At 37.1% G+C, this 576,716-nt stretch overlaps 1 non-coding gene across 1 annotated transcript; it reads right to left on the bottom strand.

Annotated features, from left to right (window-relative positions):
- Positions 1-556,210: 556,210 nt before the first annotated feature.
- On the bottom strand, positions 556,211-556,329 carry LOC123456762. The gene has a single exon (XR_006634652.1). It is a non-coding gene; the product is annotated as a 5S ribosomal RNA (ribosomal RNA).
- Between the last annotated feature and the right edge of the window lie 20,387 nt (positions 556,330-576,716).

Below are 576,716 nucleotides of genomic sequence, written 5' to 3'. Positions count from 1 at the left end.
TAAGGCATGAACAATTAACATGAATCTGATTGTAATGAAATGTGCCTTATATATAAGATGTTTTATTTAACCAATGTACAGTTTTTAAATAAGTATAATAAATGGGACATTGATTTATAAGAAATATCTTACAGTTTCAAGTGTGCTGAATTATGCCAGTACCTTCTGACCATGTCCCAGTTTCTGGTAAGATTTCTTCGAGAGAAAAAGTTGTGGTAATAGATTGTCATTCATCATTTACATTTCCTTTAGATGTGTTCTATAATATACTAACACACATATATTTATGATGTATAAGGCAAAGTAGATGTTTTTAGCTTTCTCAGTGACATTTATATTGACTTATTTCTTTCTTTATTTTTTTTTTAATTTTTTTTTAATTTGTTTATTTGAGAACGACAGACACAGAGAGAAAGACAGATAGAGGGAGAGAGAGAGAATGGGCGCGCCAGGGCTTCCAGCCTCTGCAAACGAACTCCAGACGCGTGCACCCCCTTGTGCATCTGGCTAACGTGGGACCTGGGGAACTGAGCCTTGAACCGGGGTCCTTAGGCTTCACAGGCAAGCGCTTAACCGCTAGGCCATCTCTCCAGCCCTCTTTATTTTTATTTATAGGCAGAGACAGAGAAAAAGAGAGGAAGGTAGATAGAAAGACAGAGAATAGATGTGCCAGAGTCCTTAGCCACTGCAAATTAACTCCATATGCATGTGCCACTGTGTGCATCGTGCTTGATATGGGTACTGTGGAATAAAACTACCTGGGTCCTTTGGCTTTAGCAGCAGGTGACTTAACTTCTAGTCCATCACTCCAGCCCCTATTTTGACTTTACATAAGATTTGGTTTCAGATTCACATTTGAAAATTTTCACATACCATGGATTTGATCATTAATAATTTGCATGTACATTTGCAGTGCTTAATGATTAGAATACACTGAACACACAAGTTTACATTCACATCACTTTATTTACAGACGAAAATTGTGTATTACTGTATTTATTTATTTATTTATTTGCAAGGAGAAAAGGAAGGGGTTGGATGCAACATGACCTCTTGCCACTGCAAAGGAACCATGGATGCATGTGCCACTTTGTTCAGCTGGCTTTATTTGGGTACTAGGGAACTGAGCCCAGGCCCTCAGGCCATGCAAGGGAGTGCCTTTAACCAGGGAGCCATCTCTCCACTCCAGCAATTTTATTCTTTAATACATACCAACAGTTGGAGTACATGCTTGGTCCATATATAACAAACTCATAACTACAAGACTTTCATGTAGCAATGTTGATTGGTTTTTCTATACAATTTCCAAAGAATCAGATGTCAGAAAAGTTTGTCAGATTTGCCACAAAATTTAATGAAATCTCAGAATAAGCACATAAGTGTCAATAACAATGCTTGCTGCCTCAATGCTATGATTCGATGTAGAAGCATGAGTACTAAATATTTTCTTAGTAAGGAGCTCTCAATGTTAATGTTATTTTAAAATATGTTAAACATTTTGCTTTCTCAGACAGGAAGACCTATTAAAACTTTCCCTTGTCTAACTTTAAACTCACAACTTGCACTAAACATTTGTTGGTCTCTCAAAACTTTAATTGCCATCTTCCTTCTTTTTTATAGTTCATGTTGCTGTCATTTCCATAGCTTGATTCTTGTAATTGTTTTGCCCTCTGTTTATACTGTTTAGTTGTTAAGCTTTGAGAAGCATGTTTTAAATTTATCTCTCGAACCCAAATGAAACCAAATAGTTGATAGTACTGCTCATCCTGTTTAGTTAAGCCCCCTCTGCAATAGATTCCTTTTCTCTGTATTAATAGTCTCAATTCAAAACAATCATGTTAATTTTTTTTAATTCTTTTATTTTTTTTATTTATTTGATAGAGAAAGAGAGATAGAGAGAGAGAGAGAATGGGAATACCAGGGCCTCTAGCAAATGAACCCCAGATGCATGTGCCACCTTGTGCATTTGACTTAGTGGGCACCGAGGAACTGAACTTGGGCCCTTTGGATTTGCAGGCAAGCGCCTTAATTGCTAAGCCATCTCCCCAGCCCTACATTTTTTTTCTTTTTTTTTTTTATTATTAGTTTTCTATTCAGCAAATACAGGCAGTTTGGTACCATTATTAGGTTCGTCCATGACCTACCCCATCCCCATTGGCCCCTCCTTGTGGAGGTATATGGGTCATGACTTGTGGAGTTAGCCCACAGTTATTGGTACGATAAATGTCTCTGCATATCATGACCCAACATGTGACTCTGACATTCTTTCCACCCCCTCTTCCACAAAATTTCCCTAAGCCATGTTGGGATCATTTTGGTCTGCTTCAGTGATGAGGTGTTGGGGGCCTCTGAGGCTTTGGCTCTCTGATTTGGTAGGAGTTGATTTTTCTCTGTGTTGGTCTCCTTCCCCCTTGTGCTGGTATCTGGTTCTTCAGGAAATCAGAACCCTTGCTTGTTTTGCTAATTTTCCTTAGTTTCAGCCGTGGCCCTTTTGAGGTATGATGGGGTGGCTCTCTCCTTAGGATCTGCATCTATCTTTCTTTCCCTGGGACTTGTAGGGCAGCTAGGCAGTCACCATCTTGGCCAGAAGTCCTCTCAATCATGTTAAATTTTAAAGTTTTGCACTCAGGAGGCAGAACAGCATCTAGATCACAAATAATATCTGAATCAAAGAAAACTAAATTTGAGTAGTTTGGTTTAAAGTGCTTGTGAAAATAAGCCTTTCATAATAGTAAAAATAACAATGAGAGTTAATAATCATAGCAGTAAGACTAGAGTGCTAGTAAATGCTTAAAACATTTCTGTTACTGTAAAAATCAAGTTGTTTCTGCTGAATAAACATTCTGCCAACAGGATTTTGTGGGATTCAGTCTCTTTCCTCCTGCCTGACTTAGATTCACAGAAGACTTAACATTCTAGAGTTAGAAAAGGACAGAACTAATCCACTGAAACATTAGAAACAAAGTGAATCAGTGATATATGGCATTTCTGCTTAAATGCTATTGTTACTCTGTCAGGGAAACCCAGAAAAGTAACCTATTTTCATGCCTAGGAAGAGGAGGTGAATTGACTGAATGTGTATTCAGTTTGTGGTAGAATGTTTGATAATGACAAAACTATAGCTATTGAATAAAGTATTGTCATCTTTAAGTTATATGTGGTATAAAAATCAATCTACCGATGAAAAATTGCAGTTGTTTTATACTTTTGCCTATGGAAACAAATGAAAATTCAACATATACTGAGCCAACGCAACCTTAAACAGCACACTATTACTCAATATTACCAGTACAGTTTCAATAAAATCAAACTTTTTAAAGAAATATGTGGTATTTGATTGTTTTAAGCTCATGTTAAATGTCATAGTTTAGTCTGCTTAGTAACATAGCACTACTTACAAATGGATATGCAAATATTGGTTCTTTGTACTTATTACTAGTAAGAAAGCTCTGCATGACAAGTAAAACAAATGGTGGTGGGGGGGCTAAAATACATTCTTTAAGCACATTGGCCTATTATAAGGGATTAATATTAAGCTGAGTTTCTAATTTTTATTAATAATGTCCTGTGATTCAAAAGGCTCTTCATTTTGGGCTGGAGAGATGGCTTAGCGGTTAAGCGCTTGCCTGTGAAGCCTAGGGACCCCAGTTCGAGGCTCGGTTCCCCAGGTCCCACGTTAGCCAGATGCACAAGGGGGCGCACGTGTCTGGAGTTCATTTGCAGAGGCTGGAAGCCCTGGCGCACCCATTCTCTCTCTCTCCCTCTACCTGACTTTCTCTCTGTGTCTGTCTCTCTCAAATAAATAAATAAATAAAATTTTTTTTAAAAAGGCTCTTCATTTTGATGATTGTAATCTTTCCCTTTTTTATGTAGTATGTGTGTAGTATATGCATGAGTATTGCAGATGCATATATATAGTATGTACATGCATGTTGAAGTAAGAGGGGGATCTCATGTGTTCTCCACTATTGTTCTTCTGCCTTATTTCTGTGATACAGAATCTCTCCCTGTATGTGGAATTTGTGATTTTTCTCATTAGAATGGCTGACCTGGGAGCTTCCATGAATCCTCCTACCTCACTTATAGTTGTCTGTTCATTTAGATTTTGCAGCTTTGTTTATAAATCCTATAGACTTTTTATTTACTTATTTCTGAGAGAGACAGAGAGAGAGAGAACAGGCATGTCAGGGCCTCTATCCACTGCAAACTCCAGATACATGAGCCACTTTATGCATCCGGCTTACATGGGCCATGAAATTGAATCAAGGTCCTTTGGGCTTGCAGGTAAGTACCTTAACTGCTAAGACATCTCTCCAGCCCAAGCCTATAGACTTTGATATGTGTACTTTTTGAAATCTATGTTACCTTAAATACTACTGATGTCAAATTTTGGGGGTTCAAGGAGAGACTTGATGTCCATAAAAATGAAGGAGACTCCAGACCTACAAACCCCAAATTTTGGTCTTTGTACATGTTATCAGAGAATTGAAAACACCGACTCAGCAAGATATAAATTACAAACCAGGAGGTTTACTTTTTGGGTGAGTTAGTATCTAGTGGGAATGCAAACAGGAGAGTCCAAACCTAAAGATCCTCCTTGCGTAGGGGCTCAGAGAAGACTAATACACTAAGGGGCACAGACCTTAAAGAGATCATACATGTAGTAAAGGGGTCAAGAGCCTACAAGAGGCAAAGAGCAAAGGGGCTTACACATGTGTACCAGACCCATTCTCATGGATCAAACATCCAATTTGGATGAGCCTTATCATCGTATTCAGGTGTGTAAAGATTGGTTGGGAGACTCATGAGTCTGACCGAAAAAGGGCCAGCCAACAGGTGTGCTAAGCTGTGGTAAGAATAGCTCCTGTTGCTGAGGGGTTGTTGCTTGCAGTCATCTTGGATGTGTGACTGAATCAGGAGTGAGTTCTAGTCTTGCCAGAGCAGGCAAAGTGGCTCTCATCTTTCTGTGGGTCATTTCCTAGCTAACTACCTACCAGAAAAAAAGTTACCTTGCTCCTAACATGTATCATTATATTTTTAAAAAAATCATGAGAGAGATGGGATAGTAGAGAAAGAAAAGGAAAGGGAGAAGGAAGGGAATCAGAGGGGAGGAAAAAAGAGAGGCAAATGTATTTCCTATGGCACTTCTTCAATATATTTCCTATCTTCTACAATTTCTCCTTGGTGTTTTCTTCTTGCTTACACAGATTCTAGAAATCCTGCCTTAGGGACAGCTTAAGATTTTCATAGTTCTTGTCTCAGCATGCATTCTGCCTTGAGTATATATGTAAATACTAAATTACTAGTAATAAATGGGTACTTTTGAAGGCCCTAATTTCACAAAGAAACTTCTATCTCATCATTTATTCCCACAAACTTGGCACTTTGCTTAATAAGTCTGTTATATTTTTTCCTCATGTGGCTGTATGACTTATTTTTAGTAAACTTGACACATTTCTGTCCTGAGAGGTTTGTGGGAAAGACTGAAAGGGCAACCTGCAGGTTTATTTCAGGTAGGCCTTAAGTTAGATCAAACAAGCATAATATTCTATGAATTAATTAAGTATAATTCTTTTTGAATAATAAAGTTTTTGATCCATTGAGGGTGGGGAAAGGGACAAGGATCTCAACTTGAGAACATAAATCCTCAAAATGCTGAGAGGTTAAAAAAAACAAAAGAATAAGTTAAAATACCATGATGTTTTCCTACCCTGTTATAATTTATTGTTCTTGATTCATTACACTTTAAATTTCTATCAATCTTCATTTATTGGAATTCTAATTTTTTACAAAAGATATTTAATTTTATTTTTAAAGAAAGATATGCATATGATTATGTTCAACTTATAAATACATTAACACGGGCCTATTTCTTTTGTTATTAACATTTTGGACATAAAGGCAGTGAGTTTTATTCGACTATTTGCTTTTTTTTCCCTTAAGAACATGTCTCGTTTGGGTACATCATGTGTTGCTACCATCTTTTCCCTCCTCCATGCCCCCATTCCACTGAGGGCCCTCCACTGGGGTTGCTGGTATTCCCCATAGGGTTGTGGTTTATGCATTTTGGTAGCAGCAGTCAGATTTGAGGGGGAGACAATAGTTCTAGGCTTGACATCCAAATCTGTGGCTCTTATAATCTTTTAGCTTCTTCTTCCTCCAAATGCTCTGAGCCTTGGCAGTTATATTGTAAGTATACTTCAATGATGAGCTCTTAACAGCCTCTGGATTTCTGCTTTGGGATGTGTTGAGTTGAGTATCCTTAGAGTCTGTCTCATTCACTCTGGTGCTGATTGCCAGGCTCATCATGGAAGCAGAACTCTTACTTTTCTCCCCAATTCCTCTGTGGTTTCACCTGGGCCTTGGCTAAAATGCAAGGGGTGATTTATCTCTTTGGGTCTTGCTACCTTCTGAGTTCTAGTTTGACATTGAAATTTCTTTTTACTTTTATATTTTGGGTCAGGGACAGTCCTTTAAAGATATCTACTTGTCTTTTCCCTGACATCCATTTATTCTGTGTTTCAAAAGATAGTCAGATCATGTCTTTGGTCCTAGCAAATAGAAGCATATTTCCAAAGCTTGGTTACTAATGAATTTTCTAGTAGCAGTATGTGTGACAAATTCCACTGTAGGATTCAGGAAATTTAAAGCACCCATTCTCTCTCTTTCCCTCTCTGTCTCTCAAATAAATACATAAAATATTTAAAATAAGAAAATAATTTTAAACATACATTTAAAATATGAATATTGACAAAATGATTGTGATATAAACATTTCATAGGTTGAAAAATTATTATTTCCATATAATTAAGTAGGAAAGTAAAATAGACTAAATACTGTAGCAGAGTTAGTAACAACAAAGGCAGAATCCTTTGTTTTCACTTCACTAATACCCCTTTGATATTTTAGGATAGCTAAAATATCAGATGTTTAATTTAAGAAACATTGATACTTCCTTGTCATATTAGTCAAGAATTAGGAATAAGAAATTCCCAATTCAAATCATGTTAGCCAAAATAAGCATTTGTTGTATTATTTATTTGTTATTGTTATAGCTGGTATTTTAAATTTCCCCAAAAACTCAGATGCTGAAGGTTTTATTCCAAGTAAATGGAAATTTTCAGTAGCAACATTAGAAGGTAGGACCTGGTAGAAGGAAATGAAATAATGAAATGATTAAAGCCATGCCTTTAAGAGGAATGTTAGGATACTGATCCTTTCTTCTAACTTTCTAATTTATTTGTTTGCTTTTTGTAGCCATCATAAGGTTGGAAAGTTGTTTTACTTTTTCTTTTGTATTTGTATTTATTTACTTGAGAGAGACACTGAGGCAGAGAGAGTGATAATGGGCATGCCAGGGCCTCTCGCCACTGGAACTGAATTCCAGATGCATGTGCCACCTTGTCCATCAACCAACCCAACATGGATTCTGACAAATCAAACATGAATTCTTTGGCTTTCAGGCAAGCACCTTACCCCATCTCTCCAGCCCAAGGTGGGAAATTTTGCAATATCTCATGTTACCTCTGACAGTGTTCTGAATTACCAGAGACCCAAAACTATAGGGGAAATCAAACATGAACCAATTCCTCTGGAACAATTAACAAGATAAATATATTATTTAAAACATGTTATTTGTTTATTTGATAAAGTGAAAGAAAGTGAAAGAGGGAGGGAGAGAGAGAGAGAATGGACATGCCAGGACATCTAGCCATCACAAACTAATTCTAGGCACATGGACCACCTTGTGTATCTGGCTTATGTGAGTACTGAGGAATTGAACCTGGGTCCTTAGGCCTTGCAAGAAAGCACCTTAACTGTTAAGCCATCACTTTAGCTGAGCATATTCTTTTTCTATTAGTTACTTTCTTATTGCTGGAACAAAATAGCTGACAGAAGCTATTTAAAGAAAGAAAGGTATATTTCAGCTTATAGTTGCAGGTGGCAGTCATTCACAGTGGGGAAAGCTTAGAGGCAGAAACTTCCAGCAGAACTGGTAATATTCAGCCCAGCTATGCAGAAGCAGAGGTATGTATGTTCCACATGATATGTATGGAGATAGATGATTTCATATGTGCCATATTTGATTTCTGTCTTATTTCCATACAGTATATATTTGCTGCTTTCCTACTTATTAGATGTCAAGAAAGTTGCCCACCCTTTCCCCTCTTCCCACTGTTGTGCTGAAGTCTTTGATTTTGGAATCATTATTGTCAAAGATATTTAATGAGTCTTACTGCCCCTGGGCCTAGATTATAAATGAGACTTCCTTCTAGCCATCACCTATGGCTCTGGGTGTGAAAATGACAATCCAAGCTTCACTTCCCTGAAGGAGTTTCTTCAGGTATTCCAGAGAATCCTAGTAAGTAGTCATAAAATCCAGACCCAGGAAAAGATTTCCCCTTTGTCAGAGGCCTGACAGAGTCTTTCTTTCATGAGTCTTCACTCTGAGTTCAAGATTCACCTTACCTTTCACTTAAAGATTTATAATCACATCTTTTCCTCTACTGTGTGCTTCAGTTTCTTTCCTCTAGCCACAAACCCTGTCATTCTTTGACCTGATGTTGAATGAAAATTTTGAACCCAAGAAATTGTCATTCTCAGATTACTCTATTCCTCAAACCTGAAATTATACTATTGAGCTCTTTTTCAACATTACTCTATTCCATATTTTATTTAAATTCTACATAATGATGAACAAATGTCCTGACCATATTAAGGTTTACTCATTTATTGTAGTCTGCAATACATGAAAAAATTCTTGAATTAAAGCACTGATAAGATAACCAGGAATTTGTAAGGCTTGAGGTTTGAAAATAAAGAGCCAAGACAGAATGCTATTTCTTAGGCCCAATATTTATTTAATACCTAAAGAAAATGAAAGGATATGAAATAAACAGTGGAAAAAGGAGGTTTGTAGGGAGTTTTGTTGGAGAGGAAGACAATGTTGAACTTGGAAGGAGGGGCCTTGCATGGGATATTTGGGAGGTAGGTGAGCACTTGTGATCAGCTTATATAGACTACCTATTGAGGTCCTTTAGGGGAGTGGGGCTTAGAATGTTGTCTCCACCAAGGGCTGCAGGTGGGGCAGTAGGGGTTAGTCATTTCCATATTAGTAAGTAGGGGCTATGTGGTCCTAAGCATTGTTGTTGGGGATAGACAGGAGAGGCACCTTTCTTGAACAGTAATATACAGTGTAAATTGAAGTTGTCTCTGGAGTTACTATGCACTGTGAAATTAATCCCACTGAAAGTTCCTTGGATGAGTAAGGCCTTAAATATTTATTTGAAATGAAGTATTTATTTTTATCTTATAATATTGTTAATTAGATTCATTTATTTCTATGAATATTTAATTTTAGGTTTTTGTCACCCTTGTTGATGCCATTTTGTTTCCTTAATATACTGAATAGCACTATAGCAGAAATAGTGTGATGAACTATGTAAATTGTAAACTCTCTGAGAACTTGTGTCTATCCTTCCCATCCTCTCTCACCTCATCCCTTGTAAATCACATACTTTATAAGCTTCTCATTTACCTTTATAGTCTCTCTCTTTGTGAAAAATTGATTTTTCACACAAATACACAGAGGAATATATGTATCTATATCTATGTAACTCTGTAATTTCATATTTCTTTCCTATGCAAAAAGATAATATGCTCTTATGTACATAACTTTATCTTTTCTTAACAATAAACCCTCAAATGAATTTTTTACCAGTTTATAGATATTTTCATTGCAACTTCTGAAAATTGCTTTTTGTAGTTGAAATAGCATTTTTTTATTTCAGCAATTTAGCTCTGGATAGTTATGTATATAATTTTCAAAATATTAATACTAATAAAGCACTGCAGGTAATAACATTTTGGAAATTTAATTGTCATGATCTTGTGTCTAGGATCAAGCCATGAAAGTTAAAGGATGATTAGATACTGCTGAAAAAACAAAAGAGACATATATCCCTGTAGAAAAAAAATACAGATTAAAAGCTTAAGAGATGGGTTAGAGGTTAAAGCATTGCATGCAAACCCAAATGATCCCAGTTCGTTTCTCCAAGACCCATGTGAGCCAGATACACAAGGGGGTGCATGCACCTGGAGTTCATTTGCAGTGGCTGGAGGTCTTGGCGTTCCCATTCTCCCTCTCTCTTTCTCTCTCTCTCTGCCTCTTTCTCTCTCTCAAATAAAAAAAAAATGTTTTAAAAATACAGATTTACATTTCAAAATTGGATGAAAGTCAGAAGAAAGAAACATTCCAGAGGGTAATATATTTTTTTTCTTATCTTCCCTTACAAGCATATATTTACACTCCAAATGATTTTTAAAACTTTGCTATCTTATGTCGAACTCTTTTATAATGTAAATATGCTATTACTCTCTTAAGAAGGGATTGGAAAATGTCAAAATTCATACTTTTTTTTTTTATTTTTTAGAGTTCTATACTTCAAAATTCAAACATGGTGACATGTGCTTATTAACACATTTCCTTCAAAATAGTATGAGTGTGGGCCAGTAGTCACTGCTGTAAATTAAGAATAGGTCTATAATATGAAAATATAAAAAAGTGTATTTTTATCTATATAAATTTGGTAACCAACAGATGTTGAAAATGATTCTTCTTTTCTTGAATTCATTTGCCAATAATATTCAACTATTTAAGTGTCCATTGGGGTATGCTTCTAATTTCAAGGGGGATAGGTTAATTGCTTCTGATCAAGTATTTGTCCCAGCAAAGAGAAATTAATTGATAAACAAAATTCATACAGAGAGTGGGCTCACTACGGTGATAAATGTGGTTTTTGGTCTGCTGGAAATTTTTTGTGGGAAGAACATGGAAAGAGTTGTAACTTTGGTCTAGAAAAACCTTATAGTGCATTAATCTGAACTTAATGGGCCATTCTGGTGGAAATTTGGAAAACCAGAATGCTGAGAGAAATGCCATTGTGACGACTTGTTTCATAAAGAAGTTTCAGAGAGGAAGAAACACTTTAGTGGGAGTTAAGCTAGTGGCCATGTGTGAGATTCCTCTACCATCTTGTGAGAACTTAAACAAAGTTAAATTCAAAATTAATAGACTAATGTGCTTGACAAAGAAAATTTCAAAGAAGAAAAAGATGACATGTGGTACTATTTTTTTAGGAATGAAAAATGTTAGGTTGAGAGGATCGTGGAGTATTTCACCATGGTCCTGGGACTTGCTGAGGCTAAGCAATGTGATAAGAGATCCTGCAAGGATGCCCTATTATGCCACTGAGTAAAGCTGTGATGATGAAGTTACAGTGGAGACCTTGAAATGTTGGAAATACCAGGACAATGGGGCATCACCAAGAAAATCTATGGGTTTGGGGAAGATACAGCCCTTGAGAAGCTAGAGACAATACAATGGGATGGGTGGAGCTACCTAAGTCTTTTTGAGCCCCAGAAAATTTTTATCTTGACAACAGTTGCCAGAAATTGAGCTGTAGGATATGTTTACCTTGCTGATTTTCTAACTTACATTGGTCCAATCTGTTCTTCCTATGTTCTTATTCCCCATTTTTGGAATAGGAATGTTTACCCTGTAAGATTGTATCATTATATATTGAAAGTAGGAAACTTTTGTTTTCCTTTTATAGGTCTGATAGTTAAGAAACTACCTTTGTACTCAGATATGACTTTGGAATTTAAAGTTGTAAACTGTGGTCGGATGAACTTTTCATAATGAGATGGCTATAGAGGCTACTAGGTCTGGGACGGAATGTGGCGGTTTGAAAGTAAAATGATCCTGATAGCCTTATGTGTTTGAATAATTAGCTCCCATTTGGTGACACTGTTTGTTAAGCATTGCTGGAAGAAGTGTGTCACTAGGGATGGGACTTGAGATTTTATAGTCCAGTAGGTTTTACTATTCTCTCTCTACTTCCTCCTTGCTGGTGTGATCATGTGATGTTCATGGTCTTTCCATTCTTTCCCCAATATAATGGATTCTACCATCTGGTGTTATAAGTCCAAATAAACCATTGCTTTTCCAGGAAATGAGAAAGTAGCAGATACAACATCCAAGTTTTTTTTTCCATACATATTTATCATTGGTATTTTAGTAATGTTGATTTGAACAAGCAAAGCTTATTAATTTTAAGTGAATTTGAATGTTATTTTGATTGGGAACACAAATTGTCTAATAATGAACATGAGCCTAATTGATTGAATAAAATAATGAATGCTTCAATATGCAAGCATATATATATATATTATTGAAGTTTTCTATATCTTAGAAACACATAGTACTTTTATTTGCATGCTTCTTGGGTACATTATTATGTACATATATATTATTATATATTAGATATTTATTTGTCGATATAAGTGTTACCATTATATAGTTACTATTCACTTGTGAATATACAGAAATCCAATTGCTAATTGGATATTAGCCTTAGATATATCAGGCTATCTAAATTGAATTACAAATCATAATGTAGTTGGTAGGATTGTTGGGATATTTTATATAAAAAAAATACGCTTGTTTGGAAGACAACATGATTTCTCCTGATTTGATTTATTAGTTATTTTGATTTACTGCACATGCTGGAATCATTACTAAAATGTTAAATCAAAGTGTTGAAGACAGACATATTGTGGTGCTTCTAATTACAAGGAAACACAACTAGTTTGAACAGATCTAAAAGGATGTACATTTATTTCTTTGCTAAGAATTTTTCATTAATGTGTAGTATTTACTGTGAAATGTAACTTCTTATGTTTTTGTGTTATTTATGCATGGATATTCATATAGTCATTGAAACATATTTTATCCTGAAAGTGAAACAAAACTACATAAAAGTGAATAAGAAGAGATAATATTAATGGGTTACTATAAAATAAAAATCTTAATAAACTCTAATTAAATAAAGATGTTAAACTCAATCTATAACCACAGAAAATACTTTGTGACTCCTTTCTCAATATTCTTTTCCATATGTGTGTGTGTATATATATATATATATATATACATATATATATATATATGTATATATATATATATATGTATATATATATTGCTGTCTTATAAAGTATGTAGCATATTTGTACCTAACTTTTGTGTATGGTATAATAATGCAACACTTATGTGAAATATATAATGATCAAACCTGGTTAATAAGAGCTTGTATAACCTCACATATTTATTATTTCCATACTGCTAGAAACATTCAATTAATCATTTCAAGTTTAATTCAACTACAGAAATGATTTTATAGGCATAAGTTACCTATATGCATGAGTTTTTTTTTTTAATTAGTTTTCTATTGTACAAGTACAGGCAGTTTGGTACCATTGTTTAGGCTCATCCATGACCTACCCCCTCCCAGTTGGCCCCTCCTTGTTGAGGTATATGGGTCGCGCATTCTGGAGTTATCCCACAATTATTGGTAAGATAAATGTCTCTGTATATCATGACCCAACATGTGGCTCTGACATTCTTTCCGCCCCCTCTTTGGCAAAATTTCCCTGAGCCATGTTGGGTTCATTTTTGGTCTGTTTCAGTGATAAGGTGTTGGGGGACTCTGAGGCTCTGGCTCTCTGATTTGGTAGGAGTTGATTTATCTGTTTTGGTCTGCTTCCCACTTGTGCTGGTATCCGGTTTATCAGGAAAACAGCACCCTTGCTTATTTCCCAATTTTCCTTAGTTTCAGCAGCAGCCCCTTTGAGGTATGATAGGGCAGTTCTCTCCTTAGGATCTGCATCTATCTGAAAAAGAGAAGCAGATTCTCCAACAGAGAGTAAGTTAGCACCAGGACAAATGAGATAACCCTTACTTTTATAAGAGAGAATTTAATAGGTGTAGGCCCTCTTATAACCCATGATTGCTGATAGCTTGATATTGGAAAGTAGGCTTATGTTTGGATATGGTTCTGATTAGATTATTGTTTCCCACCCCTTCGATGCCCTCCCCTCCCTCCCCATCCCTCCTAGTGTCTAGTCCATGAAATGTTTGATGGGTATGTAAGGTATCTTGGGTAGATTCAGGTTAGGTGCTGTAGATGACTAAGACTATGTGTCGATTTTTTTCTGTGATTGGATAAGTTCACTGAGAATGATCTGTTCCAGGTTCAACCATTTTTCCTCAAATTTAGTTGCGTCATTTTTTTCTTACTGCTGTATAGAATTCCATTGTGTAGATATACACCACATCTTAGTTATCTATTCTTCTAGTGATGGACATCTGGGTTGATTCCAGCTCTTAGCTATTACAAATTGAGCCTCTACAAACATGGTTGAGAAAATCTCTCTGGCCTGTGGTTTGAAGGTTTTAGGGTACAGGCCCAGTAAGGGAATAACTGGGTCTGTTGGTATCTCTATAGTCAGCTTTTTCAGGAGTCTCCATATTGCTTTCCAAAGTGGTTGTACCATCCTACATTCCCACCAACAGTGGATGAGTGTTCCTGCTTCTCCACATCCTCACCAGCATTTATTTTCATTTGATTTTTTGATGTTTGCTCTTTGTATTGAGGTAAGGTGGAATCTCATAGTTGTTTTAATTTGCATTTCTCTGATGATTAGGGATGATGAACATTTTCTTAAGTGTGTGTTTGCCATTTGTATTTCTTCCTCTGTGAACTTCCTGTTCATCTCTTTGCCCCATTTTGTGAATGGGGTGTTTGACTTCTTACTGTTCAGATTTTTGAGTTCTTCGTAGATTCTAGAGATTAGGCCTCTATCATTTGGATAACCTTTAAATATTTTCTACCATTCTGTGGGTAATCAATTGGCTTTGCTTATTGTATGCTTGTCTGTAAAGAAACTCTCCAGTTTCATCTGATCCCATTGGTTGAGTGAATGTTAAAATTGTGAGCTACTGGGCTCAGGAAGTCTTTATCCATTCCTATATCATGGAAAGTACTTTCTACATTTTCTTCCTGTAGTACTCAACTTTCTGGTTTTATATTGAGGTCTTTGATCCATTTGGATTTGAGTGTAGTGCATGGTGAAATGTGTGGCTCAAGTTTCAGTTTCCTGCATGTGGTTATCCAGTTTGTCCAGCACCATTTTTTGAAGATGCTGTCTTTTTTCCAGCCTATATTGTTTGGGCCTTTGTCGAAAATCAGTAGCTATAGATGCTTGACTCAAAGTCTGGGTCCTCAAGTCTATTCCATTGGTCAATACTCCTGTTTTTATGCCAGTACCATGCTGTTTTTATTACTATGGCTTTGTAATATAGCTTTATATCAAGTATGGTGATGCCACTAGAGGTATTTCTTTTGCTGAGGATATGTTTGGATATGCGAGGCCTTCTGCCTTTCCATATGAAATTTGAAATCATTTTTTCTATGTCTGTGAAGAACACTGTGGGGATTTTAATTGGAATTGCATCAAATGTGTATATATATCCTTTGGTAGCATTGTCATCTTCACAATATTAATTCTACCTATCCAGGAGCATGGGAGGTCTTTCCATTTTCTCACATCCTCCTCAATTTCTTTTTTCAGTGTTTTTATGTTTTCATTGTATAGATCTTTCACTTCCTTGGTTAATGTTATTCTAAGGTATTTTTTTGTTGTTGTTGCTATTGAAAATAGGACTATGTCCCTTATTTCTTTCTCTGTATCTTTGTCATTTGCATATAAAAATGCTACTGATTTTTGTGCATTGATTTTGTATCCTGCTACTTTGCTATAGGAGTTAATCACTGTCAGGAGTTTTGGGATGGAGTCTCTCAGGTCTCTTACATATACAATCATGTCATCTATGAATAGGGTTAACTTAATTCTTCCTTTCCAAATTGTATCCCTTTTATTTCCTTCTCCTATCTTATTGCTTGAGCTAGGACTTCCAGTACTATATTGAAAAGCAGAGGTGAGAGAGGACAGCCCTGTCTTGTTCCTGATCTCAATGGGAATTCCTCCAGTCTCTCTCCATTAAGTATTATTTGGGCCTTAGGAGCTTTGCATATTGCCTTTACTATGTTAAGATATGTACCAACTATGCCAATTCTCTTCAATTTTTGATAATGAAGTGATGTTGTATCTTGTCAAAGGCCTTTTCTGTATCTATTGAAATGATCATGTGGTTTTTATGTTTAACCTTGTTTATGTGGTGCATTACATTGGCAGATTACTGTATGTTGAACCACCCTTGTGTTCCTGGGATGAATCCCACTTGGTCCAGGTGGATGATGCTTTTGATATGTTGTTGGATTTGGTATGTGAGGATTTTGTTCAGGATCTTTGCATCTAAGTTCATTAGGGAAATAGTCCTGTAGTTTTCTTTTCTTGTGGCATCTCTGCCTGGTTTGGGGATTAGGGTGATACTAGCTTCATAGAAGGAGTTGGGTAGCTTTCCCTGTTCTTCAATTGTGTGGCAGTTTTAGGAAGATTGTTTTCAGTTCTTCCATGAAGGTTTGATAGAATTCAGCTGAGAAGCCATCTGGTCCTGTACTCTTCTTTTGGGGGAGGTTTTTTTTTTTTTATTACTTTTTCAATCTCCATGAGTGTGATGGGTTCATTGAGGTGATTAATCGGCTCTGAGTTTGGCTTTGATAGATGGTATTCATCCAGGAATTTATCCATCTCCTACACATTATCCAGTTTTCTAGAGTAAAGGTTTTTGAAATAAGTACTGATGAATCTCCTGATTTCACTTATGTCTGTTGTGATCTCTCCTTTTTCATTTTGAATTTTGTTAATTGGAAGCCTCTCCATTTTTGTTTGATCAAATTGGCCATGGGTTTGTCAATCTTGTTTATTTTTTCAAAGAACAAGCTCTTTGTTTTGTCAATTGTCTTAATTGTTTCCTTGGTTTCCAATTCATTAATTTCTGCTCTGATTTTAATTCTTTCTTTCTTTCTGGAGCTTGTTGGGTTGTATTTTTCTTGTTTTTGCAGTGCCTATAGGTGGATGGTTAGGCTATTGATTTGAGATCTTTCTGTCTTTTTTATGAATGCATTAAGTGCTATGAATTTACCCCTGAGGACTGCCCTCATTGTGTCCCATAAGTTTTGGTATGATGTGTTCTCATTGTCATCATTCAATACCAGGAATTTTGCAATTTCTTTTTTTATTTCATCCACTATCCATTTATTGCTTAAAAGGGTCCTGTTCAGTTTACAGGTGCCGTTGGAATTTTGGTGTTTTGGTCTTTTGTTGTTGATTTCTAGCAATATAGCATTGTGATCTGATATCATGCAGGGAATTATGTCAATTTTCCTAAATATGTGGAGGCAGTCTTTGTGAGGCAGTATATGGCCTATTTTAGAGAATGTTCTATGGGCTGCTGAGAAGAATGTGTAGTATGTGGATTTGGGGTGGAAAGTTATGTAGATGTCCATTAGGTCTAAGTGATCTATGGTTTTGTTGAGTTCTTTTACTTCCCTGTTGAGTTTCTGATTGGATGATCTGTCTATTACTGATAATGGTGTATTGAAGTCCCCAGCTATGATGGTGTTGGTGGTTATTTCTGTTTTATTGTCAAGTTTGGTTTTGTTTTATGAACTGTGATGCCCCTTTGTTTGGTGCATACAGATTTATGATTGTAATATCTTCTTGATGGATCATTCCCTTGATAAGTAGGAAGTGGCCTTCTTTGTCTTTTTTGATTATTTTTTGTTTGAAGTCTATTTTATATGATATTAATAAAGCTACACCTGCTTGTTTCTTATTCCCATTTGCTTGGAATATTGTCTTCCTCCCTTTTACCCTGAGGAGGTGTCTGTCTTTACTGGTGAGGTGGGTTTCTTGAAGGCAACAGATTGAGGGGTCTAATTTTTTGATCCATCCTGTTAGCTTGTGTCTCTTGATGGGTGAATTAAGGCCATTAATATTTAGGGTAATGACTGTGAGATTTTATTTGATCCCTGCCATATTATGGGGTAGATGTGTTTTGGTGTTTTCATGGGCTTTGAACTTTTTTGTGCCTACTCTGGGTTTGGTTGTTGTGGTCTGCTTCTTGTAGGCATTTGTGTTTGGTTATTTGTTTCTTCTTTGTTGAGAATTTCTCTGTAGGTTTGGTTTTGTGTTCATATAATTGTAAAGCTGAACTTTGTCATGGAAAGTTTTTCTTTCACCATCTTTTATGAGGGATACTTTTGCCAGGTAGAGTAGTTTGGGTTGGAATCCATAGATTCTTAGACTTTAGAGAGTTTCACTCCAGGCCCTTCTAGCTTTCAGGGTTTCCATTGAGATGTCTGAAGTAATTCTGATGGGGTTACCTATGAAAGTGGTATGCTGTTTTTCCCTAGCTGCTTTTAGGATTTTCTCTTTGGTGTCAGTGTTTGGAGTCTTAATGATAATATGTCTTGGAGTGTTTCTCCATTGGTCCAGTCTGTTTGGAGTTCTGTTAGCTTCTTGTATCTTGTTGGGCCTTTCTTCTAAGAGACTGGGAAAGTTTTCTTCAATTATTTTGGTAAATAAGTTCTCCATGCCTTTCGTCTGAAATTCTTCTCCTTCTGGTATTCCAATGATTCTGATATTAGGACGTTTAAGTGTATCCCACAATTCCCTCATGTTCTGTTTGCAGGAACTTTTGAACTTACTGAAGTTTTTGAACTCTCGAACTGTTTCTTCCATCTTGTCTTCCAGATCAGAATTTCTATCTTCCACTTCGCTGACTCTATTCTTGAGAGCCTCTAGAGAGTTTTGGACTTGTTCGATTATGTTTGCATTTTATAATACTTTTCTATGTATCATTTCCATCCCTCTGTCAAGCTCCCTTTTCATATCATTTCTGATTTTCTTGATGATTCTTTGAATTAATCCTTGCATTTCTTTATGTCTTCATTTAGTATGGCCAGCTGGTTTTTAAGGTCCTCCTTTTTTCACTCTCCCTCAACTCCCTTAATTCTCTTTGAAGTCCTTCCAATGTCTTATCAATTTTTTCTAGCTTAGTGATGGTAGCATTCACATGATTATTGGTCCTTTGTTGCTTTACTGCAAGTTCTATCAGTAGGTTGCATTGCTCATAGCTTCAATTTCATGTTCTGATCCTGATGGTTCTTCTGTATTTTGGTTAGATGTATTATTCATTGTAGGACTAGGTGGTCTAACTGGATTTTCTTGCATTTGATTTTTCATGTTATTTCTTTTGTGCTGTGGTCTGCCCATGACAGTGTATGGGCACGTAGGTGGGTGGATCAGCATGTGCTGTAGTGCAATGGGAATCTGAGGCAGCCTGGGCTTTGGAACCCACTTGCCAGTGCTGCCTATCTACTGCCTGACAGTGGCACCAAAGTTTCCTGAATTCTCAAGTGGTAATACACCAAAACTGCCTGCGTTTGAGCTTGAAGGGGTACTGAGGTACCAACTCCTGAAGCAGCCCAAACTCTGGTTGGGAACACTGGGACCCAGAAACAGTCTGTGCTTCCCCCGTCTCAGGAGAATGGGGGCTGGCCAGGAAGGCACCTGAACTGGCACAAGCCAGAGATACAGTCTGGGTTTGTGTGGCAGTTGCTGTGGGACTGGACTCACTGAATGTGCAGCAGCAGGAGCAGTAATGTGGGCAAATGTGCAGAGCAATTTATGCTTCTGCAGTGGTGGCGGCCCGGGGCTGGGCACAACACTGGGGAGCGGCAGCAGGGTGCAGGACAGGGCACGGCAGTGGTGCAAGGGACTTCAGGGGGTGTGGGAAGGGGTGCAGGACCGTGTGCAGGATGGTGACAGGTCACAGGATAGGGCACAGGACGGTGACAGGGAGCAGGACGGGACACAGGATGGCGGCGGGATGGGTCGCAGGACTGTGCACAGGAGGGCGATGGGGTGTGGGACGGGATGGAAGGCTGCAGGGCATGGGATGGGCTGCGCAATGGTGGTGGAGCACCATGGGACAGGGCACAGGACAGTGACGGTGTGGAAGCTGGAGGGTGCAACAGCTATTTGTTGAAATGGGTGGTCTACCCGCCCACAAAGGGATCTGCGATTTCCTGATTTCTCCCCTTCTGAGCCCCCCACTGACAAGAAGACCCAGCAAACCCTTAATTTCTTGCCTTTTCTTCCCCGGGATTTGCAGGGCAGCTAGGTGGTCGCCATCTTGGCCAGAAGTCTATGCATGAGTTTTTATAGGCAAAAGTAGTATAATTTTTCTGTTGTAATGCTTTTTTGGTGACCCTTATCTATTCTATTTTTGTGTCACATCCCCCTTGATTATCTCTATTTCCAGTGCTCACTACTTGTGGTAATTTGAATGTTTAGCCCCATAAACTCAGTCATTTCTTATTAAACTTCCCACTTGTGTCCCAAGAAGGTAGATTATTGCTAGATCGGGCAGGTCCCTTCATTACAGCCCTAAGGTGTATTCAAAGCCAGTTTTGAGTTCTGGCTGTTTTTGGTGCTGGTAGTTCATGCTTACTTGTGGTGCTGGCTGCTGGTGATGTCTTTCTGCTTGGATCTGCAAACTTGAACCAACTTTTTCCATAATTGGTGGTATTTCCTTGGACTCTATAAGCCTGAAATAAATCCCTTCTTCCCATAAATGGTGTCTGGTTGGATATTTATTTCAGCAATGGGAAGCTGACTACATTATTCTATTCCATTCTTCTATGACAGCAGGATGTTTTATTCCATTAATAAATGAGCATGTTTGGTGTTTGAGAGTGTGCCAAACACTGCTAAGGGGAAACCAGCTATAAAACCTATAAGCCCACCCCCAACGATACTCTGCCTTCAGGAGGATTTAATTTCCAATTGCTATCAGCTGGGGAGACTAGCATTCAAAATACCTGAGTTTATGGGAGACACCTGAATCAAACCACCATATTCCGCCCCTGGCCCCCATAAACTCATAACTATACATGATATAAAATGTAATGAATTTATCCAACTTTAAAAGGCCCCATAGTTTTTATCAGTTCCAATGATTTTCATACATCCCTATAATCCAAGGTCTTTTATTTGAGACATAATACAACAAAATCCCCCCCCCAAAAAAAAACACAAAATGGCACAGAATAAACATTCACCCTGCAAAAGATGTCATTAGGCATAACAAAGAAATATTCATCTAATCCAAGATTTAATGGAGGGGATATGATGGAGAGTGAAGTTTCAAAGGGGAAAGTGGGGGAGGGAAAGAATTACCATTAGATATTATTTTCAATTATGGAAGTTGTCAATTAAAAAGATTAAATTAAACTAAAAAATGAGAACAACTTCAAAAAAAAAAAAAGATTTAAAACAACTAGGGCAAACATCAAACTCTGTAGCTTCAAGTGCAAGAACTCTAGCCAGTGACAAATCTCCAAGTCCGATAATTCTAATCAGCAACAAGTCTCTGGAGTTCCAATTCCGCCCCTTCAGCTAGGTTACTCACAGCCCTGGAAAACTTCACCAGGACTGGCAGCTTTCCTTGGCAGCCAGGACATGGTCTCAGTATCTCTACTGGGTGTCAACTGCAACCTATAGTCCATCCTCATGGCTCCATCGATTCTCCATGTAGACATCCAGCAAACCTGTTTCACACTGCCCATGGCCATTTCCAAAACTCAAACTCAATGACCAAGTAGGGTGCCAGTTTGTTAATCCAAGGGAGAATAAAGCAGACTTTGAAGAACAGGGCACTCCTTGAGCACTCAGGCCTCTTCAAAATAGCGTACAATCTTTCTGCTGCCTCAGTGCAGTGCAAGTTAGCTGGCCCAGTCCAATGGTTGTAATCTCTCAAACAATCTGCAAGTGGACGGGCAGGAGTTTAGGCCTAAAGATTTCATTTTTTTTCTGTACTATATCCCTCTGCTCACACCAGTACATTTCTATGCAGTGCAACCCTGCACAACTTCTCAGGGCACGGCCATAATAGCAAGCCTCTCAAACTGCTTCTAGCTTAGTCCAAGCAAAGGTTATTTTTACCTTCAAAAGCCAACACCCACAGTCCATAAATTTTACTGCATTCAAGCCTTTCAAATCTGACAAGAATAGTCCATTAAGCGTACTTACAGCACTGCAAGACAACTCTTAGGCCAAGGTTTCAAATCCTTCCACAATCATCTTAAAAATAAGTTCCAAAAGGCCAAAGCCACACATTCAGGTGTCTAGAAGCAATCCCACTACTCAATACCATTTTACTGTTGTAGTCAGGTTTGTATTGCTGGTAGAAATCACCCAACCAAGAACAGCTTCTGGGAAAAAGAGGTTTATTTTGGCTTACAGGCTAAAGGGGAAGCTTCATGATGGCAGGGGAAAACGATGACATGAATAGATGGTTGACATCACTCCCTGGACAACAAAAGGTGGACAACAGCAAAAGGAGAGTGTGCCAAACACTGCCAAGGGGGAGCTGTCTACCCCCAACAATACTCTGCCACTAGGAAGCTTTAGTTTCCAATTGCCATCAGCTGGGGAGATTATCATTGAGAATATCTAAGTTTATGAGGGACACCTGAATCAAACCACCACACAAATGCACTACTTAGTGCATATGGTTTTATGTGAATACTGGAAAATTGAACCTGGGCCATCAGGTGTTGTAGGCAAACAACCTTAACAATTAATTGATCTCTCTAGCCCTATTTTAAAGCTTTCTAAAGTGTATTTATAATGCTTTACATAGGCTATGCTAATTTATATTTCAATCATCAGTGTATAAGATGCTCATTTCTCTTTATTCTTATTATAATTTACATTTCTAATCATTTGAAAAATTTAGAAAGAGTGCGAGAGAGAGAAAATTAGCATTCCAGGGCTTCAGCCATGGAAATCAACTCCAGATGATTCCATCACCTAGTGTGCATGTGCAACCTTGCAATTACGTCACCTTTGTGTGTCTGGCTTAGGTGGAGTCTGGAGAGAGAGTGAACATGTGTCCTTAGTTTTCACAGGTAAGTGCCTTGACTGCTGAGCCCCTCTCCATCCCATTTTAAATCTTTTTGGTAATAACCATTCTAACTGGTGTAAGGAAGCATTTTGCATTTTCCTACTGATTAGTCATTTTGACAATTTTATTCATATTCTTTGATTTCCATTAGTATTTCTCCTTTTGAGAACTATGCATACAAATATTTATCTCCCTTTCACTATGTGTTATTTGATATTTCTTTTGTTGAAAAGGAAATTTTTGGTTTTTTATTTATTAGGATATTAATACATTGTCATAAATAATTTGAAAATATTTTGTCCCATATTAGAGCTCGTTTTATAACTTTCTTGATTATTTCCTTACTACTCAGAAGTTTATTAGTTTAATGAAATACAACTTGTCTGTTTTTAATTTTGTTGTCTTTGTTTTATAATCCAAACTTTTTTTTTTTTTTTTTTGGCTTAAATCAGTTTCATGAAGTGTTTCCTCAATGTTTTTCTGTGACACCTTGATAGTTTTATGTATTATATCTAGGTCTTTCATCAGTTTTATGTGACTGGTTTGTATGGTGACAGATAGATATTTGCACTCATCCTTCTTGCATATGTATATCAATGTTGTTTGATTAAGATTTTTGCATTTTCTGTCAATAATTCAGTTCATCTGATATAAATGGATCATATAATTTGTAATCTGCTCTATTTCATTGCTCTAGTTAGCACTTTTGGTAGTTTCAGGATGTATTGGTAACTTCATTTTTATAGTAGTTTATAAACTAAGATGTGTTGATACCCCAGCTTAATTTTTCTCAATATAACCTCTGAGTTATTTGTGACGCCTTAAGAATTGTAGTATTTTGGGTAGGCAAGATGGCTTAATGGTTGTAGTGTTTACCTGCAAAGCCTGAGAGTAAATGATCGACTTTCCAGGTCCCACATAAGCCAGACATACAAGGTAACAGAACTGTACAGTTCACATATGTGCCCAAGGAGGTGCACACATCTGGAGTTTGATTACAGTGGATAGAGGCCATAGCACACCAATTCTCCCCCATCTCTTTCTCCCTCTGTCTCATAAAAAGGGACAGTCTGTTGTGGTTGCCGCAAGAAAAGTTAAAAAAAAAAAAAAAAGAAAAAAAAGAAAAAGAAAAGAAAGAAAGAAAGAAAGAAAGAAAGAAAGAAAGAAAGAAAGAAAGAAAGAAAGAAAGAAAATTGTATCCTTTTCTTATTCTATAAATGTGAAGAACAGCATCAGTATTTTTGTGGAGCTTGCCCCAAATGTTTGCATGAGTTTGGATTATATAGTCATTTTAAGTACATTAAGTAGTTCTTCTGTGGGGTTCCCCAGAGGGGTCCCTGCTCAGGGCTGTCTAGGCGACCCCAAGAACACACACAGGACGCTCTCAATGCAAACCGCACGAGGTTTATTGAATCCGATGCATCGGGGCTCAACACAGATTCCTCTCGCAGGAGGGGTGAAGAGCCCCTAGCAACGGGTTTGGTCAGCTTATAAAGGCTAAAACCACAGGTATGCAGAGTCATAGGGGCTTTGCAGCCGTGGGTCCCTCTGATTGGGTGGGGCCCACGGGGTGGGCTCGTGTCTGGGGACTTCAGGTATGTGTTGACGGTTGATTGGTTGTGTCTTTATGAGGAACTAGGAGTTGTTTGTTCAGCTCGAGTTCCTGGAATTTAGGCATTGGGTAAGGTGTACAAAAGGTCAGGTCCTCATGGTATACTTTTTACAAAATGGAGGCAGTTGCAAAATGGCAGTTCTGTGATTCAGTGCAGCAGCAAGCAAGCCATATTACAGAAGCTTAAAAAGGCAGGTTAGCAGAGCAACTAGAAAACAGGGCAGCAGAAATAGGGCAACTTTTATCCTTTCACTTCCACTCAGTGAATAAGGAGTAGCTTTCCATATTTGCATACTTTCTCACATGTCATTATACAATATATATCAGCCTAATGATCATTTACATCCTTAATTAAATTTGTTTATAGATATCTTCAAAGTTTTGTTTTCTTTGTTTCTTTTCAGTATATTCAAATTTGCTCTATAATATGACATTTTTAATACCAAGAGAAAGCAAATTACTGCTTTAAAAAATCTTTTATTGCCAGATGCATTTTTTAAAAATTTTATTTATTTGATAGAGAGAGAGAGAGAATAGGCATGCCAGGGCCTCTATCCTCTGCAAATGAACTACAGAAATATATGTCACCTTGTGCTTCTGGCTTTACGTGGGTCCTAGGGAATCAAACCTGGGTCTTTGGATTTGCAGGTGTTATGGGGTACAGTGTCGCACAAATAAGACTATTGACTCCAGAAGGTGAGGCAAAGTTTTATTGTGTAAGAAAGAAAAGAAAAAAGAAAGTCTGATATACCACATCTGCACACCAGATTCTCAGAGAGCAGCCCAACACTGTTCAGAGAGTGTCAGCTTTTATTGGAAATACCACATTATGTCAGAAAAAACAACAACAACAACAAAAAAAAAAAAAAAAAAAAAAAAAAAACAGGATAGGAGTTAAACCCTAAATCACAATTTATATGTGACAGTTACAGCCATAAAAGTAAAAAAAAAAAGGAACTTGTAAACAGATCTGTTGGTCAGTTGCAGGAAGAGCCACCTGGGGGGTGTGAGGTAGGACTGTGAGCAGTAATCCCGTTTATTTTAAGGAGTTTGCTCAACAATGCAGGCCACAGTAAATTCTATTCATCCATGAAGAGCCTCTTGTTTACCTGCCATTAGCAGAGCCTCCTGTTTGTCTACCATCAGCAGAACCTCTGACAAGGAAGAGACTTTTATATTTCTCTAGGCTAGGTATGAAGAAATGTAGAGAAATATAATATTTTGCTCTATTTACACAGGCAAGCACCTTAACCTCTAAGCCATTTCTCCAGCCCCAAATACTACTTTTATATGTTGACTTTGTCCTTTGCCTTTTTTCTGTAGTCTTTTCTTATCTTGAATAGCTTTGTGATAGAATTCTATTGGCAAATATAGATCATATGATTTCCTGTTTTATAATCTGTTTCATTTTTTTATCATTTCTCTTACACAATTCATCTTATTATTATGTTCACTAAAATATTGAATGACGTATGAAAGTAATAATCTTTGTACTATTCTAGATCTCCAACTTTTGTCATTCAGTTTAATGTTTGTTTTTGGATTGTTACATACAGCATTTTTTTTCACTTTGAGGCCTGATACTAAACCTTTTGTGAAGGATTTTTACCTCGAAACTGTTGACACATGCTCAATACTTATTCTTCAACTGTTATTGTGATAATGTTGTTTTCCTTCTGTTGGATTTATGGGATACTCAAGAATTATTGATTTGTGAATTTTAAAACATTCCAGCATCCCATCAATGGCTCTGACATAGTATGCAACCACATATGGGATCATTTTTTTCAGTGTACTGTTGGGTTCATTTTGAAAATATTTAGTAGACTGTTTTTTTTTTTTGTTTGTTTGCACTTATACCCACCAATAATATTGGTCTACAGTTTTCTATACTTGTTATGTCTTTCTGAGTTTTTGATAATACCATCCTTATAAAACGTATTTGGCAGAATTGTGTTGTGTTTTCATAAAAGCAGACATATAAACCAAAATAAAAGAATAGAAAGTCAACAAATATTCACATATTTCTACTGCCAATTGTTTTTTATTACAAAGGTGCTAAAATTAATGAAATATATCTTTTGAACAAATGGTGTTGTTCAAAGTTGGAGATATTAGTGCATAAGAATGATATAAGATACCACATTTTCAGCAGTTCTAAAATTCAGCTCAAATAGAATTATATATATACTTCCATGGAATACCTAAACTACGGAAATATTAGAAGGAACCTTGGCAAAATACTTTAGGATACATAACATAGGGAAAGTGGTTTTGCACAAAATCTCCAAAGCATAGGATACTAAAGTAAAGCTTCACAAATGTTGTTATATCACAGGAAATACAGCATATATTCAACAGAGGAAAAAGATGACCTGCAGAATGAAAGTGCTTCTAAACTGTACATCTGACAAGTGGTTGTCAAGCATAATATAAGAGGCATTCCAAAAACAGTAATTAAAACATTTAGAAAAGAAACAATGATGATATTTACAGTGAAAATTTATTGTGGCGTGTTTTTTATATTCTATCTAACATAAGGGTTTGATATTTGCAATTTATGTTACATTCACATTTACAATTCCAAAGTACAAATAATTCTTCTGGAGCTCACTGAGGAAAGTACCACATTACATTTCTCAATTTCTTCATACACATTTTGTATTCTGCTGTCATTTGACTTAATACATTTTAAACTTTTATGTCAAAATAACCATTTTTATAATTTATAAAATCTTTTTTATATGAGTTTGTATCACAAAAGAAGTATAACTTCCATTTAATTCAACATTCTGTCTGGGGCTGGGGAGAAAGCTCAGTCTTTGCAAGCATGGGGACCTAAATTTGACTCTCAGAACAAGTTGTGCCACTCATTTTAAAGAAAGAAACCAATAAATCTAAAAAGACATTTTGCAAAAAAAGAACCTAATAACTCCAACATGAACTGGCGGATATTTTAAAATATTGTATCTATGTTTTCCTTTTGCAGTTTTAAATTTTCAAAATTACATAAAGGCTTTTGGTATATTTTAAGTTTTCTATACAATAAGAGCTAGAGGTCCAGTTTCAGTCTTATGTATTTGCATATCTAGTTCCCACAGCATCATAAAGATACTGTTTTTTCCCGTGTATATTTTTGGATTTTTTTCAAGGATCAGGTGGCTATAGATGCTTGGACTTCTTTCTGGATCTTCTTTTTCATTGAATAATTTTATAAGGTTAGTGAATTTAACTCCATTATCTTATTATTAAGATAAAGTAGATGGTGAAATGCTTATCAGAGTCTTAAAATTAAAAAAGAAAGTAATTATGACAAAACAATAGATATAATATATAAAATTTGTGTGCGTGTCTACATCATAAGCTGTCAGAATTAAAGGAACAATAGCAACTAAGGACTTCAATATTCTACAATGTAAATTAGGCAATAACGCAACATGGAAGACAATGAAAAAAATTGTAGAATACTTTCACAGTATCACCAACTTAATATTTACTCTTTCAACAACTCATTGAGATCTGAATGGTTTCCCATGAAAATAGTTATACAATTATATAATTATCATATATATGACATTTATCTATATATGACACTTCACAACACAAAGATTGTTAAATGAAGCAAGTGGTTTAAAAGGTTAATAAAGAGGTTGTGGAGATTCTTAGCGGTTAAAGATATTTGTTTGCAAATCCTTCTGGCTGAGGTTTGATTCTGCAGTGCCCAGAAAAAGCCAAATGTGATTTGGTACATGCATTTTGTACTCTTTTGAAGTAGAAATAGGCCATATACACACATACACACGTACACACACACACAAGTAGTGCTTAAAATGGTTAGTATAACAATTTTAATGAATATATACTTTTACTTTAGCATGCTAAAAATATAAAAATAATTTTGACAGTGTATTGTGAACTTAAGCTCCCAGAAAATAGCTATATCTGCTGCACTGAATTCACACAAGGCTGAATGGACTGATAAAGCTCCTGTGATCACAGACAGAATGTTATAAGTCAGAACCAATTTATTGGGCTATCTTTAGACTCTCAATAGCCATTTATTGCCAAGCTCTTTGCCTAAACTAATATCCTTGTGACTATCAGTTGATCAGGTATAATCCTTTTTGTAATGCAAGAACCAATCCTAGCTTCCACCAACCCAAGGTCTAAGAATACATCAGATAGGATCTGAGGCCTATGGTGGAAATTTCCCCCTACCACCCTTTGCTATATCATGCCTAACTAATGGTCAGCCATTGTACTTGAAAAGTGCCTTGATTTATGACTTTCTTTTGTTTTGTAACTATAAAACCTTCATGAACTTGTTAACACATTGGACTGTGGAATTTGGGGTAACCTAAATTTGTGTTCCTGAACCATGGTTACTCCTATTGGCTCCAGAATAAACGATGTCTGATCCCCTTTGAGGTGAGAGGTTTGTGTTTTGCATTGACAGTATCATTTGTCACATTTAAGAACATAATATTTCTAATGATAGTAACAAAAATTATGACGAAAAGATAAATCTATATAGTAATAGAATTCTGATATTTCACTGAGATTACAGTCTGAAGTGTATATACTATAATTTATGTTTAAAATTATATTGAAAATAAGTGCCACTTTGTGTGTAGTTTGACTCAGGTCTTCTATCTCATGTAATTGTCCTGTTACTTACTCTAAACTTTCCGAAGCAGAATGCTGATATCCCCACTACTTCTGTTTTTAAACTTTAATTTTTAATTGTTAGATAATAATTGTATATTTTTAAGGGGTCACTAGATTAATTGAATACAAACGTTCAAGGTTTTTATACTAAACCAGGGTAATTAGCGCTTCCAACCTTTTTAAAAAATATTTTATATGTATGGTACACTTAAAATTTTATATAAAATACTGTTTAAAAAGTCATACCATTATGCTATAAAACAATAGAACTCACTGCACCTAAGTATATTTTAGTCTTTATCCTGCCCCATTCCATCTCTGCCATGTGATAATCTTTCTAGATGACAGAATCACTATTCTACTCTCATGCACTTTGTATGATTTTTAAGTATATACATTTTAGTGAGAATAATGCAGTGTTTACTTTTTTCATTTAGCATAATGTTCTACATTTCCATTAATGGTGCTATCAATAACATTTTTATGGCTGAGAAATACTCTATTATATGTATAAACTATATTTTTTATCTATTCATCCTCCAATGGAAACTGTTCTTGATTCCTTGCCTGGCTTATCATGAATTGTTCTAAAATAATCCTTAGCATGCAATTATCTTTCTGACATGCTGATTTCATTAGTTCTAGATATATAATAGTAAGACAGTGATATAATACCATAATTCTGTTTTTAGTTTGATGAGACACTGTGTCATATTTTCCCCTATCACTATGTAACTTTATATCTCTTACAATAATATGTGTTCTCCTTTCTTTGTATTGTCACATGCACTTGCTATTTTCATCAACTGCTGCCATCCTGATTGAGTATTGTTTAGGTCTGGACAGGCTTCCAAAATGGAGTCACCAAAGACATCAGGAAGTCAACAGAAACATGAGAAAGTGGATTATCCACATTCTTCAGGAAACTGCCCAGCCATTATCCCTTCTTTGCCTAACAATGCCCCCAGGTCATGGTTTCCTGTCCCCTTATCTCATAAGTCAGCTCCTCACTGTTCTTTTCTCACACCCTCACTATCTTAGATCTCCCCTAAAGGATGCTTTTTTTTTTTTATTCAAGTGTTTCCTTCTTCACCTTCCCCCAACTTAACCAACTTCATAAAGCCCACTACGTAATAACTGAGGTTAGCTGAAGGCTTTGGACCATCTCTGCCTGATATTAACTTTTACATCCACCACAATTCAGCTTCACTCTTCCCTTTTTCATCTCCTATCTCCTTCTTGGTAAGTGTCCTTCTTGGGTTAGCATGCTGTCAGGTTTAATCCTTCCTTGTGGAAACTGTGCTGGCATACCAGGCTATATCCCACATCCACTTATGGGTCCAAACCCCAGGTCTCCAGAAAGACATACTCTTGAAACCTGATAACTCTTGCTTTATAGACTACCATACCCAAGGGGTGCCTTTTGGTTCAGTTACACTATCTTGGAACCCTCTTCCCTTCCCCCTCTCCCTTCTGCGGTCTCATCTTTCACTACCAGCCACTTATGACATTGAGATCACAGTCACCAGCCTTGCCCACTAACAGAATAAAAAGCTGACAATTGTGACCTGTATGGCCTCTACCCATGTGGCAGGTCCTGATCATGTTCATCTTGATGGGTTCATATTGGTGTTTTGTGTAAACCCAGCTAAAGCCCTGGTATCTTTTGCTCACCCTTGTTTTGCTCTTCCCATGTCTCCTTAAGAACTTAAAACATCTACAACTCTTGGACAACATCTGATCTGTCTCTATAACTCTGCCTGGACACAATATAAGCTGGACAATGGGTCCAAATGGCCTGAACATGTCACTTTAGATTTCCAAATTCTCACTGATTTAAAAGACTCCTTCCAACATACAGACAGATGGTCTGAAATACCCTCAATTCAGTCATTTCTCCCTCTGAATGTATGCCCTTCTTTGTGCTCTGCCTGCTCTTCTAACCAGGTTCTTCTAGCCAAGGTTTCAGGAACTTGTTCTAATTCAGCCCCTCCCCCATAATTGTCCTCACCCTCTGCTTTTGACCTGGATGCCCCAACAAGTCCTTTGGCTCCTCCAGCTCGGTCAGCCTCTCCTGACCCTTTTGCCTGGTAACAAAGTTTGATTTTGGTCTCCAGAGTTGTAAATAGAATAAAAATTTAAAATGGGAATGCATAGCTTCTGAATAAATGAATGAATAAATGTGTGAAGGGGAAATGGTTGTCTAGACTTTGTATGAAAAGTGCACTTGAAATGAATGTTTGTGTATGAGTATGCATGTGGCTCACAGTCCTAAGGCTGCAGAATGATTTCTGTTCTGAGAAGTATCATTTCATTGTGGGGGATATTCTCCACCAAGCCTACTGTACTAGATGGCATGGCCAATTTTTACTGTTGAGTGTCCCCCCAACAGAACACTAAGAGTAATTAAGATCATAGGCAAGAAAAAATGCAAGATTCTCCTACTCTTAGAGAATTGTAAAATGGCAGGATTAGAAAGTTTTCTTGTAGCCCTGAGGGAAGTCCATACCTCTCCCTGTAATTTAGGCAGGAAAAAAAAAATGGCTCCTTCTTAGCTTCCCTCCCTTGAAGTTCTGGGGGGCTATGAGCACAGGGAATCTCAGGATCCTGGCCCCAGCATGATGATGGGTGAATGCCAAGCTGCTCTAAACAGAAGAGTACTTCTTATAAGAAATTTCTGCCAGGCGTGGTGGCGCACACCTTTAATCCCAGCACTCGGGAGGCAGAGGTAGGAGGATCGCCGTGAGTTCAAGGCCACCCTGAGACTACAGAGTTAATTCCAGGTCAGCCTGGACCAGAGTGAGACCCTACCTCGAAAAACAAAAAAAAAAAAAAAAAAAAAAAAAAAGAAAAAGAAATTTCTAACTGTTTTTAGGTTTATTTTATCTTTTTATGCATCTATGAAACTACTAACAGACAACAGGCTCAAAAATTATGCTTAACTTTAGAAGTACTCAATACTGAGTTTGTAAAAAAATCTAAAATTTCTAATAATGTTTGAATCTGCTTTCATATTTTTTTAACTGTGTTTCAGGAAAGTTATAAGATACAAAGTTCCAAAATCAATAAATATTAAAATCTATATGTTTATGCTAGGTAAATAGTATAAGTCAAGTTTGTTCTACTCTTTTATAAAAAGGTTATTTCAAAAGGCCTTTGAGGACAAAAAAATTAAATGATCATATTAAAAGTTTTATGGTAAGGACAATGAAAGTTTTTTGTTGGTTGCTGTGAGATGAACTGACTACAGAATATAAACTGGAGAACAAAAAACCTTTAAGTGGTGGACGTTAAATGTTTGATGAAAAAGATTGTTATATAGATTGTAAGGTAAACATATGTAGAAGAAGACATGAGTAAAGTAGGTGGGTGAAGGTATGAGTAAGCATAAACAAAAGGTTAGAAACAAAGTTGACTAACTAAGTCTTAAAGTATGTGATCAGAATACGGACTACTTGAGAAGCAAAATAACTATTAGCCTAGGGCTTACACCAGACTAACAAAGTATGGCCTTGGCTGGTAGAAAGTTGCTATGGTATTAACGTTGTAAACTTAAAACCTTGACTATTTTAACTTTAAATTTCTCAATTCCTCCAACAATCACAATATTAATTACTTATATTTAAATTACATTATTATTGAGCAAGTTTACCAGAGTGTGACAGGCAGAATTATAGAGTAGATTAAGGTTTGAGTAGTTATACATTGTGTCATGAAATTTTGTGTATGTTGTATGTATCATTTGTATATTATTTGGAGGAGATTGAAAATATTTCTTTCTGATTCAGCCATCAAGTATGGCAAGTTGCCCTGGAATGCCCACCCCTCTCTTTCCCATAAGACTAGTGTTCTTTTTCATTAGATCTTGTCAATTTAATCCAGTGCCTATAATCTTTGGGTATGTTAGATATAGCTGAATTAATTTCAGAAACTGACTTATAGATTGGTTGGACACCTTATTAAAAGTGCTAAATCTTCTCATAAAGAAAGAATATTACACACACACACACATAAATATATATGTGTGTGTGTATATATATATATATATATATATATATATATATATATCTCAGAATACCTTTTATATAATGTATAAGTATGTATGTATGTGTGTGTATATATATATATATATATATATATATATATATATATATATGTATGTGTATATATATATATATATACACATACATACATACATATTCATTATATAAAAGGTATTCTGATTCTGATGAACTTTAAAGATTGTAACATTTTTCACGTCTTCATATTTAAGCCAAAAATGTTACTACATAATATATGTTTCTTGTTTAGTTTGAATTCCGATAGCAGATCCTTTGTTCATAGTTTACTCTCTGTAGCCTCATATGCCAGTAAGAAAAATAAGACTACAAAATATAACTACAATATAAAAAATGAGTCATACTAATAGTCTCCCTTGTCTGATGCTGGCTTACAATACTAAACTCTGACATTAACTCATGCCTTCTGCCTCTGCCTGTCCCTGATTACTTCTAAACTTCACCTTCCCTGGCTCCAGCTCCTCTCACTGGTCTTAGCCAGAATCTTAGCTATTCCTCCAGCCCCTTCCTTCCTTAGCCCTTATCCTACCTCATCCAGGGATAAGTACACCACCACCACAAGTAGCACTCTCAAACTTAATCTCTCTCATGTTCCTATGCTTCCCCTAATCCCAAAATGCTCCTCTTAAATGCACTGATGCCCCTCTGTTTCCTCTCCCTTGCCTCAAGCCCTCAGCTCTTAGTGCTCATCCTCCCCTTGTACCCTGGTGTTTTGATGTCACACCTGTCAACAAGGGCAACAAACTCCTTAATTCTTCCTTCTGTCCTCTCATGGGGTGCATAGAGCCTATCTCCCTCACCTTGTCTATAACAGATGTTGCCAGCAACTACACTAAAGCTCCCTCAAAACAGGAATGGTACAAGAGAAGTCTCTGTTTCATTCAATACCAAGTCATAACAGCATGCTATATTGGTTCTGACTATTGATCTTACCACTCTGCCACCTCTAGCCATTGTGGAGCTGCCTCCTCACCACCTGCCTGAAGGGAGACATATTGGCTGCATTATCCAGCCTTTCCCATAAGAACTCATCACCCCTACAGTTAGCATGAAAAAATGAACCTTCATTTCTTATCATTAACAAAAGGCTGGAATGTTAGGCTGGGACAAGCTCCCAAAATGGGGTCATCAAGGACAGCAGCATGGCAACAGAGACATAAGGAAGTGGATTATCCACATTCCTCATGAAACCACCTAGCCATCTCCTCTTTGTCTCACAATGTCCCTGGATCATGGTTTCCTGTCCCCTTATCTCATAAGTGGCCTGGTCATGGTTCTTGTCTCACACCCTGGCTATCTTAGATCTTCCCTACATGAGCCTTAAAAAAATAAAAATCAAGTGTTCCCTTCCTCAACTTTCCCCAATTTAACCAGCCCTATAAAGCCTACTATCTAATAACTCAGGTTGGGTGTGCTTCTCTCTTAGGAGTCAGCCCTGGAAGCTCACGTTTTTCTTGAGTAAAAGCTTTCATCTTTGCCTCAGAGTGGCTTGTTTGGTGTTGGTCACTCTGAAACCTTACAAGTATGTTGATAGTACATTGCAGTTTCATTTGGATTGACTTCATGGGTATTGATGTTGCTTATATCATTATATATTTGTTAGCCATTTGTTTTTCCTTTGGGATATTTCTATTTATGTAACATATACCCTTCCTTATTTTAATTTGGTTACATTTATTTTTGTGAATACTTTGAGACCATTTTATATCTTGCTTGATGTATAGTTTCCAAATAATTTCTCTTGTTCTGCAGTTTCTTTTTAATCTGCAGAGTATGCCCTTTTCTGTTGAAGAAGCATCCTAGTTTGATATAATTTCATTTTCTATTTAACCAAGGCATGGAAAGAAAATGGAAATCTGCCTTATATACTCGTTATACTTTGAAAATAAAGTTAAAGTCCATGCTTTGATTCTAGGATAGATTGTGGTTGGATAATATGTATAAAACATGGTATGTGGGAAGGATAAGACCTAGTGAATCTATTTTAGTGTGGTAAGTATGGTTCATAAAAGCTATTTATATATTTGGTGAAGAGGCATTCAAAGACTAAAATACAATGAAATGATGAAGAGATAGAAATTACTATATAAAAATTTCAAGAGAAAATTACATATATATGTATATACATATATAATGAATAATTAATTTTGTAATTAGTAGTTCTAAATTGGTAAAATAGCATACAATGAAAGTCATTGCATATTAACGTAGGTAGAAATTCGATAAGTCAAATATCTTTTTGAATGTTATTAACTTACTGTGGTCCTAACTCCATGATCCTTTAGATTTAAAATGTAATAGGTTTTCAATATAGCACTCAAACCTATTCAGTTACTTAAGTTTGGATTTTTCTTTATATATTACCAGTTTTCCTTTGTTAGGTATTAAATTTGAAGTCAAGTTGATAAAATTGAAACAAATAGCATGTTTTAAATCATTGTGTGTAAGATAGTCTTTGAACTAATAGTGATTAATTTAATGCTAATCTTCTCATATATTTGAAAATGTTCATACTTTTCATAGACATATTAAATATTTTAAATTCAAATTTAATGGGCTTTAGTAATATGCCATAGAATTTTTGTTAGGAAACTGAATTTTTAAGCATGGAAATTTGATTGAATTATTTTCTTTTTGTTTTTTGGGTTTTTTTTTGGCTAAAGAATGAGTTGCTTGGACAGATATTGGTCATTTTCCCCCAGTCGCTCATGTAGCACCTACTGGCACTAGACCTGCTGATTGTCTGGGGACTGACTCTCTTCCAGCTTCCAGCCATGCCATTCCATTTTACATGTCAACCTCATAAGGTGTCTTCAGCAGTAGGGTATTATCACTAACCTTTGGTGGGTCATCAAGTACTCTGACAGAAATCTGTCTTTCTTTTAAGAAACCTTGTAGGTCTCTCTGATCAAAAGCTCACTGTGGATGATAGCCACATGCTGGTAGTGGGAGTTACAGGTCATTGCCCACTAAGAAAAGTAAGAAAAATATAACTAATATAAAAGAGTTAGAGAGAAGAGAGAGAGACAGAGAGAGAAAAGCTGTAGAAGATTAAGGTCAGTCTTCATCATACCCTCTCCATTGTCTTGTGGCTCAGGTGTTACCTCTAAGGGCCTGGTGAAGGTTCAGGCATTTGGTCTGCCTTTTAAGATGTTGAAATTTATGGTACCATTGCCATTTGGGTCTAGATTAGTGTTTCCCACTCCCTCTGTTGCCCTGCCCTCCCCCTCCCAACCATCCTAACCTACTTAGCAGCAAATAAACTGTCATGATGCCCACACAAGTGCAATACTGGCACACAGCCATGGGGGGGGGGACCAACTTCTCTTGATTCAGCTAACTGATCCCCTCAGTGGTATGGTACCCATAGCTGGGGCTAGGAAACATGTCAGAACCTTATCCAAACATAAGCCCACTCTCCATTATCAAGCTACCATCAATCATGGGCTACAAGAGGGCATACACCTATTAAATTCTCTGTAAAAAAGTAAGGGTTATTTCATTTGTCTGGTGTTAACTTACTCTCCATTGGAGAATCTGCTTCTTTTTTTTTTTTTTTTTTTCTTTTCCAGATAGACGTAGATCCTAAGGAGAGAGCCACCCATTATACCTCAAAAGGGCCCTGGCTGAAACTAAGGATAATTGGCAAAACAAGGAAGGGTGCTGTTTACTTGGTGAACTGTGTACCAGCACAAGGGGGAAGGAGACCAACACAGAGAACAATAAACTCCTACTAAATCATATATCCAGAGACCCAGAGGTCCTCAACACCTCATCACGGAAGCAGACCAAAAATGAACCCAACATGGCTCAGGGAAATTTTGCGGAAAAGGGGGCGGAAAGAATGTCAGAGCCACATGTTGGGTCATGATATGCAAAGGCATTTATCCTACCCATAACTGTGGGTTGACTCCAGAATGCATGACCCATATACCTCAACAAGAAGGGGCCAAGGGAGGGGGAAGGTAATGGATGAGCCTAATAATGGTACCAAACTGACTGTATTCACTGAGTACAAAACTAATTAATAAAGAAAAAATTTAAAAATTAAAAAAATGAATAGTTTGATTATCTAACTTTTTAGAAGTAACAAAAATAATTCCCATTTATTTTGTGCTTTATATCAAAGTCCCAGTTTTTTTTTATTAGTTGAATACACAGTGAATACAGTCATGTTGGTACCATCCTTACCCTACTCCCTGTCCTCCCTGTCCTACCCTTCCACATGGACCTTCCCCATTGGGGAATATGGATTGCGCATTGTGGGGATGGCCATCAGTAATGGGTAAGAGGCAATGTGTCTGTGCATAATGACCCAATGTGTGGCTCGAATATGCTTTCCATCCCCTCTTCAGCAAATTTCCCTGGGCCAGTTTGGGTTCATTTTAGGTCTTCTTCAGTGAGGAGGTCTTGGGAGCCTCTGTGTCTCTGGATATCTGGTTTGGTAGGAGTTGAGTATTCTGTGTCTATTTCCTTCACCCTTGTGCTGGTACCAGGTTCACCAAGGAAGCAGCACTCTTGCTCATTTCCTCAAATACTCTTAGTTTCAGCTGGGGCACTTTTGAGGTGTAATGGACTGGTTCTCTCATTAGAATCTGCATCCATCTGAAAAAGAGAAACAAATTCTACAACAGAGTGTAAAGTTAGTGCCAGATAAATGGGATAACCTTTTTTTTGAGAATTTAATAGGTGTAGATGCTCTTTTAGCCCACGATTGGTGCTCATTTTGATAAGGTTCTGACTTGATTCCCAGCTCTACCTATGGGTTCCTTTCTACTGAGCAGATCAGTTAACCAAATCAAAAGCACTTGGTTTCCCACCATGTTTGTGTGCCACTATTGCATTTGTGTGAGTACCACATCAGGTTGTTTGCTGCTGAGTAGCTTAGACCACGAGTTGCTCAGACAGATGTTTGTCATTTTCCTCCAGTCACTCATGGAGCACCTTCTTGCACTAGACTAGCTAACTGTCTGGGGACTGACTCTCTTCCAACTTCTAGCCAGGTAACTCCATGTTATGTATTAACAGCATATGATATCTTCAACAGTAGGGTCTTACCACTAACATTTGGTGAGACATCAAGTACTCTGACAGAAATCTGTCTTCCACTGGGAAAACTTGTAGGTCTCTCTGACTAACAACTCATTGTGGATGTTAGCCACATGCTGGTACTGGGAGTTATAGGTCAACACATAAGAAGAGAAAGAAAAACAAGGTAATTAATAATAAAAGATAACAATAAAAACAAGATAATTTATTATAACTTATATATATTTACAATTTGTATATATATATTTATAATAATAAATAAATAAAACAATAAAAAACAAGATAATAATAATAAAAGTGATAGCAAGAAGAGGGAGAGAGAGAAAGACAGAGAGAGAGAGAGAGAGAGTGAAACAGGGGAAAACTAAGTCAGTTTTCATCATACTCTCTCCAGGGCCTTGTCATTCATGTGTTCACTCTAAGAGCCTGATGAAGGTTCAACTATTTAGTCTCTCTTTTAGGATGTAGAATTTTATGTTACCATTGCCTTTTGGCTACACTTTTGTGTCCCCCACCCCCACTCTTACCCTCCCCTCCCATCCCACTGACCCTATTGTCTTGTCCTTGAAATACTTATTAGGTATGTCAGCATCTTGGGTTGATTCAGGTTAGGAGCTGTAGATGAGGGAGACTATATGATGATTATATTTCTGTGATTGGGTGAGTTCACTGAGAATGATCTGTTCTAGTCTGACTATGTTTCTACAAATTTCATTGTGTTGTTTTTCCTTATTGTTGTGTAGAATTCTTGCATGTAGATATACCACATCTTGTTTATCCATTTGTCTAATGATGGACATCTGGGTTGATTCCAGCTCTTATCTTTTATGAATTGAGCTGCTGTAAACATGGCTAAACAAATCTCTCTGAACTGAGGCATGTAGCTTTTAGGATAAATCCCTAGTAAGGTAATAACTGGGTCTGTTCATAAGTCTGTAGTCACTTTTTTTGGAGTCTCCATGTGGCTTTCCAAAGTGGTTGTACCATCTTACATTCCCACCAACAGTGGATGACACTTCCTGTTTTTCCACAGCATTTATTTTCATTTGATTTTTTTTTTTGTGTGTGTGTGTGTTTTCCATCCTTACTATGGTAAGGTGGAATCTCATAGTTGTTTTAATTTTCGCTGCCCTGATGATTAGGCATCATGAACATTTTCTTAAGTGAGTGTTTGCCATATGTATTTCTTCCTCAGAGAACTGCCTGTCCGGTTCTTCACCACATTTTGTGAGGGGGTTGTTTCACTTATTGTTTAGGTTTTTGAGTTATTATAGATTCCAGAAATTAGGCCTTTGTCAGTTGTATAGCCAATAAAAATTTTCTTCCATTCTGTAGGAAATCTATTGGCTCTGCATATTGGATGTATGTGAAGAAACTTAGCTTCATGAGAGGCGATGATAGAAAGATTGTTTAATATCCTGTGCAGTGGGGATTTTGTTCAGGAAGTCTTTTCCCATTCTTATTTTTAAAATTTTCTTTTGGTTCATTTTTATTTATTTATTTGAGAGCAACAGACAGAGAAAGGCAGAGCAAGAGTGAGAGAATGGGCATGCCAGGGATGCCAGCTACTGCAGACGAATTCCAGATGCATGTGCCCCCTTGTGCATCTGGCTAACGTGGGTCCTGGGGAATCGAACCTCAAACTGGGGTCCTTAGGCTTCACAGGCAAGCACCTAACCGCTAAGCCATCTCTCCAGCCCCCAGTCTTTTCCCATTCTTATATCATGGAAAATTTCTCCTATTTTTTTCTTCCAGTAGTAACTGAATTTCTGGTCTTAGATTGAGGTTTGCGATCCATTTGGACTTAATTGTTGTGTATAGAAAGATGTGTGGATCAACTTTCAATTTCCTGCATATGGAAATCCAGTTTGTACATCAGCATTTGTTGAAGATGCTGCCTGTTTTCCAGCCTAGATTGTTAGGGCCTTTGTCAAATATCAAGTAGCTGTAGTCACTTGGCCCAAAATCCAGGTCCTCAATTCTGTTCCATTGGTTTATAATCCTGTTGTTATACCAGTACCAGGCTGTTTTTATTACTGTGGCTTTGTAATATAGCTTTAAATCAGGTATGGTGATGCCTCCAGAGGTGGATCTTTTGCTGAGGATATATTTGGATATCTGATGCCTTCTGCCTTGAGATCATTTTTTCTTTCTTTGTGAAGAACAATGTTGGGATTTTGATTTCTATTACAGTAAATCTGAGTATTGCATTTGGTAAAATTGCCATTTGCACAATGTTAACTCTGCCTATGAAGGAGCATGGGAGGTCTTTCCATTTCCTCAAGGCCTCCTCAATTTCTTTTTTGAGTGTTTTTATATTTCTATTGTACAGGTCTTTCATATACTTGGTTAATGTTAATCCAAGGTATTTTGTTGTTGTTTTTACTGTTTAAAATAGGATAATGTCACTTATTTCCTTTGTGTATCTTTGTCTTTAGCATATAGAAAGGCTACTGATTTTGTGCATTGAATTTGTATTCTGCTACTTTGCTGAAGGAGTTAATCACCTTAAAGAGTTTTGAGATGGAGGCTTTCTTATCTCTTATGTACAGAATCATGTTGTCTGTGAATAGAGCTAACTTATCTTCCTTTCCAATTCATATCCCTTTTATTTCTTTCTGCTGACTTATTGCTTGAGATAGGGCTTCCAGTACTATATCGAAGAGCAGAGATGAGAGCCTTAAATAAACCCTTTCCTCCTATAAGCTGCTTCTGGTTGGGTGTTTTTCCCCACTATGATAAGGTAACTTCAACAGAGATCAAACCATAATTGTTTACATATTTATTTTTATTTATTTATTTGAGAGGGAGAGAGAGAGAGAGAATGGGCCTTATTGTATGTTTGTCTATGAAGAAACTTTTCAGCCTCATGAGATCCCAATGGTTGAGTGATTATTTAAGTTCCTGAGCTACTGCGTTTTTTTTCCAAAACAGTGATGGATACCACATTTCACTTTTTTATGAATATAAAATACTCATAATTCTTAGAAATGTATGATTGGATTATTTCTGTATTTACTTATTTGTTCAATTAGATATTGCTGAGAACATTTTATATCAGTATGTATTCATAAAGGCTTATTTTCTGCTTTAAATTAAATCCAGTATTATTTAATTTATACTGTTGTTTGTGTTCTAAATTTCAAAAGAATTTCTTTCCATTGAAGCCTATGTCTTTGTGATTAGCACCATACTTTATTTTTTGGTCCTTGCTTATATGTATGTGATTATTTGTATGTGTGTGTGTTCAAGTGCTGGCATGCTCTTGCTATAGGGTACATGGAGAGTTCAGAGGAAGACTTTCTAGAGTTGGTTCTTACCTTCCAGTCCTTTTGAAGCAGGGTCTCTCATTCTTCCTGTTTACTACTGCACTGGCCTATGAAGTTCTGGAAAACTTTTCTGTCTCTGCTTCTCTTCTCATCCTTGACCATGGCTTTTTTGTAAGGGGTCTAATGATAAGAACTCAGATACACTTTTTCCACAATTGCTTTACCCACTGAGCCATCTCTCCAGCCCTATCTTAAGGTATTTAGTTCTATGAGATGCATGAAGCTTTAATTGTGCAGCCTCTGTACAATACCTAGAAGAAACTATTCTTTTAAGGAGCCATGTCATATTAGAAACTAAGTTTTGGCCACTGAGTTTGATTCTTGTTAGTGTGATGTTACTGCTTCTATACGACTATAACCATTCCTGAAGAATAAAGAGTAGAATATATTAAGATTTGTATAAAGAAAAACTGCTACATTCTTTATTGTTCATTTCTATATTAAAAAAATATATATATAAAGAAATGACAGTGTCTCCACTTCACTACCATGTGGAAAGTTCCAAGCATCTTTCTTTGTTAGTATGTGATTTCTCATTCTTTTATGGACAAACTTGATCCACACATCCTAAAAACTTCTTAGCTTCAGTAAATATGCAAATGCTTTTCAGAACTGTCAATTTATACACTTTGTTGTTTTTCAAATTATTAAATGCTTCATTCCATCTCTGAAACCCAAACCACTTAGTATATATAGGACATTAAAAATCACAAAACTTTATCACTTATATTTTGTTTTGTGTATAAAAATTATTTTTTCAATAATGCCTTTCCTTTAGCTTTTGGTAAATCAGAACTTAATCTGAGTCAGAAGATTAGTCTTAATTCAATAATTCAAAGATAGAGATCATTTTACCTCTTATCTCTGTGAAACATTTTCTCCTTTGTACTTCCCTATATGAGTCCTAATTGTGTCTTCAATAATTATCAAGTACCCCAAACACTTCATAGCTTCATTTTCTGGAAGCCAAGTGAATGATCTTTTCCTAGTTTTGACACTGTACCCAAGAAGAGGTCCAAAATCCTTTAAAGATCATATTGGGGAACAAATGTATAATCTTTCTATTTATTTAGGATCAGAAATAGAGTATAAAATTTTTGAGGGATTTCCTAGTTCTAGCCCTGTCTTCCCTGGAAATAAATCTGTGGCCTCAGGATGAGCTCTAACTCATAGTTATCTGCCTAACTCAGCCCCTCAATGAGATTGTAGTGGTGAGCCATATGATAAACTGGAATTCCTATTTTAATACCAGGATATAATAATAAAATGTAAGCTTTATGATATGCCACTGAAATATTAAATTATGAGTATTTTGGAAAATAAAACACTTAACAAAGTTAATTATTTTTGTAGTGCTAGCAAGCACTCCTCTCATTTTGTCATCTTCAAATCATGACCCACATTTGGAACAAACCTAGAAATATGGGCGTTTTACCAATTTTATTTAAAATATAAATTGTGTTATTTTTCTTATGTACTAAAAAGTGAAATATAAAGATTTAGTTTCCAACTTTGGATTCCTACATATATTTAGAAAATATCATTATAAGTTTTGGTAAACAATAACATTCAAAATTATGTATTTTAGCTAGGCATGGTGGTGCACACCTTTAATCTTAGCACTTGGGAGGTAGAGGTGGGAGGTTCACTGTGAGTTCAAGGCCACTCTGAGACTACATAGTGAATTCCAGGTTAGCCTGGACTACAGTAAGACCCTACCTAGAAAAAAATACTAATGTATTTTATTAAAAGTATAATACTATACGAGGGCTGGAGAGATGGCTTAGCGGTTAAGCGCTTGCCTGTGAAGCCTAAGGATCCCGTTCGAGGCTCGATTCCCCAGGACCCAAATTAGCCAGATGCACAAGGGGACGCATGCATCTGGAGTTCATTTGCAGTGGCTGGAGGCCCTGGCGCGCCCATTCTCTCTCACACTCTCTCTCTCTTCCTCGTTCTCTGTCTGTCACTTTCAAAATAAATAAATAAATAAAAATACTATAGGAGATTAATTTAGCATAAGAGTGGCTATATATCCTTAAAAGGCTACCATTTCATGGAGATATTTCTTTACACTATATTGTTTAAATGAAAGGTTAATCTCCAAGATATCTTCAGAGTTATAATTTATATTTTTAAAAATACTGATTCGTGTGGCTTAGAGATATGGTGCAGTGGTTAAGGTCCTAACATGCAATGTCCAACAAACAGGGTTCAATTCCCCATTACCCATGCAAATCAAGTTGCACAAAGTGGTGCATGCATCTGGAGTTTTATTGTAGTAGCTAGATGCCCTGGCACACCCATTCTTTCTCCTTGTAAATAAATAAATTTTTTATAGTTTACTTCGCTTCAGATGAATTTCAGCACTTTTAATCTCTTCTTAACCAAGAGACTACTCAAACATTAGGTGCCTTGTTGTGTTTCAAATATGAGTTTAGTTACACAGGTGAGAAGATATAGGTATGTTTGATTTAGAACTAGGAGCTAGCCTGTGACTTTCATTTCAATATTATATCTAAAAGTTTGGAAATACACAGACTACAATTAATCTTTAGTATGAAACAAAGATGAAAATTGGTTTTGTTAGATATCCTCATGATAATAAACACATCAAAATGTGGCCCAAATTAAGAAGAGTTTCTAAAAAAATAAGCCTACATTCCTTGTCTTCCTTTAATGATTTTAAAAAATTAAAAATATTTTATTTCTTTATTTATTTGAGAGAGAGAAAGAGAAAATGGGTATGCCAGAGCCTTCAGCCACGGCAAACAAACTCCAGACACATGCATCCCATGTGAATCTGGCTTATGTGGGTCCTAGGGAATTGAATTGGGGTCTTTAGGCTTTGCAGGCAAACACCGTAACCACTAAGCCATTTCCCCAGCCTGCTTTAGTAATTTTTAACACTGTTTGGGTTGTTGGTTATTTTATTGGCCAAAAAATATGGGTGTGACCATTTTTATATTCACAGTGCTTAAAGACAGAGAAATGTAGTATGAACAAATATAACAAAGAATATACTCAACAGAGGATTTATAATAACCATACAGAAAATGAATTTCAAAGATTTTTAAGTGTAGATGTTCTATTAGAATTATAGTCTCTATGCAAAGTAAATTCTAAATAAATTTCAAAACATACTTACATAAGAGAAGTGCTGCAGATAGGTTATGTCTGAAGCAACAAGAAATCTGTGTTGATGCATAAAGGTCCAGTTTTGGTAGAGAAACCTTGCAAGATTAATGCAAGTATTCAGATGGTGTGGCCCTCTAACAGCCTGAGCTGTCAATCTTTGATCAGGCAGCTGGCAGAATGTAGTCTACCATAGTGTAAGTGCTTAAAGTGTCTGTCAAACATTTCAATTTTTCTGTGTTTCGAAGTCCAATAGTTTAGATCCGTGATTTACATTTGTAGTCTGATAAGGTATCACATTTTTGACAGGAGGGGCTGCACTTCAAATTCTTAGAGCAAACACATTAGTCACACTGCATCGGTATAAGTGTTTGGAATCATTTTCAAAACTTTCTAACAGTACTGATTGGTTTAGAAGGATAACTTATGTATCTAAATCAGCCAAAAGGAATATAAGCCTTGGAATTTTATAATTCTTGGGATTACAGTATTATAATAATCTTACAGTAGGCTAATGTGATCTGTATCAATACAAATGTAATTAATCAAGTTATAAATTCACAAACAGAATTTTAGAAGAAACTATGAAGACTACATTTTAAATTTACATTATGATTAAATTTAAGAGGAATATATGAAGTTAATTATGAAAAATTTTGTTTCCTAAATAAGATGCATACCATTCAATTGGAAAACAAAGCAGGAAAGTGCCTAGACAAAAATAATTTCTTCCTCTTTTAAGCAGGAGAGATGGAGGAGAAACTGGGAAGATCCGTCTCACATAGGGAGTTACAGAGAAATCTTAGAGTGGTAGGTAGTCTAGGGGTTCAGAGGAGCCAAGAGCAAGAGCAAACAAAAGTTGTCAAGGGTTTGGAGGTTTACACTCCTGTTTCAGGCCCACTTATCTAAGTCTGTCATCAAACTAAAATAATTCTGAGCCACATCAACAGACTCAGCTGTGTAAGAAAGGAACTGATTGGCTGGAGGACTCAAGAGGCTGACTCAGAAAAGGCCAGTCTGCCCGTGGGCTAAGCCTGGGTGGGGGGCAGGGCAGAAAGAAACTGAAGAGGTAGAAAGATGTTGCTGATGAGTTCTTGCTTGCAGCCATCTTGGAAGAGATTGAATCAGATGTGAGTCCTAGTCCTGCCACAGCAGGCAAGTTGACATCCATGTGTCTGTGGGTGTCCCTATCTAACTACCCATCAGAAAAAAAAAAAAAAGAAAAAAAAAAAAAACTTTGCTCCAAATTTGTATCAACTAGACATGAGAAAAAGTTTATATCGTCATTTTGTAACTGTAAATATGGATGTATGATAGTAGAATCACTGAACACTTGCGACATTTTCTAGCACTCATCATTCTCCATTCTACCAAGAACAGGAAAAAAAAAAAAAAAAGTTTTCACTAATCTTTCTTCCTTTTCACTAGGGAAGGGTAGTGTTTGAGCATGCATCCATTTCAGATTTCCACTGTTCTATCTGAGAGAGAGGTTTCTCTCTCTCCTGCCATACAACTGATATTATGAGAACTACTCTTAGAGGATAAGGAGCCAATGGATCCAAAATAAAAACAATATGCTAAGTGCATTTATGCTGACTTAGAGGAGTCATGAAAAGCTCACAGAAGTCTTTCTTAAAGATAAAAGAATGAAGCATGAATTCAACCTCCTCAGTTCTCAAGAGATCTACAAATACAGGACTCTGTCTCATCTGATGTGAGAATTGATAGGGGAGCAAACTCTAGAAGCAAGGAGTGCACTCAAATTGGAGGAAAACTTGGTAATTTGACAGTGTGAGGAAAACTGTGGTGCTAAATACAGATGCCACTGATAAGAGATTATGACAGTAGAAAATCTTCACATTTAAAAATGTGCCTATATATGTCCCTAAAAGATTGCTTATACATAACTTTTTAAAATAAAGAACAAAACTAATGCAATAGGTAACTTGAAATGATTTAGTTAGATAAACAACATAAAAGTGAACAAAAAATCAGGAAAAAAAAACCAGAAAACTGTTGAGTGAAATAATCTCCTCAAACTTCCTAAATATGAAAAAGAAATGGACACACAGATTCAAGAATGCTACTAACTAAAAAGTAGATACATCCTAAAACACACTAAGACAAATTATATTCAAATGATCAAAAGTTAAAGCAAAAACAAGAATGGAAAAAGCTGGTGTTGGGGACATAGGGCATTGTTTAAAGTCTCTTGCTTGAAAAAGCATTAAGAAAAATTGACTAATATTTAATAGTATACTAAGACTAAAAGCATTTTTATTAAAGACATCTAACAGAACAAACCTTTTGGCAAGTACATAAACAGAAATTCTCTTCCAAATAAAATTAACCACAGATGAGGGAGCATATTTCACATTCGTCTTTCTGTGCTTGCATGAGTTTGCTTAGCACAATCTGTTCCAATTATCTCCATTTCCTACAAATTTTATTTTATCATTTTTCTGTACTGATGAGTAGAACTCCATTGTGTATATGTATCACATTTTCATTATCTATTTGTCAAACAATGGACATCTGGGTTGATTCCACTATTTACCAGTGAATTGAGCAGCTATAAACATGGCTAAGCAAATATCTCTGTAGTGGTGAGTGACGCCTTTAGGGTAGATGCCCAAAAAAGGAATAGCTGGGTCATCTGGTAGATGTATTTTCATCTTTTTCAGTAGTTTCCATACTGATTTCCATAGTGGTTACACAAGTTTTCACTTTCACATTGTCTCCATCATTTATTGTCAATTGATTTTTTTTTTAATTTTTATTTATTTATTTGAGAGCGACAGACACAGAAAGACAGATAGAGGGAGGGAGAGAGAGAATGGGCGCGCCAGGGCTTCCAGCCTCTGCAAACGAACTCCAGATGCGTACGCCCCCCTGTGCATCTGGCTAACGTGGGACCTGGGGAACCGAGCCTCAAACCGGGGTCCTTAGGCTTCACAGGCAAGCGCCTAACCGCTAAGCCATCTCTCCAGCCCAGGTTTCTTGGTATTTATTTGCCACACTGGAGGTCAACTTGACCCACCCTAATTGGAATTAGACAGTCTAACACTCCCAATGTGCCTGCACATTGTCATTTAATTTAAAAGAAATTTGATCGTCCAAAGAGTAGTCTCATTATAGTTTGAGTTAATCTTTCTTTGGTGATTAAGATGTTCATTTTCCCATTTGTTCATTTACTGATTTTATTTCTCCCCATGGGAGGAATGAGCTCACATAGAGTGATTCACATTTCTGCCTTTCTCAGTGAGCACTCTGAATGGCTCCTTATGCCCTGCCATTGCTATCTATACATGCTGAAGAAATCTAGTTCAATAATTTTATTCTTCTGTATGTTCCCTTACCAATCAATGGTACTTCTTCTTTTTATTAGTTATGTACACAGTATGTATACAGCAATGTTGATACCATCCTTAGCTTCCTCCCTGATATCCACCCCATCCGCAGGTACTCTCCTCATTGGGGAATGTGGGTCATGCATTGTGGGAATAACCATCAGTTATGGGGAAGAGGCAATGTCTCTGTGCATAATGTCCTAATTTGTGGCTCTAAAAAACTTTTTGCCCCTTCCTCAAATTTCCCTGAGTTATGTTGAGTTCATTTTAGGTTTACTACAGTGATGAGGTCTTGGGGGCCTCTGTGTCTCTGGATATCTGGTTTGGTAGGATTTGAGGGTTCTCTGTGTCTATCTCCTTCACCCTTGTACTGGTACCAGATTCACCAAAAAAGAAGTGCTCTGGCTCATTTTCCCAATTACTTTTGATTTCCTCTGGGGCCCTGGTGAGGAGTGATGGGCTGATTCTCTCCTCAAGATCTGTGTCCATCTGATAAACAGAAGCACATTTTCCATGAGGAGTATAGTGAGCACCAGGTAAATGGGATAACCATTATTATTTTAGAGAGAACTTAATAGGTGTAGACCCTCTTGTAGCCCACATTTGGTGGGAGATTGATATTGGAGAGTGGGCTTGTGTTTGGAGATGGTTATGACTTGTTTCCCACATACAGCTATGGGTTGCATTCCACTGAGCAGATCCATTAGCCAAATCAAGAGCAGTTTGTTACCCATCATTGCTGTGTGCCACTATTGCACTTGTGTGAGCATCACATCAGGTTGTTTGCTGCTGAGTAGATTGGAGAGATGTTGATCATTTCCCCGCAGTTGCTCATGTAGCACCTTCTGACACTAGATAAGCTAACTTTCTGGGGACTGACTCTCTTCCAGATTTCAGCCAGGTCACTCCATGTTCTGAACCAACAGAATATGGTTTCTTCAGTAGTAAGGTCTTACCACTAACCTTTGGTAGGTCTTCAAGTATGGTGACAGAAAACTTTCTACTTTTGAGAACCTTGTGGTCTCTGATCAACAGCTCATTGTGGATGCTAATCACATGCTGGCACTGGGAGTTACAGGTCAGGATGAAGGAAAATAAGGAAGAAAAAAGATAGGCAATATAAAAGAGATAGAGAAGAGAGAGAAGAGGGGGAGATAAAGAGAAAGAAACAGGAGAAAATTAAGGTTAATCTTCATCATACCTTCTCCAGGGCCTTATGATTCAGGTGTTCCCTCTAAGGACCTGATGAAGGTTCAACCATTTAGTGTGTCTTTTAGGATGTATAATTTAATGGCACTATTGTAGTCAGATTCACCTTGCTGGTAGAAATCATCCAACCAAGAGCAGCTTCTGGGAAAAATAGATTTATTTTGGCTTACAGGCTCAAGGGGAAGCTCCACAATGACAGGGAGAAACGATGGCAAGAGCAGAGGGTGGACATCACTCCCTAGCCAACATAAGGTGGACAATAGCAATAGGACAGTGTGCCAAACACTGGCTTGGGAAAACTGACTATAACACCCATAAGCCCGCCCCCAACAATACACTCCCTCCAGGAGGCATTAATTCCCAAATATCCATCAGCTGGGAACCTAGCATTCAGAACACCTAAGTTTATGGGGGACACCTGAATTAAACCACCACAGACACCATTACCATTTTGGTTAGGGTTTTGTGTCCACCACTTCACCCTTACCCTCCACTCCTCCCCCACCCTTCCTATTGTCCAGGCCTTGAGATGCTTATTAGGTATGTCAGCATCTCAGGCATATTCAGGTTGTGAGCCACAGATAAGTGAGATCATGTGATGATTGTCTTTCTGTGAATGACTGAGTTCCCTAAGAACGATCTGTAATAGGTTCAACCATTTTTCTTCACATTTCATTGTGTCATTTTTCCTTACTGCTGTGTAGAATTTCATCATGTAGATATACCACATCTTGGTTATCCATTTGTCTAATGACAGACATCTGGGTTTATTTCAGCTCTTAGCTATTATGAATTGAGCAGCTATAAACATGATTGAGCAAATGACTCTGAACTGAGACATGGGGCTTTTAGGGTACATGCCCAACAAGGGAATGACTAGGTCTATTGATAACTCTATAGTCAATCATTTTATGAGTCTCTATACTGCTATCCATAATGGTTGTACCATCTTACATTCCCACCAACAGTGGATGAGGGTTTCTGCTTCTCCACATACTCTCCACCATTTGTTTTCATTTGATTTTTAAATGTTTTCTATCCTTACTGGGGTAAGGTAGAATCTCATATTTGTTTTAATTTGCATTTTCCTAGTGATTAAGGATGATGTACATTTTCTTAAGTGTGTGATTGCCATTTCTATTTCTTCCTCTGAGAACTGCCTATCCAGTACTTTGTCCCATTTTGTGAGTTGTTTGAGTTTTTGTTGTTTAGGGTTTTGTGTTCTTTGTAGATTCTAGAAATTAGGCCTCTGTCAGTTGTATAGCCAGGAAAAAAATTTCTCCCATTTTGTGGGTAATCTATTGGCTCGTATTGTATTTGTCTGTGAGGAAGCATCATGAGCTCCCAATGGTTGAAGGATTGTTTAAGTTCCTGAGATACTGGGGTTTTGTTCAGGAAGTCTTTTTCCATTCCTATATCATGGAACGTTCCTCCTATTTTTTCTTCTAGTTGTAGCTGAGTTTATGGATTTATATTGAGGTCTTTGATCCATTTTGACTTGATGGTTATGCATTGAAAGATGTGTGGAACAAGTTTCATTTTCCTGTATATGGTTATACAGTTTGTCCCGCACCATTTGCTGATGATGTTGTCCTTTTTCCAGCCTCGATTTTTTGGGCTTTTGTCAAATATCAAGAAGCTGTAGTTACTTAACCCAAAATCTGGGTCCTCAATTCTGTTCCACTGGTCTATAATCCTGTTTTTATGCCAGTACCAAGTTGTTGTTTTACTATGACTTTGTAATATAGCTTTAGATCAGGTATGGTGATGCCTCCATAGGTGTTTCTTTTGCTGAGGATAAATTTGGATACCCGAGGCCTTCTGCCATTCCATATGAATTTTGAGATTGTTTCTTATTATTGCTGTGAAGAAAAATGTTGGGATTTTTATTGGTATTGCATTAAATCTATATATTGTCTTTGGAATGAATGCCATTTTCACAATGTTAATTCTGACTAACCAGGAGCATGGGAGGTCTTTCAAATTGTTTCAAGTCCTACTCAATTTCTTTCTTGAGTGTTTTCATTGTATAGGTCTTTCATATCCTTGGTAATATTATTCCAAGGTATTTTATTTTTATTTTTTATTGTTATTGAAAATGGAACAATGTCACTTATTTCTGTTGCTGTATCTTTGTCATTTGCACGTAGAAAGGCTACAAATTTTTGTTCATTGATTTTATATCCTCCTACTTTGCTGAAGGAGTTAATCACCTTTAAGAGTTTTGAGATGGAGTTTCTCAGGTCTCTTTTTTTTTATCATTTATATCTTGTCTCTGTGAGCCTTTATTTTTCAATTAATTACAAGAGTACATACACAGTTACCACTGTTATTATTGCTGCTTTGAAATGTTTATTTCTTATAGCATCAGGAAATCATGTTGTCTGTGTATAGGCCTACTTAACTTCTTCCTTTCCATCTTGTGTCCCTTTTATTTCTTTCCCCTTTCTTACTGCTTGAGCTGGGACTTCCAGTACTATGTTGAAGAACAGAGGTGAGAGTGTACATTCCTGCCTTGTTCCTGATCTCAACGGGAATTCCTTCAGTCTCTCCCCATTAAGTATTATTTGGCTTTAGGATCTTTATATATAGCCTTTAGCATGTTGAGATATAAATGGTCCATACCTATTCTCTCCAGTGTAGTGATAATGAAGTGATGTTGTATTTTGTCAAAGGCCTTTTCCATATCTATCAAAATGGTCATGTGGTTTTTGTGTTTTAGCTTATTTATGTTGTGATTCACATTGACAGATTTCCATTTGTTGAATCGCCCCTGCATTCCATGGATGAAGACCATTTGATCAAGGTGGATAATGCTTTGGATGTGTTGTTGAATTCATATTGCAACGATTTTGTTCAGGATCTTTGTGTCTAAGTTCATCAGGGAAATAAGCCTATAGTTTTCTTTTCTTGTGGCATCTCTGCCTTGTTTTGGTATTAGGGTGATAATAGTTTCATAGAAGGTATTAGGGAGCTTTCCCTGTTCTTTGATTGTGTGGCACAGTTTGAGAAAGATTGGTTTCATTTCTTACATGAAGGTTTGATAGAATTCAGCTGAGATGCCATGTAGTACTGGATTCTTCTTTTGGGGGAGGTTTTTGGATACCTTTTCTGTCTTGATGGATGTGATAGGATAGTTTAGGAGATTAATCTCCTCTGAATTTAACTTTGGCTGGTGGTATGTGTCCAGGAATTTATCCATTTCCTCAATATTATCTAGTTTTGTGGAGTAGAGATTTTTGGAGTAAGACCTGATGATTCTCCCAATTTCACTTATGTCTGTTGTGATCTGTCTTTTTCATTTTTAATTTTGTTAATTTCAAGCATCTCTTCTTTTTTTACTTGATCAAATTGGCCAGGGGTTTGTCAATCTTGTTTATTTTGTTCAAAGAACCAGCTCTTTGTTTCATTAATTTTCTTAATTGTTTTCTTAGTTCCCAATTCATTAATTTCTGCACTGACCTTAATTATTTCTTTCTGTCTGGAGCTTTTGGAGTTGTATACTTCTTGCTTTTCCAGTATTTTGTTTGTTTGTTGTTTGCTTTCTTTCTTTGTTATGAAGGCATTTAGTGCTATGAATTTTCTCCTGAGGACCAGATTTATTGTGTCCTAGAAATTTTGGGATGATGTGTGCTCATTGTCCTTCATTTCTAGAAATTTTTCAATTTCATATTTTATTCCATCCACTATACATTTACTGTTTAAAAGTGTTTTGTTCAGTTTCCAGGACCTGATGGGATTCCTGGTACATCTTTTGCTCTTAATTTCTAGCAATACAGCATTGTGATCTGATATCATTCAGGAAATAATTTCAATCTTCCTTAATAAATGGATGCAGGTTTTAGGACCCAGTATATGATCTATTTTAGAGAAGGTTTTCTGGGCTGCTGAGAAGAATCTGTAGTCTGTGGATTTTGAGTAGAATGTTCTGTAGATATCTGTTAGGTCTAATTGATCTATGGTTATGTTGAGCCCTCTCATTTCCCGTTAATTTTCTGTTTGGATGATCTATTTCTGATAGTGAAGTATTGAAGTCCACAACTATGATGGAGTTGGTGGTTAATTCTGTTTTGTTGCTAAGTAGGTTTTCTTTTATGAATTGTGGTGAACCTGTTTTTGGTGCATAAAAATTGATGATTGTGGTATCCTCTTGTTGAATCATTACCTTGATAAGCAAAATATGGCCTTTTTTGCTTATTTGATTTCTTTTCGTTTGATGTATTTTTTTTATCTGATATTAGTATAGCTATGATTTCTTATTTTCGTTTGCTTGGAATATCATTTTCCACCCTTCAACCTGAGTAGGTATCTGTCTTTAGTGTTGTGTTGGGTTTCTTGAAGCCTGCAGATTGAGTGGTCAAATTTTCTGATTCACCCTGTTAGCTTATGTCTGAACTAAGGCCATTAATATTTATGGTAATGAATTTGAGGTTTGATTTTTATCCCTACCATATTGTGGTTGTTTATGTGGTTTGGTGTTTTCTTGCACTTTGTAGTTTTTTGTACCTTCTCCAAGTTTAGTTATTGTGATCTGATTCTTGTAGGCACCTGTGGTTTCTTATTTGATTCTTCTGTGTGGTGCATTCCCAGAAGTATTCTCTGCAGGTTCAGGTTTGTGTTCATGTACTTGTAAAGCTGAGTTTTATGGTGTAAAGATTTTCTTTCCCCATCTATTATGAAGGATATTTTTACTGGTTAGAATATTTTGGGGTGGAAGCCATAGGTTATCATACTTTGCAGACATATCTGGCTTTTAGGGTTTCCATTGAGAAAACTGAAGTAATTTTCATGGGGTTACTTTTATATGAAATGTATTGTTTCTCCCTACCTGCTTTTAGGACTTTCTCTTTGGTATTGATGTTTAGAGTCTTAATAATAATATGTATTGGAGAATTTCTCGTTTGGTTCAATCTGTCTGGAGTTTTGTTAGTGTCTTGTAACTTGATGGGACTTTCCTTTGAAAGAGTAGAAAAGTTTTTTTTGTTTTTTTTTTTCAATAATTTTGTTGAATAAGTTCTCCATGCTTTGGTTTGAATTTCTTCCCCTTCTGGTATTCCCAGGACGGAATGTTGGGACACTTTAGGGTATCCCACAGTTCCCTCATGTTCTGTTCACAAAAATTTTTGAACTTATTGAAACTTTTGGACTTATGAACTGTTTTTTTTTTTTCTCTTTTGTGCTTCCAGTTCTAAGTTTCTATACTCCATATGACTATTTTTTGAGGGCTTCAAGCTTGGGCTTGATGAAGTTGGTTTGTATTTTCTATTTTTTTATGTATAGTTTCCATCCCTCTGTCATGTTCTGTTTACAAGTCACTTTCTGATTTTCTTAATGTTTCTTGGAGTTCACCCTTGAGTTTCTTTATGTCTTCATTGAGTTTATCCAGCTGGGACTGAGGTCGTCTTTTTAAATCACTCTCCTTCAGAACATTTAACTGTCTCTGGAAACTTTCCTGGTTCTTTTTTTATAAGTATAATCTAGCAATGACAGCATTCTTACAATTATTGGCCCTTTGTTGCTTTTCTGCAAGTTCTGCTATTTGATTGGTCAGGGTTGCATAGCTTTTATTTTCATTTTGGGGTTCTGATCCTGTTGTCTCTTCTATGTTTTGATTAGATACAACCATTATGGGATGTGGCAATCTTATTGCATTTACTTGCATTTGATTTTTTTATGTTATTCTTTTTGCATTGTGGTGTGCCCATCACAGTGCAGGAGTCTTATTTAATTTACAAAGAAGCTGCATTCTACCTTTGAAGTGTCTTTAGTGATTATTCCCATTTATGTTTGCCTCCGTATGGCTTCTGATGGCAATGGGGCCTGCCTACTCAGAGGGAAGGAGCCTGTGATGCTCTTGTGTGGTCCAGAGGACTTGATGAAGGGGCTTGTTGTTCTGTGATTCAGGGTATGGGATTTCAAAGTCAGGTGGCCTGAGGAGACGAGGGTAAGGGGGAATGGGATAAAGCAGACTGGTGTTGTGACAGGGCTGTTGCAGGGGGGTGGGCAATGGGAATGCATGGTGGGTCTGCGATACTGAAGGTTGAAGGGATGGGACAGTGAGTCCCTTGGGACCCTGTAGCAGGGGATTGATTGGATTACAGTGTCCTGTGACAGGTCAGGGTGAGGATATGAGACTTCTGTGGATCAAGTGACACACGGGGGTGGTGGCTTGCAGAGGTGCCCTATGGTGTTAGAGCCTAGGGAGGGGGAACACTAGCCTGCTGGCCTTGGTCTCCAGATGGAGGGGCAGTGGCATGTGGAGACCCTTGGTTGTGGTTGAGGAAGCACCTACCTGCTGACCTGGGTTTGCATATGGAGGAGGGGGATGGCAGCGAGTGGGATGGCATTCACATGTGGAGGTCCCTAAGGGAACACTAGCCTGCTGACCTGGGTCAGGGGCACACTGGATTGGGGGGACAGCAGCGAGTGAGACAGTTTTCTGCATGGAGATCCACTGAGAGAATGCTAGCCTGTTGGCCTAGGTCTGTACAATGGGGTGGGGAGGCAGTAGAGTTCTTGTGTGGTGACAGGAACCTCTGGGAGGTTGCTAGCCTGCTTGCCTATGTCTTTGCACTGGAGTGGGGGTCAATACCAAGGGGAAAGGCATTCATGAGTGTGCAGCTATCCTGGAGGAATGCTACCCTGGGTCTGTGCACAAGAAGTAGGGGGGGGGTGGGAGTATGGGGAATGCTGTTCCCAAGTCTTGAGGAGCCCTGGGGGAACACTAACCTGCTGGCCTGGGTCCAATCTTGGGTTGGGAGGTAGTGGTGAGTGGGACAGCATTCACTAGTGTGGAGGTCCAGTGGGGGAATTCTAGCCTGGGTCCCCTTGCCTGCAGTAGCTGAAACTATAGCTAGGACTGATGATTGAGGGAATTGGGGGACTGGTGGGTTACCTGAGAGCATGGGAATCAGTGGATTCCCTACTTTGCTCCTCTGTACCCTACTACTGGAGGTCTATTAGAGTCTACTTACCCTTAGAATACCCAATGAACACTAAATGTTTTGCATTTCCTTTCCCAGGAGGTGAAGCACCATTAGACAGACATCATCATGACCAGAATATCTCCTCTCATTTGATTTTTTTTAATGGTTGCCATCCTGACAAGAGGAAAGTGGAATGTCATAGTTGTTTTAATTTGCATTTTCCTGATTGGTAAGGATGTTAAACATTTTCTTAAGTGATTATTAGCAATATGTATTTCTTCCATGGAGAATTCCTTACTCAGTTTTCTGCACCATTTTTTTGTGGGCATTATTTGATTAATTTTTTTTTAATTGTGTTTATTTTAGAGAGAAAGAGGCAGATAGGGTGAGAGAGCAAGAGAGAGAGAGAGAGAGACAGAGACAGAGACAGAGACAGAGACAGAGACAGAGACAGAGAGAAAGAGAAAGAATTAGTGGGCCAGGGGCTTCAGCCACAGCAAACAAACTCCAAAAGCATTTGTCACCTGGTGCATCTGGCTTATGTGGGTCCTGGAGAATCAAACCTAAGCTCTTTGGCTTTGTAGACAAATACCTTAAAAAGTAAGCCATCCCTCCATCCCTATTTGATTTTTTGTTGCTCATTTTTTTCAGTCACTCACAGATTCTAGATATTAGATCTCTGTCTGTGGTATGGCTGGTGAATAAAAAAATAAAATCAATGAAATTTCCATCTGTATTTAAGGACTACATTACAAAATAAAAACTCTTGTTATTTACTTTTTTTTTTTTTTTTTGAGGTAGGGTTTCACTCTGGCTCAGGCTGACCTGGAATTCACTATGTAGTCTCAGGGTGGCCTCAAACTCACAGAGATCCTCCTACCTCTGCCTCCCGAGTGCTGGGATTAAAGGCGTGCACCACCACGCCCAGCTGTTATATACTTTTTGATGAGGAAAAGTTTTTATGTCTAGCCCAGTCCTGCTTGAGCCTTTTCCCTTGGGTTCCCAGGTTCCCCGGGGGGGGGGGGGGGATGCTGGAGACATAGCTTAGCAATTAAGGTGCTTGCCTATAAAACCAAAGGACTTCAGTTTGATTCCCCAGGACCCATTAAGCCCAATGCGCAAGGTGGCACATGCATCTGGAGTTTGTGTGCAGTGGTTGGAAGCCCTGGCATGCCCTATCTCTCTCTCTCTCTCTCTCCCTCTGCCTGTTTCCCTCTTTCAAATAAAATTCATTAAAAAGCATACAAAACAAAGAATACCAGGGGAAAAAAAGAATGAAAAAGTAATTGAAGTAATAATAAAGGGTTTTCATAATTTATGTAGGAAAACCACACTATGCACGTGGAAGTGTTTAAGATGAAACCAAACAGTAAATCAAGACAAAACAGATCAAAAGGATAAGTATGTTACAAAAACACAAAGGCAGAAATTTGAAGGACACTGAGTAGCAGAAGAATACTCCTTTTCTAATAACAGGTAAAGAATAATCTTTTTTTTTTTTTTCCTAAGAATTCATTCATGGAAGAACACAGTTCTATAAAATGTTGATGTTATTTGAGAAACAAAGCCTATAATCTGAAAAGTTTTATCCATTATAATTATCTTTTATAAGTGAAGGATAAATACTTTGTGAGACCAAGAAAAACTGACCGCATTTGTGGTCTGTAAACCCTTAAAACAATTTAAAATACATTGAAATGCTAAAAATAAGTTCTTCAGACAAAAGGAAAATTATCTATGTCAGAACTGAAATTTTAAGTAAACAAAGAGTATGAAAAAAGGGCAAATAAAAGACATTTTATTATATTTTATTTTTTAATATTTTATTTTTTTTTTAAATTTTTATTTATTTATTTATTTTTGAGAGCGACAGACACAGAGAGAAAGACAGATAGAGGGAGAGAGACAGAATGGGTGCACCAGGGCTTCCAGCCTCTGCAAACAAACTCCAGACGCGTGCGCCCCCTTGTGCATCTGGCTAACGTGGGACCTGGGGAACCGAGCCTCGAACCGGGGTCCTTAGGCTTCACAGGCAAGCGCTTAACCACTAAGCCATCTCTCCAGCCCTAATATTTTATTTTTGTTTATATATATATATATATATATATATATATATATATATATATATATGAGAGAGAGAGAGAGAGTAAGAGGCAGAGAGAGAGGCATAGAGGGAGAGAATGGGCATGCCAGAGCCTCTAGCTTCTGCAAACAAACACCAGAGGCATGAATTATCTTGTCAATCTGAAGTTATGTGGGTCCTGAGGAATTAAACCTGGGTCCTTTGGCTTTGAAGGCAAGTGCCTTAACCACTAAGCAATCTGTCCAGCCCATAAGATATTTTCTTATTTCTATGTAATACAATAACAACATATCCAAAGTCAAAAGAATTGAGGTTCTATGAAGCCAAGCAATGGAAGGTCGAGGAGACAGGTGGAGGAATTATGAACAAACTCTTATAAATTAAATTTACTAAAATAACATATTATTTCATTATTTAAAATAGATTTATATGACTTGAAAAAAGTATGCAGTGAATTGTCAATGAGTCAATACATAACATTTTAAAATGTAATGCAACTGATGTGTTAAAAGAGGAAAGAGTATAAACACATAGAAAGTTGAATGAAAATCAAAGGGGACATAAAAGGAGGAAGATAAAACAAATACAAGTAATAGATAAGATAAACATGGTAGAATATAAGCCAAGCTTATTAATAACCATAACAAATACAAGTGACCCCCATGAATCAATAAACACAGATAGGAAGTCTAGGTCTAAGAAACAAACAAATAATAAAGAAATATCCATGACTTTGCAGTACCAGACACTACCTATACAACACCATCATAGAAGGAGGAAAAGAAGATGTCATAAAACAAAAAGAGAGAATGATTGAGGGGTAAGGGGATATGATGGAGACTGGAGTTGTGAAGGAGAAAGTGATTGGTGAAGGGAATTAACCTGGTTTAATATCTATAAATATGGAAGTTGTCAATAGCATAATCCTACTTGATCAAGAAGGCTTTATCCCAGGATCAAAGGGTTGGTTCACCATATGGAAATATGTCAATATAATAAACAACATAAATAAGCATAATCACAAAAACCACACCATCATTTTAATAGATGTAGAAAGGACCTTGAACAAAGCACAATATCACTTCATGATCAAAATATTGGAGAGAATAGGCATGAATGGTTTATGTCTCAACATAATAAAGGCTACATATAAAGCCCATAAAACACAAATAATACTTAATGGGGAAAGACTCAAGAATTTCCTATTGAAATCAGGAATGAAACAGTGGTACCCACTCTCACCTCTGCTCTTCAACACATTATTAGATGTCCTATCCTGAGCAATAAGACAGGAGAAAGAAATAAAAGGGACTAAAATTGGAAAGGAAGAAGTCAAGTTAACTCTATTTGAAGATGACATGACCCTATACATAATTGACCCAAGAGTCTCCATTTCAAAACTCTTAAAGGTGCTAAATTCCTTCAGCAAAGTAGCAGGATACAAAATCAAAGCACAAAAATCAGTAGTCTTTCTATATACAAAGGACAAAGATACAGAGAAAGAAATCAGTGAGGCTATCCCATTTTCATTAGGGACAAAAAAATAAAATGCCTTGGAATACCACTAACCAAGGACATGGAAGACATATATAATGAAAACATAAAAAAAAAAAAACCTCAAGAAATAAATTGAGGAGGACTTGAGAAGATGGAAAGACCTCCCATGCTCCTGCATAGGCAGAATTAACATTTTAAAAATGGCAACCCTACCAAAAGAAATATACAGATATAATGCAAACCAATAAAAATCCCAGCATAATTCTTCACAGAGATAGAAAAATGATCTCAAAATTCATATGGAATGGCAACAAGCCTGGGATATCCAAGCATATCCTCAGCAAAAGAAACACCTCTGGAAGCATCACCATACCTGATCAAAGGCTATATTACAAAGCCATAATAGCACAAACAGCATGGTACTGACTTAAAAACAGCAATATCAACCAATGGAACAGAATTGAGGATCTGGACTTTAGATCAAGTCACTACAGCTACTTGATCTTAGACAAGGGCCACAATAATATAGACTGGAGAAGAGACAGGATGTTCAACAAATGGTGCTGGACAAACTGCATAACCCCATGCAAAAAAAAAAAAAAAATGAAAGTATACATGGACATCTCACCATGAACAAAAATCTAGTCTAAATTGATATATAAGACATGAATCTCTTCTACTACCAGAAGGAAAAATAGGAGGAACCTTCCACCATATAGGAGTAGGGAATGACTTCCTTAACAAAACCTCAGTGGCTCAGGAACTTAAACAATCACTCAACCATTGGGATTTCATAAGGCTATTTTTTTTTTTTTAATCACGGACAACCATACCAAAATCAGAGTCAATAGATTTCCCATAGAATTGGGGAAGGGTTTTGTCAGCTATGCAAAGGATAGAGGCCTAATTTCTAGAATCTACAAAGAACTCAAAAACATAAACAATAAAAAAATCAAACAACCCACTCACAAAGTGGGCAGAAAACTGGATAGGAAGTTGTCAGAGTAAGAAACACAAATGATAAATGCACACATAAGAAAATATTCAACATCCCTAATCATCAGGTAAATGCAAATTAAAGCAAATATGAGATTAAACTTTACCCCAGTAAGGATAGAAAACATTAAAAAAAAAAAAAGTCAAACGAAAGTAAATGTTGGTAAGGATGTGGAGAAATAGGAGCCCTCTTTCACTGTTTGTGGGAATTTAACCTGGTATAAATACTATGGAATGGAATGTAAAGACTCCTAAAAAGGTTGACTCTAAAGTTACCAACAGACCAGTTATTTCCTTACTGGGCATTCACCCTAAACGTTACATGTCTCAATTCAGAAATATTTGCTGTTCCATGTTTATAGCTGCTCAATTCATAATAACCAAGAGCTGGAATCAACCCAGATGTCTATCAATAGATGAATGCATAACCAAGATGTGCTATATCTACAAGATGGAATTCTACTCAGCAGTAAGAAAAAAAATGATATACTGAAGCTTGGAGAAAAATGGTCGAACTTGAAACAGCTAACACTCAGCAAACTCATACAATCACAGAAAGACAATCATTGTATTTTCTCACTCATCTATAGCTCCTAACCTCAATTATCCTGAGATGCTAACATACCAAATAGGCACCTTAAATCCTGGACAATAAGGAGGGTGGCGCTTGAGGGGAGGGTAAGGTTATGTGTGGAGCAGATACAAAACTGAACCAAATGAAACTGGTGCCATAGACTCTTAGATTGTGGAAGATGACTAAAAGGTTGAATCCTCAACAGTACCTTAGAGGGAACACCTGAATCAAAGGGCCAAGGTGCTGGCTGGTAACTCCCAGTACCAAGATGTCTTTAACACCCACAATGAGTTGTTGATCAGAGAGAACTACAAGGTTTTCCAAAACATGACATACTTCTGTCAGTGCCTCTGATTACCTACCCAAGGTTAATGGTAAGACCCTACTGCTAAATACCATATGCTATCAGCTCGGAACATGGAAAGTCCTAGCTGAAATCTGGAAAGGAACTAGTCCCCAGCAAGTTAGCTCACCTAGTGCTAGAAGTTGCTACATGAGCTACTGGGGAAAAGTGGCCAAAATCTGTCCAAGCAAATTGAGGTCTAAGCAACTCAGAGGCAATCAACTTGACAGGATGCTTGCACAAGTGTAATAGGGGCACACAGCTATGGTGGGTTACCAACTGCTCTTGGATTGGTTGACAGATCTGCTCAGTGGAAAGAACCCATATCTGGAACTGGGAAATAAGTCACTATCATATCCAGAAAATGAATTTGCTTTCCAATATCAAGCTTCCACTAATCTTGGGCTACATGATGGTCTGCACCCATTAAATTCTCTCTCAACGAATAATTATTATTCCCTTTAACCTGTGCTGACTTCACTCTCTGTTGGAAAATCTACTTCTCTTTTGCAGGTTGAAGTGCCACCTGAGGAGAGTAAAAACCCATCGCACTTCAACAGGGCCCCATCTGAAACCATAGAGGAATTGGTGACGTGAGAAAGAGTGCTTCTTTCTTGGTGAACCCAATATCAGCACAAAGGTGAAGGAGATAGATACTGAGGACACTCAAAACCTACCAAAGAAGAGATCCAGAGGCTCCTAAGAGCCCATCACTGAAGTAGATTTAAACTCAACATGGCTCAGGGAATTTCATGGAACAGGAGGCAGAAAGATTGTTAGAGTTACAAGTTGGGACATTTTGCACAAGGACATTGCATTTTCCCCATTACTAATGGTTAACCCCACAATGCACAAACCATAATACTTAGGAGGATGACAGGCATTCCCAATGAGGAAGGTCAGTTTGGAGGGGAAAGGGATGAGGGAGAGGGTGATACAAACACATGCTGTTTAAATACTGAGTATGTCCATAAAAATAAATATAAGAAAAACAAGATATTTCCACAATGGGATACTACTTCACATCTATCAAAATGTCTTCTCAGTGAACTTACCCAATCACAGAAAAAAAAAATCACCACATAGTCTCATTCATCTACAGCAGCTAACCTAAATCTACCCAAGATGCCTTACATACCCAGTAAGCATCTCATGGACTAGACAATAGGATGGGTGGGGAGGGCAATGGTGGGGGTGGAAAACACAAATCTAGACCCAAACGGCAATGGTACCATAAAATTCTACATCCTAAAAGGCAGACCAAATGCCTGAACCTTCACCAGGCCCTTAGAGGTAACACCTGAGCCACAAGACACTGGAGAGGGTATGATGAAGACTGACCTTAATCTTCTACAGCTTCTCTCTCTGCTCTCTAACTCTTTTATATTAGTCATATTTTTCTTACTTTTCTTAGTGGGCACTGACCTGTAACTCCCAGTACCAGCATGTGGCTATCATCCACAATGAGCTTTTGATCAGAGAGACCTACAAGGTTTCCTAAAAGAAAGACAGAATTCTGTCCGAGTACTTGATGACCTACCAAAGGCTAGTGGTCAGACCCTACTGCTGAACACACCTTATGTGGTTGACACATAAAATGGAATGGCATGGCTGGAAGCTGGAAGAGAGTCAGTCTCAAACAGTCAGCGCATCTAGTGCCAGAAGGAGCTACATTGGCAACTGGGGGAAAATGACCAATATGTGTCCAAGCAACCCATGGTCTAACCTACTTAGCTGCAAATAACCTGTCCTGATGCTCACACAAGAGCAATAGTGGCACACAGCCATGGTGGGAAACCAACTGCTCTTGATTCAGCTAACTGATCCCCTCAGTGGTACAGGACCCATAGCTGGAGCTGCAAAACAAGTCAGAACCATATCCAAACATAAGCCTGCTCTCCATTAACAAGCTACCACCAATCGTGGGCTATAAGAGGACCTACAGCTATTAAATTCCCTATAAAAAAGTAAGGGTTACCTCATTTGTCTGGTGCTAACCTACTCTCCATTGGAGAATCTGCTTCTCTTTTTCAGATAGATGTAGATCCTAAGGAGAGAATCACCCCATCATACCTCAAAAGGGCCCCAGCTGAACCTAAGAACAATTGGAAAAACAAGGAAGAGTACTGTTTTCTTGGTGAATCAGGTACCAGCACAAGGGTGAAGGAGAACAACACAGAGAAAAATCAACTCCTACCAAATCAGAGAACCAGAGACCCAGAGGCCCCCAACACCTTATCATTGAAGCAGACCAAAAATGAACCCAGCATGGCTCAGGGAAATTTTGCAGAAGAGTGAGCATAAGGAATGTCAGAGTCACATGTTGGGTCATGATACAGAGACATTTCTCCTACCCATAACTGTGGGCTAACTCCAGAATGCATGAACCATATACCTCAACAAGGAGGGGCCAGGGGAAGGGGGTAGGACACGGATGAGCCTAACAATGGTATAAATTGACTGTATTTGCTGAGTACACAACTAATTAATACAAATAAATAAATAAATAAAAATGTTTATCAACACAGCAGAGATAACAAATATTTATGATTATATGAATAAAATTGAATCTTGAATACTGTTGGAAGAAATATAAATAAATACATTAACTATAAAAACATAGAAGGGCCATATGATACAAAAATTCTACTTCAAATCCAAAGGATTTGAATCAGTACATTAAAGAGCAATCTTCACTGTCATGTTCATTTCCATATTATTCAGAGTAGCTAAACTATGGAATTAATCTATTTTTTCATGAGTATTTAATCCATTATATTATTTTATTGGTTAATAAAATGTCATGGTGTATTTAAATAACAGCACAGTGTACAGCCTTACAAAAGCAAATAATCATATCACCGTTACACTGCAAGCCTTATATTTGGCCATCCAGGCCAAATGAGCCAATGGGTGCAATAGTGGCATGTGTTTATGGGGGACACCAACCACCCTCCAATTTGAATGGAGGCCCACTACATGGGAGGAAATAATTCCCTGATACTGAAATACTACAACAGGGGTAGTCATAAGCCCTAGGGACATAATGTCTGCTTCTGTCTGGCTAAATGTATATACTATGTTCACCAAACTGCTCAGTAAGCACTTTTCTTAATGTTCATACCCATATATTAATGCTACTCTCACTTTTGGTTAGAGAAGCTTCTCTTTTCATATGACAGCGACCTATAATAAATAAATAGCAAAAACAAAAAAAATAAGAAGTAATGACCCAGAAGGCACCATGGTGCTGAGAAGAAATGACATAGAGGTGCTCAGCACTGCAGTATCTCTATTACAACTTCCAAGTCTCAGGGCCCATTGCAGAAGAAGCAGCAGAAAGAATGTAAGAGCCAAAGGAAAGATAAAATTCCTTACAACATTCTCCTCCAGACACAAAATGGCCTGGATAGCCATGACCTCACAGGGCATGACACTACCTACACAAGCACATCATAATAGGAAAAAATGATGACATCAAAATAAAAGAGAAATTGATTGAGAGGCAGAGGGGATATGATGGAAAGTAGAGTTTCAAAGGGGAAAGTGGGAGGAGGGAGGGTATTACCATGGGATAGTTTTTACAATCATGGAAGTTGTCAATAAAACTAAATAAATAATTAAAAAAACTTGGTAGATGTTGATAAAAGAGTACAGAGTTAGACAGGAAAAAGTAGGACTTTCATTCTTTGAGGTATATTATGGCTCAGCATGACAGTTGTGGTTAATAATGATAATGTCTTATGTATTTAAGACTCACGAATGTAGTAAATTTCAAATGTTTTCACAATAAAATAATGACAGATACTTGAGATGATTGTTTAGTTTTACTTAATAATTGCTCATTGTATACATATATCATAATGTCACTTTATACCCTATAAAAACATATAATCTGTAATTTACAATAAAAAGCAAATCAACCACATGCTGCCTACAATAAAGACAATTTAAATGTAGAGATATGTATACTGCATAAATAGGTAAAGCCATAAAAATATGCCTTGAATGAAAACCAGATTAGCCATAATGACCAGATAAGATGGAATTTAAAACAAGGAAAATTGCCAGAACTACAGAAAGCTATTGCATAATGATTGAAATGTCAGATTATAAGAAAACAATAATTTATATGCTGGTGAAAAAGCTAGATCAAGATATTTTGAGCTAAAACTTATAGGTATATCCATAATTACAGTAGTCTTCAACACCTCTTAATCAGTGATTGATAGATTCATTAGTGAGAAAAACAGTCAAAATATAGATGAATATGATCACACCCATAACCATCAAATATATTTGTTAAAACTGAAGGATGCAATGAGAGCAGTCCTTGTAAGTACATTATAGCATTATTTGTAAATATTGGAAAATAAATATAATTTTGAAAAATATTCTAAGTTTTCATTGGAAGCAACTAGATGATGAAGGAAAACACAGCAGTAGTGCAAAAAGCCGAAAATAAGCTATAATAAAAATCAATGCAGGAATAAATAGCAAAAAAATAAACTAAGAAAACCCAAAACCTGGTTGTTTGAAGAGACAAAATTGATATACTTCTTGTTAGGCTAATCAGGTTTAAAAAAATAAAATTGTAATCAAATAATTAAGATTATGATCAACTTTGTGCCAAACAAATTGAAATTTTCAGTACGATATGGCATTTGCATGAAAGACTCTATGTAACATAATTCCAAAAGAGAGACAAAAATCTAAAATAATCAATTAAAATTATTAATCAACCCTTAATAACCTTACTGAAAAGAAAACATCACAGAAAAAGGGACTTATTTTCAATTTGCAATTAATTTTCAATCATGCAAGGTAGTAATGATATTAAATTTCTATAATCTCTATCAAACTATACATACCAAGAAAAAATATCCCAAGCCATTCTGTGATGCAAGAAGTATGTGAATACACAGTCCAAAAACATTACAAAATGAAAGTAGCATATCTCCCATGATCATGGGTTAAAAAATTTACAAAAAATATTAACATATTTAATTGAATATATTTCACATGTAGATAAATTGATTGATTTAAAACCTCAGCAAGTTAGTAATTAAGGAAAATGTCATCATTTTGCTAAAGGACACCTATTTAAAGATCTGAGGCAATGAACATAATGATAAAAACACAGGGCATCTTTCCCTTAAGATTGACACTAAGTCAAAAATATCTCACCTTGGGTTAGAGAGCTGGCTTCGTGGTTAGGAGCTTGCCTGTGAAGCCTAAGGACCCCAGTTCAAAGCTAGATTTCCCCAGAACCCACGTTAGCCAGATGCACAAGGGGGCACACACGTCTGAAGTTTGTAGTGGCTTGAGGCCCTGGCACGCCCATTCTCTCTCTGTCTCTCTATCTGCATCTTTCTCTCTGTCTGTTGCTCTCAAATAATAAATAAATAAAAATAAAAATAAATATCTCACCTTTTTACTTTCAATACTAGGTAATACAATTAAGACAAGTGAAAGTAATAAAAACTATACATATTGATATTGAGGAAATAAGATTCTTTGCAAATGAAATATTGTTTAAGTAAAGAATTGATCAAAAACTAAACAAAGAAAATAGTAGGAATTCAATTCATAAGCTATGTTTATAGCATATAAATATACAAATACAAAATATGCAAACATACAATATTCTAATGTACTAATATTCAAAATAGATTGATTTATTACTATCAAAGAAATTTTCAAATATAATTTGAAATTAATTATATTAGAATAAAACATGCAGGCTTCAATGTAATAATATATGTACATATTAGGTGTAAGGATAACTGCAAGTCTGGGAAAAGTTTTAAAAAGCTGTAAAAAAGTTTGTCATACTCATGCTTATGAATACATGGTATGTTTAAAATTGAATTGTTTAGGGCTGGAGAGATGGCTTAGAGGTTAAGCACTAGCCTGTGAAGCCTAAGGACCCCAGTTCGAGGCTCGGTTCCCCAGGTCCCACATTAGCCAGATGCACAAGGGGGCGCACACGTCTGGAGTTCGTTTGCAGCGGCTGGAAGCCCTGGCGTGCCCATTCTCTCTCTGTCCCTCTAACTGTCTTTCTCTCTGTGTCTGTCGCTCTCAAATAAATAAATTACAAAAAATTGAATTGTTTATAACATGATATGTAGTTGCAACATGATGTCATTTCTGGAAATTCATTGTCTTAGTAGTGTCAACTTGACTATAAATATTATATAGAATAGCAAATACACAGGATAAACAGCAATGGACAGTCAGTTATGAATAAGCATAAAGTTGGAGCTCATAGTACCTCATGTTAATACTTACTATAAATTTACTGTAATTAAAATGGCGTAGTGATATAGCATTGGAAGAGAAACAGACTCACAAAAATATATTTATTTTGGAACACTGTGTAGAGACAATACATTTTAAGAAATCTATACGTTTTAAGAAATTTTGCGGAGGAACTGGGCATTTTATAGGCAAAAACGATATAGACACTGTTCAACTATAAGAAAAGTTAACAGAAAATTAAATTTAGAATAAAAGTCCCATATAAAACAACAAAGATACAAAAAGTAACCTAAGAGAACATGTAAGTGATCTGGGACTTTTAGACATATTCCAAAATGAATAATTGAGAGAAGTGAATGTTCATAATTTGGCTTTCATTACCATCAAAATTTTTGCTTTGTTTTTTTCTCTGTGTTGATCTCCTTCATCCTTGGAAAACAACACCCTTGCTTGTTTCGCCAATTGTTCTTAGTTTCAGCCAGGGCCCTTTTGAGGTATGAAGGGGTGGCTCTCTCCTTAGGATCTGCATCTGTCTGAAAAAGAGAAGCAGATTCTCCAACGGAGAGTAAGTTAGCACCAGGACAAATGAGATAACCCTTACTTTTTTTTATAGAGAGTTTAATAGGTGTAGGCCCTCTTGTAGCCCATGATTGATGGTAGCTTGATATTGGAGAGTGAGCTTATGTTTGGATATAGTTCTGACTTGTTTCCAGCTACCAAATCAGATATCCAGAGACGCAGAGGCCCCCAACACCTCATCACTGAAGCAGACCAAAAATGAACCCAACATGGCTCAGGGAAATTTTGCGGAAGAGGGTGCATAAAGAATGTCAGAGCCACATGTTGGGTCATGGTATGCAGACATTTATCCTACCCATACCTGTGGGTTAACTCCAGAATGCATGACCTATATACCTCAACAAGGAGGGGCTAAGGGGAGGGGTGGGTAATGGATGAGCCTAATAATTGTACCAAATTGACTGTATCTGTTGAGTACAAAACTAATTAATAAAAAAAAATAAAAAGAAAAAAATTTGCTTTGTGATTGTTATGAGAGTGAAGAGAGAAGCCAAATACTGGGAGATTTGTGATATACGTATCTGATTAAGAATTAGGCCCAAGTTGTTCAAAGCAACCTTAAAAAATCAATAATAAAAACATGAAAAGAGATGAATCACCCATGCAGAAGAAGTTGTATAAATATTCCACATTATCATCAAGGAGCACTGCTCCAAAGTTCTTAGTATAGACTGTAAAGTACGGATGGAAAGAGAAGGATCAAACAAGCTGCTCCTAGATTTAAGAGATTTAATTTCTTAAAATGAAAATAATTTGACATAAATGAAATAAAATAAGCAGAAAAATATCTATAGTTTATAGTGAATACAATGCTTAAGTTGTAATTTATAGTTGACAAATGCCTATATTTAAAATGTCTTATGACTAGAGTCCTTGCACCCTATAAAACATCCATTGCCATGGGGCAGGCCCTTAATCCTCCTTATTATTCTGATTTGAAGCTCTCTGGAGAATTTAGCATTCTCTGAAGCATTTTCTGTAACAAATCAAATGAAGCACAAAAGACATGTAAAATATACTGGATAAGAAAGAATAAATAAAATGAAACAAAGTCCAGCAGCATAAGAAAGTCAGAGATCCAAAATTTATTAAATAACTTTGGAAAAAATATTACTACGGTACTGACTCACTTTGTGAAGATGTGTTAAAATATACATTGCATATGATTTATCAGATGAAGTGGTTCTGAAAATGCTTTGCCGTTACATTAAGCACATTCACATTACTGTGAAACCTATTAGAATGCATCTTTATAATGATAACAAAGAAGAAAACACAAGGCATACAGCAAGAGAAAGAAGCTTCTCACCTATGATTTCATTTGCCTTTTCTTGTTGACTGAGAATTCAGTTACTTCAATACAACTGATAAAGACAAAATTGCCTATCTAGATAACTCATGTTTCACTAAGCTCTTTCAAGATCTATCAAACAAAGGTCCTATAAACAAATGAAGTATGCTTATTAAGGGCCAGAATGCTTGTAATCCTGGTTTTACCTTATTAGCACTCCTTTCTCATACCTAAATCTAAACAATTTACTTCACAAAACCATTTCATTTTGAATATATTATTTAATAATATATTAAATTAGCTCATATAGTCTTACCCAATTAATCTTTACTTGTATTTTATTTATTTATGTATGTGCATGCACGTGAAACCCCCACCCATTTTTAAGATGCTTAAGCATAACTTTCTTGAGTAGATCATACCCATGTCTAAGTACTTTATAATTTCAATAAGGTTCTCTTTCTCTTCTTAAGTCTAAAGCATCTACTTTCCCTTCATATTAATATGATCACTTACTTTTCTTCAATATGGCTTATCTTGAATTTTTTTTATTAATTAGCTTTGTATTCAGTGAATACAGTCAATTTGGTACCATTATTAGGCTCATCCATTACCTACCCCCTCCCCTTGGGCCCTTCTTGTTGAGGTATATGGGTCATGCATTCTGGAGTCAGCCCACAGTTATGGGTAGGATAAATGTCTTGAAATTTTTTATGAGAAAAATAGTCCTTAATTTACCTGACTCATCATGCGGGTTAGTAGAAGTGCTAAGATGTGTCTCCCTTCTTCCTGTTGACAGAAAATTTTTACTTGTTTGGTTTGTCGAGATAGGGTCTTGCTCTCTAACCCAGGCTGACATGGGATTCACTATGTAGTCTCAGGGTGGCTTGGAACTCAAAGATCCACCTACCTCTACCTCCCAAGTGCTGGGATTAAAGGTGTGTACCCCCATGCCCATCTTTTACAGAACATTTAACATAGTGAAATATTGAAGCTATATACTCAATAATCACTTCCTTTTCTCCCTCACCTTCAACTCAGCCCCTGGAACCTACCATTCTCTATTTTGTTTGTCCCTATAATTTTGACTACTTTAATTTATGAAAGTGAAATCGTGTGTGTATATTATTGGCTTATTTCACCTGATAATTTCATCATTCATCTATGTTGTAGCATGCATCAAAATTTATTTCCTTTTTAAGGATGAATGGTATTCTACTGTATGCTTATAGAAAATAAAATGCCCATTTTCCATCAAAGGCTATGCTTGCTTCCTCTCATTTGTTGGGAGTAATGATACTATGGACAAAGGTATTCAAATACCTGTTTGACTTCCTGCTTTCAATTCTCTCTGGTATATACCCTTGTGTAAAGTTACTGAATCATACCAACTTTCTAGGTTGTTATAATTTTATTGTATTGTATTGTATTGTATTGTATTGTATTGTATTGTATTGTATTGTATTGTATTGTATTGTATTTTCAAGGTGGGTCCTCACTCTAGCCCAGGATGAACTGGAACTCACTCTGTAGTTCCAGACTGGCCTCAAACTCACAGCAATCCTCCTACCTTTGCCTCCCAAGTGCTGGGATTAAAAGCATGTTCAATTACTCCCAGCTCCAACTTTCTAGTTTTAAGCATATAGGAAATACACCTCTATACTATTTTCTATAACAGGGGATATGTTTTACACATTTCTGGGTCATTTGCAATAGGCACATATTTCAGTTCTCTACCTTGGTTTTTTTCTGTATATTTTGATAACTTATTCCAGTGAAGTGAATTTATATATCTTTGTGGACTTAATCTACATTTCTCTGTTGGTGTATGACTTGATCATGTTCTTATGTGTTTTCTGTATCCTGTAAATTTATGGATCAATGTCTGCTATAATCCTTTATCCATTGTTTAGATACATTGCCTGTCTTTTTTTTTAATTAATTTATTTATTTGAGAATGACAGACACAGAGAGAAAGACAGATAGAGGGAGAGAGAGAGAATGGGCGCGCTAGGGCTTCCAGCCTCTGCAAACGAACTCCAGACACGTGCGCCCCCTTGTGCATCTGGCTAACGTGGGACCTGGGGAACCGAGCCTTGAACCGGGGTCCTTAGGCTTCACAGGCAAGCGCTTAACTGCTAAGCCATCTCTCCAGCCCCATTGCCTGTCTTTTTAATGTTGATTTTAAATTTTGGGACATTGGTATTTATTCAGGATATTAATTCCTTGCTGAAGATGACTGACAAATCTTTTAATCCAATTAAAATTCATGTTACTTGGTTAATAGCACCCTGCAATAGACTGAAGGCTTTATTTTAATGAAGTCCAATTTTATTTGTTTTCTGTTCTATTTTCCTGTACTTTTGGTTTCATATGTAACATGTTATAACCAAATGAAATTTTATGAATGCTTATGCTTAATGTTTTCTTTTATGGTTTCAGCTCTTGGATTCATTTCAACCTAAACTGTGGTATAAGGTAAGACCTCCCCATTTGTTCCTTGGCATGTGTACATGCAATTTCCCCATATCACTCATTTAAAAGGCCTATTGGCTTTTACACCACTACAACATAGATATGAATTGGCATTATCATTTACTTAAGGCACTTTCAGACTTGTATATATATTCAATATTGGTGTTCATATTAAAAGCTTTATCAAATTCAAACATATTAACCCCTATCATCTTCTGATAATTTCTAGATATAAAGCAAAGGGCAAATACACTCAAATCATCTTAGCTATTATATTTTTAAGGCTTTTCATTTGAAGAATGGCCTGAAGAAGTAGTATCCTATGTACTTTCTGTTAGTCAATATAGGGAAACATAAATTAAAACCATGTTTGCAAGTATTTTGTTATTTAATACTCCATTATGATTAAAATTGAATTAATTTTTATTTTTCCATGCCTTCTTGGTATGGAGCTCCAAAAATCTTTAGTTTCCTGAGTGACTATAGTATCCATTGTCACTCATTAAAATCTCAATGGATCATACCTGAGTTGTCCCTAAGGTGCCAGCTGAGAAAGACAGGAGATGGAGTTGAATCACTGGCCATTGATTTAATTAAGCATGCTTACATGGTGAAGCCTCCACAAAGGAAATCTGCAGTTTTATGGGTGGTATGCACATTGGTGTACTGTGCCTTCCACATCTTACCCTATATATCTCTCCATCTAAGTGTTCACTTACATCATTTATAGTAACAAGGTAATCCTGCGAGTAGCATTTTCTGTGTTCTTCATGCTGTGCTAGTGAATTCTGAATCCTCAAGAGGATTGGGTACACTCCCCAATTTATAGCTGGTCTATTAATAGTGCAAGTGGCATCCAGGACCTATGATTGGCATTTGAAGTGAAGATAGCAGAAATTAGACCTTAATTTTTGAAGTTAGCATTAACTACAGGCAGTGAGAAACTGGATTAAATTGAATTGAATTTTGGAAACCCTATATGGTAACAGAGAATTACTCTTGGAACAAAAAGACCTAATTAGTTACAGGATGAGTATTGCCACTGCTTTTCCACTGAACAGCCTAATTTGGTCTTTCCTTCAACCCAGAAATAATTGATGATTCCTTATGGTAGATTACTTCAATTTTAGTGCCCTAATCTCCTCCACTAAGGTCTTGATGTCCAATATTACTGAATTTACTGACTCTATCTTATTAGCAACTGGTAAATATTTTGCAATTATAGGTGTGTCTAAAATGATCTGCTCAGTGTCTAAATCAACTGACTCCACTGACATTTAATTTCCCCTTAAGAAATGCAAAACATAGTCTATTCTGCAGGTGTGCCAAGGCACACAATTTTTCAAATAAGGTCTTAAGGTCCATCAAATTTTCTCTGAGTGTCAAGGGATATTAATGACATTGTCCTCTGAGGAAATTTTTATGACACACTCATTAACCTAAAAAGACAAAGGAGTTTCCACAAAGCATGTAGGCCATTACCCCAAACACAGAGGAAGACTCTGTCAAATTTCTGAAAATGACTTAGTTAAATGAGAATTGCCCTATTTTTGACACTGTCAAGAAACTGGCATTATGTTCTCAGTGCTGAAAATATTTATATCACACACACACACATAATATACATACATATATATAAAATCCTTCACAACTTGGAGGGTACCTTCAGATTAAGTTAAAAGAAAGAGAAAAAAAAAACATGGGAGGCTCATTTGCTTTACACACAGCATCAACATCATCAAATGTGATGGAGCTGGGTGGAACAGGCTACTTTTCATCATTCACTAGGAGGTCCACTATAATGCTTAGAACTCCAGGGCCTGAACAATGTCAAAACACCAGGCTTGCATCTTGTCACTACAAACAACCCAGCTTTTAATTCTTACTTGCCCCCCTTGGGGAAAAGCACTCTTGGATACTTTGGATGATAGGTACTCAAAAAGTTACCCATGGTAAATACATGCTTTCCCATGAACAATGGCCACAATATAAGGTATCACAGTATACTCTATCCTTTTTAAGTTTTCATGTATAACTGACATACAATGGCCAATACATTTATTTTGCTACAGTGTACACAATAGCCTTGACATCTTCTCTCTAGGCCTTGGGCAGCATGAGTAATTGAGAAGCGTAAAGAAATCATCAAAAGAACAATTTAATTGACAAAATGGCAAATAGTCCTCCCACAGCACTTCAGTCTTACCAGAGGCATTAATTAATCTAAATTTACATCTCTTGGAGACATATACTTACATACTCAATTGCTTTTGTTGGACATAAAAAGATATGCCTCTAAGATTCTAATGTTGAATAACTACTGGCATTGTATTCTACTTCCGCATTTTTGCAGTGCCTACTTAGCTTCACTTGAATGTTCTTATATTCTTCTGAAATTTCAGCCATAATTGTATTGAGCTTGATCCCAGGGAACCAAGGACTCAAATATAGTAGAAGGTACAAAATTAGGATTAGGTATTATGTGTCTCAAATAGGCAATAAAGGTGGTGATGATCAATATTAACTGGAATTCTCCCATCTCTCACATTGCTGATGGGTTAGGAAAATGGGACAGTTACTTTGGAAATCTGGTTGTTAGTTTTTCTATCTGTTAAACATATGATCTGACAGTTATACTTCTTAAATCATTATACCAAAAACTGAAAATTTGTGTTCACACAAATATGGGACATAATTGATCACAGAAGAATTATAGGAGGACAAGAATAGAAAATAATTTGATATGCATCTCAAAAACTAAGAAATTACTTTGAAAACTTTCACCATAAAGAAATAACTGAGTAGATAAATTTAACCTGATGTAAACATTACACAGTGCATACATGTATTAAAAATTCAAGGTACTCTATTGACAGGTATTACATTTATGTTTTTAAGGTATCAGTTAAGAAAGGATTTAATTGAGAAGGGGATTACAAGGGTAGGGATATAGCCCAGTTTTTAGATTGTTTCTCTAACATGCACAAAGCTCTGGGGTTGCTCTCCTAGTACTGTATGCAGATGAGCACCCACAGTAAAACATGCTTGTAATCTTAGCACTTGGGAAATGGAGTCAGAGGATCAAAAGATTAAGGTCATACTCAGCTACATACAGACTTCTAGGGCACTCTGGGCTACATGTGATCCCATCTCAAAAAAGGTGGAAGGATGTAATCTAACTCTCGACAACCTAACAAATGAGAAAAATAGGGTATGGATGAACTTTGGAATCATTATGCCAAGGCCTTTAGTAGTGTCACATATTTTCATTTTTAACAACCACATAATTTTATGATTTTCTTTATATATAATGTTCAGAATAATCAAGTCTGTACAGACAAAAAGTACATCATCAGTTTCCATGGGCATATGGAGGAATGATGAATAATTGCCAATAGGTATATGGTTTTCACCTGTTAGCAAAGTTCCTTAATGTGAAAAAGGTAAAATCTTACAAAGAAGCTGGAAAAGTTACTTGGCCTAATTAAATGAGAAAATTTTGAAAAATTTACAATATGGTAATCAACATGTTTATGAAGGCACAAATGCTATCAATGTAATACATGGACTTTAAGTGGCAAAAAGATATTTGTCTTGGGGCTGGAGATATGGCTTAGTGGTTAAGCACTTGCCTGTGAAGCCTAAGGACCCTGGCTCAAGGCTCGATTCCCCAGGACTCACGTTAGCCAGATGCACAAGGGGGTGCACGCGTCTGGAGTTCGTTAGCAGTGGCTGGAAGCCCTGGCCCATCCATTCTCTCTCTCTCTCTCTCTCTCTCTCTCTCTCTCTGTCTCTTTCTCTCTCTGTCACACTCAAATAAATAAATAAATAAATAAACAAAAATATATTTGTCTTGGTTAGCTAATTTCATTAATTTAGACATATTCATCAACGCTTTGGAATTCACCCTCCATCCCATTATATAAATAATTGCTTCTAGTGTCCAACTAGGTTTGCATGCATGAGGTAGGTAAGCATAGGGATAATTTAATCACCTAGGTCCTTGCTTGCTTTGAGTTACATATAACCCCTTTTCATAACAATACACCTGGCAACCTAGGCCCCTTACCTGCATCAAGCTGCATACACAATCCTCTTTAAGCAAAATAACCTGGTTGTTATAACCTAGACCTCTTTAGCAACACCATAACAAAGCTCCTCATTGTGGTTAGTTTACCTTTAACAGCATCCTACATCATATCTTAGGACCAGAGCAGGGGTCTCTTTTTCATGGAATGCCGTAGGCTATACCTGCAGTAACCAAACTTATTATTTTTTTTTTTTTAGGAAAAATCCCCCATTTACCATATTTTGCCTATGGAATATTGGGTTACATATGCTTAAAATTAGATGCTTCATGGGAAAGGCATGCACAATGCACAGAGGCTTACACAACAAGAAATCCAGAAAACCACCCATATCCTACCTTAGCAAGCAATTGATCCTTCCATAAAAGGAAGACCAAAGTAATAACTTCTGCTCAAACTCAAGTCGCTCGCTGCTGCCTTGCAATGTATCCAGCTTCTACTTTTGCTTTACCTTTGTGGAAAATGTTTTGCTACTTGGCCATTTGAGGGTACTTTTTCAATTCTTTGAATAATATGCCAAGAACCTAGGAATACCCAGTCCAGACAAAAACCACTAATAACAGTTAGAATCAGCCATAATATTTAGAGTAACTCATTTAAATAATGGAATATCTATTAATAGCAGGACATTAGTACACTTAAAAATTACTACAAGCCAGGCCTGGTGGTACACACCTTTAATCCCAGCTCTCAGGAGGCATTGGTAGGAGGATTGCCATGAGGTTGAGGCCACTCTGAGACTACATAGTGAATTCCAGGTTAGCCTGACCTGCAGTGAGAATATACCTTGAAAAAAACAAACAAACAAAAACAATGCAATATAATGTGTTTGGCCTATGTGGTTTTTTGTATCAAGTATTTTAGTGACCATGCTAAATATAATCATATAATTATATTAATATGTCTGCTGTAAAAAATATTGATGTATCCTTCAAGACATCTGAAAATATATTTTATAACCAATACAGTACATATTTTAGTATTTTTCCTTAAATCATAAAATTTTATAACATTGGAAAGAAATATAATTCGTTTTAAACTCGGTAACTGTTTTGAATGCTTTTTGTTTATTATGTCTAGCCTTAAATGTCATGTTTTTGCAATAATGTCTAGTAAGTGTGCTTTAATGTCTTTTCAGTCACTGCAAATCATAACCAAAGGAACATAAACAATGATAGCACTAGTATATCAATAATTCTATCAAAGTTACATAATGGAACAATGTCTTTCACATAATGAAGATGATATGGTAGCAAATCAGAGAATACATGTCTTCTCTACATTATCTGTCATGTTGATTATTGCAAAGGCCTCAATGGCTAAGTTTGTATTACACAAAATCTCTTTTCATATATAGGTATTTGTATTAACTGAGTGTATGAATATTTAAATTATAGTTAGGCATACTACATCCCACATGCAAACTTGTAGGTGGTCTTTAGCCTGTGTTTTCAAATATTGTTTTATTATAATGGAACATGATAGTTCATGAATTATCTATGACTTCTTTCATTCAATAATAGCAGAGTAAAGTAGATATGACAAAGATCATTTGCCCACAAAGCCAAACGTATGTACTCTGGCTGTTTAAGAATATATTCACTGGCCTATTGTCTTGAATAAGGATGTTGACCATGTAAGAACTATAATACTTGTCTAATACATCCATTATGATTAATAAACAAGGAACAAATATGACAGAAAATTAGGGTATAATCTCAGCAATCACAATACAAACAATGGCAATTCAGGATGGAAATGGAAAAATATTAATTACTAAGTCCACTCAGCTAAATATTATGGAAAATAAGTAATATGATGTCAATATATAGAAATGAAATTAGTCTTTCAAAGAGTTTAATGAAAATACCAAAGATGACTTCCGGTCAAGATGACAACCGCCTAGCTGCACTACAGACAACAAGGAAAAAAAAAAAAGGAAAGTATTCAAGGGAAATTAGAAACTTTTTGCAAGAGGGAGGGCACAGATTGGGGTAAAAGAGGGAAGCACACAACCCCGCGACCCACCCCTGCCACCCCTGGAAAATGTGGAGGAGATGGATAAATTCCTGGAGGCATATCATCTACCAAAGCTAAACTCAGAGCAGATCAATCACCTCAATGAACCTATCACACTCATGGAGATTGAAAAAGAAATAAAAAACCTCCCAAAAAAGAAGAGTCCAGGACCAGATGGATTCCCAGCCTAATTTTATCAAACCTTCATGGAAGAACTCAAACCAATCTTCCTAAAACTGTGCCACACAATTGAAGAACAGGGAAAGCTACCCAACTCCTTCTATGAAGCTAGTATCACCCTAATCCCAAAACTAGGCAGAGATGCCACAAGAACAGAAAACTAATGGCCTATTTCCCTAAAGAACATAGATGCAAAGATCCTCAACAAAATACTCGCAAAACAAATCCAACAACACAGCAAAAGCATTATTCACGTTGACCAAGTGGGATTTATCCCAGGAACACAAGGGTGGTTCAACATACGAAAAACTGTCAATGTAATACACCATATAAACAAGCTTAAACATAAAAATCACATGATCATTTTGATAGATGCAGAAAAGGCCTTTGACAATATACAACATCACTTCATGATCAAAACATTGGAGAGAATCAGCATGGCCGGATCACATCTTACCATAATAAAGGCAATATACAAAGCTCCAAAGGCCCAAATAATACTTAATGGAGAGAGACTGGAGGAATTCCCATTGAGATCAGGAACAAGACAGGGATGTCCTCTCTCACCTCTGCTTTTCAACATAGTTCTGGAAGTCCTAGCCCAAGCAATAAGGCAGGAGAAGGAAATAAAAGGGATACAATTTGGAAAGGAAGAAGTTAAGTTAGCTCTATTCGCTGATGACATGATTGTATATGTAAGAGACCCGATAGACTCCATCTCAAAACTCCTGAAGGTGATTAATTCCTATAGCAAAGTAGCAGGATACAAAATCAATGCACAAAAATCGGTAGCATTTCTGTATGCAAATGACAAAGACACAGAAAAAGAAATAAATGACATAGTCCCATTTTCAATAGCAACAAAAAAAATAAAATACCTTGGAATAATGTTAACCAAGGAAGTAAAAGATCTATACAACAAAAATATAAAAACTCTCAAAAAAGAAATTGAGGAGGACTTGAAAAGATGGAAAGACCTCCCATGCTCCTGGATAGGCAGAATTAACATTGTGAAGATGACAATCCTACCAAAGGCAATATATAGATTTAACGCAATTCCAATTAAAATCTCTACAGTGTTCTTCACAGAGATAGAAAAAAATGATCTCAAATTTCATATGGAAAGGTAGAAGGCCTCGTATATCCAAACATATCCGCAGCAAAAGAAATACCTCTGGTGGCATCCCATACCCGATATAAAGCTATATTACAAAGCCATAGTAATAAAAACAGCATGGTACTGGCATAAAAACAGAGTATAGACCAATGGAATAGACTTGAGGACCCGGATTTTGGGCCAAGCAACTATAGCTACTTGATATTGGACAAAGGCCCAAACAATATAGACTGGAAAAAAGATAGCATCTTCAACAAATGGTGCTGGACAAACTGGATAACCACATGCAGCAAACTAAAACTTGGTCCACACATTTCACCATGCACAACACTCAAATCCAAATGGATCAAAGACCTCAACATAAGACCAGAAACTCGAAAACTACTAGAAGAAAATTTAAGAAGTACTTTCCATGATATAGGAATGGAAAAAGCCTTCCTGAATAAAACCCCAGTGGCTCAAGTTCTTAAAAAGTCACTCAACCATTGGGATTATATGAAGCTGAAGAGTTTCTTTACAGACAAGCATATAATAAGCAAAGCCAATAAATAACCCACAGAATGGGAGAAAATATTTGCAGGTTATCCAACTGATAGAGGCCTTATCTCTAGAATTTACAAAGAACTCAAAAGTCTAATCAATAAGAAGACAAATACCCCACTCACAAAATGGGGCACAGAGTTAAACAGGCAATTCACAGAGGAAGAGATACAAATGGCAAACACACACTTAAGAAAATGTTCATCATCCCTAATCATCAGAGAAATGCAAATTAAAACAACTATGAGATTCCACCTTACCCCAATAAGGACAGCCAACATCAAAAGGTCAAATGAAAACAAATTCTGGTTAGGATGTGGAGAAGTAGGGACACTCATTCACTGTTGGTGGGAATGCAGGATGGTACAACCACTTTGGAAAGCAATATGGAGACTCCTGAAAAAGCTGGCTAGAGAAATACCAACAGACACAGTTATACCATTACTGGGCATCTACCCTAAAACCTTCAAACCAAAAGCCAGAGAGATTTGCTCAACCATGTTTGTAGCAGCTCAATTCGTAATAGCTAAAAGCTGGAATCAACCCAGATGTCCATCATTAGAAGAATGGATAACAAAGATGTGGTATATCTACACAATGGAATTCTATACAGCAGTAAGAAAAAACGACATAAAGAAATTTGAGGAAAAATGGTTGAACCTGGAACAGATCATTCTCAGTGAACTACCCAATCACAGAAAAAAAATCGACACATAGTCTCACTCATCTGCAACACCTAACCTGAATCTGCCCAAGATGCCTTACTTACCCAGCAAGCACCTCATGGACTAGACAATAAGATGGATGGGAGGGCAGGGAGGGAATCAAAGGGTGGAAAACAGTAATCCGGACCCAAACGTCAATGGTACCATAAAATTCTACTTCCTTATAGACAGACCAAATGGCTGAACCTTCACTAGACCCTTACAGGAAACACCTGAACTACAAGACACTGGAGAGGGTAGGATCAAAACTGACCTAAATCTCCTACATCTTCCCTCCCTCCCTCTCCCCCTCTCCCCTCTATCTCTATCCTCTCTAACTCTTGTATATTAGTTATCTTTTTCCTCAATTTCTTAGTGGACACTGACCTGTAACCCCCACTTCCAGTTTGGGGCTACCATCCACAATGAGCCTTTGATCAGAGAAACCTACAAGGTTTCCAAAAACAATGACAGACTTCTGTCAGAGTACTTGATGACCCACCAAAGGCCAGTGGTAAGACCCTATTGCTGAAGACTCCATACACAGCTGACGCGTAAAATGGAATTACATGGCTGGAAGCCAGGAGAGATTCAGTCCCCAGACAGTCAGCGTGTCTAGTGCCAGAAGGCGCTACATAGGCGACTGGGGGAAATGACCAAGATCTGTCCAAGCAACACATTTTTTAACCTAATTAGCAACAAATAACTGGATGTGATGCCCACACAAGTGCAATAATGGTACACAGCCATGGTGAGGAATCAATTGCTCTTGATTTGGCTAACTGATCCACTCAGTGGTACTAGACCCATAGCTGGAGCTGGGAAACAAGTCAGAACCATACCCAAACACAAGCCCTCTCTACCATATTAAGCTACCATCAATCACGGGGTATAAGGGGGCCTAAACCTACCATATTGTCTATCAAAAAAGTAAGTCTTATCTCAATTTTCTGGGTGCTAACTTACTCTCCGTTGGAGAATCTGCTTCTCTTTTCCAGATAGATGCAGATCCTAAGAAGAGAGCTGCCCCAACATACCTCAAAAGGAGTCCAACTGAAACTAAGGACAACTGGTGAAACAAGCAAGGGTGATGTTTTCCTGTGAACCGGATACCAGCACAAAGTGGAAGGAGATCAACACAGAGAAAAATCAACTCCTACCAAATCAGAGAGCCAGAGCCTCAGAGGCCCCCAACACCTCAGCACTGAAGCAGACCAAAAATGAACCCAACATGGCTCAGGGAAATCTTGCGGAAGAGGGGGCGGAAAGAATGTCAGAGTCACATGTTGGGTCATGATTTGCAGAGACATTTATCATACGAATAACTGGGGGCTAACGCCAAAATGCATGACCCATTTTCATTAACCAGGAGGGTCTAATGGGAAGGGGTGGATCACAGATGAGTCTAAATAATGGTACCAAACTGCCTGTATTTGCTGAAAAGAAAACTAATAAATTAAATTAAAAAAAAAAGAAAATACCAAAGAACATATATACACTATACTATAATAGTATAAACCTGTTTAGTTCATAATAATTTTATATTTTTCTCTATTTCGTTGTATTTCCTCATCCAATGGTTACTTTTTACAATTTCTACAATTTTCTCCATGAATTGTGATATTACATATAATAAATTACATTCTACAATGGCTTTATAGTTTCAATGTTAACATGATATGCTCTAGTACACCCATGACCAATGGTCAGTATTGTGTTGATTTTATCATAGAATAGAGAATTCATCACACATTATCAAATGTCTTATTTCAACTTTCAGAAAATAAAATAGTCATATATAAGGTAAAATTGTGGAGGTCAGTTGATAAAATATTTCTTAAAATGAAAAGGTAAATAGAAAGAATAGAAATATCATTAAATATGTTTTCTAGGAATATGCCTGTGAAGGAAATAATTTCCTGCATCAACATCAATGTTTTCATATTATTTAGTTGTGATTTAAAGTATCTTTTCCTATTAGACTAAAAGTTGATTTTTAATATTCACTGTGGTAGTTTGAGTAGATGGCCCCCAATATATTCAGTTTTTTAATTTGTTTGTAGCTTTCATCTGTAGCCACCTGGCTGGAGGCAGTATCACTGGGTGGATCTTAAAGTGTGGTTGTTGGTTTCAGATTTCAATCTAAAAATATTCAAAGTGGGTCTATCTGGAGTTCCTGAATGTGCTGTCCCTTTTAGGCTTGTGCTTCTTTCTCTGTGTGTTTGGTCCTGTGAAGGCAGGCCAGCTTCTTCTGCCATTTATGGAACTTCCCCTGATTGTGTAAGCTTCAACAAATATCCCTTCCTCCATACCTGTGTCTGGTCTGGATGGTCATCTCAGTAAACCTAAAGCTGTCTGCTACATTCATTATAGATAAGATGCTTTACATAATATGTGAAAAAATATAATATTAGGATTTCATAGTTAAAGTAGAGAGTTTTGGAGTTAGATAGATGGATCTGTGGCTAAAGGCACTTGTTGTCAATGGCTGGTTGCCCTGGTGTTATTCCCCAGTCACCCTTGTAAAGTGAAACAGTCATTTATTTGTAGCAACAGGAGATCCTGGCAAACATACATATAAGTGTGTGAGTGTGTGTGCATGCATAAGGGTGTGCAAAAACACAATAATAAGGCTGGAGAGATGGCTTAGCAGTTAAGTGCTTGCCTGTGAAGCCTAAGGACCTTTGTTTGAGGCTCAATTACCCAGGAACTATGTTAGCCAGATGCACAAGGGAGCAAACGCATCTGGAGTTTGTTTGCAGTGGCTGGAGGCTCTGGCATGCCCATTCTCTCTCTCTCTCTCTCTCTCTCTCTCTCTCTCTCTACTTCTTTCTATCTTTCTTTGTCGCTCTCAAATAAATAAATAAAAATAAACAAGAAATGAAGAAATGCAATAATAGAGTTCTTTAAGTCAAAAATATAACAAATATGAAGTTAAAATTTAGAAACACTTATGGCTTTGATACCAGTTGTAACTGTTAATATAATTATGTTATATAATAGTGGCACACAGCCTTGGTGGGTGGGTAACTAATAGCTTTCTGATTGGATAAGAGATCTGCTCATTGTAAAGGAACCCATATATGGTATTAGGAAAAAAACAGGTCAGAATCATTTGGCAAGAAAGATTATGCTCTCCAGTGTCAAGCTCTCTCTAGTCCTTGGCTAAAAGAGAGTTTACATATATCAGATTCTCCCCAAATAATACTTATCCCATTTAAACTATGCTGACTACACTCTTATTGGAAAATCTTTTTCTTTTTCAGAAGGTAGAGAGACCTAAAGAGATAAACTCCCCCTCGCACTTCAGCCAACTCAAAGCTGAAACAACAGAGGAATTGGGGAGACAAGCATCCATGCTGAACCTGACAATCAGAGCCAGGGTGAAGAAGACAAATAATGAAGATACTCAACATTTACCAAAGCAGAAATCCAGAGGTTTCTAAGAATTTGTCACTGAGGTAAATGTAAAACAAAAATTTTCAGGAGGGAGGGAGGGTATTAACATGGGATATTTTTTATAATCATGGAAGTTTTTAATAGAAATCAAGTTACTGTTGTGTTTGCTTCAGGCATTTTCAAAGGATTGACTATAAAATCATTTCATGTTACCTTCCTTCTTTTATTACTTTTATTACTTTTCTTATTTGGACTTCCAAATTTTGAATATAATATGTTATTTATCACTTAATTAAATACTTATAAATTGAGTGTTTTTACAAAATATCCTTGTCTCTTTTGTCCTATGAATGAATCCTGATGTATATAGTTATATAATGTTTGATATGTAACAGGTATGAGGTAAATATTAACTCTTGCAAACATCAGATAAGTGTTTCTCTTATTTAAATAACAGTTCATTTCTAGCTGTTGCTTTGAAAAAAAAAACTTCATTTACTTTATGTATTTTTAGAGAGAAAGAGGCAGATCGGCAGAGACTGAGAGAGAATGGGAATGTCAGGGCTTTCAGCTGCTGCAAACAAACTCCAGATGCATGTTCCACCTTGTGCATCTGGCTTACATAGGTCTTGGGGAATCAAACCTGGGTTCTTTGGCTTTGCAGATAAATGCCTTACCCACAAATCATCTCTTCAATCCAAGCAGTTGCATTTTTAAGTTAGATCATTTTAACTATTTTCTGTGATATGTAATTGTAATCTAAGTCAAAATAAGTGCAAACTTAATAAAATAAAACTTTATTTTTAATTAAAATTTATATTTGAATTTTATTTTGAAAAAGTCAGATGATCCATTGATAATACCAATGCTCTGGTTTAAAGTTTAGATTAATATTTCTTTTTCCTTGCTTATTATATGGTTGTGTCTTTTATTTAATATATAGCTCTTTTTAAATATAGATTCTATTGCTAAAAATTCACTCTAACTGTGATGTTAACTACATGTTGTAATTTACTGTATATGTTTGCACTGATAGATTATATCCCCTTATAATTGAGTATTTAAACCTATGACTCTTGCCCTATGACTCAGAAATAATATTTTGTTTTAATACTGTTTCTAGATTAACTGATATATAAATCCTAATTATTTATGTTTTCTACAACACAGGATCTATGTCTGAAAATGGAAGGCTAAACTGATATCAAAGTCACTTTCCACAGTGCAAACACATGAAACTGCCTGATAAACTATCATAGTGTTACTAACTTTCCCCCCATATTACTGACATCTGATCCTATTATGTTGTCATATTTTCATTTTGTAGATTGTGATACTTCAGCAAGGGAATCTTTATTTTTTTGTATTTGATATGACCTATTTAAATAAGTGTGTGTTCATATTTATTATCCTTTTCCTAGCCAATACTGTGAAGTCCTGATATAATAGAAATTTGCCTTTATTTCATTCTCTATGATGTGGATCTAAACCCATGTTTAGTACATAACCCAAACTGGGGACATAAAGGTTCAAAGTTAACATTAAACTATCAGTATCATCACATTTAAATAGGTGAAACTGATTTCTGAAATGGGAAACACAATGATTTTACAAAGCCTCAGACAGTTTCATGGAGAGCAAGTATATTTGTTAATGTCAAGACTTGGCACCGACTTCCTTTTTTTTTTGAGTCTGATAATGCTTTCTTGTGACTGAGGTCTTTATGTCTGTGGGCACATTATATAATCTATAGTGGATGACTAAACAGTATAGGCTACTGTGGTAGTTTGAATGGATGTACCCCAATAGATTCATGAGTTTTATTGAAGCTTGTGACTTGATGTCACTGTGGGTTGATCCTAGGGTCCAGCCTTAAGGTGTGAGGGGAAATCTGGAATGTCAGTCTAATGTTGTACAGAGAGCTTTAGCTCTGCCAGGGATTTCTGGACTGTTTATGATTCTGGTGGTGGTATTTCTCTCTGAATGAACCTATGAAAGAGGTCAGATTCTTCTGCCATTTTGGAACTTCTCCTGGATATGTAAGCTTCAAATAACTCCTTTTCCACTCATAACTGTGCCTGGTTTGGAGGTTCATCTCAGCAACATGTACCTGTATCTATCTATCTATCTATCTATCTATCTATCTATCTATCTATCTATCTATCTATCTATCTATCTATCTATCTATCTGTCTAACATGTACATGTATCTATCTATCTATCTATCTATCTATCTATCTATCTATCTATCTATCTATCTATATATAGAGAGAGAATTGGTATGCCAAGGCCACTAACCACTGAAAACGAACTCTAGAAGAATGTGCCACTTTATGTAACTGGCTTACATGGGTACTGGGCAATCAAACCTGAGTCCTTAAGCTTCACATGCAAGTACCTTAACTGATAAGCCATCTTTCCAGCCCAATTCTTTGATATTCTTTCTGCCTTGTAAGGAAGATATGAAGGAGTTCTTTTTCACACTATTACACCAAGTGTTCCAAATTGGAAGGTCTTTTTGGTTTGAAATCAAATGGATTTTCTTGCCCATTTCAATGCATTAGTCTTTGACTTTGTTTACCTAAAGTAACTTCATTGCCCTGCTTGTTTACTGAATTCTCTTAAGGTCTTTGTAAGTAATGTGTGATGGTTACATGCCTTGCTTATTTTGAACAGGAAGACCTGATAGTAGGCAGAATCATTTTGTTTGTCTAATCCAATGACTCACATTTTCTTTATCTCATTTTCAATGTTTGTATTTACATTTCTCTTAATTACAGAAGTGGTGTTAGATATAACATTATTTCTCAACTATTTAATGGGCAGTTTATCAGATTTAATTTATAAAAGCCAAAAAAGAAATCAAGAATACATATATATGTATATATACACACACACACACACACACACACACACACACATATATATATATATATATATATATATATATATATATATATACATACATACATACATACATACATATATATTAGAATATTGTTGATTGTTTGCCATTCTCAGTATCATGTTATCTTGATAGCATGTTAGGCCACCTATAATTATAATTTTCAAGCATATATTTGTGGCAGCAACCCATCTTCAATCATGTACTTTAATTTGATTGTTCTTTTCTATCTTTGGGGATTTACTAAATCCATGTGTAATGTTTGCTCTGATAATTACAAAGGGATGAATAACCAAGCTAAAAGTGGAGATGAAAATACCATAATATACAACTTCCTGCAATAGCAATGCTTTTCAAATGATATGGTACTTGCAATCAAAATTGGGCAGATTAAGTGGATATAAAAGTGTTTAACAACATTTGGCTGCCAGAATATTTGGTGGTCTGTTTATCAAACAACAAGGTAACAGATAGCATTTTGATCTTCTTTTTATGTTACATTATAAATATATTATATTCAAAAAGCATCAATCCTCACCATTTATAGACATTGATAATAATATATGGTGCTGAATAACAATCAACTGCCCCTCCCCCCAAAATAACACTTCTCTGCTTTAATTCACATTCTTACAGCTTTCCCTTCCTGCTCATATTATATATAGATAGATAGATAGATAGATAGATAGATAGATAGATAGATATAGATATATCTTTGTTATATTGTCTAATTACACTTCATGGAATAGAAATATCATCAAATAGTAATTAATCCCAACATTGCACATATCTCTCACCATGATATGTCAATCTATTGTTGGGTGTGGTGTGGTTATGTGTTCCTATACTCCTGTATATATGGGAGACTGAGGTGCACAGATAACTGGAGCCCATGAGTTTAAATCTATACTGGGGATGACAGCAGAACTTTATTTTTAAAAAGCCAATACAATAGACAGGAAACAAAATAAATAAAACTATGAGGTAAGTATATGTAGTGTTATACAAGCCTTTATAACTTTATCTTAAGGAATTGAGTGGAAAATGAGTATTTAATTCAATAGTAGTGTGATTACATATCTTGTGGATATATGAAGTCTTTTCTTGGACACTTAGGATAACAGAAACAAAACAACAAGAACAACAAAATGAATAAACAAATCAAAATTTGACATATCAAAACCAACCAAGCAATCCAAAAATGAAAAAAAAAAAAATAAACCAACAAAAGAAAGCCATGTCATGGTAGAATACACTGGTAGTGACAGCACTTAAGGGTTTAAGGTAAAAGGATTATGAGTTCATGTGGGTTCCTGGATCCTCAGTCTGGTTGCAGTTCTCTGAAGGCATCCAGGCAACCATGGAGAGTGAGCCCAAGAAAAGAAAGAACCACTTTCTGGACACAAACTCTGTGAACAGCTAGGTTTAATCAATAGGGAAATGGGCTTAAAAGCAGTTGAGGGTCCCAAGGGGATTATATGTACAAGGTTGCTTGTCAATGCCTAATCAGCATATGGGGACATACATTCGAGCACATGAGCAATGACAGGGAGAAGGTATAAGGTACAGGGGGATGGGCTATGCAAAGGTTGCTGGCTGATACCATATAAGGAGTTTCCTAGGCAACTGGCCAAAAGTCACATGGTTACCAATAACCTATGTCTATGTCTTTTTTTTTTTTTTTTTTTTTTTTTGAGGTAGGGTCTCATTCTAGCCCAGGCTGACCTGGAATTCACTATGTATTCTCAGGGTGGACTTGAACTCATGGTGATCTTCCTACCTCTGCCTACCGAGTGAGTGCTGGGATTAAAGGCGTGCACCACCACTCCCAGCAGAAAAGTCTATGTCTTATCTGAATGTCCAGGTATCCCTTACTTGGAGAGGGAGTGGCCCTACTTACTGCTAATCTCAGGGTCTGAAACATTTTCCCAGGGTCCAGGCTCACTATAAACCCCAAGAATTGGGGAAGGATCCTAGCTCACTGCAACCCCAGAGAATGGGGGGTAGCTCCCCTGCTGGTCTGGTCCCGAGGATATGACCAGTGGTTTAGGCTGCTGTGTCCTCTCCATAGCCTGGGTCCTTCATATCAGACAGTTTATCCTTGGTTTAACCCAGGGCCCAGCCTATGTCCAACAGTCAGATCTGCCTACTGAGTTACATGCCAAAACAATAACAATAAAACCTGAGCTACACAGATCCTGCATCAGTTACATTCGCATTCTTGTGACAAATGCCTGATCAGAAGTAATTTAAGAAAGGAAATATTAGCAGACAGTGTGTGGGTGGGCACAGCAGTCTGGAGTGAGTAAGACAAACCCATTTCTGGGCTCCTCCCACCTCCCTGTTCAGAGTTCCTTGCACAGATAGTGTTTGGGTAGGCACTTCAGCCTGGAGTGAGTAGGCCAGACCCATTTCCAGGCTCCTCCCAAAAATGAAATGGTCTGTGTCCTCGAGGTTGTGGCACAAAGTAAGCCAGATTTCTGTTCCCTTGCTCCTCCTAGTTGCCTGGACTTGGTAGGTCTCATTGTGCCTTGCTTGGGGAGGCATGGCCCCTGTGTGAGCTGCGGAATCAGGCCTTTTACTCTGGTATACTGACTGGCCACTAGGTACCAACATGCCTGTTCATCTGAGTCAGAGGGTAAATGGGCCAAAGGACAAAAACTTGTTTCGTCCTCAGTAAAATAGGGTCTTTCTAAAAAGGGGAGACAACAACAGATAAAAAAAACAAAAACAACACAAAACAAAAAAAAAAAACAAACAACGAAAGTCAAAAAAACTAAGAGATCTCCACCACAGATGGCTAGTCCTACTATGGAAGCCTCAAATGAAATCATAGAGAAATCAACAGAAGTTCATTCCCAAATGAAAACACAACAACTAATGAGACCCAGATAAAAAAATATAATAATAATTGCTGAAATTGAAGCATGCTATCAAAGAACCAATAATCATATCAACAAAATTGAATGGAATCCTCTCCTAGAGCATTCATCCTGTAAGAGTAGGCTTAACTTGATTGAAGAAAACGTTAGAACCCTCAAAAGATATATGAGTACATTGAAGGTAAGTCAAGAAATGGAAGACCTCAACTGGTTGATAAAGCTTTATGAAGATTTGATCAATTGCAAAAATGAGCTACAGGAAAAATTAAGAAAATCAGAACTCAAATTGAAATTGTACCTCAAAAAAAGAGACAGATACAACAAAAACTACCACAACAAAAAACAGTAATCAAATAGAAATTATACAAACTTCTCTATAATCACTCACCAACAGAGTTGTTCATGTGGAAGCAGAACCTCTAACCTGGAAGATAAGACAGAGGAAATTGATCAAGAGGCCAAAATCTTTGCTAAGTTCAAAAAATCAAGTGAACAGATTATGAGGGAACTTTGGGATACCTTAAAATGACCAAATATCCAGATCATAGGTATATCAGAAGGAGAGGAAATCCAGACCAGAGGTATAGAATACATACTCGACAAAAGTATTAAAGAAAATTTTCCAAATCTTACAAAAGAGAGGCCCATCCAGATACAAGAAGCCCACAAAACACCAAACAGGCAGGATAAAAGAAGGAACTCTACAAGACACATCATAGTTAAAACTCTTAACAGTAAAAACAAAGGGAGAGTGTTAAAATGAGCAAGAGATAAGAAATTCACAACATACAAAGGCAAACCCATCAGAATTACATCATATTTCTCAGTGGAAACCCTGAAAGCCACAAGAGCCTAGAATGGAACACTTCAAAGTATGAAAATCTATGGCTTTGCACCCAAGGTCCTTTACCCAGAAAAAGTATCTCTCATAGTACAAGGTGAAAGAAAAAACTTTCTATGAAAAAAAGGTCAACTCTATGATTATATGAACACAAAACCAAACCTACAGAAAATACTTGAGGGAAGATTCCACACAGAACAGTCAATCAACCAATCTCAAGAGCCAGTAAGAAGATCACAATAACCAAAATATACCAGGCTCAAAACAGTACATAACACAAGAAAGCATCAAACCCCACAAAACACCTCATCATGGCAGGGATTAATTCAAACCTCACAGAAATAAACTTATATATTAATGGCCTTAACTCACCCATGAAAAGACACAGGTAAACATGGATCAAAAAACTGGACCCTTCTCTCTGCTATCTTGAAGAAACCCACCTCACTACTAAAGATTGACACCTTCTCTTAGTGAAAGGTTGGAAAATGATATTCCAAACAAATGAAAATCAAAAACAAAGAGTTGTTAATATATTAGTATTAGTTCAAATAGACTTCAAACCAAAAGTAATCAAAAAGGACAAAGAAGGCCACATCTTACTCATCAAGGGAATGATCCAAAATGAGTATATCACAATCATGAATATATATGCTCCAAATACAGGGACACCACAGTTTATAAAACAAAATCTACTTGACAATAAAACAGAAACAAACACCAACACCATCATAGTCAGAGACTTCAATAATCCACTATCATCAATAGACAGATCATCCAATCAGAAAATCAACAGAGAATAATAGATATCAACAGCATCATAGACCATAGATCATCTAGACCTAAATAATATCTACAGAACTTTATACCTCAACTGTACAGAATACACATTCTTATCAGCAGTCCATGGAACCTTCACCAAAATTGACAATAGGTCATAAAGTGTGTCTTCTTAATGTCAGGAAAATTGAAGTAACTTCTTGGATAATGTCAGACAAAATGCTTTAAAGCTAGAAATTAATAATAGGAGACATATCAAGAACTCCACCCACTCCTGGAGACTAAACAACACACTTTTAAACATTGAATGAATCATGGAAGACATCAAAAAAGAAACTGTAGGGCTGGAGAGATGGCTTAGCGGTGAAGTGCTTGCCTATGAAGCCTAAGGACCCCGGTTTGAGGCTCGGTTCCCCAGGTCCCACGTTAGCCAGATGCACAAAGGGGCGCACGCGTCTGGAGTTTGTTTGCAGAGGCTGGAAGCCCTGGCATGCCCATTCTCTCTCTCCCTCTATCTGTCTTTCTCTCTGTGTCTTCGCTCTCAAATAAATAAATTAAAAGAAAAATTAAAAAAAAAAAAAAGAAACTGTAAAATTCCTAGAATTGAGTAAAGTACATACAACCTACCAAAACTTATAGGAATCAATGAAGACAATCATAAGGGTAATATTCATAGCCCTAAATGCCTTCATTACAAAGACTGAGAGATTACAAATCAATAACCTTACTGTCCACATAAAGGCACTGAAGAAACAAGAAGAACCAACCAAAAGAGTTCCAGATGGAAAGAAATATTTAAGATTAGAACAGAAATTAATGAATTGGAAACTAAGAAAACAACTTTAAAAATTGAAGAAACAGAGCAGGTTCTTTGAAGAAATATAAAGATTGACGAACCCCTGGCCAAAGTGGTCCAGCGAAAAAGAGAAGTTTCAAATTAACAAAATCGAACATGAAAAAGGAAAGATCACTACAGTCATCAATGAAATTGGAAGAATCGTCAGGGCATACTTCAGAACCTGTACACCAAAAAACTAATCTATCTGGAAGAAAAGGATGAATTCTTAGACATATGCCACCTACAAAACCTAATTTCAGAGCAGATTAATCTCCTAAAGAAAAGTAACACATTCATGGATATTGAAAACTTAATCAAAAACTTCCCCAAAAAGAAAAGTTCAGGACCAAATGGATTCTCAGTTGAATTCTATCAAACCATCATAGAACTGAAACCAGTTTTTCTCAAACTATTCCACATAATCAGAGACCAGGGAATCCTCCCTGACTCCTTTTATGAAGCTAGCATCACCTTAATACCAAATCTAGACAGTGATGCAACAAGGAAAGAAAATTATAGGCCTATAGCCGTAATGAACCTAAAATGTAAAGACTTTGAACAAAATCCTTGCAAACCAAATTCAACAAAACATCAAAAGCATTATCCACCTTGATCAAGAACATTTAATCCCAAGGAGGAAGAGATGGTTTAACACACAGAAATTGGGCAATGTAATACACAACAAAAATAAACTGAGCCATAAGAACCATATGATCATTTCAATTGATGCAGAGAAGGCCTTTGACAGTATACAACACCACTTCATGATCAAAACACTGGAAAGAATAGGCATGGAGGGTTTATATCTTGACACAATAAAGAAAAAAAAAACAACATATCTAAAGTTCCTAAGGCCCAAATAATACATAATTGGGAAAAACACAAGAAGTTCCCACTGAGATTGGGAACAAGACAGGGTGCCCACTCTCACCACTGTTCTTCAACATAGTACTAGAAGTACTAGCCCAGGCAATAAAATAGGAGAAAGAAATAAAAGGGATTCAAATTGGAAAGGAAGAAGTCAAGTTAGCCCTATTTGCAAACGACATAATCCTATATATAAGTAACTGGAAAGTCTCCATCTCAAAATTTCTAAAGAAGATAACTTCCTTTAGAAAAGTGGCAGGATATGAAATCAATACACAAAATTCAGTAGCTTTTTTATATGCAAAGGATAAATATACAGAGAAAGAAATCAGTGAGGCTGTCCCATTTTCAATAACAAAAAAAAAAAAATTGAATACCTTGGGATAACACTAACAAAGGATGTGAAAGAACTATATAACAAAAACATAAAAACACTCAAGAAAGAAATAGAGGAGCACTTGAGAAGATGAAAGGACTTTCCAGGCTCCTGGATAGGTAGAATTAATATTTGAAAATGACAATTCTACCAAAAACAATGTACAGATTTAACTCAATACCAATTAAAATACCAGCATCGTTCTTCACAGTGATTGATAAAATGATCTCAAAATTCATATGGAATGACAGAAGTCCTCAGATACCCAAACATATCCTCAGCAAAAGAAATACCCCCAGAGGTATCACCATACCTGATTTAAAGGTATATTACTTGTTTAAAAAAAGAGCCATACTGAGGAAAACAGCATGGTACTAGAATAAAAACAGAAACATAGATGAATGGAACAGAATTAAAGACCCAGACTTGATAGCAAGCAACCAAATCTGCTTGGTATTTAACAAATGTTCCAATAATGTAGTCTGGAGAAAACGCAGAATCTTCAACAAATGGTGTTAGACAAATTGGATGACCATATGAACAAAAAATGAAATTAGACCCATTCATTTAGCCATATACAAAAATAACTTCCAAATGGATTAAAGACCTCAATATAAGGCCTGAAACTGTTCAACTACTAGAAGAAAAAAAAGTAGGAGGCACTATCCATGATATATAGGACTGAGAAAAGACTTCCTGAACAAAACTCCAATAGCCAAGAAAATTAAACAAGCATTCAGCCAATGGGATCTCATTAAGTTCAAAAGATTTTACACAGGCAAACATACTAAAGTCAGATCCAATGGATTGCCCACTGAATGAGAGAAAACAATTGCCAGTTATACCACTGGCAGCAACCAAATATTTAGAATCTACAAAAAACTCAAAAAACTAATCAATTAAAAAAAAAATCAAACAACCCACTCCAAAAGTCTGGCAGAGAACTAAATAGGGGATACTCAGAGGAACAACTACAAATGGCTAACACACACTGAAGAAAATATTAAACATCCCTAACCATTAGGGAAATGCAAATTAAAACAACTAAAAGTTTCCACCTTATCCTAGTAAGGATAGCAAATATTTAAAATTCAAATGAAAACAAATGTTTTTGAGGCTGTGGAGAAATAGGAACACTCAATCACTGTGGGTGAGAATTTAACCTGCCACAACCACTGTAGGAATCAATTTGGTAGACACCTGAAAATGATGACATTAGAGTTGCCAACAGACCCTGTTATTCCCTTACTGGGCATTTACCCTAAAAGCTCCACATCTCAGTTCAGAAATATTTGCTCAACCACATTTATAACCGCTCAATTCATAATAGCTAAAACCTGGAATCAACCCAGGTGCTCATCATTCGGAGAATGGATAACAAGATGTGGTATATCTACATGATGGAATTCTACTGTGAAGTAAGAGCAGATGACATAATTTGTAGAAAAATGGTTGTACTTGGAATAAATCAACTCACACAATCACAGAAAGAGAACCATCACATGGTCTCACTCATCTGCAGTTCCTAATCTGAATCTGCCCAAGTTGCTGACATAACCTAATAACTTCTTGAGGCTTTAACAATAGGGGGGGAAAGGGCTTGGAAAAATGGAATGGTTGAGGGGAACACACAACTGAACCGAAATTGAAATGGTACCATATAATCCTATTTCCTGGAAGTCAGACTATAAGGTGGAGCATCTTAATTAAGGGCCCTTGAGTGAGTGAGACAAAGCCTAACCTCAAAATTCTCCTGTTTCTCTTTCTTCTCTAGCTTTTTTCTTATTTTATTTTCCCTTGGTACTGACCTTTAATTCACTGTACCAGGATGTGATCTACACCCCCAATGAGCTGTTGATCAGAGACCTATAAGATTTCCCAAAGCAAACAAAACATATTTCTTTCAGAGCACCTGATTACCCACCAGAGGTTAATGGTAAGACCCTAGTGCTGAAGACACAAAACATTGTTGTTATGGACCAGGGAGATATCAGGTTGGAATCTGGAGGAGAGCCAATCCCCAGACAATTGGCCCACCTAGTGCTGAAAGTCACTAAATAAGCTACTGTTAAAAAGTGGCCAACATCTGTCTAAGCAACTCAAAGTTTATGCACACTCAGAAGCAAACAATCTGACATGATGCTCACACAAGTACAATACCAGCACACAGACATGGTAGGTAACCAACTGCTCTTGATTGGCTAACAGATCCTCTCAGTGGAAAGGAAACCATATCTGGAGCTGGAAAACAAGTAAGAATCATATTTAGATAATAATTCTGCTTTCCATTGTCAAGCTCTCACCCACCTTAGACCATAAAAGGATCTAAACCATTTTAATTTTCTCTAAATTAATAATGGTTATCCCATTTAACTGGTGAGGACTTCTTTCTCTAAAGTTCTGCTTCTCTTTTTCAGATGGGATCAGGACCTGAGGAGACAAATGACCTAATGCACTCCACCCTAACCCTAGCTGAAACCACATAGGAATTGGGAAAATGAGCAAGAGTGCTGCTTCCTTAGTTAAGCTGATATCAGCACAAGGGTGATGGAGAAAGATACTGAAGACTTTCAATACCTACCAAAACAGATATCCAGATGCTCCTAAGTGCCCATAACTGAAATAGACTTAAAATGATCCTAGCATGACTCAGGAAATTTTTCAGAATGGGGGTGGAAAGACAGTTAGATCCCCAAGTTGGGACATTTTGCACAGAGACATTGCCTTTCCCCCACATAGTGCATGTCTCACAATACTCGGGTTGTCCTGCATCCCCAATGAGGAAGGCTTCTTCAGAAAAGGGTCTGGGAAGAGGGAAAGGATAGTACCAACATGTGATATTTACATACAAATATGTCTATAATAAAAAAAATAATAGAGATCTCATCAAATTAGAAAAGGGATTAATTGGGGGGAGGAGTTGGGTGGAAGGGGAAAGGATAAAAGTAAGGTAATTGGAGTAGATTGTGATCAAATTATATCATGTTTACATATGAAAATTGTCAATAAAATTTTAAACTGCAAAAATGCCAGGAAATTTACTTTGGACTACAGTTTGGGTTTATAGCCCATTATAACAAGGAAGACATGGAGACAGGAACTCGAGGTAACAGGTCACATTTAGTTCACAGTAATAAAACAGGAGCAATAAATTCTACTCCTCATATCATATGAGACAATATCACTCTCAGGTAGGCATGTGCAATGATGTGCATTCTAGGGAATTCTAAATTCAGTCAAGTTGACAACCAGAGATTAATCATCATAACTCTATTTTTGGTCTATGACACTCAAATATTAAGCCATAACCTTCTGCACCTTGTCCCCATAGGCTCATGGCCATATTAATACAAATTGTGTTTGGTCCAACTTCAAAAGTCTTCATAGTCCTTAACAGTCCCATCAATACTAGAGAATGTAAGTGTATTCCCTTTTGAGACTCAGGCAATTTCTTAATTTTGAACTCCTATAACATGAGAAGACAAGTGACATGCTTCCAGCCAGAATAGAATATCACATAGTATATTCTTCCAAATCAGAAAGCAAGAATGGGGGCATAGGAAAGAATGATCAGACCAAAACAAGACCATAGCCAGTAAAGCAAACTCCAGCATTATTCACTGCTGTGACCAAATACCTGAAAAAAAATTTAGGGCAGAATTATTGATTTTGGATTTTTTTTTCATGTTGTGAGACAAGGTCTCACAAATGATGATGGCTAATCTCTAATTGTCGACTTGAAAGCATTTAGAATCATCAGAGAAACATCTGGAATTGCCTATGAGGGCTTTTTTAGGTTAGCTTAATTGAGGTTGAAAGGCCCTTCTGAATGTGGGTGACAAAATTCTATGGGCTGGGGTTACAGACTGAATAAAATTGAAAAGCCCAGTTGACTAACAGCATTCATCTTTCTCTGAATCTTACTTGGGCTGTATGTGATCAGCTTCCCTTCTGTTCCTGCTACATTGCCTCATTTATGGCTTAGTTTGTGTCTCTATTGAAGACCTTACTCACTTGTGACAAACTATACACCTGACCAGAATAATAAAGGAACTGACTTATTTTGGCTGATATTTCATGGGGATACAGCCCATCATGGAGATGAAGGTGTGGTAAACTTTCACATACTCCTCATGTGGGGCTAGATTACATAATGTAATGTGAAAGCATGTGTAGTGAGTTTGAGCAGGTTATTTTGTAGTGGTAGAGGTAAAAAAGAGAAAATGTAATTTCACAGTCAATTAAAAGCAACACAATTTAAGATGAGAAAATCAGAATGCCGATTAGTAGGTGTGTAAAAATATGGATATAAATACTGTTCTCTTCAAATTAATGAAAGTAAAAGAGTAAAATAATAATCACATTTATGTTAAAACTATAATAGTATTTATAAATGTCATATATCTAATAATAATTATAATATTTGTAATCATTAAAATTGTGTACAATGTTAAATACTTAATAAGTGTCTAACATTGTTCTTATATCTATGTGAGACATGTACTATTATTAGGAAGATTTTTATAAAGGAGCATTGATAGAAGGGTTGAATGAACTTATATTTCACTTTTTACAAATTTTGTGTATTACCCTTTCTTTTTTCATAACTTACACATTAAACACTAAATGAGTAGAATACCCAAATACAACAAACATAATGAATTTATCAAAATAAAAACGGATAATCAGAGTTGAAAGAGAATTGAATAAAGGCTGTTTTTTCTTGTGCTGGTTTGAAGGAACATTTTGCAGTTGAGATGCTGTCCAGTGTAGACTGACACCACATCAGGCAAGGGACAGGGCTAGGAGGCAAGGGGTTGTAAAATTTCTACGAAAATTTCCAAAATTTTCAACATGTATTTTCTTAATTAATCATTTTCTGTATTATTGTAGGATGTTGATATTTTCCACAGACCTTTGAAAGATTATTCTGTGCTTTTTTTTATTCACAAAGGAATGAATCATCTGATGCTCCTATTCTACAAAGTGTTTACACATAGATGTTTGCATGTAATTAGGGAATATGATTTCCTTCAGTCTAGAGATTGAGACTAAGACTGCATACCTAAGAGCCAAGTCATTGATCATATCTGTTCTCCCCTATTTCTTCTTGCCAAGGAGGAACCCAAATCCAGATTGCAGAGTCTCACAGCTCCTCAGTAACACTTGAGCTACAACAGGGCATGTTCCACTAGCCAAAATCAAATGGTCAAACAAACCACAAAGTTACTCGCTGGAACCCACCCACAACTGGCTTCCTGGTTTCTAGGTTGGTCCATTTAGATAATCTGTGTGAGGTTGTAGTTGATGTAAATGAAATATTCTTCTTCATAGTACTGTGCAACTATATTCCACACATTTGTGTAACAATAAATCAGGAGAGCCTTGAAACATTCTAAATATGTAACTTGATATTCCTTTAAACCTACGCTGTCTATAATATTTAACAACCATAATACCATTTATATTCATAATACAAAAATTTCTCCCTTACATTGTCACAGATACTTTCCCATTCACATCATAAACCAAAATATTTTGTCAGTTTTACTTGTTGAGCTTCATAAAGGCAAAATGAACTTACAAGGGCAGTTTGGTTTGTACAATTTTAGCTCAAAATAACATTTTGGGGAGCCTTTAAGTTTTCATGACTATCTCTTTCTATGGCTAAATACCAGACTTGACCTGAATAAATTTTAAAATGTATAAGGAACATTTTGTATGCTTTCCTATGTGGGGTATTATGAATAAAGATGTCAATATCCATTCACATATTGTTTTTAAACCCATGGGTGTTTTAATTTCCCCTCAGTGAACCCCTGAATGTAAGACAATTGCATGAATGTATGCCAAATTTTATAAAACCTTCATTGTCTTATGATTTACACATCATAAACTCCACCTGAAATTTGATGTTTTTCAGAAAGTATATCTGCAGTGCTTTCTCTTGGAGATATATATATATATATATATATATATATATATATATATATATATATATATATATATATATATATATATATGACAACATAAGTAATCTATTGGTATAAACATACATATTTATAGAACAATTTGATGGGCACATACTATATCAATTTAGCCAAACAACAGTAGTAGCATTCCTCTTAGGTCGTATGTTCTCCCAAGCATAGGATTTTAGTACCAGGCATTAATTACCTTTCATGGAGCAGGCCTTAAATTCAATCAGAGAGCAGTTGTTTACCCTCATAATAGTCATGTCATAATTGTACTACTAGAAATATCCTGCTTGACTGTTTGTACAGTTTGCAGGGTACACTTCAGAATAAGATTGCTGATGCCATTTCTCCCTGAGCATCCTGCATAATCACTTTGCAGCACTATGACAGGTTTGCAGCAGAGAGTAAATCTATAGATCAGCTTTGGCTTATCAGCTATTCAGGGTCCTACAACAGAAGCAAGCAGTGACTCCAGCAATAGGGTCTTGCCATTTAGTTCTGGAGGCAACCAAGAACATTAGCAATAACTTGTGGGTATCATTACTTAAAAAGTCATTGTGGGATATGTGGGTGTAGGTCAGTTTGAAGGGTCCTTGCTTAGTATGCAAGAAGCCAGAAGATTCAATTATTATCAATGCACAAACTGACCATGATGATACCCCTTTAATTCCAGAACTCGAATGGAAAGGCAGGCTGGAGGATCAGAAATTCAAGGTCATCCATAGGGAATTCCAAGGCCAGCTTGGACTAAAGACCTTGCCTTAAACAAAGGAAAGCAAATAAAACATTGTTGAAAATGATACAGTAGTTTGGCAATTGGGAATTGAAGTTAGTTACATTAAGCTTAAGGGATTTAAATTAGAAATATTCTTTTATATTTCCAGTTAACTTTTTAATTATATTTTATATGGGAAATACATAGTTTAGTATTTATAAGAAAACATGGAAGCTATTTTCCAATTAAAATAAGCAGTGAATAGAATATTGATTACACAGAGAATAAGTGAAAAGAAATGGAGAGGTATTAGTTGAAGAGCACAAAGCTTAAATCATACATTATTGATGACTGATAGAGGACTAATGAATAACATGGGAGCTATAACTAATAGCATTCTATTTTGCAGTGTACACATAAAATAATTATTTGCTTGATTTTACTAGCTCATTCTATCTCAAAAACCAACATGTAAATCTTAAATATAGAAATTTAAAGTTAAATCAGTTTAAATAATTTTAAAAACAAGAAAAATAAAAGCTACTTAGAAAAAAACTAACAATTTTCATTATCAATTATTTGATACTCTAAGGCATAGCATGTATAAATGTGATATGTTTTATTATTTTAAATTAAGTTAAAATAATTGTATGAAAACAAGCAAATAGATATTTCACGTTTATATTTTATATAAACATAGCTAAAATCATGGTAAATCATGCCTATAACCCTAGCTCTTGAAACACAGGGGCAGGAAGATTACAAGTTCAAGTTTATCTTTGGCTGCATAGCAAGGTCAAGACTAGAATGGGCTATAAGATTTCCCACTATATCCTCTTTCCTTCTGTAAAAACATTTATTTACTTGATGGAGAGAGAGAGAGAATGGGTGCACCAGGGCCTCTAGCCACTGCAATAAAACTAAAGATGAATGTGACAACTTGTGCATCTGGCTTATGGCTTGCCTGGGTACTGGGGAATTGAACCTGGATCCTTGGGTTTTGAAGGCAAAAGCCTTAACTGGTAAGCCATCTTTCCAGCCCCACTCTAGTCCAGAGCAATTAGGCAAGGTAAATATATAGAAGTTAATAAAGCAGGAAAGAAGAAATGAAATGATCTCTATTTGCAGATGACATTATTCTATACTTGAGTGACCCTACATACTCTCTCAGTAAATTCTTAGAGTTTATAAACACTTTCAGTAAAGTTTCAGGATACAAAATTAACATGCAAAAATCAGTAGCTTTCATATATACCGATAACCAATTTACTGAGAAGGAAACTAGAGGAAACATCCAGGATTGGACATGCAAATGTAGTTTAATACTGTGGTGGTTTGATTCAGTTGTCCCCCATAAACTTAGGTGTTCTGAATGCTAGGTTCCCAGCTGATGGATATTTGGGAATTAACGCCTCCTGGAGGGAGTGTATTGTTGGGGGCGGACTTATGGGCTTTATAGCCAGTTTCCCCATGCCAATGTTTGGCACACCCTCCTGTTGTTATTGTCCACCTTCTGTTGGCCAGGGGTGATGTCCACCCTCTGCTCATGCCATCGTTTTCCCCTGCCATTGTGGAGCTTTCCCTTGAGCCTGTAAGCCAAGATAAATCTCTTTTTCCCACAAGCTGCTCTTGGTTGGGTGATTTCTACCAGCAATGCGAACCAGACTGCAACAAATACCATGCTCTTGGAGGTGAATAGGTAGTTTTTGAAAGCACATTTGTTGAATATTTTTTTTTTCTTTTTGATTTTGATAGCATTGTTGAAAATCAGAGATCTGCATGTAAAATTACAAATGATGTAACCACCAGAATAAAACATAGGGAAGATACTTCAAGTTATAAGTACAGTTAACAATGTTCTCTGGACTGGGAAGATGTCTCAGTGGTTGAAAGAACTTGCTTTTAAAGAGATTTTTGAGGGGCATACATGTCTCTCTTTTTAGCCAAAGAACAGAGTGAACTTCTTTCTAATGTTTATGAACTCTCTGTGAGAAGATTCTGACTTGTTTCTCAGTACTAGGTATGAATTCCCTCTCACTTAGACCTCATATTCAATAAGAGAGCAGTTAACTACCCTCATCGACTGTATGCTGATATTGCACAAATGTGAACATTTTGCCAGACTGATTGATATTGTAGCTTGCTGCATCTCTTGCTTATTCACACTATTTTGTACACTGTGGAAGAGTTAGGTAAAAAGATTGTAAGAGTCACAGAGTGGGAAAGAGAATACTGAGGTTCTGTTTACTTCCCATGGGAATTTAGTGGTGCATTCATGACCCCATAGTGAGTACCAATAACCTCACTCAAGATGGTCCTTAGTGGAATGTGGGAAGGGGAGATGGGGTATAAGAGTATAATCTAATAGGAATATAACCAACATGTGATGTGATTTTACTTTAAATATCATAAATGATTTTAAAAAAAATGTTCTTAGCTGGGTGTGGTGGCACATGCCTTTAATCCCAGCTTTCAGGAGGCAGAGGTAGGAGGATCGCCATGAGTTCAAGGCCACCCTGAGATGACAGAGTTAATTCCAGGTCAGCCTGGACCAGAGTGAGACCTTACCTCGAAAAACCAAAATAAATAATAAATAAATAAATATAAATAAAATAATAAAAACAATGCTCTTGACAGTTTAATAGCATAGGTAATAGGCACAAAAATCAACAAATGCGAATGTATTTAATGAACAATTTTCTGCATAGAAAGGAAACTATTAGCAGAGTTCACAGTCTACACAATGCCTCATGTGTTTAGAGCATATACAAAAGTAAATTATATTATAAATAATTGTTTACAATATTGTTGGCTATTTGTATAGCATATAAAAACACTCTTAGAATATTTATTAAATATTGTTATTTTAATATTATTAATAGATAGTAAAATAAATTACAAAACAACCAAGTAACTACCAAAAAAAGAAAACAAATATGCAAAATAATTCCCAAGAGAGACAGTAATTAAATGATAAAAATAATTAACTAAACCCATAAAATGAAGCAGCATAGGAAAAGCAAAGAGCAAAGTTCATTGTGAGAAAGTGACTTTAAAACAGGGAAATTTAACCCAGCTAAATGAACAATTAAACAGGAGTATTTTAAGCACAAATAGTAAAAAGATGAGATCATCACATTGTATTAAAAAACATGAACTTAATACAAGGTTTAAAAATAATAAAATAACTTAAGTAGAGCCTTTCAGTGGTAGAGACTTGTTAGAGGAAGGATGTTAGTAAAGGGCAGACCTTAAGGGTGATGAGTATAGCTCATGGGATGTTCAGGGCTACCTGGCCTAAACTGTTTCTCTCTCTCTCTCTCTCTCTCTCTTTCTCTCTCTCTCTTTCTCCCTCTCTTCTGTAGATAGGCAAGGTTGTAAGCCAGCTGGTATGCTTTTCTCCATCATATAAAATTTCTTCTCAAAACTCTAAGCCTGAAATAAATTCTTCTCTCCCTCCCCTAAATTGTTCCTGGCTAGGTGTTTTGTCCTAGCAATGAGGACAGAACTGCTATACCACCTTTATCAGTGCTAGTTTCTACCCATATCTATCCCTTTAACCAATCAAGGAAAAAATACATAATTTTAATCACATAATTAGCTGTTGTGTTCTCATGGAACAATGGATATAGCTACAGGGTCTAGGGGGATAGCTTATTAGTAAGGTGCCTGACTGAATTTGATTCTCAGGACCATGCAAATGCCATGTGTGATGGTGTACCTGTAATCCCAGCATTATAGAAATGGTGACTGGTCGATTCACTCTGGTGTTCACTCAGCTAGTGAATTCCAATTTGTAAGCTCTAGACCAGTGAAACACCCTATCTCAGAAAGACGTGGACAAGGTGACTGACAGACACCAAAATTTGTACTCTGACCTCCACATGCACTCTTATACATGACCATATATACCTGTATAAGCTATGGTTGGGTTCCTGTAGTCCCAGCATGCCTATGACTAGATGTGTGACAGAGAGAAGAATTTCCTGGAAGCATACAGAGTAGCTAGCCTTGAGAATGGATCAGTGTACAACCAGGTATGAGAAACTCTGCCTCAAATGAGGTGGGAGGAGGACTGACATCTAAATTTGTCCTCTGACTTCCATGTTTATATACCACAACACAGACACACACACACACACACAGAGAGAGAGAGAGAGAGAGAGAGAGAGAGAGAGAGAGAGTGGGATGGAGAGAGAGAGAGAAATAGATTTGACTAAAGATAAGAAGTTAGAGATTGTACCATTTTGTTAAAGGCCCAGTGAGGAAAAGTTATTTCTTATTGGAAAAGCATGACTATTTTTATGGATGTATATTTAGCTTCTGTCATTAAGTTTTTTAAATTAGTTCTGCTGCATAGTTTTAGTATAAAGAATGGAATCTGAGCTATAGCTCTGCCCTGGGTGCAGATATGACTTTCTGAACTGCCAGGAAGAATGTAATATTACTACATCACCAGGGACTTTGTGGGAAAGAACAAAGACAATCATTGTCCCCTCCCTTAAGAATTAATCCAAGTGGGCCTGTCAATCACCTGATGAGCAATAAGCCCCTCAGGAAAGCCTTCTGTTTTGTGGATTTCAAGAAACATTATAAAGCCTGTTTTGTAATGTAAATGAAAGAAATGGCCCCTTTGATCATTGTCCACTCTCATTCTGGAGAGAGCTTCATGTTATTGTCTAATGAACTCTGCCTGCCTTCTACATTATGCTTTGTGTCTCATTTGAATCCATCACATGGGAAATCACTAGGGCCAGGGAGCCAGTTGTGATTCCAAAACAACATCCTGGTAACACAAGGAAGTAAAAGTTAATACCTTGGAATGATATTTGGAAAATTGATAGGTGAAGGGTGATAAGGGAACTTTTGGTGACTTTTTGAGAGCAATGGAGATTTTCTCTTCTTGGTTTAGCTGTTACTCAAGAGGTAGGATGCCAGACATTTGAAGTCATGCCAAAGTTTTACTAAGCCAATTGGCCCCCAGGTTCTTGTCTTATTAATTTCACCAAATGAAATCCATAGACCAGAGAGGGTGCATTTTAGAAAGATTTTATTATTAAGCCTGAAAGAAGGAAAGATGGCAAAGCTCCTGCCAAGGAAGTGGTTTATGAAAATGGGAAAGTCCATCTAGCATATCTGACTGTGGTCTTCTATAGGGATATACTGGACTGAGACTGAGCTGGTCAGCCCAGTTTCTATTCCAGGTTTCTTGGTACTGTTTGGAAGGGGGGGTTATCTTCCAGGAAAGGATAACCCCATCTACACTTCTAAGACAGATTGTTATCCTTTTGGACTCCAGTAAGGAGAAGGCTAGGACTCCTTTAAGGAAAAGGAGATAATGAAGAAACAGTTTCTCCTGTAAATCCCCATAAAAGATCATAATATCAATACTTTTCACATGAGCTGAAAAACTCAGGAAACAAAATATTATTTCTACTCAGTTACAAGTGAGAATAAATAATGCAGTACAAATAACTAAGAAAAAAGACAATACATACAAAAAATAAAACTAGGGCTGGAGGGATGCCTTAATGGTTAAGGCATTTGCTTGTAAGGCACAAATACCCAGGTTTGATTGCCCAGGACCCATGTTAACCATATGCACAAGGGGGCGGATGTGCCTGGAGTTCATTTGCAGTGACTGGAGGTCCTGATATGCCCATTATCTCACTCTCTCTCCCTTTATCTCTGTCAAGTAAATAAATAAGAATAAAATATTAAAAAAAGAATACTAAAGTAAAATAGTGGCACATCTGATATGGGAGAAACCAACTGCTCTCTAATTGGATTTGCATATGTTTAACCATCACTGCATCTCTGGGATAAAGCCTACTTGCTCAGGGTGAATGTTCCTTCTGATATATTCTTGTATTTTGTTTGCCAATATTTTGTTGAGAATTTTTGCATCTATGTTCATGAGGGAGATTGGTTTATAATTTTCTTTTTTGTTCTATCTTTGCTGGGTGTTGGTATGGGGGTGATGCTGGGTTCATAGAAGGAATTTGGTAGGATTCCTTCTTTTTCTATTTTATGGAAAAGCTTAAGAAGGAATGGCATTAGTCCTTCCTTGAAGGTCTGGTAAAATTCATTGGTGAATCCATCTGGGCCTATCATTTTATTAGTTGGGAGATTTTTGATTACTGTTCGGATCTCCATGCTTGTTATAGGTCTATTTAAGCGATTAATCTCATTTTGATTTAATCTAGGTAAGTCATATAAATCAAGGAAATCATCCATTTCTTTCAGTGTTTCATACTTTGTGGAGTATATGCTTTTATAGTATGCTTTTATAGTATGTCCCTATGATTTTTTTTAATTTCTCTGGCATCTGTTGTGATGTTACCTTTTTCATCTCTAAGTGTCTCTTTTTCTTTTTTTGTCAGATTTGCTAAGGGTTTATCAATCTTGTTTATCCTTTCAAAGAACCAACTCTTTGTTTCATTGATTTCTCACTGACTTTGCTGCTCAGGCATGTGAAGTCTTCAGCAATATGACTTTACCATCTCTTTCTCACAGAGAACCAAGGGCTTTGACAATAGCTTGTAATGTTTTGGAGGTAACAGGGACCCCTCCGTGGCTAATGACTCACTGGAAGGTATACCATCCCAAGATCTGAAAATTTTCTAGTTACAATCTATGCCGTCTGGAGGTGCCATTACTTAAGAAAGTAGATTTTAATATATCTTATTCAGAATATCTTGAATTATAATTGAAACTCCCTCCCCACCTTTCTTTTATACAATCTCTTACCCTGAACTCGCTTAGGAATTTCTCTGTAATCTGTTCTATTTACATATATACAATACAATCCTTTTACAACCTTCCCTCTTCCCCTCCCTTACACCCTTTTTCTAGATTGTGGGCCTCTGCTACTGATTTTTGGTTCCAGATCAAACACAAGTCTACACATTTGTAACTAGGATCCACATATAGGAGAGAACATGCTACAGTTGGCTTTCAGGGCCTGGGTTACCTCACTTAGTATAATCCTTTCCAGATCCATCCATTTCCCTGCAAATTTCATAATTTCATTTTTCTTTACCACTGAATAGAATTCCATTGTGTAGATGTACCACATCTTTGATATCCATTCATCTGTGGATGGACATGTAGGCTTGTTCTATTTCCTAGGTATTGTGAATAGAGCACTGATGAACATGGTTGTGCAAGTGTCTCTAAGGTATTAAGCAGGGACTTTAGGATATATGCCCAGAAGTGCTATAGCTGGATCAGTTCTTTGTAGGTTTTAGAGATTAGGCCTCTGTCAGTTGGATAGCCAGCAAATATTTTCTCCCATTCGGTGGGTAATGTATTGGCTTTGCTTATTGTATGATTCTCTGTAAAGAAAGTCTTCAGCTTCATGTGATCCCATTGCTTGAGTGACTGTTTAAGTTCATGAGCTACTGGGGATTTGTCCAGGAAGTCTTTTTCCAATCCTATATCATGGAAAGTACTTCCTATGTTTCCTTTGAGTAGCAGTCGAGTTTCTGGTTTTATACTGAGGTCTTTGATCCATTTGGATTTCAATGTGGTCCATGGCAAAATGTGTGGATCAAGTTTCAGTTTCCTGTATATGGTTATCCAGTGTGTCCAGCACCATTTGTTGAAGATGCTGTCTTTTTTCCAGCCTATATTGTTAGGGCCTTTGTCAAATATCAAGCAGCTATAGGTGCTTGATGCAAAGTCTGGGTCCTCAAGTCTATTCCATTGGTCTATACTCCTGTCTTTATGCCAGTACCATGCTATTTTTATTACTATGGCTTTATAATATAGCTTTAGATCAGGTATGGTGACACCTCCAGATTTATTTATTTGCTGAGGATATGTTTGGATATGCGAGACCCTCTGCCTTTCCATATGAAATTTGAGATCATTTATTCTATCTGAGTGTACAACACTGGTGGGATTTTAACTGGAATTGCATTAAATCTGTATATTGCCTTTGGTAGGAATGTCATCTTCACGATGTTAATGCTGCCTATCCAGGAGCATGGGAGGTCATTCCATTTTCTCATGTCCTCCTCAATTTCTTTTTACAGTGTTTTTATGTTTTCATTGTATAGGTCTTTCACTTCCTTGGTTAACGTTATACCAAGGTATTTTTGTTGTTGTTGTTGCTATTAAAAATGGGACCATGTCCCTCATTCCTACCTCTATATCTTTGTCATTTGCATATAGAAAGGCTACTGATTTTTGTGCATTGATTTTGTATCCTGATACTTTGCTATAGGAGTTAATCACCTTCAGAGTTTTGGGATGGAAGCTCGGGTCTCGTACATATACAATCCTGTCATCAGCAAATAGAGTTAATTTAACTTCTTCCTTTCCGAATTGTATCTCTTTTATTTCTTTCTCCTGTCTTATTGCTTGAGCTAGGACTTCAGTGGACAACGCTGTCTTGTTCCTGATCTCAATGGGAATTCCTCCAGTCTCTCTCCATTAAGTATTATTTGGGCCTCAGGAGCTTTGTACATTGCTGTTATTATGTTAAGATATGAACCAACCATGCCAATTCTCTCTAATGTTTTGATCATGAAGTGATGTTATGTCTTATCCAATGCATTTTCTGAATCAAAGGAAAGGATCATGTGGTTTTTGTGTTTAAGCTTGTTTATATTGTGTATTCCATTGATAGATTTCCATATGTTGAACCACGCCTGCATTCCTGGTATGAATCCAACTTGATCAAGGTGGATAATGCTTTTGATGTGTTGTTGGATTCGGTTTGTGAGGATTTTGTTCAGAATCTTTGCATCTAAGTTCATCAAGGAAATGGGCTTGTAGTTTTCTTTTCTTGTGGCATCTCTGCCTGGTTTTGGAATTAGGGTGATACTAGCTTCATAAAAGGAATTGGGTAGCTTACCCTGTTCTCCAATTGTGTGGCAAAGTTTGAGGAAGCTGGGTTTGAGTTCTTCCATGAAGGTTTGATAGAATTCAGCTGAGAAGCCATTTGGTACTGAGGACTTCATTTTGGGGAGGTTTTTTTAAATTACTTTTTCAATCTCAGTGAGTGTGATAGGTTTGTTTAGAAGATTAATCTGCTCTGAATTTAGCTTTGATAGATGGTATGGGTCCAGGAATTTATCTATCTCCTCCACATTATCCAGTTTTGTGTAATAGAGGTTTTTGAAATAAGTTTTGATGATTGTCCCAATTTCACTCATGTCTGTTGTGATCTCTCCTTTTTCATCTTGAATTTGTTAATTTGAAGCATCTCTCTTTTTTTTTTTGCTTGATCAAACTGGCCAGGTGTTTGTCAACCTTGTTTATGTTTTGAAATAACCAGCTCTTTCTTTTGTCAATTGTCTTAATTGTTTTCTTAGTTTTCACTTCATTAGTTTCTGCTCTGATTTTAATTATTTCTTTACCTCTGGAGCTCTTTGGGTTGGATTTCTTGGTTTTTCAGTGCCTTTGTGTGTATCGTTAGGTTATTGATTTGGGATCTCTCTGTCTTTGTTATTAAGGCTTTGAGTGCTGTGAATTTTCCCCTGAGGACTGCCTTCATTGTGTCCCACAAGTTTTGGTACATTGTGTTTTCATCATCATTCATTTCTAGAAATTTTTCAACTTCATTTTTTATTTCATCCACTATTGAATTATTGTTTAAAAGTGTGCTGTTCAGTTTCCAGGTGCTGTTGGGATTCTTGGTGGGTCTTTTGTTGTTAATTTCTAGCAATATCCCACTGTGGTCTGATATCATGCAGGGAATTATGTCAATCTTCCTGAATATGTAGAGGCAGGCTGTGTGATGCAGTATATGATTAATTTTAGAGAATGTTCCATGGGCTGCTGAGAGGAATGTGTGGTCTGTGAATTTGGGATGGAAAGTTCTGTAGATGTCTGTTAGATCTACGTGATCTATGGTTTTGTTGAGCTCTCTTACTTCCCTGTTGTGTTTCTGTTTGGATGATCTCTCTGTTACTGATAATGGTTTATTGAAGTCCCCAACTATGATGGTGTTGATAGTTATTTCTCTTTCATTGTCAAGTAGGTTTGGGCTTATGAAATGTGGTGTCCCATTGTTTGGTGCATGTAGATTTATGATTGTAATATCCTCTTATTGGACAGAGAGCTGGTTATGAATTAGAAACATAGTTTTATGTATTTTAGATAGACAATACTTAAAAATAAAAAAGAAGAAAACATTTTATAAATTATTCTTTTGCTCATAAAATCATATTAAAAGTTAAACCAAAGCAACAATTTGACATATACTTTGAAATTACATATTTAAGAAATAACTCACATGCATTGTATATGAAGAATTTCAACCAAATTATATAATTGTGTTCCCCAAATGGATAAAATATTTGTAAAGAACCAAAAAAGTACAATAACATTTCTAAAGACATCAAAATTAGCTGATACAAAAGCAAAATTTAAAACCACAAGCATATAGATACCATCACACTATCATGAGAATGGAAACAATAAAAAGGCCTGAAAATTTACAATGATTATTCATTGTGTATAAAATTTATATGTTGCTTTTGGGAATGTAAATTAAATATATGTATGCACTGTTGCAAATATGTGCTGGTTATAGTAAAGCAAAACATGCATTTATATTATAATTATATATGTGTACACACACACACATATATATGACTACAAGAACTGAGTAATATTTAAAGGAGATTGATTTATAATAATATTACTAGCATCCATATTTATAATGATAAAAGCAACATTCAAATGCTCATAAATAGCTGAATGAGCACAAAAAGTTAAGCAAATAGAGAGTCACAGAGGAATTACTTTTATGAAGTAATAACCTGTACAAATTTATTTATGAGCATAAATACTCTTGATATGGAAAAATATGAGGGATCTTTCTTAGCTTCAGGAAATACTATGCTAAATAACAATACCAATTAGTAGATACAAAACAGTTATGTACATATATATATCATTTAATTATACACTTTAATTGTAGATTGGCATGCTTTTGTTTACATGTATACATATGTAGAAAACAGAGATATGGAAGCAGAGAGATATTTAGAACAAAATATTGCAGGGCTGGAGAGATGACTTAGTGGTTAAGCGCTTGCCTGTGAAGCCTAAGGACCCAGGTTCAAGGCTCGGTTCCCCAGGTCCCACATTAGCCAGATGCACAAGGGGGCACACGCGTCTGGAGTTCGTTTGTAGAGGCTGGAAGCCCTGGCGCACCCATTCTCTCTCTCCCTCTATCTGTCTTTCTCTCTGTGTCTGTCGCTCTCAAATAAACAAATAAATTTAAAAAAAAATATTGCAGAATAGGAAGGTAAATAAGTGATAAGGTAGATAAATTTGTTATTGCACATTTTAAAGGCAAATTGTACTAAAATTTTCCATATTAAATTTCCACAATCTCTTCAATTTTATAAGTTTAAATAAAATATAAACAATTTGCACCATGGGTGTCAGATTCACATGTAGTTTAGGGAGGCCCTTGAATATTTCCCAACATTGTGACATATCACTAAATATACATCCATTATATATAATTACACTCAAGATCATGTTGACATTCTAACAATATAACACAATAAAATTACCCATATTATGGAAACAACTATGAGCTGACAATTTTACAATCATGTCAACAGAATTAATAAGCTGAAGATATAAAGCAACAGAAATTATGTAAACGTTTGGAGCAACACAGTATAGAATTATTTACAAATAAATATGTATAGAAAGATTCAAAAAACTGTAGAGTATTATTTCTAACATGTACAAATTAACTAAAATTTTATACTTACATGAGTTTCAGTGGATTTAAAATATCTAAAATTATACAGATACTGATTTATTAACATAGACAGTGGAATCATTTTAGAGAAACATAATATTTCCATAGGTAGAGAGCATAAAATAATTTTAAACAAATTATGTACAAAAATAAGCATTAAAATTGTAACTAAACCAATATAGGGCTAATGAGATAACTCAGCAATTAAAGGCACTTGCTTGCAAAGCCTGTAAGCCTGTGCTCAATTCCCCAGCACCCATGTAAATCTTCTGAGTTTCAAAGTGGGACACAGACTACTCCTTTGACCACACATATGCCTATAAAAAATGAATACAAATAAAAAATGTAAAATTTAAAAATAAAAATTTAAAATTTAAACAATCTTCATATTAAAATACTGTATTACACTGAAGAAATTTAGTAATCTTAAATTACAAATATAAAAAGTTGACAGAAGTTTCTGTTTTTTGCATGTGTGTATGTACTATCTATTGTTGTGTGTTTGTATGTGTGTGTGTTGCATGTGCATTAATAAGCATATGTGTGTGCTTCATGCTCATAAGTATAAACGTCTGAAGAGGATGCCAGATGTCTCCAGTATTTCTTCTTTTTATTGCTGGCTAGAAATAATATTATTATACCGTCTCTCCCATGTACAGATCACTTCTCAGGAACATGACAGTATTTTCCATGTCCTCCCTGATTACAGGTCATAGAAAATTAACTTAATTCATATCTTGTTAGAAAACAACTGTATCATATATACAATACCCATCTTATTTTTCTATGTTGGCTCAGGAATAGTTTTTAGTCTTACTTTTTTGCATCAAATCAACTATCTTCACTTACATATAATGGTTTCTTAACATAGCCCCTTCCCCTAGCCCCTAAAACATCTTATTGTCCTAAATGATAAACTCTTCTTGTACATTCAGCAAACAGTATATTGGAAAATAAAATAACAATTGAGGTAGGCATTCCTGTTGCGCACAAGAATGTGTCTAGCTGAGCTTCTACTCCTAACTTTGCAACAATACTTACTACATAACATTCCTTACCAAGGTACAATGGTCTTCTTGAAATGTTGATATGAATGCTATGCACCTAATCCAGTAACATTTTCTTCTTATCTCTTAATCTGTAATTAAACCATTACTGTGAGGACAGCTTCATTCCATGACCTCAGCTATTTCTCTCTGGAAACTAGAGTTCTCCCCTTGTGATCATGTATGGATATACTAAAAGCATGGGGAAGGGGTCATCTTGCTGAAATAATGCCCTTAAGTCTGCTGATATAATGCCTGAATTTTAATTTTAAATTGTGAAATCAGAGTTAAATCTTTCCAGGATTTCTTCTATCACTGATCTGCATGTTTGAACCTGGTGTAGCTTCTTACTCTGTTAGACTGCCAGACTGGCTCACCAACACAGTTCAACATTTTCCTTTCATAATCTCCATAAGACTGAGTTTAAGGCATGCTTAGCAAGCACTCATATCCATTGATCCATCTCCCCAGCTCCTAAAGGTTATTTATGTTAAGCAGGAAATTAAAAAAATATTATTTTTCAATTGACTAATAGAGCTTCCTGATTGACAGGCCCCTGGGTCCCTAACTCCCTATTCTCCTGTGAACTAGGATGCATACATTTTGGAATAATTAGGACAGAGCTCCTAGTGAATTCCCCACCTCTCTATTCCCTGGCTGCCAGTACCCATCCTGCTGATGTGGGGCAGGCAGGCTCCACAAACATGCTGTGAAAACAGGACATTTTGCTCAGGGATTCCTGAATAACTTGTCCCTGTATCATCACCTCCCATCTCCCTTGCAACAGAGGGTGCACATGTCACTGTGGAAGGTGGACTCCTTTCTCCTAGATCCCCAGCCCCTGGATCTCCAGTACTAAGTAATGTGAGTCTGGAGTAAGTAGGCCTGTGCTACCAGTGTCATGCCTCCCAGTTTACCAGGTAACCCTGTTGCACTTGCAATCTCCACAACCTGTATATCAACACTTAAGACACCATGCTACTCCAATCCAGTTCAAACACAAAGCACAACAATCACTGAAGGTCCTACAAGGACAAATACGTACTCTATAAATAAAATGAGAGTTTTTTTTTTTTTAACCCCAAATTGGTAGAGCACAATGTAGAGGAAACAAACAAAAGCAACAAAAAAGGAGTCAGAAAAATGAAAGAACTCCACCAAGGATGCCTAGTTCCACAATGGAAATGCTCAATTACAACCTAGAAGAAACCATAGAAATTGAATCATGAAATGAAAACACAACAAGCTATGTGACACTCACCAAACAAATTGTGAAACTTGTAGTAAATCATAAAAAAACTAACAATATCATAAATAAAATTGAGCAGAATTGTCTCTTACAGCACACAACTTTTCTCACTCAGCTTAACTTAATTGAAGAAAACAAGGGACACCTCAAAAGAGAGATAAATAAATTAAAGTTGAGCCAACTTAGAGCATACAGCTTTTCTCACTCTGCTTAACTTAATTGAAGAAAACCAGGAATACCTCAAAGGGGAGATACATGAATTAAAAGTGAGCCAAGAATTAGAAGATCCCAATAATAAGCTTCTTAAGCTTAATGAAGACATTATCAAATGCAAGAGTGAATACAAAGAAATATCAAGAAAATTAGAACTCATTCTGAAACAGTACCTCAAAATAGAGATGGACATGATGAAATTTAAAAAAAAAAAAAAGCAGAAAACAAAAATCTAATAGAATTTTAAAAACCTCTCTAGAAGCCCTCACTAACATAATCAATCATATGTAGAAATAGAACTTCTGAGTGGAAGACAAGACAGTAGAAATTGATTGAGAGTGCAAAAACTTTGCTAAGTTCAAAAAATCATGAGACCCTAAAGTGATTAAACATCTGGACCTTTGGTATGCAGAAAGGGAAGAAATATAGGCCAGAGACATTGAGAACATATTCAAGGAAATTATTGAAGAAAATTTCCCCAGTCTCTTACAAGAGGCCCATATAGATCAAACAAGCTCACAAAACACCAAAGAGAGAGGACCAATGAAGAAACTCTCCAAGGCACATCATAGTTAAAACTCTTAACAATAAAAACAAAGAGAGAGTACTAAAAGAAACAAGAGAAAAACAACTCACTACATACAGTGACAATCTCATCAAAGTTACCTCAGATTTTTCAATGGAAGCCATGAAAGTCAGAGGGTCATGGAATAGAACACTTCAAAGCCTAAAAACTATGGCCTCCAGCCCAAAGTACTGTACCCAGTGAAAGTATTCCTTAAAATAGATTGAGGAAGGAAATCTTGTGACGTCTAAAGTCAGCTCTATGATTTTATGAACACAAAGCCAAACCTATAGTGAATAATTCAGGGAATACTCCACACAGAAGAATCAATCAATCTCAAGAGCTTACAAGAGGAAGACATCAATAACCAAAACTAGAGAAGGTTCAAAAAAGTATGAAACCCAAGAAAGCACTAAATTCCATAACGCACCCCAACATGGCATGGATTAAATCAAACCTCACAGTTATAATCATAAATATTAAATATTAATGATCTTAACTTACCCAACAAAAGACACAATCTAACAGGGTTGATCAGAAAAGTGAACCCTTTTGGTCTTACTGGTAAGATGGCGGCATAGGAGTCACACCAAACAAGCCTAAGGAGGGATTTAAACAAAATCACAGCAAAACACACCCTTCTTCTGAAAAGTGAAGGAGTATAGGTTGCTCTTAGACACATCAGATTAGCAGGAGAGACCAAGATCCACCAGAAAGGAGGAAAACATCTAGAATTCCATAGAGGCACACGTGGCCAGCTAATTGGAGGGATCTGCACACCCACTCAGTACGGCCTTCCAGGCATGCCATTTGGAAGCAGCAACAGGGACCAAACAGAGGGATTTTTCAACTTCATCAGCCTTTTTGCAAAGTTAAGAAATCTGAAGATCAAATAAGGAACTACTGAAAGGGATACAGGTGGAACTGTGTGAGCAACTCCAGGAGTCTGCACTAACCCATCCCCCTACCATCCGATCTGTGAACCTCTAGCATTTAGATCTCAGAGACAGTGCAGCCAGCATAGCGGATCAAAGATCCAGATCCACAGCACAACACAGAGGGATCGAGGTGGGCACTCAGCATTATTGTGATTGGAGGCTCTCCCAAAGGCAACAAGGCTGACTGACAAAATAAACTGGTACATAGGCCTGTGTTGGAAATCTAACCTCTCTTGCCATGTCAAGGCAAGTTATGGGTTACATGTTCTTGGTTGGCTTTACCATTTTCAAATAACCCATATTTGTGGGTTGAATATTGTTGCCTTTGATGCTCACATATTTATCAGGCCTTTGTCTTTTGCTTCTGTCATTATTGAGTGCAGGGGCTGAACCAAATCAAGGCTGACTTGGAACCCAAATCAGAACAGAAATCTCTACTTCCAAGCTGACAAGATTAAGAACGTAAAACAAAACACACCCTCAGAGATTTTGGCTTTATAAGACTATCCATTTGTTTTATTCCCAAAATTATGAACTCTGTGCTTGTTTTTATTGAATATGGATATTACTAAATTGAATCTTAGAATTTTCCAGTAAATTGTTCTACCCTGACCACTAGAATATTTGATTAGCAAGAAAACTCAGCACCTAGGATTACTTCTGCAGCTAGATTGGGCTACAAGAGCTACATCTGACACCTTAAACTCATAACCTGAAAATATATAAAGGTGGATTGCCATTTCTAAGAACACTGGAAATAAGTCAAAAACCCAAGCATCACATTAATTCAGGATGCAAAACTTGGTGCATTATAATAAAAGAAACAAAAAGAATCAGGATAATACAGTCCCACCCAAAATTATAAACCCATCAGAAATGACAACCAATGAAACTATTTTAGATGAAATGCTTGAGAATGATTTCAAAAAATTATTGCATCTATACTCAAATAAATCAAAGAAAAATAAAGGAATCAAAGAAGAAAACAAACTTCTGAATGAGAATACAGGAAACCTGCTAAATGAAATAAGGAAGTCATTACAAGACATGAGTAAGGAAATAGAAATACTGAAGAAAAACCAGGCTGAAATCATAGCTCTAGAGAACACAGTAACATAAAAACCTCTGTGGAAAGTCTCACCAGTAGAATGGATGAAGGAGAGAACAGAATATCTAAATGAGAAGACCAGAGGGCAGACCTAATACAGCCCAACAAAGAGAAAGACAAGCTAATAGGAAGGTATGGATAGGATTTTCAAGATATCCAGGATACTACGAAAAGATCAAATATAAGAATTCAGGGTATAACAGAAGGAGAAGAATTTCAATCCAGAGGCTTATTGTTTTCAACGAAATTTATAGAAGAAAAATTTCCCTAAATTAGGAAAGAAATGCCAGTGCAGATACAAGAAGCTTTTAGAACACCCAACAGACAAAATGTGGAAAGAACCTGTCCTTGCCATATTATAATAAAACTTCTAAACAAACAAACTTATGAAAATATATTGAAAGTAGTTAGAGAGACAAAGCAAATCACCTACAAAGGCAAGCTCTCAGAGTAACATCAGATTACTCAACACAAAATTTACAAGCCAGAAGTGATTGGAATGATGTATTCCAAGGTCTGAGAGATAACAACTGTCAACCAACATTGCTTGTCCTGCAAAGTTATCTATCCAAATTGATGAAAAAATAAGGATATTTCACAACAAAAACAGGCTAAAGGAATTTATGACAACTAAATCAACTCTACTGAAAATACTTAAAGGAATTCTTCATGCTGAAGAGAAAGAAAAACCCACACAGGAGAAAATTGGAAAAAATAAATGACACTCAAATAACAGTTAAAACAAGAGACTAAAGGGAAAACAGGAAACACAACAAAATAAGAAGAATGGCAAGAATAAATGCATACCTTTCAATAATAACTCTAATATCAATGGCCTCAGGGCACCATCCAAAAGGCACAGGCTTGCAGACTGGATTAAAAGGCAGGATCCTGGGCTGGAGAGATGGCTTAGCAGTTAAGCGCTTGCCTGTGAAGCCTAAGGACCCTGGTTAGAGGCTCGGTTCCCCAGGTCCCACGTTAGCCAGATGCACAAGGGGGTGCACGTGTCTGGAGTTCATTTGCAGAGGCTGGAAGCCCTGGTGCGCCCATTCTCTCTCTCTCCCTCTATCTGTCTTTCTCTCTGTGTCTGTCGCTCTCAAATAAATAAAAAATTAAAAAAAAAAAAGGCAGGATCCTGCCATTTTCTGCCTCCAGGAAACACACCTCTCAAAAAAGTTAGACACTGTCTTATGGTGAAAGGATGGAACATGGTATTTCAAGCAAATGGAACTAGGAAACAAGCAGGGGGTGCTATCCTAATATCTGACAGGATACACTTCAATCCAACACTAGTGAGGAAAGATGAAGGTATTTTTATACTGATTAAAGGAACATTCCAAAAGGAGGACATTACAATCCTAAACATATATGCACCTAAAATGGGTTATCCCAATTTCATCAAACAAACACTATTAGACTTAAGGCCACAGAAAACATAAAATACAATTGTAGTGGGAGACTTCAATACCCCACTCTCATCAATTTACAGGTCATTTTAGGCAAAAATAAACAGAGAGATATCTGGATTAAATGATGTCATGGAACAAATGGAACTAACAGATATCTGCAGAACATTCCAGCCAAATGCTGCAGAATACACATTATTCTCAGCAGCATATGGATCATTCTCTAAAATCATCCATATATTAGGACACAAAGCAAATCTCAACAAATACAGGGAAACTGAAATAATCCCTTATACCCTGACCACAGTAGGATGAAACTGCAAATTAGCAGCAAGAAAAGCTAAAGATCATACAGAAATTCATGGAGACTAAACAGTACACTATATGATGAATGGGTCATTGAAGAAATCAAAAAGAAAATCAATAAATTAATAGAATCAAATAATGATGATAATACAAAACGTTTGGGACACAATGAAGTCAGTCCTAAGAATGAAATTTATAGCTCTAAGTGGGGGGAGGGAGGGTATTATCATGGGATTTTTTTTATAATCATGGAAAAGTTAATAAAAATTGTGAAAAGAAAAAAAAGTACTTTGAAAAAAATTATAGCTCTAAGTGCTATATTAAGAAACTGATGAGTTCACAAATAATTTAATACTTCACCTTAAGGCTTTGGCAAAAGAATAACAAGCAAACCAGAAATCATTAGATGGGAAGAAATAACAAGGATTAAGGTAGAAATTAATGAAATAGAAACAAAAAAATCCAAAGAATCAATGAAACAACAATTTTGTTCTTTGAAAGGATAAACAAGAATGAAAAACCCTTAGCAAATCTGACCAGAAGAAAGAGAGAAGAAACAAAAAATAATAAAACTAAAGATGAAAAAAAGTCCCATTACAACATATACCAAAGAAATTTGGAAAATTACAATGACATACTTTAAGAATATATATGCCTGTAAGTTTGAAAATCTGAAAGAAATGGATGATGTCCTTGATTCATATGATGTACCAAAATTAAATCAAGATGAGAGAAACCATTTAAATGGATCTATAACAAGTACAGAAATCCAAGAATTTATAAAATGTCTCCCAACTAAAAAAAATTCCAGGCCTGGATGGATTCACTGGCTAATTTCACTAGACCTCCATGGAAGAGGTAACACCACTGCTTCTCAAACTTTTCCATAAAATAGAAAAAGGAAGGAATTCTACAAAACTCCTTCTATGAAGCCAGCATCACCCTGATATCACAACCAGACAAAAACAGAATAAACACAGAATATTACAGACCAATCTCCCTCATGAACACAGATGCAGAAATTCTGAACAAAACATTGGTAAACAGAATGCGAGAATATGTTAAAAAGTTTATTCACCCCCACCAAGTTGGCTTTATTCCAGAGATGTAGAGATCATTTATCATAAGCAGATTGACAAATGTAATACATCATATAAATGGTCTGAAAGACAAAAATCACATGATCATTTCAATAGATGCAGAAAAGGCATTCAACAAAATCTAACATCCTTTCATGGTAAAGGTATTACAGAAAGTGAGAATACAAGGAACATATCTCAACATAATAAAAACTATTTATGACAAACCTACAGCCAGCATAGTACTAAATGGTGAAAAACTTGAAGCTTTTCCACTAAATTCAGGAACAAAATAAGGGTGTCCATTGTCCCCAATTTTATTTACTATAGTATTGGTAGTCTTAGCTATAGCAATAAGGTAAGAGACACTCATAAAAAGGATAAAAGTGGAAAGGAAGAGATCAAATTATCATTATTTGCAGATGATATGATTCTATAGATAAAAGACCCTAAAGACTCTACCAGCAAATTGTTAGACCTGATAAACACTTTTAGCAATGTAGTAAGATGCAAAATAAGTCCCCAGAAATCAGTAGCTTTCCTACATTCTAACAACAAACATGTGGAAGATGAAATCAGGGAATCTCTCCCATTAACAATTGCCTCAAAACAAACAAAAAATAAATAAAATAAAAAACAAATATAAATAAATTAATTAAGTACCTTGGAATAAACTTAACCAAGGAAATGAAGGATCTCAACAATGAGAACTTTAAAACACTCAAGCAAGAAATTCCAGAAAATGCAAGGAAATGGAAAGACATCCCACTTTCTTAGATTGGAAGAATCAATAATGTGTAAATGTAAATCTTACCAAAAGCAATTTACACAACTAATGCAATTCTCATTAAAATTCCAATGGCATTCTTCATGGAAATAGAAAAAAATTCTAAAATTCATTTGGAAGCATAAAAATCCTTGAATAGACAAAACAATTTGAGCAACAAAAATAAGGCTATTGCCAATTTTAAGCCATATTAGCAAAGACAGACACATAGATGAATGTAACAGAATGGAGGACCAAGAAGTTAATCCACATAGCTACAGCCATTTAATTTTTTTTACAAAAATGGCAAAAATATTCATTGGAGAAAGATAGCCTCTTCAACAACGGTGCTGGGAAAACTGGATATGTATATGTAGAAGGATGAAAATAGATCCTTGTCTTTCTCCATCCATAGGAATGAATTCCACATGCATCTGGGACCTTAATATCAGGCCTGAAACTCTGAAACTGGTAGAGGAAAAAGTATAGGAAACCCTTCAACATATTAGCCTTGGCAAAGACTTTCTGAATACAACCCCAATTGCTCAGGCAATAAAACCACTAATCAACCACTGTAATCTCATGAAATTGTGAAGCATTTGTGCAGCAAAGGACACTGTGAATAGAGCAATGAGAAAGCCTACAGAGTGGGAGAAAACCTTTGCCAGCTACAAATCTGACAGAGGGATAATATCCAGAATATACAAAGAACTGAAAAAAAAAATAAGAAATCATACAACCCAATTAAAAAAAAAAATGGCCTATGGAACTAAATAGAGAGTTCTCACCAGATGAAAGAGAGATGGCATATAAACACCTAAAAAGTTTTCTACATCATTAGCCATCAAGGAAATGGTAATTAAAACTATTTTGAGATTCCTTCTCTCTCCTGACAGAATGGCTACCATCAAGAAAACAAACAACAATAAATGTTGACGAGGATGCAGTAAAAAGGTATCTCTTCTACACTGTTGTTGGGAATATGATCTGGTACAGCCATTGTTGAAATCACTTTGAAGGTTCTTGAGACAGCTAAAAATAGATTTGCCTTATGATCTAGCTATAGCACTCCTAGGCATATATCCTAATGACTCTGCTCACTACCTTAGAGATATTTGCACAACCATGTTTATTGCTGTTCTATTCACAATAGTTAGAAAATGGACCCAGTCTAGATGTCCTTCCACAGACGAAGGGATCATAAAAATGTGGTACATTTGCACAATGTAGTTCTATTCAGCAGTAAAGAAAAATGAAATTATGAAATTTTCAGGGAGATGGATGGATCTGGAAAGGATTATTAAATTAAAAACAGACTAATGTAGAGAGGGAGGGGATATGATTGCAAACATAGTTATCTAGGAGAAAGTTGGGGAGGGAATTACCATGGTTTATTGTTTGTAAATATTGAAGTTATCAATAATTTTATATGTAATGAATAAAAGAAAAAAAGAATAATGAACCCTTTTATCTACGGTCATCAGGAAATCCACATGTGGTAGTTTGAATGGATGGGCCCAATATATTCAGGATTTTATTCAAGATTATTATTAACATCTTTATCCACAGGGCAGGAGGAGGTGTCACTGGGTGGATCCTAGTGTCTAGCCCTAAGGTGTGGGGGTGGTTTTGGAATTCTATCCTAAAGACATGCGAGTTGCCCAAGCTTTGCCTGGAGTTCCTGGGTGTTTGCTTATGATGCCTTCTGGCTTACCTGTCTGTTTGGACCAGTGAAAGCAGACCAGATTCTGCTATTATGGAACTTCCCCTGGATCTGTAAGTGTCAAATAAATCCCTTCCTCCAAAACTGTGCCTAGACTGGAGGTTCATCCCAGTGACCTGAGACTATCAGCTACAGAAATGGTACCAGAAGTGGGATAAATTTGCTGAATGATGAATCTGAGTATGAGGATTTATTCTTTGGGAACTTATGTAATGGAGGAATGGGAAACTTGGTGCTTAAAATGAAAAATACCTTGTGTAGTGGTAAGCCAAATATTATGGACTATGCTGATGAAAGCATGAAAATGCTGTGTGCAGGTAGAATTGTATTTGCAGGCTTAGCATGTGAAATTTCTAAGGGGAAGGAAAGACTGCAGAAAACCATGTTGTAACTGAATGACTGTCATAAGGGCTGGCTGTGTTCTTCTTCCCAGGCCCAGAGAGTTTGATAAAAGTTAAATTTGTAATGGGCTGATGTGCTTGGCTAATGATATGGGGCTGAGAGTCTTAATATTTTAAGTTAGAACATTTTTTAAAAGTTAAAATTACAGACAGAGACAGGTTACTGAAGCTGATATTTTCAAACACATTAGCAATCTGAAAGAAGATGGACAGACTGCTTTATATTAAAGTTATGGAATGGATGCTTGAGGAAAGAGTATGGTAAAAATGCAAACTGAATTGGAAAGGTTTGACTGGAGAAGGATACTACTCTTCAAGGTCAAAATTTATTTCATCCATGAGTTAAGAATATGGCTGTGTACTATACACCTAGTATTGGTTTATCAATCATGAAAATGCATAGAGTTGTCATGAAGTGCACTCACAGTTCCAGGAGATGGTGATGAAATGTGGCATATAGACAGGGTATGATGGCTCTCATGAAGAGGCTGATGAAGCATTGGAAGGTGGATCATGTTTTTTATTGGAGACCCAGGGATATTTAGATATACTTGGACTATGCAAGGGCTACCATGGAGACTCTTGGCTATGGATGGAAGTTTCCCCTTGCTACTCAGACCAGCTGGAGGTGACAAAATTGGAAAATCAAGAGGCTCCTTAGTGATTACTGTGTATGATACTGGACTTGATATTTGCTTGATAGTTATAGAGTTTGCATCGTTCTAATCTCTCCTTGCTATATATAATAGAAGTTAGAAATCTTTACTCTGTGCCTTTATATGTTGAAGATATGTGATGTGTTTTGATTTTGCAGGACTCACAGTAAAGAGACAGTATTAAATCTCTGATGAGACTTAGAATTTTGGAACTACCTTAAGTTGGTAAAGACTGTGGGGACTTTTGAATTTGACACTATAAAATGTGAAATCATTATGAAACTATTGGGGGCCAGGGGCAGAATATGGTAGTTTGAATGGATGTGTCCCAATATATTCAGACTATATTAAGGTTTGTAATTTAGATCTGCAGCCACCTGAGTGGAGGAGGTGTCACTTAGTGGATCCTAGGGTCCAGCCATAAGGTGTGGGGGTGGTTTTGGAATTCCAGTCTAAATATATGTAAAGTTTCTGAGCTTTTCTTGGAACTCCTAAGGGTGCTAGCTTATGGTGCTGGTATGGCATATGGCTTTTTTATCTTCTTGGTACTGTGAAAGTAGGCCAGCTAGTTTTGCCATTGTGGAAGTTCCCTGGATCTGTAAACCTCAAATAAATCTTTTCCTTCATAACTGTGCCTGGTGAGAAGGTTCATGCCATCAACCTGAGGCTGTCAAGTACACCATCTCACCACTAAAGGCAGACACCTCCTCAGAGTGAAAGGATAGAAAATGATATTTCAAGCAAATTGAAATAAGAAACAAGTAGGTGTGGCTGTATTAACATTTGACAAAGAGACTTTAATCCAAAAGTAATCAAAAAGGACAAAGGAGGGGGCTGAAGAGATGGCTTAGTGGTTAAGCACTTGCCTGTGAAGCCTAAGGACCATGATTCGAGGTTTGGTTCCCTAGGACCCATGTAAGCCAGATTCACAAGGGGGCATACACATCTGGAGTTTGTTTGCAGTGGCTGGAAGCCCTGGAGTGTCCATTCTCTCTCTCTCTCTATTTGCCTCTCTCTCTTTCACACACACACACTCTCAAATAAATAAATAAAAATAAAAAAAAATTTAAAAAGGACAAAGGAGGACACTTCTTTTTTGGGGGGTGGCATTGAGGTCGGGTCTCACTCTAGCCCAGGCTGACATAGAATTCACTATGTAGTCTCAGGGTGGCATTGGACTCATGGAAATCTTCCTACCTTTGCCTCCTGAGTGCTGGGATTAAAGGTGTGTGCCACCATGCCCAGCTAAAGAAAGCCACTTCTTAATAATAAAGAGAATAATCCACAAGAGGACATCACAATCATACATCTATATGCATCAAACATAGGTGCACAGTTTATAAAACAAAACCTACTTTACAAGTAAATAGAAATAAACACCAAAGCCATCATAGTTTTGATCTTCAATACTCCACTATTATCAATAGACATGATGCAAACAGAAAATCAACAGGGCAATAATAGAGCACAACAACCCAATGGACCAACTAGACTTCATGGACATCTACTTAGCATTCCAACCTAATTCTATAGTAAACTCACTCTTCTCAGTACCCCAGAGATTCTTCTCCAAAACAGAACATATATTTGGCCATAAAGCATGCCTCCATAAATTCAGGGAATTTGATGTAGCTTCCTGTATTATATAGTTCACAATGCTTTAAAGCTAGGTATTAAGGACAAGAGACACAACAGGAATTCCACTAGCTCTTGGAGAGTGAGAAACACATTTTAAAATAATGAATGGGCTGTGGAAGAAATCAAAAAGCAAATTGTAAAATTTTTAGAATTGAATGATAAACAAAAATACAACATATCAAAATGTATAGGACACCATTAAGGTAGTCCTCAGGGGTATATTCTTAGTATTCAATGCCTTCATAAAAAATGACACAGAACTCTGAAATTAATATTGTAACCATCAAGTTAAAGGCATTACAAAAGAAGAACAATCTAACTCTAAGAGCTCCAGATAGAAAGAATAATCAATATTAGAGCAAAAATCAATGAATTGGAAACTAAGAAAATAATTTAAAAAATCATGGAAGAGCTGAGCATGGTGGCACACACCATTAATCCCAGCATTCAGGAGGCAGAGTTAGGAGGATTGCCATGAGTACAAGGGCACCCTGAGATTACAGAGTGAATTCCAGGTCAGCTTGGGCTAGAGTGAAACCCTACCTTGAAAAACAAACAAACAAAAAAAATCATTGAAATGAAGCTTTGGTTCTTGGAAAAAATAAATAAGATTGATAAACTCCTGGCCAATTTGATCAAATGAAAAAAAAAAAAAAAGGAGAGAGAAGCCTCTAATTAACAAAATCAGAAATAAAGAGAAAAGTCACAAAGACACCAATAAAATTTAAAGAATAGCCTGGATATACTTCTAAAACCTCTACTTCAAAAAATTTGGTAATGTGGACTTAATGGATGAATTGCTACTATCATACCACCTTCCAAAACTAAATTCAGAGCTGATTAATCTTCTAAATAAACCTATCATACCTGTCAACATTGAAAAGGAAGCAAATCTTCACCCCCCATAAAAGAAGAAGAGTCCAGGACCAGATAGATTTTTATCTGAATTATATAAAAGCTTTATTGAAGAACTGAAATCACTTTATCAAACTGTTTCACATAATGGCAGAAGAGGGAATTTTCCCTAACTCTTTTTGAAGCTAGCATCAACTTAGTACCAAAACCAGACAGAGATATAACACCACCACTAAAAGAAAACTATAGGCCTATATCCCTGATGAACATAGATGCAAAGATCCTGAATAAAATTCTCACAAACCAAATTCAACAACACATCAAAGTATTATCCATCTAGAGCAAGCAAGCTTAATCCCAGGGATTCAGGGAAGGTTCAATCCACAGAAACCAGCATAATACACCACATAAATAAATGTAATCACAAAACCACATGATCATTTGAATAGAGGCAGAGAAGGCCTTTCACATTATATAGCATCACTTCATGATCAAAAATCTAGAAAGAATAGTCATAGAGAGTTTTTATCTCAATACAGTAAAGGGCATATATAAAGCACCTAAAGTCCAAATAATACTTAATGAAGAAAGAATCAAGGAGTTCGCATTGAGATTGGGAACAAGACAGGGGTGCCCACTCTGACCACTGTTCGCCAACATAGTAGTAGAAGTCCTAGCCCAAGCAATAAGGCAGGATAAAGAAATGGAAGGGATACAAATTGGAATGGAAGAAGACAAGATAGCTCTATTTGCAAATGACATGATCCTATACATAAGTGACCTGAAAATATCCACCTCAAAAGTTATAAAGTTGATTAATCTCTTCAACAAAGTGGCAGGAGGCAAAACCACCACTGAAAAATCAGTAACCTTTCTATATGCAAAGGACAAACATACAGAGAAAGAATTTAGTGAAGTTGTCCCATTTTCAATAGCCACAAAAGAATCTGATACCTTGGAATAACACTCACCCAGGATATGAAAGACCTATACAATGAAAACATAAAAACACTCAAGAAGGAAACTGAGGACATGAGAAGATGGAAACATCTCCCACACTCCAGAATATGGAGAAAAAGGCAATTCTACCCAAAACAATATAAAGATTTCATGCAATTCCAATAAAAATTCCAGCATCACTTTTCACAGAAATAGGAAAAAGGCTCTCAAAATTTATAGGGAATTGCAGCAGGCCTCAGATATACAAACATATCTTCAGGAAAGTCAGCACCTCTAGAGGTAACACTATACAACATATAATACAATCCTACAAAGTCATAGTAACAAAAACAGCATGGTGCTGGCATAAAAACAGGCACAAAGGAAACAGAATTGAACATCCATCCCTTAGGTCAAGTAAGTACAGCTACTTGATCTTTCACCAAGGTGCCCATAATGTAGAATGGAGAAAATGCAGCATCTTCAACAAATGGTGCTGGGCAAATTGGATGAGCATATGTAGAAAAATGAAATTAGGCACACTGTTCTCACTATACAAAAAATCAACTCCAAGTCTGGAGGGATGGCTTAGCAGTTAAGGTGCTTGCCTGCAAAGCTGGAGGACACAGGTTTGATTCCCCAGGACCCATGTAAGCCAGATACAAAAGGTGGTGCATGCATCTGGAGTTTGTTTGCAGTGGCAGCTAGTCCTAAAATAGCCATTCTCTCTCTCTCTGTCAAATGAATGTATACAAATAAAAATATTTTAAAAAATCAACTCCAAATGGATTAAAGACCTCAATATAAGACCTGAAACTTATGAAGAACTCTACATGATAATGGAGTGGGGAAAGACTTCCTGAAGAGCACTCAAATATCCCAGGAAATTTGACAGTCACTCAACCAATGGAATCTCATGAAGCCAAAGAGCTTTTGTACAGAGAAATACACGATAATCAGAGCCAATAGGCTACACACAGAAAGGGAAAAAAAAATTCCCAGCTATACCAGTGACAGAGGCCTAATATCTAGAATGTATAGAGAATTCAAAAAACTAAACAATAAAAATACTCAAAAATGATGAAGAAAACTTAATAGGGAGTTTTCAGAAGAAGAAATACTAATGGCTAATACACACTTAAGGAAGTGTTCAACATCCTTAAGCATCAGGTAAATGAACAGTAAAACAACTGCTAGATCTCACCTTAGTCCAGAAAAGATCGCAATCATTAAAATATCAAATGACAATAAATGTTGCCAAGTATTTATGTGAGAATATTCAACATAATGTCATTATGAAAAGTTTGTAGGGGAAGGGTTTTTCTGTAAGATATAATACAGATAATGATGTTCACACTCATTCTCCATTTAGTTATCATAATTTTTGATGTTTTAAATTTATAGAGAAAGGAAAATGACTAAAATGTATTTACTTGGAAGGAAAGAAGTAATTATCCTTGTTTTATAAATAACATTTGTGGGAAAAAGATATGGTCCTTTAAGTAGAAAACCCTACAAGTTACACACAATTTTTTCTTCAAATATTTAACATACAAAACCAAGATAGTGAACATGTTTGCATTTTGTTGGTTTGTCTGTTTGATGATTTTATTAATATATACTTGATATACAATTCACCAATTTGAGTTGTACAATCTGATGGGTTTTAGTGTATTCATTGAGTTGCTCAATCATTGCCAATATTTACTTCAATATTTTTTCTTATTTAATTGAGAGAGAGAAAGGGAGAAGAGAGAGAGAGGGAGAGAAAAAGAATGGGTATGCCACGGTCTCCAATCACTGGTAATCAACTCCAGTTGCATGTTCCCCCTTGTGCATCTGGATTATATGGGTAATGGTGAATAGAACATGGGTCCTTAGGATTTACAGGCAAACACCTTTATCTCTAAAACATCTCTCCAGCCTGCCAAAAACAATTTTCAATTGTTTTTCCATCAAAGGAAGAAACTATACTTATTCAAACTCCCATGTTCTTCCACTTGTTTCATCCTAGCTGTAGACAATCACATATCCATCTATTCCCGAACCCTTTATATTTTATGTCTATTGCATTCAGGGACAGATTTGATTTATAGATTTAACCTACATGTGTGAATACATTACTATCCCACTTTTTTATCACATCATGACAATACTAATATATGCAATCTTCCCCGCCCCCAGCACATACACATTTGTGGTAGCTGGAATGTAAATGGCCCCACAGCCCCAGACCTTTGTCATTAGGCTTCCTACTTAGTCTTCATCAGGCAATATCTGCTGTAGTAAGTGTACACTGAGGGCAAATATTGAATCAAGCCCTAAAAGGTTTATAGAGTCAACTCTTTCTTTCAGGTGCTGATTCTTATCTTTCTGCTAGGAATGTATGATGAAGTGAGCCAGCATCCTCCATCATGATGAAGCTTCCCTTGGTATCTGTAAGCCTGAATTAAGCAATTTATTCCCATAAATTGATTCTGGTCAGGTATTTGTCCCAGCAGCATGAAGGTAACTACAACAATATTTAACTCATAACAACTGTCCATTTCTTCCCAATGAGAGTGGGCTGCCTCATGTCTTAAATTGAGTACATTAAGGCATGTGGAGCTTTCCATGTGACAATTTTACTCTACGTATACTTTAAAAAATGTAATATAGGTCTGGAGAGACGGCTTAGCAGTTAAGGCATTTGCCTGAAAAGCCAAAGGACCTTGGTTCCATTCCCCAGGACCCACGTAAGCCAGATGCACAAGGGGGTGCATGTTTCTGGAGTTTGTTTGCAGTGGCTGGAGGCCCTGGCTTGCCCATTCTCTCTTTCTTTCTCTCATAAATAAAGAAAAATAAAGTGAAAACTATATTATAATCAGACATCAGAAAACATTTGGGCTTGCTTTGCAATAATCATGGAAAAACATGAACCAAAGCAATGCTTTAAAATGGCGAAGAAAGATATATAAAACAGAGTTGCAATGGCAGAGACAAGCCCAGATTAGGGCAGTTTAACCCACAAAGGAAATTCAGGTACATGTGACATCTTGGAAAAGAGCCATAGAACCACCAAGACAAGTAGACTCATATCTGGGGAGGCAGTAATTTATGGAAAAATAGATTATTGTTTTTAAATCTCTGACTTTAGAGGATATTTGTATGACAAAAATTAAGAAAATCTATATGGTCTCGATTAAATCAATTTTATGACATATTATTCAATATTTAAGCAAGTTTACTGGAGCAAAAGATACAGAAAAATCTTACTTGCATTAGTGAAAGAAAGTTCATAAGATGAATCTAGAAAAAAAATCATATTTCACTATAAAACAAAGAATTTCTATTCTCAACTACTAAATAAGACAAACAATACCAACTACTATAACACACTTTTAACATTCTTAGTCTTTTCTCAATTTTCATGTGGCTTATTATGGTTTTGTACATTTCATATCTTTCCAACTTGATACTATGAATAGATGTATAAGTGCTAATTATTTTCAAAATATTCCAGAAAAAAATGAATGGAAGGTGATAGTTAGAGGTGAGGTTGTTAAACATTTATGAAATTCTAGTGTTCTAAATCCTTGCCAGAGTAGTGATTTCTAAATTTAGATTTTAATTAGTAGTGTGTTCTCGGTTATATAATTCACTTAAACAAAATATGTAACAATGTATAATTCAGCTTTTATTCAGTGTAAGATACTGTGTGCTAGAGAAATGGCTTGGATGTTGATGCACTTGCCTGCAAAGCCAAAAGACCCAGGTTTGAGTCACCAATACCCGCGTAGCCCATATGCACAATTCACATAAGACTGGAGTTCATTTGAGGTGGCTAAAGGCACTAGCAGGCCCATTCTCTTTTTCGCCCTCTTTCTGCCTCACTTTCCCTTAAATATATAAATTAATTAAAATAAAATAAAAATATATAATATAAGATACTGATCAATCCTATTTATCATAATATGTAATGTTCACACAAATCTATCAAAACACTATAGGCAGCATATTTTAGAATTGTTCTCTTTATGACCCAGGTACAATAATATTATTTATAATATATTAAAAAATCAATAAGATATAAAAAGATTATATTTTTCTAAGTAATGCTTTATAATTATATAAATAACAAACTTCTTATGTATCTATAAATTTATTTTATTACATTATTTAATAAAATGTTTTGCTAAAATATCAGAATTCTTTTTTTTTAGAAGTCAGATAATTTATTTTATTTTTATTTTTTTAAATTTTTTTTTAAATTTAATTTGTTAGTTTTCTTTTCAGTAAATACAGGCAGTTTGCTACCATTGTTTAGGCTTATCTGTGATCTACCCCCTCCCATTGGACCCTCCTTGTTGATGAAAATGGGTCGTGCATTGTGGATTTAGCCCCCAGTTATTGGTATGATAAATGTCTCTGCAAATCATGACCCAACATGCGACTCTGACATTCTTTCCACCCCCTCTTCCGCAAAGTTTCCCTAAGCCATGTTGGGATTCATTTTCGGTCTGCTTCAGTGCTGAGGTCTTGGGGGCCACTGAGGCTCTGGCTCTCTGGTTTGGTAGGAGTTGATTTTTCTCTGCGTTGCTCTCCTTCCCCTTTGTGCTGGTATCCAGTTCACAGGAAAACATCACCCTTGCTTGTTTCGCCAGTTGTCCTTAGTTTCAGTTGGGCCCCTTTTGAGATATGTTGGGGCAGCTCTCTTCTTAGGATCTGCATCTATCTGGAAAAGAGAAGCAGATTCTCCATCGGAGAGAAAGTTAGCACACAGATAATTGAGATAACATTTACTTTTTTGATAGACAGTATGATAGGTGTAGGCCCTCTTATACCCCGTGATTGATGGTAGCTTGATATTGTAGAGTGGGCTTGTATTTGGGTATGGTTCTGACTTGTTTCCCAACTTCAGCTATGGGTCTAGTACCACTGAGTGGATCAGTTAGCCAAATCAAGAGCAATTGGTTCCTCACCATGGCTGTGTACCACTATTGCACATGTGTGGGCATCACATCAGGTTATTTGTTGCTAATTAGGTTACACAATTCATTGCTTGGACAGATCTTGGTCGTTTCCCCCAGTCACCTATGTAGCACCTTCTGGCACTAGACATGCTGATTGTCTGGGGACTGACTCTCTCCTGGCTTCCAGCCATGTCATTCCATTTTACGCCTCACCTGCATATGGAGTCTTCAGCAATAGGGTCTTACCACTGGCCTTTGGTGGGTCATCAAGTACTCTGACAGAAGTCTGTCATTGTTTTGGGAAACCTTGTAGGTTTCTCTGATCAAAAGCTCATTGTGGATGGTACCCCAAGCTGGAAGTGGGGGTTACAGGTCAGTGCCCACTAAGAAATTGAGGAGAAACATAACTAATATACAAGAGTTAGAGAGGATAGAGATAGTGGGGAGAGGGGGAGAGGGAGGGAGGGAAGATGTAGGAGATTTAGGTCAGTCTTGATCCTACCTTCTCCAGTGTCTTGTGGTTCAGGTGTTTCCTGTAAGGGTCTAGTGAAGGTTCAGCCATTTGGTCTGTCTTTTAGGAAGTAGAATTTTATAGTATCATTGCAGTTTGGGTCCGGATTACAGTTTTCCACCCTTCGATGCCCTCCCAGCCCTCCCATCCATTTTATTGTCTACTCCATGAGGTGCTTGCTGGGTATGTAAGGTATCTTGGGCAGACTCAGGTTAGGTGTTGTAGATGAGTGAGACTATGTGTCGATTTTTTTTCTGTGATTGGGTAAGTTCACTGAGAATGATCTGTTCCAGGTTCAACCATTTTTCCTCAAATTTCTTTGTGTCATTTTTTCTTACTGCTGTATAGAATTCCATTGTGTAGATATACCACATATTTGTTATCCATTCTTCTAATGATGGACATCTGGGTTGATTCCAGCTTTTAGCTATTACAAATTGAGCCGCTACAAACATGGTTGAGCAAAACTCTGTGGCCTGTGGTTTGAAGGTTTTAGGGTAGATGCCCAGTAAGGGTATAACTGGGTCTGTTGGTATTTCTATAGTCAGCTTTTACAGGAGTCTCCATATTGCTTTCCAAAGTGGTTGTACCATCCTGCATTCCCACCAAAAGTGAATGAGCGTCCCTGCTTCTCCACATCCTCGTCACCGTTTATTTTCATTTGATTTTTTGATATTTGCTATCCTTATTGGGGTAAGTTAGAATCTCATAGTTGTTTTAATTTGCATTTATCTGATGATTAGGGATGATGAACATTTTCTTAAGTGTGTGTTTGCCATTTGTATATCTTCCTCTGTGAATTGCCTGTTCAACTCTGCACCCCATTTTGTGAGTGGGGTATTTGTCTTCCTATTGTTTAGACTTTTGAGTTCTTTGTAGATTCTAGAGATTAGGCCTCTATCAGTTGGATAACCTGCAAATATTTTCTGCCGTTCTGTGAGTATTCTATTGGCTTTGCTTATTATATGTTTGTCTGTAAAGAAACTCTTCAGCTTCATATGATCCCATTGGCTGAGTGACTGTTTAAGAGCTTGAGCCACTGGGGTTTTGTTCAGGAGGCCTTTTTCCATTCCTATATCATGGAAAGTACTTCCTAAATTTTCTTCCAGTAGTATTCGAGATTCTGGTCTTATGTTGAGGTCTTTGATCCATTTGGATTTGAGTGTAGTGCATGGTGAAATGTGTGGATCAAGTTTTAGTTTCCTGCATGTGGTTATCCAGTTTGTCCAGCACTATTTGTTGAAGATTTTATCTTTTTTTCCAGTCTATATTGTTTGGGCCTTTGTCGAATATCAAGTAGCTATAGTTGCTTGACCCAAAATCTGGGTCCTGAAGTCTATTCCATTGGTCAATACTCCTGTTTTTATGCCAGTACCATGCTGTTTTTATTACTATGGCTTTGTAATATAGGTTTATATCAGGTATGGTGATGCCACCAGAGGTATTTCTTTTGCTGAGGTTATGTTTGGATATGCGAGGCCTTCTGCCTTTCCATATGAAATTTGAGATCATTTTTTCTATCTCTGTGATGAACACTGTAGGGATTTTAATTGGAATTGTGTTAAATCTATATATTGCCTTTGGTAGGATTGTCATCTTCACAATGTTAATTCTGCCTATCCAGGAGCATGGGAGGTCTTTCCATCTTTTCAAGTCCTCCTCAATTTCTTTTTTGAGAGTTTTTATATTTTTGTTGTATAGATCCTTTACTTCCTTGGTTAACGTTATTCCAAGTATTTTATTTTTTTTGTTGCTATTGAAAATGGGACTATGTCCTTTATTACTTTTTCTGTGTCTTTGTCATTTGCATACAGAAATGCTACCGATTTTTGTGCATTGATTTTGTATCCTGCTACTTTGCTATAGGAATTAATCACCTTCAGGAGTTTTGGGATGGAGTCTCTCGGGTCTCTTACATATACAATCATGTCATCAGCGAATAGAGCTAACTTAACTTCTTCCTTTCCAAATTGTATCCCTTTCATTTCCTTCTCCTGCTTTATTGCTTGGGCTAGGACTTCCAGAACTATGTTGAAAAGCAGAGGTGAGAGAGGACATCCCTGTCTTGTTCCTGATCTCAATGGGAATTCCTCCAGTCTCTCTCCATTAAGTATTATTTGGGCCTTTGGAGCTTTGTATATTGCCTTTATTATGTTAAGATGTGATCCGGCCATGCTGATTCTCTCCAATGTTTTGATCATGAAGTGATAATGTATCTTGTCAAAGGCCTTTCCTGAATCTATCGAAATGATCATGTGGTTTTTATGTTTAAGCTTGTTTATGTGGTGTATTACATTGATAGATTTTCGTATGTTGAACCACCCTTGTGTTCCTGGGATAAATCACACTTGGTCAAGGTGGATAATGCTTTTGATGTGTTGTTGGATTTGGTTTGCGAGTATTTTGTTGAGGATCTTTGCATCTATGTTCATTAGGGAAATAGGCCATTAGTTTTCTGTTCTTGTGGCATCTCTGCCTGGTTTTAGGATTAGGGTGTTACTAGCTTCATAGAACGAGTTGGGTAGCTTTCCCTGTTTTCAATTGTGTGGCACAGTTTTAGGAAGATTGGTTTGAGTTCTTCCATGAAGGTTTGATAAAATTCGGCTGGGAATCCATCTGGTCCTGGACTCTTCTTTTTTGGGAAGTTTTTTATTACTTTTTCAATCTCCATGAGTGTGATGGGTTCATTGAGGTGATTGATCTGTTCTGAGTTTAGCTTTGGTAGATGTTATGCCTCCAGGAATTTATCCATCTCCTCCACATTTTCCAGTTTTGTGGAGTAGAGGTTTTTGAAATAAGTCCTGATGATTCTGCTAATTTCACTTATGTCTGTTGTGGTCTCTCCTTTTTCATTTTGAATTTTGTTAATTTGGAGTCTCTCCTTTTTTTGCTTGATCAAATTGGCCAGAGGTTTGTCAATCTTGTTTATTTTTTCAAAGAACCAGCTCTTTGTTTTGTCAATTTCCTTAATTGTTTCCTTGGTTTCCAATTCATTAATTTCTGCTCTGATTTTAATTATTTCTTTCCTTCTGAGCTCTTTGGGTTGGATTTTTCTTGTTTTTCCAATGCCTTTAGGTGGATGGTTAGGCTATTGATTTGGGATCTTTCTGTCTTTTTTATGAAGGCATTGAGTGCTATGAATTTTCCCCTGAGGACTACCTTCATTGTGTCCCATAAGTTTTGGTATGATGTGTTCTCATTGTCATTCAATTCCAGGAATTTTGCAATTTCATTTTTTATTTCATCCACTATCCATTTATTGTTTAAGAGTGTGCTATTCAGTTTCCAGTTGCTGTTGGGGTTCTTGTTGGTTTTTTTGTTGTTGATTTCTAGGAATATAGCATTATGATCTGATATCATGCAGGGAATTATGGCAATTTTCCTAAATATGTGGAGGCTGTCTTTGTGACCCAGTACATGGTCTATTTTAGAGAATGTTCCATGGGCTGCTGAGAAGAATGTGTAGTCTATGGATTTAGGATGGAAAGTTCTGTAGATGTCTGTTAGGTCTAAGTGCTCTATGGTTTTGTTGAGCTCTCTTACTTCCCTGTTGAGCTTCTATTTGGATGATCTGTCTATTACTGATAATGGTGTGTTAAAGTCCCCAGCTATAATGGTGTTGGTGGTTATTTCTGTTTTATTGTCAAGTAGGCTTTGTTTTATGAACTGTGGTGCCCCTGTGTTTGGTGCATACAGATTTATGATTGTGATATCCTCTTGATGGATTGTTCCCTTTATAAGTAGGAAGTAGCCTTCTTTGTCTTCTTTGATTGTTTTTGGTTTGAAGTCAACTTTATCTGATATTAATATAGCTACACCTGCTTGTTTCTTATTCCCATTTGCTTGGAATATTGTTTTCCACCCTGTCACCCTGAGGAGGTTTCTGTCTTTAGTGGTAAGGTGGCTTTCTTGAAGGCAGCAGATTGAGGGGTCTATTTTTTTGATCCACCCTGTTAGCTTGTGTCTCTTGATGGGTGAATTTAGGCCATTAATGTTTAGGGTGATGACTGTGAGATTTGATTTGATCCCTGCCATGTTGTGGTGGTAGAGGTGTGTTGGCATCTCCATGGAATTTGAAATTTTTTCTGTCTACACTGGGTTTGGTTGTTGTGGTCTGCTTCTTGTAGGCATTTGTGTTTGGTTATTTTTTTCTTCTCTGTGGAGAATTTCCTGGAATACTTTATGTAGGTTTGGTTTTGTATTCATATAATTGTAAAGCTGAGTTTTGTCATGGAAAGTTTTTCTTTTACCATCTATTATGAGGAGACTTTTGCTGGGTATAGTAGTTTGGGTTGGAAGCCATAGGTTCTTAGAGTTTGGAAAGTTTTAGTCCAGGCCCTTCTACCTTTTAGGGTTTCCATCGAGTATTCTGAAGTAATTCTGATGGGGTTTCCTTTGAAAGTGGTGTGCTGTTTTTCCCTAGCTAATTTTAGGATTTTTTCCTTGGTGTCAATGTTTAGAGTCTTAATGATAATATGTCTTGGGGAGTTTCTCCTTTGGTCTAGTCGGTTAGGAGTTCTGTTTGCTTCTTGAATCTTGATGGGCCTTTATTTTAAGAGATGGGGGGAGTTTTCTTCAATTATTGTGTTAAATAAGTTCTCCATGCGTTTGGTCTGAAATTCTTCTCCTTCTGGTATTCCAATGATTCTGATATTAGGACGTTTAAGTGTATCCCACAATTCTCTCATGTTCTGTTCACAGGAACTGTTGAACTTACTGTAATTTTTGGACTCTTGAACTGTTTCTTCCATCTTGTCTTCCAGATCAGAATTTCTATCTTCCACTTCGCTGACTCTATTCTTGAGAGTCTCTAGCATGTTTTGGACTTGTTCAATTAAGTTTGCATTTTCTACTACTTTCCTATGTATCACTCTCATCACTTTGTCCAGCTTCCTTTTTGTCTCATTTTCTGACTTTCTTGCTGATTCTTGGAAATCATGCTTGCATTTCTTTATGTTTTCATTTAGTGTGGCCAGCTGATTTTTAAGGTCCTCTTCCTTTTTCACTCTCCCTCAACTCTCTTAGCTCTCTTTGAATTCCTTCCAGTGTCTTGTCATATTGCTCTAGCTTAGTGATTGTAGCATCCATATGATTATCTATCCTTTGTAGCTTTCCTGCCAGTTCTAGCAGTAGGTTGGTCAGGGTTGCATCGTTCAATGCTTCCACTTGATGTTCTGATCCTAAACACTCTTCTATGCTTTGGTTAGATGTAATCCTTGTTGGACTAGGTGATCTGTCTGGATTTTCTTCCATTTTATTTTTCGTGTGATTTCTTTTATGCTGTGGTCTACCCATGTCAGTGTATGGGCATGTAGGTGGGTGGAGCAGCCTGGGATCTAGCTTAATGAGAACCCAAGGCAGCTTGGGGCAGTTGCAAGTAGCCTGGGTTTTTGCTCACTCTTGCCAAAGACACCTATCTATAGCCTGCCAGGGGCACCAAAGTTGCTTGAATTCTCACCCAGTAATGCACCTAAGCTGCCTGCCTTCGAGCTTGAAAGGGGACTAACGTAACAAGCCTTGAAGCTGCCCAAACTCTGGCTGGGTACACTGGTGCCTGTAAACAGTCTGTGCTCTCCCACCTCAGGGGAGTGGGGGATGGGTGGCGATGTACAGGTTGGGGATGGCACCTGCGCTGGCGCTAGTGAGTCAGTGTGGACTTGTGTGGCTCTTGCTGTGGGACTTGGCCCACTGCACGTGCAATTGTAGTGCAGAGGCAGCTGATGTGGGTATGGGATCAGGACAGAGCAGAGGCTGACTGGCGGCAAGTGATGTGAACACAGCAGCAGGGGATCTGGCAGCCACCTATTCACAGCAGGGGTGGCCCCCACAGGCCTGTGAACCAAGCACCATGTGGCTGGTCTACTCGCAAGATCAGAGAACAAAGGTGAGGTAGGTGGTCTGAGCTTCAGTGCAACAGGCTGTAAGGCTTGGCTGGTGGGTGCCCTATCAGAGCACAGCCTTGCGGGGTGCAGGGGTGTGTGGAGGGTGCCAGGCGCAACGGGTTTTACGGGGCGAGTGGGGCACACGGGGGTCATGGGGCTCTCGGGTCTGTGGTGGGGGTTGTGAAGGGCACGAGGTAGGCGTGGGGGGGCGCGGGGCACGCGGGGGTTGCGGGGTGCATAGGGGGCGCGGGGTTCACGGGGGGTTGCGGGGTGCATGGGGGGACACAGGGCACGCGAGGGGCACTTGGGGGGGTTTGGTGTGTGCAGGGGTGCGAGGCGCAGCAGGCCGCATGAGGCATGGGGTGCACGGATGCACCGGGGTGCGCGGGGGGGGGGGGGCGCAGACCGCATGGGGGTTGCGGGGCTTGTCGAGGCATGCAGGGACACACGACTCTGCGGGGCGCGCGGGCGCCCCGGGTCGCGCTGGGGGCGCGGGGCGCGTGGGGTTGTGTCGCGGGGCATGCAAGGTATGCGGGGGTGCATGGGGCACGCGGGGGGGGGGCACAGGGCCCGCGGGGTGGCCGGGCTCGCCGAGGTACGCTGGGGCGCAGGTAGCACAGGGGTGCGGGGGGCGGCACGGGGCGCATGGGGGGGGGCGTGGGGGCGGCGGTGCTGGGCGCTCTGGGTTGCAGGATGCCACGGGATGCGTGGGGCACGCAGGCCTTGTGCGGAGGGGGTGTGCGGGGTGCGTGGTTGGGGGGCATAGGGCGTGTGGGGGTGGGGCATGGGGGTCGCGTGGGTGGGGCGCATGAGGCTCAGTGCGCGCGGGGCCGCTGGGGTGCCGGGCCACTCCGGGATTCGGTGGGTCGCAGGGGGGTTGGGGGTCGCGGGTCGCCGGGGTGTGTGCTTCCCTGTTTTACCCTAATCTGTGCCTTCCCTCTTGCAAAAATTTCCTAATTGCCCTCTAATACTTGCCTTTTTTTCCCCTTGGTATCTGGAGTGCTGCTAGGCGGTCCCCATCTTGGCCGGAAGTGAGAAAATTTTTTAAAAAATTAAGAAAAATTCTGTAAAATAAGATTAATAGAAATCAAAAAAAAAGAATTTGGAAATTTGCTTCAAAGAAGAATTTTAAGTGTCTTATATGTGCAAAATATCAATTAAACAAGTTTATTTGTACCAAAATACAAGAATAATAATTCAAGAAATAAATTAAATAAACATATTTTAATGTTTCCATTGGCATTTAATGATCTCAAATGTAAGCTGATTTTTAATGGAACAATTGGGATTTATTTTGATGAATTATTTTCTTATGTTGTGTCACATTAGGTTACATTGTTGCATTGTGACGTATACTATTTCAGGAAATAAAAGGAGAAATTGAAAATTTTTGAAACTTAAAAGAAGGAAAGATGTGTGATTATGATGGTAAGTGAAGACTATAAGAGAATATACTTGAAAAGACTCATGAGGCTACAGAACATAATTGTAAGAGGCTTTAATAAGGCTGACACAATACAGCACAGGTCATTATCCAAAGAATAGAACAACTCCAGGTACAGTTTCTAGAGCACTTTTTACTTCAAAGGATGTATTATATCTTCAGAGCAGGACTCACTAATTAATACAAAAAGAATTTTTGCTCTAAGAGAGTCAAATTACACGTTAATGAGAACATTTTAATATACTACTCATTTAGCTTAAAAAGTAAAAGCTTTAGGCTGGTTTTCTATGCATTAAATAAACAAAGTAGAATGCAATTACCAGTGTTCTCTATAAGAGTTTTGAGTTCGAATAGTTTTTGTTAATCCCTATTATATTTCATCTTTATCTTGACAGACATGGAATTTCCTTGCTTCAGATTAATAACAAAAACATATAAGTCTATCAAGGTTTTTGAACATGACCTGAGAGGGAAAGTTCTCTCCTGTAGCCATAGAGCTCTAGTTGGTAAAAATCAAACCCAGGGTCTCATGAAATACGAGTTTAACTCTCAGCCTAGAAGTATATCTGTTTAAGTGAGGAACAAAAAGAAAAGAGAGGAATACTGAAATTTAGGATGGAGGTGTGTGGTAAGATAATGGCAGGGTCAATTGCACTGAACTCTCAGATTCTGACAAATTTATTTTGCCTGAGGAAATATGCTGTATATCCATAACCTCTGCAATATTGGCCTACCCATGCTTACCTGAAAGAATTAACATTGCTATAAATGACCATCAATTAATAAGATGCCAAGAAAAACAATGTTAATTCCTACCAGGATCTACCCTTACCATTCATATTTGTCACTATGCCTATAAACAGACTCAAGTCCAGCAGGCCCCTAAAGGTGAAATATAGAATATGACTCAGGAAGAGTCAGGTAATATTCCTAAAGATGTTCTTTAGTTTTATAATTTATGCAAACTGAAACATGTGTGGATTTCAAGTGCACATTAATTCTTCAGCTGTGTGTCACAACTTAGTTCATAGGGGTATTGATCAGCTGTCTCTTTCACAAAGTATCACACTGGCTCACTGCTTTAATAACATTGTACTTATTGGGCCAAGTGAGCAGGAGATAACAACTATTATGACCCTGTTAGTAAATTATTTGCACATCAGAGAGTGGGAAATAAATCCAACCAAAATTCTTGGGTCTTATACCTTAATAACATTTATAGGCATCCAGTGGGCAGAAACATGCAGAGATAAATTGTTGTGCCTAGCTCCTCCTACTACCAAATAAAACACAAGGATTAGTAGGCCTATTCGAATTTTGTAGGCAGCATGTTCCTCTCTTTGGTGTGTTAGTTCAGATCACTTAACACAGGTCTCAAAAACTCTGTAGTTTATGAGTACAACCAAGAACAGGAGAATGCTCTTCAACAGGCCCAGCTGCTGTGCAACATACTTTGCTACTTGGGAGATATGATCCAGCAAACTCAATGATTTATTAAATGTGTCATACCAGATAGGGATTCTGTTTAGAGCCTTCTGTAGGTTCTAGCAAAAGTCCTTGGTGTTTTGGAGCAAGGCCTTGCTATCATCTACACACCCACTGAGTGGCAGCATATGGCCTTAATGGAAACTGAATGATTGGCAATGGGCCACCAATTAACCGTGTGAACTGAGATCCTGACATGAGCTAGATGTTATTCGACCTGTCAAATTATAAGCGTGGATATGCATAGCAGCCATCCACCACATGAAAGTGGTGCATATGTGATCTGGCATAACTAGGTCCAGAAGGCACAAGAAAGCTGCAAGAAGTAGTTGCCCAAAATGCCTATGGTTCCTAATCCTGTCACAATGCTGTTCTCAAGCACACACATCTAGCCATATAGATTGTGCCTTATGATTGATTTACTAAGTAGAACACTAGATCTTGATTACAGATTGATATGTACATTATGTAGGCACCATGAAGATGTAGGCAGGTGCAGCATTACAGCCCCCTTCTAAGACAACACTGAAGTGCTATTGTGACAATAAGCAGAACTTCAGGCAGTCCATATAGTTGCATATTTTGCTTGGAAGGAACATGGCTAGATGTATGATTGTATACTAACTCATGGACTTCAGCCATGCTTTATTTAGAAGATTTTGGACTTGGAAAGAACATGATTGAAAACTTGATGAGAAAGACATCTGGGAAAAGTGTATGTAGGCAGAGCTGTCTAAACAGGCAAAGAGGAAAAGATATTTGTGTTCCAGGTAAACATTCATCAAAAGGTGACCTTAACAGAGGATGATTTAATAATCAAGTAGATAAGCTGACTCATTCTCTATCTTTCCTTGGCCATCCCTGTCATTGTCCAGTGGGCCTATGAACAAAGTTTCTATGGTGGCAGGATGAGGGTTATGCATGTGCTCAACAGTATGTACTTTCATTCACTATTGCTGACCTAGCTACCACTGCTGTGGAATGGTAAATCTGACATTATCATAGGCTGACACTAAGCCCTGTCTATGAAACATTTCCCCAAGGTGACCAAATTGTGACCTGGCAGCAGGTGTGCCAATTCTATTATGGAAAGGTCAGGATTTTTTTTTTTTTTTTCTTATCTGTAGGTCTTTGTCCTGGGCATGAATTTGTCTTTCTTGAAAATGTTGTTCTGTCAAAAGTACTATCCATGAACTTAAAAAAAATGCCTTATTCACCACTCTCATATCCCACACAGCATTCATTCTGACCATGGAATGCCCTTCACAGCCAAAAAATTTAGCAGTGGGATCATACTCATGGAAGTCACTGGTTTTACGAGGTGCCCAACAATCTTGAATCAGCTGGTTGATAGAACAGTAGGATAACTTTTTAAGGACACAGTTTCCACAGAGGGCTGGGACAGGGTACTCCACATGAGTACTGTGAATCATCATCTAGTATATGGTCCTGCTTCTCCTCATAACCAGATTTCACAGGTCGAAGAATCAATGGGTATAAATGGGAATGTTACCACTAACCATTACCCCAAGTGCTCCACTAACCAAACATTTGTTTTCTCCATGTTCATACAACACTACTCTCTCATGGTCTAGAGGTTTTGCTCACAGAGGGAGGAATGATTCTATCATGGGGCACAAGAGTAATTCTGTTGGACTGAAATCTAACTTCCCCTTGGCTGCTTTGTAATCCTGATAACCCTGAGTCAATTGAATAATAAATGAATTACAGTGATAACAGGGATGATCAATTCATACTTGCAAAGTGAAATTGGATTGCCCTGTGGTGGGAAATATGAGTATGTCCTATGATTAATGTCAGTGGAAAACCACAGCAACACAATGTAGAAATGATCATAGATATTCCAGACCCAGGTAAAGAAATAACTCCTTCAGGTAAATAAACAAGACTTACTTTGGGTAGAATGAATATGGAATGGGTAGTAGAAAATTTTATTTATAAATACAACCTATGACTATGTGTCCAGTTACAGAAATGACAAATGTGATTGTCATTTGTGTTTATTTCTTACTTCTTTAAGAAAATACTTGTTGGACTGGAGAGATGCTTAGTGATTAAGATGCTTGTCTGTGAAGCCTACAGACCCATGTTTGATCTCTTTCCAGGTCCCACATATGCCAGATGCACAAAAGTGATGCGAGAAAAATGTCACATATGTGCACTAAGTGGCACAAACATTTAAAGTTTGATTTCAGTGCCTGAGGCCCTGGAACACCAATTCTTTCTCTTTCTCTTTCTCTTTCTCTTTCTCTTTCTCTTTCTCTTTCTCTTTCTCTTTCTCTTTCTCTTTCTCTTTCTCTTTCTCTTTAAAAAAATGAGTAAATATCTTCATAATGTGGTTGTTTGAATCAGATGCCTCTCACTCGTGTGTTTTGAATGTTTGTTTCCCACCTGGTAGCAATTTGAGAAGTGGAGCCTTGCCGGAAGAGTTAGGTTGTTGGGGACAGGCTTTTGGGTGTTATAGTCAACTCCCCCTTCCAGAGTTTGGCTTACTCTCCTTCTGTTTTCCACCTGCTGTGGCAGAGACAATGTCCAGCCTGCACTCATGACATGCTTTTCCTTGCCATTTTGAAGCTTCCTCCCAAGACTGCAAGCCAAATTTATAAACAAAACAATAACAAAAATAACTTCCCTCTCATTAGCTGCTTTGAGTCAGATGCTTTATTCTAGCAATGAGAAGGTTAAATGCAACACACACACACAAATTAAACAGTCATCAATGTTCACTTTAATTTTTATTGCTTTACCAAATAATATAACATTTGTTGAACAAAGTCAATTAAGTGTTGTTAAAATCTTATTCTGGGGCTGGAGAGATGGCTTAGCGGTTAAGCGCTTGCCTGTGAAGCCTAAGGACCCCGGTTCGAGGCTCGGTTCCCCAGGTCCCACGTTAGCCAGATGCACAAGGGGGCGCACGCGTCTGGAGTTCGTTTGCAGAGGCTGGAAGCCCTGGCGCGCCCATTCTCTCTCTCTTCCTCTATCTGTCTTTCTCTCTGTGTCTGTCGCTCTCAAATAAATAAATAAAAAATTTAAAAAAAAAATCTTATTCTGATATTTAAGTTATAGGATATTAAAAGAGTAAGCATTCCTCAAGGAATCTGCCATGTAGTCTTGGGAAGGAATTAGTGTATTTTTTGTTGTTGTTGTTGTACATGGGACAGATCTGTTAGGTGTAATTATGACCTACTTGTTGTCTTTATTTTCAAATTAAACATGATATAAGGTGATGTTTTCAGGTGTCAAGTTGCCAAGAGATCAACATATAATGGATAGTTTTTGTTTGTTTGTTTTCTTTTTTGAGGTAGAGTCTTGCACTAGCACAGGCTTTCCTAGAGTTCACTATGTAGCCTTATGTTGGCCTCAAATTCACAGCAATCTTCTTACCTCTGCCTTCTCAAGCTGGGATTATAGATGTGCACTACCACACTAGACTAATGGGTAGTTATGGTTGCCCACTTGATCGCAATTAGAATCACCTAGGAGGTGCACTCACGGGTGTGTCTCTAAGTGTTAGGGTATTTCTAGAGAGAATTAACTGAGAGAGGTATACTCATAGTCAAAGTGGGTAATACAATCCATAAATGACCTAGATATAAATAGGTCAAAGGATAAATCAGTGTGTGCCTTTTTGTCTTCATGTGATTCTGAGCAAGCCCATCTATAACTACTGTTGACATCAGCCTCCAATTCCTAAAACTTTCAATATAGAGTCACTCCAGTGACTCTACATGGAGTTTTCATTACTGGATTTGGACTCCTGAAGCATGCACTGAATAGCTACCAGATTCTCTGCCTCTCTAGTATGTAGACATCATTGAGCCACCTAGGCTTTGCCACTTGAGCTCATTTAATAATTCTCCTTATATATTATGTACTCTGTTTTCTTTTCCTCTATAGAACCCTTTCAAATATAATGGATATGTAAGTGGACTGGAACTCCATTTAATTTCTCAATTACTCTAAAAGTACAGAAAAAAAATCTTTGAAAATTTTGTTACATGTCTTTCAAAGCTGTTGATAAGTTTTATTATTATTATTATTTTTTAATTTATAGATGATCTTTTCCAGAAATGCTTACTATACGAAGGGAACTTGACAATGGAGCTATCTGTGGAAATTATGAACATGAACCATAACATATTTAAAAGAAATAATAATTTTTTGCAAGTAGAGAGAGACAGAAGAAAGACAGAGATGGTTGGTATGTCAGGGCCTCCATCCACTGAAAATGGACTCCAGATGCATGTACCACTATGTGCATCTGGCTTTACATGGATACTGCAGAATAAGTCCTGGGTCCTTAAGCTTTGCAGGCAAGTGACTTAACCACTATAACATCTTTCTAGCCCATAATAGTGCATTTTAAGAGACCTGAAAATGCAATTTCATGAACTTCCATTTATGGATATTAATTGAGTAAACATGTTAGATATTCATTTTTATTTTTTTATGAAGACATTTACTTTCCATATTAGAATTGATAGATGTAATATATCCACACATTTTAGTCAGACATTAGTCAAATTACCTGTGGCAGTTTAAATGTATGGCCCTATAGACTCAGGTATTTTATTGAAATTGAGTTTTCAGCTTCAGCCCCTAGCAGGCAGACTAATACTACAGGGAGAAATGCCACTGGGGGAGGAACTGACTTCCAGCACAAAAGTATGAAGAACATTTGTTTGAGCACTGACAGAGAGCACTTGCTTGCTTGTTTTTGGTATTTTCTGGTTGTTCTCTTTTTTTTCCCCCTCTTCTTGGATTTATGAAAACGAACCGCTTCCTCTGCCATTTGTGGAACTTCCCCTAGATTTTTAAGCTGTAACAAATTCCTTCATCCCATATATTGTGAAGTTTGTCTCAGCCATGTGAAGATACGAAGATACCTGCAACAGTACTTGAGTGATCTCAAGCAGAAAAACAAATACATATACATGTAATGTAGCCTAGCAGACCTGAGTGATAAGTAATTAAAGGAGAGAGAGAGAGATACAGAGAGAGAAAGCAAGAGAAACAAGAAGACGGAGGATGAAGAAGAGGAAGGGGAGGAGGGAAAGGGGAGAGGGAGAAGAAGTTGAAAGAGAAAAAGATTAGAGAATGATATAAATGGTAAAAACATGCATAAAATCAAAATCCAGTCATGATGTTTGTGTCACTACTATGATGACTATTGGTATCAGTCATGTGTCTCATATTGTCTACAAATTTCTTATTTTTCCTACAGTTGCATTTTGTCATAATTACCATATGTATTGTCATTTCTCATGTCATGATGTATGACACTGATGCTGAATTCCACATAATAAACTCTTTTTTTTAATGTGAACTAAAATGCAGCCTATAAAGCATTATTCTTACTTCTACTGTAAGAAGGCACACATATTTCACTTAGAAGGACTGCCTAAGAAATTCACTGAGTTTTCATAGTACAATTGATAAACAAATGAAAAGCACTGTGATTTAGGATACTTTGCCTCAACATCCAACTTTGCACTGATTATTTCTCTGGTCTTTAATTAGCCAGTGGAATGATTTATAGTTTATTTATATCCAAATTTTGGGAATTGTAACAATTATTGATTTTTCTTGCATATTCTTTTTTTATTAGATCATCTCTAAACAAAGTAGAAAAGATTACAAATGACACAAATATATGTAGGTATCTAATATTAAGCTATCTAATATTTTGTTCATTTCCCATAAGTAAACCACCTTTCCAATGATCATATATTTTTCTGAGATAATTAGTACCTCCATTAGTTTCCTTATGAGCACCAGGCCATTTAATGCAACAGCTAATAAACCTATTTATAGTGCAGTTTCATTTCACTTTCAGTTTCATTTTACATTATCATGTATTCATTCTAAATTCAAGAAGATTAGAAATAGATGAAGTGTTGAACTATGAACACATAAATAAATGCCCTACTTTTAAGTAAGTACTTGCTAAGGACTAAATGTATAAGGTCCTTCTAGGCTTGTGTGTTTGAAAAATTGGTCTCCACCTGGTGGCGGTGTTCAGTAAGGTTGTGGAGCCTTTAGGAAGTAGAACCTTACTTGAAGAAAGGTTGTATGAAGGTAGGCCTCAAGATTTTGTGGCCTGGATCCAGTTCTGTTCTTCTTCTGCTTCTTGCTTGACAATGAGACAAGCTGTGCTCTGGCTGCCATGGCTTCCCCATCATGAAATTTCCTTCAAAAGTGTAAGTTGAATTAAACCCATTTCCTCTATAAATTGCTTCTAGTTGAGTAATTTTTCACAGGAACTAGAATGAATCTCACAAATACATTTTAGACATTGTAGATGTCAGCAAGGCTAACATTACATTAATGAACATAATTTTTTGGCCAAGTCCAATTTTAATAGATGGGATTACATATTCCACTTTCAGAGACTGGGCATATGAAGCCACATTGAGTTATTCAGAATAATTCTTGAGATTAATATCCAATAATTGGGTTGGAGAGATGGTTCACTCATTATGTGTATTTTTTGCACAAGCATAAAGGTCTGAGGTGGCCTGAAATTTCATGAGTTTGAATTCCAATATCCCAGATCATGGTAATGGCCACAATCACCTCTAACCAGAGTCCTGCAAAAGGGATCAGAGACTAATGCAATGCCTAAGCTCATGAAAAACAGCAAGCTTTCATACCAGTAAGAGACTCCAGCTCAAAATGAGAATGGAAAAAAAGAACAATGGAGTGGGACACCTGACATTCTGCTCTGGCCACTTCTGGCAAGGGTCTCCCATGCAAAAGAACACACAGGATGAAAAAAGGGCACATACAAATTCATATGATACACACACACGCAAAAAAAAAAAAAAAAAACAACAATAATTATGTAATATCTTGGAAAATGGATGCCTATAATGTACAGTTACTGCTTCTAAATGATGAAACTGAATTTTATATAGATGAACTGCAAAAAGTCACAAAAGAGTAAAAATAAGCCTCTAAAATCACCAGGAAAGTAGTATGATTTTCTTAATATTTAATTTTAAGGTACTGCTATTATGGATACAATACTTTGCTCTAAATCTAATAAACTACTCTACTTAATGATGAACAAACACTTGAGTTGGGTGGGATGGAGGAGAAGAAGCAAACAAACTTCAGAAAACTACAGTGAATTGGATCTGAAGCAATGGTGGCTTGTTCTAGAGGTTTTGCAAAACAGACGTTGCATTTATATAGAAAGCAAAACTAAAGGAATTTTCTGAATTTGGGGATGAGTCTTCCTCTGTCCTGTGCCTCTTCTTCAGCACATATATTCACTCTTACTTTTTTCTCTGCTTAGTCCTCTAAGCTCTAGCCAAATATTCTGGTACTGTAAAGATTTTATGTTCATGTGTTTCTAAATGACAAAATTTTAATCTTTGAAGTTCAAATAAAGAACACAGTTGTCATCAGTTAATAATGATATATAAATTTACATATTGAGAAGAAACTGGTAAATTACAAGCTTTGATAGATGTGCCTACACCATTTCCCAAAAAGTGTGTATGTTTTGGCTGTGCAAAGATTATACATTATTTACTCCTCTGGACCAAATGGTCCTCTTAGTCTCATATAAAAAGTAAACCACATAGACACTGAAACCACCACTAACTCACTAAGAGTTATTTTGTGACATAGAAATAATTAAAAAAAAAATCATACAAATAGGATTGGTTTTCATGTTCCTAAAACTAGTATCAGATTTTATACACTAGATAAGGTTCAAGGTGATGTTGTCTGCTGTAATCATAGGCTAATCACCTAGTTGAGATCACCTTAGCATCTTAGTAGGAAAATGTAGACTAAAAATAAACACTAATTTGATATAAAAAATTATGTGTTCATGCTTCTCATAAAGGTTCAAATATAAAATATGTTAATATATAATGTACATATATATTTATATGTACATATATTCTGAAGAGAAACATATAAAAATAATAATCTGTGAAAAGCAACAATTATTTATATTTCAAATTAAAAGGAGGGGCCATTGGGATGGGGTAGATCATGGATGAGCCTAAACAATGGTACCAAACTGCCTGTATTTGCTGAAAAGAAAACTAATAAATTAAATTTAAAAAAATAATCTTATATAAATGGGCTTGATACTTATTTGAAATAATTAAAATCTCTTTTGGAAGAAATCAGTCTTATCCCTTGCACAATAAAATCCTAGTTCCTTGTACAAATTTTCTGTGGAATTAGAATTTATTGAAAAGTTTGAGAAAGATGATTCTGACTCTGATGCTATGAATGCAAAGTTTACTTCTGAAGGTGCTTTTCCAAACTCACATGCAAAACTCTCATCAAGCTATTCAAGCATAAACCTATTTATTTTTCATCACACTTTCAAGATAACAGCATACCAGTTTCATGCAGAAAATTCTGTTTTGATATGTGGCACTTTTCTACCATCAAATACATCATGAGTATTATAAATTCTAGTTTATTAATATTTTCCATCTACATGGCAATCATCCAAATAATTTCTTTATGTAAAAATTAAGGGTATCTTTTAATACTTTTTTAAACAATTATAGCACCATGCATAGTATACAGTTAATTGATATACAGGTGTAAACTGTGTTGTTCCCTTGTTTATCATAATGGATATTTGGAAGAAAATAGTTCAGCCATCTACACATATTTGCACACAAAATAATTTAGAGTATATATAAGTGAATTTTAAAATACTGCAGTTTGTTATTAGATGTATTAAGATTTTATTACATATATTAAGAGATTCTAACAATATTTGGGTGCCACATATCCACCAACTTTGTAATGTAATGTAAGATATTTTTGTGGTGCATGAGATTTACAATGCCACAGCTGAGTAGACTTTTCATAATTCTCCAGAAGCCTTCATAGCACCTTCAGGAATTATGGTAGCTAGCTAGCAAAGAGGAAGTTTCCAACCCTCCACTAGCTTGATTTCTCTGTGTCCTGTGACCAAACTGTGTGACGACCTCTACAATATGCTGATGTAAAGTACAAAACTGAACAAAGTGGATGGGATCACTGAAACAGTAAGATAGTACATTAACTTATAATAAAAGGGATTTATGCATAGATAAAAAAACAAACTGGTGGATTAAAACATGGGAACACAGAGGCAGGCATTCTCTGAATCAGTCAGACACACCATAAGTTCCCTCAAGTATGACATTAGGTTGGTTTAGTCCTCCTTGTTATAGTTAGTCAGTGGAGGAGCAGGAGTGGAGTGGCTTTGTGTGAGTTGTTTAGGTTTACATACTTTTGGTTCCTTTTTTTAAGGATACAGAAGTAAGAATTTAAAGAATATTTACTATTAATTCCCTTCACCTATAAGATAACTACTATGCCATTTAATTTTATGTAATTAAAATCAGAAATACTAAAAACTATAGAAACAAACTTTGGTTATATGGTATTTGAATTTATGACAATGATTGTACTGATAAAAAGTAGAAAACAGCAATCATTTCAAGAAGCAATTGTTATCAATCATATTTCTGTAATAAACAGCTATAATGTAACAAATACCATAATCTTTTTATATATTTTTTGAGACAAGCCCAACAGACTGTCCTTTTGTATGAGAGTGAGAGAGAGAGAGAGAATTGGCATGCCAGTGCTCACAGCCACTGTAATTGTACTCCAGATGTGTGTGTCACCTTTGTGCATGTGCAATCTTGTGTCCTTGTCACCTTGTGCATCTGGCTTATGTGGGATCTGGGGAGTCAAACATGGATCCTTAATCTTCACAGGCAAGCACCTTAATGGTTAAACCATCTCTCCAGCCCAAATACCATAATCTTAATTAATAATATGAACACTCATGTGATGACTATTAGAAAAATTTAGGAAAGATTTTTAAAAATCACAATAGCTATTAACTTTACTCAAATGATTTTTTGTCACATATGTCCATATTCTGTTAGCCAATTGATGGAGATAGGTGAATAACTCAAGTGTTATCAAATAATAGAATACTAGATCTTGCAACAAATCACTTATTTTTTACATAGGCTCTATATTGACTTATCTATAAAGGTGAGTAGGTTATCAATTATGGATTAAGCAGGTTGTGTGTTAGAAAATAATTTATTATCTGATTTTATCTATTTATAATCTGTCTGAACTATATCTATATCATCAGTCTCTGAAAATTATTGAAAAATTAACAAAATAGATAAGATTTCACTTATACTGTGTTAACCCAATGTCCAATTTGTAAGAGACTCTTGATTTAACAGAGACTTTTTTATACTATTAGATAATGACACCAAATTCCAGAATTATAATTTCAATTTCAGGGAGGGATATTCAGTGACAGAAGCTGAGAATAAAAGTCTAGCCTGTTTTGTTTAATGAAGTCTAGTTTCAACATTGTGAATCTGTGCTCCTTATCAGTTACACTTCTCTATCACCTTTTGATTTTCATTACTCTTGACAGTCTAATATTAATTATACATTAAATGTTAAAACACTAGATATAATTTTTATAGTTAAGATAAGTGCTTATTATTCCTTATTAATTGAATTTGGTGTTATTTATATAAGTGATGTGTTCAGCTAGATATCATGACATCCCAACTTGCTGGAATAGCTGATTTCACTTTATATATAAAAATAGTTTGACCACAGCTAGTACTGACCCTTTTTTCTCTTCCAAATTTATTTTAAAATATGAATATTATATATTTGAGCTACAGTAACCATCTTGCAATCTTAGATAAACCAGTATGAGAAATGCATAAAAGAAGTAAAGATATAGTTTGATTTGACTTATATTTGGTGCTTTTATCAGTTTCTTTATTATTGTGCAGACAAAATACCAAACCAGAAGCAGGATAAGGAAGAAAAGGCCTTATTTACAGCTTGTAGTTTCTAGGAGAAGTTCCTGGGAGAGCAGAATAGGCTTCAACAGGAATCACACTGTCACTCTAGCAGGGAGGAAGTAGAGAGAGTGATGAATGCAGGTAGGGTTGGGCTGTAACACATCATGACCCACCTCCACTGTAACACTACATCCAGCAGGATTTCACCTCCTAAGGGTTCCATAATCTTCAAGAGCAGTGCCACCAACTGAAGATTAAGCACTCAAACATATGAGTCTATGAGTACTAAATGTCAGATTTTCATAAAGCATATATTCTTTTGGAAACATGTTACAGTTTTGAAAATAATTTATATGTATGTTAGTATTAACTAATGTGTAACTGGTTGAGTGGTTACTGGGAGTGATATGTAAATGATATGAAAACAGTAGTCCTGTTGAGCATTAGAATTATACAATTTCTTAAGTGTTTGAACTCGAGCAAGCAACTTGACTTAACTTATTGTAAGGTAGAGTTCTAGAAAAAAAAAAAAAAGAGGAGGGCTGAGGAGATGGCTTATTGGATAAGAGCACTCATTGCACAAGCATATGTAACTGAGTTCAGTCCTCAGCACCCATGTTAAAAGAAAGGCATGGCTGCCCATACCTGTAATCCAGTGCTCAGTGAGATGAATATAGGAGGATCATTGGGCTCCTTGGTCAACCATTGTAATATAATATCAACGAAGTCCAGGGTCAGTGGTAGACTATATCTCAAAGAAATGGAATGGAAGAGTGATATAGGAGGGCACCTTACATCTTCCTTTGGGTTCCACATTTGTGTGCATTGGGCATGTGCATATGTATACACACATGTATGTATATCACACGCCACACTATACCACACATACTGTACACACATGAGTGTACACATACAAAAGGAGGATAGAGAGCTGGAGAGATGGCTTAGAAGATAAGAAACTTGCCTTCAAAGCCAAAGGACCTCAGTTCAATTCCCCAGTACCCACGTAAGTCAGATGCACAAGGTGGCACATGTATCTGGAGTTTGTTTGCAGTGGCTGGAATCCCTGGCATGCCCATTCTCATTCTCCCTCTGTCTCTTACTCTGCCTCTTTCCCTCTCCCAAATAAAACAAATAAAAAATATGGGGCTAGATATATGGCTTAGCAGTTAAGGCACTTGCCTGCAAAGCCAAAGGATCTTGGTTCTCTTCCCCCCATGAAAGCCAGATGCACAGCATGGCACATGCATCTGGAGTTTGTTTGCAGTGGCTGGAAGACCTAGTGAGCCCATTCCCCCCACCCTTTCACACACACTCTGCCTCTTTCCATCTCTCAAATAAGTAAATAAATAATAAATAAATAAAGGAAGAAGGAGTGCATAGACACCTTTGGAAGTATTTTCATTAGTCCTGAAAGTTATAAGATTTCAGAAAGAAATAATAAACTATGGAAGCCAACTTGAGAAATCTTATTTTATTTCTGGATCAAACTACACTTAATATTATGGAATACAGAAAATTATGTTGTTTAAACCATTAAACAGCTTTTGTTGTTCATTGAAATAGTGATTTTTTTGTCATTTTATATAGACAAGATCCTTGTAAGTTATTCAAATTTACTTGACAGTGCTACCTAAAGCTTAGAACTTCTTTTCAAAGCTGTTCTCAGGACACTATGTTTTGGTATAGATATTATTCACAAACACCCTTTTAGTCATAGATACTGTTTTCCTCATATTTCTGGGGAGCCTTAAAGAAAATTTACCTTTTGAATAAAATTTTTAATGGTGAACATAAAATGCAACTTTGAGAAAAATGAAGATGGAACTTAAAGTTAAAGTTACTAGTCTGGACTTTTACCACACTGATAAATTATGCTTAAAATTTGCCACAATCATCTACTTTGAAGCAAAATAAATTTGTAAAATTGAATTACTACTGTATTATACTTTCAAATCTATTGCAGACACAACAAAATGGCAAGAGAGATCTGCTTGGCTCCTTGCAGCAGAAGAAATAGCTTTTAAATTGTCTGAAGACTACAGAATCAGTATGATTTATTGCAGGAAAGTCTTTAGCTACTGAACAACACTTTGCTGAAGAAAAATTATGACTGTATTTCTACAGGTAGGACACTTTGATTCTAGTGAAGATACTATTTTTAACACTATGCAACTAACTACATTATGTTTTGTTTTACCTTCTCTTTGATGTATGTATGTATGTATGTATGTATGTATCTATCTATCATCTATCTATCTATACATCAAATATATATTATTTGAGAAAGAGAAAGAGAGAGAGAGAGAGAGAGAGAGAGAGAGAGAGAGAGAGAATATGAATGTGCATGGCAGGGCCTCCAGCTGCTGCAAATGAACTCCAGATGCTTTCCTCACCTTGTACATCTGGCTTACAAGGGTCTTGGGAAAATGAACCTGAGTCCTTTGGCCTTGCAAGAAAGCATTTAACCACTAATCCATCTCTCCAGCCTTATCTGATGCTTTTTAGAAAAAAGTAACTTTCTACATTATACAATGTATACATTTCTGTAGGTAAAACATGGATATTATGACAGCATTAATACAAAAATGAAAGGATTTATATTGATATGTATTTAATAATTAGTAAACTAGGTCTAGATTGCTGAATATGAAGCACAGATTTCTCTTTTTGGCTCACATACATCTTGAAATATTTTAATTTCAATGTCTTTAAGTTCCTTACTGTCTCCAGGTGAGCACAATAACCATAATTTTTTGGTGGCTTAAAATAGACATACTGCTGGTAAAAATGATACAGTTTCTGGTTTCTGTTAGTAGAAAATTTAAGACAAATTAAAGACTACCTGGACAATCACATGCTGTGAGAGAACAGTTATGTTTCTGAAATATTATCAATACTTATTAATAAAGATATTCCAAAATTCATAGTTTCATCCATCAGCTATTAAAACATGGTATTTTTGAGAATCTTTATCCTTCCTTCACCCAGTGTTAAAAATGCTTTTTAATTATATTTTGACAAGAATGATTTGTTTTTCAGTAATTACCAGCCTTAATGATGAATGTTGGGAAATTTAAAGATGTTTACATTGCATTACTTGAAAACCAGAAGAGTGAATACACATTCAGTACCTATGCTCATTTTCTAGGACTTGATTCATATACCTCATATTCTGCTGAACCAATTTTCCCTCATTTATGATATGGCCATTTTCTCTCTGATGTGGTATTGTTGCATGATGTTTTTTTTCTTGAATGTTCTAACCTCAATTTAGTGTATCCCTAAAATAGGGTAATATCAGCTCCCGAGCTTTATATCTTCTTAAATACAGTACTATCCATCCCGCATCTTTTTGATTTCACATACAATATCTGAAATTTTGATGGAGAATGTACTGAATTTATATACATGAATGTGTTAGAACCCATTCTATCACTTCAAGGCCTAGCAAGCAGGCCCAGGCCTCAGTCTACCAGAGTAGAGGCAACCTTCAATTAGAACTTTACTCTCTTATCTTTGTAATTTCCTGCCCCTTCTCACCACCTACTCCTAGGAACAGAACAGTACCACCCACTTAGAAACTTTGAAGGACCTGAGGCCTTCTTTGTCTCATAATCTGTCCTCCATTGCTTCCATAATTTCTCTAGTATACAGGTGGAGTCATAAAGACTAGAACTTTCTTTGTTCCCTGAGGACTTATAAAAGGGGACAACTTTGCTATGTTCTTTGGACTTCCAAAGTCTCTTTCTCTCTCTCTCTCTTGGTTTGGACTTTATCATGCCCAATCTATTCATTGTGCTATAACTCTCCCAATGAAGCTTGAACTCTAAAAGCACATTTCATCTCAGCTATTGTCTTTTGGACCAGGCAGCTCTCTCTCTCACAATGTTATCAGTATGCATGTACATGTGTGTGAATAAACACTCATCAAATGCATTGGTATGCCTGTTATGAAAGATTGTTCTCTGCTGTTTCCATAAACAAACAATCAGAGTAACAAAGGTCTTATTTCTTTTCATCGGTTACTTCTCTGAAATTGTTTTTGAATATTTATTTATTTGCAAGCAGAGGGTTCAGTTTTGTGTTACTCCCCCACCTGTCTCCTTCCCACAAGCCCTACCCTGCCTGTTGTCTAAGCCTTGTGATGCCATTCAGCTATGTCAGCAAATTGGGCTGTTCCAAGATAGGAACCACAGATGAGTGAGAGCATGAAATGATTGTCTTTCTGTGATTTAGCTCCCTGGCAGACATAGGGTCATGTGAGGAAAAAAATAAAGAAAACCTGCTGGAAGTGCTGCATTGGAGACTGACTTGAGTGAGTTAAATCTTGCTGTAGATCAGTATCAGGGGTGATAACTCCAAAGCACATTGGTCAAGAGAAAGTCATTGAGAGGACCATCACATAAAAAATTGTAAGAGACATCCATCCTGCCAAATGAGCAAGTCTAAGCATAGAAATAAAGAAAAATGAGAAAATGTCTAACAGGAGTCCTCTTAAAGTTCAAAACTGTATGGTAACTGTTTCCAGAGACATCAAGGAAGTTGAACCAATGGTCAAAAAACAACTGAATCAGCATATATCAGTGTATGGAGGTTGTGCATAAGATGGATAAACACATCTGTGCAATTATAGAGGAGGTGAATAAGCAATTTTCTGCACTTGAAGAGAGTATGGAAGAGGATAGAAAGGCATTGCAGGAGCTGAAGGAGATGCAGGTGAAGAACTGGAAGGAGGTGAATGAGGCTCTTTACTACAAGTCTAGTAACAAGAGAGGGATTATGAAAGAGATTGAAACAGAGATCACAAATCTGAGGAGCTCAACAAATCTGATTATTTAAAAAAAAAATGATGGCCAAGATGGCAGATTGTATCAAGTGGAGGAAAGAATCACAGAAATTGAAGACAGGACTTTTAAAATGTTAGTTAAAGAAATAAAGACAAAAAGGGATTTTTAAAAGCTGGATGAGGAAATGTGTAAGCTTTGGGACACTATGAAAAGCAAACACTTGGCTCATTGGCCTACTTGCGGGAGAAGAGCAGCAGGTTTCTGGTATAGATAACCTGTTTCATAAAATAATAGCATAGAATTTTCCAAATCTTGGGAAAGACATGGACAACCAGGTACTAGAAGCATGCAGAGCCCCAAATACTGATAAATGTAAAAGTACCTCATGCCGTACTATAGTTAAATTGTCAAGAGTACAGGGCAAATAAAGAATATTACAGGGCTGGAGAGATGGCTTAGCGGTTAAGCGCTTGCCTATGAAGCCTAAGGACCCCGGTTCGAGGCTCAGTTCCCCAGGTCCCACGTTAGCCAGATGCACAAGGGGGCGCACGCGTCTGGAGTTCGTTTGCAGAGGCTGGAAGCCCTGGCGCGCCCATTCTCTCTCTCCCTCTATCTGTCTTTCTCTCTGTGTCTGTTGTTCTCAAATAAATAAATAAATAAGTTTTTTTTTTTTAAAAAAAGAATGTTAGAGTCTGCATGAGAGAAGCACCACATCACATTTAAAGGAATATATATTAGACTAACATTAGATTTCTCAGAAGTAACTCTATATACCTGGAAGGCATGGAATGATGTATTTCAGGTTCTGAAAAAAAAAAAGGTAACTACAAATCAGGATTATTATATGCAGTAAGGTTATCCTTCACAGTTGAAGGGGAAATAAAGAGCTTCAATGACAAAGATAAATTAGTTTATTTTGTGACCACTAGACCAGAATTGCAAAAGGTGCTTAAGGGTGTCTTACATCCAGAGGAGATAAAGTTTGACAAATACCATCACAAAAACATGTGAATAAGCTTTGTGTGGGTGGGCACACCTTTAATCCCAGCAGTTTGGAGGCAGAAGTAGGAGGATCAGTGAATTCAAGGCTAGCCTGGGACTACAAAGTGTGTTCAAGGCTAGCCTGTGACTACAGAGTGAGTTCCAGACCAGCCTGGATTAGAGTAGACCATAGCTTAAAAATTAAAAAAAAAATGATAAATTCCAAAAAATTTATATCTACTTGTGAGAAAGAAGACAGCATCAAATATTACCAATATAGTAAACAATTAAAGAGAACATTAAATGAGCAGCAAAATACATTCGCAACTACCAGGAGAAAGCCAGAAAAAAAAGGACAGGACAAAGTACATAACATTTGCAGCCACAAATGTAAATAATTAGGACACAGACTGGCTGATGTGAAAGACAAGATCCAAAAAAAAAAAAAAAAAAAAAAAACCAGAAAAAAAGAGATACCTCTCACCTGCGTGGACATAGTACTGTAAGGATGAAAAATAAATTTTCAAGCAACTGGGATCCAGAAGGTGGCAGGAGGAGATAAATTAACCACACAAACAAAATGTGTTATGGAAAGATTACTACTATATGTTAACCTGGGGAGCAGTCTGTCACAGTATGGTAAGTGTATGTGCAACAAATTGTGGAACCACCTACAAGGATTGACAACTGCATTGCATCTAGTTTAAGAGATTCTACCACAAAGCAAGCAGAGTGAAGAGTCTTTGCCATCTCTCCATCTCAGGAAATGTTTAATGTATCAAAACATTTCATCCAAAAACCTAAGTCAGAATAGAAATTTAGACACACCTGGTCTACAAGGTTATGAATGATTCCTTTTTCTTTAGTCATCAGGCAGATAAAACCAGTGAAGTTGTATGTGGGTAGGACCTGTACGGAATACTTTCTGGGGGTTCCTCCATGTAACCATGTGATACAGCTATTCTATTCCAAGGTGTGTATCAGGAAATGAAGTCAGTATAAAAGAGATGTGTATACATCTGTTTATTGAAGAATTTCACAGTAGCCACTATTTGGAATCAGCGTAAGTGCAGTCGATAAATGACTCTTAGAGAACATGGTGCATAAGGCCCAGTGCCTGGCTAATAAGACTGAGTTTCTGTCAGTGTCATGAGTATAATGTCAGAAAATGCTATGTTTTCATATATGGGAAAAAAAAGCTATTTTCAAATTAAAAGCACTAAAAGTGGCTAAAGGGAAGCAGGGAAAATTTTCAAGGGTGAGAGGGCATGATCTATGCACAACATATTCCTGAACTGAAATCTGAAATTCACTGAATCTATTTGTATAGTTGTTACAATATATAAAAAATATGAAGAATATATGTGTATATATATATATATATATATATATATATATATTTGCAAGCAGAAGCCTCAGTTTTGTGTTCTTCCCCACCTGTCCCCTTCCACCATGCCCTACATTCCCTATTGTCCAAACCTCAAGATGCTGTTTAGGTATGTTAACAACTCAAGCTGATCCAGGTTAGGAACCACAGATGAGTGAGACCATGTGATAATTGTCTTTCTGTGATAGTGAGAGTTTGCTTAGAATGATCTTTTTCAAGTTCTACCATTATGCTACAAATTTCTTTGTGTAATTTTTTCCTTACTGCTGAGTAGAATTCCATCATGAAGATGTACCATATCTTGTTTTTTTCAAATTAATTTACTTTTTATTCATTAGTTTTGTACTCAGTGAATACAGTCAAGTTGGTACTATTGTTAGGCTTATCCATGTCCTATCCCCGGCCCTGGTCCCTCCTTGTTGAGGTATATGGGTTATGCATTGTGCAGTTAGCCCTCAGTTATGGGTAGGAGAAATGTCTCTGAGTGTCATGACCCAGCATGTGGCTCTGAAATTCTTTCTGCCCACTTTTGGAGTGGGTTATTTGATCTTTTATTGTTCACTTTTTTGAGTTCTTTGTAGATTCTAGATATTATGCTTCTGTCAGTGGCATAGCTGGTAAAGATTTTCTCCTTTCATGAAATCCCATTGGTTGAGTGATGTTTAGTTTGCCTGGCTACTGAGTTATTGTTCAGGAAGTTTTCTCCCAGTCCTATATCATGGAGCATGAGTCCCATTTTTCTCTTTCAGTATTTGAAGAGTCTCAGGTCTTATATTGAGGACTTTAATCCATTTGGACTTAATTTTTGTGTATGGAGAAATGAGTAGGTATAATCTCATTTTTCTACATATGGTCGTCCAATTTTCTAATCCCATTTGTTGAAAATGTTGCCATTCATGAAATATAAACACTTGGAATGTGTGGGCAAAGATTATCTAGGTCTTCCTTTCCTACAAAGGAATTTTAAGGCCAGCTTGGGATATAGTACACTCTGTTTTCTAAATGAATAGATGGATAGATATATGACAGATAGATAGGTAGGTCGGTAGGTAGACAGATAAAAAGAAAATATTTCTTTCTTTCTTTTCTTTTTCTTTGATTTTATTCTTTTTTCAAGTTTTTTATTAACAACTTCCATGATTATAAAAAATATCCCATGGTAATACCCTCGCTGTCCCCACTTTCCCCTTTAAAACTCCATTCTACATCATATACCCTCCCCATCTCAATCAGTCATGGTGGAAACTAACTGCCTTCTAATTGGACTAGAGGCCCACTCCATGGGAAGGAGTACATCCCTGATTCTGAAAACTTAAAACAGGGGTAGTCTTGAGACCTAGGGGTGTAACGTCTGCTGCTATCTGGCTAAATGTATATACCATGCTTATCAAACTGCCCAATAAGCACTTCTCTTAATGTTCATATCCTTATATTAATGCTACTCTCACTTTTGGTAGAGAATCTTCCCTTTTCAGATGGCAGTGACCTTGGAATGATTCAGAAGGCATGATGGTGCTGGGAAGAAGTGACAGGAGGGCTCAGTACTACAATATCTCTATCACAACTTCCAAGGCTCAGGGTCTATTGCTGAAGAGGTGGTGGAGAGAATGTAACAGCCAAAGAAGTGTAGGACTCCTTACAACGTGTTCTCCCCAGACACAAAATGGCCTAGATATCCATGACCTCACAGTGCCTGCCTGACACTACCTACACAAGACCATCATAATAAAATATTTCTTTAAAGACAATTAATTCTATTGCCAACAATGTGTTTTCTCTGAGGAAAAAATATCTTTCATTTTTAAAGAGTAACATCACAAAATGTAAAAATCTAGGGTCAAAGTTTTTATTTATTTGTTTACTTACTTGACAGAGAAAGAGGGAGAGAGAGAGAGAGAGGGAGAGAATGGAGGGGTGCCAGGGTCTCCAGTCATTGCTAATGAACTCCAGATGCATGTGCTCTCTTGTGCATCTGGCTAATGTGGGTCCTGGGGAATCGAACCTAAGTCCTTTGGCTTTGCACTAAGCCACCCCTCCAGTCTAGTTTTTTTTTTTTTTTAAATCAACATTTTAAATAGATTACTTCATTCTCTACTTGTATTTATATTTTCTGAGGAAAAAATTTGGATGTAATTTTAATCTTTACTCTTACATTGTTATGCTGTCTTATATGTAGGTTTTCAAATTTTTTTATTCATTTTTGATATATATTTTCTAAATGATATGTTTAGAGGTACATTTGGATGTATTCATACTGATTGGTATTTGTTCTTGAACTTCCTGGATTTGTGGTTTGGTGTTTCACATTAATTTACAAAAAAAATTCATTCATTATACATTCAAAATATTCTGCTCATTTTCTTCCTTTCTTATCCATCTGATATGCCACTATAAAAAATCCACATATTTTTTAATTGTACTCCAATTCTTATTTTGTTATTTTTCATATGTATGTTTGTGTAGGGGAGGTATCCATACATTAATATACAGCCTAGTCTTCTCTTGACTTGTTTTAAATTTATTTCTTATTTATTTGAGAGCAAAAGAGAGAGAAAGAGAGACAGAGAGAGTCAGAGAGAGAGAGAAAGAGAGAAAATGGGGGTCAAGGCCTCCAGCCACTTCAAACTAACTCCAGAAGCATGTGCCACCTTGTGCATCTGGCTTACATGGGTCCTAGGGAATTGAACCAAGGTCCTTTGACTTTGCAGACAAATGCATTAACCACTAAGCAAACTCTCCATATCTTCTCTTGATTTTTTTTTTTTTTTTTTTTTTTTGTGTGTGTGTGTGTGTGTGTGTGTGTGCAGGCTTTGTTCTACATTTCTCAGAATATGGCTGCTTCAAATATCTTATTTTGAGGAGTATTCTCTTATCTGATTCTTCTTAGGGTTTGCATTAGAGTTCTACTATACTCTGGTGTAGATAATCACTTAGATAGAAGAACCCACAGCAATATAGAGAAATCTTACCAGTCTGGAGAAATGGCTTAGCAGTTCAGCACTTTCCTGGAAAGTCAAAGGACCTAGGATTGATTCCCCAGGACCCATTTAAGTCAGAAGCACAAGTGACACGTGTGTCTGGAGTTTGTTGCAGTGCCTGGATACCCTGGCACACCCATTCTCTATTTGCTTCTCTCTTTCTTTCTTTCTCTCTCCCAGCTTCTTCCTCTTTCTCTCTCTTTTAAATAAATAAATAAAAATAAAAAATATATTTAGGGCTGGAGAAATTGCCTAGTGGCTAAGGTGTTTGCCTACAAAGTCAAAGGACTCAGGTTTGAATCCTCAGGACCAATGTAAGCCAGATACACAAGTTGGTGCATGTGTCTGGAGTTCGTTTTAGCTGATGAAGGCCCTGGTGAGCCCATTCACTCTCTCTCTTTCCTCTATTTTCCCCCTTTGCTCTCTCACAAATAAATAAATGAAATAATGAAAAAAATATTTTTAAAATAAAAATAAGGAGTTTGTTGTGTGGATAGTGTGTGGGTGGGTGCAGCGTTCTGAAGTGAGTAGGCCAGACCCATTTCTGGGCTACTGTCACCTCCAATGTCTCAGTTCCTTGTATAGACAGTGTGTGGGCAGGTGCAGTGGACTGCAGTGAGTACTCCATTCCCATTTATAGCCTCCTCCCACCTCCCAGATCTGAGTTCCTTGCCTGGATAACCTGTGGGTAGGTATGGTGGTCTGGAGTGAGTAGGACAGACCCATTTCTGGCCTATAACCTCCAGGATCTGAGTTCCTTGCACAGAGAGTGTGTGGATAGACAGTGGTCTGAAGTGAGTAGGCCACATCCCTGTATCTGGGCTCCTCCCACCTACCCAGTCATCGGTTTCATGCACTGGTCTAGGTCTAGGAAGATGCAGCACAAAGTAGGCCAGATTCCTGTTCCCTTGCTCCTTCCAGTCCTCCAGCCCTGATAGGTCCCATTATGCCTCACTTGGGGAGACCTGGTCCCTCTATGAGCTATAGAATCAGGACTTTCACTCTGGTATCCTAGCTGGCCACTAGGAACCAGCATTCCTATTCACCTGTGTCAAACAGTGAACAGCCAAATGACAAAATCTTGCTTCCTCTTCAATAAAATAAATAGTTTTCATAAAATGGGTAGACAACAATGAAAAAAAGCCAAAGAAAGTCAGAAAACTGAGGGACCTCCACCAAGGATGCCTAGTCCTACTATTGATGTGTCCAATGAAATCAAAGAGAAATCAACAAAATTCATTCTCAAAATAAAAACACAACAACCAATTAGACCATGATTTAAAAAAAAAATCATTGAACTTGAAGCAAACAAGAAAAAAAAATTATACCAATGAATTTTGAACAGAATCATCTCCTAGAACATTCATCTTTTGAGAGTAGACTCAAATTGATTCAAGAAAATGTTAGAGCCCTCCAAAGAGATATGAATAAATTGAAGGTAAGTCATCAAAAAATGGAAGACTCAACAACTGGTTGATTAAACTTAATGAAGACTTGATCAAATACAAGTATGAACTACAGGAAGCATCAATTAAATCAGAAATCTAAGTGAAATTGTCCCTCAAAAAATAAATGGACATGATACAAAATAGCACAATATAAAACATAAATCAAATAGAAATTTAACAAAAAGTTCTTTTGAACCCCTTACCAACAGAGTTACTCATGTGAAAGACATAACCTCTGACTTGTAAGACAAGACAGAAGAAATTGATCTGGAGGTCATAAACGTTGCTAAGTTTAGAAAAATCCTGTGAACCAAATATGATATCCTTAAATGATCAAACATCTGGACCATGGGTATACCAAAAGGAGAGGAAATCCAGTCCAGAGACAAAGAGAACATACTCAATGATATTATTGAAGAAAATTTTCTGAATCTTGCAAAAGAGAGGTGCATCTAGATAAAAGAAGCCCACAGAACACTAAACAGTCAGGACCAAGAAGAAACTCTCCAAGACACATCATAGTTAAAATTCTTAATAACATAAACAAAGAGAATGTTAAAAGCAGCAATAGAGAAGCAATTGACAACATACAAAGACAATCCCATCAGAATTACATCATATTTCTCAATGGACATTCTGAAAGCCAGAAGGGCCTGTAATGGAACACTTCAGAGTCTGAAAAACTATGGCTTCCAACCCAAGCTACTTTACCCAGCAGAAATATCCCTCACAATAAATCGTGAAAGAAAAAAAAAAAAATCCTTTCCATGAAAAAAGTCATCTCTATGATCATATGAACACAAAGCCAAACCTATAGAGAACACTTCAGGGAATACTCCATAGAGAAGAGTCAAACAACCAATCTCAAGAGCCAACAAGAAGAAGATCACAATACCAAAATAAACCAGGCTCTAAGCAGTACATAACACACAAAAAAAGCACCAAACCCCATAAAACACCTCACCATGGCAGGAATTAATTCAAACCTCACAGTAATAACCTTAAATATTTAATGGTCTTAACTCACCCACCAAATGTCACAGGTTATCAGAATGGATCAAAAAACTGAACCCTTCTATCTACCATCTTCAAGAAATCCACCTAACCACTGAAAATAGACACATCCTCAGGGTGAAAGGATGGAAAATGATATTCAAAGCAAATTAAAATAAAAAAAAGTGGTTGGCGCTATATTAATATCTGATAAAATAGACTTCAAACATCAAGTAATCAAAAAGAACAAAGAATGCTACTTCTTATTCATCAAGGGAATGACCCAACAAGAGCACATCACAAACATAAATATGTATGTGCTAAACACAGGGGCACTACAGTTTATAAAACTACATCTACTCAACAATAAAACAGAAATAAATGTCAACACTATCATACTCAGAGACTTCAATACTCTACTATGAACAATAGACAGATTATACAAGTAGAAAATCAAAAGGAAAAGAATAGATCTCAACAATAGATCAACTAGACCTACAGATAAGTACAGTTTTCCACCCCAACTCTACAGAATAGAAATTCTACTCAGAAGCAAACCTTCTCCAAAATTGACCATATATTAGGCCATAAAGTGTGCCTTAATATAGTAAGAATAATTGAAGTAACTTCTTGCATCATGTCAGATCACAATACTTTAAAGCTAGAAATTAACAACAGGAAGCAAATGAAGAACTCTACCAGCTCCTGGAGACTAAACACCACACTTTTAAACAATGAACAGGTTGTAGAAGAAATAAAAAATGGAATTGTAAAATTGCTAGAATGGAATGATAATGAAAATACAATCTACCAAAACTTTTGGGACTCAATGAAGGCAGTCATAAGGGGAGAATTAATAGCCTTAAATGACTTCATTGCAGAGAGAGAGAGAGAGAGAGAGAGAGAGAGAGAGAGAGAGAGAGAGAGAGAAGGAGAGATCCAAAAATTAATAACTTTACTGTCCATGTAGAGACTTTGGAGAAACAAAAAATCCAACTGAAAGATCTCGAGACTAAAAGAAGTAATCAAGATTAGAGCAGAAATTAATGAATTGGAATCTAAGAAAACAATTTTTAAAATAGATGAAATGAAGAGTTGGTTTTTTGAAAAAAATAAATAATATTGACAAACTCCTGGCCAAAGTGATCAGGAAAAAGCAAAGAGAAGTCTCAAATTAAGAAAATCAGAAATGAAAAAGGAAAGATCACAACAGACATCATTGAAATTGGAAGGCTCATCAGGGCATACTTCTAAAATGTCTACTCCACAAAACTAAATAATCTCCAAAAATATATGAATTCCTAGACACATACCAGCTATCCAAACTAAATTCAGAGCAGATTAATCTCCAAAACAAATCTATCACATCCATGGAGATTGAAAAGAAATAAAAAATATCCCCCAAAAGAAAAGTCCAGGGCTGGATGTCTTCTCAGCTGCATTCTATCAAACCTTCATAGAACAGAAACCAATTTTTCTCAAAGTATTCTGCATAGTCAGAGACTAGGGAATCTTCCCCAACTCCTTTATGAAGCTAGCATTACCCTAATACCAAAACCAGACAGAGATGCAACAAGGATAGCAAATTATAGGACTATATCCCTAATGAACTTAGATGTAACAATCCTAAACAAAATCCTTCCAAACCAAATTCAACAACACATTAAAATCATTATCGACCTTGATCAAGTAGACATCATCCCAGGGATGCAGGGATGGTTTAACATATGGAAATAGGTCAACATAATAAACTGAACCATAAGAACCACATGATTATCTCAATTGATGCAGAGAAGGCTGCTGACAAAATACAACACCACTACATGTTTAAAACACTGCAAAGAATACCATGGAGGGTTTATATCTCAACACAATAAAGGTATATATAAAGCTCCTAAAGCACAAATAATACTTAATGGGGAAAAATTCAAGGAGTTCCTACTGAGATGGGAAACAAGACAGGAGTGGCCACTCTCACAACTGCTCAACATAGTACTAGAAGCACTAGCCCAAGAAATAAGACAGGAGAAATAAATAAAAGGGATTCAAATTGGAAAGGAAGAAATCAAGTTAGCTCTATTTGCAGATGGCATCATCCTATATATAAGTGATCCAAAGGTCTCCATCTCAGAACTTCTAAAGGTGAGAAATTCCTCTGGCAAATTGTCAGGATACAGAATCAATGCACAAAAATCAGTCACTTTTTTATATGCAAAGGACAAGTATGCAGAGAAAAAAATCAGTGAGGCTGTCCCATTTTCAATAGCAACAAAAATTTAAATAACTTGGAATAACACTAAAAAGTATGTGAAAGAACTATAAAATGAAACTATAAGAACACTCAAGAAAGAAATAGGGAGGATAAAGGAAGAAGGAAAGGCCACCCATACTCTTGCATAGGTATAATTAATATTGTGAAAATGAAAATTCTACCAAAAGCAATATACAGATTTAACACAATACCAATAAGAATACAGGCATCATTCTTCACAGAGATTGAAAAAAAAAATCTCAAAATTCATATGGAATGGTATAAGGCTTCGTATATCCAAACCTATCCTGACCAAAAGAAACACCTATGGAGGTATCACCATACCTGATATAAAGGTATGTTACAAAGCCACAGTGACCAAAGCAGCATGGAATTGAAACAAAAACAGAAACATAGACCAGTGGAATGGAATTGATGACCCAGACCTTAGGGCAAACAGCTAGAGCTGTTTGATCCTTGATAAAGGGGCCAATAATGCATACTGAAGAAAAGATAGCATCTTCACCAAATGATGTTGGACAAATTGGATGACCATATGTAGAAAAATGAAATTAGACCCACTCATTTCACCATACAAAAAATTAAATCCAAATGGATTAAAGACCTCAATTATAAGACCTGAAATTCTTCAACTACTGGAAGAAATAATAAGAGGCACTCTCTAAGATACAGGACTGGGAAACGACTTCCTGAATAAAACCCTAATAGTCAAGAAAATGAAACAAGCACTCAAACCATGGGACCGCATGAAGCGTGAAAGCTTTTGCACAGAAAAACTCACCATATGCAGAGCCAACCAATTACTGACTGACAGAAACCTAGTATCTAGAGTCTACAAATAACTCAAAAACTAAACAATAACAAACAACCCACTCCAAAAGTGGGGCAGGGAACTATATAGGGAATTTCCAGAGGAAGAATAACAAATGGCTAACACACAGTTACGAAAATGTTCAACATAACTAACCATTAGGGAAATGCAAATTAAAACAACTATGAGGACGACCTTACTCTAATAAGGATAGCAAACATTAAAATGTTAAATGAAAATAAATGTTGGCGAGGCCGTGGAGAAACAGGAATACTCATTTACTGTTTGTGGGAATGTAAACTTGTACAACCACTGTGGAATTCAATATGGAAACCCCTGAAAGGATGAAGGTAGAGTTACCATCAGACTCTCTTATTCCCTTACTGGGCATTTATCCTAAAAATTCCACATCTCAGTTCAAAGATATTTGCCCAACCATGTTTATAGCTGCTCAAGTCATAATAGCTAAAAACTGGAATGAACCCAGGTGGCTATCATTGGATAAATGGATAACCATGTTGTGGTATATCTACATGATGAAATTATTCTCAGCAGTAGGAAAAAATGACCCATTGAAATTTGTAGAAAAATGGTGGAACTTCGAACAGATCATTCTAAGTGAACTCACACAATCACAGAAAAGCAATCATAACATGATCTCACTCTTCGCAATTCCTAACCTGGATTGGCACCAGTTGCTGACATAACTGAAGAGCATCTTGAGGCTTGGACAATAAGGAGTGTAGGGCTTAAGGGAGGGTAATTGGTTGGCAGAACACAAAACTGAATACAAATTGAGTTAATACCATAGAATCCTATATCCTGGAAGCCAGAGTAAAAGTTGCAACCCATAAGAGGACCTTAGAGGGGGCATCTGAATCAAAGTAGCCTGGAGAGAGTGAGATGAAACTTAACCCCAAATTTCTCCTATTTTTCTTTCTTATATGGCTTTTTCTTTTTTTTCTTTTCCCTTGGTGCTGGTCTGTAATTCCCTGCACCAGGATGTGGTCTATATCCATAAGAAGTTGTTATTCAGAGAGACCTACTACATTTCCCAAAACAAACAAGACAGACTTCAGTCAGAGCACTTGATTACTCACCAGAGATTAATGGTAAGACCCTACTGCTGAAGAGACCAAATACTGTTGGCATGAACCACGGAGACACCTGGCTGGAACCTGGAAGAATGCCAGTTCCCAAACAATTAGCCCATCTATTGCTGGAAGGTACTCCGTGAGCTACTGGAGGAAAGTGGCCAACATCTGTTCAATCAACTCAATGTCTAAGCAATTCAGAAGCAAACAACCTGACATGATGCTCACATAAGTGCAAATAGAGGCCCACAGCCATGGTAGGTAACCAAATGCTCTTAGATTGTCTAACAAATCAATGGAAAGGAAACCATATCTGGAAATGGGAAACAAGTCAAAATCATATCCAGATAATGATTCTGCTTTCCATTGTCAAGCTCCCACTAACATTGGGCTATAAGAGGGTCTAAACCCTATTAATTCTCTCTAAATTAATAATGGTTATCTTATTTAATGAGTGTTGACTTCATTCTCCATTGGATAATATGCTCTCTTTTCAAATGGGAGCTAGACCTGAGGAAATAAATGACCTAGTTCACTCCACCTCAGCCCCAGCAGAAACCACAGTGGAATTAGGGAAATGCACAAGAGTTATGCTTTCTCGGTGTATCTGATATCAGCACAAGGATGATGGAGAAAGATACTTAGGACACTCAACACCTAACAAACCAGACATTCAAACATAAGTGCCCATCACTGAAGTAGATTTAAAATACTCTCAGCATGTCTCAGGGAATTTTGCAGAAGAGGGAGTGGAAAGATTGTTAGATCCACAAGTTGGGACATTTTGCACAGACATCCCCCCCACCGCCCATAAGGCATGACCCACAATCCCCATGGGGTTGACCTGCATACCCAAGGAGGAAGGTCTCTTCAGAAAAGAGTCAGGGAGGAGGGAAAGGATAGTACCAACATGTGATATTTACATGCAAAATATGTCCATATCGAATAAAAAAGTTGAAAGAAGCCGGGCATGGTGGTGCACACCTTTAATCCCAGCCCTCATTAGGCAGATTTAGAAGGGCACCCTGAGACAACAGAGTGAATTCCAGGTCAGCCTGAGCTATAGTGAGACCCTTCCTCAAAATTAAATAAATAAATGAAAAAAATAAAAATATTCTGTTTTTAAAAGATATCTTACCAGTGAATGTATCATATGAGTAGTCATTGCTTTCACTAGATGCTGGTATGATATTAGTGTTCTGAATCCAGTGATGTAGATGCAAAAAAATGCCCTTCGGGTAAGTTCTGCTTGAAAGACTTTTAGTATTCGTCCTGGAACCGGTGGAGAAACAGCTGAAATTGAAGTGTAGTTTTCTGTTATTTGAAAGTGCATGTTTTCCAATGTTGGGCTTACTGAAGCTTATCAACTGGTTCCTAGAATTCACATGTTTTTTGTTACTTTGTGTTTCTGTAAGAGAACATAGCTATTTAAACCTGGTTCCCTGCCCCCATTCTGTTGATGACAATCCTTGATGGGGTTGCAGTTAATTCCCATGGGGTTGTGGTTTATGCATTGTGGGAGCAGAAATCAGTTATATTTTTGGGGGGAGGCAATGCCTCTGTGCATGATTACAATATTTCTGACCCCTCTTCCACAAAAATCCCTGAGCTGTGATTGTGTGAGTTTTAAGTCTACTTAGTGATGAGCTGTTAGGAGCCTCTGGATCTCTGCTTTGGTATGTGTTGAGTATACTAAGCATCTACCTCCTTCACCCTGGTGCTGACTGTCAGGTTCACCATAGTAACAGCACACTTGTTCTTCCCAGTTCCTTTGTGGTTTCAGCTGTGGCTTGGCTGAAGTGAGAGGACTAGTTTATCTCCTCCAGTCTCACTACCTTCTGCAAAAGAAGAACAGATTCCCCAATGGAAAGTGAAGTCAGCATAGTTTAAATGGGATAATCATTATTAATTTAGGGAGAATTTGATGTATTTAACCCCTCTTATAGACAAAGACTAGTGAGAGCTTGACACTGGAGAACATAATCTTTGTTGCCATAGTATTCTTATCTGGTTCCCAATTCCAGATATGTGTTCCTTTACACTGAGCATATCTCTCAGCCAATCAGAAAGATATTGATTACCTGCTGAGGCTGTGTGCCACTATTGCACTGATGTGTACATCCTGTGAGCATGTTTGCTTCAGAGTGTCTTAGACTTCTGATTACTCAGACTGTTGCTGCCCACTTTCCCCCAGCAGATTATGTTACACTTTCCAGCACTAGACAATCCTGGAGTTTTCTAGTGCTTCATCTTACTAATATTTCCTCTGCAAAGAGATATAATTTTCATTAGGGAATATTAATTTTCACTCTGAGATTTTATGCCTATTCAGATAACTCTGTTTTCCTTTATTTTGTAAATTCAATAAATTTCACTGATCACTTTTTATTGCTGTGCTAAAATGACAAAACATCAACATCATAAGGATTTCTATGTGCATAGTTCACTAATATGTAAATTAACATTGTTATATAGTTCATCTTTCAAACACTTTTCATCATGCAAAACTGAAAATCTTTATGTACTAAACTTCACAATTATTGCTCCTGCCTGCCCCTTGGCAACCCATATTTTCTTTAGTTTCATTATAGGTATGATTGTTCCTGATACTCGAATGAATGTAATCATACAGTGTTTGTCTTTTACTGACTGGATTGTTCATTTAGTAAAATGTCTTCATAGTTCACCCATTCTGAAGATGGTTTGATTTACTCCCTATTTTTAAGGTATAAATATGCTCACTATATGTGTATGCCACACATTAAACTCCTTTTCTTCTGGGTAACTTCCTTCCTTTGTTTGTTTGTTTGTTTGTTTCTCCATCAGTGGATAGTTGTGTGGCTTTCAAAACCTGGCTCTTGTAAATACTGTTACTGTAGGCATGCATGTGCAAAAATCTAGGAATATGTTTTCCATTATTTCAATATATAACTAAATTTGGAATAAGAAGATCATATGTAATGTTATTTTTTTAAAAAGTATTCTTATTTATTTATTTGAAAGCAGAGAGAGAGAGACATAAAGGTTATGAGGGGGAGAGAAAATGGGCATACTAGGAAGGCCTCTCCAGATTAACTTCAGATGCATGTGCCCATTTGGCCTTTGGCTTTATGTGAGTATTAGGGAATTGAACCTGAGTCATCAGGCTCTGCAGGCAAGCACTTTTAACCAGTGAACCATCTATTGTAATGTTATTTTTAATAGCAATAGTGTATTTCATGTTAGCATTTCCATTTTATTGTTTTGATTCTTTAAGAGGATGTAGTCTTCCTAAATATTCTAGTCCATTCTCAAATTCACAATTCTACCTATGCCTCCCAAGTCTTGGGATGACAGGCATTCAACACCATTTTAAAATTTAACAAAAATGCACAGGAATACCATTTTTCCACATTCTTTCCCAGGCTTGACATTTTCCCTTTAAATAGCCATTTTTATAGGCTCCAAAATGATGTCTCATTGTTCATTTCATTCATATTTTGTGAACATTATGTAACAGCTTTTCATACAGTGGCAGCCTATTTGTATAACATCTTTGGAGAAATCTGTATATGCAAGACATTTGTGTTTGTTCATTTTTATTCAGATGTTCTTACTGGTTTTATTTTAAGTTTTTGGTGATATTTATATATTCAGATACTAATTCTTGTCTGATATAGGATTGCAAAAATAATCTTCCATGTTAAATTACTATTTTACTCTTCTGCCTTTGATGTGTAGATCATATGGCTTATTTTTAAATGTTAAATCAACTTTGAATTTCTATACTGACAACTCATTCATTAAGTTCTTAGATCTGTTTTATATGACTCTATATTTTAGGATTATTCTTTTTTTTTTTTTTTTTTGGTTTTTTTCGAGTTAGGGTCTCACTCTGGCTCAGGCTGACCTGGAATTCACTATGTAGTCTCAGGGTGGCCTCGAACTCTCGGCGATCCTCCTACTTCTGTCTCCCGAGTGCTGGGATTAAAGGCGTGCGCCACCATGCCTGGCTTTAGGATTATTCTTTCCATGTATTGGGATCTCATTTTCTTTCCTATATGTTCATTTTTATGTTTCAGTATTTAGATTTTGCTAGCTTAAATATGTATAAGAAGTGCATATCTGTAATTGTTGGAGACGAGGAGATGAGCCCTGAACAGATCTTTGCCCTGAAATAACCTCTGCCCTGAGATAACTTCTGCCCTGAGCAACTTCCGACCTTTCCTCATCCCCCCACCCTGCCATACCTAACTGATTGCATCCCCTCACCCCGCCACACCTAACTAATTAACATCCTGCCTGGTGACTGCAGAGACGTGAGAACTATACCGGGAATTCTTGGAATAACTGCAAACTGTCCTAGGCCAAAGGCCAAGAAGATTCTGTAACTTTCCACCACCTGCCTCCTCCAGCCCCCCCTCACCCAAGACCCTAACCCTCACCCTTAAAAAGGCCGCTGTGGCTCAATAAAATTGGACTCTTGACAAGTGTACATTTGCTTGAGTCCCTTCCTCTCTCTCGCCCATCTTATTTCAGGTTTGGGTCCCCCTCGCCCCCACGAATAACGAGGTCCCGCGGGTCGGGACAAGTGGCGCCCAACGTGGCGGCTCGAGGCACGGACTCCTACCGGACGGAGACCCCCAGTTCAGCGACCTCCGGAGGATTTGTTAAGTGGTCACCGCTTCTCCGCCCAAGAAGACGGCAAGACCTGGTAAGTTTTCCCTCTTCATTCCGTCCCATCAAGATGGGCCATTCATTGTCTAAAGAGGCTTAAAGCCTCTCTCAGAGAGCGAGGAATATGGGTAAAGAAAAAGGATCTTATACAGTTTTTTATTTTTGTTGATAAGACATGTCCATGGTTTATGATTGATGGACTTAACATTCATCCCAAGAAATGACAAAGGGTCAATAAAGAATTAAATCAAAACTTACTACTGAAGAAATGGCAAAGAGTCGACACCTCTGTCTCCTGTGTGAGATATGTGTCGACCCCAGAGCTCTGGTTTCCTCAATAAAGCCTCATGCGTTTGCAGCAAGTTGGGTCTCCTGTGTGTCTTTGGGTGCGTGCTATCTCGAGACTTGAGTGAAGGTCTCCTTCTGGGGGTCTTTCAATTGAGAGCTCGTCCAGGGATTTGCACGTCTATCCAGGACTCCGGAGACCCCCTTGGAGGTAAACAATGTAAATGTCTGCAGCGCTGCTTGTCTGAGTGTTTGTCTGAGTGTTTGTCTGAGTGATTTCTGTGATTTCTGTTGCTCTGATCTGTTTTAATTTCGGTTTGGGCAGCTGTTGTTCAGGACCGTGAGGACCTGACAATGGTGGTTGGCAGGACCACAGGCTGCAATCCTGGGGGACGCCCCAGGATCTGAGGAGAGTCAGGGTGGCTGACAGTCTCCTATCTGGTAAAGGAAGATTGTGTATTTCTCCTTCAGGAGAAACCACAGAGGCATCTTCCATCTGAAACTGCATTTGGTTTTCTGTTCTGGACGCATCGGAGGTGTCACGGTTTTTGGTTTCTTTTTGTCAGTATCTATTTTGTGTTTGTTTGTGGACTCTTGTTTCTAATTATGGGACAGACTATGACGACCCCCCTGACTCTGACGGTATCTCATTTCTCTGAAGTTAGAAGTAAGGCTCATGACTTATCTATAAAAATTAAAAAAGGTAAATAACAGACTTTCTGCTCCTTTGAATGGCTGCCAGAGGGAGCATTTGATCTAACCATTATTTCTGCTGTTAAGAATATTGTTTTTCAGAAGGGACCCATTCTCACCCAGATCAACAGCCATACATCCTGGTCTGGGAGAGCCTAGTGATGGATCCCCGGCATGGGTCAAGCCCTGGATCCACCCCCCACCATGGTCAGGCTCCCGAGTCCTGGCAGTGGCCCAACAAGCCACAAGAAAACCAAGCCGAATGGCCACAGACCCCTCGGCTCAGCCCAAAATATATCCTGAAATAGAGGACCCTCCTGAGTGGCCCTCTGCCCCAATTCCATCTCCCCCACCTTAGCCCCCTGCTCTCCCTGCTCCAGCTTTGCTCGAGGGAAGAGGAGATGGGCCCACTGCAGGGACTAGAAACTGAAGGACCTGATTCCACTGTATGAGCCTTTGGTCCTTCCCCTGACCCTAGCATGTCTCAGGCCCAAATGAGCAGCCTACCTAGATCCCAAATGAGATTGATGTGGGATTCCATCTCACCTGACCTGAATGGAATTACAACTCAGCAGAAGGTAGGGAGCAACTGACAGTCTACCGCCAGGCTCTGATGGCAGGTCTCAGGGGGGCTGCTCGCCGCCCCACGAATCTGGCTAAAGTAACTTCCCTCTATCTTTTTAGAATGCTTGATGGAGGCTCACTGGAGATATACTCCTTTTGGCCCTACTTCTCCGAGTCAACAGGCAGCAATAACAATGACATAGATAAGGCAGTCCGCTCCAGACATTAAAAAGAAATTACAACATCTGGAGGGTTTACAAGATCTAGCTTTGACAGACATAATTAAGGAAGCTGAAAAGGTTTAGCATAAGAGAGAGAGAAAAAGAAAAGAAAGACAAAAAAAAAAAGGAAGCAGAAGAGAGAAAAAATAATGGGAAAAGGAGACAAGAAAGGAACTTAAATAGGATATTGGATACAGTGATAAAAAAAAAAAAAAAAAAAAAAAAGCATCAGGATCAGGAAGACTTAGACAGCCAGGGTACCTGGGCAACAGGCAAACAACAACAACAACAACAAAAAAACCTGAGGGCTTTAGGAAGCCCCTTGAGAAGGATCAATGTATGTATTGCAAGGAAAGAGGATCTTGGGTTCACGAATGCCCCAAAAAGAAAAAAAACTGGGAAGGAATTTTTCAATGTTGGGACATAGAGTGCTTGTTAAAAATGTCTTTTGAGTGGTACTTAGATCAGAATGTTAAAGTATGTAGATGAAGATGTGTGGATGTGAAAAAAAAAAAAAAAGAAAATTTTCAGGCTGAAGTATGTTGGGATAGTTTGCTTGAGCTTTATCAAATTTAAGTCATGGGTAAAACATAAAATTGTTTTATGTTAATAAAAATTTCTGTGGTGCATGAAATCAATAGCTATCAAGTTTAAGCCAAAATCATTGGTTGTCAAATAATGTTTTTTTTTCTTTCAAAAAGATTTATCAAGGGTTATATTAATATTTAGCTAGCTGTTTGGGCTCAGAAAAGACCAGATTCTACTGTTATATGTAAAGTAACTGTCTCAATTTTGGCATCTTCAGTCCAGTGCTTACAACAAAATTAACCCTTAAGACATATTCCCTACTTTAGGGCACAGCCTCATGCTCAAACAATGGTCCTCATCTGAAAAAAAAAAAAAAAAAAAATCAAGCTCCATGGTTCTGTTTCCAATGTTCTCTGGGTAATTTGTACCCACACAGGTATCTGAACTAATCAAAGATGTTTTCACACAGGTGCTAAGACTTTATACTGTCTTACTTGTTTTCTAGGTTAAATAAGTTAAGTTTGTAAATCAGCTGGTACTGTTTTCAAGACTGATAACAGGTTCTGCCTATACTTATAAATGTTGGATATTTAAAATGAGAGATGTGCCTACTTTCTATACCTCAGATATATGGCTTATGCTACCACAGTACAACAAAAATTTTAAAGATAGGACAAAATGATTTTAGAAGCCCTGTGCCATTCTTTAGTTAAGTCTATTTCAGTAATTAAATGTGCTCCATATGTATGTACATCCAAGCTGATGTAACTTCCTTTCTAAGTGTGTTAATCACCTATGTAGAAGCCAAAGCCAATTGGAATCATCGGAGTAAAAAGTGTCAATAATTTGGCCTGTGCTCCCATGTCATGAGGCCACTGGAGATGATGGGACACTTCTACACTGGCCCCCTGGTAAGTCACCTGTCTTCCTGAGCAGGGAGGATATGGAGACTCAAACAAAAGTGGTGTACAATGTAAAACAGGAGAGTCACAATTGAGAAGCAATCAGTCCTCCTGACTTCCCAAAGAAGGGAAAACTACTTGGCCAGCATGGCCCTGACTCATCCTAACAGGCCAAAGACACCAGTAAGCTATGGGGCTACTCCTGTGTCCCTAAAGTCTCTTTGGAGAGCCATTAATGACCTCCAAAATTAATCCTTAATTAACTTTTGGCTATCTGCAAGGTCTTAAACACTCAGAGAAAAATGTATAACCAAAGATAAAAAATAGCTCTTTATTATTAAGATTAAATGTTATGTATATGTTTCTGATAACTCTGCTAGCATCTCATCTGTTTTACAAGCCATGTTAAATACTACTGTGCCATTTAATGAACAGTTCTGAAAGAAAATCTCAGCCAGCTCATCCTCAGATGGTCCTGAGATGATCCAAGCCTGTCTACCTGGATTCCCTCGACCTACAAAAAGACCAGTTTGCTGTGTGTTCACTTCTCAGTAACTCCTTACTTTTATTCTTTCTTTCCAAAGTTATCTTTCAAGATTATCTTCCTACACTCTGGGGTACATTAAAATAGTTCCCCTCTCTAGGAGAGATTCTCTAACTGCAACAAGTCTCCACTTCGTGTCCCGTTCAGCAGGAAGTAGTAAATGATCTGATGTCTTCGACCCAGCCCCCTAAAGCAGTTAGAGTGTCTTCTCATGAGAGGGAGAAATAAAAGGGAAATAGACTGTCTATACCATACGTTCCTGTTGTCATAGATAAAGTTTACTTAAAATAAGTTTATTTAAAGTTCCTCAAATAAAATTATAGAGCTTGATTGAAATGCCATACAGATTAAAAGTTCTAGGACCTCCCTTTTATGAGGGAATTGCCATCCTTACATCTCCTGTGTCTACTAACTAGTCCAGAGGGATTATTCTGGCACTCTGCCCCAGAGGGGGGTATTACTCTTGCATCCATTTCCGGCCTCGGACTGTGTCTATTAGGCCCTGATATGCTCCCTCCTCTGACTCTTGAACCAGTATGCAACCAAACTGCTATTATCAATGACTCCTTTATATATACTAAAGCCCCTAGTAACTCCTATCTTGCTTGTTCCACGGGGCTGACTCCCTTTATTGTCAACAAGGACTTTTTACAGACTAAGGACTATTGTGTTGTAGTTATAGTTTTGCCACGACTTTTCATTCATGATTCTGAAAGTTTTACAACTACTATAGATCAAGGCATTGCCATTAGACCAAAAAGAGAGCCTTTAACTGCCCTCACCCTGACTGTGCTCCTGGGACTTAGTGCTGCAGGGGCCGGGACAGGCATTGCCTCACTGGTAACCTCCCAACAGCATTTTTCACAACTCAGTGCCTTAGTGGACAGAGATCTTAACCTCATACATGAGGGGATACAAGATCTCAAAGATTCTTTGGCCTCACTCTCTGAGGTTGTACTTCAAAACCAGAGAGGGCTAGATTTGGTGTTCTTAAAGGAAGGGGGACTCTGTGTAGCCCTCAAAGAAGAATGTTGTTTTACTTAGATAAGACTGGGCTAATACAAAATAGCCTTGATAAAGTTAAAAGAAATCTAGAGGACTCAAGAACAACAAGAATCTTGGTATAAAAATTGGTTTTCCACATCTCCCTGGCTAACAACTACTTTGCTTCCCAGTCTTTTAGGCCCTTTTGTTGGATTCCTTTTGCTTATCTCCTTTGGCCCCTGGGCCTTCAGACGACTAACCAGTTTCATTAAGCGTCAGGTAGATTCTGCAATCAAGCCGGTGGAAGTCCACTACCTCGACTCGCCACAGAAGAAACATCTGCCGCTGACCTGCCAAAAGAACAAGACAACCCCCCATCTCGACCCTTAGACTTTACCTCCCTGCAAAAACCCACCCTGGGGTGGAAATTTTGGTCCCGCCCCTCCAAATAATAACTCAGGTCTCCGCGACCCCTCATACTAATTAGCTACCAAACATATTTCCTCCAGGATCCTTATGGGGCTTTGACGGTCTTGTTGAGAGCAAAATGCGTTACATTTCCACAAAGTGAGTGGTCTGGTAAGTCAGCGACGGAACGGGTGGCTAAGTCTCGACCCGCCTAAGACAGGACGACCTCGCCGAGAGGAGGCCGATCCAATGACGGGTAAGGGTCCAGCACTGCCCTTCTAACAGGCTCAGACCATTTGTGCCCCTTGTTCTAAGGTCAATCCAAATGACTTTATCAAAATCAATGACCTATGAGTAACAGCGCTCAACCTACTCTGGGGAACGCTCGCTCGCCTCTCTGATGTCAGGTTGCTCCTCTGGATCCATTTTTACTCTTAAACAAAAATAATTGGCCACCAAAACAAGCCCTTCTTTGGGACATCATTAAGGGGTCGCGGTAACCTCCCTATCCTGGTCCTTGTATACAGAAGAGGGGGAGATGTTGGAGATGAGGAGATGAGCCCTGAACAGATCTTTGCCCTGAAATAACCTCTGCCCTGAGATAACTTCTGCCCTGAGCAACTTCCGACCTTTCCTCATCCCCCCACCCTGCCATACCTAACTGATTGCATCCCCTCACCCCGCCACACCTAACTAATTAACATCCTGCCTGGTGACTGCAGAGACGTGAGAACTATACCGGGAATTCTTGGAATAACTGCAAACTGTCCTAGGCCAAAGGCCAAGAAGATTCTGTAACTTTCCACCACCTGCCTCCTCCAGCCCCCCCTCACCCAAGACCCTAACCCTAACCCTTAAAAAGGCCGCTGTGGCTCAATAAAATTGGACTCTTGACAAGTGTACATTTGCTTGAGTCCCTTCCTCTCTCTCGCCCATCTTATTTCAGGTTTGGGTCCCCCTCGCCCCCACGAATAACGAGGTCCCGCGGGTTGGGACATGTAATTTTCATTTTTCAGGCTCTATATTCATTAACTTTCAGTAATTTCTATTTGCGAATGACAAACTACTTGATCTTAACACTTTTTCCTTAATTTGAGAGTAAATTATATCAATTTAAGCTTGGTTCTAGCTGTTTTCAAATATATTTGATTTGTAGTATTGTCATAATATCTTTCTCAATTAAGTTTCATTTGTGGTTTCTATTGCAATTAGTCATTTTTACTATTAAAATATGAATATTCTGTTATATATGTAATAGGATTTACATATGGTAAGCATTCAGTTCTAAGTTGGAGAAGTAGCTTAATTGGTAGAGTGATTCCAAATCATTCATGAAGCACTGAGTTTGATCTTTAATATGGCATAAACCAAGATGATGGTGCATACCTGTAAGCCCAGCATTAATGAGGTAGAAGACAGATGATCAGGAGTTCAAGGTCATTTTCAGGTACATAGAAAGTTTGAGATAAGCCTGGTATACATAAGTGAGATCCTATTAAAAAAAAAATCAAAGAAGCAAACAAAAATTAAATCAGTTTTTATATACACTATTTTTCCATCAATTTTCCTTTCTGCTTTATAAAAGTATATGTTTTATGACAGTTAATGCCAATTTTTTCTACAGAACAAGTTAATCATATCAGTGATGTTTCAATATTTTAAAAAAATTGATAACTTCCATAAATATAAGCAATATAACATGACCATAATCCCCTCCAACTCACCTCAATTTTTTTTCTTGCTAAATACTCCCTTCCACTGAATCTCTTTTTTTCATTTAGTCTCTCTTTTATTTTGATGTCATCATTTTTCCCTCCTATTATGTAGGCTTTTGTAGGTAACATTAACCACTGTAAGGTCATGCATATTAAGGCCATTTTGTATCTGGAAGACTATTGTAAGCATTCTCTTCCTTTAGTTTTTACATTTTTTCCTCCATCTGTTTTGCAATGGATCTTGAGCCTACGAGGTTGTGATAGAGATATCTGATTTAGTATGAAGCAGTCCACTATTACTTCTCAGAACTTTGGTGAGATTTGAGTCATCCCAGTGATTATGGTCATGAGAATGTGAAAAGAGTAGCTTCTGTACTCAAAAATCTGAGAGTAATATTAGTATGTAAGCTTAAACATAAGCATTTAGAGGCTAATTTTGTGGACATAATATATCCATTAGCCACAAACACAAGTAGTTTATACCATTTTTTAAATATTTTATTTTTTGTTTAGTTATTTATTTGACAGAGAAAGGAAGAGAGAGAGAGAGAGAGAGAGAGACAGAATGGGCACACCAGGGCCTCCAGCCACTGCAAATGAACTCTTGGTTAAAGTGGGTCTTGGGGAATCAAACCAAAGTCCTTTGGCTTTGCAGGCCTTAACCACTAAGCAATCCCTCCAGCCCAGTTTATTCCATTTTGATCTTTTCTTTGTGATGTCTGTATGAATCCATATCATATAATACTGCAAGTCATTTTAAAAGCTCATAAGCCTGGCATGGTGGCACACACCTTTAATCCCAGCACTTGGGAGGCAGAGGTAGGTGGATCACTGTGAGTTTGAGGCCACTTGGAGTGGATTCCAGGTCAGCCTGAGCTATAGTGAGGCCCTACCTTAGAAAACTTTAAAAAAAAAATCACCTCATGGTTTCACATGCATTATTTTTAGGACTCTTTCACTATGTACACTAACATCATGTTGATTATATTAATGAATAGTTTATTTGCCACAAATCTATAGTTCAATGAATTATTTTGTTGCTACAAAATCTGCTTCAGCTTTACACTTTTGTTGAAATATTCATTCTAATACTAATATAGTCAGATAATGTTTGGTTCTGGCACTAGAGATGATATATTTCATTGTTCATTTTGTGCTTACAAATATTCCCTTCTCTTATATCAATTTCTTATTTAATCCTATCTTGGTATTTCTTCTCAAAGGCTTAGAATAAATGAGCATGTTTGTTTTTGCTAATTGTGCATATCCATGCACATTTGTTTGACTGGGAATATGGAGAGGGGGAGAGGAGACAACAGAGAGCTGCTCATGTAGTATTCAGTATTTTAGAAAAGCACATTCAGGAAGATCAAATCAAGATTTGAGTCTTCATGTCCCTCAATTCTATATGATGATTCCAGGAGAAGAAGAAAAACACCTAAAAAATTAAGCTAAAATTTCAGTTATGTCAGAGAGCCAAAGGTAAATGACCTTAGAAATATATTCAGAAATAAATTGGAAGGAATAGAGGAAGCAAAAACATGGACAAATGTGTGTCTATAGATGAACAGATATAATATACATATCATATATGTTGTTGATATATATGCCTTAAAATATAAGTGATTCAATTTAAAATCTTATTTTTTGTGAGTTGAGGTAAAAGCTTTAATATATTAGCATTTTATAAGTACTTGGTCCATATCAATAGTTATAGAATGATTAATATGCTAAATCTAGAATTACCAAAATAGCAGAGGGTAAATATATGTTTTAATATACCTAAAAACAAAAACAAGGGAATGACATAATTTAACATGTCAGTAAATACGCTTGGCTATTAGGATCACAAAGTCTATGACATCTATTATATTCTTTCAACATATAAAAGACATATACAAAAGACCAAATAGATATAGATTTATGCAAAAATTTGTCTGCCTAAGAATGATGGATATATATGCCCCCCCACACCCCATTGTTTGTTAATATTTGCAAAAAGAAACAAAATCTGGGAAGAAGCCAATACACATTACATAAAATACATTGAGAACAAGTAGTATAAAGTAGTTGATTAACACTCAAATGTAGAAATAGCACTACATAAATTGCATATTTCATTATTAAAATTGATGTAATATGGTAGAATTGTAGGTAGCTAAGAGATTGTCATTGCCTTGATACTGAAAGTTGGACAAAAGGAGAACCTTAGAAGGCTGTGTGTATTAACAAAGTTTCTGCATAGATAATACATTATGAATAGCCAGTATATAGTCTTTAAGCCAACATTAACAATGAGAGAGGTCCCATGTCTGTCAGGAGCAGACCTGCATTAGTATATTATCTGTACTTAATAAGTGGTTGGGTTACTTCTTTGGGAAGCCTTGGATTGAGATAATTTTGTTAGGTTTATGAGTGCAGAAGTTAAGATTCTTAGGCAATAAATCTCCCCTTACTTGGAGAATAAAGAGGTAAAGTCTGAAAACTTCTGGTTGTCCTGTGAAAATTTAGACCTCTTCACCTGTTGTGTGCTCACCTCCTACATTTTTCATGTGTCTACCTTATGGAAAGGTATCCCTTAAATGTTGAAACTGATGACATGTATTACTACCTGTTGCAGTCCGGTTCACATTGCTGGTAGAAATCACCTAACCAAGAACAGCTTCTGGGAAAAAGAGTTTTATTTTGGCTTACAGGCTGGAGGGGAAGCTTCATGATGGCAGGGGAAATCGATGGCATGAGCAGAAGGTGGACATCACCCCCTGGCCAACATAAGATGGACCACAGCAACAGGAGGGTGTGCCAAACACTGGCATGGGGAAACTGGCTATAAAGCCCATAAGCCCGCCCCCAACAATACACTCCCTTCAGGAGGCATTAATTCCCAAATATCCATCAGCTGGGGAGCTAGCATTCAGAACACCTAGGTTTATGGGGGACACCTGAATCAAACCACCACATTCCGCCCCTGGCCCCCATAAACTGATATCCATGCATGATGTATTCAGTCTAACTTTAAAAGTCCCCATAGTTTTTTTTATCAATCTCAATGATGTTCATACATCCCCATAGTTCAAGATCTTTTAACTGAGCCATAATACCAAAATATAACCTCAAAAAACCCATAATGGCACAGAATAAATATTCACACTGCAAAAGATGGCATTGGGCATAGCAAAGAAACATTCAATCAATACAAGTTTTAAAACAACCAGGGCAAATATCAAACTCTGCAGCTTCAAGTCCAGCAACTCAAACCAGTGACAAATCTTCAAGTCCGATAATTCTAACCAGCAACAAGTCTCTGGCATTCCAATTCCGCCCCTCCAGCTAGGCTACTCACAGTCCTGGAAAACTTCATCGGGGCCGGCAGCTCCTCGGCAGCCATCTCATGGTCCCGGCATCTCCACTGGGTCTCCACTGCAAGCCACGGTTCCTCATGGCCCCATGGGGTCTCTATGCATGCAACCAGCAAACCTGCTTCACACTGCCCATGGCCACTTTCAAAACACAAGACCGTGTTGCAAACTCAATGACCCTCTTTCCAGCATTTCTTATACTCCACAATACCAGGTAGGGTGCCAGTTTGTTAATCCAGGGGGGATTAAAGCAGACTTTGAAGAACAGGACACTCCTTGAGCACTCAGGACCCTTCTAAAGAGTCTACATTCTTCTTGTTGCCCCAGCGCAGGTCAACTAGCCCAGTCTCAAAGGTTGTAATCTCTCAGTTGCAGCTGAACGGGCAGCAGTTCACCCAAAGATTTTCCTTTCTGTGCCATATCCCTCTGCACACACCAGTTCATTTCTACGCAAAGCAACCCTGCACAACTCTCAGGACATGGGCACAAGAGCAAGCTTCTCACACAAACTGCTAGCCCAGTCCAAGCAAAGCTTTTTCTCACCCTCATAAGCCAAACCTCACAGTCCATAGTTCTTACTGCCTTCGGGTCTTTCAGCTCTGACCAGGGTAGACCATCAAGCTGTACTTACAGCACTGCAAAGCATCTCTTAGGCCAAAGTTTCAACTCCTTCCACATTCCTCTTGAAAATCAGCTCCAAAAGGCCGAAGCCACACAGTCGGTTGTCTAGCAGCAATCCCACTCCTCGGTACCACTTTACTGTTGCAGTCCGGTTCGCATTGCTGGTAGAAATCACCTAACCAAGAACAGCTTCTGGGAAAAAGAGTTTTATTTTGGCTTACAGGCTGGAGGGGAAGCTTCATGATGGCAGGGGAAATCGATGGCATGAGCAGAGGGTGGACATCACCCCCTGGCCAACATAAGATGGACCACAGCAACAGGAGGGTGTGCCAAACACTGGCATGGGGAAACTGGCTATAAAGCCCATAAGCCCGCCCCCAACAATACACTCCCTTCAGGAGGCATTAATTCCCAAATATCCATCAGCTGGGGAGCTAGCATTCAGAACACCTAGGTTTATGGGGGACACCTGAATCAAACCACCACACTACCTCTATCACAAAAGCTAATCTTGGAATTCCATCATGCATATAATCTTCCTGTGTTGTTATCCCTTCTCAATTTCCCCCACACTCCTTTACTGCTCTGGCAGGTCTTTGTTATTTTCTGGATGGTTTAATGAAGGCCCAGAATTTTTACAAAATATTATGATTGGTAATCCTATCCTACTTAGTTTCATGTAACTTCCATTGACAATTTGGCAAAGAAGTGCCAGAGAGCTTATAAATAGGTCACTTTGATTCTGACCACATATATTTCCGTTAACTTGACAAAAACAGTCCTACTGTCTATTATCAGTCAAGGTTAAATTCCTTTGTCACTATGGTGCCTCTTATATGTTCTTGAACACAAGAATTACAATGAGAAATGCATGGAACCATAATCATTTCAATGTGAGTTTTACTGGTTTGCCCTTTCAGAACTTTGATTTTCACTTCTGCAAGTGTTGCATTACAGTAATAGTCATTGGGAATGAAGGTTAATTTAGCCACTCCTGTTTCTATCCTTTCTTATACAGAGTTCAAGTAGTCATTACATGAAGCAAACAGTATCATATAGAGTAAGATTTAATAGATGTGTTGCATTATGAAAAATGATGCCCCATTCTTTCAGAAAATTACCTCTGGTCTAGCACTTCAATTTTACTTTTAGACAAGTCCAATGTTTTATGAAGCCTGATCCTCTGTATGATGTGGAATTTTCAACCTCTAGTCCATCCCACAGTCAATTATTTCTTCCCTCTCCTCTATATAGGTCACATGTCTACTGAATCTGAATACAAGTTTGGTAGTAGAAAATTTAAAAGGACTCATGATATTTTAATAGAGGTGATTACCCTTGACTTTTTGATCATTCACACTTTTTTTGCCACAGCCCAGTTTATTTCCCCATATATTATTCCTCTATAGACTTCATGCTCTAATGACCACCTCTACTTTGGCTTGAAAATTAAGACTCCTTGATTGCACCCTCTCACTTTGCTGACCATTAGGGCAATTGTGGTCTTTTGTCATTTAACACTTAAGTGCCACTACCTGGCCTTTTGAATTTCAATCAACTCCTTGGCTGTAAACTAGCCTGGATCTATGATTGCCTCTCTTTGCATAATGCCTACCTAGTTTATAGGGAAAAGGCATCAAGTTATTTATTCATTTACAATTTTGCTTCTCTTCTGAATAGCATATTCCTAATTATTTTGGAAAATAGTGAATTTGGGGGGGGACTTTTAATGGTACATTACATATAAATTTCAGCATACCTGTTTATCTCAACTTCTCTATTGCATCCTTCCCTTTCATCCATAGCAACTTAGAAATTTCCACATCACTGAAAATTACTATTTTCCCAGAAATTAAAGAGCCAACCCCACAAGGAGCTTTATCTTTAGCTTCATTATTAAATCCCAGGTTTTGAGATTCCCATGTAATCTTGCTCATACAGCCCTACATACCAAATTACTTGATCAAATCCCCACAAAATACAGTTTCTGTGTTTATTTCTCTAGCTTCCACCAGCACATGCTGATTTTAATCACTCTTTGTTTGCATTGCCACTTTCTTTATTAGCCAAGTTCTGCATATCTGCAGGTGAATTATATTGATATTTAATACTAGTTAACATCCATTAATGCTGACAGGGACTCCTATCACTTCATGGAAGAGAGAATTCTACAGCATCCTGTAGGCCATTGTAAATCCTAGCTTATAAGTTGAAAGGGATGACATTTTTGTGATCCATTCTCCCAGTACATTCAGAGAGAAGGATGATGTCTAGTTAAAAAAAAAAAAAAAACAACAATGACATTGTCTCAGATTTCAGAATCATGGGATTTTTTTTTTTTTTACTTAGTGTCATGCCCTCCACAAAACAGACATAGGATAAATATAATGAAAGGATAAGTGCTAAAGGCTTAAGATGACAACAATGTAAAAGACTAAGAACTGTGTTGCTAGCATTTTACTATCTTCAGTCCTGTAACTCTCACATTACTGTTTTCAGCATACTAGTAAGTTATGTCTAACCTTCTGTTAGTGGTGAGACAGTTTACTTCATTATCATCCAAGAGCTTTGTATTTGAGCATTAACTGCTAATTCAAACCTTATCATCTTTCATAATCTTTTTTATAAAAGGCCAGTATACTTTACTGACTGTGAGCCAAATACATTTAGGCAGGAACTGATTCACTATTCATATATTTCAGGAACATTTAAAGTTGGATTTGCAACAAAATTGCGATCCACTCAGCATATTTAAATCAATCATTTGACACTCTTCATTTAGTGCAATGTCTCTAGAGTTTACCTGGATAATGTGTGTCAGTACATCATGACAAGGATTAATAAAAATGTATTGGATGTATATAACACATCTTGGTTATATTTCATATTTTCAGAGGCATTTGGCTTTTTCTCAATTTTTAATGATGTTATTAGAAAGAATTAATGCATGGTGTTTTTTTGGGGAGAAATACACTTTTAGTTATTTTGGATGTATAGCTAGTAATATGCATGCTACATTACATAGTAAGTATATGACTAACATTTGAGGAATTGCAGGGTTTCTTTCCAAATTGGCTATGCAATTTTTTTAAAATTCCACAATCAGTGTATAACTATTTTTCTATATCCTTGTCAACACTTGTTATTTTATTTTTATTATAACCACTGCAGCATTAAGAAGGTGACATTGCATTGTGGTTTATTCTGCATTCTTCTGAGGACTAATGTCTGACCATGTCTTTATGTTCTAATTAGTTGGTTATATTTCCTTAGAAATAGCAGTTTAAATTATTGACATATTTTTTTAATTTGTTGTTTTCTTGCTAAATTTTAACATTTTTATATAATATTTTATATAATATTTACATATTATAGATGCCACTCATTATCAGGCCATAACTTACCATAAAAACCCAAAATATTATGTCACAAAATAGATTGTCTTCACTGCTATCATACAGTTCTATAAAACACGTGCTGAATTTTTGTGATACTTATTTTTTAATATTTTATATGGTTGTTTATTCACTTATTTGAGAGAATAAGAGAGATAGAAAGAGGCATAAAGTAGAAAGAGAGGAAGAGAGAGAGAGAAATAGAATAAATGGCCACACAAGGGTCTGTAGCCTTTACAAACTAACTCCAGACACATGTGCCACTTTCTGCATCTAGCTTCACATGGGTACTGGGGAATTAAACTTGGCTTCTATGTTTTTCAGGCATGCATCACAACCACTGAGCAATCTCTTCAGCCCTATGATATTTATTTTGCTATGTTGTCTTTACACCTTCATAAAATACCTCAAAAATTGCTAAATCCAAGTTCAAAAGAATGTATGCACATACTTTAAGGTTTCTACATTTTTAATTCACACATTTAGATACTTGATTCTTTTGGGTTAATTTTGTTTATGATATCTTGACCCAGCCTCATTCTTTTGTACACATATCAGTTATCCTTCCACCATTTGTTTAAAACTTTATCATTTCATCCATTGAAATCTCTGAACATCCTTGAAATTTTACCCATTTACAATAAATATAAGGGCTAAGGTATGGATTTTCAATGTTATTCCATTGATATATTGATCTTTTTTTTTACATGCTCTTTAACAATTTCATATATATATATATATATATATATATATATATATATATACATATATATATATATATATACATATATATATATATATATATATATCCCTTTTTTATCCCCTTCCCACTCTAGTTGAACCCTGTGCTCTTCATGCCACTTACCAGTGACTATACCACTGAAGGGAATGACTCTAACATCCCCAACAAATATAAACTGTCATTAGTTTGAAAGGAAAGGTGGGCCTCATGATTTCCTCGACTATCTGTTGTGGAATGTTTACAGGCCCTATCTTGTGCAGGGAAACATAGCTTCTGTGATTTCATGAGTGTGAAGTTTATGTGGTGTCCAAAGGACAGAAGTCCACATCACTCCTCCCCATCCTCACTTCTTGGATGTTCCTTCACACCCCAATTCAACTGAGGGCCTTCTTCAGTGAAGTTACTGGTATTAACCATAAGGTTATATGTTATGAATGCAGCAGTCAGTCCCTGTTGGGTGTGCAGGGGTCTGAAAATGCCTCTGGAAATTCCTTCCCACCCCGTGACTCATATGATCTTTCTGTCCCAAATTCTACAATGTTCCCTGAGCCTTGGAAGGTATGTTATATGTCTAAATTACTTTTGAGCTCTCAGCAACTTCTGGATTTCTGCTTGGATACATTTTGAGTATTCTCAGTGTGTATTACCTCTTATCTGGTACAGGTTGTCAGGCTTGCCCTGAGAGAAGCACTCATGTTTAACTTGCCATTTCTTCAGTAATGTCACCTGGACCTTGGATGATATGCAAGAGGTGGCTCATTTTATGATGTGCTATCAGCTATCTTTTCTTGCAATGTTGATGGATTATAGGTCTTCCAGTTATTGCTGCCTTATGTAGAAAAGAAAACAGATTCCCTATCCAAGAGTGAGAGCAGCATAGATTAAAGGAGATAAATAAAATTAATCAAAGGACATTTTAATGGGAGTGGCCACTCCTTTTGGCCAAAGACTGGTTGAAGTTACTTTCTGAAGTCTATGAACATCATCTCCATAGGATTCTGACTTGGTTCCTAGTACCAGCTATGAGTTCTTTCCCATTGAGTGGGCCTCTTATCCAATAAAAGGGCCATTGGTTTCCTCTATAGCCTGAGTACCACTATTTCAGGTACACATGTTTGGTCTGGCTGGTTGTTTTTGTATTTATCAGGATCCTCTGATTTTTCATAGTGTTGGTGGCTATTTTCCTCAGAAGCTCTTGTAGCACTTTCTAAGACAATGAGGAATGTCAATCTGAGAGTTGGACTCCTTTGACATTCCAGCATAATCTCTCAATTCCTTGTGTCAGCAGCTTGTGGTGTCTTCAACAGCAGAGACCTATCCTTTAGTTTTGGTAGATAATCAAGTGTGTTGGGAGAAGCCTGCCTTGTTCTGTGGACCTCATAGGTCTCTCTGGCCAACAGCTCACTGTGGGGTGTAACCCATTACTGGCACTGGAAATTATAAGCTAAAACCCATAGTTTTAGGATTAGGCTTCTCACAACCACCCTTGCCCCTCCCACAAGACCCTTTCACCCCCTATTATCTGCCCTGTAAGTTGCCTGTCAAGTGTACCCACAAGTCAAGTTGTTGTAAGTTAGGGACCATACATGAATGCAAACATGTGGTCCTCATCTTTCAGTGCTTGTGTGAGTTTACTTGGTATGATCTTTACAAAGTCTATCTACTTTGTTGACAATTTAGTTATCTCATTATCCCCTAGCATTGAGTATGTGAATATGTACCACATCTTTCTTGGCCATTCATCTATTGATAGACATCTGGGCTGATTCCAGTTCCTAGCTATTATAATTATAGCAGTACCAAACATGTTTGAGCAAGTATCTCTGTAGTAAACAGTATTGTCTTTAGGGTATATTCCCAGGAGTGGTATAGCTGGATAGAATAGTAGGTGTCTTAAATTTTTGAGTCTCCATACTGATTTCCACAGTAATTATAGAAGTTTGCACTCCCAGAAGCAGTGGATGAGGGTTCCTTTTTCTCCACATCCCAGCCAACATTTGTTGTTATTTGAGCTTTTTTGATGATTACCTTTTTGACTGGGGTGGAATGGAATCTAAAGTCATTTTAATTTAAATATTTCCTGATTGCTATAGATATTGGACACATATTCAAATTTTATTAGACATTTGAAGGTTTTTTTTGAGAGCTCAATATTCAATTCCCTTTTGCATTTTTATGGGTTGCTTGACCTTTAATTGATTAGTTTTTGAGTTCTTTATTAATTATAGATATTAGAATTTTCTTATTGTGAGTAGAAGAGGAATAAACATGAATGAAATTTTATTTTTAGGAGCATATTTAGTGCTTTGATTATATACCCAAGAGTGGTATTGCTCAGTCATATAGTAGTTCTATTTGCAACTTTTTGTAAAACCTCTACCCTGATTTCCATAATGGATACATAGTTTACACTCTTATCAGTAGCTAAAGTCTCATCTTCCTCAACATCTTTGCCAGCATTTGTTGCCATTTTTTTTTTCTTGGTAAGCCATTCTTAATGGAATGGATGAAATCTCAAAGACTTTAAATTTGCCTTTCTCTGGTGGCTATGGGAATTTTGACAGGGTTGTTCATGTTCTTGATTTTTAGTTTTTTGTATATTCTAGATGTTCATTCTCTGTAAAATGTATATTTGGCAAAGATTTTCTCCCATTCTTAATTCTGCCTCATCACTGGAAGAGAATAGCCCACATTCTGTAAGTCATTTTATAAGGCCCAAGAACCCTATTATATATAAAACAATAGAATGCAGAAAGATTACAGGCTAATTCCTATTAAGATGAATATTCTTTATTACCAAGTTATATTCAACCAGTAATAAAAGTAATATAGAAAGAAACGGGAAGTTGTTGACTCAGTTAAACATGAAATTATGGTTAAAATAAGAATCTTGTGGGCTGGAGAGATGGCTTAGAACTTTTGGTGCCTTTTCTTTTGTTCATACTTCTCTGAGATGACATCTCTCACTCAGTCCTGAGCTACTCTTTTAGGGTCAGTGATCCTTAAGGATTTTCTGACCTTGGCCCCCCACGTACTAGGGTTGTAGACATGCATAGTTAGGTCTAGTTTTTTTGTGTGGATACTGGAGAGTTGAACTCAGGAACTTTCAGACAGTATCCTGGCTCTCAAACTTAAGTAGCAAGCACTCCTAATCTCTGCACCATCTCCCCAGCCACAGTTTTTTGTGTTTATTGGTATATATAAAACATTACAGTTATTGCTAGATAAATGATTACTTTTATCAACAATAATTTATTTTTTCTTATTTTGGAACCCTTTTCTGTGCCCACTTCCTTCTTATAATGCACTTGACCAATGCTTCTTATAATGCACTTGATCAATGAGCTGAAAAATTAAAAAAATATTTCCTAGGAAAAAATTTCAGCTATAGACATATTGTATCTATCTATATAGTACATACATATAATTTTTTTCTAGTGGTAAATAGTATCATATTGTTCCATATCAAATGGCTCATCATTATTTCCTGAGGAAAATAATAACAATATATATATATATTCTATCCATTATTATTTATTCCTTTCTGATTCTCGAAAATGATATAGTCTTTTTTTTTCTCCTATTGGAAGCAATTATTTTAGCAAATCTGTATGAGTAGATTTCCTATAATTTTTTCTTAAGTTTTCTTTTGTCTAAAAATTACTTTATTTCCTCCTCATTATTCAAGAAGAGTGGAGGTTTCATATTTTTGAAGGTGTCTGAGTATATAATTTTCTGTAACCCATAATTGATTTTTATCATTTGAATATCTTGCTACTCCCTTCTTTCTTGTACCAGTAAGAGATGCTGCTACTTGAAATGACATTTTTATAGAGGTAATAAATATTTATTTATGGTTTCTTTGAGTCATTTTCTCTATCAACAGTTCTCAAAAATTTGCTTGTGATTTTCCATGGTTCTTTTTGTCTTGTACTATATTTTTAAATATTTTATGTATTTTCAATGGGAGAAAGGTAGAGAAGGAGGAAGGGAATATGTGCACTTGGGCCTCTTGCCACTGCAAATAATTCCAGATGCATGCTCTACTTTGTGCATCTGACTTTACCTGGATACTAGGGAAATAAATGCAAGACATTAGGCTTTGAAAGCAAATAGCCACTTAGGCATTGGCCCAGCCCTTTCTCTTGAATTCTTTATCATATTTAAAGTTCATTCTATTTCTTATACATTTAGGTATATCTTTTCATTAATTTTCAGCCGAAGTGTCCTTTTAAAATATTTTTTGAACTCAAGTTTTCTTCCTTGTTTTTTGATACCTTAATAATATGCATGCTGGGACTTTTGTCTTTTTCCTACAGGTTCCTGAGTCTCCATTCATGTTTTTCAGTATTGTTTCTTTCTTTGGGGGAGATGATGAATTCTGTCGATTGTTCATCCAAGTAAATGATTCTATATTCTGTTGTTTTCTGTTTACTTCTACTGTTCTTTGCAGGTGGAGAAAATAATTGTTTTAACAGGTTGGGCCTCCAAGTGTTTTTCAGAGAAGGAACTAATATATTTAGTTTGTTCCTACTGGTGCCCACTGTGTCTCTATGTATAGAAAGTTGTATCGGGAGTCCAAGGACCATTACTGTAAAACCATTTGCTTGTCCAGATTTCCCTTTCTGATATCCCTAGAAAGGAAAGAAAGTTCCTAGCTGCAAGATAGATGTTTCTGTGCTGGAGAGCTTGTTTAGCAATTAAGGTGATGGCCTGGAAAGCCTAAAGACCCATGTTTGACTCACCAGATCACACATAAGCCAGATTCACAAAGGGGATGCTAGTGCAAGGTTGAAAATGTCCACTAGGTGGGCCAAGTGTCTCGAGTTCAATTGCAGTAGCTTAGGACCTGGCACACCAATAATCTCTGACCTTTCTCACTCTCTCTAAATTAATTAATTAATTAAAATTGATGTTTCTTCGTTCACATAATTTACCTGATGACTGAGTTCCTATTTGCCTGACCTTCATAGTCAGTCTTCATATTCAGTGTAGGGTGATATCCCTTGGTTGAATGGAAGAGGATTCCATGCTCAAGACATTTACCATGATTAGTTTCCTCCTAAAACTTGAGCTGCTCCCCTCATTATCTTTCAACATAAAAAGTGTCTTTCAGGATTTATAGGAAATGACGAGAGTTCCTTTATCTGCATATCAGCTTTAGGTTTCTTGATTGTTACTCCTTGCCTCCTACTGGGGCTAACTTATTATCGTTAGAAAGTCAGGGATTTCAATGCAATATATCTAATGTTTTGCGTAAAGCATTCCATCTTTTATCCATCATTAATCATATTGCTAAGCTATTTTTATATGTCATAGTATATTAAGAAAATTACATTCACAAGATTCTTATTTTTTTAATTTTTGTTTGTTTGTTTGTTTACTTATTTGAGAGCTACAGACACAGAGAGAAAGACAGATAGAGGGAGAGAGAGAGAATGGGCGCACCAGGACTTCCAGCCTCTGCAAACGAACTCCAGACGCGTGCGCCCCCTTGTGCATCTGGCTAACGTGGGACCTGGGGAACCGAGCCTCGAACCGGGGTCCTTAGACTTCACAGGCAAGCGCTTAACCACTAAGCCATCTCTCCAGTCCCTTACCTCATTCTTTAAGCATTCACAGAATGTTAATGAATCAGTAAATGTTAAATATGGCACCTTTAAAAGAAGCACACTGGCTGGGCTTGGTGGCACATGCCTTTAATCCCAGCACTCGGAGGCAGAGGTAGGAGGATCACCATGAGTTCGAGGCAACCTGTGACTACAGAGCGATTTCCAGGTCAGCCTGAGCTAGAGTGAGAGCCTACCTCGGAAAAAAAATGGGGGGGGGCACACTGCAAAGAAGTTACCTCATCTAGTCATTATTCCATGCATCCTTATTAGTATATATTCCTGGATTCCCTTTATAATCAACATGCTGCAATGTATTATTGTAGTCATTTAATGTGCAAAGCATTACCATAAGCCAGCAGTGTCTACTTCAAACTGACTTTTTAGTACATTTATTTCCATTAATTTTAAAAACATTTACTCTTGCCTTTTATCTTACTTAGTCTTAAAAATTAGTTACAACTCTAAAATACTTTAGCTCTTGAAATGTTTAGCTTATTCAAAGTAAAACAAAAACTGTTTGGCTTTTTCAAAGTAAAATCTGAGTATTGGAGGTGAGAGTACAGCTCAGGGTTGGAGTACTTGTCCTGGAATGCTCTGGGGTCAAACCCAAGCACCACTAAAATAACTGAAGGAAGAAAAGTAAAGAATATGCATATTTAGCATGTTAATTGCTAGTTCTATCACTTATTTTAGATCTATTTAAAACATAGATTACAAATATGAACTTCTATATGTAGACATATATTAATGTTGCTGTACATTCAGATTTATATCTATCTCTCTGTTTTTTTAGCTTTTGAATTTTTTCTTTTATATTTTCTATTTTTCTCTCTCCGTATTGCCTATGGTTTTGCTGCAGTCTGGTTCGCATTGCTGGTAGAAATCACCCAACCAAGAGCAGCTTCTGGGAAAAAGAGGTTTATTTTGGTTTATAGGCTCGAGAGGGAACTCCACAATGGCAGGGGAAAACGATGGCATGAGCAGAGGGTGGACATCACCCCCTGGTCAACATAAAGTGGACCACAGCAACAGGAGGGTGTGCCAAACACTGGAGTGAGGAAACTGGCTATAATACCCATAAGCCCGCCCCCAACAATACACTACCTCCAGGAGCCATTAATTCCCAAATATCTATCAGCTGGGAAACTAACATTTAGAACACCTATGTTTATGGGAGACACCTGAACCAAACCACCACAGGTTTTATTGTGAAATGGCCTCAACAGGTTTATGAATTTTGAAACCTCAGTTCCTAGTAGGTATTTTTGTTTGGAATGGATATGGGAATTTTGAAACATAGAATCTTGTTGGCAGATATAAGCCTATAGGAGTGAGCATTTGAAGTTGATTCACATATATGATCCTGGCTAGAACTCTGCTTCTTAGTCAGTACCATGTGAAAAACTGTCATTGTGAGCAACCACCTTCACAGATGTTAAGGTAATAATTCGCCTAATATTCTCCAAAATATTACTGTTCTAGAATGCATTGTTTATTATTTTGAGGTTGATGGGAAAAGTAGAGAAACTAACAAGCTTATAGGAAAATGTATATGTATATGCTAATAATGTAATCACCATGTTATATTTTAGAAATAATAAGTGGAAGTAGCTAAAGTGAAAAGAATTTGACAAAGGATAATGATGGCAAATTGATGAAGAAAGTGACCGATAGAAAACTATGTAGTGGAAAGAATAACAACCATGGGCATGTAATGGATTGCCATACTAACTTTTTTTTTCATAAAAATAAACCAGCAGGGACTGGAAAGATGCCTTAGCAGTTAAGGTGATTGCCTGAAAAGTTAAGGACCCAGGTTCGATTCTCCAGATCCCACATAAGCCATATGCACAAGGTGGCACATTCATCTTGAGTTCACTTGCAGTGGCTAGAGGCTCATGGAATGTCTATTCTCTCTCTCTCTCTCTCTCTCTCTCTCCCTCTCTCTCTCTCCCTCTCTCTCTCTCTCTCAATCTCGCTGTCTCTCTCTTTCTCTCTGATAAATAAATAAAAATAATAATAAGTAAACAACATAAAAAGTAATACATGAAAAGATTCAAACACATATAACCAATGAAAAAAATGTATTGAATAAAAATAACAGAAAATAGAAAGCATGAATAAAATACATGTTAAAATATTTATAAATTAAGAATATAAAATAAAATACTGAATATGAATATTTAAATAAATTAAAGTTTTTGCAACCTCACTCAGAGTCTGAGAACATACCTAGATAGTAGAGCACATTGTTTTTACAGTAATGAGAAACAGCAAACAGCAAACTGTATATGTATAAGATTTTGAATGTGGGCTGGAGAGATGGCTCAGCAGTTAGGCGCTTGCCTATGAAGCTTAAGGACCCCGCTTCAAGGCTCGATTCTCCAGGACCCAAGTTAGCCAGATGCACAAGGGGGCGCATGTGTCTGGAGTTCGTTTGCAGTGGCTGGAGGCCCTGGCATGCCTGTTCTCCCTCTCTCTCTCTCTCAATCTCTCTCTCTCTCTTTCTCTCTCTCTCTCCTTCTTTCTCTGCCTGTATGTCACTCTCAAGTTAAAAAAAAACAAAAATAAAAAAATTTGAATGTCAAAACTATGATAAGTTGTATAATTTTATATGAAATGTATGTGAATATCAAGGTTAGTTTTAGTTTTTTATTTGCATTTTACAAATATTATGAATATAATTATTTCCATTGTGATATACAGTGGGTTACTGCAGAGACTCATAATTGATGAAAGTATTGAAAATAAGTGATGAATGCTCAACCATAAATGGAACTTTGCTTATCATGCCTTCTAAGCCTCAGGTAATATCACAGAAGAGGGTTTAGAAAGAACAAAAGAGGGTAGGAAAGATGGATTAGAGGTTAAGGTGCTTGCCTGCAAAGCAAAAGGACTCAGGTTCAATTATCCAGGATACACATAAGCCAGATGCACATGGTGATGGATGCTCCTGGAGTTCCTTTTCAGTGACTGAAAGCCCTGGTACACTCTTTCTCTCAAATAAATAAATAAAAATAAAATATTTAAAAATAAAATAAGACTATAAGAGTAGGAACATGGGTGGGGAATATTGTAAAATGTCTACTGGGCATGATATGGCTACGATAGTCATGAATTCATAGAGCCAGCACAAGGCACTGTAGCCACTCTGTTATGGAAGGTAAAAGCTGGAGAAAGGTGTAGAATTGGAATGGTATAGCCACTGGTAAGGATCCCATGCTCCTATAAATAATACCTCAACTAGGAACCTGAAAGAAAGATTAATGAAAATCTGGTTAACCAAAATAAATAAAGAAATATGAAAGTTCAAGAGGGATTAGCTGGGTAAAGAAAAGGGATCAGGTTAGGAGCCACAGATAAGTGAGACCATGAGGTGATTATCTGTCTGTGATTGGGTGAATTCAATGAGAATGATCTATTCCAAGTTTGACCATTTCTCTTCAAATTTCATTGTGTCATTTTTCCTTACTGCTGTGTAGAGTTCCGTCATGAAGATATACACATTTGGTTAGCCATTCAATTAATGATGTACATCTGGGTTGATTCCAGCTCTTAGCTATTATGAATTGAGCAGCTACACAATAGGGAGGGTGGGGCAGGAGGAGGGGGTAAGTGGGGGACAAAAAACTGGAACCAAATGGCAATGGTACCATAAAATTCTATATCCTAACAGACAGACTAAATGGTCAAACCTTCATCAGGTTCTTAGAGGGAATAACTGAATCACAGGGCCCTGGAGAGGGGATGATGAAGACTAAATTTAATCTTCTCTTGTTTCTCACTTCCTCTCACTCTCTCTCTTTCTCCCTCTTCTCTCTTTCCCTTTTATATTACCTATCTTTTTCCTCCTTCATTTCCCTTGGCACTGGCTTGTAACTCCCAGTACTAGCATGTGGTTAACATCCACATTGAACTCTTGATCAGAGAGACCTACAAGGTTTCCCAAAAGAAGACCACTCTCAATTATCAAGCTCCCACCAATCATGGACTACAAGATGGCCTACATATATTAAATTCTCTCTAAAATAATAATGGTTATCCCATTTATCTGGTGCTGACTTCACTCTCCTATGGAGAATCTGCTTCTCTTTGTCAGATGGATGCAGAACCTGAGGAGAGAATCAGCCTATTGTACCTCAACAGGGCCCCACCTGAAACCATAGAGTATCTGGAGAAATGAGCAAGAGAGCCTTTTTCTTGGTAAACCTGTACCAGCTAAAGGGTGAAGAGACAGACATAGAGAACACTCAGCTCCTACTAAACCAGATATCCAGAGACACAGAGGCTCCCAAGACCTCATCACTGAAGTAGACCTAAAATGAACCCAACATAGCTCAGGAAAATTCACAGAATAGGGGGAAGGTATACTGTTAGATCCACATGTTGTGACATTATGCACAGAGAAATTGCCTCTTACCCATAACTGATGGATAACCTCACAATGCATGACCCACATCCCCCAATGCGGAGGGTCCTTTTGGAGGAGGTAGGACAGGGAGGAGGCCAAAGATGGTACTGACATGTCTGTATACACATTGTGTATATAACTATTAAAAAATAAAAATTGAAAAACAGGAAAGAGATTATCTGAAATGAGAAGGAGAAGAGAGGATAACAAAGAGCCATGGATGTCATCAAAATACATGATATAGAAGATGGCAGCTTAGGAGTAACACCAAACCAGGCTAGGGAGGGATTTAAGCAAAACCCCAGCAAAATGCACTCTTCTTCTGAAACATGAAGGAGTACAGGTTATTCTTAGTCACAGCAGAGAAGCTGGAGAGACCAAAACCCACCAAAAAGGAGGAAAATGTCCAGAGTCCCGCTGATGTGATTGTGGCCTGCAATCCACCCACACCTATCTGGAGCCATCCCTCCAGGTGCACCAGGCAGCACCAGCAGAAGCAGCAGAGACCAAACAACAGAATTTTTGACTCCATCAGCCTTCTTTCAAAGTTAAGAAATCTGAAGGAAAGACAGCTGAGATCAACTAAAGAGCCACTGAGAGTGCAAGCAACTCCAGAAGTCTGAGCTCTACTATCACCCACCATCAGAACCATGATCCTCCAGCATTCAGCCCCCAGTGGCAGCGCAGCCAGCAGAGTAGATCAGAGGTACAGCTGCACAGCACAATAATGAGGAATAAGGCAGGCACTCAGAATTGGTGAGATTGGAAGCCTCTCCAAAAGGTAACAGGCTGACTGACAAAAAAATAAAAGTAGTCAAGATGGCGACCGCCTAGCTGCACTACAAACAAGAAGGGAAAAAAAAGGTAAGTATTAAAGGGAAATTAGGAACTTTCTGAAGAGGGAGGGCACAGATCGGGGTAAAAGAGGGAAGCACACACCGACCCACGCCCCGCCACCCCGCCCGCCGCGAATCGCCACATTGGGCACAGCCCGGCGCCTCAGCGGCCCGGCGCCCCATGCGCACCAAGCCCCATGCGCCCCGGCGGCCCGTGCGCGCCCCACAACCCCTGTGCCCCACGCCCCCGTGCACCCCCCCCCAGCGTGCCCCTCCCCCCCAGCGCACCCCACGAACCCTATCCACACGCAGAGGCGCAGCCCGAGCGAACCGAAGCTTCCCGAGCCCGGGGTGCCCAGGACTGCCCCACGCCCCCGCGCGCCCCAGACCCCCGCGCCCCACCCCCGCGCGCCTCGAGACCCCCCCCCGCCCGCCCCAACACCCGAGCGCCCCACACCCCGCACGCCCCACGCTCCCTATCCACACTCAGCAGGTGCACCCCAAGCGCCCCACGCCCCAGGCGCCCATCACCTCTGCGCCCCACCCCCGCGCACTCCACCCCCGCCCCCGCCTCCCCCCTCACGCCCAACGCTCCCTACCCACACGCGGCAGGCGCGCTCCAAGCGCCCCAGAGCGTCCCGTGCCCGGCTGCCCAGGTGTGCCCCACGCCCCCGAGTGCCCCGAGACCCCCGCGACCCACCCCCACGCTCCTCGAGCCCCCGCACCCCGTGAGCCCCACCCCTGCCACATGTCCAGAGTGCCCTGCGGTGTCCTGCAGCATCCCGCAGCGTCCCGCACTCCATCTTACCTCAGCGTGCTCCACACCCCCTGCAAGACCCGCGACCCCCTTGACCCCCTCCCCCGCGCGACCCGCCCCCCCACCACGAGTCCAGAGCACCCCGTGGCTTCCCGCAGCATCCTGCGCCCCCCCCCCGCGCCCACCCGAGCACACCGCGCTCCTAGCCATCCACCCTCCCCACACGCTATGCGCCCCCAACGCCACGTGCCCTGCAGCATCCGTGCCTAGAGCCCCGTGTGCCCTGAAGTGCTCCCTGCCTCCCCCTGCGCCCCGCCCCGGCGCCTCCCGCCCCCCCACCCCGCATGCCCCTCGTCCCCCCGCCACATGTGGCCCTGGCGGGCCCACACGTCCCGAGCGCACCCCTGCATGCCCAGGCGTGCCCCGTGCCCCCTGTGCCCCACCCCCACGCATACTGCGCCCCGGAGTGCCTCAGCGTACCCCGCCTCCCCTCCATGTCCCACGCCCCACGCGTGACACCCTCAACACCACCCCGCAAGCCCTGACCCCCCCCGCACGTACAGAGCACCCTGCGGTGTCCCTTGGCATCCCACACCCCGGTGTGCCCCGCGCCCCCTCCCCCCCGCGCACCCTGTGCACCCCCACGTGCCCTGTGCCCCTAGCCCCATGTGCCTCCCGCAAGCTCCTCCGTGCCCCCCTGTGCACCCTGTGACCCCCCACGCCCCGTGCTCCCCCCCGCGCCCCCCAGGTGCCCTGCACCCCGCCGCGCCCCGCACACCCCCCCTGCATGTACACCCCCCACACCAACAGCGCGCCCCTCGCCCCCTAACTGATCAGAGCGCCCCACGCCCCCCGCCCCTCCAGGGCACCCCACCCCACGCCCGCTGAGCCCTGCCACCTTCCGCACACCCCACCCTGATTGCCCAGTGCCCCAGCGTACCCGGACCCCCCCCTGCTGCGTGCCCCACTCGCTCCATACACACCATCACACCCTGCAGCCCCTTCCACCCACCCGCCCACGCACCCTCTGCACATCCCACATGGCTGTGCTCTGATCGGGCACCCACCAGTCACGCCTGCCAGCCTGCTGCACTGAAGCTGAGACCTCCTACCTCGCTCTTGTTCTCTGATCCTGCGAGTAGACAAGCCACATGGTGCTTGGTTCGCAGGCCTGTGGGGGCCACCCCAGCCGTGAATAGGTGGCTGCCAGATCCCCTGCTGCTGTGCTCACATCACTTGCCGCCGGTCAGCTTCTGCTGAGTCCTGATTCTGTACCCACATCATCTGCCTCTGCACTACAATTGCACGTGCAGTGGGCCCACCCCACAGCAAGAGCCACATAAGTCCACACTGAGTCACTAGCGCCAGCGCAGCTGCAATCCCCTACCTGTACATCGCCACCCATCCCCCACTCCCCTGAGGCGGGAGAACACAACTGTTTACAGACCCCAGTGCACCCAGCCAGAATCTAGGCACCTGCAGGGCTTCCTACCTCAGTCCCCTTTCAAGCTCAAAGGCAGGCAGCTTAGGTGCATTACTGGGTAAGAATTCAGGCAAATTTGGTGCCCCTGTCAGGCTATAGGTAGGCGGCTTTAGCAAGACTGAGCAAAAACCCAGGCTGCTTACAACTACCCCAGGCTGCCTTGGATTCGCATTAAGCTAGATCCCAGGCTGCTCCACCCACCTACCTGCCCATACACTGACATGGGTAGACCACAGTGCAAAAGAAATAACACAAAAAATAAAATGGAAGAAAATCCAGACAGATCACCCAGTCCAACAATGATCACAACTAACCAAAACATAGAAGAGTGTTTAGGATCAGAACATCAAGTGGAAGCAATGAACAATGCAACCCTGACCAAACTACTGCTAGAACTGACAGGAAAGCTACAAAGGATAGATAATCGTATGGATGCTACCATCACTAAGCTAGAGCAATATGATAAGACACTGGAAGGAATTCAAAGAGAGCTAAGAGAGTTGAGGGAGAGTGAAAAAAAAAAGGACCTTAAAAATCAGCTGGCCACACTAAATGAAAACATAAAGAAATGCAAAGATGATTTCCAAGAATCAGCAAGAAAATCAGAAAATGAGACAAAAAGGGAGCTGGACAAAGCGATGGAAGTGATACATAGGAAAGTAGTAGAAAATGCAAACTTAATTGAACAAGTCCAAAACTCACTAGAGGCTCTGAAGAATAGAGTCAGCGAAGTGGAAGATAGAAACTCTGATCTGGAAGACAGGATGGAAGAAACAGTTCGAGAGTCCAAAAATTTCAGTACTTTCAAAAGTTCCTGTGAACAGAACATGAGAGAATTGTGGGATACACTTAAACGTCCTAATATCAGAATCATTGGAATAGCAGAAGGAGAAGAATTTCAAACCATAGGCATGGAGAACTTATTTAGCACAATAATTGAAGAAAACTTCCCCCGTCTCTTAAAAGAAAGGCCCATCAAGATTCAAGAAGCAGACAGAACTCCTAACCGACTAGACCAAAGGAGAAACTCCCCAAGGCATATTATCATTAAGACTCTAAACATTGACACCAAGGAAAAAATCCTAAAAGCAGCTAGGGAAAAACAGCACACCACTTTCAAAGGAAACCCCATCAGAATTACTTCAGACTTCTCAATGGAAACCCTGAAAGCTAGAAGGGCCTGGAATGAAACTCTCCAAACTCTAAGAAACTATGGCTTTCATCCCAAACTACTCTACCCGGGCAAAAGTCTCCCTTAAAATAGATGGTGAAAGGAAAACTTTCCATGACAAAACTCAGCTTTACAATTATATGAACACAAAGCCAAACCTACGGAAAGTACTCCAGGAAATTCTCCACAGAGAAGAAACAAATAACCAAACACAAATGCCTACAAGAAGAAAATCACAGCAACCAAACCCAGAGTAGATAGAAAAAAAAAAAAATTAAATTCCATGAAAATGCCAACACACCTCTACCACCACAACATGACAGGGATCAAATCAAATCTCACAGTCATCACCCTAAACATTAATGGCCTTAATTCACCCATCAAGAGACACAGGCTAACAGGGTGGATCAAAAAATTAGACCCCTCAATCTGCTGCCTTCAAGAAACCCACCTAACCACTAAAGACAGAAACCTCCTCAGGGTGAAAGAGTGGAAAACAATAATCCAAGCAAATGGGAATAAAACACAAGCAGGTGTAGCTATATTAATATCAGATAAAGTTGACTTCAAACCAAAAACAATCAAAGAAGACAAAGAAGGCTACTTCCTACTTGTAAAGGGAACAATCCATCAAGAGGATATTACAATCATAAATCTGTATGCACCAAACACAGGGGCACCAGAGTTCATAAAACAAAACCTACTTGGCAATAAAACAGAAATAACCACCAACACCATCATAGCTGGGGACTTTAACACACCATTATCAGTAATAGACAGATCATCCAAATAGAAGCTCAACAGGTAAGTAAGAGAACTCAACAAAACCATAGAGCACTTAGACCTAACAGACATCTACAGAACTTTCCATCCCAAATCCACAGACTACACATTCTTCTCAGCAGCCCATGGAACATTCTCTAAAATAGACCATATACCGAGTCACAAAGATAGCCTCCACATATTTAAGAAAATCGACATAATTCCCTGCATGATATCAGATCATAATGCTATAGTCCTAGAAATCAACAACAAAAAAACCAACAAGAGCCCCAACTGCAACTGGAAACTGAATAGCACACTCTTAAACAATAAAGGGATAGTGGATGAAATAAAAAATGAAATTGCAAAATTCCTGGAATTGAATGACAATGAGAACACATCATACCAAAACTTGTGGGACACAATGAAGGCAGATCTCAGGGGAAAATTCAGAGCACTCAATGCCTTCATAAAAAAAGACAGAAAGATCCCAAATCAACAGCCTAACCATCCACCTAAAGGCATTGGAAAAACAAGAAAAATCCAACCCAAAGAGCTCCAGAAGGAAAGAAATAATTAAAATCAGAGCAGAAATTAATGAATTGGAAACCAAGGAAACAATTAAGGCAATTGACAAAACAAAGAGCTGGTTCTTTGAAAAAATAAACAAGATTGACAAACCTCTGGCCAATTTGATCAAGCAAAAAAAAGAGAGACTCCAAATTAACAAAATTCAAAATGAAAAAGGAGAGATCACAACAGACATCAGTGAAATCGGCAGAATCATCAGGACTTATTCCAAAAACCTCTACTCCACAAAACTGGAAAATGTGGAGGAGATGGATAAATTCCTGGATGCATATCATCTACCAAAGCTAAACTCAGAGCAGATCAACCACCTCAATGAACCCATCACGCTCATGGAGATTGAAAAAGTAATAAAAAAAACTCCCCAAAAAGAAGAGTCCAGGACCAGATGGATTCCCAGCTGAATTTTATCAAACCTTCATGGAAGAACTCTAACCAATCTTCCTAAAACTGTGCCACACAATTGAAGAACAGGGAAAACTACCCAACTCCTTCTATGAAGCTAGTATCACCCTAATCCAAAAACCAGGCAGAGATGCCACAAGAAAAGAAAACTATCGGCCTATTTCCCTAATGAACAGAGACGCAAAGATCCTCAACAAAATACTCGCAAACCGAATCCAACAACGCATCAAAAGCATTATTCACCTTGACCAAGTGGGATTTATCCCAGGAACACAAGGGTGGTTCAACATACGAAAATCTGTCAATGTAATACACCACATAAACAAGCTTAAACATAAAAATCACATGATCATTTCGATAGATGCAGAAAAGGCCTTCGACAAGATACAACATCACTTCATGATCAAAACATTGGAGAGAATCGGCATGGCCGGTTCACATCTTAATATAATAAAGGCAATATACAAAGCTCCAAAGGCCCAAATAATACTTAATGGAGAGAGACTGGAGGAATTCCCATTGAGATCAGGAACAAGACAGGGATGTCCTCTCTCACCTCTGCTTTTCAATATAGTTCTGGAAGTCCTAGCCCAAGCAATAAGGCAGGAGAAGGAAATAAAAGGGATACAATTTGGAAAGGAAGAAGTTAAATTATCTCTATTCACAGGTGACATGATTGTATATGTAAGAGACCCGATAGACTCCATCCCAAAACTCCTAAAGGTGATCAACTCCTATAGCAAAGTAGCAGGATACAAAATCAATGCACAAAAATCGGAAGCATTTCTGTATGCAAATGACAAAGACACAGAAAAAGAAATAAAGACATAGTCCCATTTTCAATAGCAACAAAAAAAAATAAAATACCTTGGAATAACGTTAACCAAGGAAGTAAAAGATCTATACAACGAAAATATAAAAACTCTCAAAAAAGAAATTGAGGAGGACTTGAAAAGATGGAAAGACCTCCCATGCTCCTGGATAGGCAGAATTAACATTGTGAAGATGACAATCCTACCAAAGGCAATATATAGTTTTAACGCAATTCCAATTAAAATCCCTACAATGTTCTTCACAGACATAGAAAAAATGATCTCAAATTTCATATGGAAAGGCAGAAGGCCTCACATATCCAAACATATCCTCAGCAAAAGAAATACCTCTGGTGGCATCACCATACCCGATATAAAGTTATACTACAAAGCCATAGTAATAAAAACAGCATGGTACTGGCATAAAAACAGGAGTATAGACCAATGGAATAGACTTGAGGACCCGGATTTTGGGCCAAGCAACTATAGCTACTTGATATTTGACAAAGACCCAAACAATATAGACTGGAAAAAAGATAGCATCTTCAACAAATGGTGCTGGACAAACTGGATAACCACATGCAGGAAACTAAAACTTGATCCACACATTTCACCATGCACAACACTCAAATCCAAATGGATCAAAGACCTCAACATAAGACCAGAAACTCGAAAACTAATGGAAAAAATTTAGGAAGTACCTTCCATGATATAGGAATGGAAAAAGACTTCCTGAATAATACCCCAGTGGCTCAAGTTCTTAAACATTCACTCAACCATTGGGATCATATGAAGCTGAAGAGTTTCTTTACAGACAAGCATATAATAAGCAAAGCCAATAGAATACCCACAGAATGGGAGAAAATGTTTGCAGGTTATCCAACTGATAGAGGCCTTATGTCTAGAATTTAAAAGAACTCAAAAGTCTAAACAATAAGAAGACAAATACCCCACTCACAAAATGGGGCACAGAGTTAAACAGGCAATTCACAGAGGAACAGATACAAATGGCAAACACACACCTAAGAAAATGTTCATCATCCCTAATCATCAGAGAAATGCAAATTAAAACAACTATGAGATTCCACCTTACCCCAATAAGGACAGCCAACATCAAAAGGTCAAATGAAAACAAATTCTGGTTAGGATGTGGAGAAGTAGGGACACTCATTCACTGTTGGTGGGAATGCAGGATGGTGCAACCACTTTGGAAAGCAATATGGAGACTCCTGAAAAAGCTGGCTAGAGAAATACCAACAGACACAGTTATACCATTACTGGGCATCTACCCTAAAACCTTCAAACCAAAAGCCAGAGAGATTTGCTCAACCATGTTTGTAGCAGCTCAATTCGTAATAGCTAAAAGCTGGAATCAACCCAGATGTCCATCATTAGAAGAATGGATAACAAAGATGTGGTATATCTACACAATGGAATTCTATACAGCAGTAAGAAAAAACGACATAAAGAAATTTGAGGAAAAATGGTTGAACCTGGAACAGATCATTCTCAGTGAACTACCCAATCACAGAAAAAAAATCGACACATAGTCTCACTCATCTGCAACACCTAACCTGAATCTGCCCAAGATGCCTTACTTACCCAGCAAGCACCTCATGGACTAGACAATAAGATGGATGGGAGGGCAGGGAGGGAATCAAAGGGTGGAAAACAGTAATCCGGACCCAAACGTCAATGGTACCATAAAATTCTACTTCCTTATAGACAGACCAAATGGCTGAACCTTCACTAGACCCTTACAGGAAACACCTGAACTACAAGACACTGGAGAGGGTAGGATCAAAACTGACCTAAATCTCCTACATCTTCCCTCCCTCCCTCTCCCCCTCTCCCCTCTATCTCTATCCTCTCTAACTCTTGTATATTAGTTATCTTTTTCCTCAATTTCTTAGTGGACACTGACCTGTAACCCCCACTTCCAGCTTGGGCCTACCATACACAATGAGCTTTTGATCAGAGAAACCTACAAGGTTTCCTAAAACAATGACAGACTTCTGTCGGAGTACTTGATGACCCACCAAAGGCCAGTGATAAGACCCTATTGCTGAATACTCCATACACAGCTGACACGTAAAATGGAATGACATGGCTGGAAGCCAGGAGAGAGTCAGTCCCCAGACAGTCAGCGTGTCTAGTGCCAGAAGGTGCTACATAGGCGACTGGGGGAAATGACCAAGGTCTGTCCAAGCAACACATTTTTTAACCTAATTAGCAACAAATAACCGCATGTGATGCCCACACAAGTGCAATAGTGGTACACAGCCATGGTGAGGAATCAATTGCTCTTGATTTGGCTAACTGATCCACTCAGTGGTACTAGACCCTTAGCTGGAGCTGGGAAACAAGTCAGAACCATACCCAAACACAAGCCCACTCTACAATATCAAGCTACCATCAATCACGGGGTATAAGAGGGCCTACACCCATCAAACTGTTTATCAAAAAAGTAAGTGTTATCTCAATTTTCTGGGTGCTAACTTACTCTCCGTTGGAGAATCTGCTTCTCTTTTCCAGATAGATGCAGATCCTAAGAAGAGAGCTTCCCCAACATACCTCAAAAGGGGCCCAACTGAAACTAAGGACAACTGGCGAAATAAGCAAGGGTGATGTTTTCCTGTGAACCGGATACCAGCACAAAGTGGAAGGAGATCAACACAGAGAAAAATCAACTCCTACCAAATCAGAGAGCCAGAGCCTCAGAGACCCCCAACACCTCAGCACTGAAGCAGACCAAAAATGAACCCAACATGGCTCAGGGAAATCTTGCGGAAGAGGGGGCGGAAAGAATGTCAGAGTTACATGTTGGGTCATGATTTGCAGAGACATTTATCATACTAATAACTGGGGGCTAACTTCACAATGCACGACCCATTTTCATTAACAAGGATTGTCTAATGGGAGGGGGTAGATCACAGATGAGCCTAAATAATGGTACCAAACTGCCTGTATTCACTGAAATGAAAACTAATAAATTAAATTAAAAATAAATAAATAAAAATAAATAAAAATAAAAATTGGTACACAGTCCTGCAAGAGCTAATATCTATTTCCTTTTCAGGGCAGGATATGGAGTACATAGAGTATATATTCTTCATTGGTTTTACCATTTTCAAATGACCTGTATTTGGGGGTTGAATTTTATTGCCTTTGGTAAATATATATATATATATATATATATATATATATATATATATATATATATATATATATATATATATATATGGCCTTTATTTTTTTTCTTCTGTCATTACTGGGGACAGGGTCTGATCCAGATCCAGGTTGACCTGGAACCCAATTCAGAACAGAAATCTCTACCTCCCAGCTGACAAGATTAAGGCTGTAGAAATACATACACCCTTAGAGATTTTGGCTTTTTATGACAATCTTTTTGCTTTAATTCCTACAGTTGCATACTTTGTGCTGGTTTTCATTGATTGTGTATGTTACTCAGTTGAAGTTTAGAATTTGCTAGTAAATTATTCCACCCAGGCCTCTAGAATACTTGCTTAGTAACCAAACTCAACACCTATGATTACTTTGTGGCTTGATTGGGGGACAAGAGCTATACCTGGTACCTAGAACTCATATCCTGATGGTATATAGAGGGGGATTTCCACATCTGGAAACACTGTGCATAAGTAGACAAACCAAGCATTAAATCAATTCAAGATGCAAAAGTTGCTAAAATCTAATACAAGAAACTCAAAGAATCTAGACAATACAGTTCCACCAAAAACTATGAATCCATCAGAAAAAATCACCAGTGATCCTGTTTTAAATGAAATGCCTGATAAGTATTTCAAGAAACTGATGGTATCTATGCTTATAGAAATCAGAGAAGAAATGAAGGGAATCAAAGAAGAAAATAGAGGAATTAAACAAGAAAACAAACTTCTACAAGAGATCACAGGGAACCAGCCTAATGAAATAAAGAGGTCATTACAAGACATGAGTAAAGGAATAGAAATACTGAAGAACAACCAGGGTGAAATCCTGGCTCTGAAGAATACAGTCAATGAAATAAAAAACTCTGTTGAAAGTCTCACCAGTAGAATGGATGAAGGCCAAGATGGCAACCACCTAACTGCGCCACACATCACTGGGAAAGAAAGACAAGACATTGAGGGTTCAGTGCGTCTTTTAGGGGAGAGTAATCTCGAATATATTGCCAGTGGGAAGGCACAGAGGAGAAAAAACAGGGAATTGCTGATACCCTCGCGTGCAGGTAGCACACACCTCCAGCCAAGCAGCCGCCATACCCTGAGTCCCATGTTCAGGAAACTCCTGCACTTACTGTAGGAAAAGGGTCCAAGGCCAACATAGTTCCACTTGCCTCACTGCACAGGGGTGATCGCCCTGCTAACCCTGCCCACGAGTGACCTTGGCCAGGCTACACCTGCTGGCTCATTGGAGCTCAGGCTCCATTGATCAATTTGTCCGCCAAACATGTGCTGCTGCTGATCCCTGCTGGAGCAAGCTTAGCCTGCTCCACCCATCTACTCACTTACTGCTTGGGAGCCACACATTCACATGGGAGCCCAGGCCCATTGCAACTCCCCACGCTATATCAGACAGTCTCTGTCTGTTGCTTATGCTAGCTCAGGTGCCAGGCCCTCCCTGTCTGCCACACAGGCCAACTGCCATTGTCCTGTTGCAGGTGAGCTCAGAATGCTACTGGGTCTCAGTGTTCCACCATGCCAGAGTTTGGGTTGCTTCAGTGCTTGGTGCCTCAGTGTCCCTCCTAGAACAAGCACAGGAAGCTTTGGCGCATTACCGCATGAGAAGTCAGGCAACTTTGGTGCCCCTGCCAGGCAGGACTTCAGGGGGCTTTGGCAAGTGAGATACAGAGCCCAAGCTGCTTGGCAACTGCCTCAAGCTGCTAAAGCTTCCCACTGTACTTGAGCCCAGGCTGAACCACCACCTACAGGCACATACACTGCAATGGGAAGACCACAGCAGAAAAGAAATAACATGAAAAATCAAATGCAAGAAAATCCAGTCAGATCACCTATTCCTACAATGAACATCTCTAATCAAAACAAAGAAGAGTCATTAGGATCAGAATACCAAACTGAAGCTATGAGCAATGCAACCCTGACCAAGCTACTGGTAGAACTTGAAGAAAAGCAACAAAGAACCCATAATCTTGTGGATGCTGCCATCACTAGATTAGACCTAATAGATAAGAAAATGGAAGGAGATCAAAGACAGTGAAGAGATATGAGAGAGGGTGAAAAAAAAAGAAGACCTCAAAAATCAGCTGGCAATGTTAAATGAAGGCATAAAGAGATGCAAGGATGAATTTCAAGAAGCATCAAGAAAATCAGAAAATGATGTGAAAAGGGAGCTTGACAGAGGGATGGGAATTGTACATAGAAAAGTAGTAGAAGATGCAAACCTAATTGAAAAAGACCAAAACTCTCAAGAAGCTCTCAAGAATAGAGACAGCCATGAGGAGGATAGAAACTCTGATCTGGAAGACAAGATGGAAGAAACAATTCGAGAGTCCAAAAATTTCAGTAAGTTCAAAAGTATCTATGAATAGAAAATGAGAGAATTGTCCTTAAACATCCTAATATCAGGATCACTGGAATACCAGAAGGAGAAGAAATTAAAACCAAAGGCATACAGAACTTATTTTTAAAAAATAATTGAAGAAAACTTCCCAGTCTCTTAAAAGAAAGGCCCATGAAGATACAAGAAGCTAACAGAACTCCAAACAGACTGGACCAAAGGAGAAACTCTCCAAGACATATGGTCATTAAGACTCTAAACATTGACAACAAAGAGAAAACCCTAAAAGTGGCTAGGGAAAAACAGAACATCACTTTTAAAGGTGACCCCATCAGAATTACTCCAGACTTCTCAGTGGAAACCTTGAAACCTAGAAGGGCCTGAAATGAAGCACTGCAAAGTCTAAAAACCTATGGCTTACAACCCAAATTGGAAATCACTGATACCCTCGTGTGCAGGTAGCACACACCACCAGCCAAGCAGCCGCTATACCCTCAGTCCCATGTTCAGGAAACTCCTGCACTTACTGTAGGAAAAGGGTCTGAGGCCAACATAGTTCCACTTGCCTCACTGCACAGGGGTGATCATTCCCTAGCAAAAGTATCCCTCATAATAGATGGTGAAAGAAAAATTTTCCATGACAAAACTCAGCTTTACAATTATATGAACACAAAACCAAAACTACAGAGTTTATTTCAGGAAATTTTTCACAGAGAAGAAACAAATAATCAACCTCAAATGCCTAGAAGAAGCATATCACAATAACAAAACTCAGAGTATGCACAAAATCTTCAAAGTCCATGAAAACACCAAACCACATAGACCATCACAATATGGCAGGGATAAAATCAAATCTCACAGTCATTACCCTAAATGTTAATGGCCTTAATTCATCCATCAAGAGACACAAGCTAACAGGATGGATCAAAAAAATTAGACCCCTCCATCTGTTGTCTTCAAGAAACCCACCCCATCACTAAAGACAGACACCTCCTCAGGGTGAAAGTGTGGAAAACAATATTCCAAGCAAATGGGAATAAAAAATAAGCAGGCATAGCTGTATTAGTATTGGATAAAATAGACTTCAAACCAAAAATAATCAAAAAAGACAAAGAAGGCCACTTTCTACATATCAAGGAAACGATACATCAAGAGGATATTGCAATCATAAATCTGTATGCACTAAACACGTGGGTAGCACAGTACATAAAACAAAACCAACTTGACAATAAAACAGAAATAACTACCAACACCATCATAGTTGGGGACTTCAATACAACATTATCAGTAATAGACAGATCATCAAAACAGAAACTCAACAGGGAAGTAAGAGAGCTTAACAAAACCATAGATCACTTAGACCTAATGTACAGCTACAGAACTTTCCATCCTAAATCCACAGACTACACATTCTTCTCAGCAGCCCATGGAACATTCTCTAAAATAAACCATATACTGGGCCACACAGCCTGCCTCTACATATTTAGGAAGATTGACATAATTTCCTGCATGATATCAGATCACAATGATATATTGCTAGAAATTAACAACAAAAGACCCACCAAGAATCCCAATGTCACCTGAAAACTGAGCATCACACTTTTAAATAATAAATAGATAGTGGATGAAATAAAAAATGCAATTGCAAAACTTCAAGAAATAAATGATGATGAGAACACATCATGCCAAAACTTACAGGACACAATGAAGGCAATATTCGGGAAAATTCATAGCACTCAGTTCATTAATAAAAAAGACAGAGATATCCCAAATCAATAACCTAAGCATCCACCTAAAGGCACTGGAAAAGCAAGAAAAATCCATCCCAAAAAAATTCAGAAGAAAAGAAATAATTAAGATCAGAGCAGAAATTAATGAATTGGGAACTAAGAAAACAATTAAGAGAATGGGCAAAGCAAAGATCTAGTTCTTTGAAAATATAAACAAGATTGACAAACCCCTGGCCAATTTGATCAAGCAAAAAAATGAGATGATTCAAATTAACTAGATTCAAAATGAAAAAGGAGAGATCACAACAGACATAAGTGACATTGGAAGAATCATCAGGACTTATTTCAAAAACCTCTATTCCATAAAACTGGATAATGTGGAGGAGATTGATAAATTCCTGGACCCATACCATCTAAAAAAGCTAAACTCAGAGCGGATTAATCTCCTATACAAACCTGTCACACTCACTGAGATTGAAAAAGTAATTTAAAAAACCTCCCTAAAAAAGAAGAGTCCAGGACCAGATGGCTTCTCAGCTGAATTCTATCAACCTTCACGGAAGAACCCAAACCAATCTTCCTCAAACTGTACCACACAACTGGAGAACAGGGTAAGCTACCCAACTCCTTTTATGAAGCTAGTATCACCCCAATTCCAAAACCAGGCAAAGATGCCACAAGAAAAGAAAACTACAGGCCTATTTCCCTGATGAATATAGATGCAAAAATCCTGAACAAAATCCTCACAAACAGAATCCAACAACTCATCAAAAGCATTATCCACCTTGACCAAGTGGGATTCCTCCCAGGAAAACAAGGGTGGTTCAACATATGGAAATCTTTCAATGTAATACACCATAAAAACAAGGTTAAATACAAAAACCACATGATCATTTTGATAGATGCAGAAAAGGCCTTTGACAAGATACAACATCACTTCATGATCACATGTTGGCTCATCATATGCAGAGAGATTTATCCTACCCATAACTGTGGGCTAACTCCAGAATGCATGACCCATATAACTCAACAAGGAAGGGCCATGAGGCGGGGGTAGGACATGGATGAGCCTAACAATGGTACCAAATTGACTGTATTGCTGGAGTACAAAACTAATTAATTTAATAGATAAAAGAGTGTGTGAGAGAGAGGGAGACAGAACGGGCTCACCAAGCCCTCCAGCCACTGCAAACAAACGTCAGATGCATGTGCCCCCTTGTGCATCTGGCTAACATGGGTCCTGTGGAATCAAACTTATTTATTTATGACAGACAGAAAGAGAGAGAGGTGATGGGTATTAAAGAGAGAATACAATCTTGCCAGATTCTCTTGCTGCTGCAATAAATTCCAAAAGCATGTACCACTTTTTGTGTCTGGCTTTACATAGGTATTGGAGAATCAAACTTGGTGTGGAAGGCTTTGCAAGCCAGTGCTTTTAACTTCCAAGCCATCTGTGCATCCCAGAACTTCTTTTTTTAAATAAAATGTGTGTATTTTCACCTCAATAGTACAAATTTACTTAAGGTTAGGACAAGCATCATATAGATAAATAAAATCTCATTAAAATAAAGGCCTAGGAAATCCAACTATATAGCCTTTCATATAGGGAAGTAGAAAGTAGGAAAAACCAATCACAAAGAGGAAATAAGAGCAACTTTTACTAATATAAATTTAATCATAGTTGTCCAACTCACTTTCTCCTAATAGGAGTCTCATATGAACTTTTATGTACTATAGACTGTTATGACACTCATATGCATTCAAATCATCTTAGATAAGTTGCTGTGAATGAAAATCATTGTCCATGTCTGCAAAAACATAAGAAAATATTTGTGCTCTTATTATTCTTGCTATTGAGATAAAATGGATAATAAAATCATGAAACATCTTTAATGGTCAAGATAATAATTATTATTGTGTAATGTTAGGTACTATATCAGACAAATTATGCAATTTTTTTTATTTTTTTGAGGTAGGGTCTCATTGTAGCTCAGGCTGACATTGAATTCACTATGTAGTCTCAGGGTGGCCTCAAATTCACAGGAATCCTCCTACCTTTGCCTCCCTAGTGCTGGGATTAAAGGCATACACCATCACGCCCAGCAAATTATGTAACTTTAAATGGAGGAATTTATGTTCTCTAATTTAAAGGCCACAGATTTTAGTCTGGTCCACTGCATGTAACAATTTATCTCACTGAAAGCAAATGTTCTTTAATTCTGTTAGAAAATTAATGTTTAAAATATTTGTTTTTAGAATGTTTAATTTTCATAAAATATATTAACATGTCTACTTTAAGATGATTTGTGTGTTCACTCATGTGACTTTAAGTGCATGGGTGTGTGTCATGACATGTATGTGGAGGTCAGAGAACAATTTTCCTGGCCTTTGACTTTGCTTGAAGCAGTGTCTCTTATTGTTATTTTTTTTTAAATATCTTTATTTATTTATTTGAGAGTGACAGAGAGAGAAAGAGGCAGATAGAGAGAGAGAGATAATGGGCGCACCAGGGCCTCCAGCCACTGCAAATGAACTCCAGACGCGTGCGCCCCCTTGTGCATCTGGCTAACGTGGGTCCTGGGGAATTGAGCCTTAGGCTTCTCAGGCAAGTGCTTAACCACTAAGCCATCTCTCCAGCCCCTTATTGTTATTTTTTATTGCTATCTTTTCTGAGTGTCTAAGAAATTCTTGTCTTCTCCTCCCATGTAACCCAACACAGATTCTGGCTTTTACATGTGATCTAGCAAAAAATCTAAACTCAGATTCTCAGAGTTGTATAGCAAGTGTTTTATCCACTAAGCCAGCTTCCTAGCCCAGGGTTTTTATTAAATATTCCTTTAAAACAATATTGCAGAATCATGGGCCAAAATACAATCCAATCTCACAAAACAAACTTCACCTAATTAGAATACATATTTACTATATTTAAATACATATCTACTGACTCCTGTTGTAATCAAAGACAACCAAATTTCATGTAATTCTTATCTCTCGGGCAGAGAAAATGAAATGACATAGACTCCACAAACTGTTCACATTCTTTTACTACCTCCAGTTAAGCAGAGTATCAGGGATTCCACAGGCAGATTCCCATAGCCATTTCAGAGGGAATAAATAAACACCAGTCTGATGCTACTCCTATTTTGAGTAAATTCAAGGTTAATTTATTTCATAATGATAATGAAAAGAAAGGTAGACAAGAACAGATTCTGTTATGGAACATACTCGAAGTATAAATAGTCTCATTACATAAAATGCAAAATATATGTGAAATAGATTGTACTCTGCCTTTCCTTCTGGTGAGGGATTGTTCCCACTGGCCTATGGAAATAATGTAAAATAAAACACATGCTCATACTCAAATTTTGGAAAATATGTATGACTTCATATATAGGGCCAAAATTCACATTAAAGTGTTATGTATCTTTTATAATGAATTAAAATGTTTCATAGAAGAATGGATGTTTAATAGAGGGTAGGGCTCATAGAACTTGACTACTTCAAAAGAATGGATTAATGTTTTAGGCAAGTACATTAAAATGGATATAAGGCTGCAAATAAATTTAATGCTATAAAATTAAAGAAAATTACAATTATTTTACAGAATGTTTTATTATGTCACTGTTTGCAGTGATGCAGAAGAGAACATATGATATTTAAGCTTTTTCAAAAATTATTTTATTTATTTGCAAGCAGAGAGAGATATAGAGCAGTGTGACAGAGAGAATGGACACAACAGAGCCTCCAGCCACTGCAAACAAAATCCTATGCAAGTGCAACCACGTGTATCTGGTTTTAAGTGGTTACTGGAGAAGCAAAACTGGGTTGATAGGCTTTGAAGTCCCTTAATTGCTAAGCCATCTCCCCAGACCCATTGTTATGCTTTGTGATGACCTTTCCATAAGAAGACCAAGGTATTTAAACCTTAAGAGCCTGGGTTCTGTCATCAGACTACCTAGCCTAGAGGCTAGGACTGGGTAAGGAAAATATTAGATGATAATTCAGACCTGACCAAAAACTTTATGCCAGGTAGCTTAAGATCGGTGCTTACTCATTGATAAATTACACAATTAATGGAAATAGTGATATCTTTCCACCACCTTTTTCCCCCTATCACTAGCAATAACCATCCATGATCCTGATGTATGGTGGTTTGATTCAGGTATCCTCCATAAATTTATGTATTCTGAATACTTAGATTCCAGTTGGTGGCAATTGGGGAATTGAAAACTCCTGGAGGTAGTGTATTTTTTTGGGGGGGTAGGCTTATAGGTATTATAGCCAGCTCCCCTTTGCCAGTGTTTGGCACAGTCTCCTATGGCTATATATCTCTCTCTGCTGGAAAAGACATTGGGAGATGGAATGTGGTTTTCATGGAGACCTGAAGATGTTTTGGATATATCAGGACTGTGCAAAAGCTACCATGGAGGCTGTTGGCTAGGGATGAAAGTTTTCCCTGGATAGTCATAAAGGCTACAGGGGTGAAATTGGAAAATTCAGGGACTGTCAGTCATTGGTTATGATATTAAACTTGAGCTGAAGAAGATTAAGTTTTCTTGATGGCTGTTGAGATTGCATTGCTTCAGTCTTTCCCTGTTATGCCTTACAGCAGTGGAAAACGTTTCCTCTCTGCCTTTGTATGTTGAAAGTATATAACTTGTTTAATTTTACAGGTCTCATAGCTAAGAGACAATCTTAAATTTCTGAGGCATCTCAATACTTTGTAACTATTCAAAGTTGGTAAAGAATGTGGAAACCTTTGAAACTGGACTAAATACAATTAACAATGGGAGATTGTTATTAATCTATTAGAAGCCAGGGGTGGAATGTGGTAGTTTAAATAGATGGCCCCCAATATATTCAATGTTTAATTAGTTTAGAATTTTATCTGCAGCCTGGATGGAGGAGTAGTCTTTGGGATAATCTCAGGATCCAGCCCTAAGGTGTGCTGGTGATTTGCAATTCCAATCTAAAAATGTACAAAGACCTTGCATGGAGTTCCTGAAGTGTGCTATGTGGTGTGGCTTTCTCTCTCTCTCTTCTCTCTCTCTCCTTACAGAGGGGGCCAACTTCATCTGCCATTATGGAACTTCCCCATTATATTTAAGCTTCAATAAAATATCCATACCTCCATAAGTGTGCATGATTTGTAGGTTCATCTTAGTGACCTGAAGCTGTCTGCCACAGGGGATTGGACACAGCTGAAGCCTCTATGTTCTCATTTCAATGTTCATCCTGTTAACTATAATTCATTAAATATGTAGGTGTGTAGGATTATTACATTTTTACAATAATAACATTTTAAATATATCCTACCTTTATAAAGAAAAGAGAAATATTTTTTGAATAATTTATTTTTTTTTATTAACTACTTCCATGATTGTAAACAATACCCCATGGTAATGCCCTCCCTCCCCCTATTTCTCCCTTTGGAACTCCATTCTCCATCATATCCCCTCCTTCTCTCAATGAGTATCTCTTTTATTGTGATATCATGATCTTTTCCTCTTATTATGATGGTCTTGTTTCAGTAGTGTCAGGCACTGTAAGGTCATGTATATCCAGGCCATTTTTGTCTGGAGGAGCACCCTTCCTTTGGCTCTTACATTTTCCTGCCACCTCTTCCACAATGGACCCTGAGCCTTGGAAGGTGTGATAGGGATATTTCAGTGCTGAGCACTCCTCTGTCACTTCTTCCCAGGACCATGATGCCTTCTGAGTCACCCCAAGGTCATTGCCATCTGAAAACGGAGGCTTCTCTACCAAAAGTGAGAGAAGCATTAATATATGCATATGAATTTTAAGAGAAGTGCTTACTGGAGAGTTTGATGAGCATAGTATATACATTTAGCCAGACCAGCAGACGTTACACACCTAGGGCTCAGACTACCTGTTGTAGGTTTCCAGTATAAGGGATGTATTCCCTCCCAAGGAGTGGTCCTCTACTCAAATGAGAGGGTAGTAGGTTTCCACCATGACAGACATGCCACTATTGTACCCATGGCTCATTTGGCCAGTTTGGCAAAACTTAAGGCTTGCAGTGTCCTCTGTTGGGTATCTTCACTGGTGATTTCTCTCCCTCCCACTTAACTACATGCAGAATGACTTCTTCCACCTTTCTGTCAGTTGGTCTACATGGAGGAGGTTATCAGATCATTTCCAGCAGGAATTCTCAGTGGCCTTGCAGCCAAAGTATGTGGAGTATTCAGCAATAGGGCCTTACCATCTATTCATGCTGGGAAACCAAGGTCCTCAGCAATGGCCTGTAATGTTTTGGGGGCACCAGGGACTTTCCTGGCCAACAGCTCACTGGAAAGTATCTCGTCTCTGGCACTGAAAATTTTCTAAACTACAGCTCCTGAGTGTTCCATTGTCCAAAAAAAGTAGGTTTCCATATGACTTATTTACATCCTCTTAGATTTTAATTAACCCTTTATCCACCTTTCCTTTCCTCAATCTCTTCCCATGACCTCACTTAGGCCTTTTCACCACCATTAATCTATTCTTCTACTTACATATATACAATACCATCCTAATAAGTATACCCTCTCTTCTTTTCTATTACATTTATATCTCTTTTCTAGTTTACTGGCTTTTGCTACTAAGTTTTCTTCCCACTCACACAGAAGTCCATTCATCTATAGCTAAGATCCACATATGATACAGAACATGTGATGTTTGGCTTACTGGGCCTGGGTTACCTCACTCAGCATAATCCTTTCCAGATCTATCCATTGTCCTGCAAATTCATAGCTTCATTTTTCTTGACTGCTGAGTAGAACTCCATTGTTTAAATGTTCCCTTATCTTCATAATCCACTCATCAGTTGAGGGACATCTAGGCTGGTTCCATTTCCCAGCTATTGTGAATAGGGCAGCAACAAATATGGTTGAGGAAGTATCTCTAAAGTAATGAGATGAGTCCTTTGTATATATGCCTATGAGTGCTATAGCTGGGTCATATGGTAGCTCTATTTTTAGCTTTCTTAGGAACATCCACACTGATTTCCACAACGACTGGACCATTTTGCATTTCCAGCAACAGTGCAAAAGGGTTCATCTTTTTCCACATCCTCACCAGCATTTACTGTTGTTTGTTTTCATTATGGTAGCTAATTTGACAGGAGTGAGATGGAATCTCAATGTAGTTTTAATCTGCATTTCCCTGATTACTAGGGGTATAAAACATTTTTTAGATGTTTATATGCCATCTGTATTTCTTTTTTGAGAACTCTATATTTAGTTCCATAGCCCAGTTTTTAATTGGGTTGTTTGATTTCTTATTTAATTTTTTGAGTTCTTTGTATATCCTATATATTCTCCTCTATCAGATGTATAGCATGAAATTGTGTTTCACATTCCGTATATTGCCTCTTTACTTTATTCCCAGTGTCCTTTGCCATACAAAATCTTTGTAATTTCATGAGGTCCCAGCGGTTAATCTGTGGTTTGGTTGCCTGAGTAATTGGAGTTATATTCAGAAAGTCTTTGTGAAGACCAATATGTTGAAGGGTTTCCCCTACTTTTTCCTATAGCATTCTGAGGTTAAGGTTTTTAATCCACTTGGACTTAATTCTTATAAGTGGGGAAAAGGATCTATTTTCATCCTTCTACAGATACATCTCCAGTTTTCCCAGCAATATTTGCTGAAGAGGCTGTATTTTCTCCCATGAGTGTTTTTGGCACTTTTTTCAAATATCAGGTAGCTATACCTACCCATACTTACTTCTGGAACCTCTATTCTGTTTCATTGATCTAAATGTCTGCTTTTGTGCCAGTACTATGCTGGTTTTGTTATATGGCTCTGTAGTATAGGTTAAAATCAGGTATGGTGATACCAACAGCCTTACTTTTGTGCTCAGTATTGTTTTAGATATTAGAGATTTGTTGTGCTTCCAAATGAATTTTTGGATTATTTTTCCTCTTTCTATGAAGAAGGCCATTGGAATTTTGATGGTGATTGCATTAAATGTCTAGATTTCTTTTGGTAAGATTGGCATTTTCACTATATTGATTCTTCCAATCCAAGAACAAGGGATGCTTCTCCACTTTCTAGTGTCTTCTGCAATTTCTCACATGAGTGTTTTAAAGTTTTCATTGTAGAGATCCTTCACTTCCTTAGTTAGATTTATTCCCAGGTACTTTATTTATTTATTTTTTGATGCAATTGTGAATGCTAGTGCTTCTCTGTTTTCATCCTCTGTGTGTTTCTTGTTAGCATATTAGAAGGCTACTGATTTCTCTATGCTTATTTTGTATCCTGCTACATAGCTATAGGTGTTTATCAGCCCTAACTGTTTACTGGTAGAGTCTTTAGGATCCTTTATGTATTAAATCATGTCATCTGCAAATAATAATAACTTGATCTCTTCCTTTCCAATCTGTATCCCTTTTATGTGTGGCTCTTGCCTTAATGCTATGTCTAAATAAATTGGGGACAGTGGTCATCCTTGTCTTGTTCCTGATTTTAGTGGAAAAGCTTCAAGTTTTTCACCGTTTACTAATATCTCTCTGAACTAATGTTGGACTGAAGTCTACGTTGTCAGATATTAGGATAGCCTCCCATACTTGTTTTCTAGGCCCATTGGCTTGAAACATCATATTCCAACCTTTCACCCTCAGATAGTGTCCATCCTTTGTAGAAAGGTAAGTTTCCTGGAGGCAACAAATTGAAGGATCCTGCTGATGAACCCTGTCTGCAAACCTATGTATTTTTCTTGGGGCATTGAGGCCATTGATATTAAGAAGTATTATTGAAAGGTGTGTATTTATGTTTGTCATTTTTTATGATTCTTTTTGTTTTACCTTTGCTCTCTTGTATTAACTAGTATTTGAGTATGGTTTGTCTTTTCCATTTTCCTTATGTGTGTGTTTTTCTTTCTCTTCAGCATGAAGGATTCTTTCAAGTATTTTCTGTACAGCTGGTTTTGTCTTCAGATATTCCTTTAGCCTTCTTTTGTTGTGGAATGTCCTTATTTCTACATCTATTTGAATGGATAGCTTTGCAGGATAAAATAACTTTGTTGACAGTGGTTATCTTTCAGAACTTGGAATACATCACTCCATGCCCTTCTGGCTTTTAAAGTTTGTGTTGAGTAATCTGCTGTAATCCTGATAGGCTTGCTTTTATATGTAACTTGATTTTTCTCTCTAACTGCTTTCAATATATTTTCTTTGGCTTTTGTGGTTAGTAATTTAATTATAATATCTCTAGGAGAGGTATTTTTTCCAGGTTTGTCTATTTGGTGTTCTAAAACCTTTTCATATCTGCAGTGACATCTGTTTCCAAATTTTGGGAATGCTTTATTTTATGATTTTGTTGAAAATTCCTACTATGCCTTTGGAGTGGAATTCTTCTCCTTCTACTATACCCTGAATTTTTACATTTGATCTTTCATAGTGTTTTGAATATTTTGAAACACCCAGTCATACTTTCCTATTAGTTTGTCCTTCTCTTTGTTGGACTGTATTAGATGTGCCACCTGGTCTTCTAGTTTAGATATTCTGTCTTCTCCTTCATCCATTCTACTGGTGAGATTTTCTACAGAGGTTTTTATTTCATTGACTGTGTTCTTCATTGCTAGTAATTCTGTTTTACTTTATTATTTCTATTTCCTTATTTATGTCTTGTATTGATGTCTTTTTTTCATTAAATTGGTTTCTTTGATTCCTTTGATTTCTTTAATTCCATCGATTTCCTCTTTGACTTCTTTGAGCATATTTATAATCATTCTTCTGAAATTTTTCTCAGGCATTTCCTCTGAATCATTCTCACTGGAGGTCATTTCTGATCCATTAATACTTTTTGGTGGATTTATATTGTCTTGATTTTTGGTGTTTCTTGTGTTATAATGTACATACTTTTGCATCTTGGATTAATTTAATCCTTTGATTTTCTAATTATCTGTAATATTATTAGATGTATCAATCAATATGATGTTATATAGCTTCAGGGTAGGAGTTTAAGGTGCTAGGTGTGGCTCTTAGGATGCTCAGAGTATCTACAAAAGTGACCCTTGATGTTGGACTTCCCTGCTATGAGAGGACTCATGTAGGCTGAGTGGAACAAAATACAGGCTGATTCTAAAATTTAACTAAACAATGTACACATTCAATGAAAAACAGCACAGAGTAGTTATGCAAGAGTAGGTATTATGACAACCAGATATTGTAACACAGCTACAGTCCCTTAGGATGTGTGTTTCCCCATACCATTAATCCTGTCAACTAGGATGCTAAGAGTTCTGGTTTGTTGAGGGTTCCCAGTCAGCTTGTGACCAAGTAAGACCCTTCCCTAATGAACAACATAAGAGAAAACTAAGCCACTATAAATCAGGAAGCAACAGACGACAAGCCCAAAATATAGCTTACTTAAGAATCACAAATTTGACCATTCTTCAGATTTAACATATAATTTATCCTGATATGGAAGGTAGGATTAGCACTTCTGATTCAAGCCTATATATACCAGGCTTATTTGGCAGGTACTGACCTGGTGTAATCCCAGTTGCCTTTTGGGATTATTTTGGTCTCAGTTATGCTACACTCCTTCTTGGGTTACTCTTTGCTGCACTGTGGGTTCAAGTAGGCTGGCTGCATCACTGCTCTGGTTGCCAGTGCTGAGTGTTGTGAACTTCCTTTCCCAGGTCTCTGGTGCTTGCACTGATGATGGGGAAGGGGACGGTGTGGATGGTGGCTCTAGTTCTGCCACTGGTCCACGTGATCCTCTACCTCATGAAGCTTCTCTTTTGGCTGCTGCAGTCCTCCCTTCAAGTTTATTGAGTTTGTGAGGAGCTCCAGTGTGAGTATAGAACCCTCTCACCTGACTTCCTGCAGCTCAAGCCAAGCCTTGCAGATGTGGCCCTGCAGACCTGGTGCTGCTGCTGCTGGGGCCACTTACGCCTGCCTATGTGGGCTCTAGATGCTCTGGTTCTCTCCTACTTCTCTGCTGCCATTGGTAATTTCTTTTTAGTAGGAGATTGTATTTTACCTTTTAGGTTTTTTTTTGGGGGGTTGGGGTTCTCCCCTAGGCTGCTTTGGCATGGTTCCTATGCTGTCATCTTATAAATGGAAGTCCTCAGAAAAGAGGAATATTTAATCCAAGGCCTTGGAGTTTCAAGAACATTCCACTGGCATTAACTCAGCTCTGATAAGGAAGTCATGGCAAATGACATGAGCACATAATAAAAGTGACAGCTTCATTGACTAAGAGGTCACTATGTTTCACAAAAACCCTACCATAGCAATACAAAGGGCAAAGCCTCCAACTCAGGGTGACATATAGGAAACAGTCAACACATATTTTCCATCCTTGGCCTCCGTAAAATTATTGTGTTTGCCATGTATACTCACTCATTCCATCATTAATAGTCCAATATCTTTACTGTTCTAGCATTCAAGTCTTATGTATTTTCTGATACTGAAAGAAAGCACTCTCATCTGCAAACACCTTTAAAATATGTTTTTCAAAACTCCAATTAATTACTGGGTTCTAAACAAAAATCGAATTAAATCCATTCTGAGATGTGATGAAGGAAAATAGAGAGGAAATATTTGTATTCCACAAGGGAGGAATGGAGAATCAGAAAAGAAAAATTGACCCAATGTAAGTATACAACCATGCAGAGTGGTTATACCTCTAAGTTATTCATTCTGTGCACATTACTGTTGAGTGAGAATTCAAGGCACTTTGTTGGAACACATGGTTACTTCTCTGGGGATAGTATGAAGTCTAGAGAAGATGACTCATGGTGTTGATACATGTACCTAGCTATGGCCCATGCTGCAACTACACTGTCATGGTTTTATTAGGCATAACTGCATTAAAAACACTTTTATCAGGCTGTGACTGAACCATAATTCTCCTGGATTGCTTGGCTTTCTTTTGAAATTTAGATGGGGAGTTATAAGCACTCCACAACATTTTATTTTTTAAGTTCCAGTTTATATATCACTGATTGGAATTAGTATACTATTTGGTAATTATACATTTATATGACTGAAGTATCACTATACTATCTTCTACACTGGTTGCAGCAATTTATATTTGCATGATAAATGTACAAAGGCTTCTACTTTATCTACGTTTGCCAACAATTGTCATTATAACTTTTCTGTTTTTGCTTTGGAAAGAAATCTCAGGTTGGAGAGATGGCTTAGTGCTTAAGGTGCTTGCCTGTGAAGCCCTCTGGACCCAGGTTCAATTCACCAGTACCTACTTAAGCCAGGTGTACAAGGTGGAATATGTGTCAGGAGTTTGCAGTGGCTGGAGGCCATGACACATCAATTCTCTGTCTCTCTCTATCTGCTTCTTTCTCTCTCTATCAAGCAAACAAATAAGTAAATAAATAAAATATTAAAAAATAAATCTCAATTAGTGTTATGTGGTATCTATGATTTTTGTTTGTAGTTTTCTAATGACTATTGATGTTAACTATTTATCTGTTATTTCTATATTTTCTTGGAGAAATGTCTGTTAATGTCCGTTGCTAATATTTAATTTGGTTTGTAGTTTTAGGTACTTTTAATATTATTTTATTTATGTATTTATTCATTTATATATATATATATATGCATATATATATAAAATCTATTTATATATTATTTGAATGTTTTTTGGTTATTTACATCACGTCCAAATATTTTCTCCTGTTCTATGAGCTACATTTTTAATTGTATTGATAGAGTCAATTGATTTACAGAATTGTTATATTTGTTGTAAGATCCATTACATCATTCTTCTTTTGTGTTACTTGTGCATTCAGTGTTTTATGCTAGAACTCATTGCTAACTGCAATGTCATAATGTTTCCACCTAAACAATTATTTTAAATGTTTCATTGTGCACATTATACATTAAATTAAGTTGAACATGTGTAATATGTTAGGCTATCATTTGCATGTGTATATCTGGTTACTTTTTTAAAATGGTCTTTATTCATTGAAAAATGATCTTGAAGCACATGATGAAAATAATCTGACTATGAATACAAGGGCATATTTCTGGGCTATTGTATTCCATACAGAGATTTGTTTATCATTATATTAGTACTATGGTATTTTGATATTTTGGCTTTCTAGTTGTCTTGAAATTACAATGTATTAGCTTCTAAATTTGGTGTTATTTTTCATGATTTTTAAGGATATACCATGATATTCCATATGAATTTTAAGATTGTTCTAAAATGAAGCATACCTATCTATTTCATTTTTAGTATATCTCTGGTTAGTTATCTCAAACTTTGGGCATGAGCAAACTCTTGTTCTCTGCTTTGACAATATTTTTCATTATGGTAATGATGCTCACGTGGCCCTTTCCAGTTGAGTAGTGCTTTAATCCTAGGTTCTGATTACTCTTTTTGCCTTCATGGGTACCAATTGAATGACAGCAGTCCTCAATGTAAAATCTAGCCTAAAGATAAGAGTTACCCGCACCTACTTCAGAATTAGGCTAGCTTAATTTTGATGGGAGTTAGAAACAACATCCCTGTTTATTTTCTTTCCCTTATTTTGCATTATTATTATTTTCTTTGGTGTCAGGAGCTCAATTTTCTGCAGTAAGATTTCTGAGTAGATAATTAGGGCAACAGCAAGCCAAAGTAAAAGAAGTAGTGAATCATGTATTTACTTTCTGAGATGGTATATGTAGGAATGTAAAACCACAGGAAGCACAAACTTCCTTCCTTCCATTTATCCCATGGAATAACACAGCAATCAAGGGTGAAGTGCATCAACACTGATTTAGTCACGTTACCATTCAGATGACTCACTGCTTAGGGAGCCATAAAGGAACAACTCTAGCAGTTTTATCAACCTTAGGTCAGTGGGACAGCAGGAGAAGAAGAAAATATGGAAAGGTCTTCATTCAGAATGGCAAAAAGAACTTCAGGGTTTTTCTTCCTTATCTCATAAGGAAGCTTTTTTAAAAAAGCACTTTTCCTAAGGCCTCGAGCAAAATTCCTCCATTAAGCTATTATTTTTCTTCCATTACCTAGGTAGCTTATGCTTTATTCTCTTACTCCACAGAGGTCATAGTCCCTTCCTCATTGTTGACCACAAAATCTCCAACCCTTTTGAGAGCAACCTTAGGCTCAATTTTTTAAATGTCTATTATCATTATCATTGTTATTATTAACATATTTTGTATGGATGCATCATGTCTTGGTACCCCTTTTTCCCACATCCCTGTCCCCACACCACTGGGGATGCTCCTCATTGGGATTTCAGGTATTCCCTATGGAGTTATGGCTTATGTATTGTTGGAGCATCAGTCAGTAATTTGGGGAGGAAGAGAATGCCTCTGGGCATGATGTCTCAACCTGTGCCTCTTACAATATTTCCACCTGATCTTCACAAAATTACCTATGACTCAATCTTTATCATGGTGTTTTCAAGTAAATATCAGTGTCTTTTGAGAAACACTTTATACTTTATACAGTCTTTCCTACTGGGGAGTAAGAGCTATGGCCCAAGAGTTAGGAAATGTGTGTCTCCCCAGTTTTACAGAATATGGAGGAGGATTGATAGAAATTAGAAGAAAGGTAGTCTAAAAGTAAATTCCAGTCTGATTCAATATGGTAATCAGGAACTGCTTCCTAGTTTTTCATCCTAGGAAGTTTCTTCTGATTTTTTCTTTTTTTTAGTCTTAGCTTTTCTCCCTGGTTCTCCAACCAATCAGGGTCCTCTCTCACTCTCTCTCTCTTTCCATATATATATATATATATATATATATATATATATATATATATATATACACATACATATATATACATATATATGTGTGTGTGTGTGTGTGTGTGTGTGTGTGTGTGTGTGTGTGTGTGTATTTGAAAATTGGGCTCTTCATAACTGGATGCCTTGTTTATGTGACCAAGGCTGTAAGAAAACCCAATCCATGCTGGCATGGACTTCCTGCTCAGAACCCCTGTCAGCTTCCCAGATTGGGAGTTTTGTAATGTGCTTCTATTCTGTCTTAAAATTAATCTCATAATCTAGCCTTCTCTGTGTCTATGCTTATCAATTCTTTGGAATTTGTAAGATAAGAACTAGAGAGACATTGGCTTGGGGAGTTCTAAGCCCATCTGGTTCCCAGAGGCTTTGCCACTCTAAATTTCCAATATAAGGTAAAAGCCTGTAAACTTCTCTCTGATATCTTAGACATGATAGTTTGTTTTATATAAAAATTAAGTGAGAAAAATAAAGTTCTCTTTAATCTGTGCCTACAGAATGTAGGGTAGATCTTCTGAACTACAGATGGAGGATGAATAAAGAAATTGAGCCCTTAATTGTTCAGTTATATTTTCTGGAGCTGTTCTTTCTGGAAATAAGAGGCAGGTGGGATATGGAATAGGGATGGGTTTTAGTTTTAGATAAAAGATGATGTATTTTGAGCAGAAATTGATCTACTCCTATTTGGAACACAGCTTCCATTATGAAGAAATTTGGATGGGGGGAAGATAGTTGGTCATGACTCAGATGATCATATACTCATTGTTTTTAATAAGACAGAGGGCTTAAAAATGTTATTTATTTAAGAAAGAGACAAAGAGGGATGGAAGGATAAAGGAAGTATGAAAGAGGGAGCATGGTCATGCAAGGGACACTTGCCACTACAAATGAACTCCAGATGAAATTGCCACTTTGTGCATTTTGCTGTACATGGGGACCAGGAAATTGAACCTATGCCTGCAGGCTTTGCAAGCAAGTACCTGGAGTCATCTCCCCAGACCAGAGTTCTTTAAAAAAAATATTTCTTCATTTGTCCCATAATTGTTAGGAAAAATGTTCATATGATATAGGTATTTTTTTATAAGTTTTATAAGTTATAACTATTTTAGTGGAAATATGTCCATCAACTGAAATTTTCATGCCAGCATTACATGGTAAGTATCTAGTATTGAAGTTTTAGGATATTTTATACATTTGAGACATTAGCTCTTTAAGTGATGTGAACTCTTTTCTATCAATCAATACCTTTGTTTTTTATTTCCTCAAGACCTTTAGCTGAGTATTAACCTGTTTTAACTTTTATTGATCACAATTTTAACTTCAAGTCAAAGAGTTCTTTGTGTTGCCCTAGATCACAATAATTTCTAAATGTTTTGTTTCCCTTAGAGTTTATATTTTTATATTAATTCTTTGTAATGTGTACCTTTATGTGTCAATGTAAATGGTTTAAAACATGATGCCATATATTGCAAAATACTATTTTGTTGTGATGCTAAAAACTTTTTTTCAAAACTACATATTCGATTGAGTAGATCAAATGAGTAAGATATGCCTTCATCAATGTTGGTAGGCATTACTCAATCCCTTAAAGACTCAAAAAGACAATAATCTTAAAAAATGATTGATAAATAGTATTTTTGTTAAATTTTTATCACTGTTATGAAATAATTGAGGTAATCACTTCTGATAGTTTGAATGGATGGCCCCCAATATATTCAAGATTTTATAAAAGTTTGTAATTTTGATCTGAAGCCACCTGGCTGGAGGAGATGTTGCTCAGAAATCTTAAGGTCCAGCCCTAAGATGTGGTGGTGGATTTGGAATTCCATTATAAAGACATGTCGAGTGAATGAGTTCTTCCTTGTGTCTCTGAAGTATGCTTGTTTGTGGCTTTTGGGTTTGTGGCAGACTCATTCTTACTTGGAAAAGCCTTGGTCCATCCTGAAAAGGTGTCTATTAATACTAGCAAATACCTGTATCTACATAAACCAGGTTTTTATCTCTGTAAAGTCAATTTACTCCTGGTCAGGTTCCTCTTTCCCTGATTCCTGACCAAGAAACTCCACTTTTTGCATTTACCAGTTAGCAGTCATGGCATTGGGCTATGGCTTCTGCTGCCTTTTGTCTCAAGTCAAAAACTTTTAGGTGTGCTCATCTAAGTAAGTCCTCAAACTTCTGTTGTCTTAGATGAGTAATTGGGTATATTTGTCAGTGAGTTGGCTAGCAAAGTCTGATGGGAGGATGATTCTTCCACCAGGAGTCTTATACCATCCTTTTTCCTTGTAGGATGCTGTGCAGGTCCTAATCCTCTGAAGTTCTGAAACAGTGTAGTTTGGTGTCTCTGGCAAGGTTGGAACCACAATTGGAGGCAATTTTGCCATCAGGGTAGTAGCGACATGGAGGGCTGCCTCTTGTTCTACCTTGTCAGCCATGTTGTTCCCTTCAGAAGTAGGATCTTTCTCTTTCTGGTCTCCAGAGCAGTGCATGATTGCTATCTCTTTGGGTAACCACATATTCCACAGGAGGTCTAAAATCTCCTGTTTATGTTTAATGGTTTTTCCTTCTGCTGTCAGTAGTCCCCTTTCTTTATAAATGGCCCCATGAACATGTGCCATTGCAAAAGCATAACAGCTATCAGTATAGATATTTAATCTCTTTCCTTGGACTAGTTGCAAGGCCTTTGCCAGGGCAAACAATTCAGTTTTCTGGGCAGATGTACCTGGAGGGAGGGCTTCTGAGCATACAGTTTCTTCCATTGTCACTGCAGCTCCTGCATACTGGACACCACTCTTAAAGAAGCTGCTTCCATATGTATACCAGGTCAGCTCTGCTCCCTTTAAGGGGAACATCCTTGAGATCTGGTCTGGTCCCTTGTAAACTGCTCAAGATCTCTTAGCAGTCATGTATGGTACTCTCCATCTCCAGATCAGGTAGCAGCATTGTGGGATTGAGGGCCTGACTGGTGGCAAATTGGACCGTGGGGAGGTTGAGAAGAAGAGCCTGTTAAAGAGTCAGTCTGGTTTGATCAGCCACCTTTCAGGGGGCTGCTTTATCACTCACTCAATAGTGTGAGGAGTAGTCACTCTCAGGATTTGGCTCAAAGTGAGTTTATCTGAATCTTTGACCAATAAGGCAGTGGCTACTATTATTCAGAGGCATGGGAGCCATCCTGTTGCCACTGTGTCTAATTTCTTTGATACGTAAGTAATTGGCCTCTTCCAAGGGCTGAGAGTTTGAGTCAATACCCCTTTAGCTATGCTTTTGTTTTCAACAACATAAAGATGGAAAGGTTTGTGGATGTCTGGCCAAGCTAGTGCTGGGGCTTCAAGGAGGGCCTTTTTCAACTGGAGGAAGGCCTTTTCCCTTTCTGGGGTCCACTTAAGGGAATTTTCCTGTCCCCTCCTGGCATCATAGAGAATCTTGGCAATCTCTGTGTATCTGGGTATACAGAGTCTACAAAACCCTGCTGACCCCAAGAACTCACATACCTGTCTCCGGGTTCTGGGGTAGGGAATGTTGAGGATTGTCTCCTTTGGGCTTGAGACAACAGGCATTGGCCTCCCTTGAGTATCTACCCAAGGTAAGTTACTTCCCTCTGGCAGAGCTGCACCTTTCTGGCTGAAACTCGGTATACTAGTGGTACAATTCTTTTAGCAAGGCCTTTGTGGCCAAGCGGCAGGCTTCTTCATCTGAGGCTGCTATGATAAATTCATCTACATACTGCAAGAGAGTTTTTGGTGATGGGCCTGGTGGTACTCACCTGGATCCTCATGGAGTGCCTCTTCAAATATGGTGGGTGAGTTTGTAAATCCTTGTGGCAGTCTGGTCCAAGTCAAATGTCCATTGAATCTATATTCTGGATCACTCCAATCAACAGCAAACAGAGGTTGACTGGCTGGGGCCAGTGGCAGACTGAAGAACATGTCCTTGAGGTCCAGCACCATGTACACATTGCATTCAGGTGACAGAGTGCTTAACAGAGTGTATGGCTCTGTGTAGTGGAAGTCTTCCACCCATTTATTAATTTCCTTCATATACTGCACAGGCCAGTAGCCATTGGGGTGGGTCTTCTTTACTGGCAGGAGAGGAGTATTCCAGGCAGACTGAAAAGGGACTAATATCCCTTGTTCCCAAAGTTGGATTATTTGAGGTGTTATTCCTAGTTTGGCCTCTTGGGGCATAGGGTATTGGCAGACTCAGATTGGGCTGGCATTAGCCCGTAGTTTGACCATGACTGGGGCTCAATGCTTGGCCAGCCTGGTATTATTTATTTCTGCCCACACACCTGGAATCCTTTTCCATTTTTCTCTCAGTTATGGGCTTTCAGGGGTGGCTTGGGAGGGAGAGGTATACAGTTTATATTCTTCCTCCAGTGACACAGTTGAGACATGTACAGGACCATTCTGATTAAGAACCTGTAATCCCTTGGAGCTGAAATAGATTTGTGCCCCCATTTTAGTCAAAAGGTCTCACCCCAAGAATGGATATGGGCACCCAGAGATGACCATGAATGAATGGGTTACCCATCCCATTCCTAAGTCCACTTCTGTTTGGATAGTCCATGAATATTGATTTGTCCCAGTGGCTCCCTGGACCCATGTCCTTTTGGTGGACAACAGGTCCCATGGACTGTTTTAGGATTGAATACTGAGCCCCAGTGTCAACTAGAAAGTCTACTGGTTTCCCCTCCACCTTCAAGGTTACCCAGGGCTTATGGAGGGGATGTAAGCTCTGATGCCCTCAGTCACTGAGTTCTCCTATCTCCAGGATTTTAGGATTTTTGTCCCTTTGTCTTTGCGGATATATATTTTTCCAATGTCCCATCTCTTTACAATAAGCCCATTGGTCTTTTTGGAGATGGGGTTGGTGTTGCCCTTCTCCTCTCAATTGTGGGGCTGTTATGCCCCTGTTTCTTCTATAAGCTATGCCATTTTTTAATTCCCTTGGGTCAGATTTTCCAATGGCAGCCAGTAATATTTAGGACAGGCCTCTAGTTTGTTTATGTTCTGGAGTCTCTCTATTTTTGTAACCTTTTTCTGCTATTGCCACAAGTTCTGACATCTTCTTATCTGTGAAAACATCCAGTCATTGGAAATTTCTGCAGATGTCTGGCACCGCCAGGTTTACAAATGCTATGCTCACGTCAGACTGGTTTTCTTTTGTTTCCAGATCCAGAGGCATGTAGGTCCAATAGGCTTCTAGTAGCCTCTCTAAAAAGTCCCTGGGCTTTCATCCTTACCTTGTATAACTTGCCCTACCTTAGATAAATTTGTGGGTTTCCTAGAAGCCTCTCAGAACACCCCCCCCCCCATCAGAATCTGGTGGTAGGCTTTGAGTCTCTTCTTACCTTCAGGGCTGTTGGTATCCCAGTAAGGGCAGGCTAAAGGTAAGGCTGCATTCACGACAGCCTGTACAATTGTGGGTTGGCCATTAGGTCCAGGAACTACCTTGTGGGCAGCAGCTAGAATCTGTTCTCTTTCATATGTTGTGAAGAGAACCTGAAAAAGCTGCTGACAAGTCATCCCAGTTAGGCTGGTGAGTTGTCATTATTGAATCTAACAAGTCTAGGTGGACCAAGGGTTTATATGAAAACTTTGCACTTTGCATCTTCCAATTATACAGGTCACTAGTGGAGAAAAGGATATGGGCCATGACTGATGGCCATCCTTATTGGGGGGTGGGGTTGTTGCACACAAGGGCACTGCAACCTTGGTAGTGTCATCTTGTCTTGTGGTCCAGACTCATGTAAGGGGAGGACTGATCATATTTCTTTCCTCTTCCCTGGGGCCCTGATTGGCAGCTACCACTTATGGTAGAGGTTCTAGTGCATGGACAGTACATAGGGAGGTGGGTAGAGGTACTCCTTGGGGGCAGTACGGGCAGGAATCCTGGCTTATGATCCTTTGACAGTTTAGATTCCTTAACAGGCAGGATGGCTGGGACAGGCGGCAATATATGGCTCAATCAAGGAGGAGGGCTTTCTACAAGGTACTGGCAGGCTGTGATGTATGGGACCTAGTCAGGTTGCTCAGGACTCCCATACATGATACCCTTAACTTTATAAGTGGTGGGGAGGCAGAGGGTGCTTCCCTCTGGCCATCCCACATTGAAAGTTGGCCATTCATTCCTGCATAATATGGTTAGGTTCCCCTACCATACTATTAAACCTAGAATGTCTGCCAGGTGTTTGAAATCCTTTAAATGTGACTGTACTTGGTTCAGTGGGGTGGAACTTGTTGCCTGTCCCATAGTACTTTCAGTAAAACTTTCAAGAAACTAGAAAAGGACAAACAAGACACAGACACAAAAACAAATCTCCTGGGAAGCAAAAAAAGAAACCAAAATGTTGCAGGTGGTGACCTATCCCAGCCCAGATGGGTGCAACACGTCAGCATTTACCCAAACCAGAGTCAGACTGGAGCTCCCAGGTTCCGCCATATTGGAGTTTTCCAGCCCCACCAGATGGTGGCCTATCCTGTGGATCTGCCAAATTGGAGCTCTTTGGCCCCACCAGAAGGGTGTCTGGAACATTCTTGGAACCTCCGACCCCCAGGTAATTACTAGCTTGTCAGCCTTATCTCCATGGGCCTCCAGATTCTGCCTGGATGCCAGATTTACCAAAAAGGAAACAGAACAGAGCAGACCAAAGACACACAGTACAGAGGGGAACTCTGACTCACCAACTGGCGGGGAACCAAATGCTATCATGGAAATGCTCCACTATTGAATCGGGGGGGGGGGGACCCTAGTGAACCCAGGTTAGCCTCAAAATGTAAGGGTCTGAGAATCATAGAAGAAAGACCTCAGACTCAAATAGCATGTAAAAGCAAGGAGCATTTATTCTGCAGAATCAGCCAACACGGGGGATCAACTATTCAGGCAAAATGGCAACCCTAAAAGAAGTTCACAGGCTCCCTTTAAGCACAGCTAGAGGAATTTTGCAGGCTTAGACAAGTTTTAAAATGATTGGCTAGGCATCTAGTGCCAGAAGCTGCTACATGGGCAACTGGGGGAAAATGACCAATATCTGACCAAGCAACTCATGGTCTAACCTACTTAGCAGCAAATAACCTGTTGTGATACCCACACAAGTGCAATAGTGGCACACAGTCATGGTGGGGAATGAACTGCTCTTGATTTGTCTAACTGATCCCCTCAGTGGTACGGGACCCATAGCTGGAGCTGGGAAACAAGTCAGAACCATATCCAAACATAAGCCCACTCTCCAATATCAAGCTACCATCAATCATGGACTACAAGAGGGCCTACACCTATCAAACTCTCTATCAAAAAAGTAAGTGTTATCTCATTTGTCCTGGTGCTAACTTACTCTCCATTGGAGAATCTGCTTCTCTTTTTCAGATAGATGCAGATCCTAAGGAGAGAGCCACCCCATCATACCTCAAAAGGGCCCTGGTTGAAACTAAGGAAAATTAGCAAAACAAGCAAGGGTACTCTTTTCTTGATGAACCAGATACCAGCACAAGAGGGAAGGAGACCAACACAGAGAAAAATCAACTCCTACCAAATCAGAGAGACAGAGCCTCAGATTCCCCCAACACCTCATCACTGAAGCAGACCAAAAATGAACCCAACACGGCTCAGGGAAATTTTGCAGAAGAGGGGCGGAAAGAATGTCAGAGGCACATGTTGGGTCATGATATGCAGAGACATTTCTCTTACCCATAACTGTGGGCTAGCTCCACAATGCATGACCCATATACCTGAACAAGGAGGCGCCAATGGGTAGGTCATGGATGAGCCTAATAATGGTACCAAACTGACTGTATTTGCTGAATACAAAACTAATTAATACAAAAAAAATGATTGGCTAGGCAAGCAGCAGTTACAGTTGTGCATCTCTGATTGGGGCAGAAGGGTTTCACAAAGGTGAAAAAGGGACATGTCTCCATTATCTGACTTAGCCCCTGGGGAGTTATCTTTTCTGACCTCATGTCAAGATCACTGTTGATTAACAGCCTACTCTTTCCCAAAAGTCTTGTCTGCCTCTCTGGGAAACTGGAACATAGGCCTAGTTAGGGTGTGGCACCTTGCTGAAGCCTGTCATGGTGCCAGTTTTGTCACTTCACTCAGTGACATAATTTCCATTAAACTCTACCTCTGAAAGGTCCTAAAAATTCACAGTAGCAATAGTAGGTGATAATAAAGCTTTGAGCATATGACTTTGGTGGAAGTTTAAAAATCCAAACTACAACCTTCCAACCCCAACTAAGCATTTATTCACTATGATATTTTAGATTGGTTGTCAATTTGACAAGACCTTGAATCACATGTAAGGGATAACCTAAATTAGGCTCTGGGAATACCTGTGTGGGATTACCTTGATTAGGTTAATTGAGTTTGGAAGAACCACCTTAACTGTTCTTTTTGAGAGGGTGGGACACCATCCCATATTCCAGGGTCCTAGACTGAATACAAATGAGGGAGCTGGCTGAGCATAAGCATTCCTTACTCTGATTTCTCAGTTAATGAGACAAAGCTAAATGTGACATGCTTGGCTGCAAGCTCTTGTCACCATGCCTTCCCCACAATGATGGACTGTACCATGAAATTGTAAGCTTAAATAAATGTTTATTTCCATACACTGATTTTTATCAGGTTATTTTTTCTCAGCACCAAGAAGGTAACTAATACAGTTTATTGCCAAGAATCTCCAAAGTCTCATCTGCTGTGGTGTAGCTCAAAAGTCCAAGTCTGAAGTCTCCTTTGAATTGTCAGACAAATTCTTAGCTGCAAGATCATGTAAACAATAAAAGCAAAGTTACATATTTGCAGGATGCAATGATACAAATGAGTATTCTTATTCCAAAAGGGTAAAATAGGAAACTAATATGGATCAATCAGACAAAAATAGATGTCTATATCTGATATTCAACACACACAGTGGCTGAATGTGTACTCCCTAAGACTTAATCAGTTCTGCTCATTGGTTACAGTCCTTTTGACCACTCTTTGGGATGTGTTTGTTTAATGCCTATGAATTAATTCCTGTAGCAGTTGTGCCATGTTTCTGACATCTCTTATTATCTGTGGACTTCAGTGTATTTAAAGTTTCATTCTCATAGAGTCAGGCATTGGCTCATTTGGGGAAATTTTAAAAAACCTGATCATGCCAACCTTAACACCCCTACTTTCCTCTGAAATTTCAGTGAAAACCTCTGTGATCACACAATAACTTAATACTATGCACCTACAAAATGAGCTTCATATGGACAATGAGAAGACTTGCTACTGCTAAGCACTCTATTCTTGAGGTTCATTAACACATTGGTTGCAGTGGCCTGTGTTTTGCAACCTAAAAATGAGCAAATGAATCCTGAGTAAACAGTTCCCTATACAACACTATGGAAACAATTTACCCTGGGGCTCAGTTCTCAATGGGTATTTTATGTAAATTTCCATTTCCTCTCTTTTGTGCCTGCTGTATGTGTGGTCTCACTGATTCCTTGGAGGTCACAAGACATCTTTTAGACTGGCAAAGTACAAAACACTGAGTCTCAATTTAATGGCAATTTTGTACTTAGCAACTGCACATATCTTGTACTGAAGTGGACACACTTCATCTTTTTTTCTCTTTTTTTAATTATTTGTTTATTTTTGTTTATTTATTTGAAAGTGACAGACAGAGAGAGAAAGAGGCAGATAGATAGAGACAGAGAATGAGCACTCCAGTGCTTCTGAAAGGCCCAAGAATTCAGAAGCCCAGAAATACTATCACGCTCCAAAGGGGAGCTTAAGTGGGCCCCTGCATACTTCAAATTCCAGGCTTCACTCTCTGTTGGAAGCAAGTAAAGAATCCCTCTTCTCATTATCAGAGCCCACTCCTAATATAAAACTAGGTAAAAAGGGCGTGAGATAGCACTCAAGGATGGGAAATGAATAATGAAGTGAACCGCTTATTTGGTTTCTGTCAATAGCCTGCACCATAAGCCTTAATAGCCTGCACCATAAGCCTTAATAGCCCACACCATAAACCTTAGTAGCCCACACCATAAGCCGTAGCAGCCTGCCTTAGACCACACTTTGCTACACCCACCCAAGGACCCAAGCAAATGCTGACCACCGAGGTCACAGGAAACTGATTGGTCCATGGGGGGCTTGAGCAATTTAAACTAATTGGCTTAGAAACTATGGAGTGGCACAAACTGACTGGCTCACACCCCGCGGGCTCCTGATGTTAAAAAATGATTGGTCTAATGCACAGGCTTTGTTAGAAATCCTATAAAAACTGTCCCGTTCCTGCATTTGGGGCTCTGCAGTCCTCTACCCCTGTGTGGTATATGACTGTGGGCCCCAGCACGCTTGGAATAAAATCCTCTTGCAGTTTGCATCAAGACCGCTTCTCGTGAGTGATTTGAGGTGTCACCATATCTGGGCAGAGTGTGGGGTCCCCGTTTTGGGGGTCCTACACTTCCAGCCACTGAAAACATACTCCAGATGCGTGTGCCCCCTTGTGCGTCTGGCTAACGTGGGTCCTGGGGAATTGAGCCTTGAACAGGGGTCCTTAGGCTTCACAGGTAAGCTCTTAACTGCTAAGCCATCTCTCCAGCCCTCATTATTTTTTCATTTTGCTTTTGGGGCCAATTCTAACTAAAATCTAAAAAAAGTAATCATCATGGTTGAGTGCCCAGCCCTGGTCAAGACACCTCTCTCACACCTCTAGGATTCAGTGAGCATTGTGAAGGAGGTGGAAGAAAGAATATTAGAACTGTTCTCACAGTGTGAAGCAGAGAAACCTTTCCTTGGAGGTGGTGGTGGTTTTGGAGGTGACAGTGGATGCTGAGGAGATTCAAAACTCCTCAAAGTGCTGAAACAAGGGACTTTGAGAGCTCATTGCTAAGGTCTCTAAGATCCAGGGAACATTGTAGAATAGGGAGTGAAAAGAATGTAAGAGCCTGATGAGGGTAGGAAGGGGTACATTGGAACACTATACATTGAACTTGAGTGGACTGGTTTATGTATGCATAACCTTACAGTGGATGTCACTATCTACACAAGGCCCTGCACAATATTAGCCCATCTGTATTTTGACATAGATCAAGGATGAATGGAAAAATAAAGAAGGAGATATAAAATAAGAAAAACTATTTGGGAAAAAAGGAGGATATTCAGTTGAATGGCAGTCAGGAAAGGAGAACAAAAAGGATAATGGGAATTATTATCAAATTGCAGTATGTTCTTGTATTAAAATTCTCAATAAAAGTAGTTATCAATATATATGTCATTTTGAATGCTGTGATGTTTTGCAATTTCGTACACTAGATTAGCCAAGTTTTTGCCTTTATACTCAACCTTGGAAAAGGTTTCAAGGCACTGAAAAACTATAGACAAATCCTTTTCCAGAACGCAGCAGGCATGCCTTGTAGCTGAATTGCAATACAGTCCCCATTTTCATCTGAAGCCTCATGACTCTGTTCTTCAATGTCCATATTCCCACTGGCATTCTGGTCTGAGTTCTCAATAAAATTTCCTCTCAAAGTCTGCTCATATTTGTGTCTTTCTGTTGGCCACTTCTCCAAATTTCCCACCCTCCTAGTAACCACTGGCAAAAGTTTCTGAACAAGATCACATGACACAGTCATAGCAATGATACCCCTTCTTCATAATTTTCTATGGTCAACTTTCCATTACTGAAATAAAATAACAGAGATACACAACTTTACAAAAGGGAATATTTATTTGTACTTAGAATTTCAGAGCATCAGTTCATGTTTGCTTGTTGTTTGGACATGTGTTGAGGTAAAACATCTTGCACATGGTTGAACAAAGTCACTGGCCTTAACATATATGGGAAGTAAAAGGACCAAACAAGGGGACTGAATCCCAATACCATTTCTGATGGCATTCACACAGTGACCCAACCTCCTTTCACTAGGCTCTAACTTTTGAAGATTCTACAATTGGCCAGTAGCACTGACTTTCTGATAACCAAACTTTCAGTATGGCTGTTAGGAAAAATTCACCGCTTGCAAATTCACTTTTCTCAGGCAGAGAAATTTGTCTTCTAGGCTTGAGTGCCAGAGAATCTAATTCTTGGGATGTGGAAATCTCAGATTAAAACATTCTGATGCTATTTTCCTTATGCCTTTGGTGTTTGTAGTTAATATTTTTAGCAGAATTATAACAGCAATAGTAAGCCCATTTGGGTAAATTTTTACTTAATGTACAAAATTTATTTCAATATTCATTTTTTTGCTTGTAGATATTGAACTGTTACAGTGGTCTTTCTTGATATCTTCCCTTCCTCCTCTGAGCTTTTCTAGCTTTTGAACCTTATGGGTTAAGCACATTTATGCTGAATATATCTCTGAGTTCTTTATTCAGCTATTTCAACTGTCATCCATATTCATCCAGCCTTCTAAAAGTATGATGCAGTCTTGATTGCTATATTGTCTTAGCATTGGGAAAAGAGATTGATTAATCTTACTTGATTCTACTTTTTTTTTTTTTTGTTTTTGTTTTACGAGGTAGGGTCTCACTCTGGTCCAGGCTGACCTGGAATTAACTCTGTCATCTCAGGGTGGCCTTGAACTCATGGCAATCCTCCTACCTCTGCCTCCCGAGTGCTGGGATTAAAGGCGTGCGCCACCACGCCCGGTTTGATTCTACTTTTTAAAGATTGATTAGCTATTCTAAAGCTTGCATAATTTTGTATAAAATTTCTGTGCTTAATACTAGGATATGATTTTAAACAATTAGATTTGTGACATATATTTATAGGTAATTTAGGGATAAGGATATCTTCACTATCTTGGGTCCTCTTCTTTATATCTCTACTATCATGAGTTTACCTCTGAACATGAAGCATGTATTTGACTATCATTAAGCTGTCTATATATTTTTCAAACCAAGCTTTTTGGAATTTCCTCATATTGTTATGTTGTACAATTTGGAGAGAACAAATGTTAATGTAATTTTGTTTACTTGTAAAGATTTATTTCCAATATTTTCATTTCTGTATGAAAATCCAATTTATTCTTATATGTTAGGTTCATGGCACGTGAACCTAGTAAGCTTGTTTATTAGTTCACACAGAAGCAACATAAAATGTATTAAAGTTCTATAACTTTAAACAACATATTATGATTACTTAAGTATTCTTAAGGTATGAACCTATATCAATGTAAAGAAAATAGAATAAAATTTTATATATATTTTTTTTTAATTTTTATTTATTTATTTATTTATTTATTTATTTGAGAGCGACAGACACAGAGAGAAAGACAGATAGAGGGAGAGAGAGAGAATGGGCGCGCCAGGGCTTCCAGCCTCTGCAAATGAACTCCAGACGCGTGCGCCCCCTTGTGCATCTGGCTAACATGGGACCTGGGGAACCGAGCCTCGAACCGGGGTCCTTAGGCTTCACAGGCAAGCGGTTAACCGCTAAGCCATCTCTCCAGCCCAAAATTTTATATTTTTAATATGTGTAATAATGAAACAAATTTATTAAAACAGCAAGATTTGTAAAAGATTTCCATTAATTATGTGAACTTAAGATCTTAAAAGTTTTCTAATTTTCTTTCCACAAAAATATTTTTGCTTGACTCTAACATAAATAAACTAAGGGGGGTTAATTTTTCTTTACATTTTTGCAAAGAAGAATATGTGCTTATTTTAATTACTTATTTTTCTTTACAAGACAGTGTAATCAGCCTTTCTATAAAAACATTTTATAAACAAATTTCTTAATGCACTCAGCATTAGAAAACATTCCATAGTAATACTATTATAGGCAATAGTATTTTTGTAAATTTTAAACTCATAAATAAGAAATACTTATTTGTCTTCTAACATAATTTTCAAAATTCTAGTCATAGTTTAAAAGGAAATATTTTAATAGAAATATAAAAACTCATTGATGCAGGTATAAAATAACTGTTTTCCCTAGTAAATACCCTTTAGCACACATACTAACACACACTATGATTCTTTCTCAATCAACAGAGTGCATCTCTACTTCTTGATGCATATTCATTGTACAGACTGCTGAATTTTATAAAGATAATTTAGTTCAAGTCCATCACATACATCTTGCCATATTTACCTTCCATGCCTCTTCTTTCTCCCCACTACCTTTTCTTACCTCTTTCTTTTCTCTCTCACATGATATATGTCTTTCTGGGTTTGGATTATTTCAATTAGCAAGATGACCCATAGACACTTCATTATTTCAACAAACAACATCATGTTATTTTTTCTTTATGGCTGTGTATAACACCATCATGTGCTGTTGCCATAACAACAAATTTTCATTTATATGGACAATAAACATTTAGATTATAACTTTTCTTGTTGCATATCACAATATATCACAACAATATAAAATAAGGAAGGATGCCAATTGTTGGAAGAATTAAATTTGATAACGTACCACAGTTTTACATTTTTAAAGTATTCATTGTGCCACAAATAAGACAAATGCAACATTACAATTTTCTCTTCTGATTAATGCATACTGTTGATTTCAACTGTTATTTTCTTTCATTTTCAAATATTACGCTGCCCTTAAGTAGTCATTTATTTTTATTGTTGCTGAATAACCATGTAGTCATTAACATTGTTAACAAATCATCTACTCTTTAATCTTTACCTAAACAACAGGTTGACTAGCTTAAAAATTTCTTTAAAACATATCTTATACTGAAATTCATTGTGTGTTGGTGCCAATACCATTGTGTGGGACAGAGATTCAGAGGGTTGTTTCACTCTCAATACTAGGAAACAAGTTTGCAATGACTTGCAAAGGTCATGTAGGCTCTGCTTGCATACCTCCTTAAAAACTATTTCATCATTTTACAGTGATGTCCCTGTGGTAGTTTGAATGCATGTCCCACATAGACTCAGATATTTTATCGACAGTTGTAACTTGTATTTCCAACCACCTGACTGGAAGATGTGTCACTGTGGCCAGATTCTGAGGTCCATCCCTAAGGTGTTACTGGGGTAAGATCTGATTCCCAACCTAAAGGTATACAAAGTAGCCTGAGCTCTGCCTGGATCCCTGCTGTTTACTGTCAGTTTTGTGCTTGTGTGTGGTGCTGGCTTGTGGATCTCTCACTCCTTGGATCTGTGAAAGGGAACATCTTCTTCCCCCATTCTCAAACTTCCCCTGAATCTGTAAACTTCAAATGAATACATCCCTCACATAAATTGTGTCTGACTTAGAAGTTTATCCCAACAATGTGGAGCTGAATACTATAGTCCTATTTAAGATCATGCTTTGGTTTTACTGTAGAGCTTTATATCAACTGAGAGATAACAGATTTAGTTTCAGTTGGAACTATTCAAAATATTAATGGACATCCAGTTAAGATGGTGGGGTAGATACCATGCCAAAGCAGCGTGTGGGGGGAAATCCCAGCAAAATACACACTTTTACTAAAAAGTGAGGTGTATAGAAATTGAAACAGCAGCGGAGAAGTAGGAGAGATCCAGAGCACCCAGAGCCCACACAGGCCTGCAGAAGCGCCTCCTGTGTGGTGAGTACATGCGCCAGGCTGTGGCAGCAGCGCTCAACTTGAGCCACAGGAAAAGCCAAACAATAAGATTTTCCACTCACACTGGAGCTCTCCTCAAACTCAAGAAACGTGGAAAACCATGGTGAATAATAGAGGAGCAGATAACGAGACACCACACAGCCTAAGGGACAGACAGAGGACCTGGTTGTCATAATACCTACTCTTGGATAAATACTTTGAGCTGTCTTTCCTTGACAATGTACATTGTTTAGTTAAATTTTAGAATCTGCCTGTATTTTGTTTCTCTTAGCCTACTTGAATACTCTCATAGCAGGCACACCCAACACCTAGAGTCACTTTTGTACATACTCTGAGAGTCTTCAGAAACACACCTAGCACCTTAAGCTCCTACCCTGAAGATATATAACAACAGATTGATTATACATCTCATAATACCCAGCTAACTGGAAAATCCAATCATTAAATAATGTAAGATGCAAAAATATATACATTATCATACAAGAAACACCAAAAAATGAAGACAATATAAATCCACTAAAAATTATTAATGCAAAAGAAATGACCTCTAGTGAGAACAGGTTAGAGGAAAAGCCTGACAGAGATTTCAAAAGAATGATTATAAATATGCTCAAAGAACTCAAAGAAGAATTCAAAGGAGCAAAGAAGACACAGAACGCCAATTTAATGAAATAAAGGAGGTCAATACTAGACATAAATAAGGGAATAGAAATAATAAAGAAAAAACAGTTAAAAATACTCGCAATAAAGAACACAGTTAATGAAATAAAAAATTCTGTAGAAAATTTCACCAGTAGAATGGAAGAAGGAGAGGACAGAATATCTAAGATAGAACACCAGCTGGCAGATCTAATACAGGACAACAAAGAGAAAGACAAACTTAAAGAAAAGTATGAGTGGAAATTTCAAGATATTCGGGACACTATGTAAAGATCAAACATAAGAACTTAGGGCATAGTAGAAGGAGAAGAATTCCACTCCAAAGGCATAGTTGGTGTCTTCAAAAACATCATAGAAGAAAACTTCCCCCAAATTGTGAAAGAGGTGCCAATGCAGACACAGGAATCCTGTAGAACACCAGCCAGACAAAATAAGGAAAGAATCTCTCCTCGCCATATTATAATCAAACTACCAAATGTACAAACCAAAGAAAAAATATTGAAAGCAGTCAGAGAGAAAAATCAAGTTACCTACAAAGGCAAGCCTATCAGGATTACAGCAGATTACTAAACACAAGATATCTATTTAAATAGACGGAGAAATAAGGACATTCCACAACAAAAGCTGGCTAAAGGACTACTTGAAGACAAAACCAGTTCTACAGAAAATATTTGAAAGAATCCTCCATGCTGAAGAAAAAGAAAAGCACACATATAAGGAACCTGGAAAAAACAAACAATACTCAAATACTGGTTAACACAAGTGAGCAAAGGTAAAACCTGAAGAACTACAAAAAAAAAAAAAAAAAATGGCCAAAATGAATACACACCTTTCAATACTATCTCTTAATATCCACGGCTTCAATGCCCCAGCCAAAGACATAGGTTTGCAGACTGGGTTAAAAAACAGGATCCTTCAATTTGTTACCTCCAAGAAACCCACCATTCTAGAAAGGATGGACACTATCTTAAGATGAAAGGTTGGACAATGGTGTTTCAAGCAAATGGACCTAGAAAACAAGCAGGAGTTGCTATCCTACTATCTAACAAGGTAGACTTCAGTCTAACAGTTGAGAACGATAAGGAAGGCCACTTTATATTGATTAAAGACACCCTCCAACAGGAGGACATTACAATCCTAAACATATATGCACCTAACATGGGGGCCCCCAAATACATCAAACAAATGCTATTAGAACTAAGGTCACAGATAACACCAAACACAGAGGTAGTGGGTGACTTCAACACCACAGTCTCATCAACTGATAGGTCATCCTGGGAAAAAATAAACAAAGAGGCATCTGGACTAAATGAGGTCATAGAAGGAATGGACATAACAGATATCTACAGGATATTTCATCCAAATGCTGCAGAATATATTATTTTCAGCAGCACATGGAACTTTCTCTAAAATAGACCATATATTAGGACACAAAGAAAATCTTAAGAAATACAGGAAAATTGAAATAATTCCTTGCATTCTATCTGACTACAATGGGATCAAACTGCAAATCAATTGCAAGAAAGGCCACAGAACATACACAAAATCATGGAAATTTAACAACACACTGCTAAACGATGAATGGATCAATGATGAAATCAAGAGGGAAATCAAAACATTTATAAAGTCAAACGATAATGAGAACACAACATTTCAAAATCTCTGGGACACAATGAAGGAAGTCCTAAGAGGTAAATTTATAGCTTTAAGTGCCTATATTAAGAAATTAGAAAGGTCACAAGTAAATGACCTAATGCTTCACCTTAAAGCCTTGGAAAAAGAAGAACAAGGCAAACCCAAAATCAGCAGGTGGGAAGAAATAATAAAGATTAGAGCAGAAAGTAATGAAATAGAAACAAAAAAAAAAATCCAAAGAGTTAATGAAACAGAGAGTTGGTTCTTAGAAAGGATATACAAGATTGATAAACCATTAGCAAATCTGACCAAAAGAAAGAGAGAAGAGACACAAATTAATAACTTAGAGTTGAAAAAGGCAACATCATAACAGATGCCAGAGAAATTCAAAATATCATAGGGACTTACTATTAAAACATATATTCCACAAAGTATGAAAATTTGGAAGATTGGATGATTTCCTTGATTTATATGACCTACCTAAATTAAATTAAGATGAAATTAATCTCTTAAATAGACCTATAATAAGCATGGAGATCCAAACAGTTATCAAAAATCTCCCAACTAAAAAAATCCCAAGCCCAGATGTATTCACTGCTGAATTTTACCAGACCTTCAAGGAAGAGCTAACACCACTGCTTCTTAAGCTTTTCCATAAAATAGAAAAAGAAGGAATTCTACCAAACTCCTTCTATGAAGCCAGCATAACTCTGATACAAAAACCAGGCAAAGGTAGAACAAAAACAGAAAATTACAGACCAATCTCCCTCATGAACACAGATGCAAAAATTCTCTACAAAATATTGGCAAACAGAATACAAGAATATATCAGAAAGATCATTCACCCTGACCAAGTAGGCTTTATCCCAGAGATGCAGGGATGGTTCAATATATGCAAATCTATAAATGTAATACATTATATAAATGGGTTGAAGAACAAAAATCACATGATCATTTCATTAGACACAGAGAAAGGGTTTGACAAAATCCAACACCCCTTCATGATAAAAGTCCTACAGAGACTGGGAATAGAAAGAACATATTTCAATATAATAAAGGCTATTTATGACAAGCCTACAGCCAACATATTACTAAATGGGGAAAAACTGGAAGCTTTTCCAATAAAATCAGGAACAAGACAAGGGTTTCCACTGTCCCCACTTTTATTTAATATAGTTCTGGAAGTCTTAGCCATAGCAATAAGACAAGAGACACACATAAAAGGGATACAAATTGGAAAAGAAGAAATCAAGTTATCATTATTTGCAGATGACATGATTCTGTATATAAAGGACCCTAAAGACTCTACTATCAAACTGGTAGAGCTGATACAAACCTATAGCCATGTAGCAGGATACATAATAAATACACAGAAATCAGTAGCCTTCATATATGCTAACAACAAATACACAGAGGATGAAATCAGAGAATCATTCCCATTCACAATTGCATCAAAGAAAATAAGTACCTTGGAATAAATCTAACCAAGGAATAAAGGATCTCTACAATGAACACTTGAAAACACACAAGCGAAAAATTGAAGAAGACACTAGGAAGTGGAAAAACATCCCTTGTTCCTGAATTTGAAGAACCAATATTGTGAAAACGGAAATCTTACCAAAAGCAATCTACACATTTAATGCAATCCCCATCAAAATTCCAAAGGCAATTTTCATGGAAAAAGAAAAAAACAATCCAAAAATTCATTTGGAATCAGATAAGACCTCAAATATCTAAAATAATAATGAACAAGAAAATTAAGGCTGGTGGTATCACCATACTTGATTTGAACCTGTACTACAGAGCCATAGTATCAAAAACAGCGTGGTACTGGCACTAAAGCAGACATGTAGATCAATGGAACAGAATAGAGAACCCATATGTAAGTCCAGGCAGCTATAGGCACCTGATAGTCGATTAAGTTGCCAAAAATACTCATTGGAGAAAAGACACCCTCTTCAGCAAATGGTGTTGGGAAAATTGGATATGTATTTGTAGAAGGATGAAAATAGATACTTCTCTTTCTCCATGCACAAGAATTAAGTCCTAATGGATTAAAGTCCTTAACATCAGACCTGAAACTCTGAAACTGCTAGAGGATAAAGTAGGGGAAACCCTTCAACATATTGGTCTTAGCAAAGGCTTTCTGAATAAAACCCCAATTGCTCAGGCAATAAAACCACAGATTAACCACTAGGACCACATGAAATTACAAAGATTTTTTACTGCAGAGGATACTGAATAAAGCAAAGAGGCAACCTACAGAATGGGAAAAAAATCTTCACCAGCTATATATCTGATAGAGGATTAATATCTAGGATATGCAAAGAACTCAGAAAGTTAAATAATAAGAAATCAAACAAGCCAGTTAAAAAATGGGCTATGGAGCTAAATAGAGAGTTTTCAAAGGAAGAAATGCAGATGGCATATAAGCATCTAAAAATATTCTATGTCCCTAGTCATTAGGAAAATGCAGATTAAAACTACATTGAGATTCCATCTCACTCCTGTCAGATTGGCTACCGTCATGAAAACAAATGATCACAAATGTTGGCAGGGATGTGGAAAAAGAGGAACCCTTCTACAGTGTTGGTGGGAATGCAATCTGGTCCAGCCATTGTGGAAATCAGCGTGGAGGTTCCTAAAACTGCTAAAGATTGATCTACCATATGACCCAGCTATAGCACTCCTAGGCATATATCCAAAGGACTCATCTCATTTCCTTAGAAGTATGTGCTCAACCATGTTTATTGATGCTCAATGTATAATAGCTGGGAAATGGAACCAGCCTTGATGTCCCGCAACTGATGAGTGGATAATGAAGATATCACACATTTACACAATGGAGTTCTACTCAACGGTAAAGAAAAATGATGTTATGAAATTTGCAGAAAAATGGATGGAGCTGGAAAGGATTATATTAAGTGAGGTAACCCAGGCACAGAAAGCCAAGCGCTGCATGCTCTCCCTCATATGTAGATCCTAGCTACAGATGATTGGGCTTCTGTGTGAGAAGGAACAAACTCAGTAGTAGATGCCAGTAAGCTAAAAATGAGATACAACGGGAAGAGAAGGGACGGGAGGAGGGTAATTAATAGATTGGTATTGTATATATGTAAGTAGAAGAATAGATTAATGGGGGTGAAAAGGCCCAAAGTGAGATCAGGGGAGGAGATTGAGTAAAGTAAATGTGGAGGGAGAGCTAATCAAAAGAAAGAGAAGAGATAATGAACTTCTAATGATGCAGACAACCTTGCATATGCCTACAGACTGCTTGCATTTTCAACATCTCTATAATGACAAGACCAAGTATACTGTACTCATTTGGAGGCAATGAACAACAATAAAAGCAGATTAGAACAGAATTAAAAGCCACAATCAATCAAGAACTTGTAGTAGTGCAGACTTATGAGGTATTTTTTTTTTTAACATGAAGAACATTTATCGAGACTAGGAAAGGCAGATCAGCTGGTCTTTGGCTTTGTTTCCACCAATGTATAGCCAACTGGTTCATAGACAAGGAAAATAAAAAGAAACAGAGAAATATATCTTAAAGCCATGAAATAAATATCTATAAACCTGTAATGATAAATGGAGATATATAATTTACCTATAGAAAATTTGAAATAATTGTCATAATGATGTTCAATGCGATGAGAGAAAAATTCTTGAACAAAGTTAAAGTTTCTCCAGTAAGATGAAAAATATAAAATGGTCCCAAAACAGAAATGGAAGTTGAAAATATAACAACTTAGAGAATATAATTTTATAATGTTTTCTTTTTCAGTCCAACCAATTAGTAGATTCTAAAATGAAAGAGATAGAGACAGATGGAGAGAGACAGAAGCAGAGACATGAAACAAATCATACTATTATAAAAAGTAACAAAATAACACAAATGAAGCTTGAAGATAGAGAAATTATTAATGAAAAGACAATAGTAAGTTCTTGTGTACCAAGAAGGGTAGGAATAAAAATGGCCATTTGAAGCCATGTGCATTGCAGTCACTATTTGGGACATAAGAATATCAAATGTCTGTATTCCTTTGCTCAAATATCATATTGGTTGGTTAGTAATATCCTTTCTGTATATTCAGGAGGTAACGTTTATGTCAGCAACCTCCCATTTATCAAGATATAATCTTACAAATATATCATAGTGGATGACAGATGACATGGTCAGTGTTTGATAATACCTTTTAGATGTAGAACCTGGTTCTTCCCTTGCCAAGACTAGGCTAGAAATCTACTACATTAAGGAGGAAATTATGCTGTACAATCTACAGAAGAACAGAAGACCAGTTTAAAGCCCAAAGGTAAAAATAGTTTTGGTAGGCTGGGTGTGGTGTTGCAGGACTTTAATCCCAGCATTTTGGAGTCCAGGTAGGAGGATCATCATGAGTTCAAGGCTACTCTGAGAGTACATACTGGATTCCAGATCGGCCTGGGCTAGAGTGAGACTCTAACTCAAAAAAAATAAAAAAAAAAAAATAAAAAAAAAAAAGAAAAGAAAAGAAAAAAGAAAAAGACATGATAGACCTGAGGACAAGGTAAGAAAATGGGAGCAATGTTTGATTACTACCATAATGTGATATAAACATATATTTTCTCAAAGCTACTCCCTTATGGCAGCTGCTTGCAGACCTCTAATGATGGGGCTACTAACTCAGAAAAATATAACTTTATTTCTCCCAACTACTTATATTTCTCCCACCTGGCAGAAATTCCAAGTCAATCTGCCCTGAAATTCAGGCTTTACTGGCTCTATTTGAAGATTCTTCTGTCTTTCTCTCTTTCCTCTCTCTCTCCCCCCCCCCTCGATAGTTTCCCCTAGTTGCATTTGTCTTCATTATCCTCAATAGCACCCCAAATATTTAATCATTTATTTATGCAAAAATAATTGCTATAATCAGGAGTTAGGTTTAATATTTTCTAAACTTTCAAACAGAATAAATATTTAGAGGTGTTTGTGATAATGTGTTTAGTATAGGTGCCTTATTGTAAATATATCATACGTTTGTAATTACAAACTGAATGACTGTAATATCAATAAAACCAAAAATAAATACAAGAGAAAATATAATTACTTTTATAATTAATCCATATGAGGGACATTGTTGATCTATACTATTTCTCTGATGATGAAATTAAACAAGATTGAAAAAGACATTTAGGGAGTCAAATTGTGTAATGTAGAAATTAGTTCATTGAAGTTGAAATTAAAGAGTCATATAAGATACATATGATAAGTTACCAATTAGGAAAATATTAAATTAGGTGTGATGGTTTGAATGTGAATGCATGTTCCCCATAGCCTCAGATTTTTTTTTCTTTTAAGTTAAATGGCCTGCTTAAGTATCCAGCAGCCTCTTGGAAGGGGGAATGTTACTGGGGGTGGATAGGATTCCAGTCCAATGTATGAAGAGAAGAATTTCAGTTCTTGGCTCCATGCTGTGTGCTGGTGTTGGTTTTGGCTCATGGCAGTTTGTTTTTCTCTCTGCTTAAGTATATGAAAGCAGCTTCTTCTTCCTCCATTGAGAAAACTTTTCCTGCATCTGGAAACTTGATCTACACCCATTCGTCCCCTAAACTATGTCTGCTCAGAGGGTCAACCCAGCAGTTATGGAGATGACTACATAAAAGTGGCTAATAAATATTTTGTAAAATATTTAATATCTTTAGCCATCCGAGAAATGCAAATCAAAACCATTTTGAAATCCTATCTTACTCCAATGAGAATGGCTATCATCAAGTTAACAAATGACAAGAAATGGTGGGGAGGTTGTTGGAGCGGGGAAACATTACTCATTGTTAGTAGTAATGTAAGCTGCTATAGCTAATATGGAAATTGCTATGAATGGTCTAAAAGCTAAAAATGGATCTTCCATATAAACTAACTGTACTACTTCTAAATATACACCCACAGAACCATTACCTTACAGAGGAGATACTTGTACATCCATGTTCATTGCTGCTCTAGTCACAATAACAAAGAAATGGAATCAGACTAGATATCCACTGATAAATGGACAGTGAAAATGTGAAAAAATATATAAATTTTATACAGTCATAAAATATGAAACATGAAATTTGCAGGAAAAATGTTTAGAAATAAAATATATTAAGTGAGGTAACTCAGGCTCAGAAAAATCAATACTACTATGTTATGAAAATCTTAGTTTTCATTTAATTATATGCATATTTATCTTAGAATGACCATGTTCAGGGGCATAGAGACTTGAAATGAACCCATAAGAGGAGGCAAAGGAGGTTCTAATGGAGAGGGGAGGGGTGTATAATATAACACATGCGATAGGAAAGTAAAAAAGGAAATACTGAAGGTGGAAAGGTTTGAGTGGAAATGGAGTGCCAGGAGATGGGTGGGAGAAAAGGCTAGGGAAAAGAGTCATCCAAAACTAAGTGTACATGAAAATACAGTAAGGCAACCTGCTACTTTTCCAACTAATTTTAAAGTTCATCATTCAAGGTTTATGGACTTATTTTCCATAACTAACGTAGTTCATGGTCATTGTGAAAGGATAGGCAGATCAATCGCTAGGAAAAAATGCATTTACTATTTAAAATTTAAGTGTTTTCATGCTTTTTTGAAAATTTTAATTTAATGTATACTGATAGATAAGTTTGAATTTTTTTTTTTTTTTTTTCTGGTGGCACTGAAGACAGAATCAAGATATATGCTAGGTGAGATCTCCCTATTGGGCCACATTCCCAATTATATTTTTAGTCTACCACTGAAAGTACATAAAACAATTCCTGGTAAATAGTAACCAATTGATTTCTAATTAGTGAATTACATGACTTATTTAATATTAAAAAATTCTTACTAAATGGATATTATTCTCATATTGCCCATAATAATTCAAGATGAGTTGTAAAATGATGTAAGGAAAAAGAAATCTGATTCTTTTGATATATTAACACATGTTTAAGAGGTCCATGAGTTTGTGGAATATTCATTTAGATTTTATTTGATTATATTTATAAAATGATAACTTATTCACCTATTATACACATTTTATCTATATTGTGTTTAGCACTTTCTTTCCAAATTTTGGAACTATATTCAGTAAGAAAAGAAAGTATTTGGTTTAACTGATCCAAATTGGGAGTCTGTGCCTATTGATATATTACACATACATAATTCATCATAGGATTTAAAGAAGACTCGTCATGAAAAATTTGAAAATTCTAGCATACCATGTAAGATTACAAAACACATGAAGAATGTGAAAATATGAACCAATTTAAAATTTACAATCAAAGTTTTCAGTGCATATGTTGCCTTTATTTCTATAATTACATTAATATGGAATTTCTTTATTAATATTTCTTTATCTATTTATTTTCTATTAGAAAGAGAGAGAATGAGAGGGAATGGGTGCCTCAGACCTCTTTCCACTGCAAATGAACTCCAGATGCATGTACCACTTTTTGCATCTGGCTTTACATGGGTACTGGAGAATCAAACCTGGGCCATCAGGCTTTGCAAACAATTACTTTAGCTGCTGAACCATTTTTCCAGTCCCAATATGAAATTTCTAATAATTACATTTACATATAAGAAAAGCTTTTTGTTGTAAATATTTATTACTTTATAAAGGATATTATAATTATAAAGAAATACACTTGAAAAAAAACTATGTAATGACATATAGATAAATATATATATTTGTAGATACAATGTGTATATATGTGTATATATAATGGAAATAAATTAGTATGTCAAACATCTGAAATTTTGGGGTGTTTTTTATTGATTTTTAATTTTTTTTGGTTTTGGGGGTTATGGTCTCACTCGAGCTCAGGCTAACCTGGAACTCACTATGTAGTCTCAGGGTGCCCCTAAATTCACAGCAATACACCTACCTCTGCCTCCTGAGTACTGGGATTAAAGGCATGTACCACCACACTTGGCTAATTTTTTTTAAACTTATTTACTTATTTGAGAAAGAGAGATAATAGGTATGCTAAGGCCTCTTGACACTGCAAGTGAACTCCCCATCTTCTTGAGCCCAGGAGAACTTGCAGTGGAAGTGGTGCCATGAACACTGCTCTTACTGCTAAGCAGACAACAATCTTCAGGGTGATTATGGCAGACATGTTGATCAAGCAAAACTTATCAAATTAGAAATGCAGAGGCTACAAAAAATTCAAAACTCAATCAGACTGCCTACAGACCTGACCTGGTTCAGAAAACATCGTGGAAGAGGGGCTGGAAAGATTGTATGAGACACAGGGTGAGTGAGAATACCCTGAAGTCCCATCTCCCCACTCCCTGGTTGGGACTGACTAAACCATTCATGAACCCACAGTGAATCCCATAACCCCACTGAGGAAGACCCAGGGGAAGCAGGAATAAAGGATAGTGAATAAAATGCTATAATCTGTTAAAAAATAAAAATTCACAGACACTCAAATTTATTATATACAATAACATGGTACTTTCACATGTAAAACAAACACTGAAGTGGAAGTTATGAGAAATTATTATGTTATAAAATATGTTATTCTTTTTTTTAATTTTTAAAGTTTTTATTAGCATTTTCCATAATTATAAAAAAAATCCCATGATAATTCCCTCCCTCCCCATCCCCCACACTTTCCCCTTTGAAATTCCATTCTCCATCATATTACCTCCCCATCACAATCATTGTACTTACATATGTACAATATCAACCTATTAAGTACCCTCCTCCCTTCCTTTCTCTTCCCTTTATGTCTCCTTTTTAACTTACTGGCCTCTGCTACTAAGTATTTTCATTCTCACGCAGAAGCCCAGTAATCTGTAGCTAGTATCCACATATGAGAGAGAACATGTGGTGCTTGGCTTTCTGGGCCTGGGTTACCTCACTTAGTATAATCCTTTCCAGGTACATCCATTTTTCTGCAAATTTCATAACTTTCATTTTTCTTTACCGCTGAGTAGAACTCCATTGTATAAATGTGCCACATCTTCATTATCCACTCATCAGTTGAGGGATATTTAGGCTGGTACCATTTCCCAGCTATTATAAATTGAGCAGCAATAAACATGGTTGAGCATGTACTTCTAAGGAAATGAGATGAGTCCTTTGGATATATGCCTAGGAGTGCTATAGCTGGGTCATATGGTAGATCAATCTTTAGCTGTTTTAGGAACCTCCACACTGATTTCCACAATGGCTGGACCAGATTGCATTCCCACCAGCAGTGTAGAAGGGTTCCTGTTTTTCCACATCCCCACCAACATTTATGACCATTTGTATTCCTGATGGTGGCCAATCTGACAGGAGTGAGATGGTATCTCAATGTAGTTTTAATCTGCATTTCCCTGATGGCTAGTGACGTGGAACATTTTTTTAGATGCTTATATGCCATTTGTATTTCTTCCTCTGAGAATGCTCTATTGAGTTCTATAGCCCATTTTTTTGATTGACTTGTTCGATTCCTTATTATTTAACTTTTTGAGTTCTTTGTATATCCTAGATATTAATCCTCTATCAGATATATAGCTAGCGAAGATTTTTTCCCATTCTGTAGGTTGCCTCTTTGCTTTTTTCACTGTGTCCTTTGCAGAGCAAATTCTTTGTAATTTCATGAGGTCCCAGTGATTAATCTGTGGTTTTATTGCCTGAGCAACTGGGGTTGTATTCAGAAAGTCTTTGCCAAGACCAACATGTTGAAGGGCTTCCCCTACTTTTTCCTCTAGCAGTTTCAGAGTTTCAGGTCTGATGTTAAGGTCTTTAATCCATTTGCACTTAATTCTTGTGCATGGAGAGAGAGTATTCTTATTACTAAATCGTATTGAGAAGCTGTGAACTGGGCAGTTATCCAAAGTATACTATCCTCTTAAACTAACATATTTTTGTGAATATAAATTGTTAGAGTGAGGTTGATAGAGGGCATTTTGGCATGGGGTATTAGGTAAATGAAAAACCATACATAAATCACCATTTGTTGTTGAGTACAAGTGCTACAGGAGGTGTTCTTAAGTAACCTATTAGAATGTATGTAAAATAATTTTTTGTTGGCTAACTATAGATTCTTCCTTTACTGAGTATATCAAATACATTTAATGTCATTACAAAGACACTTGAAACAACACTATACAGCCACACCTTTTTTAAATTTTTATTCTTTATTGACAACTTCCATAATTGGAAACAATATCCCATGGTAATTCCTTCCCTAGCTCCACTTTCCCCTTTGAAACTCCACTCTCCATCATATACCCTCCCCCTCTCAATCAGTCTCTCTTTTATTTTGATGTCATCATCTTTTCCTCCTATCATGAGCGTCTTGTGTAGGTAGTGTCAGACACTGTGAGGTTATGGATATCTAGGCCATTTTGTGTCTGGAGAAACATGTTGGAAGGAGTCCCACCCTTCCTTTGGCTCTTACATTCTTTCTGCCAACTCTTCCACAATTGACCTTAGAAGGTGTGATAGAGATATTTCAGTGCTGAGTACTCCTCTGTCACTTCTCAGCACCATGGTGCCTTCTGAGTCATCCCAAGTTCACTGCCATCTGAAGAGAAGGGTTTCTAACCAAAAGTGAGAGTAACATTAATATATGGCTATGAACATTAAGAAAAGTGTTTACTGGTCAGTTTGGTGAGTATACATGTAGTCAGACAGCAACAGACATTATACCCCTAGGGGTATGGCTGCTCCTGTTGTAGGTTTTCATTATCAGGGATGTATTCCCTCCCATAGAGGAGGCCTCCAGTCAAATTAGAGGGTGGTTGTTTTCCCCCACAATAGATATGTCAGTATTGCACCCATTGGCTCATTTGGCCCTGCTGAAGAAATGAAATACTTGCAGTGTCCACTATTGAATATCTTCACTGGTGATTTCTCTCTCTCCCATTGAACTCCATGCAGCGTAGCTTTTTCCAGCTTTCTGTCAGCTGGTCTACATGGAGGAGGTTATCAGCTCAGCTCCAGCAGTGTTTCTCAGTGACTTTTAAGCCCAAGTATGTGGAGTCTTCAGCAATAGGGTCTTACCATCTACTCCTGGTGAGAAACCAAGGGCCTCGACAATGGCCTGTAATGTTTTACAGGTGTCAGGGAGCTTCCTGGCCAAGAATGCACTGCACAGTATCCCATCCCTGGCAATGAAACTTTTCTAGTAAAAATATATGGCTTCTGAGTGTTCCATTGTCTAAAATAACAGGTTTTCATATGACTTATTTATATCCTCTTAGATTTGAGTAGTCTTCCCTCCACCTTACCTTTACTCCATCTCTTCCTGTGGCTTCACTTAGGCTTTATTCAACCCCATTAATCTGTTCTTCTATTACATATATATTACCATTCTATTAAGTCCCCCCTCCCTCCCTTTATAGTCCCTTTATATCTCCTTTATCGCTTACTGGCCTCTACTACAGAGTTTTATTCCTACTAACACAGAAGTCCAATCATTTGTATCTAGGATCCACATATGTGAGAGAACATGTGATATTTGGCTTTCTGGGCTTGGGTTACCTCACTAAGTATAATACTTTCCAGATCCATCTATTTTCCTGCAAATTTCTTAACTTCATTTTTTTCTTTACAGCTGAGTAGGCATATATCCTAAGGACTTGTCTCACTCACTACCTTAGAGATACTTGCTGAACCATGTTTATTGTCACTCTATTCATAATAGCTAGGAAATGGAACCAACCTAGATGTCCCTTAACTGAAGAGTGGATAATGAAGATGTGGCACATTTACACAATGGAGCTCTCCACAGCTGTCTTTTAAAACTGTAAGTATATTCTTCTCACTTATGAACATAAACTATTTTAAGGTACATCAAAATATCAGCCTGTGGGAAAAGCCCAAAGATATTCTTCTAACTCTGCTAAGGCTTTTTGCTATTTACCTCACAAATGTTGTTTGTATATTATTCAATTCATCCAGAAATAATGCTATTGAATTGAATTAGAAACTTTTGTCTGCTGTTAATTATTACTTAATGTTATGTAAAATAGTATTGCATCTCAAATTTGAATGAGACGAGGTCATGAATATTCCATGTTGCATTGTTAACTGTGTGATCTATAGAAACATACTTCCTTTATTTAATATTTTATTAAAGTATATTTATTTTATAATGCATATTGGATTACTATGGGCAAATTAAATTCTATGTGTCAGTTTCCTAACCTAAAAAATTAAAGTAATATCTGCTTAGTAAGATTGTTGCAATGATTGAAATAAAACATTTATTTCACTTATTCAAAAGCAACTACTTACATTTTCAGGAACTATGGTAAGCATTATGAATGTTATTCAAAAATATACAAATGTCTCTGCTACATGAAGCCTATTAAGGCAAAATTTCATGTGCTATGGTACATAATTCCCATTCATTCCCATCCCCATTCCCGTTCAGTGATCCTAATTAAACTCTCCTAATTAACCTCAGATTAGGTCACTACATGTGTGTTCACATCAATGCACATATGCTCACACATGCCCTCACCCCCCCCCCCCGACAGGTATCAAAGTATAGGAGGGACAAGTTGGAAAGAAGGGACTTAGTGGAAGGTGGAGACAGTCAAGATAGATAATGACAGGTGATAATGATCAAAATACATTATTTACAATTATAAAATTATCAATAAATTATAAAAATGATTTAGCTGTAAACAGATGGAGGGTAAATATATATAATGCTATATGAATAGATGCTACAGAACATTTAAGTGTGGATAAATAGTAGGTCATTTTAGCAAAGGGTAGTAAGAATTTTAGCACCAGGCATGTCTTCTTGAGAAGTTGCCACATCACTGGAAAACTCAAAGAGGGAGTGTTATCCATGTGGATATCTAGAAAAAGAGAATTCAAGACAAAATAAATTTAAAATCTTATAGGAGTCAAAAAAATTCTTATAAAAGGCTTCATGCTGGTTATTTACACATAATGAAGAGGACAATGTGATGGCACAGGGGATGACTTAACAAAAATAAAAGATGCTATGATTAGGTTATTCATCTTTGACCTCGGTAAGGGTGTTTGAATTGTTTAACATGTACAATATGGTCATGAACCTTCCACTGCTGACAAAATACCTAGGAAGAGTAATTTATGAGGATAAATAGTTTAATATGGTCAGAAGTTTCAGAGGTTTTACTTTGTAGTGACTTGAGGCTGTGACTTGCTTTTGGCCTGTGATAATATCATGAGTTGAAGTGGATAGTAAAGAAAACCTGTTCAGTTCATGATCTCCATGGAGCTAGGAGAAAAAGGAGAGTTTTGTATCTTAATCAAATATTCAGGGATATACTCCCAATGACTTAACTTGATTTTATGAGGACTTCCCTGATAAATATTCTACTATTCCCAAATAATGGCAGCCAAGCCTTCAACACATAAATGTTTGGAGAGCATTCAACACTCTAAGTATACTATTATGATTTTCATTCCAAAGGCTTATATTTACCTCACAGCATGGAATATATCCAGTCATTCTCTAAGGGTCTTCTAAATGTTAACAATTCCAGAAGTACTCAAAATTCTAAATCTAAAGTCTTCTTATTGATTTAAGACCAGCTCCTATCTTTAAGCTCCTGTGAAAATTATTTCATATTTGCTACATGAAATGGATGGACAGTGCTCCTTCTCTCTCTCTCTCTCTCTTACTGTCTCTTTCCTCATTCACTTAGAGATGAGGTAAAAAAGATTTTCTATAAAAGCCAAGGGACTCCCTAAAGAAATGAGACCAAGGTACTGTTGACAGAAACTTTTGAAAACATAGTCAAAATAAGTTTCTTTCTTTTAAGTAGTTTACCTCAGACATTTTTTTTTTTTTTTTTAGTGACAGAATGAAGATTAACACAATGTACTGGTGATATTATGTGAATTTTCTTTAACAATAAACCTACTGCTGCAGAGTTGACAGCAAGTTCTAAGGAAGATAATGAAACCAAATGCTCTTAAATTGGCAAATGAATCAGCTCAGTAGAACAGAACACATAGCTGGAACAGGGAAACAAGTCAGAACCATATCCCAAAAGTGAGTTTGCTCTCTGATACCAAGCTTCCACCCATCTTGGGCTACAAGAGGGCCTACACATATTAAATTATCTCTAAAATAATAATGGTTTTCCTATTCATCTGGTACTGACTTCACTCTCAGTTGGAGAATATGCTTCTCTTTTTCAGATGGACACAGAACCTGAGGAAAGAATCAGTCCATTGCACCTCAACAGGGCCCCAGGTGATACCATAGAGTAATTGGGGAAATGAAAAAGAGTGCTGATTTCTTGTTAAACCTGGTATCAGAAAAGGGTGAAGGAGATAGACACAGAGAACACTCAACTCATACCAAACCAGAGATCCAGAGACACAGAGGCTCTCAAGACCTCATCACTAAAGTAGACCTAAAATGAAGCCAACATGCCTCAGGGAAATTCACAGAAGAAGGATCAGAAAGATTGTTAGAGCCACATGTTGTGACATTATGCACAGAGACATTGCCTCCTTCCCAAAACTCATGGCTGCAACCACAATGCCCGACCCACAATCCCCAATGAGGAGGGTTACTTTGGAGGGGAGAGGAGAGGAAAAAGGCTAACAGTGGTACCAATATGGCTGTTTACACACTGAATATATCCATAACTAATAAAGGGAAAAAAAGATAATGAAAAGGATATAAGAGAATAGGTTATGTGGTACCAGGCGTGGAGGTGCACTGGTGAGGCAGAGGTAGGAGGATCACCATGAGTTCAAAGCTACCCTCAGACTACACAGTGAATTGCAGGTCAGCCTGAGCTAGAGAGAGACCCTACCTCAAAAAAAAGTTACAAGGAAGCTAATATGATACCTGAACAAGTGCTAGGAATTCAATTGGTAAAATTCAGAACAGATAAAATGTGACCACTTTTTGTTTATGAGGTTAAGTAAAAGATTAATCATGTTTTTCCTGTTCTATGATGAGCATAATGTTTTACATTTTCTACTTTCATATTTGTTTTAGTATCTTTGACTTTAACCAATTTGACTATATTTCTCAATGTAATTATCATTCTTTCCTTGAGACCATTTTGATGTGACTCAGGTTCTTGTGTGGGAAAGGAATATTTTCTTTCAAACTAGAGAAGCTTATTTTAATAATTCTTCCAGTATGTGTTTCAAGTGTGTAACACAGTGACAGAGCATGTGCTTAATATTCCATACTCAAACCCATTTGCAATATTATATATTTAACTTCATTGTCATTAAGCAAAAAAAGGGACTTATAATCAAGCTGGCATCTGCCTAACTGCCACACCTCCCAGAGAAGGAAAGGCAAGACATTGAGGGTTCATTGGGTCTCCTAGGAGGAACAGACTTTAATAGACCTCCAGTGAGAGGGCAAGGAGGAGCAAAGAAGAGACACATGATTCCCACGCTCTTAGCTAGCCCATCAGTACCCTAGTCCCCTCAAGAAGCCACCCCAGCCATAGTATCAGCCACAGGATCCTCCTGTACTAACTGCAGGCAAGGGAACCCAGCCCAGCAGGCCAGCTTAGATCCACATGCAAATTCATGTTCACAAATGACTTCCCACTTGCCAATGCCCCCCACTCCTGTGCAGAAGCACAAGCCAGCAGGCCAGCATAGCTCCTTCTGCACAGCCAGTTTCACAAATGCCTTCCCATTCTATGCCGCCCCCCACCCCACAACCCTCTACATGTACAAAAGCCAACAGGCCACTTAGCTCTAGTCACAGATGACATGATTCTCTATATATGAGACCCAAGAACCTCCATCTCAAAACTCTTAAAGGTGATTAACTCCTTCAGCAAAGTAGAAGGATACAAAATCAATGCAAAAAATCAGTAGTCTTTTTATATGTGAAAGACAAAGATACAAAGAAAGAAATAAGTGACATTTTCCCATTTTCAATATCAACAACAACAAAGACATACATTGAAATAACATTAAACAAGGATATGAAAGACCTCTACAATGAAAATATAAAATCACTCAAAAAATAAACTGATGAATACTTGTTAAAATGGAAGGACCTCCCATGCTCTTGGATAGGCAGAATTAGCATTTGGAAAATGGCAATATTACCAAAGGCAATATACAGATTTAATGCAATAGCAATAAAAATCCCAACATTGTTCTTCACAGAGATAGAAAAAATTATCTCAAAATTTATATGGAATGGCAGAAGGCTTCTGATATCTAAACATATCCTCAGCAAAAGAAAAACCACTGGAGGTAATACCATACCTGATTGTTGCAGTCATGTTCACATTGCTGGTAGAAATCACCCAACCAAGAGCAGCTTGTGGAAAAAAGAGTTTTATTTTGACTTACAGGCTCAAGGGGAAGCTCCATGATGGCAGGGGTAAAAAGATGACAAGAGCAGAGGGTGGATATCAACCCATGGCCAACATAAGGTGGACAATAGCAACAGGAGAGTGTGCCAAACACTGGTATGGGGAAACTAGCTATAACATTCATAAGCCTGCCCCAAGAATATACTCTCTCCAGGAGGCATTAATTCCCAAATCTCCATCAGCTGGGAACCTAGCATTCAGAACACCTAAGTTTATGGAGGACACCTGGATCACACCCCTACATTCCACCCCTGACCCCCATAAACTAATAAGCATCAGTCCAACTTTAAAAGTCCCCATAATTTTTATCAATTCCAATGATGTTCATCCACCCCATGGTCCAAGGTCTTTTAACTGAGCCATAATAACAAAAAAATCCCCCCAAACCATAATGGCACAGAATTCACACTATAAACAATGGCATTGGGCATAGCAAAGAAATATTCAAGCAATACACGATTTAAACAGGGAAAACTCCAAACTCTGTAGCCCAAGTCCAACACCTCTAGCCAGTGGCAAATCTCCAAGACCACTAACTCTAACCAGCAACATGCCTCTGGAATTCCAATTCTGCCCCTCAAGCTAGGCTACTCATAGTATTGGAAAATTTCATCAAGGCTGGCAGCTTTCCTTAACAACCATCTCATGGTCCCAGCATCAACACTTGGTCTCCACTGTAATGCACTGTTCATACTCATGGCCCCATGTGGTCACTATGCAGGCAACCAGCAAACCTGCTTCACACTGTCCATGGCCATTTCCAAAACACAAGACCATGTTGCAAACACAATGACTCTCTCTTTCCTGAATTTCTTATACTCCACAATACCAGGTAGGATGCCAATTTTTTAATCCAGGGGAAAATAAAGCAGACTTGAATAACAGGACACTTTTTGAGCATTCAGAACCTTCCAAAAGAGTCTACATTCTTCCTGTTGCCCAGAGTAGGTCATCTAGCCAAATATGAAAGGTTATAATCTTGCAATTGCAGCAGAATGGGCAGCAGTTCACTCAAAGATTTAATTTTTCTGTGCCATATCCATCTCCTCACACCAGTTCATTTGTATGCAAATCAGACCTGTGCAATTTCTCTGGACATGGGCAAAGGTCTTTCTCACCTTCATAAGGCAACCCTCATAGTCTGTAGTTCTTACTGCATTCAGGTCTTTCAACTCTGACCAGAGTAGTCCATCAAACTATACTTACAGGACTGCAAGGTGTCTATTAGCCCAATGTTTAAAATCCTTCCACATTCCTCTTAAAAATCAGCTCCAACAGGCCAAAGTCACACAGTCAGGTGTCTAGCAGCAACCCTACTCCTCGGTACCACTTTACTGTTGCAGTCAGGTTCAGCATTGCTGGTAGAAATCAACAACAAAGAGCAGCTTGTGGGCAAAAGAGGTTTATTTTGGCTTACAGGCTCTAGGGGAAGCTCCACAATGGTAGGGGAAAACAACACCATGAGCAGAGGGTGGACATCACCCCCTGGCCAATGTAAGGTGGACAATAACAACATGAGAGTGTGCCAAACATTGGCATGGGGAAACTAGCTATAACACCCACAAGCCCACTCCCAACAATATACTCCCTCCAGGAGGAATTAATTCCCAAATCTCCATCAGCTGGGAACCTAGCATTCATAACACCTAAATTTTTATGGGTCACTTGAATCAAACTGATCTAAAGCTATATTACAAAGCCATAGTAATAAAAAGTAGCATAGTACTGGCATAAAAATAAGATTATAGACCAATGGAACATAATTGAGGACCCAAACTTTGGGTAAATAAATATACCTACTTGATATATAACAAAGGCCTTAACAAGGTAGGCTGGAAAATAGACAGCATCTTCAACAAATGATGCTGGACAAAATGGATAGCCATATGCAGGAAAATGAAACTTGATCCACACATCTCACCATGCACAAAAATCAAGTCTGAATGTATGAAAGACTTTAATATAAGACAAGAAATTCTACTACTGCTGGGAGAGAAAATAGAAGGAACCTTATATATAGGAATGAGATAAGACTTCCTGAACAAAACCCCAGTACCTCATAAACTTAAAGATTCACTCAAACTCTGCCATCTTGTGAAGACAAAAAGTTTCTTCACAGACACAATAAGCAGAGCCAATAGTTTACCCACAGAATGGGACAAACTTTTTGCTGGCTATACAAGTGACAAAGGCCTAACTTCTAGAATCTACATAGAACTCAAAAACCTAAACAATAAAAATTCAAAAAACACACTCGCAAAATGGGGCAAAAAACTGGACAGGCAGTTCTCAGAGGAAGAAATACAAATGGCAATTATACACTTAAAAAAAATCTTCATAATCCCTAATCATTAGAGAAATACAAGTTAAAACAACTATGAGATTCCATCTTACCTCAGTAAGGATAGAAAACATTAAAAAAAAAAAATCAAATGAAAACATAGCCAGAGAGGATATGGAGAAATAGAAACCCTCATTCACTGTTGGTGGCAATTTTAGATGGTACAATAACTATGGAAAGCAATATGGAGACTCCTAAAAGGGTTGACTATAGAGTTACCAACAGACCCAGTATTCCCTTACTGGGCATTTATTCTAAAAGCTCCATGCCACAGTTCAGAGATATTTGTTCAAACATATTTATAGCTGGTCAATTCATAATAGCTAAGAGCTGGCATCAACCCAGATGTCCATCATTAGACAAATGGATAACCAAGATGTGGCATATCTACATGATGGTATTCTGCACAGCAATAAGGAAAAATGACACAATGAAAGTTGAAGAAAAATGGTCAAACCTGGAATCAATCATTTACCAATAACAGAAAGATAATCATCACATGGTCTCACACATCTGTGGCACCTAACCTGAATCTACCCATGATGCTGACATACCTAATAAGCATCTCAAGAACAAGATGATAGCAATGTGGGGAACACAAAACTGGACCCAAATTGCAATAGTACCATAAAATTCTGTATCCTAAAAAACAGAATAAATGTTTGAACTTTCATCAGGTCCTGAGAAGGAACACCTGAATCACAGGGCCCTGGAGAGGGTGTGATGAAGACTAACATTAATCTTCTCCTCTCTCTCTCTGCCTGTTCTCTTTGTCCATTTTATGTTTTATGTTTTATATATGTATGTATATATATATATATAGTCTTTCTTTTCCTTGGTGCTGGCCCATAACTGCCAGTGTCAGCATGTGGCTAACATCCACAATGAGCTGTTGATCAGAGACACATATAAGGTTTCCCAAAAGAAGACAGATTTCTGTTAAAGTACTTGATGACCCACCAAAGGTTAGTGATCAGCCCCTACTTCTGAAGACACCATATGTAGTTTGTAAGGAATATGAAGTGACCTAGCTGGAATTTGGAAAAGAGTCAGTCCCCAGACAATTAGCTCATCTATTGCAAGAAGGTGCTACATGAGTGACTGGGGGAAAATGACCAACATTTGTCCAAGCAACTCATGATCTAAGCTACTCAGCAGCAAACAAACTGACATGATGCTCACACAAATGAAATAGTGGCACAGAGCTATGATGGGTAACCAACTACTCTTAATTTGTTTAACTGATCTGTTTAGTGGAACAGAACCCATAGATAGAAGTGGGAAACAAAGGAGAACCATATCCAAAAAATGAGCTCACTTTACATTGTCAAGCTCCCACCCATCATGGGCTACAAGAGGGCCTATGCCTATTAAATTATCTCTAAAATAACAATAGCTATCCCATTTGTCTGGTATTGACTTCACTCTCCTTTGGAGAATTTGCTTCTCTTTTACAGATGGACACAGATACTAAGGAGAGAATCAGCCATTTGCACCTCAACACAGCCTCAGCTGAAACCAAAAGTAATTTGGGAAATGAGCAATAGTTCTGTTTTTTTGGTGACCCTGTTACCAGCACAAAGGTAAAGGACAGAGGCACAGAGAACACTCAACTCCTACAAAACCAGATATCCAGAGACACAGAGGCTCCCAAGATCTCATTATTGAAGTAGACCTAAAACAAAATCCAACATGGTTCAGGGAAATTTGTGAAAGAGGGGGCAGAAATATTGTTATAGCCATATGTTGGGTCATTATGCACAGGGACTTTGTTTCTTACCCATAACTGATTGCTAACCGAACAATGGACGACCCATATTCCCCAACTAGTAGGGTCCCTTCAGAGGGGGTGGATAGGGTGGAGGCTAACCAACATGACTGCATACACACTGTGTACATTATGCATAACTAATAAAAAGAAATTAAAAAAAAATATTGATTGGAAAGGTTGCTTAGTGGTTAAGGTGCTTGCTTACCTGTGAAGCCTAAGGCAAAGCTCCATGCCTCAGTTCAGAGAGATTTGTTCAAATATGTTTATAGCTGCTCAATTCATAATAGCTAAGAGTTGAAATCAACCCAGATGTCCATCATTAGATGAATGAATAACCAAGATGTGGTATACCTACATGATGAAATTCTACAAAGCAGTAGGGAAAAATGACATAAATGAATTTTGAAGAAAAATGGTCTAACTTGGAACAGATCATTCTCAGTGAACTCACCCTATCACAGAAAGATAATCATGGCACGGTATCACTCATCTGTGGCTCCTGCCCAAGATACTGACATACCTAATAAGCATATGGAAGACTGAACAATAGGGAAGGTGGTGTGGGAAGGGAGGGTAAGGGTGAGGGTGGGGACACAAAACTGGACCAAAATTTCTATGGTACCATAAAATTCTAAATCCTAGAAGACAGAATAAATGGTTGAACCTTCATCAGGTCCTTAGAGGGAACACCTGAATCACAGGGCCTTGGAGAGGGTATGCCGAAGACTAACCTTAATCTTCTCCTGTCACACACACTCTCTCTCCCTGTTCTCTCTGTCTGTTTTATATTACCTATCCTTTTCCCTTCATGCTGGGCTATAACTCCCAGTACCAGCATGCAGTTAACATCCACCATAAGCTGTTGATTGGAGAAACCTACAAGGTTTCCCAACAGATGATGTAATTCTGCCAGTCTTGATTTTTGTTGTTGTTTTGAGGTAGGGTCTCACTCTTGCTCAGACTGACATGGAATTCACTATGTAGTCTTAGGGTGGCCTTGAACTCCTGATGATCCTCCTACCTCTGTCTCCCCAGTGTTCGGTCCAGGATTGATTTTTGACTCCCCAGAACCTATGTACACTAGGTGCACATGGTGGCATATGTATCTGGAGTTCATCTGCAGTGGCTATAGGCCCTGATGCACCCATATTTTCTCTTTCTCTCATAATAAATAAAAACTAAAATACTGAGAAAACAAAGAAAGAATATTCTCAAAGTTGCAGGACAAATTAAATGTTGATAAACTGCTGGTAGAAATTTAAATGGAATCAAATCAGCCACTATAGAAACCAGTATGAAGGTTTCTCAAAAACTAAAATTACAATTACCATATGATTATGTTACTCCACCTATCAGTACATACATGAAGGTCTTTAATTCAACATACCATGATGAAACATATGGTTATTGCAGCACCATTTATGGTAGTCTAAATATGGAATCAGCCTGGCTGTGCAACATCCCCACAAGATAAAAGTGGAGAATAAATTTTAGATACACCCTAACATAAAACATGGAACTTAGGTAAAACCTACTGACAATGTTATATTCAATGGAGTAAAGATGAAGTTATCCGCTAAGATATAACATAAACAAAAGCATGCACATTTTCTTTGTTATTATGTATATAAATGCTCAAGTCATTAAGTAAAATGATAAAAAAGAAGAATGGTATTCAAATAGGAAGAAATGAAGCTATGCTCTTTGCCCATGATGTGATCCTGTAAGTAAAATAACAAGAAAACTCATACCTAATAAACATTTCCAGCAAAGTGAAGAATAGAGAATGAACATACAATAGTCAGTAGATTTCCTGTATACAAATAATTAAGTAAGCATTAAATACATGAGGGAATTAAAATAAATCAAAACATTCCATTCACAATTAACTACTAGTGATAAGTCTAACCAGGAGGTTAATAGTCTCTACAATGAAAACCTCAAGACACTGATGAAAGACCCTAGACAATCAAAAGCCTTCCCATAGTCTTGGATTAGTGAATGGATGTTTTAAAAAATGACTGTATTACCAAATGTTAATATATATATATATATATATATATATATATATATATATATATATATATATACACATATACATACATGATCTATTTTATCTTCAAATAGCAGTCACATATCTTAGTTTAGCACCACAAGGAGGGATCAGGGTGATAACAGCATTGGTGAGATTGGAAGCCACCCTAGGAGGTAAAAAGGCTGACTGACAAAAAATGCAGGTACATAGGCCTGCACTGGATATGTTAATATCTCTTTCCATTTCAGGACAGGTTATGTGCTACATATTTATGGTCAGCTGTATCATTTTTAATTAAGCTGCATTTGGGGATTGACTATTGTTGCTTTTGATATTTTGGGATTCACGGGGCCTGTGTCTTTTTCTTCTTTTTTTTTTTTTTTAATTTTATTTATTTATTTATTTGAGAGCGACAGACACAGAGAGAAAGACAGATAGAGAAAGAGAGAGAGAATGGGCGCGCCAGGGCTTCCAGCCTCTGCAAACGAACTCCAGACGCGTGTGCCCCCTTGTGCATCTGGCTAACGTGGGGCCTGGGGAACCGAGCCTCGAACCGGGGTCCTTAGGCTTCACAGGCAAGCGCTTAACCGCTAAGCCATCTCTCCAGCCCCCGTCTTTTTCTTCTTATTGGGGCAGGGTCTGATTGATTCCCAGGCTGACCTGAACCATATTTTAGACCAGAAATTTCAACCTCCCAGCAGACAGGATTAAGGGTGTAGAGCATCACAATCCCTTAGGCACCTTAGCTTTATAAGGTTGTTTGCTTCAATTTCCACATTTGCATATGCTGTGCTGGTTTTCATTGAATTTGTGTATTGATCAAATGAATTTTAGAATTTTTCTGGTAAGTTGCTCCACCCAGTCCATTAGAATACTTGAATATCAGGCAAACTCAACACCTAGTATTACTTCTATGGTTGTATTGGAGTACAAGAGCTACACTTTGCACCTTGAACTCCTACTCTGAAGGTACATAAAATTGGATTTACAAGCCTAAAAGCACCACAGACAATTAGAAAACAAAAACATCAAATCAACTCTGGATGCAAAACTTGATACATTATAATATAAGAAACACAAAGAATCAAGACAATACAACCCCATGAAAAATTATAAATCTATCATAAATGACCCCCACTGAGACTTTTTAAATGAAATGCCTGACAAAGATTTAAAAAAAAATCTTATCTATACTCAAAGAAATCAAAGAAGAAACAAGGTATTTAAAGAAGAAAACAGAAGAATTAAAAAAGAAAACAAACTTCTGAAGGAATTCCAAGAGAAATTCCACAAGGAAACCAGCTTCATGAAGTAAGGAGGTCATTACAACACATAAGTAAGGAAATGGAGATACTGAAGAAAACCAGGCAGAAATTCTAGCACTGAAAAATACAGTTAGACAAACAAAAAATCTCTGTGCAAAGGCTCACCAGTATAATGGATGAAGGAGATAACATAATATCTAAACCAGAAGATCAGGTGGCAGATCTAATACAGTCAAACAAGAAGAAAAACAAACTAATAGGAAGGTATGAATGGGAATTTAAAGATATATTGGACACTATGAAAAGATCAGACATAAGAATTCAGGAAATAGTAGAAAGAGAAGAATTTCACTCCACAGTCACAGTAGGCATTTTCAACACAATCAAAGAACAAAAATTTTTCCTCAAATTGGGAAAGAAATGCCAATGCAGATATTGGAAGGTTTTAGAACACCAAACATCCAAAACCTGGAAACTACTTCTCCTTGTCATGTTATAATTAAAATAATAAACACACAAATCAAAGATAATATATTGAAAGCAGTTAGAAAAAGCAAGCCACATAAAAATGCAAACCCATCAGTATCACAGCAGAGTGAGTACTCAATATAAACTTGAAAAGCCAGAAGGGCTTGGAATGATGAATTCCTAGTTCTGAAAGACAACAACTGTCAACAAAGAAAACTTTATCCTGCAAAGCTATCTATACAAATTGAAGGAAAAAGAAGGACATTCTGCAACAAAAACAGGCTAAAGGGATTTATGACAACTAATCCAGCTCTACAGAAAATACTTGAAGGAATCCTTCATGCTAAATACAAAGGGCAAAGCACACATATGGGGAAAAACAGGAAAAAAATACACCATATTCAAATAACAGTTAAAACAAGAGAGTAAAGGGAAATTACGAAGTCCTATAATATAAGAAGAATGGCAAGAATAAACACATACTTTTCAATAAGAACTGTTAATATCAGTGGCCTCGATGCCCCATCCAACAGACAAAGTCTTTCAGACTGGATTAAAAGGGAGGATCCTACTGTTTTTTGCCTCCACGAAACTCAACTCTCAATAAAAGATAGACACTGTCTTAGGGTGAAAGGATGTGAAATGGCATTTCAAGCAAATAGCCCTAGGAAAAATCAGGGCTTGATATCCTAATACCTGACAGGATAGACTTCAAATTAATATCAGTGAGGAAACATAAAGAAGGTCACTTTCTATTAGGCACACTCCAACAGGAGGACATTACAATCCTAAATATATATGCACCTAAGATGTGTGCTCCCAGTTTCATCAAACAAACACTATTAGACTTAACGTTACAGATAACACCAAATACAATTGTGGTTGGTGACTTTAATACCCCACACTATCAATTGATAGATCATCCCAGCAAAAAATAAACAGCCATCTGGATTAAATGAAGTCATGCAACAAATGGATCTAAGAGCTATCTTCAGAACATTCCATCTAAACACTTCAGAATATACATTTTTCTCAGCAACACGTGGAACATTTGCCAAAATAGACCATATATTATGACTCAAAGAAAATCTTAACAAATACAGGAAAATTGAAATAATCCCTTGTATTCTATCTGACCACAGTGGGATTAAACTACAGAGCATACAGAAATTCACAGAGAGTAAACAGTACACTATTGAGTGATGAATGGGTCATTGAAAAAAATCAAAAAGAAAATAAATAAAATACTAAGTGTCTATATTAAGAAATTAGAGATATCACAAGTAAATATATATATATATATATATATATATGTATATAATGCTTCACTTTAAGGCCTTGGAAAAAGAAAAAACAAGGCAAGACAAAAATCAGTAGATGGGAAGAAATAAGAAAGATTAGGGCAGAAATTAATGAAATAGAAACCAAAAAAAAAAAAAAAAAAGCCAAAAACAATCCAAAGAATGAAGGAAACAAAGAGTTGGTTCTTTGAAAAGATAAACAAGGCTTAGAAAATCTGACAAAAAAAGAGAGTAGAGACAAAATTAATAAAAATAGAGATGAAAAAGTCACCATTATAATATATAACAAAGAAATTAACAAAATCATAAGGAAACACTTTAAAAATATGTATGCCTCTAAGTTTGAAAATACAAAAGAAAGGGATGATTTCCTTAATTCATATGAACTACCAAAATTAGGTTAAGATGACATAAACCATTTAAATAAACCTGTAAGAAGTAAGGAGATCCAAGCAGCTATAAAAATTCTCCCCAAAACAACAACAACAAAATCCAGGCCCAAAAGGTTTCACTTTTGAATTTTACTGCCTTTCATGGAAGAATTAACACCACTGTTTCTCAAACTATTCCATAAAATAAAAAGGGAAGTAATTCTATCAAACTCATTCTATGAATCCAGCAGCACCCTGGTACCAAAATCAAAGACAGAACAACAACAAAAAAAATTACAGACCAATCTCCCTCATCAACATAGATGGAATAATTCTGAAGAATATATTGGCAAACCAATTACAAGACTATAACAAAAAGATAATTCACACCAGTCAAGTAGGCTTCATCCCACAAATTCAGGGAAGTTTGAACATATACAAGTTGATAAATGTAATGTACTACATAAATGGACTGAAGGAGAGAAATCACATGATCATCTCAATAAATGTAGAAAAGCCATTTGACAAAATCCAACATCCCTTCATGGTAAAAGTTCTACAGAAACTGGGAATAGAAGGGACATATCTCAACATAATAAAAGTTATTTATGACAAACCTACATCCAACATAATACTAAAGGGAGAAAACTTGAAGCTTCTCCACTAAATTCAGGAACAAGACAAGGGTGTCCACTGCCCCATTTTTATTTAATATAATATTGGATGTCTTAGCTACTGCAATAAAGCAAAAGACACTCATAAAAGGAATACAATTTGGGAAGGAAGAGATTAAATTAACATTATTTGCAGTTGATATGATTCTATATATAAAAGACACTAAAGATTCTAGATGCAAACTGTTAGAGCTGATAAACATTTTTAGCAAAGTTGCAGGATACAAAATAAACGCACATAAACCAGTAGCTTTCCTATATACTAGCAACAAACATGCACAGGATGAAATCAGGGAATCTCTTCCATTCATATTTAATTTAAAAAAGTAAAGTACCTTGGAATAAACCTAACCAGGGAAGTGAAGGATCTCTACAATGAGAATGTTAAAACACTCAAATGAGAAATTGCACAAGACACTAGGAAATTGAAAGACATCCCATGTTCTTGGATTGGAAGAATCAATACTGTGAAAATGTCAATCTTACCAAAAGCAATCTACACATTTATTTCAATCCCAATTAAAATTCTAATGACATTCTTCAACAAAATAGAAAAATAAATCCTAAAATTCATTTGTAACCACAAAAAACCTTGAACAGACAAAACAATTTGAACAACAAAAATAATGCTGGTTGTATCACCATTCCCATTTTTAAGCTATGTTATACAGTCATAGTAACAAAACCAGCATGGCACTACCACAAAGACAGACACATAGATCAATGGAACAGAATAGAGGACCCAGATGTTAATCGAGGCAGCTATAACCATCTGACTTGTGAAAAAATGTCAAAAATATTCATTGTATAAAAGATAGCTTCTTCAACAATGGTGCTTGGAAAATTGCATGTGCATATGAAAATAGATTTTTATATTTCTCCATCCATAATAATGACGTTCAAATGCATCAGGGACCTTAATATTACACCTGAAACTCTGAAACTGCTAGAGGAAAAAGTAGGGGAAACCCTTCAACATATTAATTTTGGCAAAGACTTTCTGAATATAACCCCAATTGCTCTGGCAATAAAACCACTAATAAGCTACTACGATCTCATGAAATTACAAAGCTTTTGTACAGCAAAGGGTACTGTGAATAGAGCAAATAGATACCCCAAATAATGGAAGAAAATCTTTGCCAGCTATACATTTTACAGAGGATTAATATCCAGCACATGCAAAGAACTAAAACAACAACAACAACAACAACAAAAAAAAAAAACAAAGCAATAATAAATCAAAAACCTAATTAAAATTGGGTAATGGAACTAAATAGAGTGTTCTCAAAGGAAGAAATACAGATGACCTATAAACATCTAATAACATGTTCTACATCCTTAGCCATCAGGGAAATGCAAATTAAAACTACTTTGAAATTTCATCTTATTTCTGTCAGAATGGCTATCATCAAGAAAACAAATGACAATAAATGTTAGGGAGTATGTAGAAAAACAGGAACTCTTCTACACTGTTGGTGAGAATATACCCTGGTACAGCCATTGTGGAAATCTATTTGGAGGTTCTTGAGACAGCTTAAATAGATTTACCATATGATCCAGCTTTAGTACTCCTAGGTATATGTGTTAATGACTTTTCTCACTACCTTAGGGATACTTGCACAACTGTGTTTATTGCTGCTATATTTACAATAACTAGGAAATGGAACCAGTCTAGATGTCACTTAACAGATGAATGTATAATAATAAAAATGTGGTATATTTATAAAATGGAGTTCAATTCACTGGTAAAGAAAAATGAAATTATGAAATTTGCAGGGAAATGGATGGATCTGGAAAGGATTATACTAAGTGGTGTAACCTCAGCCCAGAAAGCCAAATGCCATATATTCTCTCTCATAGGTGGAATCTAGCTACAAATTTGTAGACATGTGTCAGCTGGAACCAAAAATTGGTAGCAGAGGCCAGTAAGCTAGAGAAAGGCTATAAGGGAGGGAGGAGAGGGAAGGACTTAAAGGGATAGTATTGCGTATATGTAAGTAGAAGAACAGATTACAGGGAGTGGGATGGCCTAAGCAAAGGAAAAGATTGAGTGATAGAAGGGGGGGGGAGATGGTCAATCAAAATTCAAGATATTCTGAATAAGACATATGAAAATGTACTTTTTGGGATAATGGCATATCCGGAAGTCATAGATTGTTACTAGAAAATTTTTAGTGAAGAGTTGGGATACCTGTTAGTAGGGAACATGCTCAGAACAAAGGACCTAACATGATGGCCATGAACTACAATAACCCATCACACACATTCCTGAGCATGATTGGGACCAGCAGTTTCAAGACTCCCCTACCAGCCAAAGGATGGTCCCCCTCCCTAGTTGGAACCTTATAAGGAGAACTCTGCTTTCTCCCATCCTTGAAATAGTTATTTTCCTCAGCCTGCCTCTGGTTTTCTAACTAGCAATTCATAACCCCCCCCCCCCACCTTCCCCTTTAAAACCCTTGCACCTTAGGTCCCAGATGTGACTTCTCTGGCCTCACATCTTGAGACCAGCGAATCTTGCCCAAGAGCTGTGTCAATAAACTTGAATAGCTTTACTGATTTGTTCTGATCTGGTTCCTCATGTCAGTCAAGCCTTTCAATACTTTCCAAGCAGTTGTTGGCCAGGCAGGTACCTGTTGCCTCTTAAACATTGGGGGCTATTTCCAAGGCCCTTGGTTTCCCACAAGAAACAGATGGTAAGATCCTATTGCTAAAGACTTCACATGTCTGGGTGCCAACGTCACTGAGACATCAAGCTGGAGGTGAGTTTAAAACCTCCTCCCTGTAAACCAGCCAACTGAAAGCTGGGAAAAGCCACACTCCTATGGGAGACAGAAGTCAGCAGTTGTGAAAACAACAGATACTGGAAGCCTTAAGTTTGGCCTGCAAGGCCAAATGACCAAGTGCATGCAATAGTAGCATGCGTGCTCGACAGGAAATCAACTGCTCTCTAATTAGATTGGAGGCCAACTATATAGGAGGAAGTACATGGCTGGTACCAAAAACCTAATCCAAAGCCTTCATCTGGGGAGATAATGAGCTTTAGGGGTATAAAGCCTGCTCTTGTCTGGTTAAATGCATATATTATGCTCATCAAACTGCCCAGTAATCACTAAAGTTAATGCTCATACTCTCACTTGTGGTTAAAGAGGCTTATCTTTTCAGATGGTGGTGATCACTGGGATAACTCAAAAGGCAACATAGTTCTGAGAAGTGATGGAAGAGGGTCCAGAATTGAAACATCTCTATCACACTCTCCAAGGCTCAGAGCTCATTGTGGAAGAGGTGGCAGAAAAAATGTAAGAGTCAAAGGAAGAGTAATAATCCTTAAAATGTAACTGTCCAGACACAAATTGGCCTCAATATCAATGACCTCACAGTGCTTAGCAATGCCTTCACAAGACCCTCATAAGAGGAGAAAAAGATGATGACATCAAAATAAAAGAGAGACTAAGCCAAGTGTGGTGGTGCATGCCTTTAATCCCAGCACTTGGGAGGCAGAGGTAGGATGATCACTATGAGTACAAGGCCACCCTGAGACTTTGCCATTAATTCCAGGTCAGCATGGGCTACAGTGAGACCCTACCTCAAAAAAAAAAAAAAAAAACAAAGCAAAACAAAACAAAAGAGAAACTAATGGAGAGAGGGAGAGAATATGATGGCAAGTGGAGTTGTGAAGGGGAAAGTGTGTGTGTGGGGTGGGGGAATTATCATGGTTTTCTGTCTGTAAGGGTAGAAGTTGTCAATAATAAAATTATATGTTAAACAAATTCTATGGGACCTGTAGAAATTGCCTAGTGTTTAAGGCACTTACCTTCAAAGCCAAAGGAATGAGGTTTGATTCCCCAGGACCCATGAAATCCAGACACACAAGGTGGCACTGGCATCTGGAGTTCTTTTGCATTGGCTGGAGTCCCTGGCACACTCATTGTTTCTCTCTCTTTCTATCTGTGTTTTTTTCTTCCTCAAATAAATAAATAAAAATTAAATATTAAATAAAATTTCAATGGATATAATATTTATTATATTATACTTGATGAGTGCCAGATAATACATATTGAAATCATGTCTTGAAATTTTCTGAAATGTTAGTAGGGCTGTAAAAATTGTGTTAATTGTGAAACAACATAGCTAAAACTCTAAATTCCTCATGTCATGTCCTATCAGTAATCAGTGCCAAAAATTCTCTTATGAATGAAAAGGAAATAATACAGGTTTTCTTTTCTTTCTTTCTTTCTTTTTTTTTTTTTTTTTTTTTTTTTTTTTGGTTTTTTGAGGTCGGGTCTCACTCTAGCCCAGGCTGACCTGGAATTCACTATGGAGTCTCAGGGTGGCCTTGAACTCATGGAGATTCTCCTACCTCTATTAAAGGCATGCACAACCATGCCCGGCCAGGTTTTCTTTTAGGACCTGACATACACTAAAAGAAATTAGACTATTTTCTAAGTTTTCCATAACCTTGGGTACTATTAGTTTTGTAAACAGAAGAAGAAAAGATCCCAGGTGTATAAAAATGCCCAAGAAGGCTTAATACCATCAGATCTGTCAAACAATGGTCAAAGCAAATGAAATTTCCACTAAGATGTTCAAAGGGAGTAGAGTTGCATATTTTGTGAACTGAGATAAGTTTGAACAGTAGGAGGTTAGGCTTGAAAATGTAAAGCAGAGTCTGTTAAATATGTACCTGCTGCTTGAATTTATATCACAATTTTTCTACATAGACATAGCCATTTGAGAAGGATTATCTCACAGTTATTGATTATTTAAACAAAACACACTATTCTCAACATCTCTGCCTTTGCTCATGGGTAGCACTTGACTGTTTATGCTAGGCATACTTTATGTTTACAATGTTCACCAATTAGAAGTGGCACCAAATCAGATATCAAGGTGTAGTCGCTTTGAAATAGCTCATTAGTGGTGGTATTTGTTCTGACAATCAATCATTCCTCCTTGAACATGCCTAACCTTGCATTTCTGAAGCTGCCCTTGATAATGTGTTTTATTTTCTTCACTGTGATAGCCAGGTAAGAAGGACATTGCTGCTAGTAATTACCACTTATTGACTGAAAATGTATATTTTACTGTAAAACTTTTGTTTTAGTATTATAATTTTCCTGTAATTTCATCCCCTTTACTTTTGTGAATAATTTATATTTGAAATGTATTGCCCTCCATCCCTCCTTGTACTTTTTTTTATTTTTTTCTGTTCTCCCTTTCATATTTTCCAACCTTAGACAAGTCTCTGAATACACTTACCTTTTAAAATACATACCAAAATGACAAGGTGACATAAATCGTATTTTAAAACATATATTTCAAAAATAATATGCATCATTATAAAAATTAAGTATATATTAATTCTAGCACATTGCAAGGTACACTTGACACCAGTCTGTGAAAGTATGAATGTAAGAAACTATTCTGAAACTGCATGTGGGATTGCACAGTGGGATAAAACTAAGCTACCTAGAGTCCTTTCATTGTTATTGACTCCTCACTGATTAATCTTAGGTAAGAACTGATAAAGGTATGCAGAATTCTTATAACATGGACTGTGTGACAATGAATGTGTCACTTAACCTAGTCATTAGAAATATCTCTATTGACTATCCATTATTCTGATAAAATACTAGATTTAATAAGGCTAAAATTATTTTTTTAATTAACTTGGAGATGGTTTCCATTGCATATTAAAAAGCATAGAATACATTTACTGTAGTTTGAGTCTGCACTTTCCCCCAAAGGATGGAACTATTGGAAAGTGATGACATATTTGTTGTAATAGTGGATGGTTTGCTGGTCCTTCGAGTACATGTACTCTTGAGTGGAGTAATGGGAATGATTTTTTTTCTCTTTTGTTTTTTGCTACTTATCTATAAGGTGAATGTTTCTGTTCAGTCAGGCCACTCTGTCATAACATGCTGCTTCATCCAAAGCACTGTAATTAATTTATTATGGACCAAAGCTGCCAAGGCTGTGAGTCACACACACACACAAAAAATGTTTACTCTTTAGACATGCATTTTTTTCCCCCTGTGGAATTGTTGTAGTGAGAAAAAGTTGAACAGTACAACAATCAAGTCTTAGATGTTAGACTATAATCTAAAGAGGTGAGAACATTAGTTACTGAAATATTTTGGAATATTCCCCATTCACAGTGATTTACAAATACTTATTAATACAGAAAAATCCTCAGATTTTCCCAATTGTCATACTTTGTATTACACACAAAAAATGTTGCTATCATGGTGGCACTCTGCTTGTTCCTTTCACATAAATGAGCAGATAGTTATGAGTGATTCTCAACTCCCCAAAAGTATAAATGTTACAAGATAAAAATACACAATTATGATGTAGGAGAACAGCAACCCAAAAAGTCAACAGCTAAGTTTATCTTTCTCTGTCCTCAGAAGTGTAATTTTATTCATTATCATTTACTTCTGCTTTCTCAATAATCAACACGCATAGTAGGTTAATGGAAGAATGATGGATTTAAACTTTAAACTTGGAGAAAGCATGCAAATCTACTCATATTCCTTTGCTCACCTTGTATTTTATATTTTCCATTGTTTTGATATAATATGGAAGGAGAACAACTTAAGAGAAGTAAGATTTATTTTTGTTCATGGTTTCAAAGGTCTCAGACCATCACATATATAGATATATGGTAGGTCAGAGCAGCTCACAAAATCCTTGAAACCAAGATGCAATCAGGCCTATACCTTTCCACCTGTTGCTCTCTATAAGATCCCAGTCTATGGGGTTGTATGAACCACATTCAAGTTGGCCCTACCCCTTTCATTTATTCTTCCTGTAAACACCTTCATAGACATAGCTAGTAATATATGCTAGTACTCTCTTGAGCATTTCCAATTCCAATCAAGTTAACAATTGCTAACTATCACCTTGGTGATTGTGCACAAGCAATGTAAAATTCAGTAGATACCACTAAAGAGAAAAACTATTATTTGCCTCTTACCACCAATATTAAAAATATTAATATTGGTAATGTATGTGGGGGCTTTTGAGCTCTAGGTTGGTGAGGTGATCAGCTTGTCTGAGGACTTTGTACCAAATTGGTGCCAACTCAGCAGATTGAGCTCCAGCCTGGCCCCTGGAGACTGGTATCCAACACCCTCCTTCCTTATCCTACTTCTCTCCACACTGCTAGCATATGCCTACCAGTGCCCTTCCCCACTGACATATCTCTTCTGCACCAGACAGGGATAACAGGGACATGCGGCAACCATCCACCAGTGAGTACCAGTGACTTCTCTATGACTTGCTCAAATGGGTAGAGTATAGGAGCAAGGACAAGTGCTAAGGCCTCAAGACACACAGACAAGGTACAGCTATGATTGTGGGCTGAAGACATTCCAGACATTTGAGCACAGCTCTCCTATAAGCCACCAGCCCAGAGTTCCAGGTACCCATGCAACCTCCACAATCCATGTATCTGCCATAACATTCCAATCTGGTTCAAACCCAAATTAGAACATTCACTGAAGATCTTGTAATGGCAAATACTTATTTGCTAATTAATAAAATAAGGCTTTTACCATGAGAAGTGCAGATCCAAATGCCAAAAAAAAAAAAAAAAATTCAACATGATGCAAAAAACTAAGAGATCTCCACCAAGACTGCCTTGTTCTGTAATGGTAGTCCAATGAAAACATAGAGGAGACAACAGAAATTTAATTCCAAAATGAAAACACCAGGCTTATTTACCCTGGCAAGCAAATTGCTGAACTGGAAGCAAATCATCAAAAAAAAAAAATCACTTAAATGAAAATTATTAGAATCATCTCTTACAGTACACAGCTTTTGTCACTTGGTTTAATTTAATTGCATAAAAAGAAAGAAAGCCCCCCAAAAAGACATAAGTGAATTGAAGATGAATCAAAAAATAAGATCTCAATAACCAGCTAATTAACCTGAATGAAGACATGAGTAAATGCAAGAATGAATTCCAAGAATCATCAAGAAAATCAAACCATGACCTGAAATTGGAACTTAACAAAGGGATGGACAGTGCACAACAAAAGACAGCAAAAACTAGAATCAGGGCTGGGAAAATGGCTGAATGTTTAAGGCATTTGCCTGTGAAACCTATAGACCCTGGTTCAATTCCCCACATAAGCCAGATACACAAAGGGGTACATGAATCTAGAGTTCGTTTGCAGTGGCTAGAGGCCCATTCTCTCTCTCTATCTGCCTTGTCCTCTCTCTCTCCAATAAATAAAATATTAAAAAGTATTTAAAAAACTAGAATCCAAATAGAGCTTATAAAACCCTCCCTAGAATTGCTCACTAATAGAGTTACTTCTGTGGAAGGCAGAAACTTAGAGCTGGAAGACAAGAGAGAAGAAACAGTTTGAGAGTGAAAAAACTTGATAAGTTCAAAAAAATCATGTGAACAGAATATGAGGGGAATGTGAGATATTCTAAAATGGCCAAATATCTGGATCATGGGTATGCCACAAGAGAAAGAATTTCAAGCCAAAGGCATGGACAACATGTTCAACAAAATTATTAAAAAAAAAAAAAAAAAACTTTCCCTCCATTGCAAACGAGAGACCCATTCAGACAGATGAAGCTCAAAGAACTCCAAATACTGGAACAATGAAAATAGTCCCCAAAACACATCATCATTAAAACTCTAAACAACAAAAAAAAAAAGAGTGTGTGCTAAAAGCAATAAGACACCACATTACAAAGGCAATTCCATCAGAGTACCTGAGATTTCTCAATGGATCCTCTGAAAGCCAAAAGGGTCTAGAATGGAGCACTTCACATTCTAAAAGCACTGTGACCTCCTTCTCAAACTACGATATCCAGTGAAAGTATCTCTCATAATCATAAAAAGTCTTTCCATAATAAAGCCAACTCTACGATTATATGAATAGAAAGTCACCTTTAGAGAACACTTCAGGGAATACTCCACATAGACAAGTCAAACAACCAATCTCAAGAGCTCACAAAAGAAAGATCACAATAACAAAAACTATACAGACTTGAAAATGTACAAAGCAAAAGAAAGCGTCAAACCCCATAAAGTCTCCAACATGGCAGGGATTAAATTGAACCTCAAAGTTATAATCTTAAACATTAATGGTCTCAACTCATCCATCAAAATACACAAGTTAATAGGGGGGATCAGAAAAATGGACTCTTTGTTCTGCTATCTTCCAGAAACCCACTTTACCATTGAGAACTGGTACTTCCTTAGGGTAAAAGGAGGGAAAATGGTTTTCCAACCTAAATGAAATAGTAAACAAGTGGGTATGGCTATTTTAATATCTAATTAAATATAATTCAAACTAAAAGTAAACAAAGAAGAAAACAAGTACATTTTTGTCTCATTAAGGCAGTGATCCAACATGAATATGTCACAGTCATAAATCTATATGTACCAAACACAGGTACACCACAGTTATGAAATAAAAACTACTTCATAAAAAACATAAATAAGCCTCAATAGCATCATAGTAAGGGACTTTAATGCCCCACTATTATCAATAGGCAGATCATGCAAGCAGAAAATCAACAGGAAAATAATAGAGTTTAACAATATCATAGATCAACAAGACCTAACACACATATACAGAACACAACACCCAAATTGTACACAATATACATTCTTCTTAGCAGCTCATGTAACCTTCTGCCAAATAGGTCACATATTATGTTATAGACCTTGCTTCCATAAATTCAGGAAAATTGGCATAACTTCCAGCTTCATATCAGACCACAATGTGTGAAAGTTAGAAATTAACAACAAGAGACATGACAGAAATTGCTCTAGCTCCTGGACACTGAACAACATGATTTTGAATAATTAAGGAGTTGTGGAAGAAATCGAAAAGTAAACTGTAAAAGTTCTAGAACTGAATTATAATGAACAAAATACCAAAACTGATGGAATACAATGAAGGCAGTCCCAAGGGGAAACTTCATAGCACTAAATACCTTTATAAGAAAGACAGAGAAATCTGAAATTAACCTAACCATCCACCTAAAAACATTGGAAAAACCAGAAAATTCCAACCTTATGAGTTCTGGATTGGAAGAAATAATTACAAACAGAGCATAAGTTAATGAATGAGAAACTAAATAAACAATTAAGAAATTTGATGAAACAGCAAGAGCTGGTTCTTTGGAAATAATAAACAATATTGATAACCCCTGGTCAATTTTCTCAAATGAAAAAAGAAAAATCTCCAATTAACAAAATTACAAACGAAAACGGAGAGCATCCAACAGAAATCAATGAAAGATTGTAGGAATCAAAGGTTGAGACATCATGCCTAGAGGCATTTACTCCCCCCCCCCCCAAGTAACTGAATACTGCTTCCACAATGCATAAACCACATCCCCATGAGGAATATCTGCAACCCTACTGAGGAGTGTCCCCAATGGAATTGGGGCAGGGACAAGGGAAAAGAGGGTACCAACATATGATATATACATATGAAACATCTGGTTAATAATAATAATGAAATTAATTAAACAAAACAGAGAATCCACTCAAAATATGGGGCAGATAACTCAATAGGGAATTCTCAAAAGAAGAAATACCAATGGCTAATACTCACCTAAGAAAATGTTCAACATGGTTAACCATCAGGGAAATGCAAATTAAAATACCTATGAGAATCCACCTTATTCCAGAAAGGATGGGCATCATTAAAAATTCAAACAATAGTAATTGTTGGAGAGGATGTTGGGAAAGAAGAACCCTATTTCACTGAGGGTGGGAGTGAAAACTTGTATAACCACTAGGAAAATAAATATGAAGACTCCTGAAAAGAAGAAAGTAGAGCTACCAACGGGCCCAGTCATTCCTCTACTGTGCATCTATCATTAAGGCTCCATACTTCACTGCAGAGATATTTGCTCAACCCTATTTATCAACATGAGATGCTGTGTGAGAATGGTCAACAATGCTGTGACCAAGCAAGGGACACTGCTTTATGCAAACAACCTTTCTAAAAAGACGTACATACATTTGCAATAGTACCACCCACCATAGCTAGGTAGGTAACAAATGGCTTTATGATTGGCTCAGGGATCCATTCAGTGGAAAAGAAACCATAGCTGATACTGGGACCAAGTCAGAATCCTATGTAGACCAATATTAAGGATTCCATTGAGAAGCTTCCCCAAGTCCTTGGTCAAAATCTCCCATCTCTCTAAATTAGCCATGTTTATACCTTTCAACCTGTCCTGATCTCATTCTCCATTGTAATTTTGTTTTCTTTTTCAGAAAGCAATAAGAACCAAGGATTACCAAAATCTATCAATAGGACAAGAATAGCTGACTCCATGTTAGCTGGTGAACCACTCATAGACCAGAAGCCAGAGCTCAGGTGAAAACACACAGGAATTGGTGAATTCAGCAAGAATGCTACTTCCACAGTGAGCCTGACAACCTGAACCAGAGTCATAGAGACAGGTACAGAGCATACTTAATACACACCAAAGCAAAAATCCAGAAGCTGCTAAAAGCTCAACACTAAATAGACTAAAAGCACACCCACCAAGGCTCGGGGAATTATTTATTTATTTATCCATTTACTTATTTATTTATCTGAGAAAGAGGGAAAGATATAGATAGAGAGAAAAAGCGAGGCAGAGACAGAGACAGACAGAGAGAGAGAGAGAGAGAGAGAGAGATAATGGGCTTCCAGCCACAGCAAACAAACTCCAGATGCTTGTACTCCCTTGTGCATCTGGCTAATGTGGGCCCTGGGGAATCAAACCTGGGTGCTTTGGGTTTGCAGGCAAATGCCTTAATAGATAAGCCATCCCTCCAGTCCTCATGGAATTTTTCAGGAGAGAGGTGGAAAGAATATAAGAGCCACAGGGTGGGAGGCAATAGCCAGCAGCACCCTCATCACACACAATGACTGCTGCTCTCCTATCTCATAACCCAAAACTTCATGGTGAATACCAGCAATTCCACTAAGGATTGGGGGCAGGGAGGAGGGAAATGATGGTAAAAATACTTGATATCTCCATATAAAGTTTCAACCTTATAAAAATGTTAATATATCTACTACCCTAAGAATTCTGCTATGTGTTATGCTATAAAAAAATAGATTCACCACACAATCTTTACATATGTCACATTTTTATTTTCATAGCTATTAATTCTACTTCTGAATTTGTTAACTAAATTGAACAGATGAAACATTGATGGTATATTAAAATTTTTTAATTGTTTGTAGTACACAAAACCGATTAGCTGGGTGTAGTGGTACACACCTTAAATCCCAGCACTCAGGAGGTAGAGGTAGGAGGATAACTGAGTTTGAGGCCACCTGAGACTACGTAGTGAATTCCAGGTCATCCTGGGATACAGTGAAACCCTAACATACAAAACAAAGTAAAACAAGTAGAAAAATTTCAGATTATTTTATGCAATATCATTTAACATAATTTTATGTGATGTCTGTAAGATTCTTTAAAATGTCTGAAACTTGTCAATATATAACTCTTTAGGTTTTATTCCAAAAAGTATTTGAAATATCTTTTAAAATGCTAATTTCATTATGTTGTTTTGATTTCCATTTAGTTTTCTAATTCTTTATTCAAAAGGAAATAATTTATTATTTTCATATAATTTTATCATTCCAATGTAATTATTACCTTTTAAACATTATATATAAATGTATTAATTTACTTTAATATTTAGTCATTTAAAAAAACAGTGAAATCAAAAATATCCCAATGGAGAATACTGAAAAGCAAATGTACTCTTTTCCTGCTACCTTCCTTGAACTATGCATATTATGCTACACATGGAAACTAACAACTGATTTGTTCTCAGTACCTCAATTTTTGTGTGAAAACACAGGTATCAATCTTTTTCCTCAAACAGTTGTGAAAGTGTCATGAATGTATTAAGTGCTTAGAATTGTGCCAAAAAATGTAAGAATAATATATAATATGGAATAATATTAGTTCAATTTGAATTATTCTTCTAAGTACTAACAGTTATTGGTGCATAGAGACAGACATTCAAGAAACATTTGCTGACTGAGTAAAGAAAGACAGAAAAAAAAATATGTGTTTATCACCTACATTACCATATCTGTGTTGCTGTGTAAAGGTTGTAAAGTGAAAAGGATTTAGGTTCATGGGTAAAATAGATATATGAATTGGCAGAATAAACAAAATAAAAGTTGTCCATGATGGCACATGCCTTTAATTCTAGAGTGCTTGCTGTGAAAACATGAAGACCTCAGTTTGATCAACAACACCCATGTGAGAAAAGGCAGACATGGACTTACATGACTGTAACAACAGCTGAGAGGGATGTAGAAAAGAAGATTACTGGGGCTCCATGGTCAGTCAGTGTAACCTGATAAAATACAGAGCTTCAGGATCAGTAAGTGATGCTGTCTGAAGGAAATATAGGGAAGAGTAGTAGTGGAAACTTGCTTTCTTCCTCTGGCATCTACACATACATTTGTACTCCCTCCATGCACACCATATATATTACACACGCACAACAAAAAGAGAAATGTTTGGTGGAAGTCAGTATAAATTATGAATCATTAAATAAGTATAGCTATGTTTTTGCTAGCATAAATTTTCATATAGTAAGTGCTTAAGGTGCCTGAACACCCACTACAAATTCTTTTCAAATTTTATTTTAAAGCACACTGATCATAGTAATGTCAAGTATTTTATCATTTACTTTACTTCATAATTTTACCTCTTTTGTTGCATTTTCTCTTTAACTTCTTTTGCATGTCTATCAAAGATACAAAACAAACATATTTCAAGAGTAAATACCTTTTTTTGGCTCTTAGTTTAGAACTCAGTGTATACAGTCAAGTTGGCACCATCATTAGCCTCCTCCTTGTCCTCCCCCTTTGGCAGGGACCCTCTTAGTGGGGGATTATGGGTCATGCATTGTGGGCTGAACCATCAGTTATGGGTAGGGTTATAAGAGGGGCTATGCCTATTAAATTCTCTCTAAAAAACAAAGGTTATCACATTTATCTGGCACTAACTTCACTCTCTATTGGAGAATTTGCTTCTATTTTTCAGATGAACGAGTAAATACCTTTGAATTTCAATGTCTAAAAGAGGGAGAGGAAATAAAGTTGTGGAAGTTTAAAGCAGACTATTTTACCTCCTAGATGAGTTTACAGTTTGTAATTGTTTACCACACTAAAAGAGCATTTGAGGGCTGAAGAGATGGCTTAGTGATTAAGGTGCTTGTTTGCAAAGGCTAAGGGCCCAAGTTTGATTCTCTAATACTCAAGTAAGCCAGATGCACAAGGTTTAGAGTTTGTTTGCAGTGGCTGATAACCCCAGGGTGATCATTCTCCTCTCTCTCCCTCCTTCTCTCTCTCTCTGCCTTTTCTCTCAAATAAATACATAAGTTAGTAAATATCTTTAAAGGGGAATTTCAGTAAGCACATAGAGTAAGTACATAAATGTGAAGAGTTAATCTTTTTTCTTTAAAAGAACTTTCTTCTAAACATTAAATATTCAGTTTCAAATAAATGTAACGTAGTGATTAAGGTCATTTTAGGAGTGCAGTTTCTCAGTTAGGCCAGCCTTTGTATTGTTTTAGCAACTACTTAACTTCTCAAGTGAGTGGTTTTACATATTTCTAATTAGAAGAAACCCACACTACACAAAACACTACATGTTTAAAGTAAATGGCTCTATGACTTTTATTTTTGAATAATGTAAGTAAACAAACAAGAAATGCACAACATTTATAAAGCAAAATAATATAACCCTATGATTTTTGAAATCTCTATGGCAAAGAATCTGTATTGCCTTCTGCCAGTTCAACTCATATAGGCCAAAACACTTCCAAAGTTATAAGTGAGTTATGAGTGGAAGCACACAGCTCAGACAATACTCATGGTAATTTCAGGAGGTTGTCCAGCAAATATATGGGGAAGGGAACCACAGTGACAGCAATGAGCTTTGCTAAGGGGGAAAGTTAGAAAGAAATCATAGTATTTACAAGAATTCAAGAGTCTCAGAGAATCTTTTTGGTAGGATACAGAAATGTCTGACATTAAAATCTTATCTGGTAATTGTTAAGGGTTTTCTAAAACTATTGTGTTTTAGAATATTAGTTTAATCAACATTGATACTTTGAAATATATTTTCCAGCCTTTTAAAATATTTTTAAGTTCGCATACAAAGTAATGTGTTTCATTATGACATTTAGTACAAATATGTCATTACATTTTATTCTTATGTGTCCTCCTTCCACATTAATCTCCCCATATCCTGTTTCACTCTTGCACATCTCCTCTTCCCCTAAATAGTTCTCCTTCTATATTCCTTTCCCCCTCCCTTCTTAATTCCATAAAATCTCTTTTTCTAATCTTCTCATTCCATTAACAAGTTTAGGACCAACATATAAATACACACATAAATACACATATACACACTAAATTTTATATATGCTGGATCCTCATGCCTTTAACCCCAGTATTTGAGATGCTGGGGTGCAAAGATCACCATGAGTTTGGGGCCATTCTGGGCTATAGAGTTATTTCAAGATCAGCCTGGGTTAGTGTGACATCCTGCCTCAAAATGAAATTAAAATTTGGTTACACATATGAGAACACATTTAATATGTCTCTTTCTGAATCAGCTTATTTTGTTTAATATAATGATTATCTTCCTGCAAACATATTTTTTACTAATTGCTGAATATAATTACATTGTGCATGTTTACCACATTTTCTTTATCCATTTATCCATTTATGATTACCTTGGCTCATTATATTTCTTAGCTCTGATGAATACTTAAGCAATAAACATAGACATGTGAGTATCTCTGTGGTATATTGATTTAGAGTTCCTTGGGGGTAATATTCATGAATTACATAGCTGAATCATATGATATTGGTATTTTAAGTTTCTTGAAAACTCTTAATATTGATTTCTATAGTGACTGAAACCAGTTTGCATTCCCGCCAGCAGTGAATAAGGGTACCTCAGTCCCTATAACTTCTCCAGCATTTTTGTCATTTCTTTTCTTGGTAGCCATACCAACTGAAGTAAGATGGACCCATCAAGCACTTTTAATTTGCATTTTCTGGATGGCCAAAAAAAAGTAAGTATTTTTTTTTCTAGTTAGGAGCTCATTATGGACCAGTCTTATCTGAAATTCACTATATTCTCTCAGGGTGGCCTCAAACTAATGGTGATACTCCTACCTCTGCCTCCTGAGTGCTCAGATTACAGATGTGCACCACCACATCATGTTCTTAAGTAAGGTTCAAATATGGTCCTTTGTCATTCTTCAGTTCATTAGTACATTTATTGTTTGAATTATATGGTTTGGTTTGGTGTGTATTTTTTGTGATTTTCTATATGTTGTACAAAATAATCCTAATTAATGAGCCTAATCTATAGTGGGGGGACATTTGCTCTCACTTTATAGACTGTTTTTACTTGTGTGAGGAAGTTCTACAACTTCATTCATACCTATGTGTCCATTCTTGAGTTTATTTCTCCTTCTATTAGATTCCTTTTCAGAAAGTCTTTGTCTTTCCTTGTATGGTAAGGTGTGTTTTTTTCTCTAACAGTTTAACAGTTTTAGATCTTACATTTTAATATTTTATCTCTTTAAATGATTTTTATACATAGAAAGATATGATTCTAGTTTTATTATTCTTCACATGAATATCTAATTTTCCTATCATCATTTGTTGAAGAGATTGTGTCTGGTTGTCTTTCTTTTTTTAAGCAGTTAGTGCTGTGCAACCTTAATGTCATATTACATGACAGGTATTTTTTTTATTGCAGTCAAAATTATTTTATTTCCATAGAACATTACATGAGCTCTCTGTCTCTCTCCACATCTCTCTATGCATATAAACACAGAGAAGGTTTTTATGATGTAATTTAATATTTAAAAATTTGACCATGCTTAACTCAGTTGGATAAAGAAATCAGTTATTTGAAGTTGCTTTTTTTAAAAAAGATTTTTATTTATTTTTTGAGAGTGACAGAGTGAGAAAGAGGCAGATAGAGAGCGAGAGAGAGAATGGGCACGCCAGGGCTTCCAGCCACTGCAAACCAGCTCCAGACGCATGTGCACCCTTGTGCATCTGGCTAATGTGGGTCATGGGGAATTGAGCCTCGAACTGGGGTCCTTAGGCTTCCCAGGCAAGCGTTTAACCACTAAACCATCTCTCCAGCCCTGAAGTTGCTTTTTTGACTTTGCCTAGCTCTAAGCAAAACTATCTGTGACTCGCCCCAAATTCCTTGGGGATCAAAATCCTGCAGATGCCTCCTGATCAGACATAGCCCTAACTCCTTAAAAATTGTAGCAAGAGCTGCACAGTGCAGACTCTCACAGAGCAAGCTCTTTCTTTGGAATCCACATAGGCTCGGTCCACTCAAAATTGTTTGGGAAATACTCAAATAAAGGAAGTAACTTTTCCAGGGAGGGCGGGGGAGGGGCTTAAAAGGTATCACCTTTTGACCAATAAATCTTGCCCTTGTACTGATGCAGCTCTCTTTCTTCCCCACCCCTGGTGAAAGAAGAGCAATCTTTCATGTTGAACACTAGCAAAAAAAGGGGTGTGAATGCAATTGTGTATCTCGCCAGAGAGTGGCAATAATTCAACAAAAAATTCAGTCTCCCTTGCGAACTTTGGACTGCTCTGCCTGGTGCCACATGCCTGTGGGTCCTTCTTAAAGCAAAGACTTTAAATTGAAAGTGTTACTGAAGTACAGCCTCTGTTGAGGAGTGGCACTTAAAACTACTCATCTATCTAGGAAACCATAATTGGACACTGTCTTAGGCAGTTGCCCAGCTCTGGTGCTTGACTCAAATAGTAATTATTAAATAGAAAGATGCTCTAATGACTAGGTCAAAGCCTGGTCTTTATTTTTTTTTTATTTTTAGCCCCTCATTAAAAAAATACTACTATTGGAAATTATATTTCAGGTTCTTTCCTTTTTTTGACTAATGGTTATATTTTTTACTTTTCCAGTAGCTCATTTGGCTTAGAACTGTGTCATGTTTTTAATATTAAAACTACATCCAACTCACAGTCATATCATTGTATAATAAGTCATGGACTATTATACACCTTGCTGCCTCTGGACCCATTTTTTTCCCTCTCCAGAAAATAAACTTTCCACTAGTGGAATATATCATAAAATGATCTTTCCTGGAAAGGAAAACCTAAATTTGTTTCTATATTTTCATGTGAGTCTTTGCATCATTGGTTTAGCCCAAAGTGTTGGTATGGGGTGGGTGGTTATCAGTATTTTTTTTTTCAGAGTGAGATGGGAGAATGTATCCTTTGGGCCTCACTTTGTGTTTGGAACCATCATGCTTGGTTAGAATAACATGGTACAGCACGAAGCCTTGAGTGTGAACTTGGAGTCAAAACATCTCATTCTGATCACTTAGATTTTTTTCTTTTCTTTTAATAGTGGTGGGAGGGAGAGTTCTGTATCCCATTTGGAAGGGTGTCTGCACGAAGAGTTTAGAGACACTTTGGAAACTCATATAACCTCATTGGAAACTGCCTTTAGCCACACTCCTTGACCTTCTAGATGAGTCACAAAAAGGTGAAGTACTTGGAAATTAAGCCATGTTATTTTAGCTCACCACTCTTCCTCCCCCCCCCCAACATTCTCTGTATCTTAAGATTGTTATTATGGAGCCAATTATTACTGTGGAGCTGGGCAGGGTGGTGCACAACTTTAACCCCAGCACTCTAGAGGCAGAGGTAGGAAGATCACTGTGAGGTTGAGGCTAGCCTGGGACTACAGAATGAGTTCCAGGTCAGTCTGGGCTAGAGTGAGACCGTACCCCCAAAAAAAATTGTTATTGTGGAATGATTTTCTTGCCAAACCTCTTTGTCAAGCAAAATTATTGGCCTAATGGGTGAACTTAAACGGACTTTGGTGAGTTTGCAATTCCACTTTATATTCATAAAGATAGTGTTTTTAAAACTCTGAAAGAAAATCTACTTTCTCTAAAAACTCATCTTTGAAGTGAAGGGATTAGTGTCCAAAGGTTGTAACCAGTTCTGAGGTCAGAGGGAATAGCAGGGCACCTTGACTCTGGCCCTCCACAGCTCACAGATTCCAACAGAAGTGTACTTAAATTCTCCAGTAGATAGTGCTGAGCGGGCAAGGGAGGGGGGTAGGGCTGGGTTATTAAGATACAGGTTACTGTATTTTAACCAGTGGTTGTTGGGGAGGGGTGCCTGGAGAAAATAAAGTCGTTTACCTTTTTTGAAAGAAAAACTTAAAAATGTAATTTTTGTTCAGTCAAAATGGGAGAAAATTCTAATGTCCCTAGCCACAAGGGACCAATTCCATGCAAACAGTGGGAACTTAAAATTTTGAAAATAATTTTTGGGGAAAGGTAAAATTGGATCTCTGTTGAATTGGCAAGTGTTCCAGTGGAGCTGTTTTTGTTGGGATGTGTTAAATTGTATGTACATGGACCCGAGTCCTTGCTGAGTTTACAAGGAAAAGATGGTTGGGAAAAATCTTGATGTTTGTTGTTGTTAATTTATCTCAATAAAAGCCCACTGGAACTCTAAAAAGAAAAAAAAAAAAAGAATTGACCAAGAGCTGGAGGGATGGCTTAGCAGTAATGATGTTTTCCTACAAAGACAAAGGACCAATGTTTGATTCTCCAGGACCCATGTTAGCCAGATGCACAAGTGGGCATAGACGTCTGGAGTTCATTTTCAGTGGCTGGAGGCCCTGGTGTACCCATTCTCTCCTTTCTTCCTCTTTCTCTCTTTCTCCCTCTCCCTCTTTCTTTGCCAAATAAATAAACAAATAAATAGATAAGTTAATTTTTTTTAATTTTTAATTGCATTTTCCATGATTATAAAAAAAATCCCATGGTAATTCCCTCCCTCCCACCCCACACACTTTCCCCTTTGAAATTCCATTCTCCATCATATTACCTTCCCATCACAATCATTGTACTTACATATATACAATATCAACCTATTAAGTACCCTCCTCCCTTCCTTTCTCTTCCTTTATGTCTCCTTTTTAACTTACTGGCCTCTGCTACCAAGTATTTTCCTTCTCACGCAGAAGCCCAATCATCTGTAGCTAGTATCCACGTATGAGAGAGAACATATGGCGCTTGGCTTTCTGGGCCTGGGTTACTTCACTTAGTATAATACTTTCCAGATCCATCCATTTTTCTGCAAATTTCATAACTTCATTTTTCTTTACCACTGACTAGAACTCCATTGTATAAATGTGCCACATCTTCATTATCCACTCATCAGTTGAGGGACATTTAGGCTGGTTCCATTTCCTAGCTATTATAAATTGAAGAGCAATAAACATGGATGAGCACATATTTCTAAGGAAATGAGATGAGTCTTTTGGATATATGCCTAGGAGTGCTACAGCTGGGTCATATGGTAGATCAATCTTTAGCTGTTTTAGGAACCTCCACACTGATTTCCACAATGGCTGGACCATATTTCATTCCCACCAGCAATGTAGAAGGGTTCCTCTTTTTCCACATCCCCACCAACATTTATGATCATTTGTTTTCATGATGGTGGCCAATCTGACAGGAGTGAGATGGAATCTCAATGTAGTTTTAATCTGCATTTTCCTGATGGCTAGTGACGTGGAACATTTTTTTAGATGCTTATATGTCATTCGTATTTCTTCCTTTGAGAATGCTCTACTTAGCTCGATAGCCCATTTTTTAATTGGCTTGTTTGGTTTCTTATTATTTAACTTTTTGAGTTCTTTGTATATCCTAGATATTAATCCTCTATCAGATATATAGCTGGCGAAGATTTTTTCCCACACTGTAGGTTGGCTCTTTGCTTTTTTCACTGTGTCCTTTGCAGAGCAAAATCTTTGTAATTTCATGAGGTCCCAGTGATTAATCTGTGGTTTTATTGCCTGAGCAATTGCGGTTGTATTCAGAAAGTCTTTGCCAAGACCGACATGTTGAAGGGTTTCCCCTACTTTTTCCTCTAGCAGTTTCAGAGTTTCAGGTCTGATGTTAAGGTCTTTAATCCATTTGCACTTAATTCTTGTGCATGGTGAGAGAGAATCTATTTTCATCCTTCTGCAGATATTTATCCGTTTTCCCAACATTTGCTGAAGAGGCTGCCTTTTCTCCAATGAGTATTTTTGGCATTTTTATCGAGTATCAGGTGGCTATAGCTACTTGGGCTTACATCTGGGTCCTCTATTCTGTTCCACTGATCTACATGTCTGTTTTTGTGCCAGTACCATGCTGTTTTTGTTACTCTGCCTCTGTAGTATAGGTTAAAATCAGGTATGGTGATACCACCAGCATTATTTTTGTTGTTCAGTATTATTTTAGATATTCGAGTTTTTTTGTGATTCCAAATAAATTTTTGGATTGTTTTTTCTATTTCCATGAAGAATGCTTTTGGAATTTTGATAGGGATTGCATTAAATTTGTAGATTGCTTTAGGTAAGATTGCCATTTTCACAATATTGATTCTTCCAATCCAGGAACAGGGGATGTTTTTCCACTTTCTAGTGTCTTCTGCAATTTCTCACTTTAATGTTTTAAAGTTCTCATTGTAGAGATTCTTTACTTCCTTGGTTAGGTTTATTCCAAGGTACTTTATTTATTTATTTATTTATTGATGTAATTGTGAATGGGAGTGATTCTCTGATTTCATCCTCTGTGTGTTTGTTGTTAGCATATATGAAGGCTACTGATTTCTGTGTATTTATTTTGTATCCTGCTACATGGTTGTAGGTTTTGAGCAGATTTAACAGTTTGCTAGTAGAGTTTTTAGGGTCCTTTATGTATAGAATCATGTCATCTGCAAATAATGATAACTTGATTTCTTCCTTTCCAATTTGTATCCCTTTTATGTGTGTCTCTTGCCTTATTGCTATGGCTAAGACTTCCAGAACTATATTAAATAAAAGTGGGGACAGTGGACATCCTTGTCTTGTTCCTGATTTTAGTGGAAAAGTTTCCAGTTTTTCCCCATTTAGTAATATGTTGGCTGTAGGCTTGTCATAAATAGCTTTTATTATATTGAGATATGTTCCTTCTATTCCCAGTCTCTGTAGGACTTTTATCATGAAGGGATATTGGATTTTGTCAAATGCTTTCTCTGTGTCCAATGAGATGATCATGTGATTTTTGTCCTCCAACCCATTTATATAATGTATTACATTTATAGATTTGTGTATATTGAACCATCCCTGCATCTCTGGGATAAAGCCTACTTGGTCAGGGTGAATGATCTTTTTGATATACTCTTGTATTCTGTTTGCCAATATTTTGTTGAGAATTTTTGCATCTATGTTCATGAGGGAGATTGGTCTGTAATTTTCTTTTTTTGTTCTATCTTTGCCTGGTTTTGGTATCAGGGTGATGCTGGCCTCATAGAAGGAGTTTGGTAGAATTCCTTCTTTTTCTTTTTCCTGGAAAAGCTTAAGAAGCAATGGTCTTAGCTCTTCCTTAAAGGTCTGGTAAAATTCAGCAGGGAATCCATCTGGGCCTGGGCTTTTTTCAGTTGGGAGATTATTGATAACTGTTTGGATCTCCATGTTTGTTATAAGTTATTTAAGTGATTAATATCATTTTGATTTAATTTAGGTAAGCTATATAGATCAAGGAAATCATCCATTTCTTTCAGATTTTCATACTTGGTGGAGTATATGCTTTTATAGTATGTCCCTATGATTTTTTGAATTTCTCTGGAATCTGTTGTGATGTTACCTTGTTCATCTCTGATTTTATTAATTTGCGTCTCTTCTCTCTTTCTTTTTGTCAGATTTGCTAAGGGTTTATCAATCTTGTTTATCCTTTCAAAGAACCAATTCTTTGTTTCATTAATTCCTTGGATTGTTCTTTTTGTTTCTATTTCATTAATTTCTGCCCTAATCTTTATTATTTCTTCCCACCTACTGATTTTTGGTTTGCCTTGTTCTTCTTTTTCCAGGGCTTTAAGTTGAAGCATTAGGTCGTTTATTTGCGACCTTTCTAATTTCTTAATATAGGCACTTAAGGCTATAAATTTACCTCTTAGAACTGCCTTCATTGTGTCCCAGAGATTTTGAAATGTTGTGTTCTCATTATCGTTTGACTCTATGAATTTTTTGATTTCCTTCTTGATTTCTTCATTGACCCATTCATCATTTAGTAGTGTATTGTTTAGTTTCCATGATTTTGTGTATGCTCTATAGCCTTTCTTGCTACTGATTTGTAGTTTAATTCCATTGTGGTCAGATAGAATGCAATGAATTATTTCAATTTTCCTGAATTTGTTAAGATTTGCTTTGTGTCCTAATATATGATCTATTTTAGAGAATGTTCCATGTGCTGCTGAAAAGAATGTATATTCTACAGCCTTTGGATGAAATGTCCTGTATATATCTGTGAGGTCCATTCCTTCTATGACTTCATTTAGTCCAGATGCCTCTCTGTTTTTTTATTCCCGGGATGATCTGTATGTTGATGAGAGTGGGGTGTTAAAGTCACCCAGTACCACTGTGTTTGGTGTTATCTGTGACCTTATTTCTAATAGTGTTTGTTTGATGAATTTTGGAGCCCCCATGTTAGGTGCATATATGTTTAGGATTGTAATGTCCTCCTGTTGGTGTGTGCCCTTAATCAATATAATGTGAACTTCCTTATCTTTCTTGACTAAGGTTGGACTAAAGTCTACCTTGTCAGATATTAGGATAGCAACCCCTGCTTGTTTTCTAGGCCCATTTGCTTGAAACACCATCTTCCAACCTTTCACCCTAATATAATGTCTATCCTTTGTAGAGAGGTGAGTTTCTTGGACACAATAATTTGTAGGATCCTGCTTTTTAACCCAGTCTGCAATCCTATATCTTTTCGTTGGGGCATTGAGGCTGTTGATATTAAGAGATATTATTGAAAGGTGTGTATTTATGTTTGCTTTTTTTTTTTGGTTCCGGTTCTACCTGTGCTCTCTTAACTAGTCTTTGAGTATTGCTTGTTTTTTCTAGGTTCCTTATATGTGTGCTTTTCCTTTTCTTCAGCATGGAGGATTCTATCAAGTATTTTCTTTAGAGCTGGTTTTGTCTTTAAGTACTCCTTTAACCTGCTTTTGTCATGCAATGTCCTTATTTCTCCTTCTATTTGAATGGATAACTTTGCAGGATAAAGTAACCTTGCTTGACAGTTGTTATCTTTCAGAACTTGGAATATATCACTCCAAGCCCTTCTGCCTTTAAAAGTTTGTGTTGAATCATCTGCTGTAATCCTGATGGGCTGATTTTTGTAGGTAACTTGATTTTTCTCTCTAACTGCTTTCAATATATATATATTTTCGTGTGTGTGTTTGGAAGTTTGATTATAATATGGCAAGTAGAAGTTCTTTCCAGGATTTGTCTGGCTGGAGTTCTGAAGTCTTCCTGTATCTGTACTGGCATCTCTTTCCCAATTTGGGGGAAATTTTCTTCTATGATTTTGTTGAAGACACCTACTTTGCCTTTGGATTGGAATTCTTCTCCTAGTATGCCCTGAATTCTAATATTTGATCTTTTCATAGTGTCCCGAATATCTTGAAATTCCCACTCATACTTTTCTATAAGTTTGTCTTCCTTCTTTTTTTGGCCTGTATTAGATCTGCCACCTGGTCTTCTAGCTTAGATATTCTGTCCTCTCCTTAATCCATTCTACTGGTGAGATTTTCTACAGAGTTTTTTTATTTTATTAACTATGTTCTTCATTGCTAGTAATTCTGACTGGTTTTTCTTTATTATTTCTATTTCCTTATTTATGTCTTGTATTGCCTTCTTTATTTCATGAAATTGGTGTCCTGCATCTTCTTTGATTCCTTTGATTTCCTCTTCAAGTTCCTTTTGACTCCTTTTATTTGTTCTCTGTCTTCTTTGAACATATTTACAATCATTCTTTTGAAATCTTTCTCAGGCATTTCCTCTAACTCTTTCTCACTGGAGGTCATTTCTGATGCATTAATACTTTTAGGTGGATTTATATCGTCTTGCTTTTTAGTGTTTCTTATGTTGTAATATATATATTTTTGCTTCTTGGATTAAGTTAATGCTTGGATTTTCTGGCTAGCTGGGTATTCTTAGCTGTATCAATTGATTTGATGTTATATATTTTTAGGGTAGGAGCTTTAGGAGTTAAAGTGGCTCTTAAGACTCTGAGAGTATCTACAAAGGTGCTCCTAGGGGTTGAGTTTCCCTGCTATGGGGATATTCAAGTAGGCTGAGTGGAATAAAATACAGGTAGAGGGCTGGAGAGATGGCTTAGCGGTTAAGCGCTTGCCTGTGAAGCCTAAGGACCCCGGTTCGAGGCTTGGTTCCCCAGGTCCCACTTTAGCCAGATGCACAAGGGGGCACACCTGTCTGGAGTTCGTTTGCAGTGGATGGAGGCCCTGGCGCGCCCATTCTCTCTGTCTCCCTCTATCTGTCTTTCTCTCTGTGTCTGTCGCTCTCAAATAAATAAATAAAAAAATTAAAAAAAATACAGGTAGATTCTAAAAGTTAACTAAACACTGTACCCATTCAGTCAAAAACAGCCCCAAGTATGTATGCCAGAGTAGTTATTATAACAACCAGATCCTCTATCAACAAAGAGGTTAAGATTTCTGGTCTGTTGAGGGATCCCAGTCAGCTGGTGACCAAGTGAGACCCTTCCCTGGTGCAAACCCAGTTACCCTGGATGAGTTTGTTCTCAGTCAAGTTGCTGCCTGGGTCGTTGGGCTGCTGTTCTGATTTCTGGAGCTGGGCACTGGCTTTTCCTGTGGGGCAAACCAAGCCTGGCAACTGTGGCCCTGCAGATCAGCAGCCCCGCTGCTGGAACTGCTGCTGTGAAAGCTGCCTCTGGTGGGTCTGTCAGCAGCTGAAGCTGCTGCTGCTGGGCCCACTGCTGCTGTTGCCTCTGCTGCTGCTGCTGCTGTAGCTGCCATTTCTGGAGCCACTGCTGCTGCTGCTGAAGCTGCTGCTGCTGAGTCTGCCGCTGCTGCCGCTCCTGGGTCTACTGCTGCTGGGGCTGCTGTTACTGGTGCCAGAGCCACTGATGTTGCTCCCGGACTCTGTTCCTGCTTGTGTCCCACTGTCGGCTCAAGTTGGCATGGCAGGGTCCCGGACCACTACTGTGTTTGTTGGAGCTGGGCTCAGGCAGTGGGGAAGGGGAGGGAGCCGCAGCTGCTCTGGTTCTCTTGCTGTTCCACGTGTTCTTCTACCTTGTGGTGGTCTGCTCCTCCATTGATGAGTGCCACACTCTCTTCACGTTTCCTGAGTTGCGGAGAGTGCCAGTGTGAGGGGAAGCTCCCGCACCTGGCTTTTTCCTGTGGCTGGAGCCGAGCCCGGTGGCTTTCTGGTGCACCTCTGACATGGCTGGCAGAGCTGTCGGGGCCACTTTCACGGCCTGTGCGGGCTCTGGATGCTCTGAATCTCTCCTACTTCTCTGCTGCTGCTTCAATTTCCTATACACCTCACTTTGTAGTAAAAGTGTGTATTTTGCTGAGGTTTTTTTTTGTTCTTTTTCCCCCCCAGGCTGCTTTGGTGTGGTACCTACGCCGCCATCTTAACCGGAAGTCCCTATGTTAAAATTTTGACTAAGCTGGGCTTGGTAGCTTATGTCTTTGATCCCAGCACTCCAGAGGCTGAGGTAGGAAGCTTGTCATGAGGTCTAGGTAAGTCTGGACTGCAGAGTGAGTTTTAGGCTATTCTGAGCTAGAGTGAGATCCTGCCTCAAAAAAATGTCAGCTACTATAGGAATGTTGACAGAGCGACAAAGTTTTTCTTTTTTTTTCCTGACAATTTCATATAACTTATTTCATATAACTTAACTTATTATCCCACTGATGCCAAGCACCTTCTTCTTCCCAACTGATCTTTGTACTATCTCTTCTACAATGTTTCCTGATCCTTGGAGGGGCTGATTTCAGGTTCAATACTCAATATTAGCTTATTATCTATATTTTCAACAGTAATGAGTCTCCATTGACCACTGCAAAAAGAAACTTCTTTGAGTAAGTCTGAAGCAGCACTATTTTACTTTCATAAACATATATATGTTTAAAGGCAATTTGACAACGTGTGCATGCAGCAAATAATAATCATAGATTCCCTGTAGGGCCTATGACCTCTTCAGTCATGGGTTTTTTACTAGGCATGCAGTATCAAGTATAGATTCCGTCTTGTGAAGTGGGCCTCAAATCTAATCAGAATGCAGAAGAAAATTTCTTACCCTTTAAATATATGCTACTCTTGCACCGAAAGGCACAACTTGTATGGGAGATTGGTCATATACAATACATAATACATACCTGGGCAAGACCATTGATGACTTTTCTTCATGTCAGAAAGTAATAGCATCCTTTGTCTTTAAAAATGCTAACTAACAGAGAAGTTTCCAGCTTAGTTCTTTTCTTTCCAATGAAAGCTTTTGGCACCTCTGTAAAAACAAAATGGGTTGTTGCAACTATGGAGGTTAATATATAGGTCCTCTATTTTATTAAATTTATTCAATTATCTGATTATGTTTGCAGTATGAAGTTGGTTTCTTTATTATAGCTCTGTCACAGAATTCGAGATCATGAATTAAACCTTTAGTATTGATGCTTCTTTCTAAAATTTATTTACTTATTTGTAAGATCAATAATAGGTAGATAAGTAGGTAATTAGATGATAGGAAGATTAGATAGATAGACAGACAGACAGACAGGTACATAGATAGAGTGATTATGGGTACACCAAGACCTCAGAACTTTTGGAACATGTGCCACTTTGGGCATCTGGCTTTACATGGGTACTGGTGTATCAAACCTGGGCCTGTGGGCTTTGCAGGCAAGCAGTTTTTACTGCTGAGCCTTTTGTCCTGCCCTATTGTTGTTTCTTATTAGCATTATCTTGTGTATTCAGGGAATTTGCTTATGATTCTTTTCAAATTTTAGGAGTTTTGCAGTTATTTAAAGATTGCAATGAATACTGGTTGGGATTGAACTGAATCTGTGAACAATTTGGGTAATATAGTTATTTTCACAGTATTAATTCTGCCAGACCAGGAGCATAAGAGATCTTTCCATCTTCGAGTATATTCACGTTTTTCTTCATTGTTCTATATTATTCATAGTAAAGATCTTTTATCTTATTGGTTAAGTTTATTCATAGGTAATACTTTATGAATTTTTCTATGAATGGAACTTATTTTATTGATTTCCTTCTAGGCCCAGTCATTATTGGAATATTTTATTTGCAATAACTTTTATGTTGATTTTATTACTTTATTTTAGTTATTTATTTATTTTGTTTTTTCAAGGTAGGGCTTTTAACATGATGTGATGTTGGAATTCGTCAAAGTCTCTTTATAAATTTATTGAGATAACCATGTGATTTCTGCCCTTGAGTCAATTAATGTGTTGTATTTCATGTATTGATACTCACATGTTAAGCACTCTTTACAATTCTAGAACAGAACAGATTTGGTTATGGTGTACAATTTTCTTGATATGCTTTTTAATTTGGTTTTCAAGAATTTTATTGAGAATTTTTGCATTTATAGTCTCCAGGGAAATTAGTCTGTAGATTATTATTATTATATCCTTATCCAGTTCTGGTATCACAGTAATACTTACTTTGTAGACTAAGTGTTGGACACATCCTATTTTGTAGAAGAGTTTGAGACATACTGGTATGATAGACCTAAAAGGTATTTCTGTGCCCAGCAAGCGGAGTATGTCCTTATAATTGTCTGAATTTCATTGGTACCTGTTGTGGTGGTGCCTTTTTCATCTCTGATTTTATTAATTTTTGTCTCTTCTCTCTTTCTTCTAGTCAAATTTGCTAAGGGTTTATCAATCTTCTTTATCCTTTCAAAGAACCAACTCTTTGTTTCATTGATTCTTTGGAGATATATATTTGTATATATATTTTTTGTATATATATATATATATATATATATATATATATATATATACATATATATATATATATATGTATACATATTTTATATATATTTGGTTTTTAGTTCATTAATTTCTGCCCTAATCTTTGTGATTTTTTCTTGTCTACTGATTTTTGGTTTGCCTTGTTCTATTTCCAAGGACTTAAGGTGAAACATTAAATTATTTGTTTGTGAACTCCCTACTTTCTTAATATAGGCACTTAGATCTATAATTTTCCCTCTTAGGCCTGCCCTCATTGTTTCCCAAAGGTTTTATTATGTTGTATTATCATCATCATCATATGATTCTATGAATTTATTGATTTCCTTTTTGATTTATTCAATGACCTATTGATCATTCAATAGTATACTGTTTAGTCTCCATGAATTTCTATATGCTCTGTAGCTTTATTTGTTGCTGTTTTGCAGTTTAGTCCCATTGTGGTCAGATAGAGTTCAAGGGATCATTTCAATTATCCAGTATTTGTGGAGATTTGCTTTGTGTCCTATTATATGGTCTATTTCAGAGGATGTACCTTGTGCTGCTGAGAAAAATGTATATTCTACAGCATTTGGATGGAATATTCTGTAGATATCTGTTACGTCCATTTGTTCCATGACATCATTTAATTCAGATGTTTCTCTGTTTGTTTTTTGCTGGGATGACCTGTCAGTTGATGAGAGTGGGGTATTGAAATCTCCCACTACAATTGTGTTTTATGTTATCTGTGACCTTTAGTCTAATAATGTGTTTTCATTTTGTTTTGTTTTGTTTTGTTTTGTTTTGTTTTGTTTTTGTTATGAAACAGGGAGTCCCCATGCTAGGTGCATATATGTTTACGATTGTAATGTCCTGCTACTGGAGTGTTCCTTTAATCAGTATAAAATTACTTTCTTTATCTTTCTTCACTAATGTTGGTTTGAAGTCTATCCTGTCAGATATAAGGATAGCAACCCCTGCTTTTTTCCCAGGCCCATTAACTTGAAATACCATATTCCATCCTTTCATCCTAAGGCAGTGTCTATCTCTTATTGAGAAATGAATTTCTTGGAGGCAACAAATGGCAGAATCCTGTTTTTTAATCCAGTCTGCAAGCTTGTGTTTTTTAGATGCTGCATTGACCCCAAAAATATTAAGAGTTATTATTACAAAGGTATGCATTTATTTTCACCAGTCTTCTTATTTTGTAGTGTTTCCTGTTTTCCCTTCAGTCATTTGTTTTAAGTGTTATTTGAGTGTGGTTTATTTTTTTCCCATTTCCTCTGGTGTGTGTTTTGCCTTTCCTTCAGTTTGAAGAATTCCTTCTAGTATTTTCTGTAGAGCTGGTTTAGTTGTCATAAATTATTTTAGCCTGTTTTTGTTTTAGAATGTTCTTATTTCTCCATCAATTTGGATAGATAGCTTTGCAGGATAAAGTAATCATGGTTGAGAGTTGTTATCTTTCAGAACTTGGAATACATCATTCCTAGCCCTTCAGGCTTTTAAAGTTTGTGGTGAGCAATCTGCAGTTATTCTGATAGGCTTGGCTTTGTAAGTGATGTATTTTTTTTTTCTCTTTAATTGCTTTCAGTATATTTTCTCTGGTTTGAGTGTTTAGTAGTTTAATTATAACATGGCAAGGAGAGATTCTTTCCAGCTTTTGTCTGTTTGGCGTTCTAAAACCTTCCTTGTATCTGCATTGGCATTCCGTTCCCAATTTGGGAAAATTTTTCTTCTATGATTTTGTTGAAAATACCTACTAAGCCTCTGGAATGATATTCTTCTCCTGCTGTTATACCCTGTATTCTTAGGTTTGATCTTTTCATAGTGTCCCAGATATCTTGAAATTCCCACTCATACCTTTCTGGTAGCTTGTTTTTCTCTTTGTTGGACTGTATTAGATCAGCCACCTGGTTTTCTTGTTTAGATATTCTGTTCTCTTCTTCATCCATTCTACAGGTGAGACTTTCCACAGCATTTTAATTTTTTTTGTTTATTTTTATTTATGTATTTGAGAGTGACAAACAAAGAGAAAGAGGGAGAGAGAGAGAGAGAGAGGGAGAGAGAGAGAGAGAGGGAAAGAGAGAAAGGGCACGCCAGGGGCTCCAGCCACTGCAAACGAACTCCAGATGATGCGTGCAACCCCCTTCCATAGAGTCTTTTATTTCATTGACTGTATTCGTCAGAGTCAGGATTTCAGCCAGGTTTATCTTCAGTATTTCTATTTCCTTACTCATGTCTTGTAATGACTTCATTATTTCATTAAGCTGGTTTCCCCTGTTCTCTTTCAGAAGTTTGTATTTTTTCTTTAATTCCTCTGTTTTCTTCTTTGATTCACTTCGTTTCTTCTCTTATTTCTTTGAGCATAGATACCATCATTTTCTGGAAATCTTTTCCAGACATTTCATCTCAAACAGTCTTATTGGTGATCATTTCTGATGAATTTATATTTTTTGGTGGTATTGTCTTGATTCTTTGAATTTCTTGTATCATATTGCAGCAACGTTGGCATCCTGAATTGATTTGATGATTGGGTTTTCTACTTATCTACAGTGTTCTCAGACATGGCAATCCACTTTTATATACCCTCCAGATATGAGTTATAGGTGCCAGGTGTAGCTCTTGTCCCCCAGTGAAGCCACAGAAGCAATACTACATGTTCAGTTTGCTTGGTAAGCAAGTATTCTTTTGGACTCAGTGGAATAATTTACTGGGAAATTCTAATCTTCAACTGAGCAACATACACAATCAATAAAATCTAGCACAAAGTATGCAATTGTGGGGATTAAAACAAACAGATAGTTGTATAAAGCCAAAATGCCTAAGGGTGTATGTTGTTCTACACCCTTAATCTTGCCAGCTGGGAGGCAGAAATTTCTGTTCTGGAGTCAGTTCCAGGTCAACCTGGATCTGGATCAGAACCTGCCTCCAATTATGACAGAAGCAAAAAGCCAAGGCCCTATACATATGAAAGCATCAAAGGCAACAATATTCAATCCCCCAATACAGGTTTATTGAAAATGGTATAGCCAACCAAGACCTTTTGGGGTGGCTTCCAATCTCACCAATGCTGAGTGCCTGCCTTGATCCCTCTATGTTGTGCTGTGCAACTATACTTCTGATCAGCTCTGGTGGCTGCACTGCCACTGGGGACTGAATGCTGGAGGTTCATGGTTCTGATGGTGGGAGATGGGAGAGTTCAGACTTCTGGAGTTGCTCTTACTTTCAGCAGATCTTTAGTTGATCTCAGCTATCTTTCCTTCAGATTTCTTAACTTTGGAAGAAGGCTGAGGAAGTTGAAAAATCTGTTGCTTGGTCTCTGCTGCTGCTGCCACCTGGTGTGCTTGGTGTGTGGTGTTGTGTGGGTATAAAACATGGATTGTGGGTTGTGAGAACCTCAGTGGGACTCCGGCCATTTTCTCCTTGCTGGTGCACCTTGGTCTCTCTGGCTTCTACACTGTGTCTAAGGATAACGTATAGTCCTTCATGTTTCAGAAGGCTAGTGTATCTTGCTGGTGTTTTGCTTAAATCCCTACCTAGGCTGATTTTGTGTGGTTCCTATGCTGTTGTCTTACACAGAAGTGCCCAAGGTGTTTTGTTACAGTAGAAAAATACTGCCGACTATAGTCAGGTTTCATAAAATTGAAAACTTCTGTGTATGAAAGCCATTAAAATATATTTAAAATGCAATGCACAGGAATGGCATAAAATATTTACAAATCAAATAATTGACAAGGATACTTAAAAATTCAAAACAAAAGACCAAAAATCTGACAGATATGGCCCAGGACTTGAACATAAATTTCTAAAAAAACGATGTACATGTAGTCTAAAATGCATATGAATAGATGTTCAACATCGTTCAGGGCTGGAGAAAGTGGTTAAGGAACTTGCCTCAGAGCCAAATGACCCAGGTTTGATTCCCCAGGACCCAAATATCCCAGATGCACAAGGTGGCACATGCATCTGGAGTTCATGTATGGTGGCTGAATGTTCTGGTGTGTCCATATTCTCTCTCAAAAAAGAAATACAATGAATATAAACAAAATATATATTTTGAAAAGTGTAATTCACAATCATAATGAAATGCCACTTTGTAATAATAAGGGTACGTAGAATAAAAAAGAAACCTTATAAGTGTCCCTAGCATATGAGGAATCAGAATACCTCCTATGTTACATGTTGAAATATAAAATATTATTGTGTCTCTGGAAATCTACTTTTCTGTTATTAAAAAAGTTGAATAAAATGTATTATGTTATCAAGAACTTTAGCTCATAGGTGTATGTCCAAGACCATTAAAAACAATTGTATCAGGGCTGGAGATATGGCTTAGTGGTTAAAATTCTTGCCTACAAAGCCAAAGGACCCATGTTCAACTTCCCATATCCCACATAAGCCAGACACAAAAGTGAGGCAAGTGCAAGGTGCACATGCCCTCTAGGTGGCGAAAGCATCTGGACTTCATTTGTAATGGCTGAGGCCCTGGTGTGCCAGTTCTCTCTTTCTCTCAAAGAAAAAAAAATGTCTCAAATATATCGGTGCATAAATCCTTATAGTAGCACTAAAGATAATAATCAGTAAATGAGGAAAAATATGTACATGTATAAACATAAATAAATGAAGTATAGCATGATTAACTAGTATTCAGACACAAGTTATTGATGTGTGTAGCATACTTTATATGACTGTAGCTATATGAACAAAACTTACCAAGATTATACATAGTAAGTATTTATAAAAATTTCCATACACACATATTCTGATTCATCTTAAAGTAGGTCAGTAGTTTGCATAGTTGGGCATGATAGGTATTTTGTAATGATCCTTTCTAATTTTGAGTAATTTTGTAGATGAAGGAAGACATAATTTAATCATTTGACATGACACTGAGTAAATGGATTTTGTAAAATAAAATACAAATCCCAGTTGGATTTTTGTGCCACTTGATAATGATGGTACTTCAATTCCAAGACCTACCTTGCAGAATTTTGAAAGCCATATGCATATGATGTGTGTAGAATTCATTGATTTAAACCTGCAAATATGATCACCAGATCTCAAATGAACTTATCATATCTAAAACATCTGAAGTGGCAAAAAATATACTTCTGGTTAAAAGTGATAGGTTATAAAGTACTAAAATCATATTTATTCTGCCTTTTTTCTTTCTCCCTCATTTTTCTTTTTTCTGAAATATTCTCATGTAGCATAGTCTTGCCTTACATTCACCATGTTGTTGAGAATGACCTTGAACTCCTGATCTGCCTGGATCTAGAGCTGGTATTAGAGGTGTATATCACCACACCTGGGTTTAGGTTCTCTTTTTAAAAATTGTTGCCTTTAGAAATGTATGACTAAGATACAAAACATTTTGTCAACTCATATAAGCTAGTATTGATAAGTAAATTGCCTCACCTCTCTCTTCTGTTTGTCTTGTGTCTGATGGCAGATAGTGCATGAATAGTCACAGAGGGCACCCACATAAGAGATGCCAGGGAGAGGCAACACATCACAAGATCAGCATCCATTTCTAGAGAAATGCTTTCTGTACTTATTTTTCTTCTCTTGCTCAGATTCCTGGTGGTGTATTTTGCTCTTACAATTTGAATTTTTAAGGTTATGTGGTTTTCTTCAGTAAGTAGATTTTTTATCAACATGTTCTTGTGTTTGCTATATCACTGTACCTATAGTGTACAGACAAAAATTTTCTTTGATATGATAAGTGTTTGATTCTTTCCTGATGGAATCAGAATTTTTAGTAGAAAAAATGAATAAGAAATGTATTGTTTTGTTTCTCTACCTCACTGTAAACTGTATTGTGTTGATTTTGTTTGTATTTACAGCATAATTTTGCATTAAGCATCATCTCTATAGAGTAGCAAAGCTGTAATCTTGAATTTGCAGTTGATCAAGTCAGGGTAGCTTATAGTTATTTGATTCACGAATCTATAGAATTCTTGGCATCATCTGTTTTCCTAGTGTCACAAATTCATAATTGTTTAGAACTTTGGGTAAAAGTATATGATGAATGAAGAAAATAGCCAGAGTAAAATGGACATATTTTGTATGATGGCATTTCTATGGGATGCCTGGAAAATACACAGAGAAATAAATTTGTGTTGAAGGTCAAGAAAGATGATGGTAGGTTAAAGGAACAAGGAACTAATATAACTAAAACTTATTAAATGTTGTATGTATTTTGGAAGTGGCCAAATATTCTGATGTTTGATAGAGGTAATGGTTTCACAATCTTGCACATGGATTTAATGTTTCTAAGTAAAGAAATGGGTTCCATATTATGTAACTGATCTCCAAAGTTATTTTATTTCTTAAACCAATCATAAATGAAACTGTTTTAAAAATAAGAAACTGTGATAACACATTATAAAATTAAGAACAAGACTATTCATTGTACTTTAAATTGTAAGTAAATGTTTATTCTATGTTACAGACATGAAAGTGTTATTGTTCAATGATTTGAACAGTGATTTGTTTTCAAGCTTTTTAAAAACTATGGATTAAAAATGAAATATATAACTCTTAAAAATTATAAAGTTCCTCCACCTTTGTTTTCTATATAGTTTCAAAGTCTGTAGTCTTTTTATCTATATATTCATGTGTTTTTTTTATTTGTGGAATTATGTTTTATATTAATATATGAAATTCAAGTGAAAGTAAACAGAAATAATATGTGTAGCTTCAAAATTTATAAAATTTCCTATGTGGATGTAATATGGTCCTCTATATTTGATGTTAAATTATATTCACTTTAATATTGTTTTCATAGCCAGATATACAGAATGCTTTTTATAGCCTTTTTATAATATTATATTTCATGGAAGATGTCCATTACTGTCACATATACATTTCATTATAAAGAGGATGGACACATGTGTACATTGTAACATTTAAAATAAATCATTTTCAACAAAAAGTTATAGGAGTTCTCTTAATTACAAAGTCTTTTAAAGTTTGAAGGAAAACAGGTAAAATAATAAATGGTAATTTAATAGGTTTGATTTATAAATAAGGAAATCAGGAACTGAAGTTTGTATCCTAGGACTTTTTTCAATGAAGTCATTTCCTTGTCTCCAGAAAGCACAAGAACATAACATTTTTACCTAACAATTTCTAAAAATATTTATTTAACCTGAGTCTCAGAACTCATGATTAGAATGTTATAAGAAGTAATATACAGTTAAAATAACACAGTTGTTTCATTATTCTTTTTTTAAATCTGGAGTACAGTACATTTCTGCCTATTTATTTACTAACTGTGCATCTTGGGACAATTTTCAGTCTTACTCTTCTCATTTGTAAATTGGAGATAATAGCAACTCTCCTTTGTGAGATTATTTGAAGGACTTATGTTAGATTATATAGAACCTCCAGCATGCAGTAGGGTTTTATTCATATTCTTTTCCCTTACAACTGCTACATTCTCAGCTGTATTAATTTGCTGACATATAAGCAAAGGTTTACTTCCTCAAATATAATATTGTAAAATTAAGGTGGCGCTAACCATAGAAATGCAACACTGTCTTAATAAACTCTTTTCGTGCTGGAGAGATGACTCAGTGGTAAAAGGCACTTACTTATAAAGCCTGAAGGCCTGGGATCTATTTCCCCATTTCCATATAAAGCCAGATGCACAAAGAGGCATATGTATCTGGACTTCATTTGCAGTGGCAAGTGGTCCTGACATACTTATTTAATCTCTCTTATAAAAAGTATTTTAAAAAATAATAAATAAACTCTATTCCATGGGAGGGGTCAATTATTGTTTAATTCTGGAAGTTATTCGTTACATACCAATCTTTAAACAAATAATAGTTAATCAAACATAGCTCATTTATAGGATTTTTCTATAAGAAAACAGAGTAGTCATCCACATATAAATTCCATTCTTGAAATTTAAAAGTAGTCAGACAGGTTAAATCTTTTGATACAACTCTTCATACAACTGGTATGGTTGAATTAACTGTCTATTATTAAACTTTGATGTCTAATCTCAGAATAATAAAATTGCATATGCTATGTAGAAATATCTGTTTCACTATTTGTGCCACCTTTGTGTTTTAGGATAAATTTTAAAGGCTTGTTTTTTGTAAAAATTAAGTGAGAAACATTAGGACAACATGGTAGGAAAAATCAGAGATAGTGAGTGAGTGACAATTACATTACCCCACTCTTAGACATTTGTTATGACTCCTCATCTCGCCAAAATATATCTAGGCCTTTATAAACACAGTGTTGTACTTTGGCAGAGTCATTAAAAAAGCACTAAAATACAAAGAATTAAAACTTAACAATGAGCTGGAGAGACTGTTTAATGATCAAGGCAAGTGCCTGGAAAGCCAAAGAACCTAGGTGCAATTCCTCAATACCCATGTTAAGCCATATGCACTGGAGGATGCTATGAAGTTGCAATGGAGACTACAAGATGTTTTAGATGCCAGAAACATAGAACATCTTTCAATAAAAGCCATAGGCTCAGAGCTGAGCCAGCTCAAGAGAAAGACTATGTATGCTACATGCAACAAAGGTGGAGGGATTACCCAATCCTTTTGAAGCCCAGAGGATTCTACCATGAGTCCTAGATACCAAACATATAGCTGCAAAATTTTTCCTTTCCCTACTGCTTTTTGTTTGTTTGTTTTTTTTTTTATCATTTGATTTTGATACATTTTCTTTTTTTTTTTTTGCTTTGGTTTAATCTTACCTTATTATGTCCCAGTTCCTCCTTTTTTTTGGAATGGAATGCTTACTGGGTGCCAGTATGTATTGGTAGCATGTGATGTATTTTCATTTTATTTTACAGGGTTCACAGTTAAGAGATTTGTTTCAGCTTCATTTGGGACTTTGGACTTTTGAACAATGTGGGGGCTGTTAATGACTACAGGGACATTGGATATTGGACTGAATAGATTTTGCAACATGAGGTGGTCCTGACCCTATTTGAGTGAAGGCTAGAGTATCATCACAGGAGTAAGCTCCTGTGATTGAATGTTTTGTTTCAAGCTGGCGACACTGAGCAATTTGTGGAACCTTTAGGAGTTGGAATCTTTTCAGGTGGAAGTATATCACTAAAGTTTGGCCTTGTGGTTTTATATCCTAGCTCCACTTCCTGTTCATCCCCTTCTTCTTACCTTCCCATATGAGCAGCTCTATTTTAACTCCTGATCACATGCTTTCTCAACCATGATACTTCCTCTTGAATTTTTAAGCCTAAAATAAACCCTTTACCATTCTTAAGTGCCTTCTAGTCTGATATTGCTCAAGGCAATTAGAAAATAAGTCACTAATGCAATCAGCTTTTCAGATTTCCTTGACAAGTGTCATCAGAACAATATACAATTGAGGTACAAGCATTTTGTGGCATGTGATGCAGTGATGGCTTAGTGCTGTTCACAGGATCCATAGAAAATTATAGGAATAATTTCCCATCCATGTTTTTGTTTGAGTTACTTTATTGTTGCAGGGACAAATGACCAGTTAGAAATCACTTATGGAAGGAAATAACCTATTTGAATTACAGTTTTGAAGAGAAGTTTCATCATGATGGAGAAAGCAAGTCTGGATAAGTCTCTAGTATTACATCTCCACAAGAGGATGGAGGAAGTAGAAAGAATGAGTTACATAGCACTGGCAAGTTGGACTGAACTATAAAATCTCAAGGTCCATACCTAGATACATATCTTTTCCAGCAAAGCCTCACCTCTCAAGTAAGTACCAGCTGGGTATTAAGTATGAGGTTTAATCACAACCACATGAGGCTATGGAAGTATTTCACATTCAAACCACCAGTATTCATGTAGAAGTTTTTATTTAATTTAAAATATATTTATAATATAATATCTAAGAAATGGCAAAGAGGAATCTTTTATTCAAATTAGAAAAGACATGAAACAAAACTTTTTCTGTGATAGGAGGTGTGAAGGGAAATTCAACTGCTATTTAATGTGTGTAAAACAATCCACATTGTGTAAATAAATCAGAGAGCTCACAAATAAGATATATAAGCTAGTATGCTGTAACAATGTAAACTTGATAGCATTTAGGCAACAGAAATGTACTACTCACAGTTCAGGATGTTAGGAAGTGCAAAATCTGTGTACCAATATATATATGATGTTGTTTAAAGGGCTAAATTTAAAATCTACAAAGGATAGTTTATATGTATTCTTCTTCATCTACTTATATAACAAGTACTTTTTAAACATTTAAAAGATTAACATAAAAAAAGTAATTTTTACCTTTCCTCTTTCAATGGTACTTTGATACAAGGGTTAATAATAACTACTTTCCCTATATCCTGAGATGGATGAGAAACAAATGAACATTAAGTGGCCAAGGTTACCAGGATAGTGCAATGAACAAATATTTCTAAAACATCCAGTCTCATCAAATTAATACTTTCCTCCAGTCCTTTGATGGAGGAAAGGAAGTACTGTACCCAAGATCCTAAAAGATGACAAGTTTTTTTAACTCTTTCAAAGCTACATATCAAGCTATTACCATAACTGATACAGGAATTTAGCATATAAATTCCATTTCTTTATTCTCAGATCAGTAAACATTGTCTAAACCTATCTCTTCCCCCCAATAAACAGCAAAACATGAATAGAACTATTCTATAAAATACATAAACCAATTTTACTTATGTCAGATACAGCAATAAAACACTACTACAACAAAAGAAGTAGTAAGGTATGTGGAAAACTCTCATGGATATACACACAAGTGAAAACCATATATTATGATATTGAGCAGTATAGTCATAGAAAGATGTGGCTTTATTAAAACTAACGATTTTCATTGGAAATTTTATACCTATAAAATACATCGTTAGTGAAACAATATTTTGTTTGAGAAAACAAAATTACAGTTACAGGAAAATTACAGAAAATGTAGAAACTGACTGAATTGACCCAATATTATGCCCTCCATGAACATATTCACGTGTTCCAGATGCACACAAACATGTACATAGACCACATATACACACATGCACACACACACACACACACACACACAGAATGAATCTATAGTACTTTGAATGACTAAAATAATCAGTAAGTATTTAACATGTACTACTCTAATTTATATTATGTTTATGGGAAAAAGTGTGAAAAAGGGCTGGAGAGATGGCTTAGTGGTTAACGTGCATGCCTGCAAAACCTAAGGATCAAGGTTAGATTCTCCAGGACCCACTTAAGCCAGATGGTGACACATGTGTCTGGGGTTTGTTTGCAGTGGGTAGAGGCCTTGGTGGGCCCATTCTCTCTCTCTCACTGTAATAAATAAAATAAATCGTTTTTTTTTTTTAAAAAAAATGTGAAAAAATATGCTTGTTTTTTCAATGAGTACAATACTTCTATGGCAGGTAATAGATACCTGGTAGGCACAATCTAAGTTAAAACCTGAGATTTTATTTCCCTAATAATATTTCTTCTTTGTAGAAGATGTTTAATGAAGATGTAGATGTTTTATGTGTTAGAGAATGCACAAGTTATGGAATCAGAGTCTGCTTTTTTTCCCATTGCTTACTGATTGCCTGATTTTAGGCATAAAATGTAAATATTCTAATGGTTAGGAAAGCATTTTATATAGACTAATTACTTTCACAATAGTATTTCTTCCCCTCTGGAGAAATGATCCTTTCCATCCTAATTTATTGTCAAAATTCTTTTAGGTAGTTGTGAATAAACCATCCCTTCATTTTCCTTACAGATAATGTGATTATATTGCCATTACTTTGCAATAGAATCAGTTAGTGTGTTCCCTGAAGCAAGGGGGGATAATTGGTCTTAGTAAAGTATATGTTTTGAATATAGAATCAGCAGCATGAAGATCATTCCTCAGGGCCAAAACAATAACAAAGTTATAATTCTTAGTTATTTAATATATTTATGTGTTAAATACTCATAATTTCACACATACACAAACAATATCCATATATTATAACTTCATATACATTATTCTGTTCAAGTAATAGTATAAAATAATATGAGTATAATTTTTCTCATGTATCACTAAGGGAATAAATTCTATAGTATAGTTATTGAAATAATGGCTCCAATTTCCCCATCCTTCCTTGTATCCATGCTCCTGATAAGTTAACACTGCTATGTAACATGTAGCTAGCATTTGGGGCATTAGAATATGCTATTCCAATGCTTATAAAATATATTCATATTCATAAACTTGGAAACACTTAACTGAACTTTATCACTCTTTCTTTTCCATAATTTACATAAGAATTTCTCCAGTTTAACTTGATGAAGGATTGGGGCTATACTTCACTAATTAACTTAAAGTTAATGATCAGGCAGAGTTACAAAGGCCAACCATACCTCATAGTAGGCCCTTGAGTAAATAAATAACTATTTTAACTAGCCTCATTTTTCTAATCCTATGAATTCTGAGTCAAATAACCACTTGTAACATGCAATTAAGAATTTTAAACAATTTATTGTGGAGCTCTATTGAAGTAATTGATACATGGTAAGAATTCAAAAGCTAATAAGTTTAGTTAGAAACATTACTAAGCTGGAATATGCACCCATTTCTGACTAGATCCAAAATCCATATACTCCAATGAAGCAAGCACATTTTTGTAGCATTTCCATGGGCATGGCTGTTTGGAGCAATTCCTAATAGAGTTCTTTGTCACATTTTCCTTAAAACATTATTTTCTTTAAGAAAATAAAACTTATGCTCTTTCCCACTGATATTGTAAAACTGCCTCTACCAAGAGTTTGGCATGTGGATACTTGTAATAGTGTTAATTTGATCTGGCAATACTGAATCATTATTAAGATACATTTATTAAACACTAGAATATTTTAACAGCTTATGGAAGTTATAGCTAGAATACTTTGCACACATAAAAAATTAGGATTAACACAAGTTAAATATTTGTTGTGCTTCCAGAAGACAATCTAAGCTATTTCTATCTTTTTGTAGTTAAAAATATTTTATAACCCATGACATCAATTATTACAAAGGATAAATGTTACTGATACTGTGAGTGTTAATGACCCAATTCATGATTTAAGGTTTGACACAATAAATGGCTGCTGCTAGCTCCTCTGGCAGTACATTGTCTTTGGCATAGTCTTTGAATGAAATACCAGGCTATCCTGAATACAAGACTTGGCCTTCTATTACATATGTGATATAATGTTGTTATATATGATGTTATTCCAGATATACAGTGATTATAGCCTAATATATTGAAGAGAAGATACAATATTAGATGTATTATTTCACATTTTTCTATAAAATTCTAAATTGTGAATTTAATATGACAAATGACAAAAAATATTAAAATTTACCTGAATACTCTGAGTAAGGCTTGCATTTTTTTAATCACCACATTTGTCCAAGCAACTGGTGGCCTAAGATTCTCAGCAGCAAACATGACTGTATACACTGTATATGTAACTAATAAAAAATAAAATAAACATGGCTAGAATCAGCCATTTCAAAGAATATTTGAAAGATCACCCAAAATGTCTTGAGAATAGCAAAGATGACCTTGATCTATATAAACTCTTGGAATGTCAGTCTAGTGGGAGTTAAATACTCATGATTTTTACATGTACATGCCTTAATATTTTATCAGTGCAGGTTGGAAAATGTTTCTCTTGTAGTTAGAATGATGGAAAAGAATGACTTTGAAATGCATCCCAAGTGACTTGTTATCCTTACCAAATATCTTTCCTCTTAGGAATTGATTTTATGTACTTTGATTGGGGTTTCTTACAACTAAACCAAAATCCATAATGACAATTACACATGTTTAACCAAATCTAGCCTTCCTATCTCATGTACAACAGAAAAAAAAAAACTGACAAAAATTGTGATTATTAAAGCCCAGGTTTCCGAACTCACTAAAATAATGAAAACATATCATACTATTCACAGTAGTTTGAAGGTTAAAAAGTCTCTCTAGCTGCATGTGTTTTGAATACTCAATACCCTGAAGGGAGATCTTTGGGAGGTGGAGCCTTGCTGAAAGAGATGTGCTACTGATGGAATACCTGGAAGTTTATTAGCCTAACTCCAAGCCAAGTACTTGACTGACCTCTGTCCAGATATATCCAGCCTCTGCTCTGCCATGCTTTATTATCCTGGTGAATTTCCCCTTGAAACTGCAAGCCTGAGCTAAACCCTGTCCTCCCTTTTGCTGATTTTGGTAGGGTGTTTTGTCCCAACAATGAGAAGATGCAAATATTGTACCATTGTAGATTGCTTCTCTATTTTAACCCATCTTCCTATCAATACATAATTACACAAGAAAGAGAAAATAACTGAAAAAAACTAAAGGTTTCAGAAACATACCTTATTTTTTTCAGTTAACAATTTAACCTGAAGCTTACCACTTCTTTCTTTTCTCCCTTTTGTGCTGGCTTCTTCCCTCTGGGATTCTTCTTGTATGCTGAGGATTGATAGTGTCTGTGTGCATATAGGTTCATTTTTGTTTTCATCTTTTTTATTTCCTGTACTCTCCATGATGCTTTTGTTCATTATAGACATAGACATATAGGCTTTAACTTTTTAATTTTTATTAGAGTACATCATTTGTATTAATTAATAGGCTTCATTATGACAGTTTCATATATGTATATAATGTCAGTTTTGAAGAAGCATCCTTCATGGAAACACATAGACAACTAGAGAGATGAAATACTACAGAAAATCTTCACCTTTGACACCTAGAGACACAGTAAACAGCAAACATAAGCTAAAAAAAATCAACTTATCTCAGTTCTTTCATATGAAGCCTAGTGTTCAACAATGGTGATATGCCATGCTAAAAGAAACCAAACGGCCCTAGGAGATAAAGCAGACAACAGAACTAGATACAGATAAAGAAGATTTTGAAATTATCAGAAATAAAATTTGAAATAACTACAATAAATATGTCTTGACCACACAGATTAAAAAAAAAATAGCCAGGAATGGTGGCATATGCCTTTAATTCCAGTGTTCACTCAGGAGGCAGATGTAAAAAAATCACTGTGAGTTTGAGGCCAGCCTGGTGCTACAGAGTGAACTCCACTTCACCCTGGGCTAAAGTGAGACCTTACCTTAAAACATAAATAAACAACAAGGAAAAGCATATTATTATTGTAAACATAGTTTTAGAAACTCTTATTTAGTTACAAAAATTCTAGGAATAAAATATTATAAACATTTAGGTGACATTTTGATGGACACATTACTACAGTGGAGACAACCTTGGAAAGAATTAGTGTACTTAAAGGTATTGTCAATAAAATGTCCTCCAAACTGAAAATTGAATAACGGATGGAAAAGAAAGTGTCAGAGTATCCAAAAATTGAGGGACAATTATAGAAAGTAAATATGTGTATGACAACCCATGCAGGATAAGAAATAAAGGAATAGGAGAAAATTGGAAGAAATAATGATTAAGAATATTTTAAAAATTTGGAAGTTCATAGAATACTAGGGTAACTATAAAAATAGCACAAACTAATGCTACATTTAAAAGTGAAGAAAGTCAAAGACAAAAAGAACCATGTTACAGTTTTTTGGTGTTTGTTATTTAATGTTGTGTAGATTTAATTAAATTATGCTCCAAAGGTAGACTCACCTCTCATTTGGAAAATAATTAGAGACTCCCATTATTGTAATATCACATGCTGTAAATTAAATAACCAGTAAATTTTCTCATACTATGTGAATCCTTGTTAACCAAATTCTTCATAAATTAAATATACTTATTGCTAGTGGGTATCAGGATAATTTAATTGTAATAAAGAATCATCAGTTCTATCACATCTTTTATGTCATGAGACATTATTTTGACAAAATTAGTTTACTTCAGATATATATTCAAATACATCAAAGAAAAGAAGCTATCAAAAATCAACAAATAGGCTGGACATGGTGGCACATGCCTTTAATTCCAGCACTTGTGAGGCTGAGGTAGGAGGATTGCTGTGAGTTTAAGGCTACTCTGAGACTACAGAGTGAATTCCAGGCCAGACTGGACACAGGATTAATTCCCCAGTACCCTTGCACACCAGATGCACATGGTGGCACTTTCATCTGGAATTTGTTTGTAGCTGCTGGAGGCACTGGCATGCCCATTCTATCTCTCTCAAATAAATAAATAAAAACTATATTATACACACACACACACACACACACACACACACATATCTATATCTACATCTATATACTTATATATGTATGTATATATATACTTATATATATATAGTTTTTAGTATATAATATATCACTATATATATAGTGAATTATATAGGGAATTATACACAGTTATTACATTTATGAGAACTTAATATATGTGGTTTTACTATTTTTATTGGATTAGTCTTGAAAATTTCATAAGACAATAAACAAAGCTGGACATCATCTCTAATTATTTTCCTTGTAGCTATTTTAAGGCTTATTTATTTATTTATAATTACCAACTTCCATGATTGTAAACAGTATCCCATGGTAATTCCCTCCCTCCCCAACTTCTTTGAAACTCCAGTCTACATCATATACCCTCCCTCTCTCCAAAAAAAAGAGAGATTGCTTCCTTGTAACTATTTTATATTGCATACATGTTAGGCCAGTATTTTTAAAAAAAATCACAAAAGGGGGGAGGATGCAGCAGTCTCTATTGAGAAGAACAGACCCATTTCTAGGCTCCCTCCACATCCTGGGTCTAAGTTCCTTGCACAGACATTGTGTGGGCTGACAGTCTGGAGGGAGTAGGCCAGACCTGTGTATCTGGGCTCCTCCTACCTCCCAAATCTTGGTTGCCTGTACTAGTTTGTGTACTGGAGGGTGCAGCCCAAAGTAGGCCAGATTCCTTTTCCCTTCTCCATCCCAGTCTCCTACTCATGTTAGGTCCTACTGTACCTTGCTCAGGGATGTCTGGTCCCTTTGTTAGCTGCAGAATCAGTTCTTTTGCTCTGGTATCCTGACTGGCCCCTAGGAACCAACATCTCTGTTCACCTGATTCAGAGGGTGAATAGGCTAGAGGACAAAAACTTGCTTCCTCATCAATAAAATAAAGAGTGTCCCAAAAATGGGTAGACAACAATACAAAAAAGTCAATGAAAGTCAGAAAAGTAACAGATCTACACCAAGGATTCCTAGTCCCACTTTGGAAGCCTCCAATGAAATAACAGAGAAATCAACAGAAATTCGTTCTCAAAATGAAAACACATCAATCAATGAGATCCATCTCTTAGAGCACTCAGCTTTAAACAGTAGGCGTAGCATGATTAAAGTAAACATCAGAACCCTCCAAAGAGATATGAATAAATTGAATTTAAGTCAAGAAATGGAAGGCCTCAACAACCTGTAGATTAAGCTTAATGAAGACTTGATCAAATGCAAGAATGAACTACAAGAACCATCAAGAAAATCAGAACTTGGCCAGGCATGGTAGGGTACACCTTTAATCTCAGCACTTGGGAGGCAGAGGTAGCAGGATAGGCATGAGCTTGAGGCTAAACTGAGACTACATAGTGATGTCCAGATCAGCCTGGGCTAGAGTGAGACCTTACTTTAAAAAAACAAAAACAAAAAGAAAAATCAGTGCTCAAATTGAAATTTTCCCTCAAAAAAGAGATGGACACATTACAAAATTATACAACACAAAACAAAAGTCAAATACAATTATAAAAACCACTCTAGAACCACTCACCAACAGAGTTACTCATGTGGAAGACAGAACCTCTGACCTGGAAGACAAGTCAGAAGAAATTGATCAAAAGGCCAAAAACTTTGCTAAGTTCAAAAAAATCAAGTGAACAGAATATTAGGAAGGTGTGAGACACCCTAAAATGACTAAACATCCACATCATAGGTATACCAGAAGGAGAGAAAATCTAGACCACAGGAATAGACAGCATACTCAACAAAATGATTGAATAAAATTAGAAAATTTTCTGAATCATGCAAAGGAGAGGCTCAAACAGATTCAAGAAGCCCACAGAACACCAAACGTATGGGACCAAAGAGGTACCTCCCCAGGACACATGATAGTTAAAACTCTTACCAGTGGAAACAAAGAGAGAGTATTAAAAGTAACAAGAGAGAAGCAACTCACAACATGCAAAGGCAATACCATCAAAATTACATCAGATTTCTCAGTGGAAACCCTGAAAGCCACAAGGGTCTGGAATGGAACACTTCAAAGTCTGAAAAACAGTGGCTTCCAACCCAAGCTACTCTACAAAGCAAAAGTATCTCTCATAATAGATGGTGAAAGAAAAACTTTCCATGAAAAAAGTCATCTCTATGATTATATGAACACAAAGCCAAACCTACAGAGAATACTTGAGGACATACTCCACACAGAACAGTCAAACAATCAATCTCAAGAGGAACAAGAAGAAGATCATAATAACAAAAATAAGCCAGGCTTAAAATAGTACATAACACAAGAAAGCCCCCAACCACATAAAACACCTCATCATGACAGGGATTAATTCAAACCTCACAGTAATAACCTTAAATATTAATGGTCTTAACTCTCCTAGCAAAAGACACAGGTTATCAGGATGGTTCAAAGAACAGGATCCTTTTATCTGCTGTCTTCAAGAAACCCACCTCACCAATAAAGATAGACACTTCCTTGTGGTGAAAGGTTAGAAAATGATCTCATAAGCAAATGGAAATAAAAAAGCAAATGGGTGTTGCTATATTAACATCTGATAAAATAGACTTCAAACCAAATGTAATCAAAATGGACAAACAATTCCACCTCTTAGTCATCAAGGGAAAGATCCACCAGGAGCATATCACAATCATAAATATGTATGCCCCAAATGCAGGAGCACCACAGTTTATAAAACAAAATCTAGTTATCAACAAAGCAGAAATAAACACAAACACCATCATATTCAGAGACTTCAGTACTTCACTATCATCCACAGACAGATCATTCAAGAAGAAAATCAACAAGGAAATAATAGAGTTCAACAACATTGTAGACCAACTAGAAGTAATGGATATCTACAGAACTTTCCATGCCAACTCTACAGAGTACATATTCTTCCCAGCAGCCCACAGAACCTTCTCCAAAATTGACCATATATTAGGCCATAATGTGTGCCTTCATAAAGTCAGGAAAATTGAAGTAACTTCCTGCATCATTTCAGATCACAATGCTTTAAAGTTAGAAATTAACAAGAGACACATCAAAAACTCCACTAGCTCCTGGAGACTAAACAATATTCTTTTAAACAATGAAAGGGTCATGAAGGAAAAAAAAAAAAAAGAAGTGGTAAAATTCCTAGAATTAATGAAAATGAAAACACAACCTACCAAAGCTTATGAGACACAAAGAAAGCAGTCCTAAGAGAAAAATTCATAGCCCTGAATGCCTTCATTACAGACAGATAGATTACAAACCAATAACCTGACTGTTCACGTAAATCAATAAGCTGACTGTCCACCTAAAGGCACTTGAAAAACAAGAAAAATCCAACCCAAAGAGCTCTAGACAGAAAGAAATAATCAAGATTAGAGCAGAAATTAATGAATTAGAAACTAAGAAAACAATTTTAAAAATCAATGACACAAAGAGCCAGTTCTTTGAAATAAATAAGCAAAATTCCCAAACCCCTATCCAAACTGATCAAGTAAAGAGAGAGAGAGAGAGAGAGAGAGAGAGAGAGAGAGAGAGAGAGGGGTCTCAAACTTACAAAATCAGAAATACAAAAGGAGAGATCACAACAGAAATCAATGAATTTGGAAGAATCATCAGGGCATATGTCTAAAACCTCTACTCCACAATATTGAATAATCTTGAAGAACTGGATGAATAACTAGACATATATCACCTACCAATACTGAACTCAGAGCAAATTAATCTCCTAAACAAACATATTACAACCATGTAAATTGAAAAGGTTATCAAAAAACCTCTCCAAAAATAAAAGTCCAGGATCTGATGGCTTCTCAGCTGAATTCTATCAAAGCTTCATTAAATAACTGGAACCAATTTTTTCTCAAACTGTTTCACATAATTAGAGACCAGCAAACCTCAAATACATCTTTTATGATGTTAACATAATCCTAGTATCAAAACCTGATAAAGATTCAACAGGGAAAGAAAACTCTAGGCCTAAATCCCTAATTAACTTAGATGCAACGATCCTGAAAAAAAAAAAAAAAATTTTGTAAAGTGAATTCAACAATGCATCAAAACCATTATCCACCTTGATCAAGTTGGCTTCTTCCCAGGGATATAGGGATAGTTTAGGGTATGGAAATCAGTCAACATAATATACCATATAACTAAACTGGACCACAAGAACCATATAATAATCTCAATTGATGAAGAGAAGACCATTGACAAAATATAACATCACTTCATGATCAGAATGTTGGCAAGAATAGGCATGGAGGGTTTATATCTCAGAACAATAAAGACTATATATACAGTTCCTAAAGCCCAAATAATGTTTAATGGGGAAAAACTCAATGGGTTCCGACTGAGATCATAAATAAGTCAGGGGTGCCCACCTCACCACTGCTGTTCAACATAGTACTAGAATCATGAGCCCAAGCAATAAGAAAGAAGAAAAAATTTAAAAAAAAAGGATTGAAATTGGAAGTCAAATTAGCCCTATTTGGACATGACATGACCCTGTATATAAGTATCTGAAGATATCCATCTCAAATATCTAAAGGTGATAAATTTCTTCAGCAATGGCAGGGGTATACAATCAATGCACAAAAATCAGTAGTTTTTCTGTATGCAAAGGACAAATATACAGAGAAGGAAATCAGTGAGGAGGTTGCCCCATTTTCAATAGTAACAAAAATTAAATACCTTGGAATAATACTAACCGAGGATGTGAATGATCTATATGATGAAAACAAAAATAATTCAAGAAATAAATCAAGGAGTACTTGAAAAGATGGAAAGACCTCCAGTGATCCTGGATAGGTAGAATTAATATTGTGAAAATGGCAATTCTACCAAAGCAACATACAGATTTAATGCAATACCAATAAAAATACCAACATCATTATTTACAGAGATTTTAAAAATATACAAAATTCATATGTAACGGCAGAAGGCCTCGGATATCCAAACATATCTTCAGCATAAAACACCTCTGGTAGTATCACCATACCTGATTTAAGCTATATTACAAAGCCATAGTGACAAAACCAGCATGGAACTAGAATAAAAATAGAAACATAGACCAATAGAACAGAAGTGAAGCCCCTTACCTTAGGTCAAGTAAATAGAGCTAGTTAATCTTTGACAAAGTTGCCAATTATGTAGACTGGAGAAAAGACAGCATCTTCAACAAATGGTATTGGACAAATTGGATGACAATATGGAGAAAAATGAAATTAGACTCACTCATTTCACCATATACAAAAATCAAGTTCAGATGGATTAAATACCTCAATATAAGACCAGAAACTATTCAACTACTGGAAGAAAAAAAATAATAAGCACTCTCTAGGATATAGAACTCAGAAAAGACTTCCTGAACAGAACCCCAGTAGCCCAGGAAATTAAACAGGCACTCAACCAATAGGATCTCATGAAGCTAAAAAACTTTTGCACAGGCAAACATATCTTAAGCAGAACCAATAGATTACCCACTGAATGGGAGAAAATTTATGCCAGTTATACCACTGAAGCCTAATATCTAGAATCTACAAAGAACTCAAAAAACTAAACAATAAAAACTCAAACTATCCACTCCAAAAGTGGGACAGGAAACTGAATAGAGGAAGAATTTCAAATGGCTAACACACACTTAATAAAATATTCAACATCCCTAACCATTATGGAAATGCAAATTAAAACAACCATGAGACTCCACCTTACCCCTGTAAGGATAGCAAACATGAAAAATCAAATGAAAATAAATGTTGGTGAGGATGTAGAGAAATAAGAACATGCATTCACTGTTGGTGTGACTGTTAGCTGGTACAATCAGTATGTAAATAAATATGGAGATCCTGAAATGGATGAATATAGAGTTAACGAATAGACCCTGTTATTCCCTAATGGGGCATTTTCCATACAAGGTCCACATTTAAGTTCAGAGATATTTGCTCAACCATGTTTATAGCTGCTCAAATCATAACAGCTAAGTACTGGAATAAACCCAGGTGCCCATCATTAGACGAATGTTTAAACAAGATATGGGATATCTAAATAATGGAATTCTACTCAGTAGTAAGAAAAAAAATGACATAATGATTTTTGTAGAAAAATGGCTGAACTTGGAACAAATCATCCTAATTGAACTCACACAATCACAGAGAAACAATCTTACCATGGTGTCACTCATCTGCTACTCCTAACATGGATCAGCCTGAGTTGCTGACATACCTGAATGGCTTCTTGAAGCTTGGGCAATAGGGAGGGTAAGGGCTTGGCAGAAAGGTAAGGGTGGATCAGGACAACACAAAACTGAACCCAAATTGAACTGGTACCACAGAATCCTATATCCTGGAATTTAGACTGAAGGGTGGAACCCTCCAGAGGACCTTAGGGAGAGCCCCTGAATCAAAGAGCCCTGGAGAGGGTGATACAAAGCCTAACCTTCAATTTCTCCTGTTTCCCCTTTTCTTCTTTTTCTTTTTTCTTTTCCCTTGGTGCTGGCCTGCAGTTCCCTGTACCAGGGAATGGTTTACATACACAATGAGCTGTTGCTCAGAGAGACCTGTTAACACTCCAAAAACAAACAAGACAGACTTCTCGCAGAACACTTGATTACCCACCAAAGGTTAATGGTAAGACCCTACTGCTTAAGACACCATATGCTGGGCTGGGGAGATGGCTTAGCGGTTAAGAGCTTGCCTATGAGGCCTAAGGACCCTGGTTCGAGAATCGATTCCCCAGGACCCAAGTCAGCCAGATGCACAAGGGGGCACACACATCTGGAGTTCGTTTGCAGTGGCTGGAGGCCCTGGCGCAGCTCTCTCTCTCTCTCTCTCTCTCCCTCAAGTAAATAAATAAAAATAAAAACAAAAAAAATTAAAAGATACCATATGCTGTCTGCATGAACCATGGAGACATGTGGTTTGAATCTGGAAGAGAGCCAGTCCCAGACAATTATCACATCTAGCAAGGTGATACATGAGCTACCAGGGGAAACTGGCCATCTTTCTGAGCAACTCAAAGTCTAAGTGACTCAAAAGCCAACAACCTGACATGATGCTCACACAAGTACAATTGTGGCACACAGTCATGGTGGGTAACAAACTGCTATTGGATTGTCTAACAGATCAACTCAGTGGAAAGGAAACCGTATCTGGAACTGGGAAACAAGTCAGAATCATATCCAGATAACAATTCTTCTTTCCATTGTCAAACTCCCACTAATCGAGGGCTATAAGAGGGTGTATACCATTTAAATTCTCTCCAAACAAATAATGGTTATCCCATTTAACTGGTGCTCAGTTCATTCTCCATTACAGAATATGCTTTTCTTTTTGAGAAAGTAGCTGGACCTGAGGAGATAAATGACCCAGTGCACCTCACCCTGGTCCCAGCTGAAACCACAGAGGAATTGGAGAAATTATCAAGGTTGTCCCTTTCTTAGTGAAACTGATATCAGCACAAGGATGAAGGAGATAGACACTGAGGACACTCAATATCTACCAAACCAGATATCCAGGGGCTCCTAAATGCCCATCACTGAATTAGACTTAACATGCTACCAACATGGCTCAGGGAATTTTGTGGAAGAAAGGGCAGAAAGATTTTCAAAGCCACAAGTTTGTACATTTTGCATAGAGACATTACCTCTCCTCATAACTGAGTGCTGCCCCCATAATATATGACCCACAATCCCCATGGGATTGACCTGCATCTCAAATGAGGAAGGCCTCTTCAGAAAAGGAGCAGGGAGGAGGGAAATGATGGTAACAACATGTCTTATTTAATACTAAATAAAAATGATTTAAAAAATGCAGATAGTTTACCTGTGGAATGACATTGAAGTTTTCTCTGGCCAACACGCGCGCGCGCGCACACACACACACACACACACACACTCTCCTACATACATATGAACCCATTCATATATATGCCAAACAAAAGTAATCACACAATAAAAATGGTAAATACATTAGATGTTTTTGTTTACTGTTTACTATACACACATGAAGTAATGAATATTAAGAAATTCATGTTTACATATAACAAATACTGAGAAATTCACTTTACCTTTACATTAATTTTGAGACAGAGTAACACATTTAAATTCATATAAAATGAGTAGATAATGAAAGTAAGTAAGAGGGAATTTTAAAAATAATGTAATGTGAATCATTTATACCCTTAGCTAAAGTAAATTGGTTCTGTTTGTCTTAAAGAAACATTCTGAAGCTGATTTCAAAAATGCTCAGTCTCACTAAGATTGATTAATCTAGGAAATCATGGTTTCAACATGTATCCAAGAGTTGTATGTTTCTATCACAGTCTTCTTACTATTCCAATCCTTAGAGTATCCATAATGAAAATAATGTCTAGAACCAATTATTCTTTTTATTTCTCACCAGGATAAACCATTATGTGGGCAGTTTTCCTTGCTCAGACATAAGGCATATTTAACACTGGATCTTCTGAGTCCCTAATGTGTCAAATATACTGCATCAAATATTTATTACTTGATGTAAAAATTTAACATTCCCACCTACTAGAAGATGGTGGGCACAGAGCTAAGGGTGGGGCCTCAGGGCATCTTTGTGACGTCAGGCCCTCTGCTGGGCAGTAACTGGAAGAGGCTTTCAAAGGCTAGGCTTTCTGAAGCCTGACGGAGGCCACAGCCCTTACTCCATCTGCACCTAAGAGCAGAGCACTCAAGGGGAGAGCGGTGCCAGGCAGATCAGGCCTTGGCAGCGCCTGTCTCCACATGGCCGTTGCTCTGTTGGGCCTGGCTCATCGTCTCTCTTGCTTGCCCACTGCCTGGTCTAAGGGGCTGACCCGCATGCTACTGTTCTTCTTCAATCTAGCTTGGCGGCTGCGCAGCAACTTCCCCTACTTCTACATGGCGGCTTCCATGGCTCTCAACGTGCGCCTACAATTTCATATTGAGATCTACTGAAGGCCATCCTTTAATTCACAAGGTACTGCCCAAGAATCACTCTAATCAAAGACAAAAAACATGCGGGACAGAAGAGAGACCCTGGGTACCTGCTTGGTAAATGTGAATTGGTCAAGAGGAAATTGCCTGGACAACCTATTGTATGACCCTAAGGAAAGAACCCCAAAGAAGAGCCCTAGCCCAGAAAATGCGACTTCCTGGATGGATCAGCTTGGGGTTGCCACAGATGGAAAATCACAGAATGAAAAGATATCCTCAGACATAAAAAATGACCTCAGGAAGGCTGACCTCTTGCTTCCCAGTGGCAACAAAGTGCTTTTATATCTAAAGGAATCAGTGAGAATGACTTCAGCATTGGAAGCTGCTCTGAGCAAGATTTTGTATCTGCCCTTTCTTCTCGTAGGAGAGCATCTCACTGGGGTGTGCTACATTATTGGTGAAGCATTGGGCAGGGATGGACCAGGTTGGTCCAGAGCTTCTGGCAACCAAGGGAAAGAGTGCCTTATAAAAGAGCCCTAGATGTCAGAACTGGGCCTTCTGAAATCATGAGCAATTTAAGAGGGAGCCTCCAAATGTTTTATCCCAGGGCCAGATGGTGATATGGAAATCTTTCTTACATGTTAAGCCGTTTGATGCCCTATTCCAGCATTGAAGTTCTGTGGCAAGATGAGAGGTTTACTTGGCCATTGAAAGCCCATGTTTTCAGAGCATTTATTAGTTTTAAAACGTAATGTAAATGGTCTTCACATAAAATTGGGGTCACTAGCATTATGACTTTTCAAATTAGCCTCTTATGCCATAGCTAATGTAAAAGTAAAAAATAAACATATATTAATCATAAAAATAATATTAGAATGTTTTCTGCCTCATTAAATCTATCTACATACAGAGCAGTTATTCACTTTCTGCACTGATTTATATGACCAAGCAAATCTCACTAGTTGATGTGAATGAAAATTTTTGAGCATGTTTTAAATTGTGCTGGAGAGACTCAGATTGGGAAAAATTTCCAGGAGATTATTGATATGGCAAGAATAATAGCAGAAAATAACATAAAAATTCCTTATGTATCACAGATATCCATTCTAAAAGGCTACGGTATCAGGTGCTGTCCATCTGAGCTTATTCCTGATCATCCAATATAAGTGAATATGTGTAAATATAGCCTGACCTATTTTCATTAAGCCTTGTATAACTCATGGTGAGGTGCCATTATTCTTTTTATAGAATAATTTTGAGCATACAGCAAAATTAACTTTTTCCTTTCTCCTATATTTTTCCTTCCACTTTAAATGCAGTTTAAATTGAGGCACTATAATGAAGATGCAATATTGAGTTTAGAATAATCTCAAATAGGGAATGCTAATGGTGTTAGCATAATTAAAAAAAAAAAAGAGCCAGAGAGTATTTTCTATATCTCAGGTATAGATAGAGAAGCAAATTCCTCTGTCCTAAGATTTGATGTATTTTTTTTAACATTCAGATTTTTTCTAAAGTAAATTCCTATATTGTTTGTTGATACCTTTAATAAAGGTCATTTTAAAATGTGTTTTGGGGGCTGGAGAGATGGCTTATTGGTTAAGGAGAGGGCCTGCAAAGCCAAAGGCAATGGATTTGACTCCCTAGGACCCCTGTAAGCCAGATGCACAAGGGGACACATGCATGTGGAGTTCGTTTTCAGTGGCTGGAGGCCCTGTTGAATCCATTTTTTTCTCGCTCTACCTGCATATTTATGTCTCTCTGTCTGTCTCTCAAATAAATAAATAAAAATACAAATATTTAAAATGTGTTTTTCAGTTGGGTGTGGTGGCACATGCATTTAATCTCACCACTTGGGAGGCAGAGGTAGGAGGATCACTGTGAATTTGAGGCCACTCTGAGACTACTGAGTGAATTGCAGATCAGCCTAAGCTAGAGTGAGACCCTACCTCAACAAACAAAACAAACAAACAAACAAAATAAAATGTGTTTTTCAAGGACTGACAAAGTGAGACTTGAAAACAACCATTTGGGAGGTGACATTGCATATATCACTTATATTGTGCACTAAGGTACTGCTAGAAATAATGTGCACTATTTTCATAAAATTAATAAAATCTGTTCTTTAGCAGTAAAAATTCAATAACATCACATTGGTCATATTAAGATGAAAACAACTCCCTTGAACATTAACTGGATCTAACCTCCTAATATTAAACATAAAAACCACATGCAAAATATAGAAGTTCAAGTAGAAGTAACATATGCCTGCCTTAAATTATAAGTAAAAATGATTATGGAATAGAATGAATGACCAAAGTCTATAGTCTAAATTTTAGAATGAGATAGAAAAAACATTGGAAGGCTGACTTTCCCTCTTTCTTCTGCTTCCACTTTATCTCCTTGAATATTGCGTGTGCATAATGTAAAGGTTTCTCCTAGTAACTGTAGAATTAGCCTGCTGTCTTTCATAGAAGATTTCTGTTTAATGTATCAAGTTCAATGGTTTTATCAAAAGGTATATTTTCAAGAGCCCTGGCATTCTCTGGAAGTTCAGAATCTCACTATGCTGTACAGAGAAAGTAAGGGACATACTCAATAAGATAGTACATGCTCGCTGCATTGCCTTTTTGGTAAAAAAAAAAAAAAAAAAGAAAACAAAGGAAGCCCTGGCATGCCTATTCTCTTCCTCTCTCAAATAAATACATAAATAAATAAAAACTATTTTTTTTAATCTTCTTGGTATACTTGTTGTGACTGATATACAATTCTTTCCTGTCATCACTATTAGGAACTTCAGACAAGTAATGAAACCGGTCTCATTTCATCATCTTCTTCTTAAAAAAAAAAAAAAAAAGAGCTGGGGTCAGTCTTGTTCTAGCCCAGGCTGACCTGGAATTCACTCGGTAGCCTCAGGGTGGTCTTGAATTCATGGCAATCCTCCTACCTCTGCATCCCAAGTGGTGGGATTAAAGGCATGCACCACCACACTAGGCTTCCCTTCATTTTCTATTAGAACATTTTGCTTACTGCTTCTGAAAAATTGATGAGAAAGATCTTTTTTAAGAGACAATATATCATTGAAGCTATCTGTTAGTGCAGTCTCATATATTTCTCTGTATTTTCCACCAATCTGCTGATTTTTCTTAACAACTTTTGTCTTCAGCTTAATATTTGAGATGACCGGTCAAGATGACTTCCAAGCTCATTAAATATTTTACTAAGCAACAGAGCAACAGTTCTCTCATTAGTTAATCTAGCTCCTTGCTCAGATACAGAGTTCATGTAGGCTGATATCACTATACCAGTTTCCCTAACCTGCTAGTTTATTTATTTATTTTTACCAACTCATTTTCAGCCATGACTGCATGATCTGTGATGCTATATGTACAGACTGGATGCTGGCAGTGGGTAGTTTATTTCTAGAGGTCCTTTGAATTTTTTTGCTAGAATAATTATGATAAAAGAAGCACAGTAAATTTTGGTATAGTGCTAATAACCAGACAAATATTTCAGAGGAAATAACATCAGGGATAAAGAGGAGTGCTGTGGTCTGAATGTTTGGTAGGTTTATTGATAGCCTGAATCTAGCTTTAAAATAAAATTCCAATGACCTTTAATTCTGCGTTGAGAAAATTATTCTTCCAAATGGATGGAAATTTCTCTCAAAGAAAAAAAAATGGAGGAAATAGTTCCTAAAACCATCTTTCTTCAAAAAAATTAAATGTTTATAACAAGAAGGAAAAAAGATAAAACTATTTAAAAACCCTTGACATTACTAAGATTATAATAACCACAGAGTATACACTCATCATAAGTTCTGAATATGAATAAATGAAATAGATAATATACATGATAGCAGAAATGGGAGGTAGTATCCAAGGAATACATTTTAAGGGACATGCACAACATTGGAATAGGTATGAGGTAGAGATTGTAGAAGTAGAAAAGGAGGGGCAGGGAATAAATATAGATTCAATTCACAACATGCAAACAGGAACAAAAGAGGTGCCATCAGAAATGATATAATGTACTTTGAAAGAATAATAAATTAAAAATAAATAATAAATAAATTATGAGCTGGGGAAATGGCTCACCATTAAATGTACTTGCTTGCAGTCTGATGATCAGGATTTGATCCTCCCTAAATCTAGATACAATGCATCACATACATCTGAAATCCCAATATGCCTAGAACAATGGGGGATGGAGCCAGAAATATCCAAAGCTCACAGCACAGCTATACTGGCAACAACAAGGCACCTTGTCTCAAAGAGTTGGAAGAAAACAGACACTTCAAGGTTGTTGTTTGCCATGGCACAAATACATAAACAAACACACATAAATAAATAAACAAAAGCTTATATCCATTCCCAAAAATTCAATAACCTAGAAAATTGGACCTGTATCTTAAAAGATGTACTTCATTATTACTTACACAGAAAAAATGGACAGAACAATCTCAGTTTATATTTATAAAATCAAATAAATGATTATTAAACTTATCAAGCTATAAGCAGCAGTCTTACATAGGTACAAAATAATTCTTTAGCAAAATGTTAAAGATTAAACTCCACTAAGTCTGTATAATGTTTAGTGCAAGTATAGCAAAATACTTCCTCACTCATTATATAATAGGCCAGGGTTTTCCTAATATCAGATTCAAAGAAAGGGCTTGGGAGGTGTTTCACTGGATAAAGTGAACTAAGATCATATCCCTGGCAAACATGTAATTGTCTAGTTTATTGAGGCATATCTTTAATCACAGCACCGAAGTGGCAGAGACAGGGAATTCTCTTTGTTTACTGGCTACCTAGTCTAGCAAATTGATGAGCTGAGGTCCACATTCAATGAGAGAAAACATATATCAAAAAATAAGATTGAAAAACACTGAAGATTCATTGAACTCTGCCCTCCATAAGCATGTGTTTACACATGTGTATGTGCATCACAACACATACATGTCCTCATACATATTAACACAAATGCTCATATGAATGGCACATACATCCACACAAAAAAAATGAAGGAAAATATTATAAGAAAGGGAAAATGAGGTTGTATTACTTGCTTTTCTAATTGCTGGAAAAAAATAGCTGAAAATAAGTAAATTAAAGGAGATAAAAATTGTTGTTGCTGTTGTGATTATTATTATTGGTTTGTTGAGGTAACGTTTCTCTCTATCCCGGCTGACCTGGAATTCACTGTGTAGTCTTAGGGTGGCCTCAAACTCACAGTGATTCTCCTACCTCTGCCTCTGGAGTGCTGGAATTAAAGGTGTGTGCCACCACACCTGGATGAGGTAGATATTATTTTTAAAAAAGTTTTTATTTCTTTATTTGCAAGCAGAGTGAGCTAGAGAAGAGAGTCAGACAGACAGAATGGGTATGTCAGGACCTACAGCCACTGCAAACAGACACATGTGCATCTTTGTGCATCTGGCTGTGTGTGGGTATTGGGGAATTGATCCCAGGTAGTAAGGTTTTATAGGAAGGCACCTTACCTGCTGAGCCATCACTCCAAACCAGAGATTATTTGTTTTATAGTTTGACAGGATACAGTCTATCATGGCAGGGAAGACATGATGGCAGGACCAGGAAGTGGCTAGTCACATTGCATCTGTGTTCATGAATCAGAAAGTGAATAAACAGTAGACCTAGTCTATAAAATCTCAAGGTACTACCTGAGTGACCCAGTATCTCTAGTGAGGCTCCACCTCCTAAAGATTCAAATAACCTGCAAATAGTGCCACCAGCTGGGGACCAAATATTTAAACAAATAAGCCTATTGAAGATAATTCACATGCAAATTACACTAAAAAATTTCAATAAAAAATGAAAATATCCAAAATAAATGGAATCTAATCAAAGTAATGTATTTCATCAAAGTGCTTAAAGTGAAAAATAGCATGATGATATCAATATGTGCTCTAAAACATGAAGGATACAGCCAACTATTCAAGATAAATGCCATTATGTACAAAAAGGAATACAAGGGAAACACGTATTCAACTTAGTGAAGAAAGTCTGCAGAAAACTAGTGAATGATTGCATACTCTATAAGGACAAATTAGATGATAGCCTTCTAAGCCAGGAACAAAACAAAATTTACTTCACTTACCTGTCCCTCTGTACACTATAATAAAAAAAAATGAGATATTACAATAAGTGAAACAAATAAAATAATGGTAAATGTATTTGGTAAGAAGTTTTTGGGCTGGAGAGATGGCTTAGTGGTTAAGCGCTTTCCTGTGAAGCCTAAGGACCCCGGTTTGAGGCTTGATTCTCCAGGACCCACGTTAGCCAGATGCACAAGGGGGTGCATGCATCTGGAGTTCATTTGCAGTGGCTGGAAGCCCTGGTGCGCCCATTCTCACTCACTCTCTCTCTCTATCTGCCTCTTTCTTTCTCTGTCGCTCTGAAATAAATAAATAAAAATGAGCAAAAAATTTTAAAAATTTCCCTGAGCCATGTTGGGTTCATTTTTGGTCTGCTTCAGTGCTGAGGTGTTGGGGGCCTCTGAGGCTCTGGCTCTCTGATTTGGTAGGAGTTGATTTTTCTCTGCATTGATCTCCTTCCCCTTTGTGCTGGTATCCAGTTCACAGGAAAACATCACCCTTGCTTATTTCGCCAGTTGTCCTCAGTTTCAGTTGGGCCCCTTCTGAGGTATGTTGGGGCAGCTCTCTTCTTAGGATCTGCATCTATCTGGAAAAGAGAAGCAGATTCTCCAACAGAGAGTAAGTTAGCACCCAGAAAATTGAGATAACACTTACTTTTTTGATAGACAGTTTGATAGGTGTAGAGTTACATGTTGGGTCATGATTTTCAGAGACATTTATCATACTAATAACTGGGGGCTAACTCCACAATGCACGACCCATTTTCAATAATAAGGAGGGTCTAATGGGAGGGGGTAGATCACAGATGAGCCTAAATAATGGTACCAAACTGCCTGTATTTACTGAAAAGAAAACTAATAAATTAAATTTAAAAAAAAAATTTAAAAAAAGAAGTTCTTTTATTTTTTTATATCAAAATCACTAAAAATTTGAGAAAACAAACCAAAATGAATTTTCCAAACCCTAGTATTACTAAGAGATTAAAACAAATTTTTGAAACATTGGGACAGAGTGTGCAAGCAGAGTGAGGATGTCAGAGCTCCAGGTTCCTTCCCTAGCTCCCAGTTCCCTGGTCCCTGTACCCCTGCTCCTGGTTTGGGGTAGCTTGATCTCTGTGTGCATGCTGAAGAAGCAGGCCTTTTGCATTGGCTTCCTGAGTATCTGGCCCCTAGGTTCCCAAATCCCTTATCTGAGCCAGAGGGTGTACAGGCCACTATGGGAGCTGGCCTCTTACCTCTAACTCTCCAGCTTTCCAGCTACTGGTTCCCTTGTGCTGAAAGAGTGCATGCACATGGAGTGAGTAGTTCTGAGCTCCAAGTTCCCCACCTCTCATTTCCCCAGGTACCTTTGATTTAATTACAATCTCCACAGTCTGCATATCTGTGGTTATGACTGCATTCTACATCAGTACTCTTCACATTTAAAACTGAACACTCACTGAAGACACTACAAGGGAATAGACTTGTTTCTCATTCAATATAATTAAGACTTTTCCATGGTGGAGCTCCCCTTGAGCCTGCAAGCCAAAATAAACCTCTTTTTTCACAGGAAAATAAATCAATTTAAAAAAAAAAAAGTACTAAAAGCCAGGATTGGTGGTGCATGCCTTTAATCCCAGCACTCCGGAGGCAGAGGTAGGAGGATCGCTGTGAGTTCCAGGTCACCCTGAGACTCCATAGATTCCAGGTCAGCCTGGGTTAGAGTGAGACCCTACCTAGAAAAAAAAAAAAAAAAGAATTAAGACTTTTCCTTGAGATGGGTAGACCACAATAACCCTCCCCCCCAAAAAAACCAAAAAGCATTGAAAGTCAGAAAACAAAACAGAGAGATTGTTACCAAGGATACCTAGTTCCAAAATTGGAGCTGCAAATGTATTCATAGAGAAAACAACAGAAATTGAATCCCCAAAATGAAAACACAAGAAGCTCTGTGACCCCGATCAAAAGAATTGATGAGATGCTCGCACAGTTTCAAACAAACCAACAATTGCAGAAATGAAATTGAGCAGAACCATCTCTTAGAGCACTAAGCTTTTGTTACTAGGCTGAACTTAATTGAGGAAACCAGAGAAAACTCAAAAGAGGTATAAATGAATTGAAAATGAGTCAACACATACAGGATTTCAAGAACCAGCTGATTAAGTTTAATGAAGACATGATCAAATGCAAGAATGAATTCCAGGATGCATTAAGAAAACCAGATCTTGAACTGAAATTGTACCTCAAAAAAGAAATGGACACAATACAATATAACAGAAAACAACAAGTTAATAGAAATTGCTAGAACCCCTCACTAATAAAGTCACTCATGTGGAAGACAGAACATATGAGCTACAAGAAAAGACAGAAGAAATTGATTGGAAGTCTGAAAAAATTTTACATTGAAGTAATCATGTAAACAGAATATGGGGCAATAGTGGGAGACCTTAAAATGAATAAACATCTGGATCATGGGTATACCAGAAGGGAAGAAATGCAGTCCACAGGCATAGAGAACATATTTAATAAAACTATTAAAGTAAACGTTCTTTTTTTTTAATACTTTTTGTTCATTTTTTATTTTATTTATTTGAGAGCAACAGACACAGAGAGAAAGACAGATAGAGGGAGAGAGAGAGAATGGGCGTGCCAGGGCTTCCAGCCTCTGCAAACGAACTCCAGATGCGTGCGCCCCCTTGTGCATCTGGCTAACGTGGGACTTGGGGAACCGAGCCTCGAACTGGGGTCCATAGGCTTCACAGGCGAGCGCTTAACTGCTAAGCCGTCTCTCCAGCCCTAAAGTAAACTTTCTTAATTTGACAAAGGAGAGTCCCCTCCAGATACAAGAAGAACCAGAGAAGAAATTTTCCAAGGCACATCAGAGTTAAAACTCGTTTTTTTTTTTTCCTGAGAGAGACATAATTGTCACACGAATTCAGTCAAAATCCAGATGTTTGGGCCACCTAGTGGGCACTTCACTTTGCCTCACCTTTGTGAGTCTGGCTAATGTGGGAACTGGAGAATTGAACATGGGTCCTTAGGCTTTGCAGACCTTAAAATCTAAGCCATCTCTCCAGCCCATGAGTATGAATTGATATAAATTAGCCATTCCCAAAAATATGTACAGAACCAATTTCATAAAACCATATGAAATTCTGATTGAGACAGACTGTTTTCTGAGTCATTTTTTTCCTTCTTTTATTTATTTTTTTTTTAAATTTTTTTTTGTTCATTTTTTATTTATTTGAGAATGACAGACATAGAGAGAAAGACAGATAGAGGGAGAGGGAGAGAATGGGCGCGCCAGGGCTTCCAGCCACTGCAAACGAACTCCAGACGCGTGCGCCCCCTTGTGCATCTGGCTAACGTGGGACCTGGGGAACCAAGCCTCGAACCGGGGTCCTTAGGCTTCACAGGCAAGCGCTTAACCTCTAAGCCATCTCTCCAGCCTCTTTTTCCTTCTTTTAAAAAATTTTCTTGTTTATTTATTTATTTGAAAGTGACAGAGAGGAAAAGAGGCAGATAGATAGAGAGAATGGGTGTGTCAGGGCCTTCAGCCACTGCAAAAGAACTACAGATGCATGCACCTCCTTGTGCATCTGGCTAACGTGGGTCCTGGGGAACAAAGCCTCAAACCTGAGTCCTTAGGCTTCAAAGGCAAGTGTTTAACCACTATGCCATCTCTCCAGCCCATGAGTCATTTTCTCATAGTTATTCAAGGCACAAAATATACACTATTATGAATGTACCATTCTAGAATTTGTGTCTCTGACACAGCTCATCAAAGATTTGGCTTTGGGCTAACATGGCAGGGTAGTAGGCACACCAAAGCAACCTAGGGAGGAAATAAGCATAAAATAGCAACTACACACACACACACGTATATATATATATTTGTAAAAGGAATTATCATCTTTAGCAGAGAAGCAGGAGAAACAAAGAGCTTCTAGCTATCACAGAAACAGACAGAACTAGATCCCACAGTGATGCCAGTCTATGTGGCCACCAGGTTCTGCCTGAGCCACAGGAGAAGCCAGATGAAGGGGGTTTCCACTCACACCAGCCTCTTCACAAACTTAAGAAGCCTGAAGGAGAAGACAGCAGGTGAGCAGCTTTTGAAGAAAAGGATCATGGGGATTAGCTACCAAGCTCATGTACAATTTTGGGCACCCTCCAGGGAGTCCCATCCCCCAATTGCAAGTGCCTGCAACTACTGGGGACCTGGGGAAGGGAAATCAGCCACAAAGCACACAGCACAGGAAATCAGAGTAGCAGACACATTGATACAAAAAGCCTAGCCAAGCCCATAGTACAGTAAAGAAGGACCCAAGCAGCCACTTTGCATTGGTGAGACCAAAGCCACCCCAAAAGTGCTAATCACATCTTCCATGTCAGGATAGATTATGTGTTAGATTTGATTGATGATCAACTTTGTCATTCTTAAATAGCCTATATTTTGGGGTTGTCCTTTGTTGTTTCCTCATTTATAGTGCCTTTGACTTCTTCTGTCATTCATGGGGGCAGGGTCTCACTCAGTCCCTGGGTGATCTGGAACCCGTTATAGACCAGAAATCTCAGCCTTCCAGTTGACACCATTAAGTGTGTGGGGCAACACACACCCTTAGGGACTTTGACTTTGTTAGATTATCCATTTGTTTTTGTATCTATTATTGCATAAGAACTCTGTGCTGGTTTTGATTGAATGTTTATATTGTTTTGTTGAATTTCAGAATTTGCCTACATATTGATTCACCTGGTCTACTAGAATACTGCAGAGTATGCAAATCCAATACTTATGGTGAGTTCTGCTGTTATTCTAGGAGTCATTCAAGTGCTACACCTGGCACCTTAAGTTTCTACCCTGAAAATATATAATATCAGATTTACACATCTAGGAATACTGTAAATAATTAAAAAAAACCCAAGTACCAAATTAACCCAAGATGCAAAAATCTCTATATTAAAATATGAGAAATACATAAAATATCAAGACAATATAATTCCACCAAAACTTATAAATCCATTATAAATTGCCTCCAGTGAGAGTGATTTAAATGAAATGCCTAAGAAAGATTTTTTTTAATTTATTTATTTATTTGAGAGCGACAGACACAGAGAGAGAAAGACAGATAGAGGGAGAGAGAGAGAATGGGCACGCCAGCGCTTCCAGCCTCTGCAAACGAACTCCAGAGGCGTGCGCCCCCTTGTGCATCTGGCTAACGTGGGAGCTGGGGAACCGAGCCTCGAACTGGGGTCCTTAGGCTTCACAGGCAAGCGCTTAACCGCTAAGCCATCTCTCCAGCCCCCGTAAGAAAGATTTTAATAGAATGACTATAACTGTGTTCAAAGAAATCAGAGAAATAAAAGAAGCAAACAGACTCCTAAAGGTGAACACAAGAAAGAACTTAATGAAATAAAGACGTCACTATAAGACACAAGTAAGGAAATGGAAATACGAAACAAAAACCAACCAGAAATACTAGAGTAAGTCAAATAAATAAAAAAAAAAACTCTGTAAAAAGTCTCACCAATAGAATGAATGAAGAAAAGAACAGAACCCCTCCTTGAGATATTATAATTAAACTACTAATATGTGAACTAAAGAAAATATATTAAAAACAGTTAAAGAGAAAAAGCAAGCCACTTATAAAGAAAGCTGATTAGGGTAATAACAGATTCCTTAACACAAATTTTAAAATCTGAAAGGACTTCAAATTTCTTCAAACACTTTAAGACTTAGGGTTACAGATAACACCAAGCACAATTGTAGTGGGTGACTACAATACCCCACTCTCATCAAATCAAGGGTCATCCTGGCAAATAAATAAATAAATAAACAGACAAGCATCTGGATTAAATGAATTCATAGAACAGATGGACCTAGCAGATATCTAAGGAACATTGCACCCAAATGCTACAGAATACACATTCTTCTCAGCAGCACATAGAACATTCTCTAAAATAGAATATATATTAAGACATAAATCCTTTTTTAATTTTCAATTTATTTTTTATTAATTAGTTTTGTACTCAGTGAATACAGTCAGTTTGGTAGCATTGTTAGGCTCAACCATGTCCTACCCCCTCCCTCTGGCCCCTCCTTGTTGAGGTATATGGGTCATGCATTGTGGAGTTAACCCACAGTTATGGGTACGAGAAATGTCTCTGCTTATCACGACCCAACATGTGGCTCTGACATTCTTTCCACCCACACTTCCACAAAATTTCCCTGAGCCATGTTGGGTTCATTTTTGGTCTGCTTTAGTGATGAGGTGTTGGGGGCCTCTGAGTCTCTGGATATATGATTTAGTAGGAGTGTATTGTTCTCTGTGTTGATCTCCTTCACCCTTGTGCTGGCAGCTGGTTCACCAAGAAAAAGCACCCTTGCTTGTTTTGCCTATTATTGTTAGTTTCAGTTGGGGCCTTTTTGAGGTATGATGGGGTGCTTCTCTTCTTAGGATCTGTGTCTATCTGAAAAAGAGAAGCTGATTCTCCAATAGAGAGTAAAGTTAGCACCAGACAAATGGGATAGCCTTTATTTTCTTTATAGAAAATTTAATAGGTGTAGGAGAGCGGGTTCATGTTTGGATATGGTTCTCACTTTTTTCTCAGCTCCAGCTATGGAGAGGATCAGTTAGCCAAATCAAGAGCAGTAGGTTCCCCCCTATGGTTGTGTGCTACTATTGCACTTTTGTGGGCATCACAACAAGTTATTTGCTCCTAAGTAGGTGAGACCATGAGTTGCTTGGACAGATATTGGTCATTTTCCCCCAGTCTCCCATGTAGCACCTTCTGGCACTAGACGCAGGGACAAATGGACCAAAGGAACCTGAATTCCAGCAGGCCAGTGGGCGGAGCCAGCCCAAGGTCATGAGTGGGTGGGGATAGCAGGGCAATCACCCCTGTGCAGTGAGGCAAGTAGAAATATGTTGGCCTAGGTCCCCTTTCCTAGCGTAAATGCAGGGGTATCCTGAAGCTGGAACTGTGGGTACAGCAGCTGCCTGGGGGTATTGGGGAATTGTTGGGTGTGGTGGTTTGATTCAGGTGTCCCCCATAAACTTAGGTGTTCTGAATGCTAGGTTCCCAGCTGATGGATATTTGGGAATTAAGGCTTCCTGGAGGGAGTGTATTGTTGGGGGCGGCCTTATGGTCTTTATAGCCAGTTTCCCCATGCCAGTGTTGGGCACACCCTCCTGTTGCTGTTGTCCACCTTATGTTGGCCAGGGGGTGATGTCCACCCTCTGCTCATGCCATCGTTTTCCCCTGCCATTGTGGAGCTTCCCCTCGAGCCTGTAAGCCAAAATAAATCTCTTTTACCCAGAAGCTGCTCTTGGTTGGGTGATTTCTACCAGCAATGCGAACTGGACTGCAACAGTAAAGTGGTACCGAGGAGTGGGATTGCTGCTAGACACCTGACTGTGTGGCTTTGGCCTTTTGGAGCTGATTTATAAGAGGAAAGTGGAAGGAGTTGAAACTTTGGCCTAAGAGATGCCTTGCAGTGCTGTAACTACAGCTTGATGGAATGTTCTGGTCTGAGCTGCAAGACCCGAATGCAGTAAGAACTATGGACTGTGAGGTTTGGCTTATGAGGGTGAGAAAGAGCTTTGCTTGGACTGGGCTAGCAGTTTGTGTAGAAGCTTGCTCTTTTGCCCATGTCCTGAGAAGTTGTGCAGGGTTTCTTTGTGTAGAAATGAACTGGTGTGTGCAGAGGGATATGGCACAGAAAGAAAAATCTTTGGGTGAACTGTTGCCCATTCAGCTGCAACTGAAAGATTACAACCTTTGAGACTGGGCTAGCTGACCTGCACTGGGGCAACAAGAAGAATGTCAACTCTTTTGAAGGGGCCTGAGTGCTCAAACAGTGTCCTGTTCGTCAAAGTCTGCTTTATTCCCCCCTGGATTAACAAATTGGCACCCTACCTGATATCGTGGAGTATAAGAAATGCTCGATAGAGGGTCATTGAGTTTGCAACACGGTCTTGGGTTTTGGAAATGGCCATGGGCAGTGTGAAGCGGGTTTGCTGGTTGCCTGCATAGAGACCCCATGGGGCCATGAAGATGAACCGTGCATTGCAGTGGAGACCCAGTGGAGATGCCGGGACCATGAGATGGCTGCCAAGGAGCTGCCGGCCCCGAAGAAGTTTCCCAGGACTGTGAGTAGCCTAGCTGGAGGGGCAAAATTGGAATGCCAGAGACTTGTTGCTGGTTAGAATTATCGGACTTGAAGATTTGTCACTGGTTAGAGATGCTGGACTTGAAGCTACAGAGTTTGATATTTGCCCTGGTTGTTTTAAATCTTGTATTGGTTGAATGTTTCTTTCCTATGCCCAATGCCATCTTTTGCAGTGTAAATATTTATTTTGTGCCATTATGGGTTTTTTGAGGTTATTGTTTGGTATTATGGCTCAGTGAAAAGATCTTGGACTATGAGGATGTATGAACATCATTGGAATTGATAAAAACTATGGGGACTTTTAAAGTCAGACTTAATGCATTGTATTTTACATCATGTATGGATATCAGTTTATGGGGGTCAGGGGCAAAATGTGGTGGTTTGATTCAGGTGTCCCCGATAAACTTAGGTGTTCTGACTGCTAGGTTCCCAGTTGATGGATATTTGGGAATTAAGGCCTCCTGGAGGGAGTGTATTGTTGGGGGCGGGCTTATGGTCTTTATAGCGAGTTTCCCCATGCCAGTGTTGGGCACATCCTCCTGTTGCTGTTGTCCACCTTATGTTGGCCAGGGGGTGATGTCCACCCTCTGTTCATGCCATCGTTTTCTGCCATTGTGGAGCTTCCCCTCAAGCCTGTAAGCTAAAATAAATCTCTTTTTCCCAGAAGCTACTCTTGTTGGGTGATTTCTACCAGCAATGCGAACCGAACTGCAACATTGGGCTACCTGCGAGTGAGGGAAACGACAATTTCCCCCCTTTTTTTCCCTCTGTGCCCTCCCACTGGCAATCTATTAGAGACTGTTCTCCCCTAAAAGATCCAGTGAACCCTGAATGCATTGCCTTTCTTTCCCAGAGATGTGTGGCACAGTTATGCAGTCACCATCTTGGCCAGATGTCCAGAGCACAAGTCTTAAAAAGTTCAGGGAAATTGATATAATTCCCTGTACTCTATGAGATCACAATGGGATTAAACTGCAAATCAGCACAAAGAAAACTACAGAATATACACAATGTCATGGAAACTAAACATGACACTACTGAGTGAGGAATGGGTCTTTGAAGAAATCAAAAAGGAATAAAAAAAAAAAGTTCTTAGAATCAACTGACAATGATAACACTATATACTAAAACCATTGGCACACAAGGAAGTTAATCCTATGAGGAAAGTTTAAAGTATTAAGTGCATATGTTAATGAATTAGGAAGGTTACAAGTAAACAACTTAATACTTCACCTAAAGGCCTTAGAAGAAGAACAAGGCAAACAAAAAAATCAGTAGACAGGAGGAAATAACAAAGATTAGGGCAGAAATTAATAAAATATAAACAAATAAAATGATACAAAGAATAAATGAAACAAAAGTTGTTTTTTTGAAAGGATAAACAAGGTTGATAAATCCTTAGCAAATCTTACCAAAAGAAAGAGAGAAGAGACAAAAATTGATAAAATTAATGATGAGAAAGGCACCATTACAACAGATACTAAACATATTCAGAAAATCATAAGGACATACTTTAAGTACATATACTCCTATAAATTTGAAAGTTGGAAAGAATGGATGATTTCCTTGATTTATATGGCCTACCAACATTAAATCAGGATGAAATTTACCACATAAATAAATCTATAGCAAGTACAGATATCCAAGCAGTTATAAAAAATAAAAATCTCCTAACTGAAAAAAGTGCAGGCTCAGATGGATTAACTGGTGAAGTATACCAGACCTTCATTTAAGAACTTACATCAATGCTTCTCAAATTTTTCCATAAAATAGAAAAGTATACTGTCAAACTCCTTCCATGAAGCCAACATTACCCTGATACCAAAACCAGACAAAGGGACTTCCGGTTAAGATGGCGGAGTAGGTACCACGCCAAAGCAGCCTAGGGGGGAAAAAGACCAAAAAAACTCAGCAAAATACACACTTTTACTAAAAAGTGATGTGTATAGGAAATTGAAGCGGCAACAGAGAAGTAGAAGAGTTCCAGAGCATCCAGAGCCTGCACAGGCGGGAAAAGTGGCTCCGGCAGCTCGGCCAACCGCCACGGCCGCGGCGCACCAGAAAGCCACCAGGCTCGGCTCCAGCCGCAGGAAAAGCCAGGTGCGGGAGCTTCCCCTCACACTGCGCTCTCCGCAACTCGGGAAACGTGAGGGGAGAGCGGCAGCGAGCAGTGGAGGAGCAGACCGCGAGGTAGAAGAACGCTTGGAACAGCGAGAGAACTGGACCAGCTGTGGCTCCCTCCCCTCCCCCACCACCTGAGCCCAGCTCCGGCGAACAGAGCAGCGGCCTGGGACCCGGCCATGCCAACTTGGGCTGACAGCAGGAACCAAGCAGGAGCAGAGTTCAGCAGCAACATCAGCAGCTCCAGCACCAGTAACAGCGGCACCAGCAGCAGCAGACCCAGGAGCGGCAGCAGCGGCAGACTCGGCAGCAGCAGCTTCAGGGGGAGCAGTGGCAGTGGACACAGCAGCATCAGCTTCAGCAGCAGTGGTGGCTCCAGCAGTGGCAACTACAGCAGCAGCAGAGGCAGCAGCAGCGGTGGGTCCAGCAGCAACACCTTCAGCAGCAGCGGCTACAGTCCCAGCAGGGGCAGCTTGAGCAGCAGCAGTTCCAGCAGCAGCGGTGCTGATCTGCAGGGCCACACTTGCCAGGCTCGGATTGCCCCGCAGGAAAAGCAAGTGGCCAGCTCCAGAAGTCAGAACAGCAGCCCGACGACCCAGGCAGCAACTTGACAGAGACCAAAAACATCCAAGGTAACTGGGATTGCACCAGGGAAGGGTCTCACTTGGTCACAAGCTGACTTGGATCCCTCAACAGACCAAAAATATAAACCTCTTTGTTGATAGAGGATCTGGTCGTTATAATAACTACTCTTGCATACATACTCGGGGCTGTTTTTGATTGAATGTGTACAGTGTTTAGGTAAATTTTAGAATCTACCTGTATTTTATTCCACTCAGCCTGCTTGAATACTCCTATAGCAGGGAAAGTCAACCCCTAAGAACATCTTTGTAGATACTCTGAGAGCCTTAAGAGCCACACCTAACACCTTAAGTTCCTACCCAGAAAATATATTACATCAAATCAATTGATACAGCTGAGAATACACAGCTAGCTAGAAAATCCAAGCATTAACTTAATCCAAGATGCAAAAATATATACATTATAACACAAGAAACACTAAAAAGCAAGACGATATAAATCCACCTAAAAGTATTAATGCATCAGAAATGTCCTCCAGTGAGAAAGAGTTAGAGGAAATGCCTGAGAAAGAGTTCAAAAGAATGATTATAAATAAGTTCAAAGAGGTCAAAGAACACATCAAAACGAACAAAGAAGAAATCAAAGAGGAAATCAAAGGAATCAAAGAAGATGTAGGACACCAATTGAATGAAATAAAGAAGGCAATACAAGACATAAATAAGGAAATAGAAATAATAAAGAAAAACCAGTCAGAATTACTAGCAATGAAGAACACAGTTAATGAAATAAAAAACTCTGTAGAAAATCTCACCAGTAGGATGGATGAGGGAGAGGTCAGAATATCTAAGCTAGAAGACCAGGTGACAGACCTAATGCAGTCCAACAAAGAGAAAGACAAACTTATAGAAAAGTATGAGTGGGAATTTCAAGATATTAGGGACACTATGAAAAGATCCAATATAAGAATTCAGGGCATAGTAGAAGGAGAAGAACTCCACTCCAGAGGCATAGTAGGCGTCTTCAACAAAATCATAGAAGAAAATATCCCCCAAATTGGGAAAGAGGTGCCAATGCAGATACAGGAAGGCTTTAGAACCCCAGCCAGACAAAACCCAGAAAGAACCTCTCCTTGCCATATTATAATCAAACTTTCAAACACACACACCAAAGAAAAAATATTGAAAGCAGTTAGAAAGAAAAATCAAGTTACCTACAAATGCAAGCCCATCAGGATTACAGCAGATTATTCAACACAAACTTTTAAAGGCAGAAGGGCTTGGAGTGATATATTCCAAGTTCTGAAAGATAACAACTGTCAACCAAGGTTACTTTATCCTGCAAAGTTATCCATTCAAATAGATGGAAAAATAAAGACATTCCATGACAAAAGCAGGTTAAAGGAGTATTTGAAGACAAAACCAGCTCTACAGAAAATACTTGATAGAATCCTCCATGCTGAAGAAAAGGAAAAGCACACATATAAGGAACCTAGAAAAACAAACAATACTCAAATACTAGTTAACAGAAGAGAGCACAGGTAGAACCAGAAACACACACACGCACACACAAAAATGGCAAACATAAATACACACCTTTCAATAATATCTCTTAATATCAACAGTCTCAATGCCCCAATGAAAAGACATAGATTTGCAGACTGGGTTAAAAAGCAGGATCCTACAATTTGTTGTCTCCAAGAAACTCACCTTTCTACAAAGGATAGACATTATCTTAGGGTGAGAGGTTGGAAGACGGTGTTTCAAGCAAATGGGCCTAGAAAACAAGCAGGGGTTGCTATCCTAATATCAGACAGGGTAGACTTTAGTCCGACGTTAGTCAAGAAAGATAAGGAAGGTCACTTTATATTGATTAAGAGCACACTCCAACAGGAGGACATTACAATCCTAAACATATATGCACCTAACATGGGGGGCTCCCAAATTCGTCAAACAAACACTATTAGAACTAAGGTCACAGATAACACCAAACACAGTGGTGGTGGGTGATTTTAACACCCCAGTCTCATCAATTGACAGGTCATCCTGGGAAAGAATAAACAGAGAGGCAACTGGAATAAATGATGTCATAGAAGGAATGGACTTAACAGATATATAGAGGACATTTCATCCAAAGGCTGCAGGATATACATTCTTTTCAGCAGCACATGGAACATTCTCTAAAATAGACCATATATTAGGACACAAAGCAAATCTTAACAAATTCAGGAAAATGGAAATAATTCCTTGCATTCTATCTGACCACAATGGAATTAAACTACAAATCAGTAGCAAGAAAGGCTATAGAGCATACACAAAATCATGGAAACTAAACAATACACTAGTAAATGATGAATGGGGCAATGAAGAAATCAATAAGGAAATCAAAAAATTTATAGAGTCAAATGATAATGAGAACACAACATACCAAAATCTCTGGGACACAATGAAGGCAGTTCTAAGAGGTAAATTTATAGCCTTAAGTGCCTATATTAAGAAATTAGAAAGGTCGCAAATAAACGACCTAATGCTTCGCCTAAAGCCTTGGAAAAAGAAGAACAAGCAAACCAAAAATCAGTAGACGGGAAGAAATAACAAAGATTAGGGCAGAAATTAATGAAATAGAAACAAAAAGAACAATCCAAAGAATTAATGAAACAAAGAGTTGGTTCTTTGAAAGGATATACAAGATTGATAAACCCTTAGCAAATCTGACCAAAAGAAAGAGAGAAGAGACACAAATTAATAAAATCAGAGATAAACTAGGTAACATCACAACAGATTCCAGAGAAATTTCAAAAAATCATACGGACATACTATAAAAGCATATACTCCACAAAGTATGAAGATCTGAAAGAAATGGATGATTTCCTTGATCTATATGACCTACCTAAATTAAATCAAAATGAGATTAATCACTTAAATAGACCTATAACAAACATGGAGATATGAACAGTTATCAATAATCTCACAACTAAAAAAAGCCCAGACCCGGATGGATTCACTGCTGAATTTTACCAGACTTTTAAGGAAGAGCTAACACCATTGCCTTTTAAGCTTTTCCAGGAAATAGAAAAAGAAGGAATTCTACCAAACTCCTTCTATGAGACCAGCATCACCCTGATACCAAAACCAGGCAAAGATAGAACAAAAAAAGAATATTACAGACCAATCTCCCTCATGAACATAGATGCAAAAATTCTCAACAAAATATTGGCAAGCAGAATACAAGAGTTTATCAAAAAGATCATTCACCCTTACCAAGTAGGCTTTATCCCAGAGATGCAGGGATGGTTCAACATACGCAAATCTATAAATGTAATACATTACATAAACGGGTTGAAGGACAAAAATCACATGATCATCCAATTAGACGCAGAGAAAGCATTTGACAAAATCCAACATCCCTTCATGATAAAAGTCCTACAGAGACTGGGAATAGAAGGAACATATCTCAATATAATAAAGGCTATTTATGACAAACCTACAGCCAACATATTACTAAATGGGGAAAAACTGGAAGCTTTTCCACTAAAATCAGGAACAAGACAAGGGTGTCCACTGTCCCCACCTTTATTTAATATAGTTTTGGAAGTCTTAGCCATATCAATAAGGCAAGAGACACACATAAAAGGGATACAAATTGGAAAGGAAGAAATCAAGTTATCATTATTTGCAGATGACATGATTCTATACATAAAGGACCCTAAAGACTCTACTAGCAATCTGTTAGAGCTGATCAAAACCTACAGCAATGTAGCAGGATACAAAATAAATACACAGAAATCAGTAGCCTTCATATATGCTAACAACAAACACACAGAGGATGAAATCAGAGAATCATTCCCATTCACAATTGCATCAAAAAAAAAAAAAATACCTTGGAATAAACCTAACCAAGGAAGTAAAGAATCTATGTAATGAGAACTTTAAAACACTAAAGTGAGAAATTGCAGAAGACACTAGAAAGTGGAGAAACATCCCTTGTTCCTGGATTGGAATAATCAATATTGTGAAAATGGCAATCTTACCTAAAGCAATCTACACATTTAATGCAATCGCTATCTAAATTCCAAAGGCTTACTTCATGGAAATAGAAAAATTAATCCAAAAATTCATTTGGAATCACAAAAAACCTCGAATATCTAAAATAATACTGAGCAACAAAAAAGAGGCTGGTGGTATCACCATACCTGATTTTAACCTATACTACAGAGCCATAGTAACAAAAACAGCATGGTACTGGCTCAAAAACAGACATTTAAATCAGTGGAACAGAATAGAGGACCCAGATGTAAGCCCAAGTAGCTATAGCCACCTGATATTCGATAAAAATGCCAAAAATACTCATTGGATAAGACACAGCCTCTTCAGTACATGGTGTTTTGAAAACTGGATATATATCTGCAGAAGGATGAAAATAGATTCTTCTCTCTCACCATGCACAAGAATTAAGTCCAAATGGAGTAAAGACCTTAACATCAGACCGGAAACTTTGAAACTGCTAGAGGAAAAAGTAGGGGAAACCCTTCAACATATTGGTCTTTGCAAAGACTTTCTGAATACAACCCCAATTGCTCAGGCAATAAAACCACAGATTAACCACTGGCACCTAATGAAATTACAAAGATTTTGCACCACAAAGGACACAGTGAAAAAAGCAAAGAGGCAACCTACAGAATGGGAAAAAATCTTCGCCAGCTATATATCTGATAGAGGATTAATGTCTAGGATATACAAAGAACTCAAAAAGTTAAATAATAAGGAATCAAACAAGCCAATCAATAAATGGGCTATGGAGCTAAATAGAGAGTTCTCAAAGGAATAAATATGAATGGCATATAAGCATCTAAAAATGTTCTACATCGCTAGTCATCAGGGAAATGCAGATTAAAACTACACTGAGATTCCATCTCACTCCTGTCAGAATGTCACCATCATGAAAACAAATGATCATAAATGTTGGTGGGGATGTGGAAAAAAAAGGAACCCTTCTGCACTGCTGGTGGGAATGCAATCTGGTCCAGCAATTGTGGAAAACAGTGTGGAGGTTCCTAAAACGGCTAGAGATTGATCTACCATATGACCCAGCTATAGCACTCCTAGGCATATATCCAAAGGACTCATCTCATTTCCTTAGAAGTACATGCTCAACCATGTTTATTGCTGCTCAATTTATAGTAGCTGGGAAATGGAACCAGCCTAGATGTTCCTCAACAGATGAGTGGATAATGAAGATGTGGCACATTTATACAATGGAGTTCTACTCAGCGGTAAAGAAAAATGAAGTTATGAAATTTGCAGAAAAATGGATGGACCTGGAAAGTATTATACTAAGTCAGGTAACCCAGGCCCAGAAAGCCAAGAGCCACCTGTTCTCTCTCATATGTGGATCCTAGCTACAGATGATTTGGCTTCTGCGTGAGAATGAAAATACTTAGTAGCAGAGGGCAGTAAGTTAAAAAGGAGACATAAAGGGTAGAGAAAGGAAGGCAGGAGGATACTTAATAGGTTGATATTGTATATATGTAATTACAATGATTGTAATGGGGAGGTAATATGATGGAGAATGGAATTTCAAATGGGAAAGTGTGGGGGTGGGGAGGGAGGGAATTACCATGGGATATATGTTATAATCATGGAAAATGTTAATAAAAAATTAAAAAAAAAACAAAAACAAAAACATAAAAACAAACAAGACCAGACAAAAATAGAACACAAAAAAAGAAAATTGCAGACCAATCTCCCTCACGAACATAGATACAAAATTCTCAACAAAATTTTGGCCATCATAATACAAGAATACATCAAAAAGATCATTCACCCTGACAAAGAAGACTTTACACCATGGGTCCCTAGGCTTTGCAGACCTTAAAATCTAAGCCATCTCTCTAGCCCATGAGTATGAATTGATATAAATTAGCCATTCCCAAAAATATGTACAGAATCAATTTCATAAAACCATATGAAATTCTGATTGAGACAGACTGTTTTCTGAGTCAGGCAGTAGATAGGTGGCATTGGCAAGTGGGAGCCAAAGCCCAGGATCCCTGATAACTGCCCCAAGCTGCCTCAGATACCCATTGCACTACAACCCATGCTGATCCACCCACCTACTTGCCTATACAGTGTCATGGGCAGACCACAGCGCAAAAGAAATAACATGAAAAATCAAATGCAAGAAAACCCAGTTAGACCACACAGTACTACAATGAATGCAACTAACCAAAACATAGAAGAGTTATTAGGAACAGAACCACAAATTGAAGTTATGAGTAATGCAACCCTGATCAAGCTACTGATAGAATTTGCAGGCAAGCAACAAAGAACCGATAATCATGCTGATGCTACCATCACTAAGCTAGAAAAAATTGATAAGAATTGGAAGGAGGTCAAAGAGAGGTAATAGATTTTAGGGAGAGTGAAAAAAAAGAGGACCTTAAAAATCAGCTGGCCTTACTAAATGAAGACATAAAGAAATGCAGGGATGAATTCCAAGAATCATCAAGAAAATCAGAAAATTACATGAAAAGGGAGCTGGACAGAGCAATGGAAATGATATATAGAGAATTAGTAGAAAATGCAAACTTAATTGAACAAACCCCAAACTCTCTAGAGGCCCTCAAGAACAGAGTCAGCAAGGTGGAGGATAGAAACTCTGATCTGGAAGACAAGATGGAAGAAACAGTATGAGAGTTCAAAACTTCAGTAAGTTCAAAAGTTCCTGTGAACAGAACATGAGGGAATTGTGGGATACACTTAAACATCCTAATATCAGAATCATTGGAATAGCAGAAAGAGAAGAACTTCAGACCAAAGGCATGGAGAACATATTTAACAAAATAATTGAAGAAAACTTCCCCAGTCTCTTAGAAGAAAGGCCCAACAAGATACAAGAAGCCAATAGAACTCCAAACAGACTGGAGCAAAGGAGAAACTCTCCAAGACATATTATCATTAAGACTCTAAACATTGACACCAAAGAGAAAATCCTGAAAGCAGCTAGGGAAAATCAGCGTACCACTTTCAAAGGTAACCCCATTAGAATTACTTCAGACTTTTCAATGGAAACCCTGAAAGCTAGAAGGGCCTGGAGTGAAACTCTCCAAAGTCTAAGAATCTATGGATTCCATCCAAATTACTCTACCCAGCAAAAGTATCCTTCATAATAGATGGTGAAAGAAAAACTTTCCATGACAAAATTCAGCTTTACAATTATATGAACACAAAACCAAAACTACAGAGAGTATTTCAGGAAATTCTCCACAAAGAAGAAACAAATAACCAAACTCAAGTGCCTACAAGAAGCAGATCACAACTACCAAACCCAGAGTAGGCACAGAAAACTTCAAAGCCCATGAAAACACCAACAAACATCTACCATCAAAATATGGCAGGGATCAAATCAAATCACACAGTCATTACACTAAATAATAATAGCTTTAATTCACCCATCAGGAAACACAAGCTAATAGGAAGGATCAAAAAATTAGACCCTTCAATCTGTTGCCTTCAGGAAACCCACCTCACCACTAAAGACAAACACCTTCTCAGGATAAAGGGGTGGAAGACAATATTCCATGAAAATGGGAGTAAGAAACAAGCAGGTGTAGCTATATTAATATTGGGTAAAATAGACTTCAAACCAAATATAATTTCATATGGAAAGGCAGAGGGTCTCACATATCCAAACATATCCTCAGCAAATGAATACATCTCGAGGCATCACCATACCTGATCTGAAGCTATATTATAAAGCCATAGTAATAAAAACAGCATGGTACTGGCATAAAAACAGGAGTATAGACCAATGGAATAGACTTGCGGACCTGAACTTTGGGTCAAGCAACTGTAGCTACTTGATATTCGAAAAGGCCAGAACAATATAGGCTGGAAAAAAAGACAGCATCTTCAGCAAATCGTGTTGGACAAACTGGATAACCACGTGCAGGAAACTGAAACTTGGCCCACACATTTCACCATGTATTAGACTCAAATCCAAATGAATCAAACACCTGAATATAAGACCAGAAACTCAAATACTACTGGAAGGAAATTTAGGAGGTACTTTCCATGATATAGGAATGGAAAAAGACTTCCTGAACAAAACCCCAGTAGCTCACGATCTTAAAAAGTCACTCAACCAATGGGATCAGATGAAACTGAAGAGTTTCTTTACAGACAAGCATATAATAAGCAAAGCCAATAGATTATCCACAGAATAGGAGAAAATATTTGCAGGTTATCCAACTGATAGAAGCCTAATCTCTAGAATTTACAAAGAACTCATCAATCTAAACTGTAAGAAGTAAAATTCCCCACTGACAAAATGGGGCAAACAGATGAACAGGCAGTTCACAGAGGAAGAAATACAAAGGACAAACGCACACTTAAGAAAATGTTCATCATCCCTAATCATCAGAGGAATGCAAATTAAAACCACTATGAAATTTCACCTGACCCCAATAAGGATAGCAAACATCAAAAAATCAAACGAAAATAAATGTGGGCGAGGATGTGGAGAAGCAGGAACACTCATCCACTGTTGGTGGGAATGTAGGATGGTACAACCACTTTGGAAAGCAATATGGAGACTCCTGAAAAAGCTGACTATAGAGATACCAGCAGACCCAGTTATTTCCTTACAGGGCATCTACCCTAAAACCTTCAAACCACAGGCCAGAGAGATTTGCTCAACCATATTTGTAGTGACACAATTTGTAATAGCTAAGAGCTGGAATCAACCCAGATGTCCATCACTAGAAGTATGGATAACTAAGATGTGGTATATCTACACAATGGAATTCTATACAACAGTAAGAAAAAAAAAATGACAAAAAAAATTTGAGGAAAAATGGGTGAACCTGGAACAGATCATTCTCAGTGAACTTACCCAATCACAGAAAAAAAAATTGCCACATAGTCTCTCTCATCTACAGCACCTAACCTGAATCTACACAAGATACCTTACACACTCAGCAAGCATCTCATGGACTAGACACTAGGAGGGATGTGGAGGGAGGGGAGAGCTTTGAAGGGGTTGGAAACAGTAATCTGGACCCAAATGGCAAGGGTACCATAAAATTCTACTTCCTAAAAGGCAGACCAAATGGCTGAACCTTCAGCAGGCCCTTACAGGAAACACCTGAACCATAAGACACTGGAGAGGGTAAGATCAAGTCTAACGTAAATCCTTTGCATCTTCCCTCCCTTCCTCTCCCTCTTCCTCTCCCCAACTAACTCCTATATATTAGTTACCTTTTTCCCTCATTTTCTTAGGGGAAACTGACCTGTAACTCCTAGTACCAGCATGGGGCTATCACCCATAATGAGCTTTTGATCAGAGAAACCTACAAGGTTTCCTAAAAGAATGACAGATTTCTGTCAGAGTACTTGATGACCCACCAAAGATTAGTGGTAAGACCCTATTGCTGAAGACACCATATGCAGCTGACACGTAAAATGGAATGGTATGGCTAGAAGCCAGGAGAGAGTCAGTCCCCAGACAGTTAGTGTGTCTAGTGCCAGAAGGTGCTACATGGGCAACTTGGGGAAACAACCAATATCTGTCCAAGCAACTCATGGTCTAACCTACTTAGCAGCAAATAACCTGGTGTGATGCCCACACAAGTGCAATAGTATCACACAGCCATGGTGGGGAACCAACTGCTTTGATTCGGCTAACTGATCCCCTCAGTGGTATGAGACCCATAGCTGGAGCTGGGAAACAAGTCAGAACCATATCCAAACATAAGACCACTCTCCAATATCAAACTACCATCAATCATGGGCTACAAGAGGGCCTACACCTATTAAACTCTCATTAAAAAAAAGTAAGGGTTATCTCATTTGTCCTGGGGCTAACTTACTCTCCATTGGAGAATCTGCTTCTCTTTTTCAGATAGATGCAGATCCTAAGGAGAGAGCCACCCCATCATACCTCAAAAGGGCCCTGGCTGAAACTAAGGATAATTGGTGAAACAAGCAATGGTGCTCTTTTCCTGATGAACCGGATACCAGCACAAGGGGGAAGAAGAACAATGCAGAGAAAAATCAACGCCTACCAAATCAGAGAGCTAGAGCCCCAGAGGCCCCCAACACCTCATCACTGAAGCAGACCAAAAATGAACCCAACATGGCTCAGGGAAATTTTGCAGAAGAGGGGGCAGAAAGAATGTCAGAGCCACATGTTGGATCATGATATACAGAGACATCATTTACATCAACAAGTACGGGCCAATGGGGAGGGGTAGGTCATGGATGAGCCTAATAATGGTACCAAAATGCCTGTACTTGCAGAATAGAAAACTAATAAAAAAATTGAATTACGTTTTGAAAAGAAAAAAAAAATATATAGAAAGCTACACTATCCAATAGCTCTAAAAGGCAGACACTGATATGATCAATTTTACCAATGCTTGTCAAAGCATGTTTAATAAATGCAAAAAAAATATACTTACAGCATAATTTCTTATAAAATAGCAAATAAAAAATATGTGTATGAGAAATACAGGGGAACAAAATTTCAGGAGGTTCTCTTCTTTAACTTTCATTTCAGGATCAACTAAAAGCAACCACGTTTCTTCATACTCTATGTATGAAGATTTGTTCTCAAATCCACTCATGTTAATATCTTTTGAGCCACTAGATTCCTTATTTTATCAGATTCATGGTCTTTGTTAGTATAATCAGTTTTAGAATGAGTATTACCAGAAAATGATATACCTGAACCCTTATCAGGATTAGATTTTTGTTGTATATGTTAATCTACTTTGTCTTTTTATCCTCCTAGAAATCCAATGGCTTCTACATGTTTTTTAAACATTACTTGGCTGAGCATTTACATCAACTCTAATTGGTACTTCTTCATCATAATTTTCAATCACACTCTTCACTTCTTCCTCATTCAATTGTTCTGACATACCTATTTCACACATCTGGTCAACTACAAAAGTCCTCTTCTCTAGTTATAGACTATTAAGTTCAGTGACTTTAACAGAAGCCATGAGATGACACTGCTAATTGTAATACCACTGTGCATCATATTACAAAGCAAACCATACATATCATTAGTTTGCTTTGTGATTAATTCTTCTAGTGACAATTGATGTTGTGACAATAAAAGAGTGTTGATCTTATTAATTCAGCTACCCCAGCAATCAAACTCTTAGCCATCAGCCCCAGAAAGCATTTCAAATGGAGGTTTTAAATTTATACATTTTATCAAACAAAAGACTTACCTCAGCTTTAGTCTAATGATGGCAATTTTCAAAGAAATATTTATATTCTCCTACAATTATCTCCACTGGTGCAAATTGTGAAATTGCCCATCCACGGACTGCATTACTGTTTTTGGCTCTGGATAGAGCTCTCATATACTTTAGAAAGTTCATCCTCCTGTGCTGGTACACTAATATCTTGAGTCATCTGTCTTTAAAAATACAATATTTTTATTTATTTATAAGAGAAAGAGATAGAGGGAGAGAGAAAGAGAAAGTGTGGCCCGTAGCCACTGCAAACAAATTTCAGATGCATGCACCACCATGTGGATCTGGCTTAGGTGGAACCTGGAGAATCGAACCTGGGTCCTTAGGCATAAATATTATAGGCTTGTTTCCATCATGCACTTTCTTCAAACACTTACATTTTCCATAATGTTTAAATTGAACTAGGTAAGTTATAAACAAGAAATATCATTCAAGTCCACAACTTAATTACTGGACATTTGTGTGCAATGTTTTCCTAACATTATTAGATTGGTAAAGTGTAAATATGCAAAATTTTTGAAATATTTGTACATTCTCAACAGTAGTTGAGCAGATGCATGAAAAATAAATCATACCAATAAAAAGACCTAACAAATATAAATATTCATTCCTTTGAAATTTTGCTGCTTCTGAGTATGGACCCTTGATATAATATTTTTTTGACTTTTTGAAGTAGGGTATCACTCTGGTCCAAGCTGACCTGGACTTAACTATGTAGTCTCACGGTGGCCTCACACTCACAGCAATCCTCCCACCTCTGCCTCCCGAGTGCTGGGATTAAAGTCGTGCACCAACACACCTGGATTCCTTGATATAATTTTAAAAAGAGGTTTAAAAATTCCTTTTGGGGGCTGGAGAGATGGCGTAGCTGTTAAGCGCTTGCCTGTGAAGCCTAAGTACCCCGGTTCGAGGCTCGGTTCCCCAGGTCCCACGTTAGCCAGATGCACAAGGGGGCGCATGCGTCTGGGGTTCGTTTGCAGAGGCTGGAAGCCCTGGCGCGCCCATTCTCTCTGTCTCCCTCTATCTGCCTTTCTCTCTGTGTCTGTCGCTCTCAAATAAATAAATAAAAATTAAAAAAAAAATAATAAAAAAATAAAAAATTCCTTTTGGAAGTAGTTACAGAAGGTGGGGTAACAAAGGCTGCAGTGATTAACAATAAATTACATACCAAATTAATTCCCATTTTCAATTTTTCATATTATTGTGTTTTCTATGAAGTTTACAAAACAATTTTTGTGTATTAACTCTTTTTGTATTCTGAATACAGCTAAGAAAAACAGACATTTTAGGTAGATAAATTATTAATACAAAAAGAAACACTGAACCTTATGTAAATAGATAACTTCTTCCTACTTATTGATATGGTTTAGTGCAAAGGCCACAAGATGATGACATATAGAATGGTTGATATGCTTCATAAGTATAATTTGAGTAGCCCTAATTAAAAAAAAAAATAGATCCAAAATCCTTGATGCACAACACACAACTCTTACTTCAAAAAATAAATAAATAAATAAATAAAAGAGAAATAAGTGATTATTTATTCTGGATTTAGATGTGAGTGGCTGTGCTCCAGGAACACAGATTTATTTTACTCCACATTGTACATTCCAACATGTTAATAATTTCATGAAGTTTTCATAGTTACAGAAAAAATAAATAAAATCCATGGCACTTTAAAAAACCTAAGTAGAAACAACAGATCAAAGGGTTGCAGCAATACAAGGAAATTTCTGCTATAGGCCTCAGATATTATCTGATGACATTCTTAGCCTTTGCATTAGTGGAAGCTTGTTGTAGGTTAGTACATTCCAAAAAGTGTTCATCTGATAATCTGACACTCATAAGGATGTTAACTCAGACACAGAGTTATGCAATAAATTGCTATTAAGGTGAGTAAAGATATCACAGAATAATTTGGCTCTGAATCAGAACATCCCATCACTATACAATTACAGAAGTTTGATCAATAAACCTTGTAGAAGGTTTAAAGTAGATGAAGCTGCTAATTAAGAATTTTAGTTCACACATGACACCATGAGTAAAAATTTGAAAACTGACCTAATTTTATAGGATATAGTCAAAATCCAAGTATCATTTAAATTTTTTATAAAGTAATACTTGATCTATACTTATAAGATACATAGAAACATGAATGAATTTTGTGTTTAGTCTTAGTCCCCAAAATATCTCATTGTATATGCAAATTATCTAACTCCTCCTCCCAATGTATGCCTAAAATCCAAAAATAGTTTTGGTCCCAAACATTTCAGATCAGGGTTATTCAAACTGCAACTGCCTATGTTATTTTATAAAAGCAAGTACTTCCTTTTAATCTGTGTTGTCTCATGGGTAAGATACACTTAATTTAATTTCCAAATTAAAATCAAATTAATGTTGTCAAAATTCAAATTCCTGGTGACTTATGTGACAAATTAGGAGCTTTGACTTAAAAATTTAATCATCACCAACCTTTCCAAATACATAAACAACACTATGAAGTACTATATGCCAAGCTCACTTCTTGGGTAGAATAGCTAAAATGGCTGCCTTGTATCCTCTGGCTATGGGATCTGGGGGCAAGTCAAGCTGCTCTGAATCTTTGATTTCTTTAGAATAATTAAAATTCAGTTTTGAAATTTCATGCTTTAATTATAACACAAGAATACTACGAAAGGTTGCCATGATACCATTTCTCTTCATGTGTGATTATCTTGGGCAGCTGCCTTTGGTTAGCTGCCATGCCTTGCTGCATTCTGGAGATAGCCCAACTGTATGATTTAAGGAAATGGAAAATTGCTTGCAAAGTAAACATGCAAGGAAAGATGATGCTGAAGAAAAGATACATTTAGACTTACCAACTGAGAATTTTGCTTTTAAAATTATGAAGCAAAATCATAATTTATGAATTCTAATGTGGAGAAATTATGAGTATTCCAATTTACTCTTTAAGGTATATACTACCAGCAGTTCTCAGAACAATATAGTTCAGTTGAAATAAAACTGATTAAGAAAAATGAACAAAGCAAAACAGTATAATGCAAATTTTAGGTTTTTTACAGACAAGTTTAAAAATTTGTTATTACTTCATAGTATATGGAAGCCTGAATACCATTAATAATCAGAGAAAGGTAAAATATATTTTGAACACTTAGTACTCTAGAGGCATTTCTGATGATTTAAGTTTACTTCTTCCCAAATCCTGCATTTTAAAATGTAAAATAATTCATTCAAAAGAAAGATAGTTGAAACCATTGTTAAAGTTGAATATTACCTCATTAGTTTGAAGTTACATTGGGCACCTAGCATGAAATTCAAATTTACAGTGTATTAATATTAAAATGTGAACTGTATAAACTATTAAAGTGAAAAAAAATATTTAAATATGCCAAAAGAAGAGTAAAGACAAATAAATATACTTGCCACATGAGTAACAATGGAAAGAATGTTGTAATGATATTCTTCTACATGCACAGAATCCTCTGTCTCTCTAAATAACTTTTGTATGGTACTCAGGAGTTGTCTCCTTTTTTATATTCAGCTAACGAATTAATTTACATATCATCTGTGTATATGTACACTGTTTTCTATATTCCTTCTTGCTATATCTCATCCAAATATTTTCTTCCCATATGAATAAATTGGAATGGAAAAAAGGTGACATGGATTAACCAAAAAAAAAAAAAAAATAGATGACACAGAGGGATGTTTTATTTTATGATAAATGTCCTAAAGGACAACAATATCCAATTTACTATCTTAACTTATCTGGCTGTTCTAAAGTCAGTTCTCAGCATAGCACTATCATGTTGACAAATTTTAGCAAATACATGTTCAACTGAACCTAGAGCAGAATCTATTTTCTTAATCAGGACAGAGATTGCTTAGGTCCAGCACTATAGTGGACTTTAAAAATATGTTCAAAGGATTTATATTCTTTTCTTGGAGGTAAGAAATTATAGGTATTATTATTATATGATTATTGACTTTCACGTCAGGACACAAAATTGAATGCATTATGCATTTTTTTTTTTTTTTTTTGGTTTTTCGAGGTAGGGTCTCACTCTGGTCCAGGCTGACCTGAATGCATTTTTTTTTTTATTATTTATTTATTTGAGAGCGAAAGACATAGAGAGAAAGACAGATAGAGGAAGAGAGAGAATGGGCGCGCCAGGGCTTCCAGCCTCTGCAAACGAACTCCAGACCCGTGCGCCCCCTTGTGCATCTGGCTAACGTGGGTCCTGGGGAACAAAGCCTCAAACCTGAGTCCTTAGGCTTCAAAGGCAAGTGTTTAACCACTATGCCATCTCTCCAGCCCATGAGTCATTTTCTCATAGTTATTCAAGGCACAAAATATACACTATTATGAATGTACCATTCTAGAATTTGTGTCTCTGACACAGCTCATCAAAGATTTGGCTTTGGGCTAACATGGCAGGGTAGTAGGCACACCAAAGCAACCTAGGGAGGAAATAAGCATAAAATAGCAACTACACACACACACACGTATATATATATATTTGTAAAAGGAATTATCATCTTTAGCAGAGAAGCAGGAGAAACAAAGAGCTTCTAGCTATCACAGAAACAGACAGAACTAGATCCCACAGTGATGCCAGTCTATGTGGCCACCAGGTTCTGCCTGAGCCACAGGAGAAGCCAGATGAAGGGGGTTTCCACTCACACCAGCCTCTTCACAAACTTAAGAAGCCTGAAGGAGAAGACAGCAGGTGAGCAGCTTTTGAAGAAAAGGATCATGGGGATTAGCTACCAAGCTCATGTACAATTTTGGGCACCCTCCAGGGAGTCCCATCCCCCAATTGCAAGTGCCTGCAACTACTGGGGACCTGGGGAAGGGAAATCAGCCACAAAGCACACAGCACAGGAAATCAGAGTAGCAGACACATTGATACAAAAAGCCTAGCCAAGCCCATAGTACAGTAAAGAAGGACCCAAGCAGCCACTTTGCATTGGTGAGACCAAAGCCACCCCAAAAGTGCTAATCACATCTTCCATGTCAGGATAGATTATGTGTTAGATTTGATTGATGATCAACTTTGTCATTCTTAAATAGCCTATATTTTGGGGTTGTCCTTTGTTGTTTCCTCATTTATAGTGCCTTTGACTTCTTCTGTCATTCATGGGGGCAGGGTCTCACTCAGTCCCTGGGTGATCTGGAACCCGTTATAGACCAGAAATCTCAGCCTTCCAGTTGACACCATTAAGTGTGTGGGGCAACACACACCCTTAGGGACTTTGACTTTGTTAGATTATCCATTTGTTTTTGTATCTATTATTGCATAAGAACTCTGTGCTGGTTTTGATTAAATGTTTATATTGTTTTGTTGAATTTCAGAATTTGCCTACATATTGATTCACCTGGTCTACTAGAATACTGCAGAGTATGCAAATCCAATACTTATGGTGAGTTCTGCTGTTATTCTAGGAGTCATTCAAGTGCTACACCTGGCACCTTAAGTTTCTACCCTGAAAATATATAATATCAGATTTACACATCTAGGAATACTGTAAATAATTAAAAAAAACCCAAGTACCAAATTAACCCAAGATGCAAAAATCTCTATATTAAAATATGAGAAATACATAAAATATCAAGACAATATAATTCCACCAAAACTTATAAATCCATTATAAATTGCCTCCAGTGAGAGTGATTTAAATGAAATGCCTAAGAAAGATTTTTTTTAATTTATTTATTTATTTGAGAGCGACAGACACAGAGAGAGAAAGACAGATAGAGGGAGAGAGAGAGAATGGGCACGCCAGCGCTTCCAGCCTCTGCAAACGAACTCCAGAGGCGTGCGCCCCCTTGTGCATCTGACTAACGTGGGAGCTGGGGAACCGAGCCTCGAAATGGGGTCCTTAGGCTTCACAGGCAAGCGCTTAACCGCTAAGCCATCTCTCCAGCCCCTGAATGCATTTTTTGAGGGAGGGTTTCACTGTAGCTCATGCAGACCCAGAATTCACTATGTAGTCTCAGGATGTCCTCAAAACCACAGTGATCCTCTTACCTCTACCTCCTGAGTGTTGTGATTAAAGACATGTGTCACCACACCCTGCTCTGAATGTATTCTTTTATTTAACTAAGCATTTGCACTTTGACAAGTGCATCATACTCTTTGATTATCAGGTTTCCTGGTGAAATGTAAGAAAAATAATAGTATCTACATGACAAGAACACATAGAATTAACATGGGATAAAATATTTTAATAAATAGCTACATTTAGGAATACATGCTACATATGTAGTACCTGTTTATATAATACTTTTTGTACTCTTTGTCCACATAGCTTTAGCATATAAAATTTTGTTTCTTAATATAACAAATTACAGATAATGTTTTTAAAATAAATTTGAGTGATAAAACTTTCAAACAAAAGAGAAGAAAATATACCACAAATGGATACTGATACAAGGTAATATTTCATTAATCTCAAGCATTTAGAGCAAACAAGTGTATCAATGCTGGGACAAAACACTCTACCAGGAACAGCCCATGGAAGGAAAACGTGTTTTTCATTTTACAGTTTGGAAAGAAGTCTTACCATTGTGAGGAAAGCATGGCAGAAATAGGAAACTGGCTATACTTGTCAAAGCAGCAGGGAGAGAGCAGAGTGCAAGTGGGGCTGAACTATAAACTATATCACTCAATATCTGCCAATAGTGACAACTCCTAAAAATTTCATCACCTTCCCAAGCAATGCTTCCAACCACAGACAAAACGAATAAAGTTTGAGTCCTTGCAGGACATTTTGCATTTAAACCACCATCACAAGTTTCTGTATTTGCACAGAAAATATAAAATAATTTAAACATGTAACTTCATAAGAAAGTACAATAATATAAAAAATAAATACCAATTACAAAGGGGTAATTCCTAAAATTATCTATTAATAAATTTTCCCTAAGGAAACTTATGAATTTGTTGTTTCAATCTCAAATACATTTCTGGGCCTGATATACTTCAGATACTGTTCAAAAGATTGAGAATACATCTTTGTACAGACCAAAGAAGATAACCTACCTTAAAATTAGTTATATGAACTAAGAGAAAGAGAGATAGACATCAAAAAAATGCATATCATTTACATAGCATGCAGTAGGTGACGTTGTAAAGAAAAAAGAGGAAAGAAGAAAATTATAAAGTCAATAAAGTGTATAACTTCAGGATGTGGGGGTCAGGGTAGGGAGCACTGAGGAGTGTGAGAAAAGAATTAAAGTCAAAGTATATAACCCTGGAAAAAAAGGCTCAAGAAAAGGATCTTTCAGCTTAAAATCCTGAGCTGGAAGTATCTAGGGATGTTAGACAAAGGGCCTGAAACCTAATACAGTAGGCTATGCCAGGGAAAAATATAAAGATATAAGTTAAAAGAGTTATAGGCCATCATAAGGATTTCAGATTTTCCTCTCAGTTGAATTGGGGAAATATCATTGATAATGTCTAATTGTTAAATTTTATCCAATATGAAGCTTAAATTTTATCTGCTCTATGAAAAAAAAAAACTAAATTGTGCTCTAATAAATTTTGATCAATGTTTCATATATAATTAGAACAACTAATACAATTTGAATTACATAATCTACAAAATATAAACAGGAGAGGAAAGAAATAGGCAGGTTTTGAAAATACAGTACTTATTGGCATTGGCATTAAAATAGATACATGGGTGAATGGAATGTAATATAAGTTCCAGGTATAATTACAAATAACAACAGACACCTCATCTTTCACAAAGAGGTCAAAATCACACACTGGAGAAAATACAGCATTTTCAACAAATAGTTCTGGGGAAACTTGGCAACTACATGTAGAGGACTGAATATACCTAGCCTAACACCAACATGAAATAGATCAAAGACCTCAATATTAAGTCCTGAAATTCTTACACAACTGGAGGAAAAAATAGGAAGAAAACTCCAAGACAGGTATAGAGAAAGACTTTCTGAGTAAGACGTCAGTCGCCTGGAAAATTGGAGCAACACTCACCCAGTAAGATCTCATAAGACTAAACAAACAAAACCAAAAAAAAAAAAAAAAAGCAAACAACTATTGTACAGCTAAACAAACCATCACAAGAGTCAATGGACAAGTTATAGAATGGGGAATAAATCTTTTCCAGAAAAACTAAGCAATAAAAATAATCATTCACTACCTAAATTAAATCAAGATGAGATTAACCACTTAAATATACCTACAAGAACTATGAAATTCCAAGCAGTTAAAAAAAAAATCCCAACTGAAAAAAGTCCAGGCCCAGATGAATTCACAGGTGAAATTAATCAGACCTTCAAGGAAGAGCTAACACCAATGTTTCTTAAACTTTTCCATAAAATAGAAAAGGAAGGAATTCTGCAGAACTCCTTCTATGAAGCCATCATTACCTTGATACCCATACCAGACAAATATAGAACAACAACAAAAAAAAGTACACACCAATCTCATTCAAGAATATAGATGTGGGCTGGAGAGTTGGCTTAGTGGTTAAGCGCTTGCCTGTGAAGCCTAAGGACCCCGGTTCGAGGCTCGGTTCCCCAGGTCCCACGTTAGCCAGATGCACAAGGGGGCGCACGGGTCTGGAGTTCGTTTGCAGTGGCTGGAGGCCCTGGTGCACCCATTCTCTCTCTCCCTCTCTCTATCTGCCTCTTTCTCTCTCTGTATGTCACTCTCAAATAAATAAATAAAAATAACCAAAAAAAATTTAAGAAAAAAAAGAATATAGATGAAAGCTTCTCAACAAAATATTGGAAAACAGAATACAAGAATATATCAGAAAGATCATTCACCTTGACTAATAATGCATTAATCCCAGAGAGGCAGGCATGGTTCAACATACCCAAATCGATAAATGTAATTCATTATATAACTGGGCTGAAGGACAAAAATCATATGATCATCTCATTAAATGCAGAAAAAGCATATGGCAAAATCCAACATCCCTTCATGATGAAAGTCCTACAGAGACTGGGAATAGAGTGCCCAGTTGTAAGTCCTCGTGGTTATAGACACCTGATCTTAGACAAAATTGCCAAAAATACTCATTGAAGAAAAGGCAGCCTCTTTAGTAAATAGTGCTTGGAAAACCAGATATGTATCTATAGAAGGATGAAAATAGATCCATATGTCTCTTCATGCACAAGAATTAAGTCCAAATGGATCAAAGGCATTAATATCAGACCTGAAAATCTGAAACTGCTAGAGAAAAAAAGTAGGGGAAACCATTCAACATATTTGTCGTGGCAAAGACTTTCTGAATATGACCCTAATAGCTAAGGCAATAAAACCACAGATCAACCACTGGGACCTCATGAAATTACAATGATTTTGTATGGCAAAGGACACAGTGAATAGAGCAAAGGGGATGCCTACATAATAGGGGTTCATCTTTACCAGTTACACATCTGATTAATATCTAGGCTATACAAAGAAATCAAAAATTAAATAATAAGAAATCAAACAACCCAATTAAAAAATGACCTGTGCAACTAAATAGAGAGTTCTCAAAAGAAGAAATACAGATGGCATATAAACATCTAAAAAAATGTTCAACATCCCTAGTCATCAGGGAAATGCAGAATGAAACTATGTTGAGATTACATTTCACTCCTGTCAGATTGTCTAACATCATGAAAACAAATGACCATAAATACTGGCAAGGATGCAAAAAAGAGGAACACTTCTACACTACTGGTGGGAATGCAATCTTTTCCAACCATTATGAAAATTAGTGTGGAGGTTCCTGAGACAGCTAAAAATAGATCTACTATATGACCCAGCTATAACACTCTTATGCATATATCCTAAGGACTCATATAACTACCTTAAAGATATTTGCTCAACCATGTCTATTGCTGCTTTATTCAATGAGCCAGCCCATATGTCCCTCAACTGACAAGTGATAATGAAGATGTGGCACATTTACACAATGGAGTTCTACTCAGTGGTAAAGAAAAATGAAACTATAAAACTTGCAAGAAAATGGAAGGATCTCAAAAGTACTCTTCTTTGAGAGGTAACCTAGGCCCAGAAATCCAAACATCATATGTTCTCTCTCATATATGGATTCTAGCTACAAATGATTGGAGTTCTATGTAATGAGGAATAATACTCAGTAGCAGAGGCCAGTAAGCTAGAAAGAAGATATAAAATGAATAAAAAGGGAGGGAGGGGGAATTAATAGGATGGCATTGTATATGTATAAGTAAAAGAACAGATTAATAGGGGTGAAAAGGCCAAGTGAGGTCAGGGGAAGAGATTGAGTAAGGAAAGGTGGATGGAGAGCTAATAAAAATCTAAGAGGCTATAAATAATTCATATGAAAACCTACTTTTTTGGACAATGAAACACTCAGATGATATAGATTGTTACTAGGAAATTTTCAGTACCAGGGATCAGATACCTTCCAGTGAATTTGTGGCCAGTGAGGTCCCTGATATCACCAAAACATTTCAGGCCATTGTTGAGGCCCTCAGTTTCAAACAAGGAATCGATGGTAAGACCCTTTTGCTGAAGACTCCACATAGTTGGGCTGCAAAGCCACTGAGAAATCCTGTTTCAGCTGATATGGAAACCTCCTCCAAGTAGACAAGCTGACATAAACCTGGCAAAAGCTATGCTGCATGCAGTTCAATGGGAGAGAGAGAAATCACCAGTGAAGACACTCAATAGTGGACACTGCTAGCCTTGAATTTGGCCAGGGAGGGTAAATGAGCCAATGGGTGCAATAGTGGTATGTCTGTTATGGGGGAAACTAATCTCTCTGTAATTTGACTGGAGGCCCATTCCATGAAGTTGGGTCAATTTACTGATAAGGGGGAATAGACTATCTACACCATGCATTCCTGTGGTCATGGATAAAGTTTGCTTAAAATAAATTTGTTTAAAGTTCCTCAAATACACATAGCCAATTACAGAGCTTGATTGGAATGCCATACAGATTACCAATGAATCTGCATCACCTATAAAACTTACAATGCTAGGTGTAAAAATTGGGTAAAGGTCAAAATACACTTAAAAGAAATTTGGCACTATGATAAAATTTCATTAGATTTGGTTAGTTTACATTCAGAAATTCTAGCTATACAGAAAAGTCATCATGATTTTGATGCCACTAAGGCTGCTAATGATTTACTTAGTACAATTAAGTCTGTGTTGCCTGGTTGGAACTCTCTAAGTTCCTGGATAGGCAGCTTTGCAGCTGTGGGAGTTTGCCTTCTGCTTCTCTTATGCCTATTGCCTATTTTCTTCAAGTGTCTAATACTCTATTGTAAATGTTCATGCAGAGGTCCAAGGTATACACTATAAAACATGTCCTTTGCTCCCTCAGACTTTATCCTAATCTCCCTGAATTTTGTTCAGCTGGTAGCCAGAGACAGGTAAGATCGGGGGAGGAGGCATCCAACCTAAGACAGGGCACATATTGAAGGATAATACATTTGTCCTATGATGGGTAAGGATGTTCTTCTGCCTCTGACAACCTAAGACAGACACGGTCACTTCTTTTAATAAATAAAGAAGGGGGAGATGTCAGGAGCTGTACCTGTTCCTTGACCTCTTTTCTTGAGACTTTAGATACAGAGGCCTTATCGTACAGCCTTGGTGAAGTAGACTTTAGACACAGAGGCATTATCGTATGGCCTTGGTGAAATTGACTTTAGGCACAGAGGCATTGCTGAGAAAGTTATTATTATTTTTTTTTTCTGTATATAAGTGTGTGTCTGCCTAAACAAACCTAAGCTTTGATCAGAACTTACCTTGGCTACATTCCTTGTGTTCTTGTCTCAGATCCATTGCCACTCCCTCCTTTGGGGTCTGTTCAACTCTTATGCTACAGGTTGACACACATGGGAGGGAATACATTTCTGATACTGAAAACCTACTACAGGGGTAGTTATGAGCCCTAGGCATGTAACGTCTGCTGGTGTCTGGCTAAATGTATATACTGTGCTCAGCAAACTGCCCAGTAAGCGCTTCTCTTGATGTTCATACCCATATTTTAATGCTATTCTCTCTTTTGGTTAGAGAAGCTTCTCTTTTCAGATGGCAGTGACCTTGGGATGACTTAGAAGGCACCATGGTGCTGAGAAGAAGTGACAGAAGAGTGCTTAGCACTGAAATATCTCTATCACGGCTTCCAAGGCTCAGAGTCCATTGTGGAAGAGGTGGCAGAAAGAATGTAAGAGCTAAAGGAAGGTAGGACTCCTTACAACATGCTCCTCCAGACACAAAATGGCCTGGATATCTGTGACTTCACAGTGCCTGACACTACTTCCACAAGACCATCATAATAGGAGGAAAAGATCATGACATAAAAATAAAACAGAGACTGAGAGGGGGAAAGGATGTGATAGAACATGGAGTTTAAAAGGGGAAAGTGGGGAAAAGGAGGGAATTGCAATGGGAGATTGTTTATAATTATGGAAGTTGTCAAATAAATAAAAATCAGTCAAAAATGGGTCAGGGAACTGAACATAAAGTTCTGAAAGAGAGAAATGCACATTACTAACATACATCTAAAAGATCTCAACATCTTTATTCATTCAGAGTAGCGCAAATTAAAAGTACTTTCAGATTTCATCTCATACCAGTCATTATTGCAATCAAGACAAATTTAAATGGCAACAAATGCTGGTCAGGTTTTTGGAAAAGTCAAAACTTTATTCATTGTTGGTGAAATTGCAATGTGGTATAGCTACTGCAGAAACCAGTATGGATAGTTCTAGAAAACATAAAAATAGATCTATCATATGAACTAGCTAGGCCATTCTTTGGTATATACTGTGATGACTCTATACTTTACTAAAGAGATACTTACACAGTCATGTTTGCTGTTACTCTATTCACAATAACTAGGAATTGTAATCAACACAGATAATCCATCAACTAATGGATTGTATATGAATATGTGGTATATACATATAATGGAGATATACTCAGCTCTGAAAAAAATGAAATTTGTGGGAAAATGGATGAGTCTGGATAAAAATATATTACATAAATGTAATCCAGGCTCAGAAAGACAAACACCTTGTATTGTTTCTCATATGTGAATCCCAGCTTGTAATAGTCATATTTGTTTCTCTATTATAGTACGCATTGGTAGTATTTGTCGCAAAACTAAAATCAGACTCATAGTTAGAACCAGTGGGGAGTGAGTAAGTGAGGGGTTAGTTGATAGTCAGTTGGAGGGACAGTAATTGGAAAGGCCATAGGGGTCAGAAGAAATGGTGGGGAGAGAGATACACAAAACACAGGGTAATATGAATATGTACTATAGAGAACACCTCTTTGTTAGCAAATTAATATGTGTAATTTTCTTTAAAAGGAGAGAAAGTAGTGCTCTACTGAAACAGAATAAAGATTAACCCTGAAGCCATAGGTTGTTGCTGATAAATCTCAGTGCCAGTGATGTGCCACAATGATCTGTAGTTCAAGGAGGCTCACGAGACTACCAAAACAATGCAGGCCATTGGCAAAGTGCTTGTTCTTGGATACCCACCAGAACTAGGTGATAAGACCCTTTTACTGAGGACACCATAGGATGCTATCATAGTATATTGGAAAATCTGTTGGAAAATAGATGGAAGACATCTCTTTGCTGGCTAGCTATCATAGTACTGGAAAAATGCTATGGGAGCTGCTGGGTAATAAAAGTCATCAAAAGCTTGAATAAGCAGTGGATTCTGAAAACTACAAAACCAACCACTCAAGATGTATCCACAGGTTCAATAGAGGTACTTAAGTTGTGTGGGTATTTAACTGCTCTTTGATTGGGCAAGAGACTTACTCACTGAGAATTCACAATTGGTAGTGAAAGCCAAGTCAATATCTTATGCCTTGGAAAGTCACAGACCCTAAAGAGAAGCTTGTACTGTTCTGTGGCTAAATGGATGCATCACTATGCCTACCACATAATCTTCTAAGTGTGTGTTTATGCCCTTTGTTTACTGGCATTTTCACTTTTGTTTAGAGTCTTCTTTTTACAGTGGCAGCAAACACTCAGAAGACCCAAGACTCAACAATATGAAAAGAAGAAAATAAAGCCTAGTGTTTAATAATGGGTGAGTCATTTCTGTCACACCCTCCAGGGCTCAAGGAACATTGAAGAGGAAGTGGCAGAATGAATAAGAGTGTAGCTCTCACTGCTAGTCAGAGAAGCTTCTCTATGGAGATGGTAGTACACACAGAGAAGACTCAGACACATTAAGTTTGGAATTAAGAGGGTGCTAAGAACTCAACATTCAAGATTTCTCTCATGCCCTCTAAAGCTCAGGAAACATTGCAGAAAAGGGGATAGAAATAATGTAAGTGTCATAAGTTGGTAAATACTGTGGGGCACTGTCCTCTCTACATGATCATACTGGTACTTTCATCACCCAGCAATGGTTATCGCTTGCCCCAGAGGACCTTTATTGCTCTGAGCCATAAACATTTTGACATGGATAACAGGATGGAGAAAGTCAGAACAGAGGAAAGGTCCTCAGTGAAATGGGGCTGAGGAGAAGGGACAAAAGAGGACAATGGGACAAGAACCTGATCAAGTTGCAGCATGTTCATATACTAAATGTCTCAATTTAAAGAAAGAGAGAGACATAAGCTTAAGCCAAAACTTTATTCATACATGTGGCTTCATAGTTATCTAATGAAAGTGACAAAACTAACAGCAAGATATTAATATAGTGATAAGTACAGAGTATTGGATTCCACTGTGCTTGCTACATTCATGTTCTAGGAAATAAAGAAAAATAGAGAGAAAAGGCCAGAATTTTTGAAGGTTCTGAGTCACTGGAATACTTTGAAAGCAGCAAATCTCTTTCTGCATTGCATCCTGAACATCAAGATTACATTAACTGCCAAGAAATTTCTAATTATAAAGTGTAAACACTGGAGGCATCTCTGTAAAGCTGATATTCAGGCTATTCTGAATTCTATTAAAAAAATTCAACAACCTTCACTTGGGAGTACTGTTGGCAGGTTGGCAGTGGAGGTTTGCCAACTCTGCTATAATACTTCCCAATTCAGAGCAAAGCTGAGGAATCCATATTTCATGGGGTGAGGGCAAATATATTTGGCACAGACAGATGGTAGAGCATCAGAGGAATCACAACTGGATCATCAGAGCAACCAGAAACTCCACAAGAGACTACAGCAACTATTCATGAGAGTACTCAGAAGAAGTAGACTTTCAAGAATCAAATGTCAAATAATAGCACCTTTTATTTCAAGGGCAAAAAAAAAAAGAGTTTAAAGGTCAAATGATTCACATTTACCATTTGTTAAAAATTTTGGAGGAGACGGAGGCAGCAATTATATGTTAAATATGCCTAAAATATATCATTGATTCTTAATAAAAAAAATAAGTTGAGGTTCAATAGATATTTCCTTCTTGATAGAAAATAACTAATGTGTGGCTATTGAGATAGATAAAAGGCAATTTAGGGATTCGTTAAATAAAGCATATGCTATCAAATGACCATGGTGTGTATCTGACCTGTAAAACTTGTAAGTCGATGTTCTTGCAGCTATATGATACAATATAAAATATAATCTTTCGTGGAAATTAATAGAATGTCAAGGCAAAAATGACCACCAACAGACACCTCATGTGATTTAAGACAAAACACCTTGTTTTGGTTCTGAATACATAATTCCCTCTCTAGCAAGACAGCTGTCCCAGGAAAAATTTAGTGTGATTGAAAAAGGAGAAATGATTTTGGTTTTAATAATTTCTTTCCGAGGTGACCTGTTATTAATGTATAGTGCATTAACAAACTCATTGTCTGTGTGTGTGTGTGTGTGTGTGTGGTTTGTGTGTGTTTTCTTTCAATAATCGGAACATAGCCATTGAAACATGGGCTTTGTGGGATATTATTTTATTTTTATTTATTTTTTGTTGTTGTTTTGAGGTATTGTATCACTCTAGTCCAGGCTGACCTGGAATTCATTATGCAGTTTCAGGGTGGCCTTGAACTCATGGCGATCCTCCTACCTCTGCCTTCCAAGTGCTGGGATTAAAAGCATGCACTACTACAGCTGGCCAATAATATAGATGATAGCTTTCTTCCTCATTATCTCCCTCATTTGTGTTTTAGATAATCTTCATAATAGCCACACTTAATTCCATGTGCCAGGATTCCTGTTAAGGTAAATAAAACTCTATGAATGGGTAAAAATCATAAGTGACAAAATTGAAGTAGAAGTTACTAAGATACTGTGCTTTGACAAATCTGCCAAAATATTAGATCATTGTAAATATGAAAAAAAATCCTATTTACATGTTTGAACTTCTCATTGTAGTGGGGGCTGCTACATGCATGAAATTAACAGCTTCTATCATGTAATTGCGAAACTTACCTAGATGTATATGACTTTTAATTACCAGAAATATAGCTAGTGATAATTGAGATGTATTGTAAGTGTAAAATACATACTGGATTTGAAGTTTTAATGTAAAGATCCCTAAAATATCTCATTATTAATAGTTACATGTTAGGATATTTTGATTTATTGGATAAATTATTGTGACTTATTTCTTTTTACCTGCTTTAAACAGAATATATTCTATCATATTTCATGAAATTATTAATTTATTGTGATTTCATTTCTAGTAACATACTACAAGTACATATGAAAATATTTATAAATTATTACTACAATTTGTGAAAAACAGTGATGACATTATTCTGTTAAATTATATAACCACATGTTGCCTTGAATAATCATATATAACAATGGAAAGTACCAAATTCATTTTCAGCAGTGATTTCATATATGTTCCTTGATGTCCTCTGAAAACTTAAGTTTTACTAGACAAAAATTGAGTATAACTCCTAAACTCCTAAGGTAGGTTAATAATACAGGAGCTCCAAACAAAAGTGATTTAGTAGCTGCTTTTAAATTGAAATTCAACACTGGAGAGATGGGCAAGCATTTAAAGGCCCTTCCTTGTAAAGCCTGCAGGCCTGGAATCAATTCCCCAGTACCCATGGAAAACCAGATGCCTAAAGTGGCACATGAACATCTGGAGTTCATTTTCAGTGGCAAGAGTCTCTGGTGCACTCATACTCACTCAATCTCTGTCTCTCTCTTTCTCTCTCTCTCATTTTTTAATTCAAATTTATTTATTCTATGATCAACTTTAGTGGTTAATATCTAATGATATTTTATTCTACCACAAGAGAACAGTAATGTCAATTAGTTTATGAGAATCAAAGGAAGAACAAAGTTATGGAAGGAATAGGGAAATGAGACAAATGAGGAAGAACCATAAAGCTCACATGATACTGCTATTAGTACATAGATTTAATGTTAGTATATGTTTCACATTGAAGATACTCAATTCCCTGTTCTATCAGTCTCTCACTGTCTTCCATCGTTCAATGCATGTTTATATTTAACCCTCAAGACTCATTGACTCTTGATAACAAATGCATACTAATAATATAGAGGCTATGATATGTAAAGAAAATGTAAGAAAGTATGGTAGTTTGACTCAGTGTCCCCCATAAACCTAAGTGTTCTGAATGCTAGGTTCCTATCTGATGGAGATTTGGGAATTAACACCACCTAGAGGCAGTGTAATGTTGGGGGTGGGCTTCTAGGTATTATAACCAGTGTTTCCTTGCCAGTGTTTGGCATACTTTCCTGTTGCTGTTGGGCACCTGATGTTGGCCAGGAGGTGATGTCCACTCTCAGGTTGGTCATTGTTTTTCCCTGACATCATGGAGCTTCCCCTAGAACCCATAAACCAAAATAAACCTTTCTACCCCACCAGCTGCTTTTGGTCAGATGATTTCTGCCTGATTGAAACAATAAAGTTGGTACCAGGAAGTGTGGTCATTATTACTAAGCATCTGACTGTGTGGGTTTTGGTCTTTTGGAGCTCATTTTCAAGAGGAATGTGGAAGGATTTGAAAACTTAGCCTAATACATGCCTTACAGTGCTGTAAGTACAGCTTGATGGACTATTCTGGTCAGAATGAAATACTTGAAAGCAGAAAGAACTATGAATGGTGAGGTTTGGCTTGTGAGGGTGAGAAAGAGCTTTGCCTGAACTGTGCTAGAAGCTATTTGTGTGAGAGGCTTGTTGTTATAACTGTGTCCTGAGAACTTGTGCAGGGTTACGTTGCACAGAAATGGACTGGTACGAACAGAGGGATATGGCACAGAAAAAATGAAATCTTTGGGCCAAAACTTCTGCCCCATTCAGCAGCAATTGAATGAGAGATTACATTAATTGAGATTGGGCCAACTGAAGGAGTGTCCTTTTCTTCAAAGCCTGCTTTATTATCCCCTGGATTAACAAATTGGTATCCTATCTAGTATTGTGGAGTATAAGAAATACAGGAAAGAGAGGGTCACTGAAATCACAACACAGTCTTCTGTTTGGACAGAGCCATGGGAAGTATGAAGAAGGTTTGCTGGATACATGCATGGAGAGACCCAATGGAGCTGTGAGGATGGAGTGTGATTTGCAGTGAAGACACAGTGGTGAAGCAGTGACCATGATATGGCTGCTAAGGAGAGCTGCCAGCCCTGGATAAAGTTTTCCAGGACTGTGAGTAGCCTAGCTAGAGGGGCAGAATTGGAACCCCAGAGATTTGTTGCTGGTTAGAATTATTGGACTTGGAGGTTTGTCACTGACTAGAGTTGTTGGACTTTGAGTTACAGTGTTTAATGTTTGTTCTATTTAAATCTTCTACTAGTTGAATAGTACTTTGTTCTCCCCAATGCCATCTTTTGCAGTGTGAGTGGCATTCTGTGCCATTATTGGTATTGGGGAAAAGTTTTTGTATTATGGCTTAGTTAAAAGATCTTGGACTGGGATGTAGAGATGGCTTAGTAGCTAAGCTATTGCCTGTGAGACCTAAGGACCCCAGTTTAAGGTTAGATTTCCCAGGACCCACGTAAGCCAGATACAAAGGTGGCACATGCATCTGGAGTTTGTTTGCAGTGGCTGGAGGACCTGGCATGCCCATTCTCTCTCTCTCTCTATCTGCCTCTTTCTCTCTGTGTCTGCCTGTAGCTATAAAATAATTAAAAATAAAAATAAGTTAAAAGATATTGGACTATGGTAATGTTTGAACAACACTAGAATTAATAAAAAAAACTATGAGTACTTTTAAAGTTGGACTGAATACACTGTATTAATTTACATCATGGATGATTATCAGTTTATGGGGGCCAGGAGCAGAATGTGGTGGTCTCATTCAGATGTCCCCATAAACTTAGATGTTCCAAATGCTAGATTCCCTGCTAAAGGAGATTTGGAAATCAATGCCTCCTTGAGGCAGCTTATTGTTACAGGCAGTCTTATGGGTATTATAGCCAGTTTCCCCTTGCCACTGTTTGGCACATTTTCCTGTTTTTTGTTATCCATCTGATGTTAGCCAGGAGATGATGTCCATCCTCTGCTCATGCCATCATTTGCCTTCTGGTCAGAATGAAAGACTTGAAAGCAGAAAGAACTATGAATGGTGAGGTTTGGCTTGTGAGGCCTTCCCTAGAGTCTGTAAGCCAAAATAAACCTTTTGTTCCCCCACATGCTGCTCTTGGTAGGGGATTTATGTAGCAATGTGAACCTGACTGCAACAGAAAGTAATGAAGAACTGAGGAAAAGAAAAAAAAAAAAGAGTAGAATTGAAGTAAAGAACAAACATTTTGATTCTTCTGTGTCATATCAATCACTGTTATACTAACCTAGTATACATACAATACAGAATTCCTGAAACCTTTTGAAAATAAAGGAATGAAAATGACTTTTCCTGCATTATTTTCTAAGATGAGTTAAGATACTTTTAGTTTGTTTTACAACAGAATTTAAACAGCTTTCTTTTGCAGCCAAATTAGTATAGTGTGTAGATAGCATCTGCTTCATCATATATAGGAATGAAAAGTATGTGTTAATAGTTAACAAGAACTTTCCAAGATAAGAACTTTGAAAAGTAAAAGACATAACTTGATCTTATTTTGTACATAGTGGAGTCAAATAGTACAATAGTATTCGTTATCTACACTTTTATGAAAACACTTTCTAGTGCATATGTTCATAACTATATAATTGGTGTATAATTAGGAATGAAAAATTCACTCATTGAAAAGGTAAAATATTGCCTGGGTGAGTGTGTATATAAATCAGAAATTTTGCTATTTATACTCTTTAGATTTTTAGATTCCCATGTGCATAGTTTTCAATATGTCTTTGTGTAATGAATACTTATGGATATTTATTGACCTTAGTAAATAGTAAGGACTTTTTTTGTTTTCAACAGCTAAAAGGATGCAAATATCTACTCTTTATTAAGAAGAAAGTCTGACATATCACAATGTCTTTGGTCTTAAAAATATTTCACTTCAAATGAGTAGCAATATGGTCCTGTTTAGTTCCAATGACTTTTGTTTATACTTTAGATTTTACAATTTTCCACTACTTTTACCAGTTTTAAGCAAAAAGAAACATAAAACACTAGAGGTTAAACACACACGTGTGTGTGTGCACATACAGATACATATATCAGCACCCATATTTGTGTGTGTGTGTGTGTGTGTGTGTGTGTGTGTATGTAAATATACATACATATATATATATATATATATATATATATATATATATATATATACACATACATATATGTATATACAGAAGGAGAGTTCATGCTTGTAGCTATTTGTGGTAATTACATGTAATAAGAACTTAAGTATTGTATATTTACTTTTTTACTTATTTTTTTGAAAGAGAGAGAGAAATGCAGATATAAAGAGATAGAATGGGTGTACTAGGACCTGTAGACATAACAAACAAACTCCAAATGCATGTGCTGCCACATGCATCTAGCTTATGTGGATCCTGTGGACTCAAACCTGGGTCTTTTTGCTTTGCAGGCAATCACCTTAGCCACTAAGTCATCTTTCCATCCAACATGATATTTTATCTGCTTATTCTCATGTTTTCAAAAAGACCTTATGTTGTGTATAAAAAATATGCTATATTTTCCACCATATGCAGTTCTTTGCATACCAGTATTGATTGACTAGGTTATTGATATTCTCCAACAATACTTTGCTTTAACATCTAAATTATATAAGATACTTGTTATGGTTACTTTTTCTGGGCCTCTGGTAAATTGGGATGATATTTTAAATAGTAGAGTCTGAATCTTCCCTGGCTTTCAATCTTTACTAGTAAGAAAGAATGTTTTCTTTCTTGATTGATGTTGAACTGAAAGGTTGCTTTGTTTTTTTTCTTATTTTTGAAGAATTGGATCTTGCTTGCTCTTGGGCTTGCTATCTTTAGATGGAACCTCCATCATTGTCTTTCTCATTCTAAATTTTTTTTAACAAAACTATTTTTTATTAATTATGGACATAGTTAGTATGTAAATATCACATGTTGATTCCATCCTTTCCCTCATTTGGGTCCCCTTTCCAAAAGGGGCCCTCCTCATAGGGGTTGCAAGTTTTCCCCGTGGGGATCGTGGATTATGTCTTGTGGGAGCAGCAATCAGTTATTGGGGAGAGACATGAAGTCCCAACTTGTGACTCTAACAATTTTTCTGCCCCCTCTTGCGTGAAATTCCCTGAGCCATGTTGGGTGTGTTTTGAGTTGACTTCAGTGATAGGCTGATAGGAGCCTCTGGATCTTTGTTTGACAGCTGTTGGGTGTCCTCAGTGTCTGGCTCTTTCACCCTGGTGCTGATTATCAGTACACCATGGCAAAAGTACTCTTACTCATCTCCTTAATTCCTGTGTGATTTCAGCTGGGGCTAGGGTGAAGTTGGATGAGTAGATTATTTTATCAAATCCCACTCCCATCTGCAAAAGAAAAAAATATCTCAAATGGAGAGTAATTCCAAAGTCAGCCACCAACCCTCTTGGGACCCAAAATGAAGGACCTTGAAGATTTTGGGATTTATCAGCCTCTATAATCATGAAATTCAATCCATACTGTCTTTGTCTACATATTAAAACCTGTGAACACACAGAATTCCTCCTTATCCTTTTGCTTTTTAGCAGAATCCTAATTGAGAACAAGCAGGTTTGGGCCCAAGATTTCAAGGCTTGCCCCAAGTGACAAACTTCTTCAAGCAAAGCACCCCCTCCAAAAATCTGCAAACTTCCCAGGTCATTCCATCAACTAGGGACTAGATTTTCAAATTCATCTGTAAATCCATATTAGTCAGGATTCTCGAGAGGAACAGAAATGCTAGCCTGAATTATATTAAAAATGGAATTTATTGGAATAGCTTAGAGAGCCCAATATCAATTCCAGGCCTGAGAATCAAGGAACCCGGTAGCAGCTCAGTCCATATGGCCAGATGTCTCACTAGTCCCATTCCAGCACTAAAGGCATGGAGGCTTCCTGAGGAGCCGTTGGTTTTCAATCCACACAGGTCTTCAGTTGACACTGGTCTGCAGTCCCTGCTGGTCTTCATTCCATGCTGGAAGGCAGCAAGCTGCTCTGACAGACAAGTGGATGGAAGGGGCTCTTTTCACCTAGAGCTTCCCTATATAAAGTTCCCATCTTAGAGAGGCCTTCTGTTCTGGGGGAAGGGCTCACTCTGGAGGAAGGACTTCCTCCTTCAGTTAATCCTTCCTGGAAGCATCCTCAGGGACCTACCCAAAAGGGATCTCTGTGGATTACTAAACAGATCAAGTTGACAAAACCTTCACTGTCACAGAGTCTATGGGGATAATTTTATATTTAAACTGCCACAGATATCTTATATTTCTCTGTGTATAATTCTTTTACTAAAACTAACATCTATCAGTTTAAATGATGCCATATTCATCTATAAAATGTTCCATATATTATTAATATTCATCAAGAACCTGCCCTTTAAGAAAATGAATTGTACCCATGAAGATATGCTGCTCATACAGTTGATTTATCTTTCCATGTACTTCACTTATTTTAAACAGAATAATAACATGATGTGATGACCTTGGGATGGCTACCCTACAGGTCAAACTATGTGAAAACAATTTATAGCACTGAAACAACTTTATATATAAAATACTATATAGTATTAATATATGATTATTAGATAATAATTACCATTGTTAAAACATCAATGCAACTTAAAGAAATACATAAATTTGTAGTTAGGATGATGGCTCAGTGGGTAACATGCTTACCATGCAGCATGAGGATCAGAGTTCACATCCCCAGTCCTCATGTTAAATGTCAGGCAGGTATGTTGGCCCACCTGTAATTCTGACACTAGGGAGACAATAACAAAAGGCTTTCTGGAGTAAGTTGGCTAGCTAGAGTAACCGAACCAGTGAGTTCTAAGTTCAAATAAGAGAAATTGCCTCAGAAAATAGAAAGGAAATTGATCACAGAAGATACCCAATGCCAAACTCTGGCCTCCGTATACAATTGCACGTACTTACTTGCATATCTGCTCACACATGCATTCCCACATACATATGAGCATGTATACTTACATATATATACACACTATATGTGTGTATATATATGTGTGTATGTGTATGTATTTAACTCAACCTTCATTAAAATATCAAGTGCATTTTCACAAAACTAGGAAATATATATTTGACCCCAAACAGACAAAGCAATATTACAAAGAAAGTATTGAATTGGAATCATAAAAAATACCTAACTTTACATCATTCTACTTAACTATAGTAACCAAAACAACATGATACTGGCTTGATACAAATAAATGGTATACAATAGAAATCCCATAAATAAAAGTACTTATCTACAATTATTATTGACAAAGACTATCAAACACAAATTAGAGAAAAGATAGCTTTTTTAGCAAATGGTTTTGGAAAAAAATGTTATGTACATCTGTGAAATTGAAACTTGACCCCTATTTTCTCATACTGTACAAGAATCAATTCCGAATAGATCATAAGGCCTTAATGAAAGACTCAAAACTCAAAACTGTGAAATTATTAGAGAAATCAATTGAGAAATTTCTAGATACTGACATAGGCAATGGTTTTCTGGGAGATAATAAGAGCTAATTTATTCTAGAGCCAAATATGAGAGACCATGTCCTGGGAACACAGATTCAGGTTACCCTAAATATCATGTTCCAATGTGTTACCAATAGTTACAGAACCAAAGCAAGTCATAAACCCAGGTACTTTTAACAAACACTGATGGGGCTGAAGGATGGCATAGCAGTTAAGGCACTTGCCTACAAAGCCTAAGGACACAGGTTCAATTCCCCATTACCCTCCTAAAGTAGGTATACACCATGGTACATGCATTTGGAGTTCATTTGCAGTGGCTGGAGGCCCTGGCATGCTCATTCTTTTCTTCTTCTTCCCCTTCTTCTCCTTCTTCTTCTCCTCCTCCTCCTCCTCCATCTTCTTCTTTCTTCTTCTCTTCCTCCTCCTCCTCCTCTTCTTCTTCTCCTCTTCTTTTTCTTTTTCTTCCTACTCCTCCTCTTTTTCTTCTTCTCCCTCTCCTCCTCCTCCTCATCCTCCTCTTCTTCCTCTTCTCTCTGTCTCAGAAAAATAAAATAAAATTTAAATACACTTGTGGAAATATCAGATAGTCAGTTTATAGAAAAGTGAGGAAATCTGTGCTACAGTTCTCAGATGCTATCTGATGACATTATTGTCTCTCAAGTTGGTGGAAGCTAGGTAATTTATTTAGGTCACAGGATATTAAAATGCAGGGGTAGATGTTAATTGGCTATTAGTGAGACTAAGAGAGCCCAAGGCAATTTGGATATGGATTGGCAACATTCTAACCTCTCTACTTAGAAATTCTAATCAGTTGGTTAGTCTTTCAGGATATTCAGAGAAGGTTAAGCTGCTTTAGGTGATTTTAGTTCACAGGATACAAAGGTTAAAATTGACAAGTAGGAATATATCCAGCTTAAAAGTGTTTAAGCAAAGGAAACTATAAACAGAGTAAAGGGACAGTATTTGCCACATATTCAAAATATGCAAAGTACCCGTAAAACAATAATAAAACAAATTATACAATTTCAGAAAGAGAACATTTGAACACATCTCAAAGGAAGAAATACAGGTGTCTGATAAAGGAAGATACTCAATATTATTAGGCATTAAATAAATACAAATGAAAACTAAACTCAGATATCTTCTCCCAGTTAGAATGTCCTCAGAACAGAACAAGAAAACAAAACAAAACAAAAAAAAAAAAAAAAAAAAAAAACAAAAAAAAAAAAAAAACAGGAAAATCACAAACAGTTGAAGCCAGTTTCGCATTGCTGGTAGAAATCACCCAACCAAGAGCAGCTTTGGGAAAAAGAAGTTTATTTTGTCTTACGAGCTCAAGGGGAAGCTCCATGACGGCAGGGAAAGAAATGACATGAGTAGAGGGTGGACATCTCTCCCTGACCCATATAAGGTGGACAACAGGAACAAGAGAGTGTGCCAAACACTGACAAGGGGACACTGGCTATAATGCCCATAAACCTACTCCCATCATCTGGGAACCTAGCATTCAGATCACTTAAGTTTATGGAGGACACCTGAATCAAACCATCACACAAACCAAAACAAAATACAGACTTAAAGGAACCTTTAATAACTGTTGGTGGAAATGCAAGTTGGTTACATGTATATATTATTTGTTTCACCAGTGGAACTTTGAGTCATGAATACTTTGGGGCTAACAGTGATTCTGAAGAAATAGAATTTATGTGTGCTGACATGTGTGTCTAGTCGTATTTCCATAGGAGATTGAGACGAGAGGATCATTTTGTCTAGGAGTTATAGAAAAGCCTGAGCATTGGAGCATTGCACCGCCATCACCACCACCACCAAAACAACAACAAAAATCAGTATTCTGAAGTTTTTGCAATAGGTTCTTAAATTTATTACATCAGAGGCCTTTATGATGCAGTCTTCAATTGAAGTGGGGACATTGTTAGTCCATGTTGTTATGTAGAAGTATACAAATGAAGAATAGGATCAATCATTGGATTCTAATTAAATACAAAGAAAAATGATGATCATCATGAATTTGAAATTCCAGAAGGTTTTCTAGCTAGGAAGCAAATAAATTAGCTGATTATTCCTTACTGCCTGTGCAAAGATCAAAGTGAAGGAAAAACACAGAGATTTAAAATTTCAGATTAATTTCTACATAGAAAGGCAGAAAGTGCATTATGTCAGCTTTGAAAAAATTCTTACCTTATTCTTTAGGGCTAAAGTTTTACAATATCAAACTCAGATTAACATCCTTGAATGTGACTGAATTACACGCTAATTGGATTCTCTTACAGGGTGTCTTCTGTTAAAGTAACACCTATGACTAGAAAGGAAGAGGGATCTTATTATTTAAAGTGGCATGTGTATGGAGATCTTGATGAAACTGGGGACAGTGAATCACTCAGCTATTGCCTTGATACATAGAAACATCTTTTCAATATTTCTCTAAAGAGGTAAGCACTTACTTGCCTATGGCATATGTGATGGTCTCTGCTGGTGTAACTGTTACGGGGTCTGGTGTCACACAAGTAGGACCATCGACTCACGGAATGTGAGGCAAAGTTTTACAAGGAAGTGACTTCTATATTTCTCTAGGCTAGGTATAAATAAATGTAGAGAAATATAACATTTTGTTCTCTTTACATAACTTTCTGTGGTAGTTTGCAAGGATGTCCCCACTAGATTCAGGAGTTTATTAAAGCTAGTAATTTAGATCTCCAGCTACCAGGCTGGAGGTGGTATCACTGTGGCGTGCTGCCTTAAGGTGTTACTGGGGGCATATCTGAATTAAAGGGATGCAGAGCGCTTGAGCTCTGTCTGGGTTCCCTGTTTGGTTGCTAACTTTTGCTCTTGCTTTTGGTGATTGGTTTACTTTCTCTCCCCCCCTCTTTTTTTTTTTTTGCTATTATGAAACTTCCCCTGATTCTGTAAGCCTGAAATGAATACTGTTCCTCCTATAATCTGTGTCTGGTTTGAAGGTTCATCCCAGAAATATGAAGTTGACTTTGATACTTGACTTACACAGCCTTAATTTCTCCAAAATTAAATGCAGTTAAATCACAGAATGGTCTTGTAATGCTATACATAAAAAAGTTATCTTAATGTTAAAAAGTTTAAAACATTAGTTTGGATACATTATGTATGGCCTATTATTCTAACTTAGAATGGTCCAGAAGATGAACTTTATAAGGTTAAGCATATCTATGGTTTTGGACTTTTGTCATTACAAATAAAATGTATGTTAAAAATAATAGTAACTTGGGCTGGAGAGATGGCTTAGCGACTAAGCGTTTTCCTGTGAAGCCTAAGGATCCCAGTTCGAGGCTGGATTCCCCGGGACCCAGGTTAGCCAGATGCACAAGAGGGGGGGCATGCGTCTGGAATACATCTGCAGTAGTTGGAAGCCCTGGAGCACCCATTCTCTCTTTGCCTCTTTCTCTGTCTGTCTCTCTCAAATTAATAAATAAAAATAAACCAAAAAAATAATAGTAACTTAATATAATTTCTGGTAATCCTACTGTGTAAAAGCTGATAGTGTTGGAATTTAGGTTGGTGGAACATCATGGTGTGAAGGGCTATATTACACAGCTTTGAATTAGGCATTTAGGGAGGTTCTTGAAGGAGGAATCTTACATCACACACTTGACACACCTATCTCAGCTCACCCCACCTACTTCAGCTGTGGGACTCAAAGTCAGTCAGATCACTCTTAAGCAGACAGTCTGCACAGGTATGGTTGGATTTCTCCTTTGATTTCAGGGTGATTGGCCAGTATACCTAGTACAAGTGTGCCAATTACTTCTGGAATGAAACCTCAACTTGAGCTCACAGAGAAACTGTTTGGTTCTTCTCCTCCCTGGCCCTTGCCTGGGTCTTCACACTTGTAAGATTATCTCTCCCTCACCCCAGAAGCCTAGCTAGGGTCATATTTTTGGTTACTGATTTTACTTTTTAATCTCTTTGTAAGTGCGTATTTTAACCCTTTCTCACATTTTTTTTTTTTGATAAAAGGTCCATGCTTGTTTTCATGGGCTCTCAGACCATGTGGTGTATTTTCTCTTATCACTATTATCTCTCTTCCTCTTCCACCCTCAAATGCTTCACCTATCCCTCTCTCTCATCTTTTATGTCTGAATAAAGTGTGTTGCTATAAAAATCATTCCCAGTCTGAGTGGCCAATTCTTTGTTAACTAACAGAAACAAACTTAGTACATGAGGTTCCATGAAACACTCCTCCACCCCCAAAATTTGTCTATATCAATTGCAAGGAGAAAAGATTTATCACCTCAAGACATCCAGGTTCCAAACAGAGGCAGTGAGGAAGAAGTCAAAGATAAACTATAACCACTTTTATGGTACAATTCCTAGACAACTCTTTCCTGGCACCTAAGTCATGCCTATTATAGCTTTCAAAATCTCCCAATAATGCCACAAGCTGGAATAAAGCTTTTGACATTTAGCTTTGGGGCAACAATTCAGATCACAACTTTAACAGGTGAAGTATTTTGCATGTTTTTTCATTCCTGTGTGTCTATTGTTGAAGTATTTTTGAAGTTGAATCACTTTGTTTCTTTATTGGGTTTCTATTGTGTTGTTCTACCCATTATTTATAGTGAGGTCTTGAAATTTGCTATTGTTATAGAATAGTTTATTTCTCCCATTCTGTCAAAATTTGCTTGAAATAATTATGATCTCTGGTGCTTGTGATTGCTATTGTTATATCTCCTTGTCAATTGATCCTTTTCTTATTACAAAATTTCTCTATTTAAACATGCTGTCAATTTTACTTTACATTACTATAGCTAAACTTATATTCCATTGATTTTGTGTATAAGGTGGGTTTCTCCAATTTCACCATAAATGTTTTAACAGATCTAACGTGGGTTAATGTATAATACGAGCTTTTATTTTTATTAATTTTGTTAATATATGATTTTGAATATGGAGTATAGTACACCTTTAGGCAAATCAGTTTATAGTAGAGGCATTATGCTATCTCGATTTTCTTCTTTCTACAAATATTTTAGATGCTAGCACTATAGCATGTGGCTTGACATGAGTTTTTGAGTTAGAACTCTCCAGCCCTCATTTTTTTTTATTTATTTATCTGTTATCATTGAGATCAAGGAAGAATACAAAAATTAAACTATTTTGTTTGCTTTTGTTTACTTTGTCTCTGCATATGTTACTTTTTGTTGAAATATTTATTTATTTACTTATTTATTTATTTAGAGAGACAGAGAGATAGTGAAGAAGAGAAACATAGGGACATCAGGACCTCCAGCCACTGCATACAAGATCCAGACACATGTGTCCACTTGAATACCTGGCTTACATGGGTGCTGGAGGATCAAAAATGGTTCCTTAGTCTTTGCAGCAAGTGTCTTAACTGCTAAGCCATCTCCCCAGCCCTACCTCTATTATTTTCATTATGTATCTCAATGTTTCTAAAATATGTAATTTTCCTCTTCTATGAAAATCTTTTAAACATTCAGGTTATTAATATTCTATTGAAAACCAATTTACTTACCTTTTCCTTTTTTTATAAATTATTTGTCTTCACCTTTAAAAGATAATTTTTTTTAAAAAAATTTTTATTTATTTATTTATTTGAGAGCGACAGACACAGAGAGAAAGACAGATAGAGGGAGACAGAGAGAATGGGCGCGCCAGGGCTTCCAGCCTCTGCAAACGAACTCCAGACGCGTGCGCCCCTTGTGCATCTGGCTAACGTGGGACCTGGGGAACCGAGCCTCGAACCGGGGTCCTTAGGCTTCACAGGCAAGCACTTAACCGCTAAGCCATCTCTCCAGCCCTAAAAGATAATTTTGCTGGACGATGGATTCTAGATTGTTTTACTTTTTTCAGTGTTTTACATCTTTCACTTAATCTTCATACATGTCAAGTTTCTGAAAAGAATGATATCATCCTCCTCTTTGTTCTAGAATTAATAAGAAATTTTGCCCTTTTGTGTTATTTACATTTTTATTTACTTTGTTGTTATTATTGTTACTTTATTTTATTTTAAATATTTAATTGTGGATTGCCTTAATATATTTGTTGATGGATTTATAAGTTAACAGACTGCTGAGAGGTATTGCACACTTTAAAATGCAGGGCAAAATTGAAGGAATCTGTGCACCACTATGCACTTTCCACATTTATGTTCCTTCTGACCACAGACCCAGGAACAACAGAGCCTAGTAACTGAAAGCATACACTCAAATAAGACATTTCTCCCTTATGGTGATTCTTCACAGGTTTTTTTTTTCATGATAATGAAATATGACTAATGAATAGTAATGAAAACCATTCCAGCCAAACCCAGGATGAAGAAGTATTACAGAAAAGCCAACATGAGGTTGGACTAACATGGACAGGAGAAAACTGAAGGAAGTCTTTTGAACTTTTGAAGTTGTACAGAATGAGATAGTATAATCATTCTGCTAACATGCCATCTTAGCTTTAAGGAAAAAGGAAGGATGACTCAAACAATTTACACACACCATCACCATCACATTACCAGGGGGACAGAGTTACAATGAACAAACTGACCTTCTTCATCTCCCAGGGAGGGGATGAGTCTTCCGTTTTAGAAATCCAGGTTGTACGGGTTCATAAGATTGCTCAGTGGTTAAAGGCACTTGCTTGTAAAGTCTTCCAGTCCACGATCAATTCCTCAATTATGCACATAAAACTGGATGACGTTCATTTGTAGAAACAAGAGACCCTAGCATTTGTGCATGATTACACACACACACACACACACACACACACACACACACACACACATACACACACACCCCAATAACAACAAAAAAAATTAAAATGAAGTCCAGGTTACAGCTATGTCTAGGGCTACTAGCCAGTGCCATGAGAATAAAATTGTTGTTCAGTGGAATAGCAGCTTCTGCAGGCTGAGGAAGCAGGGCTGCTTTCCATGACGGAAGGGGACTATTTGCCATCTTGGACTAAAGAGGAAACATTTCAAACCTTGAGTCCCTGAGAAAGTGGGATTGCACTCTAAAGAAACTAAAGAACAGGACAACAAAGGTTGTTGTGAAGTTGTAAAATCTAATACAATTTGTACTGCTAAATTTAGAACTTGATTGAGAATTTCTTGCCATTTTTTTCCTTTTTTTTTGTACAGGGAAAGGTTTTATTTTTTGTCAGTATTAGGGGAAATTCACCCTAAATGGCTTTTTTTTTTTTTTTTTTTTTTTTTTTGCTGCAGCTAGCTTTACTTTCTTTTTAAATTTAATTTATTAGATTTCTTTTCAGCAAATGAAGGCAGTTTGGTACCATTGTTTAGGCTCATCCATGATCTACCCTCCCATTGGACCCTCCTTATTGATGTAAATAGATCGTGATTGTGGAGTTAGCCCACAGTTATTGGTATGATAAATGTCTCTGCATACCATGACACAACATGTGAATCTGACATTCTTTCCTCCCCCTCTTCCGCAAAATTTCCCTGAGCCATGTTGGGTTCATTTTTGGTCTGCTTCAGTGATATGGTGTTGGGGGCCTCTGAGGCTCTGGCTCTCTGATTTGGTAGGAGTTGATTTTTCTCTGTGTTGGTCTCCTTCCCCTTTGTGCTGGTATCCGGTTCATCAGGAAAACATCACCCTTGCTTGTTTCGCCAATAGTCCTTAGTTTCAGTCGGGCACTTTTTGAGATATGTTGGGGCAGCTCTCTCCTTAGGATCTGCATCTATCTGAAAAAGAGAAGATTTTCCAACGGAGAGTAACTTAGCACCCAGAAAATTCAGATAACAATTACATTTTTTTGTTTTATTTTTATTTATTTATTTATTTCAGAACAACACAGAGAGAAAGAGGGAGATAGATAGAGAGTGGGCGTGCCAGGGCCTCCAGCCGCTGCAAATGAACTCCAGACGCATGTGCCCCCTTGTGCATCTGGCTAACGTGGGTCATGGGGAATTGAGCCTCGAACAGGGGTCCTTAGGGTTCACAGGCAAGCGCTTAACCGCAAAGCCATCTACCCACCCAACAATTACATTTTTGATAGAGAGTTTGATAGATGTAGGCCCTCTTGTACCCCATGATTTATGGTAGCTTGATATTGGAGAGAGGGCTTATGTTTGGGTATGGTTCTGACTTGTTTCCCAGCTGCAGCTATGGGTCTCATACCTCTGAGGAGATCAGTTAGCCAAATCAAGAGCAGTTGGTTCCCCACCATGGCTGTGTGCCACTACTGCACTTGTGTGGGCATCACAACAGGTTATTTGTTGCTAAGTAGGTTAGACAATGAGTTGCTTGGACAGATATTGGTCATTTCCCCCAGTTGCCCATGTAGCACCTTCTGGCACTAGACACGCTGACTGTCTGGGGACTAACTCTCTCCTGGCTTCCAGCCATGCCATTTCATTTTACGTGTCAGCTGTGTAAAGAGTCTTCAGCAATAGGGTCTTTCACTGGCCTTTGGTGGGTCATCAAGTACTCTGACAGAAATCTGTTATTGTTTTGGGAAAACTTGTAGGTTTCTCTGATCAAAAGCTCATTGTGGATGGTAGCCCCAAGCTGGAAGTGGAGGTTACAGGTCAGTGCCCACTAAGAAATTGAGGAAAAACATAACTAATATACAAGAGTTAGCGAGGTGAGAGAGAGAGGGTAGAGGGAGAGAAGGAGGGAGGGAAGATGTAGATTTAGGTTAGTCTTGATCCTACCCTCTCCAGTGTCTTGTGGTTCAGGTGTTTCCTGTAAGTGTCTAGTGAAGGTTCAGCCATTTGGTCTCTCTTTTAGGAAATAGAATTTTATGGTACCATTGCCGCTTGGGTCCAGATTACTGTTTTCCACCCTCCGATGCCCTCCCCGCCCTCCCCATCCATCCTATTGTCTAGTCCATGAGGTGCTTGCTGGGTATGTTAGGTATCTTGGGTAGATTCAGGTTAGGTGTTGCAGATGAGTGAGACTATGTGTCGATTTTTTTTCTGTGATTGGGTAAGTTCACTGAGAATGATCTGTTCCAGGTTCAACCATTTTTCCTCAAATTCCTTTGTGTCATTTTTTCTTACTGCTGTATAGAATTCCATTGTGTAGATATACCACATCTTTGTTATCCATTCTAATGATGGGCATCTGGGTTGATTCCAGCTTTTAGCTATTACGAATTGAGCCGCTACAAACATGGTTGAGCAAATCTCTCTGTCCTGTGGTTTGAAGGTTTTAGGGTAGATGCCCAGTAAGGGTATAACTGGTTCTGTTGGTATTTCTATAGTCAGCTTTTTCAGGAGTCTCCATATTGCTTTCCAAAGTGGTTGTACCATCCTACATTCCCACCAACAGTGAATGAGTTTTCTTGCTTCCCACATCCTCACCAGTATTTATTTTCATTTGATTTTTGATGTTGGCTATCCTTATTGGGGTAAGGTGGAATCTCATAGTTGTTTTAATTTGCATTTCTCTGATGATTAGGGATGATGGGCATTTTCTTAAGTGTGTTTTTGCCATTTGTATATCTTCCTCTGTGAATTGCCTGTTCAACTCTGCACCCCATTTTGTGAGTGGGGTATTTGTCTTCTTATTGTTTAGACTTTTTAGTTCTTTGTAGATTCTAGAGATTAGGCCTCTATCAGTTGGATAACCTGTAAATATTTTCTCCCATTCTGTGGGTATTATATTGGCTTTTCTCATTATATGCTTGTCTGTAAAGAAACTCTTCAGCTTCATATGATCCCATTGGTTGAGTGACTGTTTAAGAACTTGAGGCACTGGGGTTTTGTTCAGGAAGTCTTTTTCCATTCCTATATCACAGAAAGTACTTCCAAAATTTTCTTTCAGTAGTATTCGAGTTTCTGGTCTTATGTTGAAGTGTTTCATCCATTTGGATTTAAGTGTAGTGCATTGTGAAATGTGTGGATCAAGTTTTAGTTTCCTGCATGTGGTTATCCAGTTTGTCCAGCACCATTTGTTGAAGATGCTATCTTTTTTCCAGCAGATATTGTTCAGCCCTTTGTTGAATATCAAGTAGCTATAATTGTTTGACCCAAAATCTGGGTCCTCAAGTCTATTCCATTGGTCTATACTCCTGTTTTAATGCCAGTACCATGCTGTTTTTATTACTATGCCTTGTAGTTTAGGTTTAGATCTGGTATGATGATGCTACCAGAGGTATTTCTTTTGCTGAGGATATGTTTGGATATGCAAGGCCTTCTGTTTTTCCATATGAAATTTGAGATCATTTTTTTCTATCTCTGTGAAGAACACTTTAGGGATTTTATTTGGAATTGTGTTAAATCTATATATTGCTTTTGGTAGGATTGTCATCTTCACAATGTTAATTCTGCCTATCCAGGAGCATGGGAGGTCTTTCCATCTTCTCAAGTCCTCCTCAATTTCTTTTCGGAGAGTTTTTATATTTTAGTTGTATAGATCTTTTACATCCTTGGTTAATGTTATTCCAGGGTATTTTATTTAATTGTATCTTTTTTTTTTTTTTGCTATTGAAAATGGGACTATGTCCTTTATTTATTTTTCTGTATCTTTGTCATTTGCATACAGAAATGCTATTGGTTTTTGTGCATTGATTTTGTATCCTGCTCCTTTGCTATAGGAGTTAATCACCTTCAGGAGTTTTGGGATGGAGTCTCTCGGATCTCTTACACATACAATCATGTCATCAGCGAATAGAGCTAACTTAACTTCTTCCTTTACAGATTGTATCCCTTTTATTTCCTTCTCCTGTCTATTTGCTTGAGCTAGGACTTCCAGAACTATATTGAAAAGCAGAGGTGAGAGAGGACATCCCTGTCTTGTTCCTGATCTCAATGGGAATTCCTCCATTCTCTCTCCATTCATTATTATTTGGGCCTTTGGAGCTTTGTATATTGCCTTTATTATGTTAAGATTTAAACAGGCCATGCCAATTCTCTCCAATGTTTTGTTCATGAAGTGATGTTGTATCTTGTCAAAGGCGTTTTCTGCATCTATTGAAACGATCATGTGTTTTTTATGTTTAAGCTTCTTTATGTGGTGTATTACATTGGCAGATTTTTGTATGTTGAACCACCCTTGTGTTCCTGTGATAAATCCCACTTGGTCAAGGTGGGTAATGATTTTGATGTGTTGTTGGATTCAGTTTGCAAGGATTTTGTTCAGGAACTTTGCATCTATGTTCATTAGGGAAATAGGCCGGTAGTTTTATTTCCTTGTGGCATCTCTGCCTGGTTTTGGAATTAGGGTGATACTAGCTTCATAGAAGGATTTGGGAAGCTTTCCCTGTTCCTCAATTGTGTGGCAAAGTTTTAGAAACTTGGTGTTTGAGTTCTTCCATGAAGGTTTGATAAAAGTCAGCTGGGAATCCATCTGGTCCTGGACTCTTCTTTTTTGGGAGGTTTTTATTACTTTTTCAATCTCCATGAGTGTCATGGGTTCATTGAGGTGATTAATCTGCTCTGACTTTAGCTTTGGTAGATGATATGCATCCAGGAATTTATCAGTCTCCTCCACATTTTCCGGTTTTGTGGAGTAGAGGTTTTTGAAATAAGTCCTGATGATTCTGCCAATTTCACTTATGTCTGTTGTTATCTCTCCTTTTTCATTTTGAATTTTCTTAATTTGGATTCTCTCCTTTTATTGATTGATCAAATTGTCAGGAGGTTTGTCAATCTTGTTTATTTTTTCAAAAAATCAGCTCTTTTTTTTGTCAATTGCCTTAATTGTTTCCTTGGTTTCCAATTCATTAATTTCTGCTCTGATTTTAATTATTTCTTTCCTTCTGGATTTCTTTGGGTTCTATTTTTCTTGTTTTTCCAAAGCCTTAAGGTGGATGGTTAGGCTATTGATTTGGGATCTTTCTGTCTTTTTTATGAAGGCATTGAATGCTATGAATTTTCCCCTGAGGACTGCCTTCATTGTGTCCCATTAGTTTTGGTATGATGTGTTATCATTGTCATTCAATTCCAGAAATTTTGCAATTTCATTTTTTATTTCATCCACTATCCATTTATTGTTTAAGAGTGTGCTATTCAGTTTCTAGTTGCCATTGGGATTCTTGGTGTTTTTTGTTGTTGTTAATTTCTAGGAATATAGCATTATGATCTTATATCATGCAGGGAATTATGTCAATTTCTCTAAATATGTGGAGGCAGTCTTTGTGACCCAGTATATGGTCTATTTTAGAGAATGTTCCATGGGTTGCTGAGAAGAATGTGTAGTCTGTGGATTTGGGATGTAAAGTTCTGTAGATGTCCATTAGGTCTTAGTGTTCTATGGTTTTGTTGAGCTCTCTTACTTCCATGTTGAGTTTTTGTTTGGATGATCTGTCTATTACTGATAATGGTGTGTTGAAGTCCCCAGCTATGATGGTGTTGGTGGTTATTTCTGTTTTATTGTCAAGTAGGTTTTGTTTTATGAACTGTGGTGCCCCTGTGTTTGGTGCATACAGATTTTTGATTGTAATATCCTCTTGATGGATTGTTCCCTCTATAAGTAGGAAGTAGCCTTCTTTGTCTTTTTTGATTGTTTTTGGTTTGAAGTCAATTTTATCTGATATTAATATAGCTACACCTGCTTGTTTCTTATTCCCATTTGCTTGGAATATTGTTTTCCACCCTTTCACCCTGGGAAGGTTTCTGTCTTTAGTGGTAAGGTGGGTTTCTTGATGGCAGCAGATTGAGGGGTTTAATTTTTTGATTCACCCTATTAGCTTGTGTCTCTTGATGGGTGAATTCAGGCCATTAATATTTAGGTTGATGAATGTGAGATTTGATTTGATCCCTGCCATGTTGTGGTGGTAGAGTTGTGTTGATGTTTTCATGGAATTTGAAATTTCTTGTGTCCTCTCTGGTTTTGGTTGTTGTGATATGCTTCTTGTAGGCATTTGTGTTTGGTTATTTGTTTCTTCTCTGTGGATAATTTCCTAGAATACTTTTTGTAGGTTTGGTTTTGTGTTCATATAATTGTAAAGTTGAGTTTTGTCATGGAAAGTTTTCCTTTCACCATCTATTATGAGGGATACTTTTGCTGGGTAGAGTAGTTTGGGTTGGAAGCCATAGTTTCTTAGACTTTGCAGAGTTTCATTCCAGGCCCTTCTAGCTTTCAGGGTTTCCATTGAGAAATCTGAAGTAATTCTGATGGGGTTTCCTTTGAAAGTGGTGTGTTGTTTTTCCCTAGCTGCTTTTAGGATTTTCTCTTTGCTGTCAATGTTGAGAGTCTTAATGATAATATGTCTTGGGGAGTGTATCCTTTGGTCTAGTAGGTTAGTAGTTTTGTTTGCTTCTTGTATCTTGATAGGCCTTTCTTTTAAGAGACTGGGGAAGATTTCTTCAATTATTGTGTCAAAGAAGTTCTCCATGCCTTTGGTCTGAAATGCTTCTCCTTCTGGTATTCCAATGATTCTGATATTGGGACGTTTAAATGTATCCCACAAATCTTTCATGTTCTGTTCACAGGAACTTTTGAACTTACTGAAATTTTTGGACTCTCGAACTGCTTCTTCCATCCTGTCTTCCATATTAGAGTTTCTATCTTCCACTTCGCTGACTTTATTCTTAAGAGCCTCTAGCGAGTTTTGGACTTGTTCAATTAAGTTTGTATTTTCTACTACTTTCCTATGTATCACTTCCATCGCTCTTTCCAGCTCCCTTTTCACCTCCTTTTCTGATTTTCTTTTTTCTTTTTTTTCTTTAATTTTTAATAACATTTTCCATGATTATAAAATATAGCCCATGGTAATTCCCTCCCTCCCCACCCCCGCACTTTCCCATTTGAAATTCCATTCTCCATCATATTACCTCCCAGTTACAATCATTGTAATTACATATATACAATATCAAACTATTGAGTATCCTTCTCCCTTCCTTTCTCCACCCTTTATGTCTCCTTTTCAACTTACTGGCCTCTGCTACTAAGTATTTTCATTCTCACACAGAAGCCCAGTCATCTGTAGCTAGGATCCACATATGAGAGAGAACATGTGGCGCTTGGCTTTCTGGGCCTGGGTTACCTGACTTAGTATAATACTTTCCAGGTCCATCCATTTTTCTGCGAATTTCATAACTTCATTTTTCTTTACCGCTGAGTAGAACTCCATTGTATAAATGTGCCACATCTTCATTATCCACTCATCTGTTGAGGAACATCTAGGCTGGTTCCATTTCCCAGCTATTATAAATTGAGCAGCAATGAACATGGTTGAGCATGTACTTCTAAGGAAATGAGATGAGTCCTTTGGATATATGCCTAGGAGTGCTATAGCTGGGTCATATGGTAGATCAATCTTTAGCTGTTTTAGGAACCTCCACACTGTTTTCCACAATGGCTGGACCAGATTACATTCCCACCAGCAGTGCAGAAGGGTTCCTTTTTTCCACATCCCCGCCAACATTTATGATCATTTGTTTTCATGATGGTGGCCAATCTGACAGGAGTGAGATGGAATCTCAATGTAGTTTTAATCTGCATTTCCCTGATGACTAGTGACGTAGAATATTTTTTTAGATGCTTATATGCCATTCGTATTTCTTCCTTTGAGAACTCTCTATTTAGCTCCATAGCCCATTTTTTGATTGGCTTGTTTGATTCCTTAATATATAACTTTTTCAGTTCTTTGTATATCCTAGATATTAATCCTCTATCAGATATATAGCTGGCAAAGATTTTTTTCCCATTCTGTAGGTTGCCTCTTTGCTTTTTTCACTGTGTCCTTTGTGGTGCAAAATCTTTGTAATTTCATTAGGTCCCAGTGGTTAATCTGTGGTTTTATTGCCTGAGCAATTGGGGTTGTATTCAGAAAGTCTTTGCCAAGACCAATATGTTGAAGTGTTTCCCCTACTTTTTCCTCTAGCAGTTTCAAAGTTTCCGGTCTGATGTTAAGGACTTTAATCCATTTGGACTTAATTCTTGTGCATGGCGAGAGAGAAGAATCTATTTTCATCCTTCTGCAGATATTTATCCAGTTTTCAAAACACCATTTGCTGAAGAGGCTGTCTCTTCTCCAATGAGTATTTTTGGCATTTTTATCGAATATCAGGTGGCTATAGCTACTTGGGCTTACATCTGGGTCCTCTATTCTGTTCCACTGATCTACATGTCTGTTTTTGTGCCAGTACCATGCTGTTTTTGTTACTATGGCTCTGTAGTATAGGTAAAAATCAGGTATGGTGATACCACCAGCCTCTTTTTTGTTGCTCAGTATTATTTTAGATATTCGAGGTTTTTTGTAATTCCAAATGAATTTTTGGATTGTTTTTTTCTATTTCCATGAAGAAAGCCTTTGGAATTTTGATAGGGATTGCATTAAATGTGTAGATTTCTTTAGGTAAGATTGCCATTTTCACGATATTGATTCTTCCAATCCAGGAACAAGGGATGTGTCTCCACTTTCTAGAGTCTTCTGCAATTTCTCGCTTGAGTGTTTTAAAGTTCTCATTGTATAGATTCTTTACTTCCTTGGTTAGGTTTATTCCAAGGTATTTTTTTTTTTTTGATGCAATTGTGAATGGGAGTGATTCTCTGATTTCATCCTCTGGGTGTTTGTTGTTAGCATATATGAAGGCTACTGATTTCTGTGTATTTATTTTGTATCCTGCTACATTGCTGTAGGTTTTGATCAGCTCTAACAGATTGCTAGTAGAGTCTTTAGGGTCCTTTATGTATAGAATCATGTCATCTGCAAATAATGATAACTTGATTTCTTCCTTTCCAATTTGTATCCCTTTTATGTGTGTCTCTTGCCTTATTGCTATGGCTAAGTCTTCCAAAACTATATTAAATGAAAGTGGGCACAGTGGACACCCTTGTCTTGTTCCTGATTTTAGTGGAAAAGCTTCCAGTTTTTCCCCATTTAGTAATATGTTGGCTGTAGGCTTGTCATAAATAGCCTTTATTATATTGAGATATGTTCCTTCTATTCCCAGTCTCTGTAGGACTTTTATCATGAAGGGATGTTGGATTTTGTCAAATGCTTTCTCTGCATCTAATGAGATGATCATGTGATTTTTGTCCTTCAACCCGTTTATGTAATGTTTTACATTTATAGATTTGCGTATGTTGAACCATCCCTGCATCTCTGGGATAAAGCCTACTTGGTCAGGGTGAATGATCTTTTTGATATACTCTTGTATTCTGTTTGCCAATATTTTGTTGAGAATTTTTGCATCTATGTTCATGAGGGAGATTGGTCTGTAATTTTCTTTTTTTGTTCTGTCTTTGCCTGGTTTTGGTATCAGGGTGATGCTGGCCTCATAGAAGGAGTTTGGTAGAATTCCTTCTTTTTCTACTTCCTGGAAAAGCTTAAGAAGCAATGGTGTTAACTCTTCCTTAAAAGTCTGGTAAAATTCAGCAGTGAATCCATCCGGGCCTGGGCTTTTTTTAGTTGTGAGATTATTGATAACTGTTCGGATCTCCATGTTTGTTATAGGTCTATTTAAGTGATTAATCTCATTTTGATTTAATTTAGGTAGGTCATATAGATCAAGGAAATCATCCATTTCTTTCAGATTTTCATACTTGGTGGAGTATATGCTTTTATAGAATGTCCGTATGATTTTTTGAATTTCTCTGGAATCTGTTGTGATGTTACTTTGTTCATCTCTGATTTTATTAATTTGTGTCTCTTCTCTCTTTCTTTTGGTCAGATTTGCTAAGGGTTTATCAATCTTGTTTATCCTTTTAAAGAACCAACTCTTTGTTTCTTTAATTCTTTGGATTGTTTTTTTTTGTTTCTATTTCATTAATTTCTGCCCTATTCTTTATTATTTCTTCCCGTTTACTGATTTTTGGTTTGCCTTGTTCTTCTTTTTCCAAGGCTTTAAGGCGAAGCATTAGGTTGTTTACTTGTGACCTTTCTAATTTCTTAATATAGGCACTTAAGGCTATAAATTTACCTCTTAGAACTGCCTTCATTGTGTCCTAGAGATTTTGGTATGTTGTGTTCTCATTATCATTTGACTCTATAAATTTTGTGATTTCCTTTTTGATTTCTTCATTGACCCACTCATCATTTAGTAGTGAATTGTTTAGTTTCCATGATTTTGTGTATGCTCTATAGCCATTCTTGCTACTGATTTGTAGTTTAATTACATTGTGGTCAGATAGAATGCAAGGAATTATTTCCATTTTTAGATGCTTATATGCCATTCGTATTTCTTCCTTTGAGAACTCTCTATTTAGCTCCATAGCCCATTTTTTGATTGGCTTGTTTGATTCCTTATCATTTAACTTTTTGAGTTCTTTGTATATCCTAGATATTAATCCTCTATCAGATATATAGCTGGCGAAGATTTTTTCCCATTCTGTAGGTTGCCTCTTTGCTTTTTTCACTGTGTCCTTTGTGGTGCAAAATCTTTGTAATTTCATTAGGTCCCAGTGGTTAATCTGTGGTTTTATTGCCTGAGCAATTGTGGTTGTATTCAGAAAGTCTTTGCCAAGACCAATATGTTGAAGTGTTTCCCCTACTTTTTCCTCTGGCAGTTTCAAAGTTTCCAGTCTGATGTTAAGGACTTTAATCCATTTGGACTTAATTCTTGTGCATGGCGAGAGAGAAGAATCTATTTTCATCCTTCTGCAGATATTTATCCAGTTTTCAAAACACCATTTGCTGAAGAGGCTGTCTCTTCTCCAATGAGTATTTTTGGCATTTTTATCGAATATCAGGTGGCTATAGCTACTTGGGCTTACATCTGGGTCCTCTATTCTGTTCCACTGATCTACATGTCTGTTTTTGTGCCAGTACCATGCTGTTTTTGTTACTATGGCTCTGTAGTATAGGTTAAAATCAGGGGCTGGAACGATGGCTTAGCAGCTAAGCGCTCGCCTGTGAAGCCTAAGGACTCCGGTTTGAGGCTCGGTTCCCCAGGTCCCACGTTAGCCAGATGCACAAGGGGGCGCACGCGTCTGGAGTTCGTTTGCAGAGGCTGGAAGCCCTGGCACGCCCATTCTCTCTCTCTCTCTCCCTCTATCTGTCTTTCTCTCTGTGTCTGTCACTCTCAAATAAATAAATAAATAATAATAATAATAACAGGTATGGTGATACCACCAGCCTCTTTTTTGTTGCTCAGTATTATTTTAGATATTCGAGGTTTTTTGTGATTCCAAATGAATTTTTGGATTGTTTTTTCTATTTCCATGAAGAAAGCCTTTGGAATTTTGATAGGGATTGCATTAAATGTGTAGATTGCTTTTGGTAAGATTGCCATTTTCACAATATTGATTCTTCCAATCCAGGAACAAGGGATGTTTCTCCACTTTCTAGTGTCTTCTGCAATTTCTCGCTTGAGTGTTTTAAAGTTCTCATTGTATAGATTCTTTACTTCCTTGGTTAGGTTTATTCCAAGGTATTTTTTTTTTTTTTTGATGCAATTGTGAATGGGAATGATTCTCTGATTTCATCCTCTGTGTGTTTGTTGTTAGCATATATGAAGGCTACTGATTTCTGTGTATTTACTTTGTATCCTGCTACATTGCTGTAGGTTTTGATCAGCTCTAACAGATTGCTAGTAGAGTCTTTAGGGTCCTTTATGTATAGAATCATGTCATCTGCAAATAATGATAACTTGATTTCTTCCTTTCCAATTTGTATCCCTTTTATGTGTGTCTCTTGCCTTATTGCTATGGCTAAGACTTCCAAAACTATATTAAATGAAAGTGGGGACAGTGGACACCCTTGTATTGTTCCTGATTTTAGTGGAAAAGCTTCCAGTTTTTCCCCATTTAGTACTATGTTGGCTGTAGGCTTGTCATAAACAGCTTTAATTATATTGTAATATGTTCCTTCTATTGCCAGTCTCTGTAGGACTTTTATCCTGAAGGGATGTTGGATTTTGTCAAATGCTTTCTCTGCATCAAATGAGATAATCATGTGGTTTTTGTCCTTCAACCCATTTATGTAATGTATTACATTTATAGATTTGCGTATGTTGAACCATCCCTGCATCTCTGGGATAAAGCCTACTTGGTCCAGGTGAATGATCTTTTTGGTATACTCTTGTATTCTGTTTGCCAATATTTTGTTGAGAATTTTTGCATCTATGTTCATGAGGGAGATTGGTCTGTAATTTTCTTTTTTTGTTCTGTCTTTGCCTGGTTTTGGTATCAGGGTGATGCTGGCCTCATAGAAGGAGTTTGGTAGAATTCCTTCTTTTTCTATTTCCTGGAAAAGCTTAAAAAGCAATGGTGTTAACTCTTCCTTAAAAGTCTGGTAAAATTCAGCAGTGATTCCATCCGGGCCTGGGCTTTTTTTAGTTGTGAGATTATTGATAACTGTTCGGATCTCCATGTTTGTTATAGGTCTATTTAAGTGATTAATCTCATTTTGATTTAATTTAGGTAGGTCATATAGATCAAGGAAATCATCCATTTCTTTCAGATTTTCATACTTGGTGGAGTATATGCTTTTATAGTATGTCCGTATGATTTTTTGAATTTCTCTGGAATCCGTTGTGATGTTAGCTTGTTCATCTCTGATTTTATTAATTTGTGTCTCTTCTCTCTTTCTTTTGGTCAGATTTGCTAAGGGTTTATCAGTCTTGTTTATCCTTTCAAAGAACCAACTCTTTGTTTCATTAATTCTTTGGATTGTTCTTTTTGTTTCTATTTCATTAATTTCTGCCCTAATCTTTATTATTTCTTCCTGTCTACTGATTTTTGGTTTGCCTTGTTCTTCTTTTTCCAAGGCTTTAAGGCGAAGCATTAGGTCGTTTACTTGCAACCTTTCTAATTTCTTAATATAGGCACTTAAGGCTATAAATTTACCTCTTAGAACTGCCTTCATTGTGTCCCAGAGATTTTGGTATGTTGTGTTCTCATTATCATTTGACTCTATAAATTTTGTGATTTCCTTTTTGATTTCTTCATTGACCCACTCATCATTTAGTAGTGAATTGTTTAGTTTCCATGATTTTGTGTATGCTCTATAGCCTTTCTTGCTACTGATTTGTAGTTTAATTCCATTGTGTCTGGCTGGGATTCTAAAGGCTTCCTGTATCTGTATTGGCACCTCTTTCCCAATTTGGGGGAAATTTTCCTCTATGATTTTGTTGAAGATGCCTACTATGCCTCTGGAGTGGAGTTCTTCTCCTTCTACTATGCCCTGAATTCTTATATTGGATCTTTTCATAGTGTCCCGAATATCTTGAAATTCCCACTCATACTTTTCTATAAGTTTGTCTTTCTCTTTGTTAGACTGCATTAGGTCTGCCACCTGGTCTTCTAGCTTAGATATTCTGTCCTCTCCCTCATCCATCCTACTGGTGAGATTTTCTACAGAGTTTTTTTATTTCATTAACTGTGTTCTTCATTGCTAGTAATTCTGACTGGTTTTTCTTTATTATTTCTGTTTCCCTATTTATGTATTGTATTGCCTTCTTTATTTCATTAAATTGGTGTCCTGCCTCTTCTTTGATTACTTTGATTTCCTCTTTGATTTCTTCTTTGATTGTTTTCATGTGTTCTTTGACCTCTTTGAACATATTTATAATTATTCTTTTGAACTCTTTCTCAGGCATTTCCTCTAACTCTTTCTCACTGGAGGACATTTCTGATGCATTAATACTTTTAGGTGGATTTATATCATCTTGTTTTTTAGTGTTTCTTGTGTTATAATGTATATATTTTTGCATCTTTGATTAAGTTAATGCTTGGATTTTCTAGCTAGCTGTGTATTCTTAGCTGTATCAATAGATTTGATGTAATATATTTTCAGGGTAGGACCTTAAGGTGTTAGGTGTGGCTCTTAAGACTCTCAGAGTATCTACAAAGATGTTCTTAGGGGTTGACGTTCCCTGCTATAGGAGTATTCAAGCAGGCTGAGTGGAATAAAATACAGGTAGATTCTAAAATTTAACTAAACACTGTACACATTCAATCAAAAACAGCCCCGAGTATGTATGCAAGAGTAGTTATTATAATGACCAGATCCTCTATCAACAAAGAGGTTTAGATTCCTGGTCTGTTGAAGGATCCAAGTCAGTTTGTGACCAAGTGAGACCCTTCCCTGGTGCAATACCAGTTACCTTGGGTGATTTTGGTCTCAGTCAAGTTGCTGCCTGGGTCGTTGGGCTGCTGTTCTGATTTCTGGAGCTGGGCACTTGCTTTTCCTACGGGGCAAACTGAGCAGCTGCTGCTGCCTCTGCTGCTGCCATAGCTGCCACTGCTGGAACCACCACTGCTGCTGAAGCTGCTGCTGATGTGTCCACTGCCGCCGCTCCCCCTGACGCTGCTGCCGCCGAGTCTGCCGCTGCTGCCACCCCTTTGTCTGCTGCTGCTGGGGCCGCTGATGTTGCTGCCGAACTCTGCTCCTGCTTTGGTCCCGTTGTCAGCCCAAGTTGACGTGGCCGGGACCCGGGCCGCTGCTCTGTTCACTGGAGCTGGGCTCAGGCGGTTGGGGAGGGGAGGGAGCCGCGGCTGCTCTGGTTCTCTCGCTGTTCCATGTGTTCTTCTACCTCGCGGTCTGCTCTCTGCTGCTCGCTGCCGCTCTCCCCTCATGTTTCCCGAGTTGCGGAGAGCGCGGTGTGAGGGGAAGTTCTCGCACCTGGCCTTTCCTGTGTCTCGAGCCGAGTCTGGCGGCTTTCTGCTGCACTGCGGCCGCGGCAGTTGGCCGAGCTGCTGGAGCCACTTTTCCCACCTGTGCAGGCTCTGGATGCTCTAGAACTCTTCTACTTCCCTGCTGCCGCTTCAATTTCCTATACACCTCACTTTTTAGTAAAAGTGTGTATTTTGCTGAGTTTTTTTGGTCTTTTTCCCCCCTAGGCTGCTTTGGCATGGTACCTACACCGCCATCTTAACCAGAAGTCAGGTTGCTTATTTTTAAAACAAAGGATGAAGTTACTCTTTTGAAAATCACAACTTTTCCACATAACTCTCCATTGGCTTCCCATATACAAAAGAAGAAATAATAACATGTCTATAAAATTAGATGGTACAATACTTGACTTAATCCCTCATCTCTTATCAATTCCCTGATCATATTCCTTACTAGTCTCTGTGCCACTCATTTTACTCATCAATCACACTAGCCTACATAAAGTTCCTTGAGTGAATAAAGAACACTTCTACTTCAGGATCATCTCATTGGTGATTTCTTTGTAACCAAGAATGCACTATTCCATCAGCAACTTAAAAGGCACATATCTTCGCCTATTTTATTTCGCTCAAATATTTCATTTTAATGATAGTATACCTAACGAGCCTAGTAAAATTCACCCCTTTTTACTAACTTCTGAATAATACATAACTTTATTTCATACTTTCTCCTTCTAATGCACTTTTTTGAGGTAGGGTTTCACTCTAGCCCAGGCTAACCTGGAATTCACTAGTCTCAGGGTGGCCTTGAACTCACGGTGATCCTCATACCTCTGCCTCCTGAATGCTGGGATTAAAGGCATGTGCCACCACGCCCGGCTCTTCTAATGCATTTTTTCCACAATATTATACTATTATTTTCATGTTTCATTTAGTTATTACCTATGGTCCTTCTAAACTTTAATTTCTGTCATTGAATTTTATTTACTCTTTTCTCAATTTCATACATCTCCTTACCACATTAAAAGATTTCCTCAAACAAGAAGATTTTTCAGCTTTTTTGCACGTTTTTCACTCAAATACCTAACACATATTAGATATTCCAAAAGTCATTTTGGGGTTGGAGAGATGACTTAGCAACTAAGGCACTTGTCTCAGTAGCCTACAGACCCATGTTCAACTCTTCAGATCCCTTGTAAGCCAGACAACCAAAATGACACAAGTGCACAAGGTGGTGATGAGTCTGGGGTTCAATTGCAGTGTCTGGAGGCTCTAGTGTGCCATTTTTCTCTGTCTTTCTCTCTCATTAAAAAAAAATGGGTCCAGTTTTATAAATAAATGGCTTTAAATTTTATTTATTTATTTATTTATTTATTTATTTAAGAGGGACAGACAGAGAGAGGAAGAGGCAGATAGAATGGGCAAGCCAGGGACCTCGGCCACTGCAAATGAACTCCAGAAGCATGTGCCCCCTTGTGCTTCCCGCTAACGTACGTACTGGGGAATCGAGCTTCTAACTGGGGTCCTTAGTCTTCACAGGCAAGGGATAAACCGCCAAGCCATCTCTCCATCCTATAAATGGTTTTTTAAAAAGATGGATAAGGATCCAGAATGTCAATTTATGTCTTTCTCTCTCTCTCTCTCTCTCTTTTTTTTTTTTTTTTTGTTTGATTTTGTGAGGTAGAGTTCCACTCTAGCTCAGGCTGACATGGAATTCCTCCGGGTGACATTGAACTTGTGGTGATTCTCCTACCTCTGCCTCCCAAGTGCTGGGATTAAAGGCTTGTACCACCACACCTGGATTATGTCTTATCTGTAAAGAGGATATTTAACATCCTTGGGAATGTTCCTTCTCTCTATGGAATATACACAAAGCTTTATTCACTGTACTGTACCCAGATTTAAGCTGCTCAGTACTTGAAATCCAATATTCAGAAAATGAGAATGGTGGAAAGGAAACCAGTTTTATTCAATGTTTGGTATCTTAGTAAGATTAAGGGGTTATGTTGCCATTACCTTCCTATTGCTGGGACCACATGACCAGAAGCAGCTTATGGAAGAAAAGGGTTTATTTTAGGCTTTCCATTTCAAAAGGAAATCTTTTCATAGCAGAAAAGCATGGGATGATCAGGAAGGTCGCCCACATCTTATCACATATCTGGGTGGAAGTATTCTGAAGTGAGTTGTATCTCACAAGGGGAGCTGGCCTACAACATCCCAAAGCCCATGCTGACCTCCAACAAGGCTCCACAACCCCTCCATGCTGCTATCAGCCTGGGATTGAGTATGATTCTTAAAAAAAAACCACGAGTCTGTGGGGCCACTTTACATTCAAACTACAACAGGCTATCATTCTCAAATACTCATTTTACAGAATTCAATAGTTTTATAGGGAGAGAAGAGAGTGGCAGTAAGACAAAACAGGAGAGCATGCATTGAACAAGGGACATCAACATCCAGGACCTATGGATCCTTTTGCGTTTTTCCCTTTTGGCAGGGAGACTGATGTTGACCTTGATTTCCTGTGGTAGTTCCAGTATTTACTTTAAATAGACATTTGTTTTCTGGGAGTTAACCTTTACAGCAAGTTAATTGCTTTACATTAGGTGACTTAAAGAAAGTCAATCACATGTTCTGGATTCAATCAAAGTACAAAGTATTATTTAATAACTAACACATTAGTGATTTTTGTGTGTCTTCACTTTCTTAGAATTTAGAATGCTTGGATGAAAGAAAGTAGTCATAATCCTAAGAAGAAAATCCAGCATACCAAATGTGAATCAATATATAAAATGTATATTAACAAATAGTGATTAAAACAGAAACAGAATTGAGTCTCCTATTTGAAAATAATTCAGGGCTTGACGGCTTCACAGCTAAATTCTATAAACCATATAAAAATATGTAAATCCCATTTACAGAAGGGGACTATTGGAGAGTAAAAAGGGACTAATGAGGGTGTTAAGGAGAGGGCTGGGGAGCAGGGCAAATAAGAACAAAACAATAACATTAATGAAATCCATCACTTCGTAGGTTAAAAAACTGAAAACAAAACTTATCACCAAAAGGAAAAAAAATCTAAAAAGCAACTTTTCTTAAGAGGCATCAGGGAAATTCAAATGACAAAATCCCCAGATCTGAAGCCAAGTAAGACCCAGGGAGCTTGTGAATGGATAAGAGACATTTAGATGATTCCTGGAAGGATTAAGACAGTACATGAATGTCTGCACAGTGCTTTTCTCATTATTCCATATTTGTTTCCTTATAGAGTTTGAAGTTATTCCCTACTAGAAACACAGACTACGAAATGACAGAATCACAGAATGCTGAAGAATTAGAGTCAGCTCCCTCAGCTTATTTGGTCACTCAGCAAAATAGAGGTAGATACATGCCTCAACCCTGGGAGCCCATGAACAGCCAATACCTATGCCCAACATAGCAACACTGCTCTTTAGGAATATTATTTGTCAGTTAAATTCCAAGTTTTGCAGTTCAAAAACCAGAGGATGATGCAGACTAGATTCTAACACCAATCTTCTGATCTTTCATTTCTAATATCATTTCCCTGTGATCCTTCACAGCAGAAATAAAAGAGCCTAAATATCTGCTCTCAAGGATCAGATTATGTTTCTTGGTACTAGAATACTTATCTCTTTCTAGCTGAAAGATAGACAAGGCACTCTTTGTTCATAGAGGATGAACATGTTTCAAAATATTGTTTTAAATACCTTGAAGAAAATAAAATTGAACTATTTTTGTATGGACAGAGAATATATGGCAATGCTCTACATTCTTTTCAATGTTTCAATGAATGTAAACTTGTATAAAATATAAATAAAAAGAAGCAATAATTTGATTTTTATTACACTATTCCAAACAATTATAATGGGAACAACTCTGCTAAAGTCTTTCTGTGTCTTGACTGAGGTATGTCCTTTCAGGAGGTTCTCACAGAATTTTACAAGTACTTGTTAGTGCATGCAGGTATTTTTTGTTTGTTTATGCCCATAGCCCTGAATGACTACACACAAAATGGGGACTGCCCTGCTCCTAATTGTTATAAAAAACATAAAAAAGCACCATTTCACATAAAAATAATGAAGCTGATGAAAATAAAATTAAGAAATTCCATTCACAAGAGCTAGGAATATACTTAGGAAAAAAGTTAATCAAGGAAGTGAATGACCTCTAATAAACATCATGAAATACTGGTTGCGGTGCTTGGAATGGAAATGTATGTCCACCATAGACTCAAGTTGATTAATTTTCCTACTTAAGACTGCAGCAAGCAAATCCCTGCTGAAGGGGGTGTGTCATATGTGCAGAACTTTTCCCACACTACTTGGTGTATAGAGAGTCAGTTTGAGTTCTGGCTGTTCATGTTTGGTGGTGTTGACTTTTATCTGTCTGCTCTGGATGCTGGAGTGAGCCAACTTCTTCTACCATGATGAAGCTTCCCCTGGATTTTATAAGCCTGAAATAAATCCTTTCTTCTTATAAGGTGTTTCTTTTCAGATGTTTTTCTCAGCAATGTAATGGTAACTACAGCACTGATGACAGAATGTATAGATGACACAAAAGGGAAAATGTTTTTGTATTTATGGATAAAAAAAAAAAAAAAGCCAGGCATGGTGGTCCATGCCCTTAATCCCAGCACTCAGGAGGCAGAGGTAGGAGGATCATCATGAGTTCGAGGCCACCCTGAGACTACATAGTGAATTCCAGGTCGGCCTGAGATAGAGTGAAACCCTACCTAGGGAAACAAACAAACAAACAAACAAAAATTAAATGGCAACACTATCACAGTACTATATTAAGGGAATGCAAAATTTTCATCAAAATATACCATTGACTTCACAGAAATAGAAAAATATCCTTAAATGCATGTGGAAGCATAATAGACCCTGGATAGTCAAATCTATCTCAATGAAAAATAAATGAATAAAGTAACTAAACAAAAAGAAATACTAAATTTTTAACAGTATGTGACTTCAGATATAGAAAAATCAAATTGAACTAAAAACAGTATGCAAGTTATGTGTGGTAGTACATGCTTTTAATCCCAGCACATGTGAGTTTGAAGCCACGCAGAGACTACATAAAGAACTCCAGGTCAGCATGGGCTAGAGCGAGATCCTACTTTGAAAGACCAAAAAACAAAACAGAACAACAACAACCAAAAAAAAAAAAAGGGGGGGGGCTGGAGGGATTGCTTAGCAGTTGAGGCACTTGCTTGAAAACCCAAAGGACCTAGGCTGGACTCCCCAGGGCCCATGTTAGCCAGTTGCACAAGGGGGCACATTTGTCTGGAGTTTGTTTGTAGTGGCTGAAGGCCTTGGTATGCCCATTCTCTCTCTCTCCCTTTTTCTCTGTCAAATAAACAAGTAAATAAAAATAAAATATATTAAAAAATAATATGCAGGTTTTTCAAATAACTAGAAAGAAGTAGAACTGCAGTCAACTAATAAATATTAAATATAATCTCTTATAAGAAGAGAAACAAATATTAATAAAATTACATTGCAAAGTTATTTTTGTTGAATTTAAATGAAATTATCCTGAATTTAAATCTGCCTAAATATGTGTAAGTTGTAGTTTTGCTGGTTTGGATGTGAATGTGTCTTCCCCTTAACCTCAGGGATTTTTAAAAATATTTTGTTTATTTTTATTTATTTATTTGAGATTGACAGAGAAAGAGGGAGAGACAGAGAGAGAGAGAGAATGGGCACGCCAGGGCTTCCAGCCTCTGCAAACGAACTCCAGACACGTGCGCCCCCTTGTGCATCTGGCTAACGTGGGTCCTGGGGAATCGAGCCTTGAACCAGGTCCTTAGGCTTCATAGGCAAGCACTTAACCACTAAGCCATCTCTCCAGCCCCCTCAGGGATTTTTAATTAAGGTTTAGCTGATTTCTTAAGCCTCCAGCAACCTATTGGAGAAGTTGTCACTGGGGGTGGATCTTTTAGTCCAGCCCTAAGGTGTTTTCACAGCCACTTAGAATTCTGGCTTTTTGTGTTTGTTGGATGTGGTAATTTAAATTTATGTCCCCCAATAGATTCACGAGTTTATTAAAGCTTGTCATTTATATCTCCAGCCACCTTTCTAGAAGAAGTGTTACTGTGGATGGATCCTCTTGTCCAGCCTTGTGGTGTTACTGGGGTATATCTGAATTCTACCCTAAGATATACAGAGTGTTTGAGTTCTGCCTATCCTTCCAAGTGTGTGCTTGCTTTTAGTGGTGCTGGTGGTGGTTTCTGCTCTCTATGCATGGATCTCTGAAAGGAGAACAGCTTCATCCACCACTATGGGATTTCCCCTGGATCTGTAAGCTTAAATAAATTCCTTCGTCCTACCTAGCTACCAGGCTGCTTGCTGCCTTCCAGCATGGACTGAAGACCAGTGGCTCTTCATGAAGCATTCAGGCCTTTACTGTTGGAATGGGACAACTGAGGCATCCAGCCACCTTGACTGAATAACTACTAGGTTCCTTGACTCTTGGGCCTGTAGACTGCTATAATTAGGCTGCCATATCCTAATTCATTAAATCCCCTTTATAAATACAATTCATTATACCAGTTATGTTCCACTAGAGAACCCTAACTAATATACTGCCTGTTTGGTGGTATCTCTCTACTATGCATCTAAGAAAGTGTGCCAACCTCTGTCAATGATGGTGTTCTCCTGAATTCTATAAGCCTGAAATAAAACCTTTCCTCTGGTAAGCTGATTCTGGTCATGTGTTTGGCAGAGCTACAAGAAAGTAACTACAACAGTAATATTTTTTTTAAGTTTTTATATAAGAGCCTTTAATCCGGAGGAATGCCATGAGTTCAAAGCCACCCTGAAACTACAGAGTGAATTCCAGTTCAGCCTGGGCTAGAGTGAGACCCTACTTTAAAAAGAAAGTTGTTCTTCTTTTTTTTTTCTTTTACATTAACAGTTTATTTTATATATATATATATATATATATATATATATATATATATATATATATATATATATATATATGTAGTTGTGGGAGAAAGATAAATATGTGTTGAAAGGCTGGAGAGATGGCTCAGCAATTAAGGCACTAACCTGAAAAGACAAAGGACTCATGCTTGATTCTCTCACATAGAGTTGGATGTACAAGGTGGAACATGTGTTGGGAATTCTTTTGCAATGGCTACAAGCCTTGGGACACCCATTTTCTCTCTCTCTCTTTTCTATCTCTATCTCTCAAATAAATATTTAAAATATTTTTTATGGGCTGGAGAGATGGCTTAGTGGTTAAATGCTTGCAAGTAGATAGAGAGTGAAAGAGCGACAGAGAGACTAAGAGAGAGAGAGGAAGAAAATGGGCATACCAGGGGCTCTAGCCACTGGAAAGAAACACCAGATGCATGTGCTACTTAGTGCATCTGGCTTATGTGGGTACTGGAAATTTAAACCCAGGTTGTCAGACTTTGCAAGCAAGTGCCTTAACCACTAAGCAATCTCCCCAGTTCATCACAAATATTTTTTTCTTTACTTTCACTTTTTTTATCTTTGGAATTTCATCACTTTTAATACCAAATGAGTTACTTGAATTTAGTCAGTGAGTACAAATGACATTTTGCATCACCCAAAAGGAAATAGATAATAAATACCATCTTGTTGGTAGAATCCACCATCCTGTCATGAATATTATTCTTTTTTAAGCCTATTTTCATGAGCATACTACATCAGAGACATAGATGAACATACCCATATATTTCTACAATGTCAGAATTTATTGAATAATAATTTACAAACTACTGCAATTTCAATGGCGGCAATTTGCCACTATCCTTTCTTTCCTTGGCAGACACAGCTGGGAGGTAAACATAGAAACTTTTATTCCAATCTTAATTACTAATGTTAACTCTCAAATCACACATTATACATCTCACAACAAATTCATATATATATATATGTGTGTGTGTGTGTGTGTGTGTGTGTGTGTGTGTGTGTGTGTGTGTTATTGAATGGCTATAAAGAGCTAAAAAGGCAAAGAGTGTCAATGAGGCTTGTAAAGTTAGAGCTGGGAAACTCATAGAATTGTAAAACACTTTATGTTGATAAGGTAAACTCTTTCAGGAGAGGCTGGAATTGCTGCTGCTACTGATGACAGTAGAATCAGGGTTCAGGGTCAGAAGTAAACTGCAAAAGCAAGGCAAAGTGAAGGGCACGACCAGGTGTAGACAAGGATGGATGGATGGATGACAGGTCTAAATGTGTGAACAGGCAGACAGGTAGCAGGGAATTGAGTAGTCAACAGCAGGAAAAATGCTGAGATAAATCACACACCACAAGGTCAGGCGGCAGGTCAGTGGGGGCAATTGTTATCACAGTTCTAGGTGTCAATTTGTTTATGGGGTTCAGGTGATGTGGTTGCACCCTTTCTTCCATTTGATGTTTAGAATGTTATTAGTCCTTGTTTGTCTGTTGTGGTTTTATTATGCTCACATTATGCTACAGTCCCAATAGATAACAGAGTCCCCAAAATAAAAGTGAGAAATGTCCTTGAGAATGGAAGGAGAATCTGATTATTCTTTCTCGTTATCCTTAAAGCTTCACTCACTTTCCTAGAAGAGATAATTACTGCCTTCCAAGAATTTTATTAGGACAGGATTCCTTATTAGCTAGAAGTTCACCAGAAATCATCCTGCGTTCATCTCACCAGACTAAAATCATATTCCCATGTATCTACACTGGGTATTTCATGTACATTCTGGCCATTAAATCTGGGTCTTCATGGATGTAACACAGGTACATTGCTGATTGAGATATTTTCCTAGCTTCTTGCTAAAAAGTTTTCTAATAAAAGTATTGAAGTAGTCGTTTGGTTCATTTTGACTGATTATGTGATAAGAGCAAAATGTAACTCATTTTTTTGTTGTTGTTCTACCAGAAAACCTCAGCAGATGTTATGATTTGCTGCTTTAGTTGTGATAATTTCTATCTGTAGTATCCAGAACTTAGTTCTGTGTCTTTTACAGTAGTGTCTCAGTTCTCACATTGAGGCACAGCTGCATCAGAGCTTTCTACTCTCAAGTGCTGAGAGCAAGTTCCCCAGAGTGAGGAGTGACACTGCCCTCAACGCCACAACAAGGATCATGAGCACAGAATCTGTGGCAAGACTTCAGTGAATACTCAGTAATCATTCTTTCTGACCAAGAAATAATGAAGGCCCCTGCAGTAGACCAGGTCATGGCTGCTGGTGTCTCTATGCTGCTGTCTATCAGCACTAAATAAATCTGTTGGTTCAGTTGTTAAAAAAAAAAAAAAAAGTGATTGAGAAAAAAAAAAATAAATAAATCAGAATTGCAAGACAAAACATTCTTAGTTTCCAAGTATTTAAAGGTTTGAGCAAGTATATTCTGAAGAGAGTATTGAACCATGGCTGAACAACCATGTAAAAGAGGAGTACAGGCAGGAACCAAGTCAGAATCAGCAATTTCAACAAAAGCTAGGAACATATAATATTCTATCAGCTGAAATTCTGAAAACTGAAACTAAAAGACATAGAGACTAGGTGAGTGTGGGTTCCTGGGTTCTTGCTCTGGGGGTTGGCCACGATTCCCCCCACAAAGGCACCCAGGCAACAGGGTGGATGAGCACATGATGAAAGAAACACTCCCGGGAAAAAGTTGAACAGCTCTCTCGGTTTATTGTCAGTGAAATGGGTTTACAAATATTTGAGGGCGGAGGGGAGGACTCTGAGGGGAATGGACATGCCAAGTTCATTTTTGATGCCTAATTAGCATATGGAGACATTCTTTCTAGCAAGTAGGCAAAGGAAGGGGGGTCAGGAGCATTGTATGTCCCAACATTGAAAAATTCCTTCCTAGTTCCTTCAATTAACTCATCTCACCACATTGTTAAACATGTTTCTTATAAGGCTATTAAGAAAAACTACCCCAAATTGATTAATCCTATTACTGACTGTAAAGCAAGTAGTCTAAAGACAATTTTATGTCATTAATACCAATAACACACTTGGAGATGATTTATTAGGAGTAACTAAGGCAAATTTTCTTGCTATTTTGAGGTAGGTCAGATGCCTCCTCCTTTTAAGTAACAGGACATTACAACCTTTTGTTTTTTTAAAATACCTGACAGATTATAAGTTACCACTTCAGAGAGAATTCTGTTGCTTTCAATAATCCTCTATGTAAGTTGAAGTTGACCTAGAACATAAACTCAGTAATTATATTTATGATATCATGTAAAAAATATGACCATCTTTACTTAAAACTTCAGTTCACCATAGGCTTTAATTAAAGGTGACCTAATTTTTTTTCTTTCTTGCTGCTTTTTGGTGTGCTGAGGCAGCTGGGCAGGGCTTGTATACACCTTACATCAGCCCTGCCAGGGTTCAGCCCCACTCTACTCCCTGGTGCTCACTTGGGGTCCAGTCTAGTACATGTGGAGGTAATGACTGAGACTGACCAAGATGACTGCGGGAGTCCAAGTCCAGCTACCTGAATGGTAAAGAAGGGAGGGGGTTCCCTGGAACCGTTGGAAAGAGAGGGCCCCCAGGACCACAAGAAGGCTGCTGAAGAAGCAGGGGGTGCCCTGATGTTCCACTGGGAGAGGAGGCAGAGACATGACACCTGCATGGGCTGAGGCGTCATGGTCTGTTTGCAACCTGATTCTGACTCAAGCCCATTTGGTATGCTTGCACAGCCGGCTGTAGTTTTGCCACTTAAAAGGAGTGAGGGGGAATTTCCTTCCTGAACTTTTCATTTCCTAGCCAGAGAAGCTATGTGGGTCCACGTGTCTTGGCCACATGTGTGCTCAGAAATCCAGAGGGTGACCTGGAGGACTTCCCAAAAGGAACTGGCCTCCCTCTGGGGAGCTTAATTCTCTTGACTCTCAGAAGGCACCTTAATCTACGAATCTGATTTCTTTTGCTGGGAGACAATATTAAAGTAGGAAAAAGAGAAAAAATAGCTTCCTTCTGAAAGAGAAAAGAGAAATAGATAGAGGTATTTTGCCAACACCCAGCGGGCTGTCAGGGTCCAGGCAGAGGACAGGTGGCCTTCAGTCAATACCGAAGAGTGGCCTAGGCCAAGAGACATCAGTTGCCAGTTCATCATGTCTGGTCCCATGAGATGGTGCAAACCTAAAATAAAGATGGGAAAAGAGAAACCTGCCAGCCCTCAAAAACATGGAGGCAAGGCCACATGGGCCAATGCCTCCCATCCCTCTGGAAGAGCACTCACCTACCCTGTCCACCTCATAATGTCCCTGTTCAGGTGCCAGCTGTGTGTTCCTGTGTTCTTGTTCCAGTGGCCAGTCATGGTTCCACCCAAAGGCACCCAATAAATCAGGATAGATGAGCGGGTGATGACAGCAATACTTCCGGGAGATAGTTGAACAGCTCTCTCCATTTATTTTCAGTGAAATAGGTTTTTAAGCATCTGAGTATGGAGGAAAGGACCCTAAGGTGATCAGATGTACCAAGTTCATTTCTGATGGATAATTAGCATGTGGGGACATTCATTCTAGCATGTGGACAATGGGGGTGGTCAGATGATCTAGGGTCTCATGGGGATGAGCTGTGTAAAGGCTGATAAGGAGTTTCCTAGGCAACTGGCGAAAGGTTACAGGGCTATGGGCAGAGCCTAAGTTCAGGTGTGCTGGGCTTGCTGAAGGAGTGGCCTCCTGTGGCCTGGGTGTCCACAGCCATGCCTGGAAGCTCAGACCCCTTTCCTGAAGGCTCCAGCCTGTGCATGGCAGTGCCCAACATGTTCCAAAATGTATGAAGTGTAAACATGAGTATTTTCATTTAAGAACAAAAGAAATTCAATGGTGACTTTGTGATCATTAGGGTTGCCACTCTCACCACAGATTGAAGAGGCAGCATGTCCAATGTATTGCTTCGATCTGAGTAGCATCTGGTTGAGCTCAAAGACAAGAGGGTACATGTGAAGCTGTGGATATAGGGTTGCTAACACCTTCATCCTGAAAGACAGAGCATTGAGACAAAGAAAACTGTTCTAAAACTTCAAGGTTGTATAGAATTTGATAACTTTTATTTTTTTTTCACTTATTTAGGACTTCTATTTACCTTTCTCTTTTTAATTTCTTAGTTTTAAAATGAAAATGTGTTCTATGCTTCCACATTATATTATAGAAGGGAATAATTTGGTTATAATGATTCAAATGAGGAATTTTGCCTCAAGATTAGATGCCCTTTAGATGAGATTTGGAATTCAGAAGTGAAAGCTTTTGAGGGTGATGTTGTAATGAAAGAATGCTGTTTATAGTCAACAAATATTTAACTTTGTGTGGGACAAGGACTTTAGAGCAGCATGGAGGAAACATTAAGCCCAAAATGTATATATGAAGAAATTGTAGTACATTCCAAGTGTTATGGTTGTTCATGTCTATAATTCCAGCATTGATGGGCTGGAGATGAAGGACCATAAGTTGTTGGCCACCCTGTTCAACACACCAATAACATGCTTACAGAAATAAAACAAAAGAAATAAATAATCTGAAGTCCAGTGTGGTAGTTAAGAATGACAGGGAATGTATAAACAAGGAATTGTTCAGAGTCTATAGGGAGAGAATCTAAATCATTTCTGTGTCCTACTGATCACAAATGTCAGAAGGGAGCTTCACAATTTTGTCTTATCTCACTAGAGGAGGTACATAAGTGTCTCCATTCTTATCTCTTATTTTTGTGAGATATGAAATAATGTAAAGGTGCTAATCCCTTCTCTAGAACTAGACCACAGACACCTGGAGTTAAGAGCAAACCAGCCAGTCCAGCCACTTATCCAGGAGGCTCACATGAAAGATGCTTTAAAAGTTCTCAGGATATGCTTTCTCATTTCCAGAAAACCCTCTTGCGTCCTTGGATAAGAGTTTTGCCTTTTGCCCTTCTCATAAATTCAATGTATAATCCAAAACAATTTTCCTGAAACTGATTCTCTGGTTGATATATTTTGATTCTTTCAATTATAAATACAAGGACCTTAAAAGACCTCTGCCTTAAAAAAATGGGATACATGGATTTTTACTTAGTATGTGAAGATACATGAATACATTTACTTACAAAACAGAAATACTGCCTTCTGTAGACACTGTATCAACTGATGCCTTGATTTAGGACTTTGGAAACTGCGAATATATGTCTGCTTTTTATACTCCCAATTTTCTGTTTGGTAATCTATGCTATTATATCATTTACCCTGGCCATTTCTGTCTCTAGTATTTTGGAACTGTTAGAAATACAATACTTGTTTTAATATAGAGTAGTATAGTAAAACCTTAATAAAAATATATACATTATGTAACAAAGATTATTTTGAGGATTTTATACCACACTGAATTTTTTTACAATGTTGAATTGACCTGTAGTATTTGTTTAACACGAGTGAGGAACTATGTGCTATTTTGATACAAGTGTATGTTTTATAATAATAAAATGAGATTAAGAATAATGATCATTTCATTCATTTGCCATATCAATATGGTGAAGAAATTAAAAACTCTTTCTTCTGGTTTTCTGAAATATACATTAAATTATAAGTAGATTTATCCAAATAGTCATTGAATTTTTTATTTCATTTTAAAGTTTTCTTTATTTATTTGAAAGAGCAAGACAAAGGGAGACAGAGAGAGAGAAGGAGGAAGAGCATGGGCATGCAGGGTCTCCAGCCACTGCAAACAGACTCCAGATGCATGAGCCACCTTGTGCATCTGGTGTGCGTGGGTCCTGGGGAATCAAACCTAGATTCTTTGGCTTTGCAGGCAAACACCTTAAAAATGAAGCCATCTCTCCAACCCTCATTTTATTCATTGAAATTCTAAGATATTTTGTATGTATCACCATGTACTTGGTTTTCAAACCAGGTTGCTAAAATAAGAACTGCCATGTTGTAAAATATACCTTCACCTGAAATTTAGACCCATAAATTTAACTTTATGACTTTTCTTCAATAAAAATGTCTCCTTAGAAATAATTTAAATGAAGACAGAATCCCTTGTGAAGACTTCATAGAATGGGATATAGAAAGAGAAACAATGAAATAAAAATATAAAACAAGTTGTTCTGATAAAACATGCTGAGGTTGTATTAAAATAGTTCATCTCCACAGTCCCTGTTTAATAAAATGTGTTTCAAACTTATATATATATATGTATCTATAATCTTTATATATATTGACATTATAATTTATATTCTATTACATAGAATATAAAATATATTATATATAATTACATATATAATGTCAATATATTATAATATATAAACATATAAATTACATATTATAATTTATGTTATAGTATATATTTATATTGGAATTTTGTATAAATATATATAAAAATATATAAATAATATATGTTATATATATAGTATTATATTGTGATCTTGTGTCTAGACAATGTGAATGTCTTAAGATTGCAGGGAAAGCAATAAACAATTTTTTATAGAGGAAAAGGACTATATGGACCTAGCAAAGTACTGTGGATACAAATCTAAATAATTCTTATAAATGTAGATCTACACACATATTTATCATGAATAATAATCCTGTAATATGGAAGACTGAATCTTGGATATTTCGTTATATACTATTTCATTATAATAAACATGGATGAAATATGTTACTAAGTATAGACTTTTCTACCAAACATGAGATCAGGATGCATATAAATTCAGATATGGGCTGGGTGTGGCGGCACACGCCTTTAATCCCAGCACTTGGGAAGCAGAGGTAGGAGGATCACCGAGAGTTAGAGGCCACCCTGAGACTACATAGTGAATTCCAGGTCATCCTGAGCTAGTGTGAGATCCCACCTCAGAAAACCAAAAAAAAAAAAAAATCAGATATGACTACTTTTATTTTAATAGTAATATGAAAATTTGTTTTTACCATATTAGATATGTGTGGGTAGAGTTAGAGGTTTTTGAAATTTTTACCTTTACAAAATCTTAATTAAATTTAGTGCTGAATTCATTTATCTAGGAATCACTGTATTTACTGAGTATGTGTGTGTGTGTGTGTGTGTGTACATGTGAATCAATTATACTGATATTTGGCTTTGTATGGTTAAATGCAACCAATAGAAGTAAGTTGCTTTTACCATCTTAAAATTACTTTCATACCACCAAGATACAATGAATTACCAGAAGCAGTTACCTATACAGTTTTTCCATACATATCTCCTTTATCAACATATCTGAAAAAAACTATCTAATTGGCATTCGAATAACACTTTACAAAATTTTCTAGAAAACTGATAAAATATTAAGTTGGTTTCTAACTTTAAAAATCTGATCCTTAGCATGTGTCATATAACTACAAAAATAGTGTTTATATATTAGCTAAAAACCATGTGAAGTATGGCACATAATCCTTATGTAATCCCGATGGAAACCATTAAAGTTATGAGTTAAATTAAATTTAGACTTAAAATACTTAATTTACCAAAATTACAAATTATTAAGTGGTAGATCCATGTTTAAAACTGATAAAGCTAATTTCTAAAAAGTACTCTTTAATATGATACAAAATATTTCAGGCAATAAATAAATAGCCTAAGATTCCATAACATCTAGGAAGATTGTCTTCTGCAAATCAAATATTGGGAAGATTATTAGAAGCTATAAGGGAAGTGACATTGAATTGATTTATCTAAAAACACTACATAAAACAGTAATTATTTTAAAATAAATCCTAAAGAATCTATATATTAATAATTTAAAGATGAGATTTGAGAAACTAGAAAACAGCAATATTTAATGAAATCAATTCAAAGTCTTTGGTAGAGTAGCTAACCCCTTTGGGTTTATCTTCTCTGTCACAGTGTGGTGACAATCATGGCTTTTGTGCCCAATTAGCAGCCCAAAAATGCTCTTCAAAGAAACTGGATAATGTTTCCTGTAAAGAACCATAATGCGAGTTGGGGTTTGAAATTAAAGCAAGTTTGAGAGTAAGGTAAATTCTGACCTCCATAAAATGTGTTAGAAAAACATGAAAACATTTCCTCAGCTTAAGAAGAAAAATATATTGATTATCCCCTCAATCCTGCCACCATATTCTCATGGTTCATTTTGTTATATGATAATATATAGCATGTAAACTTTAATTATCTATTGTTGTGTGAAAGCCCCCCCAAAAGATCATGTATTTGGACAATTGAACCTCAGCTTGTGCCACTATTTATGAAGGTTGTGGAACCTTTAATAGATGGAGCCTTTCTGGAGAAAGGGAGTCACTGGGAAAAGGCCTTTACTGTTATGGTATTGTCCTGCATCCTGTTCACTGTCTGTTTCAGTACTCTGCCTAAAATGAAATGAGTATTCCTACCATGCTTTCCTCACCATAATGGACAATATTTACTCAAAACATAACCTTAAATAAATAGTTGTGTTTTTTTCCATAAGATGCTTCTAGAGAAGTAGTTTATCCCAGGAACAAGAAAGTTACTAATATAGAATATGGTACAGGTATTAGTGTTGCTAAGATAACCCTGATCATGTGGTTCATAAGCCTTTGGGACTGGTTTACAGGAATAATGTGGGATAATTTGGAACTTTGGGATAGAGATGCCTCGAAATTCTGCTAGGGTTTATTGGGCCATTCTTATGGGAGTTTAAAAGGTTAGAATACTGAGAGAAACATGGAATGTCGAGATTCATCTCATTAATCTCATTAGATCTCAGAAAGTTATATGATTTGTATGTAAAAAGAAAAATGTCCTCCATAGGCGCATGTGTTGCAGCTGATAGCAGTTTGCCAGAGTTGTGGAACCTTTAGTAGGTGTAGCCTTAATAAGGGAAGTGGGTCAATTGCGGGGGGGGGGCGGGGGGGGGGGGGCAGATGGTGAAGCTGAAGATTTTGTGTGTACCAGCTCCACTTGCTAATCTCTCTGCTTGCTGCTAGCTGTTATTAGGATGTAGTGATCTGATCCCTGCTCCTGATGTCATGCCATCACACCATGAAACCTCCCATCAAGACTACAAGCTGAAAATAAAACTTTCCTTCTTAATTTTGTTTCTAATCAGATATTTTTACACAGTAACGAGAAAGTAATTGATAAAAAAAATTGGTGCTTAGAGTGATGTTGTTGGTACAGTAAGCCTGACCATATATGTTGAACTGGTTTGCCAGAAAAATGGGGATGAATTTTCAACTTCGGGGCTAGATCTGAGGTATGCACAGCATCCTTGGTCATTATAGTAGCAGTTTTGAATGCCGTAATGCGAAGGGAAACACAGACAGTGGAGACTTGCGCAGAAGGCAGCAAGTAATCTATTTGGAACTGGACTAGAGGTAGTTGGTGTGATAGTCTGAAAAAAAAAAAAAAAAAAAAACTCTGGCTGCATTCTATCCATCTCCTTAGAACTGAAGTGTGGCTGAATTGAAAATTAATGGACCAATGTGATTGGTAGTAAAAATTTCAAAGCAGATTAGCATTGAGTCTTCAGGGTGGCTTTTATTATCTGCTATTATTTAAATATACAGTAAAAGAAAACTGCCTGGCATAGTGGTGCACACCTTTAATCCCATCACTGGGAAGGCTGTGGTAGGAGGATCACTGTTAGAGCCACCCTGAGACTACATACATAATTAATTTCAGGTCAGCCTGAGCTAGAGTGAAACCCTACCTCAAAAAAAACCCTATATATATATATATGTATATAGTATAAATATTCATATATATATATACACCTATATATATATTCATAAGTGAAACATAAAAAAAAATTGCAAAATAACTCCACAGATCAATGTTACTCCACATAGTTCAGGCAATGATTCAAAGAGTATCATTTTATTGAAGCTTTTTCTGCCTAATATATTTAAAGTATTACAAATCTTATTATTTTTAGATTTTGTCTTACTTAAGATTTCCATTTGTTAACACTATCTGCAAATTTATATATGCAATTACTTTTGTGTCTTTGTACATGATAGAAGGCATATACAAAGAAGTAATTGCCAAAATGTAATAGTTAATTATTTTAGTTTGAGTACTATGATTAAAAGTAGAAGTCAGTAGGAAGTGTATTTTTTTTTTCCCTATTTTGGGGGAAGGGTATTTATGTAGCTGCATTCAACTACAAATTCTCTGCAGCTGAGACCTGAGACTTCCAATATAAACATTTGACCTATAAACCATTCTCTTCTGCCTTCTAAATACTCTGTTTGTTATTTTAAACACTATTAGAGTATGGTGGTTAGAATAAAAGAACATAATATTGAAAGTTACCATATTTCTGCAAGAGTTAGCTCTAAGCCAGACAGCATAATTTGGGCCATATGGTATGGATCAAATCAATGTAATACAGTAATTACTTAGCTCATATCATGTACAAATTATAAAAATAGTGGTAAAGCAATATAAAATAGAAAAAATTAAAGTTGGAGAGGTTTATTGGCTCTGGAAGCTCATGTTCTTTTCACATAACTACAATTTAGCTCTAAAATTATGTCTTTGGTCTTCCAGCCAAGATGGCAACCACCTAGCTGCCCTGCAAATCCCGGGAAAGAAAAAGAAAGAAACTAATGGTTTTCTGGGTCTTCTTGTCAGTGGGAGACTCAGAAGGGGAGAAGTCAGGGAATTGCAGATCCCCTCACAGGCAGGTAGACCACCCATTTCACAAAATAGCTGTTGTGCCCTCCTGTCGTCGTCCAGCGCCCTATCCTGCGCCCTGTCACTGTCTCAGCACCCCGTCCCACTGCACCCTGCTGCCCTCCTGTGCATGGTCCTGGGTCCCGTCTTGCGCCCCGTAGCCATCCCACACCCTGTCCTGTGCCCCTTCCCGTACCCTCTGCAGTCCCTCTCACCCTGTCCTGCACCCAGCTGCTGCTCTCCACTGTTGCCCCTGGCCGCGTGCTGCTACCACTGCGGAAGCTTAAACTGTTCTGCACATTTGCCCACATTTAGGCTCCTGCCACTGCACATTCCATGAGTCCAGTCCCACAGCAACTGCCACACAAACCCACACTGTGTCTCTGGCTTGTGCCAGTTCAGTTGCCTTCCTGGTCAGCTCCCAGTATCCTGAAATGGGGGAGCTCAGACTGTTTCCAGGTCCCAGTGTTCCCAACCAGAATTTGGGCTGCTTCAAACACAGGCAGCTTTGGCATATTGCCACTTGAGAATTCGGGCAACTTTGATGCCCCTGACAAGCAGTAGATAGGCAAGTGGCAGCCAAAGCCCAGGCTGCTTGGCAACTGCCCCAGGCTGCCTCAGATTCCCATTGCAATAGAGTACACGCTGATACACCCACCTACATGCCCATACACTGCCATTGGAACACCACAGCACAAAAGAAATAACATGAAAAATCAAATGCAAGAAAATCCAGTTAGATCACCTAGTCATACAATGAATAATACATTTAAGCAAAACACAGAAGATCCATCAGGATCAGAACATCAAATTGAAGCTATGAGCAATGCAACCCTGACGAACCTACTGATAGAACTTGCAGGAAAGCAACAAAGGACTGATAATTCTGTGAATGCTACCATCACTAAGCTAGAAAAAATTGATAAGACATTGGAAGGAATTCAAAGAGAATTAAGGGAGTTGAGGGAGAGTGGAAAAAAAGAGGACCTTAAAAATCAGTTGGCCATACTAAATGAAGACATAAAGAAATGCAAGGATGAATTCTAGGAATATCAAGAAAATCAGAAAATGATAGGAAAAGGGAACTTGACAGAGCAATGGACATCTACAGAACTTTCCATCCCAAATCCACAGACTACACATTCTTCTCAACAGCCCATGGAACATTCTCTAAAATAGACCATATACTGGGTCACAAAGAATGCCTCCACATATTTAGGAAAATCGACATAATTCCCTGCATGATATCAGATCACAATGCTATATTGCTAGAAATCAACAACAAAAGACCCACCAAAAATCCCAACAGCAACTGGAAACAAAACAGCACACGTTTAAACAATAAATGGATAGTGGATGAAATAAGTAAGGAAATGGCAAAAATCCTGGAATTGAATGACAATGAGAACGCATCATACCAAAACGTATGGGACACAATGAAGGCAGTCCTCAGGGGAAAATTCATAGCACTCAATTCCTTCATACAAAAGGCAGAAAGATCCCAAAAACCTAACCATCCACCTAAAGGCACTGGAACAACAAGAAAAATCCAACACAAAGAACTCTAGAAGGAAAGAAATAATTAAAATCATAGCAGAAAATACTGAATTGGAAACCAAGGAAACAAATAAGACAACTGACAAAACAAAGAGCTGGTTCTTTGAAAAATTAAACAAGATTGGCAAAACCCTGGCCAATTTGATCAAGCAAAAAAAAATAAAAATAAAAAAAAAAAGGAGAGGCTTCAAATTAACAAAATTCAAAATGAAAAAGGAGAGATCACAACAGACATAAGTGAAATTGGGAGAATAATCAGGACTTATTTCAAAAACCTCTACTCCACAAAACTGGAAAATGTGGAGGAGATGGATAAATTCCTGGAAGCATATCATCTACCAAAGCTAAACTCAGAGCAGATTAATCACCTCAATGAACCCATCACACTCATGGAGATTGAAAAAATAAAAAACCTCCCAAAAAAGAAGAGTCCAGGACCAGATGGATTCACAGCTGAATTCTATCAAACTTTCATGGAAGAACTCAAGTCAATTTTCCTAAAACTGTGCCACACAATTGAAGAACAGGGAAAGCTACCCAACTCTACCATATGACCCAGCTATACTACTCCTAGGCATATATCCAAAGGACTCATCTCATTTCCTTAGAAGCATGTGCTCAACCATGTTTATTGCTGCTCAATTTATAATAGCTGGGAAATGGAACCAGCCTAGATGTCCCTCAACTGATGAGTGGATAATGAAGATGTAGCACATTTATACAATGGAGTTCTACTCAGCGGTAGAGAAAAATGAAGTTATGAAATTTGCAGAAAAATGGATGGACCTGGAAAGGATTATACTAAGTGAGGTAACCCATGCCCAGAAAGCCAAGGACCACATGTTCTCTCTCATATGTGGATCCTAGCTACAGATGATTGGGCTTCTGCATAAGAAGGAAAATACTTAGTAGCAGAGGCCAGTAAGTTAAAAAGGAGATATAAAGGGAAGAAAAAGGAAGGGAGGAGGGTAGGTAATAGGTTGATATTGTATGTATGTAAGTACAATGATTGAGATGGGGAGGTAATAAAATGGAGAATGGAATTTCAAAGGGGAAAGTGTCGGGGGGGGTGGGAAGAAATTACCATGGGATATTTTTTATAGTCATGGAAAATGTTAATAAAAATTAGAATATTAAAAAGAAAAGAAAACTACCAGCCTATTTCCCTTATGAATTTAGATGCAAAGATCCTGAACAAAATCCTCACAAACAGAATCCAACAACACATCAAAGGCATCATCCACCTGGACCAAGTGGGATTCATCCCAGGAACACAAGGGTGGTTCAACATACGGAAATCTGTCAATGTAATACACCAAATAAAGAAGGTTAAACATAAAAGCCACATGATCATTTCAAAAGATGTAGAAAAGGCCTTTGACAAGATACAACATCACTTCATGATCAAAACATTGGAGAGAATTGGCATAGTTGGTACATATCTTAACATAATAAAGGCAATATACAAAGCTCTGAAGGTCCAAATAATATTTACTGGAGAGAGACTGTAGGAATTCCCATTAAGATCAGTAACAAGACAGGGTTGTCCTCTATTACCTCTGCTATTCAATATAGTACTGGAACTCCTAGCTCAAGCAATAACATAGGAGAAGGAAATAAAAGGGATGCAATTTGGAAAGGAAGAAGTTAAGTTAGCCCTATTTGCTGATGGCATGATTGTATATGTAAGAGAGACTCCATCCCAAAACTCCTGAAGCTGATTAACTCCTATAGCAAAGTAGCAGGATACAAAATCAATCCATAAAAATCAGTAGCATTTTTATATGCAAATGTCAAAGATACAGAGAAAGAAATAGGGACATAGTCCCATTTTCAATAGCAACAACAACAACAAAATACCTTGGAATAACATTAACAAAGGAAGTGAAAGATCTCTACAATGAAAACATAAAAACACTCAAAAAAAGAAATTGAGGAGGAATTGAGAAAATGGAAAGACCTCCCATGCTCATGGATAGGCAAAATTAACATTGTGAAGATGACAATCCTACCTAAGGCAATATATAGATTTAATGCAATTCCAGTTAAAAACCCTACAGTGTTCTTCACAGACATAGAAAAAAATTATCACAAATTTCATATGGAAAGGCAGAAGGCCTCACATATCCAAACATGTCCTCAGCAAAAGAAATACCTCTGGTGGTATCACCATACCTGATCTAAAGCTATATTACAAGGCCATAGTAATAATAAAAGCATGGTACTGGCATAAAAATAAGAGTATAGACCAACGGAATAGACTGGAGGACCGGGACTTTGGGTCAAGCAACTATAGCTAGCTGATATTCAACAAAGGCCCAAACAATATAGGGTATAAAAAAGACAGCATCTTCAACAAATGGTGCTGCACAAACTGGATAACCACATGCAGGAAACTGAACCTTGATCCACACATTTCACCATGCACTACACTCAAATCCAAATGGATCAAAGACCTCAACATAAGACCAGAAACTCGAATACTACTGGAAGAAAATTTAGGAAGTACTTTCTGTGATATAGGAATGGAAAAAGACTTCCTGAACAAAACCCCAGTGGCTCATGATCTTAAACAGTCACTCAACCAATGGGATCATATGAAACTGAAGAGTTTCTTTAAAGACAAGCATACAATAAGAAAAGCCAATAGATTACCCACAGAATGGGAGAAAATATTTCAGGGTTATCCAACTGATAGAGGCCTAATCTCTAGAATCTACAAAGCAGTCAAAAATGTAAACAGTAAGAAGTCAAACACCCCACTCACAAAAAGGGGAAAGATGTGAACAGGTAGTTCACAGAGGAAGAAATACAAATGGCAAAGACACACTTAAGAAAATGTTCATCATCCCTAATCATCAGAGAAATGCAAATTAAAACAACTATGAGATTCCACCTTACCGCAATAAGAATAGCAAACATCAAACAAATGAAACGATAATGAATACTTGCAAGGATGTGGAGAATCAGGAACACTCATCCTCTGTTGGTGGGAATGCAGGATGGTACAACCCCTTTGGAAAACAAATATGGAGACTCCTGAAAAAGCTGACTATAGATATACAAACCGACCCAGTTATTCCCTTACTGGGCATCTACCCTAAAACCTTCAAGCCTCAGACTGGAGAGATTTGCTCAACCATGTTTGTAGTGGCTCAATTTGTAATAGCTAAAAGCTGGAATCAATCCAGATGTTCATCACTGGAAGAATGGATAACTAAGATGTGGTATATCTACACAGTGGAATTCTATACAGCAGCAAGAAAAAATGACACAAAGAAATTTGAGGAAAAATGGTTGAACCTGAAACAGATCATTCATAGTGAACTTACCCAATCACAGAAAAAAAATCACCACATAGTCTCAGTCATCTATAGCACCTAACCTGAATCTACCCAAGATACCTTACATACCCAGCAAGCATTTCATGGACTAGAAACTAGGAGGGATGGGGAGAGAGGGGATGGCTTCAAAGGGATGGGAAACACTAATATAGACCCAAATGGCAAGGGTACCATAAAATTCTACTTCCTAAAAGGCAGACCAAATGACTGAACCTTCACCAGGCCTTTACAGGAAACACCTGAACCACAAGACACTGGAGAGGGTAGGATCAAGTCTAACCTAAATCCTCCCCATTTTCCCTCCCTCCCTCTCTCTTGCCTCTCTAACTCCTATATATTAGTTACCTTTTACCCTCATTTTCTTAGGGGACACTGACCTGTAACTTCCAGTACCAGCATGGGGCTATCACCCACAATGAGCTTTTTATCAGGGAAACCTACAAGGTTTTCTAAAAGAATGACAGATTTTTGTCAGAGTACTTGATGACCCACCAAATGTTAGTGGTAAGACCCTATTGATGAAGACACCATATGCAGCTGACACATAAAATGGAATGGTATGGCTGGAAGCCAGGAGAGAGTCAGTCCCCAGACAGTCAGCATATCTAGTGCCAGAAGGTGCTACATGGGATACTGGGGGAAATGACCAATATCTGTCCAAGCAACTCATGGTCCAACCTACTTAGCAGCAAATAACTTGTTGTGATGCCCACACAAGTGCAATAGTGGCACACAGCCATGGTGGGGAACCAACTGCTCTTGATTCGACTAATTGATCCCCTCAGTGGTATGAGACCCATATTTGGAACTGGGCGACAAGTCAGAACCATATCCAAACATAAGCCCACACTAAAATATCAAGTTACCATCAATCATGGGGCAGAAGAGGACCTACATCTTTTAAACTCTCTATAAAGAAAGTAAGGGTTATCTCATTTTCCCTGGTGCTAACTTACTCTTCGTTGGAGAATCTGCTTCTCTTTTGAAGATAGATGCACATCCTAAGGAGAGAGCCACCCCATCATACCTCAAAAACTAAGGAAAATTGGTGAAACAAGCAAGGGTGCTTTTTTCCTGATGAACCGGATACCAGCACAATGGGGAAGGAGAACGACACAGAGAACAGTCAATACCTACCAAGTCAGAGAGCCAAAGCCCCAGAGACCCCCAACACCTCATCACTGAAGCAGACCAAAAGTGATCCCAACATGGCTCAGGGAATTTTTGTGGAAGAGGGGGCGGAAAGAATGTCAGAGCCATATGTTGGGTCATGATATACAGAGACATTTATTGTACCAATAACTGTGGGCTAACTCCACAATGCACGACCCATATACCTCAACAAGGAGGGGCCAATGGGGAGGGGGTAGGTCATGCATGAGCCTAATAATGGTACCAAACTGCCTGTACTTGCACAATAGAAAACTAATTTAAAAAATAAAAATAAAAATATGTCTTTATCATATTTATGTGTATCTCATTTCAACTGATATTTAAAAACTAGACTATAACTTTTGCAACTTAAAATACAACTTCATATTATAAATATAATCATACAATGTATATTTGTAGCCTATATTATGAAGTCTAATATGGGCTATCAATATACATTGTATGATTATATGTATCTATTTATTTTATTTAATTAATGTAGAAGAAAATTAATCCTTTCTCTATATTTAGCAAACAATACCATGTAATTATTGCCACAAGCAAATTAGATAAGAGTTCCCTTGTAAATGTAATGACAAGCAGAACTAATACCTATCAGATAATTGTTATATTGTATACCTAAATATTTAAGCAACAAATGACAAGGTAATAAAACAAAACAAAACAATTAATGAAGATCTGGAAAGAAGGTGCAGACATGCAGTAAACCCAGAAATGATAAGGAGAGGAAAATGCTTTTATAATGGAGTACATGGTTAATGTGTATCATCAGTATACATTCTTCAAAATGATATAAGACTACAAATAAAATAAAATTCCCAGGTTATGATATTGATTATCATTATCCAGCATTTTGAATGTTGGCCATGGAAGTTTGCTAAGCCAGAGATTAAAAGATCACTTTAAGTCTCTGTCAAAGTTACCTATAAGAATACTTGAAATAATTGTGATTAGTCCTTTCAAGAAATTATACAAAAATCAAATAATACAAATACAAAGGTTTAAATTAATAACTCAAATGAAAGTTCTACTTTTGGACAAGATGGATTAACAGCAAACAAATTTATACTCCATACTTAATGAAATAAACAAAAAAGTAGGTGAAATCTATGAAATAATGGCTTCCTTGACCAAAAATGCTGGGTGGTATCACACAAATGGCATGCAACGTTTTTAATTTATTATTTTTTTATAAACAGTTTGCACTCTGCCCTGCATCAATTCTGCTGAGAGTCTTTGGTGAGGTTATTGTTGTTCATTGTGGATATCAAGAAGCCTCAGTAACCTGCGACTTCTGGGAGTAGTATTATTCATCTGGGCAGGGTACCTAAATTTACTCTGTTATAATTAATTATAGTTTAAATTGGTTTGAAAGTAGTAGATTTGCATGTGGTTTCTTCGTATCACTTAAGTTTTTATTATAGTTTCCCTCCCCCTTCCTTACTCTCATGTCTTTACCCTCATTCCTGCTTAAGTCGTTCCATCCTTAGTATTCCATCCCCATTACCTTTGTATCATTAATATTCTACTGTCTTCATCCCACTTAAGCATTGTCCTCTAGCCTTTTTGCTGCCTTCCTGGTCTCTCCATGGCAAACACAATTTTCATACAAATTTCATTCATTTTCCCAGTGTAATAAAATTCCATTGTGTATATATAGCTTATTTTCATTATCCATTAATCAGTTGATGTACATCTGGGCTGGATCTACTTTCCAGCTATTGTGAATAAAACAGGAATTAACATGAATGTGGATAAGTAGGTATCTCTGTGGTATGGTATAAAATTCTTTGGTTATATGCCTAGGAGGGTATGCTTGCATCATAAGGTAGGTTTTTTTTTTTTAACTTTTTGAGAAACCTTCATGGTAATTTCCATAAAGCCTACATGAACAATGAGTACTATTTGCCCCCACATCCTCTCTACCATGTGTTGTCATTTGATTCTTTATGATGCACATTCTAACTGGTTTGAGATGGAATCTGAAAGTAGTTTACTTTGTGTTTCCCTGACGGCTCAGTTTGTTGAGCACTTCGTAAGCTATTTATTAGTCACTTGTATTTGTTCTTTTGAAAATTCTCTATTCAGTTCCACAGCCCAGTTTTGATTATTTTGTTTATTTTCTTGGTGCTTAGTTATTTTTTTTTTTATTAATAACTTTTGTACTCAGTGGATAGAGTCAAGTTGGTACCATTGTTAGCCTCCTCAATGTACTATCCCCTCCCCCTGGCCACACCTTGTTGAGGTATATGGGTCATGCATTGTGGAGTTAGCCCACAGTTATGGGTAGGAGGCAGTGTCTCTGTGTATCATGACCCAACATGTGGCTCCCACATTCTTTCCTCCCCCTCTTCCTCAAAATTTTTCTGAGCCATGTTGGGTTCATTTTGGGTCTGCTTCAGTGATAAGGTGTCGGGGGCCTCTGTGACTCTAGGCATAGGATTTGGTAGCAGTTGATTGTTCTCTGTGTCGTTCTCCTTCACCCTGGTGCTGGTACCAGGCTCACCAAGAAAACAGCAATCTTCATTGTTTTGCCAGTTATTCTTAGTTTCAGCTGGGGCCCTTTTGAGGTATGATGGGTTGGCTCTCTCCTTAGGATCTGCATATATATGAAAAAGAGAAGCAGATTTTCCAAGTGAGAGTTAGTTAGCACCAGATAAATGTGATAACCCTTATTTTATATATGGAGAATTTAATAGGTCTAGGCCCTCTTGTAGCCAACACTTGGTGGTAGCTTGATAACAGAGTGGGCTCATGTCTGGATCTGGTTCTGACATTTTTCTCAGCTCCAGCTATGGGTCCCCTTCCACTAAGTGGATCAGTTAGCAAATCAAGAGCAGTTTGTTTTCCACCATGGCTATGCAACACGATAGCATCACAACAAGTTTTTGCTGCTAACCATGAGTTGAACCATGAGTTGCTTGGATAAATATTGGTCATTTTTCCCAAGTCGCCCATGTAGCACCTTCTGGTACTAGACATGCTGACTGTCTGGGGACTGACTGTCACCCAGTTTCCAGCCAAGTCACTCCATGTTAAGTATCAACTGCATAACATGTCTTCAGCAGTAGGGTCTTAACACTAAGTTTGGTAGGTCATCAAGTGCTCTGATAGAAATCTGTCATTCTTTTAGGAAACCATGTAGTTCTATCTGATCAAAATCTCATTGGGAATGATAGCCACCTGCTGGTACTGAGAGTTACAGGTCAGTGCCCACTGAGAGAAGAAATAAAACATAAGTAATATAAAAGAGTTAAAGAGAAGAGAGAGAGAGAGAGAGAGAAAGAGATGCTGTAGAAGATTAAGGTCAGTCTCATTGTACCCTCTCCAGTGCTTTGTGTCTCAGGTGTTCCCTCTAAAGGCCTGGTGAAGGTTCAACCATTTGGTCTACCTTTCAGGATGTAGAGTTTTATGTTACCATTGCCATTTGGGTCTAGTTTTGGGTCCCCCACCTCCACCCTTGCCCGCTGCACCCTGCCCACCCACACTATTATCTAGTCCTCAAGATGCTTGCAGGGTATGTTGGCATCTTGGGTAGATTCAGGTTAGGTGCTGTAGATGAGTGAGACATTGCAGCAATTATCTTTCTGTGATTGGGTGAGTTCACTGAGAATGATCTCTTCCAGTTTCAACCATTTTTCTTCAAATTACTTTGTGTCATTTTTTTCTTACTGATGTGTAGAATTCTGTTGTATAGATATACCACATCTTAGTTATCCATTCTTCTAGTGATGGACATCTGGCTTGATTCCATCTCTTAGCTATTACAAATCGAGCTGCTACAAACATAGTTGAGCAAATCCCTATGGTCTGAGGCTTGAAGGTTTTAGGGTACATGCCCAATAAGGGAATATCTGGGTCTGTTGGTAACTCTATAGTCAGATTTTTAGGAGTTTCCATACTGCTTTCCAAAGTGGTTGTACCATCCTACATTCCCACCAACAGTGGATGAGGGTTCCTATTTCTATACATCCTCGCCAGCATTTATTTTCATTTGATTTTTTGATGTTTGCTATTCTTACTATAGTAAGATGGAATCTCATAGTTGTTTTAATTTGCATTTCCCTGATGATTATGGATGATGAACATTTTCTTAAATGTGTGTTTGCTATTTATATTTCTTCCTCTATGCACTGCCTGTCCAGCTTATTGCCCCATTTTTCACAATTTCATATTTTATTTCACCCCCTATCTGTTAATTGTTTAAAAGTGTGCTGTTCAGTTTCTAGGAGATGATGGGATTCTTGATGGGTCTTTTGTTGTTAATTTCTAGCAATGTAGCATTGTGATCTGATATCATGCAGGGAATTTTGTCAATCTTCCTAATTATATGGAGGCAGGTTTTGTGACCCAGAATATGATCTATTTTAGGGAATGTTCCATGGGCTGCTGAGAAGAATGTGTAGTCTGTGGATTTGGGATGGAATGTTCTGTAGATGTCCTTTAGGTCTAAGTGATCTATGGTTGTGTTGAGCTCTTTTACTTCCTTGTTGAGTTTCTGTTTGGGTGATCTGTCTATTACTGATAATGGTGTGTTGAGGTCCCCAACTATGATGGTGTTGGTGATCAATTCTCTTTTATTGTAAAGTAGTTTTGTTCTATGAACTGTGGTGCCCCTATGTTTGGTGCATAAAATTTATGGTTTGATATCCTCTTGATGGATGGTTTCCTTGATAAGTAGGAAGTCCTTCCTTGTCTTTTTTGATTATTTTTAGTTTGGAGTCCATTTTATCCAATATTAATATGGTTATACCTGCTTGTTTCTTATTCCCGTTTTCTTGGAATATTGTTTGCCACCATTTCACCCTGAGGAGGGGTCTATCTTTAGTTGTGAGGTGGGTGTCTTGAAGACAACAGATTGAGAGGTCTTATTTTCTGATCCATCCTGTTAACTTGTCTCTTGATGGGTGAATTAAGGCCATTAATATTTAGGGTAATGGGTGTGTGGTTAGATTTGATCCCTGCCATGTTGTGTTAGTATATATGATTTGGTGTTTTCAGGGACTTTGAAGTTTCTCATGCCTTCTCAAAATTTGGTTATTGTGATCTGCTAATTTTAGGCATTTGAGGTTGATTATTTCATTCTTCTTGTGGAAGATTTTATAACATAATCTCTGTAGATTTGTTTTTGTGTTCATACAGTTGTAAAGCTGAGTTTTGTTTGAGTAGTTTGGGTTGGAAGCCATAGGTTCTTAGACTTTGAAGTGTTCCATTCCAGGCCCTTCTGGTTTTCAGGGTTTCCATTTGAAGTTGAAATAGTTCTGATGGGGTAACCTTTAAAAATGATGTGCTGTTTTCCCCTAGTTGCTTTTAGGATTTTCTCTTTGGTGTCAATATTTAGAGTCTTAATGACAATATGTCTTGGAGAGTTCTTCATTTGGTCCAATCTTTTTGGAGTTCTGTTTGCTTCTTATATCTTGATGGGCCTTTCTTTTGAGAGAGTGAGAAAGTTTTCTTTGATTATTTTGTTGAATAAGTTCTCCATGCCTTTGGTCTGGATTTCTTCCCCTTATGGTACTTTCATGATCCAGATGTTAGGACATTTAAGAGTATCCCCAAATTCCTTCAAGTTCTGTTCACAGAAATTTTTGAACTTATTGAAACTTTTGAATTCTTGAACTATTTCTTCTGTTTTATCTTCCAGATTGGAGTTTCTATCCTCCACATGGCTGACTCCATTCTTGAGAGCTTCTAAAGAGTGTTGGACTTGTTCAATTATGTTTTCGTTTTATACTACTTTTCTATATATAATTTCCATCCCTCTGTCAAGCTCTCTTTTCATATTGTTTTCTGATTTTCTTGATGCTTCTTGGAATTCATCCTTGCATTTCTTTATGTCTTCATTTAGCATCACCATCTGATTTTTGATGTTCTCTTTTTTTTTTTTTCACTCTCCTTCATATCTCTTAACTGTCTTTGAACTCCTTCCATTTTCTTATCTATAGGTCTAGTCTACTGATGGCAGCATCCACATTATTATTGGTCCTTTGCTGCTTTTCTTCATGTTCTACCAGTTGCTTGGTCAGGGTTGTATTGCTCATAGCTTCATTTTCATGTTCTGATCCTAATATCTCTTCTATGTTTTGATTAGAGACATTCATTGTAGGACTGGGTGATCTTATTGGATTTACTTACATTTGATTTTTCATGTTATTTCTTTTGTGCTGTGGTCTGCCCATCACAGTGTATGGGCATGGAGAGTAGGACTGTGGTCTTGATGGGCAGGTGAAGTGGTGCCTCTTGGGGCAGCTGGCCTGAGCTAGCAGGCAGGCAAGCAGATGGGCTGAGTCTTCCTGTGCTATCAAGTGGTTGGGTGGATCAGCCTGAGTTCATCACAGGGGGAAGCTGAAGCAGCCTGCAGCCAGATTCTGAAGAAGCTTGTGCTCTCAGTCAGTGGAACACCAAAGAATCCTGAGCTCGAGTGTGGCAGGGATGCCAAAACATCCTGAGCTCTCACTCAGCACAATGTCAAAGCTGCTTGAGTGTGCACATGGCAGAAACACCAAAGCAGGCTGAGCTCTCACTCAGCAGAATGCCAAAGCAGCTTGAGCATGTTAGGGACACCAAAGAGCACTAAGCACTGAAGCAGCTTAAACTCCCTTGTGGCGGGACACTGGGACACAGAAGCAGCCTGAGCTTATGTGCAGCAGGACACTGGAGGGCAGGCTGCTGGCGTGGCAGATGGGGGATTGAGCCTGAGCCAGCATGGGCAGATCGGCAAAGTGAGCCTGAGCTCTCTTGGGCAGGTGGAATGGGCCTGATCTTGCTCATGGTTGGGCAGACAGCTGAAGTAGTAAATAGTCAAATGGGAAGAGCAGGCTAAGCTTGCATGTGGCAGGCAGATGAACCAATGGAGCCTGAGCTCCAATGGGCCTGCAGGTGGAGCCTGCCCAAGGTCATGCATGGGCAGGGATAGCAGAGTGATTCCCCCCTGTGCAGTGAGGCAAATGAGATTATGCTAGCCTGAGTCCCCTTTCCTGCAGTCAGTGTGGGAGTATCCTGAAGCTGGGACTATGGGTATGATGGCTGCTTGGGGGTATTGGGGGACTGGTGGGCTACCCGCGAGCAAGGGAATCAGTAATTCTTTTTTTATCCCCCTTTGTGCCCTCCCATTGGCAATAGATTAGATATTGCTCTCCACTAAAAGACCCAATAAACCCTTAATGCCTTGCTTTTCTTTCCCAGGGAGGTGTGGTGCAGTCATATGGTCACCATCTCAATCGGAAGTCTGGTTTTTATTTTTTTAAGTATATATTTCTTTGTACATTCTATCTCTCTCTCCCTCTCCCTCTCTGTCCCTCCCTCCCTCCCTCCCCCCTCCCTCCCTCCCTCCCTCCCTCCTTCTCTCTCTCTATATATATAGATAGATAGATACATAGATAGATAGATAGATAGATAGATAGATAGATAGATAGATAGATAGATAGATATCACAAGACTTTCTTCCATTCTGCCTCTACACTCAAGGGACAGCTTCTTTTGCTTTACAGAAGCCTTTTGACTTTATGAGGTCCTATTTTTTAATGATTTACTTTATTTCCTGGTTGATTAGAATTATAGCTTTTTTAAGGTATATTTGGCTAAGAGTGTTTCAATCTTATGTAGTGTTTCACATAACTAATTCTATTTTCATTGACACAAATATTTTAAGAAATAAGAGGCTGTATTTTCCACTGTTCTTATAAGGAAGAATTATGGCAGTTTTTATTAGCTAGGGTGGGAAATCACATAGTTTATATAATATTAGAATATTCAGAGAAACATAATTTACTCTGATTGAATCTCAATAAAATTTAAAATAGGTCTGAAGAGATTTCTCAGTGGTTAAGGTACTTTCCTGAAAAGCCTAATGACCTGAGTTCTATTCCCCAATATCCACATAAAAACAGATGCACAGAGTGATGCATGCACCTTGAGTTCGTTTGCAGTGGCTGGAGGCTGTAGTGTGATATCTCTCTCTCTCTCTCTCTCTCTCTCTCTTTCTCTCTCTGTATCTTTCTTTTTCCCAATAAGTAGATAAAATATTTAAAATAAAGAATTAAAGAATCTACCTGGACCCATGGAATTTAACTTCTTTGAAAATAATGTTTATGGATACTTTTAAATATATAAAATAGCTCATAAACTGGAATTCAAAATTTGATGTATTTATTATAAAATAAAAATTGATGTCAAGAAAATCAGCAGGGACATATGAAATAGAATAAGAAGAAATAAAAATCAAAACTTTACAAATATGTTAGAGATGTTAGACAAAAGCATTAAGTTATTACAACTGTGACATATGATCAAAATATTTTATTTGCCATGAACATGTAGAAAATATTAAGATTTTATTTAAAGAGATGAACAAAGCATTCAAACAGAAAAGGTAACATGGCTGGATATTATGGTTAATTTCAATTGTTTACTTGATTAGATCTACAATAATCTAGTAGACAAATCTCTGGCCATGTCCAAGAGGGTATCTGTACATTAGATTAATTGAGTTAGGAAGACTCATCCTAATTGTAGTGGCATAATCCCAGCAGTAAGGCCCACACTGCATAACAGGCAAAAGGAAGCTGATCACTCAGCAGTCATGCTCCTCTCCTTTCTTACTATGGATAAAATGTAGCCAGCTGCCTCATGTTCTTAATACCTTTCTTGATATGAAGGGCTGTACCTTCAAACTGAGAGTTAAATAAACTTCATTAAGCTACTTTTTGTTGGGTATTTAATCAGACAATGGGGAAAAAATAATCACTACAGTGTGATTATTGACATACTACACATTGCAGAAAGGAAGATTCATGGGCATTATGACATATGAATAAAACAAATGAAGATAATTAAAAACAAACAAAAGTATAAGTGAGGCATGCAACAACATCGAATAATCTAAAATGTATTTCTGTAGTACTGAAGAGAAAAAAATGAAGAGACATAATATGTTTTGGGGGAACTAGTTGCTGGCCATAATCAAAACTGGATGGGAGTTATAAAACAATAAGCCTCAGAAATTCAATGATCCTCAAAGAAAAACCAGAAATCTACATGAGATCACACCGTCATTGAATTTCTAAAGATATTAAGAAATAAATTATTTTTAATATCAGCAAAAGAAAATACTCTATTACATTTAAGAGGTCATAGTGTCCCATAGATGTGAAGCTAGAAATTAAAAGATAATCGAGTGACATCTTTGAGGGAAGTGGGGAGTAAGGGATAATATTTTAGAACACAATCAACCTATTACTCCATCAAAAGTAAGAAAGAATCCTCTAAAAGTTATGTGATATTTGCCTTTCCAGTTTTGTCATAGCATCAGTGTTGAAGTACTCACACCTCTGTACGTGAGAAAGCTATGACTTTGATTGGATTCCTCAGAGAAGGAAATATGCAAGGCAAAGCATCAGCCTGAAAGATGGAAAGACAATCAACTCAAAGTAGCAAACAAATTACTCTCCTCTGGTACAGAAGCTGTAAGAGCTATAAGCTGCTGGAAACATTTAAATGTCAATTTTGACAAATTGCTAGAGGCTTAACTTGGACTAGAGTGAGAATGAGGAACTCCTCAAAACCTCAGTATTAGAGAACCCTTCATTCTTTTACAGGATTTATCTCTAAGGATGCCATTAGATTCTGACTGTGAAGATATAAAAAATATATATATCCCATTGCTCTGTCAAAGGGAGGGTAAGTATCATGCTTGGTAATACACTGTCACTGCTGTCATAACAAATGCTTATTCTCCAGGAACAAGTACGAAGCAGCCTTATTTCACATGCATTTGCCTCTGGCTTCTCTGTATTATGCATAAAGAAGAAGAAGGAGATACCCAGCAAGTCGCATCTAAGAGTGTCAAGGGCTAGTGAGACACATGACTTCCCAATGTTTCATCTGAATCAGCAGGGCTCAGTTATAATCATAATGTACAATTAAAGGAGGTGCAAGACGGTTTTCTTATAAATATGGGAAACCAATGTCCAGAAGGGAGACAGAAATAAGTAAAGATGAGGAATTTTAAGTTCTTGGTACCTGTAGTTATCACAAAAGTTTAAAAGACTGCATCTTCCAGTAGGGTTGGATCCTTCTGCTAAAGACTAATTTAATCCAGTTACTTTTAAATATTATTTTGTTTAATTTTATTTATTTATTTGAAAGTGACAGACACAGAGAGAAACAGGAAGAGTGGGGTGGTGTGCCAGGGCCTCCAGCCACTGCAAATGGACTCCAGATGCATGTGCCCCCTTGTGCATCTGGCTAATGTGGGTCCTGGGGAATTGAGCCTCGAACCGGGGTCCTTAGGCTTCACAGGCAAGCGCTTAACTACTTAGCCATCTCTCTGGCCCCAAGTTACTTTTAATGAATGCAAAGCACTCAATTTTCAACAAAAATTGTGACAAGAAAATTGTAATCTTAAAAGACAAAGAAAAGAACTGAAACAGACTGGATCTAGCCTATATCAAATAAGGATAAGAATTAAGGTGGATTACACTCCGTAAACCATAAAGAAAGGAGAGAGTCTAATGAATTATTCAGTATTTAAAGTAATCCCATCCTATAATTCCTTTCTTCTTCTTTTTTTTTTTTTTATTTTTTGATCTCTTGAAGTAGGGTCTTGCTCTAGCCCAGTGTAGTAATTCACTATGTAGTTTCAGGATTGCCTCAAACTCATGGCAATCCTCCTACCTCTACCTCCCAAGTGCTAGTACTAAAAGTGTGCACCAGCATGCCTGGTATATCCTGCAACTCTGTTTGGTACACAATTATTCTTCAAAATTAAAGGGAGAGAGACTTGTTTTGTTGTTATGCTCAGATATAAATAACTTTGAGGGCTGGAGGGATGGCTTAGCAGTTAAGGTGTTTGCCTGCAAAGCCAAAGGACCCAGGTTTGACTCCTCAGGACCCATGTTAGCCAGATGCACAAGAGGGTGCAGGCGTCTGGAGTTAGTATGCAGTGGCTGGAGGCTCTGGCACACAGCACACCTATTCTCTCTTTCTCTCTCTCTCCCTCCCTCCCTTTTTCACTGTCAAATAAATAAAAATAAAATATATACAAATAAATTGTGTTACCAAGCCCAGGTAATCTATATAAAAAAGAACTTTGATGTTGTCTCTAGGCAAATCCAGACAAAAACAAAAATCAACAATTATTTCAAATATGCCAAAGAATTGATAGCATCTTCTTAATACTTGGGAAAGTGATATATTCTTAGACATATGTGGAAGAATAAATACAAAGAATCATACTTTATTGATAACACAAGCTGTTGATATGAGTAACTAATGGAACAATTTAGCAATCATTGGATGCCAGATGTGGACTAATCTGACATCTTAAAAGTCCTAAGGTCTGAAGCTAAGGAATACTTCCACTCTCTTATCAGATTTACTACCAGCACCTTTGACTGCTTTTCATAGTGGAGATCTCAGAAAACCTTTTCATGCTTATCTTCCTCACTCAGCCTCGTATTAAGAGAGTGCAGGTATAAAACTCAATTACAACAGAGAGAACATCAAGATGAATTGTGTATTTTAGGAGTTTCTAGGGAAATCCATAGACACAGGTAAGAGAAAAGCAAGGACAATGGAGAAAATTGAAGACTGCTTCATGTATAGCTGCAGATATAGTAGATGCAGTATACAAAAGTGGAATGGAACCTTCTACAGCTCCTTAACCCAATGGAAATATCAGTTCAAGCAATGAACCATGAATAAAAGTACCTTCACAAAACTTGAGGGGACCTGGTAAGAGATTTTCATGTCTGACTTTAACATAGAAAAGACACACTGAAGAAGGTAGAAAGGACAGTTTGGTATTACCTGTATCACTCTTCTTTCCATCACAAAGATCACAGTGTACAGATATCTTCTGCTTGAAAGGAGAGTGAAATGAGTACTAAACCATGCCTGACATCTCAACACCACAGTTTTCTCCATACAACCTATCACAAGTCACACTTGCCTTACTTCAGAATCTAGGTAGGTAATCACCAAATAGCCCCCAGGCTCACTAAAGTATTAAGCCAAATGCCACTGTTCCTGACTCCAGAACTTCATGACAGACTAGGTTCCTGGCCTATCCCACTACCAGACTGAACCAGATGGCAGGATAGTACATGTGGAAACAGTCACAATAAGACAGAAACACATAACACAAGCAAGATGGGCAAGGCTACTTGACAAATTTTAAAGCCATCTCACATAGAGGTGATCAGGCTACCCCCAAGTGGAGCATCAGGCTCTTAGTAATTTTTCTGAGGTGGACTTGTCCTGTAACTTCTTACTAATCATGGGCATAGTTTCAAAATAAGTTATTTTTCTTTGTTATACACATATTTGCCACATACTTAGTCAGATAATAAACAGTCCAATTTTCTCAGGAATTGCTGAGGTACATCATCGTCTTATGAAAAAGTCCTCAACTCATGGTTTACTCTGGACCTATGGTAAGGCTGAGTTACTGTAGGATCTTTAGCTACTAAGAAAGTACAACAGTGGGATAAATGAAAAACATACCGCCTCTGGGATTCTTATTCTCTAGTTGTCAATTTGACAGGATTCAGAATCATCATGGAAACAAAAATCTGTGTGTATCTGTGAGGAATTTTCTACATTAGGTTAACTAAACTAGGAGGAGCCACCTTTAATACATCCTAAGCAACTAGCAATATAACACATATTAGAAGTGTTATCCCTAGGAAGGTAACAAGAAGATAATACTGCACAACTTTCAAAATCAGTGATTCCTAAGTCAACTAAGAAGAAACCCTCTGATTTTGCCCTAGCAGATTGTCTAATATCTGAGTTCATTCTGGGGGCCTTAACAAGGTCATTTTGTGGGAGGAAGTTTTTCCTTAGTAAAAATTTTGCTGGAATTGTCTTTTGAGTACTCATCTCAAACTCTCACTAAATTTGAGCATAGTTTCATATAACTTCTGGGCTCGTGGCCTGATCTCATATCTTATGAAAGAGTTGTAGAGACCATGCTTTAAATTAGTAACAGGTTAAGGGCTCAGAGTTTATTTTCTTACTCTTCCCTTGTGGTAGTCCTTAACTGTCTTGACCCTAATTGCCTAAGGATCTGGGATATCCCCAGCCTTTTCTAAATTGACCCACTTGAACTGTAAGCTCCTGTGATAGGCCATGTATCACCAGGAGACCTGAGATCAACACTTTCTTTACTAACAGGCTAGCCCCACCAGCATACTGATCAGGTAACCATAGAGTTAGCCTTAAAAATTGTAACCATGGACTTCCGGTTAAGATGGCGGCGTAGGTACCACGCCAAAGCAGCCTAGGGGGGAAAAAGACCAAAAAAACTCAGCAAAATACACACTTTTACTAAAAAGTGAGGTGTATAGGAAATTGAAGTGGCAGCAGAGAAGTAGAAGAGTTCCAGAACATCCAGAGCCCGTACAGGCGGGAAAAGTGGCTCCGGCAGCTCGGCTCACCAGAAAGCCGCCAGATGCTGCTTGAGCCGCAGGAAAAGCCAGGTGTGGGAACTTTCCCTCACACCATGCTCTCCACAACTCGGGGACGTGAGGGGAGAGCGGCAGCGAGGAACAGAGGAGCAGACCACGAGGTAGAAGAATGCTTGGAGCAGCGAGAGAACCAGAGCATCTGCGGCTCCCTCCCCTCCCCCACCGCCTGAGCCCAGCTCCGGCGAACACAGCAGCGGCCCCGGACCCGGCCACGCCAACATGGGCTAACAGCGGGACCCAAGCAGGAGCAGAGTTAGGCGGCAACATCAGTGGCTCCAGCACCGGTAACAGCGGCCCCAGCAGCAGCAGACCCAGGAGTGGCAGCAGCGACAGACTCAGCAGCAGCAGATTCAGGGCGAGCAGCAGCAGTGGACACAGCAGCAGCTGCAGCAGCAGTGGTGGCTCCAGCAGTGGCAGCTACAGCAACAGCAGAGGCAGCAGCAGTGGCTCAGTTTGCTCTGCAGGAAAAGCAAGTGCCCAGCTCCAGAAATCAGAACAGCAGCCCGACGACCCAGGCAGCAACTTGACTGAGACCAAAATCATCCAAGGTAACAGGGATTGCAACAGGGAAGGCTCTCACTTGGTCACAAGCTGACTTGGATCCCTCAACAGACCAGAAATCTTAACCTCTTTGTTGATAGAGGATCTGGTCATTATAATAACTACTCTTGCATACATACTCGGGGCTGTTTTTGATTGAATGTGTACAGTGTTTAGTTAAATTTTAGAATCTACCTGTATTTTATTCCACTCAGCCTGCTTGAATACTCCTATAGCAGGGAAACTCAACCCCTAAGAACATCTTTGTAGATACTCTGAGAGTCTTAAGAGCCACACCTAACACCTTAAGGTCCTACCCTGAAAATATATTACATCAAATCAATTGATACAGCTAAGAATACAAAGCTAGCTAGAAAATCCAAGCATTAACTTAATCCAAGATGCAAAAATATATACATTATAACACAAGAAACACTAAAAAGCAAGACGATATAATCAGAAATGTCCTCCAGTGAGAAAGAGTTAGAGGAAATGCCTGAGAAAGAGCTCAAAAGAATAATTATAAATATGTTCAAAGAGGTCAAAGAACACATGAAAACAATCAAAGAAGAAATCAAAGAGGAAATCAAAGAGGAAATCAAAGAGGAAATCAAAGGAATCAAAGAAGAGGCAGGACACCAATTGAATGAAATAAAGAAGGCAATGCAGGACATAAATAGGGAAATAGAAATAATAAAGAAAAACCAGTCAGAATTACTAGCAATGAAGAACACATTTAATGAAATAAAAAACTCTGTAGAAAATCTCACCAGTACGATGGATGAGGGAGAGGACAGAATATCTAAGCTAGAAGACCAGGTGGCAGACCTAATGCAGTCTAACAAAGAGAAAGACAAACTTATAGAAAAGTATGAGTGGGAATTTCAAGATATTTGGGACACTATGAAAAGATCCAATATAAGAATTCAGGGCATAGTAGAAGGAGAAGAATTCCACTCCAGAGGCATAGTAGGTGTCTTCAACAAAATCATAGAGGAAAATTTCCCCCAAATTAGGAAAGAGGTGCCAATACAGATACAGGAAGCCTTTAGAACCCCAGCCAGACAAAACCCAGAAAGAACCTCTCCTCGCCATATTGTAATCAAACTTCCAAACACACACACCAAAGAAAAAATATTGAAAGCAGTTTGAGAGAAAAATCAAGTTACCTACAAAAGCAAGACCATCAGGATTACAGCAGATTATTCAACACAAACTTTTAAAGGCAGAAGGGCTTGGAGTGATATATTCCAAGTTCTGAAAGATAACAACTGTCAACCAAGGTTACTTTATCCTGCATAGTTATCCATTCAAATAGATGGAGAAATAAAGACATTCTATGACAAAAGCAGGTTAAAGGAGTATTTGAAGACAAAACCAACTCTACAGAAAATACTTAATAGAATCCTCAATGCTGAAGAAAAGGAAAAGCACACATATAAGAAACCTAGAAAAAACAAGCTATACTCAAATACCAGTTAACAGAAGAGAGCACAGGTAGAACCAGAAACACACACAGAAAAAAAAAATGGCAAACATAAATACACACCTTTCAATATTATCTCTTAATATCAACGGTCTCAATGCCCCAACGAAAAGACATAGATTTGCAGACTGGGTTAAAAAGCAGGATCCTACAATTTGTTGTCTCCCAGAAACTCACCTTTCTACAAAGGATAGACATTATCTTAGGGTGAAAGGTTGGAAGACGGTGTTTCAAGCTAATGGGCTTAGAAAACAAGCAGGGGTTGCTATCCTAATATCAGACAGGGTAGACTTTAGTCCGACGTTAGTCAAGAAAGATAAGGAAGGTCACTTTATATTGATTAAGGGCACACTCCAACAGGAGGACATTACAATCCTAAACATATATGCACCTAACATGGGGGCTCCCAAATTCGTCAAACAAACACTATTAGAACTAAGGTCACAGATAACACCAAACACAGTGGTGGTGAGTGACTTTAACACCCCACTCTCATCCATTGACAGGTCATCCAGGGAAAGAATAAACAGAGAGGCATCTGGACTAAATGAGGTCATAGAAGGAATGGACCTAACAGATATACACAGGACATTTCATCCAAAGGCTGCAGCATATACATTCTTTTCAGCAGCACATGGAACATTCTCAAAAATAGACCATATATTAGGACACAAAGCAAATCTTAACAAATTCAGGAAAATTGAAATAATTCCTTGCATTCTATCTGACCACAAAGGAATTAAACTACAAATCAGTAGCAAGAAAGGCTATAGAGCATAAACAAAATCATGGAAACTAAACTATACACTACTAAATGACAAGTGGGTCAATGAAGAAATCAAAAAGGAAATCAAAAAATTTATAGAGTCAAATGATAATGAGAACACAACATACCAAAATCTCTGGGACACAATGAAGGCAGTTCTAAGAGGTAAGTTTATAGCCTCAAGTGTCTATATTAAGAAATTAGAAAGGTCGCAAGTAAACGAACTAATGCTTCGCCTTAAAGCCTTGGAAAAAGAAGAACAAGGCAAACCAAAAATCAGTAGACAGGAAGAAATAATAAAGATTAGGGCAGAAATTAATGAAATAGAAACAAAAAGAACAATCCAAAGAATTAATGAAACAAAGAGTTGGTTCTTTGAAAGGATAAACAAGATTGATAAACCCTTAGCAAATCTGACCAAAAGAAAGAGAGAAGAGACACAAATTAATAAAATCAGAGATGAACAAGGTAACATCACAACAGATTCCAGAGAAATTCAAAAAATCATACGAACATACTATAAAGGCATATACTCCAAAAAGTATGAAAATCTGAAAGAAATGGATGATTTCCTTGATCTATATGACCTACCTAAATTAAATCAAAATGAGATTAATCACTTAAATAGACCTATAACAAACATGGAGATCCGAACAGTTATCAATAATCTCACAACTAAAAAAAGCCCAGGCCCGGATGGATTCACTGCTGAATTTTACCAGACTTTTAAGGAAGAGCTAACACCATTGCTTTTTAAGCTTTTCCAGGAAATAGAAAAAGAAGGAATTCTACCAGACTCCTTCTATGAGGCCAGCATCATCCTGATACCAAAACCAGGCAAAGATAGAACAAAAAAAGAAAATTACAGACCAATCTCCCTCATGAACATAGATGCAAAAATTCTCAACAAAATATTGGCAAAAAGAATACAAGAGTATATCAAAAAGATCATTCACCCGGACCAAGTAGGCTTTATCCCAGAGATGCAGGGATGGTTCAACATACGCAAATCTATAAATGTAATACATTACATAAACGGGTTGAAGGACAAAAATCACATGATCATCTCATTAGACGCAGAGAAAGCATTTGACAAAATCCAACATCCCTTCATGATAAAAGTCCTACAGAGACTGGGAATAGAAGGAACATATCCCAATATAATAAAGGCTATTTATGACAAGCCTACAGCCAACATATTACTAAATGGGGAAAAACTGGAAGCTTTTCCACTAAAATCAGGAACAAGACAAGGGTGTCCAGTGTCCGCACTTTTATTTAATATAGTTTTGGAAGTCTTAGCCATAGCAATAAGGCAAGAGACACACATAAAAGGGATACAAATTTGAAAGGAAGAAATCAAGTTATCATTATTTGCAGATGACATGATTCTATACATAAAGGACCCTAAAGACTCTACTAGCAAGCTGTTAGAGCTGATCAAAACCTACAGCAATGTAGCAGGATACAAAATAAATACACAGAAATCAGTAGCCTTCATATATGCTAACAACAAACACACAGAGGATGAAATCAGAGAATCACTCCCATTCACAATTGCATCAAAAAAAATAAAATACCTTGGAATAAACCTAACCAAGGAAGTAAAGAATCTATACAATGAGAACTTTAAAACACTCAAGCGAGAAATTGCAGAAGACACTAGAAAGTGGAGAAACATCCCTTGTTCCTGGATTGGAAGAATCAACATCGTGAAAATGGCAATCTTACCAAAAGCAATCTACACATTTAATGCAATCCCTATCAAAATTCCAAAGGCTTTCTTCATGGAAATAGAAGAAAGAATCCAAAAAATCATTTGGAATCACAAAAGACCTCGAATATCTAATATAATACTGAGCAACAAAAAAGATGCTGGTTGTATCACCATACCTGATTTTAACCTATACTACAGAGCCATACTAACAAAAACAGCATGGTACTGGCACAAAAACAGACATGTAGATCAGTGGAACAGAATAGAGGACCCAGATGTAAGCCCAAGTAGCTATAGCCACCTGATATTCGATAAAAATGCCAAAAATACTCATTGGAGAAGAGACAGCCTCTTCAGCAAATGGTGTTTTGAAAACTGGATATATATCTGCAGAATGATGAAAATAGATTCTTCTCTCTCGCCATGCACAAGAATTAAGTCCAAATGGATTAAAGTCCTTAACATCAGACCAGAAACTTTGAAACTGCTAGAGGAAAAAGTAGGGGAAACCCTTCAACATATTGGTCTTGACAAAGACTTTCTGAATACAACCCAATTGCTCAGGCAATAAAACCACAGATTAACCACTGGGACCTAATGAAATTACAAAGATTTTGTACCGCAAAGGACACAGTGAAAAAAGCAAAGAGGCAACCTACAGAATGGGAAAAAATCTTCACCAGCTATATATCTGATAGAGGATAAATATCTAGGATATACAAAGAACTCAAAAAGTTAAATAATAAGGAATCAAACAAGCCAATCAAAAAATGGGCTATGGAGCTAAATAGAGAGTTCTCAAAGGAAGAAATACGAATGGCATATAAGCATCTAAAAAAATGTTCTACGTCACTAGTCATCAGGGAAATGCAGATTAAAACTACACTGAGATTCCATCTCACTCCTGGCAGAATGTCACCATCATGAAAACAAATGATTATAAATGTTGGGGGGATGTGGAAAAAAAGGAACCCTTCTGCACTGCTAGTGGGAATTCAATCTGGTCTAGCCATTGTGGAAAACAGTGTGGAGGTTCCTAAAACAGCTAAAGATTGATCTACCATATGACCCAGCTATAGCACTCCTAGGTATATATTCAAAGGACTCATCTCATTTCCTTAGAAGTACATGCTCAACCATGTTTATTGCTGCTCAATTTATAATAGCTGGGAAATGGAACCATCCTAGATGTCCCTCAACAGATGAGTGGATAATGAAGATGTGGCACATTTATACAATGGAGTTCTACTCAGCGGTAAAGAAAAATGAAGTTATGAAATTTGCAGAAAAATGGATGGACCTGGAAAGTATTATACTAAGTCAGGTAACCCAGGCCCAGAAAGCCAAGCGCCACATGTTCTCTCTCATATGTGGATCCTAGCTACAGATGACTGGGCTTCTGTGTGAGAATGAAAATACTTAGTAGCAGAGGCCAGTAAGTTGAAAAGGAGACATAAAGGGTGGAGAAAGGAAGGCAGGAAGATACTTAATAGGTTGATATTGTATATATGTAATTACAATGATTGTAATGGGGAGGTAATATGATGGAGAATGGAATTTCAAATGGGAAAGTGTGGGGGTGGGGAGGGAGGGAATTACCATGGGATATATTTTATAATCATGGAAAATGTTAATAAAAATTAAAAAAAAAAAAGAAAAATAAGAAACTAAAAAAAAAAAAGAAAGAAAATAAGCAACCTATGGACAAATGTACAATGATAAATCTTCTAGGTGCATATTATAACAATATGGTAGCAAATTTTATGGTTATGAGGGTAAAATAAGAAAACTCAACCTTATGAGAAAATCCTTTTGTTGAAGTGTCAGTTTTGATATTTTCGTAGTGTTCAATTTCTTTCCTTTTAAAATTAATTTTCAATAATTAAATTCCTTTCATATCTTAAAACTAATCTCTTTCATCCTGAATATAGCTAAATTGCATGCTTTTTTTTTTATTTCTGAGGTAGAGTCTTTCTCTAGCTCAGGCTGACCTGGAATTCATTGTGTTGTCTCAGGGTAGCCTTGTACTCTTGGGGATCCTACCTCTGTCTCCCAAGGACTGGGATTAAAGATGTGTACCACCATGCCCTGCTTCTGCATGCACATTTTTGAGATAGGCTTCTCTTTTTACAATGTTGATAACCCAGGTATGGTGGTGCACATGTGCAATCCCAGCACTAGTGATAAAAAAGGTAGGAAAATTGCCACAAACTTAAGACTACCTTGGTCTAAATAGTGAGTTCCAGGAGAGAGATGGCTACTTAGTGAGACTTTATCTCAAAAGCAAACAAACAAACAACATCAACAGAACTAACTACAATAAAAAAAAATATACTGTTGGTGCTTGGTGTACTTCTAATGCTTTATATTTTAGTAAGCCAAAAGAAAATAATCATAATAATTATGAAAAAATCAGACAGACCTTGCTGTACATGCATTGCCATTAGGAAGACTTGAGAAAATACTCATTTACATTCTCAAAGAAACTTTTTAAAAATGACTTAAAGGAGGCAAGGATATACGTGAGAAAGAAAGGAGACTCTAGAAACTCTTTAGCATCTTCCAACTACTTTTTAAACCATGGATGAATATGCAAAGAATTCATGTGCAAAATACCATTTAAGAAAAATGTTGACACTTAAAATTCATGTTGACACCATGAATGACCAATTCTATATTAATGACAACCATAAAGTTGGGTTCATTCTTGCCTTGAGAACAGAAACACTGCGGAACCAATACTGATACTTGTGTGTGTGTGTGTGTGTGTGTGTGTCTGCACATGTGTACATTTCTGCATGTTCATAGGCTTGTGGGAAGATGTATGCACAGATTTTGTGTGTATATTGAACTAATCAACATATGACAGAGTCTATAGCTCAGGGACATATAACATTCAATGGGTGATAGAAATGATGATAATATTGATGATTTTATAGTATAACTTCAGAAGGGGAATGTGAAGATTTGATTTTTAATTAAATTGGAAAGGATCTCACCATGCCAAAATTGACATGATTTCTCCCATTCTGATGGTGGCTTTTCTTGTGGATATTTTGAATACCATTTCTACAATATGTCTGCCTTTTACCCTTGCTTTAGTATCATATATGCATATATTATTTCTTCATGACACTTATTGGCTTCTCTATGGCAAGAGATAGGTTACCTACTAATCATGGTTCAAGACCAAGCTATAGTCACATAAGCCATCACTTCTATCCCTAAGAGATTGCTCAGTGGTTAAAGGTGCTTGTTTGCAATGCCTGCTGGTTCAGATTTGATTCGCTAGTGTCCATGCAAAACCAGACACACAAAATGGCACAAGTGTTTGGAGGAGTTTGTTTGCAGTGGCAAGGGGTTTGGTGCAGCCATACACTCTTTTTTTTTCTCTCTCTCTCTCTTCACTAAACAACTTCAAAAAACACATAACAATGGCTTAGAGATGATTGAAAGAAAAGTTTAGGGAATTTCAGAGAAAAAGAATGTAACACTTTCTGAAGCATGAGAGGTCTACTGATAATTTTCTCCATTTGTGTAGGCGTGATAAGGTTAGAGAAATTGTTTATTATTTTATTCTTAACATATTTTAGCAATAAAGACTATATTTTATGACACTGAAAAAGTAATAAAACAGACAAAATCTATCTCAACAAAGCAATTTAACACAGCAAATAAATTTGTTTAAAAAACTTTTCTGCATAAATTCCTCCACTGCCCATCTAAACTGATGCATAAAACATGCTTGTTAACATCCTGCAGAGAAATTTCAGAAATCTTTATGTAACTCAGATTTTTCACTTTAACCATATTTTTGTCCGTATACATAGTAGACTCAGTGTTATCTCGCAGTAACTGTCTACTTACAGAATAATTTCATAACTCCAAAAGAAAAAATTGTTCAATCATTAGAAAGTTTCTCCCCTGTTATTTCTTTCCTGCCCCTGATACCAAATTTCTTGTCTACAAATTTTCTCATCCTGAATATTTCATATAAATAGAAACAAATAAAATCATACAACATGGGATACCATACATGAAAATTTTCACTTATAATAATGCTTTCTAGTACCATTCATGTGATTGCATATGTAAATATTTCATTCTTTTTATGGTCAGATAATGTTAAATTATATGCATATGATATATTTGCTTATTTTATCCATTGATCTGTTAATTTACATTGTTTAATTTTTTAGACTAGTGAGAATAGGGCTTCTCAGAATATTTAAAGAGTCATTTTCTTTTTTCTTAATTTTTTATTTTATTTTTGTATTCAGTGAATACAGTCAAGGTGGGACCATTGTTAGCTTCCTCCCTGTTCTTCCTCCTCCACAGGGACCCTCCTTGTTGGGGTATATGGGCCGTGCATTGTGGGGTTCACCTTCAGTGTTGGGTAAGAAGAAATGTCTCTGCATGTCATGACCCAATGTGTGGCTCTGACATTCTTTCTGCCCTCTCTTCCTCAAATTTCCCTGAGCCATGTTGGGTTCATTTTAGGTCGGCTTCAGTGTTGAGATCTTGGGTGCCTCTGTGTTTCTGGATATCTGGTTTGGTAGGGGTTGATTGTTCTCTCCTTCACCATTGTGCTGGTCTCTGTTTTGCAAAATAAACAAACAATTAGGAAGGGAAGAAATCAGATGACACCTACTTTGGAGATAATAAGATCTTTTATTTAAGAGGTGCTAAAATCTCTCCCAGAAAGCTGTTAATACCTTTAAATAGCAGGACACCAAATGAACAACCATGAATCAGCAGCTTTCCTATATATCAAAAAGGAACATACAAAAAAAAAAAAACAGTAAAATAATCATACCCACAATAGCTTCAAAGAAAATAAAATATCTAGGAATAAACCTCACAAATGATGTGAAAGAGCCCTCTGATGGATATTTTAAAACACAAGAAAGAAATTAAAGTAATCATAGAAGGTAGAAAGACTTCACATGTTCATGGATCATCAAAATTAATTTAGTGAAAATGACTATATTGTCAAATATGAGTTAAAGATTTGGAACATTTCAGATCAAAATTCCTATAAATTCTTCACAGAAATAGAAACATGATCCCAAAATTTATATGGAAGCACAAGTCCCTGGATAAGTGAATCAATGTATAGCAAAGGGAACATTGCTGTGGATATCACCACCCCCAATTTCAAGTTACTACACAGAAATAGTGATATGGGACTTTGTGGGTGTCCTTGAGAGTGATGATGCCTTATCTGGGCTCCTTAAGTGGGCTGAGACTCAGGTGCTAAGGCACCAGAATTGAAGATCACAAAGAGCTTCCATGAGTCAGTGGCCTTCTCAGATTCTTGTCTTATGAATTTGACGAATGATATTCATAGACCATAGGAGAGTGACATATAAATTTTGATAGAAGTTTATTAAAGATTGATAGAAAGGAAAGGCTTTGTTCAGTACTGACAGGAGGAAGTCTTCAGGGAAGACAACTCATTGGGTAGTATTTATTAGGGCTTTTATGGACCATGGCACAGATTGGCTTGTGTCAATGACCAGATTCACAGTCTCTGTGGGATAAAGACTGGGTTCCTGTAATATGGGACAGTATTTCCAGAAATCTTAGGTAGGCATCAGAATTTCTGTCATATAGAAAGGATACTAACTGTCAAAGAAAAAAAACACAGCTCTCACCTCAAAGTGAATAAAAGATAGTTTATTCTGGAGCAAAATATGCATGACCATAGCCTGGGAACACAGATTTAGGTTGACCCCAATTTCATGTTGTGATACTTAAGGTGTTCTCAATTTGATCTGATTAGTAATCCACAGAAATTCCTTTTAGTTGGGTCTATGTGGTTGCTTCCAGGAAGGATTAACTGAAGGAGGAAGTCCTTCCCCAGAGTGAGCCCTTCCCCCAGAGCAGACAGCTCCTTTCAGAGGGGAACTTTATATAAGGAAGCTTTGGGTGAGAAGAGGCCCCCTTTTTTCTTCCCACTTGATTTCTGGAGCTGCTTGTTGCCTTCCAGCATGGATTAAAAACTAGCATGGACTGAAGACCAGCATCAACTGAAGATCCACATGGATCGAAACCCAGTGGCTCCTCAGGAAGCCTCCAGGCCTTTTGTAGACATCTGCAGTGCCACATAGGGACTGTTGAGGCATCTGGCCACATGGACTGAGCAGCTACCAGGTTCCTTGATTCTCAGGCTTGCAACTTCTATTTGACTACCATAAGCTAATCCAATAATTCCCCTTTTTAAAAATAATTTTTAAAATAATTCATTCTAGCAGTTTTGCTCCTCTAGAGAACCCTATTATGCATGTGTTAACATGTTAACAATTTAATGAAGGTTTGATAGTGACAGAACAAAAGATAGTCATGTATCAATTTACTTTTCAAATACAATGACTGACCATGAAGTAGTTGGGTTATAGCAAAGTCAGAGTGGGGTAACTGGGATGAGGGGAAGCTCTACCATAGCCTTCAGATGTTATCTAATGACATTCTTAGTCCTTGGGTTGGTGTAAGCTAGATGTCTGTTCTTATATTCCACAAAGGATCATACCAGATAGTCACCAAGATGTTAGATAAGACATGGAGGTGGGAAATAAATGACTATTGGAGGCCTAAAGGCAGCCCAAGGTCATTAGGCTCTGGTCTCATGAAATTCCATCTCTCTGTGATCACAGATGCTTTATCAGTCAATTCAGCATTGCAGTGCTTTTCTAGGAACTTTATTTCATAAACTCTAATCTAGAAATATTTCCTGGAGGGTGGGGCTTTCCAGGGAAGAAAAGAGATAAGTAAAGCATACAGGTTTCTGTAAGCCTAGTGATATCTTATCATCAAGGGAAAAAAAAAATACCATTAACTTTTAGGGTTTTGTGACCCTGACTGTCTAACTAATTTATTTCTAACATAAATAGTTATAAGACTAGCATTCAAACAACATAAAAACTTGCATTGGTGAAATTGAATAGGGAATTCATGCATTAACTTTTCCTGGGAATGGATGAACAAATATCTATTTACCACAGATAGTATACTAATTATGCACCACAGTAATAATTCCACCATAGTCCAGCTTGATGAACCAATGGGTTTCCTGGGTTTACCTACAGAAAGCATGGGTGAGGGGTTACTTACAGGTTTCTAGGTGACCAAAAACCACCTCACTAGAAGGTCCTACTCCATCATGGATAAAAATGTTATGGCAGTTGAATCATGGATTCCACCTTACAGTTAACTTTCTCTTTCTATAAATGCTAGCATCTCCTTGGATCACTTTTAAATGGGAGAGGGAACAGAAAAGAATATTTGCTGTTCCCAAGACATTATCCTGGTGATCTTCCCCTTCTTCAGCTATTAGGAAGTGTCAATGACTTTGTTACCATTACCATAGACTTGGCTATCCCTATCCCTGCATTGTTCTGGGATTAGTTGACATGACTACACAGTTATGGCTAAGGAGACATCATATTATGTCTAGAGGGAACAAATAATACTTAAAATTAAACCTGATCAACTATAGGCACCTGGAATTTGACAAAGTTTTCAAAAACCTTTAAAATATAGCCGCTTCATCATATGGTTCTAGAAATCTGGATATCCACATGTAGAGAAAGAAAGAAACCTGACCCATATTTCAATTCTTTGAAAGACAGCATCTTCACCAAATAGTACTGGAAAAACTATAAAAGAAAGAAACTAGATCTATATTTCTCACACGGTACAAAAATCAATTAAACATAGATCAATGATAATACAAGACCTGAAATTGAACAGAGAGAGAACATAGACAAAACACTTTAAAATATAGAAATAGGAAAATACTTTCTAAAAACAACTGGACTATCTAATGAAATATTTACAATCATTGACAAATGTGATTGTATGAAAATAAAAATCTTCTGTCATGCTGGGTGTGGTGATACATGCCTGTAATACTGTGAAGATAGAGGTAAGAGAATCACAAAATTGTGGTCTGCCTCAACTGCATAGTGACTTAACTGTAAGCTTCAGTTACATAAGACCATGTTTAAGATAGCTAAATAACTAGATGATAGTTTGCTAGCTAGCTAGAATGATAATAAATAAACAAATAGATCCTGTTATAGTAAATCAAACAATTATGTGAAGGGGCAGCCTATAAAATTAGAGAAAAAAAACTTACATAATTATACATCTGACTGAGGATTGATATCTTAAAGATATAAAGAACTCAGAAAAACAAATGGAAAGTATCCATGCCTAATACTGACAACCTGGTCCAAAGCCTATGTCTGTGGGGAATATTGGGACAAAAACCTGGACAGGGAATTAGTGCTATTGTTTAGCTACATGGATATATTTTTTTGCTTATTTTATTTATTTGAGAGTGACAGACACAGAGAGAAAAAGGGAGAGAGAGAGAGAGAGAGAGAGAGAGAGAGAGGGAGGGAGGGAGAGAATGGGTGTGCCAGGGCCTCCAGCCACTGCAAATGAACTCCAAACACGTGCGCTCTCTTGTGCATCTGGCTAATGTGAGTCCTGGGGAATCGAGCCTTGAACCGGGGTCCTTAGGCCTTACAGGCAAGCACTTAACTGCTAAGCCATCTCTCCAGCCTTACATGGATATATTATATCAATAAATCACACTCTAACTGCTTATGTTTATACACATATATTTTGTGCTACTCTTTTTTAAAATTTATTAGTTTTCTTTTCAGCAAATACAGGCAGTTTGGTACCATTGTTTAGGCTCATCCATGACCTACCCCTACCAATGGACCCTCCCTGTTGATGTAACTGGGTCGTGCATTGTGGAGTTAGCCCCCAGTTATTGGTACGATAAATGCCTCTGCATATCATGACCCAACATGTGACTCTGACATTCTTTCCGCCCCCTCTTCGGCAAAATTTCCCTGAGCCTCTTATTTTAGTAAGAGAAGTCTCTCTTTTCAGATGGCTGAGGCTGCTGGGGAGACTTGAAACTCACCCAAGTGCTGAAAAGGGACAGTAAATATTTAGCATTTAATGAGACTTTTCTGTCATACTCTCTAGTGACTTAGGGACTCTAGCTAAAGAAGTGGTGTAAAGAATTTAAGAGCCTGGCTGGAGAAATGGCTTAGCAGTTAAGCACTTTCCTGTGAAGCCTAAGGACCCTGGTTCAAGGCTAAATTCCCCAGGACCCACGTTAGCCAGATGCACAAGTGGGCACACGCGTCTGGAGTTCATTTGCAATGGCTGGAGGCCCTGGCGCACCTATTCTCTCTCTCTCTCCTTCTCTCTCTCTCTCTCTCTGCCTTTCTCTCTGTGTCTGTCACTCTCAAATAAATAAATAAATAAATAATAAACAAAAAAATTTAAAAAAAAGAATTTAAGAGCCAAAAAATGGGAAGTAGTGTAGTAGTTTCCAAGACATGAAGTGGTGATTGTATTCATCACCTCACAGTGGTTGTCATTCTCTGCATAAGACTTGTGAAATATTAGGCCCACCATCAGGTTTTCATAGATGATGGGAGAAGGCAAAAAGAATATATCAACATAGAGGAGGGAATAGTAGGAAAAATGAGGGGTTTCACTAAAGTGTGTGGGGGAGAGGAGAGAAAAGAGGATGGTGGGAGAAGATTATGCAACTTTTTAAACTTTTTATTTGAGAGAGAAAGAGAGAGAGAAAATGGTTGCACCAGGGCCTCCAGAATGAACACAAGACACATGTGCCATCTTGTGCATCTGGCTTACCTGGGTCCTGGGGAATCGAACCTGGGTCCTTTGGCTTTGCAGGCAAGTGCCTTACCTTCTAAGCCATCTCTCCAGCCTGATTATGCAAATTTTTATTTTCAATTTTCTTTAAAAACTCAAAACCCACAAGTCCTAAAAAATGATAAAATGATCTAATGAAATGAACAGCAGATAGTTCCAAAAGATGCAATACAAATGACCAATAAACATATGAAGAAATATTGAACATCCTTATTCATCAGAGAAATGCAAGTGGAAACTACATTGAGATTCTTTGTCTCTCCAGTAATAATGGCTATCATTAAGAAAACAAATAGCAAAAAATTCTTGATACTGGGAAAAATGAATACTCCTGTGCTGCTGTTAGGTTCAGCCACTATGTAAAACAGTACAGAGGTTCATGATAAAACTAAAAACAAAATTATAATATGACCAATCTATACTACCCCTTGGTATATACCAGAAGTACTGTTTGTCAATGTACCACAGATATGCCTGAACATCAACATTTGTTGTAGCACTGTTCCCAATAGTGAAGTTTTGGCATCAATCTTGGTATCTGCCATGAAAGTAGAATGGAGGTGGGAGTGGGGGAGTGAAGGAGACTAATGGGAAGGGAAAAGGAATGAAGAACAGCATATAGGATTGAATGTGATAAGTAAACAATATACTTGATATTATTTGTCATGAAACCTGTCTTACATAGAAAGGAACCTGAGTATAACAAAGAGCTATATGAAGTTTATAAATAATTCTTCATCTTAACAACAGAAAATATGGAAGGTAATATTTAAGTGGGCAGATATCTGAAGAAATAGTACACAAAAGTAGATATTCAGATGAAATTAATCACATTAAAGCATAATTTGCCCACCATTTCAACAGGAAATTGTACTTGAAAAGAGAAACAACATAAAAAGACACAGCTATAAGAATGCTAAAACCCAAAACATTGACAATAGTAAGTAAGATAAATAAATAAACAGTAACTAAATAAACAGAAAATAAGAGCTCCCGAAACTATCATCTATTGCTAGTTGGAACAATGAACAAAAATCCACATTCAGTGATAATTGTCAGGTTATCAAACAAGTGAACTTAATCATAACATGTAACCCAATGAGCTAGCTAGATTTTACACAACAGAGTTGAAAACCTTTGTCTATGCAATAATTTACTTAAAAAATTAAATAGGCTGCAGAGATGGTTTAACCATGAAAAATGTTTGCTTGCAAAGCCTGCTGGTCTGGGTTTGTTTTCCTAGTACCAGCTAAAGCCAGATTCACAAAGTGACACATGCATCTAGAGTTCCTTTGCTGTGGCCGAAGGTCTTGACATACCCATTCTCTCTCTAGGTCTCAAATAAATAAATAAAATATTTAAAATAGCCACTTTATTAGTTATGCCCAATGGTTGAAGTCAAAAAAGAAACTCATTGGCATTCAGGGCCTAACAACCTGAGTTTATTTCCTCAGTACCCTAGTGAACCCATATAGACAGGGTGGGGAATGTGCCAGGAGTTCATTTGTGGTGGCAAGAGGTCCTGGCCCACCCATTATCTCTTTGTCTGTATGTCTCTGTTGCTCTCACTTGCTATCTCTCTTTCAAAAAAGTAAATAGACTTTTACAAAAGAAACTTCTTTCAAATCACCAGGGGAAAGTGCTACTCTGATTATTAAATTACCTCTTTCTGATCACAATCATATTATACTAATTTTAGTATACATTGATTTATCATATCATGTCACATCACATCTATAGTACATTACTAGATTTGGTCTACCTGGATAATCCACAATTGTCCAATATTTAATGATTATTAACCTTCATCAAGTTTGCAAAATTCCTATTGGCATTTGAGATAACATACTACAGTATATTAAAACATGGATACCTCCCAAGGGCTGTTACTTTGACTGCTATATCATATACACTCTTAACAACTAAGTGTCATCTGTATCAGATGAAGAAAAAAAAATTATGTGTCACTGTGAAATCATTTTTTTATCAATATAAATACATAAAGTCATCACAATTTTTGTGAGAATATTTATAATTATTATTTTTTAAAGTCTGTTTTACCATCTATGTACCTTATTGTTAAACCAAATTGCCAATTAAATCCACTTAAAATGATGGTAAGTCATTTGTGTTTACATTCTCCTTAAGGAAATAAGGACCATAAAATAAATAAGACCCTACATTAATTAAATTTTAACATGGTTTTCAAGTAATTCCAACAATTAAAGCTTGTGTAAATATGTGCACACTAACAAAACTTTCAAGATAAATGGAAAAGATATTGCAATTAAGAGCCAATAAACAAATTTAAAAAAAAAAGCATAACCTACTTTTTTGGATAATGGCACACTCAGAAGACACAGACTATTACTAGGAAAATTTCAGTGGCAGGGATGAGATACCTTCCAGTCAGTAGTTGGCCAGGGAAGTCCCTGATGCTCCCAAAGCATTACAGATATTGTTAAGACTCTTGGTTTCCCACCAGAAATGGATGGTAAGACCCTATTGCTGAAGAGTACAACATACCTGGGCTGCAAGATCACTGAAATAAAGATGGAGCTGATCTGAAAACCTCCACCCTGTAGACCAGCTGATAGAAAGCTGGAGAAAGCTGTACTACATGCAGCCCTGTAGGAGACAGAAATCCTCAGTGGGGAAAACACTGGGCACTGCAAGCCTCAAGTTTGGCCAGATAGGCCAAATGAGCCAACAGGTGCAATAGAGACATGTCTGTTATGGGGAAAAACAGCTATTCTCTAATTGGACTGGATGCCAACTATATTGGAGGGGATAAATATCTGGTACTAAAAACCTAATCAAAAGCCTATGGGGGGGTGATCATGAACCTTAGGAGTGTAATGGCTCCTCTTGTCTGGCTGAATGCATATATTATTCTCACTGAACTGTCCTGTAAGCACTTTAGTTAACATTCATACCAATATATTAATGTTACTCTAACTATTGGTTAGAGAAGCTTCTCTTTGAAGATGGTGGTGACCACTGGAATAAACCCAAAGGCAACATAGTGCTGAGAAGAAGTGATGAAGGAGTGTTTAGCACTGAAACGTCTCTATCACACCCTCCAATAATTAGGGTCCATTTCAGAAGAATGGAGGACAGAATATAAGAGTCAAAGAAAGGGTAGGACTGCTCACAATGCAATTGTCAAGACAGATATTGACCTCAATATCCATGAACTCATAGTTCCAAGCACTACCTACACAATATCCTCATAATAGAAGGAAAAGACAATGACATCAAAATGAAAGAGAGACTAATGGAGAGAGGGAGGTGATATAATGATAAGTAGATTTGTGAAGGGGAAAGTGAGGGAGGGGAGGGAGTTATGGTTTATTTTCTGTAAGTATGGAAGTTTTCAACAAAAATGAAAATAAAATATAAGACATTTGAATCATATCTCTAAATGAGTAGAAGTCATAAGATAGAAGATTAAAATGTTCAATAAATGGAAATCTTAAGATGATAAATCTATAAAAAGTGACAAGTATATTTGAAACAGATTCAAATATAGCTTTAAAAGTAAAAGAATAAAACCAAAGGAACATTTTGATTAATAGTATGCTGCATACTATTGTTGAATACTTTTGGTGAAGTATACTTGTAATTTGCTTAGGATTATTTTTAAAAGAAATGATGATGTAGACAGCTTTACCCTACTCATCTCTGTTATATGCAATTGAAAACGAGAAATAATATAATGACCATAATAAATTTCTAAAAATATAAGAGAAAGGAACACCTGAGGACTTCAGGATTTGTGGACTGACAGCATGTGTTCTTTGGGTTTACTTTTCATCTTACGTATATTCTATATTGTCTGCTGTTGAATCAAGAATATGTGTGAAGAAAAGAAAAACCTATGAAAAACATGCTTTTAAGCAAATGATAGAGATGGAAATAAAAACATGGAGAGACATAAATATTTTTTTAAATCTATCCTATATTGAACATACTATAAACAATTGCCTTCTATCTTAATTTAACTAAAAGTGTTGAGAGACACAACATAGAAAATCCATATTATAATGCCATAGGTGGCAGCAGAAAGCCCAAATAAAGTGCACTGGTCTTTCTGTCAGCAGTGCTAACAAAGACCCAGACCCTGATATGGTGGTGGCTCATGATTCTGAGCAACACTTCTAATCATAATCAATGGAATCAGTGGAGATACAATGAGGGGACTGAGCTCCCCTTAATTCACTGCTAAGTAAAATGACAATGATGAGGAAACTTTTCTGAGACGTGCACTATTGCATTATTTTATCATTATGTGAATATCATAGCATGCAATTATAAAAATCAGTCTGAGAGACATATGTACACATAAGCATATATGTATATGTCTTTTATTTGTCGTGTTTCTCTGAAGAATTATAAATTATACAGCAGGATTCTTCTCATAATTTTTATCAGCTGTTTGGTAAAATGTATCTCCTCTGAATCCATTCAATGTAGATAAGAGATCTGAATTAACAAAGCCACTCTAACATATGAATTGTCTTAAATTTCTGAGTCTCTTTTACTGTATTAAACTCTGTTTGTCCTTTCATGGGTAACTCTCTCACTGTAGGTCACTTTATAGTGCATACTTCAGACACTTAATCAAATGAATAGATGCTTTCTAAATTCTTGAGTTATGACATAAAGAGAGGGGACAATAGTCTAAATTCTAGTCAGAAATACTGTACATTCAAGATTTTAAAAAAGAAATCAAAAGTTTTATATCAATGCAAATGTGAATGCTGTGGACCAATGTCAATGAAATCTGGAATGAGGTACTTTTTCTCACTCATGCTTTTCATTGAATGCAAACCTCTAACTGGTATTGTGGGCTCACCTTGCACCTCACAGATCACAATCTGCTTCAGTTATTTTACTGATTCAAACGTTATTCAAAGAAAGAAACAGTCTCATTAATAAACACAGAATAAATGTCAAAATGTCTAGGAACTTGTAAATTTGTACAAAAATTATGCATTTCTTGAGTATATAATGATATTACAAAATATTTACATCAACTATAATAAAACTCCAGATCAATAGCTGAGGAGTTTAGAAATATAGAAAAACTAACCTCAAAATTAAAGACATAATGTATAACAGGGTGACTTGGATTTCAGATATGCAATCTTTGCCAACATTAAAAACTATAATTGTAATACAATTTAAGACAAACTAATAAAAGTACATTCCTAATAATTATATAAGTTAAAGAAGAAAATGTGTTTTAGGATACAGAGAACTAATATTAAGCATATCAGGGACATTTGTTGACAGCCTGAGAGCCAAGAAGACCAAGCTAATTAGCCCACACCTCTACTGCCCGTGACCATGAAATTGGATTCAACTTCCCCAATCCAGATTAGTAAAATGGATCAGAAAACAAGATCCAGGTCAGACATGGTGTCACATGCCTTTAATCCCAGCTCTCAGAATGCCAAGGTAGGAGAATCATTGTGAGTTTGAAGCCAGCTTAAGACTACAAACTGAATTCCAGGTCAGCCTGGGCTAGAGAAAGACCACACCTTGAAAAAACAAAAAATAAAAAGTAAAGAAAGAAAGAACGGAATACATTATTTTGCTGTCTTCATGAATCCTATCTTACTGTCAAAGATAGATACTCTTACAGTAAAAGGATAGAAAAAGATATTGCAAATAAATTGAACTAGGAAATAATTAAGTGTCGCTATAATAGTGTACAAAATAGACATAAAAGAAAAATAATCAGAAGAGATAAAGAAGGCCACTTTATACTTCTCAATGGAACAATTCACCAAGCGAATATTACAAAAAATCAAACTAGCTTTATGTGCATATCATATGATTTTGCATTTGAGAGACCTTAAAGTTTCTGCCCCAAATCTCTTAGAGTTGGCAAACAATTTCCTCAGGGTGACAGTATGTAAAACCAATACAAAAATCAATAGCTTTCTTATATATCAATGACTTTATATGTGGTGGACAAACCTTTACCCTGATGTCATAGATAACAGATAGTTGGAGGTAAATGCCAGTGTCACAGATGAGTCACTACATCCCTACTTGAGCTGTTGGTCTTGAAGGTACATGATGACCCCCAAAACAATGCAGTCATAGGTTGTTGGAGGTAAATTCCAGTGCCAGAAATGAGTCATCTTTTCACAATGAGCTGTCAGTCAGGGAGGCCTTTGGGGCCCTCAAAACAATGAAGGCTATTCCCAAAAAAGTTGGTTACACATCAGAACTAGATAAGACCATACTACTTTCTATATGGGAGGAAAGCCACCCATAGTCTGAACAAGAAGTGGATCCCAAAAGATGCAAAACTAACCAACCAGGCAAGCTGTACCCAGGAGTGAAACTTTCACTATTCTTTAATTTTTTTTTTTTTATTTCTTTGAGAGCGACAGACACAGAGATAAAGACAGATAGAGGAAGAGAGAGAGAATGGGCGCGCCAGGACTTCCAGCCTCTGCAAACGAACTCCAGATGCGTGCGCCCCCTTGTGCATCTGGCTAACGTGGGACCTGGGGAACCGAGCCTCGAACCGGGGTCCTTAGGCTTCACAGGCAAGCGCTTAACCGCTAAGCCATCTCTCCAGCCCACTATTCTTTGATTAAATGGACACTTTATGCCCATAATAAAGCCTTCTAAATGTATATGTTTATACCTTTTTATTAATCCTGTTCTCAATTTTGGTTAGTTAACCTTCTTTTCATAAATGCTACTGAATATCAGAGAGATCAAAAATTCACCAAAATTAGAAGAAAAAGGAGAAGGAAGAAGAAGAGAAGGAAGAAGAAGAGGAAGAAGAAGAAGAAGAAGAAGAAGAAGAAGAAGAAGAAGAAGAAGAAGAAGAAGAAGAAGAAGAAGAAGAAGAAGAAGAAGAAGGGGAGGAAGAAGAAGAAGAAGAAACTTCTTGCTTATTACTGAATTAGTCATCTCTGTCACATGGGGGCCAGGGCTCAGGGAACGTTGTAGAAGTGATAGGAAGAATACTAGTGCAGCTCTCACTTCTAGCTAGAAAAGCTTCTCCTTGGAGATTGCAATAGACATTTAGACTTAAAACTCATCAAAGCAAAAAATATAGGGATGTTCAGATCTCAACATTACATAAGATTTCTACCATGCCCTTAAGGCTTAGGGAACATCATGGATAAGGAGGTGCAAAGTATGCATGTGAGAGAGCAGGTTGGGAAGGCATTCTTTGGAAAATTGTTCTCTGTACATGGACTGACTTCTGATAACCTCACACGACCTGTCCTGTTCAGAGCTCATCAACATTTTGACATAGAGAACTAGGAAGAACAAAAGGAAAAAGATAACAAAACAGGAAGGACTACCTTGAAAAAGTATGGTTCTCAGTGGATAGGGGGAAGCAGAGAAGGGATAAAATAGAATGACAGGATGAGAACACAATCAAATTATGGTATGTTCATATATGAAAATTCTCAATAAAATAAAAGAAGAAACCTTTTATAAAAAGTATATCAGGGCAAGGTAAGATGGCTCAGCATTTAAAAACACTTGCTATATAAGCATGATCATCTAGCATGGCCTGAGAACATTGGACTTCACTCTCCGTTGGAGAATTTGCTTCTCTTTTTCAGATAGACACAGATCCTGAGGAGAAAATAAGCCCATCACACCTCACCAGGGCCCTAGCTGAAAGGATAGATTAATTGGGGAAATGAGCAAGAGTGCTGCTTTCATGGTGAACCTGATATGAGCACAAGGGTGAAGGAAATAGACAAATAGAATATTTATCTCCTACCAAACCAGAGATCCAGAGACATACAGGCTCCCAAGACCTTATCACTGAAGTAGACCTAAATAGAACCCAAACATGGCTCAGGGAAATTTGTGGAAGAAGGGATGAAAAGATTGTTAGAGACGCATGTTGGGACATTATGCAAGGAGACATTGCTTCTTATCCATAACTGATGTCTAAGCCCAAAATGGATGACCCATATTCCTGCAGAGGGTGGAGGTCAAGGAGTAAGCTAACTATGGTACCAACATGTTTGTATATACACTGTGTACATAACTAATAATAATTTTTAAAAATCAAAAATTAAATAAACCCTTGTAAACAGGAAGTGGTCAAATGGGTAATCTGATGATTCTGATTTGCAGTTATTATCAGAAGGGGAATTTTTATAGAGGAAATTGTAAGGACAAAGTGATCTAGGGAGGGAATCAGTGTAAAGAAAAAAAATATAGGCAGAGACCCATTTAGGTAAAAAGAAATAAGGAAAAGACATTCCCCCCTCCCCATAGGCTCAAAGTCATTTATCTCCCTATAGGCTCAAGGAAATTTTTCACTTTCAGCCACTTTTGCTTTACTTTTGGGGACCCTGTAAGCCCTAAACTACCCCATCTGAAGAGATAAAACTAATTGCTGTTAGGAAATTGGGGCAATGATCAATCTTGCTTATTTGAACTGAATGGAGTTATGTGCTGTGGAAGTTGGGGTATTCCTCCAGTGGGTTTATCTAAGGACACTTCAAAATTGCATTGGCATAGCCTGGGAAGGAATTCATGGATAAAGATGGTGGAGAGAAAGAATAAAAGAAAGAAGAATCAGAGAGAAATGGGCACTGATTAAATTGGTGATCAGAAGAGTCTTTAGGGTTCTCATTCTTATGGATTTTCAGGCCTTGGAAGACAATTGAGTAGACCCAGGCAGATGGAGTTAAATTGTCATAGGACTATCTCCATAGGATCATTGTAATTGAGGGGAGATAAAATTAAAATAGCAACAGCTAATTACACATAGTTTCAAATTAATTATTCTTGCAGGTCATATAAAGCACATGAAGCATTCATAGAACTATCAAAAAATATATATCCACAACCTTTGAATTTGGCAATGACATGTGTCATTCTGAGCATCTGTGAATACAGATAAAGTTATTCTCTTCTATATAAGTTGTTACTCTCATCATTTGGATTTCAGAATAAAGCAGGGATATTCCCTGGGCTATGTTGGCCAGAGCTTCTAAGACATAATTTAGGTTATCATCTTCTCTTAGTTGTTTAAGATAAAGTAAGTAGACAAAAAATTAAATTATATACATATAACTTTAATTTTAATATATATGCATGTGTGTGTGTGTGTGTGTGTGTGTGCGCGCGCATCTGTCAGTTTTGGCTCCTTAGGATAGACTTCCATGGAACTAAGAGGAATTCCATGGCTACATTAGCACTTATACAATCTGCTGAGATGAGAGAGCAAGCCTTTTACTGACATGTGTGCTTATCCTGGAATGCAAATGGTAAGGAAAATGACCTACTATAGACAAAACAATTTTGTAAATGAAGAATAAAGTGAAAGTAATTATTTTTCCTGTTGTCAAGACAAAATTTAATTACATTTTTCATGATCGTATAGTATTGGCATGTGCAAACATATAAAATCAATATAAGAGTATAAGGACAATGGAAATAAGCATAACTAACCCCAATTTACTCCTGGAAAGGATACAAAGGCAATTCAATGAAGGAAGGGCAGAGTTGTCATGAAATTGCATTGGATAAATTGAACATTGATGGGCAAAACAATAAATCTTGTCCTAAATATATGTCATAGGTAAAATTAATTCAAAATATTCCATAGATTTTAAAATAAAATGCACATAGATATGGCATTGTACTGCTGTGTCTAACTTATTTCACATAGCATAATAACTCCTGGATCACCAGTGTTTGTTACCAAAAATCTTCAAAATTTTATAATTTACTTCAAATTTAAATACATCTTTGCTAGAGCTAGATTTTTATAATTAAAATATTTTGTTGTTATTTTAAATATGATATTGTTACTTTTTCTGCTTTCTGACAAATACTTTTTTATTAGCTATGTACACAGCATGTATACAGCCATATTGGTACTATTATTAGCCTCTTCCCTGTCCTCCCCCTCCCCAGGGACCCTCCTTGCTGGGGGATGTTGGTCGTGCATTGTGAAGTTAGCCATCAATTTTGGGTAAGAAGCAATATCTTTGTGTATAACGTCCCAACATATGGCTCTAACAATCTTTCTACCCCCTCTTCTGCAAATTTCCCTGAGCCATGATGGGTTTGTATTAGGTCTACTTCGGTGATGAGGTCTTGGGAGCACTCTTGCTCATTTCCCCAATTACTCTTGGTTTCAGTTGGGGCCCTGGTGAGGTGCAATGGGCTGATTCTCTCCTCAGGTTCTGCATCCATCTGAAAAAGAGAAGCAAATTCTCCAACAGAGAGTGAAATACTGACAAATACTTTGTATAATACATTCAACCATCTGCTTGTTAACTTCATGAGTCTACAGAGTACTTGAGCTTTCCAGGAACAAAAATACATACTAGAAAATGAGGATTATTTTTTTTATTTATTATCTATTGAGAATTTAATAAAATTATGAGAAGTGAAATAAACAACACTGATATAAAACTATAAAAACGTTTGTAGAAATGGCCCATCAATATTATTTTTTACACTTACAGCATGACTAGTCATCAATAAAATGCACATTAAAGCCATTTTGGTATTTTTTATCTCACCTCAGTCAGAATAGATATCATATAAAAGCTAATGAGAACAAAGTTTACTTATTAATGAGAGGTTAAATTTATGCAGCTTCTATGGAAATCAGTATTTTGGCAACACAAAACAATAGAACTACCATATGATGCAGCTATACCATTTCTGGGCATATATCCAAAGCACTTGTTATCCTATTACAGTGATAGTTGCACATTCGTGTTCTTCTTTTATGTGATTCTAATTTATTGTTTAATGATTATTTTTTAAATTTTTTTATTAATTAGTTTTCTATTCTGCAAGTACAGGCAGTTTGGTACCATTATTAGGCACATCCATGACCTACGCCCTCCCCATTGGCCCCTCCTTGTTGAGGTATATGCATCGTGCATTGTGGAGTTAGCCCACAGTTACTGCTCTATTCACAATAGTTAGGGCATGGAATCAACCTAAATGTTCATCAATTGAGGACTGGATAATGAATACATGGTACTATACAAATGCAATTTTATTTGGCTGTATAAAAATGAAGTTATGAGATTTCCAGGAAAATGGATGGAATTGAAAATAAATTTTACTAAGTGAGGTAACATAGTGCAGAAAATCAAAAATCAAATGTTTTCTGTCACAGGTGGGTCTTGGCTTTTAGTATTTGTATGTATGTAAATAAAAGTGGGTGAGACTGAATAAGGCTATAATTTGAGATAGGACACCATAACAGAGGAACAAGAGGTGATGAGAGGGAGGAAAAAGACAGTAGGAGACATGTAGTATGAAAGCAGAAAAGAGGATAAATTGATGGGGATGAAGTTGCAAGCTGGAAGGCAGAAAAGGTGATAGACAAACAAAAACATTGCATGAAACACTGTATTAAAATCTGATTCTGCATACACTGATAAAAATAAATAAGCAACATAAGGAGACCAAATTCTTTGTATGCTGATAAAAAAGTATTTGAAGAAACCAAAGTAGAAAGTCTTCAACACCTTGGCAATGTGAGGAATTATTACACATAGTACCAAAAGAGTGGTCAAGAAATCAAAAGAGGGCTCGAGAGATGGCTTAGAGGTTAAGCGCTTACCTGTGAAGCCTAAGGACCCTGGTTCGAGGCTCGATTCCCCAGGTCCCACGTTAGCCAGATGCACAAGGGGGCGCACATGTCTGGAGTTCGTTTGCCGTGGCTGGAAGCCCTGGTGTGCCCATTCTCTCTCTCTCTCTCTTTCTCTGTCACTCTCAAATAAATAAATAAAAATTTAAAAAATAAAAAAGAAATAAAATGAACTAATGTGTTAGATTTCATCCAGTTAACAAAATGAAAACTTTTACTATATAACAGATTCTGTTATGAGGATAACAACAATAAAACAACAAACACCAAAAACAAGTTATTAAGTAGGAGACAAATAATAGTAAACCTCATAGCCAAAGTTATGGTCATGTAGTATATTCTCAGAATTCAGCAATTATTTTAAAAAGTCAATAGAAAATGAAGAGAAATACAGTTATTTCATTAAAGTTCAGATAACAATTGATGAAAATATGTTTAATAACTTTAGCTATTAGGAAGACTAATATCAAAACCTTAATTAAGATAATAATTAAGATAACATAGATAGAGACTTCCAGTTAAGATGGTGTCATAGGTACCATGCCAAAGGAGCCTGGGGTGGGGGGGAAGACCCCCCCCCAAAAAAAAACTCAGCAAAATACACACTTTTACTAAAAAGCGAGTTGTATAGGAAATTTAAGCGACAGCTCAAAAGTAGAAGAGATCCAGAGCGTCCATAGCCAACATGGGACCACAAAAGCGGCCCAAGCAGGTCTACCAAAAGTGGTATTGGGAGTTGCACACCAGAAAGCCACCAGGCATGGCTTGAGCCACAGGAAAAACCAGGTGAGGGGAGCTTCCACTCACACCAGAGCATTCCGCAACTCAAGAAATGTGAAGGGAGAGCGGCAGTGAACAACGGAGGAGCAGATCACAAGGTAGAAGAACACGTGGCAGTGAGAGAACTGGAGCAGCTGTGGCTCCCTCCTCTCCCCCACCACCTGTGCCCAGCTCCAGCAAACAGAACAGCGGTCCCAGGACCCAGCCATGCCAACGTGAGTCAACAGTGGAACCCAAGCAGGAGCAGAGTCCGAACAGCAAGATCAGCGGCTCCGGCACCGGTAACAGCAGCCCCAGCAGCAACGGATCCAGTAGTGGCAGCCTCAGAGGCAGCAACATCAGACCCAACAGCAGCAGCTTCAGTGGCAGCAGTGGTGGCTCCAGCAGTGGCAGCTACAGCAGCAGCAGAGGCAACAGCAGTGGTGGACCCAGCAGCAGCAGCTTCAGCAGCAGTGGCGACAGACCCAGCAGTGGCAGCTTTAACAGCAGCAGTTCCAGCAGTGGGAGTGCTGATCTGCAGGGCCACAGTCGACAGGCTCGGTTTGCCCCACAGAAAAAGCCAGTGCCCAGCTCCAGAAGTCAGAACAGCAGCCCAATGACCCAGGCAGCAACTTGACTGAGACCAAAATCATCCAAGACAACTGGGATTGCACCATGGTAGGGTCTCACTTGATCACAAGCTGACTTGGATCTCTCAACAGACCATAAATCTTAACCTCTCTGTTGATAGAGGATCTGGTTGTTATAATAACTACTCTTGCATAAATACTCGGGGCTGTTTTTGATTGAATGTGAACAGTGTTTAGTTAAATTTTAGAATCTACCTGTATTATATTCCACTCAGCCAACTTGAATATTCCCATAGCAGGGAAACAACCCCTAGGAACACCTTTGTAGATACTCTGAGAGTCGTAAGAGTCACACCTAACATGATAAGCTCCTACCCTGAAAATATATAACATCAAATCAATTGATACAGCTAAGAATACCCAGCTAGCTAGAAAATCCAAGCATTAACTTAATCCAACATGCAAAAATATATACATTATAACAAAAGAAACACTAAAAAGCAAGACAATATAAATCCACCTAAAAGTACTAATGCATCAGAAATGACCTCCAGTGAGAACAAGTTAGAGGAAATACCAGATAAAGAATTCAAAAGAATAATTGTAAATAATTTCAAAGAGGTCAAAGAACAAATCAAAGAAATCAAAGAGGAAATCAAAGAAGATGCAGGACACCAATTTAATGAAATAAAGAAGGCAATACAAGACATAAATAAGGAAATAGAAATAATAAAGAAAAAAAAGCCAGAATTACTAGCAATGAAGAACACAGTAAATGAAATAAAAAACTCTGTAGAAAATCTCACTAGTAGAATGGATGAAGGAGAGGACAGAATATCTAAGCTAGAAAACCAGGTGGTAGATCTCATACAGTCCAACAAAGAGAAACTGAAAAAAAAGTATGAGTGGGAATTTCAAGATATTCAGGACACTATGAAAAGACCAAATATAAGAATTCAGGGCATAGTAGAAGGAGAAGAATTCCACTCCAAAGGCATAGTAGGCATCTTCAACAAAATCATAGAAGAAAATTTCCCCCAAATTGGGAAAGAGATGCCAATACAGATACAGGAAGCCTTTAGAACCCCAGCCAGGCAAAACCTGGAAAGAACCTCTCCTGGCCATATTATGATCAAACTTCCAAACATACAAACCAAAGAAAAACTCTTGAAAGCAGTTAGAGAGAAAAATCAAGTTACCTACAAAGACACACACATCAGGATTACAGCAGATTATTCAATACAAAATTTAAAAGCCAGAAGGGCTTGGAGTGATATATTCCAAGTTCTGAAAGATAACAACTGTCAACCAAGGTTACTTTATCCTGCAAAGCTATCCATTCAAATAGATAGAGAAAAAAGGACATTCCATGACAAAAGCAGGTTAAAGGAGTATTTGAAGATGAAACCAGATCTACAGAATATACTGATAGAATCCTCCATGCTGAAGAACAGGAAAAGCACACATATAAGGAACCTAGAAAAAACAAGAAATACTCAAATACTAGTAAACGCAAGAGAGCACAGGAAGGCCCAGAACAACAACAACAACAAAAAAAGGCAAACATAAATACACACATTTCAATAATATCTCTTAATATCAACAGCCTCAATGACCCAACAAAAAGACATAGGTTTGCAGACTGGGTTAAAAAGCAGGATCCTACAGTTTGTTGTCTCCAAGAAACTCACCTTTCTACAAAGGGTAGACATTATTTTAAGGTGAAAGGTTGGAAGATGGTGTTTAAAGCAAATGGGCCTAGAAAACAAACAGGGGTTGCTATCATAATATCTGACAAGATAGACTTCAGTCCAATGTCAGTCAAGAAAGATAAGGAAGGTCACTTTATATAAATGAAGGGCACACTCCAACAGGAGGACATTACATTACTAAACATATGTGCACCTAACATGGGGGCTCCCAAATTCATCAAACAAACACGATTAGAACTAAGGTCACAGATAACACCAAACACAGTGGTGGTGGGTGACTTTAACACCCCACTCTCATCAATTGACAGGTCATCCCGGGAAAAAATAAACAGAGAGGCATCGGGACTAAATAAGGTCATAGAAGGTATGGACCTAACAAATATATACAGGACATATCATCCAAAGGCTGCAGAATATACATTCTTTTCAGCAGCACATGGAACATTCTCTAAAATAGACCACATATTAGGACACAAGCAAATCTTAACAAATTCAGGAAAATTGAAGTAACTCCTTGCATTCTATCTGACCACAATGGAATTAAACTACAAGTCAGTAGCAAAAAAGGCTATAGAGCATACACAAAATCATGGAAACTAAACAATACACTACCAAATGATGAATGGGTCAATGAAGAAATCAAGAAGAAAATCAAAAAAATTTTAGAGTCAAACGATAATGAGAGCACAACATTCTAAAATCTCTGGGACACAATGAAGGCAGTTCTAAGAGGTAAATTTGTAGCCTTAAGTTCCTATATTAAGAAATTAGAAAGGTCACAAGTGAACGACCTACTGGATCACATTAAAACTTGGAAAAAGAAGAACAAGGCAAACCAAAAATCAGTAGACAGGAAGAAATAATAAAGATTAGGGTAGAAATTAATGAAATAGAAACAAAAAATTAAAACCCAAAGAATTAATGAAACAAAGGGTTGGTTCTTTGAAAGGATAAACAAGATTGATAAACACTTAGCAAATCTGACCAAAAGAAAGTGAGAAGAGACACAAATTAATAAAATTAGAGATGAAAAAGGTAACATCACAACAGATTCTACAGAAATTCAAAAAATCATAGTGATATATTATAAAAGCATATACTCCACAAAGGATGAAAATCTGAAAGAAATGGATGATTTCCTTGATTTATATGACCTACCTAAATTAAATAAAGATGAGATTAATCACTTAAATAGACCTATAACAAACATGGAGATCCCAACAGTTATCAATAATCTCCCATCTAATAAAAGCCCAGGACCAGAGGGATTCCCTGCTGAATTTTACCAGACCTTTAAGGAAGAGCTAACACCATTGCTTCTTAAGCTTTTCCAGGAAATAGAAAAAGAAGGAATCCTACCAAACTCCTTCTATGAGGCCAGCATCACCCTGATACCAAAACCAGGCAAAGATAGAACAAAAAAAGAAAATTACAGACCAATCTCCCTCATGAACATAGATGCAAAAATTCTCAACAAAATGTTGGCAAATAGAACACAAGAATATATCAAAAAGATCATTCACTCTGACCAAGAAGGCTTTATCCCAGAGATGCAGGGATGGTTTCAATATACGCAAATCTATAAATGTAATACATTATACAAATGGGTTGAATGACAAAAGTCACATGATCATCTCATTAGACGCAGAGAAAGCATTTGACAAAATCCAACATCTCTTCATGATAAAAGTCTTACAGAGACTGGGAATAGAAGGAGCATATCTCAATATAATAAATGCTATTTATGACAAGCCTACAGCCAACATATTACTAAATGGGGAAAAACTGGAAGCTTTTCCACTAAAATCAGGAATGAGACAAGGGTGTCCACTTTCCCCACTTTTACTTAATATAGTACTGGAAGTCTTAGCCATAGCAATAAGGTAAGAGACACACATAAAAGGGATACAAATTGGAAAAGAAAAGATCAAGTTATCATTATTTGCAGATGACATGATTCTATTCATGAAGGACCCTAAAGACTCTACTAGCAAGCTGTTAGAGCTGATCAAAACCTATAGCCATGTAGCAGGATACAAAATAAATACACAGAAATCAGTAGCCTTCATATATGCTAGCATCAAACACACAGAGGATGAAATCAGAGAATCACTCCCATTCACAATTGCATCAAAAAAATATATATATATATGAAGTACCTTGGAATAAACTTAACCAAGGAAGTAAAGAATCTCTACAATGAGAACTTTAAAACACTCATGCGAGAAATTGCAGAAGACACTAGAATGTGGGGAAACATCCCTTGTTCCTGGATGGGAAGAATCAATATTGTGAAAATGACAATCTTTCCAAAAGCAATCTACACATTTAATGCAATCCCTATCAAAATGCCAAAGACATTCTTCATGGAAATCGAAGGAACAATCCAAAATTTCATTTGGAATCACAAAACCCTCAAATATCTAAAATAATACTGAGCAACAAAAATAAGGCTGGTGGTATCACCATACCTGATTTTAACCTATACTGAAGAGCCATAGTAAAAAAAAAAAAAAAAACAAAAAACAAAACAGCGTGGTACTGGCATAAAAACAGACATGTAGATCAGTGGAACAGAATAGAGGACCCAGGTAGCTATAGCCACCTGATATTTGATAAAATTGCCAAAAGTACTCATTGGAGAAAAGACTGCCTCTTCAGCAAATGGTGCTGGGAAAACTGGATATATATCTGTAAAAGGATGAAAATAGATTCTTCTCTCTCTCCATGCACATTAATTAAGTCCAAGTTGATTAAAGACCTTAATATCAGACCTGAAACTCTGAAACTGCTAGAGGAAAAAGTAGGGAAACCCTTCAACATATTGGTCTTTGCAAAGACTTTCTGAATACAACCCCAATTGCTCAGGCAATAAAACCACAGATTAATCACTGGGACCTCATGAAATTACAAAGATTTTGCACTGCAAAGGACACAGTGAAAAAAGCAAAGAGGCAACCTACAGAATGGGAAAAAAATCGTTGCCAGCTATATATCTTATAGAGGATTAATATCTAGGATATACAAAGAACTCAAAAAGTTAAATAATAAGGAAGAAAACAAGCCAATCAAAAAAAAAAAAGGGCTATGGAGCTAAATAGAGCATTCTCAATGGAAGAAATATGAATGGCATATAAGGATCTAAAAAAGTGTTCTACATCACTAGTCATCAGGGAAATGCAGATTAAAACTACATTGAGATTCCATCTCACTCCTGTCAGATTGGCTACCATCATGAAAAATGATCATAAATGTTAGTGGGGATATGGAAAAAGAGGAGCTGTTCTACACTGCTGGTGTGAATGCAATCTGGTCCAGCCATTGTGGAAATCAGTGTGGAAGTTCCTAAAACAGCTAAAGATTGATCTACCATATGACCCAGCTATAGCACTCTTAGGCATATATCCTAAGGACTCATCTCATTTCCTTAGAAGTATGTGCTCAACCATGTTTATTGATGCTCAATTTATAATAGCTGGGAAATGGAACCAGCCTAGATGTCCCTCAACTGATGAGTGGATAATGAAGATGTGGCACATTTATAAAATGAAGTTCTACTCAGCGGTAACGAAAAATGAAGTTATGAAATATGCAGAAAAATGGATGGATCTGGAAAGGATTATACTAAGTGAGGTAACCAAGGCCCAGAAAGCCAAGTACCACATGTTCTCCCTCATATGTGGTTCCTAGCTACAGATGATTGGGCTTCTGTGTGAGAATGAAAATACTTAGTAGAAGAGGCCAGTAAGTTAAAAAGGAGATATAAAGTGAAGAGAAAGAAAGGGAGGAGAGTACTTAATAGGATGGTATTGCATATATATAAGTACAATGATTGCGATGGGAGGTAATATGTTGGAGAATGGAATTTCAAAGGGTAAAGTGTGGTGGGGGAGGAAGGGTATCACCATGGGATATTTTTTATAATCATGGAAAATATTAATAAAAATTTTTAAAAGAAAAAAACAAACTTATGACATGTCACTCTACTCTTTGGGAACATCTCATTATTTGTAAATTAATGAAACAAATAGTGATAGCAAACTTAGTTGATGATGTGTAGAATATTGGAATCCAATATGTGTTCCTGAAGGGAATTTATCATTGTATACTACTGTTAAACAAAAATGCGATAGTTCATCAAATAATCCGATGACTTTAGTCTCTTTATTATTTTAGAGTCTCGTTCTACCCAAGCCTGATCTGGAATTCACTATGTAGTCTCAGGTTGGCAGCAAAGTCACAGCAATCCTCCTACCTTTGCCTACTGAGTGTTGAGATTAAAGTCCTGCATCACCATGCCTTGCTATTCTTGGATGATAAAACACTCTCTTTCCCTCTCTCTCTCTGTCATTCTCTCTCTCTCACACACACATATTTAAAATAATATATATTTATTTTAAATAGGGTGGTTTAATTCATGAGAGAAAGAAAACTTGAAAATATCCCACTCTCCAAATCACACTTCATATGTGAGTACCTAAATAAACTCTGAAGGGTATATATATATAATGAAATTCTATCCAAAAATAAAAAAAAATGAACTGTTAACACATATTAAAGTAGGAAATATAGTAAACATCTCTGCAGGGAAATAAGCAAAGCTAACATGATCAGTGAGATTATATTGGTATCATATACCTTCTATAGGATGTTATGAGAATGGCCATCTACATTTGTGACTTTTGTTCCAAAATTCCAAAATGCATCTCTTTTACACACATGATAAAAATATGAAGCAAATGAGTATCAAGGGTGTTTTAATATATACTTGATCACTGCTTTTCAATATTTTCATGGCCTTTGAAAATTAAAAAAAATGATGTCAGAAATTGCTACAAGTTTTAAAGCAAACAATAGTATATACTTGCTAGCATTTAAATTTATCCAATAATATTGGCCTGGAGAGATTGCTTAGTGGTTAAACACTTGTCTGTGAAGCTGATGGACCCTGGTTCAAGGCTCAATTCCCCAGGACCCACGCTAGCCAGATGCATAAGGGGGCACACACGTCTGGAGTTCGTTTACAGTAGCTGGAGACCCTGGAGCACCCATTCTCTCTCCTTCTCTCTCTCTGCCTCTTTCTCTCTGTCTGTCACTCTCAAATAAATAAATAAAAATAAACAAAAAATATTAAAAAAATAAATTTATCCAATAATATTTACAAGTGTTTGAGAAGTGGAATGATACTGACTGTATCTCCAAAATTCAATACCATAAATCCCCTATATTAGTACGTTTTCCACTCTAAATACTGTGCATAATGAAATACATGAGTGTAAGGAATTTATGCAAAAGTGGTATAAATATAGATTATTTCCAGGGAAGTTTAATGACCAAGATAAGGTGAACTTATTGATGTTGCAGTGATGAGCACCAACTGGGTTATATCACATCATAGCATATGGCATACAGCATCATGGCAATTGTGCAGATGAAGGAGTTAGAGAATGAGAGTGCAAGAAAGCAAGAATGAGTGAGCGTGAGACACAGAGACACACATAGAAAGACAATACTGTAAGACAGAAAATTAAGACAAAAGAGTGATAGCATAACCTCATTATGGCATGTCCTCCATGCTTGTATGTTAAAATCTTGACTCCCAGGTGATGGAAACTTTAGGAGATATACTCTAGCTTCAGGGAGCAGGTAACTGAAACATAACCTTGACCAGTAATTTATCCTTGATTCCTTTCTGTCTCTTTCCCAAGCTTTCTTGTCATCATGTAGCCAGTCAACACTGGACTGGAATAGTTGTTCCATAAAACAAAATAATTTCCTCAAGAAATATTTCTGAGATCTTCAAAGACCTTAAAAAAATCTGTGCCCTTAATCCCAGTACTCTGGTGTCTGAGGTAGAAGAATATCTGTGTAATCTATTTTTCTTTTATGGATAAATTACTGTGTAACTGGTGACCAAACATTACTTCAAATTGAAATTATTTAGGAATGATTTTATTTAAAAAATCCAAGCAAGTCAAATAAATAATCAATAAACATGTTACAATGAATATGTCTTTACAAAACCTAAGGCTCCAGTATGTCATGTAAAGTAGCCTATCCTTTCCTGAAATTCTGATAGTTTAGAATTTTGAATTTTTAAAAACGATTGCCTCTTCAACAATCTATTAGAGCAAGTAACTTGAGTAAATACAATAGGAAGAATTAATAATGAAATATAGTTTTACCTTCTTATATGTGGAAACTGAGATTAATATAAGCATAATGAAGGCATATTAATGAGGAGGGGATTAACTTAAATTGAATATAAGATTTCTTAAAAGAAAGGGATTTAAATTGGCCTTGTAAAAGAGGAGGAAGAATTTTAAAGACTTCTACAGCCATAAAATTTTATACTAAATTCAGATTATGTTACATAAACAGTAAACAGGTAGACACTGAATGATATTTTTTTCTTTTTGTTTTTTTTTTAAGGCAGGGTCTCTAGCTCAGGCTGACCTGAAATTTACTATGTAGTCTCAGGGTGGCCTCAAACTCACGGGGATCCTCCTACCTCTGCCTCCTGAGTTCTGGGATTAAAGGCGTATGCTACCATGCCCGGCGACACTGAATGATTTTACATACTAATAAACTAATGTACAATGAAACTCGTATTATTTTTACTTACCTTAGATAAGAGTCTTTAATAGTAAACTAAGTATGTCCTTTACTTCTCATTTCTACAACAAGATAGCTACATTACTTTGTGACATTTCTTTTGTAGCTAGTTCTATTTTTTAATGCATTTATTCATGAGTTTTTTCTCAAGAAAGCACTTGAACTTTTTCCTTTTTTACTCTAAAAAGAATGAGAAACACTTATCCTTTAAACACTCCCTTAGGTTACTAATAATGGAGAGAAAATGTAATTGTGCCTGTACTGAGCAAATTGCTAGCTAAAATGGCATTTTATAGCAGGCCAATCAAAGTCTTCATCCAATTTTCTTGCCTCAGTATGAAGAAAAGCACCACCAAACATTTGATTGCCTTCCCATAACTTAAGACACAGGCTTCCATTTCTTTTTTTAGCATACTGCAAACTATTTACTCTTGTGTTCTTGATCTATTCAACCCTTATTATGGAAACCCTCTCAAAGTTTGACACTTTGTACTATTTAGACACTTATTTCCCAAGAGTGGCTCTAGTGATTTAAACCTAAACATTAGCAAACTGCTAACTAAAAACAAATTGTTATCCTTTCATTATGAGTATCTTTGCCTGGATCTTTCAATTCCTTGGACAATTTGTCCTTCCCACACTGTTTACATTCTCCATTCTTTCTAAGTATTTGTTCATGTAAAACTAGTCGAATCTAATTTAGTGAACTGCATCATATGTCAAAGATCCATATTAATTCCAACCAATATAATATCAAAGCTGACATGGGACAAAATTTCTAGTAAAAAGTAAAGCAAGGTAAAGATTATAAAGCTGCATCACAAGGACCTAGAAGAAGGAAGACTCACCTTAACTCTAGGTGGCTCTGTTTCACGGGCTGCTGTTCTGGACTGGGAAAAGACAATCAAGTGACCTGAACACAAAAATTTACTGGTCCTTGCTTCCTGACTGTGGAGACAATGTTACTAGTTACTCAACATTGCTGCCACCATGCCTTTCCTACCAAGTTGAACTGTAACCTGGAAATGTAAGCAGAAATAAACCTTTTGATCCCTTAAACTGATTTTTGTCAGGTATTCAGTCCCAGCAAAGAGAAAAGTAATCAATGCAAGGAGTAAGGCAGAAACAAATTTTCCATGCTTCTTTAGCTATTTTTCTCTCACTCTCTTCTGCAAGAAAATTAAAGGTGGAAACAATTAATATCATGTTAGTTTTGAAAATATATAACTAGATATAATTTTTCATTTAAAATAGCTAACATCTTCCAATTCACTCAACATATACAGAAATATTATTTTTCTACTTAATTTTAAATAAACTGCTTGAACTCTTTGAATAACCTTGCCATTGGCACAAAATTTTCACTTATTTGCCTATCTATCTGACCATTCGTTTTCTTTCGCAGAATACCAAAGTGTGTTTATTGTATTTTTCTATTCAGAAAAAAAATTAACAGGTGTGTTTTTAAGTGTCATAAATTTGCAGTACTATAACCTGATCACTGAAATATTTTGTCTTGCACTCATACTTTACACGTCCACTTATATTAAATTTTTCACACACAGATTAGAAATAAAAACTCCAATAATTGATTTGTATCTACTAGTTTTTCACACATAACTCTACATGTAGGTACTTTTGATCCCATGGAAACAATTCTACCATGAAGAACTACCAACAATCTGAAAATGAGGCTAAAAATGAGAATGGAATGTTTTCCATCATCATGGATTCTCATCATGTTCCCCACTACTTGGTATACTATCTGTATATGTTGTGTATAATTCTTATGCATTTCACATGGTTTCCACACAGGTTGGTCTCTTCCAAAATGTAAGCAAGAATGGCTTCACTTGCCTCCTGCAAAGCACCACTAGTTTTGCTCAGAATACAGATTGGTTTTGCAATTCTTAGAATTTTCTTGTACCAGACGCCAGACGAAGAGTTTGTGGATCAGAAATTCAGTGGACTTCTGATGAAGTACACTGCGAGAGAGTACATGGGCTGCAAAATGAGATTTTTCTTCCTTTCACTAGAGGGTACAGCTTTGTTGTAGCTCTGTTCTTTGAGGCAGGATCTTACTTGTATTATGCAGGCTATCCTGGAACTTGCTGTGCAGCCCAGGATATCCTTGAAACTGAAGATCCCCTTGCTTCTGACTTCCAACTTTTGTAATTAAAGGTGAAGACCACCACATCAGACACTATGAGAACTTTTATTGTCAGTTGTGTCAGTATGCTTTATCAAATTTAATTTTCCAGCAGTCTGCTCTGTAGGAATGATATAAGAACCCCTTCTCTTACTTCTGAAGTTCAGAGAACTAGGAGTTGCACTGACATTACAGGAAAAAACAGTAGTGCTTTCCAGGAACTAATTGAAGGAGGATGATGGAGAATAACAAGTTAATGGTATGGGAATTAATCTTGTAATGATAAAAGTATTCTAAAATTGATGTGATAAATTTCATGCATACAAATAGAATATAAAAATGATCAGATTTTTCACTTTAACTTAGTGACTTGACTGTTAAATAAATTATATTGAAAGAGCAGTTAATATGCATACTATTCAACAAAAGGTGTATAGTACAATATATATGAAACTTACTTTTTTCTCCCTAGCACAAGTAATACAGTAATATCGAATTTTTAAAAGATCAAACTTCTCTGAAATATATCTATATTTAAGATTTCTAGCCTAATGAGCACAATAATAAACATCATATAACTTAATGTAGTTATTATATATAACTTAAAAGTATTATTTTATTTATAAAATATTTTACTTACTTTTTCCTAATATAATATTATAAAAGAATAAAATTAACATCATGATCTGAAAAAGTGTTGACATGTACAAACTAGAAATAGCACAGTGAGCCATGTATGATGGTGTGCACCTGTAATCTCAGCACTTGGGAGGCAGATACAGTAGGATCAATTTGAATTAGAGGCCAGTCTAAGACCAAATATTGAATTCCTGGGCCACACTGAGACCATGCCACAATATATATATATGGAAGGAAGGAAGGAAGGATAAAAGACATAGCATAGTGTTGGAATCTTGATGCATGTTTCTTTTTTATGATGCCAGGAATTGATACCAGACCTTTCACATAGTATTCCTATGTTTCATCACTGAACTATATCTCCAGCCTTAATGGAAGTTTTATTATCATTAAGAAGATTAAGTTAGAGTTATCTTTTCTTTGGCTGCTAGACATGATCCCTTCCAGCTATCTTCTCTGGAGCCAGTATCATCCAGAAAATATAGCTAATTTAGCATTGTTGTCACCTGTTGAACAGGAAACCTATCATCATGGCTATTTTTGCTTTGGGACACATATTCAGTGATAATGAAGAAGAATTGCTGCTGATCTGATAAATTATAATGCTTAGCATGATTCTGAGGATGATTTTCTCAAAGTATTAGTAAATCTCAGTGGCCCCTTTTCTCTAGGATCTCATTCAGAATCAAATTGATATTCCTTAGTAAGACAGTGAATTCAATAATGAAAATTTCCCTCATTCTGATTTTACTGTTGTGTTGCATTGAAATTGCTAATTTGATTACAATGTAACTATTTTAAATCCCAGATCCAATAGCTACTAAATCAGAGGATAGAGTATAACTCTAAAAATAAAAGAGATGGTGCTATTAATCTCTGTGACTGGTTCATAAGACTGAATATTTCCTTTCTCCCAATATATAAAAGAAACTATTAACCAATCATTAATATTACCTTCATCAGGAATATTATTATGGACTTGATAGGAAATGTGCCCTAAATGCTTATGAGTTTAAACATTGGTTTCCATCTGATGGCACTAGTTTAAGGAAGTCGTGGAAGAGTTGTATGATAGAGCCTAACTGGTGGAAATAGATAACATAAACTGGCTACAAAGGTTATGTGAGAACCTTCTGTCTCAAGTGTTTGTCACTACTGATAGAGCTACTCCTGTCATGATGCCCATCTACCATAATGTACTTGACTCTCTGAAACTATGAGTCAAAATATACCCTTACTCCCTTTAGTTGCTTCCTTCAGGCATTTTCAAATAATGTTGAGCAAATAACTAATACAAATATAAATCCCTGAAGAGGAATTAATAAGGACTTATGATGGGTTTTTGTTCTGAGTACAAAAAATACACTGTGTGGTCTTAGATTTGGAATGTATTATCAATTACAGTGAATTTATGGTTCAAAATGTGAATTTGATTTCTGATGATATGCTTTATGGTTATTTTCTTCATATATATTATTGCTGGGCTCCTCCCAGGGCAGGTAGTGCTGTGGAAGGACCAGGCCTGCTGGTTCCTCCCAAGGGGTTAAGTAGGAAGATGAGTGTATGAAGACTCAGAAACTTCTCCTAGCCACGGGAGAAAAACCACACTGAGTCAGGAGTCTTGTGGAAATAGGAACTCACAAGAACTTGCTTTATTGCTATGTGTAGTTGCCTATATAATGCTGGGGACGAAGGTGGGGATTTTAGAATGGGGGGGAGAGGTAAGGGCCAATAGTAAACTGTAACTATTGAAATGGCAATTTCCACTCCTGCACGGAAGTAGCAGGCCAGAAGCCATTAGGCATCTTGTTGAGTCCTATCTGGCCAGAGACAGGTCGCCAATCTTTAGGTAGGCTCAGGAAGTTCCACTAGGCCTGACTCCTTGGCCTTTCAGGGCCCAACATATTATGATCATAAAAAATCTTTTTAATTACATAACATATAACATAATACTTCATCTGGAAAATTTTATAAATATTATCTTTTTTTCATTAATTAGTTTTGTATTCAGCAAATGCAGTCATTTTGGTACCATTATTAGGCTCATCCATGACTTACCCCTCCCCCTCCCCTCCTTGTTGAGGCATATGGGTCAAGCATTGTGGAGTTAGTCCACATTTATGGGTAAGATAAATGTCTCTGCATATCATGACCCAACATGTGGCTCTGACATTCTTTTCGGCCCCTCTTCCGCAAAATTTCCGAGCCATGTTGTGTTCTTTTTTGGTCTTCTTCAGTGATAGGTGTTGGGGGCCTCTGGGTCTCTGGCTTTCTGATTTGGTAGGAGTTGATTTTTCTTTGTGTTGATCTCCTTCCCCCTTTTGCTGGTATCCAGTTCACCAGGAAAACAGCACCCTTGCTGGTTTCACCAATTGTTCTTAGTTTCAGCCAGTGCCCTTTTGAGGTATGATGGTGTGGCTCTCTCCTTGGTATCTACATCTATCTGAAAAAGAGAAGCAGATTCTCCAATGGAGTGTAAGTTAGCACCAGGACAAATGAGATAACCTTTACTTTTTTATAGAGAATTTAATAGGTGTAGGCCCTCTTATAGGCCACAATTGTTGGTAGCTTGATAATGGAGAGTGGGCTTATGTTTGGATTTGTTTCTGACTTGTTTCCCAGCTCCAGCTATGGGTCCCATAACACTGAGGGGATCAGTTAGCCAAATCAAGAGCACTTGGTTCCCCACCATGGCTGTGTGCCACTATTGCACTTCTGTGGGCACCACTCAGGTTATTTGTTGCTAAGTAGGTTAGACCATGAGTTGCTTGGACAGCTATTGGTCATTTCCTCCAGTCGCCCATGTAGCAGCTTTTGGCACTAGATGTGCTGACTGTCTGGGGACTGACTGTCTTCCAACTTCCAGCCATGCCATTCCATTTTACGTGTTAACCACATAAGGTGTCTTCAGCAGTAGGGTCTTACCACTAGCCTTTGGTGGGTCATCAAGTACTCAGACAGAAATCTGTCTTTCTTTTAGGAAACCTTGTAGGTCTCTCTGATAAAAAGTTCATTGTGGATGATAGCCACATGCTGGTACTGGGAGTTACAGCTCAGTGCCCACTAAGAAAAGGAGGAAAAAGATAACTAATATATAAAAGTTAGAGGGGGGGGAGGAAGGAGGAGGAAGGGAGGGAAGCTGTAGAAGATTAAGGTTAGTCTTCATCATACCCTTTCCAGTGTCTTGTGGTTCATGTGTTCCCTCTAAGGGCCTGGTGAAGGTTCAACCATTTGGTCTGCCTTTTAGGAAGTAGAATTTTATGGTACCACTGCTGTTTGGGTCTAGATTTGTGTTTTCCACCCCTCCGTTGCCCTCCCCTCCCTCCCCACCCATCCTATTGTCTAGTCCATGAGATGTTTGCTGAGTATGTAAGGTATCTTGAGTAGATTCAGGTTAGGTGCTGTAGATGACTGAGACTATGTGGCGATTTTTTTTTTTTTCTGTGATTGGGTAAGTTCACTGAGAATGATCTGTTCCAGGTTCAACCATTTTTCCTCAAATTACATTGTGTCATTTTTCTTACTGCTGTATAGAATTCCATTGTGTAGATATACCACATCTTAGTGAAAATATTTTTATAATATCCTATCCAGTAAGCATTAAAAGACACAGTGCAATTTGATAAACTACATAACCTATACTCTTGTTATGTTTCCTTGATTTTCAAAAATATTTTTGATTTATTTGCACTGAAAGAGAGAGAGAGAGAGAGAGAGAGAGAGAATGAGGAATAGGTGTACTAGGGCCTCCAGCCACTCCAGATGAATTCCAGATGCATGTATCACTTTGTACATCTGGCTCTTTATGGTTTGTAGGGAATCAATCCCAGGTCATTAGGCTTTGCAGACAAGCCTCTTAAACCCAAAGCAAGCTCTACAGCCATGTTTCCTTGCTTTTTAAAATATATACTTTGTTACTCATTTTTAGAGATTTCCATCTTATAAATAACAATTTTGGCATAAAATTTAAAGGTAGAAAAGAGAATGCAATTAACCAGGTGTCCTGCTACTCCAGCCTGCATTCTAATAACCAGGGCGGCCATAGAGTACACAAATACGTAGTTCTATTCTTTAAAAAAATAAAATATTCTGCCCTATAAAGCACTTTCTTAGACCTAAATTCACAATGGTGTTTTCTTTTCACAACTATTTAGCTTATGCAAAAATTTTTTTTTAAATATTTTTTTTGTTCATTTTTTAATTTATTTATCTGAGAGTGACAGACACAGAGAGAAAGACAGGTAGAGGGAGAGAGAGAGAATGGGCTTGCCAGGGCTTATGCAAAATTTTTAAATGTGCTTTATCTTATAAGAAATTTCTCTGCATAGTGCAAAATTTAAGAGAGTAATATAATGAGTGAATAACCTGGCAGTTATTCAAACTTCACTAAAGCCACAGGCATGTGAGAATACCCAGTGTGAGTTAAAGCTACACATTTAAGTAATAAGAGAATCAAGTTTCTTTTTTTCGTTTTTGATCTAGCATTAAGGATAAACTGAAAATTAGTTACTTACTTGAGATGACTAAGAAAAGACAAACCAATATCATCAAAATGAAAGAGACAGATGACACAAACACCCACAATAAAGCAAAAAGATTCCTATGATTAGAAGTGAACATAAAAAAAAAAAAAAAACAACCAATAACAAGTCAGGAAAAGCAAAATCATATGTTAATAATTACTACATTCTCAGTATGGTGAAAGTTAAGCAATAAGTAGACTCCAAAAGAGATAATGATAAACACTGACTCATAATCTTGTGTTTTTGTGTTTTTTAGATAGAAGATTCTCATAAGGTACTCCCAGTAAACACTTGAGTGAAAACCAAAGGTTTTGATCATTACATTTGTAAAGAAGACAAAGCACAACAATACACCTGAGGAACACTAAGGACAACATTGTAGGGATGAGGGAGAATTTTCCTGGAGTCCACAAATGAAAAAGCAAAGGAAAGTTTTAGGAAGATCTATGAGTGTACTGCTGACACTTTCCACGCATTATGCTCCAGTAGATAAACAAGCATAATGTGGCAAATAGATAGGAGGGAAAGGAACTATTTTGCTTGCCAGTGTGACAGTGGGACAATCCAGAGAGGTAAGTTGGCTATTGAGACTCTAGGCCAGGAAGAGTAGAAACAATCCCTCCTTCTAGAATTTGGGTTAATTATGATGAATCCATGTAGGTTCAGTGAATAGAACAAATCATTGTGTGTGTGTGTGGGGGGTAATTAATAATGACACAAGCATGCATGTGTCTCAGCAGGTAATATATGAGAACTCTCTTTTTTCTCTTTTTTAGTTTTTCTGTAAACTGACAACTGCACTAAAAACATAAAATCTAAAAGCCACAGTCACTTAATTCCTCAAAATTAATTTACACTGTCCCTATACACAAATATAAAGCGAAGCTGCACAAAAGTTCCTGAAGAACTTCCATGATTCATTTGTTGATGACAAAACATGATTCATGGATGAAAATAAATTGATAATTAAGATGTAATTTGATATACCCCAGAGTAGTATCAAAGACTAAAGAGATATATCTTTTTAATGGTTTCTATAAAGAAATTTATAAAATCTTGGGCTTGAGAGATGGCTTAGTGGTGAAGGAGCTTGCTTGCAAAACCAAATGGCCTAGGTTCAATTCCCCAGGATCCACGCAAGCCATACTCACAAGGTGGCACATGCATGTGGAGTACATTTGCAGTGGCTGGAGGCCCTGACATACCCATTCTCTTTCTATTTGTCTCATTCTCTCTATATATACAAAATAAATAAGATATTTAAAAGCAAAAGCTATGCTCCCCTCTGGAGAAGTAAGCATGCCCTTGCCAATATACTTTGGGCTGTAAAAACATGAAATATACAACGTCTCATGGGCTGGGTTGTAGTTCAATGATAAGACAGATACCTAGTATGTAAGTGTTCGTAACTCAGCACGACAAAGAAGAAATATTATATGAAGTATGATTTCTTAAAATTGAACAATAATAAAACTAAAAGATATATCAAAATATTTACCAAAGGTTTCCCTGCTCCTCCCTGATCAGGATTCCCTGATTCCTGTCAGTGGGACAGTGTGTGGCATGGAGTGAGTAGGTCAGACCCAGGTTTTCCTGTTCCTCCCAGCTGGTTGTTCCAGGTTCCCTGTGCCTATCAGTGGGATAGTGTGTGGGCAGGCATGGCAGTATGCAGTGAGTATGTCACACCCCTGTTTCCTGACTCCTCCCAGTTCCCTGGTCCTGGTAGGTCCCACTGTGCCTTGCTTTTGGTGGCTTGGTCCCTGTTTGGGCTGTGGAATCTGGCCTGTTTCTCTGGTATCCTGACAGGCCACTGTGTACCAACATCCATTTTTACCTGTGTCAGAGGATGGATGGGGCAAAGGACAAAAACTTGTTTTCTCCTTAAGAAAATAAACAATCTTCCTAAAATGAGTAGACAACAATACAAAAAAGCCAACCAAAGTCAGAAAATAGGGATCTCCACCAAGGATGCCTAGTCTGACAATGGAAGTTTCCAATGAAATCATAGAGAAATCAACAGAAATTCATTTCCAAAATGAAAACGCAACAACAAATGAGACATTGATCAAAAAAAATCACTGAACTGGAAGCCAACCATCAAAGAACAATCATATCAATGAAGTTGAGCAGAATCATCTCTTAGAGCATTCAGCTATTGACAGCAGGCTTAACTTGATTGAAGAAAATATTAGAACCCTTCATAAAGATATGGATAAATTGAAGGTGAGTCATGAAATGGAAGATCTTAACAACAGGTTGATTTAGGTTAATGAAGAAATGATCAAATGCAAGAATGAGTTCCAGGAAGCATCTAGAAAGTCAAAACTAATAGTGAAACCAAACATAGACCAGGCTCCAAATAGTACAAAACACAAGACAGAACCAAATCCCATAAAACACCTCATCATGGAAGGAATTGATAAAAACCTCACAGTAATAAATATTAATGGTCTTAAATAACCAGGTTATCAGGGTGGATCAAAAAATTGGATCCTTCTATCTGCAGTCTTCAAGAAACCCACATTCCCACTAAAGATAGATACCTCCTCAGGGTGAAAGGATAGAAAATAATATTGCAAGCAAATGGAAATAAAAAAGCATATGTTGCTATGTTAATATCTGATAAAATAGACTTCAAACCAAAAGTAATCAAAAAGGACAAAGAAGGCCACATCTTATTCATCAAGAGTATGATCCAACATGAGCACTTCAAAATCCTAAATATATATGTGTGTGTGTGTGTGTGTGTGTGTGTGTGTGTGTATATATATATATATATATATATATATATATATATATATATATATATATATATATATATCAGGTGATATATAGATAGATAGATAGATAGATCTCAAAAACAAAAACAGGTGCACCACAGCTCATAAAGCAAAATCTACTTAACAATAAAACAGAAATAAACACCAGTAACATTATAGTCAGAGATTTCCATACTCCAGTATCATTAATAGACAGATTATCCTAGCAGAAAATCAACAGGAAAATAATAGAGCTCAAAAACATCATATACCAACTAGACCTAACAGACATCTATAGAACTTTCCATCCCAACTCTACAGAAAGCATATTCTTCTCAGCAGTCCATGGAACCTTCTCCAAAACTGACCATATGTTAGGCTATAAGACATGACTCCAGAAAGCCAGGAAAATTAAAGTAACTTCCTGCATCATGTCAGATTACAATGGTTTAAAGCTAGAAAATAACAAGAGACACATCAAGTACTCCACCAGCTCCCAGAGACTAAACTACACACTTTTAAAGAATGAATGGACTATTGAAGAAATCAAAAAATAAATTGTAAAATTCCTAGAATTGAATGATAATGAATACATAACCTACCAAAACTTATGGAACACAATGAAGGCTGTCATAAGGGAAAAATTCATAGCCCTAAATTGCTTCATGACAAAGACAGAGAGATCTCAAATCAATAACCTGACTGTCCAACCAAATGTGGTGGAAAAAAAGAAGAATCCAACTCAAAGAGCTCTGGAAGGAAAGAAATAAACAAGATTAAAGCAGAAATTAATGAATTGGAAACTACACAAAAAATATTTAAATGATGAAACAAAGAGCTGTTTTTTGAGAACATAAACAAGGTGGACAAACCCCTGGCCAAACTGATGAAACAAAAAAGTCTCAAATTAACAAAATCAGAAATGAAAAAGAAGAGATCACAAGAGACATCAATGGAATTGGAAGAATCATCAGTGCATTCTTCCAAAACCTCTACTCCACAAAATTATAAAATTCTGGAAGAAATGGATGAATTCCTAGGCACATACCACCTACCAAAATTAAACCCAGAGCAGATTAATCTCCTAAACAATCCTATCACATCTGTGGAGATTGAAAATATAAACAAAAACGTCCCCAAAGAAAAAGTCCAGGACCAGATTACTTCTCAGCCAAATTCTATCAAACCTTCATAGAAGGAGTGAAACATTTTTTTTTTTTTCTCAAACTCTTTCACATAATCAGAATAGTGCCATGGATGAGGGAAACAGTGGTACTAACATTTGTTGTTTACATAGTAAGAATGTACATATCTAATAAAAATAAGTTTAAAATATATGCATATGTATTTACCAAAAAAGATTAATGCAAAGCAAATAAATATAGGAACATTATGCTCATCATTGTTTGTCCTCAGGAAATTACAAAGTAAAGAATAGGATAATATTGCAAACCATTTAGAATGACTTCATTGTTTAGTGACAAAAATAAATGCTACAGACGATACAATGATAAAAACTCCCTTTCTTTGCTTGTGAGAACTCAAATTGGTAGCAATGCCCTAAAAGATGAAATTCATAATGTGTTATAACAAATGTATGACCACAGTTGCCACATGATCCATCAATCACACTTCTTAATATTTCTTATTGATTTGAAAACATTAACACATGAAAGCTTCACATGTTTATAGCAGCTTTACTTATAAATTGCCAAATCTAGATGAAAAAGCATGTCTTTCAATAACTGAGCAGGGGAAATGTAAAAAACAAAAACCTGCAATTTATCCATAAAAATGGATATTAGTCAATACTTAAAAACCAGCTGCCAATCTGTAACAAGACTCACAAAAACCTAAAATGTTTATTGCTAAATAAAAAAATAAAGTCAGTACTAAAAGATAAGTAAAATTCTAATTTTATAAAATTTCAGAGAAAGTAGAAATACAGAGAGAATAAAGTGGTTAGTAGCTCTCAGAGTTTGTGGTTAGATGGGAGTTTTGATAAGCAAAAATCAAAGGAATTGGAAGATGTAAATTTTATTCTGTTTGACACTGAAGTAGTTATTTAACATGTTATATATTGGCCAAAATCCTAGAATCTTACAGAAAGAATACATGCTCAAATTTAAAATAATAATTTCGGTGTTTGAGGGAAACTATAAAGAATGTAAGACATGTTAAAATAATCAAATGTATTACACAATAAGAAACAACCATTTCTATGACAGGGGAAAGATTACTGACATAGATATCTTTAGCAATGAGCAATGTTTGAAAGAGTAATAATCATGAAAACTGCACATAATAGATCTTTTAACCCATTTTGCTCTTACTCTTGGTTGGAGAATCTGTATTATTCTACACATGACAGAGAAAACAGAGGAGAGCCTAGATCCATTTATATGATAAGGCAGCTGACTGCCCAACATGAGACTTTCCAACTCTACAATATTGGCAAGTACCTAGTAGAAATTGAAGAGGAAGAGATGACATGAACTCTGCTCTTACTGCTAGCCTAACAAACAGCTCCAAGGTGATGGTGAGAGACACAGTGATCAATCTATACCTATCAAAGCATGAATCTAGAGGCTACAGAGAACTCAGCACTAAGTGAGACTGCCAGCAGCCTACCATGGCTCAGGGAACATTGTAAAAGAGAGAGTGGAAAGATTGTAAGAGCCACAGAGTGGGTAGGATTACCCTGAGATATTGTCTCTCCTCTACCCCACAGGGACAGACTGAGGCCTTCATGTCCCACAGTGGATACCATAATCCCACTGAGGTGGGGACTCTGGGTAGTGAGAGCCAGAGTGATGGGATAAAAGAGTATAACCTGTTGTATATATATGTACATACTCTAGTTGATACAATTGTTTTGAATGAATGTGTTTACTATGTTAGTTATGTGTGCTTTGCTTACATATTAAATCACTTATTTATTTGATAAGATTCAGTTTTCTCACAGCTTGATTGGGACTAAATCAGAGAATTTATCAGTAGAAATGTGTGTGGTAACAGACAAGAGTCAGAAACAATATAAACTCATATTCATATAGATGTAGATAGTTATTTATGAACATGCTTATTATAGCAATGTTAGTATATTTTTACTGAGAGGATGTCAGCAGTGCCGCTTATAGAGAATGACTAGACCATGATTTTATACACTATTCTCCAGCACAAAAGTTCATTGGAAAAGTGGATTGCTGGAGAACGTGGGCAGAACATACTTAATATTACCAAAGGACTGGAGAGATGGCTTAGTGGTGAAAGTGCTAGCCTAAGAAGCCTAGGGACTCAGATTCACTTCTCTAGTACCCATGTAAGCCAGTTGCAAAAGGTGGGGCATGTGTCTGAAGTTTTTTTGCAGTGGCTAGAGGCCTTGGCATCCTCTCTCTCACCCTTTCTTTCTCTTCCTATCTGCTTCTCTCTCTCTCTCTCTCTCTCTCTCTCTCTCTCTCTCTCTCTCACACACACACACACACACACACACACACAACACACACTCAAACTAACTAAATAAATAAATACTTAAAAAAGAAAACATAAAAAGTTTTAATAAAGGATTACTGAAAAATTTCTTCCAGCATTTTCTTTTAATTATTTTATTATGTAGAAACAGAGAGAGAGAGAGAGAGAGAGAGAGAGAGAGAGAATCAACAGGACCTCTAGCTGCTGCAAACAAACTCCAGCTGCATGTGCCAAATTGTGCATCCAGCTTTCAGTGGGTACTGGAAAATTGTACCAGGGTCATTAAGCTTTGCATGCAAGCACCTTCACAGCTCAATTGTCTGCTTGATTTAATGTGGAATTGCCTATGGGACTAACCTCTGGGCATGTCTGTGAGGAAGTTTCTAGTTTAAGATAGCTAAGGAGAGAAGACCTTCCTTAACTGTTGGTGGCATTATTCCATGGGCTGGGGTCTGAGACTGAATAAAAACAGAAAGGGAACTGAGCTTTACTCATTGTTCTCTGCTTTCTGACTGTGGACATCACAACATCAGCGATTTCATGCTACTTCCATCACCATGCCTTCTCCATTATGATGGGCTGTATCTCCTAATACTATAACCTAAAAAGAAAAGAACTTTCCTCCATCAAATTATTTCTTGAAAGATGCTTTGTCACAGCAACAAGCAAAGTAACTAATACAGATGGGAATACAGCTCAATGTCAGGGCATTTACCTAAAATATGCAAAGCACTGAATTCAATCCCCAACTCCGCAAATAAATCAGTAGTTATTAATTATGCTAATTCACACTCACTATGATATAATTAAAATGGTACAGTGGCACTTATTTGCCAAGGCTGTTGAAACATGTTCGAGTCTCCTTAGTACCCATGGAAATGGGATGCAAAGGCACATATATCTTCAATACCAATGAACCTATGTCAATGGGAGGTGGAGCCAGGAGAATCAAGCTTTTGGACAAGCTTGTCTGACATTAACTTGCAGTACAAAGAAACTCTGTCTAAAAAGGTGGAAGAGGGCTGGAGAGATGGCTTAGCGGTTAAGCGCTTGCCTATGAAGCCTAAGGATCCCTGTTCGAAGCTCGTTTCCCCAGGACCCGCGTTAGCCAGATGCACAAGGGGGCGCACGCGTCTGGAGTTCGTTTGCAGTGGCTGGAAGCCCTGGCGCACCCATTCCCTCTCTATCTGTCTCTTTCGCTCCCTCTCTCTCTTTCACTTTCAAATAAATAAATAAAAAATGAACAAAAAATATTTAAAAAAATAAATAAAAAGGTGGAAGAAAATCACAGACATGATGAGATGGGCCTCTGACTTCTTCATGCCTAATGTGGCACACACACACACCCACACACAAGTACTTATATGCACACACACACATTCAAGTTAAAAAGTAAATAAATAAAAATTTTAAGAAACAGATATGTCTCTGTGGCCTTACACCCAATGAGTCATAGTTCAGGTCTTGATGTGAGAAAACCATAAAATAAATTGACTTTTTTTAATATTTTGGAAGTAGTCCTCAAAATGTTCAAGTTTGTAAAAACAAGTTCCGAAAATTTGCCACAGCTGAGAGGAACACAAAGAGGAATACGTACTGTTGCAGTTACCTTTTTGTGCTTTGGGGACACTTTAAATTCAAACTACCACAACTCCTAAATGTAATGTATTTTAATAGGTAGGATTTTTGAACAAAAAAGATACTACATGAAAACTAAGGAAATTCAAGTAACATGAAATTTTATGAGTAACATATTGTTATTGCTACATTTATTATAAATATGTGTCATATTAACTTAGGTATTAATAGAATAAAACTGAGCACAAGATATTTTATAACTCCCTAAATGATGTGTATTAAAATAGTTACAATAATGTTACATCATATCTCCAGAATTAAAGTAATAGAAGGATTTTTTTTCTGATTTAGGACTTCTGAATGAACAAGATGAACTATCACCATGCGAAATGTATTAAAGTACTTATGTCACTGACTAACATATAGAGAATAAGTAAATGTTAGAAAATGTTTCCAGAAGTGAATTGAGTGAATTTTTTTTTACAAAGTTCGGATTTAGCTGACCCTTGAATATGAAGTTAACAAGATGATAAGAACCCTTGTGAAGAGCCAAAAATATACATGAAGCATTATTCCTCATTAAATTTTTGTCACGTTAATAAGTGTTTCACTAACCAATGCATACTTGCCCCCAATTGTCTTGTAAACTCCTTGAGAACAGGATATCTAATTATTATATAAATAGTCTCTGAGTATAGGTCTTTCTCAGGATGAATTTGATGACTGAAAATAAGTCTGTTAATATGTTAATTATATAGGATTATTTTAGATTATAATAAAGTAATTTGTTATAATACATTATAGCAGGCAACTTCAGGTTTGCTGAGATGAACTTCCAAACCAGGCACAGTGATGGAGGAAGGGATATTTATGGAAGCATTTATTTATTATTGAAGCCTGTAGATCCAAGGGAAGTTCCATAATGGCTGAAGAAGCTGGCCTGCTTTCCCAGGTCCAAGCTGACAGAGAGAAACCACAAGCAAAATCCCTAAAAACATACCACAAACAAACACATTTCAGCAACCCCAAGCACTTTGCATATCTTTAGACAGGAGTTTAAGATCCACCACCATACCCTAAGATCCACCCAGTGACACCTCCTCTAGCCAGGTGACTAGAAAGACAAGTAGTTTTAATATACTAATGAATCTATTGAGGAACATTTATTCAAACGACCACGTACAGAACCGGTTATCTTTTGGTAGCAGATCTCAAGTAGAGGTCTACTAGCAGATGATTGTATAAGGATTATTCTGCAGTGTGGTTTTGTTTATGTAATACACATTCTGCTTAATTTGTACTCAGGCTCCAGAAATTTATATTTATTAGTATTCAAAGTGTTTTGGTTTAGAAATTGTGTTCAAAAGTCTCTGTGAATGTTGCCTTAGTGTATTAATTTTGTGAAAAGACCCTCTGCAAGGGTGTAAATACTTTTAATACCTATAGAAATTACACAGCATGTCTCAAAATGTGAGAATTTTTTTAAATTAGATCTCAAGGTGTTCAGTGTTATAGTTAATATTTTTCTCCTTTTTGAACATATGTTGGCAGTTAAACTTTCAGCATTTAGGCTGCACATGCTATTGGTGAATTGTGCATCCACTTTCATATAAACCATATTTTATAGTCCTAATTCTACAAGTTCTGTATGAGGAGATCAGAGCTTATAGAGTCAATACACATACAAGAGCATTAATAATGGTTCTTCAATTTTAACTAGGCATAATGGCACACACCTTTGACCCCAGCACTTGGGAAGCAGAGATAGGAAGCTCACTGTGAGTTTGAGGCCAGTTTGAGTTTATACAGTGAGTTCTAGGTCAGCCTGAGCTAGAGTGAGACTCTACCTTCCAGAAAACCTGATAATAAAAACAAAAGCATAATAATAAAAATAATTTAAAAAAAGTTTTCAATATATTTTTTTGTAGGAGAATTGTAGTGAGGGCAGTTTCATTTCTTTTACCCTCACATACAATATTTAATTAAAGGCTGTCACAATTTTATCTGATAATATGAGATTGTAAATATGAAAAAAATATTGTATAAGATAGTTTATCAGATCAAAAGAGAAAACCTAAGATTTCATTGTGGCAGAAAAAAGTTGCTGAGTACATGAAATGTACTTATGAGGATTATGATAATGGGATATGTCTCTGGATATAGTTGAAAATTAAAATAATTTGAAACAGAAACCAGGAAAAAAGATAACAAGAAAGGAACGGCTTTATATGTCTTAAATAATATTTATCTTACCCCCAAAGTTGGAAAACTGATAAACTAATTTTAAAACAAATACAAAAATTTATGCTAAGGCACTTCTAAGGGAAAACAAGGCCAAATGCGTAGAATTTAGATTTCTAATGTATATTACCTTGGCTATTTTTTATCTCATAAAATGTTTAAAATGCTACATTTCTATTATTTGTCAACAACTTTGTTACCTCTAACCACTCTACTTCCTAATAATCTTACCAAAAACCACCATTCAATGTGGGACTGAAGACATTCCCTTTGATCCTTGGATGCACTGATACTTCTTTTCTTTATACTAGAAGCTATAGCTAAATGTCGTATTGTGCTGGTGAGTTCTAAAACAAAGTTTTGTGTTTGCCTCTTTGGCAATGCTGAAGATCCAATCCAGGGATTTTCACAGCTTAAGCAAGTGATTTGCCATGGAGCTGCATCTCCAGCCCTGTGACTTGGTTTTCATTCTTTACTTTATATACTTTATATATACTTTTTTTTTATATACTTTATATATACTTTATACCACCTAAGTTAGTAAAAATGAGCTTTTTTTTATTGTTTCTGAATTAAGGTCTAACTTTGGCCCAAGAAAACCGGCAATTCACTATGTAGTCCCAGGGTGCCCTCAAACTCACAGGAATCCTCCTACTTCTGCCCCCCTGAGTGCTGGGATTAAAGGTGTGCACCACTATGCCTGACCACAGAGAGAATGAGCACACCAGGGCCTCCAGTCAATGCAAGTGAATATAAGATGCATGCACTTCCTTGTGCATCTGGCTTTACGTGGGGCCTGGGGAATAAAACTCGGGTTGTTAGGCTTTACAAACCAGTGCCTTAATCACTGAGCCATCTCTCAAGCCCCCAAAATGAACTTTCTGTATAGTAAAGACTAACTGGATTTCAGCACTTACTGGTAGGCTCTAAACTCAAGCAATCAATAGTTTTACTTTGTCAGGTTAATTTTTTTCTGTCTTGTGTCACTGATATCTCTCCCAATCTACAAAAAAAGAATAATATCAGAACTAAGTTAGAACTTTTTGTTGTTGATGTTGTTAAACTTCATCTAAATATCACTCAATTTTAGTAGATAGTCATGATCATTAAAAAGTGCATAAAATAGTATAGCTAAGTGTATAATACTTGAATGTGTGCTTTGGGGATCATGGTTGTATAAAGAGATCACAAACTTAATGAGGAGAACATGATTGTGGAGTAATGATATTGTCTTTGTTTGTAGACAGTGCCCCAAAACATGTTTTTTTTTTTAATTTTTGTAGTAGATTTCCAAGCTTACAACTTATTTAACAGTCATTAAAGAAAATAACACTTTATATTTGCTTTATGATAAGAGCTTATTGACCTTCACATCACAAGCAATGCTTGATTATCTGACAGTGAAAAGACAGAAGAGCACAGAACAACAGTGGAATTCAAAATTACCTTGCCTATTCACTACTTGATATTTTCTCTTTTATAAATTTTTGGTTTTTTTATTTATTTGTTTGAGAGCAACAGACAGACAGAGTCAGAAAGAGGCAGAGAGAGAGAGAGAGAGGGAATGGGTACACCAGGACCTCCAGCCACTCCCAATAAACTCCAGATGCATGTGCAACCTGGCTTACATGGGTACTGAAGAATCTAGCCTTGAGCTGAGATCCTTAGGCTTCACAGGCAAGCGCTTAACTGCTAAGCTATCTCTCCAGCCCAATAGATATTCTGTTTTACACTTATTATTTTATATTAACTTTTTGGTTGGCATATAAAGAAATGGGTTTCATTATGACATTTTCATATGCATTTACATGTATTATTCTTTATTATTATTCATTCCCAATTGTTCTCCCCGGTACCCCCCACTTTCTCTTTCTCTGTTTCTCTCTAACTGATAGGCAGAATTTTTGAGCCATAACTACAATGTGGTGACTCTCTAAAGCCTTTATATTCTTTTTGGTTTTTTTTCATGCAGGGTCTCACTCTGGCCCAGGCTGACCTAGAAATCAATATGTATTCTCAATGTGACCTCAAACTCATGGTGATCCTCCTGCCTCCAAAGCAGTGCGATTAGAGGCATGTGCCACCATGTCCAGCTAAAGCCTTTATATTCTTAATACTGACTGCTTTGCACTTAACCATACTATATTGTCACAAACACAACAGGTAATATCAAAATATCAATTATATGTTTAAGAGTAAATTCTGGGCCAGGTGTGGTGGTGCATGCCTTTAATCCAAGCACTCGGTAGGAAGAGGTAGGAGGATCACCATGAGTTTGAGGCCAGCCTGAGACTAATTCCAGGTCAGCTTGAGCTAGTGTGAGACCATACCGTGAAAAAAAAAAAAAAAAAAAGTAAATTCTAATTACTAAATGCACTGGGAAAAAGTATGGCATAGACAATAGATGTTCCTCTTGTCACCTTTACATTTAAAGACAAATATTCGGGCTTCAGGGATGGCTTAGCATTTAAGGCATTTGTCTGCAAAGCCAAAGGACCCAGGTTCAATTCCCCAGAACCCATGTAAGCCAGATGCACAAGGGGGCACAAGTGTCTGGAGTTTGTTTGCAATGGCTGGAGACCCTGGTGCACCCATTCTCTCTCCCTCCCTCCCTCCCTCTCTCTCTCTCTCTCTCTCTCTCTCTCTCTCTCTCTCTCTCCCTCTTTCTCTGTCAAATAAATAAATAAATAAATAATATTAAAAACAAATATTCTGAATCTCAGCAATAAGGAATTTACGATTAAATTCTTGAGTTACAAACTCTTATTAATTTCACTATGATTTATTATTTAATTGAAAGGGCAATATACTCATATGTTAAAGCATCAGATAGCTTTAGAAGATTGGCTTGGGGCTGGTGAGATGGCTTTGTGGTTAAGGCACTTGCCTGCAAGGCCAAAGGACCCAGGGTCAATTCCCCAGGACTCATATAAGCCAGATGTACAAGATGGTGCATGTGTCTGGATTTCTTGTGCAGTGCCTAGAGGTTCCAGAGCTCCCATTCTCTCTCTCTCTATCTGGCTCTTTCTCTCCCTCTCTTTTAAATAAATAAATAAATCCTCAAAACTTATTATAAAAAAGTCTTGTATAGAAAAATAATACATCTCATGCCACAGCCTAACTTGTGTGCCACAAGAGGTATTCTCAACTACAGTAGTAAATGGTATTTTAAATACCCACATTTCTCTAAATAAGATTATTTACTGATTTTTTCTTTGTTTTGTACCATGAAGTATTAACCACTTCACATCCTGTTGGGAGCTATGAACCAAACCTCGGCCATGTTAACAAAGACTGCCATATAGCAAGTTAAGTTTTTGCTTCCTCACCTAATACTCAACTACCAGAAACAAAGACTGCCATATAACAAGTTTCTACTTCCTCACCTAATATTCAACTACCAGAAACAATGGGATCATACACCTGGCCAAACATTCCCCCATCCTGCCAGTAGCTAATGAAGAAACAAAGGCATTGTGGTTTAACCAGTAACTCTGTGATCTTTGCCCTAACTATGTCCCCTTCCCCCTACAACTCATTGCCCTGACCACATCCCCTTCCCCCTACAACCCTATATAAACCTACATGTAAGAATAAACTCTCGAGGCCATGACAAACATCTAGCATGGTCTCCTTCTTGTGTATGTTTGCCTTCTTTCATTCAGGGTATTTTTCCCCTCGCTTCCTTGTTCGACTCCCTGCTGGCCGGGGCAACATCCCACAATGCAATTTTCACATCTACCTCTCTTTGAATCCAGTTGTTTTGTTTATATTCATCAAAACTTAGAATTTCTTTCTCATAACATAAACTGTTTATGCTGTTATCATATTGTCTGAATGTTTTTGTGTAAATTTATATTTTCTTATTTTTCCTGAGTTAATAATTACTTTGCTGGTTTTCTTTTGTCATATTTATGTATGTTTCATATTGTATGTGATGTGATGTATGTGGAGTGTATGAACTTCTGCATTTCTGTAGATGTGTGTACCCTGTGCACATACATGTGGAGACCAGTAGAGATTTTTGGATGTCCTCTTCTTTTCACTTACCTGCTTGTACCTTGAGATCGAGTATCTCTTAACCCAGAACTGCAGTTTGCACTGTGTCTTTCAGACAGTAAGTTCCAGCAATTCTCCTCTTTCTCACAGTACTAGGGTTATAGACATGTGTGGCCACATGGAGCTATTTATGTGGGTGAATTAAAGTTGAGCAGTCTCAGGCTCTCTCATGCCCTCATATATGAGCATCAAGCTCTCTTAACCACTCAGCCACTTCCTGAGCTGCTACTTTGCTGATTTTTACAAATTGTTTCAGAGGGTTTATTTATATATTTCAGCTTGTAAATATATAATTAACAAGTTAAATTGTTTATATATAATGTGCTATAGTTATATATGTATACAGTAAAATAATGAAATCAAGCTAATTAACATGTCCATTATTTAAATGTTTACCAGGTCTGTGATAGAAAATTAAGAATTATATTTACAATTTTCCAGTATACACTAGTGACAGTAATCATGATATATAATAGACTTTTAGAAATTATCTCATTGGAAAAAAACAAAAAAATAATTATGGTCTGGCATGGTGGTGCATGCCTTTAATCCCAGCACTCAGGAGGCTGAGGTAGGAGGATTACCATGAGTTCCAGCCCAGCCTGAGTTTACATAGTGAGTTCAGGTCAGCTTGGGCTACAGTGTGATCCACCAAAAAAAAAAAATCTAATTGAAATCTATGCTCTTTGATCATCACCTTCCCATTTAGCTCATCATTTAACTCAAGCTTCTGGAGTGTACATTTCTTCTTTGATTTTATTATTATAAGATATTTAGATTCCATATATAAGTAAGAGGACACCATTTTTGTCCTATATGTCACTAATTTCTCTTAATATAATATCCTCTAGGTGTACCAATGTTGTGAATAATAGGATAAACCTTTTGCAGGTTAAGTACACTTCCATTGAATACATGCATTTTATTTATACTATAACACAAATTTTTAGATCCCCCCCCCCTCCATGAGGTAGGGTATTGCTCTAGACCAGGCTGACCTGGAATTTACTATGTAATGTCAGGGTGTCCTTGAATTCACAGCAATTCTCGTTCATCTGCCTCCTAGTGCTGTGATTAAAGATGTGCACTATCATGCCTGGTAACATTTCCAGACATGCATAAATCAGGCTTTAATCAATTCCACTGTCTTTATTGTCTTTTTCTTCCCATTGGCTCTGTACTTCTTCCATTTGGTGTCCTTCCCTTTCCTTCTTTATTCAAGTTATCTTCTCTCTTAAATTTTATGCACAAGAAAATAAGTAATGCTTATATTTTTGAATCTGTTTTCTTTTTGCTTAGCAACTTAAGAGTCTCAGAGCTCTGTTATTCCCTTCTCAGACTAGGTAGTGATTCTGGAACCACATCCTGTTATGGTAATTGAATATCCCTGGACAGAGATGAGGAAATGGAAGCTTCCCTCAGCCTCCACCTTAGCACATTCTCCAAGTTCCCTCTCACAAGAAAGTTCCTTTCTCCTCTTTCCTTTACTCAGCATTCAGAAACATCCCTCTCACTCTTACCAAACATGCCAATTGGTTAAGATAACATCAGTTTCTCCTGGTATTAAAATAAAATTTTTGGGTCTCCAAAAAGCTTGCTTTGGTCCTCTATCTTGGAAGCAGGCTCTGAGAAACATGATTTCTAGTTCCACGCATTTTCCCCAAAATAAAATTATCTCATTCACCTATATGAATGGATAAAATTTAACAGTCTATATGTACCATATATTTCTTAGCATTCATCTTTTAAGCACTTGCTTGTGAAGCCTAAGGACCCCACTTCAAGGCTCGATTCCCCAGGACCCACGTTAGCCAGATGCACAAGGGGGCACATGCATCTGGAGTTTGTTTGCAGTGGCTGGAAACCCTGGTGTGCCCATTTCTCTCTCTCTCTCTCTCTCTCTCTCTCTCTCTCTCTCTCTCTCTCTCTTTTTCTCTCTCTCTGTGTCACTCTCAAATAAACAAATAAAATAAACAACAAAAAAGTTTTAAAATTTAATTTTATAAAACTTTAGGTTCCAAAAGCAAACCAAACAATTCTTGGAATAAATATCTTCTCTGGCCAATACTACTGACACTTCATCATGAAAGAAATATCTTCAAGAAGACTTAGTCAAAATTTTAAGTGTCTATTCCCCATAGACTATCTTAAAATATTCTGAAGCTGGATTGGGACATCACATTCAGCTTATTAATTATCTGTATATTTTTATAATTTTATTGGCATACAGATCTCACACATTGTGCTAACTTTGCTGTAACCTTCAGAAAAGTAATAGATATATTCTTTAAATCAGGTAACTCCATGCTTTAATACTTTATTTATGCTGAGATACATATTTTAGAAAATGGTATTAAATTTATTACTGAAGTCCATGGGAAAGTGTAGAGATTTTTCTTTCATGTCAATGCCATCTAAATATTTCTCATGAACACATATGGAAAAAAGTTTATAACAGTAATATAAAACTGATTTAATTCATCTTTTTGACTGCATATGTTCTGTAATTAAATTTAGTGGGAGAATTCTTAAATATTCCTCATGAAATAAATGTGCATATAATCTTTCAATGTGATGTGAGAAAAATGTTTCAATTTATTTGGAATGTAGAATAAGAAGAATCTAACTTATTTCCACAATAAATTCTCCAGAATATAAAATTCTTAAAATAATAGTTAAGATATTCTGTGGACACTACAGTATAAGTGTGTTGGATTGTTTACATCTGAGTTGTAACAAATATTTTCATGTTTTTCTCTTTTTGAATTATTGTTTATATAGCAAGGTAATAAAATAATGCTATTAATTATTTTTAAAAGTTTTTATATGGTTAAGATGGTGGTGTAGGTACCACACCAAAGCAGCCTACAGGGGAAAAAGCCAAAACATCACAGCAAAATACACACTTTTACTAAAAAGTGAGGGGTATAGGAAATTGAAATAGGAGCGGAGAAGTAGGAGAGATCCAGACCATCCAGAGCCCGCACAGGCCACAGAAGCTGCTCCAGCAGGTCCACACACGAGACCGTGGTGGAGTGACACCCAGCTGCTAGGCTTGGCTTGAGTTGCAGGAAAAGCCAGGTGAGGGGATTTTCCACTCACACTGGAGCTCTCCGCAAACTCAAGAAACATAAAGGGAGAACGGCAGTGAACAACAGAGGAACAGATCGCAAGGTAGAAGAACATGTGGAACAACGAGTGAACTAGAGCAGCATTGGCTCCCACCTCTTCCCCACCGCCAGTGCCCAGCTCAAGCGAACAGAGCAGCAGTCCAAGGAACTGGCCACACCTACTTGAACTGACAGCACACCAAAGCAGGACTCAATCAGGTGCACAGCTGAGATGAAAATCATCACAAAAGGTAACCAGGTCAGTACCCACCTAATAAACCTAGTATATAGGCCTGAACCAGAAGTGCTAATTGCACCAGCCATGTCAGCATAAATTAAATAAAATTGGATGGATGGTCAGATTTCCCATTCTTAAATCAGCTGTATTTTGGGCATGTTATTTGGTGCTTTTTGAATTATAGTGGCTTTGTTTACTCTTCTGTTATATATTAGGAAAGGGTCTCACCTGATCACAAGGTGACTTGGAACCCTCTACAGACCAGAAACATTAATTTTGTTGTCAGGATTAAGGGAGTGGGTGAGGCACCACACAGCCTAAGGGACAAACAGAGGATCTGGTTGTCATAATACATACTCTTGGATAAATACTCTGTACTGTTTTTTATTGAAAATGTACATTGTTTAGTTAAATTTTAGAAAATATCTGTATTTGGTTCAACTCACCCTATTTGAATACTCTCATAGCAGAAAAATCCATCACCTATGGAAACTTTTGTAGATATTCTGAGAGTCTTGAGAGCCACACCTAGCACCTTAAGCTCCTACCATGTAGATATATAACATTAGATTGATTGAAACATCTCATAATACCCAGCTAACTAGAAAACCCAATCATTAAATAATCCAACATGCAAAAGTATATACATTATAACACAAGAAACACCAAAATCAAGACAATATAAATCCACCAAAAACTATTAATGCATCAGAAATGATGTCCAGTAAGAACAACTTAGAGGAAATGCCTGAGAAAGATTTCAAAAGAATGACTACAAATATGTTCAAAGAACTCAAAGAAGAAATCAAAGGAAGCAAAGAAGACACAGGACACCAATTCAATGAAATAAAGAGGTCAATACTAGACATAAATAAGGAAATAGAAATAATAAAGAAAAAACAGTGAAAATTACTAGCAATAAAGAATAAAGTTAATGAAATTAAAAAAAAAAAAAACTCTGTAGAAAAAACTCTCCAGTAGAATGGATGAAGGAGAGGACAGAATATCTAAGCTAGAAGACCAGGTGACAGATCTAATACAGTCCAACAAAAAGAAAGACAAACTTATAGAAAAGTATGAGTGGGAATTTCAAGATATTCAGGACACTATGAAAAGATCAAACATAAGAATTCAGGGAATAGTAGAAGGAGAAGAATTTCACAGCAAAGAAAACTTCCCCCAAATTGGGAAAGAGGTACCAATGCAGATATAGGAATCCTTTAGAACACCAGCCAGACAAAACGTGGAAAGAACTTCTCCTCACCACATTATAGTCAAAGAACCAAACACACAAAACAAAGAAAAAATATTGAAAGAAGCCAGAGAGAAAAAAAAGAAATAATACAAAGGCAAGCCTATAAGGATTACAGCAGATTACTCAACACAAACTTTAAAAGCCAGAAGGGAGTGGAGTGATGTATTCCAAGTTCTGAAAAATAACAACTGTAACAACTGTCAGCCAAGGTTACTTTATCCTGCAAAGCTATCCATTCAAATTGAAGGAGAAATAAGGTCCTTCCATGACAAAAGCAGGCTAAAGGGGTATTTGAAGACAAAACCAGCTCTACAGAAAATACTTGAAAGAATCCTCCATGCTGATGATAAAGAAAAGCACCCATATAGAGAACCAGGAAAAAGACAAATAATACTCAAATTCTAGTTAACACAAGAGAGCAGAGGTAAAACCGGAAGAACTACAAAAAATGGCAAAAATGAATACACACCTTTCAAGAATATCTCTTAATATCAATGCCCTCAATGCCACAACCAAAAAACATAGGTTTGCAATCTGGGTTAAAAAGCAGGATTCTTAAATTTGTTGCTTCCAAGAAACCCACCTTTCTACAAAGGATGGACAGTATCTTAGGGAGAAAGGCTGGAAAACACTGTTTCAAGCAAATGGACCTAGAAAATAAGCAGGGGTTGCTATCCTAATATCTGACAAGATAGACTTCAGTCCAACATTAGTTAAGAAAGATAAGGAAGGCCACTTTATTTTGCTTAAAGGCACCCTCCAACAGGAGGACATTATAATCCTAAACATATATGCACCTAACATGGGTACCCCCAAATTCATCAAACAAACACTATTAGAACTAAGGTAACAGATAATACCAAACACAGTGGTAGTGGGTGACTTCAACACCTCACTCTCATCAATTGATAGGTTATCCCAGGAAAAAAATGAACAAAGAGGCATCTGGACTAAATGAGGTCATAGAAGGAATGGACCTAACAGATATATACAGGACATTTCATCCAAATGCTTCAGAATATACATTCTTTTCAGCAGCACATGGCACATTCTCTAAAATAGACCAAATATTAGGACACAAAACAAATCTTAACAAGTACAGGAAAATTGAAATAATTCTTTGCATTCTATATGACCACAATGGAATCAAACTACAAATCAATAGGAAGAAAGGCTAAAGAGCATACACAAAATCATGGAAATTTAACAACACACTGCTAAATGGGTCAATGAAGAAATCAAGTGGGAAATCAAAAAATTTATAGAGTCAAATGATAATGAGTACACAGCATACCAAAATCTCTGGGACACAATGAAGGCTGCCCTAAGAGGTAAATTTATAGCTTTAAGTACCTATATTAAGAAATTAGAAAGGTCTCAAGTAAACAACCAAATGCTTCACTGTAAAGCCTTGGAAAAAGAACAAGGCAAAACAAAAATCAGTAGATGGGAGGAAATAATAAAGATTAGGGAAGAAATTAATGATATTGAATCCAAAAATCAATCCAAAGAATCAATCAAACAAAGAGTTGGTTCTTTGAAAGGATAAACAAGATTGGATAACCCTTAGGAAGTCTGACCAAAAGAAAGTGAGGAGAGACACAAATTAATAAAATTAGAGATGATAAAGGTAACATCACAACAGATGCCAGAGAAATTCAAAGAATCATAGGGACTTACTATAAAAGCACATACCCCACTAAGTATGAAAATCTGAAAGAGATGGATAATTTCCTAGATATATATGACCTACGTAAATTAAATCAAGATGAGATTAATCATTTAAATAAAAATATAACAAGCATGGATATCCAAGCAGTTATCAAAAATCTCCGATCTAAAAAAATCCCAGGCCCAGAAAGATTCACTACCGAATTTTACCAGAGCTTCAGGAAAGAACTAACATCATTGCTTCTTAAACTTTTCTATAAAATAGAAAAGAAGGTATTCTACTAATCTCCTTCCATGAAACCAGCATCATCCTGATAACAAAACCAGGGAAAGATAGACCATAAAAAGAAAATTACAGACCAATCTCCCTCATGAACATAGATGAAAAAATTTTCAACAAAATATTGGCAAACAGAATACAAGAATATATCAGAAAGATCATTCTCCCTGACAAAGTAGGCTTTATCCTAGATATGCATGGATGGTTCAACATATACAAATCTATAGATGTAATACTTTATATATATATGGAATGAAGGACAAAAATCACATGGTTATCTCATTAGACATAGAAAAAGCATTTGACAAAATCCAACATCCCCTCATTATATAAGTCCTACAGAGACTGGGAATAGAAGGAACATATCTCAATATAAAAACCTATTTATGACAAGCCTACATCCAACATATTACTAAATGGGGAAAAACTGTAAGCTTTTCCACTAAAATCAGGAACAAGACAAGGGTGTCCACTGTCCCCACTTTTATTTAATATAGTTTTGGAAGTCTTAGCCATAACAATAAGGCAAGAGGCACACATAAAAGGGATACAAATTGGAAAGGAAGAGATCAAGTTATCATTATTTGCAGATGACATGATTCTATATATAAAGGACCCTAAGGACTCTACCAACAATCTGTTAGAGCTGATAAAAACCTACAGCCATGTATCAGGATACAAAATAAACACACAGACATCAGTAGCCATCATATATGCTGACCACAAACACACAGAGGATGAAATCAGAGAATCACTCCCCTTCACAATTGCATCAGACAAAATAAAGTACCTTGGAATAAATCTAACCAAGGAAGTAAAGAATCTCTACAATGAAAACTTTAAAACACTTAAGCAAGAAATTGCAGAAGACACTAGGAAGTGGAACAACATCCCTTGTTCCTGGATTGGAAGACTCAATATTGTGAAAATGGCAATCTTACCAAAAGCAATACACACTTTTAGTGCAGTCTCCATCAAAATACCAAAGGCATTCTTCACAGAAATAGAAAAAACAATCCAAAAACTCATTTGGTATCACAAAAATCCTCAAATATCTAAAATAATATGAGCAACAAAAATAAGGCTGGTTGTATCACCATACCTGATTTTAACCTATACTACAGAGCCATAGTAACAAAAATCACCATGGTATTGGCACAAAAGCAGACATGTAGATCAATGGTCCAGAAAAGGGAACCCAGATGTAAGTCCAGGTAGCTATAGCCACCTGATAAAAGTGTCAAAAATACTCATTGGAGAAAAGACAGCCTCTTCAGCAAATGGTGTTGAGAAAACTGGATATGTATCTGTAGAGGGATGAAAATAGAATCTTCTCCCTCTGTGCATAAGAATTCAGTCCAAATGTCTTAAAGACCTTAATATCAGACCAGAAACTCTGAAATTGCTAGAGGAAAAAGTAGGGGAAACCCTTCAACATAGTGGTCTTGGTAAAGCCTTTCTGAATATAACCCCAATTGCTCAAGCAATAAAGCCACAGATTAACCACTGGGACCTCATAATATTACAAAGATTTTGTACTGCAAAGGACACTGAATAAAGCAAATAGGCAAAAGAATGGGGAAAAAAAACTTTGCCAGCTATATATCTGATAGAGGATTAATATCTAGGATATACAAAGAACTCAAAAAGTTAAATAATAAGCAATCAAACAAGCCAATTAAAAAAATGGGCCATGGAGCTAAATAGAGAGCTCTCAATGGAAGAAATACGAATGGCATATAAGCATATAAAAAAATGTTCTACATCTCTAGTCATCAGGGAAATGCAGATTAAAACTACATTGAGATTCCATCTCACTCCTGTCAGATTGGCTACCATCATGAAAACAAATGATCATAAATGCTGGATGTGGGAAAATAGGAACCCTTCAACACTATTAGTGGGAATGCAATCTGGTCCAGCCATTGAGGAAATCAGTGTGGAGGCTCCTAAAACAGCTAAAAATTGATCTACTATATGACCCAGCTATAGCACTCCTAGGCATATATCCTAAGGATTCATCTCATTTCCTCAGAAGTACATGCTCAACCATGTTTATTGCTCCTCAATTCATAATAGCTGGGAAATGGAACCAGCCTAGATGTCCCTCAACTTATGTGTAGATAATGAAGATATGGCACATTTATACAGGAGCTTAGGCCACTGCAAATGAACTCCAGAAGCATGCGCCCATTTTTTATCTGGCTTTATGTAGGTACTGGGGAATGGAGCCGTGGTCATTAGCCATATGTCCAGTCCATTTTTTTAAATTAAAAGTCACCTCAATTTTACTTCATATTATATAAATCACTGTAGAATTCTTGCTAAACATTTTCATGAATATGGAAAACCTAACCCTTATTATTATTTGAAATATTTGGCATTATAAGTGTAGGAACTGGTTAGAATGTAAAAAATTAATCTTGTATATAAACTGTTGGAATTTTTGAAGCAAAATATAAGGCATTAATGTTTACATTGGTTTTGACTAGTATTCCACCATAAAACAAGTTGAAGTATGAGATTATTCTTGCTTTATTGAACTGTTTTTCAACTTGGTCCATGTAACATGTTCACATCAACAAGAGGATTTAGGGAGAGAGTACAACAAGCGAGGATGGGCTGTATAACCACAAAGCTTGCTTCCCCTGACAAACTTTCTATAGCAAGGTACCACATTCCTAAAATATCCATAACTTTCTTAAACAACTGAAAATTAATTATTCAAAAACATAAGTCTATTTGGGATATTTTATATTCCAACCACAAGGACAAACACATTATTTTTTAATTCATGATTCATAATATTTACCTAATTAAAATAGAATTTTGATAACTGCTTGAATATCCATGCTTGTTATATTTCTATTTAAGTGATTAATCTCATCTTGATTTAATTTTGGTAGGTCATATAAATCAAGGATATCATCCATTTCTTTCAGATTTTCATACTTAGTAGAGTATATGATTTTATAGTATGTCCCTATGATTTTTTGAATTTCTCTGGCATCTGTTGTGATTTTACCTTTTTCATCTCTAATTTGTTGTTTTCAATGAAGTCCTAATTTTATTTCCATATGGATATTAGATATATATTATTTTAATCTTGATCTTTGAAACTTGAGACTATATCTAGGAAGTGCTCAAACAAAATAATTATAATAGCCTCTATTTTATAGCAATCACTATGTTCTCTCTAGTATGCTAGGCACATTATAATTTTATCACCTTTAAATTTTAATCATGCCTGTATGATAATTACCTTGTATTACATACAGCTGATTAACTGAGCTCTAGAGAATTAAATGAATTGTTAAATGTCGTATAGTTCAGTATCATATAGTTAGTGAGCTGGGATTTTTATATCTCACTTTGTTTGACTTGAATAATTTAATTGTCAATGTACCTATGTTTCATAAGTTTATTTAAATATTCATTAAGAATCTCTAAAATATTAATAATTTATAATTATAACTCAATCTTCAGACTTTTTCACTAAGCAAGGGGCTTTCCTAAGCATCTATAGTATGTAGTCGTATTTAACAAAGATCTTCAATCACTGTTTATGTACAATACATTCAATATAAAGGTGACGAGAATAATAAGAGTGTAGCCCAGAAGTAGAATATTTACCTAGCATATAGAAGGCCCAGTACCACAAACATATACAGTTGCAGTATGAGATGAGATTGATGCATTTTTTGAGACAAAAGTCAATTAAAGGCAAAAATTGAAAACTAAAACTTGAAGTAATCCTAATTTGAATTTTTTTTTTAAGTTATCACTTTCCACAGGTTTTTTGGAAAAAATGTACTAGTAGTTTGTCTTCTCACTTTTATTCCAAGTTCAGTAGATAAAATTGCTACTTTATTATAGCAATGCAATTGTAAAGTACTTGCTTCATGCATTTAAGTCTGCATTCTTCTTTTGTAATAAAATAATTTATATATTAATGCTGCTATGGATGCAGAGGATTGGCATTGGTTGAAGGCATTGGATTACAGTGAACTAAGTTCTCCATGACTCACTGATTATTCAAAAGCGTATAGTGTTCAGTCTTCACGTGATTGTACATTTCTGATGTTATCTTGTTGATCTTTACATTTAGTGTATTACGGTATAATGATGTAACTAATCATTTCAATTATTTTATACCAGTTAAGATTTTGATTTTTTTATGGTCTAAATGTCTTATTTTTTGAGGAAATTTTATAAGTAATGTGAAAAAAAATAGTTAAAAATCAGCCTTTTCTTCTTTAAGCTATTCCTCTCAGGTATTTGGTCACTAAAATGCCAAAGTAACTAATACCAAAAAATTGGTACCAAAGAAGTAAGTCCTTGTTATGATTAAACTTGTCATGTGGGTCTAAAGGTATTAAAAATGGTTTATAGAAAAAAAAACTGGAAAAATTTGGTGATGTCGGCTAGAGAAGGCCTTGAAGGGTGTAATTATTTTTCTTTCTAGGTGTTTAATTCTTGTCGGATTTTGTTAGCTTAGAATGCCAAAGGCAATACAGACCATAATGACTGTTCATGAACTTTCAGATTGGACAAATAACTAAATTGAGCATATGACTAGAGGCTGTGCTGCATTCTGGCCAAAAGTCTTGATGTGTTTTTCTTATGGACTGAAAATTTGAGTGAAGCTGAATTCAGAAGTAATAAACTTGTAATGCACTTGACAGAATTACACTGAGAATATGATATAGCTATTACCAGCTGCTTTTAGCCATAACTGCCAGAAGAATAAAGAGAAAGAAGCAAAGGAGAAATATTTGACAACTATGTAGTTTCTCAAGGACATGAGTGTAGCATGGTTCAACTTCCAGAGAAGGAGCAGTACTTATAAAAGAGATTCATGACATTAAAATGGAGCTATGCACTACTTGGCACCAGAATAAAGGGAAAAATATATAGAAGCCCAAACCCCATCTGTCAAATGTCTTCGAGTATAATATTGAAAACCTATATGAAAACCTTTAGCTTAAATACAGTGAGCTTCATGGGTGCCTTGGTCATATGGGACCATTTACAAGATTGTTTTCCTGGGTTCAGCCATATGGACACTTGGAGACCCTTAATAACATGGTGTTTGGAGGCCCAACTATATCCATATGAACTTATAAATTGGGATTGTTCACATGTGGCTAGTTTCACAGAATACAAGTTACAGGGTCCTGAACCATTTACAAACTTTTTTTCCTGGGTTCAGCCATATGGACACTTGGAGACCCTTAATACCATGGTGTTTGGAGGCCCAACTATATCCATATGAACTTAGAAATTGGGACTGTTCACATGTGGCTAGTTTCACAGAATACAAGTTACAAGGTCCTGAAGACTTTCACAACATTCCCACAGATTCCCTATAGGGAACCTCTAATAGTGAATCTAAAGTTTCAAGGGAGAAACTGCAACATTGGAGAAGCTGGGAATGTTGTAAAGCTTCAAAAGCCATATGGAGTTTGTACCAGAGTACCCATGTTTACTAAGAATAGCAGGATAGGTTAGGGCTGCCCATGCCTTTTGGAAGCCACCACTTGCCTTGGAAATGACATGAATCTAAGGGATTTGGTGTTTGCCAATCTATGTTTTGGTCTTTATTTAGTCCAATTTTTCCTTACTATATTCCCATTCCTACATTTTTGAGTGGGGTTATTTACCCTTTTCCATTGTATATTAAAAGTTCCTAAAATTGGATTGAATGAATCTTGAATTATGAGAAGGCCATCAACCATTAGGTGACATAGATAAAATATGGTTTTAATCTAAAATGTCTCCAACAGCTCATGCTTTGAATGTCTTGAAGCTGTGGACCTGTTATGAGGACACTAGTGGGTTATTTGTGTAGCAGCAAGATTCTAGTAGGGCATGTGAAGGATATGGCTCGGCTCTACTTGTCTTAATTTTGTTTCCAGGGCTGTAAGCTTTTTTGATCATAAAGATGAAAAAGCAACTTACATACTTGCATTTATAATATTATCTACATTACTACTCTTAGAAAATTTTGTAAAGCTATTTTTCAGAATAATCATCTGGAAGAGAGGGGAGTTTTGAAGGAAAGAATGGCAGGAAGGAATATATATATATACACACACACACATTTTTGACAACTTCTCTACTTACAACAAACCATGCTATTTCCTCCCCTCCTCTGCTTTCCCCTTCATAACTCTACTGTCTATCATATCTCCTCCCTCTCTCCATTATCCTCTCTTTTTAAAAATATTTTGGTTATATTTATTTATTTGAGAGTGACAGACAGAGAAAGAGGCAGAAAGAGAGAGAGAATGGGCGCACCAGGGCTTCCAGCCACTGCAGACAAATTCCAGATGCTTGCACCCCCTTGTGCATCTGGCTAACATGGGGCCTGGGGAATCGAGCCTCAAACCAGGGTCCTTAAGCTTCACAGGCAAGCGCTTAACCACTAAGCCATCTCTCCAGCCCTACTCTCTCTTTTAATTTGATGTCATCATCTTTTCCTCCTACTAAGAGGGTCTTGTGTAAGTATTGCTAGGCACTGCAAGGTCATGGATATCAAGGCCAATTTCTGTCCAGACAGTTGTAGGTAAGGAGTGGTACCCTTCCCTCGGCTCTTATATTCTTTCCTCCAGCTCTTCCTCAATGGACCCTGAGGCGTGGAGGGTGTGATAGAGATCTTTTACAGCTGGACACTCCTCTATCCCTTCTTCTCTGCACTATGTTGCCTTTTGGGTCATCCCAGTGGTCATCACCATCTGAAAAGAGAAGCTTCTCTAACCAGAAGTGAGGGTAGCATTAATATATGAATATGAACATCAAGTGTAGGGCTTTCAGGGTAATTTGGTGAGAATAATATATGCATTTATCCAGACAAGAGCAGGCATTATACACATAAGGCTCATCACCTCCTCTGCCAGAGGCCTTTGATTAGGTTTTCAGTACCTGGCATATATTTACTCCCATTGAGTGGGCCTTCAGTCCAATTAAAGTGTAGTTGGTTTCACCCTAGAGCAGACATGCCAGTATTGCACTTGTTCAGTCATTTGGCCTCTCTGACCAAACGTGAGGTTTACAGAGTCCACTGTTTTCACTACTGATGACTTGATTCCCATAAGGATGCATAGAGTGCAGCTTTTTCCAGCTTTCAGTTGTCAGGACTACAGGGAGAAGGTTTTCTGCTCAGCACCAGCTTGGTTTCTCAGTGACTTTGCCAGTCAGGCATGTGAAGTCTTCAGCAATAATGTCTTACCAACTCTTTATCACCGGAAACCAAGGGCCTTGTCCATAGCCTATAATATTTTGGAGGCAACAGGGATATCCCTGGCCAACAACTCACTGGAAGATATCCCATCCCTGGCACTGAAAATTTTCTAGTAACAATCTATGGGGTATGGCTGTGCCATTATTTAAGAAAGTAGTTTTCATATGTCTTATTCAGAATATCTTGAATTTTAATTGACTCTCCCTCCTGCCCTTCTTTTATACAATCGGTTCCCCTTACCTTGCTTAGGCCTTTCCTCTCCCTGTAATCTGTTCTTTTACTTACATATATACAATACCATCCCCTTAAGACCTTCCCTCCCCTCCTTCCCTTATAGCCTTTTTCAAGCTTATGGGCCTCTGCTACTGATTTTTGGTTCCACATCACACACAAGTATATACATTTGTAGCTAGGATACACATATGAGAGAGAACATATGACATTTGACTTTCTGGACTGGGATTACCTTACTTAATATAATCCTTTCCAGATCCATCTATTTCCCTGCAAATTTCAAAATCTCATTTCTTTGCCACTAATAGAATTCCACTGTGTAAACATACCACATATTTATTATTCATTCATTTATAATAGATAAGAAGAAAGGAGAAATTACATAGCCTTAAGTGAATTAATATGTAAACATGATCTTAACAAAACACAATTGTGCTAGTGAAAAGGGGAAGCCAGAACAGAAAGAAAATATACCCAATGAGAGTATGAACTTGGTTGGAATAGACCATTACTTAATAGATCAAAGTGTTTACAAATAAAATAGTGTATTAAAGACACTGACCTTCTTAAAATAGATTTTAAGCAATTTTTATCAGAAATATGACAAAAAGTAAGGCTGGTAAACAATTTTATTATAGCCAAATGTCCAGTACATTACGGTGTTTTTAACAAGTTAGATGGTTTTCCCCTAAAGTGAAAGCTAATCAAGCCATCCTGTATAATACTATAATACAATTTGAAAACATGTTATCCAATACTTCCTGTAATGACTAAAGATAGAGGCTTAAACAGGGACATTACTAAAGAAACCCCCATGGGGCCTAATGTGTCACTAATGTGCAGGACAAAATTTGGAGATCAGCTTGAATAAGCCAAGATAATACTTATGAATTCATTTGCTTCTCGATCAAGGATAGGTGGATATATTATATGGGTCTGCTTCTGAGATTGCTATCTCGTATCATTGATTTGTTTATCCTTTCATCAGAAGTATGATATCGTTTTTACTGAGGCTTCAGAATGAAATTTGAGGTCAGATCTCTGACTTTGTTTCTCTTCTTCAATATTATGTTGACTATTGCAATAGTCTGATTGTCCCTCAATTACATATGAGGAGATTCTTTTCCCTCAAGATTATTGTATTTGGATGTGGAATATTTTAGAGTCGGTTATGAGGTCAGAGTTCTCAAAAATCGGGTTATTTTCCTTACAAAATTCTTGTCATGTGAAAACAAATAGAAATAACTATTTATGAAGCAGAAATTTTGCACTTTCCAGAAACCAAATATGCTACACTGTATTCATCTTGTACTCCTTAGGATCCAGATTGTGAGGAATAAATTTCTTTTGTTTATAAGATATGTAGCTTTAGGTATTTTAAGAGTATATGAAACCAGGTAAAGCAATTCTGATTGCCCACTCAACATACATTTTGGAATCAGTTTGTTGACATTCACAATATAACTTAAGATTGCCATTGAATTTAATACATAGATCAACTTGAGAGCTGACATCTTAAAACTGTCTTCCTAACCATAAACATGTAATATGCATGCATTTTTATTTGTTGCCTTATAACTGTTATTTTGTAAATGATATGAACATTTTGCCAGTTGTGTGTCTAAAAGTATCTCTTTGAAAGGTATGATAATTCAAATGAAATTGTGTATTTAATTTCAAATTCCAATGTGAAATTTTCACTGATGATACCTACCAAAATAAATGATTTCTGTACATTTATCTTGTATTCTGAAACCATTTCTTAAATAATATGAGGTTTGGATATTCTTTAGAAATTTATCTATAGACAAAAATGTCGTTTTCTAACAAAAGAAGTTTATTTCTTTACTCCCTTTCTGAACTACTTTTGTTTCCTTTTCTTGGTTTACTACGGGTTTACATTCTCTATTATGTCCACTGTGATGCTGAAAATAAGTGACAAGAATAAATATCCCATCCTTGCTTCTGAGTTTAGTGGGAAGGCAATAATTTGAGCACAGATAATCATGATCACTACAGTAGAATTTTAATGAATTACCAACATAAATGATGTTGCCACAATTTCTAGTGTACTGTGAGTTTTAAAAATTATTTTATTTTAATGAATGCATTAGATATGTCAACTATTTTTCTGCATCAATCATTATGTAATTAAAAATATTTTATTATTTGTATTTATTTGAGAGAGAGAGAGAAAGAGGGAGAGAGACAATGGGTGTACCAGGACCTTCAGCCTGCTGTGAACAACTCTAGATGCATGGACCCATTGTGGTGTATATGCAATATTGTGTGATTGTGTCAATGTGCATCTGGCTTTGTGGGTCCTAGAGATTTGAACATGACTTCTTAAGCTTTGCAGGCAAGTTCCTTAACCACTAAGCCATCTCTCCACCCTAGGTTTTAATGTTTTATGTAGATTTAATATGCATTAATAATTTTCACATTTATGTCATAAGATATATTGGCCTATATTTCTCTTTGCATTTTGTTTTGTTGAATTAGTATGGTGTTCACTTCATAAGATGAGTTAGAAAGTATTCTTTTATAACTTTTAAATATGTTATTGTTTGTTTAATGGAGAGATGGAAAGGGAGAAATAAGGAGGAAAGGAAGAAGAGAGAGGGATGGGGAAAGACCAGGCACACCAGGGTCTCTAGCCACTGAAAATACTAGCAACTTAACCAAAAAAAAATCTCTGCAGCCCCAATAACTTTTTTTAATATTTTATTTGCCATACAAACATTTAAATAAATACTATAAAAATTTATAAACTAAATATATGAACTATCCCATTGAAGACTCAGTTTCTTAAAACTCACTAAGAGGCATATGGGTCATTGTGGAGTTAGTCCACAGTTATGTGTAGGAGAAATGTCTCTGCATATCAAGACCCAACATGTGGTTCTCACATTCTGTCTGCACCCTCTTCATCAAAATTTCCCTGAGCCATGTTGGGTTCATTTTTGGTCTTCTTCAGTGCTGAGGTGTTGGGGGTCTCTGGGTCTCTGGATCTCTGATTTGGTAGGAGTTGATTTTTCTCTGTGTTGATCTCCCTCTCCCTTGTGCTAGTACCCAGTTCACCAAGAAAACAGCACCCTTGCTTGTATTGTCCATTGTTCTTAGTTTCAGCTGTGGCCCTTTTGAGATATGATGTGGTGGTTCTCTCCTTTGGATCTGCATCTATCTAAAAAGGAGAAGCAGATTCTCTAATGGAGAGTAAAGTTAGCACCAGACAAATAGGATAACCCTTAATTTTTTTTTTTGTTTTTTTTTTTTGAGGTAGGGTCTCACTCTGGTCCAGGCTGACCTGGAATTAACTCTGTAGTTTCAGGGTAGCCTTGAACTCACGGTGATCCTCCTACCTCTGCCTCCTGAGTGCTGGGATTAAAGGCGTGCGCCACCACGCCCGGCTACCCTTAATTTTTATAGAGAATTTAATAGGTGTAGGCCTGCTTGTAGCCCATGATTGGTGTTGACTTGATAATGGAGAATGGGCTCATGTATGGATATGGTTCTGACTTGTTTCCAAGATCCAGCTATGGGTCCCCTATCACTGAGGGGGTCAGTTAACCAAATCAAGAGCAGTTTATTTCCCACAAAGGCTGTGCACCACTATTGCACTTGTGTGAGCATCACAACAAGTTATTTGCTGCTAAGTAGATTAGACCATGAGTTGCTTAGACAGATACTGGTCATTTTCCCCCAGGCGTCCATGTAGTACCTTCTGGCACTAGACATGCTGACTGTCTGGGAACTGATTCTCTTCCAGCTTCCACCCATCACATTCTATTTTACATGTCAACTGCATATGATGTCTTCAGCAGTAGGGTCTTACCACTAACCTTTGGTGTGTCACCAAGTACTCTGATAGAAGTATGTCTTTCTTTTAGGAAAGCTTGTAGGACTCTCTGATCTAAAGCTCATTGTGGATGAAAGCCGCATGCTGGTACTGGCAGTTACAGGTCAGTGCCCACCAAGAAAAGGAAGAAAAAGGTGACTAACATAAAAGAGTTAGAGAGAAGAGAGACTGAAAGAGAGAGGGAGAGAAGCTGTAGAAGATTAAGGTCAGTCTTCATCATATCCTCTCCAGTGTCTTGTGGCTCAGGTATTCTCTCTAAGGACATGGTGAAGGTTCAACCACTTTGTCTGCCTTTTAGGATGTGGAATTTTATGGTACCATTACTGCTTCGGTCTAGATTTGTGTCTCCCACCCGCTTCCTTACCCTCCCCTCTTCTTCTCACCCACCCTATTTTCTAGTCCTCAAGATGCTTGCTGGGTATGTCAGCATCTTGGGTAGATTCAGGTTAGGTGCTGTAGATGAGTGAGACTATGTGGCGATTTTCTCCTGTGATTGGGTAAGTTCACTGAGAATGATTTGTTCCAGGTTCAACCATTTTTTCTCAAATTTCACTGTGTCATTCTTTCTTACTGCTGTGTAGAATTCCATTGTGTATATATACCACGTTTGATTTATCCATTCTTCTAGTAATGGACATCTGGGTTGGTTCCAGCTCTTAGCTATTACGAATTGAGCTGCTATAAGCATGGTTGAGCAAATCTCTCTGGAGTGTGGTTTAAAGGTTTTAGGGTACATGCCCAATAAGGGAATAACTGGGTCAGTTGGTAATTCTATAGTCAGCTTTTTCAGGAGTCTCCATATTGCTTTCCAAAGTGTGCATCTACCTTATGTGGTCCTAAGGAATAGAACCTGGGTCCTTTGACTTTGTAGGTAAGTACCTTAACCATTAAGGCATCTCTCCAGCCCTTGTTCATAAATTTTATTGTACATTCAAGGAAGAAATTATGTGAATCATCCCCAATATCTTCAGCCAATGGATGTAGAATGAATATTTTGTGTGCTGGATAGGTGGCTTAGTGGTTAAAGGCACTTTTCTGCAAAGTCAAGGGACCCAGGTTTGAGTCTCCAGTACCCACTTAAAGCCAGATGCACAAGGTTGTTCATGTGTCTTGAGTGCTTTTGCAGAAGCTGGAGGCACTGGCATGCCCATTCTCTCTCTCTCCCCACCCCCCAACCTCTCTCATTATCTCTCTGTGTCTTTCTCCTTCTCTCAAATAAATAAAAATATTAAATATTCATGCTGGATAGATGGCTTAGTGGTTAAGCGCTTGCCTATGAAGCCTGAGGATCCCGGGTTTAGGCTCGATTTCTCCAGTACTCAAGTAAGCCAGATGCGCAAGTTGCCACATGCATCTGGATTTTGTTTGCAGTGGCTGGGAGCCCTGATGCACAATTCTCCCTCTCTCTTTCTCTCTCTGTCATTATGAAATAAACAAATAAATGTAAACACAACAATTAAAAGGCTGAAGTGGGAGGATTGTAATGACTTTGAGTAGTGAGACTGTAAACAAAATAAATAAAAGATATTGACTATTAAAAAATTAGATATTCATGTGAAATTTGTGATGCCCTTAAATATGTGTCCTTTATGTTTCTTTGGTCAATTAAATCTGATTGATTTTACTGACTTCTTCACAGCATTTAATTCTAATTTCTTTGATTTTTCTCTATTAATTTTGTTTTCAATTTTTCTGCTTTCCACTATAATTTTATTCCACTTAGTTTGAATTAAATATGTTTACATTTCTTCTTAATTGCAAGGTTAGTTTATTGAACGTATACCTTCTTTTCTAACTTACATATTCAATGTCACAATTTTCCCTCTCAACATTATTGACATTTCAATCTTTAACTCTTAATATTTCCTTCCTTCCTTCTTCCCTTCCTTCCCTTCCTCCCTCCCTCCATCACTGTTCTTTTTCTTCTTTGCCTCTCCCTCTCCCACTCTTCCTCCTTCTTTCTTTCTCCCTTTCTTTCTTTCTTCTTTCTTTCTTTCTTTCTTTCTTTCTTTCTTTCTTTCTTTCTTTCTTTCTTTCTTTCTCGGAATTGAACACAGGGATGTGTACAAGCTAGGCAAGCACTATACCACTCAGCTGCTTCCTAGCCCTAAAGAGTACATTTTTTTTGTGTGTGTTCAGAATATTTTAATGCCTCTTTAACTTTCTTGTTTAAGCTATATTTTATTTAGAAATGTATTGTTTAATCTTCAATTATTTATGACTTCCCTCCTCTCTTAATGTTATTGATTTCCAGTTTAGTGTTCTTCTCTGAACAAATATTCAATGGTTTGTACACTCGTAAATTGGCATGGGTCTTATAGCTAAGAATATGTTTGTCTTGATGAATGTTCCACATGACTTCCAAAGAAGGTGCATACTTCCATTGTTTCATAGGGTTGATTAAATATGTAGTATATAAACCCTAGAGATGGTCATATTTTCATATTTTGACTCACTAATTTGAACTAATTCTTGAAAAAAATGGAGAGATAGAAAACAGAAAAATACTGGAAATCTTAAGAAATTTAATACTTAGAAGAACTATTGAAAGGCCATATTTATATCTATCCTTTATTTTCTCACTATTTATATGTTGGTTTTATCTTTTTATATTATTTACCGAATTTAATTTTATCTTATTATTTATTTGAAAAATTTGCTCTCTATTTGTATCTCTTTTTTTATTTTATTTTTTTGTTTATTTTTATTTATTTATTTGAGAGCGACAGACACAGAGAGAAAGACAGATAGAGGGAGAGAGAGAGAATGGGCGCGCCAGGGCTTCCAGACTCTGCAAACGAACTCCAGACGCGTGCAACCCCTTGTGCATCTGGCTAACGTGGGACCTGGGGAACCGAGCCTCGAACCAGGGTCCTTAGGCTTCACAGGCAAGCGCTTAACCACTAAGCCATCTCTCCAGCCCTCTATTCTTATCTCTTGTGTATAAAAGTTTACTTTAGAAAATCAGGAAACACACTGATTCCACATTATGATCCCAACTAATATTATATCATCTTTGGTATTTCTTATTACAGAACTTTAATTCAGAAAAGTGTAAAAATCTCAATTTCAGAAAAAATAAATTAAGTACAAGTACATTAAATCACATAAATATTATTTACTTTAAGTTATAGGATTGAAATCCTAGAAAATTGACTAAAATAGATTATAATGAACTTTTCTTAACATGTTTGAGAGAATAGATTTTAAATATATTTACCACAAAAAAATCATTAGTGAGATAATAGATATGTAATTGTAGTTTATAAATACAAGTTTACATTATTTCAAACGTTTGAAATAATGTAGAAAATAAAAAAATGTAAGAGTGGCCGGGCGTGGTGGTGCACGCCTTTAATCCCAGCACTCGGGAGGCAGAGGTAGGAGGCTCACCGAGAGTTTGAGGCCACCCTGAGACTCCATAGTAAATTCCAGGTCAGCCTGAGCTAGAGTGAGACCCTACCTCTGAAAACCAAAAAAAAAAAAGGAAGAGTGATACCATTGTATCCTAGGATATTTTCCAACTCCCTAAAACTAGTAAACTATAAAAAAAAAACTGTTTTTATAACTTCAATTCATGTTTTTTTTTTTTAGTTCTGCTAATTACCAATTAAAATTAAATATATGGGGATACAGAAGCATGTCATGGGACACACATCTTAGCACTGCTGAATTTTACATTACTGACATTTATAAGCATTAATCATATAAATAGGACTTGAAGATTCAATGTAGCCCCAATCAAAATTCCAGCAACTTGGGAAATATCTCAATCTTATTTAAAATCTATGAGAATACGAATGACCATGAGAAGGAAAAATAACATTGAAAGATAGAACTTGAATTGCTCATCACAGATATGAAGGGGAATAAAAAGTAAAGAATTTAATTCTCTTCCTTTAAAGAAATGAAAGAGAACTTCATCTCTCTCTCTCTTTCTTTCTCTCTTGAGGTAGTCTTTCTCTAGTCCCAGACTGACCTGGAATTCACTATGTAGCCTCAGGGTGGCCTCAAACTCATGGCAATCCTCTGAACTCTGCATCCTCAGTGCTGGGATTAAAGGTGTGTACCACCATGCCCAACAATTTTTGTTTTTGATTTCTCTTTGTTTTATGATTTATTTCCCTCATCATTCTTGGCACTCTCACAGCTCAAATAAATTCATTTTGCATTATTTTAATTTTTTGAGAGTGAGATAAAGAGAGATAGAGAGAGGGAGAGAAGAGAGACAGAGACAGAGTATTGTCCAGCCAGGGCCACAGTCACTGCAATCGAACTATAGACACTTGTGCCACCTAGGTGGCAATGAGTCACCTTGCACTTGCCACTTCTTTGTGTGTCTGGTTTACATGGGAGCTGGAGAGTTGAACATGGGTCCTTAGGCTTCACAAACAAGTGCCTTAAGGACTAAGAAATCTCTCTAGCCTTATTAATTTTTGATATAAATTTATATAAATATGTTATAAATATAACTAAGATTCAGTGTGATATTTTCATACAATGTGCACTAATAAATCCAAATTTTATTCATTCATCTTCTGCCATATCCTCCCCAACACCTATCAATATTCTATATTCAAGTTGATTCTTTTTTACCTTCCACTTATGAAAAAGAGCATGTGGTACTTTTCTGTGTCTGACTTATTTCCCTTAAGACAATGTCAAATAGTTCCACTGTTTTGTGTGAATGGTGTGTATTTGCATGCATGTGTGTGCATGTGTTCCTGTGTGTGAGTGTAGTTGCATGGGTGTCACAGTACATGTGTAGAAAACAAAGGGGCAACTTCCTGTTTCATTCCCTACTTTCCACATTGTTTGATGCAAGTTCTTTTAAGCCTAGCTAGCTGATCAGAGAGTTTCCAGATGATGTCTCTGCCTCCCTTCTTGTCATAGGTGTGCTGAGACTACAAATGATAATGCTATAGTGTTTGCTTGAAATAAAACCTCAATAATTCAGACCTTTGCACAAGTGTTTTGTTCACTGAGCTATTTCCCCAGTCCCAGTTCCACTGATTTTAATGTAAATTCTCTTTGGAGGAATAATATTTCAGTAAATATTCATGATACATTTTCTTTATTCCTCTACTGGTGCACATATAAGTTCATCCTATATCTTTTTATTATAAATATTTTCGGATTAAAACATGGGTAAGAAGGTATCTCACTGATGTGCTGAACTCATTTCCTATGGCAAAATAGACTAACTAGAACATCTGGATCAAAGAATATATCCATTCTTATTTCTTCAACACTTTCTATAGTATTATCCATAATAGTAGCACATTGGACTTCAATATTTACAAAATTCTTTTGTGTATGTGTGTGTATATATGTGTGTAGTGTGATGTAACACATGTGTGCACAGATGGACATAACCTGACAGCAGGCATGCAGAAGCCAGAGGAGACTGTACAATGCCTTCCTCTATCATTTTTCCAGTTATTTTACTTGAGACATAGTTTCTCACTGGGCCCAGAGTTACTGATTTCTGTTCAGAATGACACACCTGGAAGCTCCAGAAATTATTTACTTTTTTTTTTTCTCCACAGGGGTTACTGTTGGTTGGGGCCATACCCAGCTATTTACATGGGTGCTGAGAATAAACCTTACAATATCTCAGGCCTTCTTAGCTATTCATGCTTATGTCACATCTAATTATAAACATTGATATATCTCCTTAGCCCCTGTAAATTCTTTTTTTTATTTTTTGGTTATATCTTTTTTTATTAGTTTTGTACTCAGCAAATACAAGCAGTTTGGTACCATTATTAGGGTCATCCGTGACCTACCCCCACCCCTTGGCCCCTCTTTGTTGAGGTATATGGGTCATGCATTGTGGAGTTAGCCCACAGTTATTGGTACTATAAATGTCTCTGTATATCATGACCCAACATGTGGCTCTGACATTCTTTTCGGCCCCTCTTCCGCAAAATTTCCCTGAGCCATGTTGGGTTCATTTTTGGTCTGCTTTCAGTGATGAAGTGTTGTGGCCTCTGGGTCTCTGGCTCTCTGATTTGGTAAGAGTTGATTTTTTCTCTGTGTTGATCTCCTTCCCCCTTGTGCTGGCACCTGGTTCACCAGGAAAGCATCACCCTTGCTTGTTTCGCCATTTTTTCTTAGTTTCAGCCGGGGCCCTTGTGAGGTATGATGGGGTGGCTCTCTTCTTAGGATCTGCATCTATCTGAAAAAGAGAAGCAGATTCTCCAACGGAGAATAAGTTAGCACCAGGATAAATGAAATAACCCTTACTTTTTTTTTTGTAGAGAATTTAGTAGGTGTAGGCCATCTTGTAGCCCATGATTGATGGTAGCTTGATATTGGAGAGTGGGCTTATGTTTGGATATGGTTCTGACTTGTTTCCCAGCTCCAGCTATGGGTCCCGTACCACTGAGGGGATCAGTTAGTCAAATCAAGAGCAGTTGGTTCCCCACCATGGCTGTGTGCCACTACTGAACTTGTGTGGGCATCACAACAGGTTATTTATTGCTAAGTAGGTTAGACCATGAGTTGCTTGGACAGATATTGGTCATTTCCCCCAGTCGCCCAGGTAGCACCTTCTGGCACTAGACACGCTGACTGTCTGGGCACTGACTCTCTCCTAGCTTCTAGCCATGACATTCCATTTTATGTGTCAACTGCGTATGGTGTCTTTAGCAGTAGGGTCTTACCACTAACCTTTGGTGGGTCATCAAGTACTCTGACAGAAATCTGTCATTCTTTTAGGGAACCTTGTAGGTCTCTCTGATCAAAAGCTCATTGTGGATGATAGCCCCATGCTGGTACTGGGAGTTACAGGTCAGTGCCCACTAAGAAAATGAGGCAAAAGATAACTAATATACAAGAGTTAGAGAGAAGAGAGAGAGAGGGAGAGGAGAGGGAGGGAGGGAAGATGCAAAAGATTTAGGTTAAACTTGATCTTACCCTCTCCAGTGTCTTGTGGTTCAGGTGTTCCCTCTAAGGGCCTGGTGAAGGTTCAGCCATTTGTTCTGCCCTTCTGTTGTAGTCAGGTTCGCATTCCTGGCAGACAACACCCAATGAAGTGCAGCTGAAGAACATGGTTTTCTTTTTGGTCCTTGTCTTCCATTGAGGGTCCATTCTTTACCTGCATAGCCTAAGGACCCAAGTTCAATTCTCCAGTGCCCACATAAGGCCATATACACAAAGTGTCTCACACATCTGGAGTCTGTGCAGTGGCTGGAGGGCCTGGCACGCCCATTCTGTCTCTGTCAAAACTTTTAGGTGTTGTTATTGCTGGTTTCGGTACTGCTTCACAGATAATAATCTACAAAAAAGGAACTGAAACTGCTCCAATAGGAAGAAGCCCACTGTCTGAGCCAGAGATCATAAAATCGCATGTGCCCTCAACCCACGAGTCGCATCACCCACTGTAAATTCTTTTAAACATAAATATTTTTATTTTTAAACTTTTTATTAACAACTTCCATTTATATACACAATATGCCCTGTCCTAATCTCCTCCCAGCACCCTCTTTATCCCCCTCCACTGAATCACTTCTTTCCTTCAACTTGTCCCTCTTCAACTTTGATGTCCTCATTATCATTTTTTGCCCTAACATTATGCAGGTCTTGTGTTGACAGCATCAGCCACTGTGAGGTGGTCATGAAGGCAATGTCCACTTAATGTCTGGAAAACAGTATTCCAAAGCACTCCTTCCTTTTCTCTGGCTTCTACATTATTTATGCATTCTCTTCCTCTTTCTTAGGGGGTGGGAAAGGGATACCTCACTTTGTGCCAAATACTATACTGTCTCTTCTTCTCAGCACTTTAGTGAGTTTTGAGTCTTCACATAGTCATCAGTATCCGAAAAGAGAAACTTCTCTAACCAAAATGAGAATATCATTAATATATGGGCATAAACATAAATATTTAGATAATCCATTAGGGTTTACAACTTCCCCAGCCTTAGGCTTTTGGTTAGTTTTTCATTATCAGTCATGAGTTCCCTCGCATGGAATGGCCTCAAATCCGGTCAGAGAGCAGTTAGTTTTCCATATAGAAGACTGCACCAGTTGACACATTTTGCCTGGCTGGTGAGCCAGACAGCTTTCAGGGCCTGCTGTTGTTAATTCAGAGATGACTTTTCTCACTAAATAGGCCACATAGCAATCTTCAGCACCATGACAGCTAATCAACAGAGAAGAGAGTTCTATCTTACCTCCAGCTTGATTTTTCCAGTGTCCTGCATCCCAAGCATGTCATGTCTTCTGCAATAGAGGCTTACCATGTAGTTCTGGTGGGGCAACCAAAAGCCTTGTCAATAGCTTGTATTGTTTAGGGACATCAGAGATCTCTCTGTACAACAACTAGTTGGAAAATATCCCACACTTGGCCCTGAAATTTTCTTTTCAGCAATCTATGTCTTCTTGGCATAGAATTTCCCATTCTCTTTTTATTTATTGACAATTCCATAATTGTAAACAATATTTCATGGTAATTCCCTCACTCCCCTCACTTTTTCCACTCTCCATCACATCTCCTCCCCTTATCCATTGGTCTCTCTTTCATTTTGATATCATGATTTTTTCTCCCTATTATGATGGTCTTGTGTAGGCAGTGTCAGACACTGTGAGGTTATAGATATCCAGGCCATTTTGTGTCTGGAGGAGCATGTTGTAAGGGGGCCTACCCTTCTTTTGGCTCTTACATTCTTTCTACCACCTCTTCTGCAATGGACCCTGAACCATGGAAGACCTGATTGAAATCCTTCAGTGCTGAGCACTCCCCTGTCACTTCTTCTCAGTACCATGGTGCATTCTGAGTCATCCCAAGGTCACTGCATCTATAGAAGGTTATGTAACCAAGAGGGAGAGTAACGTTAATATATGGATATGGACATTAAGAGAAGTGCTCACTGGACAGTTTGGTGAGCATAGTATACACATTTGGCCATACACCATCAGACATTATACTTTTAGGGCTCATGACTACCTCTGTGGTTGGTTTTCAGTATCACGGTGTTTTCCTTACCATGGAGCGGGCCTCTAGTCAAATAAGAGGGCAGTTGGTTTCCCCCATAATAGAAGTGCCACTATTGCACCCATTACCTCTGGTGGGAAACCAAGGGCCTTGGCAATGGCCTGTAATGTTTTGGGGACATCAGGGACCTTCCTGACTGACAACTCACTGGAAGGTATCTCATCCCAGGCACTGAAAATTTTCTAGTAACAATCTATGGCTCCTGTGTGTTACCTTGTCCAAAAATGTAGGTCTCCATATGACTTATTTATATCCTCTTAGATTTTGATTAGACCTCTCTCCACCTTTCCTTTATTCAGTCTCTTCCCCTGACCTCTGTTAGGCCTTTTCACCCCCATTAATCTGTTCTTCTACTTAAATATATACAATACCATCCTCTTAAGTCCTCCCCCAACCCTCCCTTTCTATTAGTTTATACCACTTCAACATTCTCACAGGTGTTTGGGCATAGATTCCTTTTTTGCTTGTTTGTTTGTTTTTTTCAAGGCAGGGTCTCACTCTAGCTCAGGCTGACCTGGAATTCACTATGTAGTGTCAGGGTGGCCTTGAACTCACAGCAATCATCCTACCTCTGTCTCCTGAGTGCTAGGATTCAAGGTGTGCACCACCATGCCCAGCTACAAATTCTTCTAATAATAGTCTTACTGAGGTAAAATATTATCTCACTGTGTTTTTATTTTCAGTTCAAATGCTGTTGAACATTTTAGATTTTTATCAAATTACTTATTTAGAGAAATATCTCTTTAGTGCATTTGCCAATATCTATTTGTTTATTTGGCTTTAGTTGTTAAGATGTTGAAATCTTTTCATATTCTGGATAGTTCCTATCCTTACACAATTTGCCAATTGAATTTTTTTTTTTCATTTGTTTATTTATGATAGAGAAAGAGAGTGACAGAAAGAATAATCATGCCAGGGCCTCTAGCCACTGCAAATGAACTCCAGATGCATGTGCCATCATGTGCATCTGGCTTTTATAGAGTCTGAGGATTCAAATCTGGGTTCTTAGTCTTCTGAGGCAAATGCCTTAACCACTAAGCAATCTCTCTAGTCCAGACTCTGTTATTTTTATTTGAGTGTGTGCACAAGATTTTTTAAAATTTGATATGACACCGGTTTCTAAGTTTTGCTTTTGTTTCCTTTGATTTCTATACAGAGAGTCTTTCCTGTGAACATGTTGAGAAATATTCCCTATATTTGTTCTTATTCAACATTTCAGAGCCTTTACTTGGATCTTGTCAACTTTGAGATAATTTTGGTTTAGAATGAAAGAAATATTTTGAGGTTCAATATTATAAATGTGGGTATGCAATTTTATAAGCATCATTTGTTAAAGAGACTCTACTTTGCCCAATTATTGTCCCTATACAAACACTTGTAGATGTGTGGGATTACACCTGGGTTTTCTATTCTATCCCATTGCCCTATATGTCAATATTTATGTCAGTACCATGTTGCTTTCATTACCGTGGTTTCATAGCATATCTTGAATTTTAATTTTGTTATGCATCTAACTTTTTTTTCCTTTTCTTATTCACAAGACTGCTTTCCTATTGGGTATGCATTATTCTTATATGACTTGTTCTTATATAAAAAATACAGGCATGGTGCCACATATCTTTCATACCCATACTGGAGAGGCAGAGGTAGGAGGATCACTGTAACTTTGAGTCCAACCTGGGACTATAAGTGAGTTCCATGTAAGCCTGGGATTGAGTGGATTTAAACTCAATCCCAAACAACCACATAAAAAGCCAGATTTTGTTAATCATGCCTTAGCCCCAGTGCTGAGTGAGTGGAGATAGATGGATTGGGTCTCATTTGTCAGCCAGTCTGATCAAAGTTGCAGCTCCACATTTAATGAGAGATTTTTTTTTTTATCAAGGAAATAAAGCTAAAGAGTGATAAAGGTGGATACCTAACATTGTCTTTTGATCTCCACATGTTGAGTATGTTGCATATACCATACAAGCATATTACACACACACAATTAAAATAATTATTTCAATTCAAGAAAATGGGAAGTCTTTCCACTTAAAAAAATCATCAGTGTTTGTAATTTTCACTTTCTTTGTTAAAATTGTTGTTGCTGTTTTGGTTTATCTATGGTGGATAACTTTGTGCTCATGATTTTTCTCCCTGAAATTTTATTATTGGTCTATATTAAGACTGTGTATTTGTATAAATTCATTTTTTATGTTGAAATTCGTTGAGTTCAATTATTACCTGTAATTTTCTTTTAGTAGAGTCTGTAAGTTTTTCTATATACTACCTTACATAATCTGTAGTGATAATTTGACTTTGTCATATCCTCTTTTCATGCATTTGTTTTTTCTCACCAAATTGTCCTTGCTAAAATGTATAATGTGATATTGAATTAGAGGAGGTAATGCACACACATGTATGGCAACTTACAGAGGAAATAGTTCCTTATTACCCATTATGTGTAATGTTAGCTGTGGAATTATTGTAGGTTTCATTATGGTGAGGTATATTTTTCTAGAGATGTATCATAAAGGAAGGTTGAGGTTTTTCAAAAGATTTTATCAAAATTTATGTAAGTGATCATAAAGATTTTCATTTATTTGTTTTATATATGTTTATTCCCTTGAGACAAAATCTTCCTCTTTAGGCCAGTTTGTCCTGGAACTTTCTAAAATTAAAGAATTAAATCTATAAACTGTAGGGTAAGATTTAGAGAGACTTTATTAAATTAAGAAAAGTACAGAGAGCACCTACCATGTTGTAGGTAGGAGGGCATAGAGAGCCCATGTAGGAGTAGCAGCTTTACCAGAGCAAGGGCCCGAAAGTCCAAAAAAGCTGAAAAGCCTCCAAAGAGGCCTTGCCCACCTGATAAGGATCTTTTTTAAAATTTTTTTTTTATTTTTATTTATTTGAGAGCGACAGACACAGAGAGAAAGACAGAGAGAGGGAGACAGAGAGAATGGGCGCGCCAGGGCTTCCAGCCTCTGCAAACCAACTCCAGACGCGTGCACCCCCTTGTGCATATGGCTAACGTGGGACCTGGGGAAACCAGGGTTCTTAGGCTTCACAGGCAAGCGCTTAACCGCTAAGCCATCTCTCCAGCCCCGATAAGGATCTTTTTATTATCTCATTGTGGTGGGATTTACCTTGAGGTGAGCCAGACAGAAGCTGAGTGGTCTGGGTGGCGGTGAGGTAGAGGGCTGATTGAATGAGACCCAGGTGCAAAATTTTGGTCCTGCTTGAACAGGAAGTTGGTATTACATCTTTTTCATTCCCTGGTTTGGGCCTCTCCTGACTAATTCTCCCACAATTTGTTTCAAAAATTTTATTAACTCCTTTTAGATTTTTCAGTTTGTTACAATATATTTTACCAAATAATCCCTAATAATTGTTTTTTACTTCCGTGCTATTCCTTGAAATGTACCCCTTTGCATCTCTACTTTTATTGACTTTATGTAGTCTCTCTCTCTCTCTGCCCTCTCTTGTTTTTGCAAGATAGGATATCACTAAAGCCCAGGCTGAACTGGAATTCACTATTTACTCTCATGGAGTCCTTGAACAAACAGAGATCCTCCTATCTCTGTCTCCTGAGTGCTGGGATTAAGGGTGTGTTCCATCATGCCCAGTTTGGTATTATCTCTGTTTTCCTTGATTAGGTGAACAACATTTTTTGTCAATTTTATATATCTTTTGAAAATCAAACCAGTTTTTTCATAAATAGCCTTTATTTTTAATAAAGTCCTACAGGATTTTGAGTGGTGTCATATAAGTTGAGAAACATTAGACCAGGATCTCTTTATGTCAAAATATTTTAGCATCTATTTTCACATTCCAAAAGTCCGTTAAATTCCCCCACCCCCCCAAAAATGCTTACCTCCTTCAATAATAAAGTTAATAACTAATGACAGAATAAAATTTAAAAGCTGGCTTACTTCAAAGATAAATTTAATAATCACTGACAGAATGAAAGTTGTAGCTTGTCTCCATTCATTAGTATTTTAGAAAACATCAAGTGCATACACAGACTTGGTGACTTTTTTACTTTCTTTTTTCTTATTAAGCAGATACATTGTATGGACATGTGTTGGTTCTATCAGTTCCCTCCTCCCTGCTTCCACTACAATGAGGGCCCTCCTTAGTGGGATTGCTGATATTCCCCATGGAGTTGTGAGCTATGAGTTGTGAGAGCAGCAGTCATCAGGGGAGAGCAATGCCTCTAGATAGTCCTTCCCACTCACTGGCTCATACATTCTTTTTGGCTCCTATTCCACAAAATTCCCTGAGCTTTTGTGGGTATGTTTTAAGACTACTTTAGTTGTTGTGCTCTCAAGTGCTTCTGGATTTCTGCTTTGGTACATTTCGTGTATCCTCAGTGTCTGTCTCCATTATCCTAACACAGGTTGTCAAACTTGCCTTGGAAGCAGCATTCTTGCTCATCTGGCCAATTTCTCTGTGGTTTCACCTGGGCCTGAGTGGGTGTACTAGGGCTGATTAATCGGCTGACAGGGAGTCAGCTATATATTCTTGTCTTGTTAATAGATTTTAGTTGTCCTTGGTTCTTATTGCTTTCTGAAAAAGAAAAATAGATTCTCCAATGGAGAGTGAGATCAGGATAGGTTAAACAAGATAAACATTGCTAATTTAGAGATATTTCAATGGGTATAGCCACACTTTTGGTCAAGTGGGTGCTTCTCATTGGAGTCCATTATCTTGGTCTTCATAGCATCCTGACATGGTTCCCAGCTATGGGTTCCTTCCTACTGAGCAGATCTCTTAGCCAATCAGAGGGCCATTTTTTTGTCATAATAGCACTACAAATTTCTATTTTATTATATATTTTGCTGTATTTCATAAGTTTGATATGTGGGACTTATGTGTTTATATTTCAGAACATGTTTTAATTTGCTTTTCATTTATTTAATGACTTACTATTTGTTCAACTGTGTTTTTAGACGCCATGGGTTTCTACAGTTTCTAAAGTTTATTTTTTTTGTTGATACTACTAGTTCTATATCATTATATTTCATTTTTACAAAAGCAAGGATAATGTTGTAGCCTCACATATGCTTTTTATAGGTCTAGTCTAATGAACAAAATTTGTATTCTGCAGCTGTAAAATGAATTTACTTTAGGATTGAAGGGATTGATTAGCTGTTAAGGTGCTTGCCTGAAAAGCCAAAGGACTCAGGTTTGATTCCCCAGCACCAGCATAAGACAGATATACAAGGTGCCACATGCATCTGGAGTTGGTTTGCAGTGGCTGGAGCTTCTGTCTTGCCCATTCTCTCTTTCTCTCTCTCCCTCTCTGTCTCTTTCTGTCTCTGTCTCTCTCTAAAATAAATAAAAAATAATAATTTTTAAAAATAAATATTCTATAACTGTCTTTTTGCTATATATTGAGTATAACTAACTCAGATAATTTTTGAATTTTTGTCTGTGTGTTTCAGCAGTTGGTGAACACAGATTATTTGAGTACCACTTGTATTATGTTAGAGCATATCTGTTTATATCTAATGGAGATTACTGTAAAATTAAATGAACTGATATTAACTAGCTATAGATTTAGAAGTTGTTTTTTTCATGATATAATCCCTTGATCATCATGTAGTCACCATTTTATTATTACAATTTTTCTCTTAAAGTTCTGCTCACCTGAGGTCTAAATTTGCTTAGAATATCATTTCTCATGCCTTTTCTTTCCATATGCATGTTTTTCTGGTGAAATGTATCTTAGTTATTATCCAGTCAGTCAGTATATATAATTTAATTGAAAAATTAAATTTATTTACAAACAAAATAATTGCTCATAGATAAGAACTGATGGTATTCTTCAAATTTTCTATTTATTTTAAGTACTTTTATTTACTTATTTATGAGAAGAAGAAAGGATAGGAGAGGACAGGAGAGAAAGAGAGGGAGAAAGAGAAAGAGAGAGAGAGAGAGAGAAAGAGAAAGAGAATGGATGTTCCAAGGCATCTTGCACTGGAAACAAACTGTGCCACTTTGTGCATCTGGCTTTATGAGGGTACTGGAAAACTGAACCTTGGCCATTAGGCTTTGTAAGAAATCACCCTTTACCACTGACTCATCACCTCAGCTTGCAATTTTTCTTATAATAGTTTTTAATATAATTTGGTCCTTTTTCTTCTATTTTTATCTTTGTGGTTTCTGGTTCACTATATTTATTATTTTTTCTCTTTATTTCATTAGTTACTTTGTTAGTGGGATTTCTACTTTTACATAACAATAATAATAATAATCTTTCTTTCATTTCTACATGTAGGACTCCTTTAAGCAACTTTTGAATGTAGTGTTGTTCATTGGCAGTTATTTTCTTCAATATCTCAGAAAAACATCATGCTGTTCCTTCTTGGACTGTGTGCTTTTTATTAGTTTTTATTTATTTATTTTCATTTTTAAAGCTGCTACCAGTCTAATAAGAATACCTTAAATTTGTGTTAGCACTTCTGGAAGTTTTAGAATAATGTTTTGTGCATTTAGCAATTGGAGTGTAATGTGATTTGGGGAGGCCCATTTCTGGTCTTGTCTATTTTAGTTTCTATAAGACTTCTGCATAAGAATGTCCATATATTCAGCACAATTAACAAAAAAAATTGTTAATAATTCATTGAATAACTTTTCTGTGTCTTTATCTATTTTCTCTTCTGTTTCAAGTACTAACTAGTCAGTAAGAAAGGGAATATATTTTCAAAATTAGGGAATATTTATTCAGAATATTTAGAATAAAATATACTGTTTGATAATTAATAGCATCATAAGTTGGTTGGTGTCATAAGGACTCATAAAAATGCAAATGTGGACCATGATATATAGTATCCCACTAGAATGGCTTGTTAATACTAAATGTAGTTAATGATGAGAACATGCTAGAATTTTTATACATTTCATAGGGCAGTTAAAACAGTGCTTATACTTAAGAAAATAGTATTTCTATTTAAAATACCTGTTGTTATACATCAGCAATTTCTATATTATATATTAACTAACCTATAGGAAATGAAAATATACAGAAATATATGCACAAAGGTGGCCATTGCAGCTTTATTATGGAAACTAAATTCTTTTTTAATATTTTATTTTTATTTATTTATTGGAGAGAGGGAAAGATTCTGAGTGAGAGAGAGAGAGGGGTTGGGAGCATCAGGGCTTCTAGCCCTTGCAAACGAACTCCACATGAATGCACTTACGTGGGTACTGGGATATCCAACAGAGGTCTTTTGGCTTTGCAGGCAAGTTCCTTAACTGTTAAGCCATCTCTCCAGCCCTGGAAACTAAACTCTATATGTAACCCAAACACCATCATGAAGAAAACAATGAAATAATAGTATATCACTATAATACAAAACAGTATAACAATAAAGTATGAGTGAATGAAAGAGGATTTTAAAGAGTACCTAGTTATAACCAATATTTGCACCTGTGTGTGTTTTACTTATTTATTTTTTCTATGGCTCTCTACATTGTTTTTAGTCTCAGGGTCTCTCACTGAGCCAGGTGCTAACCAGTTTAGCTAGACTAGTTTGCCAGTAAGCCCTAGGAATCCTCTTGTTCTGCCTTCCTGGCATTGGGATTACATATGTGATTTGCCTCTCCCAGCATTTTTCATGGATGCTGGGAATCTGAATTCAGGTATTTATGCCCAAGCATTTTACTGACTAAGCCCTCTCCTTAGGGCCTCACAACTGTTTTTTTTAATTAATTTATTTTTTATTAATTAGTTTTGTACTCAGTGTATACAGTCAAATCATCAAGTTGGTACCATTGTTAGGCTCATCCAGGTCTTACCCTCTCCCCCTGGCCCCTCCTTGCTAAGGCATATGGGTCATGCATTGTGGAGTTAGCACACAGTTATGGGTAGGAGAGATGTCTCTGTGTATCATGACCCAACATGTGGCTCTGACATTCTTTCTTGCCCCCTCTTCTGCAAAATTTCCCTGAGCCATGTTGGGGTCATTTTTGGTCTGCTTCAGTGATGAGGTGTTGGGGCCCTCTGGGTCTCTGGATATCTGATTTGGTAGGAGTTGATTGTTTTCTGTGTCGATCTCCTTCACCCTTGTGCTGGTACCTGGTTCACTAAGAAAACAGCACCCTTGCTTATTTCACCAATTTTTCTTAGTTCAAGCTGAGGTATGATGGGGTGGTTCTCTCCTTAGGATCTGTGTCTATCTGATAAAGAGAAGCAGACTCTCCAAGGGAGAGTAAATTTAGCACCACACAAATAGGATAATCCTTATTTTTTTAATAGAGAATTTAAGAGGTGTGGACCTGCTTGTAGCCGACAATTGGTGGTAGCTTGATAATGGAAAGTGGGCTTATGTTTGGATATGGTTCTGACTTGTCTCCCACTTCCAGCTATGGGTCTCGTACCACTGAGGGGATCAGTTAGCCAAATCAGGAGCAGATGGTTCCCCACCATGGCTGTGTGCCACTATTGCACTTGTGTGGGCATCACAACAGTTTATTTGCTGCTAAGTAGGTTAGACCATGAGTTGCTTGGACAGATATTGGTCATTTTCCCCCAGTCACTAATGTAGCACTTTCTGGCACTAGATACTCTGACTGTCTGGGGACTGACTCTCTTCCTGCTTCCAGCCATCACATTCCATTTTATGTGTCAACCGTATATGGTGTCTTCAGCAGTAGGGTCTTACCACTATCCTTTGGTGGGTCATCAAGTACTCTGATAGAAATCCGTCTTTCTTTTAGGAAACCTTGTAGGTCTCTCTGATCAAAAGCTCATTGTGGATTAAAACCATATGCTGGTACTGGCAGTTACAGGTCAGTGACCACTAAGAAAAGGAAGAAAAAGATGACTAACGTAAAAGAGGTAGAGAGAAGAGAGACTGAAAGAGAGAGGGAGAGAAGCTGTAGAAGATTAAGGTCAGTCTTCGTCATACCCTCTCCAGTGTCTTGTGGTTCAGGTGTTCTTTCTAAGGGCCTGGTGAAGGTTCAACCATTTTGTGTTTTATTTTATGAAACTCTGGTGATAAAATGCAGATTATGATGCCTTCACATTGTGATGGGCTTAAACAGATCACACAGTGACTGGAGAAAACTTTTTCAGGTGATTGTGAGGCAGAATAGACCAACAGGGGCAGTTTTGGAGACATGGATAGGAACCCTTTAGTCTGGAGTCTGATTGAATCATCTTGCTGTTGAGAATGAGAACTCAGGCAAGATTAAGAGCATTTGCAGTCAAGGTTGTTATTAAAAAAACAAAGAACAGTGCTTAAAGCCAAACCCACATGACCTTCAAGTATAGTGTTACTCCTTTTCCAGATATTTTTTGGGGATCCAAAAATGAAAACACCTTTAGGGCTAGAGAAATGGCTTAGTGATTATGACACTTGCCTGTGAAGCTTAAGCACTCATGTTCTATTCCCCAGTACCCATGTAAGCCAGATGTACAAGGTGACTAATGTGTCTGGAGTTGGTTTGCAGTGATTAGAAGCCCTGGTAAGCCCATGTATATATGTATCTGTATAATATGTATATGAGCATATATATGCATATTTTAATATATTTGTGAAACAAAATTCTTAAGGAATAAGATCATTAACAGAAATATATTCAATTTGATTAGTTGCATTCTCATTGTTATGACCATAGTAGCACATGCCTTTAGTTCCAGCATTCAGGAGGCTGATGTATTCTTAGTTCAAATCCTGCCTTTTGATATAGCATCAATTTCTATCAGCCGAGGCTAGAGTGAGACCCTACCCCAGAAACAAACAAACAAACAAAGACCTTATAAGAAGTAACTTAATGAAATAAGGCTTTGTTTTGTCTGACATTTGAGGTTATAGTCTATTATGATTGGGAAGGCATGGTAGTATGTAGCTGCTCACATTGAGTTCAGTGTGAGGAAGCAGAAATACATAAATGTTGCTGCTTAGCCAGCAATCTCGTTTTTACTCAGTCTAGGACCCCAGACCAAGGAATTTTGCCACCCACTGTTATCATGAATCTTCGTTCCTCAATTAACCCAATGTAGATAATCCCTCACAGACATCACCAATAATTTGTTTCGATGACTATAAATCCTGACAGGTTGATAATGAGATATTAACTATTACTGGGTCATCTGTGAATAACCATTGTAATTTAATTTTATGAAGACTAAAAATGTTTATACATTCCAAACATGAAATGTATGTAATATAAATTTACAAACTACAGATAAAAACAAGACAATCTAATACTATGTCAGGTTGGTAAAAACTAGACACAGAAACTGAGTACTCAATTTAATTATGGAAATCACTATGAAATAGTATATGGCTTTTCTGAGAAAGATATAAGAATCTATTCTGCCCAATTAGAGAAATTACTGTCAGACCAAAGAAAGTTTTGCATGGAAGTTTAGCTTGATGACCCAATATGCTCATTGAAATTATTTATAAGAGATGAAGTATTGAAAGTCCCAACTCCTAGTCAAACATCCATCTCCTGTAAGGTTCTATCAATTCCCCAAACCACATGCAGATGGGATATCATTACCTTCAGCCTGGACAGGTGAAAGAGATGATTGAAATATCAGGCGAGAGTCTTTTAACCCTTATCCCTCTTTCTAGGGAAAAGCTTTAACCATCTTATTTCACCAAGACCTTCTGTAGGCCATCTCAGCCTTTGTACTTCATGATGGCAAAGGAAATATCATTGTAGCTATATTACAAGATCCTCCAAGAGCTAAAAATAAAGCTACATAGATCCAGCTATAACAATCCTAAGGATATGTTTAGATGACTCTTAATTAAGTGTGCAATAGAAATGTCTGCCAAGCCATGTTTATTGCCACCCTATTCACAATAGACAAGGTATGAAATTAGCCTAACTACCAAAGAAGAAATGAGTGAAGAATTAGTGGCAGACTCAGAGATGATTGGAGTATTTAGAGTCATAAGAAAGAATGGAAGCATGTCATTTGAAGAAAAAATAATGAAAGTAGACATAATCATCCTGACCTAACTAAATCATACTCAAAAAGAGAAATACTACATTTTTCACAATGTGATATCTAGATTCAAACAAAAGTAGCAGGAAAGTTGAAGGGGAATGTTCTGTGAACAGGAGGAGCAAAGGGAGGCAGAAAAAGAGAAGTCACCTCACTTAATATAATACCTTCCTATTTCACACATTTTTCTGCCATTTTCATAATTTCAGTTTTCATTACTGCTGAGTAAAATTCCATTCTGTGAGTTAACTACATGTTTTGTTGCTCATTCATTTGTTGATGGGTAGCTAGGCCCGCTCCATTTCTTTCTTAGGCATTATGAGTAGAGTTGCAATGAGCATGCATGCAGCACTAAATGTTCTGTTTTATTTTGTTTGATAGTTTTTCTGAATTAATTTTGTGATTGTTTGATGTATGTGTGCATGTGCTGGTGCACATGTGGAAGCTAGAAGAGGATGCTATGTATTCTCCTCTATCACTCTCTCATTTAGTTATGCCCTGAGGCAGGGTCTGTGGCTGAATCTGGAACTGGCCTTTATTTAGCTATGCTGGCTGTCAAGGCAGCCCCAGTAATTATCCCGTCTCCACACACCAGCACAAGGGTCACAGCATGGTCACCCTGGATTTCTTTTATGTGGGAGCTGTGGATCCAAATTTGCATACTCATGCTTGCTCAGCAAACATTCTTACCCACTGAGAAATCTTCTTAGTTCCTTTTTTAAAAATTTCCTTACACCATGATCTCACTATATAGCTCATGCAGGTCTCAAATTTTCAATCTTGTTATATCCTCCCAAGTACTAGGATTAAAGGAGTTTAACAGCCACATCCAGTTCAGTATATGTTCTTTTAATAATATGTCCCTATGAAAGAAACCAGCATTTCTGAGAGAAATACTTGTTACATGTCTTGGACTTGGGAAGTATGACATGAGCCTAGTTTTTTTTTTTTTTCTTAGAATAAATGGAAGACATAAAAGACTAATATATCATGTTAAAGTAGTCAAAGTAGGTTAATCTTAGAAGTGAAAGAGTAAGAATGTAATATAATGAGATATTTGAAAAATTTAATGACTTTAAACAGCCTTAGAAGAAGGGAAATATAATCCATAAAAATATTCAAATTCAGCCAGAAAAGTCTTCAAAATGAATGTGTAAGAAATAATTATACTTTCAGCATATATTAAGAATAGCATATCTCTAATAGAAAGAATATTGATAACTTTTACTGTGTAGTTTTCTGATCAATGGAAATCATTAGATAAAATACATATTGGCATAAATACTCCTGAGAATTTTATGTAACATAAAGATGATATTTTAAATGGGAGTGAGAGTGTCAGGGAACTCAGTAAATTTGTGGGTTAAGTGATGATCATTTAAATAACGTATTTCTTACACTTATCTCATTTCCAACACAAATGCAGATTTTAGAAAGCTTAGAAAAAGGCAATAGAAACAAGATCTCTATCTCAGTTTCTTAGGTGTGTAAAAAATGGATTTAGAAACTCAGAAGTCTCAAGGACAATTTTATTAGTTTCAGAGCAAAAACAGTAGGGCAGGCAAGCTGGAGATCTTGGCAGCTGCCAGGAGGATATGGAAGAGAGTGAAAAAAAGAAAATCATACTTCCTGAGTTGGAGGTCTGTAAAGCAGACAGGATCAGCAATGGAAGTCTGTGAGCAGTTACATTAAGGGAGGAGGGTATGCTTAGAATGGAAATGCCAAAATGTCAGGTAAGCAAGCCTATGATTTTGGCCAGTGACAGACAAAGGAAGATAGTAAAAAAAGAAAAGAAAAATGTCACAATTTCTTAGTTGTAACTCAGAACACAGAAGTTGTGCAGGCTTAACATTGAGTGTCATTGAGCAGCTATGTAGGTAGGCATATATTAGCAGCCTTGGAGGTCATTGAAGGAGAAACTCCACTGTCTGTTATGCTTTACTTGTGTGCATTTTGATGTAATACACTCTTTAATAAGAAGGTGAGGAGGCTAACACCCCATAGAATTTTAAATGACTGTCTTGAAGTATGTGAAAATCTTAATCCCCATGAACAGCCATTATATTGTTTAAACTGTAAACTCATTGGCATTTTTTATTATAACATAGTGACTACTAGCTTTGAGAAAGAGGTCATCTCACCAGTACATTGATATGAAGGGGGAGGGTAACATAGTTGATGTTTCTTACCCCACAGTGTGGTATTACCATTAGAGGCACCAATCATATTTTGGCTGCCTACGACTGTGATTTGTGAAAATGCACATAAGAAGATTGCTGTGTACTTTCAGTAAAATACTAGAGAAATAGAATGTCATAGGGATATTGAAAACTTCCAATCTATTAAGTGTGGACTTAAAGGCTAAACATGTGTGCAGAAGTCACTCACCTTTGATTGACTCCAGAGTCCTCAGACACAGAACAATAAAACTAAATCTGTTCTGTTAGCTGCCTAATATGTGAAGGCATGATTTTCCATAAAGATCTGCTTGGCAAAAAAAGGGAAGATGTCATCCTAGCAAAGATAAATGTTAATGAGGATTTGAGTTTGACTTTTCACTAAATTATAGTGACAAAATACCATCTCTAGAAAGCCAGGCTTAAAAAATAATATAAAACTTTAATCACACATGGACACAGACACACACACACACACACACACGGGGATATATATATATATATATATATATATATATATATATATATATATAGAGAGAGAGAGAGAGAGAGAGAGAGAGAGAGAGAGAGAGAGAGAGAGAGGCAGAACACCAAGAAGTAATACAGAATATAGATAATTTAAAATTAAGAACTAATGCAGAAAACAACAAATTCAGAAAGAAGAAAGCTATGTATATGAGTTTTCTGACAGTAGAATGATTAAAATATATTGTGTACACTTTTTAGGTTTTAGTGAGAAAATTATTAGACATAAAAAATAATACATTTATACTTTATATGTAGGAAAATAGTTATTATAAAATGTATCTAATGAGAATGGAATTCCAATTCAGAAGATAAACATTTTTAAAGTAATGCTGTGAATTTACTAAAGGAACCAAAAGAAATCTTAAACAGAATTCATGCTAATATGTAAAGCAAGACACAATATAGTCAAAATGAAAGAAACAAATAACAAGGTATATATTTTCTAGCCATGTGAAAATAAATTAGAATGAAATAACAGAAAGAAATATGGGTAATGAACAGATATGTAGAATTAAAAAAAAAAAAAAAACATGCCTGGTAAACACTGGGCCAAATAGGAGAACAGAATAATTTTAGATAAGGAAGCAATGGATCTGAAACTGAAAAAGAAAATAATTTGAGTGATCAAAAAATCAAGCTCCACCATACCAAATCTTACTGGCAATGCCTAAATAATCATCTAGGGAAACTTAAAAGCTTTTATTACCTATCATAATTATGATAATTCAAACCAAATATAATCTAAGAAGAAGAATAAAATAAACCCAAGTCAAGCAGCAGGAAGAGCAGACAAAAATTAGCACAAATTGTACAAATTGGCAAACACATCTAGAGTTCATTTGTAATGGTAAGTCATCTGAATGTGTATATCATCTTTTTTTTATTCTTGCAAATAAATAAATACTAAAAATTGTCATCAAAGGCCATGCGGGTAAGCCTTTAGCTGGAACAGCAAAAAAAGGTGCATAATGTAGTTGCTAGAAACAGAAATCTGTAAAATAACCACTGATATTACAGATATCAAAGAAATCATAATGCAACTGGATGTGGTCATTGTGCCTTTAGTCCCAGCACTTGGGAGATAAAGGTGAGATAATAGCTGTCAGTTCAAGGCTAGCCTGAGACTATATAGTGCATTCCAGGTCAGCCTGGGCTAGAGTGACACCATACCTTAAAAAAATGAAAAAAAATAAAAAAATAAATTAATAAAATTAAATATACATATATAAAATGAACAGCTTTGTCTCAACAAATTAGATAGCTAAAATGTAAAGGGCAAATCCCTCAAAAGAAACAGCATGAAATTGAAATGAACTTCAGAAGAAAGAGATAATATGAATACACTTATAGCAAGCATACATTGAATTAATAATTTTAGAAATACCAACAAAGAAATCTACCTAAAGAGTATTACAACTAATGAACAATTTCAGCAAGGTTGCACAGAACAAGGTTAGGATACAAAAATTAATTTTACTTTTGTATGAAATACAGAGAAATTCAAAACTAAATTTAAGTAATATTACATATAAAAGCAGCAGCACAAACCAAAGTATATGCAGAAATAAACTTAATAAATTCAAGACCTGTACAATGAAATCTAGTGCATATCACTGACAAATTAAAATATTTAAATTAAATAATACCTAACTGAATGGAAACAGTTTTATGAAGACCAAGATAAATGGAATCAAATCTACAAATAGCTCTATAGATTTATTGCGATACCTATCAAATTCTTGTCTATTTTACTATTTTTTGGTACAAGTTGAAAAACTGGACCTACCATCTATATGCAAGAGATATAGAATAGTGATATAACTCTTTAAGAAGTAAGTCTGAAGGACTCAGATTGTTTGGTTCCAAAACGTCTTCAAAGCTAGAGTCACTAAAATGATGTTGTTCTATTATAAGAATATATATGGAAATTAGGAATTCACAATAAACTGCCACATTAGAAGTCACTTCAATTTTGACAGGCTGATAATAAAATTAAATGGAGAAAAGAATAATCCTTTCTGAGAAAATATAGATTATTTGCTTTTGAGAATCACATCCATTCTTTTGTGTGTGATTGACAAACCTTCTACCACCAAGCTACATTCCTCAGTTATTTATTTAAAAAACAGGGTTCCTTTCTGTGGCCCAACTTCATGAAGTATTTATATGTAGCTCAGGTTGTCTCAAAATCATAATCTTCCTACCTTAGCCTCCTACTGGTTGGAAATACAGGTGTGTATCATCATGCCTAGCTAAGAAATGTGTCTTTGATCATGTTATGACAATTATATATCCACAGGCCAAATAATATTTTTGACATGTACACTATATTATGGACATGAATATTGAAAAACCATTGCGTCTCTTGAGCCCCTCAAATAGTGTTTATATATAGGAATGATGTATGAATGGCAGCCTCATGGTTGTGTGGGCATGCATATGCATATTCAGTGGTGCCTGAAATAGTACTATATTTACAACAACCTAATTTCTGTTTCTACAGTCTCCATTATACCAATTTGGTAAAAAAAAAAAAAAAAAGGACAAAAAATTCTATGAAAATAAACTTACACTATCATTTCTCAGCCCCCATCTACTCTCCAAGAAATCAGACTGAATCATTTCTTAATATTTATGATTTCTCTTTTCCTTTGACTATTTATTTACATAGTATCAATTGAGAATACCTAATCCAGTAATATAGATTTCTTTCAGTTACAAACATATTATAAAATGCATATTGATGATAATAATAACATTGGTAATAGAAAATACTTACATAGCACTATGTGCCAGACATTATTCTGTGATAAGAGAAAACAAGAGAATAAAAAAATTCATAAAACAAAATTATTTGTTCAAAGTACATTCAGATGCGATTTTTAAAATTTAAGGAAGTCTTAAAAAGATTGGTTTCTGTTGCTGATATAGAAATGTACTTCTTGGAAATTTCCCATATAAGAAGTATATTTGATATTTAAATAAGCAAGAAATTATACTACATATTTTATGCATGCATGAGATTATCATAATAGAACCCCTTACCTGGTACAATAAATACATGCTAATGAAAATTGAATTGAAGTGGCTGGAGAGATGGCTTGGCAGGTAAGTGCTTGCCTGTGAAGCCTAAGGATCCCAGTTCGAGGCTCGATTCCCCATATCCATGTAAGCCAGATGCACAAGGTGGCGCATGCGTCTGGATTCCATTTGCAGTGGCTGGAGTCCCTGATATGCCCATTCTCCCTGTCTCTCTGCCTCTGTCTTTTCTGTATGCCACTATCAAATAAATAAAAATAAATAAATAGATAAATAAATAAAAATAAAGAAATTTGGATTGAAAAGCATACAAAGAAATTACTAATATGTGATGACAATTGGCACATTGTTTCACTTTAATACCCAGTTATGTAGAAAATGTTGGTGCTGAACAAATGATTGGATCATTTTTTAATTAATTAATTCATTAGTTGTACTTTTTCCCACTAGTAATGTTAGGTTGCTAAATGTGCTGTTGTGCTCATGGTGACTTAGGAGGCTGAGGGTTCACTTGGTTCCATGAGTTTGGAACCAGCCTGAGGAGCATAGTAAAACACTGTTTCTAAATATATATATATATATACATATATATATGAATGAACAAACTATCCTAGCAACATGTGAATGGTATAAAAAAATGAAGATATTTTACTATCCAGAATTCAGCAACCTTGCTTTCAAGCTAATTATCATATTATCATTCTGAAGAAAAAATAAAAATAATGTGTTCAATTTCAGGTTTGTTTAGGGTAAAGCTTATTTAAGATCTCTCAGCAAGAAGTAACTAAAGAAGAAGAACCGACCATATTAAATTCTAAGTCACTGACATTTCTGCGTCGATAAAAAATGTGCTACTATTGCATTCTAAGTATAATAATCTCTATGTTTTTAGATCCCTATCCAAAAAACACATGTACACACATACCCATAGTGAATAAATGAAGTAAAGCTGTTAAAATTAAAACAAGTTTATGAGGGCTGGAGAGATGGCTTAGCGGTTAAGCGCTTGCCTATGAAGCCTAAGGACCCCGGTTCAAGGCTCGATTCCCCAGGTCCTACGTTAGTCAGATGCGCAAGGGGGCGCACGCATCTGGAGTTCGTTTGCAGTGGCTGGAGGCCCTGGCGTGCCCATATTCTCCCTCCCTCCCTCTCTCTCTCTCTCTCTGCCTCTTTCTCTCTGTCTGTCACTCTCAAATAAATAATAAAAAAAAACCAAAAAAAAAAACAAGTTTATGAAAATTAGAAAAACTTAAAAACTACTTCGAGACACTTTAAATATGAAAATTAAGAAAATTTACATTGATAAATATGTCAACACAGTCACATATTAAAACATCAAAAATACCAAATGGAATTAATAGACTTAATCTAATATCCTAATACCTCATGGCTCAGTTAATATCACACAGAAAATGAATCATCAAGTATATTCATATAAATGTGACAAGACCAAAAGGTGCAGAACATGATATATATTCTTAAATAAATTAGAAAATAAGTAAAATTGATAATGATTAAAATTGTAAACACAGGAAAATATAATAAGAAAAAAAAAAGTCCTGTACATGCAAGATGAAGGGTAGGATGATTTTAAAAAGAATAAAGCCAAATTTCATGAAATCAATACCTCATTTTAAAAATATATATAAATATAAATAAAAGACTACCTAATAAATAAATACAAAACAAATAACCAAAATTGCAATAAATCAAAGTATACTACATTAAAAAATTACACCCCCCCACACACATGCCCCATCTTTGAATACAAGTGAAATGTCAATTAAAATGCAGCTATTTAAAAAAATTATGACAATTGTGTGTATATATTTGTAACATTAAATTTTAAGATGTGGAATATGTACATTTTCATAAGGAAAGCATACTACCAAAATTTGGTCTAAAGAAAGGTTAATACTACTTTACCTTTTCTAAAAATATGCATTTTATATGATTGTTGTATAGATAGATAAATGTAAAAAGGCTTGTATAATCTCAGTACTCGGGAGGCAGAGGTAGGAGGATCGCCATGAGTTCCAAGCTACCCTGAGACTATATAGTGAATTCCAGGTCAGCCTGAGCTAGGGCGAGAACCTACCTCAAAAAACAAAAACAAATCAAACAAAACAAAAAAGGCTTTTAGTCTGAATTAGTTTGTAAACATAAAATACCATGTAAATATATATATTTCTATGACATGCAATATGCCACAAACAGAGCAATTTGTTTAATTTAATTTAATTTAACATAGTTAAGCTGTTCAATGAATATTTCACAGTAAAATTTCTAAGCTCAACATACATGTTAGGACCCACAATATTAATACTATATTGTTAGAATGAGAAAATAGTACAAAATGGCATTATAATTATAATCTAATTTTATATCTAATAAAGAGACCATGGAAATACATTAAAAGGTTTCAAAATAGAAAATAAGCCCAATATTTTGTTATATTTATTCCTGGTAACTTAAGATCTTATACCTGGTAAAAGTACATTTGTGCCTATATTTAGTGAACAAAAAGCTACAAGTAACCTGTCAGTTTTAACTTTCTATTAATACTATCGTGTAAAGTACTCCCAAAAGTACTTACAAAATGATGTGAAGGTATATCTATTTGCATATCAAAATCAAAAGACTGTGTACTACTTACCTGTTAAGCTTCCCTTCTCTTGGTTTGTAGGTAAATTTATTCATGACATTAATTCCCAATGTGTTCTAAGAAAAAAGTCAAATATTCTGTTCTTTCTGAAGTAGTAGATATTGTGCGTCAGAGTAATAAATTTTCGAAAAACATATTTGCACTCCAGTCTCATTCTACAATTCTTCTATGAGAAAGAATAACTTGTGTATTATTTTATTTACAATATTAAATTGTGCTTTGGCAAACTAGAGGCAAGCCAGACTACCTGAACTTAACACAATCTAAACATATATAGGGAGCTCAAAAGATATATTTGGTGCATTTTGCTGATGTTTTGTTTTGTGCAAGGCTTATTTTTTTACTGAAAGTCCATGGAGTAATGTTCAACTTATTTATAAAGGAATATAGAAGAATTAAATTGTTGGTAAGTTTGAAGTCTCTTGCACTGCATACTAACAATAAAACAATGAATCTTATTTCTTCAAGGAAGTACTTAAATGGTGTAGGATAAGTTGCTTCTCACTGGATATTTTGTCACAACAAAGAAATTAACACAAGAATCAATTTAGAATCTTAGAAACAGAGCATTTGATAAATGAAAAAGCTTACACAATTGTGTATGTGTGTGTGTGTGTGTGTTACATTGTAGTGCTAGGGATTTAAGCTCTGATCCTTGGACTTGCTATGCCAGCAGTCTATCACCCCTAGACCTTAAGAACATATATATAAATAGCTATTGCATAATTCAAAATTGTAAACCCAAGAAAAACTGAAAATCAATGTTTATTTTCATTTACTTCATAGAATTGGATTCACAAGCTGATTAATATTGAGCTGGTTAATACTGAATATGTAAATAGTGATGAAACCTTTCTTTTTAATAGCAAATCCTATGGTCAAGGATTTGGAGACACAGTTCTTCATTATGGCCTCTACGAGACTTTCTATTTCAAACCATACCTAAATAAATACCTTTCTACTTTTGATATCTATAGCTTCTGCTTGCAACGTCACTATAACTGACTTGTGTTTGTGCCACTTACTTTTCTCAATGTACATGTTGCTGTACATGGCAGGGCTTTCAATCTTTTATAGCTGAATGGTATTCCAATTGGCATAAAGTATCCAGTAGCCAAACTTAAAAATGTCATGTGTCCTAGATGCACTTTCCTCATATGAAGATATAGAAATAGCTGAAAGTTACATGAAAACTGCTAAGCATCACTAATTGTAAATGCAAATTAAAGCAATGAGCTACCCCTTCACTGCAGTTGACAAAATATAGCCAGTGTTAGCAAGGATGTAAAGAAGAGGGAACCTTTGCACACTGTGAGTGAGAATATAAATTAGTTTAAAAATGGAAATAATATACAATATATCAACCATAGTACAGGGTATATATTGAAAGATAACAAATTCGATGTACAATAGGTATCTCCCTCCCCCTGTTTCTTGTGGCATGATTTACAGTAGTTTAGAAATTTAAAAAAATGGCGATTAATCTGTGTTTTTAAAATTTATTTATTTGGCAGCAACAGACAGAGAGAAAGAGGCAGATATATAGAGACAATGGGTGTGCCAGGGCCTCCAGCCACTGCAAATGAACTCCAGACGCGTGCGCCCCCTTGTGAATCTGGCTAACGTGGGTCCTGTGGAATCAAGCCTTGAACTGGGGTCCTTAGGCTTCACAGGCAAGTGCTTAACCACTAAGCCATCTCTCCAGTCCTAATCTGTGTTTTAACTAAACAACCCAGAACTATCATTAAAGCAATAGCATATGAAATAGAGTGGAAAAATAAAATTTTGCAGATGAATCTTAGAATTCATAAATTTGTGTCTATACTTTCATTTTCATTACTTTTTATAATGAAGAGAAAGTAACATCAATGCCAAGATTTACATCCCCTTGTAGCCTTACTGAGACTGTCCCAGAGTCTGTGTTGAGTAAACTGGCAAGAGAGAACAATATAGAGGTAGTCCTATGTTTCCAGAGGGATTTAACTTTCCATAGTATTGATATTAGTTTTTAGTTTTTATATAAATACATACATATGAAATATATATATTGTCAAGTTTTATATTAAATTGTCCTAAATTTGAATGCTGTTTGAAAGTCACAAGAGAAATGAAAGATCTTCATATTTAATGTAGAGCATAAAATCAAGTATGTACTACATTCCATGAAGCACTTATCTAAACAAGTATCTAAAGTATTTCAACACACCAGCTCATGTTATTTGTTAGGTGCTAGTTTTCACATCCTTAATGCTTGAAATTTATGGAACTATTATTATTATTAATATTATTATTATTATTTTATTATTATTTTGGTTTTCTGAGGTAGGGTCTCACTCCAGCTCAGTCTGGCCTGTAATTTACTATGCAGTCTCAGGGTGGCCTCAAACTCTGGGTGATCCTCCTACCTCTGCCTCCCGAGTGCTGGGATTAAAGGCATGTGCCACCACACGCGCTGTATTTTGGTCTTTTTAACATGAAGTATATTTATTATTTGTAGTTTTGGCTATTTTTATTTTTAAATTTATTTTAGTTGACATATGGATATTTAAATATCATTCATGCTTGCATTTGTAACATATAACTTGTTTGAGTTGATTTTCATTTTCTCCTCGTCTCTCAAATCCCCATTTCACATCTCCTCTGATATCCCCTGTTCTGTTTAGATTCCAAATGTGTCCTTTCACCATTGTCTTGCCTCTCTTTTTACTCATCCTTTTATGCTCACTCTTGGTTATCATTCCATCTTTATAGTTTTTACCCATATTTGGTCTCTCTCTCTCTCTCTCCATATATATAGCAATCCAGGATTCAAATACAGAGAGAACATGCGGTTGTGGTCTTTCTTAATTTGGGTCACTTCACTTGAGTTTTGGTTACTTCATTTTGAATTTTTTAAAAATAATACAAATTACATGGTTCAGTTTTCAACCTTTTTATTATTATGATATAAAGTTTGGAAAGATGAGTATGAAAAATTAGAAGTGGTATATCTGGACATGAGAGATGGCTTAATGGTTAAGGTCTAAAAAGTGAAAGCATCCCGGTTCAAATCCCCAGGAACAAAGTAGGCCAGATACACAAGGTGGCAAATGTGTCTGGAGTTTGCTTGCAGAGTCTAGAGGCCCTGGCAAACCCATTTTCTCTACCCCCTCCCTCTCAAATAAATAAATTTAAATTTAAATACAATTAAATTGTATTTCCTTCAAGAAGCAAAGATTCAACTTTCAAAGTTTTAATATGTTCTTTTTGTTTAGAAATATTTTCAAATGGCTGACAACTAACTGTCTATTATTATAATTAATAAAGTTACAGTCTATTTAAAGGATGGATAATTGGGCTGGATAGATGGCTTAGCAGTTAAGGTGCTTGTTTGCAAAGCCAAAGGGCACAGGTTTGAATTGCCTGGACCATGCATCTGGAGTTCATTTGCAGTGACTGAAGGTGTACCCATTCTCTCTTTCCATTTGCCTCTTTCTCTTTCACTTTCTCTCTCTCAAATAAAATATATAATTAAAAAAATAAAAATGAAGCAATAAGTAGGAGGGATTAGACATTTTTCCTTTCTTTGTCTACTTCATTGACTGCTATATATGTCTGCATCCAAGTTGAACATAATCTCCCCTTTCTAGCTTTAAGAATATGAGGGCTGGAGAGATGGCTTAGCGGTTAAGCGCTTGCCTGTGAAGCCTAAGGACCCCAGTTCGAGGCTCAGTTCCCCAGGTCCCACGTTAGCCAGATGCACAAGGGGGCGCACGCGTCTGGAGTTCGTTTGCAGAGGCTGGAAGCCCTGGCACGCCCATTCTCTATCTCTCCCTCCCTCTATCTGTCTTTCTCTCTGTGTCTGTCGCTCTCAAATAAATAAATAAATAAAATTAAAAAAAAAAGAATATGGATAAATTTTCTAGTTATTTCAATGCACTAGTTTGTCTAATTATTGCAGTATCAAAAAACTTCTACCAACAAGTCTCCTATCCTTATTTAATTAGAGTGTATCACTAATTTACAAGTGACCTTTGTTTTATTTATAGATAAAGATGTGCACAGTTAACTTTATTTCAAGAAAAGTTTTATAATAGTGATACTAAAGTTACATTATAGTTCAAATGATGATCCTTTATCTTTATTTTGTTCTAATGCTGAAACAAGTATTTTTAAAAGCTACAATTGTTTATTGTGTATTTTTGATAACTTCCACATAACAGTATATTTCCACTTAAAAGTTATTTCTTCACCCAGCTGTTTGACTTTAGCATTTTAGATTCTAAAAGTAAAATTTCTACCTATTATTACCAATCATATCTCTTTAAACTGTAGATTTGAATATATGCAGATATTCATTTAATTTTACACTTCAACTATCAAAAATATTCTTGTTGCAGCAATCCAAATCCTAAAGGCATGTAAAAGGTTTTTTCTCCAATTCATAATAATAGCCTCCTTAATTTCCAAGGCATTTACCTTAGATAACTCACATTAACTTTTATCCTTGTCCACCTATTGATACATACATATTAATTTATTGGTTAGTCTTCTCTTGCTTTAATGGAACATCTTATAGATTTCTATTTTCATTCTTATATTAGGATATGAACTGCAAGTTTATTTGTCTCAAAGGGTTTCTCTGCTTAGAATACAATTTACTTAATCTGCATACCTATGGATAAATAACATTTCACTGAACATAGTTTTAATAGACATTTTGAAACCCTTTTCTGTTAGTTTAATGTCAGGTTTTATTTGAGATCAAATTTTGTTGATTTGGTGCTCACCTTCCCTCCGGGCTCTGCTCACCTTCCCTCCGGGCTCTGCTCTCCTTACCTGCATGTCACATTCTTAACATTTCATATCTTGCACAATAAAGAATTACATCATTATATGTTTCAAATGTGTTGCTTTTTAAAATTCTATTATTTTTGTCTGGTAAGTATTATTCTCTCTCTTTTTATTAAATGGTGTGTGTTTTTCACTGTTCTTGAACAACTTCAGTTACTGATTCTTGTGTTGAAACACTTTTTCAAATAATTTTCCTTGTTTGGGTTGCTCAATATCTGTCTTCATGTACATGCTTGACATGCCACAATAGAGATATGCAGAGACATTTATCCTACCCATAACTGTGGACTAAATCCAGAATTCATGACCCACATACCTCAACAAGGACAGGCCAGGGGGAGGGGGATGGTACCAAATTAACTGTATTCGCTGAGTACAAAACTAATTAATTAAAAAAACCAGAGATATAGGTAAGACTTACTAAGTAAACTTTTGTTTGACCGTTTTCTACCAGGATTTCTGTTGTCTCCTAGGATTCACCCCACTGATTTGAAAGTTTAAAAGACTGTATAGATGAAAGAAGAGGTGCAGTATAATATAGTAATTGTTATTTAATCTTGGCATATTCACACAATAAAATATTCTACAAAATTAGATCCAACTAGCTAGGCATGGTGGTGTGTACATTTAATCCCAGCATTCAGGAAGCAGGTAAGAGTAAGAGGATTACCATGAGTTTGAGGCTACCTGAGACTAATAGTCTGAATTCTATGTCAGCCTGGCCTAAATAGAGACCCTACCTTGAAATCCTCCCCCAAAAGATCTATATGTGTATTATCTAGGTATCTATGTATCTATCTATCATCTATCTATCTAATCTATATATGTATATTTCAAACACACTATGTATAATATAACATGCCATCAAATTCTGTTTAATTTTATTTAAATGATGTTCAGGAAAATCCAAAATGAATATCTTTATAGAAATTATTTACAGGAACCATTGGTTAAGGACTACTAATTATAGGAAGCATACAGTAAATAGTCTACAGATGAAGTGAGTTAGATTTTTCCCATTGTACATAAAATTGACAAAAACTATGATCTGAAAGATGGCTTAGTGGTTAAGGTATTTGTCTGCAAAGCCAAATGACCTTGCTCTAATTCCCCAGGACCCACATAAACCAGATGTACAAGGTGGCTCATGTGTCTGGAGTTAGTTTGCAGCAGCCGGCTTCTCTCACAAAAAAAAAAAAAAAAAAAAAAATTAAAAATAATACTATGAAATTGAGCATTTAATTTCTGTGCATGTTGTTTAACATATAAAAGTAAAAAAATGGGGCTGGAGAGATGGCTTAGTGGTTAAGCGCTTGCTTGTGAAGCCTAAGAACCCCCGTTCAAGGCTCGATTCTCCAGGACCCACGTTAGCCAGATGCACAAGGGGGCACATGTGTCTGGAGTTCCTTTCCAGTGGCTGGAAGCCCTCGTGTGCGCATTCTCTCTCTCTCTATCTGCCTCTTTCTCTCTCTGTCACTCTCAAATAAATAAATAAAAATGAACAAAAATTTTTTTAAAAAAAGTTAAAAAAATATATCTTTAACTAAAATAATCAAGTATTTTTAGGTTAATGATCATAGTTGAAATACATTTACATCTACTGAGAAGATTAAAAATAGCCACATTTCTTTACAATAGTTATTTGTGTATCAACCTTTGCTTTACTATGTTAAAAGATTTATATCTTGAAGTTTCTCCCTGCTTCCAACAAAAAAGTTTTAATATATTGGAAATTTGGTTTTCTTGCTTTTCTATATACAATTGAAATGTTTGTGAGTTTCCAAGACTTAATATAGAAGATAGTTACATATAAATATGTACACTTGTATAATAGGATTGCCATTAGTTTGGAAATACAAAAAAATAATACAAAGTTAAATAAATTGTCAGTAAAATTGCATGAATTTTTTTTTTAAATTGGCTAGTAAATTTAAAAGTAAAAATGCTAAAAACTGTTGCTTTTAGGGAAAGATTTAGTTTTGCGTTCATCTCAGTGTAAAATCAATCACTATATCATATCTTAAGAAGCTAATGAATTTTATTATTATTATGTAAATCTGCTTTTTAAATTTTTATTTTTTTAATTTGATTTTATTAATTAGTTTTCTATTCAGTAAATACAGGCAGTTTGGTACCATTATTAGGCTTATACATGACCTACCCCCTCCCCATTAGCCCCTCTTTGTTGAGGTATATGGGTCGTGCATTGTGGAGTTAACCCACAGTTATTGGTACAATAAATGTCTCTGCATATCCTGACCCAACATGTGGCTCTGAAATTCTTTCCACCCCCTCTTCCGCAAAATTTCCCTGAGCCATGTTGGGTTCATTTTTGGTCTGCTTCAGTGATGAGGTGTTGGGGGCCTCTGAGGCTCTGACTCTCTGATTTGGTAGGCTTTGATTTTTCTCTGTGTTGGTCCCCTTCCCCCTTGTGCTGGTATCCAGTTCATTAGGAAAACAGGACCTTGCTTGTTTTGCCAATTTTCCTTAGTTTCACCTGGGGCCCTTTTGAGGTATGATGGGGTGGCTCTCTTCTTAGGATCTGCATCTATCTGAAAAAGAGAAGCAGATTCTCCAACGGAGAGTAAGTTAGCTCCAGGACAAATGAAATAACCCTTACTTTTTTTTATAGAGAGTTTAATAGTTGTAGGCCCTCTAGTAACCCATGATTGATGGCAACTTGATATTGCAGAGAGGGCTTATGTTTTGATATGATTCTGACTTGTTTCCCAGCTCCAGCTATGGGTCCCGTACCACTGAGGGGATCAGGAAGCCAAATCAAGAGCAGTTGGTTCCCCAACATGGCTGTGTGCCAGTATTGCACTTGTGTGGGCATCACAACCAGTTATTTGTTACTAAGTAGGTTAGACAATGAGTTGCTTGGACAGATATTGGTCTTTTCCCCCAGTCGCCCATGTAGCACCTTCTGGCGCCAGACACGCTGACTGTCTGGGGACTGACTCTCTCCTGGCTTCCAGCCATGCCATTCCATTTTACATGTCAGTTGTGTATGGAGTCTTCAGCAGTAGGGTCTTATTACTGGCCTTTGGTGGGTCATGAAGTACTCTGACAGAAGTCTGTCATTGTTTTCGGAAACCTTGTAGGTTTCTCTGATCAAAATCTCATTGTGGATGATAGCCTCATGCTGGTATTGGGAGTTACAGGTCAGTGCCCACTAAGAAAAATGATGAAAAATATAACTAATATACAAGAGTTAGAGAGGAGAGAGGGAGAGAGAGAGGGAGAGGGAGGGAGGGAAGATGTAGAAGGTTTAGGTTAGATTGATCCTACCCTCTCCAGTGTCTTGTGGTTCTGGTGTTTCCTGTGCGGGCCTGGTGAAGGTTCAACCATTTAGTCTGCATTTTAGGAAGTAGAATTTTATGGTACCATTGCCGTTTGGATCTAGATTAGTGTTTTCCACCCCTCCGATGCCCTCCCATTCCATCCTAGTGTCTAGTCCATGAGATGCTTGCTGGATATGTAAGGTATTTTGGGTATATAGATTCAGGTTAGGTGCTGTATATATGGTGATTTTTTTTCTGTGATTGGATAAGTTCACTGAGAATGATCTGTTCCATGTTCAACTAGTTTTCCTCAAATTTCTTTGTGTCATTTTTTTCTTACTACTGTGTAAAATCCCATTGTGTAGATATACCACATGTTAGTTATCCATTCCTATAGTGATGGACATCTGGATTGATTCCAGCTCTTAGCTATTAAGAATTGAGCCACAACAAACATGTTTGAGCAAATCTCTTTGGCTTGTGGTTTCACGGTTTTAGGGTAGATGCCCAGCAAGGGAATAACTGGCTCTGTTTCTATCTCTATAGTCAGCTTTTTCAGGAGTCTCCATATTGCTTTCCTAAGTGGTTGTACCATCCTACATTCCCACCAACAGTGTATGAGGGTTCCTACTTCTCCACTTCCTCACCAGCATTTATTTTCATTTGATTTTTTGATGTTGGCTATCCTTATTGGGGTAAGGTGGAATATCATAGTTGTTTTAATTTGCATTTCTCTGATGTAGGGATGATGAACATTTTCTTAAGAGTGTGTTTGCCATTTTTGTTTCTTCCCCTGTGAACTGCCTGTTCAGCTCTTTGCCCCATTTTGTGAGTGGGGTGTTTGTGTTCTTATTGTTTAGATTTTTGAGTTCTTTGTAGATTCTAGAGATTAGGCCTCTATCACTTGAATAACCCGCAAATATTTTCTCCCATTATGTTGGCAATCTATTGGCTTTGCTTATTGTGTGCTTGTCTGTAAAGAAACTCTTCAGCTTCATGTGATCCCATTTGTTGAGTGACTGTTTAAGATTGTGAACTACTGTTGTTTTGTTCACAAAGTCTTTTTCAATTCCTATATCATGGAAAGTACTTCCTAAATTTTCTTCCAGTACCAGGTTCACCAAGAAAGTAGCACTCTTGCTCAATTCCTCAATTACTGTATGGTTTCAGCTGAGGCCCTGGTATGGTGTGATGGGATGAATCTCTCCTCCGGTTCTGCGTCCATCTGAAAAAGGCAAGCCTAGTCTCCAATGGAGAGAGAAGTCAGCACCAGATAAATGGGATAACCATTATTATTTTAGAGGGAATTTAATAGGTGTATGCCATCTTATAACCCAAGATTGGTAGAAGCTTGATAATGGAGAGAAGATTCAATTTTTGGATATGGTTCTGACTTGTTTTCATGTTCCGGCTGTGGGTTCTGTCCCACTGAGTGGATCCATTAGCCAATTCAAGAGCAGTTGGTTATCCACCATGGCTGTGTGCCACTACAGCACTTCAGTGAGCATCATGTCAAGTTGTTTGCTGTTGAGTAGCTTAGACCATGAGTTGCTTGGAGAGATGTTGGTCATTTTCTTCCAGTTTCTCATGTAGCACCATCTGGCAATAGACACACTAACTGTCTGGGAACTAACTCTCTTTCAGATTCCAGACAGGTCTCTCCATGTTCTGTACCAACAGCATACGGTATATTTTATTATTTTTTCTGTTATGTTGACCAATTCCTTCATTACATTTATGTCTGGCTGATTGTATATATTTCTCTAATTTCTTCCAAGATTAGGGAATTTGTATGTTTTTACTTTATCCTTAGACTTAATGATTTTCTTTTGTTACTTACTCATATAACATTCCATATATTTGGGTATGAAAAATTCTATATATCCATTCTGTATATTTTATACTCTATCTAAAAGTTGGTATATATTCATTATTCAAAGTGCTATGTCTCATACAGACCCTGCACTTTGTGTACATTGATCATATTCACTCAGGGTACCCATTTCCTTGCTTTTGTTAGTCTCCATTTTTGCTGAAGTCCTTTTCTGCTTTCAAATCATATACAGACAAATTGTTGTATATATTTACCTAAAATATAGGGTCAAGGAATGAAAGAATATGTGATATTTAACTTTCTTTGTCTGCCTTATTTCATGCAATATGATATTCTCCAAGTGCATATATGATTTCCAGCAAATAACATAATTTCACAGAATAAGGTACATATACATACATAAATATAACTATTTTATATTTCATCCTTAATGGATATTTATGTTGGTTGGGAGCTGTGACTGTTCTTTGACTGCTGACCTTCAAGGTTGAGGCTCAGAGATACAGAAGCACTGATGTATACAATGTTCCTGGCACAGTATGTCCTCTATGGCCCTGGGCTGTGAGAAAGTTCTTGTTCAGAAAGTTTTAGCTATGATGAGGATGTCTTGTAACTATCACATGACTGCTGGTATTGTCTGTAAGATGTAGTGTTTATGCTTAAAAGCTTGAAGCTGCCTGAATAAACTTAAGCCTTGATCAGAACTTGTATTGGCTCCATTCCTTGTGTTCTTGTCCCAGGTTCATTCCCACTCCTTCCCTTGGGTACTGTTCGATTCTGTGCCATGGGTCAGCACAGTGTGGAGCCAGAACAGGGACCCGAGTACGAGGGATTCAGTGAGGAACGCCAACATGAAAAACAAGTAGCTGCACAGAGATAATGTGAAACTACGAAACCCGAAATTGCCCACTTTGTTCTTCTAGGAAAAGTTCAGTTGGCAATATGGGACAAGCAAAAAGTAAAAAGGAGCTAGTAGCTGTAGCTAAAGATATTTTAAAGGCACAGGGAATTGGGATTGCTTCAAGTTCCGTAAGTAATTTTTTTTTGATTTTGTAAACAAGTTAAGCCCTTGGTTTATAGAGCAGGGAAATGTTGACTCAGATGCGTGAGACAAGGTGGGAGGCCAGCTAAATGATTATCTACGTACTCATGGCCCTAACAAAGTTCCTGTGCTTGCCTTCTCCCTATGTTCTTTAATAAAGGATGCTTTAGAATACGGCACTAAGGACAGTTTGGTAAAAAAGATGCTAGATAACACTAAGGATGTTATGGAAGAAATTGGAAGTCAGTCTTCTGAGCAAGAAAAAACAGTGATATATCAGGAGCTAAAGAGGACATTTCAAACTCTAAAAGTCTCTAAGGAAGATAGTGATGAAGGAGACGAATTAGATACAGAGGAGGAGGCAGACTTAGAGGATGAAGCAGCCAAATATCATTCAGATCGGGAGCCACCACTTCCATCCACCCCCCATGCCCTCTGCTCAGGTTTTTGTGGCAGATTTGAGGGAGGAGGTTGCAAATTACGTACCCTCTTGCTGTTTATTATCAAACTGCTACTGCTGCCCGTCGGGCTTGGGCTAAACTCCCTTCAAAAGGGGAAGCAACAGGGGAAAGTCTAACAAAGATTATTCAGGGCTCTGATGAGAATTATGGTGATTTTGTGGACAGACTGTTAAAGATGGCAGGATGAGTTTTTGGAGATGCTGGTGCTGGCATAGATTTTGTGAAACAATTGGCTTATGAAAATGCAAATGGTACATGCAAGGCTGCTATACGACCATATAGAAAAAAAGTAGATTTACGAGATTATATTAGATTGTGTGCTGACATTGGCCCTAGTTATACCCAAGGAATAGCTATGGCCGCTGCCTTGCAAGGGATTCCTTTTCAGATGGCTGCCACAATGGCAAGAGGGAATAAATGCTTTTCTTGTGGACAGATAGGACACATAAAAAGAAATTGCCCAAATAAAGTTAATACAAAAAGTTCTAGTACCAATTCTCCAGGTATCTGTCCTAGATGTAAGAGAGGGAAACATTGGGCAGCTGACTGTCATTCCAAAACTGATAAGGAGGGCCGCCCTCTTGCACAAACACAGGGAAACAGGAGGAGCGGCCAGCCCCAGGCCCTGCAAAGACAAATTTATGGGGCAATGCAGTTCGTCCCACAGACAGCCAGTTACAACCACTGACCCGACTCCTCCAAGCCACCCCAGGGAGTGCCGGACTTGACCTCAGTTCCTCCTCCTACGTAGTATTAACTCCATAGTTGAGAATGCAGGCACTACCCACTGGGGTTTGTGGCCCCTTACCAAAAAATAGCGTGGGTTTAATTTTAGGAAGAAGCAGTAGCACCATGCAAGGGTTACAGTTAGCACCTGAAGTTATTGACTCAGATTATTCAGGAGAAATCAAGATAATGGTCACTTCCCCAAAAACAATTTTTACAATTTTACCTTGTCAAAGAATAGCTCAATTGCTGCTCCTTCCATTGATAGACATGGGAGAGGTTGCCAATAAGAGGGAACGAGGAGCTCGAGGATTCAGCTCCTCAGATGCTTACTGGGTTCAGCTTATTGGCAGGGAGTGCCCAAAATTAATGTTGAAATTAAATGGAAAACCTTTTGAGGGACTGATAGACACTGGTGCTGATGTCACTATTTTATCTGGTAATCATTGGCCTGCCTCCTCACCTAAGCATCCTACAGAAACTCAATTGAAGGGTATTGGGCAAGCGTCTTGTCCTGAACAAAGTGCTGCAGAACTATGATGAAGAGATAAAGAAGGCAATACAGGCTATTGCAAACCCTGTATTATTGACAATTTGTCTTTAAACTTATGGGGAAGAGATGTTTTAAGTCAAATGAAGTTATTGATGTGCAGCCCTAATAAAATAATTGCATCACAGATGCTTAAGCAAGGTTATCTGCCTGGGAAAGGACTAGGAAAAACAGAAAAGGACGTCACATCACACATTCAAGTAACTCCTAACCCTAGCTATCGAGGATTGGGATATTCCCTTTAGTGGCCACTGGTCATACCGTGCCACCCTGTGCAGACCCTATCTGTTGGAAGTCTGATGATCCTGTATGGGTGGATCAGTGGACTTTGACATGGGAAAAGCTACTTGCTTCTCAAACCTTAATACAAGAGCAACTGGAGGCAGGACATATAATAAAGTCCACTTTACCCTGGAATATTCCCATATTTGTTATTAAGAAAAAATCAGGAAAATGGCGTTTATTGCAAGATTTAAGGGCTGTCAATGCCACCATGTAATTAATGGGGGCATTGCAACCTGGGCTCCCTAGCCCAGTGGCCATTCCAGCTGGTTATTCCAAAATAATTATAGACTTAAAAGATAGCTTCTTTACTATTGCTTTATATCCAAAGGATTGCCATCGCTTTGCCTTTAGCATTCCTTCTAGTAATTTCCAAGAACCTATGAAAAGATATCAATGGAAATTTTTTCCACAGGGTATGGCTAACAGTCCTATCTTATGTCAAAAGTTTGTGGCCGCTGCTTTGGCTTCTACCTGAAGCAAGTTCCTCAAATATATATTATTCATTATATGGATGATATCTTAATAGCAGGAAAAGAGAAGGGTGATGTCTTAACCTGTTTTTCTCATATGACTCAGCAGCTTGTTGCATGGGGATTACAAATTGCCCCTGATAAGGTGCAGCAAAATGCACCTTTTTCCTATGTTGAATTTCATTTATATCCAAAACAAATCATATTCAAAAAGTTGTTTTCAAAATCCCAAATCTTACTACATTAAATGATTTTCAAAAATTACTGGGAGATATCAACTGGATTCGGCCCTATTTAGGACTTAAACTCATGAGTTAAAGCCTTTGTTTAATATTTTACAAGGAGACTCCAATCCATCTTCTCCTTGTTCCCTCATGCCTGAGGCTTTAAAGGCCCTGAATATTGTTCAAAAGGCCATAGAGGAACAATTCATTACTTATATTAATTATGATAAGGAGTTATGCCCATATACTCCCACAGGATTATTATGGCAAGAGGCTCCTATACTGTGGGTACATCTTGCATCCTTATTATTATGAATAGGTCACCAAGGTGGTTATGGAAGGATGAACTGAGGCTATTAAGTATTTTGGTATAGAACCACAAATTATTTGTCAACCTTACACTATGAAACCAGTTTCCTGGCTTTTTGGTTTTTCTGATGTTTGGGCATTGGCTATGGCAGGCTTTGCAGGCCAGATTGATAATCATTACCCCAAACATAAATTGATTCAGTTTTTTGTGCAACATCAAGTTATTTTTCCTGCCCATACTTGTTTTTCTCCTATTAAAGATGCCATGCTAGTTTTTACGGACGGGTCTTCCTCAGGTACTGCAGCTTACACTCTAAATGGGAAACGTACACCTTTACAACTCTTTATAAATCCGCACAAATTGTAGAATTAACAGCTTTCCAAGCTCTACTGCAACACAATATTAATACGCCTGTTAACATTTATACTGATACATTGTGCATTCTGTCCCCTATATGGAAACTTGTAGTAGAATTAACCCCTCTTCCACTGTCTTTGATTTATTTGCTCAGGTTCAACTCTTAATTACTCAACGCTCTGCTCCATTTTATGTGGGATACCTTCGTGCCCATTATGGTCTCCCAGGTCCTTTGGCTCTGGGTAATACTAATACTGATGAAGCTACCAGAGTTTTTTCTGTCGAGGAAGCTATTAAGCTATTAAGCTCATAAGCTTCATCATCTTAATGCCAACACTTTGTGTCTTAAGTACCATCTTACACATGAACAAGCTCGTCAAATTGTAAAGAATTGTCAATAATGTCTCACTTTTCTACCTGTGCCACACTATGGAGTTAATCCTAGGGGTTTACTCTCTGGCCATTTATGGCAAATGGATGTAAAACATGTGCCTGAATTTGGAAAAATGAAGTTTGTGCATGTTTCTATTGACACCTATTCTGGTTTTATTTGTGCTTCTGCACAAATGGGAGAGGCCACCAAGCACATCATTGCACATTGCCTCCATGCTTTCAACATATTAGGGGTCCCCAAGCAATTGAAAACAGATAATGGTACCGGATATACAAGTACTGGCTTCAAGCGTTTCTGCTCTGCCTTTTATATTGAACACATAACAGGAATACCTTATAATCCCCAAGGGCAAAGTATTGTCGAAAGTGCTAATGGCATGTTAAAAATTTGGTTACAAAAAACAAAAAAGGGGGAATTGACACAAGGATCTGTCACCAAATGGTTGAATCATATTCTTTTTATTTTATTTTTTTTACTTTTGGATGTAAAAGGCCTTTCTGCAGCTGATAGTTTTTGGCATGCACATACCAAGCAGGATTATGCACAAGTTCTCTGGAGGGATCTGCTAAATAATGACTGGCATGGGCCCGACCCTGTATTAATATGGGGACGAGGATCTGTTTGTATCTTTTTTTTTTATTATTTTAATTTCTTTTATTTAATGATGCAAAACAGGAACACTGACTTGAATTAAGCCTACAGCACCCAGTATTCCCAGGCGGTCTCCCATCCAAGTACTAACCAGGCCCGACCCTGCTTAGCTTCCGAGATCAGACGAGATTGGGCGCTTTCAGGGTGGTATGGCCGTAGACATGTTTGTATCTTTTCACAGAAGGACCATGGTGCCAGGTGGTTACCAGAGCTGCTGGTTCCACATACGGACCAAGACAACAGTCCTGAAAATGCTGCTGACCTTGATGATGTGCTTCCATCTACATCTCAAGAACAGTGAAACCTACTGGACCTATGTTCCTGACCCTCCACTTTTGCATCCTGTTATTTGGGAAGAAAAGGAAATTATTGGTCTGGTTAATAATACCCAATTGTTGGGTACCCCATCTAGCAGGCATATAAGGATGCATGAGAAAAGCATGAGCATGAGTCTATATTCAGGTCACAGTCTTGGCATTCTGATATGTTTCTCTAAAACAGATCAATTAGGATGCCTTAAGGTGTAAGAAAGGAATATTAGTGTGCAGCACCACCTTGGGAGCAAGAAGAAGGTAGTAAGTAGAATTTCTATTTGGCTTCCCAATGGAGAGCAACAGAGGACTTTATTCCCTGTGAAGGTAACACCCCTTGGTCCAATAAGTCATTACATTGGAGTAAATGTGTAGGAAATAAATATATCAGATATAATGTGACAGCTTCTGATAGATATATCAGGGATTGGTCAGGATCAGCAGGTGCCATAGGGAGTACAACAGAGTGGCAAAATGATTGGATGACTGGACTATCCTCAGGACTGTGGTGGTCGGATAATGGACATCAACAAACACATGTGAGGAAGCTTGCTGCTTCTATGGGAGGAGTAATGGCTAGTACTGCAGGAACTGAGAAGTATTCTGGGACTCTCCCGAATGGAACTGTTATGGCATGTATAACAACACCCTATGCCCTAATGTCCGGGAATCTCAATTTTACTTGGATTAATGATACTGAGTCAATGTTCATTGTTACATGTGATAATTGTACTATCACTAATTGTGTAACTTCTCATTTTAAGACTGTGATGATAGTTAAACAACCTACCTTTGTCATGATCTCTGTTAATCTTACTAAGGTTTGGTATTCTGAAAAGGAAAAGCAAGTTCTAGAAGAAGTTAGAAATAGTCTAAGTAGACAAAAGAGAGTTGTGGGTCTGATAATTGCTGGAATTGTTGCATTTATCACATTATTAGCTTCTATTACTACAGCTGCTGTTGCACTCACACAGGAAGTCCATATTGCACATTTTGTTAATACCTTGGCAAAAAACATTTCCATTGCATTGGGCACTCAAGAAAGTATAGACAGAAAAATAGAAGAGAAATTAGATGCTCTGTTTGATACAGTCAGCTATTTAGGAGAAGAAATACAAGGCATAAAGTTGAGGGCTCGACTTTAATGCCATGCTGATTATCAATGGATTTGTGTCACTTCCAAAAAATATAATTCCAGTTGGGAAAAGGTAAAGGTGCATTTGGAAGGAATTTGGCACCAAGATAACATTTCCTTAGACTTAATTAATTTGCACATGGAAGTGCTGGCAGTGCAGGATGCACATCTTGATTTCGATGCTGCTCAGGCGGCCAATGACTTAATCACGGCTCTGAAATCCATGGCACCTGACTGGAGATTCTTCTACTCCTGGATTGGTCATTTCATTATTCTGGGAGTCTGCTTAACACTTCTTATGTGTCTGTTGCCTATCCTTCTCCGATTTATCATGCAGCAAATTATGGACGTCTGTGCTGAAGCTCACGGTATTCATCTTCGAACACATCCCTGGCTCCCTCAAACTTTGTCTTAAAACTCCCTTGGGCTGCTCAGCTGGTAGCCAGAGACAGGTAAGACAAGAGGAGAGGACGTTCAACCTAAGACAGGGAGCATGTCGTCAGCTACATGCTATCCCAATGATGGGTAAGATCGTCAGTCTGCCTCTGGTAACCTAAGACAGGAACAGTCACTTTTTGTTTATAATATAGAAGGGGGAGATGTTGGGAGCTGTGACTGTTCTTTGACTGCTGGCCTTCAAGGTTGAGGCCCAGAGATACAGAAGCGCTGATGTATACAATGTTTCTTGCACAGTATGTCCTCTATGGCCCTGGGCAGTGAGAAAGTTCTTGTTTAGAAAGTTTTAGCTATGATAAGGATGTCTTGTGACTATCACATAACTGCTGGTATTGTCTGTAAGAGGTAGTGCTTATGCGTAAAAGCTTGCAGCTGCCTGAATAAACTTGAGCCTTGATCAGAACTTGTCTTGGCTCTATTCCTTGTGTTCTTGTCCCATATTCATTCCCGCTCCTTCCCTTGGGTACTGTTCGATTCTGTGCCATGGGTCAGCACATATACGTACAGAAATATAACTTTTTTATATTTCAACCTTAATTGATATTTATGTTGGTTACTTTACTTGGCTATTGGAAATAGTGTAAATATCTCTGTGATATGCTGACTTAGATTCCTTTGGCTATGTGCCCAACAATGGTAATGTTGTGTCATATTGTAGATCTATTTTCATTTTTTTTTTGAGGAATGTACATGCTGATTTCTTTAGTGACTAGAGAAATTTATTTTCCCATGAGCACTTAATAATATTTCCCTATCCCCTCTATTTAGATTTATCAAAGGCCCTTTCTGCATCTATTGAGATAACTGTGATTTCCTTTGGTGAGTTTATTAATTTGATACAGTATATTTACTGATTTTTATGTGTAGAACCAACTTTGTCTCCTTGGAATGATGTGCATTTTGGTATAGTAAATTAACTTCTTGATGTGTATTTCAATTCACATTGCAATTTTTTTCTTGAGGATTGTTTTATCCGTATTCATAACATAGATTTATTTATTTTTTTTTTTTTGCTATTGTTGCTGTCTTGTTTCCCATTCTTGGTTTGGATCAGGGTAATACTGGAATCCAAAAATGAGTTTGTTAGAATCCCTGCATTTTCTATTTTATGGACTATTTTGAAGAGCATTAATGTTATTTGTTTTCTTTGAATATCTGGGAGAATTCTGCATTGAGTCCATGTGGACACTGCAAATTTTCAGTTAGCTGACTGTTTTCCACTGTTTCAATTACATTACTTGCTATATATATCAACTTAAAATGTTTATATTATATTGAGTTAATAAATGTTTATCAAACATGTCTAGATATTTATCTATTTCTTAAATTTTTTTTAATTCATAGGAGTGTAGGTTTTTAATTTTGCCCTATGATCCTTTACATTTCATTGACATCTCTGATTTTCTTAATTTGCATCCTCTTATTAGTGTTAGTTTAGTTAAGGCTTTTACAATCTTATTTATCTTTTCAGTTCTGTGTTTTATTGATTGCATGGATGCATTTCACTCCAACTCATCAATTAATTTCCCTACTTTATATATATAATATTTTTTCTCCATGTATTGAAATTTGTTCTAGTTTCCAAGAATTTCAGGTCCATAATTAGTTTGTTTTTCAAAGTAATGTCTCACTCTGGCACAGGGTGACCTGGAACTCACTATGTAGTCTGAGTGTGGCCTCGAACTCACAGCAGTCCTCCTAGTTCGGCCTCCCGAGTGCTGGGAATAAAGGCCTGTGCCACCACACCCAGCGCATCATTATGCTTTTTATTTGAGATTTATCTTACTTTTTGAAATATAAATTTATGGCTAAACTTCCATCTTATAACTATATTAATTATATGACAAAGGTTTTGGTAGGTTGAGTTTTCATTTTCATTCAATTCTAGATATATTAAAATGTCTCTTGTGAGGTTATTTTTAGATTTTTATCAGTCTTAGCATGTTGTTAGTCTCTGTAAGTTTGTATGTGTTCTATAGTTTCTCTTTTGGATGATTTTAGATTTGTTCCATTATGACTAATTGAGCACAATAAATTATTTCAATTTTGTTATATTTGGTAAGATTTGCTTTGTCTTAAAATGTGCTATTTTAGACAAAGTTACATGAGTAACTAAGAAGAATGTTTATTCTGAAGCATTTAGGTTTCATTTTCTATAAATGCCTGGCCTTTTTGATTAATAGTTCCCATGTTACTTTATTACTTTGCTCCATGTTACTTTGTTGATTGTTTGCCTGACTGTCCTAGTATTCATTTATTATTGGGTTGGCATCAATTTATACCTTTGTATTAATAATATTTGCGGGCTGGAGAGATGGATTAGCGGTTAAGCGCTTGCTTGTGAAGCCTAAGGACCCCGGTTCAAGGCTCGGTTCCCCAGGTCCCACGTTAGCCAGATGCACAAGGGGGCGCACGCGTCTGGAGTTCGTTTGCAGAGGCTGGAAGCCCTGGCACACCCATTCTCTCTCTCCCTCTATCTGTCTTTCTCTCTGTGTCTGTCACTCTCAAATAAATACATAATAAATTAAAAATAATAATAATAATATTTGCTTTATGAAATTAGATGTACTGGTATTTAATATGTACCCATATATGTCCGCATATAGGTAAAAGAATATGTATATTACAGAATATGAAGGAATAATATAATAGTGAAAATATTATAAAAGGCTTTGATATGCTTTACATGCAACAATAAACAATACAGTCAATTCTAACCAAACAGGGGCTAAATTTCAACCCCAAAACAACTAAATTGCAAATAAAATATCACAGGAGATAAGTGTCTTTTTAAATCTAAAAATGAAATCTAATAGGAATAAGTGTAGAGTGCAAATAGAATTTATTCTCAAAACCTATATTCAGGCAAAACCTTAAATTAAAGGTTATGACAAGTAATATAACAAGAGCTTTATCTTATTATTTTTGTTATTAGAGTAGGCTGTTCTTATACATGGTAACCCAAAACCTCAGGAAAAAAAATAGAGAATCAAATGGTATAATTACTGTAAAATAAAAAGTTCTAGAAATATTCCAAATGATATGAATATAACCCTGTAAGTCCATGTTGAAACCTAATACAATACAATGATACAAAATGCAGGTGTAGCCGGGTGTGGTGGCACACACCTTTAATCCCAACACTTGGGAGGCAGAGGTAGGGGGAGTGCTATGAGTTCGTGGCCACCCTGAGACTCCATAGTGAATTCCAGGTCAGCCTGGGCTATAGTGAGACACTACCTCGAAAAATCCAAAACAAAAAAACAAAAACCAAAAAACAAAAAACAGGGTGTAAGTTATGATTCAACTATGATGGTTTCTCAGTCTTGAACTGGATTAAAATTATTATAAAACTGTCTTCACAAACAACATAGATTATTTTCTGCCTTTTGGCACACCACTTGCTTAATCCAATAACTGCGGAAACAAAGTACCATCTTGGAAGATGTGTTCTCACGAGACCAAAAGAATTAACAATTGTTATTGTCATTTTGTGTCTCAGAAAGTGCAGGTTTAGTACATGCCTGTATTTCTGTAGTCTGCACTGACCACTCCTGGACTCACATGGCCCATGAACCATTCATTTAAGCACAGGGAAAAGTTTCCCACGTATCTTTGATACTAAAGGGGACTTTTCTGCTTTTCTGAGGGTGATCTTCTAAACCAAATGTTGCCACCTTTGGACCACCATCCATATATTAAGTAGAGTTCTGCTGGTCAATCAATAGCTTTACATAGGTTTCTAAATGTTAGTAGACTCAAATACCAATTTTGGAAGTTCCAAAGTCAGTTCTAGAAGAGAATATTCTGCCTGCTTATGAACACACTGAGTGTCTCTCTATAGTCCTCTAAATAATTTTACTATGGAATTCTAGATATTATTCTTCTCTTATCAATTTTTTCTGATATTACTCAAAATATCACAGGTGTTTCATAAATCATTCTTATTCTGTCTTTCAGTTTAAATAATAATTTCAGCCTATGCTTCACTGCAGGTTAGAAATATATTTCTAAATGCAGAGTCTGTAATACAAATTCCCAGAAACTTTACTGAGGATGCACATACATCCCTTTGCCTTAAGCTCCAAACTGCATGCCATGTCACTACTCTACTTAGATTCTGCTTGAAAAAAAGTACCGTTTGTGTGCTTGGGCAATCTTATTGTTTCCCCTTAGCATGTCAAATTAATCTTGCCTCAAGGGTAGATTCATATACCTAAGCTTTTACCATAATTCACAGAAGAGAGAGAAAACATATTTCAGTTAGGTACAATATGCATCTTTATAATTTATTTAAGCAAAGGAAATATAGTTACTTTGCCTGACACCTTTCAAAATATTTTTCCTCAAATGTTAACTATAGTTGTTTGACCCTTTGCATTACTACATGCTTATAATCTAAATTATACTTCATAGCAATGGTTCATCAAAATGATTTTGTTTGGAAATACTAAATTGATATTGTGTTCCCAAATATGATATTGTAACCAGAGATTTCTTGCCAATACACCAATATGCCAATGCATCAGTAAATTTAGAGTATTCCCAAATCCTTTTCTTATGAATTTAAAGAATTAAAATCCATAGAAAGGAGGATAAGACTTAGAGAGAATTTATTTTTTGTTTATTTTTATTTATTTATTTGAGAGCAACAGACAGAGAAAGAAAGTGGCAGAGAGACAGAGAGAAAGAGAATGCCATTGCCTCCAGCCACTGCAAAGGAACTCCAGATGCATGCACCACCTTGTGCATCTGGCATATATGGGTCCTGGGGGAATTGAGCTTAGAACCAGAGTTGCCTTCACAGGCAAGGACTTAACCATTAAGCCATCTCTCCAGCCCTTGGGGAAAATTTATTAGATTAAGAGAAAGAAATATAAAAAAAAATTACAAACATCTCCTGCCTTGTGGAAGGCAGGAGTAGGTAGGGAACCCACATGGGAGTAGGGTTTCCCTCTTCTCTCAGCCCAACAGGACTGAAATGTGGGGGGAGAGGGCTTGCAAGAACAAGGACTTGGATGTTCAAGAGAGGCCAACAGCTGAGAACAGACTGTATCCACCTGATAAGCATCTATTTATAATCTTAAGGTAGGCTTTACCCTCAGGCCAAGGTGAGCCTGACAGAGAGCTGATTGGTCTGGACTCAAGGGCCTGGCTCAGGAAGAGGTCTACATACCTGAGTGGGAGGAGGAAGCCTAATTGGATAGGCTGGATCAGGTGCTGAATTCTGGGCCCTCTAACCATTTACCTAATAAAGCACATGATATACTTGAAGGAAATTTTCTTTATAAACACAACATGATATACAATGGTTATATATGAATTATAAACAAAGAAATAAATAAAAAAATGAAAAATTTAAATATATGATGAATGAATTCCAATAATAAGGATGAGTAAAAAGCACCTGACTGTAATATTAATTATTGCCTCATTTAGGAGCCTATCCCTGAATTTATAGAAGACTAACTCCTGGAATTTTCATATCCTGGAGTGGGCAAAATCCTTCTAGGAGCAAAGCCAGAAAAGTAGAACTAACTTTTGGGATACCAATCCCAGGAGTGGGCTAGCTGCCTCTAGTAGCAGCCTGAGGAAAAATAAGGTGAACAGAAGTTTACTTCAAGCCCACTGCATTTGTAGTCACCACTGCTCTGACCTATTATTGTGGATTTCTCTGCATACAGGTACTCATTGGAATTTTTATTGAACATTCAAAAGCCAGTACTATGGAAATAAGAAGGACATTGTGTGAGCAAAGGGTAAGGAACAATTGACTTTGGATAATCTTTTAGCATTTTGTTAAAGAAAAAGATAAAATGTATATATGACCTGTTTGACTCTTTTGATCCAGAACACACTTATATTCTGATCATATACATAATTACATTAAGCCCACCTGTTTTCTTTAGCAAACTATGAGCCCATAGTTATTGACCTCATTGTTTTCAACACAATGATCAGCACTTCTTACCCATGAGCACTTGGTCTGAGTCAAGAGACCAGTTATCCCACTGAGTAAATTGGACAAAGACTAGAGCTTAAGATCACTCAGCACCTCTAAACATAGTTTATCAGTGTTGTCATTTATGTTGTTCAGGCTGAAGGTATTTCAAGGCACAAGAAACCTAGTCACACTGCATTAAGTGAGTGGGTTACATAGTAGTATGATTAATTTAGAGCAAGTTACAAGTAAGAAATTTATCATCTTATGGCAATAATATCAGAAAATTTATTTCTAAGATCAATAAGAAATATTACCACAATTCTATCCCATAGTTCATTCCCACATCTCATTCTCATAATTCACTTCCACTTTGTTTTTATAGCTAATCTCACCATAATGCCAGCTAAATAAAACCAAAAATGCCTATGTGAGATCACTATGAAATGCATATCATTTGCAGTGTTATGCAAAACTACAGAGAAAGAAACAGATTTTGACTTAGCTTTTGTACCAATTTTCTTCTAGATATTTTCAGAATTGATATGAAAAATAGTCACTTTGAAATCACATCCTTAGATGCATTTCTTAGTACACAAAGTTATGTTGTTTTAGCTCTAATGCCATTGCGAAATTGATGAAAGGATAAAGTTGAATAATACACGATGACTCTGTATCCAATTGGCTCACAGCTAACGCAGATAGAAAAGACAAATGATAACTGTCTGAAGTCATTTTTTATAAAGAACAAGATGTACAAAATGTTTGCTTATTTAAAGAATTCAAGCAGCATTCCTGGCTCTAAATTTGACTTCTGAGTAGACATCATGGATTTATTTTCTCCCACTTGAAAGCCTTTTTGTAACCTGATAAATCATTCCTATTAATCTTATGACATGCAGATATAAATTTCTGACTTTTTTCTTTATTGCTCGATATCAAACTCATTATTTTGCAGTATTACATGACTCAAGCACATTTAGAACATTCCTTTAAATTTCCATTTTTGAAGAAGTGTTTTATAAACAATAATTCTTATAACCTCTCCAAAATGGGTGAGGTCAATTTGGTTGAACAATGGAGTAAATTAGTTTTCATTAGAGTTGTTGAGAAGGACAATGTAGAAAAATCTCTATTTTATTATGGCAGGCTAAAGTTTGTAAACATATGCATATATATATGTATATATACACATATATATGTAATGTTTCTATCATTTTACATTTATGTAAATATATAATACTAAATTCAAATGAAACTTACTGTGTTGAAATTCAAAAAATTAAGATATACTATAAAGTTAATTTTACCCATTGATATACAACTATTTTGATGTAAGAATAGGCTTCCTTCTATGTAATCAACATTTGATAAAGGATGAGGTTTTTACAAATTGGTGAGAAAACCAAAATGTAAGCTTTGATTATCTGCCATTTTCTCTGCATGTGTTTTCATAGTCTGTTGCAATGGATACATTGTGATTGGTGGGAACATGAAGAGTGCAGTAGGGATGCAGGCAGGAGGCAGTACCATAGGCAAGGAGTGCTGAACTCCTATTGTGCTTGGTGTGAAATTTATGTTTTTGCAATTATATCCTGTTGGTAAAAATATATGATCTTTAATCCTCCATATATTGAATTTCCTAATCTTCCTGATTTTAATTGAGGGATGAAAACTCAAGCTTGAGGAAAGAAAAGATGATCACTAAAAGATAATGATTTGTGTGTGTCAACCGTGATTTTTCAATTACTCATCTCAGCTGGGACAAAAGGCATCAAATTGGCTGTGTTCTGATCTAAAAATTAATCCTTTTGGAAATGCTGCTTATTTTTATTAAAGCCTAAAATTGCTGGCTCTGCCACTAAGTAAAATAAAAGCATACAAAGTTCTTATATTTTTCTGTCACAACAAAATGCTTTAAAATTTCACAAAATGCATCAATTTAAATATGTTATTTTTTCAGATAAAGTATAATTTCCCCTAAATAATAGTTTTTATTATCATCAGATTATCTCAGCATGACATTGAATCAAAGAGTTCACCTATGTGAACTCAGTTTTAACAAGAATATGTCAGCCAATCTTGTGAACTCTCCCTGAGCTTGAAGTAGTGGAGAAACCACTTTCTCATATGACATCCTGTATAATCAATGAACAGCAATATATTTAGAAAATATTTCTCATGAAAATCTAAATTCTTCCTTTTTGCAATATTCACTCACCAATGACTCTCTGGGATTCTGAAAAGCTGTAATAGGTAAAGTATCCCTTTCTACATAAGAACTCTTTCACAATATGATGGCAATCACATCATTCTATCTTCAAGTCTCCTTTCTCAGAGTATTATCCACAGCATCTTCAATTATGCTGTCAGTGCCTCTGCTTAACTATGATTGCCAGAATTACCTATTCAAACTATTGTCATATGGTTTTTTGAGTCACTGCCTTGTACTTGTTTCTTGATAGGTGACATCAGTGGAATAGTAAATCGACTTTTCAATTGTAATCTTGATTGAAATAAATAATAATATATCTCAATGGTTTGTAGAAACCACTTCAACTCTAAACTAGCAAAACTAAAACCAAAATCTTTTATTTTAAAACAGTACATTAAAAGCATCAAAGATCCATATAATCTCTATTATATGAGAGAATAGCATGGTTTGACAGGAAGCAATGTCTTCACCTTCTTCATAATCCATGTTTTTCCCATCAATCACGCATGTGAATTCCTTTTCTACTAAAACAAGTTTTGAAAATTCTGTTTACTATTCAGTGTTTTATTTTTAAATAGTGAGATATATTTGTAGTTCAGAATAGAGAGTATATAGTCCTTTTAACCTTTTCCTATTTTGTAGAGTTGTATGTTATAAAAATAATGCAGAGAAAAATATAAAACTTGTATAAGCAAAATGATATAAAGCCTGCTCTTGTCTGGCTGAATGCATATACTATGCTTACCAAAGTGCCCTGTAAGCATGACACTTAATGTTCATATCCATATATTAATGCTACTCTCACTTTTGATTAGAGAAGCTTCTCTTTTCAGATGATGGTGGCCATTGGGATGACCAAAAGGCAACATACTGCTGAGAAGTGACAGAGGAGTATCCAACACTGAAACATCTGTATCATACCCTGCAAGGCTCAGAGTCCATCGCAGAAGAGGTGGAAGAAAGAATGCAAGAGCCAAAGGAAGGGTACCACTCCTTACAATGCAATTTTCCAGACACAAATTGGCCTTGATATCCATAACCTCGCAGTGCCTAGCAATACCTTCACAAAACTCGCATAATAGGAGAAAAAGATAATGTCATCGAAATAAAAGAGAGACTAATGGAGAGAGGGAGGAGTTATGATGGAGATTGAAGTTGTGAAGGGGAAAGTGGGGGATGGGAGGGAATTATGGTTTATTGTCTGTAAGTATAGAAGCTGTCAATAAAAAAATTAAAAATTGTAGAAAAAAATGTATATATTGAAGCCACTCCAATGAGACTAGATTTGGCAATAGGACCTGTGAGGACATAGTTAGAGTAAATACAGTCATAAATGAATGTCTATAATCCAGTTGGATTGGTTTTCTTACAAAGAAGTGAGGAGACACCACAGATCTCACTCTGTATATGTGCTCAGCAGAAAGATCATATGAGAGTATAATGGGAAGGAGGCTGATTCAAACCAGGAATACCATACCAGGAAACAACTGTTTGGCATAACTCTACTTTATCAGCCACCACAAATAAAATTCACTCTTTTGATGAAGCCACCCACTCTGTTCATTTTACTATGATAGCATAAGAAAACTGTGTGTTAAAGGAATAGTGTACTGGCTATGAATTCCATGACTGGAGGAATGATAATATGGCAGAGCATCTTATGATGCAACTTAGTATGAGGTAACAGTATAGAATTAGTATATTCCCAGCCTAAACCTAGCAACTGGAAATTAAGTTCAGGTCAATATCTTCCATCCCAGACCAAAAAAAAAAAAAAAAAAAAAAATTTCCACGTTAGTCTGCCACTATGACAAGTGGATGAAATTCAATCAGGAACTCCATTGAAAATAAGTGGCCATTTTTGCCACCTCAAACATTGTGCAGTTACCTTTATTATTCAAAATAGTGCTAGAATTATTTTTGATTTTGATGAGTTTGAGTATTATTTTATATTTATCATTGATCTAAGTGTCTTTTGTTGTGTAGATGTTTCTTTTACCTATTTTTTTTAACATTTTTGATTAATATTGAAAAATTTTATGGGGTCTACAAGCTAATCTCTAAATGTTTATATTATTATGTAACATCAATAACATTCCTATATCATATTTACTTAAATTAAATCTATTTTTCCCATTCCTCAATCTTAGAGTAACACTTTATATTTATTCATCATTTATTAAGCTCTTTTTTGCCATAAGAATTTTTTAGACAGCCTTTATTATATATCACTTTGACATTTTTGAAGCTCACTAGTCAGTTACTCTGAAAAATGCCCTTTAATTTGGTTTTGTCATGTTTTGTTGTGATTAGATTGGTGTCATGGGTTCTTGGAGAAAGTTCACAGAGGTTATGTACCATTTCCATTATTTCATATGAAAGGTATACACTATCAACATGACTTACTTATGGCTGTTTTCCTTGATTATATGACTGAAATATTTCTTCCTTTTCTATTGAAAATATTGTTTGTAAGGAAGGAAGTGTTTATGAAGCCCACACTTCATAGTAATTTCATTGTAGGACTTCATAGTTATATTTCATCTCCTTTACTATATAAAATATATCCATAACTCTTAGAATTTTTTCAGCATATGAAACTAAATTTTCTTCCTATATTTATCTATTCATTGACTCATTGATTTTTTATTAATATTGATAGGAATGAGGAGTAAGTTAGGCCACATTTTGTAGGTATTCAGTATTGAGTCCTAAAAGGAACATCACTAATTATAAGTCCAGAAAACAAAGTCCAAGGGCTAAATTTTAAAATCTCTGACTTGCCATGACTCAACAAGATGCCCCCTAGAACAACGCCCTTGGGTCCTTATTCTTTTTTTAGCAAGGCCCCACCATATACATTTAAAATAGCCAACTCATTTCACTCTGCTTGATGCCTAGTTTACATTCCCAAGGGTAGAACCTGATATACACTAAAAGTAACCAATCTACTCCACCTTGGCTTGGTATATATTTTATATCTTTGATGCTACAAAAATGCCTGGCACCATTCGCCAAGTGGGTTACCTATTCAAGGCACCTCCTAGATTGGGAGCTGTCTACTTTGTCAGAATAAAGCTTTGCTAAACTTGCCCTTCAACTTTGTCTACATTTGTCAATTCTTTGTAGGTTGTAAGATAAACTCAAAAGAGAGAGTCACGGGCTTGAGGTGTTCTAGTGACAGTTGACTGTCTTGCATTCTAACTCAACTAAACCCAACTAGAACTGAAAAAGGTACCATCACTCTCAAAATCCGAAACAATATACATATAGGTTTATTTTGTAGTTGGGTTATAAATGATTACTACTTTATTATGTTGTTTACATTGTCCTAGGTGTGGCCATTTGGAGTAGTTATTACTTCCTGTGGTCTTTGTTATAGATTCTTTGGTCTGCCCTAATTCAGATCTTCAGTGAAAGAGAGGAAAATACAAAACAAAAAGAAATAAAAAAAATATAAAGCTTGGCATAAAAATAAATGCAAGCATGTTTGAAGTCTCAGAACCAGAAATTAAAGCTGCTTCTGCTGTAATTGTTAAGATTACCACTATTAAACAGGAGCAACTGCTCTGCTCTGGAAAAAGCAGCAAAAAGTATGATAAGTTTGGGATGTAGTTCAGTAACATAGAATTTGCGAAAAAATGTATGAGAACCTAAATTACATCCACAGCACCACAACCTTACACCCAAAAATACAGTAATGATAACACAGACTGGGGACCAGTGGGATGAGAACATCACTAACCAAAGTACACAAAATTTTATTGAAATTAGAGGAACAAGTCCATAGGTTTTTAAGTGGATAGCAAGATGTGATTGGTTCATATAACTGAGTAATAATCATCAATATGCAATGAGAAAATATAGACACATTCTATGTCATAAGAGAACTTTATCAGTGTTATGTTAAGTGAAAAAAGACAGATACAAGAAACTGTATATTGTAGGATTTCATTTATAAGAAATGTCTAGAGAAGACATTCTCAGAAATAAATGAATAATGTTTATTTGTGTTTGGGATAAGAACAGATATTAATTACAAATGTCCACAAGTCATCATATTAAGCAGATAAAAACATTTTAAAACAATGATATGATGATGGTTTCAAGACTCAAACTACTAAAATAATTTACATGCCTCTTGAATTTCACAAAGTACTTGATTTGTAAAATATATCAAAATTTATAGGAACCTCAAAAAATAAAAAAATAAAAATAGAACTGCTAAGCTGGAAATGGTGCTACCTGCCTGTAATGTCAGCACTTAGAAGATGAAGACAGGAGTATCTGGAGTTTCTCAGGGTCCATTGCAAAAGAGGTGGCAGAAAGAATGTAAGAGCCAAAGGAAGTGTACCACTCCTTACATACAATTGTATGGACAGAAATTGGCCTCAATATCCAAGACCTCACAGTGCCTAGCAATATCTACACAAGACCCTCATAATATAAGAAAAATTGATTACATCAAATTAAAAGAGAGACTAATGGAGAGAAGGTGGGGATATTATGGAGAGCAGTTTTATGAAGGGGAAAGCGGGGGAGGGGAGGGAAATACCATGGTTTATCATCAGTAAGCATAGAAGCCGTCTCCATATATATATAAATGAAGGAGGTGAGAAGATGACACGGTAAAATCACTTGTACAAGCTTTTCCACTACAGTATGAATTTCCAGCATCCATATAAAGTGGGACACAGTTGTACACATATCTTTTATACCAATATGTGCGGCATTGGAAGAATATGTCAGGAAACACCTAAAGATCAAGGGTCAACTAGTCTGGAATTCATAGCAACAATCAAGACAGAGCCTGTCTCAAACAACGTAGAAAGCTAGGACCTAGAGTCGATACACTGATATTGTCCTCTGACCTCCATATGTGCACCATGACATGCGAGTGCTCAAACATACACTTCATACACATACGTACATGGATACATACACACAAAATTAATTCTATAAAAGTAAATAAGAAAACAACCTTATTCAACGAATATACATTGACACAATACTGCTTTACACAGTTTGCAGCTATATTACTTGCTGTTTATAAGCATATCTGTGTGATCTGATTGTCTTTCCATGAGTAACTTTTATCTTTCACTAGTAATGCTTGCTCTAAAATGCACTAATTATATTTTTTGGCAGTTTACGTAACATCTTATTTCCTATCTTATTAATTTCAAAGTTTCTCTAGGCTCATATTTAAAGCAAATAAGCCTTTTTTATACAACATATTATCAAAATTTTTATTATATTATTCTGCCCTTGGACTTTTTAATTAAGATTTTAAGCACTTTTACATATATAATTGGTTACTGGCAATTTTGGGTGGGGCTGCATCTATCCTTTTCCTATTCAATTTCTTTTTTAAATTTCATTAGATATGTATATTCTCAGTGTGTAAACAGCACATGTTGGTACCATCCTTAGCCTCCTTCTTGTCCTACACCCTCCAAAAGGACCCTCCTCATTGGGGATTGTGGGTCATGCATTGTGGGGGTAGCCATCAATTATGGGTAAGAGGCAATGTCTCTGAGCATAATGTCCCAACTTGCAGCTCTAGCAATCTTTCCACTCTCTCTTCTGAGAATTTCCCTGAGCCATATTGGGTTCCTTTTAGGTCTACTTCAGTGTTGAGGTCTTGGGATCCTCTATGTCTCTGAATATGTAGTTTGATGGGAATTGAGTGCTCTCTGTGTCTATTTCTTGCACCCTTGTGCTGGTACCAGGTTCACCAAAAAAGCAGCACTTTTGCTCATTTCCCAAATTACTCTACAGTTTCAGCTTGGGCCCTGTAAGATGCAATGTGCTGATTCTCTCCTCAGGGTTCTTTGTTCATCTGAAAAAGTGAAGATGATTTTCCACCAGAGAGTGAAGTCAGTACAAGATAAATTGGATAATGATTATTATTTTAAAGGAATTTAGTAGGTGTAGGCCTTCTTATAGCCGCAAATTGATGGGAGCTTGCTATTGGAGAGTGGATTTGATTTTTGGATATGGTTCTGACTTGTTTCCAAGTTCCAGCTATAGGTTCTGCCCCACTCAGTGGATCCATTACCAATTTGAGAGCAGTTGGTTACCCACCATGGCTGTGTGCCACTGTTGCACTTGGGTGAGCATCACTTCAGGTTGTGTGCTGCTGAGTAGCTTAGACCACGTGTTGCTAGGACAAATACTGGTTATTTTCCCCCAGTTGCTCATGTCGCACCTTCTGGCACTAAACAAACTAAGGGTCTGGGCACTGACTATTTTCCAGATTCTAGCCAGGTTTCTACATGTACTGTACCAACAACATGTGGTGTCTTCTGCAGTAGGGTCTTACCATTAACATTTGGTGGATAATTAAGTGCTGTGACAGAAATCGGTCTTCTTTTGGTATTCAATTTCTATTGGTACCACAGAGCATGGTGACACATGCCTTTAATCCCAACACTTGAGAGGCTGAAGTAGGAGGACTGCTGTGAATCTGAGGTGAGCCTGGGGCTAAAGAGTGACTCCAAGTCAGCCTGGGCTAGAGTGAGACTCTGCCTTGAAAAGAAAAACAAGCAACAACAAATCTACTGGTACTGCATACTTTAAGTTCCTTTTTCCTAACTTTTGTTTCTCGCATGTGATTTATTTTATTTTCCACTTTTCTTTATGCATTAACATTCTAGTTATGTATATATGTATATATATACTATGTTTCATTTTATTTTGTTGATTACCTTCATGATTACTCATGTGTTAAAACTAAAGACCTATTACTATATATTACCCAAATTTGATAGTGGGAACTTAGAATCCTTTACAGCTGTATGATCATATATATATAATGTGGATATCATTTATATTCACCTGCATTATGCTTGTGACATTGTAGTCAAGCATTAAATTTTGTGTTTATCTTAAGCATGGTGTGACTGTTATGGCATTTCTCTTATCAAATAGTTGGGTGTTATAACAGGTGCATTTTTTTTTTTCATTTTGAAGATTTTTAACTTAAAATCAAATTTGATATGTCAATGTCCTTAAACCCTTCACCATTATCAGTTATCATCTCTCCATTGTTTTGTCTTTATTGCCCAGTGTTGATTCTTTTTAAAATATTTAAATTATTAGAGAGAAAGAGGGATAGATAGATAGGTAGATAGGGAAAGTAACTTGGCAGCTCAGGGCCTCTAGCCACTCCAAATATATTTCAGAGACATATACCACCTTGTGCATCTGACTTACTTGGGTACTGGTGAATTAAATCTGAGTTCTTAGGCTTCACACATAAGCACCTTAACCTCTAAGCCATCTCTCCTGTCCCCACCAGTGTTCCTCATCAACTCATACTTGCAATAATTGTACTCTTACTATCATTGCTAAAAGCAATGTAACAGGTTGTTTTCATGCTGTCATTGGTGTTACTTACGTTCATTTTTTTGTCCTTGTTCATCTATTTGGGAGGGCTCTGGAGATTTTTAAAAATATTTTATATGTTTATTTATTTTCAGAGAGAGAGAATGGGCACACAAGGGCCTCCAACCACTGCAAATGAACTCCAGATGCTTTCACCTCCTTGTGCATATGGCTTTCATGGGTCCTGGAGAATTGAACCAGGATCCTTTGACTTTTCAGGCAAATGCCTTAACTGCTAAGCCATCTCTCCAGCCCCTCTGGAGATTTTTTTTAAAAGTTAATACTATTAACATAACTTTGCTCATTACAAACACATTAAAATATTTTGGTTTCCTTTTCAACATTCCATCATTAACCCACATGATCTGGAAGTGCACAAACCAACAGTATGAAATATTATAAAGCTATATACCTTCATTAGAATAATATTAATGTAGTAAAGCAATGCTCTTTGAAACAAATGCTATTAATGCTAAAATCTTATGTTATTTTATTGCAGTCCACATTTATTTGTACATAATTCTTTAATTGACTTTGAAGCAATTATGTCCACACATATAATTGGATATTATATAAGATATATCTGGTAAAATCAGTTACTTAATGAATCAGTCCACAGGTTAATTTGCAAGTGAATACTCATCTCTACTCTGATACAACACCTAAGCTTACATTGTATCAAGACATCTTCCTACAAAGAAACTGTGAATCTAAGCCAAATCATAGAGATATTTTGTTTGTTGAAGTATATGAAAGTCAACTTTCTAAATAAGAATGTGTAAATTAAAGAAATCTCATTATACTGTCCTACATTTAATATCATACAACTGAAAAGAGACATAGTATTTTTCCATATTATTTATTAATACTATTAGATGTACCAACACTAATATGTTCTGAGACTAAACATGTATGTGTAATGTATGAGAGACATTCATCTACAACACAGAAATGGTTAAGGATTTGCTTCACAACCATGCTAAAATATGTTGCTGACTTATAAATTATGCTTTGAATGCATATTTTTATAAAATGTATTTTGCATAAAAGATACATATATTATACTGACATGAACTTGTACTGGGCAAGTTCTAAACTCACTTGCTTTGCCCTTGACCAGCATTTACATGATGAAGCATTTACCTAGCTATTCTATGTAAAGAGCTCTGTGAAGTATATTGCTCACTATATGTATTATGATACAAAAATGTATGCTTGTCATTTTATACTGAGAATATTAATAGGAAACATCTGCCTACAAGTTCAGATAAATGCTATTTTAATAATTAGAATGTCCCAGGGTGCTTAATTGTTTAATTAAAGTAAAAAATTGCTAAAATCTCCAAGTGTCATTTAATTAGGATACTAAATTGATAATAATTTTCTCCTTTTATCTTTTTTTCATATTAATAAACTACCACACACTTATTTCACTTAATAAAAGAAATATTAAAATTTAGGACATTAATGATGTTAATATAGTTTCAGTTTTCCTATCTTAATCTATTGGCCTGATTACTATAGCTCTTATACAGCAAATACTACCTTGAGTTTATAATAACTCCCCTTAGTTGAATTAGTTCAGGCATTTATTTCTTACTAATTTAATTCCTACAATCTAAGTAAGATATCTATGTGGCTTGCCTTTTAAATTTTACTTTATCAGGATTATAAAATACATGATGTTGGTATGTTCCTGTACTCTAAATTGCATTTATATTTTCAGAATTTTCTAACTCTTTGATTTTGCTGTAGAAGAAGCAACTGCCAGGGGAAACCAGTGAGTCCTCCATAACATGCCCATCTAGGTACAGTAGGAGAGCAAGGAAAAGTTCTATGGCCCCTGAGCCACAGGTATAAGACACAGCTTAGACAAGGTCAAAGAGATCACAGACTTCCAATCCCACCTTTCATAGTAAGCACCAGCCCAAAACTGCTGGTGCACTTTGGCCCTCCACAATCTGTGCATCCCAAAATGCAAAGCCATCATAAGATTATTCTATTCAAACAGAAAGTAGAATACTCACTGAAGATACTAGAAGGGAAAATGTCTTACTCCTTAATTAAATTAGACTCACACACTGAGATGTGTAGATCACAACACAAAAGATACAATATTAAACAATAAAATGAGAGATTTCTACAATGGAAATCTCCAATGCAAGCATATAGGATTCAATAGGCAAAGAACCCAAAATGAAACATTTAAGATGTTAGACCCTGGCCAAGCAAATGGAAGAACTGGTAGCAAATGATCAAAGAAACAATAATTTCATAAATACAATCCAAACAACTATCTTTACTAGGTATAACTCAATTGACAAAAATGAGAGAGACCTCAAAAGAGAGATAAATGAACTGAAGTTGAGCCAAAAAATAGATGATATCAATAACCAGTTGGTTAAGCTTAATAACAACATAAGTAAATGCAAGAATGAATTCCAAGAAACATTAAGAAAATCAAAACATGCTGGGTGTGGTAGTGCACACTTTAATCCAAGCACTTGGGAAGCAGAGGTAGGAGGATCACTGAATTTGAGGCCAGCCTGAAACAACATCATGAACTCCAGGTCAGCCTAGCCTAGAGTGGGACCTTACCTTGTTAAAAAAGAAAGAAATAAATAGTCATCAAAACTACCTGAAATTGGAACCTGACAAAGGGTGGATACTATACAGAAAACAGATGATACAAACCAAGTTGAAATAGTGAAAACCTCTCTAGAAACCCTTAAGAACAGAGTTAATCAGGTGGAAGTCAGAACATGAAAGCTGGAAGACAAGACAAAAGAAACATTTCAGGAATCCAAAAACTTAGTAAATTCAAAGAATCTTGTGAACAGAACATGAGGGAACTGTGGGATACTCTGAAAGGTTCTAACATTTGAATCATGAGTATACAATAAGGGGAAGAAATTTAGGCCATAGGCATAGAGAACTTATTCAACAAATTTATTGAATAAAACATTCCCACCCTATCAAAAGAGAATCCCATCCAGATACAAGAAGCTTCTATTAGCTTCTATTACTGGACCAAAAAAGAAACTCTCCAAGGCACATCACTGTTGAACTCTAAACAACAAAAATAGAGGAATCTACAGGCA

The sequence above is a fragment of the Jaculus jaculus genome, chromosome X (assembly GCF_020740685.1).
Source record: "Jaculus jaculus isolate mJacJac1 chromosome X, mJacJac1.mat.Y.cur, whole genome shotgun sequence".
NCBI classification, from domain to species: domain Eukaryota; kingdom Metazoa; phylum Chordata; class Mammalia; order Rodentia; family Dipodidae; genus Jaculus; species Jaculus jaculus.
Note: the sequence above shows the minus strand (reverse complement) of the source record. Positions and strands in the feature narration are given on the sequence as shown.